This window comes from Castor canadensis, chromosome 8 (assembly GCF_047511655.1).
Source record: "Castor canadensis chromosome 8, mCasCan1.hap1v2, whole genome shotgun sequence".
Taxonomy (NCBI): Eukaryota; Metazoa; Chordata; class Mammalia; order Rodentia; family Castoridae; genus Castor; species Castor canadensis.
The window spans coordinates 11,092,556-11,563,159 of NC_133393.1; the positions used below are offsets into that span (position 1 = coordinate 11,092,556).

The 470,604-nt window shown below is 38.6% G+C and overlaps 4 protein-coding genes and 2 long non-coding RNA genes across 12 annotated transcripts; 3 read left to right on the top strand and 3 right to left on the bottom strand.

The window, feature by feature from the left end:
- Positions 1–4,021: 4,021 nt before the first annotated feature.
- On the bottom strand, positions 4,022–25,054 carry Slc25a27 (solute carrier family 25 member 27). Of its 3 annotated transcripts, none has more exons than XM_020182542.2 (9): positions 24,713–25,054; positions 21,509–21,700; positions 19,721–19,805; positions 18,471–18,593; positions 18,151–18,263; positions 13,983–14,067; positions 12,660–12,752; positions 11,974–12,076; positions 4,022–6,541 (listed from the first exon to the last, which is right to left on the bottom strand). In XM_020182542.2, the coding sequence occupies exons 1-9, from the start codon at positions 24,816–24,818 to the stop codon at positions 6,539–6,541; spliced, it is 903 nt and encodes a 300-aa protein (XP_020038131.1). In that variant the 5' UTR covers positions 24,819–25,054; the 3' UTR covers positions 4,022–6,538. The 3 variants fall into 3 exon arrangements, with proteins under 3 accessions (XP_020038131.1, XP_020038129.1, XP_073938108.1); XM_020182540.2 differs by having other exon boundaries at positions 4,022–6,794; positions 24,713–25,053; XM_074082007.1 differs by lacking the exons at positions 21,509–21,700; positions 24,713–25,054 and adding an exon at positions 20,751–21,480 and having other exon boundaries at positions 4,022–6,794.
- Positions 25,055–25,231: 177 nt separating this feature from the next.
- Cyp39a1 (cytochrome P450 family 39 subfamily A member 1) lies at positions 25,232–110,968 on the top strand. 4 transcript variants are annotated; one of them, XM_074082003.1, is made up of 12 exons: positions 25,232–25,606; positions 34,668–34,803; positions 37,277–37,451; positions 39,180–39,329; positions 40,602–40,699; positions 46,140–46,240; positions 50,791–50,881; positions 70,397–70,530; positions 82,865–82,960; positions 83,808–83,896; positions 99,952–100,039; positions 105,664–110,967. In XM_074082003.1, exons 1-12 carry the CDS (start codon positions 25,418–25,420, stop codon positions 105,733–105,735), a joined length of 1,419 nt encoding a protein of 472 aa, XP_073938104.1. In that variant the 5' UTR covers positions 25,232–25,417; the 3' UTR covers positions 105,736–110,967. The 4 variants fall into 4 exon arrangements, with proteins under 4 accessions (XP_073938104.1, XP_073938105.1, XP_073938106.1 ...); XM_074082004.1 differs by lacking the exon at positions 82,865–82,960 and having other exon boundaries at positions 105,664–110,968; XM_074082005.1 differs by lacking the exons at positions 99,952–100,039; positions 105,664–110,967 and adding an exon at positions 87,139–88,480 and having other exon boundaries at positions 25,233–25,606.
- Positions 110,969–118,664: 7,696 nt separating this feature from the next.
- On the bottom strand, positions 118,665–121,653 carry LOC141425436 (uncharacterized). Its single transcript, XR_012450457.1, has 3 exons — positions 121,435–121,653; positions 119,911–119,986; positions 118,665–118,891 (listed from the first exon to the last, which is right to left on the bottom strand). It is a non-coding gene; the product is annotated as an uncharacterized lncRNA (long non-coding RNA).
- Positions 121,654–153,539: 31,886 nt separating this feature from the next.
- Rcan2 (regulator of calcineurin 2) lies at positions 153,540–382,153 on the top strand. 2 transcript variants are annotated; one of them, XM_020182552.2, is made up of 5 exons: positions 153,540–153,634; positions 186,196–186,422; positions 360,851–361,024; positions 363,908–364,079; positions 379,597–382,153. In XM_020182552.2, exons 2-5 carry the CDS (start codon positions 186,198–186,200, stop codon positions 379,755–379,757), a joined length of 732 nt encoding a protein of 243 aa, XP_020038141.1. In that variant the 5' UTR covers positions 153,540–153,634; positions 186,196–186,197; the 3' UTR covers positions 379,758–382,153. The 2 variants fall into 2 exon arrangements, with proteins under 2 accessions (XP_020038141.1, XP_020038143.1); XM_020182554.2 differs by lacking the exons at positions 153,540–153,634; positions 186,196–186,422 and adding an exon at positions 292,284–292,609.
- A 29,918-nt stretch (positions 382,154–412,071) lies between these two features.
- On the bottom strand, positions 412,072–422,223 carry LOC141425437 (uncharacterized). The gene is made up of 3 exons (XR_012450458.1): positions 422,126–422,223; positions 417,545–417,674; positions 412,072–412,583 (listed from the first exon to the last, which is right to left on the bottom strand). It is a non-coding gene; the product is annotated as an uncharacterized lncRNA (long non-coding RNA).
- A 23,198-nt stretch (positions 422,224–445,421) lies between these two features.
- Enpp5 (ectonucleotide pyrophosphatase/phosphodiesterase family member 5) lies at positions 445,422–453,830 on the top strand. Its single transcript, XM_020185490.2, has 4 exons — positions 445,422–445,599; positions 447,910–448,773; positions 450,176–450,352; positions 452,664–453,830. The coding sequence occupies exons 2-4, from the start codon at positions 447,945–447,947 to the stop codon at positions 453,089–453,091; spliced, it is 1,434 nt and encodes a 477-aa protein (XP_020041079.2). The 5' UTR covers positions 445,422–445,599; positions 447,910–447,944; the 3' UTR covers positions 453,092–453,830.
- Positions 453,831–470,604: the final 16,774 nt, after the last annotated feature.

The window sequence follows — 470,604 nt, forward strand, 5'->3', positions numbered from 1 at the left end:
TTTGCTAAGACTTACTTATAAATTTTGGTGTCTTTTTGTAGATTTCTCTGAGTTTTCTATGCAGATAACAATATCACCTATAAATAAAGACAATCTTTATGTCTTCCTTTCCAATATTTGCACCTCTTATTATTTTTTGGTTAATTGTAATTGTTAAGACCCCCAGTGCAGATGTAAGAGAAATGAAAAGAAAGGATATTCATGCCTACTTCCTGACTTACAAAAAAGTGTGACCCATGCTTGCTAGCTATGGGTTTTATTTAGAACCTTTTAGTAGGCTGAGGAAGTTCCCTTCTTTTCCTTATTTCGTTGAGAATTTTTGTCATGAACGGATACTGAGTTTTATCAAATAGTTTTTCACATCCTATTGAAATAATGTTTTTAAGATAGGGTGAACCTTTGATTTTTAAATCTTGGGCCAACTATGTATAGCTAGTATAAGCCTCACTTAGTCATGATAACACTGGATTCAAATTGCTAATTTTTTTTTAATTTATTGCCCGCGACATGCATGGGTATGCTGCATGAACCTGACTAAGAGCGGCAGGGAATGAGAAATAAGACACACACAGACAGACATATAGACATAAAACAGAAAAACTGGGGATGGGAGTGCTGCACGTTCCTGATGGGAACATGAACGCCTACCTGATAACTCCTCAACCGCTCCCATTTCACTGTCTGTCTCTATGAATTTTATTATTCTGAGTACCTCAAACTAGGAAAGCCATTAATACATGTCCAGGTTATTTCACTCCACACATTTTTAAGGTTCATTCTTATCATGTAGCATGTATTCTTCCCTAAAGATTAGTAATACTCTGTTGTATGTTCATACCACATTTTGTTTATTCACTTGGGCATTTTGGGGTTTTCTATCTTTTGGCCATATGAACAGTGCTGTTTTTTTAAATTGTCATACAACTATCTGTTTGAGTCTGTGCTTTCAATCCTTTTGGGTCATTACCTGAAGTTGAATTGCTGGATCATATGGTACTTCTAAATTTACTTATTTCATACTTTTTTGTACAGCAGCTATACCATTTTACATTCCCACCAGCAATTTGTAGGGACTCCAATTTCTCTACAAACCCAGCAGAAGTTTTTATTTCTTATCTATCTATACAGCAGCCATCCTCATCAGTGTGAAGTGGTGCTCATGGAGTTTTATATTTATGTTCACAAGAGATGTCAGTCTGTAGCTTTCTTTTTTATAACTGAATGAAAGAATTTTGGATAAATAAGAAAGATGAGAAGTCAAGGATAACTATGGGGTTTACTGACTGCAATGCTGATTGTCCAGGGCAACAGAAAATTCTGGAGAAACAGCAGATTTGAAAGTATACAAAAATTACTGACGAAATGTAAACTCACAAGGATTGTGGGCCACCCTGGTAGAGATGTATCACTGGAAATTGAGAAAACACAACCAATGCTTGAGAAACAAGTAAGGACTAGAAATATAGATAATGGTGACACCTACCATTTACTGGGTGCTTGTTATGTGTTTAGGAATCACCAGTCTAACTGTAGTAGATAAAGATGCAGAAATGTGAGGCTACTCCTAGTGAGAAAGTGAAAAGTGAGAAGAAGACCAAGAACAGTAGCTTGAAGAAACAAAATTAAAGACTTGGCAGCAAAGGAACAGCCAGTAGTGACTAGCAATGAGCAACTAAAAATACCCATAGAAAGCCAAGAGGAAATTTATCACCGAAATCAAAGTAGACCATGGTATCAGAAAAGGCAGTCATTCTCTAATGTGTACAGTAATTCCATTTATTTTTTCCTCTTCCATCCTCTACCACCAACCATATCTATCACTGTAATTATTAGTTTTCCATCTTTTCTAGTCAGAGAATAACTGGGTAAATCAGGAATACCCAAGAAAAAAATTGTGGCTACAAAGTGTACACATCCTTCTGGCTAACCCAAGTATCTTAACCTCAGGCCCTAAATTAATCCAGTTTCTATTTTAGCAGTGAAAAGTAAAAAAATTAAGTTTAAAAGAATCATCTCTAAATTTTTTATTAGCATCTAAACTCAAAACCACACAGGGAAAAACAAAATCCTTGATAACAACAATTTAGGTACTTAAAAACATTTATTTTTAAAAATCAGAATATCACACTGTGTTTACTCACATTCCTGTTTGTTATCAGATATTTCCAGCAAACAGACCTCTTTAAGCATCTTCATCTGCTTTTATCAAACCTCCAAAGTGGTTCCTGCTGCTGTTGACAATCACAGCAGCCTGTTGGGGGCAAAGTATGGGGAGAGAAAAAGAATCATGCATTCCTCAAAATTTAGAAATAATAAGACATATGAGTGGGAGAAATGTGCATTTGTATGGTATCAATGAAGACCAAACAGTTGTATAATTTCTATATGTACCCTAAAACAAAGAATGATGTATTCATATCACATATTATCTATTAATCAACTAACCAAAATTTATATTATTTTATAATAATGTTATTATATTATTTTTATAATATAAATATTATAATATATATATAATATAATATAATATAAATATTTATATATAAATTATATATAATTATTTTGTATTATTTTATAATAATATATTATTTTATAACTATCAAATGCTAGGTTATTAAACTGTTGAAGATCATACTTCTTAAAAATTATGATGTTTAAACAACACATGATATTTTAAAAAGGAAGAAAAGCATTTAGTATGGTAGAGAATTTAATGAAACCACAAATGTTACCCAAGATAATTCTTCCAAAGGTAGAAGGAAAAATAGGACTAAATCATGTATCTCTAAATGTTTTTTTTTTTTAATCTCTGCCTCCTTCAAAAAAATTTAGGTCTACAACTAGCTTCTGTGACTCCTATGTGAAGGTTACAAGGAATATGGAGATATTACACAGTTCTTGCTTTCCATAGAAAACATAGCATAGAACTGTTGCCTTCTGAAAGCAAGCAACAGGTGATTGTTTTAGATATTTAAGTAGGATTTAATTAGCCAATCAAAATGAAGATGAATGGTGAGGTGGTAGGAGGGAAGCTAGATGGAAGGCACAGAATGAACACTGTATTAGAAGCCAGCCAAGAGTGGAGCATCTCCAGAGAGGTAATTAGAGCAGAGCATCTGCAAAGAGGTGGTATACAGGTGTGCAGTGAAAGATAAAGGCCAGAAAAACAGGCAGGGTCAGATTAAGAGGACCTAGGATATGGGATTAAAGTTTTTAATTTTTATCATATTGTGTAAAGAAACAATTGAAGGCAAGAATATGGGGTGACATGCCCAGAGTTGTCTGAAGGAAGATTACTCAGCTTCCCTGAGAAAAACAGATATCAATCAAATAAGAAGTTTGTATTATAAAGTCTGAACAAATTTTCCCCAATCTTGAAATGTGAGAAAACAAATAGGATGGGGAGTGCAGCTCAAGTGGGAGAGTGCCTGCCTAGCAAACCAAGGTCCTGAGTTCAATCCTTAGTACTGGGGAAAAAAGAAAAAGAAAATAAATTACGCCCAGGGGGGAAAAACATGGTATCAATATAATGGTCTCCTTTTCATTATACAGAAACGGAAATCCAGAGAAGTACGAGGACTTGATCCTAGCTATATTATTCTGTTAAAAGTAAAGTCCAAGATAGGATAAAGGTCTTTACAGTCCAGGTTTTGTTTTCCTGCCACACTTCCTGGCATTAAATAATAATATATACGTACTTGGGAACTGTCTTCAAAGAGTCTTGGTTTAATTGGAGAAAACAGTTTACTTTCCAATTTTTTTAAATCACCAAGTATTAAAACTAAGCATTTTTTTCCCAAGGGAGGTCCTGAAGGAATCTATTTTTGTTAATGGAGAAAAACGTGTAACTGTATCAATTGTAAATAAATGTGCCAGGAAATGTGTTGGTGACCAAGTAGTAAATTCTTTTCCATTAAAACTCCCTCAATTTGTTTCCTTTTTAAATTAACAATGTGAAATCTACATGCTTATATGATAGTCACAAAATCTTAAGATAATGAAGACAAAATTAATTAGTTCATATCATATGTGGCTGCAATCAATTTTTATTGTATACCTAATGGTATTAATAAGAGTAGAGATTCATATAAAAACAGAAGACATAGTCCTACCCACTAGGAAATTATAATCAAATAGAATTTCAAAGACTTGAAAAACACATATTATTCCTAACTAAGAGCAAACAAAAAGGACTATCCCTCTAATAAGATACACATGCTAATTTACTTAGACATACAAAGGAGAACTATATATAACTAAAAGTCAGTGTATACATTTCAAAAAGAAAAAAAATTGAATAGGAAAATGTGAAAGCAAAACAAAAGAAATGTATTGTCAAGCACTACCAATATTGAGCTGAAAAAAACCAGAGAAACACCAGAGTAGAAAGAGAGATTAGAAATGTTAAGTCTATGAATATGGGCATAAAATTACAAATGTTTAATTCCTATTCATTTATTGTGGATTATTTTAGAAAGGACCAAGAACATCCCAAGTTGGCAAAAATAAAGCCACTCACTCGAGAAGTGTAAGCATAATGGTGTATAAGTTACATATAAAGGATGTGGCCAAGTTATGGAGGGTCATAAAGTTCGGACTGAAACATGGTAACGCCATCCTAAAACTTATGTCGGAGGTAATCAAGATTCATTAAAACGTTATGAAACAAAAAATGCCTGAAAGAACATTCTGTTTTTAGAAGACTCAAGAGCAGACTGGCCTGCTGTGGAGTGACTTTTATTTTGTACCTAATTAGTGTATAATCGCTGTCAGTTAAGATGCTCCTAGTAATAAGAGGATGGATCCACATGTCTGTCTTGGCTCTGCTGAGTCACCTCAGACCACAGACACTCTTGTTTCTCCAGACCTTGGTGTCCTGACTTAGAAAGTGAGGATGTTCAACCACATGATACACAGAGAGTCATTTCAGATAAAAATAATTCCAGTTTTCATGTTGATTCACATACCAAGAAACAGCATTAGTACTTAAGCAATGTTTTAATTCTAAGCCCCCAAAAAGAATAAAGCTAAATCAATTTTTCATGGTTCAGTTTGCTTACAATTATTTTGATCCAGTCTTTACTCAATTTCAAAAATTACAAACCATAGAAAACAAAAATTTCCCCAAAGTGGTTCAATGCAGAACATTTGAGAATTGAAGCATATAATATATATTACATATATTTAACAACTTAATTACAGATTGACAAATGTGATGGAAGAGTAGACCTAAAGGTCTGAAGAGATTAAACATTACACTGTGCAACTAGAAAAACAATAAGCCACTGCATATCAGATGTACATCACATTAAAATGCATTTAAAGCATACTCCTCCCCACTCTTAAAATGGCAGTGATTATACTGTAGTGTACACACAGAGCACTTGTAAACATTTTCCTGTCCAACATCATCTATACCCATCCATCTCAACAAGTTCTAGTTTGTTAGCTCCAAAGTCCTCATTAGGCATGAGCCTTTTCAGTTTTCCCATAACAGCCTTTAAATGCCCAATGTCTAACCACATCTAGCCAGCCAAAAATGCCCAATGTCTAAGGTAAGGAGAGCAGGTGGTATATAGGTGAGTCTGGAGAAATCTCTTGCCTTTCTAAAACAAGAAAAGGGTCTGGATTCAAAGACTGGAGATATAACTATATACTATGAACAGGTTACACTTATCACATTTTTGGTAAGATGCTTCGTCAAAGTAAGATTCAGGCTACTGACAGTTTTAGTGTAACCTATGAACCCTCTCTCTCCAGCACTCATATTAGGGAAGGAAGGTAAGAATGGATACAGGCCAGAATTGGCTTTATGTGAGTCTTGCTTTTAAAATACCATTAAAAAAGCTCATGGTAACAAAAGGTGCTTTACCAGAGGAACTATACAGCTTGGTTTTAATCAAATAAGGTTATTTTTTAAGATTCTTGAGAGCTAGTGGCAAATCCAGGTTGTAATGGGACATAACCAGACAAATGCGCTCTCTTATTGTCAAGATTTAGAGTCTGTAGATGTCAGGGCAAGTTATGAGCAAGTGTGGTGGAGTGCTGATCAGTTAACACAGGTGTAGGTGTGGAGGTGTGGGCACTGATATCCAGCTGCTTCTTTCCTTGAAAATCAAACATCACCTCAACTTGGCTTTTTTCCCCACATCCTCCTGGCAAGAAAAGGTACATCAACTTCCTTCAATACTAGGGAAATCAAAATATTTATTCACGAATTTTCATTTACCTCCTTTAATTTACATATGTACACTTTAACAAAAGAAAAGTGAGTCATCAGGCTTCAGTTATAAATACTGATATACAGGTTAAATGTATTTCGTAAGCACTATGTAAATATTCTTCTACATTCCTATAGTCTACTTCCAATCTGAGATGCTCACTGTTTCCTGGAATCCCTCCTCTAAGCAGCCTCTTCATCTCAGAATGGCATTGCAAAGGCCAAACCTTGTCCAAGGTGAAAGTAGTCAGGGTTCCATTCTTCCTTAGAAAACATGGTGCTGGGTCTCACTGGATGTCCTTGTGAGATGTCACCAGATCACTTTTAGATAAAAAGAGGAGTCAAAGAGAACTTGGGTTTCCAGAGAAAAACAAAGTGCTGCCCCCTATAAATCACAGTCTCTGTGGAATAAGGTATCTTCCTAAAGAGGTAGAAATAATAGGGGGGGGTGTGTTGCAGATGCCCATATTTCAATAACACTGAACACTGTATCTTTAAGGGCTTAAAATGGACTGACTCCGCTCATTTCTCTGATTTTTTCATAAGTAAGCCAGAACACCAGTGACCAAGGGGTCTGAAAGATTAACCAAAGAGGTTAGTGAATATTTCAAAGCAATTATAAATATTCTACATAAATGCATATACACCTTTGAATGAAAAGTCATTTTGAATCCATTTGTAAAAAAATAAGTGTTTTATCTTTTACCTTTGTAAAGCACTTTAAAATTTATAATTCATTTTCATGTTTCATTTATCACAGATTTCTCTAAAAGACAACTTACAATAGAAAGGAAAAGTAATATCATCCCCATTTTACAGATGAGGACACTAAGGCTTAGCAGCTGAATGACCATTAATACAGTACAGAGCTAGACCACAGGTTTCTATACTCTATTCCTAGGGTTCTTTTTACTGAACCATTTCTGGCTAAAGTGTTATGACTTGGGATGCCTGAACTCTGGGATGCCTGAACTCTAGGATGCCTGAACTCTTCTCTAGGAGTTTTTACATGCAGCATGACAATTAGACATGTAAGAACTTGAAAGCAAGGAAGAACTTGAAGGCAAGGAAGACTTCTTTAAGAATTAGGTCATAAAAATCCCAACACCTGATGTTTTATATGCAAAAATCACATTAAATAGAGAAAGGAGCTCCATCTCAGAAAGGCTCAACTTTGTTCTGAATGGTGGTATAGGTAGCTCTATCTAAAGGAATTATATAAAGACATGGGTTAGTGAAGTTATAACACTAAGGGGTAAACACTGGAACAGAGGAAGGGTGCCTCAGATCTAATTCCTCTCTAGTTTGGTTCTGTTCAATAGATTGGAGAGGAACTCTACCCTACTAGAGATAAGAGAGATAAACCTGAGCAATTAGCTTAGCCAAAAATTTAGTTAGAGAGTTTGCAAAGCAATATACATGTCATGTGTTTGGAAATATGGAGGTTACATTGGTAGACCGAGAATTTACTAGCAGATTTAGGAAAACATATCTCAGTCAATTAATGTATAAAAACAGATAAAATAAGGAATATACAGCTGTAAAGACACACATTCTTGTGACAACAAAAATTGAAGTGAGCCAAGGAAGTAACTACAGTCAGATCAAAGAGACAGAGGTTTTAGTTAAGAAATGCAATCACTTCCAATTACTGTGGTGTCAGATTTTTCATGTTAATGACAACATATGGGAAGAAAAGCACAGTCAAATGAAGTAAGTATTACTCAGGGACTGAGCAAAGCAAGGTCATGCCACCTCTACCCAGAGGAATGGATGACAATGGAGTTTAGGTGGATTGTGCATAGTTAAAGGGGGAGATCATACAGCCAAAGACTGTGAGTAGTAAATGAGTGGGATTTACTGAGCCTCTGCCCAGAAGTGCATGTGTGCACTGTGTGGACTTACTGATTTCTTCACTGGCATAGTTGTGACTGCTATAAATAAGTCAAGTACATATGAACCCGTATTGTTTCCTCTGGTTTACTTTTGTCATGACTGCTGCAAACAAGCAGAGTTCTTTTTCATGCCTGTTACTGTGGAGCTTGACACTTAAGAGCTCTCTTGGGTTGATATTCGTAATTATTAAGTTTACAGATAAGCAATTCCTGTGTGATTCTGTGATTACCAAACAACCTTCCAATTATAACTTGGGTCCACATAGAGCCTGAATTTAGGAGGAAGCATGCTGGCCTGAGGATGTCAGCATCTGGATCACTTGCAAATGTGTCTAGCAATGTGAATATGCCAGATATTCTAGCCTAATCATCAGTTTTAGTGAATTCTGCTAGGTGACTTGGAAGTGCTTATGAGTCAGGTTTCTGCAGTCAGTCATGCACTGCAGCAAATCAACAAGGCAATGATACCCTGGCGAACTGTGCTAGCAAGCCAGCCCTTCTTTGGTAATGCTTCTCTTATCACTACATACTGTATTTTTTCTTTTAAAGTTTCTGTAAACTAGCCGCAGGACCTTAAGCAATTCAGTACATTGCCTTAGTATGAGGCAGAGTTTGGGGTGAACAGATCCATGGTCAGTTCCCAGCTCTGTCACATTCCAGCTGTATAACTTGACCAAGTTTTTTACATATTGAGCCATGGTTTTCTCATCTGTAAAATGAGGCTGATGCTACCTGCTTTACTGGGTTTTTGTAAGATTTTAAAAAATAGTTAATTTGTGTAATGAGTTTAGTACATGTTAAGTATTCTTTTACAACAATGTGTGTGTGTTATCAACAATTCTTGAGCCTTATATATATAAAGAAGGATAAGTGGTCCCATCATTTGTACTTGAATATTCTTCCTGTTCCTCATTCTGGCTAACTGCACTTTAATGTTTCAACAGTCGTTTCATCTTTACTAAAAACATAAAAATCCCATTTTCTTTGTTCTGTCCTGTACCTTCCACATATAATCAGTTATAAAATCCTGTGGAGTTAATCATAAATGACCCTAGAATCTATCTTCTGTCCATTTCTACAATCATCTGGCCCCACAGCTTAAAACTTTCTTCTTCTTTTTTTTTTGTATCCTACCTTTCAATGTGTTGTTTTTACTTCTTCCAAAGTAATCTTTAGTTGGGTTATGAAGAGAAAGATCATATAGCTAAAGATTGCAGACAGTGGGATTTACTGAGCCTTAGTGATAGCATTTATTCCCAAAGCTTCAATTACCATCTTAGTGCATGGCTCCTGTGCTTAAGCAGATGCTTGCTCACTACCTAGAAAACTAAGCTGGACCCAAAAGGTCCTTTCCAATCTGGTCCTAAAAATACCTCTAGCCTTATCTCCTACTACCTCCCCTCTAAGGAGCTAGCGTACAGTACTCTGAATGTCCTGCAGTTATTCAAGCACACTAGGCTCCCACAGGACCCTACGCCAGTGCTCACGTTCTTCTGACAAACACCTATTGAGGCTTCAAAGCCTAGATCAAGTATTGACTCTGTGCAGGTTTTTGTGACCTTCAGACACAGTCACAGCCATTTTAACTGTACCACCCATATTCCCATACAGTGTTATTCATACCACTAACAGATCCTAAAACAAACTCCTTAGTAAGACTATGTCCTTTAGCATCAGATTGCCTGAGTTTGATGCCAGGAAACACTAGTTAACAATCATCTACCATGATCAGTTTATTTAGACTCCATGCTTTTGTTTCCTTCTCTATAAAAGAGAGGTATAACAGTAACTTATTGTGCCGATTGGTAGGAGAATTCAATGAGTTAAGCCATAAAATAATTACTAGTGTTGGCCATGTACCAAGTGATTTACTAGTATGTATCATTTCTATAACTTTAACATCTTAAACTTCTACCTTGCACTGCACGTTCCTCTAGTGGAAAGACTCTTATTCCTTAGTGTTACTAGCACCATAGCAGTGCCTGGTTTGTGGAAGCCCAATCAAAAATCGCCTTTTTAATAAGAAATATCCAGAGTGTTGAGGTAATTTCAAGGTACTATATAATCAAGACTACCAAATATTGTGGGCTTTTTTAAACTCTAGTACACTATGTGTTATAGTTTGAAGTGTTCTCCAAAACAGCTTCTGTGTTGAAGGCCTGGACCTCAGTTGGTGTTCAGAGGTGATTAGCTCATGGATTAATCAGTGGATTAACCCACTCATGAGTTTGTACTGAATGGGCTGTCAGGTCACTGGGAGCATGCCTGTCACGGTGTCTCTGGTATCTGGCCCCTTCCTGTCTCTTGACTTCCCAGCTCTATGAGGCGAGCAGCTTTGCTCCACCACATGCTCCCTGCTTAAGAGGAATGGACCCAAGTGACCATGGACTGACACGTCTGAAACCATGAGCCAAAATAAGCCCTTCCTACTTCTTAGTTGATTATGTCAGCTATTGTGTTACAAAGACGAAAGGCTGACTAACACACTTTGTATCACATAGTACCAAGGGCACTGGTTATTAATTTCATGTTAGTAAATACCTGCTCTCCCTTAGTGATGGCATTTATTCTCAGAGCTTCAGCTACCAGACATATGTGGGCAGTGCTCAAATCTAAACCTCCATCCCTGTATTCTCTCCTAAGATTGTAACTGACATGTTAAGTTAGTTATCCAAACAGCTTCACTTAGATGTTCCATGGGTATCCAAAACTTCCCATAGCTAAAGCTAGACTTAGTTTACTCCAAAATCTTCTTCCTGAAAATGATCTGCATTTAAGGAAATATCATCAATTGCTCAGACCTGATTTAGTCAAGCCGGTAACCATCGCTGTGCGGTTCTCATGGCTCATCTCAATCTGGTCTCTGCCTCTATTTGGCCTCACCCTTTGCATCTGTCCTCTAGGACCCTGTGCCCTGGCCTGTTGTGTTTCCTTCAGTTCCCTGTGCTCTTGGTCCACTACATCTATATCTGTTTAGAATGTTTTTTTCTTTCTTCCCCCTTTACCTGGCTAAGTCTTACTTATTTTTTAATTCTCAGTTCAAAAGTCTTCTCTAGGGAAGTTTTCTAAATTTCCCAGTGTACTTATTTGCTATATATCTCCATAGCACTAGGCATTCTTTCCATAACAGTCACCATTTATAGTTTCTTATTCAAGGCTGAGCCCTTAGTATAAGGCTTTGTATGGAGTAGGTACTCAGTTATACACATAAATAATATTATATAATTATGATATATTGATTTTGTTTGGATTCTAAACTCATAATGTATCCATTCTTTCAATTATTTTATAACTTACAAAAGACCTGAGTACCTCATTTTTATTATATTCTCTATATTACTCAAGTCTAATTCTACATCTTCGTTCACTGTAGTTAAAAAAATAACAACTAAATCCAGTAAGAATGACATGTTTTCTTATAAATCAGAGTTTATGGTAGTAAGTCTTAATAGGTAATGTAATATTTGTCATCAAGGTAAGTTTTTAAATAGTAAAATTTTCATAGGAAAGCTCTCTACTATGAAATCTGTATACCTGTCCCAATCTGCTATATTTTAGCTAAGTAGACTAGTAAAGCTTTTACAGTACCAAAAATCTATCCACTGGCTTTATAGCAGATTATCAGGGTACTCATTAATGTATGTAACCAATATATTTACCTTAATCTACCAAGGAAAGCAACATGACTGATGACAGGTGAAAGAAAACTAACACATTTTCAAAAAAGAAAGGATGGACCTTGATTTGGGGGCAGGACCATGCCACAAAGCAGAACAGAAAGGGAAAATATAGATTATAGATTATAATCAACTTAAATCAAAGAAAAAGAAATGAAGGAAGAACAAAACCCGACTTTACCATTCGCAGCCAAGATGGCAAAAAGCCTTTATACAGACTCATGAATCCTTCACCTTGAACAGCCTGAATCAAGCAGTCAGTTGATGATTTATACAAAAGCCCCCTACAAAGCAAACAAGCGACATTTGTTAAATTTCTTCTGTGTAAACAGATGTGTAACTAAAATAGTCTAAGGAAACTTATTATAAGTTTAATATTTTCTGCTCATTTAGAACAAATATTTGTGTTCCACAGACATAGAGAGCATTATTTGAGCTTACAGTTGTTTTCAAGGTTGACTCTTCCCATTCATCCAGCCCTTGGTCTTATACTTAGAATTCAGTCCATCTGATCTCTTCCAGAAAGAATGTACTATTTTATATCATATCAATTCTCCACGTTACCTGAACATCATAAGCTTCTGAAGAAAGTGCTCTCAGCAGAGAGAACGCTTTCAAAAATTCCTTGAAAACAATAAAGCCACAACAAATACCTTGTATCTAAATAATTTTGATTATCTTATTTCCTCAAATGAATAGTACTTTTTCGGCAGGCAAAAGCAGTTAATTACATAAAACAATTTCCTCTCTGAACACAAGAACTCATAATTATATTTCTATTAAGAATAACTACAGGAAATTATCTTTAAAGAACAATGTTGTTACAGATAGTCAAGCACTTGGATACTGAAGGCCTTCTCTATTTACCTTCCTTGTTTATCTCGTGGTTGATTCATTATTCGGCTTTTGATGACATCAGCTGGTGTTCCCAGAATAGAAGCTACCAGTCCAGAACATAAACTGTAAGGGACAAATAAATGAAATTGAAAGATGATATTCAGTAGCTTCTAAATTTTAAGAAACAGGATTTAATATTTTAAAAGAACAGAACACTAAATACATTACTTTTCATAATAATTTCTTTTGGCTTTAAATTCATGTTTAATTTATCAAAGAGGGAGGGAAAAAAAAACCCAGAATACTAGTCAACAAACATGTGCTGCATATATACTAATGCCAAGCAATTTTTTAGGCACTGAAACAAGACAGATTAAGTCCTCGCTGTGGAGGGCAAAGAAGAAATGGATAATTTCAGATGCTGTTATATGCTAAAAAAACCATAATGGGCAAATATGATAAGGAGTAACTGGGTGGCAGTCAGAACCGAGTCATCTATGTACAGAGTTAGTATAAGAGTGTAAAAAGCAGACCAAATACATATGCAAGAATCAGAAATATTCTTGGTGTGTTTAACTCTATGTGTGTATCTGCACCTCCAAATAGCAATGATTTGAAACTATTAATACACTTCTAGGGTTCTCTCAATAGTATGGGGGATCTGGAATTTGGAAACAAGATCAGAAGCTATATGAAATCACTATAATTAATATTTAGAACACTAGCATCTAAAAATAACTCATTCTAATGGAGAATCTGAAATTGTGTTGCAAAAGGATGAAGGTACTGCTGCTGCCTGGCATGTCTTTCTTCTGTCCCAATCTGGGAAGAGGAATATACCTTCAAAAACACATGTATCTAACTGTATCTCCTGTACATGCCCATCCAATGGTTATTTTTTCTCACTTCTCTAAATCCTATAATAACTAGGCACTTTTTATTTTAAACATTTACTTTCAATATTTTCACATTTGTCTGGTTCTTGCTGTTGATAAGCTCCTTGGGCGAGGCCACAGCAGAGCCCTGCATGCTACCTTAAATGTGCTCACTGTTGAATTGAGTAGAAAGTCCATCATCAGAACCTATCTCTGGGATGGCACCATCAAAGTGGAAATATTTTCAGAGGTTTAATCTGAACTATCCTGTAATTCTTATCAGTGTCTTCCACATTTTAACTGCAACAAACTTTAAGAAAATTACTGTTTGTAAATGTACTACTATCCATATCTAAGGGTGATTGACACCACTAGATTCCTGATCAAAAGATCCCCAAAGTAAGAATTTATGCCAACAATTGAAGGAAAAGTGACATAGCAAAAAACCAGGAAGAATCAAACTAAAACAGTCATTTACCTGGATAAACCGTGAGTCATGATATTTTCCTCAAGTGCTGTGTTCAGTACCAAGTAGTGTTTCACTGTATCGTAAGTGGTTAAATCTGGCAAAGGGAAAAGAAAGTTTAAATATTCATTCACTCAACAGTGAATGTCTTTGTGTCAAGGATATATGCTAGGCTTGGAACAGGAATGTGCACCAGAATGAAAGATACCATTCTTGTTTTCAAGCAGAGGAAAGCAGAGCTACAGATGGAAGGAAGGAGAAAACAGGGAGAGACAGAACTCAATTGTATTATTTGAACACTTGAATCAAGCTATGCCTAAAGTGAGCTCAACCCCTGAACTTTTCAGTATAAATTCTTTTTTGAGCCTAAATCAGGTGAGTTGAGACCCTGTCACTTACAAACAAGATGTCCTGGGGATTTCTCCACATTAAGTTTTTTATACTTTTTTCTAATGACAACAAAGAGCCGTCAAAGAGATTTAAACAGGAGAATTACATCATAATGCTGGAGTTTTATAAAGATTACACACACTGAAGTATTCAGGAATAAACTGTAATATGGCAAGAAAAGACAGGTGCATTTGGTCCTCTACCAAATATCTGAGTACCCTATCATGTGCCTGATAGTATTCTAAGCCCTGGGGAAAGAGTCATGAACAAATGAACACAAGTCCCTGCTCTGTGTCTGAGAATAAGACAATAAACAAAGTAAACTACGTAGTATTTCAGGTGGTACTTGCTGTTGAATAAATGCTCTGAAGACAAGGAAAGGGAACCAGAGGGAGGAAGGAATGGTGTCTATAAGTTTTAAACAGGGTAATCTGGGAAGGCCTCTTGCTAACAGGACATGTAAGCAGAGACCTTAAGGAAGCCCCGGGAAATAAGCCATTTAGGTATTTAAGAGAAAGTGTCCCAGGCAAAAGAACAGCAGATGTTCTAGCCCGAGGCAAAAGGCAGTTTGGGAAGTTACAGGAATAGCTGGAATGGTCTAGCAGAAGCAGAGTATGCAAGGGTTGGAGAAGTAGCAGATTACAGATGATGGAGCATCATAAACCAAGGGAGGGTTCTGAGCGGAGGAGTGACTGGCCTGAGTTGCGATTTAGAAGAAGGCTCTGGGTGTTCTGTGGAGAGAAGACTATAGAGATAAAGAGCCTAAAAATGAGACCATTGCAATGATCCTAGCAAGAGGTGATGACTTAGATAAGGGAGAGTGGAGCCCTGCTTAGATGCTGGATAAATTTTGAAGACAGAATCAGCAGGATTAGGAAACAGATTGCATATAGAGAGAAAAAGATTGAAGATTATCACAAGATTTTGGGAGCATGTTTGGAGATTCTAACAGGGGAGCACAGCTATGCATAGACCCTTGACCAAACAACAGTCCTTCTCTGTTGGGGATGGCCGTCCTCTTCGACAGAGCATGCGGCTTTGGGAGGGATGCACATGGAGGGGTAAGAGAGGAAGGGGACACCCGCCTAGCCAGTCAGATCAACTGAATCAACCCTGGTAATCCATGGGGTGATAGATGTCACAGCCAGATCACCCTCACATCTGATGTGAACAATTTAAAGGACAGAGATGCCATTTATGGAAATGAAGATGAAAGTAATGGTTTTTAAAATTTTAAACATGATAGCAATGGTGACTTTACCAAAACCAGTATCAATGGCATAGTGGGGCAAAATGGCTGGAAGTTATATGGAGAGACCAGTTAGAAGGTTTCTGTAGTGGTCCAGTAGAATACAAACCATACATGAACAAAGACATATCTCTAGGGATGGAGAGCTGTATGTGCAAGACAGACTTGATTAGACTTGGTAACTAATTGGATGTAAGGAGCAAGTGAAAGGGAAGAATCAAAAACCATGATTTGTATAACAGAAAGGACTGTGATAGTATTTTGAGATTATGAGGAATGAAGAATGTAGCAATTTGAAAAATTAATTTGGTCTAGATACAGTCAAAGTGATATATTTTGAGATATCCAAATGAAGATTCTAAGTAAGTAACTGGAACTCAGAAGAGAAATTTGGCTACAATAGAGTTTGCAGCAACAAACTGAGAAACTACAATCAAGAACATTACTTGAAGCCAAAATATCCACCAATAGATGGACTGAAATATTTCTATTTATTTTACTAACTAGCTTTACTAATTTTGATGTTTAAGTAATGCATTACTGGAACCCTCAAAAATGCTACTAATCAATTTCTTAGAATCATATAATTGGTCTTAGAAAAGATGCTTTCATTGATTATTTCAGTCATCATGTTTAGTGAGTACATATAAGATGAATATAAACATGGTCCTTGACTTCAAGTGGCTGATAATCATCTGGAAGTTGTAGATACATGGTAGAAGGCAATGAAACAGGATACAAACACTAACAACGATACACAGTGGGAACTTTAGAAATACACTGGAAGGGCATAAGCACAACACAGTATGGGGAAGGAAGCCCAGGAACAAGGCATGGGTGGAGAAGACATTTTACCTGCGTATTTAGGGAATCTGTGGAAGAAAGCTAAACAGAAGAGGGAAGAGGACAGAAAGTAGAGGTGAAGAACAGCTTTGTTATTTGTAGGAAGTGGTTAGTACATGATTTTCTGCTTTACTCTTTCCAGCAGAATCAATGAATTGCTCAGTTCTTTGAAGACACAGGACACATTTTGCAGAACTTCTATACAGTGCAGAAATTTCCACTTTGTTATCTCAATAATTAGAAACTAGTGCAGGGTTTTAAGGACACCAGTTATGTCTGCATCTGTATGTAGATAACTCACTCTGGATACTGGATACAAATGTGAGGATGGAGGAGGAGACAAGCTGTGCCAATAGTCAAGTTCAGAGGTTTTAATGGTTGATATGATAGAAATGGTCACACTAAAGATACTAAGGTAGTAGACACTGGAGGGGAGAAACTTTTAAGAAGAATTTAGAAGATGAAAGTAGTTGGTGACTTTGGACTCTACCTTCCCAAGGCCTGCTGTGCATATACATGAGATGACCATTCAGACATGAAACCATAGGATGACAGGAATGAGGCTTTCATTTTGTACCTCAAATTCTGTATTATTCTTTTCTAAGCAGGAAAAAATAGCTGCTTTTTTCTTCACTGTTGCTGTAAGCTTTCTCATGAAGATTTTGTGTTCATTTTGGTGTGTGTGCATGGCTGGAGTGCCAGCACATATAGTTCATATCTTTCTATTACTAGTGGTAAGACTATTTTGGTCTAATGGTGAATTTGCCATTAATCTCTTGTCATTATAAAATGTTACATCTATACGTATTTCTATGATCTATATTTTATTTTGCTTTGTTTGGTTTAGAGACAGGGTCTTGCTATGTAGCCCATGCTGCCCTCAAACTTGCAATCCTCCTGCCTTCAGGTTCCCAAGTAATAGGACTATAGGCATGTGCCACTGTGCCTGGCAATATGTTCTGTATTTTGAAGGTAGGTGCTATATTTTCTTCATGAAGCCATCTATCAACATATAACTAGTTTCTTTATTTCAAAATACTTTCTCTCTCAAATTTTCTGTTTAGCGTAGCTTATAGCATTACCAGCAGTACATGTTACCATTTTATTACCATTTCTGAATAAAAAATTAGTATTTGTCTGATATATCTTTTAAAAACCTTTCATATTTTCTAATTTTATTGAGCTATAACTGACAAATAAAAACAGACTATAATTACACTATAAAAAATGAAAATGATAACTGAGAAGTGAAGCGTAGGGATAAATTAATGGGAAATTAATGTTTCCTGCCTGGCTTGCCAGGCCATGCAAGATGAATTAAGTAGGAATAGGAGCAAGAATTACCAGGGGGAAAGACTTGGACAATCTGGATATAATGACCATCAGATAGTTACATATATCAATTTTAATCTTAAAGAAAGGTATGGACTGGAAAGGAGACCTTAGAAGTAGTTTAGTCCTGTCCCCCTATTGCTACAATTTTGCTGATCTTAGAATCTTAAGAAATCCTGTTCATACATCGCTACAGAATAAAGTGAAAATGTTCTAAGAAAATGTTTAGTTATGACATTATAACATATATGCAGCCTGTCACCAATACATGTTATTAAACACAATAAAAATTCATATCTTAGCAATCAGTATTCATAATTATTAAGGCAATTAGAACTTCTCAGAATTCAATGAAGTTTCCATTACCTCCCATATTCACCAGCGCTGCTCTTTGTATATTGGGCACCCAGCCGGCCCACAGCCCACGTATTCCTCCTTCAGCTAAGATTTTTGTAAATGCATGATGCACACCACGAAATCTAGGGAAAATAATAATAAAATTGAAAACTCTATGTATTCTTGTGTATGGAATGCAACTGGTATGTTTCACCAACAGCAGGTACAATTTGGAGTAAAATAATACCTTATACATCCAGAATCACAAGAAATGAAAGGAATACACAAAAATCAAATTTTGGATAAATGTAATTATCCTTTAGAAAAGGCCAGTTAATTGGAGAACTTACCTCAATGGTTTTCCTTCCAGTTTCCGTTTTCCTTCCATTTGCATCTGAACCTTCACCAGGTCAGTTGGGTTGGCTAAAAACTGGCCAATAACACCAGCCATCATCCCTCCAATGACTGATTTCCTAATTGTAAAAGGAGATGCATGTTTTAAAGTTGCCATTAATTTCACAAATTTTATAGTGAACCAGTGTTAAGTTGGTACAGGCTGGGAGTAAAAGATTTGAGACAAAATGAAAAACAGGACAGACCCAAATAAAGCAGAGAAAAGTAGATGGTTTGGCTGTTTACTGATCAGAATGTTAAAGGACCAAAAGGAGCAAAAGCTAAAATCCAAAATTTATGATCTTACATGGCCTGAAATCCAAAGAAAAGGGCAGTTGCTTCAATGATATAAACATCTGAACTGGCTGTCAAATTCACTCCCAGGTATTGTTTCTTTAAGAAATTTAAAATCATTCATAAGGGAGGCTAAAATAGGAACAATGCAATGGTGTGATAAAGGCAAAAGCTGTGCTTGTGTTTAGAAGTCTACAGGTTTTACTGTTCATTTTTTATTTAATAAAACTGATACAAAATGAGAGTAGTTTACTTCCTTGACATAGGCTTAAAGAATCGCACCATACAAAAACTTGTAATAGTGTAAAATCCTTACCCTGGAAGAAAAAAAATGCATTAATCACAAGTTAGCTTGCAGGAGAAAAAGATGTTATTCTTTTTATTTGTATGACTTCTTTCTAAGATAGTATTTTTCATTTGGAAATTTTATTCTGGGATCAATGATGTCTAAATAACATTTAGGTATTCAGGTAATCCAAATACATTAAATACATGAAAAATTTTAAAGATTTTATCAGATATATAAAACCCAAAGTTCACCAAAGAATGTCATCAAGATAGTACTTCTAAAATAGAGAATAATGTGGTAATTGTTATAATCATAAAAATACATAATCCAATGGTTTCATGTGTAATATTTATATTCACCAAACCAAGCTAACAGTAAAGTTGGTTAGTATTTGGAAAAAAGGCACTTCCTTAGAATTCTTTTAATATTAAAATGTTAAATAAATAACATACTCACACTTTATACACGTATATAAATCTATGCCTGTATGTAATGTGTAGTAAATGCTCAATTACTTATTTGAATTTCTATTGCAATTATTTAAGTGTATAACTCAAAGCAATTTTAATACAAATGTACAATTTTACATAAACCTAACAGATAATTTTTCAAAACAAAACTTACCAAAGGGGATAATGCTTATCTTCACTTTTGCCAAACACAACCTCTCGGAGATGTTCATATGTGACCATCCGACCTCCAGAGTACACTGTGAAAACAGATCATTAAAAAGGTAAATTCAGCTCTGTGCTAAAATAAGAGGACATTCTGGCCTGGCCTAGTTTATCTCTCTAGCTGTGTTTTTCTTTCAGGTACCCTCTGCTCCTCACACATGGACATCTTAGTATTTCTTCCAAATGATGCATGTTCCTTTAAATCTCAGGACTTATCGATCCTTGTCTAGTTTTTCTAGAATAGGTTATCCCTTCTCTGCTTTGTTTACTCCTCCAAGTCTTTCAGGACTCAACCCAAATAATATGTTTTTCTGAAAATATTCTTTAACTTTTCCCCAATATTCTAGGTTGGCATTGCATACATTAACATAGCAATTATCTTACTGATCAGCCATCACCTTGCCCTTCTTGCTTATCTTGCCATCAGACCATGGCCATCAGATCAGGCAGGTTCTGTGGTTGTTGCTTTTTTTTTTCTTTTTAAATCCTCAAATTTCTAATACATAGGTTGGTAAAAACCAGGCATTTTCATTGAATAAACATATATAACTTTGCTGGGGAATTTACTAACAGTTTTTTTAGTCACATTTCAAAGATGTGAAAGGAATCTTAATTGTACAAACAATTATATGGTGGTCAACAAAATACTAATGAAAAGTGAAACTCAAAACAATAACGGACACAAAGGAGAAAATATGTTAAGAAGTAGAAAATAACATTTTGTATTCATACAGAGAGCTTTTCTCGATATGTCAGGAAGCTTGACCTTGTAGTTCAAGATAACCAAAAATACATAAAGAATAAAAACAGTTAAGAGTCTCTTATGTACAATTCTGGCTTGTTACTGATGAATACACTCTAATTTTCTCATCTGAAAAATGGAACTTTTAAAAATATTAAGCTACAAAGTATGTGAAATGGGCACTTTTCTAGCCAAAGGTCCCTACACATTTAAGGAAACATGGAGAGGAATGCCACACCTATTTTATATCCTTCTGAAGCGAAGTTCATGTTCTCCTGCTTACGAGCTGACCAGTTAACCACTCTTCTTCCTGTGAGTGCCACTTCAGAAGCAGAGTAGGTAAGTGACTTCAGTGGCATCATTACCACTATTGTCCCACAGTGGAAGGTAGGCAGCCTGAGGAACTGAGGCAGAAGTCACCTCCATGGTATGTGCCTAGTGCCAGAGTTGGATGAGGTAGGATAGGAGCCTGTGCTTTCTCATAGCAGGCTGGTCTCTAATGTATGGAAGAGCAATTCATGAGATTTGGTTTTTGATTTTTGATTTTCAAAGAACATGGACGAACTAATCTTGTGTGTTTCAAGTTTCTGAAGCAGAGGAAAATGATATCAATCATTCACTTTTTTTCCTTTTGTATGTCTTTAAAGAATTTTTGTTAGGAAAATTTTCCAGCATATAGAATAATGAGAAAATAATATATAACTCCCTTTTATATTTTATAAAATATGAAATTTTATACCTGCATAAAATAAGGCAGATATAAAATACCCTGCAATTTTAAAGCATATTAACAGAGATGATAGTTCTTACCTAAATACTGCCATATGCATTTCTAAAAATTTAGTATAGTAAGAATTGAGGGTAGTTTTCTTCTACTGATTTATCTTATCAGTGGGGGGAAAAACAAGCTGGATTTTGGATACAGCTGAAAAGAAAAGCAGAGGAGACAAACACAGAACTCATAACAAACTTACCGGCCAAAATCAAGATAAATACCTACGTGTCTGTAAATGGCGGGTGTCACTCCTTGCCAAAGCTTCAGAAAGCCTTCCTCTTGAATGATTCCCAGCGCTGTGCGAATCATGCCCCTATAGGGGACAGATTCTCCTGCACTGTCTCCCAATCGAGCAAGAGCAGCTTCTCCTTGCATTTGGAGTCGAGTTTTCGTGAGATCAAGGGGAAAGGTTGCTAACAACAACAATAAAAAACAAACAAGGGGGAAAAAACCCCACCACATTCAGAGAAACAAACAAAAATTCTAAACTCACAGGGCTAATATTTTTCCCAATTGATAATTCTTAAATTTTGGAATATGTTAGAATCTGTGAAGGAGATATTGCAAATGCAGACTTCCTAGCTCCATTCCCATGTGTCCTAATTCAGTAGACTAATAGAGGTTTAGAATCAGTTGATTCTCATGCACTCCCAAATTTAAGAATCACTGTCCAAGAGCATCTTAGATCACCAATTTTAAAAAAAGTCAAAATGTGCCAAATGGTGGTACATGTCTGTAATCCCAGCCCAAGAGGCTAAGACAGAAGGATCCTGAGTTCCTGGCCAGCCTGAGCTACATAGTAAGACTGTCTCAAAAAAAAAAAAAAAATCAAAATATGGCAACCTTTTAAGCTTTTTAAATTTAGAAGTTTCATTCTAAAAATACACTTTAAATTTTGGTTTCCAATGAGAGACAATTTAAAGTATCTATATTCGATGATGTCCCCTTGACTGCAGCCACAATGGTTTAAGACCTGATATAACTTTAGAATTACATGCTATTTAAGAGTTCTTATGTACTACAATAAATGCAAGATGAAGCTGAGGTCTATAGTTTTGTGGGTAATTTTCACAAGAAGATGTCAATGTCACAGACCTGATGATGGAGATACAGAAGATGCAATGGAATTTACATTGTCTTCTTTGATATACAGTGGTATGCTCTTTGAATTAGGCCTGTATTGTTTTACCAGCACCGAGAACTTTTATGAATGGCCTACCCATGCATGGCCTCTTTACAAATTCCAACTATATTTGTTTAAAATTTTTTGTTTACATTTTTAATTAAGAGATACATCTTTTATCTCAAAGCTGAGTTAAGCTACCTGACCTACATAAGGAAGATCAAGTTTATAACTTTATATACATAATGTCCTGCGAAACAGAAATTATGACATTTGAACAAGTCATGAACAATGGGACATTACAGAAGACTTTTTAATGACCACCACCTGATACAAAATCCTAGCAGGCATGTTTTTTAAAAGAAAACAGTGTGTGTGTGTGTGTGTGTGTGTGTGTGTGTGGTCTTTGGAAAAGTTAATATCTTGTTGAAAGTTACCCTTTAACAGAAATAGCCTGTATATATAGACTTCTAGCAGTGTTTTTAACTCACATATTAAAACATTGGCCCAGATTATGCTTCTCAAAATAAGTTTTTGTTTTCTTTCTGGTTACTTATGTTTCAGGTTCTGATCCTGAATTGATGCACACTCAAAACCTCAAAACCATACCATAGTTTGATTCCCTTGCCTCTCATCCACATTTCTCCCCCACACAATGCTCAACATAACTTTTTAACAGGAGAGGGGTTCCTGTACAAAAGCCATTGAGTCACAGGAAGAAACATCTGTTAAAAAACTGGAAGCTGGGTGCTGGTGCCCACACCTATAATCCTAGCTACTTGGGAGGCTGAGATCAGGAAGATCTTGGTTTGAGGACAGCCCGGACAAAAGTTTCTGAGACTCCCATCTCACCCAATACCTGGGCATGATGGCATGATGGCATGTGCCTATCATTCCACCTATAGTGGGAAGTGTAAAATAGGAGGATCGAGGTTCAGAAGGCTGGCCTGGGCAAAAAGCAAGATGCTATCTCACAAATAACCACAGCAAAAAGAGCTGGAGGTGTAGCTCAAGCAGTAGAACAAATGCCTAGCAAGCATGCAGTCCTGAATTCAAGCCCTAGTATCTCTAAACAATGACATAAACAAAAATTACCACCTAGCGATGTATCTAATTCAGCAATCTGATTTTAGATTTCTTTAAAAGCTGATGGATTTTTATTTCAGTACAAGCAATAAAAATAAAAATAGAGGGGCCAAGGGGCAAGAGGGGAAGAGGACAAAAGACAAAACAACAGGTCACGTGCTGGCTATGCTAGAAATACAAAATAAACTCATGTCAGAACAGGACTGAGTAACATTTTCAAATGACTAATGCATCAAAGCTGTTTCTCTTTCTTTTTTTAATGGGCAAGAAAATGTAAGGATGATCTTAAAATACACAGTTAAAGCTTCATTGGGAACACAGACACAACTCACAAAACCCTTGGGAGAAACACCATCTCCTTATGTAAGGGCACCATAATCCCACTCTAGGTGGTCTCTTAAAAGTTTTTCTCTGACTCACTGAGGTAGATAAAACTGTTCTTCACTTTTGTGATACCTAAAAATAATTTTATCATAGTAAGTAGCACATCGTAACAGCCTTTCTCTCCATATCTCTCCACCAGTCTGCAAGAAGGTCAGACTTGGGTCTTTTCAACTACATACCCTAAAGGCCCTACTACTGCAGTAATCATAATAATGTCACAATTAATAGATACTCTGCCTTGGATTTAGCATTTATGTATTATTAACATCTCAGGATCCTTCCTGTAAGGTAAACATAATATAGATGAGTTCAGCTCAGAGGTCAGGTAACTGGAAGATGTTAAGTGGATGCTCAAAAACGAGTAATTTATAATTGAAGTACCACAAGGTAGCTCCACAACTTGGACCCAAAAGACTCCGTAAGGTTGTGTAATAGAGGGGATGAATTTGGTCAAAGTACATTATACGCAGGTATGGAAATACCACAAGGAAACCCTTTTGTTCAATTAGAATGCGCTAATACAAAAAATAGGAAAAAAAAAAAAAACCCCATAATTCACGACAGAAATGATACCAGTAAGGATAAAGAATGGACTGTTGTGATAAAGGTCAAAGTCCGGAGAGGGACAATGATTCCTAAAGAGGAGTAACAGCTCCTAAGAGTGTACATTCAGGCACAAGCCACGAAGCCGGAAGGCGAGGACCTCGGGGACCTCCACTGGCCGCCTCCCCAGGCGGGCTCGGGAGGAGGGCGCGACCTCAAGGATGCTCCCGGCTCCCACGCCTCCCCCAGCCCCACCTGCCCGGGAGGCCACGCGGGGGCGGCCGGGTACCTAGCTCGGCCACGGTGGCCGCGCAGCCCGACAGCAGGAACTTGCTCGCCCGGGGCCATCTCTGCGCCAACGGCAAAAGCTTCTCCGCATCCTTCGGGACAGACATTCAGCAGCAGGTCAGGACGGCAATGCACCGCTTCTCGCCGCTGCAACCGCGCCAGGGCGGCCCCTTTTCAGCCCGCAAGTGGTCGGGGAGAAACCATGTCCGTCACTCGGCTCGGCAAACCCGCCGCCTTCCTAGCAGCCCCAGGACTGAGCGGTCCAGCAGCCCCCGCTGCACCCACAGCCAGCCCCCAAACCAAGCGGAACCAACGCGCTGCATTTCCTGGGAAACGTAGTCCGTCGGGCCCCGTGACCACTCTGATTGGCTCGCGGCGAGATGCCCCGCTGCGTCTTTGCGCCCGGTCTCCACAGCAACAGCGCGTGTTCCCGCCCACTGGCTTCAGCCAATCCTAACCCTGCACCGCTCTTGGCTCTGTCGCTTGGAGGCTAAGATTCCAAAGAGAGGGAAAAGAGAGGTGGAGGTGGGAGGGAGCGAGGACGCAAAAATCACTTCAAAACTGGGGCGGAGAAAAGACGCTACAGTTACAAAAGAGGACTAGTTGCAAACGCTGAAGCAGAAAGTTTAGGAGGCCCAGCGGGTGTACCCAGGGAAGGAGAAAGTGCTAGGGCAGTAGGACTTTTTTCAAATTTCTCTGCTTTGAGATGATGGACAACATGGAATTAATTTCCTTAATAGTGATCACGGTCCTAGGCTGCGTTGCTCTTTTCTTATTCCTCCAACGGAAGAATTTGTGTAGACCCCCGTGCATCGAAGGCTGGATTCCTTGGATTGGAGCTGGATTTGAGTTTGGGAAAGCCCCTCTAGAATTTATAGAGAAAGCAAGGATCAAGGTATGTGGCTTTTGGAGGAGACACTATTTTCTTTTCTGTTTTCTTTCACTGACTCTCAACTGCAGTACTTGAGAACATACTTGCTTCCAGCAATTAAATAATCTAGCCGTTCCTTACCAAAGATCGGAGTCCATGTCCTTTGCAAGATTTTGCGAAGGAAATGAAACAAAAATGCAGCTTGCATCTATCTGCCTTACTGGAAGTAGAGACTAACTTGTGAGCGCTAGTTACTTCGTTGTAGTTAAATGCTAAGTGTATACATACTAAAAGCTTGACATAACTGGGAAAGACAGAAGTTTAAAACAACTAAAATCTGTGAAAACGAGTGATAATTTCGTATGCAAAGTAGAGCTAATGGCAGGATTTTGTAGAAATTGCTTGCGAAGTTGATCTTTACACATTTAAGAGCCATCGGTTTCTCAGCTGATCCTGTTGGTGATGGACCTCCATTTCTCTACATCCTCAGACGAGTAATCTTTCCTGTAATAGATGTTTTTGTCCCAAAGTATGTTTCAAATGTCTGAGCACACCGGAGAACAGACATCTGTTGGTCTTTTACATTTTTAATCATTTTTCAGCCTCCAAGATTTTATGGACTGTGTCTAATAAATCTGTGTTGTCTTACCATCACCATTTTTATGTGTTATAGTGCAGTACTTTCTATGTTGAGCCATTCTCAACATAGATTCCAGCTGCTTAGCCCAGTTTTCAAAATAATATCACACAGAGCAACACTAAACACTGCTGACAATTCACCCTCAAAATCTCTGAGAGTCCAATTTTGTTAAAAGAAAAATCTTGGGGAATACTGCAGACTGCAGAGAACTAAAATGAAAACGAATATCTCACTAGAAATAAAACACTGTACAAATTTTGTATATATTATTTTGGCTTTTTGTCTATGTGTTTACAAATCTTTTTACAAACAAGGGAATAATCCTATAATTCTGCTTTATGTGCTCTTGAATTTAACATCATTGTGAGTAGTTTTCCCATGTCATTAAGTCTGTGAGTCTTGTTTTTAGATAGCTATGTTTCATCTTGTGAGGATATGGTAACTTTCTTAGCTCCCAATGGCTGGTATGTAGGTGCTACTAACGTTTTTCTTCATTTCGGCCAGTTTCAATGAATGTTTTTACATGTGTGCATGTAATTGTCCATTTTGTACTTACCTGATCATTTCCTGAGAATAAATTCCTAAAAGTAGAATTGCATATGGAGACATGCACACTTAAGTTGTTTATATTATTATCATTGTATATATCCTGTGTTACCTTTGCAAAAAGATGTGACAATATACACTTTTTATCTTCCTTTGATTACATGGAATTGCCTAGCTTCTCATATCCTGGAGGACACTAGGTGCCATAATTCTTTATAATTTAAGCTACTTTGATAGGTAAAAAAAAGGCTCTCTCTTAAAGAAATGCTACTTTGTCTCCCACAGCCTTCCAGAGGCTTGTGATTTTGATGTTTTTATAAGGTTGTCTTAGATCGAATATGTGCAAGGGTTCTGTAGCTTTCCTGATCACATGAAATATGTTATATGAGTCAATTATTGTATTATAGGGTGGAGTATGTTATCATTTTCTGATACTCAAAGAATATGACTCCACTGCTTGATGTTTGAGTGCTGAAAGGATTTAAGCCTCAGTCTTGCACCTTCTCTTGTACTGCCCATTTGCTCAGGATGAGTAGAAAGGATGGACACACCTAACTTGGTGCCAGGAGGGATTTAAACCAATGAACCCCACACCTCAAGCAGGAATGCTCATACTGACGTACTCCCTAACCGCAAACAACCTCAAAGCCCAGTTTTTTGTTTGCTCTTTGCTTTTTTTTTAAAATTCTGGTTATGTAGTCCAAGATGGTCACAAACTCTCAGTCCTCCTGCATGTTGGGATTGCAGGTGTGTCCCATTATGCCCGGCCCCCAGTCTCCTTTCTCAAGCCATTTTCAGAATAGCTTGGAGGGGGGAACCATATTCTTCCCAGAAAAGCCCCATTGCCCCAGTGTGTAAGAAATAACCCTTTCTATAACCTCTTGTGTTTATAATGTCATCAATCTTGATATCTGAACCAAATTTTGAATAGGATGTTCATTCTGCTTTTTCACAGGAGCTGCAGTAGTTTGAATTTGTAGCCTTGATGGGAAATGTATTTAAATGGCAGCTGTATGGCACTATTTATGACATATTGAATTTTCAAGAGATAACTTTTAAAATTCCATCATGATAATCACCTTCAGCTTCAGCCCCCTGGAGAAGGCAGAGAATTGTGATGACAGCAAAAATCTTCCCTTTATTTTAATTTAATCTTTGAGTGGATTATGCATCGATAGTCAAGAAATTTAAAATATAAAACTACAGTTAAAAACACCTCTGACTTCTCTCTCCTTTCCACTCAGTTCTCAGTCCTCATTTCTAACCTTGGTAACACTGTAACCCATTTCTTTCATATACTTTCAGTGTTTTTAGCCTTAGGCAAGCAAATACAGTTATGGAATCTTACTGTCCATCCTTTGTAAGCAAAATGCATCATACTATTAATACTGTTCTTTTGTCAAAAGATACTAAAATATTAAATATCAATACCATATAGAACTCCTACTTGTTTTTCTTTAGGATACATGGCCCCATAAGTAAGCACGTGGTAGTCAGATTCTAAGTTAACCCACAATGGTCACCACCTTTTGCTTTCTAGTCTCTCCTATAATCATCTCATCTTAGTGTCAGCAGGGCAAAGTAACTCCTCCTGGTTTCTTGTTGTTTATGTTTGTGTGTTTCAAGATAAGGTCTTACCATGTAGCCCATGCTGGCCTGGACCTCTTGATCTTCCTGCCTCAGCTTCCTGAGAATTGGGATTATAAGTGTGCACCAACACGTCTGACTCTAGTAACTCACTTCTAGTGAATAGGGCTAGGATTCTGCCTGTGTGCGTTCACTTGGATCACAGACTCTATTTCCTTCTCAGCTCACATTGTGATGAAGAGATCTAACATACTGGAGAAGTCCATAAGACAGGAAGCAGAGGGAAGCCCTGACAAACAACTAGTAAAGTATTAAGACCTGAAATCCAATAGCTTGTGGACAACTGAATCCTGCCACCCTCCATGTCAGCTTGGCAGTGGATCCTACCCTGTTGACTCCTCAGTCATTAACTAATAAAAAGTCCCATGTTGCAAAACTCATTTTGTGAACCTGATACTTTGTACTTTGTAATTTAGACAGAGGATTTTTACATCAATCTTTTCAATTTTCTTTTTTTTTTTTGCTACTGGGATCAAACCCAGGCCCTTGCCCGTGCTAGGCAAGTACTCTTACCACAGGCCACATTCCCAGCCATTATGCCAGTCTTACGTTATGAGTTACACTTTTTTTTATAAGCATGAGACTTTGACTGGGAAAGTTATGTGAAAGATACGATGGTATGCAGCTGCCCACTTGCAGCTATCTAAGATTACCTTTTTGTTGACACAGTGGAAACTATTTGGAAACAGTACTCCAAAGTGCACTAGCCCAATTTAGGTATTTTACAAAAATGACAGTTAGTGAGTAGTTTATGCAAACTCTTGGAAAAATATTGGCTCAATTAAGTTTCACAATTTTTCAGTTCTATCGAAGGAAATGGTATCTGTCCTAACCCCTCAGCCCCCCACAGTTATAAGATGAGGAATCCTGAAAATGTGGGCAAAGGATCCAGCTGGCAAACATCTCCCCAAAAGACAAAGTTCTCTACATTAAAATAGCTTAATTTAAAAACTTCTTCAACCTATCTACTTAAGCAGATCTTGCTTAGGATGCCTACTAAGAATATTTGACAGCCCTAGTTGTCATAATATATCTTAAATTTACTTTCTCTAATATTATTGTAGCTACCCCAATTTTCTTTTGGCTAGTGTTTTTTTTCATCCATTATTTTGTTTTATTTTAACTCTTTTATCATAACTATCAACCTCTCTGAGTATTCTAACTCAGATTCTTGGGAAATAAAAATACATTGAGCTGAATGAAAATAAAAACACAATATTAGAATTTGTATCATTAAGTACTGATTACTAGAAAAATGGAGCAGTCTGAAGTCAATTATTTGAGCTTCCAAATCAATAATCACCACCAGAGAGTGAAATAACCAAAGCCACAGAAGGAAAAAAAAAATACTAAGAAAGCAGAAATCAATGATTTTGAAACAGAAAACATGGACTAAATCAATGAAAGGTTAGTTATTAAGATCAATACCATTACCAGACCTCATGCAAGACAGAAAAGAGACTCCACACTCAACCAAAGTTAAGAATGAGACAGGGGACATCATTGCATACTTTGTAGACATCAAAAGACTGATAAAAGAATCCTATGCATAACCCTACATACATAAAACGAACAATTTACATGAAATGTATTATTTCACTGGACCATCATTCCCAAAGAAGAAGTAACGTTTTTCTGTTTTTTTGCAGTACAGGATTTGAACCCAGGGCCTTGTACTTGCTAGGCAGTCACTCTACTAATTAAGCTACACGGCCAGTGCTTTTTGCTTTAGCTATTTTTCAAGGGTCTCATTATATGCAGGCTAGTCTGGGATGTAATCTCCTGTTTAGCCTTTCCATGTAGCTGGGATAGCAGGCGTGAACCACCACATCCAGCTATTGGTTGAGATGGGGGTCTCTAAAACTTTTTGCCTAGGCAAGCTTTGAACGATGATGCCCTGATCTCAGACTCCCAGCATAAGCTGCTGCACCCAGCTAGTAATAATCAATTTTACACAATCTCTTCCAAAAAGTAGAAGAGAGTGAATACTTCCCAGCATATTTATGAAACAGTATCAAACCAAATTCAGTGCAAAAGAAGAGAGTGAGACAACTACACCTAGTAAATATAGATGCAAAAATATGCCACAAAATATCAGCAAATGATGCCTATCCTCCCTCGCTCCTTAATCCCGAAGCAGTGTGTGTTTATGGGGCAGATTGGCCTATTTCCCGCCCCACTCCGGAGAACTCAGGGTGGTTGGATTAAATATATATATATATATATATATATATATATATATATATCAGCAAATGAAACCCAGCAGTATGTGAATGGAATTACCAAGTTGAGTCTATCACAGGGTGCAAGACTATTCAATATTTGAAAATCAATATAAGCCACCATATTTACAGGCTGCATATGCAAATAGAAGCACAGGATCCTCTCAAATGGTGTGGCAAAAACACCTGACAAAATTGAATATTCATTCACGATTAAAAAATCAACTCTTAGAAAAGCAGGAATAGAAAGGAACTTCCTTCAATTTAATCAAAACCATCGTACAGCTATGAAGTTACTTAATGAAAGACCAAGCATTTCCTCTCTCTGATTAGGATCAAAGCAATGATTTCTGTTACCACTATTCTTACTCAGCATAGTGCTGGAAATTTTAGCTAGTGCATACAACAAGGAAAAGAAATAAGAGACACATAGTTTGGAAAAGAAGAAGTGAAACTCCCAATTTTCAGAGGATATTATTGTCTATGTAGAAAATTTAAGGAATCTCCAAAAAAAAAGCTCTCAGAGCTAGGAAGTTAGTTTAGTAAGATCACAGGACACAGGTCAAAATACAATTATCAATTATATTGTGACATACTAATAATGAATAGGCAGAAATCATAATTAAAATATACACTTACAATCACTCAAAAAAAGTATAAATTCAATACCATTTGCACAGGTCTTATATGCTAACTACAAAATACTGACTAAAAATATCAAAGATCTCAACCAGGTTATATACTGTGTTCATGGATTAGAAAAGCCAACATAGGAAAAATGTCAGTTGTCCACCAATTAAAATCCAGGTGAACATGTGCACTACAGAATTCCCTACAAGATTTGTAGATATAGACAAAATTATTCTAAAATCTATGCAGAAAGGAACTGGAATCCCTAAAACAATTTTGACTAGAAATAAAACAGGAGGAATCATTCCAATCCATTTCAGATCTTATTACTAATCAATACTGATACTGACAGAAGGGCAGACAAAAAAAAAAAAAAACCCAGTAGGACAGAATAGAGAGTTCAGATATAGAATGTTCAATTAATTTTTGGTAAAGATGCAAAAGTAATTCAATGGAGTTAAAGGTAGTCTTGTAAAATGGTGAAGCAATTAGATACTTGTAAGCCAATTAAAAAAAAATACCTAAAAAGCAAAATAAGAAGCTTAACCTAACTCTCACATCTTAAACAAAAAATACAAATAAATATAAATTAAATGTAGAACAAGAAAAGTATAAAACTTAAAAAAATAAGAAAACATCTTAATCTTGAGTTAGAAAATAGTTCTGAGACTTGATTTCAAAATTACAATCCATTAAATGGGAAAAATCCATCAATTGAAACTTGTCAAAATTTAAAAAAAATTGTTCTGTGAAAGCACCCATGAAGAGGTTGAAAAGAAAAGGCTGTAGACTAGGATAAAATATTTGTTAGCCACATATCCAACAAAGGACTGGTATATAGACTATATAAAGAACTGTCACCACTCAACAGTAAAATTAAATTAGAAAAAAGACATGAACAGACATGTCAGGAAGAGGATATATGGATGGCAAATACACACACAAAAAAGAATGACAATGAGAAAGACACAGAAAAACTGAATCACTCGTGTATCTGGTGGAAATATAGAATTTTCCAGCCACTCTGGAAAACACTGTATCAGATTGTTAATTAAATATGCAGCTCACCATATAACACAACAATTGTACTTCTCCACATTTATCCTGGAGAAACAAAAACTTACACAATAACCCAGATATGAATGTTTATAGAAGCCTTATTTGCAATAGCCCCAAACCAAAAAAGGATGTTCCCGAATGTCCTCCAACAAATGCCCTTCAACATACTGTGGAATACTGCTCAGGAATACCCGAACGAAGGATTGATACACACAACAATCTGGGTGAATCTCTGTAGAATCATACTGATTAAAAAAAGCCAGTCACGAAAGTTCGTACACTCTGATTCCACTTGTATAACACTCTTGAAATTCAGAATTACAGAAAAGGGGAACAGATCAGTGGTGGCCACAGGGAGCAGAAGAGGGTGGGAGGGAAGTGAGCACAGCTGTAAAAAGGCAACACGAGGATCCTTCTAAGGGAAATGTTTTATGACTTGATTGCACCAGTGTCAATAACCTATACTGACTCTGTACTATAACATTAACACTGGGGAAAACAGAGTAAAGTGTACATAGGCTCTCTCTAGTGTTTCTTATAACTGTCTGTTAACCTATAATTTTCTCAAAATACGGTTTAATTAGAAAATACTCAAGCACCACTTTTAAAAAATATATTGTGTGTGCTTGCCTTTATTTCATAACACTGAGGCTACTGACATTGAAAAAAAAAACAGCAAACAAAAAACCCAGGAGAACAGCCAGGCACCAGTGGCTCATACCTATAATACTAGCTACTCAGGACGCAGAGATCAGGAGGATCACAGTTCGAAGCCAACCAGGGGAAACAGTTTACGAGACGCTATCTTGAAAAAAAACCATCACAAAAATAAGGCTGGAGGAGTGGCTCAAGGTGTTTTACCTGAGTTCAAACCCAAGTACCGCAAAAATAAATAAAATAAAGGAGAGCAAAAGGGATAAATATAAAGCAAAAAAACCCAACTGCTACAGAATTTATAAGACTGCGCTTGAATATTTTCCACCATGCAGTTGTACTGGAATTCTTTAAATATCACATGGCAGCAGTAATCTCAGCTATTCAATGTGTTTGAATTTGGTCCTTACCTAATGCATGCTATAAAAGACCACTTTCCTACTGTAAAGTTAAGAATTCTCACTTGAACAAAACTTTAACAGATAATGAAAATGACCCACCTTCTTCTAAGTGTTGATAAGAAAACAATCGTAGATTGGTAGTATTGGAGAGCAATGTAGATGTCTGGATCACTAATGTGAGAAAATGGGACTTTACTTTTTGGAGGTGCAATGATTTTTGGGCCCACAGTTGCCTGGTAGCACCCAATAGTGCCATCTTATGGTAAGTATAGAAATGACTAATATTGAAGTGTGATGAGTGTGAGTGATGTTTTGAGATACTTATAATAACTGCAATGGGATATAAATGAATGATGACTTATTTTGATGATATGGTTTGTTGCCTACATTCATAATGAAAGAAAATGCTAATTTATAGTTAGAAGCCAATGAAAATGGTGATGTATTTTTTCCTCCAACAAACCCCTGGACTCTGAAATCAAACCTCACACTACAGTGTTTGTAAGGTGCAGGGAGAAATATGAGGAGAGGGAAAAATTAATGGTGTCAGAGAAAGAAGGCATAAGTGTAGAACCAAAAGATAGCAAGAGAGTGTAGAATTCATAGTGCAAGTGAAGGAGTTGGAACTTCACGGGGTCAGGGAAGGCCTTTCATCCCTGTTAACAGGAGGGAAAGGCTGGAGAATGGGTGCAAAAAATGTATTCTTTGCAAGATTTGGTGGTGAGAAGAGGAGATTGCTCTTACTTGAACGCCTTCATTTTTTCTGATGAGTTGTATGGCAGGGACTCTATCTCAGAGTGGAGAGAGCTGGGCAAGAGGTACAGGTAAAATAGTCATTTGGGGAAGTAAGAAAGTGAACAGATTAGAAAAGTGTCTAGACATTGCTGAGTGACCATGAATTTCCTCCAAACCACCTGACAGTTTTCTTTTTCTTGAGCTTTTGTTGCTTGTAAGCCTATTGATATTTTGAAAATGATATGCAAATATCAAAGCATTGAGCTGTTTCCTAATTGCTATTTTTAATTATTATTTTAACAATTATTTCATACTAAAGAAAGATACAAATTAATCATAACTAATTTTAGATATTATTAGGATACAATGCATTAGGTTTTGTATAATTTTAAAGTGGCTGAGACAAAATTTATAATAAATTACCAGATATACGCAATAATTTTTATCTTGACCATAAGTTCAGCATTGATATTCTTAAGGAAGACTTTCTTAAGCACAACCCATGGTTTAAAAATGCCTGCTAATGTCTGTGTTTATGTGTTCTATCTCAGTGTGGACCAATATTTACAGTCTTCGCTATGGGAAAACGAATGACTTTTGTTACTGAAGAAGAGGGAATCGATGTGTTTCTCAATTCCAAACATGTAAATTTTGAACTAGCAGTACAAAATCCCGTCTATCGTACAGGTAAACAATATTTTCAGATACTTCATCTGAAGGAAAACACTGGAACCCAAAAGTAGTTTTAGGTAAAACTACATCCTCACTCCTCTATCAAAAATGATGAGGGCCCATTATTTTATTTTTGACATAGGACTAGACTGAAAAAAGTGTATGTGATGAATTTTGTCCTTGAAAAGCAGGTTCTGGCAGCCTAATACATTTGGATTTCATTTAGACATGTGAAAGACATGGGATTGCCTCCCTGAGGTTCTCTCTAGAGAATATTTGGAATTTGTGTCATGCTACAGGGCCCAAGGTGTGCGTACTCTGTTCTGCTTCATTACATGTTGTTACTGTGCTTCCTGAAAGTAGAATTCCTCTGCTTAGTTTATTATGCCGTTTATTATGGCCATTCTTGACATATTCCATAGGACTAGCAAGGTTAGCTGGGGCTTGGTATTGCCTTTCACAAATTCACCATTTAATCTGCAAGGGACTATGTTGCTGTCTGTCTTCCTTTCTTCCCAGGCTGCAACTAAGGTAAGCCCATCTTATTCATGGATTTATTATATGAGATTTTGACAAAATGGTCAAAAAGACAAATTAATTTTTAAAATGAAAAGAATCATCACAAACAAACATTTCAAATTCCTGTGCATGCATTCAGCAGTACAGTTGACGTAAGAACCTCTCAGTCAACCCTACGTTATTGTCAGTCATGTTTAAATCATGGTGTGATCTGCTACCTATCTCCCTGTCCTAAACTTGGTGAAAATATGCCTCTCAAACAGCAAGCGGGGACTGGGGATGTAGCTCAGTGGTTAAGTGTTTGCCTAGCATGCACAAAACCCTGGGTTAAATCCCCAGTACCACAAACAAACAAACAAAAAACAGCAAGCAGTGCCCTAAAAGCAAGGTGATAATTATAGTAAGCCTCCCAAGTCAAAATAGAATGCTTAATTAAAGTGATCAAGTGAAAATTTTAGATTTGTTGAAAGGCAACTTGTCTTTAGCAGAAGTTATGTGGCATGATGGGAAAAATGAGTTAAGCATCCACAACATTTGAGATAAAGAGCAGAAAAGAAGATCTAGTTTTTGGTGAGCAGTACTAATGTGTACAACAGTAATTTTGTGACACTTATGTAGCCTACTCCATGTGGCTTCCTGTTATGGATGATTAGACTATACATACAGTATAGGTAAATTTGAATAATTTCAGAGTACTGAACTCTGTGTATCCTGAGCATTCATGGGTTTTCCTCAACAGTGGTCTTACTGGAACCATTTACCAAGGGTTTACTGTATGTGTGCCAATGCCATGTGTCCTCTCCCAGAGCTGGTTCCTTTTGTGCCTGGTTCTTTTCTCTCTTTTCACAGGGTTTGCACTTGATTCTACTGTCTAAGGCTTCTTTCTGTCTGTCTTCTTTTTTTCCCTCTTAGGTTTCTTTCAGGTAGTCTCTCATGAATTTCTTGCCATTAAGGTAAAATCTTTGTTTTAAAAGCTGTCAGTGACTAATAACACAGTTATTTTTTCCTTGTTGCTTGCATGAACATCACAACATGTTGATTAAGTGCTTGTTGATATATGAGCAAGGGAATTCCTCATCAAAGAGTAAAAGTATTTAGAAGGATTTTGATCTGTTTGGTAACATATCCCTTTAGAAAAATATACTGCCCTCCCTATTGGAGGTATATGGAAATTATCAAAGTTTTCACCTGGGCCTTTCATGTTTAAATATTTCTGTTTAACAGAAGAAATTTCTTAACATTTACTCTTGAGTCAGCTTCTCATTCCTCTAATATATTCTGCCACCATGCTCAGTCTAATATTTGTTTTTAATTAATTTATACAAAGTGTAACCTACACACAATACACAATTAAAAATTACTTTTTTGAGAAAGTTACTTCAAAGGCAATACAAGATTTAAAAATGAGTTTTTTTTTAAACAAAGTCATACTTCCACCACCCCAACCTAACCAGAAGTATATCATGGAAGGAATACAAATACTACTGTAAAGGAAATCATGGGGCCAGAGTTGTTCTGGCAGGAATAATGCACAAGAAGACACCTGAATGATAAATAGAAGTTAGCAGAAGAAATTTGGACTGATCAATGTGGGTATAAGGGGAGTTGGGGTGGTAAAGCAGAGAGTGTTCTGAGTATATGGAATAGCTTCTGAAAAATCCTGGGAAATGAAAAATAGTGTGTATTTTCAATATACCTGGAATCTAGATTTGGAAGAGGAAGAGGCTGGAAATACTAGCACTCTATATTACACACATTCCTGAAAGCAATTGACCCTCTAGACTTTTACTACCTCACAATGAAGACTGAATGAATCTTTGTCTACTTTCATTTGCAGGAGGTGATTTTATGTACTAATAGGAATTTGGCAATAGTTCCTGTTGACCAAGCAATAGTGGAGGTATATTGACTGGTATATTGACTTCAAGAAGCTGTTGCTTATTTTGAAAATAGTTTTCTTTGTTTATAGCATCAATTCCAAAGAATATTTTTTTCACACTGCATGAAAAACTATATTTGATGATGAAAGGAAAAATGGGGACCTTCAACTTATATCAATTTATTGGGCCACTGACTGAAGAATTACACGAACAATTGGAAAATTTAGGCACTCATGGGACGATGGACCTGAACAACTTAGTAAGGTAAATAGATGCTTTAATAGAATTTAATCTTTAAATAAAAACATTGAAACCAAGACATTGGACTTCAAAAACTATCTGATGGATTAAGGTAGTCTACCTAAATAGGCTTTGAAGAGATTTTAAAAAATATTTTAAATTCTAATTTATGGTAAGCAAATAAGCCAATTTAATCACTTTAGGACCTACATCATAATATCTCCTAAGTCATTCCAATATTTTTATTCACCTCACATGGATCTACCTCTCATAACCGTTAGGCATCCACCATTCCATGGAATTTGTCATTATTAGGATAGGAAAAGGGCTAGGCATAGTGGCCCATGCCTGTAATCACACTACTTAGGTGGAGATCTGGAGGATCATGGTTTAAAGCCACCCTGAACAAAAAGTTAGGGAGTCCCATCTCAACAAAATAATCTGGGTATGGTTACACGTGCCTGTAATCCCAGCTAGGTGAGGAGTCATAGATGGGAGGATCAGAGTCCTAGGCTGGCTCAGGGCAAAAAACAGAAGACTCTATCTGAAAAATGATAAAAGCCAAAAAGAGTTGGGTTTGACTCAAGTGGTCAAGTGCACGTCTAGCAATCACAAAGCTCTAGTCTTGTTTGTTTGTTTTTTAAAGGATAGAATGACATTGAAAGGACAGGGATAAGAATGGAGTCATTGAGAGAATGACAGCAAGGGTTCAGGAGATGTCTGTGGGACTTAGTAAGACGATGAAAGCAGTCAACGAGGGCCTCTGGACTGAGCCTAGGGCTCTTAGAAAGGAGGTCCTAAGAGACAAGAGGGACAGGAAAGAGCTGCAGAGGGAGTCAGCCATGTTAGGAAGCTTTCTGGAAAAGATAAAGGCTGGGCAAGAGAGCCATGAGAAAAATTCTCCACGTGGATAAAGAGATTTGGCAAACTGAAGTACCTGAAGGACTTTTCACCTCTGTGGTATCCTGGAATGCTGAAGGCAAAATTCAACAGTTACTGCTCAACACTGACTGAGATTTAACATTTTGTTAGAAGTCTAGAAAAGTGGGAGGGAGGGAAGCAGCAAAAATAACAAACCAAACTTAAAAATTTCCTAAAGCATGCCTGGTATCTACAAAGCAAAATCCCTAGATAGTTTTTGAAACTTTTGGGGAAGGAAATCCTGAAGGAAGGATAAATATCTTTGATGTTAGAATATCTTTTAAATATTAAATAATATCTTTAATATTCTTTTTTCTGAAGTGTTCCACAATAGTCATTTTAATCCCATACCATGAAAATTGTTATGACTCCATCATTAATGATAATGATTATATTTCAGTGTGCAATAGTTTGGTTGTATGAGATCCTATAGGAAATTTAGTGACTAATATTGCCCTTAATTCTCTGGCTATTTTTTCTACTATCTGAATGCAAGGATATCTTAGTTGTTATTTTTTTTAAATAAAATCTAATGAATTGTATTGAATCAGTTTATTTATCATCTCCTATTTGCCAGGATCTAATATGCTTGCTTTGAAAGGAATTTTAAATCTTCAGATAAATAAAAACAAAATTTCAATTATCCATTAATTATATCTTGACTTCAGTTAGGAAATATTAAAACTGCTTAAGAGTGACTTTTTCCTAAAAGAATCTGTCACATATTATTTACTCCTAATATATCACTATTAAATAATAGCCCTCTTTTGTACTTTGTGTCTTTTTTTTTGGTCATTAGGTGTGACTTATTGTATGTCTCTTTCTTTTTAGGCATCTTCTTTATCCAGTCACGGTGAATACACTCTTTAGTAAAGGTTTGTTTTTCACAAACAAGAGGAAAATCAAGGAGTTTTACCAGCATTTTGAAATTTATGATGAGGGTTTTGAGTATGGATCCCAGATTCCAGAATGGCTCCTGAGGTAGCATTGCTTTCTATAACCAATAATATCAATTTAGGTGGGAGAGAAGCTATTTCTATGATCTGAAGGCTTTTCTTTTCTTTTGCATTTTTAGGGGGGGTGAGTCAGTCCACGCTAACTGTCCACTCATGATCCTTCTTCAACTTCCCAAGTGCTAGAATTACTGGCTTAGCTCTATGACCAGTGTGCATGTGTGAACTGGGGGAGAAACAAAAGAAATGCACTCTCGCCTTTTTCTTTTTCTGTCTCTTTCTCTTTTTGATGAGGGGAGAGAGAGAGAAGAGAGAAGGAAAGAAGAGGGAAGGAGGGGAGAGAGAGGAAAGGAGATGGGATGAAGAATTATTTAGAGGCCTTTTGTCCCATTTATAGCTTATTATTATCATATTAATACTGTTTGGATCCATGCTAAATCAAGTGTGACCAGTTTCAGCTCCATTTTCTTGGGAGAAAAAGTAGGTGTGGTCAAATATATTTCTGACAGTTTAATGTTTATAGAACGATTCAATGCAAAATAGCTGCATGAGTTTTAAATTTCTATGTCTTACTCCATTTGAGCCATTGTAAGTAATATGAACTGAGTGGTTTATAAGCAACAGGAATTTATTTCTCACAGTTCTATAAGCTGGAAAGTCCAAAATCAGGGTTCCAGTAGGGTTGGTTTCTGGGGAGGGCTCTCTTCCAGGTTGCAGACTGCCAGCCTCTCTCTGTGTCCTCAAATGATGGAAGGGGTGAGCAAGCTCCTTCTAGGTCCATTCATGAGGGTATCATTTTCATCTTCTAATTGCTTCCCCAAAGACCTCCCAATACCATCACCTGTGGATTAGGATTTCAATATGTGATTTTTGAAGAAGACACAGATGTGCAGACCATTGCAATGTACATTGTGACTGGTCAGAAAAGAGAAAAAAAAGATGACTCTTTGCCTTGTCTGGTTTAATCCAGCAGTTGTTTACTGTGCTGAGTTTTTATCTTCTTGCTATTTATAACAGCCACAGTAAAAGTAAACCAAGAAAGCGGTGCACCCCATTTTCTTATTTAATGCCAATCCAACAGGAATTCAAACATTTATTTGCAGGAGACACTAAAATGTGGTTGTCTTCTCTCTCAATTCTCCTTGTGGACTAATAATTCTGAAGGTAGCTCTCTTATGGAAATTCTACCTGAAAACGAGGAAGAAATAACTCTAATTTCATAGACATTCACACTTAATGTTATGACCTATTACCCCCAAGATGATTTTAAATTAATACCCATACTTTTTTTCTTATGTAGAAACTGGTCAAAATCCAAAAGGGGTCTCCTAGCACTGTTTGCGAAAAATATTCCAGATATAAAAGCATACAAGTCTGCAAAAGACAATTCTGTGGCAAGTATCCTTTATCTTCTTTTTGTAACATATATGTGATGAAGATAGTAATAAACTATGATTATTAAGAACATATTTTTGCTTTAAAAAGATGTGTTTAGTTAGGTACAATTTTGTGCCAGGGGCTATAATAGACATGTTTACATACATTAGTTTACAATTGCATCATCACAACACTGTGCTAATTATTAATCCTATACTCCTTAAGAAAAAATTGATGCTACAAATAACAAAATAAAATTCCAAGATTCTTTAATTTGCATATTATCATACAGTGTCAAAGGATAAAAGTTACAATATAGTTTAAAGATCTTAATTAAGTTTATTTTGCAATTCTAGAATTGAAAAACTCTATTCCATAAAATAGAGTAATATTATAATAGACTGAGCAGAAGAGGTTGGTTTTATAGACAGAGAAGGGTTGAAACAAAGAACAAAAAGTAGACTGGTCATTTCAAAGTCACTTTCCTTATAAGACTAGTGGAAGGGGACAGAACAATAGAAAAATAATTGATTGATTAATGTTGGATAACTCTAATTTCTTTTTATAAGGATTAATGGATGTAGGATTAAAGTAGAGGGAACTTTATAGTCCTTCCCATGTGGGGAATTTGGCTGTCTGTCTTTCTTCTGATTTCTAGAAAGGTCAGATGACAATTTACTTTTAGTTTGGTGATGAGGAATGTTAGCATAGATGACTCCATTTTGATTTTTAGTCTAATCTTTTAGGTCCCAGTGCATGAGCTTACTCCAAAACAATGGCTTCCTATAATTGTTATTTAACATCTGTGTCAATAGTAATAGATGGAAGTGATAGCAAATTAAGAAAAGATAATAAAGCTCTACAAAGTAAACTTTGTTCCTGGTGGCACTTCTATTATTCTCTACATAAATGCAAGGGAACAGAATACAGTAACTTAAAAAGCAAGGCACTCTGAGCAGGGCCCTATTATTCAGACCAATAGCACCAGCATCACAAGGGAACCACTTAGGCAGAACCTGAAGTAGAGTCCAGCAATCTGGTTTAACAAGCCTTCCAGGTCAGGCTTGCTAATGCATAGGTTTCATCCCTGGCTGTGATTAGAACCACTTCTGGAACTTTTGCAAACCATCTGATCCGATGCATAGGTCCACCCTCAGAGTTTTCATTTGGCCTGGGATGCCTGGGTTCAAATTCCATCACTAGTTGTGTGACCTCGGGTACCCTACCTAACCTCTTGGCCTCATTATTCTCACCTCCCTCATAAAGTAGTTGTGGGGATTAAGAAAGTTAATTTTTATCTAGTAAGGACTAGATAAGAGTTTATGGTTGTTATCATTTTAAAAATCACTTCAAATGTTTTAGTATTTAAAGATGACATCAAAGTTTTTGTTTGTGCTGGGCACCAGGGGCTCACACCTATAATCCTAGCTGCTCAGGAGGCAGATCTGGATCTGGAGGATCACGGTTCGAAAGCAGCATAGGCAAATAATTTGTGAGACCCTATCTTGAAAAAACCCATCATAAAAAAAGGGCTGGTGAAATGGCTTAATATGCAGACCCTGAGCTTAAAACTGCAGTACCACACGCACAAAAAAGTTTTTGTTTGTTTGGTTGGTTTTTTAGTCATATAGAAAGTGTTGTAACAAATAACTACTAAACTCTAGAGAGTTTAGTGTCTCCCTCCTAATTAAAGGGAACAGGAAACTATACTGCAATGCCAGTCATTGACAAGCTCTGCTCATATTTCTGTTTTACAAATAGGAACAGACAAACATACACTTTTGTTGGCATGATTTTCTAGGATGTAGGGACAGAAGCACATGTATATAGAAGATATTCCCAGATCTATAATCTATGGGCCTAGCAAATAGGGCTTTTAAATCCCTAGCTCAACTTCTTTACTGACATTATCTCTGGAATCACATTTATTTTTCTTACTCTGAAGAAATGAAGCATTTTAAATCATATGTACTCTAATTCCCTATTTGGATGAAGACAAAATTTGAACTTTTCAAAAGCCAGTCCAACATCTAAGCCTTTGAAAAAAATTCAGCTTCAACATTCATGAATGGTTTAAGTTCATTTTTTGTATTGTTTTGTTTCTGCTTTTCACCCAACAGTGTTTACCCTGAGCTTGTTTTTACATCCACAATTTTTTTAATGTAGGATGATAAGAAAATGAAAAGATTTTGTTATCTTCTAAGGAGGTAGTATAGCATAGTGGGTAAGACTGAGAGCTCTGGAGCCAGAGCTCACCTACAGGGATCAAACCTTAGCTCAACCATCTATAAAATGTATTTCCCTGGCAAAGTTCTTAATGTCACCCTGAGTAAAACAAAGAAAGAGGGGTGAGGAGGAATGGAATGAGGGAGGGAGGAGAGAAAGAGAGAGACACAGAGAGAGAGAGAGAGAGAGAGAGAGAGAGAGAGACATTGTGGAATAGTAGGACAGTGCAATGAGAATATAGATGCCATAGTAAATTGTGGGTGTATTTAAAAGATTATGTGTACATTAAAAAAAAAGAGGTTGGAGCAAGGGCATGTTTTTAAAGACAAAAATGATGAGGATTGCACCAGATATTTTGAAACAATAATGCTTGGCCACATGGATAATAAAAAGAGTAGCATCAGTCTGAGATTGAACAGACAGTTGCCTGGAAGATGTCCTTAGAGAGTACTTTGACCTAAGGTTGTGGTGGCATCTGTGCAAGGGGACACTGACAGTCTTTTGTATAGTTACCATCAGCCCATCATGCTTAAGAACCCTTTCTTCACCACCTCCAAGCTTTATTTACTTTCTTTTTTGTTAGGGTTGATGCAAGTGACTCCATTTTGATCCTGACAACTTTCAGATTTCTTTCATACTAATTTTTTTACTTTGTTTTCTTCATATGAGTAATGATGAAGTTAAGAGTATCATCTTGTTGGAGTTGTGGTAAGATTGGGAATGGACTAAATACCTGTAAGGCACTTAAACCAGCACTTGCCCTAAACAAGGAGTGAATAGACCTAAGTTCCTGTCTTTTTCTATCACCTTGATTAAAAGTGCATGTAGTATCTGAATTTCCTTCCTGTGATGGAGGAAGCAACCACTGGTAAAGGCAAATCTAGCAAAACCTCCACATGAAGGAAATATCTTAATGGAACTTATGTAGTCACCTGGTGACAGCCAAAGCCACAGCCTTGGGTGAGATGAGCTGACACCATTTAGTCAAATATCAGTTATCTGCATCGTTTTAGAATATTGTGGTATTTCTAAAATCTTTGCTGGAAATTCTTTCCCCACTGGTGTATAGGCTGAGCATTCACATGGGGGCTGGGGGCAAAATTTTGTGTTGAGTGCTCCAGAACCGGCATTTCTGTTTCCTAGACCACAAATATATACTAAAAAGATACCATTTATCAAAATTTAATGCTTATAAAAGCACTAAAGCCCTGAATAGCAAAAACAATCTTGAGCAAAAACAGTAACACTGGAAGTATCACAACTCCTGGTCTCAAATTATACTTTAAAGCAATAGCAGCAAAAACAGCATGGTACTGACACTAAAACAGACACACAAATGAATGGAATAGGCCTTTCTTTTTGGGTCAGAAAGAAACCAACATAGCTATAGTCATATGGCTTTTGGGAAAAGATGCCAAAAATATATATTGGAGGAAAGGTAGCCTCTTCAACAAATGGTATTGTGAAAACTGAATATCCACATGTAGTAGACTGAGGCTTGATCCCTACGTCTCACCCTGTGTAAAAATCAACCCAACATGGATCAAAGACTTTAATATAAAGACGTGCAACTTTGAAACTACTAGGAGAAAAGACTTGATGATACAGGCACAGGAAACAATTCTGTGACTAGGACTCCAGTTGCTCAGAACTGACAAATGGGATTGCATCAAAATTAAAAAATGTCTACACAGCAAAGTAAACAATTACCAGAATAAAGAGACAGCCTATAGAATGGGAGAAAAGTTTTGCTAGCTATTCATCTGGCAAGCAATTTATATCTAGCATACATATATATATATATATATATAACTGAAAATTAAATACCTCAAACTCAAATAACACAATCAATAAATGGACAAATGAAACAAACAGATACTTTTAAATAAAGAAATACAAGTGGCCAATAAACAAATGAGAACATGTTTAACATCTTTACCCATAAAGGAAACGCAAATCAAAACCATATTGAGATTCCATGTCACCTCAGTCAGAATTGTTACCATCGAGAAAACAAAAAATACCAAATGTTGGCAAGGATGTAGGAAAAAATGAACTTTTGTATACTGTTGGTAGGAATGTAAATTAGTGCAACTACTGTGGAAATCAGTATGGAGGTTCTAAAAAACTAAAAATAGAGCTATCATAGAATCCAACTATACCAGTCCTGGGTATATACCCAAAGGAATCAAAGGCAGACTACTGTAGAGATAACCACACACCCTTGTTTATGGCAGCACTATTCACAATAGCCAAGTTATGGAATCAGTCTAGGTGACCAGCAACAAATTAATGGATAAAGGAAATGTGACATATACCTAAAATGGAGTATAATAAACCTTTAAGAAGAATGAAGTCATGTGGCTTGCAGGAAAATGGATAGAAGCAGAGACCATCATGTTAAGAAAAATAAGTAAGATACAGAAAAATATCCATCATGTTTACATTTATATGTGGATTCTTAAAAAAAATAAAACTCACCTGAAGTAGAAGGGGGATTATTAGGGAACAGAAAAGGGACCAATGGGGGAGAGGGGATTTAAGTATGGGTAATAAGAGGGTGAATACTCACAGCACCTTAAATACATGTATGAAAATGTCAAAATAAAACCTGCTATTTTGTAAAAATTTGAAAACAATAAAAAATTTAATATTCACCAGGTTTTGTTTCAAGCATCATATAGACAACTGCTCTAATTCAATTATCACAACATCTTTTAGGTGGCAGTTTCCATATTTAAGGTTAGTTTATAGATGAGGAAATTGAGATTGAAATAGGTTGAAGTAGATTGTCCAAAGTCATTCATCTCTTAAATCAGGGAGCCAGGATTTAAACCAAAGCAGGAATGAGGTTGAACTCCACTGAAATCTATTCCTAATTAATTTGCTACCAGTAAATGTACAAATCCTCAGATGTAAGGGTGTCTGGCTGGGACAGCTGTTGTCTCATTGTTTGCCACTGGTTGATTCTACTGATCTGGTTGGCTGGACATGTGTGCACTTCCTGAAGCTATGCACTCAGTCAAAGCGATACGAGTAGCTGTGCTCCTCTGTGAGAACTTCCAAACAAGATCTCTAGCATGCAAATCCTTTAGTCCACCTCAGATTGCAAGCCCAGGAATGAGAGAAATAACGTCTTTTGGATTAAAGAAAAACACATGACCTCTTTGTTATTAATATCAATCGTTGTCACATGGCCGTGGTTTGACAATATTTATTTCCTTCAAACAGACAGTAATGCAAGCTGTGCTGGATATTTTAGAGATGGAAACAAATGAACAAAGTCCAAATTATGGGCTGTTAACACTTTGGGCTTCTCTGTCTAATGCTGTTCCTGTAAGTACACTATAAAGTATGGGCTACATGCTTGTCTGCTGTACTTTTGTTGCTTTTCTTCTTTATTTTTCTTCAGTCCTTGAATTTATTATGAGGAAGATGAAGACTACAGTGGTTTCAGTTGTGAGGTAAAAAAACAGAACTGAATACCTAATGTCACAAAGAAGGTAAAGCACAGACGCAGAGCAAATCCTGTCCTCGAAAAGGCAGCATGTAACAGGCTGCCCTTTGCAGCCAACCACTGCTGCTGAAGGAGCTCTGTCCCTGTCAGAACATGTGCCTGTATTGGTGCCACACAGATGAATAAGTTTTGGCCCCAACTTTTTACTGAAGAATAAGTAGGCAAATGAATAGTTTCAAATAGAATTGGGCTTAAATCCTGACATCCTCTGTCATAGGTATAGAATGTCACAGGCAACTTAAACAATCTGTGCCTCCATGTCTTTATTGGTTTAAAAAAAAGAAAGGGGGCTAATATGCATAGGTCTTCTAGTATGGTCTTAGGCCTTGGGTACTCATATCTCTACAAGTTCTCATTTTTCTACAAAGTTGCTGTGAGGATTCAGCAAAAACAATTCCAGCAGATGTCCCATGAATGTGAGCTCTTTCTCTCCCCCAGACATGTTCTTCTGTACACAATCACTGCTTTCATTACTTGGCCTCTTGGTCCTGCAAGCTTCCCCATGAATGAGGCTCATGACATTGGAACTCACAATAAATTTAAAGAGAGCAGAAAAACTGTTGAATTTTTATTGTTTTTTTTATTTTGAGACAGTGTCTCGTCATATATTCCAGATTGACCTTGAACTCAACAATCCTCCTGTCTCAGCCACTCTTGTGCTGAGATTATAGGTATGCACCACTGTGCCCAGCAAAACTGCTTTTGTTTGTTTTATTTTCTTTTAAAGCTATCATGAGGTAGGTTAGAGTCACAAGTTTTGTCTGTCACTTCCTGTTCAATCCATACTAGTTTCCTGGGTCAGGAGGCTCTCCCATTAGCCTGAGCTGCTCCTTGTTATTTGAAATTAAAGGACATACTATATTTTATATATTTATTTATTAAAATATTACATATTTTATATATTTATGTTCTACCCAATAGGAAAATTCAACCCATCTCTAATGATAAATGTTGTCATTTTTCTTCTAAAAAATAGAAATAAGGAAGATGTTTTAAGTATTATTTAATCCTTCATCATCTTTAGGAAGGCCTAGGTGGCTAAAAGATTTCTAAGTTCTGATATCTTAGTATCCCTTAATCCATAATAAAAAGCAGAGATAGAAATTCTGGCCTTTTTGTTTGAATGTGTGTCACACATGAGAATATGTATTTAATCTGGGGTTGCCAAGTACAAACAGTCTAATTCCTTTCCCTACTTTATGAACCCTCTAATATTATTCTACGATTTTTCTTGAAATTTTTTCTTGGAAACTGATTGATCTGCACCAAAACTGAAAAACAAACATCAAAACAACTCCCAAAGCAGCAACAGAACAATTACTCCTGTCATAGGATTAATTTTTAAGATCTTATTAAAAAGGTCCCCCCCCCCCGAAAAAACCTTACAAAGCACCATTGATCTGACACAGAGGAAGTCAGTTCTTTGAAATTTGTTCCTGGCACTTGTCTGAAGGGATTTAAACCATTCATTTCAGAAGGGAAGTGTCTGATGATTTGTGAAAGTTCCATCTTGCCTGCTCTTGTTGGCATCTCCAAGAGGCAGCCTGGTGTGTGACTCTTGGAGGACTACAAGAGTCATTAGAGTCAGATCCAAAGCCAGTTCCCAGCTCTGACCAACAATGGGCCAATTATTAACCCCTCCAAACCTCTTTGTCCCCATCTGTAAAATGGTATTGATGCTACCTGCCTCAAATGATGGTTGTGAGGATTATATTGGGGGGAAAAATGGAAGTGCCTAACAGTATCTGGCACAACATTGATATTCAATAAATGTTAGTTTTCTTTCCTTCCAAAAATTATTGCCCTGGTTTCAATCAACGGTTACTTTCAATGGCCCATTAATAATGAATATAGATTGGCCTACCTTCCAAATACTTGACCCTTCAAAGGCCCAGAATGGGGGTGGCTCTGCTATCTTGCCTTTTATAACCTCCCATCTCTGCCAAGAGAGCTACTGAAGTCCTGCCAAAAGTGTACTAGTGCGTAGGTGTGGCCTTTCTTGGGGCCCAGGTCATACCATTACCTTCCCCTCTCCTGCTTTGCACTCTGCCTCAAGGGCCATGGCATTCAGAGCCCAGACTGCAGACCAGCTTGGTCCCAGCTCACTGGAAGGCTCTGAGATGCCTTGGTGTGCTTTGGTGGACTGTCTCAAGACATTAGCCATAATTTATGAAGTAATTCCTATGGGAAGACCATTTCCTAGTTCCAAGAAATTCTGGACTACCAGAAGTACCTTTTATGAACATTTCTCCAGCCCGGTCTCAAAGTTGACATTTTACCTTTTGTTAATCAACTTCTTCTCTATTGAATGTTTATAAATACTTTCAGTAGCAACCCCATCTCATTCCACTCTTAATTCTCACAGCAGTTATTGTCCGTACCACATGGTGGCACTTTCACTGTCTTGCACATTTGGCTCTTTTTTCTTCCATATGTGTCTCACACCCCCAACTAGATGTGAAAAAATTACTTTACACATGTACGATGGGCGGAGGACTATCTGGTAAATTATAGAGACTCAATTGGTATTTGATAAAAAAATTTTTTGAATAGGTGGATGGATGAGTAAAAGATACTGAAGCCCATACTGAACTAATTTCCTCCTGACACAAGAAAACACCAAGCTTCCCTCCTTGTCCCTTCTCATTGTTGTCCTTAACTCTCCAAAACAACGGAAAGGCTTTGTGATAGCTGTTTCTGCAGTTCTGTGGGCCAGGGGTCCTTCCTTATGCTCCGACTGTGGACTTGACCCCTTTAGCAGAAGATCAGTTGGTAATGTTGGGAGCAGTGGTGTGACTTCCTTTCCCAAATGTGAGTGCACAACAACCTGTGAATCACCTATTCTTGCTTATTGATTCAGTATTGCATAAAAATTTTTAATGAACTTTGTTCTCATATGCCTTTACTCATGTTCAAAAAGTCCTTTGTTAAAAGTAGAAAATAGCTTACATTTTTAAAAGCAGAAATATGTTAAGAAAAAAGAGGCATATGCATTTGTAGTTTAGCTGAATTCCTTGTTTATTATAAAGACAAGTAGTCTCCAAGTTTAGTGAATCTGTAAAACTATAATTGGGCACATAAAACTCTGAACTCTTCTTTTGTGTAACTGGATATCTGTGCACTAGCATTAGGATTCCCCACCCTCCACCCCCCCATATGAACTCTGACTCTATACATCAGATGAATTAAGTATGGAGTAGTTATTAATTAAATTCAATAATTTAGTTCTTTCACCTATAGATAGTAGGAGGTAGGACCTAAGGAAAATGAGCTCTCTGAGCATCTGTTTTTCTCATCTGTGAAAATGAACTAGATAATCTTTTAAAAGCTGTATGGTATCTCAAAAAGATAGTGTCCAGATTGCAGGGGCCTTGGTTCTGTTTATGTAAACAGTACTATATAATCTCCTTGCACTATTCGTTTGATTTCAGCAAGGGGAAAACAATGAGCAGTATTGAACTTGGCCCATTTGAGCACTGCCTTTCAGACAATTGCTCTTCCTCTTTTGACCACAGAGGGGAGTATTGGGATTATTTCAAGGTATATAATGTTACTTCATAAAGCAAATGAAAAGACTTAAATTATATCAAGTATTACCTGAGTCATTTCAGGACTGATTTCACAATAAATGTTTATAGAAAAAAACTGAAAGGGAAACCCAAGCTGCTTCTAATGATTTCGTACAGATTTCCTTTATTCTGTAACCTAACAATAAAGCAAAAACATTTACTTGAGCAGTTAATCTTTAAGACGTAGAGCAGTATATTATCTTATTAAGGAAAGATATGAAATAATTTTGAAAATCCACAAGAGAGAACTTGCAAATCACTATACTGTGTCGCATTCAGGTGTGAAATGATCCTATTTTTCAAGTAGAACACTTGCACAATTTAGTTTATGAGATTTTAGGTACGGCTTCTTGGACTTATTTTAAATGACTATTTTAATTTACAGAAGGTTGAATTTAATGATTCATTTGTATTTTATGGAACTTAAATCTTGAAAACCCTTTTAGTTTAGATTAACATTCTTAAGTATTATAATCTTTTGCTTCTGAATATTTACTGTATGCCTACATAATAATTTATCTTGCTTTTAGTAAAAATCTCACTACTGCTATTTTAGTAGACAGTTTAGCCTATACAAACAGTACAATTAAAGTATATTGCCCAAATAAAATTATCAATTTGACTTCCTAGATACATATAACATCTTTTTTGTTCATAGCTGTTGTCAAAGGTGCTTTTAACATGCTTACAAGATTAATTCAAACATTGTCTTCATTCTTCTTTGTTTATAGCTAATAATTATTATGTTTTTGTTTACCTTTAAAGAAGTTTGTAATTTTGATATATGTTTTCTTTTTAAGATTGCATTTTGGACACTTGCATTTGTATTATCTCACCCTGATATCCACAAGGCCATTAAGAAAGACATATCTTCAGTGTTTGGCACAGCAGGTACTAAACCTGAGTTGATTTGCATAATTGATGTCATCTAATAACCCATGTTTGTTGCATATTATCTCTGTCTAGTTTGGATCTGGACTATCCCTCAAAGATCCATGCTTTAAGGTCTTAGTCCCCAAGGTGGCAGTATTGGGAAATGGTGAAACCTTTATGAGGTGGGGCCCAGGGGAAGGTTGTTAGGTCATTGGGGGTTGTGACCCCCTTGAGGGAGATTGCGTTTCTTGCTCTTTCTCTTTTGCTTTCTGGTCCTGAGGTGAGCAGTTCACTCTGTCACGTGTTCTCCCCTGTTGCCATGTGACACTCCCACTAAAGGCCCAAAGCAATGGGTCTGCCCAATCTGGGACTGAACCTTCAAAACTGTGAGCCAGAATAAATCTTTTCTTTTTACATGTTAATCATCTCAGGTATTTTGTTATGATGGTGAAAATCTGACTAACATAACTGCAAAGCTAAATACCTATACTTTTATACAAGTGCAGCATAATTCAAAGTTCATAATTCGTTATGTGTTTCATGATATAAACTTATCGAATAGAATCCTAGAATTTAATTACAGACAAGCAGATTAGGGGCCATGTAGTACAAACTCCTCCCATCCCCCTTATTTTCTAAAGGAAGTAAGTTCTAGAAAGAGTTGCTGATTTCCATGTACATGCTCACACGTGTGTGTGTGTGTGTCTGTGTGTGTGTGTGTGCAGGATTTTTTCCTAATAGCTTGCCCCTTCACTTCAATTGACTGCAAGTCCACAGTTTTGGAATTCAAGGTTTCTCAGGTTTAAAAGTAATATGGTGCTGGTGGAGTGGCTCAAGTGGTAAAGCACCTACTTGCCTAACAAATATAAGGCCCTTAGTACAAACCCCAGTAGTACCAAAATCAATCAATCAATAAACAAAAGTAATATGGTGCATATTGCATATATTATATAACAACACTAATGGGGTCATGGAAGTCAGGTGAGGTTTGCCATCTAAGAAATACAAAAATAAACAGAAAATCTTTACAATTGTCAGAGCTTTGGGGTTTAGGAACTACAGATAGGAACTGTTTTGAACTTACCAGTTCAGATACGGGCTCTTCATTTGTCCTCTTTTTTTTTTAAAGCAGAAATACGTTTGAATGAAGAAGGCTAAACCACTTATTTATTTAGCAAAATTTGACCTGTGTTCAGAGTAACATTTTTTATGTATTCTGATATCAAAATTTTAAAAACAATTTGGTTTTCCTGGAAGAAAACAGTATATTAGGGAAACATGTATGATGGCAGTTTGTAGTTGTCCCTCTCATCCTCCATCATGGCTGAAAATATTTTATTTGCAGTTTTTCTTTATTTTGGATTCTTACTGAATTAAACCCAAAATCAAATTGGCTGGACTAACATGAATATCTAAGTAATACTCTCTGAGCCTTGAGGGTGAATCAGCAAGAGCTGGACCTGATCACATAGAAATGATGAGGATGGGAATCAGTGAGTGCTAACAGCACTGACAGATTAGGTTCTGGAAGTACACAAATGAGTACAAGAAAGTCCACTCATGCGCATGAAGTTTGCATCTATAGAGTAATAGAAATGTATAGATCCACATGTCTCCAAGTGGGAAAAGGGATTGCAACCTTGATTTTCATATTTCCCTTTACAATTTCCTTCCTATAGACATTTCCTGACTTAGAGTTCTCCAAATTCCTGGTCTTTAGAAAATAAAAGGGCAGGGATGGAGATGGTAGGGATAATATGGGGAGTCTTCTGAGCCAGAGGCCACAATTGAAGTGAAGCATTTATCTCAATTCCTGCAGTGCTTGGATCTGGAGCCTTTGAACACAATTCTGGTGGAAAGACTTTCTCTTTTTCTAATTCTCATGTATTTTTCAACTCCATTGTTCTTCCTTGGAAGAAAAATATTCCTTCAAATTGTAGCGCAAGGGTAACAGTTGTAATTTACAAATATTCAAATTTTAAGCCACTATTATACAATGGAAAAATATGTATAAAAAATTAAATATTGTTTTCATGCTTATACAGAAACTGTTCAAGTCTGTCTGTACATCAAATATAGTAGCAGTTCAGGAATTCAGGTATTGTGAGAAATGATACCACAGGTCTTTGGAGATTGATATCAAGGAAGATAACCACATGCCTATACAAAGGATCCTATCAAAGAATGTACATTAAAGTGCACTCTATTAGTAAGTGTTCTCCAGAGAAACAGAACCAATAGGAGCTCAATAGGTAGATAGATGGAGAAATATATTTGTTTTTGGGAATTGACTGGTAGGATTATAGATCCTGATATTATATTCTTTGTCATGTGTGTCCACTGAAGTCTGTTGAGTTGGTTTAGTGGTGAGTTAATAAAAAGACAGAGGTTTCGTAACTCCAGGAATCTCCAAGACTCCCCTTCTTTGCCCAGGGGCTCTGTGTGCATGTTGCCTTAGCTCCCACTTTCTACTTACTCATAGCCTTGTGGCCAGCCATAGGTGAAAGCCAGGGGCCTTCTCAGGCCTTCCTGACTGTAAGTAGCAGTAATTTACATGTTGAGACCAGAAACAACAGGTCTTTGGAGGTAGGAGCTCCATGCAAATACATAGCTGTCTACTTTCCCAGAAGTACATCAGAGCTACTCAGTTATCTCATTCCCTAGATTTTTATCTTAATCTTTGTGGTCCATCTGTTGTTTGCTCCAACTGTTATTTACTGCCTCAGATAGCTGTAAAGTTAAACAATTGTCTTTAAAGATTTTTAGCAAACACACCTGGGAAAAAGCCCTAGGTTTTGTGCCAGAAACTGTTTTAGGATTTTGAAACATATAAATAAAACAAGGATTGATTTGCTCTTGATGGCTACTCTCTGGTAGGGAGACAATTAGCAATAGATAAAATACATAAGTAAACTTAAAAATATTAGAATGTGGTAAATACATGTCAAAAAGAAAATTGAATTCAACAGGGACTTCCAGGAGTGCCAGGAACGGAGGCAAATATTAAATAGGTGAGTCAGGGTAAGTCTTGTTGGCCAGATGGATTTGAGCAAGGCATTCACTGAGATCACCTTTACCAATGGCATCTATGTTGGAAGGACTTTCTCATTTTTTTTTTCCCAGAGCAAGATGTGAGCACATTTCTCACAAAGAGATTTACCATACTTAGAGGGGCTATCTAAACAGGGAAAGATGCAGTGGCTTCCGTCCGCACTGCGACCTTTCCCTTCTTCTCTTGACAAGTGTATGCCTTGACCATTCTAGACCATCCTAGTTTTCATTGCCACAAGAACCTGCTTGGTTCATGGCTCTCAGACTTCCCTATTCACCTGACCATCTTCTCCTACAGACATTTTCAACATAAAAAGTTCACTGCACATTGATCCTATCTGAAAACCTGGGTAGATGTGTCTTTTCTTCCTTATCCTATCCCCTTGCAGGCACATGTCCCCTCTCTTCCCATTAGGGAAGATTCACTTTTCCCATTAGCTGGACTTCGTCATGCATATCTTTTATTTCCTTCCATATTATTCAATCTCATTACTCTTTATTTTATTAGCAAGGTTTTCTAGAGGCAAGCAGCAGAACCTAATTCTAGTGGTTTTAGTAAGAAGCCAAACTTGTTAAAAGTTTATTAGATAGTTCACAGAATTTTTAGGAGGGCTGGAAAACCAGGCTTGGAGGGTGCATAGTTAGGAATCATGCTCCAAACCAGACTGCCGTCATGGTCTGGCAAGCACTTGCTCTGCCACTAGAGCCAGGCACAGTTGTGGTGTTGGCACAGGGCACTGAGTGACACGATGTCCCCAGAACTTCATCCTGTAAAATATGCAGTTGTTGCCAAGGAAAAATTTCAGCCTTCATTTATTTATAACACTAACACTAGACTTACGATATAGGGTTTGTAGATCTAAGTGGCAAAGTCTTATTTTTCATAGTAAAGTCCAAGTTTTAAGGGAAGCAAAGAAAGCAAGAATCTGCCATTTTTCTGCTCTGTGGCAAACAGGCAAGCTTCTTTTGAAACACATGCTTCAGATTTTGTATAGGCAAAATCTAACACATAGCATGTGTGTAAATTGTATATATATATGAGTATGGAAATATCGTTTTATTATAATTACACAATTTTATATAAACTTTATAAATAATATGTGTGTGTACATATATTACTCTCTCTATATCTGTGTATATATATATATATATAATATTATTACTATAATAGTCAGCTTATGGAATGAACTGTGTGTGATTACATATATACCTCTTGTCTAGTCTCAGGTGAAGTGGCATCTTGTTTGCAGACTCCAAGAAAGCAAAGTATAGCTGCATCTCCCCACCTTCTCATGAAACTTCAAAGTTTATAAATTATTGGCAATTTGAAATAACAGTGCAATAGTTCATTGAAGTACTTGCATGCTAGCCAAAAACAAATACTTATCCGCTATTTTTTAATTGAAAAATCCACAGACATTACTTCAGTTAGACTTTGATTTTTTATGTTTGGATGAGCAAAGAGAAAAAATCTCTTCCTCCTTGTGTAGGGTTTTAGTTATTCTCAAAACAATGAGCATTGCTTTTTCCTGCAGAACTGAAGAAAATTAAATTATTTATCCTGTTGCTTTAAAATTAAGCTACACGTTATAGTAAATTTTATTTATATAAACATTTACATTTTAGTTTAAGTAGCATTCCATAAATTGACCATTATGCTTTTCTTCATTTTATTTTAAATATAGGAGTACACATTTAGATACTTTTAGGACTGTTTAAAGTTTTGTTTTTTCAAGATAACTACTGAAGTAATACTAAATCATAAAAGATTCATCAACACAGTATTTATACTCACATTTTTTTGGCAATTGCCCTAAAATAATCTGAGGAATTAACATTGAAGCCCCATGTAGACTATTTATAAAGCAAAAGCAATTTTCTTTTGGAATGCAAGACTGCCACAGAAAATCTACCCATCAGCAGTAGTTCATTCAGTCTTAAACCAAAAAAAAGCAAGCAAATAAAAATGTGCTGAGTTATTTTCATTGGTTCCATTTGGCTCTTTCTATCTATTCCTTTTTTATAATACAAACGTTTTTATTAGTATTTAATAGTTGTGTGGGGGAGGTACATTGTAACATTTACATATGTGCTTACAATGTAGCTTAATTAGATTCACCCCCTCCATCTTTCTCCCTGATCTCCTCCTCCCTCCTTAGAACAATTTCAACAGGTTTAATTGTTCTATTTTCATACATGAATACAAAATATATCCACCATATTCACCCTCCTTCACCCTTTCTTTATGCCCTCCCCCTGCCCCTCACTGGTACCCACCCCTGGAAAGGACCCATTTTATTTTTCTGTCCTTCATTTTTTAAAAGTGTATATTGATAGATCAAAGGGGGGTGCCTGGGTGTTTCAGAAATGTATATATCATGCTTTAATCAGATTGACCCCCCCCATTACTTATACTGTCTCTATTGCCCTGCTCAACAGCTTACAGGGTACATAGGGTATCATAAATATCATACTTTATCTGCCATCTATTTTTATTTTTATTTATTATTTTTTGCAGTATTAGGGATTGAACCAAGGGCCTCATGATTGCTAGGCAGGTGCTATACCACTCAAGCTATGCCACAGCCCTTTGGTTTTTTTTTTTTAAAGATAGGGTCATGCTAACTTTGCCTAGGTTGGTCTTGAACTCGGAATCCTCCTATCACCATCTCCCAAGTATCTGGGATTACAGTCATGAACCACAATGCCTGACTCATTCAATTTTATTTAAACATGAAATTTAAGTCTTTCTCTATTGATTTATAAGGAACTGGGTACATTAACAGAGATATACCACATAGGTTTTTATTCTTTCTTAAAGGTCATAAGTCATAAAATGTACACACAAAGTTTTTCACTGGATTAGAGTCAGTTCATTCATGAGTTTTAATCCCATCCCTCACTAATTGTGAGACTTTGGATCAAAGGGAAGTCTTAGTCAGAGCCAATCAATTATGTTTTTAGTATTCACTATGTTTTGATTTAGTGGCAATCCTAATGGGACATACTGACATTGTGGGGTGTCTGGGGCTATTATCGTGACATTGACTCAGATGGCCACATTCACCATACACTGGTGAGAGAAGATGGTCTCTCTGCTCATAAACATAAATAAGTATAAAAACTAGCAAAGTATAAATAAAGTTCAAATAATGACATGGTGATATTCTATGCAGACTCCATGTTGTCTGCATTATTTTAATTAGTTTATCACCTTTGCTGCACTCCATTTAAAAATTTTCTTTTATTCTTATGACTTTATATTTAGTCATCATCTACCTGTGTAATAACTTGTAGCTTCTCTGTATTTTGCTGTGTCTCAATACCATCTTCTCAACCAATAACATTTTTGGAAGTCTCCATCATGTCATGTCATAGACTTGAATCCCACTCATTAACACTCACCAGCCTGCATCTCAACAACTGATCGACAAAATTATGTCTGTGATAGATTTTTGGTCTTGCATGTGGCAGACTGCCCAAAATATGGAAGAAAGACCAGAGCCAAGAGCTCTGCAATAGAGTTGAGAACAGTGAAAAGTTAAAAAAAAAAATCTCTCCACTCCCACTGAAAGCCTGACAAAAGGAATCTAATGTGGAGATTTTGGAGACTATTGCATATTACATAGGAAATTTCTCACACAACTTCTTTTTCCTTTGCCAGTCTGGCTTTTCAGATTCTGGATTAGCTCCTGTAAACATTAAATTAACAGAATCTTCTCACAAAGCACTTGTCAGTCATCACCTTGAAGATCATGTATAGATTGGCTGAGAAAGTATTTATAAATATGGGAGATTTCATCTGAAACTAAACTTTTCCACCCCAAAATACAATATTTACTCATTTTCCCCTTGGTATCAAGATGGTACCATTTTGGGACTCACAACATGTGAGTTCCAATCCACTAACCCAGCCAGAAGACCAGGGTGAGACTTGCATGTTTGATGGCTAGCCCATAAGAGATTGCCCAGGAGGCTATGTTTCTTCCACTATTTTATGCCTGAAATTGCTTCGAGTAGATCTCGCAGTATCCTAACTTAGGAGTCTTTGTGTGAAGTCACTCTCTTCTCTTTCATTGCCTAGCTTCAACAGGCTGGAAGAGATTCATCTGGTAGCCATAGGTTATTTGACAGCCCTGTTCAGATTTACAAGCTTAGAGAGAGACTCCACCTTGGGGTGTCTTATTCAGTTAAGTATTTCACTATCTCACTCCCATGTAGCATTGTTAATCTTCATTAATGCTATACATTTTTCATTTAGTCACAGTTCTCTTTTTAGAGTATTTTGCCAGAGAGTTATCTGGGCATTTTGATAATCTTATTTTCCTATTTTGAAAATGCTGAAATAGAAAGTCTTAGGTCAACATCTCTCCAGAGACCACAAGCCAAAAATTCAGAACCAAAATACTGACTTTTATGCAAGGAGTATGTCTATATCAAGATTTATTTTATATTTTATCACTATTGTCCTGTTTAGACAATATTCTATCCCTCTTATTAATTATAAATTGGATTATGTCCTTTATTCAGTGAAAAAGTATCATAATTATTAAGCTGGTCCCATTTTATTCTCCTAGTAAATGAAGAAATTGAAAAAACTGTTTTAATGTAAGAGAGTAATACTTGTGAAAATAACAAGATATTATTTTTCTCAGAAGAGAATCTTACATGATGGACTTGGTATAGTGACACTGAACTTTTGACATGAAGGAATGGAATTTGGTATAGTTTTATTTTTGTATGTATGGATGGAAGAAAGCATGGACGCATTATTCTGCTGACTTTCCTTATCTCCTATGGGATATAATAACCTGTTCTCAGTAATGCTGCATTCCTTGCTATCTTTCTCATCCATCCTTATCACTGTCTCTTTCATACTCAGTCTGTTGTGAATGTCAGATTGAAGCAACTGACCCGAGTCTACTTCCAAAAGGTTATTGCTTATAATTCTTTGATAGGAGTATACATCTTTGATAATAAAATTTCAAAGACCTTTAGATGCCAACCCCATATCCACCTCTAGGAAAGTTATAAGAACTAGTGCTGGCAGCTCAGAACTAGTGCGTGGAGGAAGCTGGTTGCTTGGGGCAGGGTTAATGGAAATGATTTGCCAGGCTCCCACTATGATCCCTAAGCCCCAGTGCTATCTTTCCAGAGTCCGTGGACAATCCCTACGCTCATTCTTTGTTATTCCCTAGGCTATATTCCCCACAAGTCCACTGAAATGCGTTTTAGTCCTTCCTTCACATTTGAAACCTCTCTGTATTCGTTTAAAGGGAATTTCTCTTACCTAAAAAATCAGTTTGGGGCAGGACCTATATTGAGGAAAAGATAATACTTTATAAAAATATATCTTTTTAAAAAGCAAGCTTTTAAATAAAAAAAAGTGCCAAGTTCCTCAACGGGAAAGTTTAAGAACATGAAAATGTCAGCTTTTTTTTGAGATTACTGTACATTTATTTTATTATGTCAAGAATTCCAGTGGGGCTTTTTTAGTTTTGGAAATTACCCGAACGACTTAAAATTTTACATGTAAGAATAATGGATTATAAATAAAAACTATTAAAAATACAAACTAGTAAGGCCAGGCTTTAGTAAGATACTAAAGCTTTTTATAAAACTGCTATAATAGAATACACAATGGCACAGAAAGCACGGTGAGACACACCACAATTATTTCTTCATCTAATTTATGATGTTTACTTTCATAACTAAAAACAAAAAGAAAATAGTTATGTTTCTATTTTGTTCTCACTTTCTGATTTATGTTTTTGGAAGTACTGTGGTTTGAACTCTGGGCTTTGCATTTGCTAGGCAGGCTCTTTACTGCTTGATCCATGCCTTCAGCTGTTTTTACTTTGTTGAAAGAAAAGATTCCAAATATCTATATCTGCATGAATTAGTATTCTAGAAGCCTGCAGTGAGTGGAAAGAATCTACCTAGAAAAGAACAGTGAGCTAAACAGCATTTAACTTCCTGGCAACTATCTACTTCATAATTTCTCATCTGCTCTCATCCACTCTCCCTTGAATTTTCTTCAAATTTGACTTAATATCTTTCTTACAGACATTTCATCTCACAGATCATGTACAACAATGCACATGTACAGTAAGGAAAGATACTAATGTCTTGTAAGAAAAGAAAGAAACAAATAATAGATTTTTTTCTGTTGAAATATTTGGGAGGCAACATAGAATATTGTTATCTCATCAAGTTTTCAAAGAATCTCTCAACACAGTAAGCATGTACGTTGCTTGAAATGATAGCGTTTTCAAGAAGGGTGGAAATACCTAATCTTTTGCATTTCATCCTCGCCTCTAGAGCGTCCCTGGGTGGACCCCCTTCTGTTGTTCAAGAAGAGTTTTCTGAATGAGACAACAAGGTAGAACTAATCTCCAGGGATCCATTTTACTATTTCTTTAATTTTTTGGTATTAGGAAAATCATTTTTACTTCCTAGTTATTTTAGATGCCCAGTAAAATCCTTTTCCATATCTTAGGTGACATAAATCCAGCCCCACTCTCTACTATATTCAGAAGAATGTGGAAACCTGCTGACATCACTGGAGACTAGTCCTGTAATACTACTACCTGGGGAAGGTCCAGCCCAAAGCATACTCACAATAGGGACCTGTATCTTCACTGTGCAGAATAATTACATCCCTCATAATTTGTCCCTTGCTTATGAACTTGTTTACTCACTAATTTTTTTAAATTTTTATGTGCATACAATGTTTGGGTCATTTCTCCCCCCTTCCCCCACCCCCAGTTTACTCACTAATTGTTTAATCAATTTTTTCTTCCCATCCTTGCTGGTTTCTGTCTCTTAATTTTGGTATAAGCAAATTCTAGACCTTTTCCTCACAATCCCTTCCTTAGTCCTCAGCAATCAAGGGAAATACAACAAATTCAGAGAGAGAAAAGGGCACCAGGGTTTTAAACAATTTTTCTTACAAATAATCACTGATCAGTTTCACAGGATTCCTTTCAAAATCATAACAGCAATTGTGTGGAGGTTTTTTTGGTGGTGCTGGGGTTCAAACTCAGGGCCTGCTAGGAAGGCCCTCTACCACATAAGCCACAACAATTTTGCAATAGCGAGAAGTTTTATTGCTTCACCCATCAGGGAGAAAGTCACAAAGGAATCTTTAGCTCACTAAAAGTTCCCACAAATCTGCAAAGAGCCCATTCTAATTACCTATATATAACTATTTGTAGGATCACTTGACATATAAAATCTATTGTAAATGGTCTGATCTTTAGGACATTTTTATCCACTGTTATTCTCTATGTGAGATGTGTTCATCTTTGCTGGTGAATATAGCCTTCTTCTTAGAAGAAAACACCCTTTTAAAAATTATTTATTTATTATGCTGGCACTGGTAGTGGGGTTTGAACTCAGGGCCCTGTGTTGCTGTGTGCTTTACAAACCAAGCCATTCCTGATGCCTCCATTTTTTTTAAATATGAGGGGATATTTCTAAGCAAAGTAGATATATAATTTATAAAACAGAATTGTTGAATATTACTTATATTGAATTTTTAAAATTCTTGAAAGGAAAGAAGAAATATAGGATTCTCCTTTCTCCCTCTCTGGAAGAGTATAAATTCTTATTTACTATTTCTCTTTAGATTTCTTTCCTGTCTTAAACCTGATATTTTAGGAAAGTTTTTCATCTCTTTTGGAGAAGAGAAGCCAGAAAATGGAATTGCTTCCTGCCCTTATTCCCTGTCAACAATTGATGCCATTATTTTCATTATTTTTGTGTAGAAATCATAGAAATACTACATTTTTCAAAACTACTATATAATTTTCTGAAATGGAAATCTAGAATACATACTGACTTATTATTTGATTTTACTTTTCAAAGGAACCATCATTATGAAATTTAAGTAGATTTCTTGACCAAACTTTAGTAGGAATCATTGTTGAAGTTTATCACATCAGTTTATTTGTTTTTGAAAGGTTATCCACAGTTCATTCTCCTTCATGGACGCTATGACCTTTGCACACACCTCGACTTTAAATATTTTAGACAACCTGTTCTATGAAAATGGGAAAACAATCTCTGTGAAGGAAAGGCTACCTCATGACACAGAAGAGCAAACAGAACTGAGGACCTATGCTTTTAAAAGTAAAGAAAGAGGTGGTAGACTGTGTAGGAATGTATGCTTTAAATTTCAGAGGGATCTTATTATTTGTTCTTCACTTTTCCCCATCTCTCTCAGTAGTAAATATACTTGTCCTTCATCTGTGGGGAACCAAAGGGGCGTCCTCATTATTCAGCTCCACTTACAACCCCACTTTCCCATAAGATCTCCTCAAATATGACTCAAAAAGTCTGGATGATTTAGCAAATGCTCACCATTGTCCTACCTTTCTGCCAAAACATGGATTGTTTCCCCCAAGGTTACTAGTTAAGTCTTTTTGTATAGGAACACATTTTACCTATTTTTATGTATTTATTTATCATGTATGTCAGTCTATGTAAGGAAAAAGGCCATCTCTCAAAGAAGGACTTCCTTTAGTGATTTCGTTTGATTTATGCTCCTTCTTTTTAAGTCCATAAGATCATATATTTATTAGTAATTTGGGAACTTGTTCTTTTTCTTTCTGCTTGGGTAGCTCCTATCCATTTTTCTAGGCTTAGTTGAAATTCGAGCTGCAGGCAAGGGAATGAACTCTAGTGACTCTTGAATCCTCTCCTATGAAATTTATGTTATATTTATATCCAGATATTGTTTTGTGTCCAAGGTCCTCTAAGGTAGTGGCTGTGTTGTTCTTGTTCCATTCTTTTCTTCTCTTTGGGGAAGGAATGTGGCATGTTAGCAAGCCTGAGGGCTTCCAATACAGACAGATGTAGGTTTGACGGCTGCTCTGATGCTTTAAAGCTTGTCTCCTTGGATACATTAACCTCTCTGAAGCTGGATTAGCTGGCAGGTGGCTATGAGGAATAAATGAAGGGATTCAAAGGATTTGTAAGCTTATGTGGACAATGAATTAATGTTATTCTCTTCCTAGCTCTTACAGCATCTATGTTTAGGCTAGCACATAACAAATAAGTATCAAATTTATATTGAGCGAATCAATGACAGAAATAGAAATTTAATCAACTGTATATCCTTAACAAATAAAACTTTGTAGCTACTGTGTTACAATATGTTTTCATTATGACTGTTTAGTCCCAAAACCATACAAAATATGTTGGAAGCAGTTTTTGGTACTTCTGAATCATCCTTTGTTTCAATTGGTTTAAAATATTCTAAGAATATTGGATTTTATTGCATTTATGCCAAGGATTAAACAGATGTGTTCTGCATTTCACCCCAGATCACCACAGTTTCTTTCTTTGTCTGTCTTCTGCAGTCGTCCCCATCTCAGTTAGTTAGGGTCCAGCCCTTCTGATGATTTCCTTGGCATTCTTCCAAGTGGAGCTTTCTACTCTTAGAGTCAACAGCCTGGAAGAACAAACCACAGATGTGCACTGAAATATGCATGGTATGGGTGCTGATCCATTCTTAGAGTTTTAATGAAAAGGGTTTTTATTCCAACAGTGTCTGAAAACTTGGTATATTTCCATTATTTTTCTTTGCCTGGTCCAAGAGTACTACTTTATTTTTCCCACATCACACCAGGATTTGAGAAACTAAAAATTGGTGATCAAACCACTTATTTTCCACGTATATTCTATAAAGTCTCATAAGTTCATGTCATAATTATATTTCCAACTCAAAACAAGCTTTTGTTTCCATATTATGTAAGTGTTTTACGCTTTATAATTCAATTAGTTAACAAGAATACTTAATATTTGATCTATGACTTCATTTTTTTCTAAAACATGTCAGAAACTTTGTTACTGAATCAAGACTTTTTCAGGACCAGAAATATGCCTGTCTTAGAATAGGTGGGTCATTTTGGAATTTGACAGATCCGATTTCAAACATAAACCCTGACTGTTGGTCACCATCTATCTTTGGTTAAGTAGAAAAATATTTATTTTCTGTATCCTGTAATTATAGAAAATTAAAACAGGAAAAAGAAGGAATGTTAATAAATTTGTCCAGTGTAAATTCTCTAAATAGGTTTGTAGAGCAAATCAATGTTTTTGAAAAGCAAGATTTAAAATCTGAATTGTAAATTACTGCTAACTTATTTGTCAAGGGCCAGAGCTTGCTGGGGCCTCCTTGGTTTTCAAGAAAAGATGGAATAGTCTGAACCCCATCTCAGAGTTCTAGGAACCTTCACCAAACATTTCTTCTTTTTCTTCTGTTTTAATTTAGGGTAGATATAGGATACAGATGCTACATGGCATGTGGGTGGTAAACTGGTAAAAGGTCAAGGAAGAATCTCCTGGGGGGTGAATAGCAGGCAAAACTTTTAATTTTAAATTGTTTCTGGATGCAGTGTAATTTTCCTTTTCCTCGTTCCATATTTTAAAATATTTTTATAAAGTCAGCTAACATCTGGGAGATGTACACGGAGGCAGTGCAATGCAGAAAAGAGGCAGTTACACACAGGGGAAGAGAACAAGCACTGGCTAGATCAGCAAGTACAGGAACCAGGAACCAGGAACCACGAGAGAACCCTCCATCCACCCTGCAACCTCTCCCCTTCTCCCTCTATCAGAAATCCCAAGCCTCATTCTCTTTACTTTTGCACACTCCTGCAGCCCCACCACAAACATTCAGACTTCTATAGGTTTCATCTTATTTTAAAAATTCAATTAATTTATTATTATTATTATTAATTATTTTAGTGGTACTAGGGTTTGAACTCAGAGCCTCACACTTACTAGGCAAGTGCTTCATCATTCAGTCACATCCACAGCCCTTTTTTGCTTTAGATATTTTTCAAATAGGGTCTCACAGTCTTTTGTGCCCAAGGCTAGTCTGGACCATGATCCTCCTAACTATGCCACCCATGTAGGTGGGATTACGGATATATGCCTCCATGTCTAGCTTGTTTGTTGAGCTGTGATCTTGCTAACTTTTTTTTGGCCAGACTGGCCTTGAACCTTAATCCTCTCCATCTCTGTTTTCCAGTATCCGGGATTATAGACAGGTGCCACCATATCCACCTATGCTTTATCTCTTAATATATGCCACTAGGCAGTGGTTCCCTTCCTTCCTTCCTTTTTCCCTTCCTCCTTCCTTCCTTCCCTTCCTCCCCCTTCCTTTCCTTTGTCCTTTTATTTCTTTATCTCTCCAGTACATTCTAAAAAGCAATATGTGCCCTCTTATATGCTTTCAAGTTGATGTCTAATATTCACTGTCCTATATGTAACTGCTTGCAAAGGATGTCACTCCTGATATATTACTACATCCTGTTTGTCTATTTAAAAAATTTAAATATCCAAAGTTGCAAATTTAGTTTATTCAGGTATGAGAAATGGCTGCTCTATCAAACAGTTCCCAAAACCAGTCCTTATTATCAAACTAATCAACCAATGCAACTTCTTTTCTAACAGAGAAGGTCTGTGTTAATTTCTTCAAGTAAACAAGTTAGTATGTGTTGCTGTGGCAGGCGCCTCACTTTTGAACTCTAATTCTAACATAGGTGAAAACAGATAAATGGTTTGTGAGCAAGGCCAATGGATAGAAAAATGAAATAAGGCAGTCTGCTTACAGTATTTCTTTACTGTGCTTGTTTTGCAAGGACTTTTCCCTTGGGTATCCTGTGTTACCTAATTGCCCTTTTGTTTCGTACCCAAGAGATGTTTGTACCTCAGGGAAAACATAGCAAATTAAAAATCAGGATGGCTGAGAAGCAAAATGTTCTATTGTAAAGTGAGCAAAAGGTAATTGCATATGGGCGATGCGGGGAGAGGGAGAGAATCAGACTACAGTGTTGCTTAAATCTGTTTTAGAAAAGAGTAAATGTGGAAGTTGGATATCAGGAAATTGATTCCAGTAACATTGTCTGCTCCCGTGCACCCTCTCCATGTGTGAACATAATTTGAAGGCCATTACATATTCTAAGAAAAGATGTTTCTTCCATTGACAGGTAGTCTATATTTTCCTTGTAAAATAACCATATTTATAGGCTCATTCAGTACTAAGGTAGGTTCATATGCTTGACTTAATTATATAAATGATGTAAGTAGTGAGGGACACACAGAATTTATGTTAGGTGTAAAATTCAAATGTTGTAAAATTCAAAATGTTGTAATAATATCTGGACTTTTGAGCAATTGGAGGTGTAACAAGGAGTAAACCAAGAGCTTGTTCCCTGTATATCTCCTGCGTAGTAGCCAACTTTTTGTGTACAAGCCCAGATGGTAAATATTTTAGGCTTTATGGAACATAAGGTCTCTGTGGCTTCTTAACTCTGCCATTGTGATGCAAAAACAGTCATAAACAACATGTCAACAAGTTGAGTGTTGTTTTTATCAAAAATGACCCAGTATTTACAAAATGAGACTATGAGCTGGATTTGGCCTGCTTGTCACAGTGTGCCCACACACATCCTTACCTACAATCTCACACAATGAAGCAGAATACAGCCACTGTGTCTGCATGGCTTCATGTAACTCTCTGGTGTCCTCCTCAAGTCCCATTGCAGGTCCTATTCAGATGTAGATAACACCTCTGTGGCTATAAAAATAATGTAATTTTGCCCCTTTCTGAAAGCCTGGACAATTAAAAGTTCAGAGTTAATCATCACATTAACTAGTTTCATGGTCATAATAAGAAACAAATGTTCTTTCTTATATGTCATGTTAGTAAAAGCTAGTGGGAGTCATTGTCAATATGTGCATTCAGGATTTCTGCTTTGGATTTTAGATTTAAATTATAATTTTTAACCACTAAGTATGCTTACCTCAATTTTTTTTAGGCTAGAGGAGATAATTTCAAAATTGGCAATAAGAATGGCTTTAATCCTATAATATTTCATATACAAAATCCAAGGCTATCTCCTATTTATTCCAGTATTGCGTTTCCTAAAGAATGTCTCCGGATCAGCGATACCAACATTGCTAGGAAACTTGCCAGAACTATAAGTTCTTAGGTCATACATGGTTAATGTTGGTCTAGCCTATACTAGTTTTTTACTCAATTCTTTTTCATTTAAAAATTTTTTATATTCTCTCTTAGAAATGTCTTTCTAAGTCTCTCCCATTACCCTTACATAAAATACAAGTTTCTTAATTGATCTTCCCTTCTACTTTTTAGACGTTGATCCATTCATTTGTTCATTTATCTCCACTCAATAAAAACATATAGAATGCTTCCTGTATACCAGGCATTGTGTTAGATACTTGATATCTGTAAAAGGACAGAGGGAACAAGAATCTGAAACAAATGGAATGATGCCCTATTTGGCGAAGCCCAATGGTAGGCAGTACAATTAATCTAATTAATGTCTGTGTTAGTAAGAACTATACAGAGATAAAATAGTGTGATAGAGATTAGAGAGACATCTGGGATAGTCAGGAAAGGGCTCTGTGAGGACAAGATGGCTTAGATGAGGCCTAAAGAGTGAGAGGGAGCGAGCTTTTGGTTGGAAGTTTTGATCACTGCCTGACAATATTCACGCAGGACAGTTTAGTGGGCACGTTGAGGTATTTTTCAGCAGTCATCTGGGAATGTGGCTCAATAGGGAAGCATTTGTCATGTGTTCAGGGAACTGTACTTGATTCCCAGCACCGCTCAGATCCCATGTGTTCAGGGAACTGCACCTGATCCCAAACACTGCTCAGATAAATGAGCTGGAGTCTCTTGCAGAAGGTTCAGTTTCCTGCTTCTTGGTTGCTTTCACTATAGAAGTTCCCTGTCTTCTTGTATTTCTGGCTGCAGGGAGCTTTCCAGTCTGTGGGCCAGGCAGATTCCCATTTACTCCTCAATTCCCCCCTAAGTTTGTATACCCAGGGACAGCAAAAGTCCAGACCTCAAGGTGACCTCTGGGTGCATCAGAGAGCAGGGGAAGCAAACAGAGCAGTGTTCTGCACTGGCTTGGGGAGAGCTGAGGGGACTAGTCGCTCTGCCTGCTGTTCTCAGTGTTTACAGACCCCAGCAGTTCATCTCCCTGTGGGGAGGAGGAGGCTTTGGAAGTCTCATGAGTCAATGGATCTGGACTCGTGACCCTCAGTCCTGCCTGACTCCAAACACACACCTGGGTGCAATTCCTGGAGGTGAGTCTCAATGTTTTCAGACTCTGGAGAGGAGCAGGGAGGACTGTGGAAATCATGTGAGGTTTTTCACTTCTGGGCAGGGGGACCCTCTGACCCACTTAGCAGCCAATGCACACAGCCAGGAGGCAGGCCCTGGAGGCCATGCAAGGTGAACATTAATCCCATCACAGGGGGGATCTTCACCTAATCACCTACTTCTCGGTCCCTGCTTGTAAAGGTACTACCACATTTCAACACATTACATTAGGGACCAAGTTTCCAGTATGTGAACCATTGGGTGCAAACCATATCCAAACCATAGCAGAGGAACTGGAAGAATTTCTCAGACATGGTATCCAGTTACTGTTGATATGCTACTTCAATCTGTAGATTTTTCTCCCACTAAAAATTTCAGGAAAAATATCTTTACTATCTATGGAGTAAAAGTAGATTAGGAAGGTATGGTTTCTATGGAATCATTAAATTCACATTAATAATGATGAACAATAATAAATACATAAATAATACCATGTATCAAGCACTTGTCACCTGCTAGGCAATGCTCTAACTTTGTGTGTCATTCATAAATGAATCCAAAAATTAGATTCTCTCAATTTCTTACTTTAATACTGTCTGCATAAAGTACTTATCCTTTTTTTCATTTTAGAATATACAGGTTTTTGAGGTAAAGATATCCTAACATTTAAATTTCCTGCATCTCCTGAAATGCTTAGTATTTTGTTCTCCACTAAATGCCAAATAAATATTTGTCCACTTGATTCAGTAATGATATGTGTTTCATATGCAGTCACTTCAGTAAAGAATTTCTAATTCTAGTCATGACTTCTCTAAATTATTTTTCTGAATTAGCTTAGAAAATATAGGGATAGTTCAGGAAAAGTATAGAGTAATATTTACAGTACCACTATCTTTCCATGGCATATCAAGATGGTTTTCTGTTGATAATAATTCTTTTTTTGTTCTTAATAGCTATTTGTAAATTAGGCCACATGCATGAAAAGACACATGGTAATCTGCTGGTCATGCTTAGACAAATTCCAACCAGGGTTTGCTTTTGTGGAGAATTGCCTTTGAAAGAATTCATAGTCATTGCATTGCTATTATATATCCTGGTTAAACAGTTAATGATTTATTAATACAGAAAACAGGAGAAGACAGATACCATGCTTTAAAAAAGTTTGGAAATATTGGCAGAAGCTGCTGTCTTCATTGCAGTTTCTCAAAACCTGTAATGTGTTATTGTGTCCAGTGAATCACCAACTGCACATTACATTTCCCGTATTTGACTGTCCATACCTTTGTCCACTGTCAGGCCTTTGGCATCTAGCAAACACCTTTATACAATGCAGTTTGAGTAAACTGTAGTTTTAGCTCATGAAGATGCCAAAAGCATGCCTGCTATTTTCCAATCCTTATTATTGAAAAGCAAAAGCAAGCTTTTGTGGGGCAATGGCTATGAAGGTTAAACCAAAAAGATCAAAAAAAGGTGTTTGTCTCCTTTAGTATTAGGTCGTTTAGGTCTGAGATGATTGAATGGAGTGCTCTATCACTGCATTTTCAGTATTGAGATGTTCATTCACCCACCTTCAGCCCAAGGCAGGAAGTCTCCAAATCCACCATAATGGCACAAGACCCATCTATAGTAGGCACTTAGTGGCTCTCACTCCCAACATTTATATCCCATTTTCTAGGCAAACTAGACTCATTTCCATTTTCTGAACATACCCATGCTTTCTGCAACCTTCATTTTGTTCTTCCTCTTTCCTTTACCTAGAGTATCCACTGGCTCATCTCCCTACATTGGAGTGGGGCTATTTGATCATTCAATAGGTACTTATTGAAGTCAACTCTAGAGTAAGATACTTGAAGTTGGGTACCAGTCCACCACATTACAGACAAGAAGCAAAAAGTAGTAATAACAGCTGCACTTTCCTTGTTCCAGAGGCAACAGCATTTTACCTCTGATGACAAACTATGTGAAATCACTTTCTGGCTTCATTTGTCCATCTTTTCTTTCTTCATTAAAAATTCTCTTTGGAATTGACTTTGGAATTGAAACAGAAAGACAGGACTGTAAAATAGGTACAGTGTGTTGGGGTGGTACTTGTGTGTGAGGGTGAATGGAGGAGATGAAGGTGAGGGAATATGGTTAATGGGCTTCATATACTTATATGAAATAGAATGATGAAACCTCTTCCAATGGCTTTTAGTGAAGTGGGGAGGGGATTATGGGGATGACAGGGAGGGGGTGATGTAACTAATGTATAATGTGAGGCTATTCAGAATTGGCACAATGAACAACCCCCCATACATGAATATATGCTAATAAAATGAAAAATATTCTCATTACAGGTAAAGACAAAATTAAAGTGTCTGAGGATGAACTGAAGAGACTCCTTCTAATTAAATGGTGTATTTTGGAAGCTATTCGTTTAAGAGCCCCTGGTGTCATTACTAGAAAAGTAGTCAAGCCAGTTAAAATTTTGGTAAGTCTTGTTTTTATTTATTTACCTAAATTATTCATTTATTCACATGTGCATACATTGTTTGGGTCATTTCTCCCCCCTGCCCCTCTCCCCCACCCTCTCTCCCCTTCCCCTCTCACTTCGGGGCAGAACCTGCTCTGCCCTTATCTCTAATTTTGTTGAAGAGAAGACATAAGCATAATAAGGAAGACAAAGCGTTTTAGGTAGTTGTGTTAAGGGTAGCTATACAGAGAGGTTCCTAACATTGCTTTCGTGTACACATGTGTTACAACCCATGTTGATTCATCTCTAACTGATCTTTACACTAGTTCCTGCTCCCCTTCTCATATTAACCTCTATTGCTTTAAGGTGTATTAGCTCCTCTGGAGTGGGGACATCAAACGCTTTCATGTTTTGGGTTTTCTACCTATTCCTATATCTCCTGTATGTGCTCTCCCCTTAGCATGTGACCCAAGTCCTACAACATTGCTGCATTTGCCCTAGATCTAAAGTCTGCCTGTGAGGGAGAACATACGATTTTTGGTCTTTTTTGAGTCTTTTCACATTTTAAAATCTTTTTTTAATTGTTTACCAACGTTCTTACAATATATTATAGTTAATTCACCCTGTTCATCTTTCTGCTTTATTCCCCATCCCCCAATTCCTGGAATAGTTTCAACAGATCACATTTTCATACATGAGTACATGATATTCCACCATATTCACCCCCCTATTTCCTTTCCTTATGTCCTCCCCCTCCTACTGGTACCAACCCACCAGATAGGACCTGTTTTACCTTCCTGTTCTCCATTTTTGAGAAAAATCCATTTTAGTTTATATATGTTAGCTATACAGGGAGTTTTATTGTGACATTTCCATGTACATATGTATTATAACCTGAATTGGTTCATCCCTTCTATTTTTTTCCCTCTCATTTGAAAATAATCAGCCGTCTAGAAAAAGAGTGCACATTTTGCTTATATAGTTAATTTTTTAGATTGACATATTATTTATTAGTTTAATTTTAATTTATTTTAATTGATTAATAAAAATTACTTGTATCATATAGTATGTGCTTTGAAATATATATACATTGTGGAATGGTTAGATAAAACTAATTAACATATGTTATCTCATATACTTGTTTTTTTTGTAGGAAAACAATTATCGACTTTATTAGCAGTTTTTAAGAGTACAATACATTGTTACTTTTATCACATGTTGTATAATAGATATCCTGAATGTATTCCTACTGTCTAATTGGAATTTTGTATCATTTGATCAACATTTCCCCAAACCCCACCTCAGCCCCCGGTAACTACTATTATAATCTTCACTTCTATGAGTTCAGTTTTTTAGACACTGCACATCAGTAAGATCACGGTGTGGTATTTGTCTTTATTTGCCTGGCTTATTTCACTTGTCACCGTGTCCTCCATGTTCATCCATGTTGTTGCAAATGATAGAATGTCCTTCTTTTTAAAGGCTGAATATTATTCCATTGTGTATCAGTGCATACATGTGTATCACATTTTCTTTATTCATCTTTTGATGGACACAAGTTCAGTCCATATCATGGATACTATAAAGCATGCTGCAATAAACATGTGAGTGCAGCTATGTCTTTAATGTACTGATTTCATATCCCTTGGGCATATGCTCAGTAGAAGGATAGCTTTACCATATGGAAGTTCCTATTTTTAACTTTTTGAGGATGCTCCATACTGCTTTCACTATGGCTGTACTAATGTACATTCCAAAACAATACTTTGCATGGATTGCCTTTTCTCTACATCCTTTCCAACACTTATCTTTTGTCTTTTGCATAAAAATTCCAACACCTATGAGGCAATATCCCATTATGGTCTTGATTTGTGTTTCTCTTTAATTAATTATGTTGAGCATTTTATCACATATTTGTTGACGATTTGTCTTCTTTTGAGAAATCCCTATTTAGATCCTTTGCCTGTTTTTAATCAGGTTATTTGATTTCTTTTACTCTTGAGTTGTTTATGTTCCTTGTGTATTTGGGCTATTAAGTCCTTATCAGATGTATGGTTCACAAATATTTTGTCCTATTTCACATACCATTTGTTCACCTTAGTGATTGTTTCCTTAGCTGTACAGAAGCTTTTTAGTTTAATGTAATCCTACTTGAGTATTTTCCTTTTGTTGCCTGTGCATTTGGGTTCATATAAAAAAAGATCACTGCCCAGACCAACATCAAGGAGCTTCCCATGTATTTTTTACTCTAGTAGTTTTACAGTTTCATGTTTAATTCATTGTGAGCTGTTTTTTATATGGTATGAGATAAGGGTCTAATTTCTTTCTTATGCATTTGGGTATCCAATTTTCTCAGTACCATTTACTGAAGAGACTGTCCTTTCCCAATTAGCTGCTCTTAACAACTTTATTAAATATCAATTGATCATAAACACATGGATTTATTTCTGGACTCTCTCTTTTTTCCCCAAAGTCTTATATGTCCGATTTTTTTCCTATTCTATGGGAAATGTCATTGGAATAATGATAGCATGCATTATTATATAAGCCCTCTTGTTCCCTGAAACAGATTACTAATATAAGTTGTATAGCACTATTTCATTAATACAGAAATTTATATATTGGCAATCATTTTAGCTAAAATGTAGCACTTCAATAGCTGTGCTCCCGTATCAGAATTAGGGTGATCCTATTTAAAGCAAGCAGGTGGGTTGGATAGTCTCTTGTCTACAGATGGAACAAGTACTTCTGAACAGCAACAGACCAAAGAATTCAGGGTGGGATCAAAGTTCTTTTGGACAGCAGGAAGACAATGTCAGGCCACAGATTACAGATATGGGAACAGGTAGCAGGATGTGTGGGTAATCTCAACTGATATTAGGAGTCAGCAGCTGTGTGAGAAATCTTCTACAGAAGAAGTAGGAACAAATTCTCAAGTGCACCATGAAAAGCTATGTGCACCTGGCATACTTGCAGTTAAATATTTGTGAATCAATCAGGCAGAAATGATTTGATTTTAAGAATGATTTGATTTCAGAGCCTGAAATAGCCAGAGAGATCACATTTAGTAAGTCCTCCATTCTATTTACTTTTTAAAAATAACAGCTTAAGAGTATTTGGATTAAAACCAAGGAAATTATGCAGTAGAAAACAAAAGAGATAAAAATTCTAATTTTGTAACACTTACATTTTCCTCCAAGGCAAGCAAAGCTTATTTAACCAATCTCACATAAATTATAGCATTTAGTTTTATTAGGATTTAGACAGTTTTTGCTTTTAATTAATCAAATTATTAGTTACTTCAGACTGTCAGTATCAAGGAATATACTTTGAGAGGGAATTCTTTGTTTTGTGCTATGAAGTAGAATAAAGTGTACATTACCATGAATGCTACTATAATTTTTATTTCATTTGTATTCTGGTTAGTAAATAATTATCTTATTTACAGCATAGTTATTTGGGGGGGTTTCATAGTGACAATTTGATTAGACTTATATTGTACATTATTTACATTGCCCCCATCGTCTCTCCCCCTCAGCCTCCTCCCCACCCCACTTAAAGCAATTGCAACAGGTTTTTTAGTTCTGTTTCATATAGGTATATGAAGTCCATGTACCATATACTGTCACCTTAATCTCCTTCCTTCACCCTCCCCCTTCCCACTAGTACCTGCCCACACACGCTGTACCTATTTTTACAGTCCTGGTTTTCATAATTAATATTGAGTTGACATTCACAGGGGTGTCTCAATGTATGCCCTCTGTGGGTGTGCTTTACTTTGGTCTGTTCATTCCCTTAGAATACTCTCCCTTACCCCTTTATGTCCCACCTCCTGTTTTTCAACATCTGTCAGTATACATCCTCATATCCTCTATCTTCACGTCTTGTGGTGTGTGATATTACTGATTCTCTATCACTTCTCTTTTCCTTTCCCTTTTTCCCCGAGTTCCATAGAGCAGTTCCCCTGTTACAAACGTGTTCTACAGCTGAGTTTGTATATGAACATGTTTGTTTTGCATATGTGTTTATCTTTGGATCTGTCTTCCACATATGAGAGAAAACGTGTCTTTTGTGTTTCTTTTTTAAAATTTCTTTTATTCATATGTGCATACAATATTTGGGTCATTTCTCCCTCCTTCCCCTCAACCCCTTCCTCTCCCTCCTATCCTCTCACTACCAGGCAGAAACTATTTTGCCCTTATCTCTAATTTTGTTGAAGAGAGAGTATAGGCAATAATAGGAAGGAACAAGGGTTTTTGCTAGTTGAGATAAGGAGAGCTGTACAGGGAGATTCCTAGCATTGTTTCCATGTACAAATGTGTTACATTCTAAGTTGATTCTTCTTGAACTAATCTTTTCTCTAGTTCCTGGTCTCCTTCTCCTATTGGTCTCTATTGCTTTAAAGTTTATGCATTAGTTCCTTTGCATTGAGTACATCAAATGTTATCATGTTTTTTTGGGTTTCTTACCTATCCTTATATATCCCTTGTGAGCTCTCACCTTATCATGTGACCAAAGTCCAATCCCCTTGCTGTGTTTGCCCTTGATCTAAAGTCTGCATATGAGGGAGAACATACAATTTTTGGTCTTCTGGGCCTGGCTAACCTCACTCAGGATGATGTTCTCCAGTTCTATCCATTTACTTGAAAATGACAAAATCTCATTCTTCTTCATGGCTGAGTAGAATTCCATTGTGTATAAATACCACATTTTCTTAATCCATTTGTCAATGGTGGGGCATCTTGGCTGTTTCCCTAACTTGGCTATTGTGAATAGTGCTGCAATAAACATGGGTGTCCAGGTGCCTCTGGAGTAACCTGTGTCACATTCCTTTCTTTTGTGTTTCTGATCCTGGCTAACTTCACTTAACATCATGTCCTCCAGTTGTATCCATTTACCTTCAAACCCTAGGTCATTATTCCTTGTGGCTGAGTAATACTCCATTGTGTATATGTACCACAATTTCTTGATGCATTCATCAGTTGTAGGGCATCTGGGTTGTTTCCAGAGCTTAGCTATTGTGAATAGTGCTGTGATGAACATTGGTGTACAGGTGTCTCTACTGTATCCTGTTTTATGTTCTTTGTGGTAGATACCTAGGAGTGGTAGCACTGGATCGTATGGCAGTTCTATGTCTAGTTTTTTGAGGAATCTCCATGCTGCTTTCCATAGTGGTTATGCTAATTTGCATTCCTGTTTCACCACAGCCTCACTAGCATTTGTTGTTGTTACTACTCTTGATGATGGCCATCATGACTGGGGTGAGATGAAATCTAAATGTTGTTTTGATTTGCATCTCTTTTATAACCAGGGAAGCTGAATAATTCTTCATCTATTTACTGTTCACATAATTATTTACCTGTAAGTAGGTACCTTGATTGTTGTTTTAAGCCTAAAGATTCTATAGTTGTATGGTTTTTAGATTTATACCTAAATATTTCACTCATTTTGAAACTTTTGTAGATGGTATTTTTTAAGTTTTGTTTTTCCAATTGTATATTACTTATTTATAGAAATACAGTTGACTTTTGTGTGCTGGCTTGGTTTCTACAAGTTTACTAAAACTTATTTATTAGCAAAAGGGCTGTTTTTGTAGAGTCCTTGAGATTTTAAATGTAGACAATATTATTACTTCTTCTGTTATGGTCTGTAGCCTTGTATTTCCTTTTGTTCATTTACTGCACTGGCTCTGACTTCCAGCACTATGCTGACTGACAGTGCTGATGACACATATAACTTTGTTCCTAATCTTAAGGAAATTGCATTTCTTTTTTTTAACCATTAAGTGCGATGCTGGGTGTAGGGTCCTTTGTGGATATTCTCTATCAAGTTGAAGAAATTTTACTTTATTTCTAGTTTGCTGAGAATTTTTTTTAAATCATGAGTAGGTGTTGGGTTTAATCCAATGTTTTCTGCATCAATTGATGTAATCACATGTTCTTTCTTGTTTAGCCTATTGATATGATGTGTTATATTTATATGTGAATGTTGAACCAGTCTTTCATACCTGGAATAAACCCCACTTGATTATGGTATATAATTCTTTTTATACATTGTTGGATTTGTTTTGTTAATATTTTGTGGAAGATTTCTGCTCCAAGGTCATGAGATACCGATCTACACTTTGTTTTTGTACTGTTTTGTCTGCTTTCTGTCTCATGACAGTCTCTAAAAAGGTGCCTTATGCTTTTACTGCTCCCTTCTCATAAACACTCAAACTGTTTTCTTTCTTTCTTTCCTCTCTCCTTCCTTTTCCCTTCTTGATTCCATGTATTTCTCTGCCATCTTTTCTCTCTGGCTTTCTCTCTCATACTTTAGCACCCCCCGTCTGTCTGTCTTTTTCTCACACTCTCTTTCTGGTACATTTATTTTCTTATCAATGAAAGTAAGGGAGAAAATCAGCAGAATGGTTAACCTCTTCTTCCTCTCTAATTCTTTTTCTCTAATGTTCTCTTTCTGATTTTAATTCATCAGGTTCTTTTTTTTTTTTAACTCCCAAATCTCTTTCTTTTAGAATTCCCATTTTCTGTCATACTAACAATGTTTATGACTAAAACAGTCAGTGAGAGAAGTCATAAGGACCCTCATGTCTAAATTACTGTTGGTTTTGTTTCTCTCTCCATGAGTTTCAGTGTGGCTAAAGCCTTCAGTGCATTCCATCATGGGCTTCTTCAACTATTCTTTCTGCTTGCCACAAATATGTGAGATCCTCTCAAACCTAACACTGAGCTGTACTATTTCATTAGCTAAATATATGAAATGCACATACAGTAATTTTTATAATAAAAAGATTTAAATTTGCTAAAAATAGATTATCTTCCTAGACCCAAACCAAAATGTATTTCACATTTCAAACCTTTATAGACATGCCACTTTCAACCTATATGAAGTACTTTTTCTGAATTGCGTTCTACTTGGCTTCTGCTCTCTTGACTTCCACTATTCATATGCTGCTTTTTTATCTATTTCTCTTGATTATACTTATTACCATCTCTTCTTCCCTCAGACAGACACAACTTTGTCCTAACTGTTGTCTCACCACACTGTAATCATTCTCTTTTCTTTGCTCTTTTTTTCCACCTCTACCAGAAGTCCATGTGCTGTGCCCCTCTTTGTTTCCCCCTTAGCAGGAGTTTCCCTTTGTAGGAGTTGGTTTCCTGCTTGTTTCCTTTTGCTTTCACTTTAGGAATCTTGAAGATGGTTCAGTAAATTTATTCCTTCTTGGCATTTTGATTGTACCGTAAGGGGTTGGCATGAATGTGTGTATTTTTTTTACTGTAAGATTCCCCTTATGTCTGCTCAAACTGCAGCATTAGTGCTGATGCAGTCACTCTACACCACTGCCTCACAACACCAACTGAAGCTCTTCTCTGTCCTGAAATGGGCTTCTTTAACTTTTGTATTTTTGTTGGGATTATGTGCTACCATAGGAAAATGCAGTAGAACATAAACTTTTTTCAAGGTTTTTTTTTTGGCAGTGCTGGGATTTTAATTCAGGAATTTGTACTTGCGAGGCAGGCACCCTACCCTTTTAGCCATTCATCCAGCCCTTTTTGTTATGGTTCTTTTGGAGACAGGGTCTTGCTTTTTTTATCTGGGCTGCCCTGAACTATGGTATTCCTCCTATTTATGCTTCGCGGGTAGCTGGGATGACAGGCATGCACCACCATGCCCAGCTGTTTATTCAGATAAGGTCTCAGAAACATGTTTTCCCTGACTGGCGTGGAACAGCTACCCTCCTGATTTCAGCCTCCCAAGAAGCTAGGATTACAGGTTTGAGCCACCGTGCCTAGCTTCAAAAGTAATTTTACTTACTGCAACAACTTTTCCAGAAAAGATACCCATGCTGAACATAGGCACACACATGTGCACTCTCATAGGCACAAACCCCCACAGTCGCCTAACTGTGTTATAACTGTCTCTTGTACAGACACCTGCGTTTCACCATGGTATAGAGCTGTCCTTTAAAAAATTAACATCATTCTTTACTTTTCACATGTGTAGAGAGTTTTCATATTTATTTCAGTGGAAACATAGTAATTCATTGTTTTCATAGTTGTTTCAATTGGGAATTTAGGTTATTTTATTTGTGATTATTTTAATGTTATAATTATCTGCATCTTTGTGCATAGTACATTTTCTTTTTAATGATTATCCTTGAATTATGTTTTAGAAGATTACTAGTCAATGGATATAAGGACATTTATGATTTACTGCATATAATCCTTTTATAAGACTGAATTATTTTATAGCATCAACAATTCTAGATTCCAAGTGAAATGTTTTTAATAAAAAATAATAGTTATCTAAAGAAATTCAGGAAATTATTTAAAGACTTAATAATATCATGCTTCCACTTCCCCATACCCACTCTTTCTTCTAAGAGGATGTGAGGCACACCCATACTCCTTCAAAGTATCAGAGTTCAGTTGTGGCTAGCTTGGTGGTGGAGCAGTCCCCCAACATGCCCAGGCTGCCATCTTGTAGGAATGTTCCAGCATTACCTTTAATTAATTTTCATAATATCTTTTGTACCATTTGTAGAAAGTGCAGTGTGCCCCACACTTGGTATTTCTTCTGTAAGTAAAATAAGTACAGCCTTTTCTAACTACTGGTCCAAACTAGTCATTGTAAAGTGGCAAAGTTAAGACTTTCACTTTAAAAATAGTAACACACACAGCTTTTACTGCTTCCTATAAAACATGATAATGGTTGTGGGTAATGAGACTATTAAAAAAAGCTACAAGAAAAATTAAAAGTTACTTCAAAGTTTATGTATCAGAGTAATGACTGTGAACATTTTGGTACTATGATTTTAGATTTCCCCTGTGTGCATTTAAAAAGTTCATTGCAGTCATACTATACTAACTGTGCCTGGCTCTGCTTTTATTTATTTAATAAAAGATAATGAATGGCTGCTGATTACCAATAAAATATATCTACATCATTTTGAATTGATGCAGAATAATCTACTATATGGATACAACATACATTTTGAAGCCAGTTCCCCATTCTTCTTTCTCTTTAATTTCTTATTAGCATAACTTAATTATACAAAGGAGTTTCATTGTGAAGTTTACATACATGCATAAAATGTACTTCAATCAGCTTCACCCCATCTATATTACTGTTTCTTAACCCCTCTCCTCCTCCCACCTCATTTGTAACAGTTTTTAGTGGGTTCATCATGCTATTTTCATGCATATGTATATAATGTAACTTCAGTCATATGTACCCCATCAAATTCTCCTCCCCCCCCCCACTGCACCCACTGGTTCCCCACCAAACAGTACCCCTTTTATAATCATGTCATAGTGTTACTTTTTTTTAGGTCTGGATTCCACAAATGAGAGAAAATTTGTGATATTTGTCTTTTTGAGCTTGGCTTATTTCACTTAACATGATGATCTCCAGTTCCATCCATTTTCCTGCAAATGACATCACTTCATACTTCTTCGTGGATGAATAACACTCTTTATCCAGTTATAGGTTGTTGAACACCCACACTGATTCTATAGCATGGCTATTATAAATACTGCTTCTATAAACATGGTTGTACAAGTCTATTATATGCCGACTTACATTTCTTCAGATATATGCCCAAGAACGGTACAGCAGGATCATATGGTAGGTCTGTTTTAGTTTCTTGACGACATACTGATTTTCATAGTGGTTGCACTAAGTTTACATTCCCACCAACAGAGTATGAGCCCTTTTCTCCCTCCATTCTCACCAATACATGTTTTTTGTGTTCTTGATGACTGCCATTCTCACTGGGGTGAGATGGGCTCTCAGTATCTTTTTGATTCACATTTCCTTTATGGGTAAGGATGTTGAATATTTCTTCATGTGTTTATTAGCCATTTGTGCTTCTTCTTTTGGGAACTGCCCAGTTCATTTGCCAATTTATTAATTGGATAATCTGTTATTTTGATGTTTAATTTTTTGAGCTCTTCATATGCTATGGATGTTAGTCCTCCACTTTGTCAAAAGTATTTACCAGATCTCAGGGTTTTTTGTCAGTGCTTAGAGTATTTTAAGTGTAGGATTATATCACCTGCAAATAAGGATAAGGTGGTTTCTTCCTTTCCTATTCGTATCTATTTTATTTCTTTCTCTTGCCTTATTGCTCTGGCTATGGTTAGGAATTCCAGTATGATTTTGAAAAAGGGTGGAGAGAGTGGACACCCTTGTCTTGCTCCTGACTTTGGAGGAAATTATTTCAGTATTTTAAAATAATAACAACTATAAAACCTCTTGCTACTATTAGGTGAAAGTAAAAAGAGAAGTCCAGTATTTTGGGATGTTAAAATTCTGATTGTTAATTTTTCTAGTGTTCTCTTTTTCTGAATTTTCAAATTTTGCATAGAGAACAGTTTTTATCATACAAAATGGTATACGCTTTAATTTTTAAAATACTTTCTTGACAACTAACATCAACCAAGCTTCTGGTCAAGAGCTAGGAATAAAAGTTTTTTGCTTTGTGCCTCTTCTTATAGATGCTCTGCCTTTGTATCCCTTCCCTTCAAGATTTCATACTCAACCCACTTATCTGTAGGTACCCTTTGTATGCTTTAAGAGGGAAACCTGTCTTACCTCTTCAGGAGAGACCTACCTGAACAGACAAATAGGTGAAGCTCACTTGGCCTCACAATATCTGGGGGGGGTGGGCTGGCCAGGTTCAGGCCTGTCTGTCTGAAGATGTAGTTATTGCAACACAGAGAGGTTATAACTTCCCTTTGCTAGCGATCCACTTTCTGGTCCTGCCAATGTTTTGTCTCCCTCTTAATCTTTCTCTTCATTTGTTATGTAAACAAAGGCAGGACTATTTAGACTAGGCATGATGATGGATGTCAGCTCAGAGGACTTCTTTAACACAACCAGCTTGAAAATTCCTTTCTGCCATTCATTGGTCTGGCATTTATTGCTACTGCAGTCAGAACTTCTCCCTTGTCTTCTCCCATTGCTAATGTCAGCTCTGTTCTTTAGGACCTGCTTAAAGCCTCCTTACTTCTGCTAGTCTGATTTGTGGGCTACAGCAGTCAATAATCTTTAAGTCATGATCACAGGTCACCAGCAACTGAAGAGGACTATGGGATAGGGAGGGGGAGGCCGCAATCATCCTACCTGGAAGTCTGTTTCAGTGCTTCCCCCCGCTCCACCCCCACATACATAGTTGGGGGGCCTCTGTGACTGATTGAGAGTCAATCATAAACCCTCCAACCTCACTCCTAGTAGAGGTAAAACAAATAGGATTAGGATTTAACAGGTCTCCTTCTTTTTTAAAAATGCCTAGAGGGCACCAGCAAAAGTCTCACACTTCCCAGTTTTTGGACCTGACTTTTTCCAGCTTTCCTGGTACTACCATTGCCAAACCTCAAGCAATATTCAGCTCCTGAATTAAAAAGTGACATTTCCCACCCCATACTCCACTCATCACAACTATAAAAGACATATTTTTCATTTCAAAGCACATATCTTATAGATATGTACACTTTGGATAAGTGGGTTTTTTCAAATATTACGAACACATTTCAAAATTGTGCAGAATTGACATGGCTATGATGACTGCTGTCAGTGTTACCTCATAAAACACTTCAGCAAAGATGGTGGCTATCTGGTGACCAAACAACTTAGGAAATATCCTTGTCCTGTTGTGGTAATAAAAAGAAGATTTTATGAAATAGGTTTTAGGTCTTGGCAAATATTGATCACCAAAACCTGCCGGGCACTTGTGGCTCACACCTATAATCCTCAGGAGGCAGAGATCAGGAGGATCATGGTTAAAAGCCAGGCAAATAGTTCTGTGAGACCCTAGCTCGAAAAAACTCTTCACAAAAAAGAGGCTGGTGGAGTGGCTCAAGGTGTAGGCACTGAGTGCAAGCCCCAGTACTGCAAAATATATATAAATAAATGCAAGTACAGAACACCATCCCCCCACCCCTGACCTCAGTGCTACTGTGGCCACTGTCCCTGTCTCAGACTTGGATTTTCCTATTCCACAACATAAAGATCCATCATGGCTCCATTCAGAATATTTGCTGGAAACCCCAACATCTAACATCAGAAGCTGCATTAGCATGGATTTACACCAGTTTCTAAAATTTTGACATTTATCTAATATGTCCCTCTCTGTAGCCAATATGTGTACGTACATAATCATGGAATTAGAAATTAGTCATCGCCTAAGTTGGGCAACAGAAATGACCTACGCAAGAAAGAATTTCTCATCATCAGTTACAAAGTATTTATGTCTTTGTCATAATATAATTGTAGCATTATTTTAAATAACCCAAACTCACTTCAAAGCAGATTTCAAACAAATGACTTGGAACCGATTTTTCTATCACAGAATTACACTGTTCCTTCTGGAGATTTGTTGATGTTGTCTCCATTTTGGCTTCATAGAAATCCAAAGTATTTTCCTGAACCTGAATTATTCAGACCTGTAAGTTATCTCTTTCAACTTACATTATTCTTTGATTTTTAGTTCCTTTTTGCCAAGAGTATTAATTCATAAATCAACTAAGACTGTATCACTAAGCAGCCATGTTCGTCTCATAAGTATCAGCAAAATTGGCTACAAGGTACAGGTTAGATTTGCAGCAGAGACAGTACAGCACTTATAGATCAAATAGAAAAGTTTTAGAATTAGCATTTTCTACTTTAAAATAAGTTTTTTTTTCTGAAACAAAGAAGCCATGTTCTTATAGAAGGCTTATTTTGTACTCCTCAGACAAGTGCTTTTATTACTGGTTTCCAAGGAATTCAAAATATAAAAATAAATTAAAACAGTGATCTGCTATTTCTTATAATTGGGAAGCTGGCCTTTATCATTGGGTTGAACAGATCTTTAAAGTTCATTCAATTCATTATTTGCCTTTAGGTACAAAGCTGGCATCCAGATGTATTCATTCTGTATCTCAAGCTTTCTCTCACAGTCTGGGTTGTCAGTATATTACTACTAAATTTATTACTAGGAACAATTTTATGATGGAGCCCAAGACCTTATTGTAAATATTCTTCCTCTTCTTAGGTCAATTCTGTGGTTGATTTACCTTATCATTTACACTTGCCACTTAACATAATTCTTTTTAAGCCTTTTTATTTATAAGTTCATGTTCCAAAAACACAATTGTGTCTAATATTAATAACAGGTTGGAAAAAATTACCAACAACCCTGCAACTTTATATTCAAGGATTAGCTGTACAAGGTCATTTTTAGCCTAGAGAAATAAAGTTAAGCTTATTTATATAAGGCTGATTTAGAAAAAAAAAATGTTTTCTTCCCACAGGAACGTTGGAAAAAGGCAAATTTAGAGAAGCATGCTTTCTTGGACTGCTTCATGGCATTTGGAAGCGGGAAATTCCAATGTCCTGGAAGGTCAGTAAGACAGCTGGGCCACATTTATTCAGAAAGTCTGCAAAAAGATGATGGTTCGGGGGAAAGCTCTGACTTAACTTCTCTATCCTTTACTATCAAGCTACAAGGAAATCTGAGAGAGCATATTTTGTTTGGTTGATCAGTGGTGTTGTGGGATGTCCTTGTGGGAATGTGTTTCTGATAGGAGACCTCATGAGAAGAAATATTACACTTGTAGATGCCAGGGAAAAGCAAGACTTGGATTCCATGGCAGGGTAGTTTGAAGTGGTTTGAGTGCTATCTTTAAAAAACAATGATAGATTAATATTTCTTCAACTACAATGTTATCATAGTTTGCTGGTTGGAGCACAGCAGCAGTTTACTAGGTTGTTCTTTATAGAGTTGCTTTGATTTTGTACAGTCTTCCCCTTGATATCTTTTAAAGTTAAATTAATCTGACACCCAGGACTTCTCTTCAGTGTGATGCCCTATGTGCATCAGTCAATGAAAGTTTTGTTTATGTTATTTATTCAAACAGAAAAAAATTTGAACCTCTTCCCTGTGCCAGACTCTCTGCTAAGCCTCAGAGATAGTACTTTGCAGAAGATGGATATGGTCCCTGACTTTATGGAATTTAAATCTATGTTAAATGAGTCCCACTTCTTCATTGGGGAAGATCCATTGGAAAAATAGTGGTGCCTATTTGTAACACAGTCTCAATCAGCAAATGTACAAATCTTTTAACAAATCTTCTAACAAATTGTAATTTTTAAATTTAAAGTAAATTATCTTCATTGTTTGAATAGTAATCCCAGTTCATATTTACAATTATTATTTTAATAGAATCCATTCTATTCCTGCTTTATGTGTGTTAGATTATCAACATGCTTTTAGTAATTTACATCTCTTCCAAAATGGTTTTAATCAGCCTTAGCCAACCATGAAAATTCTAAGCTTCTTTTTAGAAATTATTACAGAAACCTGGGCCTAAGCAAATTGACACATGGTGTTTACCTGCAGACAACTATTTGTTCTGGGCTCTATAGTTAACCTAACCTGGCCAATCAGGCTTTTGAAAGGAGAGAGTTTTCTTCTCTTATTCCCCCTCTTTCTCCACCACTGGATGTCAACAAGAAAGCAAGGTGGCTCCAGTTGTTACTTGCACAAAGTTCAAGGAGAACAAGTCATATGATGAAGGCTATGGTGAGAACAGAAACATACAACACAGCCTGGGTATATATGATATCATTGTGTCACTGAATTCATTCATTTTTGAACAGCTCATTAATTTCTGTTCTAATAGATAATAAATGTTCAGATTTTAAGGCAGTTTTAGTTGAAGGTGCCATGTTCAGAGCTGTAAACATGCCAATATATCCATCAAAACCTCCAAGCCTTAAACATTATAACTGAGTATCATATACTTTAGGGGCATACTTTAACAAACAGCAACTACAATGACAACAAAATCCATCATGCCTCTACTTTATTTATCTTAAAGAAGCAGTTCCTAAGCCCAAAATAAATTCATTGTTTTCACCACATAAGTATCAATGTCTTTAGAGTAGCTCTTCTATAAACAGTAAATGTCACTTTTTTCAGTCCCTTTACATAAATGTCTAATAACAACTAAAAAGTTTATTATAATTATCTCCCTCCTTAAACTGAAATTGCTTATGAAAGGGATGAAATATTTTTGCAACGAAGTATATGGTGAGGGCCAATCGTAGAGCATTGCCTGATGACTGACTATTGTTTCTAAGAGGAGCTGTTACTACTTTCTATAATAGCTTTTGGGACTGAAATATATTTTCTTGAGTTTGAAAGTAATGGATACAATAAGGGGCACCTTGGCATTATGGAGTGGTAGAAATTGGGATCCATTGAAGATTAGAGGTAGACTGTGGCTTTCAATCCAAATGGCTGAAAGACATGGTAGAAATAGATGAATAGGGAGCAAGATATCAAGTTTTCCTTTAGAAACTGAGTCTGTGGCATGGCAAAAATATATATCATGTAACCAAAATCTATAGGATAAATGCAAATATTGAATATATCTGATCTATTTTTTAAAGCCTCGTTAAGTCTAGTTTTCTGTTTAATTTCTGTCCTTAAGTTTTCTGTCACCAATGTTAAATAGCCAACTCATGAAACATTTTCTTTTCAAAGAGAGATAAAATTTTAAAAAAATGTTCAGAAAAGCAAATGACTTCATTTAGGCAATGTATACTAAGATAGATAATTCCACTAGAAACTTAATCCCATAAATTATAGTAGAAACACCAGAAAATTACACCCATTCCTAATTGGTGTAGCAGGAGTCAACTTATTTTCTCATGTACCAAAAACTCAGTGAGTTAGAGTAAGTTGCCTATAATAGGGTTGTAGCTGACAAAGTTCACTATGAACACATACTTGTATGGCCTTGCAGCTGTCTCTTCTTGGAGTTTAGGTCACTGAGGTGGAATGAGACACCCTCTCACAAGTAAACACAGAAGGCTCTGTTGATTGAGCTAAATAAGTATTTGGTGCTGCCATTGGCAGCCAACTGAAATCAGAATGGGAAAACTGTAGTTCCTCTTGGTAATAGTGGAAGGTCTAAAAGAGGTTTCCACAAGGAGCCCCTTACTAGGCTCTGCCTTGTAGCATAGGAAGGGAAGTGTTTCTAGCAATTCTATTGCTGGAGAAGTCTGGGGCTTTACAGAAAAAAACAGCCAGGAGAAAGCAGCATGAACTATCAGACTTCTTCAGAAATAGTAGGATGCAAGAAGAATGGACCAATGTCATTTTAAACTATAAGATTTAAATGGAGGAATAAAATGAGGAATTTTCAGTTAAGGAAAACCTCTGTGAGTGGGCATCTTTGAGAGTTGATGATTTTCACTCAAAGGGATGTATTACTTTAGTTCCTCTTTTTGGGATATACACCAAAGCCCGCAAATTGGATTTACCTTTGTTCTTACCCCTGCAAGAGGATGCCTGCTTGGCTATACCATTGTGTGAGTTGATATGAATTAAATTCCAGTATAAAATATAAGCCTTATCTTTGGAAAAATTAACCAGTTTGCAAAGAAAGAAATGCTTGGATAAGAAGAAGGTGTAATGAGTAAGGCTTCAATATTGGAGAAGTGGAAACAAAGCATGGTTCATTTCCCTTGGAAATAGAAACTGATTTTACTCTCTCTCTCTCTCTCTCTCTCACTCTCTCTCTCTCTCTCTCTCTCTCTGTGTGTGTGTGTGTGTGTGTGTGTGTGTGTGTGTAGATGATCTTTCATATAACCTAGGGAAATGCTTAGCTACAAAGCCATACACTTGTCTTGAATTACTAGCAAAAATCACACTGCTATGAAAATGAATTAAAACCTTGAATATAGCTAATATTAGATTAGTAGTACTCTTGTTCTAACAAATATCTCTTGAGCAACTAGAATTAATATGAGTACTCTTTCTCTCAGTAACTATTTGTTAAGTATATGTTATGTGTCAGGGTAGGGTTCTAGGAGTTATCTTGAGATAAGAGTCTTGGGACTCTTTCCTCTCCCTTGAGAGAAAAAAGAGAACAGGAGATCTACAGCAGTCCTTACTGCCTCTACTGCTGTGATAGACATCTGCAGCGTAGGTTGCCAGGAGCCCCACAATCTCAGGTGACAGAGCAGGTCAGAGGCTATGCTATCACCCCCACATCCAGTCGGTGCACTGACACTCAACCATACGTGAAAGTAACTCCCCCAATGAAGCCACTTGGTAAATCTGGAAGAGATGATTGGTTCATCAAATGTGCAGGCATCACCACAAGGCCATAAGAAACATGAAAAAGCAAGGAAACATGGTACCACTAAAGAAACACAATAGTTTTCCAACCCCAAAGAAATTGAGATCCATAAATTCTTGAAAAGGAATTTGAAATAATTATTCTAAGGAAGATTAGTAAGATACTGAGGACACAAATAGGCAACTCAATAATTTCATTTACAGCAACAATACACGAGTAAAATAAGAACTTATGGAAGTCACCAAAGGAGAGAAAGAGGGAACTTAATTAAAGTAATAAAAGCTGAAAACTTCGTAAATCTTGGGGGAAATGTGCACATCTGAACCTATGAAATGCAAGTGTTCCCAAACAATTTAATCCAAAGACTTCACCGGAATACATTATAACCATAGTATCAAAAGTCAAAGATAGAAAAATTTGAAAATATGAAAGGTGAATGACATATCACACAGACAGGAATGTCATAGGCTATCAGCAATTTTTTTCTAGCAGAAACCTTTCAGACCTGTATGCAAGAATAGGATGATATGTTCAAAGTATTGAAATAATAATTTACCTGGCATAACTGTTCCTCAGAAATGGAGGTGAGATAAAGCCTTTACCTGACAAACAAAATTTGAGGAAATTCATCACTTCTAGACCTGCCTGACCAGAAATATAAAAAAGAGTTAATCTGAAATGAAACACTAATTAATAACATGAAAACATATGACCATATAAAATTCAGTAGTTAATACATACCAATATATAGCCAATATATAATAAATACATAATCAAATTCAGAATACTCTATTATAATTTGTAAATCACTTTTGACTCTAACAAAATGATTAAAACCCAAACTCTTTTTTTATTGTTTATTCATTTATTCATATGTGTGTACATTGTTTCAGTCATCTTCCCCCCCTACTCCCCTCCCCCTCCTTCTTTCCCCCACCCTCCTTCTCTCCCTGCACCCTCCTCATAAAACCTGAAACTCTTAAGAGTAACTGTAGTTACAAAATTTTATTAAGCAATACACAGTATGAAAAGTAAATTGTTACATCAAAAACATACAATGTGTGTGCAGAGGAGTAAATTGCAGAGATCTTAGGCAATTAACTTCTTAGAGTTAAAATAGGCTTTTATAACTATAAGATGTTTTCTGTAAGCCTCATGGTAACTATGAAGCAAAAACCTACAGGTACACAAGAGATAAAAAAGCAAAATAAAAAGAATCAAAACATAGAAAAATATCAAATCACGAGCCAGGTGTGGTCGTGCATGCCTGTGATCCCAGCACTTGGAAGCTGAGGCAGGAGGATTGCGAATTTAAGGCCACCCTGGACCATGTGAAGAGACCCTATCTCAAACACACACGCATGCACACAAACACAAATCAAATTACAGAGAAAGATATCAAAAGAGGAAGGAAGGACCAAGACCCACAAACACTCATGAAAAAGTTTTAAATGGCAATAGTGAGTCCTTACCTATCAACAATTACTTCAAACGTAAATGTGGAGTAAGTTACTAGATTTAAACACAGAGTGGCTAAACAGATTTAAAAAATAAGATTCAACTATACTGCCTAAAAGAGACTCCCTTTTGTTTTAAGAATGTAGATAGACTGAAAGCCAAAAGATAAAAAGATTTCCATGCAAATACAAAAGAAAGCAGGGATAGCTATTAATTATAACTATATCAAAGTAGACTTTGACTGAAAAACTGAAAAGAGATTTAAAAAGTCATTATATAATGATAAAGGAATCAACTCACTAAGAGAATATAACAATTATAAAAGTATACGTACCCAGCATTATAATGTAAGTATAAGATGTTCTTCTTATATAAAGTAAGAATTATTCTATCTGAAGTAAGAAACAGCAATACAATAATGATAGAGACTTCAATACCCTACTGTCAACCATAGATTAATGATTCAGACAGAAAATCAGTATGAAAACCTTGAACTTAACTACACTTTTGACCAAATGGACCTAACAGATATATATATACAGAATTTTGTATTGACAGCCATAAAATACACGTTCTTCTCAAACACACATGAAATATTCTCTAGGCCAGATCTCATGTTAGGCCACATAGAAAGTCTACAAATTTGAGAACACTGAAATCATATCATGTGCCTTTTCCAATCACAGTAGTTTGAAACTATAAATCAACAATAGGAAATTCATAACTGTGAAAATTGTACAACATGCTCCTGAATAGCCAATGAATCAAACAAGAAATCAAAAGAGAAAATTGAAAATAATCTTGAGACAAACAAAAACAGAAATACAATATACTGGAACCTAAGAGATAACAGCAAAAGTAGTTCTAAGAGGGAATTTGAAAGTGCTGAAGCTCCTACACTGAGAAGAAGGAGAGATATCAAACAGACACCATGACTTTACCTCAAGGAACAACAAAAAGAACAAACCAAGGTCAAAGGTGTCAGAAATATGAAAACGAAGATCAGAGCCAAAATAAATGAAAAAATCCACAAAATAATGAGTTGGGTTCTTTTAAATATAAACAACATTGAGAAGACATTAAACAGGCTAATTAAAAAAGAGAAGACTCAAATAAAATCAGAAATGAAAGAAGAGACATTGCAACTAATACCACAAAAATGCACAGGATCTGTTATAGTCTGAATGTGAATGAAATGTTCACCACAAGCTCAGGTTTTGAGCACTTGGTCCCCTCTTGGGGATGGGGCCTGGTTGAAAGAAATAGGACAATGAGACTATGCATCTGAAGGTTATACCTGATCCCCAGTTCCTTCCTTGCTTCTTATTCCCTGTCTATCATGAGGTGTACAGACTCCTCTACCACATGTTCCTGATGATGTAACATTCTGCCTCACCATTGGTCCCAAACTAACAGAGCCAAAGACTATAAACTGAAATCTTTTAAACCATGAGATAAATTATGTCTTTCTTCTTTTAAGTTGTTTATATCAGGCATTTGGTCAAAGTGATGCAAAAGTAACTAACATAGGATTGTAAGAGAAAATTATGAAAAACTATGTGGAAACAGGTTGTGTAACCAAGAGAAATGCATAAATTTTTTAGAAACATACAACCTAACAAAAATAGATCATGAGGGAATAGAAAATCTGAATGGACCAATAATGAGACTGAGTCAGTAGTTAAAATTTTCCTCAAGAAAGAAAAACTCAGGACCAGATAACCCCACTGGTAGGTGCATCCTACCACAAATTAAAGAATGCTGACCCTTCCCAAACTCATTTAAAATATTTTAAATGAATGAACACTCCCTTCTTTTAAAGGACTGTATTATCCGGATAGCAAAGCCAGACAAGGTCTACAATAAAACAGAACACTACATAACAATATTCCTATGAACATAAATACAAAAATCATCAATAAAATACAAACCAAATTCATCAGCACATTAAGTGGATTATATACCATGATCAAATGTAGTTTATCCCTGGGATGCAAGGATGGTTCAACCTGTGCCAATCAAGAAATGTGATATACTATGTTAACAAAATGAAGTACAAAAATAATATGATCATCTCAATAGATGCAAAAGATGTTTCTGACAAAATTTAACATCCTTTCAAAAAATATCCTTTCATAGTATAAAGTCTCAACAAGCTAGGTAATGTGTCTTGTACCTCAGTACAATAAAGACCATATATGACAAGCCCTCAGTTAACATGGTACTCAGTGGTGAAAAACTAAAAGATTTTCCGCTAAGATCAGAAAGAAAGCAAAGATGCCCATTCTCAGGAAAAAAAATATACCCACTCTCACCACTTCTACATACTTCTAGAATTTTATTAATTATTATTTATGTTGCTTATCTTTATTATGTATTTAATTATTTAATTCTTTAGAATTAAACATTATGGTTACCAACATATTGGGTAACCTAAATGAAATAGAAAAATTCCTATAAACACAAACCTATCAAGGCTAAATCATGAAGAAATAGAAATTCCAAATAGACCTATTTAACTAGAGATTGAACCAGTTATTTAAAATCTCATAGCAGAGAACAGCACTTGAGTGATAGCTTCACAGTGAGTTCTAGAAAATATTAGAATATTAACTAATACCAGTCACTCTCAAACTCTCTCAGAAATGAAGAGAAGGGAGCATTTCCTAATTTATTCTATGTGATCAGCATTACTTGATACCAAAGCTGGACAAAGACATGACAAAAAAACCCTATAAAACAATAACTCTTATGAAATTAATACAAAAGTCCTCATCAAAATGCTAAGAGTCCAAATCAGCAGCATACTAAAAAGATTACACACCACAACAAAGCGGGTTCTATTCTTCAATAGATAGTATGATTCAACCTATAAAAACCAGTCGAGGTAATATAGCACATTGTGAATGGGAAATAAACACGATCATCACTGTAGATGCAGAAAAGGTTTTTTGAAAAGCCAGCACCTTTTGACGATAAAAGCACTCATCCATCTGGAAATGGAAGAGAACCACTACAAAGACTGACCAAAGAGGCCAATGGAATAGAAAGTCCAGAAATAAACTACTCAAATGACTTTTTTTTACAATTGTGTTAAGATCATGCAGTGAGGAAAAGAAATCCTTTCAACAAATAGTGCTGGGAAAACTGGATATTCCTTTGACAAAAAAAATTAAGTCAGACCCTTACTAATAATATCATATGCCCAAACTGGCCCTTTTTCTGAATTATAAGGTTTTAAAAAGAGGTACCCAAGTTTCTAGCAAAATTTCTAGGTGTTTTCCTTAGGAGGAGTAGCTGTGGGACCACAACTGGAGCAATCCTTGCTGTCCCCAGGCAGGCGCGCTTAGTGGGAGCCAGTTGTAATCTTGTAATTGGCACAGAAAACAGTGTGCCAAATCAAGACTCCAGCCTTTCCTCTTCGCTTTCTCATGTGCCTTCTGATCTCCTTTTCTTCCTGTAAATATTTCCTTCTCTTCTCTATTTTCCACGTGTTCTTCTTTTCTAACTTATACCATTCTTCTCTTCCCATTTTACTTCCTTTATTCAGCCTAAAGCGTCTTCCTGTTTACTCTGTCTGATTGTGCCCTTACCCTTACTCCCAGTCAAAAGTTTGGTGTCTCAACCATGGTGTTTCACACACAACTGAGCTGTTCTTTGTAATTTGGATAGTGTGTGCTAAAGTTAAAAGGTCTAGTAAATTACATCTTCTAAGATTATCTTTCCTTTCTCTTTGTCAAATTCCTCCAGAAATGGTGACATTTTCAACATGGGGTCTTCAGACCACCAATAGTGAAATTACCTGGAAACTTGTTAAGAAATGAGGTTTCTTGTGCCCTGTCCCACACTTCCAGAATCAGAAACTTCAGCGACAAGGTTCAACAATCTGTTTCACAAGCCCTCCAGGGGGTTCTGATGCACACTAAAGTTCAAGAACCTCAGGTTCTAGGTCATTTTGCCTCTGGCCACCTAATTGATTTTGTCTTCCTGAAGGATATCTTAGGAGAATGAGGTTATGGGGAAAGTACTTTCCCTCGTTGAGTAGTTATGCTCGATGCATGATGCCTGTGAAACCATGTCTGCATGCTGCCTTCTCTGAATTCCAGGGCAAGATTGTTCTGTTTTCATAAGCTGCAGCTGGTGGCAGCTAGTACCTCCAGAGCTTCTGCTCCTGGCAACAGTAAGTTTTCCAGCCCACTCTGGCATCTCCTGCAATGGCTTCTGGGAGGAAAAATAGATATTTTTCTCTTTAAAAATGAGAGAGATTCAGCCTCAAAATCAAAACATCTAAAACAAATCATCCATTTTCCCAATCCTAGCTTTCCTTATTTTTTTTTTTTTAATATATCACTACTCTCCTAGATTCCTGAATTGAGTTATCCTTTATTCTTCCCTGTTTCTGGCCTTCCATGTCTGTTCCCTTCTCTGGAATCTAGTCTTTCTTACTTCAGCATCAGGTGGCAATTGTCTTCTAACTCAGCTCTCTGACTCTGTCTTTTCTTTCAACTCATCTTTCTTAGTACATACAGATTAATTTTCCTGACGTAATGATCTCTGATTGCCATTCTCTTCTTGAGAGTCTGGCACCACTGCCTGCCTGTCAAACTCCTTATCCTATAACCCCAGGCTCTCCATATGCTGACACTGGCTGTACCTTTCTAAACCCCTGGCAATGTTCCCCCATCCCCCTAACAAGAGTGTCCATTCCTCCCTGCTCGTGCAAAGTGCCTCACTCAACATGTCCTCTTATTTAAAGCCTGTCCTTCCCTCAAGGTCTATCTCAAGTTTCACCTTCACATATCCAAGTTATAGTACTCTCTCCAGACGCCAAGATTTCTGATGGCATTTATTTCCACCTTTACTTTATATCTTTACCTTAGACTTTTTCATCTGTCCCGGTTCATTCCTAGCAATGTTGTTTTTAAGATTGTATTCTCAGTGTCTGTGCAGCATTCATATAACAAGTATTTACAAATGCGGAAAATACACAAGTGCTAAGTATTTAAGGAATTTTCAGTGTGTTTATATTTTAACTTTTATCTGTAGATGTGCACTGTTGCTCTTGTAAGTGTAAAAATATATCTCTTATAAATAATATGCCTCATTATTTTCACTGTTTTGACATGAGAAGCATTAAGAAAACATTCTTAACACAAGCATAGCTCAGCTTGCTTCTGAAGCACTTCTATTAAAATACAGATTTATGAAGCTCTTTGACAATAAAAGCTTTTATTTTTTGTCAGTACTGAGGTTTGAACTCAGGTCCTAACATGCTTGCTAGACAGGCACTCTGCCACTTGAGCCACTTCACCAGCCCTTTCTCATGTTGGATATTTTTGAGATAGGATCTTGTGAACTATTTGCCTGAGCTACTCTCAAACTGCATGCTTCTGATCTTTGCTTCCCAAATAGCTAGGATTACAGGCATGAGCCACCAGTGCCAGGCCTGACCATAAAAGCTTTTATTGTCACAGATGAACAGATTCTGGTATTTTAGACACTGAAGAAAATTCAACAACATAATAAAGGCTTAAAGAAACAGATTAAATTTTTTGCATTATCAGAAATATAACTTTAGTGGATAATTAAGATGATTCTATTAGACTATCCAGGTATTTGAGTTTGGAGAAAAGAAAGTTTTCAGTATGTATTTTATTATTGCAGTATTAACTCACCTTTTCCTTTAGCTATGATATCAAGATGTTTATAACGGGACAAAAGGTTAGGTTAATATTAATACTATTTCAAAAACTAATAATAATCTAATAAACAATACTAAAATAGAAGAATGAAAGTATTACAGTCTAATTCAGAATACCCTGTGAATTAATCAAAAGCCTGAGTTATAGTTTATCTTTAAGAGAAGTATAGTTTCATCTTATTTATTTATTTACTTATTCATATTTTTTGTGGTACTGGGGACTGAACCCAGGGCCTTGTGCTTACTAGGCAGATGCTCTACCACTGGTTATTTTGGAGATAGGGTTTGCTTTTTGCCCAGGCTGGCCTGAACCATGATCTTCCTATTTTATGCTTCCCCACACAGCTGGGATGACAGACATATGCCACTACCCCCAGCTTTTTTCTGTTGAGATGGGGGTCTCACAAACTTTCTTGTCCAGGTTTTCCTGAAAACATGAGCCTCCTGATCTCAACCTTCTATGTAACTGTATGCAGTATAATTATTTTTAATAGAAATATAAAGTATTTCTAAAATGTTTAAAATTGTGCTCTTAAATATGAATGTCAATCTTGTTTACAATACTCGCTTTCTTAGTAACCCCTTTTAATGACAGAAGTATTCATTGAGAATTCCTGTGTAAATAATGCAAGCTCATATGAGAGAAGTGCTTAAAACAATTTTAGAAAATATTTTTTGGACAAAGCGTGGAGCCTATACAGCTGTTCTATAATCACCAGTGTAAATTTAGCCAGCATTTTTTTCAAGCACTGTCAAGTGAGCATTTAATACTAGACAGTCACTGCTTATTCTACTGTACACAGAATGTCAGCTTAATTACCTGAAAGAATTACCTCATCTGATTTACCTGTAAGAAGGGCACTAAGTACTGGAATGAAGTCATCATTTTATGAAAGTGGGATCTTCACTGATTTTACAGGTTGGTTCTCTTTGTCACCTTTGCTTCACGAAGTACTTTTATGATCAGACTTCAGAGATATTATGTTTTTTTTTTGTTATTCTACCCTCTGTCTACTTCCTGCTTCTCAGGCTCCTTTGTTCATTTTCTTTACTTTCCTGACCTCCAAGTTCTGGAGTATCCCAAGTCTCTGTCCTCAGATTTCTGGTATTTTCTGCTTAACTCATTCCCCAAATTGATCTCATCCTGTCCCCGGTCTGTAAATAATGTCTGAATAATGATGACTCCTCTCTTTTTCTCTCTTATCCTTCCTGCCCTTAGCAAACCTTAACCCAAGGCTCAGTTACTCAGCCTCCATTCACTGTCTCCATTGGATGTCTAAAAGTCATGGCTTCTAAAAAGTTGTATTTTAATGACTTCCTAATGAAAACCATGCTCTAGATTATAGGTTTTTTGACTCACTCCTCCAGTTTTTCCTACTGCCCAGGTAAATAACAACTAAATCCTTCCCTCAAGTCAGGAACTGTAGAATCACCCTTTAGGTCTTTCACTTTCAGTCTGTCCTACAGAGTATATCCAGGCTCTAACAACTTTTTCAACCATCCTGGTCCAAGACACCACTTTCTACTATCTAGAAATTTTTCTTTTAGTTTTTGCGGTGCTAGGGGTTGAACCCATAGCCTTGTGCATGCTAGGAAGGCATCTATTTCTGAGATTCATCCCCAGTTCTATTGTCTGGAAATTTTTTAATGGCTTACTCATCAACTTTCTAGCTTCCATCCATATCACACTGTATTTTATTCTCAATGTAGCATTCGGAATTATTCTTTTATAACTTGTCCAGTTTGCTCAATGGCTTCTCATTGGATAAAATGAAATTGTTAATATGCCTCTCTTTCTCTTTCCCTCTTCTCTGGTATTTTTCCCTATAAATTACAATTTTAATCTCTTTGGCTGTGTCAACCCTGATCTCTGTATCCTTGATTTACTAATATCTACCAGGTCTCTGTGTGTTTTCCCTCCTTGCTTTGTGGCCTTGAAACTTCTGTAACAGTAAACAGGAGCAATAATAGAGCTCACCTCATCTCTTTTCTTTCTCTTGGGTTCTATTCTTCCACACTGTCAAGTTTGACAAAAATTTAGTTGTGAAAAGTCATGAATCTGCCCATAAATTAGCAAAATTTCCCTTTATAGATATTGATAGTGGTCTTAAACCATCTTTAATATTTGCATCATAAATATTCTTGAAAAGTTGATAAGGCATTCAAGTTAGTTATCCCTGTTGTATTCCAGATTTCATTTAAAATGAAATATAATCAAGATGTTTCCAAGTAACAGTAGGGAAAAATCCAAATATCTGATATGAATATCAGATCATTCATTCAATCAACAAATAATGAAAATTCAGAGATGACAAAGACATGTTTTTATTTGTTGGTTTTTGGTAAAAACTAGTTTATAAGGGAAAGCAGGCATGCATATGACCAACTATAATACAGTAGGCATAGTAGGATTTTATGATATCAATGTTAATTGAGGAATGTTGTAAAGTGCCATATAAACACAGAGAAGAGTGGGAAAGACAGGAAATTGAATTTCCTTTATGGAGTTCATCACCTTTTATCATCTGTTCCAACAGTACAGTTACCAACAGTGTGCTATGTTGTGCTAAGTTCTGATTCCTACTCTAGAAGAGAAGGACTAATGAACACTCACAATTTAGTACAGTAAAAGCTATGGCTGAGATAGCCATGAAAGAGAGTGATCAAGGAGTGCTTTTAGAGGAGACAAACCCCAAACAAGAAGAGGGCTTGCAGCAGAGAGCATCATAATTCAGAGAGTATCAGTAAATATGGCAAGAGCATGGATGTCAAACAGCAGCTCTGGGGGTAACAAGACTGCAGAGATAGGTAGGAGCCAGATCTTCAAGAGCTAGCTGTGTTCTGCTATGATGTTTCGATGTAAGTAGAAAACATTGGAAGATTGTGTGTGTGTGTGTGTGTGTGTGTGTGTGTGTAAAATGAGAGGCAGTGATGATTTATGTTTTAGAAACTTTTCTCTGGTAATGAAGTGAAGGATGAGTGGAAGTAAGTGAAAATGGAAGCAAAGAGACCCATGACTCAGTAATCCAGGAAAGTAAATGATACAGAATTTCACTGAGGGAAGGAAGGAACTTCACTAGTGGAGGGCTGAGAAGGAGAGATTAAAGAGCGGGTCTGCAGAACCATGTGAGAGATCAATAAAAGATGTGGTGCCTACCTGGATATGAGGATGCTCAAGACAATTGAGTCTATGACATCCTCCAGCTTTCTGGTCCTTTGTACTAACTGTATTCATTAAGGGCTTTGATTTCTAAAAGAGGATCGCCTGCCCAGTGAGACACAAGGAAAGATAGAATTAAACTTATACTTTTCTCGGTTTTTTAAGATTTTTATTTGTTTTTATTTTCGAAAGAAGACAATAAACTTATACGGTATTATGTGTACATAATTTCAAATAAATTCTTAGAGCAAAGTGAAAATAGAACCATTTACCTTTTATTGTATAAAATCATGCACTTTGTTTTGTTATTTCCACACATGAAAACAAAGTATTTGGTCACACAACCCCATCACCTTTTGTTGTCTCCCTTTCACCCATTCCTTGGTCCACCCAAATAGTCCATTTTAGCTCATGTTTTTTTGTTTGATTGATTGATTCATTTTATGGATATATTCCACATATCAGAGAAAACATACAATATTTGTCTTTCTGATGCTGGCTAATTTCACTTAAGTGATGATCTTTCTAGTTCCACCCATTTTCATGGAAATGACATAATTTTATTCTTTTTATTATACCTGAATAATATTATATTGTGTATATATACCACATTTTCTTTATCCATTCATTGGTTGATAGGCATCCAGGCTGATTCCAAAACTTGGCTGTTGTGAGTTGCGTCACAAAATACATGGGGGTGCAGGGTGCAAGCCTCTATTGTATGCTGACTTACTTTCCTTCAGATCTGTGTCCAAGAATAGTATAGTATAATGATATGGAAGCTGTAATTTTAGTGTTTTGAGACCCTCCATACAGATTCCCATATTGGCTACACTAAGTTACATTCTTACCAGTAATGTGTAAAGGTTCCTTTCTTCTTGCATCCTCACCAGAATTTGTTGTTGTTTGCTTTCTTGATGATAGCCATTCCGACTGGGGTGATGTTCTTTTAATTTGCATTTCCTTTGTGGTTAAGAATGTTAAATATTTCTTCATGTGTTTGTTAGCCATTTCTACTTCTTTTGAAAACTGTTTCATTCATTTGCCTATCTATTAGTGGAGTCATTTATTCTTTTGGTGTTTAATTTTCTGAGCTCCTTGTATGTTCCTGATATTAATCCCTTCTCAGATGAATAGCTGGCAAATATTTTCTCCCATTCTGTAGGTTGTCCCTCTACTCTGATAATTGTTTCCTTTGCTGTGTAGGAACTTACATTAATATGTTTGATTCACTTTAAATTAATTTTTGTAGAGTGAGAAACAGGTCTACTTTCAGTTTTCTTCGTGCCAATGTCCAGTTGTCATAGCATCATTTGCTAAAGAGGCTGTCTTCCCTCCAGTATCAGCATTGCATTCTCAAATATTTTGTTGCTAGTGCCATGTGACCAAAAAACTCAGGGATTCTTGTGATGAAAAAAAGTAAATTTGGAGGTTCTGTGGAATCTGTGGACCTTGTAGACCATTCAGTCAGTAATTTCTACTCCAAGTAATTTCTAAACTGCCAACAGAGCTGTCTGTGATCATGGCAGTGCTCTTTCTCTCCATATGCACTGTCTAATATGGTATCCGGTAGTCACATATGGCTTGAGGACTGGAAATATGGCTAGTGTAAATGAGACACCGAAATTTTTCATTTTTAAAAATTTTAATATGTTTGGGTTTAAGTAGCCACGTGGAGCTAATGGTTACAGTATTTGAAAGCACAGATCTAAAAGTTAGGAGAGAGCTCTCAGACTTTATTAAGTGTTTTCACTGACTAAGCATTTTATATACATTTTAAAGCAATGTAGCATCCCAACTACCCTGTGCAATATGAATTATTAAGAAAGAAAAGAGTAACTTTATTTTACCTTTTTAATAGTAAAAGATTAATTGTAAAAAAGAGCACATTTATTTTGACACATGTATACTTTCTAAATGTTTTCTGATGTTATGTATTTATTCATCTTTTACAACCAAGTAACACTTTTATATTTTTCTTTTAGGTGGTTTGCTCTGTTAGAGATTCAAATATGTATCATTTTAATACTTTATAAATATGACTGTAGTCTTCTGGACCCATTGCCAAAACAGGTAAGTGTTTTCAGAATTTTGAATATCATCATGACTTTCAGATCTGACATAAACTCTAATGAACCTTTTCGTTTTAAATATTAGCAATGAGTTGACTGATTCTCTCATTCTGGCCTGATATGAACATGTGCCTTAGATGGAACTAGTCTAAGAACACACTTGTTCCCCTTAATTCAGGATCTAATCTCTGTGACCTATTACTGCATGGCTAGGACCTAATAGAAGTGTTTCTACCAATTCCAATTAGTACTGGAACTAGGATTCCTCAAAGGATTTAACAGTTTTTCTTATCCCTAGGTTAGATAACATGACCTTAACTTCAACCTTGTTCCCCTAGAAAGGAATGTCTTCTAAGGGTCCAAAAGTGAACTGTTTGGATGCAAATCATAGCCTTTGGAAATCCATGGCATGGAAGGAAACCAGACCCCTAGGAAAAAACAGTGAGCAGAAATGAAAAGGCCCTGACTTTATTCCTTCCTCTGACCATTGAGTATTCTGATCATTTAAACCCTCCATAGGTCTGCTGTACTGTACCAGTGTTGTGAGCATCAGAATCTTTGAGGGCTTGCCATACTGACTGCTGAGCCTCATCCCTTAAGCTCCTATCCAGTAGTTCTGCAGAGAGGTTCCGGAGTTTGCATTTCTAACATTCCAGAGGCTGTTGCTGCTCCTGGTCTAATACCACACGTGAAAAACTACTGTCATAAGAAATAAGGAGAAGTTCAACTTAATTACAAATGTGTGGAGGTCATTTTGAAAACTCAGGATAAAAGGTGCTATTGAAATGAGCTGAAGTTCACAAATTAAGTATCACAATATCAAGGCTATTCATACAACACTTGGTGCTTTGATTTACTCTGACTATAATAAAGCTTATATATGAAAAACATATAAAATTCTTAGGTGATATTTCAGTGACAATTATGTAAGTGTATAGGTGACACAGAAAATATTACAGACATGCATACTTCAACACTTGTCATTGATTTATTTCCTACTTCTATTTTGAGTACAAATAACTATCAATAATGAAGAGTTCTCAGAATCTTACAGTGAAAGGGAATGCAAAACACTCTTCACAAATATTCTCAACTGCCTATCATGTTGGCCAAATGAAATCAGAACCAGGCTTTGCAGACCCCAAGTACTATTTCCTTCTCCACCAAGTTAGATGTCACAATTTGGTCCAGGACTGACAACATTCTTGTATTTCTTTTCACCAATAAGAAGACACAGAAGTGCTTGCCTATTCATGTGAAAAAGATGACATTTGTTAATGCCACTGATGTTGGTAATTTTGAAAAGCTCCTTAGGCATGAGTTCTACTAGCACTTTCTGCCTAAAATTCTTTTAAGCCAGGTACCAATGACCCATGCTTATAATCTTAGGTACTTGAGAAGCTGAGATTCAAAGGATCATGGTTTGAGGTCTGCCCAGGCAAATAGTTTTCAAGACCTCTTCTCCAAAATAGCTAGAGCAAAATGGACTGGACGTGTGGTTCAAATGGCAGAGTGCCCACTTTGCAAGCATGAAGTCCTGAGTTCAAACCTTAGTCCCACCAAAAAAAATAATTTTTTAGCTATATTTAATTTCTTATACTGCTGCATCTTATCTACATCCTTTTTTGTTTGTTTGCTTGATTTGTTCTGTTTTTTTTTTTGTCAAGGTCTCGCTATGTAGCCCAGGTTGTACTCACATTCATGATATAGCACAGGTTAGCCTTGAACTCATGATCCATCTGCCTCAGCCTCCAGAGTGCTAGATTGTAGACATGTGCCCCCAAACCTGTGTGTGTCCATGTTATTTATGTTTTAACATCACTAAGCACATTGTTTAAACACATGTTTTCTCAGTTTTTAAAATATACAGGTCCAAGTAAAATCCCATGATCTCGAAGAGCACTCCATTATATAATTGTTATTCTAGGAAGAGAAAGATCTGTTGAAATTATGTGATTATAGGAATTATTTTAATAAATCATAAAGTGAGTTGCTCAAAAAAATGTAGGAAAAGACCATGAAATTATCATTTCTTTTAGAGAGTGTAGGGCATATCCTAAAAACTCTATAGTCAAGTGTAGGGAAATCATGGGTTTGGAAACCCACACCCCCATAGGAATTTACTTGCCATATCAAGTAAACACTAGGTCCCTCAGTTTTCATTTTAAAACAGTGCAGTGTTTTATTTATTTATTTGAGGTATTGAGGATTGAACCAAAGGCCTTCTGCATGCTAGGCAAGGGCTCTATCACTCACTAAGCTACCACCTACCCCCAGTGTTTTCTTTTACCTCAACAGGTCTTAAGAAATTAATTTAATTTAAATTCCCTCCCATTATGAACCAAATCATATGGAAATACTACAGACCTTTTAAGAATCCACATTGGCACCACTGTTCTGATGCTATGGGAGTTATTCCATTTTGAGTATTCATAAAACAATGTTAAGCACACTTGTTTGTTTTTTGTCCCATTTTCAGTTTTTTGGGTCATGTGTTCTTAGAAATCTCACAAAACTTATGAATCTCCCTTTCAGAAAAGTGCATATTTCTTCACTTTAAATTGTGGGTACAATTTCAGGGAGTTCATGGGAACCCTGCAACTCATTCTATCAACTCTCCCCAAGAATCTCCTAGCTAAGGAGCCCATTCTGTGCCATTGTGTTCACACTTGAAAACAGACTGAGTATCTAGATTGGATCTGCCTCCTTTTCTCATTCTTCACCAACTCCAGTTCTCAAGGTTGACAGAAGAGGTTGCTTTTGTTTTTCAAACTGCTAAGCCTCGAAAATCTTTTCCTGCAATATGCTGAGCTTCCCCATATCCCCTCAATATTTAGACTTTTTTAATGAGGGAGAAAAATCACAACATTTGGAATCCACAAAATGTCCTTTTGGAAAATCATGATCACAGGTACCTTAGAATTATGGCTCACATTACCAACTCCAGGTAGTCATTTAAACACCTATCATATGTGCCATAGCATTCTGAGCCAGCAATCAATAATAAATGAGGTGTCACAGAACAAAAATCCAGAAATGTAGAAAGAGCTCTATTTATAGTAGTCTCTTTAGCCAGGTAAAGTGAAGGGTAGGCAGACCCATAAGCATGGGATGTAAGAAACTGTGAAGAGATTGTCATTAGAATAATGTATTTTCAAATAGGTAAAGAAACTGTCAAAATATCCCTGTTTGCAGATGACATGATCCTATACCTTTAAGACCCAAAAAACTCTACTCAGAAGCTTCTAGACATCATCAATAGCTATAGCAAGGTAGCAGGATATAAAATCAACATAGAAAAATCATTAGCATTTCTATACACTAACAATGAACAAACTGAGAAAGAATGTATGAAAACAATTCCATTTACAATAGCCTCAAAAAAAATCAAATACCTAGGTGTAAACCTAACAAAAGATGTGAAAGACCTCTACAAGGAAAACTATACACTTCTGAAGAAAGAGATTGAGGAAGACTATAGAAAGTGGAGAGATCTCCCATGCTCATGGATTGGTAGAATCAACATAGTAAAAATGTCGATACTCCCAAAAGTAATCTACATGTTTAATGCAATTCCTATCAAAATTCCAATGACATTCATTAAAGAGATTGAAAAATCTACTGTTAAATTTATATGGAAACACAAGAGGCCACGAATAGCCAAGGCAATACTCAGTCAAAAGAACAATGCAGGAGGTATCACAAGACCTGACTTCAAACTATATTACAAAGCAATAACAATAAAAACAGCATGGTACTGGCACAAAAACAGACATGAAGACCAGTGGAACAGAATAGAGGACCCAGATATGAAGCCACACAACTATAACCAACTTGTCTTTGACAAAGGAGCTAAAAATATATGATGGAGAAATAGCAACTTCTTCAACAAAAACTGCTGGGAAAACTGGTTAGCAGTCTGCAAAAAAACTGAAACTAGATCCATGTATATCACCCTATACCAAGATTAACTCAAAATGGATCAAGGATCTTAATATCAGACCCCAAACTCTTAAGTTGATACAGGAAAGAGTAGGAAATACTCTGGAGTTAGTAGGTATAGGTAAGAACTTTCTCAATGAAACCCCAGCAGCACAGCAACTAAGAGATAGCATAGATAAATGGGACCTCATAAAGCTAAAAAGCTTCTGTTCATCAAAAGAAATGTTCTCTAAACTGAAGAGAACATCCACAGAGTGGGAGAAAATATTTGCCAACTATACATCAGACAAAGTACTGATAACCAGAATATATAGGGAACTTAAAAAACTAAATTCTCCCAAAACTAATGAACCAATAAAGAAATGGGCAAGTGAACTAAACAGAACTTTCTCAAAAGAAGAAATTCAAATAGCCAAAAAACACATGAAAAAATGCTCACCATCTCTAGCAATAAAGGAAATGCAAATTAAAACCACGCTAAGATTCCACCTCACCCCTGTTAGAATAGCCATCATCAGCAACACCACCAACAACAGGTGTTGGCGAGGATGCGGGGAAAAAGGAACCCTCTTACACTGTTGGTGGGAATGTAGACTAGTACAACCACTCTGGAAAAAAATTTGGAGGCTACTTAAAAAGCTAGACATCAATCTACCATTTGATCCAGCAATACCACTCTTGGGTATATACCCAGAAGACTGTGACTCAGGTTACTCCAAAGGCACCTGCACACCCATGTTTATTGCGGCACTATTCACAATAGCCAAGTTATGGAAACAGCCAAGATGCCCCAGCACTGACGAATGGATTAAGAAAATGTGGTATCTATACACAATGGAATTTTATGCAGCCATGAAGAAGAACGAAATGTTATCATTTGCTGGTAAATGGATGGAATTGGAGAACATCATTCTGAGTGAGGTTAGCCTGGCCCAAAAGACCAAAAATCGTATGTTCTCCCTCATATGTGGACATTAGATCAAGGGCAAACACAACAAGGGGATTGGACTATGAGCACATGATAAAAGCGAGAGCACACAAGGGAGGGGTGAGGATAGGTAAGACACCTAAAAAACTAGCTAGCATTTGTTGCCCTTAATGCAGAGAAACTAAAGCAGATACCTTAAAGCAACTGAGGCCAATAGGAAAAGGGGAACAGGTACTAGAGAAAAGGTTAGATCAAAAAGAATTAACCTAGAAGGTAACACCCACGCACAGGAAATCAATGTGAGTCAATGCCCTGTATAGCTATCCTTATCTCAACCAGCAAAAACCCTTGTCCCTTCCTGTTATTGCTTATACTCTCTCTACAACAAAATTAGAGATAGGGCAAAATAGTTTCTGCTGGGTATTGAGGGGGGAGGGAGAAGGAGGGGGTGGAGTGGGTGGTAAGGGAGGGGCTGGGGGCAGGGGGGAGAAATGAACCAAGCCTTGTATGCACATATGAATAATAAAAGAAAAAGAAAAAAAAAGAATAATGTATTTTTCTCCTTTTCTGCTCCTTGAATAGAAGGCTAAAGGTGATGTTTAATGCTGTGAAACTCCTCAATGCAAACACTTACCAGCCTTCAAAACCTTTACTCTGGAGTACTTAGAAAAAAATACAACTGAATAAGTCTTAAGTCAAAAACTTTTGGCTTATATCTCTTAATTTCCGTATTTCTTCTGCATTTCTGCTTTTAGAGTGATCTTCATTTGGTGGGTGTCCCCAAGCCAGAAGGACAATGCAAAATTGAATATAAACAAAGAATATGACATCACCGGGGTTCCAGGGGACCAGGGACATCTGGAGGAGTGATGTTACCCCATCCACTAACCTGGCAGCACTGCAACCTGAAAATGTCCAAGTGGTATATGTGTTTGGTATCTTCAGGAACCAAGAATTTGACATCACTCTCCAGTGGTACAGAAACCAATATATGGTTTATGGAAAATGCTTAAATGACTTTAAAAAAACATGTTTAAGGTCTGGGGGCATGGCTCAAGTGACAGAGTGCTTTCCTAAGCATGAGCCCTGAATTCAAACCCCAGTACCATCCAAAAATGTTTTTAGGAAATTAGAACTTAGTTTCACACATAACTGTGTTAAAACTTCAGGTAAAAATATTGTCATTTGGATGGAAATCTTAGTATATTTCATTTGCTGTGAAGGCAACATAAAGACTAAAGTCTTAGACACCAAAAAATTAAATGATTTCTAGAAATGTTCTATTTTTTAATATGATTCTTAACTTGAAATTGGAATTCATTGCTCTATTAATATAATTCTTTATTATAACCATGTCTAATACTAAAAGTGTGAATGAAATAATATTTTTCTAAGACCCATAAGGACAGGAATCATGCCTTGCACTCACTTTTACACTCTGTTAGACCTAGGATACCCTCTTCTCCGCAGGGAATATTTAATGAATGTATGTTGATTGATGTATTGATTTGTATTTTAATTAAGATGGAAGTATTCTTTTGACTCAAGGTGTTTATAATTATAGTTCAAGAGAGATAATATTTCTGCTAATGTGTAGGAACACATGTATCATGTGTTCCCCAGGAAAATAACTGCATTTGAATTATTATGGAAGACTTACAAGTAAGAAATAGTGTCCAAGAAACACAGTAAAGAAAACCTAGCATATTGAAGGGAAAGTATGACACTAATCATAGAGCGAACAGTGATGTCATGACTTGTCCTCTAATTTTCAATAAATGCTGCTCGCCTCTTTACTCCACAGTATGCTCTGGAGTACATAGCTCCTGGCTCTTATTTGCTAGAATAATCTCATGGGGTTGATAATGATTGCTTAGTCATCTATTCCCTACCAACAAGCTCATGACTTCCCAGGAGAAAGCTAAGTGCTTTAAGGAGAGGTATTAACTCTTCCAGACAAATGTAGTGACTTTGAAGCTTAGCTAGCAGCTCATAGCTTTGCTTAGCCAGCTCAGGAGCCTCAAGCCTGGAGGGGCTGAAGAAGCAATTACAAAGCCCGCAAGGGCTCTGAGAGTTGCAGACCACAACCTGGACAGCTTATACTAAATATGGCAGCTGTATTCTGAGGGAGACATGTCCTCCCAAACAGCCTAGGCCCGTGATGACTGTATTTGCATGCAATGCCCACTTCTGCTAAAACATACTCCTTGGAGAAAGTGTTTATCTGCTTATTCTTGCTTGGCAAGAATGCATGTTGGCTGATGAGCCTATACACTTGAAAAAAGAATGCAGACTCAGGAGATCTGTTGACCTTTGAAATAATGAATTATTAAAAGGAACATTCTTGGAGTTCCCATGTTTCTTTTCTCCTAGCCTGGGGTTTTATATTATAGATATTTCTTAATTATCTATAATTATTAAGAATTATTAATTATGATAATATAAACTCATCCATTGATGGGATTTTCCTGAAAGCAGAGTCTGAGACAGATGTGTGTATAGATACAGCAAGCCCATCTTCTTCATGAATTTATTTTACACAGTTTTGACCAAGTAGGGTCAAAATAATAATAAATTAAAAAATCAAAAGAAATTTCACAACCAAAAGATTTTTAATTCCCACACGAGCATTCTGCAGCTGAGTTGATGCAGAGAAGCTCTTAGTCAGTCCTGCATTATTGGCAGTTGTGTTTAAATCGTTGTGTGATCTGCTGAGTATTTCCCGACTCATAATTTTGTGACAGTCTGCTTCCCCCGAAACAAATAGCACTCAGAAAGCAAGGTAAAAATTAGTGTGCTTAATTGAAGTGATAAAGTAAAAATTTTAGATTTGTTGAAAGGTGGCATTTCTTTAGTGGAAGTTGGGCACCATTATGGGGAAAATGCGTCAAGCATCCACAGTACAGTACTGAACTCTGCATTCTGAGCATTTGTGGTTTTTCCTCAACCATGGTCATCTTGGAACCATATATCCATGGATACCAAGGGTCTACTGCAGTTTATTTGGGAGGTGCTCCCAGGCAGCAAAAGTAGGAAATAAAGGAGAGAATAAGCCAAAAGAGTTATGCTATTCAGGTATGTGTTGTAGCACTGGGAGTTCAAGTTCACTGGGACCACCTGAGAAGGATTTACAGACCTCCCAGAATTGCTTACCTTCAGGATAAGAGGTAGGAGCAACTGTTGACTGGCTTCTGTTCCCATTGACTAATGGGTTCTCCTAGGGATGTTAACCTGCACTTCATATGACGTGTGGGGGGGGAGGGATTAAGTGTGTGTGGTTTTCGTAGAGAAGCTCTAGAGAAGTCAGCATAAAGTGAGTCTGAACTTGCATGGGTTCACTGAGTTCTGTGAAACGATGTTGGGCTGAGGCGATGTGACATGGGGTACCAGAAGCATGTGATACACTCCTTTCCCTGCACCACTCAGATTCACTCATGCTCCACTTTAATTCAGATCCAGTACTGTATCTTCAAAGTGGCAGCTGCCTCAGGAAGCCCTGTAAAATTTAGCCTAAAGCTGCCTTCATGCATATGTTGTCTTAAAGTTTCCTTCACACATACTGAACAATAATCTAACGTGTGTGGATTGACTGTAACCTACTCTTGAAACAAGTAGCTGAACCTTAGCCAATCAATGGCCAAATGTATAAACCATATTCAAATAAGGCAGGTGCAGGCTGTAACCAGTTGGGCTCTGTACCTCACTTCCGTTTTCTACATGTCACTTTCTTTTCTTTGGCTACAAATATAACCTGCCAATGAGATGGGGTGCAAGTCTGTGCATTTTTGAGTCCATACTATTGCCAGGTTCTAGAATCACAAATAAAGCCAATTAAGAGCCTCAAAATGAGATTTGTTGTAATTTTCCCTTCTAATAGCTCTGGTGAGCATATGAATGGGTCAGAAAGAAACTGCTGATGATTCATGAGACTCCTGGAGGAAGGCAGGGGAGGCAGTGATGACTTTTGGAGTTCCTCTGCCTTCCTCATGGAGCCCAAGAGTTGTGCATAAGTTACTCTTGGCAGGACCATGCTCCACTTAAATTGAGGACCCTTTTGACTTTTGAATCAATCTGGGATTTCTTTGCACTATGAGAGACCACATGACCATTGGAAACTACAACAGAGACTGGAGTGGGTCCAAGAACACACTGGATCCCATAAGTAGCTGGAATGGATCCAGTAGGAAGCCTCAGGTGTCTGACTGGGTCAGGCAGAAACTGGCTGTAAATAGCAATTACTGTGGAAGTACAAACTCTGCCTTTCAGAAAATTTCAGGGATTTCATGCTCTATCCTCTTTACTTTATTTTCATGTGCACATAGGTAGAAGAAAAACTATTTAAAACCTGTCAAAGGAAGAATCTTAATGAAAATCACCTGTCTGTATGTGTGGATTATCTACATGTGTTTGTGGGATGTGTATGTGGTATTTCCACCAAAATACATAAAAGAGTTCTATTCAATTTACTTAAAGAAAAATAAATACATAAAAATTAAAATGCTTGAGTTGAGTCATTAATTATAACACAAACTTTTTAAAGCCTAGATTTACTAGTTAAACAAGCTTGCTAATCAACTTGATATACAAGGCCATGTGGTTGTGGGTATAGCCTAGGGGTAGAAATGCACAATGAGAGTGAGTTGCTTGGTGCATATGAGTTGTGAGAGAGAAAAAAAGAAAAAGGGAATCATGTTTGACTTTTGGCTTTTTAGTGGCTTTGCCTCTGTGATATTTTTGATACTTGCTTGATTGGTCAATGAATTGAGACTGGGAGCCAGCTGCTAGACTCCCCCACACGATGCATCTTGCATGAGACTGTATCTTTCGCTTGGATTCTCTGTGGTCTGGATAGGTAGTCAAGGTGAAACATAGGGACACGTATATTTCTGTGGTATCTGGACTGCAAGCCAATGGTACAGCAAGGCCAGAAAAGGTCCCCTCTGTTTGCTCTGGCCCAGCTCTGCCTCCTGGCCATGACAGGAAGGGTCAGATCCTCTAGGCATCATTTTCACAGCTGCCTTTTCTCTGTCTTGGGCTTTGCACCTAGTATGTGAGTCCAGTACCAAGACAGGCCCTTTAGAGCCTGGGTACCATGTATAGTAGCAGGTAACATGTGAGTGACTGGGATCCTGGGCAACTGGGGTGGGAACCTAGAGGAGGGCCTCTCAGAAGCCGTGGTCAGAACTAGGCTAATGGAGTTTAATCTTGGTTGTGATGCTTTAAAAGAAAAATAAAATGTTGTCTAAAACTTATATCTGCTTTATTTTCCATAAGCAATTCAAGCATAATTGTCAAACTGAGTAAATTACATGATTATATGTATCACAAACATTTATAAATTAACTTCACACTTCAAAATTCTTTGTGGTAACTTGAGACCCTAACATGAAATTACATAATAGATACTCATTAGAGGTCTGAGTCATTTCTAAGTTAGCTAAAATATTAAAATGGTAATTACTAAGCATATGTTTAAAGTTTATATATTTTGGCATCTTGTTTTGTATTGTGTAGAGTAGCTAAATATATTTGGGCCTGTTAATGAAAAAATTGTGTCATAAAGAAATATGTTTATAAAAATTATGAAAAATGCCACTATAGACAATTCAGAATATTTACAATTCAAAATACTTGATACTTAGGTTTTTACTAGAAACTAAGGTGGCTAAGGATTAAAATTCTAATTAGTATATGGTAATTAAAACTAGAGATAATAGAGAAACAGGGAATCTAGGGTGTGTTTTTAATTGATAGGTATTCATTGTGCAGAGGGTTTTCATTGTGATTTTTCCATCACACATACATACTTTGATTACATTCACCATCTCTATTACTCTTGTAAGATATGTTTTGAGGAGGAAGCATACAGTTATATCTTGTTTTTGTTTAAGGAAAGAATTATCTTTTCAGTTTAGAGGTTGTTTCAGAATGAAATAAAGAAGGATTGAATAAAGATGAAATTGTTATGATATGAAACTTGAAGTAACTCTGTAAGATTAACCTCACTCAAATTATCACTGATAAGTAATTTAATAAACAACCTTGATGGGCTATTTGAACATTTAAAAAGGGGTTTCATTCAATTGCCATTTTCAATGCATGATTTCTTAATATATAGAAGCTTTCTGATGCTAGAAGACTGATGCTCTAATAGTAATTAAAAGGTTATTTAGAAATGGATTTCCCTCATGGGGTATTTCTGAACAAATATCCAACAATATAGGTACTCATTCCACTGGATAAGTTGTAAAACAATTAAATAAAGTATTATAAATACAATAGCATTATGCAAAGGTAACTAAACTGACTATTGATTATTTTGGTTAAAGAGATTACAGATGGATGCCAATCAAATTCACTCTCACTAGAAGACAAGTTAATTCTAGTCCCTGGAATGCATCTGTCCTAATAGAACCTCATGCATCTCCTGCTCTCCTAAACTCTGATATGACTAAGTACTACAAGGCTTTAGTTACCAGATAAGAGAAACTTTCCATAATTCCTGACCAAGATTAATTAAACGCTCCATGATCTAGAGATTGGGCCTCCTAAAAACAACATTGAAGTAAGAGTGCCTTTGTAAAGGTCTATACCAAGTTCTTTTCACAATCTACACCGCAGCAAAGCTCCAGGACCACATCTCACAACTCTAAAAGACTCCTCCTGGAACTGTGCAGCCATCACAGACTGGAAGGTAAAGCTAACCAGGAAAGCTTCTTCACAGAAGCAAATGGTATCCTAGAATGAACAGCTTTCCCCAAACATCAGAAGATACCCTATCCTAATAAAGACACTTACGCCTCTTAACTTTTCCTGTATATGCCTACTTTTCTTGCTGGGTGGGACGTTATAAGAATGTCACAAACAATAGCTTCTTCTGAGAGTAATTTGGCAAAATATTACACAGGACATGCCTAACCCAGATTTTTCCATAACTTATGGAATCCTTTATTTCATGCAGCAGTTAATTTTAGCAACATCCCTAATGTTAACTATTGCCCAAATTGTACTAGTGATGCAATTTCTAGACACACTTGTTCCCACTTTCTGTCTTAATTTAAACCAATCATGGGATGCAAGAACCAAGACCAATGAGTATTTCACAAGATGGGTTTGCACCAAAAACCCAAATGGATTTATCTGCCAAGGTATTGTAGTGCTATTTTAACCCATAATAACCCTTCCTCAGATATTTTGCTAGATATTACTAATTATAACATTTTAAGTAATGTATCCATGAGCAATAGAACTGACAAAGGGGCCTATGTGTTCCCATGGGGTAGGCTGTTATCTGTGGATCTCATGCCTAGTCTTATGCATGGGTAATCTCATACCTTGATAGATGGAAGATGAAGTACCAATATGGGCTAGGAAATTTAATAGTACCCTTGTTGCTCCATAATTAGTCAAAAAAAAGAACCCACTTCTCTTATCTACCTCACAGATTCAAAAGAACATTGCCTGGAAGCCCTTATAGATGGGTATCATCTGTTTGGTCTTTTTTTTTGGCTTGGAGTGAATAAAATAAGGCAATGACTGGAAAACAATCCCTTACAATCTATAGAGTCTATAACAGGGCCTTGCTCAGCATGGCTCTTAACACTAGATCCTGTGTTCTCTTCTGCCCAGACTCCATGTCTCATGTCTCCATCAGACCCTTCAGGACTCAGATCTCTAGAGCTCTGACACCTCACCCCTAACCAGTCTTTCTGGTCTAGGCAGAACCTGTCTGTGCTCCCCACTTTTCCAAGCTTTACTGAGTTGCCCCTGAAACTCAATTTTCCTTGTTCTTTAAGAGATGATCTTAATGGCTCACAAAACCCACAGCCAACCAAAATTATAAAGACAAAAATGGCTTAAACTTAAAATATTTCCAGGAAGTGATAGAAATAGTTACATTCCATTCTTCTAGTGCAGCAAAGGAACGAACAAACAGAACAATTAAATTGCCATATTAGAACATTTTGAATGTTTATATGTCTGGATATACTGATGCCATGAGTTAAAAGATAATAATGATAATAAGTTAATATTAAACATTACTTTGTGTTTGGCATTGTGTAAGCATTTTCCATGCTTTTACTTTCTTCTTTCAAGAACAAATAAGAACCATACTCAATAAGGAAATAATGATTTGGATTCTTAGTTCCAAGAAATGTAACAGAGACATAAAACAAGCATCCTGAAATTTTTTACAATACTTTATTGAGTGACTATAGGTAAGAAGCCAGGGATTCTTGCTTTATTGTTGCCTACATTCACGGAAATAAGCAACAGATTTTTGTTTTTTCAATTTATTTCCACATCAGAAGAAATGGAAGTAGAATTTTCATTAAAGAAAAACAGCTCTAGGGTAAAGTTGTCCTTTGCAACATAACAGAGAGAGCTCATCCTTGTGTTGAGAAAGCCCAGCATATAGAATGGACTTCCTGCCTGGACTAAAGAGCAGGACTCAGAAGAAAAGTCTCTGAACCCAGTCCTTGTTGCACAGATGAGTCATCCCTCTTGTCTTGAGTTCTTTGCAACATGACAAGCCTCAGCAAGACTGGAGTTGCTCAAAGACCCTCTACATGCCACATATCCTATGATTGCTATACACACCTGGAGGTGCAATGAATACTGCACCAGAATGTGTGGGGTTAGGAGGTCACTGCTACAGGTCTTTCTGTGTCTTTTGTAGTGAAGGACGTGAATGCTGAGGCAGCTCATAGCAGTGACAAGAACACTGTATTTAGACTTGAACCTCTCCATCCTAATTCTGGATCACCAATTTTCTAGCTTTTTTTTTTTTTTTTACTTGTTATATCTCAACCACGGTTTCTTAGACTATAAAAAAAGAGCTACCTCCCTCTAAACTATCTGCTACCTCCCAGTAGCAGATAGTCAGGATTCAATCCAGATATTCTGGTGCAAGCTGTTTCTCTTTGATTCCTCTTCTATAGTCCCTGTCAACAGTTTACCATCAAAGAGTGAACCATATAGAATTTTACATACTTTGTTGAAATCTTCCACTTTCTGACATCTCTAAACACTAAGTAGAAAATGATCAGTTTCAGTAATTCATAAACTCAAACATCCAAAACTTTGTAAGTATCATGGAGAAGTGCTATCTATCAGGTGAGTGATTTAGTGAATTTTTCAGTTCTCACTTTTAAGTGTTTTCTTACTTCCTGTTACTGCCATCATTGGGAGTAATATCTCACCAGAGAAAGTAATGGAAAGCATCCACTTTGTCTCACTTACTAGTCATGTTGTTCAGATTTTTTTAGTGATTTCACTCTGAAAACATCTCCTGCTTTCCATCAACATTTCATTTCCCCACAGGAATAATCTTCAGAATTGATGTGTAAGAGATGGCAAGTGCAGTGCCTGTTACAGGTTTTGAACACATTTCTAACAAAACAGCTTCCAGTGGGCTGTAGACACTTACTTTCTGCCTTTTCCTTTTCATACTCTGCTACTTTCTTCTATCTCTGCTTTTCTTTTGCTGAGCAAGAAGCCCTTTCCAATTTCTTAAGATCTTCCAAAACGTTTTTACCAAACTAATTCACTTGTCCTCTTGGAAACATGACAGCATTACATTTCCCAGATTTCCTTGCAGTTCTGTGTGGTATGTGACTTGCTTTTGACCACTGGAATAGGGACAAAAACTTATGTAAGTTATGTCCAGACCTAGTCTATAGACAACACTTCGTGCCCTGCTCTGCTTTCCTCCTCCATCTGTCAGCAAGGTTCAGGGATTCGATGAATGGCTCTGAGGCCCTGAGGAATGGGGGAGTCCCAGAAACAAAGCCTCAGTCCCTAATGACTATGGGGAAAAAGGTCACCCCCTTTCAGCATCTCCGTAACCTTTTGCCATGTGAAGTCACTAAAATTTGGGGGTTGTGAGTACCAGCAGATAAGTTACCATGTATATCTGCATGAGAATTGTACAACATAATTTAAATGCTGTATTGTCCTTTGGATTAGATTTAAATAAGCTTCAACATCACTTGAAAATTACTTCTGTTACCATGCTGTGAAGCAAACTAAACTGAATTTTCTCTGTTTAAACAGCAAGCACCATCAAACGAAATGAAACAAAAGTAATTTAGACCAGATTAGAAATTTATTCAAGTTGATTTATTGTTGCTCATCTATCAATAAATGGAATGTGGTGAAATATCTTTATATAACTCTCAAGTTTTATATTTTATTTATGAGTATTTAAGAGGGTTTTTTTTTTCTTAAACTTGTTTTGTAACTCTGAGCTCCTTCAGAAAGCAGTTTTATATTTAATTTAGCATGCTTGATTGTTGCTAAGCTTCCACTTGGTGCAAATTAATAATAGCACAAGCACTAGCTTCAAAAGCCAAAACAAGGATAGGATTGAGGAAGGGAGAATTTGAAAAAAGAACAAGGAGGTTTCACATGTGAAACTCCACAATAGGCATTCTTTTATTTTTGGCTTCTACTCTAGTAAAGAAGACTATAAGAATGCACACTTGTGACTAAGTGCTCAGAGGCTGATGGATCTCTGTCTAACACTCATTCCAGGAAGGATATTCGTCTGCAGAAGGGAAGAGCATGGCAGGGAGGAAGGACTGAGGTGACTGCAGTATGAAAAGAAAAGAAATGACTCAGAGAAGTCCTATCAGGCACTGGAACTAGAAATGGAGCCAAAGACCAGTTATTGAAGGGAGACAGATGTTGGAACATGAACTAAAGTCAGCTGCCAAACCAAAAGATTGAGCAATGCAGGAGTAAATTCAGGAAGAGCACAGATGGGTATGACCATGGTGCCAGTTTAGGGAGAATATTAGGCTGAATCAGTTTAACCCATACAAATCCCAAACCTGAAGGTGTGTCTTACCACGTAGTTATACCCCTACAAGCACACTGCCTGTGAAGGTTTATAACAGTTATGACTGTTAGACACACTGTTGGTGGAGCAGGGGTAAGGTATTCCTCAAGCAAGGAATGTCAAACTTGGTTGAAGTCAAACTGGTAAGCAGGCAGTGTGTTGACTGCTGCTAAAGGAAAACAATCATCAATCAGTTCATGAAATTAGAAAAACTATTTGGGCCAGGGATAAGAAGTTCAGTACTCTTTGGTCCCTGACTGTAGCTGATGGAAGGTATTGATGGAACAGAAAAGGACTATCTTCAGACACTAACATGGCTCTATTGCTAGTTGCCTTCAGATCATACTGCTACCTCTTTCCTCTTAATCATATAAAATCTCTTGGCCATTTCCCCTTCATCTTTTCTTTCCTTCAGATTAGAGCTATCTTTTTCTTTTCTGCTCTAGGGGATAAGGTGAGTAGAAGCTTTTCTCAGATTTCATTTTTTTCCATTTCATTGGCCAAAATGTCAGAGACCCTATGCCACAGTATCAATATGGTGAGTATAACAGACCTCCCTTAGGGACTAGCCATTATTCTACCACAAGCTACTTCTAACTGGTCTGCTGTGGCAGGATTTGACCTGCAGACTGCTGACAGGGCCAATTTGACTCAGGTAGTAGGGTCAAAGGATCAGAGAAAGGACTGTAATACCAAAGTCAGATGCAAGCCCCAGAAGTATTTTGACCTCAGCAAGGAGATTCACATATTTGTGATCCTTGGCAGCAATACTAATAGTAAGTAAGTAGTAACTGATGAAATTAAGTTAATGAATGGGCTATAGATTTGATCATATTAACCTGAGAAAAATGTTACTGGCTAGTATACAAGTGAAGCTTCAAACCTTAGTTTTTTGGATTTTGTGGGAATGACAGTGGGTTATAATAATGAAATCTTTTGAAAAAAATATTCAAATGGGATTCGAATGCCACTTGAGTTTCAGTCCGTATTTAAAAGAAATGCTCCTGCTCTTCTTGATGATTTTTTACTCTGTTGTTGTGGCTTTTTTCTCCTCCTCCTTCTACTTTTTTCTTTGCCTTTCTCTTTCCCTCTCCTCCTCATCCTTCATCATCTGCAGTCTATTCATTCCTTTTCCTCTTGTTTATTCAATCTTCTCCATTCTCTCTTCCTCCTTATTTTTTCCTTATCACTATCCATACTGCCACTTTTTCAGTTCTTTGAATGTTTGGTTATGTTTCATGGGGTTTTTTCAAATGTACTTTTGAAATATCAAAACTAAAGGCCACTTATATCAACTAGGATTATATGTGGCCATATGTAATGTAAAATTTAAAACAATAGTGATGTAAATATGCAATGACTCATTATTCCACCTTTAAAAAACCAAGGTCTATCAGTCCAAGACTAGTTGTACACTTCACAGTGTCATCAACTTAACACACAAAAGGATGAGGACACCTGATACGGCTGGACATCAAATTAGTAGGCAGAACTTACACTGCTGAAAAACTAGACATGTTTTGTAACTTAAATAATGGAACTCCAAATGATTTCTAAATTTAGCTCATTTTGAGCTTGCTTTTATTCTTCTTATCTTCCCTCTTTCTCAGACTTCCTTTTTGCTCCTTTGTTGACTTTATTGTTTCTTTGCAGCATCCATGTAATTAAATATACCACTTGGTCTTATTCACCAGAAAACAGTAGATGTCAGAAACACAGAAGTCACTGTCTTTGAGGTGGTATAGGACCTGCAAACTACCATGACAGGGTCTTTGGGAAGCAATAAGATGCATTGCCCATAGCTTGGCAAGGGAGCCTAATAGCAAAAACCATCAAGAGAGAATTCACACAGTTATTAAGTACAACACAAATGTTCCATGGCTTTGACTGAAGTCGGTGCTTTGACTAAACCGATGCTTCTGGATTTTTCCTCTACTAACTGTTGAGTTATACTAATATCACAAGTAGAGAATAGGTGTGGTGGAAAAAGATGTGGTCTTTGATTTCAGATCAAGACTAAATGGGATAGTGTATACAAACTTTTTGATTTTTCTATATTTGTGTTTCTTCTATTGTTTTTCCATGAGCATGAACACATTGAAGCAGACCTGTGTGTGTGTGGTTTTGGTGTAAGATAAGCAGTAGAATGTGGCAGGAACATCATGGGATTTGAACATTTAAACAACACACTTATCTCTATCATTCCATCACTTAACTAAAGATGGTTTTAGGCTAATTACTCAAGCTCTCCAAACTTCACCTTTTCCATCAGAAAGTGAGGGTGGTAATAGTCATGTATTGGCTTGGGGAGGAGTCAATATGATATAAAACATATGAAAAAAAGTGTCATTCTAAGCCCTTTCTGAAATGTTTGCTTGGGTACTGCATGTTCTTCCTCCTAAAAGTCATTTCAATCCCCCCTGGAGATTCACCAGGAAAACTGAATGCTGTTTGTTCCTACAATGATGACTCATGAAGTGCTGATTTATTGAATTAATTAGTGGAGGAGTAAAATTAGTGTCCTACTTTATAGGTGTGAAATGAGCTATTTAGTCAATCTTATAATATTATGTAGAATATACAATGTTCCTAGCCAGGGCTTATCTATATCTCACTCCAACTAAGTTAACAGGAACCCATAGTCAATCATAGTCAATGAGAAAGTCTCTCCCTAGCTCCCTAAAATGTCCTGAAGATGCAGAAAATTTCAACAAGTGATGATTGAATTAATCACATCAGCTATGTAATAAGAACTCCAACTGCTGTTTGCACCACAGCATCATGGAAAAGAGTTAGCCTGCCTTGGTCTTAGATGACTACACTATTTCCAGTAGACCACACACAACCAAATGCAACAACAATTTAATTTTGGTACAACTGATTAAGTTAAAAACATCATTTCAGAACATTGTTTAACAAAGCATACTTTCAAGCCTTAGAGAACATACACGAAGGACGTTAGGCCCACTTGCACAGAACAGTACCATATGATAGTGTTGAAAGTTCTTAGGAATTGCCTCATGAGTCACTCCTAATATTAACCCAAAGTTGAAGTAGTGATATGTTCTTTTGTTTTGATTGTTTAGTTTTCATCTCAATGTTGATTTTAGAGCTGTGGATAGGAAAATGGAACCATACTACTGGAAAGAAGAAGAGAAAGCAATGAACCATGGCAATTAAAGATATTCCATTTCATATTCTTGGTTCTTTTAGATTACTTTGCCTCCTGATAGAAAATAGGTGCAATTATTGAATGCATTCTGTTTCATTAGAATAGTGTATAAAAGATAAATAATGACAACAGGAAAAATCCTGGATGTAGGCGGCCAGAGGCTTGGGTCCCAATGTTGATTCTGTCATTTATCTACCTTTGGTAAGTCACTTCCATAAAATAATGATTCCATAGCTTGTTTCTAAGACTTCAACCAGTTTTCTGATTCTATCACAGACTATAATCCATGACATTTTCTGTTTTTTCAAGATGCTCAGGCATCTTACTCTTATGCTACTTCTTTGCCAGTTTGCTTTCTTGTAAGCCATTTACAAGGAGCTCAAGTTATTCCAATATTTCCAGGGTTTCTACCGCAGGAATGTTTTTCTTGATGGTGGAAGCAAAGCCCACTTTTGGGGAATCACAAAAATCTTAAGTTTGAACCTTTTGTTCTAAGTATTGGTTTTTTTTCTACACCTGTTGCAGGTGTTGTATTAAATTCTAGTTACTGACAGAAAAAAACTTAACAATTAATTACTCTTTCATCAATCAACAAGTATCTTTTACAATATTCTGTGACCTGAGCAATATGCCAGACATTAATGGAAGTTAAAAAAAAACCTAGATTTTGTTTTTATTATTGAAATCTTTCTATTCCAGAGAGAATGAAAAACCTTGGGCCAAAGAAGTAAGTGATGATATAAACAAGAAGATACCATAAATGTTAAAGTATGGTACTAGAAGTTCATAAATGCTCCTGTGAGGAAGTGGATACTGTGGGAAAAATGATTCAGGTAATACTTTGGGTAATTTTTTGGAAAATTGAATGTTAAAATTTGAAGAGGTTGAATAGAACCAAAATGACAGCTATAATAACAATTGGGGAAATCATAAGTTAAAAAATGAAAATGTTATGGAAGGGGCACTGTTTTCCCAATTCCTTCTCACCTTGTGAACTAAACCTTGGCTAACAGTGGCTCCAAGAACAAAGCACAGGGCACACATCCAAGGATGAGAAACTTTCCTAAAACAAAAGGGAAAAAAAAGTCACACAGGAATGTACAATCTGTCTGCAATTAGAAAATCCAGTAATTAACTTGACTTTTCCCTAACAACTGCAATAGTTGAGTTTGTCCCAGGACCTTAAATTATAAAAGAAATTCTACTGGCTGCCCTTCTCTGGCTAAGGCTAAGTCTCTTAGATAAAGTGCTTTTTTCTTGTTAGGGCATCAAGCCATAGTATGGCAGAAGAAGTTAATTTATCATCAGATCCCATGACTGACAAGAAAGTTACCAAAGTCATATTTTTCAAGCTAAGAAGGATGCTAAGATTATTCAGGTCTTCCTTTTGAATATGAGAAAATAAGAACCAGAAGGTTTAAATGACTTATCCAACATTGTTGTAACCATTTGGGGACAACAGTTGTGTTATAATTCTACTGTCATAGCCTTCTTTTAATGAAAAATATAATTTTTTCATTCCTCTGCCATAATGATAAAACTCCTTTCTGATCCTATGCTAAGTGTGAACATTTTTAAGCATGTCATATGTACCCAGATTGTTATGTCCTAAGATATTAGTTCTTAAGCAACAATTACACAGGGAATATGTGTTTCTTGTGGAAACATTTATAAATACAGATAAGCAAAAATGAAAATAAAAGCCATCTGCAATTCATACGTAGAAAAAAACCCCATGCCATATATTGCATACAACCTTTCTATGCATTATTAAACATATTTTAATGTAACAATGGGATTTTAATCTTTTATGGTATGCTATTTTTTACTTAATATTTGTAAACAAGTTTTCATGTGAATATATATACCTCTAGCCTCATTCTTGACTCTACATTAAAAAAAGAATTTGAGCCATCTTCAGTGAATTGCTTAAAACCGTTTCATAAAACTCAAGTTTTATCCAAAGTTTATGTTCAAAACTACTGACTTGCTTGAAAAAATGTATTTGGCTATAGACATACAGAAATGAGAAGCTCTTCCCCCTTTAAAATCTGATGGTATTATCAACTCCTATTTTAAGCTTGTTTATGGAACTAGAGTAATACTGAACTTAGATACATAAAGGTGATTATAGCAGTAGAAGTTTGACCTTTGAAAAATCCTTCCCTGTATAAACAAAGTCTGGTTTAGATTTTAAACCTATAAGCCAGTCAATTTCTTTTTTATTTACTATAAACCTGAGTCAACAAGGAATATCTATTTTATTTAAAAAGTAGAAAATGAAAATGCCTCATATCCTTAACCACATATGCAGGAGAGGCCTTTGGACACCATGGGTTTCTTGCCTCGAGTCCGCCTGACTCTGGCAAGTTGTTAGGGCTCTGCACCCCTGGTCCCCCAGTCCTCCCTAACTTCTCTGTATTGGTGGCTCTACTCTATCCATTCTGGTCCCACACCCTAGGTTCACATTTGTAGTTTTTTACTGTTAAGATAAAATTCCCAAGAATTTACCATCAACATGTGTTCCAATCTCTCCTGACTTCAAAGTCCAGATCCCCACTTTCTTAGAACTGTCATCCTGGTGATGCATCCTACCCGTGGCACAGTTGTCTGGAACTTGCTGATTAGTTGCTTTACTATGCAAACATACAAATCAATAAGAAAATGATGAACACTTCATAAAAAAGTGGGTAAGAAATGGGCATATACAAATAGCCAATAAATGATAGTAATGACTCAATCTCAGGAGTAATTAAAGAAATACCAATGAGGACAATAAGCTACTACTTCCTGTAGATAAAATTACCAAAATATCTTTTAAAATTATAATGCCCAATGTGCAAAAATGCAGGACCTCTTATAGACTTTTGGAGAGTGTTAATTATTAAAAACTTCTGAGGGAGCAATTTAGAAACATATTAAAATCTACAAAATTTTGGTTCATGAATTCCACTTTCAGAGATTTTTTTTAAATGAAATCTTAGGTATGTGAAAAGATTTATCCTCAAAATAGATAGTTCATAATTGTACTCTTTATAATAGCAAAACAAAACAAAAACATACCCAGGAATGACTAGTCTAGAAGATAGCAGTTGGAAAAATACATCAGTTTTAAATCCAAATAGTGAAATACTATAAAGTCACTAATATTCAGATTATGGAATAAAAGAAGCAAGTCTCATAAATATGAAAAAGTCTATAACTTATTAAATCAAATAAGAACATTATTAAATATAATGTATAATTGTTCCTTTTTTTGCAGTTTTGGGCTCAAACTCAGGGCCTACACTTTGAGCCACTCCACCAGCCCTTTTTAGTGATGGGTTTTTTCATGATAAGGTCTTGCAAACTACTTGCCTGGGCTGGCATCGAACCATGATCCTCCTGATCTCTGCCTCCTGAGTAGCTAGAATTACAGCCACTGGCACACAGCTCCCATTTTGTTTTTATGAGTATGATTTTCTTACAACTTTTTTATTGGCTTGAAGTTCTTTCTAAATCAAATTAAAAGGAATTTTATGGAAGGCTGGATAGCACTCAGTGGTAAAGTGATTGCCTAACATGCATGAGGCCCTGGGTTCAATCTCCAGCACTGCCAAAAAAATAAAATCCCAAAAAACAAAACAAAGCAAAAAAACACCAAACAAACAAACAAACAAACAAAACCACAATGAAGTCAATGAAGTATTGAGTCATTCCTGTTAGAATGGCTATTATCAAAAGACAAGCAATAAATGTTGTGAAAGGTATGCATAAAAAGTGGACCCTTCCACACAGTTGGTTGGTGGGAACTTAAATTGATAATGCCATTATGGGAAATAGTATAGAGATTCCTCAAAAAACTAAAACTAAAACTACCATATGATCCAACTATCTCACTTTTTGGTATACATCCAAAAGAAAAAAGGTCAGCATCTTGAAGAAATTTCTGCACCCCATCTTCATTGCAGAATTACAATAGCCAAGAAGTGGCACTAACCTAAGAATCTATCAATTGAATGGGTAAAGAAAATGTACACACATATTATATATATACATATATGCATACATACATGTATACATATATACAATGGACTATTAATCAACCTAATTCAACCTTAATAAGGAAGAATGGTAGAGCGCCTGCCTAGCAAGCACAATGCTCTGAGTTCAAACCCTAGTACTGCCAAAAAATATTAGCTTGACTCCTCAAATAAAAAGTTTCAGTTAAGAAAAAAAAAGGAAATTCTGTTATTTACTGTATGGATGACCTTGGTGGACACCATGTTAAGTGAACTAAGCCATACATAGAAATACTATGATGTGGAATTTTAAAAGTTGAAATCATAGAAGCCAAGAGTAGAATAGTGGTTTCTAGGAGATGAGGGTGGAGGAATAGGGAGATGTTGGTTGAAGGGTACAAACTTAAAGTTATAAGATGAATAAATTCTGGGGATCTAATGTACAGCACAGTAACTGTACTTAATAATTCTGTATTGTGCCACACACACAAAGATAGATATGCTAATTAGCTTGGCAGTGGTAATCATTTCATAATGTATATATATATATATAAAGTTATCACATTGTATACCTTATAAATATACCATTTTAATTTGTCAATTATACACCAATAAATCTGGGTAGGGGAAAGGAAAAGTATGTTTGTTAGATATGCAGAAAAATAGGTGGAAACAGCTGGGTATATAGATCGATACATAATCAGATAGGAGAGAGAGAGAGAGAGAGAAACTTATCAACGTATACTCTGCCATTTTGAGGAAATTGAAAGTGACATTTTTGAAGTACATGAATGGACTACTTGATTTATTAAATTAGGGCTGATCAAGAGAAATAAAAACTGAAACTATACTAAAATTAACAATGGATACCTTTGATTTTAATATCATGGTGATCTTTATTTTCTTTGAGCTTTTTGATATATTTTAATCTGTCTGAATTCTTTGATCACTAATAAGAATTTATTATATTTGTGAACACAGTTGTACTCAAAACCAGACCGGACTCACAGTTGATGCACACCCGACAACTGTATTTATCTGGAACACAAAGGAGGTTGCATGTTAACACTCTTTCAGCTTTGGACAAGTTTGTACCTAAGTTAATAGTTCTTTTTCAGGTAGACAAATGGCTCATTGGGATGGTATCCATTATAGAAAAGTTGGGCAGGTATTTGCAGAGACATTTTTATCACATTTAAATATGTTAAAAATAATTTTGAATTTAAAAATAATAATAAATACAAGTTGAGCATCCCTAATTTGGAAATCCAAAGTTTGAAATTTTTTGAGCACCAACAGAACACCACAAGTGGAAAATTCCACCCTGACCTCATATGACAGGTTGCAGTTAAAACACAAGTGCAACAAAATAGTGCATAAAATTACCTCTAGGTTGTATTATAAGGTGCTCATGAAACATAAATGAATTTTATGTTCTAACTTAGGTCTCATCCCCAAGACATCCCATTATGTATATATAAATATTCCAAGATCCAAAAAGAAATCTGAAACCTGAAACATTTTTGATAGAAAATAATCAACCTGTATTGCTTTTGCTTTCTTTTGGTGCTGGGGATGAAACCAAGGACCTTGTACATATTAGGCAAGCATTACCACTAAGCTGCAAACCCAGCTCTACAAGTACTGTTTTGAAAACCAAGTTGCTATCAACTGCCACAAGTTTGTGTCTAACTTTCCTCCACTACATGGACCTCTTTGGATTTGAGGCCTACCCTCAGCCTCCTCCTCCTCCTCCTCCTCCTCCTGAAGGCCCATAAGCACTCAGGCACTGCTGTCCCCTCCCCGCACCCCTGAAGCACTCATTTGGAACTGGCTATGAGTAGCTGGTTTATATCTAAGTGTTCAGCTTCTCAGAGCAACTGTAAGCTAAATACCCAGGAGATATGAGTAGAATGCCTGACCAGAACTAGTTTAGGGCTGACTGAAAGTCAAAGGACTTTGGTTACTCAACTTTCTGCTATTATAACAAATACCTAAGATAATCAACTTATAAATAAAAAAGGCTCTTTTGGCTCACAGTTTTGGAGGGCAGTCCATGATCAATTGGCCCTGTTACCTTGGGCCTGTGGCCAGGCAGCCCATCATGGCAACAGCATTTGGTGAAGCAAAACTGCTCACCTCATCACAAGGAAGCAAAAGAGAGTGAAGAGGGAGTGAAGGGTCCAAAATCCACTTCAAGGACACACACTCAATGACCTAAAGACCTCCTACGAGGCTGTTAAAGTTTCCACAGCTTCTCCAAAGTGCCACCTTGGGAACTAAGCCTTTAATATATGGGCCTTTGAGGGCACAGTTTGAACCTACAGCAGACTTTCAACAAAAAATGGAATTAGGAAGCATAGGGGTTGATATCTTATACGACAGGATGGGATAGCAGACATGGTTAATTGGGGAACTTATTCTCTCACTCAGTCCAAGCGCTGAAGTGGGTCAGAGCATAGTCTGAGACCCAGCAGCTTGGATCTGTAGAGTTGCTCTTTGCCTCAGTCTCCCCATATGTGAAGTGGAGGTAATAACTGCCCATGTCAAAGAGTTGATGTGAGAATTGCAGCAAACGAACTTATCTAAGGCACATAGAACAGTGCCAGTATTCAATAACTGTTATTTTTACACGAGGAATAATATGTTTCTTCTTTCATGATAAATGTAATTCAGAAACTTTATAATGCTGAGACAGTTCTTAGTTTTAATAACTGTTAGTGTTCTGGTACTTTTTCAATTTCTCTCTCTCTCTCTCTCTCTAACATCCTCTCTTCTTGGTTTGTATTTCCACATATTTTCTCTCTTTTATAAATTAAATATATTGCTTTATACCTTGAGAGAACTTTACATCTTGTATTTTGCACTTATAATATGAGCATTTTTAAAGTAGTTAGATATTTTTATAAACATTTGTAAATATTTTAGTATATGGAAAACAACTAAACAAGTAACAGCAAATTTGGCAGTTTGAAGTATTAGATGTCTTTCAAACAAGTCAATAAAGAGAATAAAAACATGGAAAAAAGTAATTTCCTGCTTGAAAATTCAAACAGTGAAATCAGGATGTGTCAAAAGATTGTAGATAGAGCTTTTAAGGGGCTAAAAATAGTACTAAGAACATTTAGAAATCTATGTTTTCCTTTGAGGAGGAATTTGATTACTTAATTTTATAAAATAAAGTATTAAATTATTTTCTCTCATTTTTTTACTTCATGTGTATTTATAGAAAAAGAAGTAGTTGTACTTTATTCCAAGAACAAGGAGATTTTGAGCTAGTGCTTTGAGTACTTTTACAAATTTAGCCATGATCTGACAGAAGAAAATGTATTCCTCTAGCTATTTGGGAATCTCATCCCAACCCAAGCATAGGCATGCTCTTGCCAGGACAGACAGTGGTGGTCACCCACCCAGAGAAGTGCTTCTATGTGGTGCTGGCTAAGGAAGGAGAGCACCATGCAGAAGACTCTGTGGGGGAGGGTAGTGGTTGGAGCACCAATAGCGTGGATTTGGATCTGTACAAGTCTACTGATATCCTTTGCCCATTTTAAAATTGGATCACTAGTTTTTGTATATATTTTTAGTTCTTTATATACTCTGGATATTAACCCTTTCTCAGATGAATAATGGGCAAAATATTTTCTCTCATCCTGTGGGCTGTCTCTTCACTCTGTTGGTACTTTGCTGTCCAGAAGATTTTTAGTTTGGTGCAATTCTATTTGTCAATTTTTATTTTTGTTTCCCATGCTTTTGGGGTTCTATCCAGAAAATCAGGGTTGCTGCCAATGTCTTAAAGTGTTTCCCTTATAGTTTATTGTAGTAGTTTTAGATCTTATAGTTAGGTGTTTGATCAGTCTGGAGTTTATTTTTATTCAATGTGAGAAACAGGGAATTAGTTTTAATCTTCTACACATGGCTATCCAGTTTTCTTTGCACCAGTTTTTGACAAGGCTATCCTTCTTTCAATGTATGTTTCATTGAGATTCAGTTGTTTTTAAATGCATGGGTTTATTTCTAGGATCTCTGTCCCACTGTATGCATGCATGTGTTTTATGTCAATATTATATATATATACAAATTTATATATATTTATATATACAAGTATATATAAATATACATTAAATATATATGCATGGCTATATGCCAGTATGCCTTAAAATCAGATAAGTAATGCCTACAGCTCTGGGCTATTCTTTTACTCTTTTAAGTTTCCTTTATTCTTTCATAAGAATTTAAAAATTTTTTTCTTGTTCTGTGAAGAAGGTCATTGGGATTTTGATGAAGATTGCAGTGAATCTGTTGATTTCTTTGGATACTGTGGACACTTAGTATCTAATACTTTAGAGTATTAATTCATTTAGAGAGTATTAATTCTTCAAACTCATGAACATGGAAGATCGTTTCAATTTTTGTGTCTTCTGTTTCTTTCATCATTGTTTAATAATTTTCATTGTAGGAATCTTTACTTTCCTACTTAATTTTATGATATTTAATTCTTATAGCTATTGTGAATAGGATTACTTTTACGATTTTTTTCCTTAGCAAATTTTTATTCATTTACCAAACAGCTTCTATACATTTTTTCTATGTTGATTTTGTATTCTGATACTTTACTAAATTTATTTACCAGTTTTCATAATCTTTTGGTGGAGTCATTATGTCTTCCCTACTTATAAAACCATATTATCTGCAAACAAGGGTAGTCGGACTTCCTCTCTTTCTACTTAAATGTCTTTTATTTCTCTCTTTTTCTTAATTGCTCTGACTAAAACTTCTAGTGCTATTTTGAATAAGAGTGGTAAGAGTAGACACCTTTATCTCATTCCTGATTTTAAAGGAAAAAATGCCTTCAAGTTTCCCCTTTCAGTATGATTTTGGCTGTAGTTCTATAGCCATACATTTTAATATAGTGTATTAGGTTGAGGTATGATCCTCACATACTTTATTTGCACAAGGGTTTTTCTCACAAAGTGATGTTGAAGTTTACCAAGTGCTTTTTCTACCTATTCAGTTGATCATATGATGCTTGCTCTTCATTCTGTTCATATAGTATGTTGTGCTTACTGATTTCATATGTTGAATTGTCCTTGCACCCCTAGGATAAAATTAACTTGATCATGGTGAATGATCTTTTTTATACTTTGTTGAACTCAATTTACTAGGATTTTGTTAAGAATTTCTTCATCTATATTCATTAGGGATATATGTCTATAATTTTGTTTTTTGCTATTTGGGTATCACAGTAATGGTGGCCTCAAAAAATGAGTTTGGAAGGGTACTCTCTCTTTCAACTCTTTTTTTGTGCTCTTATATTGAGTTTTTTTATCTGGTGGATCTGTTATCTCTAACATTTTTTATATGGTGGTCTTAATAATCATTTTTCTCTTGAAAGTGTGTCTTGGTTGTCAGTTTGTCATCCAATGTCAACTTGTTCTATGGGCAGGACACCAGAGGAACTGCAGTTTCCCACTCCCATTCTGTTAGTAAAAAGCAGTTGAGTGCAGTAAGGTTGAGAGGAGTGGAAGGACTGGTTGTACAATTGACTTTAGTCCTGGTATTGTCTGGAATCCACACAACACTAGCCATGCCCTTGATCTCAAAGGAGTACTTCCATGATCTCCTGGTATTTGAGGGTGGTACCTTCCATTTCCCTCCATGTCACAACACCTGTCCCTCAGTGCATGGAACCCAGCAGGCTTAGGTCACAGTCACTCTGATGAGTCAATTTGGGTTCTCAAAGCAGCTACTTCCCCCCCCATACCGATACACACACACAAGCCAGTGCAGGGGACTATCTGTGGGGTTAACAGAAGGAAGTATGCAGTGGTTTCTGAACCCTGGAAAAGTTCATTCTCAGATAATCTCATTTCTCAAGATGGTTTCTGGCTACAGCACCCTGGATGTTCAGTAGGGGATAATGTGAGATTTTTTCAAAACAGAGCTACCGTGCAGATTTCAGGTTACTCATCTAAGTAGGCTGCAAGCCTGTGAGGATTGTGAAACTTTCCAGTAGCCAGTACTGCCAGAACCAACAGTGATAGAATTTGTGGAGACTTACTCTTTCATACTTACCCCTCCACAGCTGTGGATCCAGGTGTCAGATGCCACGGTATTTTGTTTCTCTTTCTATGGTATTCCCCCTGGTCACTGAATCTTACAATGCTCAAGTCTCTCTGTTACTGACTTTCAATTTTCTACATGGTCACTCATCTCAAAAATGCAGCTATATAGTTGTTAGTTTGATTCCTCTTCACGGAGGACGAGTTGAGTACTGGGTACCTCTATTCTGCCATCTGGAATTTACCTACTGACAGTCTTGCTTCTTGTCTTCCTGAGGGTTCACTGATAATTACTTTCCTGTCTTTGTCCCAGAGGTCTGTACTTGAATAATTGTTAACAGTTCTGAAACTCATCAAGGGAAGAGAAGAACCCTGGACTGACAGGTGCAGGAAGGTTATCTAGTCCAAAGATAAACAACCACACACATGTCTCTGACCAAAGATTTCTTCTAAAGTAGAATCTTCCAATGAATAAGGCAACCCGCTATTGAATAAATAAGTGCTTTCAAATTGCCCTTATATGTCAAAGTGGAATCTCCTTCCCTGTCACTCTCTAGCATATTTTCCTGATTTCTGAATAAGTAGATGCTTTCTTGACCATATTTTATCTTTCCAAAACTAGAAGGCAGCTGTCACATAACTTTGGTTTTTCTGAAGAAGGCCAAACTACAAGTGTCCATTTTTTCCTAATTGTTCCTCATGTAACTTAACTTCTAGACTTCTCTATCTTGATTTCCCAGAGGCAAACACTTTCTAGTTTATTATTTTCTCCAGTAAAATGTGGCTTATGTTCCAGATGAGACCTGACCCATGCAGAGTACTCTGAGGCCATGGCTTCCAATATCTGTTAGGATTTTGTTTTGTTTTCTAGCTGCTGTGTCATGATCTTGGCTCACATTGAGCCTGACTTCAATAAAATCCCTGGATCTTTTTGCAGGACTCCTGCCAAGCCACAGCTCCTCCTTCAATATTTGTGGGACTGATAGTTTTAAAAATAACATTCACAATTTCTTGTATTATAAAAGCAATGCATAATAATTGTAGGAAATTTCAAAGATGCAGTTAAGTATTGCTTAATACTTATTAACAGGTATTGCAAGTATAAATTCCAACAGAGCCTACGCAGGTGTGATAAAGGATTGAAAAGGGCTGGGAAGGAAACAGTAGGGCAAGGGGGATGGGTTCTGATTGCCATCTAAGGATTACAGATAGTATTCAGCTCCTGGTTACCTATTATTCTCAAAAAGTAAGGGTCCCTAAAACACCAGAAATGCATGATCTAAATTTTTCAAAAAAATTGTAATTACAGAATTTTATGAAGAACATTCTTATTAAGTATTGACATCTAATTAATGTTGGCTGAGAGCCTTATGTCCTTGAGCTGCTACTGTGGTGGATGTCCTTCTATCTTGCCTTCTTTCTTCTCTCCATTTCTCAGGAAAAAAATGGATTCATCCTTCTTATATAACAACTGACAGTGACTTGTGATCACTGAAGCTAATTCTAGATATCTCTGCACAGCCAACCACTTCTTGTTGGTTCCCCTCTCATTGTCCCTCTTTCCCACCCAACTTAACTTCCTGCTTATCCTCCATAGATTATTCTAATTCCCACCACAGAGCCTATGCTGAATAAGATCTCTGCCTGAGCTTCGGTCCTTTGTCATATCTGTCATTCCAAAGTCAGCAATTACAAAATAATTAGTCAAAAACAGCCTCTCTTTACTGTATTCCCCACTCTGAGCTGTGAAAAAGCTCAGCCTCTGTAGTCAGAATGACTCATGTTAAATCCCAGTTTTGCACATTGCCAGCTATATAAGCTTGTGGAAAATTGCTTTGGCCTCTGTGGCAATATTTTCCATGGCTGTAATGTTGGAAATAATAATATTTCCTTAGAAAATAGATGAGAAGATTAACAATTCATATAAAGTATCTTAGGAAATTGCAGCTGTCTTATAGTATTATATTTGGTTTTAATCATCAGTGGATGCTTGTAACTATTTTCTCCAACCCGATTAGGAAATAATAGTCACTTAAAAATGTTCAATAAGCGAATAAATAAAAGGAGAAGTAAATCAGTAAGTGAAAGATGGTAAGTAGACTGGAAGGTCCAAGCTAATCTTCAAGGTAGAACTACAGAGAAACACTTCAACCTGAGAAAGGAAGGTGCTTACCTGGGATAACTGTTTCTTTCCTATCTGGCCCTGTCTTGTTCCAGAGACATGTTGGCATCAAAACAAGTGTCTCTTCAGAGTGGTGTTGGTTTTAATAATTAATTATTAAAAAGCTGTGTACCCTGTGATTTTTCAAATATGTGGGAAACAAAATTCTCAACTCAGCCTTCTTGGAAATGTTTTTTCTTACTATTTTCTCCTAAGGGATCCAATGGCAGACTTTGAACATTTAGAAATACAAACATTGCAGTGCCAGAGTCGGACAGGTGCTCACCCTGCCCTGCCCACTAGAACCTCTGCCAAGCCCTGAAGCCAGGAAATGTCACAAGGTCTGTGAGGGTGATTTGTAGACCCAATTAATATTTTTGAACAAGTACGTGGATAAGGATATTCAATGGAGAAAGGTCAAATGCCTTTTATTCACTTCTGTACTTCACTAGCTGTGGAAAGTTAGTTTAACATCTTTGAAACTTAGTTCCCTAATCCATGGCTACTGGGAATATTTCTCACTCTCTAGGACCTCCAATATTAGTTAGGTTGATTTTGATCACAAGTATAAGGAAGCTTAACTAAAATGAGCTTAAGCAAGAAAAACATTTATTATCTCTCACAACAAAATGTCCAAAGGTAGATGGTTCAGCAACTTGCTGATGATGGGCTCTTGAGGCAGCCTCTCTGTGGTTCTCCTGGTCCCTTTCATGATGGCTACCATCACATTGTCTCACGCAGGAAGTGTGCTTTGTTTTTCTTAACTTAAGGAGGAAAGGTTCCCCTAGGGGGGAAGCTCCCAGTAGATTTCTCCTTAGGTTCATTGGTCATACTTCAGCCATGCTGTGCCTAAACTATGACAGGAAAGGGGATTATTATGATGGGTTTGCACCAATCATAGTCCACCTGTGAGTCTGGAGGAGAGAGCTTCCTTTCTCTGAGCATCTTGTATTTGTTCTATTTAAACAATCTGAGGTGTTGAAAACCTAGAAAAATGAGGAAATTGTTATTGAAGACTATCTAGTAGTGGTAGCTATTATTTATTGCAGATGGCTTATTTGGTAAGCACTGTTCTTAAGATTTTACATGTTTTAATGCCTTGTAGTATATCTCTATGAGATAGGTGCTGCTAGTCACATTTTTCAGGAAGGGAAACAGAGGTATTAAGAAGGTAAGTCAATTTCCTAATGTCTTACAGGTAACAAGATGGTGAATAGGAGGCCCAGGATTTAAATCTAGGCAGACAGGCTCCACAGCCTCTATGATTAGCCCTAATCTATGCCAGCTTCCCTCACTGGGGTCTACTATCCCCTCTACTTGGCAGACAGTGCTGGTCTCTCCAAAATAAGGTCTTAGACTAGTGAAATGAGTCTCTGAAAGCTAACTAAGTACTTGGGTGTGGTTTCCAGGGCATATCCCTAGTGGATAATTTCTAATGGCAACAGTAATAAAATCTGCTTATTGTAGGCAAGGGGTCCTTATAACATCATCTCACTTGATCATTATAATAGCCAGCAAGTTCAATATCCTTTCTCTCATTTTAAAATGGCAAACGAGGCTCAATTAACTTGCCCAAGAAACTGAGAACCTAGATTTGATTTCTGGCTTTACTTAATTCCAAGGTTTAGGCTTTTTCTCCCTCAGCCTACAGATCAAAGGTAATAAGTTTACATCTACATTAGTCAGAAAGCAACCCCTACATATGGAGGAAATTCTACCACCAAAATACCAACCAAGTGGAGCAACCATTTGAGGGAGCAGGAAGTGTGAAGCTAAATAAACTAACCAAAGGATTTAATCATGGAGAAAAAGAATACATACTTGTATAGCTAGTCCTTAATATAAGGCTGACAAGAGTTTGTTTCCATTGCTACTTATACACTTATTAGATTTTGTCCATTTTATGGTAAGTTCATTGGTGTCCTGATATCACTGTGAGACTATATGCTCCTAAAGATGGAGACATATTTTCCCTCCCTCGTGTTTTCCATAACCTCTAGCACAACTTTGTAGTTGCTACATACTCAAGAACCGCATGTGGTGTTTTAAAATAACAATTTTTATTTTAGGAACCACTTTAGATTTACTGAGATGTAAAATGGTACAGAAAGTTCATGAATGCTCTTCATTCAGTTTTCCCAGTGTTACCATTTTATATAATTTTTTGTACACTTTTCAAAACTAAGACTGTTGGCTGTAAATTAACAAAACTGCAGAATTTATTCAGTTTCCCACTAATATCCTTCTCTGTTCCAGGAGTGAAAATGAGATGCTATGCTGTATCTTATGTGTTGGCATTTCATTTTGAAGATATTTTATTACACTAAATAACTAAATGTGGTAGGAAATGAATCATATAGGTGTATGCAGCTTCTTGTATAATAAGCATCTTAAGAACAAGCACCATTTGCTGAACTCCTACTATGTACCAAACTCCATTCTATGTGGTTCATATCTATTATCCCATTTTGTCCTTACAAAAGCTCTATGAGGTAGGTACTATTAGCGGCTCCATTTCAGACATAGGAAATCAAAGCAGAAGGTGTCAATGTCACTTAGCTTGTAAGAGTAATGTTTAAAGCCCAGCCAGATTTTCCTTGGCTGTATATAAATGATAAATTTATATCATTTAGAATAAATTGTAAAAGGATTATTAGGTGATTTGTTAACTAATGTGTTATGGTAAAAGGTAGCATTGGACTAGCTGCTATTCCTTCCAGACTTGTTTTGGGGAGCTTGTATTTTTCCATCCATTTGTTACAAATGGAAGGACAGCATGTAGAGGCTGTATGACTTTTGGTAAAACAGAACTGAAGGTTCTGACACCTAGTCTCAAACTCTCTTCCTATCTCATGTACTAGAGTGTTATGTCCAAGTCTGAGATATAAATGATAAAAGAATGTGGTTGGTCATCATTTTCCCCCATAGTAAACCTCTGGCCTATGCTGGAAGAGCAGAAGTGTTGATAGAAAGAATGGAGGTGAATTGGCAGAGTACCATGGAGAAGCTCAAATGGCAGCCTGGCATTGCTCTGACACGGGGTGTTCTAAATATGTCTAAGTCATACCCACTCAAGCTCCAGTTAATTTACAATGGAGAGAATAATGAAATATTAGCCATGAACAACAACAAAAGAAATCCCCAAACTACTATTCTTCAAACTCACAATTTCTCTACTTCCTCTTACTATTTAACACAATAGTCTATAGAATCACTTTTCATTTGAAAATTCCTGCTGGGAGCACAGATTCATTATCATAGGCTTATAGTTATGGTTAGTGGCTGAAATTTTCTTGCATGCCAGGCCCTTGTTGTTATGATTTTATTAGCATACAATAGTTGTAGGGGGGTACATTGTGATGTTTACATATGTACTTAAAATATATCTTATCACCCCCCCATCATTCTCCCTCTTCCTCCCTCTCTCCCTTCTTAGAACAATTTCAACAGCTTTCATTCTTCTATTTTCATCTATGGATAGAAAACACATCCAGCATATATATCCTCATTGCCCCTTTCCTTGTGCCCATCCCCTCCTACTAAACTTACCCCTTGGAAAGATTTATTTTCCCCTTCTGCCCTTCATTGTTTTTAAATAAAATGTATATTAATAGTCCAAGGAGGGTTTGCCTTGGTACTTTTGGTTTGTATATATCATGCTTTTATCAAATTAACCTTCTCCCCTCCATTACTTACTCATTCTCTATCACCATGTTCCCCTACCATTCAAGAGCTCAGTGTATAGTACATTACATTATATTCACATATAGAAGGGTTGTTTCAATTCTTTTCATTCTCTAACATTTTCTGTCTTTCTCCCACCTCCTGTAGCCCCCTCAGACAGACTCACTAATACAACTTGGCTCTCTCTGTCACTGACTATATATATGTATATATTTCTATATATACATTTCTCTTATAGATCTAGCTTCCACATATGAGCGAAAACATGCAATCTTTGAATTTTTGATCTTGGCTTACTTCGCTTAACATGAAGTTCTCCAGTTCCATCCATTTACCTGAAAACAACATAATTTCATTCTTCCTTATAGCTGAATAAAACTTCATTGTATAGATACCACATTTTCTTAATCCATTCATCAGTGTGGGGCATCTGGGCTGCTTCCAAAGCTTGGCTATTGTAATAGTGCTGCAATAAACATGGGTGTGCAGGTGCCTCTGTCATAGCCAGGCCCTCCTTTTCTAAAATCAATTATGACCGTGGGGACAAGGAGTTAAGGGTGGGAATGACAGGTTACAAATACAGCTCATAACTATGTATGCATACTTATTCACTGTATGTTCAGCAAACTTGCTTAGTCTCTGTATGGGACAGACACTGGGCCATTTTCTTTATATCTCACAGAGAAGGTAGATATAAGACGAAAACATCAATCTATTGTTATAGCTCCTTTGAAAGAAATATCTATGTACAGATCTATACAAATGGTCAGCCATAACCTATGTGGTGGTCCTTAAATTAATTCCAAAGATAGCTAGCAATGCGCAAAATACAAGAGTCTATTGCATATGCAAATTAAAAGTATTCTAATGAAACTTTCATTTCAGCAATAGATATTTTGTGTGTTTATGTGTATAATATATCTCTTGCCATGGATTTTAGTTCAAGATACCATTGGACCTGCTCTTCAGTGGAGAAACTGTGGTAGAAGTGAGAAATTTCTCCCCTGGAATGGACAGAAGGAGATGAAAGAGTCTCTATCATGATGGAGTTGAATCTTGAATAATGTTTTTCACCAGGTGTACTATAAGACAAAGGACATTCTGAACTAACAAGAGCAGAATGGGAAAGGAGCCAAGAGGCCGAATAACCTGGCACATTGGGAATTTTGCAAGTAATGCCTTCCTCCTGAAATATGAGGACTAACTAGACACCAGGCATGCACTTCAGAGGTCAGAGAAAATTGCTTATTCTATGTCTCTGAAAACAGAACTTCTCAAATTTTATGTGCATCCAAATCACTGGGAGATCTTGTAAAATGCTGTCTAATTTGGGAGGTCTGGGGTGAGTCCTGACACTGCATTTCTAAAAAATTCCCAGGTGGTTCTGATGTTGCTGGTCCAGAGACTCCACCATGACACTCAAGATATTCTTACAGAATAAGAATGGATTGTCTCCAGCTTTCTGACTTTGTCTTTGGGCTATATCTATGAGTTTTTCAATGTGCTCAGATATAGGCACCTTTCTGGTGTGTGAGAACACAGGGATTCACCAAATCAGGTAAAAATACTAAGTCATAAACTACTATTTGAGAGGTGCTATTTTAAGTCAGCTGTGCATAGGTTTTCATTGGAAATCCCTAACAAATCTGAATGATAGGCACTATTGTAACTCTCACTTTATATGTAAGAATACTGAGTAGCTTTTTTCAGATTAGGAGGAGGTAGTAAACAAGGATTCTAATCCAAGCTCTTACTGGTACAGATATATTGAGCTATTTGGGGGATTGTGGCTGAGGGCATGCTCAATCCTATCTTTTGGGGAGATAATCCTATCATTTTTCTTCTATAAATAGAAGCATAGGTAGTTATGAAACAAATGGAGATGACGCATACTTCACTAGATTGTTGTAATGGTTAACCTAATTAGCACATGTAAAACATTCAGCATACTGTCTGACGCAGTGGGAACCCTATGAAATATTCTGGTTTAGATTAAATTGTTGGTTCTGACATTGGAAATGCCAGAGGTTCTAGGACCAGACTTCCTTGTTCTCCCCATCCCAAGCAATTTCCCCCATATTGTAATAACCTGGCTAGAAATTATGTGGATTTGGAAGTTTTTGTTGTATCTATTTTGGATAATTTGCTTTTGTTTTGCTTACTTGGGTGTGGCTTTAGGATTGTTTTTAAGGAGGTGGGAGAAAAAGTTCCCTTTTGTTCTGGTCAGAAAGCTGAATTATAATATATATAGATATAGATATATGGCAGTGAGTGCTAACTACATCTTCTTGAAGCTCCTAATGCCAACTTCAGGTACATGCTAAGGATATCAAATGGACACATTAACCTTGCAGCTGAAATGGAGTTCTCAGACTTAAATTCTATCAAATATCTCCAGTCCAAAACCATAAATTTAAGTTGCTAATAATGACACTGACCCACTTCTTTTATTCTACAAAGTATTACCTTTGAGGAAGGGGTCTATCCAGGAAGCAATGTATTTTTCTGTGAAATAAATTCAAGTCTATGATGGTACATGTTAGGATTAAGCACACTGACTCCTTAAGAAAGGGTTACTTGTGAAATAACTCGACATTCTCTTAGACTCCTTTATTCTTTTCCTCTTACTTTCCATGTAAAAAGTCTGATAAATTATTACTATTACTGTTACTTTGGCACATCAATCCTAAACTTGATGTGTACAAAAAAATGTCTCATTTAATAGAGGGCTAAAATTCAATGAGTCCAACTGAAGTTTGGTTGTGAGCAAGTAAGAATTAAATCAAATTAAATTTTATAAGAATTAAGTGAAACTGTAACTATAGCCTTGGTTTTTCTTGGTATGTCTTGGGTCCTGAAATGAAATGAGGTTTCAGTATTTCACTGACAAGTATGAAAAGGCTAGAGAACAGTTATCCAACTGGAAAATCTTTTCAATAGGGACTACAGGGTCCTATTTTTAAGGAATTCTAGAATATAAGATCTTGGGAGAACTGCTATAGATTATATAAACCAGTCCCCTCCGCAACAGTTTAAATATGAGAAAACAGACCCAGAGAAGTTAGCTTGATGTCACACAGTTCATCAATTAATAGCCAAGAAAAACTAGATGTTTGATTTGCTTCCCCACTTTATCAGAAGCATTTTTTTCTTTTGGTGGGACTAGAGTTTGAATTCAGGGCTTCACACTTGCAAAGCAGGCACTCTACTGCTTGAGCTACACTTACAGTCCCAGAAGCAATTTTATTGATGACATTTATTCCACACTCATTCCCACACTATTGTCTAGGTATACTAGGGAAGGTAGCTGCAATTGCTTGGAGGAATGTTTTCCAAATGCAGGCGTGTGGTTACCAGAGGTAGGGTACAAACACTCCTGATTATTTATTTCTGATCTGTGAAACTCTAAGCTAAAGTTCTGAGGCAGTTCTGACTGCACAAATGAAGGGAATAGAGATTCATTTGACCCCAGTCTTCCTTGAGCATCAACTATTTCTTTCTATCATGTGAATAATAGCTGTGTGTGTGTGTGTGTGTGTGTGTGTGTGTGTGTGTGTGTGTGTTAGGTGAAAGAAGAGAGACAAGCATGTTCCTGATGCAAGCACAACTCAGTCTCACCAAAAATTCACTGTGCTCCCATAATATCCAGTTCTAACTTGGGTAGGTCACAGTCACATTTCCCATGGACATCCATATAGCCCATCTGAAAGGCTATTTCAGAGTGTTCTAAATCAGGTTTTGTGCTTTGGCAGAGGAATAGAACCTTCTTTTCTAATATTACTTCTGTGGGAAAGTGTTTTTTGAGCTCCAAACAACTCAACTTACAAATGTGTTTTTGGAATATGACCCATTTATATGCTGAGGACTGCCTGTTCTGGGGGAAAATACTTCCCATGTACAGCTTGGTGGTGCCAATTGTAGGCATTTCTTATATTGTTTTCATTCACAAATATTATATAATGTGCCTGAAATCTGAAGAACATTTGAGCTTTCTTCCAGGAAGTGTTGGCTATGCAGCTTTCCTATGGGTAGGGTTTATGAATCAAAAAAGACCCTGTTTTCCCATATATGCCCTCAGCTTAGCCTTATCAAACTATCTGAAATAGTCAGTGTCAATTAAGGCAGGGGTTCCATGTCCTCAGTATGCTGAGGACAACTTCTTCTTAAACCCAGGTTTTTATTTCTGTTTTCACTTTTTAAGACACAAATTCCAGACTCCATTCTTGGAGATTCTCTTCAACTAGGTGAAGTTTGGGATTCTGTAATTTTAAGCTCTCCAGAAAATTCTAGTCAAGTCAGTTCTGAGTCAAGACATGTATTGATTCACTGACCAATTCATTCAATCATCATAAACCAGCTTGTTCATTGACTGTAACATGTGCACTGGGAAATGGGGACAGAAAGACAAGAAAAATGCATGCATCGTAAGAGCAGAAAGTGATATTTTCTGGAAAGATTTATGGAATGAGAATAAAAAAAACTTTCACAGAAGCATTTATTGAGAGGTCAGGGGCTGAGTGGTATTGCAAGCACATTCTTGAGCCAGATATCCTGAATGAAAGACCAGACACACCAGCTTAGAACCTCTGCCAAGTCACTTAACCTTTCTTTGTCTCAGTTTTCTAACAAGTAAAATGAATCAATCTCAGTACCACCTGTTGTGAAGATAAAAGATGCTGATGTTGGTAAAGTGATTGGATGCATGCAAACTTTAGTATGCATCAGAATCTCATAGACATGTTATTAAAATGCAGGTTTATATAGGTCTGTCACCAAATTTCTGAATCAATAGCTATGGAGTGGGCCCAACAATCTGCATTCCTAACAACTTCCCATGCAACTGCCTGTGCCTAGTATGGAAGCAGAGGAATGTGCCAGGAACAAGGAGAAACTGGGAAGGGACAGGAAGTATGTGACCACCAGACTCTGAAGAGCCTGGCCCCATTCAAGTGTAAACATTATCTGAGAGTTACCAGAGAACCTATTATCAGCAATTAGTACTTTAGCTTAAATTAATTTATCAGAGTTATCTGTCATTTGTCAAAGCCTGAAGAATCTGATTCACATCTGGCAAATTTTGATGGCTCCAATAGATTGGTGCTTCTTTGGAAATCAACCCTCACCAATGAGTCACAGACATCAGTGGGTGCTTGGTCATGTCATCCAGACTCCCGTGGTGGGACACACCTCACCATGGGACCTGTGGCTCTGTGATCACACTTGCAATTGCCTGTTGGCATCTACACACTCATGCCACCAATCCCCAAATGCTTTCTTCAAGTGCCTGTTGCTTTTATTTATTATTGCATAAAATACACAACATTAGGAGGCCTGCAATGTTCTATCTATTCTATCTATCCAATCTATCAAGTTTCCACACTATGAAACACAAAAAAACTTACTTATATTCATAGCTCCACTCTAAAACAGTTGAAAGAGCATTAAAAAGAAAACTTAGATTAAATGGACCTAACTGATATATACAGAATATTTCACCCAGCAACAGCACAGTATACATTCTTCTCAGCCATGAAACTTTCAGCAAAATAGACCATATCTTAGGGCACAAAGCAAGTCTCAACAAATATACAAAAATTGAAATAGCCCTGCATACTATCTGACCACATGCAATAGAACTAGAACTCAAAAACAAAAGCAGCAGTACAAAATATGCAAACAATTGGATGTTGAGCAACACATTGTTCAACAATCAGTGGGTCATAGAAGAACTAAGGGAAGAAATCCAAAAATCCCTGGAATTTAATGAAAATGAAAACACAACTTATCAGAACATATGGGACACAGCAAAGGCAGTCCTAAGAGGAAAATTTATAACCATGAGTGCATATATCAAAGTACAGAAAGATCTAAATAAATGACCTAATGCTACATATCAAACTCCTAGAAAAATAAGAACAAGCTAAACCTAAAACAAGAAGAGAGAAATAACAAAAATAAAGACTGAAATTCATGAAATAGAGACAAAAAAAAAAAAAAACAAACAAATGGAAACCATTTCCCCTAAGTCAGGAACAAGACAAGGATGCCCACTATCTCCACTCCTATTCAACATACTCCTGGAATTCCTAGCCAGAACAATAAGGCAAGAAGAGGAAATAAAAGGAATACAAATAGGTAAATATGTAGTCAAACTATCCCTTTTAGCAGATGGCATGATCTTATACCTTAAAAACCCAAAAAACTTCACCCAAAAACTCCTAGACACCATAAAAAGCTTGAGCAAAGTAGCAGGATACAAAATCAACTTAAAAAAATCAGTATCCTTTCTGTACACTAACAACGAGAAGATTGAGAAAGAATATAGGAAAACAATTCCATTTACAGTAGCCTCAAAAAAATCAAATACCTAGGAATAAACTTAACAAAGGATGTAAATGACCTCTACAAGGAGAACTACAAACCACTGAAGAAATATATTGACAAATACTGTAGAAAGTGAAAAGATCTCCCATGCTCATGGATTGGCAGAATTAGCATAGTGAAAATGGCTATACTACCAAAAGCAATCTATATGTTCAATGCAATTCTCATAAAAATCCTAATGACATTCATCACAGGGATTAAAAAACCTACCCTGAAGTTCATTTGGAAACACAAAAGACTACAAATAGCTATACTGAGCTTTTGCTCTTTTTAGAGCAATGCTAAACTGTACTTCAGAAACATAGCAATAAAAACTGCATGGTACTGGCACAAAAACAGACATGAAGACCAGTGAAGCAGAATAGAGGACTCGGACATAAATCCACACAGTTACACTCGCCTAATTTTTGACAAAGGTGCCCAAGACATACGATGGAGAAAAGACAGCCTCTTCAACAAATGTTGCTGGAAAAAGTGGTCAATAGGAAAAGGCGACCAGGAACTAGAGAAAAGGTTAGATCAAAAAGAATTAACCTAGAAGGTAACACCCACGCACAGGAAATCAATGTGAGTCAATGCCCTGTATAGCTATCCTTATCTCAACCAGCAAAAACCCTTGTTCCTTCCTATTACTGCTTATACTCTCTCTACAACAAAATTAGAAATAAGGGCAAAATAGTTTCTGCTGGGTATTGGGGGGGGAGAGGGAGGGGGCGGAGTGGGTGGTAAGGGAGGGGGTGGGGGCAGGGGGGAGAAATGAACCAAGCCTTGTATGCACATATGAATAATAAAAGAAAAATGAGAAAAAAAAAAAGTGGTTATCTGCCTGCAGAAAACTGAAACTAGATCCATGTTTGTCACCCTGTACTAGCATCAACTCAAAGTGGATTAAGGACCTTAATATCAGACCTGAAACCTTAAAGCCAGTACAGGAAAGAGCAGGGAATACGCTGAAGCAACAGACATAGGCAAGGACTTCTCAATAGAACTCCAAAGCTCAGCAACTAAGAGAAAGGAAGGACAAATGTGATTACATGAAATTAAAAAGCTCTGTGCAACAGAAGAAATGGTCTCTAAATTGAAGAGACCACCCACAGAGTGGGAGAAAATATTTGCTGGCTATACATCAGACAAAGGAATGATAACCAGAATATACAGGGAGCTCATAAAACTAAACTCCAAAAAAATCAATGACCTAATAAAGAAATGGGCAACTGAACTAAACAGAACTTTTTCAAAGGAAGAAGTCCAAATGGCTAAAAAAAAAAAAAAAAAAAAAAAAAACACATGAAAAATTGCTCACCATCCCTGGCCATAAAGGAAATACAAATCAAAACTACACTAAGATTCCATCTCACCCCTGTTAGAATAGCCATCATCAAAAACACCACCACCAACAAATGTTGGTGAGGATGCGGAGGAGAAAGGAGCCCTCATACACAGCTGGTGGGAATGTAAGCTAGTGCAACCACTGTGGAAAACAATGTGGAGGCTCCTTAAAAAACTCGAAATAGAGCTGCCATAGGATCCAGCAATCCCACTCCCAGGGATATCCCCAAAGGAATGCGACTCAGGTTATTACAAAGGCACCTGCACACCCATGTTTATTGCAGCCCTATTCACAATAGCCAAGTTATGGAAACAGCCAAGATGCCCCACTACTGACGGATGGATTAAGAAAATGTGGTATTTATACACAATGAAATGTTTTTAAAAAAAATTTTTATTGTTGTATTATTCATATGTGCATACAATGCTTGGGTCATTTCTCCCCCCTACTCCCACCCCCTCCCTTACCACCCACTCCGCCCCCTCCTTCTCCCCCCTACCCCCTCAATACCCAGCAGAAACTATTTTGCCCTTATCTCTAATTTTGTTGAAGAGAGAGTATAAGCAATAATAGGAAGGACCAAGGGTTTTTGCTAGTTGAGATAAGGATAGCTATACAGGGAGTTGACTCACATTAATTTCTTGTGCATTACACAGTGGAATTTTATTCGACTTCAAAGAAGAATGAAATTTTGTCACTTGTAGGTAAATGGATGGAACTGGAGAACATCATCTTAAGAGAAGGTAGTCTGTCTCAGAAGGCCAAAAATTGCAAGCTCTCCCTCATATGCAGATTGTAGACCTACAACAAATGCAGTAATATTACTGGACCTGGGTCACACACTAAGGGGAGAACATGCATGGCAGAAGTAGGGAAAGGGAAGGAAACCAAAAACTTGAATGCGGTGGATGTGCTCACTGTTCAGGAATGGATATAGTGATCTAAAACTGGCTACTATGGGAAGGGGAATAGGAAGTTGTGAAGAAGTCTGGCAGAGATGAATCAATGCAGGTTGTAATGCACATGTGCATGGATCTTTATCTCAAACTACCAAAAACGCCATGTTTTTCTTATTGTCCTTTGTTTTTTCTTCTACAAAATTGGAGAACAAGAGGGTGGAACAGGTTCTGCCCAGGGGGGTCCAAATAATGTATACACATGTAAATAAATGCCAAAGATGATAACTATTGAGACTGTTCTGGGAATAGGCGGAAGAGGCGGTGAAAGAGAGCAGCAGATGGGGTGAATTCAAATATGGTATATTTGATAAGTTGTAAGAACTTTTGCAAATACTCCAATGTATCCCCACCCAGCACAACAACAACAACAACAATAATAATAATAATAAAGAAAAGAGTTCATCCTTGTTTTTTGTTTGCTTGTTTTGTGTTCTTTTTCTCTTTTGGGCAAACCAAATAATTCGTGAATTTTAGTTTAACAGACAATTCCTGGACTGTGGCTTCTTGTGTATTCTTTATTCTGTAGAAGAAATGCAGATGAACATAGCTGCCCTGTATATGTCGTTTTACCAACACTTAAACTGTACAACATCACATACTCTAGATACTCTAAAGCCAAGTAAGATCCAGCATGAGCAACAGTGAGTCTCATCCTGGCGTGGTGAGTATGGGGCCACATAACGGCAGACTGGTCTATTTTGGGCATGGCACACTGTAGTGAATGGAAAAAGGGAACTCAGAGACAGCAGAATGGAAGTGTCCTGCGAAAAGGAAGGGGGAGAGTTGCATGGGGTGGGGGGAGTGCTTTACTGCCACATCAAAACAGAGGGAGGAGGAGGCTTGGATGTAGAGAACGCATATAATCAGAGAAAATGCTCTTGTAGGTGGAATTTACAGACAGAATACCAGTGGCTGCAGCCTTAAAAAACAAAAACAAAAACAAACAGATTTAGTCTTGCTTCATTCCTCTTGCCTTAAAGATAAGATTTATTAATATACTCAAGCAAAGAATTACTCTTGCTTTCTATAGCATTAAATCTGGAGCAAAGCACTGCTGCCTTGAATTCTCCCCAAAATCACTTAAGACAAATCTAAATCCTCTATAAAATCATTTCTGATACCTACTTAACATGGTGACCCACCATCTCCATGCTGTGTGCTCTCTCTCTCACTGCAATAGCAGCAAACCAGACTTAATCAACTATTATTTTTGGCTGGTAGACACTGACACTAGAAATTCCTTGAACTATTGGAAACAGACATAATCATCTTAACCTTATTTTTTTCAGGGAGTATGTATCTTCTTCTCAGGAAGGTGTCTAAAGCAGTTGAAAGCAATCAAAACTTTTTCCATAGGATCAGTTACCCTGTCCCTTGCTTTGGCATCCTCCCCCCACCACACCCACCTCTCCACCCACCTCTCAATGTTTTAGAAGTGTTTCTTCCTTCATTTCTGGTTCCATAACTTTACATGAAATAGTGAAAACCCAGAATGAACAGAAATGGTAGCCTTGATTTTCAGGCCAGAAATCTGGCCTCTGTCAGCCTGTTTTAATTTTAAATCCAGCACATTTTAATTTTCAATTAAGACATGGACTTCATAGGAAGTAAAAAATGCATCTTTCTCAATAATATGGCATTCCAACAAATATAAAGTTATAAGGACTCTAAGTACAAGGTATTTTTCTAGTAGCCTATGTGACACCAGGTATTTGATTAAGATTTACAGGACTGGACTTTTAGTCTGCATTTTCCACACATTTGCAGTTTGACCTTGGAAAAAAACCATATTCTTTAAACCTAAATTCACTACCAACAATTAAGCATTTAGTGAGAACCTGCTTCGTGCTAGGTAGTAGGGCAAGTTGCTACTCCATCTGTCAAGTAGTTTGTAAATGATATAATGTAGTGATGATTATGAAGGGACATGAGGAAGACATTGCAACTGGAGCAGTAAGGGGAAAAATCTAACTTGCCCTGCATGCTCACTGAGAGGTAAATCTATGAGGAAAACACTCCCTTCAAAATTATAAGTTCCACAAGAGCAAGGACTTTGTCATACTCACTGCTGAATCCCTAGTACCAATAGCAATATCTAACATATAGTGAACACTCCACAAATACTTGTTGAATGAATAAATGAATGTTTGGAACACAAAGGGTAATATATTTTAATATTTTGGACTGCTTTGAATTACCATTAAATAAAGAGTTCTGATTTAATAGAATGGTAACTTATTTTCCCCCATAAGGATAAAAGATAATGCCAGTTACAAGACCATTGAAACTTAACTCTGAATGGAAGGGCAAAGGAAAAGTACGGATATCCTGGGAACATATAATAATCACAGGAGTTCACATGCACCATGAGAAAGCCTCTAGATTCTGATTCACCAAAGTGAACAAGAGGTACATCTTCCCTTTCACAATCATTGACATTGATAGAAGACTTCCAGTGGTATTTCTAGGCTCTCATTCAATGTTATGAATAAATTGAATAAGGGCATACCATACTTGGAAAATTTTCTAGGAACACAAATCTGCATTGTACAGCAGACACTAAACATGCAAAAATCAACATTTTGAATGATTTCAACATATGGAATCATGGGATCATTCTAATATGAATTTTCTACTGCACAGATAAAGAATGTAAAGTGAATTTTGGGATAGGTATAGTGTCGGAGACTGAAATATTTGAAAAAACCTGAGAGATTATTGACAGTAAATTTGTCATGACATGAATCAACCTAATGGTTTGATAATAGTGTAACTATATTGGCACTTGAGAGAAATTAACGGAAATAACAGTGTTCGGGACAATGTATGCAGCTGATTAATGATTCATTTTACCCTCCTCCTCTTATCAAATGGCAAATTGCATTCCTCTCAGAATTGAGGTCTATACAAAGAAGATTGAACAAATAAACCAATCCTTTAAGGATAACAGGGCTGTGCTTACTCATTGTCAGAGATCAGAGGTATACATTTGAAAAGGGGAAAAAGTAGAAGAAATCCAATAGCATTGGATTATAACTGCAGAGTTGTACACTCACAGATTCAGCATATAAAGACAGATGTCGAAGATGTAAATTTGTGTATATACATATGTAATTGCATATATGTGTACATATGCACATACATCCATACATATATATTTCCCATATATATGTGTATATATATATATATATATATATATATATACATTCATATATTCCCCAGTCCCTTTACTGAGAGGGCCTTGGAGTAACAGCATCCAAACAACAATAAGTCACATCTTGTGATCAGGTTTTGAGCTCTAATTACCTTCCCCCACTAACAAAATTAAACAAAAATAAACAACAAGGCAGAGGTTGCTCAAGAAATGACTGACTGCAAGGTTTGGGCTAAAAAGGAATAAGATGAGCTTGGAGTATCTTGTGACAGAAAGTAGAACACAATCAATTATGGGGATGTGTTAATGGATACACTGAAGAGATGAACAAGCCAATTAAAACAGGGGAAATGGCCAAAATTGAAGGTTTAGGTATGCATCTAGTAAAATATGTACAATATCTACACAAGGAAAACAATACTGCACAGCCACAAAAATGGTGTTGATACTAAAAGACAAGCAACCAAAGAAAATGTTGGTAATTTGGAGGATATACAAATTAAACACTTTTTTACTTTACAGTGAGGGTACTAACAAGAAAGAGAGAAAACAACTCACTGAATGGGAGAAAATATTTGTAAATTATACATTTGATAAGGAATTACTATCTAGAGTACTTAAAGAGCTCTTACAATGCCATAGAAGAAAAGACAGCCTGGGGAAAACCTGGGCAAAAGCCAAAAAGTCAAATAAGCATAAAGTTAGCAAAACCCGTATAGTATTTATATCAGGAAAACTACAAAACTCTGATTTAAAAAAATCAAATAACTAAATGAATGGAGAGATGTTTCATGTTCACGGGTAGATTCAATATTGTCAAGGTATCAGTTCTTTACAACTTCATGTACACATTCAGTGCAAGCCCAAGAAAAAGGCTATTAGGAGCTTTTGTGCAATTTGACAAAATGATTCTAAAATTTATTTTGCCTAGTCATTCTGGTTGTCGAATATAAGTTGCAAAAGTGGAAACTCTACTTTACTCCAGATCCTAGAAGAAGAGCTTTCAACGTTTGCCTCTTCTGGACCATGCTAGCTGTGGGTTTGCTATATGTGGCCTTTATTGTGTTGGGGTTCATTCCTTATGTGCATAATTTTTGAGAAAGCGTCTTATAATGAAGGGATGTTGAACTTTGTTAAATGCTTCTTCTGTATTCATTGGAATGATCATATGGCTTGTCCTTAATTCTATTAATGTAGTTATCACATTTATATTTCATATTTTAGACCATTTTATTTCCCTGGGATAAATTCCACCTGATCATGGTGGGTACTGTTTTTTTTTTGTTTTGTATTGTTTTTTATTTTTTTTTATTGTTTTATCACATGTGCATACAAGGCTTGGGTCATTTTTCCCCCCTGCCCCCACCCCCTCAATACCCAGCAGAAACTATTTTGCCCTTATCTCTAATTTTGTTGAAGACAGAGTATAAGCAATAATAGGAAGGAACAAGTGTTTTTGCTGGTTGAGATAAGGATAGCCAAACAGGGAGTTGACTCACATTAATTTCCTGTGCATGTGTGTTTGGGTACTGTTTTTTAATGTGCTGTTGAGTTCTGTTTGCTACATTTTGTTGAAAATTTTTACATCTCTTTTCATTGTGGATATTGGCCAATAGTTTCCCTCATTTTGTTCTTATCTGGTTTTGGTATCCAGTATAATCTTAGTCTCATAGAATGAGATCAGAAATATTTTCTCCTCTTCAAATTTCTTGCTTGAGAAGAATGAGTAATGGCTTTTCTTTATTGTTTTGTAGAATTCAGCAGGGAAGCCATCAGGTCCTGGCCTTTTGTTTTGTTTTGTTTTGTTTTGTTTTTGGTGGAAATCTTTTTTACTATTGATTCCCTCACCTTACTCCTTATTGGTTTGTTCGGATTTCCTATTTCTTCATAATTCAATCTTAGTAAACTGTATGTGTCCAGGAAGGTATACATATCTTCTAAGTGATCGTCTAGTTTAGAAACCAAAGACATGATCTATGAAAAAAAAAACAGATATGCTGGACTTCATTTAAAAACAAAACTTCTGCTCTTGGCATTGTCAAGAAAATGATAACATAAGTCATAAGAAGGGAGAGATTATTTGCAGAAGACATCTGTATAAAGGACTTTATCGAAAATAAGAAACAACACTTGAAATACCAATAGGAAACAAGAAGAAAAACTACGAAAACCAATTACCCGTTTCAAAAGTGGGAAAATGATCTGAAGAGACACATCATCAAAGAAGAAGGACCTGGATGTATATCTCAGTGGTAGTGTGCTTACCTAGTACGTACAACACCCCGTATTTCTTTCCAACACCATAAAACAAAGACGGCAAACAAGCACATGAAAAATACTCATCATTATGATATTGGAAATGAGAACAATGATGAGATCTGTATGGCAAAGATCATGAACACTGACACCACCAAATGTTGGCGAAGATGTAGAGTCACAGAAAATTCACTAACTGCTGGTAGAAGGCAGCCCCTTTAAACAGTTCGGCAGTTTATAATAAAAATAAACACACTCTTACCATACAACCCAGCAATCATACTCCTTGATGTTTACCCAACCAATATGAAAACTTATATTCACACCAAAACCTACAAACAGGTATTTACAGTAGTTTTTTTAAGCAATTGCCAAAACTTGTAAGCAACCAAGATGTCCTTCCACAGGTAAATGAATACACTGAGGTATATCCAGACAATGCAATAGTATTCACCACTAAGAAGAAGTGATCTACCAAGTCATGAAAAGACATGGAGGAACCTGAAATGCACATTACTAATGCAACAAGCCCGTTTGAAATAATGGTATAATCCCAACTCTATGACACTCTAAAAAGACAAAACTAGGGATACTGTTAAAGATCAGTGGTTACCAGAGGTTAGTGGGGTAGGTGAGGTCATGCAAAGCACAAAGGATTTTCAGGGCAATGGAACTATTCTGTGTGATATTACAATGGTTATATTTGTCATTGTACACTTACCAAAACTCAAAGAAAGTACAATGTCCCAATGTAGACTATGGGCTTTTGTTAATGTACTTTTGGAGAATAACATGTCTGTCTAAGTTCATCCGTTGTAATAAATGTACAGCTCGGAGATAAGACTGTGACTGCAAGCTGAACTGCGCATGTGTGTGAGAGCAGCTGTCTCTAGGAACTTCTGTACTTTCTGCTTAATTCTGTGAATGTAAAACTGCCCTAAAGATAAAGCTTATTTTAAAAAAAGGGCTAGGACTTAAACAGACCTTTTCTTCAAAGAAGATATGCAAATTCCAAAACATAAAATGATGTTCAACACCATTAGTCATTAGGTAAATGCAAATTAAAACCACAATGAGAAGTTGCTTTACATCACTTGGAGGATGGCTATATTTTTCAAGAGGAAAATAACAAGTGTTGGTGATGACACGGAGAAATTAGAACTCTCAAATATTTCTGGTGAGAATGTGAAATGTTAGAGCCACCACAGAAAAGTTTGTCCATTCATCAAAAAGTTTAACATAGAATTACTATCCTACCTAGCACTTCAAGTACAGGTATATAACCAAGATAATTAAAGCATGTGCTCAAAAAAGGAAACGTGTACACGGGTGTCCACAGCAGCATTATAATAACTAAATGTCACCAACTGATGAATTTATAAATAAACTGTGTTATATCTGTACAATGAGATTTTACTTAGCCATAAAAAGGAATGATGTACTGGTAAATGCTTCACATTACAACATAGATGAACTTGGAAAACTTTGTTATGTTGAAAGAAGCCAGACACAAGAGACCACATATTGTACAAATCCACTGTACAAATCCAAGACCACATATAGGTAAATCCAGAGAGACAGAAATCAGATTAGTGGTTAACAGGGATTGGGGTAGAGGCAGGAAGTGAAAATAACTGCATAATTGGTTTCCTTTGGGGGTGATGAAAATGTTCTAGAATTACACAGTGGTGATGACTGAACAATATTGGGTATATACCAAAAGCCCACTGAAGTGTATACTTTTAAATCATTAAAATGCAGAATTTTATCCTATCAGACTTTCAAAAAATCTCAATTAACGTTTTTAAATGTTGAAACCAACTAATGACACAAGAAAATATTTACTCATAAAAAGTTATCAAATGCTATTGTGTGTAATAATCCAGGCTCACTAAAAATAAACCAGCTATCTACAGAGGCATGTAATATGTGTGAAGTCAAAATGTCTCAAACTAACAGAGAAGTGCTTTTTATCTTATTCCTTAAGATGTCCAAAGAAGTTTGTATTCATAATGGAAGTGCAACCACAGACAGGCAGTTTAATCTAGTGGGAAGTCCAAAACCAGACTCTGGATTTGAATTTAGCTCTTCCACTTGTTATCTAGGCAAATCACACACTTCGTCTTGCTGTATTTTCTTTTCTAGGGACCAATTACAGTACCTACCTAATAGGGTTGCTGTGTGTATCCAATGAATCAATGTACAGAGTGCTTCTGCGTGGAGCCTGGCATATGGCATGTCCTCAACAGATGTCAGCAAGCAAAGCTTTCTTTCTTTCTTACCTTCACCTTCAACATTAACCACCCACTAGCGTCACCCCTGCTCCCCAAACTCAGCCCCCACGAATGCTTTTCTTCCTGCCATTATCATTTACCTTATAAATAGTAACATTTTGCTCTTTCCAAGGTAAACCAAATGAGGCTGGCTTGTCCCTCTTCATTCTCTCTCATTTATTTTCTTTCATTCATCACACAAGCTGGCAAACACCAAATTTCCCTTAGCAATAAAAGGAGGATATGTTGCATATGTTACTGTGAAAAATTTATAAAAGCATGTAGAAAAGGAAAAATACCTGCGTCAGGGAGTTGGAAAATGGTCATGGTCATTGTGACAACTAACACATACTGAAGTGTCACTGTGTGCCAGTCATTGTGCTTAGGAGCTATACATGTATTATCTTATTGATCCTCATATTAAATTTGTGTTTTTCCAATTTTCCAAAATTTCAGAATGAATATATTACTTCTATGATCCTCAAATCTATTTTATATAACTATTCACAAAATCCAGACCCTATTAGGATGAAAGTCATCAAGTAGGTGAAGATGCTAGGAACTACTGCAGTGAGATTTCATTTAAGGGACTTGAGGATGTTTTACTTGGAAAGGAGAGGCTTAGGGTGAATTAGACATGATAATTATCTTCATATATTTGAAAGACAGTCACTGGGAAGAGGAACTGGCCTTGGTCTCTGCGGCCACTTCAAACAGTGAGCTAGAACCAATGAGATAAAATTCTAGGGAAGCAAATTTTTGGTTGACTGTAAGAATGCTTTTTCAAAAAAATTCTACCCCAAATGGTAATTCATCTAAATCAACAAATACTTAGGGACTTATGCATCCAAAAGAGGGTTGGAAGGGAAGTTTTTTAAACTCTGAAAATGTTTATTTAACTCTATGTTTATATTAATGCAGATTAATCAGAGAGGAGCCAAGGCATATGCATATATGCATTATCTATCTATCATCTATCTATCTATCTATCTATCTATCTATCTATCTATCTATCATCTATCTATCTCTAGCTGGCTAGCTAGCTATCATCTATCTAACATCTATCCAGCTAGTGTCTGTGTAAGTGAAGAATAATTGTGAAGATTATTGCTTCAATGCAATTTTAATAGTTACTAAAAACAGTAAAATGTAAGAGCAAGAAGAAGCATGTACTAGTTAGAAAGATGACAAGAAATAGAACTAATTGATATCTGTCATTCATTCCCTCTTCCAACTTCCCTACTTGTCCTATTAAGACTTTTTTGCATAACTGACATTCTCTTGTCACAAGATTCAGTCCTGTCAGCATCTGTGCTTACCAGTAAGCCACAGGTTTCTAGTCCCTCTGAATTGCTTTGTTTTGCAAAGTAGAGACTTCCACCGGTTAACTTTGTGGAGCAACAGATCTACCCTGGACTGTTTCACTTTCAGTCCCTTTTGCTATAGGGAGCTCCCACTCCTTATGTCACGGTCTGTCTCACATACAATAGAAGTCCTCTGAAGCCTGAGTCCTTCTGTCCCCAGGTCTGATGGCTGTGAATCCTGGCAGAGCTGTGAAGCCCGCGCAGGGCACCTTGAGCGGAGTGGGCAGGACCCCACGCAGGGCTCCAGGCAGAGGGCGCCAGCGCCCATCAAGCGCAGAAGGCACCCGCGAGAGGGTTCCTAACATTTCCTCAATTAGCCAGAATCAGGAGGCTGAGTCCTCTTGCGGGGAGAGTCTCTCCCAGGTCTCTCCACCCACAGTTTTTTTTTTTTAATTTTCTCTGCCAGGTTCCTCGTTGTCACTGCCTACTCACACTTAGCTTCAGAATCTGCTCCCTGCCCACCCCGACCCCCCACCCCCCCAAAAAAACCCACCCGAGTTGTGACCTCAGGAGGCTCTCCTTGCGCAAGAGGCAGTGGACTGCATTCTGCGCTAAGTCCCCAGAGGGTCCTCACCGCCTCCCCTGCGCCCGGCGTGGAAAGGAGGGGATGTGGGAGCTGGGGAAGTGGGGTGGGTGGGGGACCTGGAAGGGCGCCGGGTCAGGAGGGAGGAGATGAGAGGAGGCCACCGACAGGGGCTGTCGCTTTCCCGGGGTCTGATTGGAGGTTGGCCCGATGAGTCGGAGCTAGGGGCGCGCCCATCTCCGCTGGCTCCTGCGAGAGCCGCCGGCTCGGCCCCTCCCCGGAGCCGCTTTGTCCCGGGTGACGGAGGCGGAGGTTGCGGGAGGAGCGGGCAGGAGGCAGCAACCCACCGCCCCAGCGGCCCCGAGAGCGGGAGGCGGGGCGCGCCGCGCACGGCCCCAAGCCCAGGCACGCGGACACCGCCCGCCCCCACGCGCTCGCACCGGCCGCCAGGTGAGCACGCAGCGCCGCGCCCGCAGCCGCCGGCCCCGCGGACCGCCCGAGCCGCCGCGCCTCCGCCTCCGCCTCCGCCTCCGCCTCCGCGGCGCATCGCGGACGCCCTGCAGGTCGGTTATGTAACCGTGCGGGCCCCGCTCGCCCCTGCACCCCGTCCCGCCTGGGCTGATCGCGGGGGGCTGGGGGACCGCGGCGGGGGGGGGGCAAGAGTGGCGGGGCTTGGGGGCTCGGCAGGGGCAGCAGGGGTGGGAGGTCGTCCCCTCGTGCCTCGGTCAGTCCCCAAGGGGCGGGTGGGGAAATGTCTCCCATAACCCCTCTAGGAGGCGCTTGTCTCACGGAGCCCCTTCCCCATTTCTAATGGCCCTAGGGTTCGCCTTCCCAGGGACAGCAGCAGGTGCATAGGTGGAGGACCGAGAATGACGCCTGCGATCCCCGGGATTGGGGCTTAGAGAGGGAGTTAGGGGAGACTGACCACGCAGAGAGCAAAGCAGGAAAGGGAGAAACTCCTTTCTTCCCAGGGCTTAACCGAATGCGCTGGGGACAGGGGAAGGTGCTTTGAGGCACAGCGGGCTGAGAATTGTCCTGCTTGGGATTAGCGGGTTTGGGTCATCTAAAAATAACTTCAAGTTTGAAAAGTGAAATGGACGGGAGCGCTGTGTGCTGGGTTCCTCCCGCCTGTGGGATGCTTTGCTCCAGAAGTCATTAGAGGGAACAGGCAATCTCAGCTGCCTGATCCCTGGCTGCCTCCCGATCTCGCTGGTTTCCAGGGTGCCTCGGTTTGACTTTTAGTTAATGATTTATTCGCCAAGGCACCGCTGGCTCTTTCTTGTCCCAGAATGGGTTATAGCCAAGTGCATGCTTTGACACTTTCCTGTTTTTCACATCGGGATAGAAATGGATGTCAATGGACATCTACTGCATCCACTACCAAAGCTAGTTTTTTTAAATCTTGTGTTAGTGAAAACGAACAAACAAAAAGTTTCTTGGGTCCTTTTAATTACACCGTTCCGTAATTTTTCACGAATGAAGATGAAAAGAAGCCACACCGTTCCACTGCTCACTTCTCGCTCTCTTCAGCCAGGATCCCACTTACCATAAAATGTGAGGCTTTAAGAAAGTGGGACATTTTTATAATGCAACCCAACTTTCATCGTTCTTAACTACACCAAGTTCAAAACGCAGAACAAGGGTATCACGGGCACAGGGTAGCACCTGCAGATATGCCCACTGGGTTGTGCATCCTGGGGATAACAGGGAGATGGACGTGCCCAGAAACTGGGAAGGATCAAGAAGCAGGTCAGCACGGACTGTAGAACAAGGCAGGGAGAGAACAGTTGGCTGCTTTTCAATATGCTCATTGATTTCCTTTAGCTTTAGAGCTATTATATTAAGTATGATCAGTCATTGAGTTCAATTAGCCTAAAATGTGAGCTGCACTTTGCTTTCAAATGCACTGCAAATGAAATCAGCATTTATTGAACACCTGCTACCTGAGTCTAGGCAATAGGATCCTCAACTAAAGTACAGGATTTCAGGAACTTTGGAAATTTCTAGTATGTACATGTCCTGAAGAATTCACCTAAGTCTTGTAGGACATAGCTCTCTCCAGTGATGAACATTTAGCAAACACAAGTAGGAACCTGAGGGCTTTCTCATTTGCAAGCACTCCTCACTCTCTTTTAAAAGCCACTTGCACCATCATCTTCAGCTAGTCATATATATTGCAGAAAGTAGCATTCTTTTATTGAGACCAACTTTGACAGTGGCCGAAGTCTTACTTTCCTATTCATTTTACTTTCTGTGCTATCCACTCAATTGATTCATCTGCTTTATTTGTTAAGTGCCTACTGTGTGCGTGCGAGGAGGGCCCTGTGCCAAGTGCTAAAAGAATGAGCCTCATGCTTCCTAGAAATCAGTCTAGCAGAAAAGAATGATAGATAAATGATAGTGATTCAGCATGGTGAGTGTTTAATGCAGATAAGAATAAGCCAAGAGAAGGAAGGGTGGAGGGATTCTAGAAGAGTTTGCAGAAGAGTACACATTTGGACTGGATCCTAATAGGTGGTTGGCGTTCTCTATAGAAGGTGCTAGGTATTCTGCACTGAAAGAACACACACACACACACACGCACACACACACACACACGCACAGAGAGAGAGTATGGAAAGGTCACATTCAAAGAACACCTAGGTATTCTCAGGTGAGCAGGTGGCAGGAGAGTTTCAGGGGTTACAGTGAGCCTGGGTTGTGATGCATATACTCTGCTAAAGAGGAGAAATGTAGCCTTTAGTGGGAGGAATGATGTAATCTAATTTATATTTTGCAAAAGTGACTTTGGAGGTGGTGAGAAGGTGGAGTTGCAAAGAATGAGCTCAGGTTTTAGATCTTTGGAGAGGCCCAGACCCCTCCTCCCCCCAAAAACAAGCCAAAAAACCACATAAAATGAAATGTGCATGTACCAGGTGGCATAGGAGAAAAGAGAAGAGAACTCTTTTCTCTCTCTCTCTCTCTCTCTCTCTCTCTCTCTAGTCGTAATGGGGTTTGAACTCAGGGCCTCACACTTGCTAGGCAGATGCTCTGCCACTTGAGCCACCCCATTAGCAGATACTTTCATTTTCAAAATTAATTTCTTCATTCCTGGCACTGACCTTTTACTAATCTTACTTACCTTTATTCCCGAGTCAAGGGTTTTCTTTGGATAAGAGGGAGTTGTTTCTGCCTTTACCTCCCGAAGTGAAAGTATTAACTCAGTTATATTATAGTAATAATACAATGATAATGATGTCTAACATTCATTCAGTGCTTGTTATATGCTGAGCCCAAAGAAGTTAGAATTGCATATGGATTATCACACTTGACCCTGCTGCTGAACCTAATGGCACTGTTATTGTTTTCAAATAATTGGCAGGAAAGTCAAGGCCAAGAGAGGGCACCTTGTCTAGGTCACATAATTTATGAGGTGCATCCAGTGTTGAAACCCAATATTCTCACCTACATTTCCAGTTACTAGCATGAATTCATAACATTGAAATAATTTCTTCTCCTGTATGTGGATATTTGTGGCTGATGCCATAAAAAAGAATTGATACTGAGTCAGAAGTCCTGGTGTTTTGACTGGGCTCTGAATCTGATAGGCTGTGTAACATTTTCAGGTTCATCCCCTGAATTATTTAAATTCTGTAAAATAGTGGGAGAAGTTGGCTAGGTATTCTTTAAGGACTCTCTTGTCTGTATGCTGAAGACCTACCATCCTATTTCAAATCCTATTAGAGACATTGATTTGGGTTAAGATCGTGCATTCTTGTCACTTTTAGAATCGGAATACTTTGAAGAGGAATAACTCAAATGGTGTCTTGTCCTTAGGGCTTGGTGTGAATTAGCCCATAGTGCAGAGGCAATGGGGATGCTTGTTGTAAGGTTGTTGTGAGGACTGAAGCAGGTAAAGATGTAAACTAGGCTCCACATAAAAGGTAGCCTCATTGAAGGTATGTAAGAAATGGGGCCCCATTCTCCTTAACATTCCAAGTTAACAGACATGTAAAGATAGAAGATAACCATATTTCTTTTTTCTCATTCATTTTTACTGGGGTGTATTTGTTATACATGGGGGATTCAATGTGACAGTATTTTACGTTGGCTAGATTGCCCTCAGCATCTCTCCCCTTAATTCCCACCCCCACACCACTTAAAGCAAGTACAAGAGATTTCATTATTCTATTTTGTATATGTATATGAACCCATCAGCCATATTCCCTCATCTTCATCTTCATACTCCCCCCCACACACAAGTACCCTCCTGCATGCTGTACCTATTTTACAGTTCTGTCTTTCGTTACTAATTTCTCAGTCCATGTTCAAAGGGGTTTCTTGATGTATTGCCACTATCAGTATACTTTACTTTGGCCCATTCAACCCCTTTCATTACTCTCCCTTACCCTTTCCTTCCCTGCCCCAGTTATTCAACATCTGTAAATTCATATCTCTGTATACTCTACCTGCACAGATGTAATGTGTTTTGAAATTGTTGATGCTGTATTGTTCTCTTTTCTTTTCCCTGCTCCCCAAGTTCCATAGAGTAGTTCCACTGTTACAAACATGTTCTACATATAAGTTTGTATGTTATCATGTTTGTTTTTGGGGTATATGTTTATCTTTTGGATCTGTCTTCCACATATGAGAGAAAATAGAGTGTAGCATGTTTCTGAAAACAAACTTTCCTATTTCATAATTTTGATAAGGGGTACTCCTTAGTTGAGTATCACCTATCTTAGAAAGAAGTATAATTTTGAAATGTAAAAACATATGTACATTAAAAACCTTTCAAAATATGAATCTCTCAAATATTTATTAATAAATTATCAGATAAACAGAAGCTTCAGCTTTCCACCACAGACAGTTTTGAGCCATTTTTTGCCAGCTTACAAGGAGGTAGAGTTGCTGTGAAGAAAAAGAATTCCCTCATCACCCTGGATTCCTCTCTCATGGCATAGGATGCAGAGGGGATGGAATTGCTTCCTTTTTCACGTGCACCTGTGCACATGTTCACACCGACTTCCTGAAGTTCTTTCTGTCTCTGACTATAAAATGTTTATTGTCCATGTGGTATTTTTGTGTGCTACCAACTGCTAGATATTATAGGTTAAATTAATTATTCTAGCTAATTAAACTTAACTGGAGCTGGTTTTTTTTAAACTAAATTGTGTGGCTGCGATTGGCACTTTCTAGCATTCTAGAAGTTAAAGAAATGCTTCTAAAAATAGCTCCAATTTCCTACAGTTCAGAATGCCCACAGAAATATTTTCTGTAGTAGGAAAGGAAAGGACTGTATTTTAAAATCTTATCCCATACTCAACTCTTTTTGAAACAGTGGATTAAACAGGGTTTCTAAGGTTTGGAATAACTGTATAAGAAGACATCTTAATGGTAGTTGTTGAACAAAAGAATTACATATTTCTTTGACTAGATACTAGTTGTTGTTACTGTTGCCTTAGTTCTTTGTGGGAATAACGGGTTTATTTCTTCATATGACTGAGGTGTGCCTGCTATTTTGAGGCCATGGGCCATGCCTCAGTTTTTCTCTTACAGTATTGGGAACAAAATATAAAAAGCATGGACTTGTCATGAAATGGCCAGGCTTCCAGTCCTTGTGCTGTCACTTCCCAGCCGTGTGACCTGGAGCTTCCCATTGACCTAAGAGTCACAGGAGCTAGCACTTTCTTAATGCTGTCCCTGTTTCAGACACTTTACTCAGAACTCCACATACATTTTCTCATTTAACCCTTACAACAGCTCCAGGGGATTGGTGTCATCACCATGTACAGATGGGCACGTCTTGAGGATGGGGGGAATGAGGCACTCTGTGCCAGGTCTCTGTGTTGTCAGCTGCATAATTTGGAAAATAACACTTGATCTCCCCGCCTTGCAGAGGTATAAGGGTGACATGCTGTGTGTCCATTAATGTGCACTAAAGAATGGAATGCTTTACACAGATGTTAATGATGATTGTCACAATAAGGACCTCTGAAGCAATCAGTAATAGCTGGCTCTGATATAGTACCATACCTGAGGAGAGGTCCACTGAATAAAACAGGCATTTGTGTAACATTTCTCTGTGGTAAATTGAAATGTTTTTAGGTAATAGTCACTCAGACTGAAATGATTAATATTGGTATTGACTTTATTTTCTTGGATTTTGTTTCAATGTCTGTAGACTTAATATCTTAAAATTTTTAATTTTTTTAAATTAACTTATACAAAATACAGTTATTTTTAAGTCTGAAAAAAAGAAAGAAAACTATTTCCTTGTTCTGTTTTATGGTACAAAGAACTTGTTTCTTTCGTGAGTAACTTAGTTTTTGTCACTACCATAAGTGGTTCAAGCTAGGCCAGGATGAGGCTGATATACTATGGAACTGGGTCTGACTGGTAAAGAAGGGAGGAGAAGTGATGTAGAGGAGAGGTAATGGCCAAAGGGTGTTTCGGTACAAACAGGCTGAAAGTCAAAGCCAAGGTTGAGGAAAGGATAGGTATGATGTAGACAGCAAGAAGGGGAAGTCACTACCAGGGTTTGTATCAAGTGTGAATGACATGGCGTTGACTCAGGAGGCTAGAAATATCACCCAGTCTCTGCTGAGGTCTACTCACTCAACAGGAAAACTAGGGACCCTCTGTCCTAATTTTTGTATTAGCACATTGTTGTACTGAAGGTACATTGTAACAGTTACAAAAGTGCTTACAATATATATTAGTTAGATACATCCCATCCAGCATTCTCCTTTATCCCTTCTGTCTTCCTTAGAATAATTTCAACAGGTCTCACTGTTCCATTTTCATAAGTACATAGTATTTCTACAACCACATATTCCCCTCCTTCACCCTTTTCTTTTGTCCTCCCCCCTTCACTAGTACCAACCAGTGACAAGACCTAGATTACATTCCTGGCCTTCATTTTTGAAAAAATATCTCATTTTTGTTTGAGATAGTTATACCTGGAGTTTTATTATGACATCTTCATGTATATATGTGTTATAGCCCAAATTGTTTCATCCCCTCCCTTTTTCTCCCTTTTATCTTAGTCTCCTTCTTGTGATGATTTCAACAGGTTTAAATATTCTGTATTTGTTCTTGTATAGAACGTACATCATCAACCTGTCATTTTTTTTTAATGGCTTCCTTTTCTTGGACATATGTGCTTCCAATAAAAACACGTGGCCTTTGTGTTTCTGATCCTGGCTTACTTTACTTAGCATGATGTCCTCCAATTGCATCTATTTACCTTCAGACCACACCGCGTCATTCTTCCTTATGGCCGAATAAAACTCTTTTGTGTATATATACCACATTTTCTTGATCCATTCATCAGTTGTAGGGCATCGACTTCTGTGAACAGTGCTATGATGAACATCGGTGTGCAGCTGTCTGTTGTTTCCTGACATTTTAAGTAGCTTTTCATGTAAGATCAAAAATCTGTTTGAACATTGTTTTTGGTCACAGTTTATTATTCCTATGTGTAATTTTACCATGATTCACTTACTCTCCCCCCCCCCCTTTTGTGGAGCATTCAGCTTACTCCCAATTATCAAACATATCAAAAATAATAATTTGATGAACATCTATAAGCACAATTTTTTCTGTACTTTGGATTATTTTCTTTGGTTAGATTCTTAAAGTGGAATTATTGGCTCAAATAGATGGACATTCGTAAGGCATTTCCTAAATACTGGCATTACCTTTTTTTTTTTTTTTTTAAGCTTTTCTAGAAGATTGTGCTAATGAACACATAGTACATGGGATTGCAGCTCTCACCTCTGTCCTGCTTGTAAGCACTCTTTTTGATGAAGATAAGGCTGGGTATTATTAGTGCTCTCCAGAGATATCCCCCACTCTGGAAATATTCAGGCCTGACATTTGGTAAAAGGAGGTTAGTCTTTCTTTGGGGAAGTTAAGGATGGTGGATGGGGATCTGACAAATTTCGCATACTTGATTATTTGGCTTTAGTGGAATAGCTTCTCTTCTGATGGTTGTTATCAACAGCCTGGCATATGGATGGATGCCTCAGACTGTGTGAGGCCTGACCTGTGACAGCTGTCTGCAGTCTATTGAGCTTCTAAGTCTGCCTTAAACTAAATAGCATAAAACGACCTCTGCTTCAATGAGAACTGGTTCATTGGCTTTTCTGGTTTCTCAGTTCAGCAAAACAGAGTTTTCAAATTCTGCAACATGTAATCAGCCAGTATGGGTGCTTGTTTATAATAGTTCTTCTGTTGCTTTAGTTGGTTTGACCTGCTTCCCTTCCACTGTTGAGGGCCTGTGGAATACTTCCACTAAAGGAGACACAATGCAGAGTACACCATTTTGAATAACTAAGTAGGATGACCAGCTGGCGTCTTCTTAAAAATCACTTAAATGTTCCTTATTTTAAAATTTTAATTTGGCCTAGTGCCAGTGGCTCACTTCTGTAATCCTAGCTACTTGGGAGGCAGAGATCAGGAGAAACACAGTTTGAAACCAGCCCAGGTAAATAGTTTGAGAGAACTTATATAGAAAAAAACCCATCACAAAAAAGGGCTGGTAAGATATAGGCCCTGAGTTCAAACCCCAGTACTGCAAAAACAAAAAAATTAATTTGATGACTAATGAACTTAGTTTTAACAAAAATAAGTCTCTGCATTCACAGGCTACTATATTAAGTATTTTGATCACATTGACCAATTTTTGCGGTAATAGCCAATTTGAATCATTTTTTACCCCATAAAATTGTCTTAAAGACAGTCTAAATTAATATAATTTATTTTTTATTTTGACTTCTGTATTTATCAAGCTTAAAGCCCAGTAACAGTATCTGGCCAAAAGAAATAAATAAAATGTCTGATTTATACTTCTCTTTTGAAGCTTAATAATTTGTCAAGAAAGAAATTATTCACTTGATTATAGGCATTAGCACATGCATTTTAAAATAAAGAATGGTAACCAGATAAATTAATGGGTAAGTCATACAAAATTTCATTTTTTCAGGAACAAAATCTTTTAACCTTGACAAGTGAAATGGAAAACACTAATTCATATGTTAATTTTTTGCCTTCTGTGGACATGAATGATATTCATTTCATCTTTTATGATGTCTAAACAGCATTTATAAAAATAAAAGATTAGATTTGGTCAGGAAAGATATTCAGCCACTGACATGTCCTAAAAGTGTTTATTCGTTATCCTTTATTTTCTTATTTCTTTGTCTCTTGGTGATTTCTGCTCCACACACAGCTGTTGTTTAGCATTAAACTTCAAAATTTGACAAGGTGACATTTCAGGGAAGCAGTGAATTGAAATATTTGCTGGGTCAGATTTTCAAAGGCTTGCCTTCTGACCTGTGTCTAAGTGCCACAGCACATGAAGATGCCACGGAAATTCTTGGCTTGCACCCTGAACACTGGTTTTGTTTCAACCTCCTGACATTATTTATCATAGGTAGGGAGAAGGAATTTCCTTCTCATTCTGTTTGCAATGCACTTGGAGGTCTAGTGTCTTTTGTTCTGGAAGGGTAGGAAGTCTTTCATAGCTCCCTCATGTGTGGGGCTGGAAAGGTCAGCCCCAGGAGGAGGTGAAATAGATATGGTCCTATGTCCACATTACCTTGACTAAAGCCCAGAACCTTCCTTCAGGCTGTGTGAAAACCATTCATATGATTAAAGTGGAAACTGGGGACATTTAGAAATTTAGAATGGTGCTGTTTGGGCTCAGTTATGTACAAGTGAAGTATTGCTTGCATAGGACATGGGATGATCCACAGCAGCTCTGGGGAAAACCAGGTGCATGGTTTTGCCTGCATGTCTCTCTGCTCCTTTATGCTTCTGGTTATACACCTATACAGCTACCAGGAAGCCACACAGTAACTTTTAAAAATCTTACACTAAGCATGACTGTACTTATCCCAAAGGCTTTTGTCTTGAGTGATAAGAACCAGACACACACCACACTTGCAGTTTCTTCTTACCTTCATTTCACACCTTTCTTAGCTCAATCTCTGTAGTGTCCAACACCCACTCCTGGTTATCATCTTAAAATTCAAACCAAGGTATGATACTAAGAGAAGCTTATTTTATCTGAACAAAATAACAGATGTACTCATGGATTTTCATGAAAAAACAATCCTAAGTATTTTTATGATAGTAAAAATTTCAAAGGCATGTCTTGTAGGAAAGAATATTCAAAGAATGATATTGATTAGAGACCTTTACCTAAGTGATATTCAGAGCCTATCTCCATATATCTGGGAGCCTGATATAGTCGATTTCCCAATGACCACAATGACATCCCTCCTCCTCTGTCTCCAATCAACCATGAATTATTCCACTCCTAGAAGCAAGGCTCCCAGATCATGGTAGAGTTCTGCCTCTGATCTGTTCAGTGATTTCCCTTTTGCTTCCACTCCCACTCTTCTTCTCACATCCTCATCTCAGTGGCTCTAATGCTTTGAAAAGTTAAAATAATGCTTCACCCCCCCAAGAATGGGAGAATAAAGATAAATATATAGATGTTCTCCCTCCTCCACAAAAGAGTATTGTTCAAAATATAAAAACTTAGCTGAAGGATAATTTTTAATAATAATAATAATAAACCTATTTGTCATTTGAGGTCAGTTGATGAACACCTAACCTTGGTTCATTGTCTAGTTTGGTGAGAGATCATCTGTAATTTCTTTAGGGCAAATGTTTTTTCTTGTTTTAATTATTCCTGTTTTTTTTACTATTGTTGTGCTGGGTGGAGGTACATTGTATGATTTACAAAGGTTCTTATGATGTATCAAATGTACCATACTTGAATTCACCCCCTCCACTGCTCTCTTTCCTCTCTATCCCCTCTACCCCAATTCCTGGAACAGTTTCAACAGGTATCATTTTTTCATTTAAATATATACGTGTAATTATTTCTGTTTTGATTAGGTCAGTCCTTTCAGTGATTTTTCCCAAAGTATCTATTAAATTATGCTTCTTCTGGCTTTTAAGATTTTACTGTTGAGATAACGCATTCAGCTTTTGCTTAAACAAACTTATCTTATGCCTCTTTCCTCATTCTCAGATAGGTATTTTTTTTAAAAGATGATATACTAATACCATCTTTTTCTTACGTCATAGGGTTTCTGTCAGGCATGTCTTCTGTCAGTCATGGAAGTATAAATGCTGCCAGATATATATATTTCTTTCCTGATTAACTTTTTTATGGTTACTTATTAGAGAACCCCAGGGGACCAATAGTAATAATTGAAACACAGCTGTTAGAGACCAGATATTATTTCTTCAACTTCCTATTCTAGTTAATAATAAACCATAAGTTGTTTATACATAAATCAAAAGTCTTTGTAATAAATAACAAGCTAAGAAGCAATTGCAGTACAATTTGCAGACATAGAGTGTAATAGAAATGCTAGATATAATAGTAATCAGAATGAAAAGCGTTTTACCAATAAGGACTATTCAGAGTACATTGCAACTGTATGCCATTTAAATTGTATGTGTCTCTGTCTCTTGAAATTCTAGTCTTCCTTCAATTCCATCTAATCCAGATTTCCTCAATCCCTGAGCCCCCAAAAGAGCTATAACTCTTTATCGAACCCATATTTATGGCACATCCATTATTTAGCATACATATTTCATTCAGTCACATATTCATTCATTCTTTTACCTCTACTATGTGCCAGATTTTATGTTAGCCACTAAGGTATGAAAGCCAGTAGGACATAATCCCTGCTGTAGTGAAATCAGAACCCAGTTAGTCTTCCTGCTTCTTCCTAGATTGCCAGCACTCTTCCTGGACTTAAGTACCCCTAGGCTGAAGACGGTGCCTACGCATTCATCCTTATGACCTTTGAAACACTCAACATAAGTTTGCAGATGCTGGGATCTCCGTCAATGGTAAAATGACTGCCCATTATAGTCACGCTAAATAATTCAGAGGCACAAAATTGAAGATATCAACACCTTCAAATGTCTTTAAAGCTTTTGTTCTCCTCACACAATTGTTAACTATAATAAAAATAACTCCATGAGATACGTTTGTCTACTTTTACTTTGTGTGTGTGTGAGAGAGAGTAGGCCTCTTCTTTCTAAAATATGACCTTGTACCACATTGCTGTTACATAACAAAGAATCAGATATGATTGATAGCAGTGTCTGAATTTCCTACAGGCAGACATATTAAAGGCTTCTTCTGTCTCAAACTCAAATTATTTTGAAGTGCTCCTGTTTTGGTAAGGCCAAAGCAGCCTTTTCTGTGGGATTTGGATATAAAGCAACTGAGCAGGGATAGCTGTGGATTTTTACTGAGCACCAACCAAGCACTTGGTGCTGAACTAAGTACTTTGCACATGTACCATGGACAGTCCCCTCAAGGATTTTAGGAGTCACATTCTGTTTTTATTCTGATGCTATTTAGATGAGGAGACTGAGGTCCAGGGAGTTGAGTAATTTGCATATAGCTTTCCAGGTAATAAATCGGAGTCAGGACCCACCTAGTGCTTCTTGCCAAACTGGGACTTATAGAGGTATTCATGGGGGAGAGAAGTAGGATTTCTATTTGATAACTTTTGCATTTTATAGCTTTGTATTCCAGTGAGAATCTAAAATAATATCAGCATGTTCTGGATCATCTAGATGACCTTCTTATTAATAAACAATATTAGCACATGATTTGGGTGCCATTGCTTTTCTAGTTCCTGTGGGCTGGTGGAATGAGTGCTTGACTTACATAAAAGGTCATGCGACTGCATGGTACACTGATGCATGCAGTCATTAGGTTTGCTATGAATGAACAAATTTGGGAAGAGTGTTGATAGGAATGGTTGATCGGACCAAGTGGATGAAAAGATAACTCTGAGCTTCGGGACACCTACACTACAGTTTTCAGTGTCAGAGGCAAAATGAGAATAGAGGGTAACTTTTAGTAAAACATCACCATCTATTAAGTCAGTGTTGTAAATTTGAATTGAGTTGGAGTTTGATGATTTTAAAGGACCTATAAGAACTTAGTTTTATGTTTGTGCTTATTTTATTATCCTTAAAATAAAAAGCATTTGTCAAGCAGGTGTAGTAGAGCACACCTGTAATTCCAGCACTTGAAAGTTTGAGGCAGAAGGATGTCAAGTTTGAGCCTGAGCTACAGGTTGAGACCCTGTTTCAAAAAATATATATAACAAACAAACCAAGAAAAATTTCAAAACTATAAGGAGCCCAGTATAACTTTTCCCTAAAAAAGTAATCTGTTTATTTTTCAAGTTTGAGGATACTGAATTATTCTATACTACCTAGTGAAAAGCTTCCACTCAAAACCAAATTCTCTACATCCCCCAGGGATGACCTGCCCACTTTAAGTCTTTCTTGAGAGATAAGTCCTTCCTACCTCCTTTGAGCTTGTAAATATTATCTGGGAAGGCTCAGGTCTGATCTTGAGTGGACCTCTCATTGCTGTGGTTTGCTAATGTACTTCTCACTGGCCTTGTCAATCAAGGTGCTTTTAGATTCTTTGTCACTCTTTTCTCTGATTCTGATAACCAACAATTGTGTATACACAACACCCATGGCATGTAATCATTTTCCCACTACCACTGTAAAGATTTGTAAATGTGGGGTAGGAAATGGTACCAGCCCCACCTAGGCAGAGAAGATAATGACACTGTATCAGTATTTAAAAGGCGTTTGGTGTAAAGGTCTCTGAGTCTATCCAAAATGATTGCATTAGTTTCTCTTCTGAGTAAAGAAAAGGCAGCCCTGTTACATGCAGGCTTCCAGAAAGGAAGGAATATCTGAGAGTATATTTGTCCTCTGCTCTTTGGTATTGCTTATGGTTAGAAGCCTGTGGAGTCCCAGAACAGAGGACATTGAGGGCTGGAGGAAAGAGAGAAAGGCTAATTTTATAGCACTTGGGCTATAGGAACTAGAAGCAGAGGGTTGGAGGATGGCAAGGAAAGGCTGGATTAAGAGGAATGTCAACCTTGGGTAATTTAGGGTCATCCTGTAAAAGAGGAGACATTTTTTTCTCTTACCTATAATTTTAATTAAGTTCCTTTATTTTAATAAAATATGTAGAGAAGTGTGTGGCACCACAAGTCCTTAATAAGTTTGTTTGCTGTCTGTTTTCTTTATCATTATTCCCCCAACAGTCTGCAAAGGGCGGAGAGAATACTGCAGGTGCTAAGAGTGAGGCATCTCCAGATCTGGGCACAGTGCTAGGTAGGCAGTGATTTCCCCAGGAGAGTATGGGCCTTCCCTTATCAACCTTTGGCTTCAGTTTACTCTGTGCACCATTAAGGGGATCTGTCAGCTCTTTCATCCTTTGTATGTTCAGTCTCGGCAGCAGATGGTTTATGACATGTTTAGTCATAACATGTTAGGATACATGAAAAATCATCATTTTTTAATGCTCATCTTTAAATCTAGGTCTATCCTTAGGCAAGAGCTATGAGAATTCTTTCTTTTGTCACCACTAATGATACTAGGATTCAGAGGCTTTTCACGACATCCTTAGGAAGAACTTGAACCACAAGCTCATCAGACATTTCCACTTGTGGAATCTAGACCTAAAATGATGATGATGATGATAATAATAATAATAATGGAACATGAATGTAGATAAGGGGCTGTCAGGGTGGGGGGGACCAGTGCAAGTAGAATACTGAGGGATGAAGAGGATTGGAGTACATTACATACATACATACATACATACATATATATATATATACATATATATATATATATGATGTATACGTATATACTTATATGTATGTATGTGAAGACAGCATAATCAGACACACCAAACACTGTTTGAACACAGGGGAAGGAAGGAGGAGTGTGCAAGAATATGATGGAGGGGGTGAACTTGTTAAAAGTACACTGTACACAGCTATGGAATTATCAAAATGAAACTCCTCATGTTATTATTGTATGATAATTCCAAAAAATTTTTAAAATTCCATATACTTAGTGTCAGCCATTTTTTTGGTAGGAGCTGTACTGTTGCTTTAACCGCATCACCTCCTGCATTTACCTTCCAAAGGTGGCAAAACGGATAGGTCTTTCATTCTTGCCAGGTCATCACCTAACTAAAGGCAGAAAAAAATAGTACTGATTGTGTAGGAATTATTAACTTTATTTGTATACTTTGTTATACTTCTGAGTTGTCTGACACATTTCTGGGGAGTAGATAATATTTGTATCAATAAATATAGCTCCCAACTTTCAGAGAGTCAAACAGCCTTTCTGTTCTCCACAGGAAGTGGAAGCAAAAGTCCTCATCAAATGCTAGAGATTATGGCATTTCTTCCACTCTGCCTTCATGTAATTACAGAAACCAATCTGAGTGGAGAGAGAGAAGATTATAGTGAAATAAGTTTCAAGTTGAAATAGCTAAAGTTGAAGTGACTAAGGAATGTCAGAATGACAGTTGCTTGGTTTATTCAGAGAGCAGTGGAGTAGTGAAATCATTTTCCACTTCCCTCCCAATTCATGGACACTGGAGAAGTGACAGGAGGAACACTTGTTCTCCCTGCAACCTGCTTACTTTTCCTGTCCACAAGAACCACATCCCTCCCCAGTCCCCACTGCAATGAGCATAACATTCAGTATCTACCTCAAGTTACAAATAAAACCACTGTTCTGTGTTGTCGAGAAATTGGCCAGCCCTAGCAAAGCACAGCTTTCAACTACTGGGAGCTTACTCAAGTGGCCATTTCTTAGGTATTGTTTTTTTTAGACAGGGTCTCTTTATGGACTTCAAGCTGACCTTGAACGTGAGATCCTTCTGCCTCTGCTTCCTGAGTGCTGGGATTACATGTGTGAGCCACCACTCCTGGCTTCTCAAATGGCCATTTCTTGAAAACAGCAGAGATTCTTTGATAACCTTCCATCCATGCTTACTCTTGGCTGCTGCTGTAGAAGTAGTGGAAGGCAGCATGCAGTTAGAAGATTCTCTCTTAACCAACAGTGATAGAATCCTAAGAGAGAGTCCTCTGTCAGGTTCAGAAGGACCTTACCTCCAACCTGGTTTCCAAATGACCAAGGTATACAGATGGTTGGTTATCAGCTTGTCCTAGCTTGTAGGTGCTAGGGGCCATGTTCATTCCATGGTCAAAGGGAACCTCCTCCATGTTAGGGCAGGGACTAAAGCAGAGGTAAAAGAAAAACGAGAACTAAACTGCTGGGGATTAATGATGTGAGGTGCCAGAAAAGAAATTCTGAGGTCAAGAGCAGCTCTGCTCCTGAAAGCATGCCTTGAAATGACTCAACCCAGATGACACAATACTTATCAGGACTTTTTGAGGAGTTTTTGAATATAGATAGTCTCAAGGAAAAGTAGAGCCTATATAATGTACTGGGTTGCTAAACTATGATGTTAGGCAGGTAAGGCATACAAAATATGTTTTCAGTTCGTAACATTTTCAGCTTATGATTGGTTTATCATGACATAACTTCATCATAAGCCAAGGAACATCTGATTGCTTTAACAAACAGCCTCAACAAAACAAAGGACTTCCAGATGTTTACCTTGATCATGAAGAAACATTTTTATGGCTTCTAAGAGGTTCTTAAATAGAAAAATAGGAAACAATTTAAACCAATATTTGTCAAAATTGAACCATATTACAAAGTATCTCAACAAATCCTTGGAAATTCCCAAGAACGACTAAATGAACTCCCTCGTTTACGAGTATAAAAAGTGAGAATTGAAATAATACGACGGATAGTGTTCACCTATAGAAAAATCAACCTTAAAACATTGTATCTATTTTATAAATTCATCCTCATTCCTTTCATGAGGGATTATGTAAAGAATGCCTTCAATGAATAAAATTACAGAAGAAAATGGCCTAATTTTCATGGATATTTATGATAAACTATTCAAAACTGAGTGGCTACCAAAAGTTTTACATTAGCCACTGACATGTGTCAGTGATAGTCAAAAACTGGCTGAGCATAATGTCCCAGAACTGCCGTTGATATGTTTTTGTGCTGTCCTTATTCATATTTAGCTCCTGGTGGTGGATTATTGATGATTTGTGTATTATAATTTATCATCAAAAAGTGAAAGAAACAATAGCCTAGGCAGCCAGTTAAACAATTCAGTTCACTAGATATTTATTGAGTACCTATTGTATGCTGGGTATGGAAATACATAGACGTGTGGATGTGTGTGTGAGAAGGGGGAAGGAGGGAAGGAAGGGGGGTAATCCTTGGCACCGAGTAGCTAAAGAGTGGGGATATGATTAATTGAACATCATAGAGAATTAGTGTTTCCTAAGATACTGAATATACAAAATAAAGGGGAGAAAAGATTGGAATGCTTTAGAATTTGCAAATTAATGGGAGAATACGTAAATGTACAAGTGCATTTCAACATGATTTGTAGAAACAGACAAGCGTGTATACATATTATTCAAATAATGACACATGATTCCTCATAGATCAAAGCTGTGTAGCCCAGAAAAAATACATTGTCACTTTAATAAAGAGAATGATCATCTGGAGAATGAGATTTGCAGTTGAAGTTAGATGTGTGGAACTAGCCCTGAGTGAGTCCTATGAAGATTTTTTTCTCTCACTGACCTATGAAGGGCCACTCTAAGTATCTCTGCTCTGAGTCTAAATCCATGTATTTTTTATCATATTATTATTGTACTGGAGGTACACTGTGACATTTACAGAAGTTCTTATGATAGATCATAGTTTAACTCACCTCATTCTCCTTTATGTCCCCTCTAAATCCACATATCTTATTACTTCAGAAGAGGCCCAGTGTTCTGGTACCCTTCTTCTCAGATTACTTGGCTTAACTCAATTGGTATGTCCTCTTGAGTTTCTTATTCTTTCAAGATTTATGTGTACTGAAGTGGAATAGGGCCCATGGTGAGCTTTGATCCTCCCATTCATTCAAAGTTCTAGTGACCTTGTACCAAGTATAATGCTGATTTCTAGAAGAGATACAATGTGAACTAAATGCTGTGAACAAGCCCAGCATTTGCATAGTTTGCTGGGAAGAGAGGCAACTAAACACTGACAGTATAGCAAGGTAAAGGTTATGAGGGGAAAAATAACAGCATAATGGGGGAATTTATCTTGAAGTTAAACATCTTCAGTGTCTTCTCCATTGCCAGTTCAGCACATAGAAATAGGGTGGAGAAAGTCACAGAGATTTGACAGGGATTAAGTTAACACAAGCACTACAAAGGGCCTATTGCTTGACTTTGTCAGTCTTGGTTGGGTACTGAAAATATAGCTATATGTTACAGAACATGGCTGTTCTTAAAAGAACTCCCAATATATCCATCTTTAAAATATGCATGTATGCATTTTTTGTCATGAGACAATCTACAGTCTAGTAAATTTGGATTTCTATTATATTGTTTAGAATATGGGATGTATTTTCCTAGGAAACCTCATAAATTATGACGAGGCCCTGAGTTTAGCCCAAAAACCTGTTATATACACAATGTGCTTGTTGTAAAGTAATGGATTCTTGATTTGAGACATTTAAAAAACTACATTGCTGTGGGAAATGTTAAGAATTCCAGTTGGAATACAAGCAAGGTAACTTTTTCCTCTTTATCCACGGAGTGGGTTTCTTTTTCCCCACTCCCTTCTTTACTAAGAAATGTGGAGAAAAATTCCAGCTGTATCAGGTCCCTGGGTCATGAGATAAGTGCTCTAGTGGATGTAGGAGCTAGCAGGTAGTAAGAGGGGCCTGTGTGTGAGTGTGAGTGTGTGCGTGTGTCTGCACATGCACACCTATCTTGTTGATTATTGATGGGACTGTCAGTGCTACTTAAGAGGTTTACTCATATCATTTCATTGAATCTTAAAACATCCCTCATGAGACAGTACCATTATTATTTTTTTAAGTGCTGGTGTATTCTGAGACTCTGACCTTGGGCTTTCTTTCCCAGCGAGTGCACTCATGCAACCTCATGGCTTTTGATTATCAACTATGCTATCCTATTCTTCCCTGAACTCTGGACCCAGACCAACTGCTCATCATCTAGATGTATATTAGAAGTCTTCAAGTTAACATCTCCTAAACTGAACTTCTTATTTTTATCCCCCAAAACTTGCTTCTCCCATGGACATCCCCATCACAGTAAATGGGAGCTTGTACTTCTAGGTACTCAGGCTAAAACTTTGGCATTACTTTTGGCATTACGCTTCTCCTACTTCTTATCCAACCCATCAGAAAACACTGTTGTATATTAATACCCAGACTCCCACTGCTTCTCACTATTTCTTCTGCTACCTCCATGGCCTGGATTACTGCAGTAGTTTCTTAAAAGATCTCCTTCTTCCATCCTTGTTCCAATGGTCTGTTCTCCAAAGAGTAACCAAATAAGCCATGAAATTCCTCTGTTCAGAGTTTTCCAGTACCTTCCATCTCAAAGTAAAACCAAAGTACTCTCCACAGCCTGTGGGGCTCTACAGATCCTGGCTTTATTCCTTTCCTCAGATACTTTTCTTACAACTCTTGCTTCCTCATCATCTGCTTCCTATCGATCCTATTATTGATCACAGACACATTTTTGACCACCCCTGTATAAAATATATAAAATGGCAAATGCCCTAGATTGCACACACACCCAGGTAGGTAGTATCTAAAGGTATCTGTGCCTCTGTTTGAGAAGTGAATAGAGATGAATTCTCCAGGAGGAAAGTGAATGAAGACTGAGACCTGCCAAAAACAGATTTCCTCTCCACCCCTGAGATAAGGGCAGACCATGTTTAGGTGCTCAAATAGACCTTCATTCCTTTCCCCTAGTATAATGAACTTCTCAAATCATCTATTTTACCCTCACAACACTTTTAAGTGTCCCATACTTAGTATTTGAGTTAATTATATACTATAAATGTATAAATAAAATAATGTACAAATAATGTATAAATAAATAAAGATATATAAGGAGAAAAATAATGGAACCAGTTTTAAGAAATGTAAAACAATGAGAAAGTAAGTGAACTAGTGGAGAGAGGGTAAATAGAAAACTTTCATAATTTATATAATAAACATTTTTGAGCATCTGTTATGTTTCAGACACTATCACTGGAAAGGTAGAACTATAGGTAACTATAGTAGTCCTTGAAGAAGACAAACTAGTGTGAAATAATATTTCTTATCCTTCATACCATTCCATTTCTGGCACTGAATCAGGTTTTAGGAATCCAGTGGTGAACACAGATTTCTGACATCTTAATAAGGAGCTTCAATTTTCTTGGTTGTTTTTTCAGTTAAATATGTGGGATGGTTTCAGGACTGATTAGAGGACCATGGAGGCAAAGAATAAAGGGGCCTTCATGTCTCTGCCAGTGTCATGGTGGCATTCGTGGTGGGCGGGCATTCCACACTTCTAGGTGCATTTGTCAAGAGGGCTGCAAAACTGAAGCCAGAGTCTTGATTATCATGGCATCCACCTTGATGGTTTCCGCCATGATGGTGTCCACCTTGATGGTTCTTTAAAGTTACAATTTGTCTTCATTCATTTGTGCTGTTATAACAAAACACTTAAGACTGGGTGATTTTTAAAGTACAAAAAATTATTTTCTCACACTTCTGGAAACTGGAAAGTTCAAGATCAAGATACTGGCAAGTTCATTTGTCTGGAGGGAGTTGTTCTTTGCTTCCAAGAAGCTGCCATATTACTATATGTTCCAGAAGTGGGGAATGCTGTGTTCTCTCATGGCAGAAGGTAGAAAGGCAAGTGAGCCTAATGCTATTTGATACCTCTTTTATAAGGATCTTCATCCTGTTCGTGGGGGGAGAAGCCCTTATGATCTCATCATCTCTTAAAGGCCCCACTCATTAGTACTATCACATTGGCCTTAAATTTCAACACCTGAGTTTTGGAGGGAACATATGCACAGGTATTCCATTTGTTCCTTTAGCAAGTACAAAGATAATATACTTTCTCTTCTCACCTCAATTCTAACACCATCTTTGGTATAATTTAGTGTAGAGGCCAGAATGTTTAAGTTACCAGTTCTCGAGAGTGGATTAGTGACAAATCTCACTTGGCTATGCCAACTTGTTTCCTCCACCAGCCCAGCCTCTTTTCTACAACCACTGTGATGATTAGTTAATCTCTAAGTTTGATTTGACCAAGAAACACCTAGATTATTAGTAAAGTACACCACTGGATGTATATATGAGCCGGTTTCTGGAGACAATTAGATCTTGAGGGCTCTGACCTAATTGATGGATTAATCCCTTGATGGATTTATATGATGGCATTATTGGAAAGTGGCCTTAGGTAGGAGGTAGGGTATAGCTTGAGGAAATACGTTACTAGGAGATATGTCACTGGGGGCTATGTCTAGCGCTGGCCACTTCCTATACTCCCTTTCTCTGCTTCCTGTCTGCCATGAAATGAACTGCTGTGCTCTGCCATGTCCTTCCTGCTATGATGGAATAATGCAAGTGTGAGCTAAAATAATTTTTTCCTTCTTTAAGTTGTTTTTCCTTAGGTATTTGATCACGAAGACACAAAAGCCTAACACAACCTCCAGACATCTTTCCCAGAAACCTTACTATCAAAGCAGATCCCAACCTCTCTGAGCCCTGGCCTAACCACCAGTTGCTAGAGGTAATGAAAATTGTGGTGGTCCAATTGCAGCAGGCCAGAGAGGACTTTAACAGAGGTTTTGGTGTTTTTTTCTAAGCTAAAATCTGGGTCAGCTCTTTCTTGTAAACAACACATGGCACCAGAAGTAGAGGACTAATTATGGATCATTCTGAACTGTGAATGTTGGACAATGGAGAGAGAAAACTGGAAGTCATTTATGCAACTGCCCAGCCTATGTCAGTTTCTCAACTGGGGCCCTTGAGCAGGAATGGTAGACCAACTCTGTTGAAACAAGAGAAGATGTGTTCTGGTTTGCAATTCAGAACATCAATCAGGATTTGCTTCTGTAGCAACCTGAAGGATATTATGAATATAGACTTGAAAGAGAGAGATGATAGAAAACATCTTCAACCAAAGGGTATAAAATGGAAGAAAGGGGGTTGGGGTAGAGTATAGGTGGTAGAGCATCTGCCTGGCAAGCACAAGGCTCTGAGTTCAAACTGCAGTACTGCCAAAAATAAAAAGAAAGGATTTTAAAAGTGACCTAAATCAGCCCAGGGCAGTGACTTATTTCAGGTAGCCAGTGTGCTAGTAGTGGAAGTTAAGGAAGAGAGGATGAAACCACTCAAGCTTTTCAATTTAACACAGCATGAGACAATGATAATCTGTGACTCAGGACATTACTGTATTGCGAAAGTGGTAATCAGAGATGAGCTAGGCTCTGGGACATCTATTAGGAAAGAGGTGGGGAGGAGGAAGGAGAGGGAGATGGGAAGAGAGCAAACCCGCTGGGTAGAATCTGGCAGTGTTATATTCCATTTGTCTTGCTAGCACCAAAGACTAGAAACCCTGCTGGGTGCCAGCAACTACAGAAAGAAGCAAGAATGCTCAGCATATGGGAGGAAATGTAAAAACGTCAATAAGTGGCTTTGCTTTGCCAAGTGTTGTAAATAACAACACATGTGCAGACAGGAGGGCAGAGAGGAAGAACCGGGCAGCCCTCCCAGTGGGGGAGTATGCCTAGCTGCTGGTAGTAGGGCCACAGGAAGGGTCAGCACTTTCCTCTGAAGTCCCTTGGAGCCACTGTTAAGCCCTGCCTGCATGTTTATCTAAGTTGGAAAATGTTACTTCAAGAAAGAGAATGTTAGGTAAAACTGTAAGCCTGAAACAGGCAATTTTTGTTAGGAAGGTAAGTACTTCAGGGCACGTTTTTGGTTGAAGATGAGCAGATAAATAGGATAATAGGATAGTGGTCCTTATTCTTGGTCAGCAGCAGGTAGAACCTAACAAAATACACTTTCTTGGGAAGTACATTTACCACAGAACAGGTAAGTCGTCAGAGGTAAAATTGACCATCAGAAGAATATGTGCAAGCAAGTTTTTATGGTTTGGATCTTAAATGTTCCCCAATAGCTGTGAGTTCAAGCCTTGGTAGTAGATAGCCCGTGGTGCTGTTGGGATGAAACAGAACCTTTAGAAAGACCTCGTGCATTTTCTTGAAGGGGTCATTGGGATCCTTGCCCCTTCTTCCCTCTCTCTGCTGCTTGGCTGTCATGAGGTGAGCAGCTTTGTTCCACTGCACACTCATTGCCATGTTGTTTGGTCTCACCACAGACTCAAAGGGACAGGGCCAGGTGAACTTGCACTGAAACCTCAGAAAAATATAAATTTTTCCCCCTTTTAAATTGTTTGTCCCAGGTATATTATCACAGGGCTGGAAATCTGACTAACACACTAGTGATTATAGCAAATGCTGAAAGCTCATGAGAGGTTATAGCTGCTGGACTCTGGGCTAACTTCTTTATCAGGGTTATCTCATTGGATTCCTCAGTGGTCCACAACTGTGGAAGCTGAGGGGTAGTGATTGGAACTAAATTGCCTAAAACCACAAAATGAGATTGTGGAAGGTTTAGCCCTAGACTCCAAGCCAGCTGCTACTATCAGCCCATCTCCTCCCACTTGACAATCAACAATGGATGAAGAGCTGGAATTTGATTTTGCATCTGCCTGACTGCCAAGCTCTTGCATTTCTCACTGTGGAAGCACACTCTCTCCTAAAAAGCTGCAAAGTAGAGTTCCTACAGAAAATTTTGAGAATTTTGGGTCAGGCGAGAATGCTAAGGTATGTAGTTTTAATCCACCATAAAGCACTATAAGGCAGGCATTCCTTTTATCCGTACTTGAGATTAAGTATTGCCCAAGGCCACACTACTAGCAAATTTGAGGCCCAAGAATCAAATTCAGAACTCCTTAAATTCCATTCAATTCAAGAAATGCCGAAGTTTATCTTCCAAGTAGCATGTCCTGTTGAGTAGCTACAGGGATACTATTGGTAGGTAAGACATGGCTCCTGCCTGCAACACTGAGTGTAAGACAGGTGCAAAAAGTGGTAAAATGAAGTGTCCTGCTGGACTTGGGGTAGGGTATGAAGGCAGTGACTAACCCCAGTTGATAGGTGGGAAATGGCAGAACAAGACTCGGACTTGAGGCAAACCTAGATAAGGTGGGCAAGGCTGCACAGCTTTCTCTTAAGTTTGATCTCTAATTTTGAAAACAAAGTAAGTATTCAATGATTGCTTGCTTGCTGCTGCTATGTTGATCTTACTATCAACACAGTTGGAACTCTGTGCTGAGACCAAGGTGGTGCTATGATTCTTAGCACTGGCCAGGCGGTGGATGTGTCATCTTGTGGCTGTTGTTGGGCTGAGGAACTTTTTAAATTTAATTTGGTAGATCCTAGGGAGTTATAGAAGATTTTCAATGTGAAAGTGACATGAACACATAGCTGGATCGGAGGGGAGAAATCAACATACTAACCAGGGATATTTCTTTCTTCCTCTTTCCTTTCTTCCTTATCTTCAAGCTATTCATTATCTACCAGTCTCATCAGAGAGAGTGTTACCTGCCTCCTTATCTTTCTGATGAGTTCTGACCAGCTCTCCACCCTCCCCAGGCAGTCTTCTAGTTGCTGCTGCTGTTTTACTGGCTTTCTTGGCTCCATTTTCTTCAAAACTGTAGTGTCTCTCGCTCCTGCTTTTTGTTTTTTTCATTCACTCTATTGTCTCTCTCCCCAGTACTCCATGCCCTGTCTTAAAGCAGAAGGTGAAAGATGACAAGATGAATCTTACTTTGGCTACCATAGCAACCTTCAGCTGCTTTGCTGTTCACTTTTGAAGTGTCTTCCTCCTGTGAGAACTTAGTTTGCATATAAGCACTGGCTCATCCAGAGGCTTTGGGCATTCTGTAAGCTTCCTCTAAGCAATAAGGAAAGAATGGTCCTCTGCCTTCAGGTAGAGGACCAAAACACATTTCCCACAGTGACACAGGCTTTCTCTCTTTCCTACAGAGCCAAGCGATCTCTTTTCACTGTTTTGTTCCTAAGAAAAATGTGTTCAGAGATGGTGAATCTTCAATTATATTATACAGGCCCTCATTAGAACTGTCGATTTACAAATGACAGCTTTATATCTTTAAAATTTTAAAGTTCAATTGAAATTAACTTATGAAATTCCTAGACTTTTACCCATTCATGATTTAGACTGGACTTGACATTTTCATTAGGTCTTTCAGAGAGTGCCTCTTCCCCCACCATATCTCCCTTCCCTTCTGGTTTCCAGATGGGTTTGATCAATTGGAGGTCTATGCAAGAGACCAAGGCGAGGATATTAATTCCTCTGGGACCCTTTTTGTGGTGCTGTGAGGATTACTACTTTCCTCAATGAAAGACCTGTGGGGGCCCTCAGTACACAACCCTCTGTTGTCTGATCTCTCCAGATTCTCTGTGTTCTCATCTTTCCAACTCTAGGGAGAGTGATGACTCAGGGTTTTTTGCTATGTCTTGTGGCTCCCCTATACCCTCCCCACACCTTGGTAACAGTTCCTTTGTGAAACTTTTCAAATCCAGTTTGAGCATGCTATCTGTTTCTGCTGGGGTCTTGGCCATATTTCTTCTGTTTAGGGGGAGTGTTTCAGTATTGCTTGATTTCTTTAATAAATTTATAGTTTATTATTGGTTATTTGTTATAGAAACAAATTTGTCTCTTTTTTAAGAATAATTCTAGTCAGACCAAGTGGCACATGCCTGTAATTCCAACACTCAGGAAGTTGATACACGAAGATCACAAATTCAAGACCAATCTGGGCTACTGTCACAAAAGAAAAATGGGCAAACAAAAGGAAATTCATTAAAGATGGTGTAGACTCCATCTGATTTCTCTTGCAATAAAATCTGTTTGAAACACATTTCTTAATGGTGTCAGTTAGGTGTCCTCTCTGTTCCTTCTGGTCCTGGGTAGATTTGAGGTCTTCCTTCCTTTTTTTATGTCCATTGGAAGAAAATACAGATCTGCATGGAGGCAATTGGCATTAAAACCCTATAACTGTAAAGACATTAAGGGCAAATTGGTAAAGCCCATAGAATCCAGTGCAAAGGAGATGATGGGAATGGTTGGTTTTGTTTATATACTTCATAAAAATTCATAATATACTGCTTCCTTGGGGAGTTGAATTAATTAAATTATGGTCCTGTGGGAGCTTGAGGTAGAACAGTAGCTCCAGAAGGTGTCCTGAAGGGAGCCATGAATAAGGAATGTGAATAATTTCCTTTGAAAACCATGAGTTGAAAACTAAATGTTCCTGACTCTTTCAAGACAGACCCCAAATGGATCAAGAATAGCATGAGCTTCACACAGCTCAGCAGGTGTGAAAATTCTGCAGCAGAATTAAATAGGTTCCATTGTATTTCAGAAAGAACTCTAAAGGGTTTCTTTGGAGCATGGCCTAAGAATATCATGTCTCTTCTTTGTATCTCAGGATGGCTAGTATGGCTTGTTGCTATAATATTATACTTCACTCTGTCTGTAAGATGGATGAAAAAAATAAGCAAAAGTTCTATCTTATCCCTAAGAAAATCTAGACATTAAAATATCAAAAGGACATTCAAAAAGGCCATACTTATGAGTCTGGTCCAAAATTGAATGGTAAAGCTATGATTTGAATATAAAATTATCATTATTTATATAAAATTTTTCATCTAATGAGACGATTTTGTCCCACATATCATCACAGAATTTAAAACTTTAGCCACTTTAAATTCAGTTTTAAAACCAATGGGATTTTAAATACTACAAAACTTTGTTTAGGAATTTATTTGTTAAAAATTTGAAACAGACTAACCTTATCTTCAACTTAAAAATAGCTGTCAGCATTTGTTATCTAGAACTCATTAAAACAACATTGCAGTCCCAGTTTTATTACTATTCAAGATGACATTGTCATCTTTAAGTTCTTCTAAACTAATGAATCTCCCACAGTCCATTTACTTGCTTTTAAATTATCACTGAATTTGAAGTCAGAATGTAATCATTAATCATTTCCATTGATCCTTCTTTCTTTGCCCTCCTCATCTTTCCATTATACAAAAATTGAGGCACATATTTTTCTTATTGCTCTTATTTCAAAACTTTTATATTATTCAAAATTTAAAAAGCAAATGAATTGAATCTTCCAAATTTTTGTCTAAAATAAATTCTGGCCAGGTGTAGAGTTTATTCCTGTAATCTATTGGGGAGGTGGAGACAAAACAATCAAGCCCTGAGTTCAATCTCCAGTACTGAAAAATAAATATTTAAACTAAAATTGCTTTTTTGTATGCCTTGCTCATTTTTTTCCTTTTAAAGATCACTTTTTCCTATTAAAAAATTTGTAGCTGGTCACCAGTGGCTCACACCTGTGATCCTACACACATTGGAGGCTGAGATTGGGGGGATCACAGTTTCAGCCCAGCACTGGCCAAAAGGTTTGAGACCCTATCTAGATGGAAAAAAGCTGGGTGTGGTGGTGCATGCCTGTTATCCCTGAGATGTTGGGAAGCATTAAATAGGATGGTGGTCCAGGTCAGCCTGGGCAGAAAGCAAGACCCCATCTCCAAAATAACTACAATATAAAAGGGCTGGAGACATTGCTCAAAAGAAATTCTTGCTTTCTAGTTTGAGTAACCTGGAGGAAGAAAAAATAAAAATTATAGGCAGATTATATTATGAACATCCAAATTAAAGGCATATAGTCTGGAGAAAACTTTTCTTTTAAAGGTTGCAAGTTGCCTTTCTTGACTATCTTCAAACTCAAGAGACAAGCAGATTTCTAATAGTAAATTTTCTTCCAATAATAGAAAGATAATCTCAAGGTGAGAAGAATCCTAACATCAACCCACCCTTGTCTTATTTCTTGGAGTCCTCCATGACATCCTGCTCCTTGAGCTTGCTGACTGGGTAGCTCTACTGCAAAGATCTCAGTAAGACTGCAGGCAAATTCTTCTGCTATAATCCAAACTGTTAGAAGAGCTGTGTCTCCTTCTGTTGAATCAAGCTCTTCCTATCTGACTTGAGTTCCACATTTAGCCCCCAAATTCTGTTTCGTCTTTCAGAATTTAAAGGCAATTATGACCTCACTCAAGACTTTTTTCCTATGATTCTTTCTGTCATTTCTCCCTATGTCCCTATCTCTTGGATAACATGACTTCGTACTTGTATTGAAGACTGGGTAACTTCCTATTGTGGGTAATACCCAGATTGGCCTTGTTTTTCTGTCCACATTAAGGGGACTCCAGACGAAATTATTCTTACCCCACTCCTTCTGAGCTGGCATTAGCTTTCCAAAAAAAAACATACAGGCCACACATCATGATATCTACCAAGTGATTTTACTTGAAAGTAAAACTACTTTAAACATCTGTGTGTATGTTTACAACTTTACTTTTCATTCCAGAGCTTTTCAGCTGTTCTCATGGGTTTCTCATTAGCTCCCTCCTCCCATTTCCAGTTTAAGGCATTCGAGCCTAGAACTCCTATGGGAAAGTGAATGGATCTCCATTCTTACGAGACATACCCATTCCTATACAGGTACAATGACTTTTTAGGATTCTGCAATTTGAAAATTCTGATCTCATGTACAATAATAACTCTGTGATAATAATGATATCCAATAGAACCATATACCTTATTTTTTCCCCTGAGTTTAATTATACCATATAACCATTTGTTAAGAACGAAGTCAGGGAGTTTTGGAAAGATTAATTCCTTGTGAAGAAACTCAGTAATATTCTATCCACCAAGTGTATGATTTATTCACTGGTGCATTCAATAAATGTGTACTCAGTGCCTGCTACTTTAATGTTGAAAGGTATCTTTAAGTGTCAGGTGGCTAGTCTTTAGTGTAGGAAGCACACTGTCTTCATTCCAGGTCTTTTCATGCTTAACTTATAAATGCTATTAGGTTTTTTGAAAATCTTGCATGAAAGTTATTTTCACATGCTAGCAGAGTGATGAAATGCTGGGAACCCTCTTCTCTGCAGGCTTTCTCCTGCATTACAAAAGGTGTCCAACTCAACATTTCTATCCTCGTTGTTATGAACATTTAACTAAACTTCATTTTGTTGTCATTGGTGTTGTGGGAGGCACGTTTTATTTTAATTGCTTTCTTTTGCCTTATAAATCTCTTTCTGTCCTAATGGGATCACCAAATGGACTCACACCAAATATTCAAGCAGCATTTGTACTTGTTTCTCACTGTAATGATAAAGGCTTAACCCTTGTGGACAGATGCTGGACTCTGAAACTTGTGGACACATTTAATAGTAGTAGCTTGATGGCCACAACCACCTTTCCTGCTCTTGGCTTCTTCTTGGTGAACCTAAAAATTGTAGCAACTAGCTCTCATTCACATATTATTTTGGGGACTTTTAAGGACTGTCACATAGACTTGTAAGGTAGACAAGGCCTTGATTTTTCTGCATTTTGCTAACAAGAGAGCCACAGGCCAGAAGGCGCCCTACTTACAGGGAAGAGAAGCCCAGAGGAATTCCCCTGAGGCTGTTCCAGGATTTCATAAAGATTCTTCTGTACATTTGAGGAAGTTTTGAGGTTCTCCCACAGAGGCATTATGTTTTACTAGTGGGTAGTGGATTTTCTTTTCCATATCCATGTAGTGGTGGAAATGAACGCTTTCCAAGTCTCAACCAGAAGAATGACTAAATTCAGGACAGATCTATACACTGGAGACGATGTGGGTATTAAAATTAATGTTTCAAAGGATGTGTAATGCACAGGGAAACTGCTCTGGGTGATATCAGTGTGGCCAGAAGAGGCGGGATACGAAGCAGTGTGGTCCTAGTTCTGTTTAGAGTTCTTACAGGTAAAAGTGGCACTGGAGCTAAATATACCAAGCCATGAGAAGGAGCGCTTTTCCTGGGCAGTGGGGTCACAATTTCTTTTTATTATCTACTTGTATCTTTCTGAATTTTCCAGAATGGACTCATCTAACTAAAAACATGATTGTTTTGTTTGTTAAATTCCACAGGTGTTTTAAAATTTAGCCAAGTGAATCCTTTGAATGATTCTTGATATTTTTCATCTGTAGAATAACATTTTATAAATCAAAACTTCAATTGTATGAGAGGACTTTTTACATTGTTAGTGTATGTGTTTATATTAGTGTATTATCAGTGTATTTTAAGTTGGCCATTATAACCCACTTGCTGCTCTGTTAGTTCTTCAAAGTAAGCCTCTTTTAATATGACTCATTAATTTATCCAAACACTTTGAGGATTTTTTACATGTGTCTGAAGATACCAGGATGAAGAGAGCTCTATCTAGACATAGTGGAGAGTGGTTTTCCAGGAGAGGACTGTGCAGGTGCTTGGGGAGTGCAGAGGCAGAGCAGTGATCAAGGGTATTGGGCAGGTTGAGCCTCTGAACTGAAGAAGAAAGCTCTCCCCTTTCAGATGGCCAAACTCAGGCTTAGATATAAGAATATCATCTTATGCCATGTACGCAATGATTGACACAATGTTTTCTTATGATGCTTAAGAGTTTTGAAGCTGGCCATCATGGGGCACACATGTAATCCCACCACACTGGAGGCTGAACCAGGAGGATTGTGAATTCGAATCCAGTCTGGGCTACACATTGAGACCCTATCTCAAAAAAAAAAGAGAATTTTGAAATTAATTAAAAAGACACACCAGTTAACTTGGGCTGAGTTGGGGACTTTATTCCTTATTTGAAAGTTCTTTTCCCTTTTCTATTTATTTGGGTTTACAAAAGGTTGGTGATATTCCACAAACATAACTTCCTGGTTCTGAAATTTTCATAACAAAGTGTGTACATAGTATTTCTTGTTGCGTGCCCTTTTGTGTAGTGGTTATTACTGATTTAGACTACTTCCATTCCTGTCTGATTCCACTGCCTCTCCTCACTTTGTGGAGGGGAAAGAAAGATGTTTTTGTTCTTGTATTAGGAGGATAAACTGAGTCACTGAATGTCTGGATTATGAGGTGAGTCAGTAGTAGAAATGAAAAGAGAATGTAGGGTTCCTTTGTGCAAAGCTTTAACTTCTAAAGTATTCCTACATATAATTGATCATTTGCCAAAATGCATTCTCTCTTCAAATCTTTACTGAAAGTAATGAGCTCAAAATAAAGTCTCATGAAGATAATTGTACTGTTACAGCTTAGAACAGAAGTTAAAGCTACTTGAGTAGATTAAAATACGTCCTAAGTTTGCCTTAATACTTGGTCTATTTAATTAATTTGTTCAGCAATGAATTTTCGTTTCTCTTTGGAAAAAGAATAATTGAAACTTTCTCAGAACCTATCTTCGAACATTTTGGAGCCACTTTTGATTCACTTAAAAATTTTGATTCATTAAAATATTTAAATAAGATAGGAAGAATTAAAAATAAAGCCAGAATTGACACTAACTGTATTTTGTGCTACTGGCTACATTATCAAAAAGTTTTCCTATAATTAATTGATGAAAATAATATTGTCTTGATGTACTTAATAATTATTTTTACTATTAAATTATTCCTTTAGTATTGAAGTATTTCTTTACTAATTTTAAATGATGACCATTATATATTTTACACAAAAATATCTGAAGCAATGTGGATGTGAAAAAATGAATACATATGGCTAGACATTGAGGCTGTTTGTCAGTTGAATTCCCTTCATATTGATTTTGTTAGTTTTCTTTATAATTAAAGTGCTCACATATTTTAAATTATTTATAGAATAAAACGTATATCATGTTTTATTTAAAATAGGTATTTTGTTGATGTAAGTACCGAAAATGTACTAATTGGGGTTTTCAAAACTTTAGAAAATGAGACTAGTCTTATTACATTTTAAATGGAACAATATTTTAATTTACCACAATTATGATCATTTGATTTTATAGTTTTTACCCCAAATTATTTAATTTTTGGCTTCTAGCTCAACCAGAGGTTTTATATGTAATACATTATTGCCATCAACTATTGCTTATCAAACTCACGTTGGAGCTTTTCTAAGGAAAAAAACCCCACAAAATATAACCTTATCATAATGATTTACTCAGAATTCAAGAGTAATATAAGCAGAAATCCATATGTTGCCTGGGACCCCAGAATTTGTGTCTAACTAAACCTATAAAGGTAGAGGAATGTTTAGTAGTACACACCTTTCTGCCCTTCACTCTGAGGCTCTGGGTTGCTGGGCTTGAAGAAAATGGAACCACATCATAGTTGTCTGTCAGTCTTACCTGTGTTTCCATGGCCCACTGTTCTTACTTTCTGGGCCTCTAACTATTGAACTTTGAGCAGAGTATTTTAAGAATGAAAATAGATAAAGAAGTAGTTGTCATCCTTGAAATGTGTAGGGAGACTGACGAAATTCACTGAATTCTGTATGAGTGTTAAAAAAGAAGAAACTGTGAAAATGATGCATGTTAGGGGTGAGGAAATAACAAGTAGATGAAATTAAGACTAGAAAGCACCATAGGGACTGTGTAAGAGAGGGATCTACACATGATGGATTAGCCAAGATAGTACTGACTTTTCAAGATCTGGACATGAGTCACAATTACTTGTAGTAATTATAAGGTAGGAGAGGTAGTATATGTGGTGTGCATGTGTGTGGGTGTTTATGAGTACATGCTTGTGTATTCTCAATGTGGATAAACAATTACAGCTAGATGGTACAGATTCAGGTTATAATGAAATAAATTATATTTCCTTAAATATGGATTTCCACTAATTTTGATCTACTTTATTCCTGTGGTATAGGAGAGTAATCCATGTTCCCATACTTCCTGGGTTTCAATCCTTGTCCTAGCACTTGTCATTAACCTTGTAAAAGTTAATTAATTGCTTTGCTCCTCTATTTTCCCATCTATAAAATGGTGACAATATTGTTTTCAATCTCATAGATGATTGTGAAGATTAAATAGGTTTGATAAGCATGTGAGAACACCATCCAGAAGCAACATTCAATAGCATTAGTAGTCATGGTCATGATGGCCTCCAACTCTTACCTTTGTTTCTTGTTTTGTTTTGCTTGTGGCTTTTACCATACTCCTGACAGGTCAGGGTTCTTGCCAAGATGCAGAGCTGTATGGGAAGTTCTGATTCCAAAACCAAGGGACTAATGTGAACTTCCTGTGTCTCCTTGCAGACAATCTGTGACCTGAACTTGTCTAGAACTGCAACCTGAAAGCTGAGCTGTAAAGAATCTGTTCTGCTCTGATGCATATCTGTCTTTGTATCCTTAGGGATGAGGGGAGAATCATACTTCATTGGAATGGGGAACCTGGGGCAGCAGGGGCACATCCCCGAAGATGGAGGACTTTTCTTACTCTGCTGCATAGACAGAGACTGGGCTGTCACTCGGTGTTTTGCAGAAGAAGCCTTTCAAGCAATCACTGACTTCAACGATCTTCCCAACTCCTTGTTTGCATGCAACGTTCACCAGTCCGTGTTTGAAGGAGAAGAGAGCAAGGTAAGAGGTCTTTTCTGTTCATAAAAAATCTCAGCGTATTCTCCTTATTCATTTTAAGTGTTTGGAAATGCTTAGTTGGCTCTGTTTTTGACAAAAGTAGCAGGATGGGAAAAGCCTGACTATTAGGTAAATCTAGTCCGCTCTGGCTCATAGGTTTTTTGTAATAAAACAAGTGGTGTTAGGAATGAGGATGGTAAGAACTACTCATTGGGCTAAGAAGCAGATGTTTTAAAGTTCTAAAAGTTTTCTTTCCCTCATTCTGCCAAAAACATAATTTGCTTTTCTCAAAACAACACACGCTCTTTTTAACCTCTTCCCCATATTCAGTTTGAGGAATGTTCTAAAAATGGTCTCTTGAATTACGCCCGGGTCCCATGCAGTTATTAGAGAAAGTAAGTTGCTTGGCCATCCGAGTTCCTTTTGCTCACTGAGATCATGGTGGGTGGTATTGCTATCTGTGTGTTGTCAGAATTCAACAACTGTGGTAAATCCTGGATTTGAAATGATTGCAGAATGAGTCTGTCTGTGCATAAACATTGCCTAACTTCTCATTTTAAGAAACAAACTTGATTTAGTGTAAATATTATTGGAAACAAAAGAACATATTCCATTTGGAGATCTTTCTAGAGTTTATTTCAGATTTCTAACCTTTTAAGTTGGGATATTTGAATGGATCCAGCCTTCCCGTAAAGATGTGGATTACTACTAAGAAATATTCACTACTACATTATAAAACATGGACACCATTTTTCCCCTAAAACTAAAGTATGTGGCTCTGTGTGAGATATAAAAGTAGGATTTGATTATTGCTATATATAAACTTTGGTCCTTTCTATTAATTTCTGAGATCTAAACTTTGTTAACTGAGCACAAATAACTGCAAGTCCAGTTTCTGGATTTTATTGATTTTGTAAACCTAATAGAAAACCATTCCAGAGGATTAGGAATTATTTTGAACCATGTAAAGATGTTTCACACCAATATTATTTCGGAGTTAAAGAATGGGCTGAAAACAGTTTGAAATGCAATGAATTACATGTGAGTATAATTTTCCAGGGCTATGAGCACCAGACTATTTAAAACAAGAAAGTAGCATCTACCAAGAATAAACTGGATTTATTCTTGTTCTTTATTTTTTGTTATTTTTTTTGTTCTTGGATTATAAACCAGATTACTGAGGGCAAATAATTTCCACCTTAATTATGAAGCAAGTTCATATTTCATTTTTATTTTATCTAAGAGTCACAATAGGAAGATTTTCTTGGCTATTTACTGAGGATTTTCATTTTTTCCTGATTAAATACTTCTCATCAGTTGAAACAATAAGATTTAGGAAGATATTAATCTTTTTAGGATTGTTCCTCAAGATTGGCTGATCCACAGAACCAGAATTGGGGACACAAAAGGATAGATGCTTGTGAGAGCATTCATGGAAGTCTGACAACATCCATTTCTATCTTCTGATTGATCTGAGATTGAATAATGAGTTGTAAAATATTTTCAATTAGTTTGTATACAAAGTTGAATCATAGCATCTTGAGAAGTAATATTTGACTTTAAAATGAATTTGATAACATATTGAAGTACAATGAACAAGATGTAGTTCAATGAACTGGTTTCAAATATTTGAGATCCCATATTTATAGCCAAGGAGATGAATTTTATGTTGGACAATGTCTATATAATTAAACTTATTAAATCAGATGAAAAGTCTTCTTCTACCTTGATGCAAACTTATAGCCTCCATTTGTGGAGAGTTTCTAGGATATTAAGTAATCTGACATAAATTTAGTTTTGGTTAAACTTTTGTACATGAATTAAGGGTGACCAGATGATCAGATATCAGATGGATTGTCAGAGCCAGGAGGCATGACCATTGGCAATCTAAAAAAAAAATGGGGAGCCTTTTGGTACCTCATTGTCACTGCTATGTGTTTCTCTTCATGATTCAGAATTTCGTAATCTTCCCTGGGACTTCACTACAATTTGGATATGAAGTGTTCCCAGTGTCCTGTGCTCCCCTGTGGGGTGCTATTGAAGAGATTATGAAACCTTTAAGACGTGGGACCTAAACACAAATACAAGCAAGACTATGAAAAACAAGTCACACTAAGGGGAAGTCACTAACAGGAAAGTGAAGGTAAAAGAAGGAAGTTAAAAAGGTGAATATGGTTGATGTACTTTCTATACAAAAATAAGGTAGAAAGGAGAAAAATAGAGGAGATGAGCCAATTTGGGTTACAATGCATACATATATATATGGAACTGTGTAGCTATCTCAAACTGAAAAAAAATGTCTTAAAAAAGTCTTTCCAAGCGCAGAGGACAGGAACATAAGTCAGGTCCTGTCTGGGAATTGGTACAAGCAGGAGGAGGAAGGATATAAGGAAAGGGTGCAGGAAGGTGAATATGGTGAAATATTGTGTACCCGTGTATGAAAATAGAAAAACGAGACCTGTTGAACCTATTCCAGGAATGAGGGGAGGGGGGGAATAAAGGAGAATGATGGAAGGGGTGAATTCAACTTTGATACATTGTAAGAACTTTGGCAATGTCACAATGCACCCCCAGTACAATAAAAAGACAAAAAAGAGGTAGGGTCTAGTGGTAGGTCTTTAGGCCATTGGGGGCATGCCCTTGCAGATGATAGTGAAACCCCAGTTCCTTCCCTTTTCTCTGTTTGAGTGGCGCACTTTTACCATGTCATTTTTGCCTTATTCCATGCTCAGAACAATTGGACCAATCAGTCATGGACAGAAACCTCCAAAATTATGAGCCAAAATAACCTTTTTCTCTATATAAGCTGACTATCTCATGTATTTGTTATATAGTATCAGAAAGCAGACTGTCATAGACCTCCATTTCCCCCCTATTTTAATAAATTTGCTTATACCTCATTCTCTTAGGATTTTCTTTCCACAGGGCTCAGATTTCATGAATCTGAGCCACAAAGTCTGATGATGGGTATCTTTTCCAAAGGGTGAACATTTGAAGCACTGTGCTAAGTTTGGGAGATATTTTTAGGCAGAGGGAAAAGCATAAAAAAAAGTCTCCAGTACTCCCCCCTTTCACCTGAGGACAAAGCTAGCCATGGTAATTGCCTTTATTTTTGGTTTGGGAACAAGTATTCTGCAGCCAGAAATTTTACACTGATTTCTGAGGCCCAGGTGGGTAGGCAGTTACAGAGGTGACTAGTCTGGGCTGAAGACTTTCTTTTTTGGTATAACTTACTTTCGAATCATTGTGCCTTGATACTGATGGATTTGAATTTAGCCTGTCTTTGCAATTATTTTATTCATTTTAAGCTACTTAGTTGGTTAAGAATTAAAGCCTTTGCTTTCTATCATAAATAAGTCTTGCAGCACTTTCTTCTCTATTTTTTCCACATGTCCAAATGCACCATTCCTAGGGCTTTTTCCTTTTTGAAGTAATTCAGAGATACTGAAATCATCTGTTCATAATACAGGTAATACCATAGGATATCTTCTCATTATGTTTATTTCTGCTAACCAAACTGGTAAATATTCTGTATGATCACTTCTGCTGTCCTTTGTAAATCTAAGTTCTGACCCCTAATGTGCATTTTTTGAACAGCTTTATGAGGACCATGAGTTCACTACAGTTTTTAGTCCAGAAGAATTCTGTGAGACCATATTTTGATCTGATGCTTTTGTGATGAGTGAGCACATACTTCAGTGTGGCTGGTTGTAGGCCAGATGGTTGAGATTTGTTTATATAACACGAAGGAGAACTGGAGCTGGAGGAAATTGGCATCTGAAACCAATAGATGCAGATTGCTGTTTGCATGCTACAGCTTGAAGAATAAATATTTTTGTATGAAACACATTTAGAACTGGGATCTTCACAGCATCCAGCACTTAAAAGTTACTAAGGTTCATTTCCATTTAGAGTGTCCCCTGGGTATGCCTTTGTGGATCCCACTGACCTCCAAAAGTCCAGAGACAGGTAAGGCTAGGAGTGTCCTTCAAGGTGCCCTGTATCTGTGCTGAACATAGATGAAGGTCTGTTTGGTTGGACCTTGGCACCCAGTGGTTTCTAAGGGAGAACAGAGAAACAACCACTGGGAAATGTTTACTCACATTCAGTTGAATAGGGGAAGTCTGGAAGGTGACTATAATACCCTTCAAAGCCTACACATCCCTTAGTTTAATAGTGATAATAGTAATGACACTAGCAGCAGCAAACCTCATAGAGCATGTAGTGAGGTGCCCAGGTGCTTTGTCAAGTGCTTTATAAACACTGAGTCCTTTGATTGTCATGACAACCCAATGAGGGTAGTGTCTTTCTGCCTCTCTAACTCTGGGCACATGACAGGCCCCAGCCCTCACTGGCTAGTTCTGCCTAGTGTGTAAGCAAAAGTGACATGAGTCACTTGCAAGCCAAGCATTTAATTACTAATATTGAAGTCTGATGCTGGGGATACTGGCATTGTCAGCTATTGCCTTTTCAGGCAGTTTGGATGTCACAGTGGGGCAATGTCAACACAGGGCAGAGTTCTAGCTGAACTCTGATGAATGTGTAATGCATCAAGAACAAACAATCAGCCAGACACTGGGGGCTCATGTCTGTAATCCTAGCTACTCAGGAGGTAAAGATCGGGAGGATCACAGTTTGAAGCCAGCCCAGCCAAATAGTTCTGCGAGACCCTAGAGACCCTACCTTGAAAAACCCTTCACAAAAATGAAAACAGGCTGGTGGAGTGGCTCAAGGTGTAGGCCCTGAGTTCAAGCCCCAGTATTGCAAAAACAAAAGCAAAACCAAAAAACTTTGTTGTTATAGGATGAGATTTGGCTGTTCATTGTTATGGTGTAACTGAACCCATCTAACATTATTTAGTAGCATTATCCTCATCTTTCCGATGGGAGACTGAGGCACAGTTTGCCATGAGTTTTACTAGTTGTGACTGAGCTGGGATTTAAACCTAGGCGGCCAAACTCTTAAATATTAAGAACCACCTCTTAACATTCAAATATTTATTGAAAACTCGTGCGATACCTGGCTCTGGGAATACAATAATGTAGGAGATAGGCATCAGCTCGTTGAATTTATAATCTACCAAGACATAAAGTACCAAGATATACAACAAGTAACAAATGGTAAGAGATGCCAAATCAAAAGGGCATTTAACATGAGTTGGATGTATGGCTCAAGCAGGACAGCATCTGCCTAGCAAGCGTGAAACCCAGAGTTCAAACCCCATTACTGCCACCACCAAAAAAAAAAAAAAGAAAAAAGACATATATTTTTAACCTTATGCATTGACACATACACACACATAAGTTTTTTTTAAATAAGGGGGAATTCCTGTCAACTGTGATTTTAAAACACATTCTGTTGCAGTGAGCACAAGGTTGCAGACAGGCTGTGTGGCCTCTTAGTCTCTGTGCCTGTCATAGATGGGTCATCTCAATGCATTGTGAGTGACCAGAGTGATTCTAAAATTCAAAGTCAAACATTTTCATTCAACCTAGCCACTAACTATGAAGCACTTCCTTCTTTCAGAGGAAATAGGGTCTAATCTAAAATTGCAGACATCATGAAGGTATTCTAGAGGCGTTTTCCACGGCTAACTAATTAATTGTGGATTTTACTTTACCATGTAAGATTCACTCCCGTTCTAATTTGTCAAAGATAGATGCTCATTTTGTCTTTTATAACTGCAGGTCCATAACCCCATAACCCCCTACCTGCAGTTTTGAAATCTGAATGTCTCTGAAAACTTAGGCTTTTTTCATCATTCTTTTTGAGACAAAACTTCGTTTGCCTTAATTCATTTAAAATCAGAGCAGAACTGATGGGAGGCCCCTTGTAGTGTGACTATTTGTCAGCTTCTCTGCAGTAATATTCCTGTTTTTAATTAGCAGGGCCTGCCCCAGACCTTGCTGGGGCACTACACAATAGGAAGCTCTGTTTTACATTTCTAAATCTCCAGCATTGAATTCCAAACTTACCAGGCACCAAGGGGCTCAGCAGTGGGTTATAGATCTGTAAAATATGAAAATGAACCTACAATCTTATGCTCAAGGAGGAGGAGTTCATCATTGAAATCTTAAGTGCCATCAAGCTGAGAAATTAAATATATGTTTTCCCACAGTAAGATACTCATGTCCTTTTTTCAGCTTTTACAACTTATTTTCATTGAAAAATAAAATTATATATATATATATTTATTTATTTATTTTGTACAATATTTTTTGAAATATGTTTACATTTTGGCATGGCTAAATTAGGTTAATTAACATATACATTGTCTCATGTACTTATTTTGTATGGTGAGGACATTTAAAAATCTACCTTCTTAATGATTTTCAAAACTATTATTAACTATAGTCACCATCCGGCACAATAAATCTCTTGAAGTTATTCCTATTTTCTAACTGAAATTTTGAATCCCTTGACCCACGTTTCCCAGGAACCACTCCCACACCCTTCCTGGAACCACCATTTTACTTTCTTCTTCTGTGAGTTTAATTTTTTCAGGTCCACATGTAAGTGATATCGTGTAGTATTTGTCTATCTGCACCTGGGTTATTTTACTTAATAAATGTTCTTCAGGTTCACCTATATCATTCTAAACTACAGTATGTCCTTGTTTTAAAAGACTGAATAGTATTCCATTGTGTACAGATACCATGCACACCACTTTTCCTTTATCCATTCTTCAGTTTAAGGACACAGGTTGAGTCCATATCTTGGCTAGTGTGAATAATGCTACAATGAATGTGACAGTGCAGACATCTCTTTCACATATTAATTTAATAATCTTTGCATATATACCCATAAGCAGGATTGCCTGATCATGTTTTTATTTTTTTCAAGGAACCTCCATACTGTTTTTCATAATGGCTGTTATGGTTTAGATATGAAGTGTTCCACCACTTAAAAAAAGAAAAAGCTCCTATGCTAAAAAGCATGCTCCCCAACTAGTAGATGGAATCGTTAAGAAGTGGTTAGTTTGTTAGAGCTCTGACCTACTCAGTGGGTGAGTCACTGATGGATTCATAATTTGATGGCATTATCGGGAGGTGATAGAAACTGTTGGAGATAGGGCACACTTGGAAAAAGTAGGTCACTGGGGTCATGTCCTTGAGGGCTATATCTTTTCCCAGACCCTCTACCCATCTGCTTCCCAGCCACCATGAAGCAAGCAGCTCTGCTCCACTGTGCCCTTCTGCTGTGGTGCTGTACCTCACCCACAGGCCCAGAAACAGTAGAGTCAGCTGACCATGACTGAAATCTCTGAAACCCTAAACCAAAATAAATCTTTCCTTCATTAATTTAATTTCCTCGGGTCTTTGTCACAATGATAAAGTCTTACTAACACAATGGGTGTACCAATTTTCATTTCTACCAATAGTGTGTTTCTACCAGTAGGGTTTCTTATGCGTCACACTTGTTTTTTAAACAGGGACTCTTTATGTAGCCCACCCAGCCTGGCCTTGAACTTGAAATCTTCCTGCTACAATTAACAGCATGTACCATCATGCCTGGTTCTTTTTTCATATTTATAGTGGCCATTCTAGCACCTGCTAGAATGGCCATTGTGTATGTGGTAGCATACACAATGGTCTTAGTTTTCATTTCCCTGAGATATTATAGTTTATTTCTCCCTTCAGATTTACTAATATTTGCTTTATGTGTTTTCATATTCTAATGTTGGGTACATATATTGTTATATACTCTTGCTAAATTAACTCCTTTGTTGTTATAGAATGACTTTTGTCTCAAATAGACTTCAAGTCTATTTGTTGAATTGTTTTTCTCTGTGTTTCCTTGAATTTCATTGAGCTTTCTTAAAAACATTTATTGTGAGTTTTTTTGTCAAGTGGTCTCATATCTCAGTTTCAGTTATTGATGCTTTCTTTTGTTCCTCTGATGGTATCATGTTCCTTGGTTTTTCTTGTTCCTTGTCACCGTGTGCTGGTATCTGTACATTTTGAAGAAGTAGGGACTTCTTCACCAATCAGTTTATCTGTAGACTCTAATCAGACTTCTTGGCATGGTCTCTGGTGGGCTTACTTCTGGAATCCTAAGGCAGGCTAGCCTGAACCTGGATCACCCAGGTAGCTGGCCTGGTGATTGGCCTGTGGGATTGGGCCTGGATCCTAAATCTATGGGAGTGGACCTGTTGATGGAGTTTATGGGTTGAACTTGAGGCATAGTTCTATGAGTACAGGCCTACACAGGGGTAATTGTTGAGTCTGAGTCTTCAGGGGCTAACCAGATGCTGAGATGGGTTGGTTGCCTGGGTCAGTTGGGACATGCCTAGAATCTGAGTCCATGGGGGCTGACCTGGCACTGGATTGGGACTAGAGCTTCTATCAATAAGTAGTCCTGTAACCTCTGACCATGAGAACTGCCTTGACAGTGGGGTCTACTGGGGTCCAGGTAGGCCTGGACCATGGAGTCACTGGGACCAGCTTGGTGCTGAAACAAGTTTGGATTGTAGATCTGAAACATCCTGTCTGGAGCCTGAGAATGCAGGGTTGGCCTGGTACCTGGGTCTGTAGGGGTGGTGCTAGAGGCCATGCCAGCACTGGAGTTTTTGTCTAGGGTCTACTGAGACAGGCCTAGACCCTGGGTCTGATGCAGCATGCCTAGGCTGTGAATCTACTGGAGCTTAGAGCCCCAAGGGTAGGCCTGGAACCAGGAGCTATAGTGACTGGTCTTGAGGCTGGTCCATGGTTGTAGGCCTGATGACTACGGTTGTGTGTGGCTCATATCTATTGGAAATAAAGACTGTGTTAAAGCCAGTATGAGCACTGTGCATTGATATCTGTGTGGACCTCCTCAAGCCAGTTTCTGACATTTTTTGAGTCTCCTCTTTGAGTCTCTGTTGTTTACAGACTTTGGCCTTGACCCACTGCTACTACTCATGCTTCCCCTAGCCTATGTTCTTAGTTCCTGACTAATGATCTGTTCTGGGCCCATAAGAAAGCCTTCTAGCCCAGCAGGTATAGTTACTGCTCCATCTTCACTTAGGGAATTCATATTGTAAAACATTTGTATCAGTCACCCATGCACATTGTTCTTCTCTGTTTCATTTTCCTCTCCAGACTCTGAAGTCCTTGAAATTAGACAAAGTTTGAATTGTTCTTTTCTGTATTTATAGCACTTCCCATAACACCCGACACACAGTAGGTACTCAACCAATATTGAATTGAACCTCCACTTAAAATGCAGAAAACTGAGTTTTCCAGGATTCACTGATTATTTAGAGATAGCAGAAAGAGTAGAACAGGTCTGCTGATTTTGAAGTCCTGTTCATTGCCCATCCATGCCTTTCTGTCTCTAAATTCTACCATGAAAACAGATTCTAGGAACAAAATTGGCTATCCATCATCATGTACTTTCAAGTAAAAGAATGTAAAGAAGAAAGAACTCAGGTGATTCAACAGCAGACTGAGGCCAAACATGTGTTCATGGAATCCAAATCACTTTTGTAGTTAAGTCAGGACACTCATGTAGTTATGCATTATATGTCAACTTACATTTAGGGGATGATTAAAATTTTTAGAGGGGACTGATTCATTTAGTCAGCCACCTACTTGTGTAAAAAATTAGAAGTATTTATAAGCAAATTACTTTCAGAACTACCCTCAGGAAAAGAAAAGTTAGAGAAAAGAAAAGAGAGAGAGAGAATGTAGCAGCGAAAGCTAAAACTGTGCTGTAGAAGGTCCTAGAAAACATGTAATGAGGATGATGTAATGCTGGATAAAAATTTTATGCTAAGGTTGTTTAGCAATGGTGATGCAAACAGAATTAAGTTATTGTGGTTTAAGTGTCATTGAACATAGATTGGAAAACTAAAAAATGCCACGAGCTGTAACAATTTGAGAGTTTCAAATGACCACCACACATTAGTTTTAAATATTAAAGCAAATATTAGACTAGATAGACATCATCGATTCAAAGGATCCTTAGGAGTTTCATTCTTTTATATTGTTTTTATTTCATAGGTAAAGGTGACATTTATTTACAGTGGCTTGTTATTTTGAGAATGTTTAAACTGTGAAAGGACAGTGTGTATCATTGTGCTCAGTATGGAGTCCTGTTTTCTCTTGGCTTTGGATGGTGACTGGGAGCCATAATGAGTCACCACTAATCACTTGGGGGCACCTGCAGATGAGAGGCCCAGTGTGGGGCAGATTTGAAAGCTGCAGCAGGACATTACCTGGAACCTTAACCTTTCTTGAAGTGACTAAAATATTCCAGAGGCATATTTAATATCTTGCTTCTCCACAGTTACTAAGTGACCCCCTGGGGCCCAAGAGCCTGGCAAGCCACTCTAAATGTCCCACTTAACTACCTGGAAACAATTGAGGCCATGGAAAGAATTAAACCTGATGCACAGAGTTGAGAGTATTTGGCTTCTGTGCCAAAGCGTAGGTGAACATATATTCTTGATGACATCTGGGGAAAATGACTGCCATGTTCCATTTATTCTGTGATGATATTAAAGAGGTACTTCCTCTCCCCCCTTTTGGTAAAATCATCTTCATGTGGACTCTTATCAGGTCTGCCTCTAGTCTGTACAGGGACTCTGAATTATTAAAAGTTCTGGGCAGAAGTAGTCTTAGGGCACACTGTCTGGGGTAAGAAAGGTGAATTTATAAATTAGCACCCTTTCCTCTGGGCTGACTGGATGGCTGCAACCCTGAGCTGGAATGGGTGGCTTTGCAGATGGAGGGTAACCTGATTTCATCTCTGCTTTTCTGGAACTAGGAGCCCCTGAGAAGTATACAAAAGGCATAGCCATCATCATAGTTGGAATGAGATACTTTTGAATTATTCAAATATTAAAAGATAAAAAAGATAACTCTTAAGTTGTTTTTTGTTTGTTTTTGGTGGTACTGGAATTTGAACTCAATGCCTCACACTTGCTACACATGCACTCTACCACTTGAGTCACTCTACTACCTCTTTTTTAGGTTGGGTATTTTTGAGTTGTGGAGGGGTCTTGATTTTTGTCTGGACTGGGCCTTGAACTACAACCCTCCTGCTCTCTGTCTCCCAAGTAGCTAGGATTACAGGTATGAACCACCACTGCCCTAACTCTTACATTTTGTAGCCTAAGAACATTCCTTCTTAAAAGACAGTTTCAGAGATGGTGCCCAGAGGAGAGGCAAGTTTTAGTATTCTTACTTTCCTTACTCTCAATGGCTAAACCTTGGCCTGGACTTCCTCCTGGCTTTCTTGACTGCTTTGATTCTGGTGTCAGTTTGGTGGTCCTGAAATTCATGACCAATTCAGAAATAACCAAAGAAAGTCAAATTTGGTTGTGAATTATAAAACTCTGCCCAGGTATCCATCACAGCAGATCTGATATTTAGCTCAATAAAGGGGAGTCGTTGTGAAATAGGTGGGATGAGCACCAAGTCCATTCATATCACGGGATAATTCTTGGGGGAGAGGAGTAATTCATGAGCCACATATATTTCATTATTACTTACTAATTTATAATTTTCTGCATATGGTGCCCAAGTGTATGTGCCCTACACTTCAGCAGAATGGATGTATAGAAACAGAACACAGGTAGTTGGTGGTTGTTTTTAAGTTCAATTCGTTTCTGATAATATTTTGATAATGTTTTATTTTTTGAGGAATGTTATATCATACAGCATAACTATTGTTTTAAAGATTAACACCAGGATCTCTCTCAGGGGTATGAGAGAGAGACTCATTGATCAGAGTTAAGATTTTTTCATCAAACATGTAGAGATATGAAACCTCATATTTTGTTTAAAACCTATATTTCCCCCAAATTTGTAATTATTATTAACCCCAAAGTATTTAATATGATATATTATTTATCTGTAAAGTGCTCTTCCTAATATGATGGTCTTGTCTTCCGTCAAGTGGGAGGACGATCCTGAGTGTTCTGAAGACAGTAAAGAAGCTCCTCATTCTTTCCTATTCCAGTTCTCTAGACACAACTTGGGGCTCACAGAAGGCAGAAGAGAAGGGGAAAGGGTTTTAGATCCAAAACACGTGGGTTCAAATCCTGTGTCTACTACATAATTGTTGTGTGATCTTGGCCAACTTATTGTCTCTGAATCCAGAGTTCCTCTTTGATAAAATGGGGTTAAAATACCTTCTCTATAGGCTTCTTGTGTGATTAAAGGAGGTAAAATTTGTGGAGAAGGGGGCCCAATGCTAAATCGTTTTGATAAAGTTGGTCACCTGCCTTTTTCCCTCGTACTCTCCATCACCCAAATCTGTGACTTTATCTCTGATTCAAAGAAGGAAAATGTTTTTAAGCCAGGTGTGGTGGCTTACTTCTATAATCCCAGCTACTTGGGAGGTAAAGATCAGAATTGTGGTTTGAGACCAGTCGAGGCAAAAAGTGAGATCTCATGTCAATCAGTAAGCAGGGCTTTGTGGAGTGTCCCTGTCATCCCAGCAGATGGCACAAATAGGAGAATCATGGTATAGTCCAGCCAAGCAGAAGTGTGAGACCCTATCCCAAAATAACCAAAACTAACCAAAGCAAAAAGGGGATGGGACACAGGTCAAGAGATATCACGCCTGCCTAGCAAGTGCAAGACCTTTAGTTCAAACCTCACTACCTCCTAAACTTTTTTTTTCTGAAGATTAGGTGATTTTCTAGAAACATGCAAAGCCAGATGGCTCAGGGGCTGTGAAAGTTGGAAGGAGCTCTTAGCAGGCATTTTTCGAATCACAATGAAGTGCTTTCACATCAGAACCTTCAGATGATTTCAGTCTTTGCCACATGGAAACTGTTTCTGCATTTTTGATAGGGTGCACTTGTTCACTGCCTCTATACACGGTCCATGTGATACTTTTCTTTTAGAATTAGTGCCAGGAAATCTTTGTTTACTCTACAGAACCCATATATTTTTCTCACTGAGGGGACCACATCATTTACATATTTCTCTTTTTCCCTGGCTAGAAAGTTCACATCAAAAATCAGTAGTCAGTCATAGCTTCTCTATTCTTACTGGTTCTGATATTTTATTTAGCTTATATTAAATGGCCTAATTTTGTGTACCTATAACATAAGACATTTTTTTGAATAGCTCATCAAACTTTGTTCCTATGAGTACTTCAAAAATCAACTTCTAACACATATGGAAGCTAGCCAGTGGTCACTAAGGATGTATTTGTAGATGTTTTCAGTTCTATTGAGGATTTAAAAAAATCATTCAGTAGATTATATAATATTCTTAGAATAATATGCATACAAATCTTTTTTTGTAACTCATTGTTTAGAAGAATGGGTTTATTTTTTAAAATATCTTCAAGGAAAAATATAAATTTCAACCAAAATCAGTCTTCCACACATATGTCCTATGTAGGTCTACCTGCTTTTAGAAAATCACCTTTTGGGTCACAACTGTACCTTAAATGTGATGGTTAAATCTGGTAATAGTCTCATACTGACTTGTGAGAAAATGAACACATATAAGCCATTTGAGGATAGTTTTAAACTTTGTTCCTATAGTAATCCAGGCTGGTTTTGAGACCAAAAGGCCCCTTTGAGCCCCAAAGCCAAATTATTCCATGAAACATTGCTATGGTTTCAGTGTCTGATGCTATCCTTCTTGTGGGATTATTTCCTTCATTGGCATTATGTTCTAGCAAGTTGAAAAACTTGGAACAGAGATCACTTAAAAATTATTCCAATGTGGCTGAGGTCCAGGCTTTGCAAGGGGCAGATGAGAGGAAGGTAGTTTTGCAACTCAATCACCACTTTTGACAATTTCAAGGAATGGGTTTTCAGTGTCTAAAAGTTGGTACTGATAAGCAGGGTCATTAAATCTGCTTCATCCAGTTAGTCTTTCTCAAAATGTGGGAGCAGAGATCATGATTCTGAAAGAAGAGGCAAGAAGCACACGTTTGGAGTCTAAACTCAGCTTTGTCCAGCTTCCTGTTGACAACTGTGTTCTCTACACCAGGCCAGTGGGATTATTTTCCCCACCAACATCTTAGAGACTCAGGATCTGACTATGGTTCCTTTCCACTGGACTCCTCTTCTGGCTTCCCTAAGAGCACATTCTTTGCAAGACTTTGAGTGCAAAGCCCTGTTCGGTAGGATAGATTTGAGTATGTGGAAAAAACAAATTATTTAGAATCAAATTTGGTGGTAACCAACCTGAGTAAAATAATTTTCATTTAAAAACAATATGCCTGTAAGTACTGAAATGAGAAATACGAGAAATAGCTACAAAATAACAGGAATGGTTTTCTTTTGAAGCTTGGGAACTGATTTTGGGGAATTCAAAAAATGCACAATGAAAGCATTGCTGTAGCGAGGTCACCTTTTTGAGAAAACAACACTCAGATGAACATGCAAAACCTATTATATCAGATGCAGTTTAGTTTTGTTTTAAATCATACTTTACTTATAAGACCTGGACTCTCACACCAATTTCTTGCTTTGCTTCTTGGTGAACAGAGCAAGCCTGAAGAACAAATAGGTAAGCTCTGTGGTTTAAAGAACAACTTGTCCCTAAGCATCTCCTGCAATCATCCTGCTATCAAGTCTTTTGAACTTGATAGCTTTTTGCTAATTGAGCCCTTTCACTACGAGGTGTCATATCCTAAATTTTGTCCTAAGATATCCTAAATATATAATATAAGTACCCGTGGAAAATAATGGGGAATGAACACTGTAGCAATCAGTCTTTTGGTCCAGCCATCAATTGTTTAATAATTGCTGAAAATTTACCATGTCCCAAGTATTGTGGTAGGCACTAGGAGAACAAAGATGATTGTAGAGCTGAAACTGGATGTTTACTGGTGTCTGATCATTCCACAAGTTAGGTGAAGTGGGAAAATGAAGTGGATGGAGCATATTTTAAAAGCTCAGGGAGTTGGCACCTAACAGGAAAGAGGGAAGAAATTTTAAAAATATATATCACCTACAGATCAGGGAAGTAACTCAGAACTTGACAGCTACTTTCCTCCTAATGATGAGGATGTTCGTTACCTCTTGCTTCCTCTTTGCATGAATGTGTATGTTCACCCTTCTCTTGCTGGACTTGACAGTCCTCTTGTCCTTGAAGACCTTGGGCATCTTCATGATATGTGACTCAGGGTAAAGCCACATACTTCTCAGATCATGTCCTGCTTGAATTTGCTTGGTGAGGTGCCCATAGCAGTGACTGTGCCTTGTCTTGCTCATGCTCTTAGTTAATTTGTGGTCCTTGTTGGTCCACAGCCATCAAGTAGCACAGAACCATGACAGCTGCTCTTTAATGGCCACTGTGGTGGAAGTGTGGGATGGATTTTTATTCCTTGTGTTGATACCTTGCACCTGTACAAGCATCTCCAAATGGATCGATCACATGCCATGAATTGTGCTAGCTGCAGTAACTTGAGGCTGAGATTTTTTCAGGCCCTCCTCTTGTGTAGTCAGCATTGTTGTCCTGCTTCACATGCCCTGTTTTGAAAAGATGACTGATGAGTGAGGGTGACAGAAGGAAAGCAACCATCTTTGACTTTGGCAGGGGCCTCTTTTCCAATGAGTACACCGAGCTACAATGATAGGCAAAGCATGGATGGCACATTTTATAAGCAATCCACGTGTCCTAATTTTCTCCTTCACCATGTGAAATTTTTGTTCTCCTCAGAAGGTGAGCTGTGAGCTTGCTTATTTTAAAAACTGCAGCCTGTGAGGAGAGAGGGTGTTCTTTGACAACATTACATCACTGAAGCCTCTAGGTGTTGAGTCATCATTATTTTTAGGCAGCTCCAAGCTTTTTTTGGTTGTTCTAAGAATAGCCCCTGTGTCTGGACTCTACAGAAAGTCACCTCAGTAAGGATCCTGTCACCACTCAGCAGTTGGAATGGGATGCCTTCTCAAATTCCAGGTCCAGGCACACTTTGTAGGATTTTGCCTCTAAACATTCTGCCATTTAAGGTTTTCTATAGTCAACACATGGCTTTGTTAGAAGCTGTGATTTAAAGTGTTTAGCCCTTTGTCAAATTTATAGATTTTTGGAAATAATAAAAGCAACAACTATAAGAACAACAAAGTAAAAATCTCTTTCCTAAGGGACTCTTATGTCTGTACTCAATGCCCATCTGGATTGTGGAAAACTTAATTAGTGACTTTACTCAATTTGTAAACTTGTCAAGACATTTCCATGCTATGTGTCTTATGGATTAAATGACTAGATGCCTCATGTGAGGACATAGGGAAAGGATGATCCTGTTGGAATTTATGGTGGATCAACTAAAAACAGCCAAAACAAATGTTATTATAGCCTGTTAAACTAAATAAGCATAGGAATTGTAAACCATATTGGAACGAAATGACCGGGCAATAAAAAGGATTAAGCAAGTCAGAAATGGAATTTTGTGGGTCAATGTGGCGTCTGGTTTTCCTATTGCCTGTTCAGAGCACACACCCAAACCGGATCAGTGTATTTTATATGCCTCTTTAGAGCTCCTAGGTGCACTAATGGCTTGTGGGGATAACCAAATATTTTGCCAACTGAAGCATAAGTGGAAGTAGCTGCTTAGAACAAAATAAAGCCATAGTCCGATATTATATTGTAGTGTGCCTTTTGTGTCTAGAAGTGACAGAAGAGCTGTCGTGTGATCTGTGACTGAGAGTGGCTGAATGAATCAGAGCATTCTGGGAAGGCTGAGCTTCCTTTTGAGCACAGTACGCTGGAAGGGCTGCTTCTACTTTTATTGGCTAAGAGCTCAATCCTCCCCATGTGGACCATTCTGCCTCCAACTAGGGAAGTGGATAGCAGAGTGGTTAAGAGAGAGGGCCCCGATATCTATCAGTTCAGCTCTACAACCATACTCCACCACTTACTAGTTTTGTGACCCTAGGCAGTTTCTTTAACCTTTCCACACCTTAATTTCCTTATCTGTAAATCAGTATCAATGGGGTTGCTGTGTGATAAAACTGGTGTAGTCCATGGTGCCTTGATCATAGTGATCACAGATGTTGACTAGTAATGATGACAATTTCTGCCCACCTGTCTGATCTGCATATTGCATCACTTTAAAGTCACAAGACTCTATTACTTGCCCTATGATTGCTACATAATTCACCAAAGCTCATGCAGTATACTAGCCAGCTCCCATTGTCTATTCTCCCTACCTTCAGAAGATGGGGGAGGCGGTAAACCATATTACTATCTTTGAAATCCAAACAAAAACATACATGCACAAAGACAAGCCCAGGGGAAAGCCAGTTTGTGATCTTGCCCACATAGAATGTCTTGAGTAGCTACACATTTCCTTACTGTTCCAAAGAATTGGCAGTCATATGTCCTCATTCCCCTAGTGCTCACCAGAAAGCTTCATTTTCCTTTATGTTGAATGTACAGTTAAAAAAGACTAGATGTAGTCATTTGGCAATTATGTTCTTTGTGTGAAGCTTTATATGTATTTGGCTTCTGTTAGAGCTGGAACAACTCTCACAGAAGTTTTCTGAAAAGACAAGTCAGCCTTGCCTTCCTATTTTGCTTTCCATTCTTTTTGTCTTTTCATCAGTTTCCGGGAGAAAACTGGATTGGTTGACCAAGCCTTTTTTATGAGTAATTAAAGTCATTTCAAATTTTAATTTCAAGAAACAAAAGTCTACTGAATACAAGATACTTTTCTCTGCTGATGTTTCATCCTTGCTGGTGGAAAATTTTGAGTATGTGATAATTTTGATTGGCAATTTAAGTAAACCCAGTTCCTCTAGAAGGAACTAACATTTGCATTACAAAGAGAAGGTGAATGAGAACATAGCTGTTAAAAACTTCAGATGATGTTTTCTTCTCACAGTCATTAAGTACTTTAAAAGTACTGAGAATATTCTTCACCAAATCCAAGTATTTTCCCTAAAAAAAAAAAAAAACTAGGAAGCACCATAGCAAAATAGCTAAATGTAATGTGCCATTTCTCTGGAAGAGAAATTTTATTATAAAGCAGATTTGAATTTGTATGAATGGCTTTAATACACATACGGTTTCATATGATTAAAGAAGTGATTTGAAAAAGTAGTTCTTGAGAGAATCCAATATAATCAGCGTAGACAGAATTATAGCTAATGCCATGGATGGCAGCCTTTTAAAATCATCCCTGGCACAGGGATCATTTGTACAATACTAATTATTGCTTGGTACAAAGTGTGGGGATTTACATTCTGATCTACATAGAAATGCCACCATTAATAAATAATATGTTGCAACAACCTATTTAATTGTCAGAGACTTCATTACCAGGAATAGAAAGAAGATGGGTGGTGCAGAACCTCTCACATGCTGTGAGTTGGCTCAGACTTTCTCTGCTTCAGAACGATTGACGTTTTGGACTGATAATTCTTTGTATGGGACTTCCATGTACATTACAGAATGATTAGTCACAATCCTTGTTCTCTACCCACTAGCTGCCAGTAGGGTCCAATTATAATAACCAAAAATATTCCCAGACATTGCCAGATGTCCTCTGAGGGGCAAAATGGCTCTGCTTAAGAGTCACTGCCCTCCTTGGTAGTTCTAAACCACAGAAATAGAGGAGTTTCTTGGGCATTTCTCCAATTATTCCAGTGCCTCATCTTACTGGACAAGAATCTCAGGGTGAGTCTCTGTGAGCAGCATTAAAAATTAATTGAAATCCAGCTCTTCACATACCCTTCTGAGTTGTTTTGTTTCTTCCATTCCAAATGAGGATGTTGTAATTTTTCAAGTCCTCTCTATAAGTTACTTTAGGGCAACCTCTGATTACTGACCTGTGGCTCCCATAAAGGATTTCATTTCCAAAACCTGTCTTGGAAGAGTTCCTAAGAGTGTTTCTCCAGTGACCACTGGAGACCTGTTCTTGAGCTGACCTCATAGATGCCCTCCCCCACCTGCCACCATTATTACCCCACACTCAGGACACCAGATATTGTGGGATTTAGGCCAGCATTACTGACTGAGTAACTCTTGGACCAAGTACCCATGTGGTTAGGCTCAACACTTTTATAACTTTGGTTACATTTTTTTTTGTTCCAGGAAGAACCACTGTCTTTATCAGGTATGCAATATAAATGACTCCAAACAAAGGCTGGACTGGGATCATGGCTTACCAATACACTAATTAGTTGGAGGAAATTTTAAAGTACTGCAGGTAAACTAATGACCATATAGGAATCACAAGAAAGCTTTAAGTTAGGTTTTTATAGGAAGCCTGTGTTATCAGTGCCACTTTACACTTGAACCCAGCGGTATGCTTCAGTGGGCTCTTACCAGCTCACCCAGTTATGTGCAACATTTGGCAACAGCTTAAAATTGGCCATAGGAATCCTGACACCGTGGAAATGGGCGTACTCTATAAATCAGGCTAGTTTACTTATCATTCTGGTTCCCTATTTATTCTATAATATTTGACACAGGTTTCCGGGATATCTTTCTGGGGAGGAGATTGCACGTTTCTATCTGCCACCCTCTAAAGGTTGCTGATTAGTAGACCACTGGCTCTATGTGGTATATAGTACAGATTTTCTGGATTTCATCATAGGGACCAATCTGAGGACCACATATGGACTCATACACCTTTCCTTTTCCACAGCTGACTTCCTACCTCATGATTTTTAGCACTATAAAAAAATTTGTTGTCTGTCACTGATTATTATTGTGAACCTAATTTTTTATGACACATGGAGGTAAAGAAGTTAGTTACTCACCTAACCTATGTGGAGCATACACATAATTTAGGGCCTTAATTGGCAAGCCAACGTGGAATGTTCGCTCCCAAAAGGTGAAAAAAAAGGACGCTTAAAAATTCAGGGATAATTTTGTTTAAACATGACAAAAAGCATTCCTTTGTTTCCAGGTTTATAGTGTGTGAATGTCTAGACTACTGACTGAGCAGAATGACAGATATGTATCCTACTTTGTCATGATTGGTAGTAAAACCTCAAACTCATATGAGCCCCGTCAACTAAGTCATTTATTGTCACAAATAGGCATTTTGAATTGCCAGTACCTTCAGTATATATTAATGGCCTAATAATGATGCTAGTTGAGAGTCTATGACCACATGGGGCAAGTTTCTTGGTAATTGGTTATTTTTGTGTTCAGAATAGCATTGTTTCTAATATTGATGGATTTTTGATGAAGCCCACAAAGTAAATAGTATCAAGTGAGAAAACTGAAGCTTACACAAAATAGTTATTTTGGTAAATTAAACCTTCATTGGCTGTTACAAAGTGCAGCTAAAATTTGTATTTACATCTTATAACTTATCTTACAGAATAGTGTGTGGTTCACTAGTAGTAAAATGGGTAGCAGAACATTGAGAAAAATATTTTACTGTAAGCCATTTATCTCAATTGCAATGTTTTTGTTTTTTGTTTTCTATTTTATTCTTCCAACATGTCTGATCTTAATTTTTTTTTTGTGGTGGTTGGTGGTACTGGGGTTTGAACTCAAATCTTTGTGCTTGCTAGGCAGGTATTCTACCACTTGAGCCATGCCTCCAGCCTTATTTGATCTTAATTTTGAACAGTTGCCATGATTTTAATATTTGAATGAATAGACAGATTCTTATAATACAAAATCAACAAGTATCAGCATTTCCCCTTATTTTATTTGGAAATGAAATAAAATTATGCTCATACTGTAAAAAAAGAAGTTCCTTACAGTGCCAATCCCACTTTTAATTGTTGTGTAAAATCCTGGGCTATAAAAACTAGGGTATACTCAAAAGCATGTATTTTTTTCTTTTTAACATTAACTTTTGGATTAGTATTGGGTCAAAAATGAAAGGAAGCCAGGTAATAAGTAGTTTGGTGTTCTATGTACAAGAGGACTTTAACGTGGTACTTCCAGTGGATTAGGGGGCAGTTTTAAGATGTTACATGATCACTTTCTCCCTAGAACAAATATTTCCTAACTTGTACTGAACCTGAGAGCCCTAGGAAGACATTTAAATCACCTCCAATGTTTGTTGTTGACCACTAACCAGAACTAGGCATTGACTTTCTTTCAACTACTTTTTCCTGACTGAATTCATTGAAAACTGATACATATTAAATGATTACTTTGGCATAATGATACTTTCATCTCTAGGGGGTTTTATTAGCATTTAAAAGCCAGTTGATTTTTTTTAAATAGAGATCTTTCCTAATATATAATATATAAAATTCAAAAATAAGTGTATACACACAGACACACAGACACACACACACACAGACACACACACACACACACAGACACACACACACACACACACACACACACACACACACACACACACACACACATATACACACAGAGGGCTGGGAAGATAATCAGGAAGAAGAAAGCCGTGTAGTTGTTGCCTGAACGGTCCTCTAGCAAGTTCCTCCAGGAGCCTCTGCTGTTTCCGTATTCTGCTTCTGTCTCCATTTGTTATTTATTTACCCCAGTATTCTTTTCTGCCAGGGATTGAATCCTGATTGATGGCATCTGGGGTCCTCTATGCAGAAAGTATTTTCTCTTTTGTGTCCTATTTCATATTTTTGGTAGAAATGTGCTGAGAATTTGCTATTGCACATCCCTTGGAAGAAAGCAGTCTCTTATTTCTCAGTAAGAATAAATAAAAGGAAATCGCATCTATTAGGTGATAGAAGTTGCAAATACAAATTCCCCATGAGAAGGCAAATTTTAAAACAAATTCAGGGGAGAAGGAAGACTGAGTTAAACTATAATGTGAGTCATTTTCACTCAAATGTTCTTGACTTCTTTATTCTTCCCTTACACAACATTATCCAAGCCTTTAATTGCTACCTGTGCACTAGAAATATCAACAATCTATCCCTAAATGAACATTCTCTCTGCAGTAGGTGTCACACATCTCTTCTTGATAGTCTCATGAAACAGAAAATCATCATATTCAAACAAATTCTTGCTCTTTCCCTCTAACCAGCTCTCTTTCCATTGTGCCTATATTTGTCCTCCAAATTGCCTACACCCAATTCTAATCAGAAGATGTCCTCCGTCACACCGTTCATTAACTACCATAGATGTTGCATCCCAAATGTATCTCCTGTTTGTTCAGGTTTATTCCTGGTACAAGCATGGGCATCTCTCCCTCTGGACTATTGCAGTTGCCTCTATCCTGGTCTCCAGCTCATCCACTCAATCTTCAATTTGTAGAATGAGTGCCTTGGAGCTTTTTTTTTCCCCCACATTTCAAATCAGTTATATGTACAACCCACCAAAGGCTTCCCCTTCCTTTCAGCATAAAGGTCAGTAGTCTGGTCCACAAGAATCACCCAGCCCAAAGCTTTTCCCTCACATCAGAGTCCCTGGCCCTCTCACTCTGGCCATATAATCTTCTCTTTTTCAGTTTACATGAGTTGCCATGTTCTCTGGGCCTTTGCAAGTGCTGTTTCCTATGCCAGCATTAGTTGTTTACTACAGCGTCCTCACCCCTCTGATGCCATCCTCAGACACTGTTAATTCCTCTGTTGTACACCTTCAAAATGTTCATCTCAGCATCATTGATCCATCTCTTTATGTGATTATTAACCAAGATTATTTCCTTTAGACACTATTATCCATCAGAACAGGAACATGTCTACTTTACTGACAGTTCTCCAGCCCCTTAGCACAGCACCTGCCATATATCTTTGTTGAGAAAATGAATCTATGATACCATTGATTGGTTCTTCCAGATCGTGCTATATCAATAGACTTTCATAAGGAACCCACCTATTTCTTTCAGAAGTTAAAAGTTTGGTTATTCTCAAGGTAATATTTTCCTTCTTCAGTATAAGTTAGACAACTCTGAGTACTTCAGAGTCTACCAAGAACTTTATATGAATTGTTTCATTTGATCCTTCTGGCAAATGAGTGAGGTAAAAATGTGGGAGTTCTGTAGTATGTTTTTTTTAAACAAAGATCTACTACCGTGAGGACTGGAATCCATGCCTTTTGGCTCTGAGTCCAGATACTTCTGTTTTGTGCAATAGAAAAATTGTTCTCCCATTCTTCTTGACAACCCATAGCCTACCAATGATCATATTTCAGTGCTGAGCTGTGTGACTATAGAATCAGAGTTAAGCAAGTAACATGTTCAAAAGTGGCAAGTTCAGAGTACACCCCACAGAGGTGTCTTTGCAATTGTATTTTTCATTTATAATTAGCATACTGTGCTCCCTCATATTAAGTGGGATACTGCAGGTACATTTCTGTAGAATCCTTAATTTCTATAACCCTATGTTCCCCTGTCATTTATCCTGTGGTTTACCTTTTAAAAATCATTATACATGTAATTTATAGTGTGCCATAAGCTTTTACTTCATTGCCTGATATTGCCTCTGAAGCTGGGGTCATCTGTCTTCTTCAAAATATTTATGTTATCATTTATTTAAAGATGGCTCATAGACCATTTGAGTTCATTTTCTCTTGTTCTTAATAGTAAGGATATAATAAGATATAGTCTGCATGGTCTGAGAGGAAGCATCACCCAGCAAGGGATCTGCACATACTTTGAGGAGGAAGCACAGAGAGGAATATTAGGTTATTCCCCAAAGGTTAGGGGGCAGTCAGCTCAAGTGCTTCATGAAGGTGAGCCTTTGGAAAGGCCAGTCCTCCAAAGTCCCCGGTGTTCTGCATCCTGGGACCTCAGGCACAGGGGAGGAAGTAGGTGAAAGTGCCTGGCTATAGAGAGGGGCGTAGTGAAATTTCAGCCATTGTTCTCTGAAGGCCCACGGCTTGCTGCTTACTTTCCAGGTCAGAGATTGAAGTTTCTTATCTGGCAATTCTAAGTCATTGTTGTAGAGAAAATCCAAGTCAGACCATTTGTTTATTCACTTAGTCAATGTATGTTTATTGAGCTACAACTATGTTCTAGTCATTGTTCAAATTATCATGAACAAGATATAAGCCATACATACCATCAGTCATGGAGCTTGTCATCTCCTAGTAGAGAGAGGAAATGAACACAAAAAGAAATACAGAATATGATTTTCAATTGGGATGAATGCCTCAAATTGACCCTGACTTGGTGAGAGATTTGCATCATTCTCATTTTTGGTCAGGGGGTAAAAATCTCTACCAGAACTACCTCCCCCTCTCCCAGAAAACCTCCAATTTCCTCTCACTAGCCAGAATTCCTAAATGAAAACGGGGCTAGCCATGAAGAAGAACGAAATGTTATCGTTCGCTGGTAAATGGATGGAATTGGAGAACATCATTCTAAGTGAGGTTAGCCTGGCCTAAAAGACCAAAAATCGTATGTTCTCCCTCATATGTGGACTTTAGATCAAGGGCAAACACAACAAGGGGATTGGACTTTGAGCACATGATAAAAGAGAGAGCACACAAGGGAGGGGTGAGGATAGGTAAGACACCTAAAAAACTAGCTAGCATTTGTTGCCCTTAACGCAGAGAAACTAAAGCAGATACCTTAAAAGCAACTGAGGTCAATAGGAGAAAGGGACCAGGAACTAGAGAAAAGGTTAGATCAAATAAAATTAACCTAGAAGGTAACACACATGCACAGGAAATCAATGTGAGTCAATGCCCTGTATAGCTATCCTAATCTCAACTAGCAAAAACGCTTGTTCCTTCCTATTATTACTTATACTCTCTCTTCAACAAAATTAGAGATAAGGGCAAAATAGTTTCTGCCGGGTATCGAGGGGGTGGCGGGGAGAGGGAGGGGGCGGAGTGGGTGGTAAGGGAGGGGGTGGGGGGCAGGGGGGAGAAATGACCCAAGCATTGTATGCACATATGAATAATAAAACAATAAAAATTAAAAAAAACAACAAAAAAAAGAAAACGGGGCTAGCAAAACAAGCATCTATTAAAGAGGAAGGGGATAGACAGGTCCAACTTAACCCTGGCAGACAAATCCTGTAGCTGAAGTGTGGCCTGAGTACATAGGGACTCTTTTGTCAAGAGGTAAGAAAGGAATGGCTTATGTGGAATTAACTGACAGTGTCTGCCACAACTTGTGTTGGATTGTTTGTGGTTTTGAATTGTCTACTTGTTAGTTTACCCCATTTCTCTCAATAATCTAAAGCTTTCTAGTGATCATATTTCAATACAGATATATTGCCTTCAGGGTCATGTGACTCTGAAATCAGGGTTAAGGAAATAGCATGTTAAAACTCATTCAGAGACAGGAGGAGTGGCTTAAGTGGTAGAGCGCCTGCCTAGCAAACATGAGGTCCTAAATTCAAACTCCAGTACAGCCAAAAAAAATGCAGTGCTGTATTTCATGGATGGGTATGTCATCACTTATTTATTCAATATATATTTTTATCCAGTCTTGATATACATCAAGCTCTTGGGAAAATTTGTAATGAAAAGTAATTGCTAGTATTTATTGACTTATTACTGTGCAACTGGTATGATCTTAATTATTGCACATATATGACCTCATTTAACTTTAATAACAGTGCAGATAGGGTAAAGCACTGATCTGTGTGCCCATTTACAAATGAGGAAACTGAAAGTCAATAAATAGTCCAAGTTCAGGAAGGGATATGAAGACAAAGAATTTCACTCTAAAGCCCATGCTCTTAGCCAGAAAGCTGGACTACTGAGAAGAACCCATAGCAATTCTTACAGAATGCTAAATAGAATAATAGGTGAAAATGTCAAGTTTTTTAAAAAGGTATTAACTATTTTTGTGATTTTTCATTTAATTTTCATGAAATTTTGTTTTGCACAGTTCACGTAGTCTTAAAGTAATAAACATTACTTACTGTTTATGCATTAATTAAGGTTTCTTATTCTTAGGATTTCTAAATTCAAGTTATTCAGAACTTTATTTCAGGGACTCAGGAAACCTTCCTGGAATGATAATGTTCCTTAGTGTTCTCAATGCCTACACTTGGAGGGATGACTGTCACCTCCATTCTATTTAGAGAAACGAAATGACTTTCTCAAGGTCACATAGCTAATAAGAGGGAGCAAAAGAACACACAGAGATTTACTGACTCAGACCCGATTCTCTGCTTGTTGAACATCCACCAGTCTCTGCCACTTACTAATTGTAAGACCGTGAACAAGTTACTTAACCTGTCTGTGCTTCAGTTTCCTCGTTTGTAAAAACATAGAATAACTAAAGGTGAAAGTTGAATGAAATATTTGCATAAAGTACACAGTAGGTGGTCAGTGAAGAATGTTTACTTCAGCTACAGCTTTATTTATTTTTCTTTTCCAGTGTGCTGGAAGGAATTTCTGGTTTTCATTCAATGCTCTATGGCTCCTTCATTTACCTTTATGTGTTTGCACAGCTAGCTTCTCCTCTTATTCAGCACTGGCCACACACTGCAGTGTTCAGTTGCCCACTGTTTTCCCGCACAGATTTAATTAAAGTGGTCAATACTAAAAGTAGCAAAATTGCTTACCTCTAAGAAAAAAAAGTTGCTTACTGATGAAAATAAATTATAGTCACAAGAAAGATTGTCTTTAGAAATTATTATATTCCAGGAATACAAGATTAAAAAAAAAAACTTCAAGAAGGCCCTTTAAGCAAAGTGAAATCCAATTATGAAATCATTTTAGTCTATGTTTAGAAGCACTCTAAAGAGTTTTACTCATTTCAAATGCCAATAAAATAATAATAAAATTTCTGTGGGGAAAAAATGTGATACACCTTTGAAGGAAGTAATCAGTCTCTCCCTGAACTAACTCCAAGAGTTAAAGTTAAGTGAGCCACTGATATGTCTAACGTATAATTTTTAGTAGAGAGGTAAAATTTATTACATAAGGGTGGCTGTGCTCCTGATGTGTAACAATTAAGGTTTTGATAGATGCTTGTTTTTTTAAAGTAGGCAGGCACATAAATGATGACTCAAGACTAATCATACTTTATGTAACTCAGACTGTAATTTAACTTTGTTCAGCTTCTGATTGTAGAAAAATAAGCAAGAAGACTTCAGCAGAGGTGAAAAATAAAAGTCTTTTTCCTTAAAAAAAAAACTGGCATCAGCTTAAATATATTTTCATGAGAATACAGTTGTCAAAGTATTGCTTGTGGATCCCCCACGGTTGCCTGTTCCTTAACGTATTTGCACCTTCACTTTCTCCTCTGTAAAATAGAGATGCAAAGAGTGCCTACCTCATCGGATTCTGTGAAACAGTAAGCTAATGAATACAAATTGTGTAAAAAAAGGCCTGAGACCATAGTTAACATTCAGCATAGTTCATACTCCATAATCAAATTTTGCCTTTAGCAATTGGAGAACAAATTTCAGTCTAATTTCAAAAATCAATCAAAGAGTGGCAAAAATATAGCTAAGATAATAGGATTTTAAATGGGATAATCCAATTCTGGTAAAACTGGTATAATAAAGCACCCCTAATTGTACAGAAGTGGATTAAAATATATATAAAAAGACAAAACCCTGAGTATTGTTTGCACAGAGGAAGGGCTATTCTTTTCTTTCGGCTAATGGCTCTACTGTGTACCAAGGAAGAGGAAGAGGCTGAGCTAAGACTAAAAGGTTGTTTTGAGTAAGGAAAGAAAGAGCCTAGCTTCATCTATTTTCTTTTTTTTTTCTGCTTTTTTGTATACCCTTAAATTGAAAAGTGTTGAACATAAAGATGGCATAGCAATCTAGAGACCTAGTCTGGTCTGCTGTAAGCAGCAGTGTTGACCTTAGCCACATTTGAAGCCCAATCTACTCATTTGGAAATAAAAAGGCCAACTAAAATAATTTAAAAAGTATTTTCCTGGGAAGATTCTGGGAATTCACTTAAGCTACCCAGAAATTCTAGGACTTCCTGGAATGAAATTAGGAATCCAGATGGTTTAGCACTAATGATTAGAACCACTCCTGTAGGGAGGTGGTAGATATCCCTGACTATCTGGATGTCTCCTGCAACAAATGTGCTCCCAGCATCCATAGGGAAGATAGCCCAAGGTAAGTCCACGTGGCCCTAATGTAATCCATGCTTTGTAAGTAGTTGCTTGTCTTGACATAGTCATCATTCCCTGGAAAAGATGCCCTTGACAGCTTTGTTTATCCTCTTCACCTCTTCATCGGTAGTTCTGTGTTAACGTTCCTGTTATTCATCATGTTTTAAAATTAGCTTCTTAAGCCTTTTAATGTTTTCAACTTCTCTGCCTTCAGATATGCACCCAGCGTGAACTTGGCTCTGTGTAGCCTTTGTACTGCACATAAATAACAAGAATAGATTGTTCCCATATCCTTGGCTTCTTCGCTAAATTAAGTGCATTTACTCATTGCTATTCTTTTTGTTCTTGCTAGAATAAACTTGAATTTTCTCAGCTAACTTTGGCTTTGAAATTCAATGGTTCATTCTTTATCCTCATTCACTTGTATGTCAGTTGTATTTCAAGTTTTTGACTGGGACATGTCTTCCTTTGTTGGCAAAAGCACCTTTTTTATGAGGCTGTGGCTCATTTTCTTTTCATAAGATTTTCTTCTTTACTCTCCTAAAAAAACCTCCAAGAGCCTACCTTTAGCTTCTACTTCTTTGTAAATCATTGTGTTTGAAAATTGTATTCACTAACAGCTTTATATCTCCTTATTTAAGCAGATGACTTCCAAGTCATGCTTTGATGTTTTGATGTTTTTTTTTTATATCAGCTAATTACTTACATTATTCACCAGCCATGGTAGAACACCTGTTATGAATGGTGTGCTGTGCTAAAGAGATAAAGATCAGTGATCTTCTGCCTTCTGACTATTTTAATGGAGTCTAATTGAAGTGACAGGCACAGTCAGATAATACCAACGTTAAAGCAGCATATCAGTCAAACTGCCTTTGGAACATAGACGAGTGAGTAACTCATTCTGAGGCTTTCAAGGAAAGGCTTATTGAAAGAAAGAACCTTAGAGATGGGTCTTACAGGTTGAGTACAAGTTTGTGAGCTGTGGCATCTCTTCTACTCTGTTCACTCTTCTGCTGTCACCTCAGATTCAACAAGTCACATTCTGCATCTTATTCTCTGAGTTACTCCATCCACTTAACTTTCCATTTCCTGTTATCCAAAATCATCCAGGAGATACATTTTGACTTGGCATATATCAAGTTTCACATTGCAAGGAATTTTATCATGACACTTCCATACATGTATGTAATGTTACATACACAGGTACTTATACTCACCTCTATTACCTTTTCTTATTCCTCCTCTTCTCTCCTCCTTTTCCCTTCCCTTTCTGCCTCCCTATGTCCCCGTTTGACTTTAATGTCCTGACCTTGGTTACTTCATTTTCCCCTAGCTTCCACAAATGAAAGAAAACATTAGGGGATATATTTTAAGCATTTTTCTATTTCTTCTCTGTTTCCCTACTGTCAGATGTGAATACATCTGCATTTGTCCTTTGTCTTTGGTTCAATCAGCCCCAAAGCCACAGTAATTCCTACTTTGCCTTCTCCTGTCTGAGTTACTACAGTGGACTCCTCCTTCTTTACTCTGCCTAAGCTCACTTTCCCCACTTACTCTGTCTTATACTGACATAGTAATCTTTCTCGAATACCAGTTTTATTTCGTCATTCACCTATTTAGAAATAACCACGAGTGTGCTCGTTGCTTAAATGGCTTGTTAAAAGTTTCCTTCAAATTACTTGTCAACCAGACCTTGGGAGATCAGTACTGTGTCTTCCTCAATGTCCCCTCAATTTACACTCCAGTCGTCTGTGAACTCCTAGAAAGCAGAGTGCTGGGTCATAAATGATGCTCAGCAAATACTGTTTTATGTATTTGTTCCCTGTGAGTATCTGCATATCTTTATGCGCTCAATAAAAATGATCTGATCAGAAGACTTTGAAATGGAGACATACAACGAGGCAAGGCAGTTTCCCGTCATATTTCTGTGCAGATGCTGTTACTCCATACCCTGCCCAGCCACCACAGAATCGGCATTTGGTACTTTAATTTCTGCTGTTGCTGAACAGCTCTTGCGGCTCAGGTTCTGGATGAATGTGAAGATTCAGTGCTAGGTAGACATGGAACCACTCCTTGCAAACCAAAGACCTTGTGTAACCAAAGACCTGTGTACGTAAGAGTCTATTGCGTTGTTCTGCAAATAAGACTCCATGCCCTCTGTTGGCTTCATATAGTGATGCTATATGATAATTAAGTTTTTTAAATGTGCTAGTCTTTGGATATTTGTTTTAAAATAAGGGGATTCTGTAACTTATAATTGTACTCTTTATCTGCCTCTCTTAACTCAGGAATTTATAAGAAAAACTGGAGTTAAAAGGAATGATCCAAAAGATATGTAAAGCATTAATGAAGAAAACCGATTTAAAATATGGCCTGTGAAAAATCTGAAAAATTTCAACCTGGCAATACAGTAAAAGAATCTTGCTACTCTCCTTTGGCATGGATCAATTTTCATAAAAAAAATAGCAAATGACTCTTTGGGTTGTTACTGTGTTTATGAAAGCATAGAAAGTAATATATCTTGCACTTTAAAAAGGCAGTTTGCTGACAGGAAGAATATGATGAACCAGCAAACTATTTAGAAATGTACTTGACTCTGCAGTAACAATTTGTGTTCTTTCGCAGCCAAAGTGGCTTGAAGTTAGGCTTTCTTTCCAAGACTCTCTACTGCCATCTTCTGGTTTTTATTCACCAGACAATTTCTAAATGGAGAATGGATGGCATGCTTCAGTAAGATGTGATTTTCAAATATACATGAACCTAGCATCTATAGTGTATAAATGGATTCATGTATAACAAGTTTCCTTAATTTTGTAAATCTCAGAGTACTCTGCAGTTACCATTTGTAAAAGTTCTTCTAGATGAAGGAATGTTTTTATTTATATCTTTGTCATAACGATACAATATAAAATAATTTATTTTATGTAACATGAACTTATTTATACAGAAAAAGATGTAATTTTCAGAAAAAACAAACAAAAACCCCACTATGTTTTAAAGATAGTAGATACTGAAACGATATTAAACAGACTACCTGGAAAAATTCTTTTTGTAGAACTGTGGACATAAATATAAAACAGGGATTGACCCTGAGTCTCAGGAGTAAGTCCCACCCTCCCCATTAGAACACACATTTCCATGGGCGAAGTCAGGTTGTTTGAAACTGAGAAAGATCTGAAGTGAAGCAGCTCCAAACTCTCCTGTATGGATAAGGGAGAAGTCCAGTGGGATGATGCTGGGAGAATGACACTTGGTGATTGGAGATGGGTAGTTAGGCCTTCTAAACCAGAGGCTCTTAAATTCTAGCTGCATCAGAATCACCTAGAAGGCATGTTTGAACGAAGATTGTGCCTTATCCAGTGATATACAAGTGAATGCTTAACAGTCAGCTCAAATGGACTGCACCACTATGTGCTGCCCATCAATGTGCCTCATGAAATGTGGCATCTTAAAGATATCACCACATAGTATTTCTGCCATTTTTAGGAGTTGCAAATAATCTCACAAGCGTACATAATAAAAATGAGGTTATTTTATTGGAGGTGAATTCTGAATGTTTATTATCTCTGTTTTTCTTTACTTACTTGAATGTTTATATAATTTAATTTTTTAGTGATGGTCATGTTTAGCAGTCAGCTTATAAAATTCCTGGGACACTTATTTTGGCAATACTGAGGTTTGAACTCAGGTCATTGTATTTGCTCAGCAAACACTCTACCACTTGAGCCAGGCCCACAACCTAAAATTCCTGGAAATTTAACAGTCGGTTCTGCAGAGTGAGTAGGAGCTGGTTCCTAACACAAGACTGGCTCTACCCAATGAGTGTCTGGGTAGATTCAGTCTGGGGACACAGAGCTCAGATGAGAATGGTGGCAAGAAATGATGAAATCATCAAGGAGACTTGCATGACTGTGATTGTTATGGTGGAATATGAAATCTGAGTTTTGTAAAGAATTGAGGATATGAAGTTATTTTGATTCTGGATAGTGGAATCCTTAATGAGGTCAGACACCTGACGATATGGAAGAATTGTCAGAAATATCAGAGAGAGGGATCTGTGAAATGCTCAGGTTATTTTTCTCTGATCTTGTTAATTGAGGTTAGCTAAGGTATTAAGGTACTTTGTTGTGACAATGTTAAATAACTGTATTATAACTTTGCTGCTGAATTTCAAATAAGAATAACAATAATATATTATCTCACAGATTATTAAAGTGAATGACAAACAAAATACAGTTGGGATTTGTGAGAGAGGACACTGGCACTGTGATTTTCACTGGAAAACTGAAATTTCAGATAATTTAATAGTTATGTGGCCATGAGCCCAGCAAAGTCTCTCTGAGCCTCAGTTTTCTCATCAGTGAAATGGGTCTGGCAGTTTCTGCAATGAAATGTTGTTTTAGGGATTCATTGTATATGTAAATCACCTCACGTAGTGCCTGACTCTTTAGATATGCCAATTTTATCCTTATCCTAGTATCGTTAGACCTTTAATGCAAATACTTAGGAAAAAGTTATATATATATATATATATATATATATATATATATATATATAAATCAAAAAGGAATCAGAGCATCAGTATTTTACTCCAGCTCCTATAGTTGATTGAGGAGTAGAGACTTCAGAAGGTGGCCAGAGGATTATCGCCAACAGAATGGGACAAGAATTCTGTATCTGTAGCTCTTGAGGATCACAGTTGAATAACTTCTTTCTGTTTGTCCCAATTTATATGTCCATTATATGGTTTTATAAAACTAAACTTTAATCCAACTTCTATTTCATGATCTGTCTTCAGCCTCTTCAATCAGGAGACCTAGAAACAATCATAGCTCTTTGTAGTAAGATATGCAAATGAAACAGCAGTGAGAAGTCATTGTTATCTCTCACAGGTGAAGAGAATGAAAACACTCAACAGCAGAGAACATGCAGGGATTCCTTGCCTGTTGTCTCCAAGTGCATCAGCACAGTCTTTCTGAAAACCCTTTAGTAACACAGCAGGAGTCAAAAATGCCCATGTATCCAGACACCATAATTCACCATCCACACAGATATTCTAAGAAAATGTAATGATTTAGGAACAAATACGTTCACTACAATGAAAATAGCAAAATAAACAGAGGAAAGAAACTAAAGCCTAGTGATATGATGACATATCCATACAGAGGTAAGCGAAGAAAAATATAAAGCTGAATGCTTTGCGTAATCCCAGTTCTAGAAACAATAATTACAGAAAAAATTACCAGACGATCCATCAAACATTAACTGTTATTTTCTTAGTATGGTAGAAATTCAGAAAATTTTTATTGAGATTGGACACCTGATACCTGATATGTCCAGCCAAGCATGGTGACTCTAATTTGTAATCCCAGTTACATGGGAGGCAGGGTTCAGGAAGATTGAGGCCAGCTCAGGCAAAAAGATATCAAGCCCCCCATCTCAACCAGTAAACTGGATGTGGTGGCCTGTGCATAGGTAGGAGGATATAGTCCCAGGCTGTTCTGGGCAAAATGTGAGACTCTATCTAAAAAATAACCTAAAAGGAAAAGGGCTGGGGGTGTGGCTCAAGTGGTGAAGCTCTTCATAAGGCCCTGAATTCAAACCCCAGTACTGTGTAAAAAAAAAAAAAATCTATATTTCAAATACTTTACAATAATAATGTATTATTTTTATATTAAAGACTCTAAATCATGTTAAACTAAATGATGTTAAATTAAATAATGAGAAAAAGGATAGTATGAGATTCCCCCTTCCTTTTTTTTTTTTTTTTTCCAGTACTGTGGATCATTCCACTTTTTGACCTTCTTACTTCTTGCTTCCAACAATCTCATTCTGCTATCCTTTCCCCACTGGAGCAGCTCTTTAGTTATCATTGCTGTTCTACATTTTCAACTCCAAAGGTCCCTTCTCAGCCCTCATCTCAATGTCTTTGCGTTTTGTTATATAATTAATCATTGCCTCTCATTTTCTTTTTAACACTGTTACTGAGATATCAATTCATATATAATAAGGTTCACTCCCATAAAATGTATAATCACTACTTTATCCTTGAAACACTTATCTTTTGTAACTTCTGTGACTAGGCACTACTCTGGCTTTTAACTCATTAAAAAAAAAATCCTTGGGTGCCACCTGTGTGCAATGTGTTAATTCTCCTAACTTTCCTTTTCCCTCTTCTTTATTAGGTCCCCTTCCTCTTTGTCCAGTCCTCAGACAACATCTTTCAGTTCTGTTCCCCTAGCTTCTGTTTGTCTGTGCAGATGGTTTTCTGTTTACCTTAGATGCCTGTATCTCCCAAATCTACTTTCTCTGTTAATGTTATATACTATTGGCATTAATATGCTATTGTAATGTTTATATACTAATGTTAATATATTATTGGTCAACAGCTGAACTTACTACTCTGTGTCCCTGCCTATGATTCATTCCTGATTCCCCTTGTGTATTCCTTACTTTGCTAATGGAGTATCCCAGTCCTGTAAGTCAATCATGTTTGAGTTGTAGAGAAGCATTTAATTATAACCATTTTTGTTTACCATCCTGTCTATTCATTTGTCAACTCAGATTGATTTAAGTATTTTCTATACCTGTAACCCATTCTGATAAGGAGTGTCTAGATTCTGTGCACCTTTCATGTGGATAGCAAAGTGTGTATGGGCCTCCTGTCTCTGTCCTTCACAGATACCAGAGCCATATTCCTAGGACAGTGTTAATGAAGTCTTAAACCTTTCTGCAGCGTAAAGCTCAAAACCCTTGACTCAGTAATCAAAGGCGTACATGATCTGGCCCAAACTGTCTTTCCAGGACAATGTACTAGGGAGCCCTGGGATACCCATACAACCCAGCCACATTAGAGAATGCACCATCTATGGGCATGTCCCCTTCATTTGCACATTATTGTGTACTTATTGCTCATTTTTTCCTTTTTTTAAATTAATTAAATATGGGCCACCATATTAGAGTTTTCCAGAAAAACAGAACCAGTGTGGATATGTGTGCCTGCATAGAAAGAGTTATTTAAAGGAATTGGCTTACATAGTTGGGGAGGTTGGCAACCCCACAGTCTGCAGAGTTGGCCATCAGGTTGGAGACCCAGGGAAGAGTTGCAGCTTGAGTGCCAAGTTCACCTGGAGGCAGAATGTCCTCTTTCTCCTGGGACATTAGCCTTTTTTCTCTTAAGACCTTCTGCTGATTGGATGAGGCTCCCGCACATTATGGTGAATAATACACTTTATTCAAAGGCTTCTGGTTTAAATTGAACCTCATTTAAACAAATAAAACTTCACAAAAACATCTAGAATCATGTTTGACCAGATATCTGGGTACTGTGACCTAGCCCAGTTGGTAAATACTCTTGACCATCACAGCCATCTTTCAGCACTCAATTCGAATGACCCAGCTTCTAATAAATCCTCTGTCGCTTCTCTAACCCTAAGTAACTTCTCCCGCTTTGCTCTCCCAAGCTGTTGGTCCGGCAGTTTCAAACCTTTATAGCCTCTCTTGGGTATTTGCAGTTTGCGTTTGTCTGTCTTGCACTTACACAAACGGCAGTGACTGTTGGCTCATTTGTCTCTGTATTCTTGATGATACCTGCAGAGTAGTCAATGTAAAATGGGCACTTTACCAGTATATTTAGAATCGCCTCATTTATAGAACCTCAGTGTCCTGATTGGCCAGCCCACTGGCATTTTAATCTTCAACTTTGTTCCTAACGTACAATGGTCAGGACCATTCACATTACTCCTTGCCACTCTGAGTGTTGTTAAGTCTAAACAAACACTCAGCCACTCATTCTGAGGGCCAAGCAGCCGGGACCCCTGGTCTTGATCGGAGCTGAACTGGTGGGAAGAGAAATCTTGGTCACTGACTCCCTCCCACTAGTGATATCTGGTGGTACTTCTCCCATTCAGAAAGGCCTCATCTTTCTGTCTGCCAGGAGCTGCCTTTACAGAGATGGTTTCAACCTGTGAGTACTGTAGCCTGTGAGTTCTGCTTTCTAACCTTAAAGGGATTTCATTTCCCAGGACCTTCACTTGTTAGCATCCTCAGCAGGTAGCAAGGGGGAAGGTCAAGGGTATTTGGTGTTTACCACTGGAGTCAGTGCCAATCTAAGGGATCCATAAGCCCACAGTAAATCTTACATTCTTATGGACATATGTGCTTAAGGGCACTATTTTTATCCAAAGTTTTTTTTTTTTTTTACGACCTCATATATATGAAATTATTATACTATTATTCCATCCTAATAATTTCCTTCAATATCTTCCAAATAATCTACAAGGATCAAGAGGATCTTCAAGAATTTACAAGTATCAAGAGGATTTAACTGCATAACAGAACCGGAGGGAATTTTACATCAAAAAATCTTAGCAGGAAGTCTTTCAGTAGAACTGCCTACAGTTTGTTAACTTAATTAGCCTAATTAATAGATTCGAGTACCAACTAATTATCATCCTGTTTCTAGAGTATAACCTGATCTTTAAAAGACACACAGTTTTGCTCTTGCTTTACTTTCATTTGGTTTTTGCTGTCTCTATTTGCTGGGTTGGCTATTTTAACAGTAACTGAAACTGATAACATAAAATAAAGTTTGTGTTTCTCTTTTTCTATGTATAAATTCCTGCTGGTATCAGTCAAAGTGCTTTTCTTTAGCAGAAGTTAAAATTTCAATCTTATTGAACTTATTCTTTGTAAGTTATTATAGCAACAATTTTGGTTAAAGAGAGTCATTTTTAACATGAAGAAAGTAGATAAAGACTAAATGTATGAACATGAGATATTGTTTCATGATTTATTCTTGCCTCATTTGGCCCTGAGTTAATTAGAAATTTGAAAAGAAATGTACAAAATTAAGTAGAATGAATATCTTTATCAACTTCTCTTAATAGCTGTGTGAGTTAAATTTGAATCAAAAAGGAGTGAATTGTGATGTCAACTGGGGGTGGACAGGAGTTGGTAATTAACTTAAAGAAGCCTAAACTTCTTTCCCATACCATGAGCTCTTAAGTTACTCATCCTTATTACAACATTTAGCAAACCTTGACTGCCTCGATTAAGTCCTTTAATACAGATCTCCCATGCTTCCTTTCATGACTTTACTACCTACCGCCTTTCCCACCTAAGACGTTGTGGTCCACCATTATGAATACTTCCTTCAAAATGTCCTTCCTAGTCTTGAAATCTTTGTTATACTTTCCTGGCATACCCCAAGTCATCCACCTACCTCGGTCTGAACCTGAACAATAGTAGGAGAAAAGTGCACAATGGGCAGCCTGTTCTCATATACAATCAGTAAAGCAAACTGCAATTGGAAGCCCAACACTGTAGGTTCACTCTTTCATTCTCTAACATGATTGTTTCATGCTATATCATCAGCCCTCCATACCTAGTCTTGCATGATTCTGTTGCCTTCATTGAGAATACAGAGGCAAGTGCAGGAACTCTCTACTCCTTCTCATTGCTCAGTCTTTCACCCCATTCCATGTTACCCTACTTTTGCCTCTCCTCCCCTGTGAAGACTGCAGTTCTCTCTGCTCTTAGCACAGGCCCAACCCTTCTTGCCTCCCAAGCTGTACCTGCAATTAGCCTTCCTCTTCCACATAATGAATCCCTTTCCTCTAGGTTATCCCATCACCATATAAAGGTTTTTCCTGTCTTTCAAACAAAACAAAGCAGTCCCATCCCTTCCCTGTGTCTCCTTCTAACTATTTCCCTAGTCACTTCACAGAAAATCATCTTGAGAGTTTTCTGTAATGGCTGAATTCTCACCAGACAATGTCCTCCTCAACTTCTCTCACTCAGGCTTCCTTCTCTCCCAGCTCTACCTCTAAGGCAGTTCTCATCAAAGGATCATGATCTTCATGTTGCCAGACCCCATAGCCATGTATTATGTTCTTATCATGTTGACCATTCAAGGGCATTTGATAAAACTGACCATTGCTTCCTTCCTGCAACTCGTGTCTTCCATGACATGTCAGTCTTCATTTTCTCCTCTGCACTGACTACTCCTCCTCAGTGTCCTCTTCTCCTGCTGTCCCACTGCTGAACTTGGAGTGTCTCAACAGGAAGTTATTGGCCACCTTCTGTTTTCTATTTAGCCATTTCCCATAGTTGATCTCATTTAACCCTATAGTTTTTAATGCCTTCTCAATGCCAATGATCTCCCTCAATCTCAACCTCTCCTTATGAGCTTGACTGTTTCCCAGAACTCCAAATCAGGATTTATTTATCTACTAGGCATTTCAATGAAGATAGGAGCGTCTGCTTCTCACGCTTAGCCAGAACAAAACTAGCTACTTGATAATCCCCAGAAGGCTTATTTGCCCCACCTCCTCTCAGTAAATGCTGTCACCACCTACTCAGGGAAGAAAGCTAAAAATCTGGAAAGCATTCATTGTCTCTTCCTTTCCTTTTCTTTAATATATAAGTCCTTTGAAATCTGGTTCTTAAAAATTCAGCATTGGATTTCTTCCCTTTCTTCACAGCTCTTGTTTTACATCAAGCAACCATTGTTCTTGCTCACAGTAGTCTCCTAGCTGGTATATCTGCTTCTACTGTTGGGCTGCCTACTACAATCCATGTCCTTCACAGCAGTCAGAGAGTCCTCATCACAACTCTGATGATTATGTTAACTCTTTATTTAACACCCACTGCTCACCCCCAATCATACTTAGAGTAAAATTTAAGTTCCTAATCCTGACCATGTCTGGCCAGTCTTTCAGACCTCATCTCACATTATTCTCCTCCTTGCCCCTGCCTGGTATTTTCATTATTTAACCCCTGTCTCTTCTCTTTGTCTCTCTCTGGTCTTTCTGCCTGGAATACTCTTCTTCTTCATCTTTATAGGGTTCAGTGTTTTTTTTCATTCAGATCTCAGCTCTAATAATGCATCCTTAAAGATGGGGCTTACTCTTGCATCCTTCTGTTTTTATTCTCTACTTGGCAATGATTTGATAAAATAATAGCTGATTTATTGATTCATTGGGTAATCCGTTTAGGCTTCTCTCAAAAGTTCCATGAGAGAAGAACCTTGTGTGTTCAGTTTTCTGGTCTATTCTGTATGTTTGTAACCATTTTGTTGATGAACAAAATATAGGCCAACACATGGAAATGAGAATTTCCTCTTGAATCTTGCCAGTGGAAAATAAAAGGAATGTTTTGGTGCCCTGTGCTCTCCTAATATTTCAAGGAGAGTGAAACTTAGAACTGCTAAACATTCCTGGAAGGGCCATAAGTATTTTAGCTTGTTTCAATTGGAGGATAAAATGGGCTGTTTTCTTGGCAATTTATGTTTTTCCTTCTCAGTCCCTTGCCTTCTGGTTCCCTGGCTCATGTGCCCCTTCCTTCCATCCATCCTTCCTTCCTTCCTTCCTTCCTTCTGTCCATCCTTCCTTCCTCTTTTTGTTGGGATTGAGGTTTCATCTCACGGACTTCAAGCTACAAAGCAGGTGCAATACCACTTGAGACACACCTCTAATCCCCTTGTCATCTTTCTAGGGGCAGACCTGCCCCCTTATTCCTGGGCTGATCAATCTATTCACATATTCACTGAACACTCAGTGTGTGCCAGGAACTGTGCAGGGCCAGTGATGGAGCCTTCATTTCCTTCCCAAATGCCTTATCTCCTTCTAGTCTCTCAGTTACTGTCATCTTTCAGACTACTTTGTCCCTGATCAAGGGGTTTCAGTGTATAATATTGTTCAACATAGCAACATTCCTGAGACAGAGACTATAATTTCATTCATTAGTTGTCTATTGAGGTGGCTGTTTATTATTCATATTGATCAGGAATTTCTTACATCACCTTTTCACTTAGCTGTCTAGAGCCTATTGACTGACCAATCAGTTCTTTTTTTTATTCATTTATTCACATGTGCATACATTGTTTGAGTCATTTCTCTTTCCTGCCCCCGCCCCCACCCTCTCCCCCCTCCTCTCCCTTCCAGACAGAACCTGTTCTGCGCTTTTCTCCAGTTCCATTGAAGAAGAAATAATAAGAAAGACATAGTATTTTTGCTAGTTGAGATAAGGACAATTATGCAGAGAGATTCCTAACATTGATTTAGTGTACAAATGTGCTATAACCCAGGTTGATTCATCTCTAACTGATCTTTACACTGGTTCCTGATCCCCTTCTTGTGTTGGCCTCTGTTGCTTTAAGGTTTCTGTATTAGCTTCTCCAGAGTGGGGACATCAAATGCTTTCATGTTTTGGGTTTTCTATCTAACCCCGTATCTCCCATACATGTTCTCCCCTTGTCATGTAACCCAAGTCCTACAACATTGCTGTATTTGCCCTAGATCTAAAGACTGCATATGAGGGAGAACATACGATTTTTGGTCTTCTGAACCTGTCTAACCCCACTCAGAATGATGTTCTCCAGTTCCATCCATTTACTTGCAAATGATAAGATTTCATTCTTCTTCATGGCTGAGTAAAATTCCATTGTGTATAAACACCACATTTTCTTGATCCATTGGACTGACCAATCAATTCTACCTACATTCCTTAGTTAGTACCAGGCACTGAGCAAGATACACAGATGTAGAAAGCAGAAAGACTGTCTTTGCTCTCTGGAGTCAACTCCTGTGAGGAAAACTGTGTTTCTACTTAGCTGCTAGCCAAGTTTCTTTTGAACACTTGGGTATTGGTTGACTCAAGAATTAGGGCAGATCTAGTAGACAATTGCACAGGCTTTGAAGGCATGCAGGCATTGAGTTCAAAACCTGTCTTTGCCTCTCGGTAACGGTGTGACCTTGAAACAGTTTCTCAATGTCTCTGACCCTTGATTTGCACGTCAGGAGAGTTCAAATAGAGGAAAAATACTTGGAATAAGTGTTCAAAGACAGTGGCTATAATTAAATAATAGCTGTTATTTGATAATCTCACTTAAACACCAGTAGGTCATTAAGATTTATTTGAACAGAGAACATTTTATATAGGTTAGTAAACTGTAACAAATTCTTCTGAATTTTTTTTGTGCGTGTGCATGTGTGAGTGCGCACACAAATGTATTAGGGTGCTTGTGGGGGTGCATGAAAAAATTATGCCTCTAATTTAAGCTTCTGAAGATTTTACATAATGTGTATAAAAATCTTAGAATCCTGCAATGAGATCATTAGTAACCTTCAGGTGAGTAAGGAACTTTACCAAATGTCCTTTAAAATCCTGTTGGTCCTGTTCTGAGGGAGGTTGTAGCCACCTTGAGTAAATGCTACAGGTACACTTCCCGCTTCTGTCCTTTCTGTTTTCCACCACCTTCCATCCCCTCTATCACCAGCCTTTGCAGCATCAACACAGCTTCCACTGAGCTAATGTATTATTCTGTTTTCCATTTGTATGACAAAATACCTGAGACTGGGTAACTTATAAAGGAAAGAAGCTTATCTAATTCACAGTTTTGAATGCTGGAAGTCTAAAGAACATGTGATGGCCCCGTGGATATGTAGCATCCCAGTGGGAGTGTGTATGAGAGGTTAAGATCATATGGCTTGAGGGGAAGCCAGAGAGATGGGAAGGGCCAGTCTTAATCTTTAATAACAACCCCCTTGTGATAATTGTCCACGGTCCAATGAAAGCTACATTAATTCCTTGCAAGGGAAGCACCCCCAATACCCTAACTACCTTGTACCAGGCTACACCATTTTTTTTCTTTTTATGATACTGGGGATCAAACTGAGGGCTTGTACATGCTAGGCAAGCATTCTACAACTTGAGCTATAACTACAGCCCTTTGTTTTGTTTTATCTTGTTTTGTTTTTGCTGACTTTGCCTGGGATTGCCTTAACCTTGTAATCCTTCTGCCTCCATCTCCCAAGTAGCTAGAATTACAGGCTTGTATTACTAGGCCCAAACTTAGGACCCCATCTCTTAAAAGTTCCACCACATCCAACACCACCACACTGTGTGTCAAGACCACAGTGAACCTTTTGGGGAGACACTTTAAAACCAAAACCAAAGCATAGAGGCTAAGTCTCCTGACACGTCAATTAGAGCACTTAACATCTACTTGGGGTTCTGGTATTGTTAGAACCCAGTGCTGATTTATTCCTATGGATGGTTCTTGGAATCTTTTAATTTTAACCCATAGCAAAGTAAGAATTGTCAGATTCCATGTTGTAGTTAGAGCCATGGCCTAGACTCAGCCAATGACTTTGCCACTTGAGAACTGCATTTATATATGAGATGCTAGCCAAATACATAATAGAGGGATACTGTATTTAATCACAGAAATCAGAGTGTTGGTGATGGAAACAGCTCACTACCTTAAAACTCTGTCTCACGTAACTCAAAGTACAAAAGGGAGGGAGTGCACTCATTCAAAGTACACTGCACACATGTATGGAATCATCACAATGAAGTTCCCTAATATTATTAATGAGTATTAATTCAAAACTAAAATAAAAAATTTTTTAAAGTTACAAAAATAAAGCAGTGGAACCCACATCCTTCTCAAATTCAGCAGACAGTTTAAACCTCTTCTTTAGTTGGCATGACGCCTGTTTAGCTATCACATCCTATGTCAGGTGCAAGCTGGTGGGGAGCCTCTTCACATTAAAGTCTCCAGGGAAGTACGAAAGTCTGCCCAGTGGCCTCTTTACCACAGATGATAGATTTTTGCCTGTCCTTTAGAATTCCATCCCAGCCTCATTGTTTGTCAAATGATCATGGAAGTGGTATACAAGAAAGTAAGTTACAACTTCTAGGAGCTTCCGTTCATCTGGCACCCTCCATAGACCAGTTACCTATGGACTTTCTATTTTATTGTGATAAAATATGCATAACATAAAGTTTACCATCTCAACCATTTTAAATGACATTAAGTTCAATGACATTGAAAATATCCACACCGTTGTGTAGCCATCACCATCACCCATGTCTGGAACTTTTTCATTAATAACTTAAACTGTAGCTGTTTATCCATGAGCCAGTAGTTCCGTATGCCCTTGGCCTCCCAGCTTATGGCAAACACCATCCTATTGACTGTCTCTGTGAATTTGACTGCCCTGCGCATCTCAGAGAAATCGAATCCTGCAGTACTTAACTTTTTGTTATTATATCACTTTTATATTAACTTTTTAGATTATATCACTTTTTTTATATTAACTTTTTGGATTATATCACTGAGCATAATATCTTCAAAGTTCATCCATGCAGCACCATGTGTCCAAATTTCCTTAATTTTAAAGGCTGAATAATATTCTACTGTGTGTGTATATATATCCATATATATATATATATATACACACATATATATGGCTTTTCCATTCATCTAGCAATAGGTATTATGTAATTTTAAATAGGATCGTCTATGTGATATTCCTGGGAACCATAAGCTGGTCTTTCACTATTTGATATTTGGATAAGTGATGGTTTCAAATGTTAAAATACATTTTCAAGATCACAGGGCCAAGGAATGGAGTTGCCAGTACGCAAATTTAGCCTCTTTCCAAAGCCTACAATTTCCCTGCTTCACTCAGCTTTCTACAAGTACCAGTTACCTTTCCGTTTGTTATAATGGTACTCAATACCATAGATATAAAAGAACTTTTATATTATGAATATAAAACAAATTGAAAATTAGCTTAAGACCCATCATCCTTGTTAACACTGAATATTTTCTAAATAACATTATTAATTAATGTGTTTTTGAATTGTTCAAAGATTTGTTTTTATGATAAGATTTTCCACAAAATAAGAAAATGATTATTTCCTCCAACCTGATCTTAGGGGTCAGCTTCTTATCTGGAAACTCACCAGACTGGGCATTCTATAAATATTTGAATACTGCCATAACAGGCAAAAGATTCCTATTATAAAAACTAGTCTGTTTCAAGAAGCAGTTTTGTAACTATTTCTCAGCCATGCCTTTTTGCCTTGTGGCCAGAAGGTGGAGATCATGTCAAATACGTCACATGCTGGTTCTTGCTCTGGACTTCTCTCAACAAATCCTATTCAGTTTTTTAATTTAGCTGGTCTTAATCTATTTCAATATGCCATTGTGAATAGGATCTATGATTGAACTCTACCATCCAGGTGCTCCAGTGAGATAGAACCAAGAAGAGATGGATGGATGGGTGAATGGACAGATGGACGGATGGATAGATGGATGGATGCGAGGAAATGTATTGTTAGGGATATTGGTTCATGCAGTGTGCAGGCTAAGAAGTTCCATCATATACTGTCTGCAGGCTGGAGAATCAGGGAAGCTGGTGGGATATCATGGCTCAGTCCAAGTTAGAAGGTCCCTGAACTGGGAAGTTAATGCTGTAACTCTCTGAGGCTGAAGGCCTAAGAATTTGGTGAGGGGGAGATCCTTGTCCCAGGGTTCAAAATTTGGAAAACCTGGAATTCATTTGTACAAGGGCAGATAAAGAGGGGACCCCAGTTCCAGAGAGGAATAAGGGAAGGGGAAGGAGGAGAGGGAGGGAGAGATGGGGATAGAGGGGCAGGAGAAGGGGGGGCAGAATTTCACTTTCCTCTGATCTTTTCTTCTAACTGTGCCCAGCTGGTTGAATGGTACCACTCACACTGAGTTAGGGCAGATCTTCCTTACACAGCCCACTGATTTAAATGCCAGTCTGTTCCAGAAACCCCTTCACTGGCACACTCAGAAATGATACCTGATCAGCTGTCCGGGTATCCCTCAGTCCAGTCACGCTGGCACCTAAAATTAACTGTCACGTGGCAGAGTGAGTGGTAGAATTCACATCAACTCATCTCTCAAAACTTTGATCAAAAAGTTATGTTGTGAACTAAAATAATTTATGAGAGGAAATAGTGAAATACTGGCATAGATCCTGGCAAATGACTGACTCTCTACAAATAACAAAGGGAAGAATAAATGGGCATTTAATAGCCTGTTATGGTTGGAGTATTTTCATGGATGCAAAGTGCAGTCTGCCTTTTGTGGCCTCTACTCTCTTGACAATGTGGGATGAACACGTAGTCTACATGTTCTATGTATACATCCACAGTGCGTAGCATTGCAGAACTCAATTGAATTCACGAATTTAAGTGCTGATCAAGTTGATTAAGTGATATTTGAAGCTCATGAAGGAATTAATAAACCTTTCAAAGGTAAATAATATTGTAAGAACTCAATGTTATAATACTTCTGATTTCATTATATAATCTTTCTGTATTCACTAAATGTGATTTTTAGTTATTCCATTCATATATTCCTATAAAATTATACACAAAAGGAATTTAATCAGTATGACTGGCATTGGATGGGAATCTTCAGAAATCATTTTAGACCATTTTCTTTCTTTACACAGAATTATTAAAATTTATATACTCTGTTCCTAAGACTCACCAGGGGAAGACACATTTCTCCTTCACATAAATTAGCATATAGAGAATCTATTTTATTAGTATAATTAAAATATCTTAGGTAGTAGCAAATGATTTTGGTTTGGGACTTTGCAGTTTGATATATCCTTGTGAATCAACTTGTGGTCCCTGGAAATGTCATCCAGGACTCGGGGTTTTATTTAATGACTGGCCCTTGACTCTGGGATAGACAAGAGCCATGTGCAGGAGTAACCCTGATAGCAGGCATCTTTGGGAGGTTGACATTTTTCTTGGCCAAACTAACTCCTATTGCAAAAACAAGTATAAAGTTTTATTTCCTTGCCAAGTCTCTTAACCAATCCTTTCCATATTCCTTATTGTGGGTTTATCCTAAGTAGTTGGATTATTCATTTGGGTATGTAGAGGCCAAGAAGTTGGGGTTGGCTGCTCTGTTCTGTTTGGGTGGCCTAATATTGGTCATTGCACTAAGCATCGCTGTGGCAGTGTCCAGCACCAATCTTTCACTTATTAGAAAACAAGAACAGTGCTGGGAATATTCTATTTACACGTGTTTTACTGCTAGCAGGAAGGTGCGGGATTTTCTGTGTGTGAAGGGCAACATATCCAACTCTTCTTTTGTAATAGAGGGAGGCCAGGCCAAAGTGTGTAGCTAATTAGTCATTGTTATCCCGAGCAGGACAAAGCAAGCCCAGATTGCTGTCTGAGCAGCTCACCAGCTGGTACTGTCTGCAGCAGGCTGCCTCTAAGCCTGCAGTCATAACAGCTGTTTAGCCCATATCAGATGTTCCAAACATGTAAACAAACACCTGAGCAAAATGTGGAGCAGAGCAGTGTGAGCTGCCCTCAGGGAAGTAAAAGGAACAATGTGGAAGCACTTGAAAAGGATCTCTCTTCATGGTATCTGACAGGCAGCCTAGGAAACAAAATATTCATGGTTCTAGAAGGACTCTGGCCAGAAAATCCTTACAAGTTGTTTTATAAACAGTTTCCCTCCTGAGAGAATAATCATGGGTTCTGAAAATATCCATCTTAACATACTGATGACTTTGAGAAATAAAATCTCCTCCTTTCTGAATGGCAGTTTCAGTGCTGGCTAACATTTTAACCTACAATTTCTTCTTTTGTGTATAATCCCTTGTGATGTAGCAAAGTTGTAATTTTTATGTAGTCCCCGATCATTTTTTTTCTGTTTGTTCTCTTTCTTCCAAAACACTTTTCTAATGCCCTCTATAAGTTATGTCATTTCACCTTTATTTTCACCAGTCTTGTTAAGTTAGTCATCCATCTGTAAATCTCAGGAATCACCTGAAAAGACACTTTACCCTCACTCTAGGTCAGTCGTTCTAAGTCCCAGCTGTATCACATTCACCTGGCAGTGTGTTAAAAATACAACCCAGGGCCTGAGCATTTGCAGATCTAATAAGCTCTGCAGTGGTGCTGGTGTTGCTGGTTCATGGACCGCCCTTTGAGAAACACAGCTGAAAGCCAAGATACTGGTTCCAGACTTGATTGAACATAGCCATCTAAATATCTTACAACAGATGCAAATTCCCTGACCCTGTCACAAAATAGGATTTTGATGTACATATACAAAAGAAAAGTGGTGCATAATTGTCAGTCCTGAAATGGGTTACCTTCCCCTGGTCCCACCAATGTTTTTTAAATCCTCATCCTTTAAGATGGACTCACCTGAGAAAGCAGCTTCCCAGAGCAAGAGGAGTTCTTTCATTCTTCTGAACTCAGCATTGCATTTTTCCTGCTCTCCATACTGTTTGAATGTGAACTTTCTAAAGATGGGCGCTTTGCTTGTGTCTTCTTGGAAATTCTCTTTGCTGACTTACATAAAGCAACTGTTTTAAAATGTTTAAATCATCACTTTTTTTTCTTGTGCAAAGTCAAAGCATTATGTCTGCTGTGATCTTTATATGAGAGTTGCTGCCTGAGCAGGATAGATGTAGTTTAAAAAATAGCAGCATGTCCTGCTCCTGAGTCTTGACTGTATTAGCTTTGTACCTATTTTCATCTAAATTTAGGTATTCTGAAGATGATAAATGAGAGCCCTCTCCCTGTTGGGTTTGTGTGTGCTGACCCTTCTCTCCTTTGGTGCCTTGCTCTCTTTACCCCCATAGCCAAGTTTCTGGCAGCATTTTATGAAGCAGTTCCATGATATGAGTTGACAAAAATAACTGATAACGTGCCTTCCAGGCACTGGGATAAAGGTACCAGCTGGTAATTGCTCTAAGAGCTCAGATTTTGTATTTTAGGGTCAATTTCAGAGTTCTCTATCATCTTTATTAGACAGTGAAGGTCTAGTAGGTCTAGTGGGATTTTTTTTTTTTTTGCTGTATCTTGGCACCTAATTGTGTGGTTACAGAAATACTATAATTTTTATTTCAAGGAAACCATTTACTATTTGTCTAAAATTTTTGTAACACAAAGCAGTGAGAATAATGCATAAAATGAAAAGCATTACATGCTATTGTTTATGCTATAATTTCTCTGATAATTTGTACCCAAGGCATTCAAAGAAATAGTAGAAAATGTATTTTTCAAAGTGTTTCCAGCCAATTTATGTTAAAGCAAAGAGGAGGGTGATTAGACTTGTTTCTCTGTGTGAGTCATTTGTAAACATTAAAAAAAAATCCTGACAGAAGTATTTGCTTCAAATTACCCTAAAACCCAAACAGCTGTCCTTGGTTTCCCATCAAAATCATTAGCACCATGAGACTGAGTGATTGGTAAGGATTGAGCTAGGGGGTTATGGCTTTGATAAGCATGTTTTCAGCCTAAGAGAGAAATGAGAACAGACCAAGGAATGTCTGCCAAAATGTAATGAAATTTGGAGAATTAGCTTTATTTGGGAAAAGTAGGTAATTTATCTATTGTTCACATTGAATATGCATGGACACACTTTCTTCCAAGTTCCCCAAGCCTATTAGAAGATAGTCATATGAGCCTTTCAGATTATTATTTGTTGACATGCTGTCTTTTATTACAAAACGGTTTTCACTCAGTTATTGTTTAATCTTTGCAACACACTTGTGACAACATAATTGGTTTTCTGCAGAAGAAAAAATTGCTCAAAATTTGAGAAAGTCCTTTTATTCTGATATGTGAAAGAGGAAATAAAATCTGTAACACAGTCTTATATGGGATATTTGCTTTTTCTATAGCTTTCCATGGAGGAAGCAGATATAGTGATGAATTCAGCAATGTGCTGAGTGTCCAGCCATTTACATTTCCAGGGCTCTGACCTCCATTTTTGCTACCAAGTTAGCCTTTTTCCATTTAGCAACATTGATTTGCATTGCATTTCAAAAGGAATTGGGAGATACAAAGTCGACATATTTGATATAACACGAAAATAGACTTCTAAGCTACATTGAAGGAATTTTTATTCCAATCTATATTTAATAATTTAATGTATAACTAGTAAGCTACTTTGGGCCTACCCTGAGGATAAATGTTGGGAATGGGATTTCAAAAAGCTCCCTAATAACATGAACAAAAACCACTTGGGCCTTACAACTGTAACATATTATCTTTGTATAGCACCCTAGATGTAACTATTTCATGGTTATGAAATTATAAAGGTGAATATATCAGGCGAGATGGTCTCTGTCAAAAGCATAATCATTTCTCTCTTCAAAACTGCACTACAGTATTGCTCCCCCTGCCCACAATACAAGTAATAAGTGGATCCTCACCTTGTGGCCCAGAGCCATGTAGCAGATACAATTACCCTAGGACGTTTGTTTTGGTAACTATTTTGTGTACATTCACGTTAAATAGGTAATAGGGAAGGGCCAGTAAAGGTGAAATATATTTTCTAGGGTTTATTCTTTGTTAGCATATTCTACTAACCTGAATCCAACTAACAGACCTTTAAAAACCTACACATCCGGGGTCAACCATGTGACAACATAGCCCTGGCTTGCAGAATTATATTATTTTTTATCAAAGGTGATGAGCATAGCAGCCAAGTGTCTGTGCACACACAACTTACATTGTATGCGGTTGTCCCTCCATATCAGTGACTTTCCCAGTCTTGGATTCCACTGAGGATTGAAACTATTCGGGGGGGGGAAATGCATCTGTACTCAACATGTACAGACTAAAAAAATAATTGTCCCCTTAACAACACAGTATCATGGCTATTACAGAGCATTCAGATTGTAGTAGGTATTATAAGTAAGCTACAGTGATTTAAATGACACAGGAAGGTGCACTGAAGTTATACACAAACACTACACCATTTTATATAAGGGACTAGAGCATCCTTGAGTTTTGTTTGTTGTTGGGGACCTGGACCCAATCTCCCAGTGACACAGATGCTTATCTAGACATAAAATGCACACACACACACAATGCACATCACAGTGATTTCATGTCAGTTGGTAAACTGAATTCAACCTCATTCTTAAATGTCAGCTTCTTTTGTGTTTTTAGATCCACACATACTTAATATCTAGTGGCACCATTACCTGTTTCCCCAGATAAGAGGCACTGTGTTTTAGAAAACTTCTTATGCCTTTATTTACATGTTCCCCTGCACACATTCTCAGATACTCCATTACAGATGTTTTTCTTCCTTACCTGTCTCTCTGTGAGCTTGACAACTGGCACTGCCTTGAGCTGCCCTCACAGCTACGTGGTGGAGTATCTGCCTTGCCTTTTACAAGCGTCCTATTCTAGGGCCTTGATCCAATGTGTTTGGGGAATTCAGTTACTTTTAACCTCATTATGAAGGAGTGGTTCAGAGTTCTTTGGAGATGTCATGGGAATGAAGAGAAGGTACCTGGTTTTATTAGTAGCATTTTCATTGTCCAATGAGTTACCATGGTTATGGCTGAGATGAGCTGACCATTGTAAAGGACACGGAGAGCTTCATGACAATGTTAAGGTAGAAATTAAGTGAACACTAACTACTTCTACCTGAAGCGTGGGAAAGTTGCTTTGACACAGTACCGTGCAAAGCATCCTGAGTCAGCCTCTTTTGTCATATAAATAAAAGTTAAGCAGGCCTACTTCTGCAGGGGAGAGGGCACATGGGATCTTTTACTGCATTTTCTTTCTAGCTGAACTTCTTAATGCCTTTCTAGAGCTCTGAAAAGGGATGGGCTTATTTGTCTAAAAATTCAAAGATACTCCTTGGAAGAAGTCACCTCAATCTCAACCTTCTCCCTTAAATTCAAACTTCGAAGCAACCCCTGAGAACCCCGACAAAAAATGTCAGTGACAGAGATGGGTGACCAAGTCCTCAAAACAAGGCAAAAAAGGGGCAGGACTGTGGGCTGCTCCCTTCCCAATTTGGAAGGACAAAGGGGAAAAATGATTCTGGGTCTAGGAGATTCTGATCTGACCCTGTAGGCAAACTTGTGTCCAGGAAAGGGTTTTGTAAGTGAAAAAGATAAGTCACTTTGCTAGAATGTTCAACCTATTATCAACCTGGGGCTCCTCAGTTGAGCCTAATTTAATGTCAGGGAACACAGCCATACTCTGTCCCTTCTTGATTATTCTGGCTGGTGGTCCACAGAATATAGTGTGCATGAGAGTTTCAAGGAAATTTGTTAAAATGGAGACTCCTGTGTCCTGTCACTGAGACTTTAATACAGGGGCCTACAATGGGGCTCAGAAGTGTTTCTCACTAAGTGACCTGTAGAGGGTATCTTTTAAGAAGCACCTTCCTTCAATAGAGATCACAGACCAAGGCATAGAAAAGCTATGTTTTCTTTTAAATTTTAGGACTACAAGTGGCCAGTACCACCTATTTTGTTTTTACCCTGCTGCTATGGGACAGCAGCCATTGGAGCCCACAGCCTGGTTTCTCCCACCTACAGTGAGGCCTGGAATGATTTCTGGGCCAGTGAGGTAGACTCTGATGCTGGGGAAGGCACAGAAGAGAGAAGCCACCCAAAGTACCAACCATTGGGGAACTGAAGAGAGAGAATGGCTTCTAAGTGGGATTGGTCTAGTTGCACCTCTAAGAATAACCAACTGTATCTCCCTAGAGTTAAATTTCTTGGCCAGGATGAATGATTGTTGGAGGAACTAGGCTGGAGGAAGTGAGAAGGGACTGAAGAAGGGGCTTCCAAGAAGCCTGGCCCTGCAAACTTGAGTGAGGAATAAAAGTAGGTGACATCAGATAGAGATGTTGGTGAAAGCTGAGCAATCTACCTAGTGGAATCAGTCATCTGAGTGGGCATAACAGAGGGAAATAACAGTTACTGGCAGAATGCAGATGCATGGGAAATCAGATGTGGGATCTAGAGGCTGCAGGAATTTGCAGAATTGTTTCTGTGATCTTGGGGTGGGAAATGACCAGTGGGATACAGGATTGCAGAGCCACCTTGAGGAGGCCATATGGAGGAAGTTCACTTTGCAGTTACCCTTGTGCAGTGGTTTGAATCATGACCCCCTAAAAGAGAAGTCTACCTGGAACCTATGAATGAGATATTTGGAGAAAAAGATCTTTATAAATAAGTAATTAAATGTAGGATCTCAAGATGCAGTCATTCTGGATTAGGGTAAATCCTAAATCCAGTACACGTGTAGGGTCAGTAGCTGAGAAAAGAAGTAAAAAAGCATAGCAGAGATGCTGATGTGAACTTGGAGACAGAGATTGCAGTGATGTATCATGAGCCAAGCTAAGTTGCCACAGCCACCAAAAATGAGCAGTAAAGAATGAAATGGATTCTTCCCCAAAATCTTTAGTAGAAATCAAGCCTGCCAACAAGTTCTATCCTCTAGAACTTTGAGAAAATATATTTCTGTTGTCTTAATCCACCATGTTCATGAAAATTAGTTAAGTAGCCCAGAAAAGCCCCTACACCTTGCCTGCAATCCCCCACATTACACATTACTGGCAATGCAAAGACCTTTGGAAAACTTCAGGGTTTCTTTGTCACTCAAAGCAGCTATTATTAATTTAAAATATTTTTCCCTAGGAAATAGAAACAGTCATAAATCATTTTTGAAGATTAGAGAGCAAAGATTAGGAAGTTTGAAATCAACACTTCTGTTACCCTGTTATGTTTCTGGATGTTAGACCACAGGAAAATCCCTTAGTTTGAACATTTATAAAATGAGAATTTTACTTCTTATATAATAAGCTGTTGTGATATGAGCATTAAGTAAGACAGACTGTGAGGTGCTTTGTAAACATTGGGGGACTGTTTGAATGTATAAATATGTGATAGCATTATTTTGCAGTAGGGAATGCTTTTGTAGAGGGAAGATTTGCTTAGATTTGGGGAGGAGAAGGGGTAGAATGAAGCAAAAGAGCAAGGGGATAGCCCAAAACCTATAAAACATTTCCGGGTCTAATGAAAGAAGAAGGGCAAATCCATTCTTTAAAATGTCCTCTTATCCCTAGGACACATAGTTCTTCCTGGCCCAGGACATTTTATATTAAAAGATCTTTGGTCAACTGAGCTGGGAGCATAACACAAACTTTAATACAATACATGTGAGGAAAAAATGTACTTGGGGTTTCAAATATTCAATTTAGCAACAAGCTTTCATAACATGATCCACTTAGCTTGTTAGTGACAGCCTGTTCAAAGTGTCACTTAATAAGATTAAGTGACATCTTAGTGCCCTGAAAAGGCTTCTTCACCTTCTGAAGGTTTTAATCATGCTTTGGGAACAGTTTTGGCTCCAGAACATGTTTCTCAAGCACGGGAAATATGAAAAGGAGAAGAACTTTCGTAGGTTCCCATTTACTTAATATTTTTTTTTAACAATGTGCTATTTCAAGAAGCATACCACAAAAGTAGGCACACACTCCACTGTACTTACTGCTTTTATGTAACTGTAAGACCAAAACCAGTTTACAAATGAAATATATATGTAAAAAACCCAAACCAAATACTATAGAACACTAACGTGGTGTGACTGATGACACTCTTACGTAAAGTTAAATCACTGATCACGTGGTGGGCTGAGTCCTGACAGATGAAAGCAAGTTCTTTTGAGTTTAGCCTGCCTGGTATTCTCTGCAAGGTTCACCATTAGGAATTCTTCAACCCTTCATTTCTGCAGTAAGCTATGACCCTTATTAGCCAGGAATACATCATCTATGACATCTGACTGTTTCTTTTCTCACTAGCCTGTAAAGAATTAGAGGGGGAGGAATTAAACCTTATAGGATTAAAAATAAATGGATATATGAGCAGTGGCCAGCTCTGATAGATGTGATCATGTAGGTGGGTCAAAGAATGTCTGTATTATGATAAAGTCAGCATCTTAATGAAAAGATTACACATTCTCAGAACAGCAGTAATGGACCATTATGAAAACATCTTTGGATCTCCAGGGGCCAACTCACTACAGTTTGAAAATAGCAGTCTACAATGAACTTGGTTAAAATGTATGCATTGTTTTATTCGTCATCTTACATTTTTATTACAAATGTAATAAACATTCACTGTAGATGTTTTAGAAAATTAGTAAATAAAAATATTATTTGTATTGCCATCCTACAGAGAAAACCATCACTAACATTTAAGTGTCTGTTCTTTCCCTATGAAATAATATCATTGTATATTCTTTTAAAACTTCTTTTCACTTTGTAGAATATTGAAAACAACTTTTCAAATTACTAAGTATTCTTTTACAGTGACATTTTGATTGTCTTCATTTTAAGCCTGTGTTTCTGCCAAAGTGAAGTTAACAAGTCACCTCCTTGCATAGGTTGTTTCCAGTTTCCTGCCAGGAAGATGACCTGGGAATAATATTAATTATAAACCAGACCTTACTCTGATTGCACCAATTTTTGCAAACACTCATCCTGTGTGGTGCATGTATGTGGTAGTCTATGAAATTTTATCATAGATACATATATAGCTCCCTCAGTCACAGTAGAAGACTGTTCAGTCACCACAGGAGAGCTCCTTTGTGAGAGATAGCCTTTTGTAGCTGCTCCTCCCCTGGCAACCATAAATCTGTTTTCCATTTCTATAACTTTTCCAGTTTTGGAATGCTTATGTAGAGTCATGCTAGAGCTTTTGTTGTTACATACAGTAACTTTGACAGGCCTATATTCTAGGTTACTGTTTATAATTTGACTATATAGGTTGTTGTACTAGGAATAATAAAGGAGAGAGGCCACTTTGGATCATTAATGCAAGTAAACAAACAAAAACCATAGAAGATGGAAATGTATTCTATTTACCTTAGAAACTCTAGTATCATAGATAATAGTCATACTATCTAACAGCCTAATGGAATAATTGCTGACCAGTCACAGTAGACACCAGCTGCACTTTGCCAACACAGCAATGCCGGTGGCTGCATCCCATCCCTGCCTGGCACCTAGCATTGTGGTGCCAAATAAATGTCTGTTGAATGAATGATTCATAATGACCCTCCTTGACATCCCTTATCCTCAATGGAACCTATGACTCTACTGTGTGTTCTTCTCACAGCTAAGCAGAAGTACACTGTGGATCCTTATAATAACCCCCAGGGTAGTCACCCTTGGTGTTATGCACTAGAATTAAAAAAATCCAATTTGCTCTTGTTCCCACTGCCTCCATGGACCTTAAATTCAACCTTCTTCTGTCAATAAAAATGATTCTAGAATTATGATCAAGATTCAGACAAGAAAAACATAGGAAAAATACAGAATTCAATCAGGTTACAAAGACATTGGTTGAATCTAATTAGGGGTGAAAGAGATTAATGACAACTTGGTTAAAGGTGCAGAATTTCCTCTGTCTAAGGAAGGTGACAAAATGTTGAAATCAGGTTATGATAAAAATTGAGTGAAGATGAAACTTGATATGTGTTCTAGGAAATGTGTAATGTGCAGGGTTACGGGGTTATGAAAGTGAACTACAGCTGGAAGAAGCGAACGCAGAGTTTCCTGCTGGCATAACACATTGAACTCAACAGTGCTGTTGCCTAGAATGTGGGGAGAATCAGCTTTGAAATGGGTAGGCTCAGATCCTTTAACTTGGTACTGAACTTGACAGATGAATGAGTACATCTAAGTTGTAAGCAATGTGACACCACTTAGAGGGAAAATGTTTCCTCCTGGATTAGAAAAATGACTTTACAGCCTACAGAGGTGTTAAAAGAGAGAGAGAGAGAGAGAGAGAGTTAATGAAATGAGCCACCCCTCATAGTCTTAATGCTTTTGTGCTAAGTTTAAGAATACATCCTAGAATTGATTTTAATTCTGGCTGTTTTTAAAGGTGTTTGAAATAGTCTGACATACTGGAGTGTCTGACAATTTAGCGTAGAGAATTTGATTTGAAATGCGTAGTTAATATTAGGTGTCATTTTATTTTATAAGGAATAAGTTAATTTGATTACATTTGTAAATTGATTTTGAGTATTTTAGAGCTTAGCCTTAGTCACAGCTGCTCTTTCTTTCCTTGTTGAAGCACTTTTTGTACCTGGCTCTTGGGACAGTGCCTCATGTGTGGCCACTTTGCTGATTCCTCTTCCTTGCTGAGCTCAAGTTTAACTGCCAGGACTCAGCTTTAGACCTTCCCTTTCCCTCCTTCTGACCCCCTCCCACTTCGTGGTTTTAAACACCCAGATATGCCAGTGGCTGCCCATTGCACCTCTCTGGGCTAGATCCCTGAGCCCTGACTTGGATCTTCAGCTGTTCCTTGGATGCCTACTGGATGTTAGGTATCTCATACTTGGCAAGTCAAAAACCACATCCTTACTCTGTCCCTACCACCAGCACCTTATATGCCACCCCTGGCACGCACTTCTCTTGCAGCTTCCCTGGCATAGGACTAGAACTCTTTGAGTGCTCAGGCCAAATATCTTGTAGGGATTTTATGGGACTCATCTCTTTTTCTTCCTATGTATATCCAGTGCATCAATAAATCCATTTTGAGCTTCCTTCACAATAAGCATTTCCTAGTATTTCTCACTTTCTCTACTTCCTGTCCCTCATTGGACCAAACCAATATCAATCTCTCAATCTCTCCCCTGGGTTATTGCTATCACCTATTAAATGGCCTTCCTTCTTTGCCCTAATTCTCATACAACAGTGGGAGGGAGCAATGAGAAAGACCCTGTTAAATGGGAAGATCCTGCCTTTTCCTTGCTCAAAACTCCCTGACTCACATCTGACAAAGGATAAAGGTAAACCTGGCACAGTGGTACACACCTGTAATCCCAGCTACTTAGAAAGTGGAGATAGGAGGATTCAAAGTTTGAGGCCAGCATTGACTAGAAGGTAGTAAGACCATCTAAAATAAACAAATAAATACAAATTAAAAAGGCTGGATATATAGCTCCAGTGGCAGAGTGTTTGCTGAGCATGTGCAAGGCCTTGGATTCAGTCCCCAGAACCAAAAACTTAAAGAATAAAAGCAAAAGACTTTACAATGGTCCACAGCCCCCATGTAATCTACTTTTTGTACAGAAAATTTTAAAACAATGAAAAATAGAGGGCACATAAAATGATAGCAATATCTCAGTCAAGAAGGAACTTCTATTCTAAGATGCTGAGGAGTTGCTTTGACATAACCCACGTCTACAATAAGAAATCTCCAGCATGAGCCCATATGCCTTTTGGACCAGTTCTTTGTCCACTTCACTGCATTCAGTAATGATCACACTCTATGCTTTTATTCCTGTACCCTGGCCAGCCATATTTTAAACCACAAAGTCATAGATGTGGACCTGGCATAGGAAGCAATGGGAAGTAACTTAGGACTTATTCAGCACGCATTAGTTTTCACAAATGCAAAACTGACATCTTTCAGTTAAAACTTTTCTAGATTCTTTCAGCACCTGTTTGTCTAGACTTGCTACTGCTGAAGAATAGAGTTCTTCAATTCCAGATGCTCAGCACCTGTCCAGAACTTAAATCTGACCACTCTTTATGACTGCACAGTATCACTTCCTTATAGAACAACAGAAGCATTAGCTGTTGTTAGAACAGTGCATTCTCTGGAATGGACAACACTGTTGGGCATTGTCACAGAGGAATCCTGTGACACAGAGGCTGACTGGTAGCTCAGCTTTCAAATATCCCTTAAGTCAGCTTTTGCACAACTTGAGCTTTTGAAGTCACAGACATAACTTTCCATGGCATTCAGACATGTTCTGTTGCCTGGTAAAGAAGTGAGGCAGGGGCCAGGCAGGGCGGCTCATGCATATAATCTCAGCTACTTAGAAGGTGGAGGTAGAAGGATCATGGTCCAAGACCAGCCTGGGAAAAATGTAAGACCTTATCTGTAAGAACAAGACAGATACGGTGGTTTGTATCTATAATCCCAGCTATGCAGGAGGCAGAAGCAGGAGGATTGTGGTCCAGGGCCAGCCTGGGCAGAAAGTGAGGCCCTATCTGGAAAAAAGCTAAAGCAAAAAGGGCTTAAAGCATAGATCAAGTGGTAGAGTACTTAACTAGCAAGTATTAGGTCCTGAGTTCAAATCCCAGTGTTCACACACACACACACACACAAATGGCAGGTTTGAGGATAGAGCTGAGTGATAGAGCCCTTACCTACCAAGGCTCTGGCTTTCATCCCTCCCACAGAAAAAAAGAAAGAAGGCAGGGCTTGTTGGTATTACAGTGCCCAACAGGGTCAGAGGGAATTAAGGGGAAGCAGGACCTATGGCAGGCTGAGCAGCATGCAAGCAGGTAGAAGAGAGGTGGCTCTGAGAGGTAAGGGAGAGCTCAGTAAAGAGAAGAGCAGCACTAAAGAAGACAGGTGGAAAAATTCAGAAGTAGGAGCTGAGGAAAGTGGATGCTACAGGAGGGCATGCTAACCATCCTTTCAGTGACTAGTTTTGGCAATTGTTTACTCCCCTGGCACAAGAGCCAGGGTATAAATATCACATACTAAATAAATTAATCTACTCTTTGTGGGAAATGAAAGGATTTAGAAAATAGTAAATGGTGTACTCACACCATTATTCATAAGAAGTGTACCTCCTTGTGTTTCTTTCTGGGCAGAAGAGCTGACAAAGAGCAATACCAACTGCCACATTTATTAAAGACATACTGCATTATCACTTCAATACACCGAATGCTTCATTTGCATTATCCCTGAATTCTTACACCACCATGAGCCAATAAACTTGCTGTCCTGATATCACAGAATCTACAGGTCCTGAGGATCAGACCAGTTTAATAATTTACCCATAACTAGTTTGTGCCTTGGGCTTTCAATTTACAGACACCAACTCCCAAACCCCATATAGCATACCAATCTTCAGTACTACATAAACATTTTAAAATATTGGAAGTAACTTAAAGGTCATCTGGTTCTATTTTAAAATTCCAATCTCTGGGTTATTTCAGGTCAATAATGACATTTTTGATGGTCTGTTGCAAAATTTGGAAAGTAAAGCCAATGTTATGAAATTTTCATAAAATAGAAGAACTGACTTAACCCAAATAAATTTTATTCCGATTATTGTATCATTTTTTTTTTGTTTCTCCCCAAATGGCTTACTTAATGAAAAGATGTTAATAGGACTTGGTAGGTTTTCTGTTAGTGTACTTTGAAATACAGAAATTTTATATTTATATCCCTACGTTGCATTTGCCTTTTTTTTCCATTATGTTGGTCTATGAAATACAAAGTTCTTGGATTCTTTGGCTCAGTTCTGTCCCCAAGACAACAATTCCCCCCACCCAGTTCTAAAAGATTGGCTGAGCAGGGGTTTTATTTTTCCTTTCCTTTTCTTTTTTTCTTTCTTCTTCTTCTTTTTTTTTTTTTTTTAACCATTTCCGAAAACAGATTCCCCTACTTTTTGACAGAGCCCATGCTCTGTTGGCTGAAAGTGCTACCTTTTATTGAATCATAATCTGTCATTAATGGAAGAACAAAGCATAACTATATCCTACTAGGATTTAAGGCAAATGTATGAAGGCAAACACTATGTGCATTGTCCTTCTGCCATCAGAAGTTGTTCTGTCTGCTTGCTTGTTTTTAACTGTTCCCCATCTTCCATTAGTGTCAACTTCATGACAGCCTTATCCCCGGCATTTAGGGCAGTGCTTGACCAATCCTTACTGTAAAATGAGTATGTGAACACTTTATAAATAGCAGGTAAGTATTTGCCCAGTTTCATATGGCCAACTAATCTTCTACGTGACTGATATTGCTTCTCATATTTAAATATCTAAAGTCAGCTCTCATGTCCCCAGGAAATGTTCTTCTTTTTTTCCAGACTAAGAATTGTCCATTCTTGACTTGCTTTCTCTCTGATAGGATTTTTGGACTCTTTCTGGTGTTCTTCTTTTGTATCCATTCCCTAAAATTGAAGACAGGACATCATAGGACTTGCCCTGGTCTTCCCAAGCATCTATTTCCTCTCTTACTCCAATAATATAGCTGTCTACACTCTTTTAGCACATCATATAGATGTTGATTAAGCCTGTTATTGATGACATCTCATCTATCATTGTTGCATTTATTTCTGTCAGAAGTAAATCTCCACCATTTTGTAAAACATGCTGTTTATCACTGTACAAATTATCTTGCTTTTGACTTGTCATTTACTCTTTTGAGAGCTTTTAAAATCTTGATTTTCCTCATTCATTCATTCATGCATGCATGCGTGCATGTACACATCCACAATGTGCCAGACCCCATCTTCAAAGCCTCCTAGTTCCTCCACCCTTGTGCCACTGGGAATCACAATAAGACTACTCTCTGTATTGTCATCCCCCAATCTGCTACAGTCCTCTAAGCTGCCATCTTCTGCTAATCAATACTCATGTGATTGGTTGTTTAAGTAGCTATAAATCATCCACTGTCCACTGTCCCTAGCTCATAGAAGGCTTTAAGGTAGAATAAGAGCCTTGTTCATGATTTTACTGGCTCTTGCTCTCATGATTTGAAGTGCCCTGGGAATAGAAAAGATTGTCCACTAAAGGAGGAAACAAATGGCAATGTGCTCTGCTACTCATGGCAGCCTTCCAATAAAGACTTCTGCTCTGTGGACCTGAGCTTCCCACACCCCGTGTCAGGCACCATAACTCTTCCAAGACTTCTTTGGATAAAGTACATTACTCCCAGTGCCACAGTCCTCGCTCTGTTCTCCTGCCTCTCAGCTATAGTTAATCAGCCACACTTTTCAAGAGCTCATTATGTGCCAGGCACTGTTCCTTTCAGGATCTCAGTCACTCCTCATAACTGCTGCATGAAGTGTAGATGCTATTATTATTCCCATTTCACAAATGAGGAAACTGAGGCATAGAGCAATTGTGTAATCTGCCCAAGTCTTAGAGCCAGAGAAAGTGGAGCTGGGACACAAGTTAGACTGCCTGACTCACAGAACAGTGACAAGGAACTGCTTTCTATCATGGCTGGACTTTTCCTCAAATTCCTTTGTCTGCCCAGAGCTGCCCTGAAATGCCCACAGGCCTCCTGCAGCCTATGTGCTTGCTGTGCCATCCACACAGTCTGCCAGGCCTGTGGTGTTCATTTCCTCACCCAGTGTCATGGAAGACAAGGATTATCTCTCCATCAGGAAACTGAGAATGCAGCTCTCCCTCACCAATGTACTTCCAAGTGTCTCCAAGTGCTCCAGGTCCCAATTTTACTCTTCTTAATCTCCCTACTTCCTTGTTCCTTCTGTGAAGTTACTCCTCACATTCAGCTTATGACATTTCTTTACTGTTCAGTATCCCTGTGGAAGTGAGGCTAATGTGACACAACCAGACTTTTGTAAGCAGCAAGTTTTGTAATGACCACAAGGCTTTTGTTTGTTTGCTTGATTGATTGATTTTTAGTGATAACAGGTCAATAACTGAACGGAAGTGGATTGCATAAATGTAACAGAAGACAGGAAAGTTCCAAATGTCACCTTCCAAAGAGAACCTGCCTGTAGTTACATTTTATGTGAGCAAAAGTAAAAAGAGTTGAGTTTTGTTTGGAAAGGTTCAGCCCTGGCTGTTGAATCTCTATGCTGAAGAGAATAGCAAAGGCAGTAGGACAGTACCCTACTCATACAGGGTGTTTGATACCCTGTTTGTCTGTGATTTGTAGAATATTCATGGTTTTGAATGAAATTGTCAGGAGGTATTTGGAACAATTTCACAATGTTATAAGAGTCTGTCAGACAAAATCGACCTTCTCTTGGCATCCTGGCTTCTCGTCAAGACTCTTCCACTTCAATACATTCTCCTCTTGCTTTCTTATGCTTGTATTCTCAATGTTTTTACTTGTGACATCATGCAAATATTAATGTCTAAATATTTTAACCAGAATTAATTCAAAGACAATAGCCTGGTTGATTTTTCACTATTTCTCAAATAATGATGTTTGTTCACTTCTCTTTGTTCTGTCATTTCATGACATAAAAGGTCATCCTTGAGGTGGGTGAACAACTTTTTAATGAGCATTTATGCCAGCATGCCTATAGCCTTCAATCCAGAATTGTCTAAGACAGTGGTTAGATACTCTTTGGAAATCTCAGTACCAACTTGAAACTTCATTTCATCAGAACTCAGCATCCTAATTGAAGGCCTGACTCTTGGCCCCATTGAGACATGGATGATTCTTGAGCAGCCTTAGGAAGGCTGTGAGGCCACTTCCACTTTATTTTCTTTGTATCCACAAGCCACACAGACCAACCAGCTGTATAATAGTCCAGAAAACTCTTTATTGTCATCTGAGAGTACTAAACATATAAGGTACTGGGAGTAGAGATGAGGACAGAATGCTGGTAGAAAGGCTGGTACCCAAACAGGTAATATCATTGTCCTAAGTATAGTGGAAGGTGACTGACACCAGGATCTCTGGGGTCATCAAGTTGTGGCCTGAGCTCTGTGGAACTGTTCTAAAAATCATTCCTGAGCTGAATCTGGAAGAATTAATAGAAGAAGGAGAAGGAGAAGTGAGAGAAGACTGTGAAGAAAAACTTAAAGAACTGAAATAGCAGATGACTGCAGGTAGCTCCAAAAAGTTGTCATTATCAGAGAACTAAGACAGGAGTGATGGGAGATCAAGCTTCAGAATCAGGGAACCATGAACTTTGCTTGCCTATCTTCTCTGGAATCTAGATGTAGCTGTGTTTACAGGGGTTGTTTTTTTTTTTTTTTTTGATACTTTTGTTTTCTTTTGAATTATTAGGATAGTATTCCCCTGAATTGATTCTTCTGGCCCCTTTTCTCTCCAAAGATGACCTCTAGATTTTTGATTCATCCAGGTCTTCATCCACAGCTTCTTATCAATCCTGAATGGTACAGTGATTGAAAAGATGGAAATTTGGAGAGCCTGTAATGGTGCCTCGTGTATGGCCTACAGCTTCTTGGAGAAGATGCTTCTTGTTCTGTTTGGCTATCAAGTTCACCTTCTTGCTGATTTATGCCTCCCCTGTGTTTTCCTGGGGTTGGAATTATTCCTCCTGTGTTTGCCTGTACTTTAAAATTATTTGAGGCAAAGCACTTGGTCAAAAGAGCTAGAGACTTGAAATAGGTAGACCTAGAGGTTCTTCTTTTGATTTTTAAAACCTTTTTTCCTGTGGAAATTTCAAACATGCATGAAGTAGGTAGAATAACTGTCAGAAGCACCTACAGCTACCACCTGGATTGAACAGGATCAGTGATCTGCCATTCTTGTTTTATCCATACCTCTGCCCTCTCCTTTTGTTTCATTAGATTTTTTATAGGGCTTTATTATCCAGGTTTACTTGACATGCATGTGGTACAGAATCTTAATTGCACAATTTTGACATTGTTTCCCACACCCCTTTCACCACAAGTCCCCCTTTTCTCCAGAAGGCTCCTTTGTATCAACTTCTAAGCAATCTGCTCATCCCCCAGGTGCAAACACTCTTTTGACTCTTTTCATCTTAGATAAGCCTTATTTGTCCTAGATTTTAACATAGATGGATCATACAGTTATGTCCTAAATGGATGAGCTAATTACCCCACAAACTGAAGGGTACTATCTAGCAGATGTAGGAAGTAACTTCATTCAGAATCACTTGAAGAGAAAGACTTATTTTTCTTAGACCACATGTTTCCAGGAAGCCATTGTAATTTACCAATCTGCTTTCTGCCTCCATTCCATATTCAGAGTATTTTAAAATTTATCTTAACCTAATATTCTAGACTAGTTTCTATATGATCTCATTTTGCTTAAAAAATAGGAATCTCATAAAAACAAAGATGACAAAAGCCATATTTAAAGCAAAACATGCACTAGAGCACTTTTATGAATAGAGCTGAAGTAGGTGTGTGGTATGGTTTTTTAAAACTCACCTGGAGCTTGTTTTGTTGGGTTTGCAGGGTTTTTACATGTGCCATTGTATTCATTTGAGTTCAGTGAAATACAAATTGAATTGTCTTCGTTCTCCTGAGAACTGTGATTTTTTTTTAATTTGGGACAGAATATTTCTGTCCCAATATAACCTCTGATGCCTTGAGGGCTCCAGGATTTAGATAAATGCAGTTTCCATTCTTGAACTACAGACTAGCTAGAAAATTAGTCTCACATTTCCATTGGGAGCTCTTTTTATGTGCAAGTAAGTAATAGTCTAGGTACTTAAAAAATAAAATTATTTAATATTCCCAGTAACCCTATGAAAAAGGAACTATTGGCTCCATCCCATGTTGTGCAAATTCTAGTATACAGAAGCTAAATGAATTATCCAAAGTGTAAATAGCCCTGTGACAACAAGATTAATTTCTAACCTTCAGGAAATCTGATGCCCAGCAGTCCCCTGGGCATCCTTAACCACCTCACCATTTTTTTATATTAGTATATAAAAGTTGGAAATCGTGACGGGAAAAGATTTTTGTTTCACTAGGCCAGGTTTTTGATCCTTAGGCAACTCCTTGTGGTCTGAATGCCATGGTGCTCCTATGAACAGAAGGGAAACCATAGTTCTGGGTAAATGCAAGTCAATGCCTTTGGAAGGCCAGCTGTTCCATCCAAGAAACCCTTGAAGACAAGCTTTGCCAGATTCAAGTGCCACAAAGGACTTGAGTCGGACAGCTGTCTGCTGTCTCCTGTGATCTAAAGCGAGCAGATAGGAGCAAGAAGCAGTGACTTAAGCTGGAATTTAGTCATTGAATTGTGATGAAAGCACAGAGAATTTCTTTGTGGACTGAGTCTTCTCTGGGGAAACATTTAAGTAATAACAGTAGTAATAATACCCATTGTAGGAAACTGTGAATGCAACTCTTTTCCTAGGGGAACCAGATTGTCTCATAGGATTACTGTGTAAAGGCTGGTTATCCTGAGACACAGCTCAGCTTGTATGTCTGCTTCCTACCTGAGACTATAAAAGGGAAGACAGCTCATTTCATGTTCATTTTCACTGGATTCAGACATTTTCACATGTGCCCTCAGTTTATAGAATCTAGTTGAAAGAACTGGAAACATGAGCAGTGGGTGAGATAACTGAGTCAGAAGAGCAGTGCTGTGAGCTGGAAAGTGATGTCCAGAGAAGCTAATGTGCCTTGCCCAAGGTCACACAGTTAATTTGTGATAGATTTGGGATTAGAATTCAGGTTTCCTGCTTCTCCATTCCAGGATTTTTCCATTGTATTGTCTGTTCTCTCTGCTGTTCATCGCATAGAAATCCCAACAGCAGGACATGTCATCTGGCTTGAGATAGAATCAGGAGTATAAAAATAGACTTACCCATGTCCTTAAATGACTATGTTAGTCTTTTTAACACATTGCCATGTTTCAATATGAGCCAGTTGAGAACATGACTGGGATTCCCAGAGGCAGGAAGCATGAGGTTTCCCTGTATTGTTTTTCTGGGCACAGATGTGCCCTTTTACATTTTAATTTATTTAGTTTCTCTTATTATTTAGCACTAAACAACTAATCAACTTTTGTTCTATTTAATCCTGGTGTTATTTTATTATAGAAAGTAACTAATATATACATAGCAATTATCATTTACATAGTCATATCATTTATAAAGACTTTAAGTGCACAGCAGTCCTATGAAACAGAAAGGGAAGGTCCAAACAATGCCCACTTTTCAGATTGAAAATCACACCTCATCACCAGGACTCTGGTTACTGCTCCTAGACTCGTGTTTATGCTTGATTCTCCCCATGATAGTCCTCACCTGCAGTGGGTTTCAGGATCCATGGACTGATTGTTACACACATAGATTTCTGGGCTCCACCCATGGAGTTTCTGATTCAGTTAATATGGGGTTAGGGTTGAGATTTTGCATTTCTCTCACAGTGTTGCTACTAGAGACCACATTATAAGAGCAGCTGGTCATTGTCTTAAAGATCTTTGGCAGGTAATCAGTCCTTCATCTGCAATACTGAAATGCAAAGTGCTCTGAGAACGGGAACTTTTTTTTTCTCACTGAAGGTTGGTGCAAACTCATTTGGCAGCAAAGCCTGACTTGATGGAGTTGAAACTGTTCATAGATTTATAGTCTTTCTTAATGTGATCGTTAGTGCAGTATACTACAGGACTGTTAATGTGTTGAGTTACAGGGTGCCCCAGATCTTAGTGGGGAGTTTCCACCCAGACACATCATATATCCTGTTGAATCTGAAAAATTCTGAATCTGGAGTATATCTAATGCCAAAGATTCAGGTATGAGACTATAAATTTGTGCTTACCTGACAAAAGGGACTGCCTTCTATGCTTTTGATGCTGAAAAAGGAAATAAGTTTTAGGTAGTTATAAAAGTATGCACATTTGAACTTGGTGTGTGCCTTCTGGGACACATTTTTACAAAATCTTCCAATAGCATCTGTCCTTCAGCTGAAGAAATACTGCTGCATGCCTACCTCAAGAAAAGGTACCCAGAGATCTCTTCCCTAGTTACCTGGGCAAAGCCCAAGTACACAGAAATCTGAAATAATTCCTTCTTGAGTTTAGTTACATTTAATAGGGATACCATCCCTATTGAAGTAAAGGCATCCCTACTTTTAACCTCTCACTCTATAAAGCTTTGATCTGCCTGGGAATGAGATTTCATTCAATCTTTAGATTGAAAGAAGGAAGGCTTGCTGCTTTTATTTAATAATGAGTCAGGCTTAAGTCATGAGACAAATTGTTCAAATCTCCCAAATAACATTTCATCTAAATGAGAATGCTTCTTAGAGCGATTATAAAACCATGAAAAGCATATTCATCAGGAAACACTAAAACACGTTATAACTGGATTACATGAACTTATATGAGCTAAAATGAGTTACAGAGGGAAAAATGTTTCCTAATTCATCTATTTGGAGCTTACATTGTGCATCATGTTCCTAGAGTTAGTTGTTGAGATTCACTGCCACTGAGCTGATGGAGCTGTGCTCCTGGTATTGCGTTCAAAAGGCCCCCACTCTGGACTGGAGAAGTGGCTCAGTGGTACAGTGCCTGCTTTCCAAAGGCCCCCACTCTTCTGGAGGAACACAGAGCAGTGTATTGTTTTCAGATTGGCAGCTCAGGTCCAGAGAGTACTCAGCTTTCTTGTTTCCAGCAGCTAAGGGGCCCTTTACTTCCTGTTTGGGAAGCCTATGGGTTTTGTGTATTCAAATCATCAGTAACTTCAGGGCAACTTGTTTCTGGCAGCTTTGTAATTCCTACTCACCTGCTTTTTATTTCCTAGCTCCATGGATGCCCCTTCTCTAGAACTAATTTGATATGTTTTGATTCATCAATCATATCAAAACTCACAGCTTCTTGTGTCCCAGTTTTCTGTAGTACTTTGGGAGGCCTATTTTGCATCCTGGGCCATTCTATTCAAATGACTTGATTCATTGTGCACGTTAGACTCAAAACCCTCCAGGTAGACCAAAAGTATATATACCCAATTTTCCAAAACAAAACAAAAAAAATGCTCTGTGCTCTATGCTCTATGACTCATTTGCTGAATATCTCCTCAAAATTCATATCAGTGCTATTCTTAGGAAACTTCTGGATTTTGTGTCTTTGCTGAGGAGGTGGGAGGTTACAGATTCTCTGGAGGTAAATGCTGTTCATCAGGGCTGCTGCAGTATTGATTTGCAGTGCTCAGAGCATTCTGGTCCATGTGACCAGCTCCCCTGAGGCTTGGGCAACCTGCACAACTGGATATGGCAGCTCTTTTTATTGTCTCACACATTTTAAATATTCCCAAACTACAGGACTTATTGAACTGTTATCAGGTATGTGATTTTCATGACTCCTAGGCTCTTCTTACTATAGTAGAACCTGCATTTCTATCTGATCAGGGTGCCCACAATAGATCATACCTCCAGCTCAAACAGTAGAGCGATAATAACATCAGCACCCACACCTTTCGAGTGACTTCTGCTCTGGGCCAGGTATCCATTAGCTTGGCTGAGCAGCCTGTAGATCAAGTTGTCAGTACTGAGTAATGTTTGCTAAGCTGTCTTTCATTGTGTTCCATTCCTCCTATCCTGTTTACTCACTCATGAGAAGCAGTTTATAAATGACAAACTTTCACCGTTTATCAACAAATCATGAAGCCTATGGCATCTGTGAGGCAAATCCCAGACTTTGATCTGTCACCATAACTAGCAAACCAGTGGTGGTCAGCTTAATTGCAAGAAATTAGTTAATCAAGAAGAAAATATTTAGTGCCTACTAGGTGCAACTGCTATGATACATACTCACTCTGGGGATGCAAATGGTTAGAGAAGCAACTGCTATTTTCTGGGTACTCATGCATTGCTCCTGTGGTATCTTTTAATCCTACAGCAAGTTTATGTCACTGTCACCTCTATTTTATAGGTTAGGAAACTGCAGTATAAAGTGAATTCTATAACCCAAGGTGCTGTAGTTAACAAGTACATATGGGTTTGAACTCAGGTCTTTCTGACATCAAATTTTGTGCTTTGAGCTAGTACCCCCTTTTTTAAATTCCCTCCCTGACCTCTCAGGCTGGTCAGTATTTCTCATCTATCTATCTATCTACCTAAAGTTGTACTATAAAAGACTGATATGATTTTAAGTAAAATAGATGAAAATTCTTTCTGAAAAGCAATAAGTAAGATCCATACAACTTATGCCAACAAAACAGTATTAATACTGCAAATCAGGACTAATTAGGAGTGTTCTCAAGAGGCAATCTGTTCTTTTAGCTAACATCAGCCAGAAAAAGACAGCTGCACCCTTGGCTTTGATGGTGCTCTTCGGTTGGTTGATGATAAATAACTCTGTATGCCAAGTCTCTTGCTCTTTTACTTAGAGATATCCAGTGGTAGGTCCACTAGGAGTCATGACTCCAATTCAGTTATGGAAGACAGCCTCATGGAAGTTCCCTTACTGCCAGAATGGGGGCACTGCCCATACTCATTCTGAATGTTTTCCAAGATGAAGTCATTTTCCCCAAGCTGTTTGGAGGGGTCTCTGAGGTCTTAAATTCTTGACTCCGAGCTTGAGGAACAGGTCAGCTTCCCCTTGATCATATAAGCAATGGAGAGAGAGCTGAGCATGTAGAGAGCTCCAGACACCCTGACTTCAGTAGAGAATATCAATTCTACCTTCCCCTCATTCAGGTGCCAATTCCAGTCCAACATGTTACCCAGCCTTAGAGAACATGCAGGAAGGAAGACAGACTAGGGATGTCCCCCTCTGCCTTGCATATATTCCAAGTTCTGATGGTATTCCTCAGTTGGTTGATGATGAGAGACTCCATGGTAGGTCCCTTGCTTACAGCTACTCTTCACAGCTGTTTCAAGTTAGAGCCCCAGAAGGCAGCATTTGGGTACCTTTTCTCCTTATGGAAATGCCTTGGACATTTCCCAGCTTGTTCTGAGATACAGCCATATAATAATCACAACCACATTTTTTGCAGTATACACTGTAGGGCGAATGTCTTACACAAATTCTCACATGAGCAACTGCTTTGAAAACAATGATGTAAGGGAAAAACTGAAACAAAACTTTGATTCCTGTGAAGAAGTGGTCTACTCCCTTCTTTTTGATAAACAAGAATTGGAAACTATCATCTTTTCCTTTTTGTACTGATGACAGTGATACTCAAAGATCAGTTTTGATAGTGTTAGTGCTTATGATCTGCTCACACCAACTTTTATGGTCTTAATTCTATAGTTTATTTTCATTATCAGTACTCTAGAGGGGTATTTGAAAGAGACAAGGAATAAATTTTAATTATTAAATAAACATTAACTGGGTATTGACTCTGTGCTAGGCATTATATAGCAGGGATGGGGGTAGAGAGAAAGAATACTGTGTGGAGTTGAATTTGACACAGAATCACAGTGAGTCATGATCCAGTAAGCTCGTATATAATAATGGTCAACACTGACTGCATTGAGTACACTATTGAGGCCATAACTAAAAGATTACGGGTTGCATAAAGAGGCACAGGATCACTTCTGGGAGGAATTGGCACACTCTCCAGGGAAGACAGTATTTGAGTTAGACATTGGAGAATGAAAAGGAATTCAGAGATGAGAAGACATAGCAGAGGGAGTATTTATCATGCTATGGAGCAGAGGTTTATTGAGTATGGTCTAGCAGCTAAGAATGGTTTTTACATTTTTAAATGATTGAAAAATAAATCAAAAGAAGATATATATTTCTTGACTTGTGAAATTCAAATTTAGATGTACACGAAGTCTTCTTAGAACAGAGCCACACCTTGTATTGTTGATGGTGGCTTCTGTACCACATAGCAGGGTTGAGTAGTTTTGTCAGACTCTATGGCCTGCATGACTTAAAATATTTACTCTCTGATCCATTATAGAAAAAGTTTGCTAATCTCCAAATAGATGTGTAAACAGGAGGGTTGTTTTCCTGGACTGACCAATTGGCTGATGAAGTTGGGGCATAGGGCAGAGAACATGCCAGAAAGGTAACAGGGGCCACACATGAGCTGGTTGGACTTTGGTTTACAAATGATGGGTGACCACTGAAGGAGTCTGATCAGAGGAAGGATGTGATCATGGAAATAGTACAATCACGGCTGTGTTGGGGAAGAAAACTCTGGAGGCTAAGAGAGGGCAGGATTGGAAGAGAAGGCCAAGATGAAGAGATAAATGTGGAAAGAGCACTTCTTAAGCAGCATTATTTTTCAAGTACCCATGTGGAGATTTTCACTGAATCTCGTGAATTGAACTTTAAACTGTGAATCACAGAAAGGGATCTTTCTTCCTTGCCAGCATAGGTGTTTTCTTCCATCTGTCTGCAGCTGAGCTGTTTGGAAAATACACATTGTATTTTTATGCTTTCAGACGTGTATGTTTACAAATATGACTTGGTAAGGAAAAACTAGGGGCTACCTAGAGCAAAGATAAGAAAGCTTCATGAAATTATAAATAAAATAGGAATGCTGAAAATTTCACATTAGTTTTATTTTTTATTGTCAAAATTCAGGCTTGTTTACAATGGCAAACCTTTGGAATCTAGAAATCACTTTCCATCAAATCCTGGGTTTATAGGGGTGCAGATGGCCATGAGTGTTATCATCAGCCTGCTTTCAACCACTCATCTGTTCAAAAAGCATGAAACATGGCCATATGTATGTAAAATTATATTAGGTTCTGTGGAATAGGATTCTAAAGACACAAAAATGATTTTCTGTTCAAGACCTGGAGTAACAGTTATAAAATTGTTAAAATAATAGTACAAGGTAGAAGATGAGTGTGTGCCATAGAGATTTAGAGGAGAGAGCAATTAGGGAAGCTTGAGAGGGATTCTAAGAAGACTGAGGGATTTGTTTAGCATGAAAATCCAGATGAAGGTATTTGTTAGGAGGCATTGCATGTGCAAAACAAAAGGGCCAGTGGTGTCATAGGTGGTGGGGGAGCCATAGCTAGTTGTGGCATGTTCACATAATCATTGAGGAAATATGTTCTGTGTACTTAACACTATGCTGTATCACGGAAAAATCACAATGAGTAAGACAGAGTCTTCGCTCTCAAAGGGCAGCTCTGTAAAGTCTCCCAGGAGAAATAAACAAATAATTATAATATGTGATCTATGATATGGGTGGGCAGTGTCAAAGTGCTGGGTAGCCATGGTAGAAGGAGAGTTTTAAGGAATGTCATTGTGATGGCATCTGTGGAGCATCAGGGGATAATTATTCCCATCAAGACTTCATCTGAAACATCCAAAGGAGGTCTGGGGCTGGTTCAAGGAGAAGGGAAAGGGAGATAGGAGTGAAGGTGAGGAGAGAGTGGAGGAGAAAGAGACAGAGGCTGAATTGTCTTCTCATGCATTGAGTCACAGACAAGAAGATCTATCTTAAGAATGTCATGCTTTCTTCTGCTGTTCTTGAGGGCCCCCTCCCTTGTTTGCATCTTACTAGATAAGTAATGTACCCTCAGCTTCTTTGATTAATTATTTAAATATAAGAAACAAATGTTGGAGGCAAAGTAGTAATACAGTCTCCCTTGCTTAAGGCCTAGTTAATTTTTACTCTGAAAAATAAAATACCAATCAAAGATTACAGAATCTGAAGATTGTTCTTCCTTGATTGTTCCTTGACTTGTAACTTTATATTAGTTTCAGCAATTAAACTGCAGGTCAAACAGAAAATGTAAATGAACAGAAATTTCTTAGAAACTGAAGAAAGCAATAGTCATGAAATGACAGTAAAATGTCCTGTGATCTCACTGTACCTACTGCTAGGATGCACTCATGGCTTTGATGACATGCAGAGTAAATACTTGCCTAACAACAGGATGCTGATCTCAGCTTCTCTATTCACTGGGAATGTGATTTGAAACACGGAACTCCCTGTCTCTGAGAATTATTTTCCTTTGAAATCATGATTGCTAATGCCTATTCTGGGTATGAAATACAATTTCATTTTTATTTTCCTGTAAGCTTAGAATACTGAACCCTACTCAGAACACTTATCCTTGGGCAAATGTTATTTTCCTGATTTTTAACATAGAATAACCTATTCCTCTGAGAGTGAAAGGATCCAGTAGGACTTTAGCAGAAATCTACAAGTAGTTCTTCTTTAATAGCTAGTAGGTAGAATGGCTTCGGAGGAGTGAGTTGTTTTCTTGGCTAACAAATGACCAGGAAAAATCTGGGGCAGGTTTTGCTTCAAAACTCATGACCAGACCAAATCCTTTGTCTATTTTCCAGACACTAATATCCAAGATCAATTGACAAGGACACTTTCTAGACTATTCTATCTTGAGAAATTCTGAGTACTTAGCAATTTATATAACACATGGAGTCTGGAGATCTTTCCTAGGAAAAAGAATCCTTCATAGTTTCTGACTTCACAGTAAAGGAAAAATTGAAGAGAAAGAAAAGAATAGTCCCTAAGCTGGTCTTGATTTATAGCCATAACTCTTGGTTAGGGATTTGTGACAGGACACGGACTGCTAAGTGACAAGCTGAGGTTGACAAATCAGCTTGGGCAACACGCTTCACCTCTAAGCTTTAATTTTCTGATTGATAAATTGGAGAAATAATTACTACCTTATATTACTGATGCAAAACTTAACTAACTGAACTCATTTTAATATCTAGCACAGGGCCTGGTACAAAAGAAGTATTTAGTAGATGATAGTTGTTTTTGCTGTTATGGTGACCACCTTATTTCATCCCATCTGTTTTGTGTCTCAGCTGGCATGCAGTCATGTGTTAGTCTTCAGCATTATCTTTTCCATGGGTAATAGAAACACCCCTGGGCATGCTGCCTAGAAGATAATTCTTCCTTTGGTTACAGTCCATACAGTTCCTGCAAGTTAATTTTGAATTAGAGTTGGAAGGTGGTTCTGGGCCATGCATATGATGTTTCAGTACACTTGGTTTTTATTCAACACGTGTTCATTGAACATCTGTGCTCTGTTCTCTGTTTATGATATTTAAATGACCAAGACTAGATGTAAATGATAGTCTAAAATGTGATTTGTACAGGAATTGTAAAAGAAGGAACAAGTTTGAATATGGCTATTGTACAGGACATTGTTGGTTGACCACCACTCCCTTTCTTCCAAAGAGAACTCTGTTTTTCAAGTGTATCGGTGTTCCCAAGTTGAGTCCATGTGCCTCAGGGAAGACAACCCCATCTTGATTTCCACCTTAGTCTGATTAGTTTAAGAGTAATACTATCCTACTTGTCAACAATTGGCTAACTATTGGCATCCAGGATTCAAGTTATATAAACAAAACAGTCTTCATGGTGTTCATAGCAATTTGAGTTGGGTTTTTTTGTTGTTGTTGTTATTTGAAGCCCAAAGTATCCTAAAACCCCTACTTGGCATGAATCAATTCTATGTATAAATGTTACAGTGTTTTTCACTTAGCATTTTTATTCCATCACAAATTGCCCTCAATATCAGAGTTGTTGAGTAGAACTTGCTGAGAGAGTCCATGAAATAGAACAGCTGATGCCTATTATTGAGACATATAACTTAAACTCTTACATAACTTAGAACAAGGAGTACCACACATTGGCCACATTTTTTGATGAGGAGTTCTGTCCCTTTCCAGTCCTCTACTTAGTGGCCCAAGGGAGGAGGAATGACTTACCAGATTGATTAATTTTTGGAAAAATTGGACATGTGTAGCTTAACTCATCATTTTCTTCTTCCTCTTGGGATTGATTCCATGCTTAGAAAGTAGAAGTTCTTTTCTACCCTCACTCCCATTTTGTCTTATCTGGACAAACTCATTCTGGAAAAGGCTTTCTGGCCTGGTTTTGCCTGTGATTGGATGAATAAATTTCACCATTCACAATCCCTGTCCCCCATTTGGTGCTCATCTGAAGCTCACTTCTATGAGTAATAAGAGTGACAGTTTTGTTATCATCTTATTTTGTTCCCCAAATTGTTTAAGGATATTTTTGGTCATCCAACAGGGTTGATTCTCATTATAATTGGTGAATTGTCAGAATTCATGGCCTGGGGTGAAAACACTGTAAGAATCATGCATCACTAATTAAAATGGTAAAATCAGTTCCAACTAGTACATCTTCCTTTTCATATCTAGTTAAAAATATTTCTTAGCCATTTAGGTCATAAGGTCTTTGAAATAGTGATTAAAGCTGTGGACCCTCTCCCCAGATATATGCACATATACACCATACAATGTCAAAGTACATACTGTCCCTCCTTTATCTCCAAATCTACCCATGTAATCTTTATGGGTCAATTTATCCCAGGTTAAGACCTCTGAGTTAAATCTCCAGAAGGTAGCTGTGCACTGAATATAAATTGAAGAAGAAAGAGCCTACAAAGGATAGAAGTATGATGCTGAAGGTGAGTTCCAGTGGTACCCTACGAAATCACGTCAAATGAGGAGAATGAACTATGCACTGGATGTGGGGGTACGAGAAAGGTGAAAGGTCAGGACATATTTTAATCAGAAATATAGCAGGAAACAAAATTACTCAGAAGGTTTTAGCAAAAAAGCTTGAGTCCTGAAATGCAGGCAGGACTAAGGTAGGAAACCAGAGGGCTGAAACATCCAGAAACTGGCAACAGTGAAAGATACTACTACACTTAGTGTCAAAGCAGGAAGGAAGATAGTGTCACTAGGTCCTAGCAAGGTCTTGAGAAGCCATAGTCACACAGAACTGCAAAAGTACTCCAACTCTTTCTCTTTCTGCTCACTGATCTCCTGCTGGAAACTTTCCATTAGTTGAATTTACCTGGAAGTTAGAAGGCAGGGGCACTAGATAGAGATAGGAAGGGTATGCATTCCATAGAGACAGCTTCCCAAGATACGAAACAGGGCAAAAAAAGGCAGAAAATGAATATTGGGGAAAACGGGGAGTAACTGGCTCAGTGTGTCCGGAAAAAAACTAAAGAAATGAGCAAAGTTTAGTGTCTGAGTGATATTCCAGGGTGATGAGGAAGTCAGGCAGGGGCTTAGTCAAAGTGTATAAGCTAGAGATGTGTGTTGAGGACCCAGTCCAAAAGAAAAGTAATCTGAATGTGAACTAGCAAAATCCTAAGAGAGAACTCACTAAAGAAGAGTTCTCTAAACTCCTGGTCATCCAGCTAGAAAGCAAGGCCCCCTGTGGTCAATTCACAGCTCTTAATAGCAAGCCTGAGATAACCTGCCTTCTGGTTAGTAACAGTGGTTCCACAGGTGGGCCAAGCAAAGAAGAGCAATATTTTCCAGTCCCTTTTGATTGCTTGCTATTAGACATGGAACACCATATCTTCTGAGAGTTCCCACTGTTGCTTGTTTGTGCCTGTTGGTTTGAAAAAAAAGAGCAGCCTGGAGGAGTGAAAAGACAGGCCATTAGAAAGAGTATTAGCTCTTCCTGGCATTAGAAACAAAAGGTTCATAGTTTTTCTTTCCAATTTTAGTTAACACACGTGAATGACTTAACTGTAACTAAGAGCTGGGTTCATTATGGAGACTTTTTTAAAATTTTATCTGATTCATTGCTACATTCAGAATCATTTCTAAGCCTTAAATAAGGATGTGAAAATGCAGCTGTCCTACAATAAAAAATGCAGACTAATATGTTTAATGTTGTGAGTGTGGTATTTTTGTAACTTGTCTGAGAAAAGTTTTAGTATGGGGATTTAACACTAACTATCCAGAGTCCAGTTTCTTGGACATGTACCAGAAAGATAGCATAGTACACAGTGCGTCAGTTCAGCATATTGAGTTTCTGTTACTATTATTACTATAAAATGGGAGTTTTTGCAGAAAAGTATGTCTAAAAAGCAAATTCCCTGATCACATCTAGTTTTTGTATGTAAAGTTTTACTGAAATATACACTTGCCCATTTGTTGTGTATTTTCTGTGGCTGCCATCATCTAAGTGGCAAATTTGAGTAGTTTTCACAGAGACAACATGTTTACAAAGCCTAAAGTAGTTACTATCTGGTCCTTTACAGAAAGTTAGGCAACCCCCATCTAGATTGAATAAAAAATAGAGAAATGATACATGGGCAGTAAATGTAATTTAGAGCAGAGTAAAGTTTAATGGAACTATTTGAATTTGAAGAGGAATTTAGGAGAATGCAAGCCAAGATACATTTGGTTTTAACTGTAATTTCACTTATACATGTATTTCAAGATACCACAGTTATTGGCATCTATGTAAACATAAATGGGAAAATAAACACAGTGTATAGAGAAAAATGGGGGAGAAAAACAGAACAGCAGACTAATAACTTATTTTTATGATTTTATGAGATTATATACATTTAAAGAGTAAGAAAAATTAAATCAGCAAAAAAAGTCCCCATACATAGTTCAAAGATGATATGTGGAGTAGGCCATTTTACTGTTGATGAGGGATCCAGCAATATGTAAAAGAAAATGAAAGAATGACTGTCCACCTTGACTGAAAATAATGGGTCAACATAATTAAATGCTCTAACTTGATCTTGGCCTGACATTTCAATTTCATCTTAATCAGCCAAGCCTTTGAAGTTCCACAGAGGTATAATTTTAATACCGGGGTTTTCAAGAGCTTTCAAATAGGCCAGTATCTCAAGTAATCTTTAGGCTGTCACTGGATATTTAGGATATTTGTTGGGATGAGCAGGTGTTCTTTTGAACCTTCTTTGAAAAGTAAAAACAAAAAACAAACAGTAATTCCATCTTATGGTGTGATTTCTCAAGCTAGAATTATCAATGGCTTATGAAGAAAAATAACTAAATAAAATGTATTCTTGGTAATATATTCAGTAAATATTTTTCCATTTTTGAAAATTTCCTTAAAACTTATCAGTAATAATTTACTTATTGACATAGTGGCTTTTCTGCAACTTGGATTCCCTTAACCCTTGTATTATAAACAGAAGTTTCCTTGGAGTCATGTTCCATTTAATTTGTATGTATTTGAATAATGGTTGGACTATCAGTTAGGACGGATAGATGGATGGATGGATGGATAGATAGCTAGAAAGATAGATAGATAGAAAGAGTTCCAAGATAATTAAAAATAAAAGAACAAAGATCAACCTTCTCAGTGGGTAGGGAAATTGGCTGGTGTTAAAAATAATTCATGAACTGGGCACCAGTGTCTCAGTCCTATAATCCTAGTCACTTGGAAGGCTGAGATGAGAAGGGCTGCAGTTCAAGTCTGAGCAAAAAGTTAGGGAGACTCCATCTTAACCAATAACTGGGCATAGTAGTCTGTGCCAGTCAGACTGGATTGAGATTCCAGGCTAGTCTGTACCACAAAAATTTGTTATGCTGGGCACCAGTGACTCATGCCTGTAATACTAGCTACCTGGGAGGCTGAGATCAGGAAGATCATAGTTTGAGGCAAGCTTGGGCAAATAGTCTGTGAGACCCCATCTCCTAAATAACCAGAGCAAAATAGACAGTAGGTGTGGCTCAAGTAGGAGAGTGCCTCCTTTGCGAGCACAAAGCCCTGAGTTCAAACCTCAGTTCCACCAAAACAATAAATAAGTAAAAACTTTGATGAGACCCCCTTCTCAACAGATAAAAGCCATGTGTAGTGGCATGCCTATCATCCCAGCTGTGTCAGGAAGCCTAAAATATGATGGTCATGATCTCAGCTGACTTGGAAAAAAGTGAGACCCAATCTCCAAAATAAACAGAGAAAAAAGGCCTGGAGTCATAGCTCAAGCAGTAAGGTAGATTTATACCCAGCAAGTATTCAAATCCCAGTGCCACCAAGAAATTATTCATGATACTTGTTAAAGACAGAAAGATTTTATTAGAGAGGGTTATTGTTGCAACAGGAATAGATCTTGCAGTGGGGGAGAGAGATTGGGTCAATGCTCGGTACAGCATGGATAGGTAGGAATTCCAGCCAAGAAGAGGGTGGGGATCAATAAAGGGGATTCCACCTAAACTGATCTAACGATTCTTGGTGATGTCTGGCCAGGATAATGAGACATTACCTTTGGGGGTAGTGGGAAAAGAGAAACCTGATAAGATAATCAAGGGTGATCAATGCGGAGAATCGGATTCTAACTAAACCAGGATTCTTGGTAAAAGTGGGCAATGAAGAGTTGACTACAAAGTTCAAAAGTCAAGGTTTAGTTAAAAAGCTCAGGAAGCCTGACTAGAGTTTGGTCAAAGGGAGAATCTTTTTTTGTTGTCTTGGTTTTTTGTTTTTGTATTTGAAACAAGAGTCTTGCTCTGTAGTCCATGCGGTCCTCAAACTCACTATGTAGCTTAGTCTGGCCTTGAACTTGAGATTCTCCTGCCTCAACCTCCCAAATTGCTGGGATTACAAGTGTGAACCACCACACCTGACCAAGGAGGGAATCTTTGTCACTGCAAAAAAGGAGTGGAATGAAAACGTGGGAATTAGAGAAAAGCCAGTGATCCTTGGTGTTTTTGCCTGGAGGAAACCAAGAGAAATGGCCTCTTCTCGGGGTGCAGGAGGATGTCTGGATACTTGAGACAGCCAGAGTTTTAAAATGTTTGCCTTGTAAGTCATGTGAAAGGGTCTTGAAATTCTCAGAGTTCCTAGTATATAATAGTGGGGCTTATTTGAAGCTAGGAATGAAAGTTGCTTCTTGGGCAGCAACCAAAGGAGTGAATTGAGAATCCATGCTATATTGATTCTGGGTGATTGCTTAGCCACTAAGAAATAGTAGCTACAATCCCAGACTCTTAAATCAAATGGCCTAAGTTCAAATCCTGGCCTGACACATCCAGCTGTATAATCCTGAACAATTTACTTAAGCCCCTCTATACCTCATTTCTTCGTCCGTGAACTGGGACAGTAAAACACCTACCTAGGAGGGTCATTCTAAAGGTTAAGTCAGATAATGCAAGCAGAACCGCTTGGTGTCACCATGCCTTACACAGAGACATTTACCAGTCATGTTAGCTATTATCATCTATGATGTGTTTCTACATAGCCTGCACCCTGGAATTTACGCCACAGTCAACTGCTCATTGCTTATCAAACATCTATCTATCTTCTGAGCTTGCAGTTAAGGAAAGGAAATAAAGAATGATCACGTATGTGGAGCTAATGTTGAGAGTTCAGGTATACAAACTAAGATCATTGGAGAAAATGACAACTTCCTATTGAGGATTACCAGTATTTTGTCATGTACCTTATAGACACAATGAAAAATGCTCGGGATTCCTATCTTTATTTAGATAAATTATAAAAATTGGTCTGGTGAGATAGAAGAGGTGCCTCCTAGGAGGAGACAGAGCAAGTGATCTGGCTGTTGGAGCAAAGGCCTGCAAACCTATGCCAGTAACTCATCAACTCTTGGGAGAGAACTCCAACCTTCCTTTCTCCCCCAACCCCTGCCACACACACAGCTAAGAGAAAGGGACCTATACATTTTGTTCAGTCTCAAGCCATACTAACTGAGTACCTGCTGCCCACTGAGCACTGCACAGGGCACACAGAAGTTAACAAAATAATCAAAACTCCTACCTTTATGCAGATTACATAGTAATGGAAGAATGCAGGCAGGACATAAGGCAAATATGCATTCTGTTAGATTGTAATGAATGCCAAGGAGGAAAAATAAGCCAGATAAGGGATAGAAAGTGTCAAGGTTTGATGAGAATTGCAATCTTAGGAAAGACTGCCAGAGCAGGCTTCATTGAGAAGCCTGGGTAAAGACCTGCAAGAGGCAAGGGAGTAGTGCATGTTGGTTATTTGGAGCAAGAGCATTCCAGGAAGAGGCAGCATGCCAGGCTGGTAGGTTTAAAGAGCAGCAAGGAGGCCAGTGTGACCTAGCAGTGTGAGCCAAAGGGAGACTGGTATAACATGAGCACTGCAAAGGGCACACAGAAGTTAACAAAACAGTCAAAACTCCTACCCAAGCAACACTGATTTATTTTAGACACAATGGATAGATAAGTCAGGATTTTCTGCATATTGTAAGCACTAGAGGATCTCCCCTGCATTATAAGGTAAACCATGCATCTTGGGAGGCTGAGATGGGGAGAGTTGCAATTTAAGGCCAGCCCAGGCAAAATGCTTAAGAGATCCCCATCTCAACCAATGACAGGCTATGTTAGCACTCATCTGTCATCCCAGCTATGCAGGAGGCTAGATTTGGAGGACTGGGTCAAGGTCACCCTTGGCAAAAAATCTTCTGAGACCCCATCTCAGTGGAAAAAAATATGGGTATGGTGGCATGCACCTACCATCCCAACTACAATAGGAAACATAGAAGGACCATGGTCTAGGCCATCCTGGACAAAACGTGAGACCCTTTCTCAAAACATAACCAGAAAAAAAAGGCTGGAGGCATGGGTCATGGGTAGAGTACCTAGCAAGCATGAAGTGCTAAATTCAAGCCCTGTACCACAAAAAAAATTTTTTTGCTTAAATAATTATCCTTCAACCAGACTTCATAGTTATGATTCTGTATACTTGTGTTATCTCCAGAAAATAAGCAAACTCACTTTCATTAGGTTATTTGAACTTCCTCTCTGGAGGCCAAGTTACAGTCAGGGAAAAGTACAAATGAAATAAAGAATCATGACATCCAACCGCTTGCATAAGGCAGGCCTTTTATTAGAAGAAATGGCCAGTGTCCTGCATGATGAGTTAGTGGTGATGTAAAGGAACTGTCTCCTTGAGGATTTACTTGGATTGTCATCCACAGATTAACAGTTCCTTATAGTAGATGCATGGTTTACCTTATAATGAAGGGGAGATCCTATAGTACTTACAATGTGCAGAAAATCCTGACTGATCCATCCATTGTGTCTACAATAAATCAGTATTGCTTGGGTTCACTCCTCCTGAGCAGGAAAAGAAAAAGATAATAATTTTCCCTATACAATTATAAAGCCATGAGTCATTTAGGTTCCAGAAATTGGACACCTGTCCATGGCATGTGTGTTGTCACTGCCCTAAGTTGGGCCCATAGCAAACAGCAGTTCTTAATCATTTTGTTGCTTGACTTCACAATCCTCGTGAACACACTGGTCTATATAAATTTATCAGTGCATTTGTGAGGTGAAACTGATTTCAAATTCCAAAACAAAGCTTTGAGTTTTAAATCCTTTGTATATTGATGCATTTCTCTATCTCTTAAAGCTTTATCATCTCAGTTGAAATCCTCCAAGCCATGATAAGTGTTTGAAAAGTTTAGATAAAAACATATAAATTCTCAGTATCTAATCCAGCAAAAGAAAAATGGCCATAGGATTGGATTAACCATAAACCCCTGTTTATGCACCAACAATATCTAAAACCTTTCTAATCTCTAAATAAAACCTTTAGCAGCAGTGACTCTGTAATAGCAAACAACCCCCAGCAACCCTTCCACCAAGTCAGTTCAAGCTTATCCAAATATCGACAAGTCTAGGTATCGCTTCACTCCAAGAAAAATTGGCACCTCATTCTTACACATAAATGTTATAAAAAGCGTTTATTTACCAGTCTTAAAAAAATTCCCTTTCATTAAGTAAACGTTATTTTGTTTAACTGCAATCTAGATGTATTTCCAGGTTCCTTTGATAGTATCAAGAGCTCATAGCAGCATTAACATAACTTCTAAAATAACTTGCTTAACTCATTACAGATAGTAGCAATAGTCACACCAGAATTTTCTTAAAACCAAAGCAAAACTTTTTTTTTTTTTTACTTTTATCTGGCACTAAGGGGACCTTGTATGAACTGAAAGTCAGGGAGCCAGGCTGCAACCGGTATTGCTCTCTCTCTAGTTCCTTAACTGAAAATCAGGCTCTTGTCAAATCAGTCCCTATGCCCTTATAGTTCCACAGTCTATCCATTTCTAGCTACTCCCTTTGGTTTCTTGTCCACAGAGATATCAGATTATTCCACTTTGATTCCTAGTTTGATTGCACACAGCTGTTTTCTCTCTCCTACCCCGCCCCCCCCCCCCCCCCCCCCCGCCCCCAGGATAGACTTCGCCATGTCACTTCTTAAGCTCTGAGCCTGCTGGGCAGCCAGATTGATTTTCACTTTACCACATCATGGCTGCAACCCATATGGAAATTCTGGAAGCACAGAGATGTTTAGAGAGGATAAAGGAAAGGCCTGGTATACCTTCACTCTTTAAACACCATTGTGCAAAATTCATGACCATTTAAAAACATACACTAAGAACCACGTATATAAGTCCACTTCCCTCGCTACTATCAACAGGTAGTTTACTAATTGGATTATTCACTTCTGTAACACAGTGAAAATTCATTAGATTGAACCAATACAGACATTGGTTCATTTGGCTATTTAGTGCCAAACAGTTGATTGAGACCATTAAAAGTGAAATGTAACCAGTGTATCCTGTAAGCCCAGCTTTTGTTCCCTTTTATTCTCAATTTCTTAGACCCATGATGTCCTCTTCAAAGTAGTCTCCTGGGAAGTTTTCTGTCTCCCTCTCTTATTAGCATCAAGCTTTCTTTAAACCCAAACTGAAGACCTTGGTATAGAAAATGTGTCTCATGGACCAGAATCATCTTTCTTACCTGAGAACTGGAAATGCAGAACAATAAGCCCCGACTTAGAGTTTACATTTTAACACGAAGCCCTGGGGGAATCTTACCATATTCAAGCTTGAGAAGCCCTAGATTAGGAAAGCTAGAAATTTATTAGTTGGTGTTGCAAAGGGATAGGATTTGTGTGGTAAGAAGAACAAGAGATACTGCAGTGCAAGGCACCTGGGGTCTTTGGAGTCGGACATGCCTAGACTCAAATCTTGTTTTATTCCTTCTAGCTCTGGAAATTTAGGCAAACAATAGTGATTTCTGAGACTTGGTCTCTAGCCTCTGTACATTGAACTTATGTTATCAAAATATTTTTTGATGAGCATTAAACAGGATATATTCACATAGTATATATGTAATACACAGCTTCCTTTCCTTCCCTCCTACCTCCTATGCCTCCTCTTCATTGTTAATGTCTGTCTTTTGAGTATCTCAAATAATTCAGGCATGACTATGCACTTTTGTATATGCAAACGTGGCTTAAATGTGTCTAAATACAGATGTTCCAAAAAATAATATCATAAACATAAATATCAAATATCAAAATTTTTATCAAATATTTGAGAAAGTACTGATAGAATTAGAATGAAATTATTGATGAATTCAGCACATGCTCCAATATTTCTGTCTTCCTGTAATTCAACTGATAAGTAACTCTAGGCACTGAGTCAAATGTTGACATAAATGAAGTATATCTTTGCTCTCTCCTCATTTCTCAGGCCATCATCTTCTTTGCATTTTGGAGCAGCCCAATCATTGTTTCTATGTCACACATTAACTGTCCTGAGGCTGCAGGTTTTGTTGATCCTGGTAGCTCTATGCTATCATTTTTTTTTCCATCTGATTATTCCTTTCTAACAAAAATCACTCTTCTGGATTCTCTGTCAAAGTCAGAGACCCACTCTACCCTACAGCAGTGCCTTCCAAGTGTAACTTCTGGACCATAAGGAGTAGCACTTGGGAAGTTGGTACAAATGCAAATTCCCATGCCTTATCCTGCTAGACCTAATGAACCAGAACCCCTGGGAATGGTGGGGCACACCACTAAATGATGCTCAGGTACTCAAGTTTGGCAGCCAACTACATTAGAACTAACTATAGAGTGAATGAAAACAGGAGGACCCCAAACAGCAGAATTTTCCAGCTGTGATATTCTCCCAGACATCACCAACCTGGCTCATATTGGAATCATCTGATAACTTTAAAAAACTACTGATGCTTAGGTCTCATTCTTAGAACTTAGGTTTAATCAAATCCTAATTAGGCCTGGGTTATAGCTTGGGCATTAGAATTTTTTATAATTGCCAGGTGATATACTATGATAGTGAGCAGAAAGCCCCAAACATTCAATATGATCAGGATTGAAGTATATTTCCCATTGACTTTATCTATTCTGTTTTACCCCACCAGATTCACAAAGTAAGATAAAGGAATTTTGCAGCAGGGTCAAATAAATGGTGCCTTAAAATGTCACAGCCATCATTCTTAGGACCACAAAGATGCTTTTGCGTAGATAAAGGTCATCCTAGACCTAGGGCATTAAAAGATTGTGACATTATTGAATTTTCTGTCTGTATTTCCAATTTGCATGTTGTAAAAGTAAACTTAAGATTTTGTACAAAAAATTCATTCTGAGGTTATCAGATTGCTTTTTCCAGTGTGTCCCCTAGTAAAGGAAAGGAAAGATAATACATTGCATGGGAACTAGAAGAGACTCCAAGACATCACTAGAGACTCTTCCTGCCCTAGACAGAGTAATTCATTGAAGAACTACTTCAATTAAATATTTCCTTGTTCTTGCCTTTTCTTACGCTGTCTACATTTCCCAAACAATTTGCAATTCTCCCTTTTAATTCAATGCCAGCGTTTTAGAACACCAGTTAAGAAGTTCTTATGCACAATTAATATCATCTCAATATCAACACTTACTAGCTGTGTGACCTTGAAGTGTTCACCACCCTGGACTTTATATATAGAACAAGGAGCATAACAGTACTTCTATCACAGCCTTCTGAATAAGATGAAATGCATGAATACAAGCGATAACGCACTCAGTGCCTAGCATGCAAAACACAATATATAAATGTTTGATGTTTTGGTACAGTAAGCACATTTCCTCTCTCTATATAAGGAAAATAACATCTGGTAGCTTCTTTATTAAAATAAGAAACTTGATATATTAAAATCATTCACTAAATATTACTAGCCAGTAACTAGCCCCATAACTAAGACCTAGTTTTCATCCCATACATTACTTTAGTGACTCTCTTTTTAAACCGTCTCCAAATTTCCATAGGAATTTTAATAGCATAACCCAGAGTAGACACTTTCTTTAGGGTCTGATGAATGTGTGTCGGGTGGGAAACCCCAGATCTGGCTCTCTGAACTCCATGTAGTTGCCATGAGGTTTATCTTTAGATAAGAAGATAGAAAACTTCCTGATTTTCCTAGAACCCAGGGGCAAGTTTTTCAACCATTCTTCAGCCTATGGCCAGTTGGGCCCTCGTGTCTTGGAAGAGGCTGCATGGTATGGCAGCCTGCTATACTGAAAATCCTTAATACTGAGACACCCAAATTCCAGGCATTTCTGTTGTGATGAATTTGACCTTACATAGCAGGAAAGAGTCAAATTCATCACAACAGAACTATAAGAATTGAATGGGTAAATGATTGCCTCAAAAGATAAATATTGAGAAGACTGTCATGTTCTCTTACTTTGATTATCTAGCTCTTGAGCTTGGATAGATCCCTTAACCCTCTGAGATTCAGTTTTCTTATTTGGTAAAAGCAACATTGCAACGCCCATCTCCCAAGGAAGTTCAAAAGACTAAGCTGAACACTGTTGAGGAAGAAACATCTGTGTTCCTTTCTATGAGCTCATTGTGGATGGACCCAAAGTTAGAATCCCCTCTCCCATTTACTCACTCTTGGACCTTTTCTAATTTCCTTTTGCTTCTGAGCCTCCTTTTACTCATCAATGAAATTAGAGGCCAGCATCTCTCTTTCAGAGCTTTCCTAGCCCACCAGAAACATAGGTCTCTATTTCCTCTTGGTTTTCAAATTTATTGGATTATAATCATTCATAATAGTCCCTTATAATCATTTTTACTTCCGTGGCATCTGTTGTAATGGCTCAGTATTTCTTTTCAGTCTACATATATGTGAAGATGTGGAGAGAATTTTCTGATGGCATTTTATTTTATTTTCATGGTGCTAGGGACCAAACCCAGGGCCTTGTGCCTACCAGGTGAGGGTTCTGCCACTGAGCTATATGCCCAGCCCTCAGAGGTTTTTAATAACTCATATCACACCAGGCTGATTTAACACCAGAGCCATACAGTTTTAGACTGAAGAACAGATGCATACTCAGTGGTATTTCAGGTTGTTATCTAACATCTTTTGGCTTTATTATGGGTATTTGTGGAAACAACACTGGTTATATATTGCAAAAGTCTTGAAATTCAAGTATAAATATCAAACAACAAATAAGATCTTTTTTTTTTAACAATACTGAGTGTTTGAACATAGGGCTTCATGTGCTTGCTAGGCAGATGTTCTGCCACTTGAACCACTCCATCAGCATTTTTTTTGTGTTGGGTTGTCAGTCTCAAGGTAGGGTCTCGTGAACTATTTGCCTGGGCTGGCCTTGAACCACAATCCTCCTAATCTCTGCCTCCTGAATAGCTAGAATTACTGGCATAAACCACAGGCACCTGGCTAGAATTTTCTTTTACTTATGATTAGATTTAATTGTGGTAAAGGTATTTCTGTTTTTATTCACAAAGATAATGACTGAAGCTTTTACGCTTAATCTGTTGAATTTCTGCCAATACCAACAATTGCTAGGAAATTCTTAGGGTTTGCTAATGTCCATTCAAATACAATCTAGGAGTTATTTACAAAGCTAGAATAATATTCTGCCTGATGCATGTGTAATCTTTCCCCTGAGAAGTTCCTGAAGGCCTTCCAGAATATTGGAAAGCTTATAATATTTTGTTCAGTAATTGAAATGTGCTTTTTTACTATTAGTATGGTGAGTTAAGTGTGAGGAGATTGTTAAACACATGAACACTGGGTGGCCAGTTGAATAAAATCAGTGACTTATTCAACCTGATATCCACCTTGTATTCACCTGGTCTTCATTTTTCTTTGCCTGGGAGCTGTAAAAAGAATGAGTCGGGATTCGTATCCATAGAGATTCTGATTTAAGTAGTCCAGAGTAGGGTCTGTATATTAATAGTTTTTAAACTTTTTATTTCAAAATAATTACAGAGTTATAGGAAGTTGCAAAGACAATACAAAGAGGTCCTTTGGACCCTTCTCTAAGTCCCCTCAATGGTAACAGTTCACATCACTATAGCTGAACATCAAAGCCAAGAAATTGACATTGGAATAATAATATTAACTAGAAGACCACAGAATTTATTTAGATTTTATTAGTTTGAGCATCTGAACTTTTTAAAGCTTCCCAAGTAGTTCTTCTAAATAACTCATGTTGAAAACCTGCTCAAAGTGCAACTTAAGGATCCTTTTAGCCATGAGCTAGTGATTCTATATACTCACATGCACACACAGTAAAACAATGTAAGTACACATATGTGCACTTGTGAAAATATAGACCACACTCACAGTTACCCATCCTAAAAACTTAAAGCTCTTAATAACAGATTGCAAGATGAATGTGAATGATATTTAAAACCAAACTTAAGTGCTGGAAAAGTACACTTCCCAATTGTACAAAATATATCCTGGCTTAGATCCTATGTCAAACAAAAGATATCTGCCATCCCCAAGAAAGTAAACTAAGACTCTCTGAATTAAGGTCCATATCAGTAATGTGAAGAATATTCTATGGGTTTTGAAAATGTCATTTATTCACGTGATTTAAGGTGGCAAGTCTGAAAACACGGGAAGATCCTTCCTGTGTACATAGTTATACATATAAAGTTCCGTGGATCTTGTTCCAAATGCATGTCAGCAGCTACTGTCCTCTGTAAATAAATCAGGGCTTCCTTCTCTGCCTCCCAGGAAATGAAACACTGTCCTGGGCAAGTTTCCGTTCTTTTTTCTCTTTTTAAAGAGTTGAAATAGGTATTAATCAGTGAAGCAGCAGAAGTAATGAATAAACCTCACATCTCATCCCACTGTCTATTCTCCTGTAGTATTCAGCTGTGAGGTTAAATAGGGACATTTGTAATCAGAACAAGTTCCAAATCTTCCCCTTATCTGGGATGAAGCTTTCATCAAGATATTGGTGAAACCTTGCCATGCTCTTCCAGGATTTACTTAATAGGGATTGTCTGTGCAGAACCCGTCAGACTCCACCTCCCCCCACAGGTCAGACAGCTGCACTGTTCCTACATACACTGGTGTTTCCAAGCCCTTCAGAATCCTCCCTTCCAAGATGCAGAATATGGCTGACAGTTCCAGATGTGGAATGGAGGGACTGCTCTTGTCTTCAGAGAGCTCTCTAGACTCCTCTTCTGAATCCTTTTCCTTTTTCAGTAATGGAGGCTTTTTCTCTGATCTCTCCAAGGTGCTCAGTGTCCCCATGTTACCCTGACAACTTCCTGTTCCTGGCCCAGAGCCTGGACTTCCCAGGACTTTTATTTGGATGAGTTCCATAAAGTTAACAGAGCCCAATGAATGTCTGAGTCAGAGTTTTGAGAATATTCTTTTTACTCAATATTTTGGGGAGAGGTTCAGGTCTGAAATGGAGTTTCAGGAACCTGACAAGGGCTCCTGGAGACCCTGTGGAGACTGTGATGGAGGCTGGGATCCTTCAGCCAAGAGGAGGCTGATAAGGCTCTTGATCCTTATTATGTCACTTTCCTACTGTGGTCCCAGACCCCTAAAATCAGTCCTGGGAGGGGAAAGAGTGGGATGAGATAGAAGGAAAGCAACCATTCTCAGAGTTTTAGTACAAGTAATCATTCCTTCCTCTTCACTCCATCTATTGATTCATCGTATTTTACTAAATTAACTGAATTTGTAGCACTCTGAGTAAAGTCATGTGAATATGCTGATTATTATCATTGATCGGCTGGATTAAGACAACCGTGTCTTAGATATTAACCAAATCAAAGCTTTCCCAGGGACAGAGAAGATGATTGGCTAATTACTAAGGTTTCAGAGATTCCAGGAAAGGTCTCCCTGGAGTTTCATTTGTCCACTAGGGAATGCCTTAATGGTTCATCTTAATGTCCACTTTCATGCATACAGCTTAAGTTTGATGTGGGACTGTTGAGATCCTGCTGTATTCTGAGAAAGATAACATTGTTTTAAATAAAGGCAAGGATCATTTATTTACAGCTTAATGGAGGTATCTGACCTTTCTAGAGGCAAGTATTGAAAACGGGAAAGAGGTAAAGAACAAAGAACATTAAGTACACAGGGTTCCTGAGGACTCAGGAAGGGAAGTCCAGGCAGTTGGGAGCCACAAAAAAAAAAGTCACCTTGCAATTTCCTGGCTTCCCAACTTTCCTACCCTAATTATAAAAAATAAAAGCAATCTACTCCACTAGTTCCCTGGCCCATCTATGATCACAAGCAGGTGTATTGTTTGTCCATCCATTATGGCCAATGGTATTTATTATTTGGGTTCTATTGAATCACTTATCTTCCTGTCCATGAGCTGGCCTATTTTGCCAGCGTGGTGTGCTGTTTACTAGAGGAGCTATTGAATTTCTCACCTGTGCATCTTGTGAATGCTACAGCTAGAAGATAAGGCTTCTTGAAGTGTGGAACATTGGTATGTGAGAGACTTTCAAGGACATGACTTCCTTCAAATCCCAGCTAAGGAATCTAGATTAGAATCAAAATAAAACATCCACACAAGTTTCAGTAATCTATTATAACAAGTCAACTTCCAAACTTGAAACATGTTTTCAATTTAAATGCTAGATCATTAAAAGGTTTACATGCTGAAATTAAACTTAGATACCACAAAGAAATGCCAGACACGAGATAAAGGCTTTGTCTGTGAATTTTCAAATGGTGGAAGAATTTTACACTCTTGAAATAACTGAGGATCGCTAGCAATGGTGTTAGATTAAAAGCATTAGGATCAGACATAGCTGAGTTAAAATCTTGGCCCTGTTTGCCAGCTAAATGATTTTCTGGGAAAGTTATTTAACCTCTGCATTTTCGGCTAATAATTCCACTGCTAAGCATTAATATTACAGATAATAGCTGGCATGTTCACTCTGTGCCGGGCCCTTTTTAGGTCACTCCATATGTGCAAACTTGTATGATCCTCCCGACAAATCTAGACGGTAACACTATTATTATCTACAGGAAACTGAGGCACAAAGATGACAACTTGCCCAAGATCACGTTAACTGGTACTCTCCTAAGAGGCAGGATGGAATCCAGACCAGGATCCACGGGTTTCAGTCTCCGCTGATAACTACCTGTATAAAGGACTCAGAATAGTGCCTGTGACATGACCTAAAAACACACTCCAGGTGGTATTTTACTCTGAGGAATGTAAGCTCCTCCCCTCTTCCCCTATGTTACGGATGCATGGGGCAACTGCTTATTTCAAGATAATTTCCAGTTGCAGAAGCAAGAGCCAGTTCATATCAATGATATTTTCTCTCTTATCTAAAATATTCCAATTCAGTAAAATCTCAAAGAGAGACAACCCAACTACATCAAAAAGATTATTGGTCTATTAATGAATTCTGGCAAAAAAAAAAAAAGAAGAAAATAGAAAAAAGAAAACCATTGGTTGTTTGAAGATATTTTTAAACATATTACCAGTGAAAGATCTTGTCATCAGTGTCATGCTCTCATCCTAAAATGAATTGTAAAGTGTTTCTTTCTTCTGTTTTCTGAGTTAGTTTTTATAAAATTGGTATATAATTCATGGATTTTATATTCTGCTTCTTATTGACTCAGATACCCAAAGCTATAAACTTCATTCTCAATGCTGGTTGAGCTACATCCCAATTGTGATATATTATTTCATTATCATTAGTAAGTTTAAAATATTTTTAAATTTTCTTTTTAGATTCTTCTTTGATTAAACTATCCTCAGAATAGAACAGCTTTATTTTGGGTTTCTAGATGTCTCATTTTGTTGCTTTCTAGCTTAATTCCATATGGCCAGGTACAAACTTTATGTCAGCAGTTAACAAATGGTTGGTCTTGCCCTCTTTATATAGTTACAAATTATTAAACACTCCAAGGTGCTTATGTTTATGTTGATTAGATTAATTTATATTTATTGTATTAGTAATTACAACTGAGAGATTTTAAAAATAAATAAGAATAATGTGTTAACATAAACTTAACATGTTGTGAAAACAATCATATATTCCAAAAACAAAAACTAGTGAAAAGAATGGCATTGGGCTTATATTTTTGCAAACATCGGTAAAATCTGGCATAATTTGGAAACTGGATTTTCACATTAGCTTCTTCATTCAGTCTGCTGTGAAGTGATACACACATCACTTAGCCTCTAGAAAATTCCACTGTACCTAAAGGAGAGAATGGGAATGAAAGACCCAAATAATGTCTCAATATTTTCACAATAGTTTTGACCTTGTGAGGCTCCTACGAAGGCCTCAAGGATCCCAAGGGTTTCCTGTATCATATTCTGACAGCCACTGAACTACCTGACTTGATCTTTTTCAGTTTATTATCCAGTGTATCACAGTGTTATGTGTATTCTGTAGCCGTTGGATACAATATTATATAAATACTGGTTACATCAGGTTGGTTTCTAGAGTTATCCAAATCTTCTTTTTCTTTGCTGATTTTTTTCCTACAGATTTCTAAAAGAAAGGTGTTAGAATACCCAGTTGTGATTGTAGACCTGTGTTTTCCCTTTCAGTTTTGTCAGATGCTGCTTTTGGAGTCTGAAATTTTGTCATGAGGTGCATTCACATTAGGACTGTTATTTGTTTGATTTTAAAATGATAAAATGTCTATTCTTATGTCCTTATTTCTGGTAATTCTACTCATCTTACAGTCTATTTTATTTGCTATTAGTATAGACTCTCCTAATTGCTTTTCTTTTCTTTCTTTTTCTTCTTCTTCTTTTTTTTTGGCAAAACTGGAGGTTGAACTCAGGGCCTCGTGCTTGCTAGGCAGGCACACTACCACTTGAGCCACTCCACCAGCCCTAGTATTCCACCAGGGTTCTAGCCTAGACCACAGTCCTCCTATTTGTGCCTTTCCCTCATAGTTGGCAGGCAGACACATGCCATCACATCCAGCCTGGCCTCGAACTGCAGTCCTCCCCATTTCTGCCTCCCAAGTAGTTAGGACTATAGACTTAAGCCACCACACCCACCTGGTGACTCTCCTTGTGTCTTGTGCTTACTGCTTGTATGGTTTGTATTTTTCAGTCTTTTACTTTCAACCAGTCTGAATCTTAAGATTTAAAATATCTGTACTTGGAGGAGAGAGTTTGATTTTAATTGTTTTTAACCAGTCTGATTTCTTCTTCTCATTAAAATGTTTGCAGTCTATTTACATTTAAAGTAATTACCAATATCATTTTGGCATTTGATTTATATTTATTCCATATGATCTATATTCCTGTTCTCACTTTTCTGTCTTCTCTTGGGTTTTTTTCTTTTTTTTTTTTGTATCCCATTTGTTCTCTTCCATGGACTATTTTTTTAACTATTTTTTAATGTCATTTTGTTATTTTTAATGGATGTTCTAGTCTAGAGACTACAATATGCATTTTTAAGATGTCACCATTTGCATTTAATATCATTTTTACCTCACAAAGGAAGAATGTCACAATAGTGTAATTCTATCACACATGCCTGATCTTTGTGCTCTAATCTATATTTTACTTCTATGTATGCTATAAGCCCCATAATGCATTATTGTTATTTTGTCTTGAATAATTAAGAGTGTTTAAAAACAACATAATAATATATTTATTTTGGGAGATGGACTGGGGTTTGAAATCTGGGATTTGTGCCTACAAAACAAGCGCTCTACCACTACAAGAACACCTCCAGTCCATTTTGCTCTGGTTATTTTGGAGATGGAGTCACCTAAACTATTTTCCTGGATAGACCTCAAGCTATGATCCTCCCAATCTCCGCCTCCCAAGTAGTTAAGATCACAGGTGTTAGCCACCCCACCGGTACCCGGATTAAAAGTCTTTTCTGTTTACTCATGAATTTATCTCTTCTAGTGCTTGTCATCCCCTCCTTCCAATATCGACTCCAAATGTAAGTCTCTTTGTCCCTTGTTACTCTGAACCTTCAGTCTAAAAAGTATTAATCATTTCTGGTAGTTTAGATGTGCAGTAGATGAACCATCTCTATATTTTTCTATTATTTTGTCTTGATATCAATCAGTAACTTTATCAAGGTACAAACAATATATCTTCAAAGTCATTCATGTTCATTGTACAATTCAGTGATTACTAGTAAACATGCAAGCTGTCACCATAATCCAGTTTGAGAGTAATTCCATTCCCCAAAATGCTCCTTTATGCCTTTTTGCAGAAAATTCTTTTTTACACAGTTTCAGGCATTAACCTACTCTTAGAGACATTTAATATAAATGAAATCATGCACTATGTGTGGCCTTTTGTTTGTTTTCATTTCATTTCATAAAGGTTTGCTTTCATGTTTTAGCATGGTTTTTTTTTTTGCTGTATGTCAAAATCTAGTTAAATAGTTTATCTTTGCTTTTCGCTCAGGACTACTTTGGCTATTCATGGTCTTTAGTGCTTCCACATGAACTTTAGGATTGACTTTTCTATCTCACTGATATTTTGGTGAGGGATTGGTATTTTGGTAAGGGATTGCATTGAACACACAGTTTACTTCCAGAAGTACAGTCATTTTCACAGTGTTGATTCTGTCGATGCATGAGCAAGGAGTGTCCTTCCATATTTTTTTTTAAAGAAAAGGTTTTAGTTTATTATAAAAGTGTAGTGACTTTTTTTTTCTTTTATTCGTATATGCATACAATGTTTGGGTCATTTCTCCCCCCTTCCCACTGCCCTTACCGCCCCGCCCCCTCCCTCTCCCTCTCCCCCACTACCCCCTCGCTATCAGGCAGAAACTGTTTGACCCTTATCTCTAATTTTGTTGAAGAGAGAGTATAAAAACAATAATAGGAAGGAACAAGGGTTTTTGCTAGTTGAGATAAGGATAGCTATACAGGGCATTGACTCACATTAATTTCCTGTGCGTGTGTGTTACCTTCTAGGTTAATTCTTCTTGATCTCACCTTTTCTCTAGTTCCTGGTCCCCTTCTCCTATTGGCCTCAGTTGCTTTAAAGTATCTGCTTTAGTTTCTCTGTGCTGAGGGCAACAAATGCTATCCAGTTTTTTGGATATCTTACCTGTCCTCACCCCTCCCTCGTGTGCTCTTGCTTTATCATGTGATCAAAGTCCAATCCCCTTGTTGTGTTTGCCCTTGATCTAATGTCCACATCCTTCCATCTTCTAATGTCTTCATTAATTCCTTTAGTGATTTATAATTTTCATTCTATAAGTCTTTCACTTTTTTCATTAAATTTATTCCTGGGCATTGTAATTTTTTGAAGTTATTGTGAATGGTATTGTTTTCCCGATTTCTTTCTCAGATTGTTCATTATTTGTGCATAGAAATGCTATTGATTTTTGTATATTGATTTTGTATACTGCTACTGTGCTGAATGTCTTTATATGGCCTTAGAGTTTTTTGATAAAGTTTTTAGAGTCTTTCAGGTATAAGATCATATCATCTTCAAATAGGGATAATTTGACCTCTTCCTTCTCTATTTGAATTCTTTTATTTCAATTCTCTGTATTATTGCTTTAATTAGGAATTCCAGTGCTATGTTGAGTAAGAGTGGGGACTGTGGACACCCTGGCCTTGTTCCTGATTTTAGAGTAAATGGTTTCAGTTTTTCCCCATTTAATATGATGTTGACTAAGGTTTGTCATAAATAGCCTTCATAATATTGGGAAATGTTCCTTCTATTTCTAGTTTCTTCAGAGCTTTTATTATGAAAGGATGTTGAATTTTGTCAAAAGTTTTTTCTGCATCTATTGAGATGATAATGTGGTTTTTGTCCTTGATTCTGCTTATGTGTTGTATTATGTTTATTGATTTGCACATGTTGTACCATCCTTGCATCCCTGGAATGAAACCTACTTGATCATGGTGTGTGATCTTTTAAATGTGTTGTTGGATTCTGTTAGCAAGCATTCTATTGAGGATTTTTGCATCATCTTTTATGTTTCTTGACTTTAAATAAATATGTTGTTCCATTGTGTTCTGGCCACAATTGTTTTTGATAGAATTCGTTGTACTTCTTATTGTTGCTCTCCTATATGTAATATCTTTTCTCTCTTCCTACTTTTAATATTTTCTCCTTCATTTTGAACTTTAAGAGTTTATGATGCATTTATGTTTATCTTGGGGCTTAGTAAGCTTCTTAGATTTATACACTGATATATTTAATCAGTTTGGAGGAATCTTAGCTATTATCTCTTTATCTATTTCTTTATGTAAGAATACTTCATATTGTCCACACATCTTTTTCTCTGTTTGGGATCAAACATGGATAGTGTATTTTTTGTTGTTGTTTTAACTCTGGGTTTCAAATCCATTATTCTAGTCTAAACCATAAAAGTTTGCTATGATTTCATCTGATATCTCCTACACCTGTTTATGGTGGGTTCTTCTTTTTACAACTATACCTAGAATGAAAGCAAGCATGCACCTGCTCTTCCATGGGAAGGGCTCATAAGTTTATGAAATTTTGTTGATTTAGATTTTTCTTTCACCAATTATCTGAGGTGATTTTTGTAAATCTATGCTTACATCAGTGGTATAACTTGTTCTTACTAAGAGACTGACACAGCTAGGCACTGGTGGCTCATGCCTGTAATTCTAGCTACTCAGGACTCAGAGATCAGGAGAATCATAGTTTAAAGCCAACCTCAGGCAAATAGTTTGCGAGACCCTATCTCAAAAAAACCCATCACAAAAAGGGCTTGGTGGAGTGGCTTAAGGTGTAGCCCCTGAGTTCAAACCCCCAATTCCACAAAAAAAAAAGAGTGACACAATAGTTTTCTATATTTAACTAAAGTGAAATTTTTATCTCCCCTTCTTCTGTGTACGTGTGTGTGTGTGTGTGTGTGTGTGTGTTTTAAGATTCTAGAAAAATTTTAGAGAGGTTGTTACAAGTTTTATTTTTTTTATCAGTGGGCTATGGAGAGGTACATTTATGGTCCACCAAAAATACTTATTCAATTGCATGTCCCAGAGTCATTCTTTTTAAAAACTTCCTCTTTCATAAGTTGATATATGATTCTTCTGCTGAAATTCTACATATTTCTGCCACTTTTCCCTCCATCCCAATTGTCCCAGAGGGATAGCACAAAGAAAACTATAGCTTTAAAGAGCATTCACCATAAGACTATTTCTCCACCTATTTTGATGAACCAGGCTGGCTTACCTGGAAAGAGAACTGAAAGTCTCTTTGTCCCTTGTTCCTCTGACTCAGAAACCAGTCTTCCACAGTCAAATTCTTAGTTTCCATCTCTTCATATCCCAACATTATGGAACAAAAGGATATGGAGTTCTCAGAGTTCCAGAATTCCCAAAAGTACCTCCATGCCCAACAGATATCCTCAACCTGAATCCCAATCTAAGTGGCCGAATGTGTATAATCAACCGGCTGTTTTATAACAGAAACTAAACCTTTGTGCTTTTTTTCTTACATCCATTTTTACCTTCCTCTGTTAGTTTTACCATTTGTCACAACTCCTCTTTGAAAAGGGAGAGTAAGTGAAACAAGATATGGAACTGGTATTATTTTTCTAGATGCCTTTCTTCTTAGAATGGCCTTGGAGTGGTCAGATACAGAGTATGTCACTTGATGTCCCTCCCTGCCATTTTTACACAGGTGAAATCTTCTTAAAGTACAGTGCATTAGCAGTCTAAATACTAACAAGACCCAGTGGCAAAATTATAATATGTTTCTAATTGCTTCTGATTTATGTTTCTTACATATATTGATGATGAATTTTACCAAGCACAATCAGCATCTATTACTTATAAGTTAAAAAAATTATTAACATTCTGAAAACTTGTTTTTTAACTTCTTCATTTCTCTTTTTTTGTTTTCCTGTTTTTCAAGTTCCATTTTCTCCATCAGTCCCTGTTTTGGTGGATACTAACTATTATACATCAAATTGCAAAATGGCTACCTACCCGTTTGGTAATTTAAGATGCTCTGTTTCAATTTAAAATGAAAGGTTTTCGACTTGCAAGGATTAAGTTTTCTTGCTCCTGGTTCTATCCCCATTTGGTTTTTGATTCTATATAAAATTGGATTTTTACATTGACTTAAACAAACTTCAACAAAGAAACACACATGTATGCACACATGCTGTGTTAGTTAAGATATATCCTAAAGCCTCAGAAGCGGGGTTTCATTTCTCACTCTGTGAAACCCCATTGGCAGTGTTAAGGGAGATAGAAGCATGTTCCGTGCAATTATTTAGAGACCTCAGCTGGTAGACTTTCTACTATCTTCAGTATTTGACTTCCACAGTCAGTTTGAAGAAAAGAAATGATGGTGCTAAAGGGAGTTCTTGTGGGCCAGGCCCAAAAGTAGCATAAGTCATTTCTGCTCCCATTTGATTGGCCAGAACAGGATCACACTTCAGCTGGCCCTTATTAGGAAACCATTTTCCACAAACACCTCTCTACTAGAAAGGACTTTCAGGCTTTCTCATCTTTATATGCAGCTGAGGCTTTATAGCTGTGCTTCATAGTTCTTCCAGTATAAGTCCCCATCAGTCCCAAAGCTCTGTAAGTTAACGAGTAGGGCAGTGTTGTAAAATATTTTGTGCTAAGCACCAAAGAATAAATAAATGGCACATGCTAGAGCAATGGCTTAGACATCACCCATGGAAGCCGTCAAGGTGGCACTAACTATCTTGTCACTCACTTGTGAGTTCTTTATTCATTTTTCAGACATCATCTTCATTATTTGCCTTATGCAAGGCATTGTGCCAAATTCTGAGGATGCAAGGATAAATAAAACATCCAAACCACCTATTGGGATAAGAGCAACAATGGACTTACATGTATTGTGTATATGGAGCTAATATACATTACTTTAGTGGAGGAGATGGTAGCATGTGAAATTCCCAGCACAGTCTTTGAGGCCTATTTCCCTCTGGATTTCTAGCATTTTCTTCTCACAATCCTTTGCACATATGCAGCTTCTGGTTCCAGTTTTGTACTTTACTCTTATGGATTATATTTATCTACTACAGGTATCTGTTTGGCTACAGACTATTTGCAGAATGGATTAAAATGGGGTTGAAATTAGAGGCAGAGAAAGTCAAAAGGCTACCGTTGACCAGTCTTCACTGCTTATCTCTTCCTATGGAACAGAAGTTCAGTTCCTTCAATCACTGACAGAGCTCTTCATGGTCAGACCTCATCTATCAGGCTAGCTATAATGGTCTCAGACTCCCCCAATGATTGCTAACTCCACTTGGGCAGTTTTACAATATTGGGCCACTTTGTCATATATTTTGTACACATATCATTTATAGCAAATATACCTTATATTATATTATATCACATTGTATGTAATTTTTTTCTGTTCTACCAAAACCTCCTTGAAGAAAGAATAGTGATTTGTTATTTTTCTGTAGCCAGTGACTAGATTTGTTCTGGGCTCATAGTATATCTAATAAATAATCGTTGGATGGATGGATGGATTCCAATTGTAGGAGGCAAAGCAAGTAAAGCAGAGGGTTTTAAATAATGACATATATTGAGAAGTTACATTTCTTTGGAGGAATAGAATGAGTGCAGAGAAGTAGCTGGAGAAGTAGGTTGGTATCTGTAAAAGAACTTTTAATTCTGCCAGCAATGTGAAACCTGAAAGTGTTTGAATCAGAGGATAGGGTCAAGATCAGTTGTCACGAAGAAAAATCTGAGATGATGGTGGATCTTTGTTATTTTTGAGCTTCTCATCATCCTAACACCTTGATATGTTAGGGTAGTCTATATCACTGTATTGGGGCTTAACCAGCCAGACATCACACAGAACTTTGACTGTAGAGAGTATTACACAAAGTTGTAGGGGCAGTTAGAAATCATCCATGTCAAATGCCTCCTCTTAGATTGAAGGCTTTCATGATTTTGCCCATGGATGGGACCTTTCATCTCTTTAGGAACCCTTGTCACTGCCACCATCTTCACCTTAGAGATAAGACCTGAAACCTTTAGCTGTGCAGCATTCCCCTCTCTCTAACAACATGCCCTGCTGCCTTAGTTACTGAGTTTGCTTTTATATTTTTACACAGTCTTCCGCATTCTTATTGCCTAATTTGGCCGTTCATTAACCCTGGCTTAGAGAATTCAATCAAAATATTCTGCCAATTTGATTTCTGCCTTCCTGAAGTTACTTTGAGATGTTAATTTCCTTCCCTGTCTTTACTGCTTTCCAATTCTGCCTTCATATCACTGCTAGAATTATTTCCAAAGTGCAGATATAGCCATATTAGCTGTGCTGAACATTAAAATTGTGTAGAAAAGAACTGAAGAGTTCACACTTTGGAGACAAAACACGTGGATTAACCTATCTCCATGAGCACAATGCCGTCTAATCTCTACATGGGTCTGTTTTGATGTTGAGATAGCATCATGGCTATGAAGGTTTGCAGAGATCTTTCACAAAGTTATCCTTCAGCCACCACTTCCCCCAACGAGGCTCCACCTCCCAATAATGCTGCAATAGTTTGAATCCATCAGTGAATTAATCTGTTGATTGGGTCAGAGCCCTCAAGATCCAATCACTTCCAAAAGCCCATCATTCGGCAGCAAACCCCCAACACATGAGCCTTTGGGGGACATCTCAGATTCAAATCATAAGAGACAGGATGATAAATTCCAAATTGCAGTGGACACACCAGAAAATAACTGTGACGTTCTGAACAGAGGTAGGTATATCAGACCAAAATGGAAAATTTCAAAGCAGGTGGTTCAAATCTAGTTGGATAGCTCTAAAACCTGAAAGGGAGATTAGTAAGGTAAAGAGAGTAGAGATGGAAAGAAGATTCTGTGCAGAAGTTTTCTTTATAGAAATGCACATTGAGGCTCTTGCTGTTGCCTCAGAGGGAGTCTCAGGAGGCTCCCTTACCTCAAACTAATTTCAGGAAGGAATCATTTGGAGACCTGAATATGTGGTTCGTGGTGACTGACTCCACTTTACTGTCCCCTATTATTTGATTTAGGGTCTTCTGTGTATGTATGTTGGTGAGCACTTTTTGATTATTAGGGACAGGAACAATATGAGAATTAGCTTAGAAAAAAAAGAGAGGCATTGGTTGGGGTATTCCTAGAATATTTAAAATAACCAAGGGAAGAATTGAATGGGACCCATGGATGGACAGGGAGCCATTGGGCCTCAGAGCTGTTGGAAATGATTATTCTGATGCTTTTAAGACTTCCTTTCTTCACATCTTCTTTTTTTGATTCTGTTTGAATTTTGCTTTGTTCAGAGGCAAGTGGTGAAAACATGGCCACCAACAGTCTCAACTTCTGGCACCCTAGGGGACTGGTGCTCTTGAGCCCATTTTGATTTGAAAGATGTTCATGTGCACTCTGGCAGCCTTAGCTTGGTCAGGGACTCACTGGCATGAATCCAGTGTGGGAGGGGGAGGAGGAGCCCTTCCCAGAAAATGTGGTTCCCAGAAGATGGGGGAGTGCTGAGCAAACACCCTATTTATTTTCATCCCTGTAATTTCTCAAGAGTGTCAACTTCCCAGGCTTAACACTACCCAGTATAAATGTACCATGTAATTCAGATCTTGAGGATGGAAAAAGTGAAATGTCTTTCTAAGGAATGAAGGTGGAGAAAAAATGACAGTGGCTTCTTGAGTGCAGCTTGGGAGGGGTGAGCTATGATTATTTTCATGGCCTCAGCAGAAGTCAGTACTTACAGGGCAGTGGTAGAATAAAGACAATCCCTGAGTCTTCTCAAGGACACTGTGGTTACTGCTTAGTTGAGCTTTTTGCAGAAGAGGAAGGGCAAGGAAACTACATTTTGTATTCTTCCTTCTTCCCTTCAACATCCTCTCTTTATAGGGACCAAATTTATTGATCTAATTCTTGTCCATGTCCCCTGAAGGACCAGTTCTCAGCTGGCTTTCAGAGGAAAAGGACACCAGTCATTCATGTAATCACTCATCCAACACACATTCATTGAGCTCTCACTGTCCATTGTAGGCGGTTGGGAATACAGCAATGAACAAGGTAGAGGAGCCCTATCCTCATGGAACTTGTATTCCATGGGCAAGATCAATAGCAATGTGCAAATAAATATGTAACATCAATTACTGACAGAGTTTGGGAAAGGAATAAAGCAGGGCAAATAGATGATGAGAAGGAATGGTATTCAGAGAGCATGATCAGAGCAGGTGTTTTTTCAGGAAGGTCTCTGTTGAGCAGTGACCTGAATGCTACAGAAGAGGAAGCCCTGCTAAGATGGGGTGGGGGGGAGAGAGGGTAAAGGAATCAGGAAACCATAAAAGGAATCAGACTAGTTCTACACATTACTATGGAGTGATCTCTTTTTTAGTGATAAAAACAAAACAAAGAAAGGTATACAAAATATTCTTTTATTTAAGAAATGAAGGGAATTTTTAATATATACATTAGTAACTTTTTTACAGTACTTGGGTTTGAACTCAGGGCTTCATGCTTGCTAGGCAAGTGCTCTACCACTTGAGCCACTCTGCCAGTCCTGTGTTAGTCTTTTTAATAAGAAAAATGATGAACAATAAAGACATGAGAGAGGGAGGAAATGTGGTGGAGAGTAGGATGGAAACTAGATTTCTTTGGAGATTTGTAGTTTTTGAATCATGTGCATCCTTTATATAATTATTAAACAAAATTAAATTTAAAAGGAAAAAGCAATCCTTAAGAACAAGAAGTAAAATGAAACAAATGAACTCAACTTGGCATCCAGTTAGTAGAGTAGAGGAATTTTTCCAAATTGCTGTGAAATGTAATAATTTGTGCATGCTTTATGGAATATATCCTAAGGACAATAACAGCTAGAAAAAAACCTTCCTGGTAGCATCTATGCCATGATCCTGAAGTGGCTGTGTGTGTTGTATGGGATAAGGCAAATGACTAATTATGTTGCTGGTAAGAGCAAAGATATTTGTGGTGAAGAAAGGGGATACAGTTATAAAACTGAAGGGTTTCAGGTAAAGCCTATAATCCAGGACTTGAATTGGAATTATCAGTCTGAACTCATGAAATATGTTATCTTTAAAATAGCCCTGTCTAGTGAAGAGCCTTAATAAACAATACCTAGCCCAGTGCAAAGATCAGCTCTAAGTATATGGATCCTGATCTTAAGATAGGTTGAAATACTTACTTAATGGAACCTGGGCTCCTTGGAGAAATGCCTTACTCCTTATCTGGGGCAGGAAATGAACAAGGCTGGAACATCTTGTCACACCAGAAGGCCAGTTACCCCTCAAAGAATACTGGGATCTGTCAAAAGGACTGAGGAGCCAACCTCTTTAGACTCCTGTAAGCCAAAGATGGGCAATCTGAGCATCAATTAGATAAAACTGAAATGGATTAAAATCCATCAAATATGTCTAATCCTGGAGTTTATTATGATACTTTAGAAAGAAAAGTCAATAATCTTTGGAGGATAATAAGGAAGGAAATTATCAAATAAATGAAGAAAGAATACTATCACTTTGCAACTCTTAGTGGAACAGATAAAAGCATTGAGCATGGAGGACCATTAACATCAAAAAGAGAGTCATCCATGTGTTACATACGCACTGACAGTAGCACACAACACCATATATGAAGGAGTCTTGCCACATCTATATCTCTTAAGCCTATGGGTGAATCACACAGGACCTGTAGACAATGGGAAAACCATCTAAATGATATTCTGTGATGTTTGCAAGAAAATCCACACTGAGGGAAAGTCTAAAGGGCAGATAACATGATTTCATCATTAACAATAATGAGCTACAAGAAAGGGGAAAAAAAGAGATGGAGAACTTCATAAACTAAAAGAGATATAAGGGACACACTAATCTGGATCCAAATTTAAATAAATTTTTAAACAGGAAAGAAGGGAGTGGGCAGCAGAATGGGGCCAAAGAGAAGGGATGGGAGGTAAGAAGACATTGTGCTAAAGTTGAAAATATATGAACACTAGTGGGATACTTGAGGATAATAAGGAAAGATTCTTGCTTTGGGGAGGTATGTGGTGATACATATCATAATTGCAAAAGAGGAATCCTGTCTTTTGGAGATGTATACTGAAATATTTCTATAGATGAAGTGAAGTCAGTGTCTGCTTCAAAATAAATGAGTATGGAAGTGGATGGGGCCTGGAACAAAGTTCTAAGACTTCAGCATGCAACAGAATCACCCTGGGGGATTTATTAAGCTACAGATAGTAACCTCTCCTCTCGAGTATCTGATACCACCTTGGGCAGGCCTAAGAATCTGCTTTTCCAAAAGTTCCCAAGTGATACTGATGTTGTTGATCTGGGGACCACACTCTGAGTACCACTGACAGAGGAAGCCAGATTGGCCCCCCATTAATTATTCTCATGCCTGGGTGGTAGGTACATAAAGGCTCATTGTGTTCTATTTCTGATTGTGTTTGAAATTCCTATAATAAAGATTAGAAACAACTGATCCAGGAGGACACATAGATGACTCTATGCCTTTTACAACCCCTAGCTAAAATGGGAGCTTCTTCTTCAAAACAGACGTGGCTCCTGGTGCTACAGCCACCCCTGGATTGGAAGGCATACAGCTGTACCCGGCCCAAGTGAAGGTGAATATATCAGCTCTGCTGCTACTCCCACTAGAGAATGGACTGGACTGAGAGGAGGGGAAATGACTGCTATCTAAGGTGTCTGTATCATACAGCATCCTTTTCCTCCATGTGGTCACTTGTGGGAAGAGCAGTGGTTTGGGTGAATCCCAGAATGTTCTGGCTGATTAAGCTGAAAAGGACACTCCTGAACAGAGCTGTGCCTGGGCTCATCTGTCAGAGATTAGGGGTCCTCTCTGAACTCACATACATGCAAGTGCATCCCAATAAACCCTGTATCATTGACTTGAGCACTTCTGCTCACCTTTTAAGATTCACTCATTTATTTATCCATTCATATTTCAGGTATTTATGAGAGTACTTCCTAAGTGCTAGGCATCCTTTAAGTCCTTGGAAATACACTGCAGAAATCAGAAACACTACAAATGAGATTTTTTTTTCTTTCTGAGATTGCGGTGTAGAAATTTACCTGTATACCACCTCCATGAAACCTTAAAAAGTAAATTTTAAGACATTCCATGGCATATGAAAAATATTCACTTCTTTGTTTTGCCTCTTAAGTAGATAGCATAAGTATTCAAAAATTATATTGACCCTTGTATATACTTTACATTTTAGCTATATTTATGTATGCATAGCTACCTCAGCTATCTAGCTCTTGCTACCTTGTTTCCTTCAGGCTTAAAATTTGACCTTCAATGTGACATGCCCCAGATATTGTATTCTTTCTTTCCTTTGGGCATTTCTAGTCTGCTTTGTCCTGGCTGGAGAGCTCCCCTCACTCTTCTGCCAGCCAAAGTGTTACCCATGTTTGAAGGTCAGAGCAGAGGTCTGTGCTTGTCCTTGGTGTTCATCTGCCATTCCAATATGTTAGCTAATATTTGGCACATTTCTCTAGTGCTCCCACACAGTGCTGCCCATGCCTCTCCAACCCTCAGCACCACTGCTTTGTCTCTACATAAGTGTTCGTTTCCATGTCTTATCAGCTCCCTGGATTTTGTTAAGCCTCAAGAGGATGGTGAAGACTGCTTTTTTATCACATTATCCTTAAGAGCATGAATATATAGCTATCCTCAAAAAAGTGTTAGTTGATGGGCTGGTGTGGGAATCCCAGCTACTCAGAGATAGGAAGATCTAAGTACAAGACCAGCCAAGGCAAAAATTAGCAGTCCCTATATGAAAAACAAACTAGAAGCAAAAGGACTTGGGGCCTGGCTGAAGGAGCAGTATTTGCCTAGCAAACCTGAGTTCAAACCCCAGTATCATAAGAACAAAAAAAAAGCGCTAGTTGAGTTATATGCATACATGACTGCATGTTCCCCACAAGTCCTATACAATATAATATGTGCCATATGAACACATACACTTTTATTAATCTAATCTAAATATCTGTATTTGTGAACTGATTTCCTTTAGCATAGAAAATGCCTGGATAAAGGGAACATTGGTACTCAAATGTAATCCAATGAGGACCCAATCACGAAACTTCTACCCTTCAGGCTGAAGTGTCACCTTTCTCATCTGCATGTAAAATTGAAAAGCTTTGTCCAGTCGTGTGTTAGGAAGGAGCCAATCTGTTATAAAGCATGATGCTCTAATGGCCACTGAAGATACAGCTTCACTCCCTACAGGGGACAGATGCTACTAGAACGTTAGTACATTCTCATGGGACTTGTGTTACCAATGAGGAAATTAAAACCAATCTGATGGTTCTTTCCGTTGCCCACTCCTACTGTGAAAGAAAGGCTATTTGTGTTTGATTGATTTGGTCATTACACACATACCATCTTCTCGAGCCAGCCACTCTGCGAAAGGCTCAAGACATGAAGTTAAGTTATCCACAGCTCTACCCATCAATGATTAACCTTCAGGAAAAAGAAGCCAAGGAAGCAAAGGGTTGTGTCCAAAGTCTCAAGCAAAATAGAGCCCCAACACTCTGACAGTGACCTACATCAGTGAATTTGCCCATTAGAACCTGCCATCTGTCTGTGGGTGGGACATTTACCAAAACTCCTTTCCACCGGACAGCCTTTGCTTTGAATGACCTTGGAGATAGCCTGAAATTCAGAGCTTTTAGATGCGTGCTTTAAGTTACTGGTCTGTACTTATGTACTTCAAGTAGAATTTCTACAGACCTCTAATTATCTCTCGTCTTACCAGGCTGCCTAAATGACTGACGACCAGCTCTTTAGTCACTCCAAGAACGGATTTCTATTCAGCCCCTTCCCAGGATACATTAGAATGCTCAGAACATGTGTGGCTGCTCCGAGTGGCACAGAGTAATTAACAGAAGCCAAGCAATTTGCAAAATGCCTCCAACTTCCTGCTCGTCTCTGAGGCAGAAAACAAAAAATTGTCAAACCTTAACCTCAGGAGGCCCATCTGCAGAATTACCCTCACCCCTCCCACCCAAGCCAAACCTCTGGTGTCAGATTCCGCCCCCCGCCACCACTCCGTTTTTTGCAAACATAAGCTGAAACAATGGCTATGACTCAGTTCCTCACTAACGCTGCCTGAATTGATTTAGTCTGAGTTCAGATTTACCACATAATCATGTTAAATTTGCTCCACTGCACTGCCTAGAGATAAAAGGCTTGGAGAAAAAAAAAACAGCTTCAGCTCGTGTCAGTCTTTGTGGTGATGTCATTGCCGTGAGCAAGCTGGGCCGTTCGTTACTCTGCTGTGCTGCCTCAGACGCTGAGGACTGCGTGCAGCGGGAGCGGACTCCAGGTGCCCGAGCTTCCAGCCTATCCCCAGAGCAGGGCAGCACCGGGCCTGGCCACAGCAGCATCCATCCGGAGGCTCTTGCCTGCGATCACAACTCTAAGGCTACCTAGCACTTTTCTGACAATTCAGCAGGGGGAATGCCAGCCCCTAGCATGGACTGTGATGTTTCTACTCTGGTTGCCTGTGTGGTGGATGTCGAGGTCTTTAACAATCAGGAGGTTAAGGTATGCACCTGCAATCTTATTTTTCATTCTTGTTTTCTGAAGCTGCTTGGCAGAGCCTTTGTAGTGTAGGGAAATAATACTTTGGTTAATAGTTTTCCTCTCACAGTCTGTGGTAGAAAGGCAAGTGCTAAGTGACTAGCTGTATTAATTAGAATAAGTTATTTTTAACTATGGTAAGCTCCGGCATTGTCTGCTTTTTTTTCCCCTTGTTTCTTCTGTCAGGTGATCCCTGGTCATCTCTTTCCCAGTAGACATTTTTCACATTCTATTGTACCTTTGTTAGTAAAGAGAATTTGCCAGTCCTTAGTGTCAACAGGGGTTTAAAATCAATGATTAACTAGAGAAAGCACACATAATACCCATCTCATTTGGAATGTCCTGACAGTGGAACATAACTGGTTCATGGCTTATCACTTAAATACCCTGTGATGTGATCTTCAAATTGAACAAAAGCTGTCCTGCAGATGGCAGTTTCAATCTCCAGCTCTCTGGAAATTGAAGTTGAAGAGCAGCTGCCTAAATTTTCTTTGTCAGGCACAAAGGAAGCAAGTCATTTTCCTTGCACAGTTGTTCGTAAAGAAAGTTCAGGCAAAAATAAATTTTGCATCTTAAGGCTTAAAATTACCCATACCAGTCCTTGCTGAGTGTCCACAGCAACTGTTTAATTGTCATGGGTAACCATCCTCTGATGTTATTCATTCTTTTTGTTGTTCTTGGTCAGTATGGTTTTCTACTAAGAAAAGATTTCATGATTGTAAAATGAGAATCTTATTTCTTCTTTCTCATTCAGCAAAATAGCTGGCAGAGCTTCTTATTCAAACAACTCACGCACGCACACACACATACATAGAGAGAGAGAGAGAGAGAGAGCGAGAGCAGTTGTTTGTTTTGTGGTTGTGAGAAGAAAAGGGGAATAACATTGCATAAACACATACCATCTGTGCTTTAATCCTTACCTATAGGATGTCCTTCTGTTCTTTATTGTTGGGAATCCAGGTGACACTCTGGCACCTCACAGGTGGGGATTTAAGTGTTACTAGCATCACACATGGCTGTGTCATTGAAGATTTGAACAGTCTTTTGAAATGGATTCAGTCATCTGACGTATTGTTCTTGCACGTTGTAAGTGTGTGACTCTGTAGTTGCCAATTCTTATGGCAGTGCTGTGGAAGTGTCTACCACCTGTCTCATGAAGGTTCAGAAAATTAGAATAGGAAGGTTTGGCACTGCCCATGGATGCATTCAGAATGGCAATGTGTGTGCAGAGACTCCATCCTGCCAGGTACCTGTCATGAGCACTCCAGAAGGGAGGGCAATTGTCAAAGCCCCTCCAGTTTAGAGATGGCTTAAAGTCCAGTGCAGGTAACTGGGTAGAAATGTCTCTAGCAATCTTTGGAACGGTATGGAGAATAAAACTCCACAGCCTCCTTCCATCCTCTGTTTACACATTTGTCCCAAGAACATCCTAAGATTCTTCCAACTCTTTTTGGTTGAAAAAATAATAGTGGGAAAATATTTATTTGAGACTTGTGGTGTACCAGGTATTGTGCTTGCACAAGGAGGAGTTTTAGGTATGTTTATATATGTGTCTATGATACAGACGTAAAATAACCACTGGCTCAATATTTGTTAGGGACAGAGCCTGTTCAGTGGAATTAAAGGGACACAAAGTTCTTAGAGTTGGTTGTATTTTAGTGGTTGGGATGTCTTCATGGAAATACAGGGACTCAAACTTAAAGATGGCAGAGCTTTATACAGAAAGAAAGAAGGCATACTATCCTGCAGTTGAATGAGTCAATCCCTTTGACTGCAGTATATGCTTTGTAAGAGATTAGAGGGGAAGAGGAAAAGGAGGTGGTCAGGGGCACTTAATGAAGCAGCTCATGCTGCCGTTCAGAATTTTATGGGGTTCTTCTGAAAATACTCCCACCAGAAATATGGATTATGTATACTTTCTGCTGATAGCTCTGGACTGTGATGGGTTAGTTTACTATGGACAAGTTACCTGATCTGTGCCTCAGTTTTCTCATTTAAAATGTGAGACGATAGAAGTTCCTACCTTATTGGGTTAGTAGGAAGAGTAAAGAAAATTATGCATGTAAAAAAATTGAACACAGTGCTTAACTCATATTCAGTGCTCAATAAATTTCAGCTGTCACCATCATCATCATCATCATTTTAGACATTCTCTGAAGGTAATAAAGCTCTGATTTGCCAATTTATTGGAATGTCCTCATTTCAGCTGAATGTACAGTGACAATCCAGGACACAGAAAGTGTTCGTCCCCCCATACACACATCTACATTAGCAACCCAGAAAACATGCCCCTCCCCCATAGTCATCTAATGTAAACCAGTGACATCACTGACAAAACAGCGATCTATATTGTGCTTATTAAATAGAGGGAAAATGAACAAATGAAGGTGGGTGAGAGATTTGTTAGAAAACCTGTAAACTCCTTGTTAAAAATTGACCATTACTTAATGTCACAAGAGATTCAAAGGTAAAATTCTGGGCACCAGACTTTCCACAAAGGTAACCTTCCTCATTGGTTGCCAGTAACAGGCAAGCAGTGGAACTAGGAGTTCCTTTCTTCAGTCTTTAATGTTTGATGTCAGCAGAAAGACAGGCACATGGCAAGGGTCTGCCTCAGCTGCCTGCATTCAGCTTGCTTGGCTTTTAGGCTTATTCATTTTTTAATAGATCCCCCTTTCTACATGTAGGCCCCATAGGAAAGCAACCACACCAGGGAGATGCAGCCAGAAGGCACACTTCACAGGTACAGTGGCTTATTTAAAAGGGGTGGAGGCAGCACCTCTTTCTCACAGCAATTTAAAAGTCACTCCTTGGTGGATTTTAGGTGGTTGCCATGGCAACTGTTCAGACTCCAATTTTCCAAATTTTGTCAAAGCTTTTAGAGCAATATAATTAAAGAGAAGAGGGAATCAGGTGAATGGAAGCCTGCCATATTTGTCTTTCTCTAGAAATTCCATTGGTGGTATTACAAACTTAGCTGTCTGCCTTGCAATATGAGCACTCAGAAAGAGCTAGAAATTTGAACCCTCAAAAGAAGGAAAATTATATGAAGAACTTCAGAGTCTGTGAGAGTGAGAGTTTGGGGTGATTCTCTCCAATATTTTCATACTGTAAAAATAGTCTTCCCTCTCCATAAAGAGCCAAACCCTTGGAAAAATAAAAGGGATCCAAAGGTGGGTAATGAAGTTTGTATTTTGCTTTATTCTGGTGATTTTTAAACTGAATTATACATTGGTATCCTCTGGAGAACTTTTAAAAATATTGATGGTGCCCAGGCCCCATGGCCCAGTTTCTGACCTTCCTGATCTGAATGAAGTCTGGGCATACATAGATTATTATACAAATCTATTGTCTTGTCTCATTTAGTCACAGGTGTAGGTATAGGTGAGATCAATCAAGAATTGCTGCAAGTAACCTCTACCTAAGTACTTTGATCCACATCCCCCAAACTGGTATTTGATGTATTCTGAGCTATCAGAAATGTTGAGACTCACCCAACAGTGTCTGACCAGTTCACTTAACCTGCAGTTCCTCCATTTTTTCTGAGCTGTCAGTAAATTCTCTTCTACACTGCTGGCAGCTGTGGGTTGCCTTCTGAAAGCAGCAGGAGTTGCCTGGAGCTGAGTGCTCCATGCTCCTCCAAGGTCCATCCAAACCTAGGGCTGCCTCTTCTCTGAAATGGTGGCTTCCTACACCAAAGAAGGGGTGAGCTAGGGCTTGTAGTTCATGTCCCAGACATCCAACCCCAGACTTGTCTCTGTGGGCTTCCATATTGGAAACAAGTTCTCACAAAACTCCCTTCTACTCACTAGAAAAGGTAGGAAACATGACAGGTTTTCATAAGAGCTGCAGAAGTTTCAAAGATCCTTTCGGATTGAGATATTTGTTCATTCAGAAACTGTGTGGAACACTAACTACCTTCCAGGCAATGCTCTGGGCACTACAAGATGGGCAAGATAGACCTCCCTATCCTCTGGAGTGTACATTCTCACATGGAAGACAGACAGTGAACTAGTAACACTGTAATTTCAGGTAGTGATGAAGGCTAGAAAGAAAGTGATGAAGCACAGTGAGAGATAAGCTGGTGGGGAAGGAATGGCTACTTTTGAGTGGATGGCCAGTGGAAGCATCTTTGGGGAGTTGATAATTTATTAACTGTTGTTGATCCATTGTCATCCAGAGATGTAAATGAAGTGAATGAGAAAGCCATGTGTGGATCTGAGGAAAAAAAAACCACTTCGTGTAGAAAGATCAATAGGTGGAAAGAGAGGTCAACTTATTCAATGTATTCTTACCTAGCCCCATGCCACAATAAATTTTCAAAAATTGTACTTAGCCTAATTACTTCAAGCTACATTTTAAGCCTGTTGGATGTGCTGGGGAAGGGAAGCATATGATGAGAAATTTGTTTTTGACATAATTTATACACTTGAAATCCATGGTTCCTATTGGCTGGGTCATTCATCTTCTGAAAGGTCAGGGTCTTTTTTTTCTTGTTTAATTTTTATTTTTGATTGACACATAGTAACTGTACATATTTATGGGGTACAGTGTGATGTTTAGATACATACTTATACTGTATGATGCTCAAATCAGGGTAATTTACATATCTGTCACTTTAAAAACTGATTATTTTTATGGCAAATAATCAGAATTCTGTCCTCTGGCTATTTTGAAATACACAATGCATTAAAATCTCCAGATTTGTGCGATTGTGCTTGTTGACAAATCTCTCTGCATCTTTCTGTCCCCACCTCTGGTAACAGCTATTCTGTCAACTTTCATGAAATCAACTCTTTTAGATTCCACAAAAGAGAGAGACCATGCAGTTTTTGTCTCTCTCTGTGCCTGGTTTGCTTTATTTAATATAATGTCCTCCAGAACAGGCTGATCTATGTCATCACAAATGACCAGATTCCTAAGTCCCACTTTCCTCTTCTTTTGAGCATTTCCCAATATCCCAATCATGTGACTGTGGACAAGTCTGTTAACCTTTCTGGACACATCATAACCCTACTGAAAAAATGCCATTTTGTGTATTTTCTGTTCCTTTTCATACATCAGTACACATGAATGTCTCATAGTCAGTTGTGTGAGTTATGAAAACATTGTAGCCTCTTAGAACAATGAGTTATCTTTGGCATTTGAACTACCAGAAATTTCAAATGCCTTGTTTTGTTTGGTGAAATTGGTAGCAGAAGGGTGAAGAAAAACAAATGACCCAGGTGAACATATGGGTTCTGTTTATCGGGAATTATTTTGAAGAGAAACCTGTGGTATTTGTCAGGAAATCTAACTGAGCTTCCTGACTATTTCTTAAGCTTTTTGCAAGTGCTGGGTAAGGATCTGTGTGTTACCATGACATTACAGCTCTGCAACTCTTCAAAACTATGTATTCCTGCAGTAATTTACACGAGTTTACATTGTATATGATTCAATGCTCAGACATAGAAAACCCTCTAGAATTATTCGTGGTAACTTGTTGTAATGAAAATGCTAACCAGAAGTATCATTTCCTACTTAGTAGGTATAATATTAAATAATATTTTGTTACAAATCTCCAAATCCCCTTTAGTTTATGAACACCAGAAAGGAGTCTATGTGGAAGGAAGGGATTGCACATGCAAGGAAATTCTAATCCTCTAGGAAAACAAAAGTTTGATATTTCATTGATGATGACATGGGCTAGAATAGAAGTCATTTTGAAAACAAATTCAATAATGCAAAACAGTTACAAATAACACTAAAAACATCTCAATTGTGCAAATACTGAACATTTGTTTTGCCTCTGAAGACGTAGTAAACATTTTTCACAGATTAATTAGAAATTATTTTATACAAGTGATAAGTGCTCCCTGAGAAGATCATCAGGCAGTTTTCTCAGCCACCTGTCAGGTTAGGAAAAGACAAGGTAAACTGTATTAATGACATTGTTGCACAAAAAAGTCAACTAAAAATTTGCTTATTTGTTTAAAGAGTCTTTCAGCTGTTGGAAAGTGAGACACTGATAGTTGCTGCCTCTAATCTGAGTGTCAGCTTTACTAAAAGAACAAAATATTAAATTGTTCTAAAGAAATAGATTTTAATAGGAAACTCAGAGAGTCACTATTTGCATCCTTGGTGACTCTGGGAGAGTATGACTAACAATAACTCATAATGGCCTGTTTTAGTATTTTCTGACGAAGCTCAGAATTGACACATAAGAAAGAAAATGATATCTGAGACATTTCTTATCACTTTATATGTTTATGTTGTAAGTTTAATGAGCATTACTACTTTGCAGTGAATAGCTTAGCTTCCCAAAGAGGTCATAAACTCTCTAACCCACACCTAGCCTAGAATTTCTTTGTATAAAGGGACAAATTCCTTTATGTAAAGGGACTGTTTCCCTTCCCAGCACTTAATATAAGCTGATTCCAAATATGAATTTAAAAACACATTGAGAGGTTACTTCAAATGGGGATTTCAAGCAGATACAAAGTTACACACTGTCTGCTCTATCTACAATGGAGAGTTTATCTGAAGTAGTTGAGAAAAATGCAAATCAAAACCACACTAAGATTCTACCTCACCCCTGTTAGAACAGCTATCATCAAAAACACCACCAACAACAAATGTTGGTGAGGATGCAGGGAAAAAGCAACCCTTATACACTGTTGGTGGGAATGCAAGCTAGTACAACCACTCTGGAAAAGAATATGGAGGCTTCTTAAAAAACTAAACATAGATCTGCCATATGATCCAGCAATCCCACTCCTAGGGATTTACCCAAAGGAATGTGGCTCAGGTTACTCCAGAGGCACCTGCACACCCACATTTATTGCAGCGCTATTCAGAATAGCCAAGCTATGGAAACAGTGAAGATGCCCCACTACTAATGAATGGATTAAGAAAATGTGGTATCTATACACAATGGAATTTTACTCAGTCATGAAGAAGAATGAAATCTTGTCATTTGCAAGTAAACTGATGAAACTGGAGAACATCATCTTAAGCGTAGTTAGCCAGGCTCAGAAGGCCAAAAATCATATGTTGTCCCTCATATGCAGATTATAGACTTAAAACAAATGCAGTAATATTATTGGACATGGGTCACACGCTAGGGGAGAACACGCATGGGAGGAATAGAGAAAGGTAGGAAACCCGCAACTTGAAAGTGTTTGATGTGTCCACTGTAGAGGAGTTAATATAGTAACCTTAAAACGACAGAGGCTACTTTGGGAAGGTGTCTGGGAAGTAGTGAAGAGGTGTGGTACAGATGAATCAATTCAGGTTGTAATACACATGTGCGTGGAAGCAATGCTAGGAATCTCTCTGTATAGCTATCCTTATGTCAAACTAGCAAAAACGCTATGTCTTTCTTATTATTTCTTATGTCTTCTCTTCAACAAAGTTGGAGAAGAGGCCAGAACAGGTTCTGCCTGGAAGTGAGGGGGGTGGGAGGGAGAAAAGAGGGGGTAGGGCATGGAGTGGGGGGTAGGGGTGAGAAATGGCCTGAACAATGTATGTACATATAAACAAATCTTTAAAAAGTAACTACCAAGTTATAGCTCTCTTAGAAAATACTCAATATACGTGCTTTCGTAAGAGTATATAATATATATGTTTTGTATGCATATATAAATGCATCTTATATATTATATATAGAATAAAATGTATTTCTTTTTTAAACCTTCTATTACTATGGAAGATTCTTTTCTACATATTCTAACTGTTCTACATTGACCTAGCTAACTAGATGTTTGAAAATGCATGTTGTTAACCATGCCAAAGTTTGGAAGATCAAAGAAGGTTCTTGGCCAAAATGTTGAAACAGAAGCCTTAACCATGAGTAAATAATTCTTTGAAGGGAGAGGAACTAAGAAATTCACTGCCTTTTCTCTTTATTGTTATATAAATGGTACTACTATACTCCCCAGGATACAGTTTACTAGCCTTGAACTAAGAATAGTACATAATGGGTTTTCATAAAGGTCTTAGCCCTTCAGCTCTCAGAAAGATCACTTTAACAAGTCTGTCTTTTGATTATATTGGATTATGCACCAACTTTCATCCTCAAAAGGAGCATCTTCCTTAATGTTTATTTGTCCCAACAATAGTATAGTTTGCTGTTTAGTTGTGAGATCTCTGGTAGGTAGTTCTATAGGACTAGGTGAACAGTTTTGTGTTGTACCCCAAAAAATTTGAAGGGCCATTTACTAAGTTGAGCATCAATTACACCATCCCATGTGGGTACAAATCCAGAAACCTTAATCAATATATGTTAGGAAGAACAGAAATTTCAAAAAACCTATCAACTCTTCCCATTCACTGAATACTTTAGGAACCATACATATGGATACTCCAGGTCCCCCGTGTAATGCCCACAATAGCCTCAGGCATTTATTTATTTGCCCATTGTCTGACTTGACATCCATAGAAGTTTAAGATTTACACAAGATCACATAGCAGCTACAAAATTGGCAGAAATTGGACTCAAACTCTTCTTTCCACTATTGACTTATCCCTAAGGATTAATTAATTAGTTATTAATTGTTCTGGGCATATAAGTCTTAAAGGATTAGACATGAAATCACAAGTAATGTTTATCTTCTGTTGAAAAAAAGAAGCTGTTATTGTTTTAGATTTCTTACCAGAGGTGGCTCACTTGAGATCATCTTGCCTTTTCTCCAAAGAGGTAATGTTGTAGTAATGGTAAGCATGACATCTGTTTTAAACTTGAAGTCTATTTGAAATTTGTTTTGGAATATGTTTCAAAAATCTAGATATGCCATCTAATCTAGTTGGGGGAAAATGTTTGCTTAATGGGACTCATGCAAAGCCTGATGTACTGGATTGGACAGCTCCTCTGCCTTCTGTTTATGCCACGGCACATTTTCCATTGACTTGGTGAGGGGTGAACTGTGAAGAATTGTAGAGCAGAGGTGATGAAAGCAATAGTAATGAAAGATTACTTTTGGACAGCACTTTCCAGATTATACAGAACTCAGCTTTCTCCCAAGAAACCTACAAGGTTAACAAGATCACAAAACTCATGAGGGGAAAAACTTGGACTGGGATTTTGTTCAAGATACAAAACAAGGTCTCTTAGTGTATTATTATAGCCTGCATCAATAGAGCATCTAATAGAATTGATTTTATCTTCTGTGACTTCACTGTGCCTTTTAATATTGACTAAGAAATTCATCTCAGGCTCTCTTTCCTAGAACAGGATACATAAGCAATGAGCAAACTTAATAATAGCAACACTGTATTGACCATTTAGAATTTGTAAGGCACTATACAAAGCACTTTTTTTATTCATTCATTCATTCATTCATTCATTAAATATGTACTGAGTGCCTTCTGTGGTCAAGGCCTCAGAGTAGGCTCTGAACAGAGATGAGAAGACCTGATGAGAACAAAAGTCTGTGCAGTGCTGGTCTTTATTCCACTCAGTTCCATTTTCCCTCAAAAAGGACAGTGCTTTTTTGACCTCTGGCGGGGCCTCCTTTGCTGATGTAAGGCATATGAGAAGGAAGGAAGTGTAGGCTCCAGAAGCAGATATCCTGGTTAGAGTTCTCTACTTGGCCATTTATTCATGGTGTGACCTTGAGCAAGGAAACTTAATGCTGTTTCCTCAACTACAAAATAGTGAAAATAATAATGCCTACCTCAGAGGCTGGTGAAAAGGTTTGCTAGGGACTGGTAGACAGGACAGAACAGGCACAGACATCTTGATTGTTCACTGTCATTGTTATAATGGTTTGTTATATTGGTAGACTTTCTCCCTTTCATGTCCATGAATATGGAGGCTCTGACCACTCTCTCCCTGCCCCTGCCAGGTATCCCTCTGACTTTTCCCAGGATGCTCTACTTCTGGCATCTATATGACATGCCCCTCACTTTCTATAGAACCCTTGTTTCTTCTTTTTTTTTTCTTTTGATGGGACTGGGGTTTGAACTCAGGACTTCAAGCTTGCAAAGCAAGTGCTCTATCACTTGACCCATGCCTCCAGTCCATTTTGCAGACAGGGTCCTATGAACTATTTGCCAGAACTGACCTCAAACTGTGATCCTCCTGATGTCAGCCTTCCAAATAGCTAGCACTTCAGGCATGAGCCATCCGGGCCGGTGAGCCATTGTTTCTTGAATCCCAAATTTACAATAGCAGAGCCTGCTAATCACTCTCCTCCCCTCACCCTGCCTTGAGGATGGCTTTTTCTTTTTTCTTTCCTTTTTTGTGGTAATAGGGATTGAACTCAGGGCTTCACATTTGCTAGGCAGGTGCTCTACTGCTTGAGGCACACCCTTAGCCCTTTTTGCTTTTGTGGTTTTTGAGAGGGTCTCACTTTATGCCCAGGCCTGCCTGGATGAAGATCCTCCTATTTGTGCTTCCTCAGGAGTTGGTAACAGGCAATTCACTGTGCCCAGCCATTGTTTGAGATGAGAGCTTGGGAACTTTTTTGCTTGGACTGATCTCTGACTTCAGTCTTTCTGATCCCTTCCTCCTGAGTAGCTAGGATTACTGGCTTGAACCACAGCACCCAGCATAAGATGGCATTTTGCATTTAAATATTGGTTTATTATTCATCTCCCCCATCAGAATGCATAGGCTTTTGTCTTTGTCCACTGCTTTTTCCTGAGAGACTGGTGTGTGGCAACATGGAGAAAGTGTATGATAACAGATGCACAGTAACCTCTGATTCTCAACACCCTAGAACATGCTACCATATCACTTTTTGGAAAGGAATGAGGAAAAATGCTAGATCCAAGGCCAGTTTTAATCAGCATCCAAAGAGAAGTCTATGTGGCAGTGCACAGAGGTTTTAAGGCAAGATGTCCATTAAGGAGAAGGATGGAGCTCAGACCCATTTCTTCAAAAAAGGAATTTAAAATGGAATTATAGACTGATCTCCTCACAGTAATGCTAAGCTATAATTACAACACTTTCAATATTGACCTTCAGATCCCATTTCCACTTTAAAACTGTGGAGATAGCTGGAAATTAGATTAATTACCCAAGCTGAGTTCAATTTCTCTCTTGCTTAACAGGCATCTTGCCCTAAAGATTCTGTGTTCTGCCATGTACACCTCTCTTGGAATGGTTATTAACTTGTACTGTAAAAGCAGTTAGCAACTCTGAAATTTAAAAATAAAAAATTAAATCAAAAGCCCTCAGTGTTCATTGTTTGAATGAGTAAGTAGTATGTCTAAATTATTGATGAGAGGAGTAGTAGATGTTCTATTTTATATTCTCAGTTTGTTAAGAGGTACTCCATTTCTTGTGCTCAGCAAAATAATATCTAGGGTCTGGCATGGGTGGTACACACCTGTAATAGGTAGGGGGATTGCAGTCTAAAGCTGGTGCCCCAGAGAAAAACCATAAGACCCTATCTAAAAAAAAAAAAAAAAACTAAAGCAAAAAAGGGCTGAGACATGGTTCAAATGGTAGAGCACCTGCCTAGTAAGCAGGAGGCCCTGAGTTTAAACCCCAGTAACACCAAAAACAAACAAAAAGCCTCTATAGTTACATAACTTAGCATATTATTAGCAGTAATTAACATTATGTAAACTCAGAAGACTAGAACACTCCTTGAATTAATACTTCTTCACAACTGTCTTTGATGCAGTTAGGAAGTATATTCTCTGAATGAGAAATTCTGGATAAAAGAGTTCCAAATTATGTTACAAATCAACAGAGGAGAGATGCAACTTGGTTAGTTTTTACTTCACCTTTCTTATTGAAATTTGTTGTAATGGGATGGTAGAAAGTAGCTTCAGCTCTGGAGGCAGGACAGTATAATTTCTCTTATTTAGGATTTTTCTCATATGTAAGAAGAGACAAATTTAAATAAAGGGGTCTCTGGGTATAGTTGATCAATTCATGGTATCTATTATTAATTGTGCCTTTGTATAGTGTTAGTGAGGCATCTACTTCTCCAGTATGCCAGACCACTTGGTAGATAGTAGGCACCACCTGGTAAACAGGAATGTTAGATTGAGATGTATGTCTAACCCCCACTCCAGGGGCTCCTAGGCTGGTGGAGAAGTAAAAATAGTAAATAGATAAATTACAAAATGCCATGCTTTGCCATGGCATTTGCTTTTCTATGGAAACCTGTGAGAGGGCGGTCTGGGATAATGAGGCTAGGCTTCCCTAAAGGGGCAATTCTTGAGGTTCAGTTTTATAGGTTAAGTAGGTATTTACCAGGTGAAGAAAAGTTGAAAGCAAGGAAAGGTACCCTGGAAAGGGAGGCCTATACTGGCACAAAAATGCCAGAGAGAGTGATTCTAGGAAGTTGAGCCTAGGTAGACGTTAGGAAGGAGTTTGGACCATATGCTCAAGTCCAGTAAGATTGGGCTATGGGAAGCATTTTCAGTAGAAGAGTGACTCATCACCTGGTCTGACTGAAAGTCCTCTCTGGTTGGGTTGTGACCTGTGTTTCATGCTACCAGTAGGGAAGCAGATAGAATAAGAACCTGCAACACTCAGCCCTAGAGTACCAGTATTCTTGAATTATGTTGATTGTCTTCCAGTTAATCCTTTGTCTTTCTTTTCAAAGGGGAAAGAAGTTAAAACAGAAAAGCAATCATCTGAGGATGTGATTAGGTTGCCATCAACAGACTTTGGAGAGAGGGGCACCTATGTTAATGCTACAGCTAAGATATTCAGGAAGCTCATTCCATGCAGCAGGCATATACTGATTGTCTTGTAGGGTCAGGAGTCTAAAACCAGGAATCCAAACCTAGGTCGTTTGCCCTTCCTATGGGTGAGAGAGACAGACCCACAATCTTCAATGGGTGTCCTTTATTGGACTATTCTGCCTTGATGTCTCCTCAAACTTCTAACAACTTTGAATTAGAAATTCAGTGAAGCAAATTTCTGTTCAGAGAATACTCTGGGCCACTAAGAGCAAATACAAATGCATGCATGCTTGCACAAACACACACAAGAAAATCCCAGTGTTATTACTAACACATTCTTATAGGGGTGAAAATTCCCAAAGGTCAGCACACACAAAGCAAGGAGAAAGTAAAGTTGGAAGTCATGTCCTTCCGCTCGACTGCCTTGCTGTAGCACAGTGGTCTACACTGAGTCAGTGCTGAACAAAGGTGGATAAGGGCAGCAGGATGGAGGCAGGGTTGGGGAGGATAGTTGAGCCCCTCTGCATGGAAAGGCAGACTCAGAAGTCGCATGTATGACTTCCTATCAGATTCACCTGGACAGAACATGGCCATTCAGACCATCTGGATGCAAGAAAGGCCAAAACTATCACCTTGTTCCTAGATGGCCCTGTGGCTGGCTAAAAATCAGAATTCTCTTATAAACAAAGGAAGAAAAAAGTGGATAGTCAGGGACAAGTAGCAATTTCTAGTGCAGATAACAAATGTACCCTTTAAATAAAGGATTTGACAGGTTAAATCCCAGGTTCACATATGCTATCAAGCAGCCCAAAGGAGTTAATGTATCCTCAAAACACACAGTCAAGAGTTGGCAAGGCTTCATGAAGTGGATAAGCTTTGATGTGGAGCTAAAAAAGACATGGCAGGTACAAGGGACCCTCCAGTTTGGCCACTTGTTCTTGGGTCAGGTGGTAAGATTAGAGCCCAGTCAGCTGTCTCTCTAGTCCACTCATATGCCTTGGTATTTGCTGTCCTTCAGTGCTAACTGGGCAAACTTGTCCTGCTATCTACTTGGGTAGTTCTGCCCATTTGCAGATAGATCTTTATTAACAGCTAGCAACACTACTTCTAATCATATCTTGGGTGTCATTCAGATCGTTTTCAGCCATTGTATACGGCTTGGATTATGCAAAATAAGACAGAATTTCTTCCCCTGAGAGTACTAAGGCATCTTCAGCCTCCCTCGACCCTTCACAGATGCAACAGATCCTATGATACAGCCATGGGCTGTGAGAGGACAAGAGCAGAACTAAATCAGGAGGTAGAGCACTGGGTGTAGTGTTCAAGCCGATCATTTTGGGCAAGCAATTTAGCCTCTGGTAGCCCCACTGGGACAAAAGCTATCTGCATGACCAGTGGGCAGCATGGGGACAGAATGTGTTCAGAGCCAGATCATCCTGGTGGAACCTTGGCCCTGATTGGTATTAATTTTGCAGTTTTACAAAGTTTATTTAATCCCTGAGTCAGTTTTTGTCCTCTCTAAAGTGGATATAATAATGCTACTCTTCAGTGACAGGAATAAAAATGTACTTAAAGCATGTAGGCACTTAATAAATGACTGTTATTTTTCTTGATTCTTTCCAAACTCGGTCCATGATGACAGCTTAAATTCTATGGAGTCTGTTAATGACACTTAGCTCTGCTAAAGACACAGTGGCTCCACTGTATTGAGGATCACATATTAGCTCTGTCCACAAAATTGTATATCACTTTGCTGAAATCTGCACAATTTCTGAGTAACATTCCTGCATAGATAGAGCACCATTCATTTTGTGAAGAAACAAAATAAAAATCCATGGAGTCTTTTCAGGCTTCAAAAAATGGCAATTCTTAGACAAATTCTGTCATGAGGTCACTAGCCCTGATGTTATCAGTTGCTTCCTTTGGGTCAACACTGGCAAACATCAAGAATTGTTAAGAGCAGCTGTTCATTTGCCAGTACTAAGGAGAAATAAGCCAGCAGTGATCTTGTCAGGTCAGCTCAGAAATTTTGGAGGAAATACAAATTAATCTTTATCCTTTTTAACAAATATTGAAAAGTTTCTCTACTGAGTGTATGGGTGAGGACAGCATATGCTTCTTTCTCATTCAGTCCTCCTTGTGGCTTTTGTTAGAGAAGATCTGAGAACAAAATTTTGACTTTCTGATTATATTCAGCTCTGTATTCTTTCTTGCACATGGAAGTGAGATAAACTCCAGAGTACTTTAAGCTCTTGAATTCTGAATGAGAACAATATAATGCACCCTGAAAGACTCCAACTTTCCCTGAACCTTTTGCTTGATTACCTACACAGCTATGTAGGCAATTATTGTCATTACCCAGGCTTGGAATCTGGAACCATCTTTACTCCTTTTTTTACTGATAACAAATTCAAGTAGAACCAAATAGCTTCAGGTCTTTTTCTACGAAGTCAAAATTCAAAAACTGTTTCTGAGAACCTATTATGAATGGTACATTGTGTAACCCCCAAGCTTGACTCCCCAAGCTTACCTCAGTATCTTAGAGTCAAGTAGGGTTGAATAACCAAAGGCACAATTCAGTAACACGTCTGCATTTTCCTTTGAGTTAGGAAAATGAGGACTATCTTCATCATTTAGATTGCAAACTGCAAAATGTCTACCTACAAAACAGATACATAGGTGGATGTATAGTGTTGTTTTATTAAGTTGAATTGTTAACCTTTAAAACTGAGAAGAATTTACATTAAAATCTAAATCCCAGCTTCTCTTAAGAGATATGTAGAGCTGACATGACTTCCCACAGGCTATAATTGGTTCAATATAAGCTGGGTCTGTCCTTTTGAACAGAGTAAGCACTCTCCAGTCCCCACCATTCCCTATGGCCCTACACTTATTCTACTCTATGTACATGCAAGGAGGAGTTAGAAGATAATGCTCTAGAGTGAAGATCAGCCATGCAGTGGATGACCTGAATGCCAGCCAAAGCATCTGCCATGTATTATGCGAACCGGGGGGAATCACCAGACTGTTAAGAGCCATAATTTAGGAAGATCGTGGTACCTTCAGAATCTAATCTCAATATGAGCAGGGATAAAATGGGGAGGGGACAGGAGGCTGTCACAATTCTTCAAACAACCATGGCTTCATTTTTTTTTTTATCCCTTTCTCTTAATACTGCATGGAAATTCTGTAGGATGATCTGGAAGAATCATCCTGGACTGCTGGACTGAAAGAAAAACTGAACTGGGGGTGGGAGGAGCTAGGAATGTAGCTTAGTGGTAGGGTACTCACCAACCATGCACAAGGCCATGGATTCAATACCCCGTAGTACCAAAGAAAAAAAAGAAAACCGGGATCAAGTTATAGTTCTGCACTTGTTAGTAAAATGCATAGATGCATGGGCAGAGTTCAGCTTTCTGTGCCTCCCTTTACTCATGTAGACAAAATAATGAGGATAACATTAACCTTCCTAGATTACGGTGAGGACTGTGTAAAACAAGCCTTTGTTTACTGTATTATTGTCACATCCTGACTTGGTTTCTGAAAACTTCCCCTGAACAAAAGACTCACACCATCTTTCTTCTGCTGGTCACTTCTTGACTTTGCTCAAATTATGTCTAAGCTTGGAGCCCTCCAGGATTTCTTATTATATTGGGCCTCTTCCGTGAAAGTTTTAAGTCAGGCTTTTTGAGTTGGAAGGAACTTTCAGGGACAAGTAAACACCTGCTCCTTGATGTAGCCATCACCCCTCCAGCATTCCAGCCTCTTCTTGGACTCCTCCAGTGATGCAGCCCTCACTCCTTACTGAGGCCATTTTCAGGCTCACTCTGTTCTTTTCATGAAACCTTGACCAACTTGTCTTGGTAATATTGTGCTCTATAAGAAGACAGAGCAAGTCTGTTCTTTACCAAGAAAAAAAAATGCTTTTGTTTATTGAAGACAGCTATTTTTCCCTTACCTTACTCTCAGATCTTCTTGTCCAGACTAAATATGTCATTTCTTCAGCTTACTTGTTCATAGAAAACAGTGGAAAGTTCACTCTTCATATCCTGCACGTCGTTCCAACTTACACCATGTTTCATATTATCACCCAGCTGTTCCTCCCTCTCACCTCTTTCAGCAGTCTAGTGCCTACGTACCCCGGTCTTCTTCTATCCTAGTGTATGCCTACCCCAACCCTGCCTACTTTCCTTTCCCTCTAATTTAAACTTTTTGTTTCCAGCCCAGTGTTCTTTCTGTATTATCCCATTGAATTATCACCCTATCATCCACAGCAAGAGCTTTTATCATTGGCCCTGTTCAGCTGGGGGGAGGAAGGCTTTGTGACATGAAAGAACTGCCCTCCAAGTCACACAGACAGGCAGTGGCAAAGCTGTGATCCACAGCCAACTTTCTGGCTCAGAGTCTGCTCCCCTAGCCGAAGCATCGTTGTCTGATGCCTGCTGCTGGGGGTCCTTTCATTTGTTTGTTTGTTGGATAATTATGTTAGGGCTTTCACAGGATTTAATACAAAGTGTTATTACTGTTATAATTGCTGTAATACATGAAGGCTCCTTTCCTTTGTCCTGCTTGCTGGCCACTGCCAGCTTCAGGAAAATCTTTGAGAGTGTAGATGATCCAAAAAGAGGTGGTCACTTGAACCCAAGCATTGTAGCATCTTGATTCCCTTGGCTCTCCTCATCCTCCTTCCTTGCTCTATTTTCATTCATAGCACTTATTTCTATATAATTCACTTAACTGTTTTGTTTATTGTGTTTCCTTTCACTAGAAGGCAAACTCCACGAAGACAGAAGTTTTTGTCAGTTCTGTTCATTGTTAGATCCCCAGATCAGGATGGGATAGGAGTGTGATAAACATGTGCTGAATGGATGGATAAATGGTGACAAAAAAATTCCATCACACATGGAACATATGGGCATCTGAGCTTTGAGACTATCACTCTCAACCATCACTAAGAGCACCTCCCTCCCCTTCTTTCCTGTGCACACTCTCTAGCTAATGTGCACTTGGCCATGAAACCTTAGCTACTCAGGGCTTTACTTCCTGCAAGGGTCTCAGCTCATCCTTAAGATAACATACCACTCCTCTTTGCTCTTTGCTTCTTTACTATCTTGTGTTTTTCTCTAACATTGTACTTACTGAATTGTATTACAGGAGCCTGTGTTTATAAACATCTCTTCCACTAACACTAAACTCTTCTGCAGGCAAGGCCTTTGTCTTCATGTATTTTCCCCAGCACTCAGCACAGTACCTGGTATAGTGCAAAATAAATAGTTAATTAATGAATTAAAAATACTCTTTCTGTAAATAGAAATTAAGAATCACAAGGATAGGCATATCCTTGCTATGAGTAGCTTTGGAGAAAGTTCTTCATTCAGTATTTATTGAGAGCCCATTATGTATCAGGTTCTTCTCTAGATACAAAGAGACATCACCAAGTAAAATAATCAAAAATGTTTTCTGTGGAGTGTTCTAATGGGAGGGAAGAAGTAAGAAAAATAATAAAGTTAAATAGTATGCTAGGAGTGATACATGCTAGAAAGAAAAAGAAAAGCTAGGGCAGGACCAGGAGGAATATAAAGAGGGATAGGAGTTGGAATTTTCACTAGGTTGGCCAGGGCAGGCCTTGTAGAGAAGGTGACATGTGAGCAAAGCCTCCCAGAAACATTATTGAGTTCCCACAGTGAGCAATGCACTGTGCTGAGGTTCCAGAATTCAAAAATAGAGATTGTATTCTAGTGAGAAGACTGTCACCTCAGCCAGAGTATGAAAAATGTGAGAGCAGCTGAGATAAAATGGGATGCAAAGTGGGTTATGTGAATAGAGAGAGCCGACTTTCCAAATGCTATGTAAATGTCACCATCACCATCCTCCTCCTCATCTCTCTTTGTCTTCTCCCTGCCCTTTTCTTTGCTGCCTCATAGCCTTTAGAAGTGATTAAGGTGCTCAAAGGATGATGACCCTAGAGTGTGTGCATCTATTCAGAGGAGTTATAAAGTGCAGCTCTCTGGGGTTGTAAGAACTTTGAGGCTATTATGAGACAGCTACTGTTCTAGAAGAGTGAATGCATTTTCTCCACTAAGGTATACTGTCACCTTGGAGCTGGAGAAGAATGCACCAAGCAAGCCAGGGAGAAGGTGATTTCAGTGGAGCTGACATCACCCTTGGGCTCTTTGGACATGGAAACAAGACAATCTTGGTACCACATAGCCCCTCCAATGCCACATCCTGTTGACACTCTGTCTACTTCTCACCACCTTCTCTTTCATTGGTGCTGTGTTTTGCACACAACATATATACCCTGTAGCACACAGGCTCCATTCGTAGCACACCTTTCTTTCTGCCTCTGGCAAAGCCTGTAAAGTCTCCCTCTTGCCTATCTCAGCATTGTGAACTGAATATCTGTGCTCACCAGGAAGGTGCCAAGTATCCAAAATGCTGATCAAAACTAGGACTCCAGTTGAGAACAAGAAAATGCCCTAGTTATGTGAGCCAACAGCATGCTCACATTTCCAGGACAGTCAGCTTTTTAGCATATTTGTCCTATACTGAATTGGTTGAACTAAGTTCAATGCTTTGTTTAGTTCATGAACCTTCATAAGTTTTGATTCTGGTCTTGGCTCTTCTCCAGCATCTGTCAAAGGAGAAATATTTTCAGTTTTATGGCTAATATAAAATCACATTTATTCATGATTCTTGAATAAATTATGCAGGTAGCTGACTTGAGGAACTTATTGGTTGAATTTAATTCACAAAGATACCATTCCAGTAAAAGGTACGAGTCTTCCTTTGAAGTTGCCAAAGAGTCAGATTGACCCACACTTGAAATCTAATGAAGCAACATCAATCAAGCACAAGTCTTATGTGGTGCTGTCTTAGCCCGGATTCCACAGAAAGCAAAGACAAAAAGCTAAGTTCAGGTGCTAGGTGGTGACAGGAAGCCATGAAGCACAAATGGGGGTCAAGTGGAATGAAGAAGAGAAAAAGGTGCTACCAGTACCAAGCCAGGTAATGCAGCAGGCACCCACTATAGGAACTGATTACTGGATTCCATAGAAATCCTGAGAAACTGTATGGAATCCAGTGAAGAACCTTTTGTCCAATGAGGGAAAGAGGGAAGCATTTATTCATTGGCTCCCAGTCGCCATGGATCAAAGATTGTTGACTAACTTCCCTGCCCTTCAGGGTGTGCATGAATGAGTAACAAGTGAGCTCTTAAGGTACCTACATCTGTGTCAGCACAGAAGCCAGAATAGTTGCAGATAGGCAGTGAGATGAGGCCCTCAGGTTGCAAATGTCATGAAGCTAACCAGAACACACACAGGAAAGGATCCTGCAGCAGTGACTGGACTGAGACAGGTGAGGCCAAGCAATTATGAAGTGATGGCCTGGTCATATATAATGCAAACACTGGAAACTTCTGACTCTGTATTTATTTGCAGTCTGCCTGTTCCAAGGAAGACAAGAGGGTGTTTGCTGCCCTACTAATTGTATGTTGTTCTGCTGGGTTCCCATTCTAAACCTACTGAAATATTAAGTCCTCCCTTTGCCTAAAGCCCAGGGATGCTGTCAGTACCAGCTTTGTTATTTTCTCTCAAGGAAAACTGCCCTACCAACTCCAGTTATAGATTCTTTATTGTTGCTTTCCTTCCCTTCATTTCCATTACCCAACCCCTCAGGGTCTCTTGTAAGTTTTCACCTGTTTCAGCACCGCTCTATTTCTTTTTCTGACCCCTCACCATGTTTCCTGTCCTGTACTTGTAAAAAGCTGAATTGTCAGCTTCTCAACTGTCAAATTAGCAGACAGCTTTTAAGTGGCTCTGAGCTGCCTGAGTTTAAAGAGACAAGATTTAGGGTAGGTAACATTTTTTTTTAAGCAAGATACAAAGAGCACTAACCATAATAGAAATATGAATAAATTGGACTTTATTCAAAATTATGAATTCCTATTGAGCAAAAGAAAAGTCACTACTCAGAATAAAAATGAGAGCCTCACATAAATGACCACATAATCTGAAGTTTCTTGTTATCGTCAGTGAATCTTTTAAAGCAGTTACTCCATTCATAAGAAAGTTTTCTAGCATAATAATAAAATCAATAATATTCTGCAGTTAAAAAAAATGAGAGCCTCAGACTAGAAGAAGATATTCACAATTCATATGTCTGACAAAGGGTTTGTTCTCAAAATATATAAAGAAACCACAAAAATAAGTAGAAGATAAATAATACAATTAAAAAGGAGTAAAATACTTGAACTGACAGTTCATAAAAGAAGATATCCAAATGGAAAAAAGACATTAGTCATCAGGAAATGCAAATTAAAACCATACTGGGACATCATTACACAGCCAACAGTGGCTAAAAGCAAAAAGACAGTCAATGCCAAGGGTTGGCAAGGATGCAGAATTACTGGAACTCTCATATACAGTCAGTGGGAGGGCAAATCATTACAACCATTTTGGAAAACTGTTTGCAGTGTCTTCCAGAAGTAAATATATGTCTACCCCATGATGCAGTAATTCTAATTCATGAGATAAATGAGTGCATATGCCTACCAGAAAACACACACAAGAATGTTTATAGCAGCCTGTTTATAAAAGCCCCAAAGTACAAAATACCCAAATGTCCATATCAAGAGAATGAGTTATCGAGTTTGGGTATATTGACACAATGGAATGCTACACTCTCCATTTATAATACAGAGTGAAAGAAGATAGCTTTAAAAAATATTTATTTTCAATTTACACAAAGTTTGGGAATAGGCAGAACTAATCTATGGTGACAGAAGTCAGAACAGTGTCTACACGGGGTGCTGTGAAAGGTGGTTATTCATTGGAAAGGTGGAAGGGGCCCTCATAAAGTGCTGGGAATATTTTATGTCTGTATCTGGGTGGTCATTATCTATACTATAATTATTCATTGAACAGTACTTTTATTATACCTCAATAAAAATAAACTAAGAAGGGGCAAAGCTAAGAACAGAAAGTTTCATGATCCATTCCATGAGTTCCAAGACTTCTGTGTTAAGGAAGAGAGAAGAGATGGCACCATAACGAGGCTGAAAATTATTAATTTAGATATTGGCTCAAGAAATCTAACTTTCACATTTTAGCTATAGCAATTATTCATATAATCCTGGAAAATAACCTTTTTAGGCATCAGTTTCCCAACCTATAAAACTGGTAATTGCTGAGATGTCTCCTGTCTTCCCAGTCACGTGACCCAGGGACTCCCTTCCGCCCAAGGCCTACGTGAAGACATATGCCTTGTGTTGGTTCTATGCTACTGAATGACAGTGAGGAACACAGGAGGACCTAATGACAGTGAGGACAGTGAGGACCTAAACGGAAGCTCAGAACATGGCACATTTCACTTAGAGCTCTGTGACAGTTGATTTTGTTATGGCCAGCACTGCAATGAACTCAGAAAGTAGCTTTCTGCCACCCCTGTGTCACCACCACCATGGGTCATAAACTTCTCTCAGGTCTTCATTACTCATCTCCTGTCCTATAGGAAAGGCGTGCTCTGTGCAGTACCATGCAATTGATGCACTAGGGGTTTCTAGCCCAGCTCCAGCACTTACATTTCTATAACTTTAGGTGGGTCATGCATGTCCCCTGAGCCTCAATTTTCTCATCTGTAAAATAGGGTAGACACAGCGTGTCAGATCTGTTGTGAGGAGTAAATGAGATGAAACGTAAAAGCTTGTATCTCTCCCCTAGCTAGGGCTCACTAAAGCACAGTCATTGTTCTTATTTATTGTAGCCAGTGCTTATGTGCTTACCACCGATGCACATATCTCAGCATATACCATGTGTAGTGATTAAAAATAGTTTCTTAGTTTCAAAAAGTAGTGAAGCAGGAAATATCTTAAAAATGGTCTTGTTAAGCATCAAGGATTTGTTAAAGTCTTTTAGGGTGGCAAATAATACTGGCTGAAAAGCTAGCATAGGCAAAAAGGGCAATTTATTGAGAGGATTCAGGAATATTTTGTACAATCACAGCAAAATCTAAACAATTATGACAGAAATCAGGGCCACTCTGGTGACATCAGCAATGTGGTTTTCAGATACTTGCTTGGGCATCACTGTTAATGTAACTGAGCTCTTATGTACAGGGATACAATCCATCACTTGATGCCTAATAGACAGCATTCACACTAACCCAGCCCAAATAGAATGCTAGGTTTTCCCCCACAAAATCTGGTTTTCCTGGCATATTCTCCATTTTAGAAAATTATGCCATCAACTACTCAGTCACTCAAGCCATCCACGTAGTAGCCTTCTTTGACTGTTTTCTTTCTCACACTTTACATCAGCAGGTCCTACTGATTCATCTCCAGACTCCACTTCTTACCACCTTCATGACAGCCTTGGCCCCTCACTTTCCTTTCAGACTACGTGGTAGTTTCTAACAGGTTCACTGGCTTGGACACTCACTCTACTATCATCTGGTTTCAGCAGCGAAAGTGATGTTTCAAAAACACAAATAGGGTTACTGTGTGTGTAAAACTTTCCCAACTCCCTGATGCATTAGAATAAACCCAAATGTATTGCCATGGCCTATGAGGCCCTCCATGATTTGATCTGTTGCTCACTCTCATCTCCACATGCTCACTCTATTATATACTTTGGGACACAAGGACCATCTTTCTGGGTCTTCCTGAAATAATCTTCCCTAGATTTTCTATGTGGTTTGCTTCCTTCTGTCACTCCCCAGAGAGGCCTTTCTCCCCACCCAACCTGAAGTAACTGCTCCCTTTATTCAGTCAGCCAATCTCCATCACTTTCACCATTACATAAGATCCGATATGTTGTTTGGCATCTATATCCACAAATAAGACGTAAATTCTAAAGAGAACACCATCTTTGTCTGTCTCAATTAGTAATAGAAAATGCTTTTAGTGGGCTCTCAGTGGATATGTGTTGAATAAATGAATGAATGTGTTTCATTGGTTATGAAATGTCAAATGTCTGGAAGGATCTGATTGTCCTGGTTTGGGAAGAAGAATGTCTATCTGGATCATTCACTCCTGACCAAAGTTCCATGGTCACACACAGGCTCAGGAATGCATGACTGTCTGGAGGGCCACCTTTATATATCTTTGTAGCCCTAACAGCAATCCTAAAAGGCCTTAGTCCCCATTTCACAGATGCAAACACTGAGGCCAATAGCAAATAAGACATTCTCAGTTATTGAACCCTATAATTTGTTAGCCAAGTAGCTTCATCTGTTCTTGTTGAAATAACTTTCACATCTCTGTGTTTTAAAACCAATGGTGTTAACTAAATGTTGATAAATATTGTCTTTCATATACACCTACTCCATTTTAACATTAGAGTTGGAATTCTCATTTCCTCCAAGAAAGAAATATGGCCCAGATTTGCATTGTGGTACAAGATGTTTCAGCTTTCCCACACAGATTTTCTTGATATTTTTGGCACTTCTGATTTTTTTAAATGACAATAGATCCTTGCTGTCCCTTTAGTTGCTAAAATCTTAGTTTAGATAGCCTTTCTTTTTTGGTTTTGTTTTTCAGTAGGGCCTGGCACTTGCTGACAAATTCTGAAAACAGGATCCCATTTTCATTTGTTTTAACTAAATGAAATGTTTAGAATGTGACCATTCAGTTGTAAAATATGTACCTTATTGCTGACAAACTTCTTTTTAAATAGTTAGAACTCATATACAACTGCTTTTTCCTGAACGTCATGTAAGGAAATAATTGCCATAACATACACATTCAAATAAAATAGAAGGATTTTATAAATTTGATTTGGTTGCTTCAGAGTAAGGTGCAAAATAAGATTAATTGCATTTTATTTCCTAATTTTATTTTTCAGTGATCTGTGAGTTCTTTAATAGGGAGAGAGTTGGAGGCAGAGATAAAGATATTTAGAGATGTGATTATTGTGAAATTTAAAGATTTCTGTAGCATTTCTATAATAAACCTCTAATATAACCATTCCCACTTTTGAAAATTAGCATTTTCATGTTACATCTTTTTCCTTTTGTTTGACTTTAAACCTGTGTATGGATTTCTTTTTTAATTACTATACTTTATTTTATGAAGTAGTTTTAGGTTTGCAAAAATGTTAAGAAGAAAGAACGGAGTTCCTATAAACCCTCCTCTTCCCACTTGATGGTTTGCCTTTTATTAACATCTTGCATTTATAATAGATTTCTTGAACATAGCATATAGTTGAATGTTGCTTTGGTAACTAATTTGACAATCATTGTCTTCTAGTTGATTTATTTTTATTATTTTTATTATATTGTTGTTGTGCTGGGGGTACATTGGGACATTTACAAAATTTCTTAGCATATATATCATAGTTGAATCACTCCCTCCATCATTCTCCTTTATTCCCCCCACCCCATTCCTGGAATAGTTTCAACAGGTCTCATTTTTCCATTTTCACACAATCCATTTGTTTAGATTATTTACTTTTAATATAATAATGGAATGGTGAGTTATAGTTTGCTATATTTTTCATCATTTTCTCTTTCATCTGTTTTATCCCATCCCCTATCCCTCCTCCCCCCTTTTTTTATTTTTCAGTCCACTTTTGAATTGAGCATTTTTAATTATTTCATTTTGTCTTACCTATTGTCTTCTTTTAATATCTCTTTTGAAAATTCTTGCCAGTTATCCTAGAGTTTACAATATGAACCTTAAGTTAATCTTTTTTCTTGTATATGACAAAAAATTAGATTCTAGATCATGTTATATCACTCAAGTATCAGCTGAGTATGGAAGCTTTCAGTTACTATTTATTTTTCTTAATTATAGTAATTTCTAAACATTTATGAGGTGCTAGACATTAGTGTAAGAAGTTTTACATTTATTGTCTCATGCTTATCACAACCAAGTGAAAGTGGGTTCCATGCATTACCTTCAGTTTACAGATGAGAACAATGAGGCAGAGAGAAGTCAAATGATTTGACCCAGGTTGCAAGACAGTAGGTGACAGTGCTATTTTTATTTTAGAAGAAAATAACAGCATAGGATTTAATCCATAAACAGGAGTTCAGGGAGGAATGAAGGTTTCTTAGTAGCTCAAGTTTTCATCCAAGGCAAAGGTGAAAAGATAGCCAGGTGTGGTGATGCTTGCCTGTAATCCCAGCTACGTGGGAGGTAGAGGCAATCACAAGTTTGAGGTCAGATCAGATAAAGTTAGTGAGACCCTATCAACAAAAACAAAAACAAAAAGGGCTGACTGTATTGCTCAGGGATCTGGGTTCAAACAAAAGGAGGGTAGAAAAGCTATTCTCAGACCAGGTTGGTTCATACTGGAACAGTCCTATATAAAGAGGCCAGTGCCCAATTGTGCTGTGAACTGCTGCTAATATGAACTATTGTAATGTGAATTTAATTTGAACATTTGTTTTTGTTTTATAATTTTTATAACAGCTTTAAGAATAAGATAGTTATGCCGATTTCTACCTTCATGCATATTTAAACATTAAGGTACAAATAACAAGTCAGCACTAGGGATCTTTAAGGGTCTGTGACCCTTCAGAGACACCTGGCCTCCTGAGTGTGATACCATGGTCACAGGTTCCCTGATGGCACCTAAGGATAGATGAATGATTCAGATCCTCATCAGCTTTAAATTGTGAGCTCAACACACAGACCTTAGAGAAAAGCAATGAGTTATGACAGCTGTCATGTCTTGTTTAGGTAACTTTGCTCTAGTATTTTGAGACACTGAAAAGAGTCCTGCAAAGTGGCACCTGGAGGTTTCTGATTACAGTCCTGAATGCATAAGGCCCCCACCATCTCCTTGAGAGTTACCTTTTCATCTATTAATTCAGGATTGGGCCTACCTTTTAAGGTTATTGTGCTATTGAATGAGATAATGATGTAGATTATGTTTGGTACAGAGTAGATAAGCAAAGATTATTATTGTTATTGCCAATGTCATAAGTCACTCGTCTCTGCTATGAGCATCTCTGCAGCAAGGTCACTGCAGTGCACTACATGTCCTAAAAATGTTTGCATTAGAGGAACAGGATTAGTGCTATGTCCCCAGAAACCACCCTTCCGAGTGGCACTACCCTCATGTTCAGATGATATTTTGGTTTTTACTCTTTTAAATTGGACATCATCTCCAACTGTGATTATTTTGTATGGCATGTACCAACGTGAAGGAGAATTATTTGGCTCATGACAATATTAAGCTTTACCAAAATCAGAACAATTATTGGTTTATCATAAATGCTGCTAATTCTTCATTATAGAAAATGGAACCATAAGCTTAAGCCAAACCTCTGAAAGCATGGTGCCTGGTTTGCTTGGCGTTGCTCTTCCCACTGCCTCCCACCAACCCAAAAACATTATTTTTAATTAGTTGAACATCGACTACAATGAGTGAATCTATGACACTCACAAAAGATGAATCGTATTTTATCACTGGAAGTAAATTGGTTAAATTATGTAAAAAAATATTCCGCAGTGTTGAAGGAAAGGTAGTCCTATAAGTTATTTAATTATTTTGGTATCTTTATTCCTTTCCAAGCTGCTGAGAAGATAATTGCATTTTAGACACCACAATATTAATGTCAGGCACTCTATCAGTGAGCAAGAGAATCGTCGTCGTGATGCAATTTGCATAAATTAATGGCTCCCTCCTGGTGTGTGCTGGACCTTCAGGACTTCAGGAAAGCTTTTAGCCAGTTTGGCCTTCAGTGGAGTGTTAAGCAGGTGAAATTTGTTCCACTTTAATTTTCACTGACTTTGTTCCCCATTTGAGAGAACTTTTTGCTTCAAACTATTTGTTCTTTTTCTTCCCATTCTTTCCATAAGATATTTGGGGCTCAAAGAATTATATTGAAGAAAACTGAAATTTGTTCTTCTAACTGCAGTGTTAACAGGAAGCATCCTGAAAACGCATTAAGTCTTTCTCTGCCTCAGTAAATAGTAGAAATGAGAAAAACATGGAATTTTCTTATCAACTCAAAGTCTTGGAGACTGTTAGTACTTATTTCAGCCACAATGATTAGATCCATAGTGATACATGTTTTAGAATGTATAGACACATTCAAATTTAATTTGATTCTTCACAGAACCTGAGAAAACTATATGTTCTGTGCCTCTGCTTATGGAAAATCCTGGGACTTCCTAATGCTTCCTCTCCACAATCCTTCGTTTTTGTTGATTCTGCCTGTCTGAGTTGTACAGGGGTTGCATTTCAGTAGGAACTCAGGTTTCAGGCTGGATGGCACTTCCTCACCTTTTAGGAAGTGTAGGGCAGGTGGTCCTGTATAAAGACCAGCTGTACCAGGGCCAGGAAGCTGTGCTCTGATTATTCTCTTTCTGAGAGTAGCCTCACTTCCTCATTTCCTCTGAAGTGACGAGTGGCTGCATCTTCTCATCTTGCTGGCCTGACAGAGCCCATGCTGAGCTAATCAGTGCCTGTAGAACCTTTTACACTGAAATACTTTCTTGCAAAATTGGATGCCCCCACCAGGAGCCTCCTCCACGGAGGGGTCTGGTTTCACTGCATTAAGCAAGTTCAGGATCAGACCCTAGAAACATAATAAAAGAACCCTACAAGAAGTATGGAGTCAAGTCACAAAGTTCCTTTGAACAGAGTTCAGAAACGAGAAAAAACTTAGAAGAGTTTGCATCGTAAGGAAAGAAAATAAAGAAGGAACTTAGAGTGGTTTTTGTGGATACATTCAGGTATAATGAAGAGAGACAGGATTTGACCTCTTCAGGGCCTGGCTTTGAATCTTGTCGGTGGGACTGGTACCTCTGTAGCCATTCCATTCAAAGCAAAAACTGATTTAAAAAAAAAAAAAAGAGACAGAGTTTTTTTTTTTTTTTCCAAACTTACTGTATAGAAAGATGGTTCAATGTTGGAGTGAACCTTGTCCTAGGTGACTGGTAACACTTCTGTGCTATTTATTTTTTCCTGGAGATTTTCAGAAGATCATAGACAGTTGTTTTTATGCACAAGTAAGAAGCTAAATGGTAGGCCAGAGGGCATCTGGGTATCATAACTTTATTCCATAGTGATATTACTCCATTATGCTTTAATTTTTAATGATTTATGGTGGAGATAAACTATTTCAAATTTTAAATGTTATAATATAATATGAAATTAAAGAATTATGAAGTACATACAACTTTAAGGACAGAAAAAGAAACATGTCTGTTTAGTAAGTATCTTCAAAGTCAGATGGAACATGATAAAGATTAAACCCTCTTCCTAGTATAATTATTTTTAAGTCAGAAGGAATGTGTGATATCAACATGTGTCAACTAGGGAAGGCAACAAGTAGTGTCCTACAGGATGTTGCTTTGCTGAAATCTTGACAGTCCAACAAAAGGCCTTTGGCTCAGAAACCTGGTACTGTACATATTCCAAAAAGTGGTTCAGTTTTCTCAGGCTACATGAGTACTAAGCAAACGCATGAGACTGATGTGTGTAGGCTGTTTACTAACATGCTATGAGAAATATAACCACCAAAGCAACTGAGTGTGTACGTGCACTGACCAGTTCTTCTTGTGGGGAAACCAACATGGCAAGCCAAAGATATTCCTTACATTTCTCTCTGTCTCTCTCTCTCGCTCTCTCTCTCTCTCTCTGTCTCTCCTCCCACCCCTCCTCCAATGGAGATGCTAGAATACAAGCCCAGTCTGACTCTGGTATCCAAGTTTGCCCTGTTTTTTTGCTTTCTTTTCTTTTCTTTTCCTCCCTCCTTCCTTCTCTCCCTCCCTCCCTCCCTTCCTCCCTTTCTTCCTTCTTCCTTCTTTCCTTCCTTCCTTTCTCACTCCTTCTCTCCCTCCCTCCCTCCCTTCATTTTATCCTTTGGCCTAAGGTAACACTTGTGCCTGGATCCTCCCTCCTGCTGCCTTCCTGGATTTATAAGCTTTCCTTCTGAATGCTAATCTTTAACACCCCTGCCCACTCCTTCCTCACAGTTTGCAAGCAGGATTCTCCCCTCCTAATAACCAATGCTATCTCCATTCCACACTTCCTCCAGCAACTTCCCTGAATTGAAACAGGGTTTTGGTGGTAGATAGTGTGTCTCCGCTTTCTTCTCTCTCCTCTGCTTGCTTCTGTACTTCTTTATCCCCTGCCCATGAAAGTGCCTGTGCTTACCACCAATCTGATGGGTGAGTCTCAGCCTCAGTGTTGTCCCTCCTCAACTTCTGAAACAGGTGACCCCTCTCTACTGTTTCATGGTCTACTATTTCATGAGTTTCTTCATGGTCTTCCACCAGTCTCCTTTCCTGGTTTTCTATCTTATGTTTCCATTAGCTCTTTCTTTTCTGTGAATTGCCTATTTATGTTTTCAGTTTGCCTTATATTAAGGTTTTAGATATTCTATTAGTAGGAGTAGTTTGTATGAGTAAACACTCATTTTGAAATTCATGCCTTGCTTAAAAATTCTGTCATTGTTCCTGCAACGCTCAAGATAAGGCTGAAATCCCATAGCTTGGTACTCAGTGTACCTTGTCATTGTCCCCTTGACCATCTGCCCTTGTTGTACAAGATGCACACAAGTGTACCTCAGGCAATTCTGAACCATTTCCAATTCTCAAAATAACGTATTTGTTCTTTATGCCACATGCCTTTGCACCATGCTTTGTTTTGTTTAGTTTCGCCCAAATCACCATTCTCTACCTGACTCCTATCTTCCTAAGCAATTGCTACTTACTTTCCAATACACTTGGGAGTCATCTGTCTTGAGCAAGAACTGCTTTTGACCTGAGTCTGAATTACATATCCCTGCCTGTGCTCTGCTGGCAACTGGCCAAGCCCCTCTAACTGCCCTTAGTACATGGTACTGTCCTTCTTCATGAGGACAGGCTCTCAACTGCAGCTTTCCAGGGTCTTACAGGTAGTAATGCAGAGGAAATGAAGGAAAGAGAATGGAGCTGTTGTTCTCTATCTCAAAAGAGTTGTATTTGCCCTTGGAAGTTTATCCTAGCTTGAATTCCTTATTTCAATGTTATAATGATATATTCAAGTCCCTCATCTGTCCAAGTATATTCAAACCCTTGAGTATAGAATGTATGGTTACCATATGCCTTATATCTGTATTCATCAATGAAAGCATATAAAAATGAATTTTTTGATGTGAATTTGATTAGCTCCAAAGTTGATTTACTATCATGCATAAAGAAACAGAAATTATAAATTCATAAGACCAGTTTCCATAGCATTTGATTTATCAGCTTAATTCTAAGGAGAACACAGAGACATGCTAAGACCATTGCGAATGGTAGGCTAAATGAACAGTAAATACAAAAGTTTACTTGCCAAGTAGAAAACATTTAAATTTGTCTATTATCTAATAATACTTCTATATAATTTCCATCTAAAACTACTTCTGTATCATTTCCACAAACCATTTAAGTTTCAATTAAATTATATATTAAATTTTTAAAAATTAGAGTTCTAAAAGGGAAACTGGCAAGGTATGCTATGCAATTAGGGAAAACCAGAATGAAAAAAAGTCAACTTCCAAGACTCTGTCAAAAGTATAGCATAATAAGAATATTGCCAAGATCTATTAATTATATTAAAAAGCCAAGATTCACTTTTTAAACACATTTGTCTTACAGCAAGTTGGAGCAATAATTGCATGCCAATAATTTTCTTGATCAATTTGCTTAATGGTTTGGGGCCAACCAATCTTTCAAGCATAGGGTCTGGGAAGTTTGTCAATGTCCATACCCTCAACTTTTGGTAGCTTTCCAAGCACTATCATTTTATCTTCTCTATGGAATAGGAAGGAATTGAGGTTGGTATTATATCAGTTGCCACACTGACTTACTTCAATTAGCAAAATAAGTTTGCTAGTAAGGCAGTTTCAAGGGGTATATGGATATTAAGCCTTTTAATTCTGACTGCAAAGTATAAAAAAAATTGGGGTGTCAATAAGCAACTGGGAAGATGGGAACTATTTCTGCTGGTTTCTGAATACCATCTGCTCACTCATAAGCCAATGTCCTTGCAGTGTTGGTCGTCCTGCCTGTGTAAAACACCACTCTCTCCCCATTGCCTGGTAGTTACTAGTGGAAAAGGAAAGTGTCCTGCTGCTTTGTAATATGAATTCTTTCATAACTGTGGACAGCCACCAAGAAACAGTGTTCCAGAGGAGGCTTATGCACAGATGTGTAGAGAAGGGGTCTTAGCAAAGTTAGACGGAATCACACAATGTTTGTGGTTATAAAATGTTTTGTCCTAAATAAAATGACCTTGTCTTTAGGGAAAAAATAGACTGTGAATTTTTTTTAGTTATCAAGAAAAAGACTCTGAAACTGAAATGTGGCTTCCGTGTTGAGGTCTTCTCAATTCTGAGCTTTCACCAAGCACTGAGGTGTGTGCAGGGGAGAGCTCTGAGCCCAGTGGTACCTGGTTCACTGGGCACTGTCACTACCTTTGCTTCAGCCCTGGGCAAGCTCCCGCAACCTCACCTCCCACCTTCCCTCACTCAGCATAATGAGGACACTCATTCCTCCTCATGTTCTCTCACTCCCCATCTTGCTTTTCTTTACAAAGCAACGATAACGCCAGTAAAAAACAAGCAAAATGGTGAATGATGTTTAACATCTTTTACTTCAGTGAGACTCAGCATTTTTTCATTCCATTGCTGAGTTTTCAGGATATAAATAAAAGTCCTTCTAGAAGCACAGTGGTTGAACATCTCCATCTTACTTCATCACTTACGTCTCCATCCCTGCCCTCTTCTCTCCTTTTCTAGACCCTCGCAAAATGCTTTTTCACATCTGAAGTTTTAGCTCCTCTGACTCACAGGAGGACATCCTGTTTTTCATTAGGTATAAGTTGCAACTGGGCCACAGTTCTGGACAGCACTTAGTGAGAGTGTACTCGCTCTATGTATCTAGGTCAGATTATGGTATAATGTTGATTTTACTGTTTTCCGTAAATTTTAATCAAGACTCTGAACTCTCCCTAGAAATTTCATTATTTCCTCAATATAATTTTACTTAGTCCATATTATCGTGATCTTTTACTACATTCCTATGCTTCTCTTGGCTGGGGGAGATAATTCTTTCCTTCATCTTTGCACCCTCATGTTTTGGTCAGCTATGTTTAACTTATATCTGTTGACTTGGCAGCACTGTATTAATACTGCCCTGATGATTCATTTTCTCTATACTTTTCCTGAGTTTTCTAGATAGATTTTTCCATTTGTTTCTTTATTATTTAAGGAAGGATAATTTACGGACATTTAAAACTGTTCTGAAACAGTAATTCATAGGAAACATAAAAGTAATTATGACTATTAAAAGAGGGGGAGGCAGAGTTCAAAGAAAGTTCAGATGTTGCAGAGTTCAATTTTTTACCAAACAGAAGAAAGTAAAAATAGACAGTTGACTCTAGTAGACTTCATTCCACATACCCTTCCTGGATTTTTCTTCCTCTGCAGTTACCGTCTCAACACTGACTTCTGACGTTGCTTATAATGCTATCTGCACAAGATACCATGGTTGTCGATTACATCATGAAATGAGAATCCCTTTCCCTAATTTACGTTAGTTCATGACTTTGTATGTTTGTGTGCATATTCCAAAGTACCGAATGGATGAATCCTGTGTTAAGGTGTAGGAAAGTCACTGTAGAAAGAGACCTGGAGAAGTAGCTCTTCACCTGAGATGCATTGTTTTGCCTCAACATTCAGAGGCAGCTGGCAGTCCATGGTGAGTCAGTAGCTTTGTTCCACAGTGTCACCAAGGGTTCTGGCAGTAATCTCTGGCATGTTCCAATGCAGGGTTCTACCTTTGAGCCCTAGATAGCTGCTCCAGTTTTCTCCAATTTCCAGCCTTGGGGAAAGAAAAACATGAAATAGAGGACAATTAAGTTTCTTCAAAAATGAGATTAATGGGGCCAGGTGTGAGCCATATGCTCAGTGGTAGAGTGCGTGCCTAAAAGGCATGAGGCCTGGGTTCAGTCCCTAGCAGAGAGATGCAGAAAGGGAGAGAAAGAAAGGCAGACACATGAGGAGGGGGGGGCAGACAGAGAGGAAAATGAGGAGTAGATAGCTTGAGAAGACTCTCTGTCTCTGTCTCTGTCTCTGTCTCTCTGTCTCTCTCTCTCTCTCTCTCTCTCTCTCACACACACACACACACACACACATATATATGTTAACTGTACACAATGGGCCAATGGGCTTTATTGTGACATTCTCAAACATACATATAAGTGTACTTTGATCTACTTACCCCCTTCACTCTTCATCCTTATAATCCATCCCACTTGTCTCTGTCTCTTCATTTCTACTTTTCTTATTTCTTTAGAAATGTGGGAAGTTTTTTTAAACATTTAGATATGAGGGAAAACAGTACTTATCAGCCTGTTCATCCCCTAATCACCCATAGGTTAAAGATTCTAACCCTATTACAATCTTTCTCTAAAGAGCTCATCAGAGGGAATATAGGTGAGTGACTTCAAGACCCATCTCACAGGTAGACAGGCACCTAGAGGTTCTATTCAGGCATCCAGAAAGCCCCTCCTTCCCCGTATATGCACCTCCCTCCTGGCCAAATTCCCTATTGCTGAAACCTGAGAATGGAGGCCAGGGAGAGGGCAGAGGATTTAACTGCATCTTACTTAAATTCTCAGTTATGACCTCTCAGAAGTATGTTCATCTGATAAATGAGAGAACAATTCCCCTCCTTGCCAGAAAGAAAGAAAGAATGCTGGTTGGAGTGGGGGAGGATGCACATTCATGTCCTCAGTTGTCACCGTGCTTTGCCATTTACACAATAATTTCATGTTAAATAACTTTTCTAATTAGTATGATAACCTAGTAGGGTTAATATTATCTCTATAATTAAACCTAGTATTATCTCTATTTGATAGGTAAGGAAAGTGAGATTTAAGAACAGCCATTTGCTAACAGAATCCTCAGCATCTTCTAGAATTCCCCTACTCTTTCCAGAACACATACAAAAGAGGTACCAGACCAGGTCCCCAGGAAAACCTCATAAATTGTCCTCACAAGTTACCTTTGAGTCTTCCCTAAAGAGATTAAATTTATGGCAATGAAAGCTTATTAAATATGTGTCTACATAAGGGTCATGAATATTTGACTTCTGCATAAGGTTTTAGTCTAAAGTTTAATCAGAAGATTTTAAAAGAAAAGGGATCCAACATGGCCTCCAGTGATGATTAAGACACAGGGATTTGTCTAATGAAATGTTTGCCTTAAGCTAACAAGTAGAAGATATTTGTGGATTTTTGGGCAGTGGGAGGGAGTCACAGTAGGAAAAACAGAAAAGTTTGTGTAAACATTAACCCCTTTAAGGGTAGAGGTCTGTGTGATCCATCTTACTCCACAGAGAGCCCAGCACATTATTCCAAAGTAGGTTTCACAGATGTTTGCATAACTGAACAGAAATGGAAACTGAGTCCACCTTTGAAATGCTAAAGGAAAATTCATTTCTACCATGATGCCAGCAGAGGTGTGGCCTCTCAGTGTCGCTTCCTGTAGAGTCACTCTGGGTAGAGTTCAGTGGACTTTATCATAGCTATGCACTCATCTGTTAACTTCCCCTTATAGGAAAATTCAACATCTTCATAAAGAGCCTTTTGGTCTTCACCATGGCATGAGAGAAGGTTCTGGCAGCTATTTCTTATATGATCACAGAGAGTAAGGGTTATTTGCCTGGCTATGCACTTTGCAGTGCCTTTTCTAACTGTCTGATGGAGTGCATTCTTCAACAATCACAGAAATACTGTCTGAATACTCTCTACCTTCCATGGACTTGTCTTATACTTGTCTCTAGCTTCTTAAGAACAATACCAATCCTACCATACCAGCCTTGAAGGATCCATCTTCTGAGCAAAATGGAATCATATGCTTTACATTCTTCTTTCTGTCATATATTTCTGTTAGCTGTCCTTGGATAATTGTCTTATTGTGAAAAGATACTGCATTTGTGGGAAGTTTTATATCCTTATTTTCTAACAATAAGAAGAGATACATGATATAATCGCTATTTACAATAGCTATTTCTTACTAATAACATTCTACATGCCAGGCATCTCACACAGTTTATCTTTAATTCTCACAACAACTATTCAAGGCAATCATTATTATGCCAGCTCAGACTTGAAACAGTGACCAAAAGAATGGGTTCCTTATCTAACACCTGTGTAAATGGCATGGTCAAAATCATGTCTAATGCCAGAGATGCCACCAGAAAATATTGGTAAGGAAGACGTTTTCCTTAGTCAAATCCAGGATGTGGTTATCTTCAAGCATCTAGAATGACTTACCAACAAATGCTGGATAGGCACTGACGAGACCCAGACCCGCTCAATGGTGCTTGCAACTTTGGAAATACAGTGTTAACAGAGCTCCCAGAGAATCATGCCAGGCCCAGAACCTAGCCCACTGAGAGCAGCATTCTTCAAAGTGTGGTCTGGGATCACTTGCATAAAAGCCTCACAGCAATTGTATAAAAGTGTATAAAATGCAGAGTTCCAGGCTCCATTCCTAGAAAAAGGATGGCGTCTAAGAGCAATTTATATTTTTAAATGTACATTTTGTTAAGCATTACATGTTACCATTAGACACAATTTCACACAGATACACACATGATAGGTCACCAATAGGATTCTAGAGTGTATCTGGGGAAAAGTAAAGAAATTAAGACTCAGTCTCTGCTAGTGAACTAATAAATATTTCAGAAAGCAAGGCCAACACATATTGATTAATGAATAGATACTATAAGACAATGTATAATCAAATACTAACCTTGTGGTATGTAATCTGATTCCACTAGGAGTAGATAAGAGAAGATGGATCAGGCTTATTTTTATGGAGAACGGGCATCTTGAGATGCATCAAAAAGGCTGAGGGTTTAATAGTTTCCCAAATCCCGTAACTCATAGAGGTTGCAATGCTATATTTCCCACATAAACTGCAGTATAGAACAACTGTGTCAGCTCTTCAAAATCAAAGTTCCAGGAAGACAGTAGCCAGTAGTAACTGATCCTAAAGTAAGGTTGGCCATGGGTACACATAGTTGGCTCTCTACCTAGATGACTCACTAGGGTACCAGTCCTGTGTCACTCATGACTCAGTCTCCTCCTTCAGCAAAAAACTTCAGGGCCACTCAGGAATAGTCAAGTTCCTGTTTTTGCAAACATCTGCTGCAGCAGTGCCGCAATCCCACAGATGTACTGAGTCAGCTTGGAGTACCTGCCAGCCACACGTTTTGATCTGTGGGGTTTTCTTACAATTGGTTATGTTTCTTTCTCTTACCAATTATGGAGTCCATGTTTTCAAGTCATTGCCTTCTACACAGTCATAATAGATTCTCTCCCTTCTGGACCAAAAGGAGCAAATATTGCTGTGCCCCTGCCATAATGCAGTATTCACCATGGGAATCTCCAAGTGGGATAGTGATGCCCATCTTCACCACTGCCCCATCAGGATTCCATATCCATGCTTGACCTAATGGCCACCTCTGGTCTCCTAGGCTTCTCAGCTAAATATTCTAACATTTATTCTAAATAAACAAATACAACTTTTATTTATAGTTTATAAAATGGCAACTGTGGTTGATTCAACCCTCCTTATTCCTAATGCAAAACTTTAGTCAAAGATCTCTTTTAACTTCCCCTAGGCAATTCTAGATTTGAGTCAACAGTCCTCAGAGGTGTGGAAGTCACTTTGCCTGAAGTCCTATATGATCAAAATACTAAAGCTCAGCTCCTTCCAAATGCAGCCCTGGTTCCTTCAGTTTCCAGATCTTTCCTGCTCAGATAGCCACTTAGTCACCCTCATCCCAGCACCACCACCACCATGCCTGCACTAACATCTTAACACTCATCTCATCTACTCTCCTTTTTGCTTCTAATTATGTTCACAGGAACTCAAGAGGAGGTTAAGAGGTGCTTCCTTTTTCTTACTATGAGTTCTTAACTTTCCCTATTATTTCTGAAATGAGAAGGTGCAAAAGTACTATCTTGCTCACATTAACTCTATTCCTTTACCGCTTAAACTATTCTTCAATTGCATACAAAAACCATGAAGAATATGCTTGATGTTATAACTAAGAACATGACTTTAAAAACTATATATGAGTCACATTTACCCCTTTTGCTAAATCACCTGGCACCTGAAGTATAACCAGCCATCACTTGGGTTCACCACTTATGTCTTTAGAAAGGTAGATGAAGTGAGAAAGGAACCAGGAGCACAGTAGATCTTTTATCAGTACTTAAAATTACATTATTTCTGTCATTAGGATAACCTTCTTCTACTTTAAAACACTGTGATGATTTTTGTAGTATTAACACTGACATTGCATTGCCTCTCATTCAAATTACTGAAACGTGTTTATGTTTGTTAAGTAAAACTCCTTTGCCCAAGCTACCTGCAAGGCTGCCTTGGGCACTGGGACCCTTGCCTGGGAGCCCTTATGTTTCTCAATATCCAATCCCCCTGGTTGAGAAGTGCCCACAGAGAAAGACTTCTGTGTGTTTTAAGTATCGCCTGTGCTCTGAGTTTAAGATTTCTTATCTTTGAAGTGAAAGTTTAGGTTTTATTTTATATGTCTAATACTTAGAGGAAAAGACATGCCTTGGCTTGGAGCCAGAACTTTGTCTTTGCCCCTAGAATTGGCTTTTGGGAAAGGGTGTAAAAATATTTGCATTGACCTGTATAGCTATCCTTATCTCAACCAGCAAAAACCCTTGTTCCTTCCTATTATTGCTTATACTCTCTCTACAACAAAATTAGAAATAAGGGCAAAATAGTTTCTGCTGGGTATTGAGGGGGAGAGGGAGGGGGGGAGTGGGTGGTAAGGGAGGGGGTGGGGGCAGGAGGGAGAAATGAACCAAGCCTTGTATGCACATATGAATAATAAAAGAAAAATGAAAAAAAAATGTTTGCATTGAAGGCCTCAAAGCAATTCTTTGCCAAATTGATCTGTACCGGCTTCAGCCCATCAATAACTTCAAGTGCAAGATTACTTATGGCCCCATCATTGAACCATAAAGATGGAGTGCTCCTCCTAGGCTCTGGCTCAGTGATCCATAAGGAGACCCTGGTTTCATGCATGGTGTGATTTAGAAAGCTAGCATAGATGTTTTCAATACATGATGATAGAGGGTCTTTTCAGAGGAACTTAGGATTTAAGACAACACTATCATCTCTTAACACATCTGTGTGAATGATATTTGAGGTGATCAGTAACCTCAATTAACTGAGCAGTAAGCTAAGGTGGGTGTTGGCTGAGTGGTTTCTTTTTTGAAAAGCATATTTAAATAATTAGGGGAATTACAAATTATTTGTTCTAAAATACATACCATTAATTTTCTTTACACAATAACAAGTTTTGAATTGGGCTTTCAGGACTACAAGTCCTTGGGAAAATAGAAGTGAGCAAGACAGAAATTGAGTTTCAGCTCATGGTGCTTCCATTATATTTGGTGCTCAGTAAAAGAAAGCTATCATTAATGATGGTGATGCAACGCAGATTAGCATAGTGGTTAATGGTGCAACCTGGGAGGAGAACTGCTGCTTACTTACTAACTATGTGACCTTATCTGGAGTGAAGTAGTCACTTAGCCTTAGTCTCTTTATCTATAAAATGTCAGCACCAACATTTACCTTACAGACTGTAGATAATGATAGTGTACTGTGCATTTCAAGAAGAGAAAGGATTCTGAAAGTCTTCACCATGAAGATGTGATAAATGTTTGAGGTGACATATGTCTAACCTTCTTTAAATATTATACAATATATCCATGTGTTGAAATATATGCTACCCCATTAGTATGTACACTTTTTATGTTTTATGCATTCGTTTTAAAATTTTTAAATTAAAATATTACTATATGTCTATTAATATGTCTATTAATAAAATTAATAGATTTATCTTTGGAATAGTTCCTGACATGTACTCACCACTCATTATGTGATATATCTCTCATTATGAATAAACTAGATAATCACTAATGAGAATAAACAGAAAACTAACAAGGGAAGAGGAAAATGTTAGCTCATTCTCCCTCTAGACCCTTTTGGAGCACAGAAGCGACTATTATTCACATGCTAATTGTAATTGTTTAAAAGCTGTTCTGTTACTGTGGCTTTTCCAATCTATGATTAAATAATTCACATCTTCCTTTTCATTTGGGGTGGGACATTTCCTTCTTTCTGAACCACCAGCAGCTTCTCGTTCTATGAATACTCTTTGTGAAGAGCAGATCAAAACCTACAGCTTACATATTACTTGGGGAGCTTGTTTAAAACACACATTCCTGGCCAGCTGATCTGGGAATCTGTGTTTCTGATGGGAAAACCAAGAGTTTCCAAACACAGACCAACTGTGGATGAGGCTGTGCTCTTGAGAGCCAGCCTTTAAAAACAAAGACAGATACCATAAGCTGGACATATGTGCAGAGCTCTTATTAGCCAGCACACACCTGTTAAAATGTAAAGCAAGCTAATGCCTTACTACCTTCCTAAAAGATGGAAGTTCTGCTCTTGTGTCTAAAACTACGCACACACACCGTGTATGCTCCCTGAGGCAGCTGGAGCTTGCTAATCACTGCACTAAAAGTCCCCCATTTCTTTACTGAAGAAAAGGAACAGGATGGGCACAGGCTGCCAGCTGCCTGATTGTGATGAATGAACGTCTCTAGCCTATTATTTCATAAGAAGCTACAGCCTCTTGGCAGTTGAAGTAATTCTCCAAGGTCCCATTGGAACCAGCAGAATCCCCTTTAAAATAGAGCTCAGTAGGGAGAATCAATTCCGTTTATTCTTTTTTTTTTTTTTTACTTTACTAATGTCTACCCATTTATTATAAAGGATATCACAAGGGACATAGATAAATAGCCACGTGGAAAGATGCATAGGACAAGGAATAAAGAAAGAGACACAGAGTTTCCCTACCTTCTCTAGCACATCACCCTCCAGGAACCTCCACACATTCAGCAATATGAAAGCTCCCTATCCTTTATTCTTTATAGCACATTTACTGGGTGCCTGGGGATAACTGCTGTTTTTTTCCTTGGGAATTTAATTCACCTTCCTATGTATGCTGTATTATTATTATTGCTGTTATTATTTTCTAACCTGAAGTGTTCCTATTTATGATGGTCATCTGGCTATGTCTTCAGCAAAAGTCCTTTTAACTGTTTAGGGTTGACATCTTGTAAAGGTTCAGTGTTCTGGTGTACCAGTTCTTTGTATAAAAAGATTAAAGTATTCCTAATTTTTTTTCTGTTTCCTTTTTAAAAAATTACTTTCAGGGGATGGTATTTAAGGAGTTCTGTGCCTTTAAATGCTCCCTTGAATGGTATTGTTCTAAATTCTCCAGTTCAGAATGATTAATCAACTTACCTGTACTGCCAAGTCCCATTGTCACAGCACTGCCCAAAGTTAATCTGACCATGAGTTTCATCTTCCCTGGAACTGTCCTTGATGTTTCGAAGCCTTTTGTGGGGAAAGAGCATCTCAGGGGAAGTACTAAAGCATGGTTTTCCTCTCCTGCTTCTAGCATTAACTAGCTGTGTGATCTTGAGCAAGACTCTGAATCATTCTGGGCCACAATTTCTTCATTTACACGGAAGATAAAAGCTGCCACCAACCTCTACAGAGTCATATTATGTGTCAGGTGCTAACTCATCACTTTCATGAACTGTTTCATATGCAACCCTTTTTGAGCAGTTATCAGGCATCAGCACATTCTATACATTATGTCACTGAATTCTCAGTGATCCTATGAAAGAGTTGTTCTTACTATTCACAATTTCCAAATCAGAAAATTGAGAGTCACAAAAGCAAAGTCACTTGAGTAAGTTATTTATTATAGTAAGTGAAAGAAGAAAAAAAGTGAACCCAGTGGGATCAGTGCCCCTGGTTCACCTGGTGTTAGAAGACAAATGAAATTTGGGCATGAAGGTGGTATGAAGAACAGTTTGATCACAGAAGTGGAAGTAAGGAAGAATAGAGCAGTGCTTCTCAAGATGGGATAAGTCTCCCCTCCCCAGAAGACATTTGACAATGTCTGGAGACCATTTTATTGTCACAATTAGGGGTTGCTGCTTGCATTTAGTGAGGAGAGGCAGGACTAGCATTAAACATCCTACCATCTATAGGAGAACCCCACACAGCAAAGAGTTATATGTTCCTCCATGTCAATACTGTTAAGGTTGAAACAAATCTCTCCAGAGCAAGAGATTTGTGTATCTCTAAAGAAGGAGACAAGTGACTTTTTTGAGTTGACCAGTTGCTAAAGTCCCCACATATGCCCATTAAGCAACAAGGAATTCAAACTATCAGGATATGAGATAGAGTGAAAATCAGTAGCTCTCCCAGATCGCAAGCCAGACTGTGGTTTTATTAATTAAGTTTAATCAAGATTGGTTGAATGGAAAGATTTTCCAACTATGTAATATCTAACATCCTACCAAGAAAACTTAGCAGCTATTCAAAGAGAAAAACAAACAAATTCCTGGATGCACACTAGAATCTGCTAGGAAACTTTTACAATCACCCTCGGTCAAGTGTCACCTACAGAGATTCTGGTGAACTTGATCTGATGTGGCTCAGTGGTTCCAACTCACAGAGTAACTGACCATATTGGATCAAAGTGTGTGGTTGACTAGAATTTAAATGAAATAGTGGCTTTAGAAATGAGTAGAAGATTTAAAGCTAAACTTTTAAAATATTTCCAACAGCCTTCCAGAGATGTACCACCTGCACCTAATCATGAGGAAACAGCAGGCAAACCCACATTGAGGGATATTATATAAAATACCTGACCTGTACATTTAAAAACTGTCAATGTCAAAGACTGAAGAATGGTCTAAACCAAAGGGGATTAAAGAGACATGATAGCTGAATTCAGCCACGATGCGTATTTTCTCTTACTGTAAAGGATATTAATGGGATAATTTTAAAAAAAGAAAAGTGTTTTGTAGGTTATAATATGCCTGATTTTGATAACTCACAGTGGCTATGTAAGAGAAGGTCCTTGGTTTTAGTAAATATAGATATAATGTTAGACATTAAAGAGCCTAACATGTAGGCTCTTTCCAAGAGCCTATAATAGCTTGTATCAAGTGGTATGAGAGAGGGAGAGGGAAAACTAAAGAGAAGTAGAAAGAAATGAAAAAAGGATAAAGCAAATGTGATAAAATGTTAGCATTTGGGGAATCTGAGTCAAAGGTATTAGGAATTCTTCGTATTTGTCTATTTGTGCGACTTTTCTGTAAATCTTGAAATTATACTAAAATACAAAGTAAAAATAGTGGTAGAAGGATTCCTGTTTCTAGAGTCCTTTGAGACTAAAGTACATGTTTGTCTTTCATGGATAACTTAGGTAGCATCTTTTGTGCAAAGAAGAGAAAATGGATAAAAATGAACAAAAGTGGCCTGACAGTTATCAGGTAATTTTTCATACTCAAGGAAACTCAGTTGTGAGTTTCCAAGGTAGGAAATCCCACAAATGGGGTATCCTGATTAGCTCATAGAGCTAAGTCTCTTTAGCAAGCCTTGTCTTTGAACATCCAGTGTCCAATCACTTTCATCTAAGCCAACAATTCTGGTCACTTCTATTCTTTTTTAGCACTGTGTCATAGAGAATACAACCCTTCTCTTTTAAAGTCTCTTCACAGCAACATAACATGGGGAAATGAGAAGAGTGGCTGCATCAGGAAACATATTCAGTAGACTCTAACCTCTGAAACACTTGCCTTTCCTACACATGCCCACCCTGCAGTACCAATGCCTTCCTCTAGCAAAAATAAGAAAATAAGTGGAGAAAGAGGGTGCAGGGACTGTTTTTTCCTTACAGACAAGAAATGCAAATCAAAATTAGAAGTTACGTTCTAGAAAAGTGTGAAAGAAGTAAATGAGTGTTCATAGTCACAGAGTTTCTTTATCTCCTTTGGAGAAAGTGGTGTATACCCACACTGTTCGTTACAACCCATTGATAGGGTGACTCTACACCCTGACTTGCCCCCATAGGTGTAGTGGGCACCAGCCCTCCTAGAATAATTACCAACTCGTCCTTCACACTCAAAATGTCCGAGTTTGCTAGGTGAAGTGACCCACACCTATAATTCCAGCTATGGATCACAGTTTGAAGCCAGCCTGAGAAAAAAGTTGGTGATACCTCATCTCAACAAACAAGCTGAGCCTGGTCATCCCAGCTACCAGGAAACAGGTTGGAGGATCATGGTCCCTGCCTGCCCAGGCAAAAAATGTGAGACCTTACCTGAAAAGGCGTTAAAGCAAAAATGGCTGGCATGGCCAGCCTAGCACACAGGAAGCCCTGAGCTAAAAAACCTCAGTACTGCCGCAAAAAAAAACAATGTCCGAGTTTGTTATTAGTCTGTGGTCACCTACCTTTAGAAAAAGCCATTTCCCTGTCTTTGGGAGAATAATTCATAGCACCAGTGGTATTTTATCTAGATCATTGGGCTTCATAACAGGAAAATTGACCATATTTTGGTAAATAATCCTGTGCAAATTTGAGTCCTGTTAGGATATAACAGAGATGGATGTACAAATAGAAAGCAAGCACATCCCACAAATGAAACAATAAAAGACTTGAGAACAGAGCATCAATTCAAAAGGACAGTTTTGCTGATCTTTCCTTTTTCCTCAACCACTGTTCTAAATTACTTTTTTGATAGAGCAAAGCTGTGTTTTTCCTTGTCCTCACAGGCAGAGAGCCTTGAATTCTCAGCCTGCATTTGTGTTCCATTTGCACCAAAGGGTCTGTAGTACGGATGGTATCTGCTAAACACTTAATGAAGTTCACATCTAGTTTCAGGAGATGTTAATGCCAGTATCTGCTGGAGGCTGCCACTGGTCACCTCATGACCTTTCAACCAACTTCTTTCCCTGTCTAGCTTACAAATTATGCACATGCTCACACACACACACACACACACACACACACACACACACACACACACGTGACTCTGCTCTGCTTATCTGGGAAGCACGGGCTCTATCAAGATGGGATAAATTTTAGCTGATGCTAAGCTGAAAGGATGATTTACAGTAACCCAGAGAGTTCCCAATACAATTGTTACTTCCATGCTTGAGCACTGAAAAACTGCAGTTTAAATTCCTGATTTATGAGAGTGTAGGATGGCTTCTTTCAAATACAGACAGGCTTTTCTCTTTAAAGTAGTCCCCAGAGTAGCATTTTGTGGGAAAGACCATGTGTAGCTCATAAGACCTGAGACAGTGACAGTTTGACAGTGAACAGATTAGTGTTTAAACACATTCCTCCTGTTTCAGCTGATGTAGGGAGATTGACAGGTCCAATGTCTACCTCTTTTCATGGAGCAACATTTGCATCCTATAGTCACAGCCCCAAGCTGTGGCCACCTTATATAATGCTGAACACAGTTGCTGCTCCTCCTGCTGGGAGCTCACCTCTCCTCAGTTGTGTTGTGAGAAAATATACTCTATAGTCAGTAATACTGATGTTCAGACTGCAGGCAGATGTTACAAGGAAACCCCTTGTGGTGTATTATGATATCCAGTAGAGTCAAATATTGACCTCACATTTTGTTTCTTCTCAAACACATCTAACCTTGACCTCACATATTTTTTCCCTCTCAAAATACTTTTGATTTGAGAAAAGAAACCAGCTCACTGAAATGGTAATGACCTTACAGTGGATGTTGCTCCAGGGTATTGCATCTGTGGAACATCTTTTATATTTTGGGCTGCTTTCGCAAACATCTTAGTTCACTGGTCATTCCACAAGCAATTTGTCATCACTGGCCTCTGACAACCAAAGAGCTTTTCCTTCACATTACAAAGTAGATGATGTTGTGCTAAGCTACCAAAAAAAACACACTTGTTATCTTTAGTGACAAGCTGCTAAAAGCAACAGTGACTTTTTTGTGTGTTATCTAAGTGACTTTGAGCAGGTCTGTGTCTGGGAGATGACAGAGCCAAGTCCAATCTTGGCAAACCTACTAGTCATTTTGTATCATGATTGTGTCCTCATTGGAAGTTCTAAAAAGACTTCATAAACATAGAGTCAAAGATACAAAAGCAGGAATGTACCTTATTTTTGTAACATCTACTGAACTAATCAATTCAGGTCACTCCACATGGATGTTGAATTTAAAACTCTTACACATTGTCAAAACACTCAGATGTGGTTGTTGGAGTGAGTGTGGTCTTGTTTAAATTTAATCAGTCAGACATCTAATGCATATCCTCAGCTGCTAGTCACCAGCTATCTGCATACCTCCCTCCTGTCATGGAGTGATTATAATTCTTCCTGCTCCCCTGTGACAAGGTCATGAGGTTATCTCTTTCTTCCTTGTCCTGGCTACAAGGTGTCCTTAGATCTCCTGCTCTCACTACCTATATCTTTGTTTCTCTTGAAGCAAACCCAAAAGTACTTGATGCCGTTGGTGATATTCTAGAGCTAGGGGAAATTCAGTAAGGCTGTCGTGGGGCCTCTCTTCTTGGACTCACACACAACTTTGCCCACCCTACTGTTAGTGTGCAAAGTAGAATATAGAAAGGGGCTTTGAGGTTCTTCTTCCCTGGTCACCACCCCTTTCAGGAAGAGAGGAACAGGTGCTATCCCAGGTCTCTTGGCTTACTTGGATTCCAGAATCCTATCCCCTACCCTTTGGAGATTTTGATTGAGATAAGGGGAAGGTTCAGAGTGCACAAATCAGAGAGCCACATCTGGATGTAACTTTATCTCTCTCCTCTTCACCTCTCCCTTTTTTCCCTAGTCTAGAGAATTTTTATCTTCTCTGTAAACTGTCTCTAAAATACACCTCTAAATACTTTAGATTAGCATCTAGACTGCAGGTTTTGAGCTGAGAATCCAAGAACCTAAGGCCAGGCATGATGGTTCATACCTGTAATCCCAGCTACTCAGGAGACAGAGGTAGGACAATTGAGGTCCAAGGCTGGCCTGGGCAAAAGTGAGGCTCTGCCAGGAACAAAGTAAAACATGAAGTGGTGGGGGAAGTGACTCTAGAAAGCACATATCCATGAGTTCAAACCCCAGGACCACCAAAACTAATGATGATGAAGTCAAGAACCTACCCCGTTTGTTTTCTACTTTCACAGTTAAGGAGGTGGATGGGCCATGTTTAGCTACCAGAACGGAGTAGAGTGGTCCAATGAAAGCAATTAGCTGACCTATCTGTCTGCAAATACATCCAAAGTTCCAAAAACAAGAGTTCCCCAGCAAACATTTTCCTTTAGCAAAGCTTTGCAAGTTGGACACCTTCTAGTCTGAGCTGAGCTCTGTGCTAATTACAAAGAGTAAATAACTAAAATGCTTTTGGAAAGTAAGTAATGACATATCACAGTCCACATCTTTCTTGCTGCGTAAAGCACGGTAAACCTCCACGCTGTGTCCCATTCAGCCAGGACTTTCTCGTCATCTATATTAGCAACTTAAGCATCCAGTCTTTCAGGGAGCTGACTACAAGCCAACTTTACCCTCAGAAACCAATGCAGGAAATGAAATGCACAAATCACGCCTTCATTTTTCTTATATAAAATTCCTACAGTTCTCTAATGAGAAGATGATCATGATTAGCCCAACAGGCACCTTTCTTTTGGGAAAAATGCCCATACCATAATACACGCAGCCATTCAACCTAGTCAATGGTGATTAATACCTCCCCTGCACTCTATAAGAAGAAAATAACCTAATGATCCCTGGATATGTACAATCCCATTTACATCTGGTCCCGTACGTGATCCATACATTTTTTAAATGTTGCATAAGAATTTTTTCTCATGGGATCAAACAATGAGGTTAGTAAATTTAGTTATTCTAACTAGAACAAAAAGATTAACTCCAGCAGAAAAAAATCACTTAGCTTTTTAACTTTTATTTTTTTTATTTGAAGTGGTGATGCATGCCTGGGCTGCATGTCTTTGATGATATGATCAATATAAAAAAAACAGACAGCATATGTAAAATAATGAGTAAGCCTTGCAGAATTACACATTATTACATAACGCTGTGTTTCCACGGATGAAGCAGAACAGAGGACTTGTGAGTTCCATGCCCTCATCTTTAGTGAACAGCAAAACAAACATGTGAAAGTCTATTGGCGCAGTTTCTTTCCTTGGCCAAAAAGACAGCATGACCTAATGCCACTGCGAAGGGTGTTGAGAACAGCCATGTGAGCCTAAGATGCCCACTGTCAACGCTTAGGAACACCAGCTCCCCAATAAATACTAACCCAGCCATGGTTGCCGTACCTTGAAAACACAATAGCCCATGCCTATGCAGGAATAGGCAGGACAGCTTTCTCCACCTTTCCTGTCGTTCTTAGTTTCTGTCCAGGTGTGTCACAGCACCTGTGCTTCTGAGTCAGCGTGTCCCCTGTGCTGTTCACAATGTCATCCACAGGTGCTGATTGTGGCCACCAGAAACCAGCAGAACACCTCCATAGAGCAGTGTTGTGGAAGCTAAGTGAAATAACAGAGTGAAAGTGCCTAGCACGGTTCAAATTTTGACATTAAATTGGAGCTAAATTATGAGTTCTCTTCCTTGGAATTAAGGAATGAATGAATTTTGTTTTTCAAAAAGCCTTTTTAAGTTGATTATTTTAGTTCATTAAAGAGCATCATAAAAGTATTCCTTGGTTTATCTGGTTTACTCAATCACTGACCTATGGATTTGCTGTTAGGTTGAGCCACAAAAAATTGCCAATATTCAATGGATTTTGACCTTCATAAACTGCAATTTCATGCGGTTCAACCTAATATAATCTAGACAAGAAGTCCCTGGTGCACTTTTGGCTCAAAATAGCAGATTTAGTAAATGTCTAACTTGTCTCTTTACCAAAATCTCTCTGAAATGGCAGGAACAAAATTAAAGAAGAAGCAATTCATAGCTTTTGAAATAGCAGAAGGTAACATGAGAAGATCAGAAATCCTGAAAGCTGCTGTTAGCTCATGACCTCCCCGCCCCCCCCCCACACACACACAGGAAAGAGTGATCTGTTCAGAAAGGATCCTTCTGGTGAACCCGATAAAGCAGCACAAGATTCCCCACACACACTGGTGGTTACCCCAGGCCGAAGCTCTGAGTAAAAATTATCTAGCCTGGGCACACTGGTTCACATCTGTAATCCCATACAGCAGGAAGATAGACACTTGAGGCCAGCCCAACCAAAAAGTTAGGGAGAGCCCCCTGTCATCCAAAAATCCAGGTGTGGTGATGCATGCCTGTCTTCCACCTGTGCAAGAGGCATAAATAGGAGGAACAGGGTCCAGGCCAGCCCAGGCGAAAGCATGAGACCCTGTTCAAGTAACTAAAGCAAAAAGGGCTGGGCATGGCTCAAGTGGTAAAGCTCCTGCCTAGCAAACTCAAGACCTTGAATTTAAACCCACTACCCCCCCCTCCCCCGCCCCAAATAGACAATTCTCTAAATAAAGGGTGGAACCAGCCTTAAGTGGTTCCTTGAGGGTTGTGGTGGCTACAAAGAGATACAGAGCTGAGCCTGAGGGAACTTGAGGGCAAACAACTTCAGAATGGTAATGCAGCCTCCTGGGCCAGTCCTGGGATCCTATGTTCATGCAACTCCTCCTAGATCCTGTGTGCTGAAGACCTTGAGCACTTCCCATCCAGGAGGCCTCAGTCTTCTCATCCATGCTATCGAGGAACTATGCTTAGTTGTATATCCCCAAGCATGCCTGTGGTTTATATCCTACTCCTTTGAAATGTTGGCAGCTAAAAGCTCTCAGCTGAGTCCCTCCATGAGCATAGCCCTCAGACAAAGAATGTAGGGTGTCACCTCACAAGAACATGCTCTCTCCTTAGAGATGACACCCATCCAATGACTGCTCCATGAGAGGGAGGGTTGTAATGTCCTGAACTAGCGGGCTTCAAAGGAGCCCCCCTTCCTCATCACTGTTGTGGATTTGCTAAGGCCTTAATTAGCACTACATTAAGTTCAACTCCTCCCTCTTCCCAGTCCTGGGTACCTGGTACCTTCGTAGGAATTGATCCTGAGAGCATTCCCCAGACAAGCTCTTGTATACAAACCCTTCTCTCAGATCCTTCCAGAGGATCCAGCCTACCAATGGAGAAAGAACACATCCACACAATTGTGAGTGAATTGTGGCCAGCAGCCATCTTCGTGAAATCACTCTCATTTTAATTTGATAGATGTACAGCCAAGGATTGCCAGACACTTGAGAAAAAAAACAACACCAAGATGGATTGCACCTAAGATAAACCAAGAATACAGGTGACTCCAGAAGATTCAGAGATCATGCAGAAAAGAGACAATACCCTTTATAAATTCTGCTTTAATATCCTCAAAAATATTTATGAGGCCATGGCAGCTGTAAGACAAGAACAAGCTGCTATGAAAAGGGAGATATCTTAGAACAAAGTGAGAATTTTTGTACTTACAGATATATTTTGGAAAATTCAGTAGAATTATTCAGTGAAGGTGTGAGGAATAGGTTAAGAATCTGAAAAATAACTTAAAGGAAAGTCAGAATTAGAATCTAAAGAGATGGAAAATATAGAAGATAAACAGATAGTAGACACAGGAAATCCCATATCCAACTATGAATTTTCAAAGAAAATAGAAGAAGCCATGAGGGGAAGAAATTATCAAAACATGAATGGGACTAATGGAAGAAACTATGATGAAAGACACAATAAGAGCCCACTGAGTATGCCACAGGAGAGGTCAGCAAAGTTTTTTTCTCTGTAAAGAAACTCACAGTAAATATTTCAGGTTTTGTAGACTAAAAGTCTTGACTTCAATACATAACAAGTGAATGTAGCTGCGTTTCAATCCCTGTTTATGTATGTAAACAGGGAATAAGCTGATTTGGTTGTGGTTTTCTAACCCTGCCTTCCAGAAAAAATGGAAAAAATCATACAGACACACTGCACTCAAATTTCTGAAGTCTAAAAAGAATAGGGAAAATCTGTAAATCCTCCAAAGACAAAAATCAAGCTAGTATCACACTTCTGTGTACAACACAGTTAGCTAGAAGCCAATGGTGGCATATCCTGGATGCTTAATCTTGATTCTGTTATCAAAATATTCTAGTGTGCTTGCATAATAGATACATATTTGGCAGTGCAATGACTGAGAATGTGTAACACCTGTCACCTTTGGGAGAAGGGTCAAATCAAAGACATTTTCTTCCACAGCAGGAAGTAGTACTCCAAAAAATATGAAGACATGAGATACATAAAACAGTGGAAGTAACCAAGGTTGAGATGAAAGGATAATAAAATAAAAACAATTTAATGATTGCAAAAACAAAGCAACCAACAGGAATAATCAGTAGCCACAATTCTATTTGTTTCTAACCTTCTATATACAAATACAAATGTATTTAATTAATACAAAAATTAAATTAAAAATATAAAAATTTTAATTAATATAAAAGTTGAAAATCACTAACACCCAAGGACAGTACTGGTAATTCCCAATGGCACGATTGCATAAATTAGCTTATTCAGTATGTAAGTACCTAAGTCTAAAATGGTCCAGCTCATGTCTTCTCAAATATAAATGAAATGCTGATTATCTGAGGATCTTGTTGAAATTCCAGTTCTGAATTAGTAGGTCTAAGAAGCCTACTTGGAACCTGAGATACTGCTCATTTGACAAGCTTCCAAGGGTTGCGTTGGCTCCTGCTACCGAGCTGTTGGTAGTGGTTATCTTTGGTCCATAGGTTGAACTGTAAGGATGTAAAGCTCTTGAACATTATCTTTGCATTTAGGAAGGTCTGGTAAGTGTTAGCGAATAGTAGTATTTCTGAGAGGTACAAAAATTTCAATGCTCTATGTATTTACTTATAGTAATACTAGGAACTGTATAGCAGCAGCCAGACATTTTGGTGGGATATATAATTTTAAAATCCTTTTTATAAACTCATCTAGGAATTTTAGTCACCCTTAAAAATACATTCTATAACTCTCATTATATTACAAATAATCATCGCCTTTGCTTGGAGGAGCATCCGTGGAATGTCCATGGTTTGCTGCTAAGTACTGCAGAGAAGGCCGCACACTCAGACAATTTCCTTCCATGAACAAGTCTCATGTCTCCCTACAGGGTCAAAGGCTGTGCCTTAGGAATCATTGACTCAGGGGACCAACTAACTGGCAAACACATACCCAAAGTGCCAAGACAGTCCTGAGGTCACAGCGTAATTAATAGCACCTCCTTCACTTCAGAGTATTCTGGCTTACATCATAGAGTGACCCTAATTACAGTGGTCATTGTCTATAAGTTGCTGGTTTTACCGAGATTGCCTTCCTTTCCCCAAACTTTCAATTCCACCACAAGGTGAGAATAATACTGTAAGGAAGTTTTAGTCAAATCATTTTGCTTGGCTGGCAAAATGGGCTTATATTAAAAAATCTTGAACTTCTGTGTGTAACCCACATACACATACACAAATGTGTACAAGGAAGAAGAAATGCAATTCCATCACTATGATACAATTTTCAAGAGCTTCTGCCTGAACTCTCTGTATGAGCTTTCACCCTTTGGCTAGGTACAACCTCTCTGATATCCAACTATTTCTCCCAGGATTATGTAAGACTACTTCATGCTTTTGCTGGTCTGGGATATATGCATTAGTAAAACTGACTGAAGACAAAAGATCTGTCCATACCATTGGATGAGATGCACCAAAGAGATGAAGCCATATTGACCAGCTTCCCTGTGCCATAGGTGGGAGAGCTTGAAAGTTAAGGCTATAAATAACTCCAGGTACGAGACTCGGGTAAAATTTGTATTCTGGCCACCAAGGCTGGCCACCTTAGACAATGTGTTTAATTGCTTTCAGCTTGTTTCTCCACCTGCATAAGCTTATCATGGGAACAAAATAAGTTAGTCTATATGAGGGGTGTAGGGAAGACTTGGAACATAGAAAACATTTGAACCTGAACTGTCATTAGTCCTACATGCAGTATCTCTTATTTGCTAGCTCATAAATACCCAAATGGAAATTTAGCCACTGTACAAAATTGTAGTCCCTAGTTATGGTATGCTCAGTGTTAGCCACAGCTTCAGAGTCAGTTTTGGTTTAGCCTTGATAAGTGTTGACCATCACGTTTCAATTCGGAAAAGCTTTCTTTTAGGCATCTTGTATCATGAATTTGTGGCGGGTTAAGATAAGCATTTTGGTTTCAAATCTTAAGAAATTTGATCAGGAGAAATTTAATTTTATGTACAGTTTTATCATTAACAGGCACTCTTTTATGTCATTATATTAAGAACAAAGAAAACAGAACCCACATGAAATACAAAAGGTGAAATGATAAAGAGTAAAAGGGCTAGTAGGAAGATCATTAGGAACAGAAAAATTGTGCACTTTCTTTTTAGATTTAATGATCGAGTCATACATATTGCTTTTATCTTCCTCTTAAAAGAATGCAAATGCCATTTTAATTTTGCGGAAAAAATAATTTAAAGGATTCTACGCTGCCTTTGAAAAGCTTTCTTTGATCATTTGCCAAATGAGAAAAATGAATTAAATTTAAATTGTCTGTCTCCAGAAAGGCTTGATATGGAACACATTTAGGATTCAGCCTTTTAATTTAACATTAAACTTCCTAAAAATGTCCTCATCAATTATTGACAGCCTGAAATTAAAACAGAGGCTTCACTTCAATCTTGAGGAGCTAGAACACCCTTGGGTTTAGAAGATCCTTTCCTACTTTTCAAGTACATCACGGTGTGGCATTCTGGAGGGGGGAGTATTTTCTAAATAAGTCTCAGAGCTGGCGAGCAGTTCATTTGTCTATTCAGCAGACTCCTGACCTGGAGTTTAGAATGCAAATGAAATGGACTCAGTGAAGCATCTTGCTACGAAATGAATGTTATAAAAACATGCAGATGACAACTGTTAGCTCAATCTCAAATCTCACATGTTGTACATCTTCTCTATTCCTAGGGAAATATGGCTTAGGACCAGCTATTATTTTTATCCTCTTCCTCAACCCCTCAAATGCCTTTTGTTAGAGATGACATCAGATTAATATGATCATGGTTTCCCTCCTGCCTAGAGTGAAAATATTCCTCTGAAGTCTCCTTCCACCACTCATTTCCATGCATCAAAATTCTATCCATCTTTTATGCACCATCTCTTCCTGAAGTCTTTCTTGTAACCCATCCAGCTAATGGTCTGATGACCCACTAGTTTGAAAAGAGATTCAAAGTATATAAAATACTCAAAGGAAGTTGAGACTAAACCTGGATGGAGGAAGAGAATGTGGTAGGGCTGAGTTCAGGAAAGAAATAGGTCAGTGGCTTCTCTGTCATGTTATAGTGTGGAGGATCTTAATCCATTTACTCAGTACATATTTATTGATTTGATTGTAGGATAGCTTTACAGAGGAGAAAAAATTCAGCAGTAGATGAAGTGTGGGTGAAAGTCTGTTCTGTCAACACAGCCTCATTCATTCCATTACCACTGAGGCCTTTCTATAGAGCACACATTCTGCATGGCATACAGTTGACAATTAGTAAGGAATATATAAGCAAAGCACAAAAAAGCCAAAGACCATGAGGTCCAGATAAAGAGGGAGCACTTAATAGGAACACAGCATGTGAATGTCTGAACCTCAGTGGGATTCTCAGGTATGAGATCTAAGCTGGATAATTCAGAGTTACCTGGAGGAAGAGGTAACACTGGCAGAAGAGAGCGTGAGAAAGCTTAAAGATACAGAATAGCCTGCCTTTGGGGACTCATAAATGAAAGTTTGTCTAGAATACAAGATTAGTGGGGTGAACGATAGCCAAGCCTCATGTGAAAGCTATGGGGAGCCACTGAAGGATTTTATACAGGAATGGTATGATCAGAATTGTCTCTCTTTGAAGGACCTTTGTAGCAATAAGCTTTTCAGATTTCTAGAGTGGCCATACAGAAGGCAAGGAGACCTGGCATCAAAACATGGTCAGCAGTAAGCCCAGACATTGGTGGTAGGATGAGGACCTCATCAGGGAGTTGGATGGCAGAGATAATGGCAGGTCCAGATAAACAGGGCTTGTTGACTGATGAGATGCTGGAGTGAGGAAGGGGAAGGGATTAGGAGAACATTTAGCTTCCCAGTTTAAGCAGCTGGGTAGATGAAGGCTGTTCTTTGAGACAGACAAATGAAAGCATCCTTAGAGTCCCTAGTAAAACAACAAAAACAACAACAACAAAACTGGATTTAGGGCTAGTCAGTTTAAGGTATCTATTGCATATCTTACAGCAAATGTTTAGGAAACAGAGTTCTGGAGATGGGTTTGTCTAAAACGAAGTTGGAATGTGTTTGGGGAGAGGGGAAGAAAGCCAAGGAAGAGGGGCTTAACTAATTTTACATACATGAGCTTTGGATACTTTCAGTAGTGGCTGGCAACTTTTCATTTGCTCTAGCCCCTACTAATAGTGCGGGACCCCCAAAGGAAAGGATTGAAGACAATTACCTAGTTGATTTCCTCCTTCAAGTTATTTGATTTATATATTGTTTTTGAAAGGACACTTTTATTAGCATATAATAGTTGTACAGGGGATACACTGTGATGTTTACATATGTGCTTACAATATATCTTAGTTAGATTTTCTCTCTTTCCCCTCCCCCATTCTTAGAACAATTTCAACAATTTCATTCTTCTATTTTCATATATGGATACAAAATACATCTATCGTATACACTCTCATTACCTAGAAAGGACACTTTTAAAGTTTTACACAAAAGAAAGAAATATTGATGGTTAATTTGAGTTCTACATTTTAAGTAAATAATAACATCAATAAAATCAAGTTAGCATATTTAGAGTTAATTTTATATGAGCTATTATGCTAGCATTCCTCTAACTTCTCTTTATAATCTTTAATGATTGGATACAGGTATAAGTTTAAATATAGACAGACACAGATATAGCTATAATTGGATCTAGACATAGATTTGTACAGATAGAGCTAATTGACCAAATAGAAATGTCTAAACAAAATACTATTTAGTTTGCAATCTTGGATTAATAATAATAGCAGCTGATAAACACTGATTGTGCTCACCACCTTTTCAGGTGAGTTATACATATTAATTCTCTAATGCAGGACACCCCTGTGAGATGGTGACTCTTAGTATCCCCATCTTATGAGAAAACTGAAGTGTGAGTGAGTCAATGCACAGCTGGGACCAGGATTTGAAATAGGCCAAGGAGCTCAAGATTCTGAGTTAATAACATAATTTAATACTTACTATCTCCATCTCATAGATAAGTCAATATTTAAATGAGCATAAAATGCAATTCCTACCTTCTTAGGAGAACAGGTAGGCTTTATAAAGGAGGCCTGCATTTCTTCAATTATAGCCTGCATGTCATCAGGCTGATGACAGCCACAAGCATTCTTGCAGATTAATGATCTTAAAGGAGGAATTGATAACCCAGAGAAGGATGAATGTGTTATTGGACTTCAGGAAATGGCCCGAATCAAGGCAGCCATTGAAATTCTAAATTGAAATGTGTCAGATCCTCCTTCCTTTGTATGAAGCATATTTATGGCCATGAATTACATAATTTTGCAGCATAGCAGAAATCAGTTCTCATAATTACTCTCTCAGAGGTTTGGTTGGCTACCTTCCCCATTCTGGGTTCATGTTGGGGAGTGCCTCCTGTTACTCCATAGGCTTTCAGAGACCCCTTGAGGCTGATAGGTGTCCTGAGATAGGCAGAAAGCTTGCAGGTGCCCATGGATGGTATCTTGCTTGGCACAACCATGCCTCATACACCCTGGGCAGGCTGGGTGGGGACAAAGTGACCCACCAGAAAAAGTCCTGGGTTCAGATAATGGGAAGGGTCTCACTCATTCCAAGAGTGGGAATTCACTACATGGAGCCATAGCTGCAATGGTCCCGGGTCTGCAAACAGTGCTGCCTGCAGGTTCCACTCTTGGTCCACTCACCTGGCATTTATTACCTTTTTATTGAACAGCTACAAGATATGTTTCAAGCAATTCCTGTACTTGCTTGTCCTCCTCGTTCCTCCATCTTGGGTGCTTACAAATAGGTTCAAGCAAGGAGAGGACATACTCAGCCATCTATAAGATTACACATTAATTGCAATTTCTCAGATTCAGGTTTACAGCTCTCATTCCTTTAGGGGAAATTAACCTCATCAGTTAGCAGTGATTATGATATTGTGAATATAATAAAAAATAGGTGTTTCTTTTCATCCCTATTTCCTGGCACACAGCCCCTAGAGCCCTTGGAATTTCCAGACATGATGTCATCCTTTTGTATATTAACAAGCTAGGTGGGCCCATAGCTGACCTCAGGAGGGGAGCTTGTCAAGGGAACTTGTGATCAGAAGGTAGGATCAGTCATCGCCCGCTCCATGACTTCTGGGAAGGGGAGAAGAGATACTGTAGAGTTGATCACCAGTGAGCAATGGTATAGTCAATCATGCCTGTGTAATGGGGCCTCAATGAAAAGGTTAGAGTACAGGGAGGGTCCAGGAGAGTCATGTGCCCCGATGGGACATGGACACACAGTGCCCTTCTCACATACTTTGCCCTATTTACCTATTCCATCTGACATACTGAGAAGTGTGTGATGAATATAAGATGTTTTAGGAAAATTCAACTTCTTTTAAAGTTTGGGGCTGGGTTTCAGATATTTGTCTCTCACAGGGACTCTGGTGAGAAAGGATAAAGACTTTTGTACCATTATTACTAAGTTGTCTTTTCTCAAAGCAGTTCTGTGACATGAGGTCTCTCCATTTCCTTTATTAGGGAAGAAGAGTTGTAGTCCTCTTCATAATGATTTTGTGTTTAGTCAGCACCAGGACCACAAATAAGTGAAAATAAGTGTGGCTGGGCTAGGAAATCCTGAGATAAGAACTTCTATGAGCAGGTCAGTTATTGCCTTCACGTGAGGAGTCTACTGTGTAAAAGACTCACAATGGCCGCCTTCTGACAGGAGGTCATCATGAGAGTCTCACCAAAGCCAGTATGACCTATAAACATGGGATTTGCACATGGCTGGTCCATGGTAGCCATTGAAAGTTCTGTCACCTCTCATAACATAAATTGTCTCATTCTTTGGCAGTTTCCAGAAGGTATTGTCTGACAGAAGAGAGCCTTGTAATTTTGAGACAAGCTATATTTCTTACTAAGATAATTTATACCCACAGAGATCATAAGTATAAAATTGAAAAATACATAAAAGCACCATTGGCCTTCTCCAGCAGCTGTCTGCCTGGATAGCACTGTTCTTTTGGGTTAACAAGGAAAGCTGGTTTGTTTGTTCCTGCTTTGGAGACTTTACACTCTTTTGCCTATTACCAATGACATTTATGTAGTATAACTCATGATAGGGTCATGCTAACCAGCTAGTCCTGCAACTCTGTATAATTGATTGACATCTCGTGCTTTTAGTGGCTTTCTGTGCTGCTCAAAGATAATAATGACTAACTAACTCTCCACTCAAAGACTGACTGAGGAGCTAATGAGATAATGTCAGAAATTATTATGTGTCTGCTGCCTGTGAGTTAAATTGAGGGTAGCGCTTTAGGATTTTTTATATTTTATAAAATACTTCTGGGTTTTACATCACCAGTCAGGCAGAATAAAGACTGTACTAAGTGCTCCCTCGCACTAAGGAGGCTATTGATTTAGCAAAGAACACTTGTTAACATTTCAACTGGGCATGCCCATCACATCGTGATTTTCTCTATGTGAGGCCCCTGGACACACCTGATGGCCCTGTAGACCCTGTGGATTGCACAACTGATGAAGGTTGCTTTATGCTGTGAGGGTTGACAGAGATTACAGCCAAGTGTTGTCCCAAGCATGGCAGGTGTTCAAGACTATGAGAAGCTTTTGGCTTTTCCAAACGGACCTTCTGGGCTTCAATTTATGTTTCTCCCATGTCTTCTACTTTTTTTTTTTTCTACTCAATTTCTGTCGTATTTTGTTCTTATATGTCTTTATTATCTGTTTGGATTTTTTTTTTAATGTGGGACACAAGTAACAAATGGCAGTAGCAGAGATGAAGTAAGAAGACTTAAAGAAACTGCAGTTGGTCTCCTCAACTACAGCAAGGTGTGTCTGGCACCACGCTTTTCCACACTACTCAAGAAAAGCAAATACACTGAAAGGCAAAAAACTCAAAATCCAAAAAAAAGCATTTGCATTAACACTATATAATTATTTTATTCAAATATAGCCTGAGTTAGCCCTGAACCTGTGTTCTTTGGTAAAGCGCCACTTTTCTTTATTCTTGGCAGTACTGGGGATTGAACTCAGGGCCTCAGCCACGCCCCCAGCCCTCTAGTTATTTTTAACATTTTTGCCCAGGCTGACCTGGACTGTGATCCTATTTAAGTCTCCAGCATAGCAGGGATACCAGACACAGCTTATTGGTTTAAATGGGATCTCACAAACTCCCTTCCAGTCTCCACCTCCCAAGTAACTGGGATTAGAGGTATGAGCTACTGCACCAGGCAAGACCCATTTTCAAGGTCCAGTGTGGTGGTACACACTTGTAATCCCAGTTATTTGGGAGGCAGAGATAGGAGAATCACAGCATGAGACCAACCCAGGGAAAAATTCAAGACACTATTTGAAAAGTAACTAAGAAAAATGGCTGGGGTGTGTCTCCAGTGACATTATCCCTCCTAGCAAGCACGAGGCCATGAGTTTAAAATCTCAGTACAACCACATGTACAAAAAAGGGCCACTTTCACGATTTTAGACATCCTACCTGGACTGTCATTGCATGTATGTACCTTGTCGTTCTTGACATATTAAAAAATGAAGTTCACAAAACTGAGGTAAAAACATAAAATTACTTTTTGAACCCCAAGTACCCCAGCTTATGTGGCCTTGTCACCTAAGTGACAAATGGCCCTTAGCTGACTCTGCCTTGCTTTCCTGGTTACCTTTTACATGTTTCTTATCTATTGCACCAAGGGTGGCTTTCTCAGAGTCCCTCTACTGTGTTTACATCCCCATCTAGCTCCATCTGTGACTTGTTCTTCTCCTGCCAACCACTCTTCTAACCTCTCCACTTTCTTCTCCTTTTTCTAGAGCCCCTTGTTCATTTTTATTGAAGTACAATTTGTGTCCTAATTAATTAGACAGTCTCTGATTTAATGGTTTGACTTCAGATTTTTCTACTTTACGGTGGTGAGAAAGTGATACAAATTCAGTAGTTAAATTTCCATCTTCTCCCTAGCTAGTCATAAGCAGTGTGATCCTCTCTTGAGATGCTGGGCAGTGAGCCACAGCTCTCAGTCAGCCACTTGATCAGGAAGTGAAACAACCAAAATTCTATCTACCATGAACTGGGTTGCTAAGTTATGATCTTTAGAAGGTTATTCATATGAAATGCATTCTTAACTTTTGATATTTTTGACCTATAATGGGTTTATCAGGATGTAACCCCATTGTAAGTCAAGGAATACCTATATCCTCCCCTTTTCTTCCCCTTATCAAATCCTGAATCACTCTTGGCAGTGAATATTCCTACTAACCACTCATTGCTAGCCAGATGGTATTCAAATTCTCCGTATCTGAAGTCCAGGATACGCGACCTGGGAACTGCCTGACCTTCCCCTTGCCTCTCAACTGCTGTCCCACCACTTCCAAGATAATCTCAAAGCCCTGCCCTACACTTGAGCTCTCTTCCTCTTACCTCCTCTTGGTACCAATGTCTTCTGTAGCTCATTTTCTGGCCTCAGCTCTGTTTCCTGTCCTGATCCTGAGTGGATGACCATCCATCCCGCTGGCCTCACTATTCTTTAGCCCTTATTCCCATCATCTTCTGCATATCATGCATCAGAATTCCACTCATGTGCCTTGTGTTAGACCTTATATCATCTAATATTAAAAACCTTCTGAAACCTTAAATTTAGGAAATTCTGGGTCTACAACATTTTATCCTTCTTCTCCTATATCACTTCCACTAAACTTATTCTTTGAACTCACCAGACTCCTCAAACCCTCCCCTCTGTCCCTTATTTAAGTCTGCAGGGGTTCTCCTGGCTTCGCTTCTTTGCCCCATAACCTTTTGTGATCATCTCAGTTTCCTACTTATCAGTTCTTTCAGCCCCTTCAAGTCATTTATTCCTCTTTCCTCTACTCTTTTCCCGCAACATATCCACACACCTATCTTGCACACACCACCCTGGAATGACCAAATATCACTTTCTGCTCTGTTGTGGGAAAATGGCATAATTATGTAAGCTGACTCTTTAAAACTATATCATTCCCAGAACGGTCCCTCAGTGTTGTCTGGGTGCCTATATTCATTTCCTATGGCTCTTGTAACAAAGTACCACAAACTGAGTGGCAAAAAAAGCAATATAAATTTATTGGCTCACAATTCTGGGGGCTAGAAGTATAAAAACCAAGGTGTTGTCTGCACCAAATTCCCTTGGAAACCTTTCAGGTCATCCTGCCCTTCCTCTTCCTCCCTTCTGGGAGTTTGCTGGCAATGTTTAGCATTCCATGGCCTATAGATGAGTCACTTTTCTCCTTTGTTTACACATGGCTGTTTTCTTATAATGACACAAGTCATATTGGTTTAGGGTCCCACTCCCCTCCAAACACAGCAGTGTGACCTCACCTTAACTAATTCCATCTATAAAGACCTTATTTCCAAAGAAGGTCCTATTTTGAAGTGCTAGAGTCAGGGCTTCATGTATCTTTTGTAGGAGACACACACTAGTAAAGAGAGTCAATGACTCTCTTTACCCCTGGCTACAGCAGCTGTCCTAATTCTTCCTCATGCTCAAGCCCCCAGTCTCCCTTCCCTACTCAGAGGATCTCACCTTTTGCTTTACTGAGAACAGAGAGAAGTTTAGTTTTGTTCATTCCACTTGTGCATTCACCTTCTTACCTCATCACTTCCTCTCTCACGGAACTGAATTATGAAGACTCTGCCTGAGCTACTTCTTCCTGTGTCCACCATCCCACCCCTTATCCTCTTCTCTTTCCCATCTCTTCCTTCTGCTCTCATAGTACTTTTATTTCTTGAACCAGTAAGTACTCCCCACACTCTGAAAAGTCTTCTTGTGACCCCGACTTCCATCCTATCAGTTATCCTAGCTCCTTCTCTTTCATTCTCAACCTCTCTCCACCTTTTTCCCTGTCCGTCCATTTCTCAATCCACAATAATCTGGGTGCCCTCTGCCTCTATTCAGGTAGTTCTCACTTGGTAGAATCAGCGGCATTCTCTCATTTCTCTAAACCCAGAGTGTCCTCTCCCTACTCTTTGACCTCCCTGTGTCAGTCAACACCACTATCAGAACACTTCCTTTTATGATGGCTCTTCCTTGACCATTTTTTGTTTTCTTAAGGTTCTCGTTAGACTTCCTGTCTTTGCTTCAACTTGACTGAATCCTTACTTCTCCTGAGAGACTATACTACAGCAGTTCTTAGAGTTGACAGACTCATAGGGGTTCTTAAGACCCTTTCCCGTGAAATCAACATGATTTTCATAATAACGTTAAGACATTAGCTGGGTGTGATGGCTCACACCTGTGATAGCTACTCTGGAGGTGGAAATTGGGAGGATCATGGTTTGAGGCCAGCCCAGGGAAATAAAGTTATAAACCCCCATCTCAACTAAAAACCTGGGCATAATGGCCTGTTATCCTAGCTAGTAGGCAGTAGGTAGGAGGATCACTTTCTAAGATCAGCTCCAGGCAAAAATCACAGGATCCCAGCAATACCACTCTTGGGGATATACCCAAAAGACTGTTACTCCAGAGGCACCTGCACATCCATGTTTATTGCGGCACTATTCACAATAGCCAAGTTATGGAAACAGCCAAGATGCCCCACCACTGACGAATGGATTAAGAAAATGTGGTATCTATACACAATGGAATTTTATGCAGCCATGAAGAAGAACGAAATGTTATCATTCGCTGGTAAATGGATGGAATTGGAGAACATCATTCTGAGTGAGGTTAGCCTGGCTCAAAAGACCAAAAATCGTATGTTCTCCCTCATATGTGGACATTAGATCAAGGGCAAACACAACAAGGGGACTGGACTTTGAGCACATGATAAAAGCGAGAGCACACAAGGGAGGGGTGAGGATAGGTAAGACACCTAAAAAACTAGCTAGCATTTGTTGCCCTTAATGCAGAGAAACTAAAGCAGATACCTTAAAGCAACTGAGGCCAATAGGAAAAGGGGACCAGGAACTAGAGAAAAGGTTAGATCAAAAAGAATTAACCTAGAAGGTAACACCCACGCACAGGAAATCAATGTGAGTCAATGCCCTGTATAGCTATCCTTACCTCAACCAGCAAAAACCCTTGTTCCTTCCTATTATTGCTTATACTCTCTCTACAACAAAATTAGAGATAAGGGCAAAATAGTTTCTGCTGGGTATTGGGGGGGGGAGCGGGAGGGGGTGGAGTGGGTGGTAAGGGAGGGGGTGGGGGCAGGGGGGAGAAATGAACCAAGCCTTGTATGCACATATGAATAATAAAAGAAAAATGAAAAAAAATCACAGGATCCTATCTTAAAAATAATGAAGGTAAAAAAGTGCTGGGGGCATGGCACAAGTGGTAGTGTGCTTGCCCTGAGTTCAAACTCCAGTACCACTCAAAACAGACATCATTTGCCTTTTCAACTGTATTGATGTTTCCACTCATGGTACGAAAACTGCTGGTACTTTAGCTTGAATCTGTGCAGTGGACCAATCTGCACAGGGAGCATTTGTTTTCCTCGAAGCCACATATTCACAGTTTAAAATTGACAAGGAAAAATGAAGAAAGGAAAATGCCAGTTTTAGGAATGTCCTTGATGAAGCAGAAGAGTTATAGGTTGTATTAACTCTTTATCCTTCAGAATGATAAAATGGAAAGTGCCATGGGGTTCTCCTGTGGTATGCTACAACACAGCGCTGAGCTGAGGGAGCACTCTAAGCTGCTCTAAGTTGCGTAGGCACTTAAATTTGTCACAGGGCACCATATTTACTTAAAGGAACACTCTATAGGCAAGCCAGAGTTATACAGACAGGTCTCCAGCAGACATTTCTTAAAAATGGTGAAAGGAAGCTGTTGCTTCAATGAAAATAACCCATGTTTGTTGCCAATAATAAGCAATGAGGGTTTTTTTTGTTTTTGTTTTTGTTTTTGTTTTTTTTGGTAGTACTGGGAATTGATATCAGGGCCAGCACTTGCTGGGCAAATGCTCTGCCACTTGAGCCATGCCTCCAGCCCTTGTGCTTTTAGTTTCTTTTTGAGATAGGGTTTTATACTTTTGCCCAGGCCAGCTTCAGACTGTGATTCTCCTATCTCCACCTCCTGAGTAGCTTAGATTACAGGCATGTGCCACTCTATCTGGCTTATTTTTGAGATAGTCTTGTTAACTTTTGCCCAGTCTGGCCTTGAACCTATCTCTATCTCCCAAGTAGCTGGGATTATAGACATGTGCCACCATGCCTGTCCTAAATAATGAGCTTTCAAACAAAAATTAATTTTGGAAAACTTGTACCTAACTGATGTGAATCTGACAGCTTTCCAAAATCTAAATACTTTTTGGAAAGATTGATGGTAATATTAATGAATGTAACTTTTAATAATGTGTAAAGAAATGGATGAATTTGGGAAAGACACAAAATTTAGGGAACCAATATTTTCCAAATTGACCAATATACACTGTTATAAAATCATGCAGGAATAAAAGTGCAAAAATAGGTAAGTGGATCTTAGTATAATCAAAAAAAAATATTCTTTGATTATGGCTTCAGATTCAACATGGCAATCCACTTTAAGAAGCCAGCACTTGTCAAGTTTTGATGAAGAATCAAGGAAGAATAGCTACTGGAATGGCTCTACATATCCTCTGCACTTTTCCAACCACATATTTAGATGAGGCCAGCTTTTCTTTATACCCTTGAGTCAAAACTGTAAGGTACAACAGATTGTACGTAGAAGCCAATATGAGACTCCAGGTGGTCTCCATTAAGTTGGAATTTAACAAGATTTGCAAAAATGTAAAACAATGTCAATCTTTTCACTCCATCTTGCCTTGTTTTAGAAAAACAGCAATTTCTCATTAAAAGCTTTTGTTAATATAGAGTTGGCTGGTCATTGCTACTTTTAACTGAGTTTGTAAGTAAATATTTTTAAACTGCTCGGTTTTATTTCTATCACAACAAATATTGTTAGATAAAACTCACATCACAAAAGCTCTTTAGGGTCTTTAGTATTTTTTGAGCATGTAAAGAGGTCCCAAAATGGAGAGTTTGTGTTTGCTACTGTAAAGAAGAATTCAAACCAGAGGCTACAAAGAGAACTCATGATGAATGAAAGGAGGAATTTATTAAGTTTGTGGGATTCCAGATGGAGAAAACTGGCAGCCAGAGGACAATAAAATTTGACTCTGTGCCTGGTAGGAACCGGCACATCAAAACAGATCTCCTGTAGTGGCAGGTGGAAGAGCCTTGCAGCCGGCTCTTACCACATCACTAAGTATACATCTGGTGGGCTCATTGTTCTAGGTGTACCTCTAGACAAGTTTGTCTTGAGCCTATTACCTCAGAAAATGAAATGTTTACAATGTCACCAATGGAAACAAAAATAGAGATGGCCAGCATGTCCACAGTTCTTGGCCAACTGCCACCCCATTACAACTACAAGATCCTAAAGGACATGCACAGAGTAGCTGCCAAGTCTTCTGTACTGATTATTACAAGTAGTCATCAGCTACTTATTATTATAGACATTGGGTCTCATGTGGTCCAGTGAAAACCCTGGCATCTGACCTCTGGACTGCACCCCACCTGGGTGCAAGAGCTTCTCTTGCTTGTCAGTTTGAGCCCAAACCAAGGGGTAGAGGAGATTTATGTCAGTGGCCAACTCCAACTTGATGGTAGTAGTTGCTTGGAGTGTTCCATGGAGGATCCATGGAAAAAAATGAATGCAATCAGCTGCTGACCACCACAGGGACCATTTACCCAGAGCTTAAACTCTGGGCTCCTTAACACCTTCCTCCTAACCCATGTTCTTGAGACTAAGAACTCAAACTGAGATGGATGATATAAAAAAAGAACAAACTGAAAAGGAATGGAGTAGACACAAAGGAAAAGAGCATCTTCCTCAAAGGTCAACCTTAACAGCCCACACTTGGGCTTTAGGGAGGCAATTGGGAGGAAATGGAAAACCTACCAACCACAGGAACAATCCAAGGGGTTTGTACTACATAGAAGTAAAAGGCTTTAATCTCTTAATTCCTGAAAACTCTGCTAACTAATCAAATCACTAACTGTGATTTAACCAATTCAGAGTACACTCATTGTGGAGAAACAAAGCCCTTGAATCATCAAGATTCAGGTTCAGGAAAATACAGGATTGTGGAAAAGAATTCTTTAATGAGTCTCCTTGGAGAGTAGCTGGTACCCTTGGCTCGGAGGTGGCTGATATCGATGCTTGAAAGAGGAGAAAAAAACCTGTACTACTTAAAACAAGAAAAGATTTTTGTTTTGCTCAATAGAGAAAGGAAAATAACAATAGGGCCCGAAAGGGAGAGAAAGAACCTCTCAATTAAGAAACAAAGCAAAAGTCTTGAATATATTCTTTGATCTGCATTGGCATATTGATTTAAGAGAGTAGGAATTAAAAATAGGAGGAACAATGGAAGGCCATGGCCTGGGGGGACAGGAGGGGACTGGTTCTCAGGACTTGGCAGCAGGGTTTGAAAGGATCACAGGTGTGGATGTGGAAGCCTAAGACAGGTTGATTAAGATTCCTGAGAGGCCGGAAACCCATCCCAGACACCTGAAGCATTCTTCCTGTGCAGCCTCAAGTCAGGCATGCACACAACCCTGCCACCACATTGGTTCTTTCAGGTGTGATCCCACTCTAGCTGTGGATCAGCTTATGGCTATACATCTCTTGCTTTTATTCATGCAACCATCTCTTTCTGTAATCTCCCAGTGTAATTCTTTTTGTGGGTGAACACATCTTTGACGTCAGGGTTACAGGACTTGGGAATGCTCATGGCTGTGTCACTGACCATGTGCCCCTAGGTAGGTCCCTATCTCTTCAAACCTCAGGATCACAATTTATAAAATGATGCAGCTGAGGTGAGAAAGGTTAAGTCATTGTCAGTTAGGCCAACTTTAAGTTAAAATTCTATGTGTCTCGCAGCACTGAAGTCCATGCATCTCCCTCCCACTGTGTTCACCCTTATGACAAAATACCCTTTTCTGTTGAAATGAAAGAATCAGACTTTTATTGTTTATCCTAGAAGTTATTTCCTTGAGGTCAGTTTCTCCATTAAGAGTGCACAGTAGCTTAAGACACATTGATTTTCTTATAATAAGGAATTTTTCAGGGTAAAAGGAACAGGTGGCATTTACATATATATATATATGTATACACATATATGTTACTTTTCTGTTTTCCCTTTTATGCCTTTCCTCTGACTTCTGGGTGCTCTCCTGTTTGTGTCTGTGTCTGCGTCTCATTTTAAATTATTATATGAGGTTCAGAGCAATGCGATCCTTACCTCTGTATCTTCCTGAAGCCTACCAGGAGACTGTGCCTTGTACCAAGTGGTTCTATTAAATTAGAAACTTTTTCAGATAAATTGAAATTGTGTATTGAATTGAAATCCCTAAATTATTGCTTTGTATTGTGACAGGCTTGCCTATGCCGAAAGAATGACATAATCTCAAAATCTCAGTGATTTAATGCAATAGAGAGTTTTAGCTTCCTTGCCAAGGCAAAATTGGCTAGAGAATGAGGTGCTGGGAGGGAAAAAGCTATTTTTGTTCCACAACACAAACCCTCAGGGACCCAGAGTGAGGGGAATACTATTTCTGACAACTGTGCCTTGGCCAAAGCTCAGTTTCCTCATCTGAAACACATGTCCTCTTCAGGGAAAGATGCTAAAAATTACTCCCAGGTATTTTGCTGCCTGTGAACATATTTCACTCACCAGGACTCGTCACATGGTATTGCCTGAGTGTTGGGTGGGGTGAGAATCCCATATTTTTAGAGAAGAAAAATTTTGCCAAGATTGATGACCATGAATAATTTCCCACATACTTTCCTCAGTACATCTAACATTTTAGAGATAATGAATTCCTTTGAGAAACTGATAACAGCCACAGTTCTCCATGGGGGAGAAAAAACAAATACACACCAAACACTTGACATCGTGCACATTACTATTATTTTTCTTGGTGGCACTGGGGTTTGAACTCAGAGCCTCATGCTTGCTAGGCAGGTGCTCTACCACACGAACCACTCTGCCAGCCGTTTCTTCCTTGAATATTTTTGAGATAGGGTCTTGCTTTTTGCCAGGACTGGCCTGAAACCATGATCCTCCTGACCTCTGCCTCCTGAGTAGCTAGAATTACAGGGGTACACATTTTTCCTGCACCTTGAGCCCTACCCACTAGTCTGTGTGGATTTCTGAACCCAGGTTTTGAATCCTTCACCTGACTCCACAGGCGTGATTATGTCTGGCAACAGACAAATGGATTTTAAAAAATACATTGCTGGGGTTCTAGCTTAACTTCATGTTATAAATAGCCCATATAGTACATTACATGACTCATGGATTTCCCTCTGTGTTTGTTTTTATCAGGAAAAGTTTGAGGGGCTGTTCCGGACTTACGATGACTGTGTGACGTTCCAGCTATTTAAGAGTTTCCGACGTGTTCGGATAAACTTCAGCAATCCTAAATCTGCTGCCCGAGCCAGGATAGAGCTCCACGAAACCCAGTTCCGAGGGAAGAAATTAAAACTTTACTTTGCACAGGTAAGGTAATTCTTCACCAGAGTTAATCCTTTTACCTTACATTTCTTTTTTGCCTTTTTAAAAAACATAAACAGAACTCTATGTACAAGAATGAATAGAGAATTTTTAAACCAGTTGAAACCACCACAAGAAAGGGACTAAGGTAGAAAGAAGAAAAATAGAGGAGCTGAACCAATTCAGGTTATAATACATATATACGTAGAAGTGCCACAAGGAAACTCCCTGTGTAGTTATCTTAAATAAGCAAAAGCCAGGCACCGGTGGCTCCTACCTGTAATCCTAGCTACTCAGGAGGCAGAGATCAGGAGGATTGCAGTTCAAAGCCAGCCTGGGCAGATAAGTTCATGAGATCCATCTCAAAAAAACCCATCACAAAAAAAGGGCTGGTGGAGTGGCTGAAGGTGAAGGCCCTGAGTTCAAGCCCCAGCACTGCAAAAAAAGAAAAAAGGCAAAAATGTCATTATTTTTCTTCTTCATTTTTTCTTATACAAAATTGGAGAACAGGAGAACAGAGCAGATCCTGCTGGGGGTGGGAATGGTACCAGTGGGAGGGGAGAAGAGATGGGGAAAGGGAGAAGGAGGGTGAATATAGTGCAAAAACTGTGCACACATATATGTAAATGGAAAAATGATACCTACTGAGACTATCTCTGTAATGGGGGTAGGAGAGATGAAGGACAATGGTGGAGGGGGTGCATTCAAATCCGATAAATTTGATACGTTGTAAGAACGTAAGAACTTTTGTAAATGCATAACAATAAAAAATAAATAAATATATAAACAGAGCCTTTTGTACCCTAAGTTTGGTTTATAATCTACAGTTAGTTCACTAAGAAAGAGACCCAAACCATGACTCCCTGGCAGGGGCAGCTTAGTGGATTAGAAAGCAGACTCTGAGAGCTGCCAGCCTCAGTTCTAATGGGGACAAGTCATAGAATAGAAGCTCACTGGGACTCAGTTTCCTCATCTGTAAAATGGAGTGACAACTATATACACACTGCACAGGTGTCAAGAGGATGAAATGAACTTTGGGGGGACAAGGTGCCTAGTATTTGATAAATGCCCAATCAATGCCAGTTAGTAGTTGCAATAAAAATGATCTAACCCCAACTATTCCTAACCTTCCTGTCAAAGTTATAAATAAACTTGTATGATAGTTTTAGTGGTCTATGTGGCCTTTGTAATGATTCAGATTCTTGTCAGATGATTGTAAATACAAGGAAATTGATTTTGTGTTTTGATTCATATGAAAATAAATTCTGGCTATTCCAAAAAAGGCATGGGTTGTCCTTGGCTCATGAGTTCACAGCAAAGGGAAATCAGTATCCACAGTGCTCCCTCAGCACTGGATATTGTCCTGCTCTGAGGTGATCTGTAAATATTGTTTTCACCTTTGGACTCTTTAGAGCTGGTAGGCTCATGCTCATATTCAAATGCCACTACCCCTCTGAATTTGTGTGGCCTCAGATTCTCATCTATTAAAACCTCAGTTGGGGGCCAGGTGTGGTGGTACACACCTGTAATCCTAGCCTCCAGAACTATAAAGCAGAAGAATCTTGAGTTTGAGGCCAGCCTCTGTTGCATACTGAGTCCCTGTCTCAAAACAAAACACTCAGTTCCTTAAAAAGATAATATTGAGGGCTTGATGTCATGACTCACACCGGTAATCCTAGCCACTCAGCAGATGGGAAGATTATGGTTCAAGACCAGCCTGGTCAAAAAAAAGTTCAGGATATCCCAAATAGCCAAAGCAGCTGGGCACCAGTGGCTCATGCCTATAATCTTAGCTACTTGGGAAATTGAGATTGGGAAGATCATGGTTCAAGGCCAGCCCAGGCAAAAAGTTCATGAGACCCCCATCTCCAAAATAACCAGGGCAAAATGGACTGGAGGTGTGGCTCAAGCTTACCTTGTAACTGTGAAGCCCTGGTTTCAAACTCCAGCCCCACTAAAATAATAATAATAACAACAACTAAAGCAATAAGAGTTGGGTGCATGGCTCAAGTGTTTGAGCACCTGCCTAGCAAGCTCAAGGCTATGAGTTTGACCTCCAAAACTGCCTAAAATAAACAAAGAGTAATACTGAGTTAGTATGTGACTCAACAATCCTACAGATTTAAATTCTATGGACTTAAAACAGGGACTCAAACAAATGCATGTACATGAATGATCACAGCAGAAAAATGCAAACAATCCAAATGTCCATCAACAGAGAGCTTGAAGTTTATCCACACAGTGGAGTATTATTTAGCCATAAAAATAAATAAAATACCGGTACACGCTACAACACGATGATCCTTGAAAACATAGTAAGTGAAAGGAGACAAAAGGTCACGTTCTGTGACTCCATTTATGTGAAAATATCCAGAATAGTAAGTCCATAGATCAGAAAGTAACCTGACAATGTAAAAAAAAGCAGCCTGGTTACCAACTAAATGACCCTGAATTGTTGACTTAAAAATGGTTGATTTTATGTTATATAAACTTTCCTAAATAAGAATGAAGGGAGAAAAGCAAGGAAAGACTGGTTAATTTGGCTAAATTTGGCAGGGTTAGGGTTAAGATTGGACCTGAGAACCTGAGATCTTGTCCGAAATGCAAAATCTTAGCTTCTTCATCCCCACCAGATACCCTGCATCAATCAGAAGTGTTTGGGTGTGAGGCTTAGCAATCTATTTTCCTGAACCTTCCACGTAACACCAGTTCACCTCAAAGATCCACTGTTTTAGGACTGGGTCAGGTACCCGAGCACATGGCACGTAGTGCACAGTAATCATTAAGTTCAGGTTCTTTGGTCACAGGCTGATGGTGAAATCCCTGTATCTCAGTGTACCAGCACAGCACATCGTGAATAACGTGTCACATCTCCACTCTGTTTGAAAGGTTCAGACGCCCGAGACAGATGGAGACAAACTGCATTTGGCTCCCCCTCAGCCAGCCAAACAGTTTCTCATCTCACCCCCTTCGTCTCCTCCCGTCGGCTGGCAACCCATCAGTGACGCCACGCCTGTCCTCAACTATGACCTCCTCTATGCCGTGGCCAAGCTAGGACCAGGTAAGCTCCTGGCCCTGTTTAAAAATAAGCATTTGTCAGCAACCTAGAAAAGCCAAATAAGATTAACAGCCTTGAAATCCTGGTTTCATGGGCACATCTGCATTGCTAATAGGTTTACTGCTCTGTGTGGATGATGGATGAGAATGCAGGGTCCAACCTCACAACAACTTAAAAGCAACTCAGGAGCCTCTACTAGAATGACTTCAGTCCATCCCACTTCTGTGTTGCAGTGCAGCTATCTGAAGATATGACAGGCTAGCCAAGGAAAATAGTTCATGAGACTCCCATCTGGAATTTCTCTGTATACGGAATTCTCTGTATATGAGAAATTACATCTGGAATTTCTCTGTATATGGAATTTCTCCATATATTGTATGGAAGTTTTCTCAAAACAGGCAAAAAGTGGGCTGTGCACCCAATTTTATTGTTACCACAAGTATTAGTACACACCCAGGAAATAGTCACAGCAGCCTCTAACTTTAGAAGAATCTTACTTACGGTCACTTTGTTCTAATGTTGCATGTGCAACTTTGATTTATGCACCTTCGCTGCAGTGTTGTAGCATGTGGCTATATCACCACACTTTGTTCACCTTCTCTGCCATCACTTCCAGAATTTTGATATTGCAATCAAAGGTACAGTTAACATTCTTGCTCCTACCTCTTTATGTACTCATCCAAGAGTTTCTTTAGGTTCTCTACCTAAAAGTGATATCACTTTCAATTTTGGTGGATGATGCCATCTTGTACTCTAAATTGTTTTTGTTGTACCATATTAGGAGAAGAAAGGGTGGAAATTGTAGGGGTTGAAACCAGTGGGAACTCAGGTCTTTAACACTGGGGAGCCAATGATAAATAATGATCACCGAGTCTACTCTGTCTACTGGTGGTAGAAAGGGCTTTAAAAATATAATCCCGTCCATGGCCATACCACCCTGAACGCGCCCGATCTCGTCTAAAAATATAATCCCAATTCCCTGACCCATCCCCCAAGAGGTTCTGATGTAATTGATCTGGGGTAAAGTTCCGGCATCGGTACTTTTGAAAAGCTCCCCAGCTGATTCTAACACACAGATGACTGGTAGCCAAATGCTAAACTTTGTAACAGGTTCTTACAAGTATTTCTTAATGTGGCTAGGGAAACATTTGACCCACAATCACCCAACCCAGAAATCTGCACTTTTAATAATCACGCATGTTGATTCTTGTACTCACTGAACTTTCCAAACTTTGGGAATTTGGGTGACCAACTCTTCTGGTTTACCAAGGATGAAGGGGGTCCATGAGACATGGACCTTTCAGTGCCTAAACCAGGAACTTCTCAGGCAAATCAGGAATTGCTGGTCGCCATACTGGGTACTCAGGTGAAGATGAGGCTGATTGATTAATAAGACCTCCCTGCAAGAGAACTGCTGGCTGGTACATGTGTAGCCTGAAGAGCCACAAGAGGCAGCTCCTGGAGGTTTCTTTATAATCAACAGCATATCGCTTGGCTCCTGGGGCCTTCAAAATGGTTATCAGTTTCACCCTCAAAGAGCCACTGTGAGAAGCAGTAGGTGTCTAAGATTAGCCAGGGAAAGAAGCAATGTAATAAGGGAGATGTTTGTGAAATATAATTTCTTTAAAGTCTAGTTCATATACAGGGATCCTGAGCTGACACAGTCCCCCAAAGATGGCTGTGTTTTTGATGCACGTCAGTGGTGTGAGATGTATCAAGTCTATTCAAGTCAAGCCTTGTAAAGCCATTTTCCATAGGAAGTCAGGACATTTCAGAAGCAGACAAACATGCCTTACTCAAATGGACCCATTGCAGCCAAGACCCTTAGACTTGCTCATTTGACTCCTGTGCACAGACATCAACAGGCACATGAAGTTATGAATGTCAGCAAACAGACTCTTCATAGAATCATCAAGGTCTTAACCAGAGTAACTTGTTGTGCATTTTACAGGACAGGAAACTGAGGCAGTTAGGCAACATGCCCAGAACAGAGCTCCTAGTACTGTGCTTATCCTCCTTCACTTTTTTTGGTGGGGGGAGCAGGGGGTAACCAGGGTTTGAACTCAGGATCTCACAATTGCTACGCAGGTGCTCTACCACTTTGCCAGCCCTCTCCTTCACTTGTCATAAAGGAAGAACAAACTGAGTCAGACCTGCTGACCACAGAGCCTAGCTGGCCTCTGGCCCACCCACTTGGAGCTGGCAATCCAGTAAAATTCATTCTTTAAAGAATCAAGAACACTCCTTTGTAGTCAGTGTTCACAGAGCTTGGAGCAGAGCACAGGTCACAGCAAACCTCGAACACTTCAGTGGTTGAAGGGTATTAGTCCCAGAAGGCACTGCCAGAGGACAGGTGTGAGCCGAAGGGACAGATGGAGTGCAAATTAGGCCCCCAAAGGGACACTCAGAGAGTGTGGCACATAAGAGGGAAGAAGGAAATGGCCTCGAAGAGGAAGAAAAAGGGTGTCAGAGTGACGAATTGTAAATAAATCATCACCCATGTTCAAATGAGTGCCTTTTACCTGAACTGTGCTGCTCACCTATGACTTTCACCTTCCTTTATCACAATAAATATACCAGCTACCATTTTACTCTGCTATATGGTAAGCACAGAGATAGGGACTATTATTACCCCTATGTCATAGACTAGGAAACCGAGCTCTAGATGGATGAACTTCCTCAAAGTGACACAGCCTGTTGGTGGCAGAGGCAAATTTCAAATCCTGGCACTTCTGATTCCAGGGAGTGAGTGCCACCCCTTGGCCAGATGGCCTTCTGTTAAGGACATAGCTGCCTGGGCTGACTTTAGACACTGGCAAACATTTATCCTACCCCTGAGCTGGCAGTTACCTCTAATACCACTCCAGACTTCCAGAAAGCCTAACCCAGTGTCTGGAATGTGTGCAAATGAAGACCCTGGGTATTGTGTGCAACAGTAAGCATCAAAGGGACTCCTGTTTTTCAAAGAGGATTAATATTGTGTCCTTGGAACAGCTGCAACTTGGATATATTTTCTGAACATCTTTCTCTCCTTTCCTGACAGAAATTTGAGACTATTTCTCTTTGCTTTCTCACCCCACAGATAATGATGTGTACCCAATAATTGAGTTGAAGTTATCACAGAGTTTATGTTAGAGGTTGTCACAGTCTATTGTCTGTTGCTACAAGAGAATAGCTGAGGCTGGGTAATTTATAAAGGAAAGAGCTTTTTTTTGGCTTATGGTTCTAGAAGCTGGGAAATCCAAAAGCATGGTGCTTTGCTCAGCATGTATGTCAGAGGGAGGACATGAGGAGGTGACCTCCTTTAACAACAACCTGCTCTTGTGGTAACTAATCCACTCCCATGTGAGTGAACCCTCATGTGAGAAAGGCCCCTAGACATCTCCCAACACTGCCATGTTGAAGAGTTAGAGTTCCAACACTTTGGGACACACACTCAAACCTAACAGAGGTTGTTTTAGGATCCAGAAGTAAGGAAGCAGGGCTACACCTGGAATCCTTCCTATCTACATCTCTGCATCTCACTCTCCACACAAGGTGCCAGGGCAAGAGATAGCACTTAGTCTCCTTGAAGCTCTTTGCACTGACTCTCTCTTCCCATATGGCAGCGTGTACCTCATTGTCTTCCCTACTTTTTAAGGGGAGATGCGTGATTTGTTTTGGTATTCTGTGCACCTGAAAGCACCTGGCACATGGATGCTTAATAAACATTGGATGAATGAATGCATGCGTAAATGAGCGAATAGATCAGTCATTAGCCTGCCTAGAGGTAGTGTCTTCAATAGCCGATTGTTGTTTCTTATGGCTTCAGACAGAGTCAGGCGGAAGTCTTTTCAATATTTCCATTTTAAAAAATCATCTTAATCATTTGACAGAGTCATTTAAGTAACAAATTATCACTCATTTCTTGCCAAGAATGACCCAAGTCAGTTCCAGAAGCTCAGAAACAAGTGCAAAGGAGAGCAGACAAAGCACCTCAGGTGATAATGGAAGAGAGCCAGGCGCAGAGGAGAGCTAACGGTGAGCACTGGGTAGAACTGTGACCCTGAGGAGAGACGCAGAAATCTGTAGTCAGTCTAAGGACAGAACCTCCTGAGCAGGGATGCAGAGTGAGATGGAACTCAAGATAAGGCTCGCTCTTGCCAGCTCTCTGGCTTGTGGGAGCTTTAGTATGTCTGGTTCCCCAAGGAAGCCAGAATCTTTCAGATGGGAGGGGCAGACACAGATAAATGCACAACTCAGACAAGCCAGGGACAAAATAGCATCCCTGTTCTTCTTTTAAAAAGAGACACAAGTGGCCCTCTTTGGAGAGGGACAAATCAGGACAAAACCTTCTAGAGAGGTCCTTGAAGCATATAGGAAAGAACATTGTAGTTATATTGGAGCCACGGTTGAGCCCAAGCCTGTGGGTCTCCACTGAAATCCTTTTAGTCCTTAACAAGATGTTAAAACTGGAGACAGAGCCACAGAACATTCTAGAAGTATCTCTCATCTCTTCTTTTTCTAGTGCAAGCAAGTTTATATGCTGGAAATTATGGGATCATAATCTGAAACATTGTCAATCCTTGTCCCTGTCACTGTATGTTCTGTCTTTGGCCCAGAAAGTAAAATAAATTAGGAAAAAAAAAACAAATATAAAACAATGGCTTAAACTTTTATATACACAGTAATGTGTGAGGCATGTACTGTGCTAAATACCATATTACCTCATTTAATATTGACACACAACGACTATTGTCCCCACTTACACAGCCAGAAAACGTGGTTAAGTAAGTCACCCAGGGCTGCAGGGCTGGTAAGGTAAACCATCTTCCTTTCTCACTGGCAAGAAGTAAAAAGGATTGACTGAGCAGGCACCATTTACCTTGATTGCTGAAAAGTTTGTGAAACCAGAGTGATGTCTTGGATAGTAAAATTAATTTCTCTAGAAGAAATTCTACATTGTTATGAAAGGAAAATTTAAAACTACAAATACTTAAAAACTTTTCCTTCTAAATGTTGTTTCTTGCTGATTTCCTGCCCCCAGTTCATACCCATTACCTCAGTTTTTAGGGCACATTCTTACTTTCTTCTGATGGCCAATGGGACATGCAGATCAGAATTTGTACCTCCTGTCCTGTTTAAGGCTCAGTTTTCCTCCCCATAGTAAATGGAGGCTTTGTGAGTTTCCATTAGTTCCCCTGGCCAAGTTGTAGAAACCAGTCCTTTAATTATGACCCAGACAAAGTAAGATGGGCTCTGACCTTGAGGTGGATACTATATTGAATATTTATTTTAATTTATTTTAGAACACTGATTATTCCTAATTCCAGAAGCAGTGGAGTGCTATGTTCTTTTTTGATGTAAAACAAAACAGGGAAAATAAAAACCCAACCCAGCAAAACAGCTTGTCCATACCAATCAGCAAAAATGGCAAAATAGAGATGTACATCCTACAGAAGGGGACAGCAAATCAGAGGCAGATGTGAAATGCCAGCCTTTGTTCTGTTCTCTGGGATGGCTCTGGAAGGTCACGTTCGTTGTCACTGAAAAGCCTGCAGGCAGCGATATGAAAAGTCATTGTCTATTCTTTTTTTTTCCTCCTGCTATTTTTAGCTCTCGTTAGAGAGATCAATTTTAGTTAACTGCAGAGGAGGGTTTAAAATGGTTCTTGACTTTCAAGTTGCGTGTGTCTGCTATATTTAGACTTTTTTCTAAATCCTGCTGTATCAAAACATGGCACAGTAAAGCAATTTAGCAAGTGTTGCTGCTTGGTAGACATTCTGTCCCCCAAATGGAAAATATATTTCACTAATTAATGCAACACACAAGGAAGAAACATCTATTCCAGGCTCTGATTCAGAGGTAGAGAAAGTTCAGTTTTTTAAATATAGATGAGCACCTATATTTTTGGTGCATGTGGGATGAATATTACATTAAGCCTTAGTTCTTCTTCAGCAGGTGCTTTATTGTGACCACAGACATGACAAGGAAATAAGCAGCTAGTGTCCACCCTTCTGGTTAGTGCCATCTCTATACGTCATTCCCAGGTTTGTGACCCTGGAACACGTACATAATCTTCCATCTCTTTTCCAAGAATTTTTCTTGGGAAAAAAATTGTTAAAGGGGCTTTTCCCTCATTTGTCCTCCATCATTACTGAATAGCAGTATAAACACTTCCTTATTTCAAGATAAAATGAACGCATTGTAGAAAAATCGAAAAGAAACATAACCAAGGAATGGGGAAAGGTGAATAGATTTTACCACCGCAAAATAAGTTCTTTTGGAAATTAGGATATATTCATTAAATAAGGGGATTCATTGTGATAATTCCAAATGGGCTTACATTGTATATTGATTAGATCACTCTCAACCCCTTTCCCACCTCACTTAAAGCAATTGCAAGAGGTTTTGTTGTTCCATTTTGTGTAAGTACATGAATTGCACCAACCATATTCCCTCACTTCATCTCCTTTGTTTATATACACACACTACACCTATTTTACAGTCCAATCTTTCGTTATTAATTTCTAAGTTCTTTAAAATAGGACCACTGTGGTTTAGTCCTTCACTTTTTTCTTGTGTGTGTGTGCGCGCACAAATGCCCATACTTTTTTTTATATATATAAAAAATTTTATACTTTGATTTTTGACCCTCCCACATTTAAACAATTTTAATTTTTACTGATTGACCTCACACAACTTTGCAAAGAAGAGTAATTTTTATTGTGTACTTTTTAAATTAAAATATGTTTGATTTAATAAACCTATGGACTAATAAAGAAAGATTTATCTATGTGACTTTTTTCCTTTTGAAAATTTTTTAATTTTATTTATTTTTAGTTGTTATTTTATCTTTTTTACATTTACTCACATATGTATACATTGTTTGGGCCACCTCGCCTCCCCTGCCCCACTTCCATGCAGAACCTGTTCCACCCTCTTGTTCTCTGATTTTGTTGAAGAGAAAACATAAGAGATAATAAGACAAGCATAGTGTTTTTGCTAATTTGAGATAAAGACAGCTAGATTCCTAGAGTTGCTTCCATGTGTATTGCAACCCACATTGGTTCATCTCTACCAGACCTCTTCACTACTTCCTAGTCCCTTCCCATAGTGGCCTCTTCCAGTTTAAGATTACTTTATTTGTTCCTCTGCAGTAAGCACATCAACCACATTCAAGTTTTAGGTTTCCTTCCCTTTCCCTATTCCTCCCATGCACATTCTTCCCTTAGTGTGTGACCCATGTCCAATAATATTACTGCATTTATTTTAAGTCTGTAATCTGCATGAGGGAGAACATGCAATTTTTGGCCTTCTGAGCCTGGCTTACTTCACTTAAGATGATGTTCTCCAGTTCCAGTCATTTACCTGCGAATGACAAAATTTCATTCTTCTTTGTGACTAAATAAAGTTCCATTATGTATAAATACCACATTTTCTTAATCTATTCGTCAGTGGTGGGGCATCTTGGCTGTTTCCATAGCTTGGCTATTGTGAATAGTGCCACAATAAACATGGGTGTGCAGGTGCCTTTGTAATAACCTGAGCCACATTCCTTCGGGTACATCCCTAGGAGTGGGATTGCTGGATCCTATGGCAGATCTATGTTTAGTGTTTAGTTTTTTAAGAAGCCTCTGTATTGTTTTCCAAAGTGGTTGTACTGGCTTACATTCCCAGCAACAGTGTATGAGGGTTCCTTTTTCTCTGCATCCTCACCAACATTTGTTGGTGGTGGTATTCTTGATGTTAGCTATTCTAACAGGAGTAAGGTGGAATCTTAGTGTAGTTTTGATTTGAATTTCCTTTATTGCCAGGGATGGTGAGCATTTTTTCATGTGTTTTTTGGCCAACAAATGCCCATACTTATTGCTAACTCCCTAATATTAGGAAAGGAACAAGTGTACAGTCAGTTGCCAAAGAGGAGCCTTCAGACTCTAGAAGCATTCACACAGAGCTCTCCCAAACAGCTCCTGCTCATTAATTTTACTTATTTTAATTTTTCCATTTTTATTTGCATATATTATTTGTACAAATAGCTTTCATTGTGATATTTCCATATATGAATGCCATGTATATAAATCAAACTCCATCCCTTACTTTCCCCTCAGTCCTTCTCCCCCCTTAAAATAATTTCTGAAGTTTCAGATTAGTACCTCTGCTCCAGAATATTTTATTTTGTAGCTGTCCAGCATGAAGACAGGGTAGTTCCTTGCTTGAAAATGATGATTAAAACTAAAAATGTGAGTTTGAATCTAGGCTCTTTTATTGGCCATGTGATCTTGAGAAAATTCCTTAACCTCTGTGTGCCTCCACTTTCAGAACAGTAAAAGCAGGTTGTGTCACTGTTCAAATGAGATACCTCATACAAATCTATTTGCCCAGTCCTGGACTTAGTAAATGCTTGATATGTGTTGCCTACTGATTATCACTTGATTGTCAAACTGAACCTTAGTCTCCCATTAAAATATAGTTGCCTATGTTAAGCTCTAGCTCAGCATTTCTCAATATGGAAGCTGCAGTACTTTGGAGTTGACTGCCTCCACATTGCATGACATTTGGCATCCCTGAGCCTCACCTACTAAATGTCAGTCTCCGTCCCCATCCCAGCTCTTATGACAACAGCAAAATCCATTTGCAGACCACACTGGGGGCAAAGTACTTGTTTGAGAACCACACTGATGGCACATACTTGGAGGTGACAAAAAGTTGCTGAGAAACAGAGGCAGTGAGTGCCTCATGAGGGGACTGAGGTTCTGGTATGTGGTAAGAAAGAAGAGGGGAGCATTCAGGAGATAGAGATATAGCATCTGCCTCACAAATCCCCCTCCCCACCACACACACTTTTTTCCCCTCCCTTGGAAAACTACAAAGAGGAAAGATTGCCAGCAGATACCTTTAAAATGCCATAATTTAGCACCCCTGGACAGGTGGTGAATGGCACAGTTTTGGGAAACTTCCTAAGGTTTTTCACTATAACTCAATCCTACCTTTGAGGAACACTTTTGGCCCAAACCAAACCAGCATCATCACTGGCAGGACTGAGAGGTTAAACGCTCAAATGTGAGTCAGTGCCCTGGACAGGACATTCTTCACCCTTCTGCTTCCTGCCTGTCACCGCAGAGAGCTTAACAAGTGCTGGACACCGTTCAACACAGTTGATACAGGAGGAGGGGTTTTATAGCCGTGTCAGCCTTCTACTCCTTGCTGAATTTAAGTCTGAAGCCTAACACTGGAAACCTAAATGTGAACACTTTTCAAGCATGTTTCCAGTCATCCTGGACTCTTTCTTCATTCTGTTTTCACTAGCAGGAAGGCATTTACAGTGCCACCAATGGAGTATACATAGAGACGCCATGATAGTGGCTTCATTGATCAGGACTAATAAATACTCCCTGCTTCATCCTGAGGAAAAAAATATTTATGATAAAAAATATTGGTGGGAGTAGGCAAGTGTGATGCCTTTTAAATCAAGCCTCTATTTTTCTGAAGTGATTTTATATTGGGATTTGTGTTCTTCTCAATCAACTATACAAGACTCTTAATCCAAATTCGAGCTTAGCATATTACCCAGCATATGTCTGTGTTCATATTCTATTGGAAATGTTTTTAGCACTTGCTTTGATAAGCCATTGTTCATTTTTAAAATTCAATATAGACTGATGGCTGACACTAGCTGTTTCCCTCCTTGGTTCATACCCCACTGAGAGTTACGTAATCAGACGGATTTTTCTCAATAGCTAACTGTTTCTAATTAAAGCCTACAGTTGAGAATGTGGTTTCATGGACCAACAGCCAGGGCTTCCTACAGCTAAAATTCAGAACCACACAAATGCACATGCTTGGTCACAAGGATGGAAAACCTGATGTTGTCCAGCTTACAGCAGAGGCTTTTTTGCCAGGTTTAACACAGGGCCCAGAGCAGCACACAGGCTCCTTGCAGGCAGAGAGATCACAAAGTCAAAGATGGGAAAGGATGTGTCTTTTTAGTTCTTTTACCCAAAGTCACCCACCAGGTATTGCTCCTTCCACTAGAGAGAAGAGAAACAAGAGAAACCTGAGTGAGTTGTTCATGGAGTCTCTCTATCAAAGAACCACTGAAACTGCTGAAGTATCTGTGTTAATATGGCAACTGAGCAGGGAAAAGGCAATTTCAGCTCAATTGGAGTGGCTTCCCTAGCTTTTGAACAGGTCCACTTACCGGTGCTACACAACAAACTAACCCCCAAATGGAGAGCCTAAAGCCACGATCATTTGTTCTGTTCACAAATCTGCTGTTGGTCCAAGCTCAAGAGGCTGTCTTCTCTCTGCCTATGTGATGTTGCTGAAGGACTGAAAGTGGTGAGTCAACCTCAGGATGATTCGTTCCCATGGTTGACTAGTTGGCATGGCTGTTGATTAAGAATTTAAATGGCCTGAATTCTCAGAGGGCCCTGCTTTCACCCTTGTGGACTGTTCATGGACTGATTGGGCACCCTTATAACCTGGAGGTGGGGTTTCAGTAATAAGGTTGTAATGATTTATCCTACCCCACATACTCTTCTAGAACCTTGCCACCCCTCCATTGAAGAGTGTTCCTCTGTGTTCACAATACATAACATTCCTGTTGAGGATTCACTTTTGAGAGATAGTACAGTTAAACGAAGGGAAGCATTAAGATCTTTCCTACCCAGTTCAAAGCTTCCATAATGGATACAAATTAATTCAGTTTATAATTTGTAGTCCTTTCCTTTTTTAACTCATTGAGTGTTGTCTTTTTAATAATATGTTCAAACTTTAATTGATATAAAATAGAAACCATAGTAAAAAGCAAGTACTGTGAAAAAAAAGAAGAGGCACATTTTTCAAAAAAAGAACTGAAAACAGTTCTATATACAGAAGTCTTATAAGTGAAATTAAAACTCAATGGGTAGAACAAAGAGCAAATTGAATAGCTAAACATAAACATACTTTTTTCATGGTGCAATTATGCTATTTTATTAACTTAAAATTAGATGTTTTATTGTTAAAGGTACATACTTAGAAAGGAAAAGACTATAATGGGTAATTTGGCCAAGTTTACCCATAATAGCCTGATTCCATCCACTTGTCAGTTAAGCCCTTTAAAAGTCACATTTATTTATTAGCATATTATAGTTGTATTGTGGGTACATTATGACATTTACTGAAGTGTTTACAATACATCTTAGATTCACCACCACCATCTTTCTTCTTTATCCCTCCTCCTCCACTTCTTAACGGGTCTCATTGCTCCATTTTCATACACAAATAAGAGTGGTAACTTTTAGGAAGATTCACTGTCAAGGATACCATGGCTAGAGTAACTAGCAACTGGACAAAACAAAATGAGGTGAGGTTCAGAATGAATGGTGTATGTTTAACTAGAGAATATTCACTAGAAATGAGTTGCCATGAAAATATATTAAAAATCAAAGTTAACGTGAATTCCCTCTCTGTAGAGTCTCTTATAGAATGTGGAAATAAGAGGAGAAGAAGAGATAGGGTCAGAGTGATCACGAGTACATTTGATGAAGTTAGGCCAGCCTGTGTTTGGATCCTGACTCTGCCATTATCACCTGTATGATCTGCTTTCCTCCTGCTTCAGTAGACATGATAAAACCTACACCACTGAGCTACAGTTATAACTAAGTGCCTGTGCTATGTGAAGTACTTAGAGCTGCATCTGGCATTTAGTAAGTGTTAGCAAACAGTTACTGTGTTTAAGGAACATGACAAATTTCTATGACACCTACAGTGGCCCAGCACTGATAGAACTCTGATAATAGGTAGATATCTGCCCTAACTGGTTTTTAGCCTAATCACAAAGCTAAAACTCAAAAATGAAACTGAGTAAAAAACTCTTTGCAATAATACAGCTGCTTAATTCTTCATCTCATGTGTGATTAGTTTGTCAAACTGGAAATTTTGGGGGAACAGCATTGACCAAAATATTGTCACCCTAAATAATCATATCGTGTATTTTAGAGGGTTTTATAAGGTAGTTGATGCATATTTCTTTATTTCACAGTCTTCTAGTGATATTCCCATTGGATTGATGAGGAAAACTGAGGTTCAGAAGTGTTATGTAGTTTACTATGAATCTGGGTGGCAGGAGGTAGGCAATGGATAGGGTCATTACCAGCCATGTGGGAAGGGACATGCACAGAAATGCTTCAGTGTAGATTCAGCAATGCCTGGTGACTGATTAACTGCAGGAGATGAATAAGAAAGAAAACTGAAGGATGACTGGCTCTTAGGATTTGCACCTAGAAGCCCTGTGAACCATGGAGAGAAATGTGATGGTGGGAAGGAACCATATGTCAACAGAGCAAATAAATAATTCCACTTTTGCTGTATGAGCATGGAGAGGAGTGGGAGACCTACCAAAAGATGTTAGTAGATCAGACTGCAAGTTGAGACCAGCCTGGAACCATGCTCCCCCTGGAGGCGGAATCAGTGGTCAAGAGAAACACTCTTCACAGCACACCAGCAATTGCTGAGGAGCAAGGCACATCCCTGTTAGGCTTTGCTGTGTTTTAAAGGGCTCTGATGCAGAGATTCTTCCTATTCGTTAACACAAAATGGAATAAGAACTTCTCCCCAGGGGCACTGATACCTTAGGATAATATCCACTTCCTTTTCTTATTAAGAATCTGAACCCACTGTGATATAATCCTAGCTACTTTGAGAGGCCAGCCCAGGCAAAAAGTCCATGACACCCCATCTCACTCAATGGCTGGGTGTTGTGGCTCAAACTTGTCATCCCAGCTACATGGATGGCACAAATAGGATGATCACTATTCAAGCTGGTCAGGCTTAGAATGAGACCCAACCTCATAAACTACATAATCACACTGATTATTTTAGATCGAATACAAGAGGGGGTCCACTCATGGCCTATAGCCAAAAGTGGCATGATGCAGAATCACCTCCCCCAGTGCAGTGATCAACACAGACTCAATCACCTACCCCTCAAGAACAAGAGGGAGCTGGTGGACACTGCAGTCCCTCCTCCAGAACCACAGGAATTGGGACCTTGTCACCGACTTGCCTCCACCCACTCAAGATGAGAGGAGACAGAACTTTGGCATCTGTTTTGAGAAGTGGCCAAGCCTCAGACAGTTCCAAAGTCTGCATGAGAGTTTAACTCTTTACCACATGCTAAAGGATTTTTCATTTACTTGACTAGGAACTTGGTTTGTGAAGGTCAATGGAAAACCCTGACCAATGCATTTTTGGCCACTTTTGATCCTGGCCTCCTTTCTGTGCACAGGACAAAGGGCAGTCTAATACAGAGGAATGAGCTTGTGACAGATGAGCCCTCTCTTTGTCCTTTAAATGAAATGTTATTCGCAGTGTCCTGCTTTCATTGAACTGTGTCTGGATCTGTTGTCTTTATCCCAGGTGGATAAAGCCTGATGGGCTCCTTGTTCCCAACTAAGCCCAGTTGGTCCTTTCATATGCTGACAGCATTGACGTCAGCCCTTGTGGTGGAGGAATAGTTGATGCCCAAAGGGAAAAAGAGGCCAAAAAAAGAAAACCAATCCAGTAAGGCCAATGCCATTCATTTTTACTTGGTAGGTTCTCAGCAGCTGTTAAGCTTTACTGGATTTTGATAGTAAGAAAGTTTCTAAAAATAGAACAATGAAATGTCAGAGTTAAGGAGATCACAGCAATAAAATAGCTCTACTCCAGGGCAATTTGACTTCACTAACTTGACTGAAAGTTGCTTTGCACCTTGCACACAGAGGCTACTGCCCCCTGTGAGTGCCCCACACACCAGTGTAAGGAGGAAAGCAACCACTTCTGAGGTTTTAAACACATTGCAACGGAGGGATCTCTAGAGAACATTCTTTACCCACCCCATGGCAAACAAAAAAAGGTTTAATCAAAGGGCTAGCTTTACTATGTGTATTTTGCTACAAATAAAAATAAAAACAAATGGCTAGGTTTTTGTCAACAGATAAGGAAAAGGACAGGATATTTTGTCAGTCCTTGGGCCTGTGTCACTACTGTCATTACCACCTCAACTCCAGGTCTCAAATGTCTACACTCACTCTGATGTCAGATTCCTTTCTATGGTTTCCCAATCTGCAGATGGCAAATGCCACCCCTCCCCCATCAATCTCTCCACACACTACCAACAAAACAGCCAACACAGGAGGCCACCAGCAGTTTCTTTAAAAGGGGCATCTCCAAATGTGAGAACTCAAAAGAAATCTTCTCCACTAAAGCAAATATCACCACCTCATCCAATGACTCAAAAATCACTTCCTCACCTCTTGTTTGACTGGATCTTTCATTCAGAACTGCAGAGTTGCAAGCATGCAGACTGAGAATGTCCACCTCCTCTTGGCCCTCCACCCAGAGGTCTTCTTCTTGTCATTTAGACCCAGGTCAACTGTCACCTCCACTGAGAAGCCTTTCAGAATTACTTCTTAAAATTTGGCACCATAGTCCTTTACCTATATTGCTACCCTAGTGCAATGTTAGGTTACTTTCTGTCTGCATGTGCCTCCACTGACTGTGCTCTCATGGATGCCACAAGTGTTTATTGTACTTTGTAATCTTCATGACGTTGAAACAATGAGAGATGTTCCAAAAACATCTAGTGAAGTAAAATAAGGAAAGTCTCCTAACAGTGATTTGACTGTAAAATAAGCCAATCAAAACTAAAACTCTTGCAACTGGAAAGGGCTGAATATTCATGTAACCCGGTCGGTCACCTGGTAACCACTACAGTGTCTAGACAAGTGATAATTATTCCATCTTGGGACAACTATAGCTGTGAGAATTATACAGCTGAAGGGAAACTTAGAGATGACCTCTTCCAAAAGATGAAATAAAATGATGGGTTCTAGATTTCTCAGCAACTACCTGCAAGGCTGGAAATAGAAGAGAAGCTAATATGACCAACTGCCCGTGTTAATCAGCTTTTTATCACGGATCTGAGATGGCCAACTAAATAGGAGGCTTATTTTACCTCACTTGACCGTGTTGCTTTGGGACTGTGGCAGCACAGTATATCATGGTGGAAGAACATGTTGGAGGAGGTCCATTTACCTCATGACAGTCAGGAAGCAAAACAAGGGAGCCAGGAAAGGGCGGGGGTCCTGATAATCACTTCAGAGGCAGCCCTTGATGACCTACCAAGCTTCCTTCTACTACCACCTCCCAGTGGCACCAGGCTTTAACACAAGGGCCTTTGGGGGAACATTTAAGAGCCATACTATAGTACTGCCACATCCATTTGGCCCTCACCACAATCCTATGGGAGCATTATCATTTTGAAATTTACAGTTGGACATGCTGAGACCGAGAAGGGTTAAGTGTCTTGATCAGGACTTGATCCCAGCAGTTGAGCTGGGATACAGCAACGGACCAACCCCATTCCATTTTCTATACCCCACGCCATCGCTGCAAAAGATCCCAGGTTTTCTGTGACATTGTGAAATGCTCTTCTCACTCCCTAAGCAAATCTTGCCAAAGAGTGTTTTGAAATGCCTCCCTCTTTCTCACCTCCGTGTTTCTTGCTTTTCAGGAGAGAAGTATGAGCTCCACGCAGGGACTGAGTCCACCCCAAGTGTTGTTGTGCATGTGTGCGACAGCGACATAGAAGAAGAAGATGATCCAAAGACTTCCCCCAAGCCAAAAATCATCCAAACCCGGCGTCCTGGCCTGCCACCCTCTATGTCCAACTGAGCGTGATGCTCCACCTTGATGAGAATATTCGTCTCCTCCCTTATCATGCTTTTTTTTCCCATTTGTTGAAAAAATTAATTGCCTTTAAATCCCTGGGTGTTTGGTTGTTTGAGATTCCTTCCTCGTAATCAAGCCTCTTGGACAAAAGGGCTAGGAAAAGGTGAGATGTCTCCTGATCGTATCATACCCATCAACTATAATACATTATTTAGAAGGTTCTAGAAAGAAAAGTAGTATTTTCTTATTAAACAATCAGCACAGCCTGTATCTTCTTTCTCTCATGTTGATCCAAGCCAGAGACGTCAGTAACAAATAGCACCTGTGTTGTTTGTAAGCCGTTTCAGTCCCAGTCCTGGTGTGTGTGCGTTGTTTTTTTTCCTGACCACGTAAATAGGACCACAGGTAAACTTGACCTTGACTGCATGAGATATTCCTATCTGGTCTCACTCAGTCCTCTGCATCCCGACATTCCCAGGACATTGCATGATCACCAGCATTTATTTTCATGATTTGAGGAGATATTCCAACTCACACATTGTCAGCATCCAGCCATGTCCTATTTGATTAGGAAGAATAGCAGCAGCATCCAGCGTGACACACCTGGGTAGAGTCACTATTTTAAGTCCATACTTCATAGCTCTGTTAAAATTCCTGGAGGCAAAACTGAGCGTGGCCCCAAAGATATTCCTCAATAGATTCTGACCACCATGACCATGAAGAACTTCCCAGTGCCATTGGGGAGGCTTGTCCAGGGTGATAGAGACAGATTTCAGACAAACCTATTTATTGTAAAAGTCTCATGGTGTCTGAATGTTTGTTTTTTTTTTTTTTCTCTTTGTATATTTGTACAAATGTTTCAGCTGTGCTTTTAAAATCTGGATGTTTTTTATTTAGTGATTGTTCAACCATTAGCTGCTTAAAAAACAATATGTGCATTGCTTATGAAAGCACTCATATGCTAATATTGATGACCTAACAATATTACACACTATTAGGGACAATGCTGAATTTTGAAAGGGCACAAAAATGTCTCATGCCAACATATAAATGATCAGCCAACATCTTTGCTATCGAGACCACTTGTTTTTAAATAAAGATGCAAGTGTTAGTTGTAGATGATTTGGATGAAGCTAAACCTCCAGAATGTAGAGCAGCTGAGTGTATTAAAATAGGAAAGGATGACAGATAAGTGTACGCCAGTTCTACTCATGCAATACCCTTGTAATCAAAACAGTTATTTGTTTTCATTACATGTGACTTTTGTATTTCTCTAGCCCAAAGTGCATTACAGAAGATACACCTATAGAACCATTACCTTCTGCTTTGTGCGCCAGGCCTCATCCACTCCTGTTTGTTAATGAATCACTTTAGATGCAAATGCAAGTTACAATCGAGTGGGGAAGTACTTTCATTACCTAAGCCTCAGAAAACACCCAAAATTAATAACACAGCCAACTGATTGAAGGATTACTGTGGTTTTTGATTAAGGTGTATGTCAATTTCTTCAGAAACTTCATAGACTGATCACTCAGAAATTAAAGTCCGTTCTACTGTGAATATAGCAATATAGTACTGGACAGTTGAAACTGAGGACAGCATTGCTTGTGAAATCCTGAGTTTCCACAGGAAAACCGAAGACTCCTTTAAAAATAAAATCTGAGGAGCGTAAAGTAAGCAAATGCTTTGACTTTCCTTGCTGTGGAGGTTTTTGGCTTTTCATTTACAAATGAAAAGGCTTAACAGTGGATAAATGATGCCCTCTAGTGGACAAAACATTACACTCAGCTATTCAGTTGGACAGAGAACTAATGACAGCCATCAATCATTTGGGGCTGAATCTCTTTTTAGCCATCTGTAGGTCATTGACTTCTAAGCCACAGTGAATTTTCAGAATGTGAGTTCTGAAGAAATTTAGATGAGAGGCGATATTTGGAAATAATTTCTAAGTGTTCCAAACAGTCATACCAGACATTTCCAACAATTTAGTGAAAGCTGACATGACCATTCTTTGTAGTTATAAAAACTCAGTGGCTTATATGACCTAGGTAGTTAGTCTTAGTAAACTGTATTACCACTTACCAATGCTAACCAGTTACAGATCAAGTTGATCTTTCACTAGATTGGGCTTTGGGGAGGAAGACAAGGGGAGCTTTTCCCAGGAGAGTTGTAAGAAATGGGGAGGGCTCCTTGCACTGTTTCTGTGGAACCTCCTGGCACTGTGAAAGTCACAATCACCTCAGCATTTCCATGATACACCTTATGCAAACCTCTTTAGCACTATTTTAAGTTTGAAAAATTTTTAAATGGAGGGAAAGGGGAAGATTTCCACCAACTGAATCATTTGTGCACGTGTATAGCTCAAAGAGCTTAGACTTCAAATATATCTGGTGAATGACTCTTTGTCCATGTGGTGTCATTTCTGTGTTGTCTGCCTAAGTTGCATATCCCCAATGGGTAATCCTGGAGGAGTGCAACTCAACCTGCAGTCTTTTTAAGAAGTTAGCAATGTATGGATTTAATACATCTAGGTTCTTCCTGAAATGAGCAATGGCAGAAACAGGTTGGCAGCCTTCTCTTAAAGGAAGAGAAATTTGAGTAGAGCCTGGAGAAATGGGTTGGGGTCTGATAAGGGGAGCTGGAAGAGCTCTGTTTTGTTGCCATGCTTCAACCATCTCATTTCTAAAGCCATTTCAAGTGTACTAACAATCTCTTAGCATTTCCTCACTGTATTCTTTAGTTCAAAACACCAAAGTCAGGCATTGTAGTATATGCCTGTAATTCCAGCACCTGGGAAGTTTAGACAGGAGGTTCATGAGTTCAAAGACAGACTGGTCTACATAGCAAGACCCTGTCTTGGAACACCACCACCAAAACCACTATAAGAGACATCCCCAAAAGAAAAACATTACATAGAATACAAAAAACTATCACAACCTAAAAGACATTATCTAATCTAAAACATGTTACATTTCATTAAAATAAGAACTTCTATTTACCAAATGACAGCAGTAGAAGACTAAAATGGAAAACTTTGGACTGGGAGAAGATAGTTGAGATACATGAAGTTAAGTAACTCATACCCACAATGCAAAAAAAGGAAAAAAGATATTTCTGTTAAATGGTCAACATACTTAAAAAGGTACTTGATGCACAAAGGCGATTCACATATACATATACACTCAAATGACCTATAAAGATTAAAAGGATGCTCAGCTAGCTACTCATTTCTTGTCTGCAAAATCAAATTAAAACCTCAAAGAGATACACCAGCACCTATCAAAATGGCTAAAATTAGATGTGGAGAGATACTAAGTGCTGGTAAGGATGTGGAAGAAGGGGAATATGCTTACACAAAGTGGAACTGCACTCTGCAACACTTTAGTAGTATCTCCTGAGTCCAAATATGTGACTGTCCAGAAGCTGCTCTACTCTGGGGTATGCACACAGCACAGCAGGCTTGGGCAATGATGTCCCTAGCAGACTCTCCAGTAACCATTAACTGGATACAATCCAAACATCCTTCAACTATGGATGACATAGTTTGTGTTATACTCATACAGAGGGATATTATAAAGTGACACAAAACACAAATTACCAATGCAAATAATGACGTGAATGATCTCAAAAAATCACAATTTTGAGCAAAAAAATTAGACATCATAGAATAGATAATGTATGAATCCTTTCAGAGAGTTAAGAAATGGTCAAAGCCAGCCTATATTAATAGGAATTACAGCAGTGTTTACACTTGAGAGAGTACTGACTGAGCAAGGACACATGGGAGCCTTCCAGGTTGCTATAGATAATTCCACATCTTGATCTGGTTTGCAGTGGATATAGATCTATATACATAAGTTTCATTTAAAAATTTGTGCAATGCATTATAGAAAGCTATACCTCAATTTGAAAAAAAAACTGCCATGAGAATGGGGAGGAAGGAGCTATCAGTCATAAAAAGAAGGTTGGAATGGCCTCATACTTAAAACATACATTAGTTATCTTATGTCTGAGATATTTCCATACATGCAAAGCCCTCATTTAGAAACTTAAGTAAGTACTTTCTAAAATAGAAATCACAAGATTTAAGCATGGAGTGAGGCACTGTTCACTCAAAGAACACATATACCATCTATCTGAATAGGTTTCTAGGGAATAAGGTAGTCCCTGCCATGTCAAGGAAAAGGATATAGTGTGGGAAAGAGACTGGAAACACACAAGTAAGCAAATAAATAATGACAAATTTTAATAGTTTAGTACAGTGAAAAAAAAAAAAGGAACTCACTATGAGAACAGAGACTCAAAGTAGAAAACCATAGTCAGCAAGACCTCCCTGAAGAGTCCACTTAATGAATGAAGAGGAAGCCAGCCACAGAGTGTTAGGAGACACAAGAGGCCACAAATAGCCAAGGCAATACTCAGTCAAAAGAACAATGCTGGAGGTATCACAATACCTGACTTCAAACTATATTACAAAGCAATAACAATAAAAACAGCATGGTACTGGCACAAAAACAGACATGAAGACCAGTGGAACAGAACAGAGGACTCAGATATGAAGCCAAACAACTATAACCAACTTGTCTTTGACTAAGGCGCTAAAAATATACGATGGAGAAAAAGCAGCCTCTTCAACAAAAACTGCTGGGAAAACTGGTTAGCAGTCTGCAAAAAACTGAAACTAGATCCATGTATATCACCCTATACAAAGATTAACTCAAAATGGATCAAGGATCTTAACATCAGACCACAAACTCTAAAGTTGATACAGGGAGTTAGTAGGTATAGGTAAGAACTTTCTCAATGGAACCCCAGCAGCTCAGCAACTAAGAGATAGCATAGATAAATGGGACTTCATAAAACTAAAAAGCTTCTGCTCAACAAAAGAAATGGTCTCTAAACTGAAGAGAACACCCACAGAGTGGGAGAAAATATTTGCCAGTTACACATCAGACAAAGGACTGATAACCAGAATATATAGGGAACTTAAAAAACTAAATTCACCCAAAATTAATGAACCAATAAAGAAATGGGCAAGTGAACTAAACAGAAATTTCTCAAAAGAAGAAATTCAAGTGGCCAAAAAACACATGAAAAAATGCTCACCATCTCTAGCAATAAAGGAAATGCAAATTAAAACCAACTAAGATTCCATCTCACCCCTGTTAGAACAGCCATCATTAGCAACACCACCAACAACAGGTGTTGGTGAGAATGTGGGGAAAAAGGAACCCTCTTACACTGCTGGTGGGAAGGTAAACTAGTACAACCACTCTGGAAAAAAGTTTGGGGGCTACTTAAAAAGCTAAACATTGATTTACCATATTATCCAGCAATACCACTCTTGGGGATATACCCAAAAGACTGTGACACAGGTTACTCCAGAGGCACCTGCACACCCATGTTTATTGCAGCACTATTCACAATAGCCAAGTTATGGAAACAGCCAAGATGCCCCACCACTGACGAATGTGGTATTTATACACAATGGAATTTTATGCAGCCATGAAGAAGAACGAAATGTTATCATTCTCTGGTAAATGGATGGAATTGGAGAACATGATTCTGAGTGAGGTTAGCCTGGCCCAAAAGACCAAAAATCATGTGTTCTCCCTCATATGTGGACATTAGATCAAGGGCAAACACAACAAGGGGATTGGACTTTGAGCACATGATAAAAGAGAGAGCACACAAGGGAGGGGTGAGGCTAGGTAAGACACCTAAAAAACTAGCTAGCATTTTTTGCCCTTAACGCAGAGAAACTAAAGCAGATACCTTAAAGCAACTGAGGCCAATAGGAGAAGGGGACCAGGAACTAGAGAAAAGGTTAGATCAAAAAGAATTAACCTAGAAGGTAACACCCACGCACAGGAAGTCAATGTGAGTCAATGCCCTGTATAGCTATCCTTATCTCAACCAGCAAAACCCCTTGTTCCTTCCTATTATTGCTTATACTCTCTCTTCAACAAAATTAGAGACAAGGGCAAAATAGTTTCTGCCAGGTATCGAGGGGGTGGGGGGAGGGGGAGTAAGAGAGTGGGTGGGGGAAGCGGGGAGAAATGACCCAAACGCTGTATGCACATATGAATAATAAAAAAAAAAAGAAGTGTTGGGAGGAGAGCATGCTGGGAGGCTTGGAAAGGTTGGTCATGTTGAAGGAAACTCAAGGATCATCAGCGTAGCTGAAACTCAGGAATTGAGGGTGAACATGGCTCCACCTGAGTCTGTGAAAGTGGGCAAAGCCCAGGCTCTAAAGCCGGTGGGCCAAGCTAAGGACCTTGGAATTCATTTCAAGTACAACGAGAGTTTTCAGCAGAGGAGTTACATGATTTGGTTCACCTTGTGAATTCTAACACATGGAAGTAAGTTTCTTTCCCAGATCTAGAGTCCTAAATGTCCAGATACTCACTAGTGTGGGAGCGTGACCCTGTGTCCACTTGAGCCTGAAGGTTGCAGTGTTTTTTTTTTTTTTTTCATTTTTCTTTTATTATTCATATGTGCATACAAGGCTTGGGTCATTTCTCCCCCCTGCCCCCACCCCCTCCCTTACCACCCACTCCACCCCCTCCCGCTCCCCCCCCCCTCAATACCCAGCAGAAACTATTTTGCCCTTATCTCTAATTTTGTTGAAGAGAGAGTATAAGCAATAATAGGAAGGAACAAGGGGTTTTGCTGGTTGAGATAAGGATAGCTATACAGGGCATTGACTCACATTGATTTCCTGTGCGTGGGTGTTACCTTCTAGGTTAATTCTTTTTGATCTAACCTTTTCTCTAGTTCCTGGTCCCCTTTTCCTATTGGCCTCAGTTGCTTTAAGGTATCTGCTTTAGTTTCTCTGCATTAAGGGCAACAAATGCTAGCTAGTTTTTTAGTGTTCACCACTGCAAAATTCTCAGTATCCCGTGCCAGTATGCAGTGTCTTGCCTTGGTTCTAAAAAGGGGCTTTTGTTTTGTTTTGTTTTTCCAAGTCATCTAGAAGGCCTTGGTGCAGGAAAGGGGGTTGGGGGGGAAGAGCAGGTGATAAAGAATTAAGCAGTGATTCAGGAAAATGTTCCTTTAGCTGCTGGTACAGAGTGTCCCTGCCAGAAGCCAGCATGCAAAGCATCGCTGAACACTTGGCAGACTCTCCCCTTAAATGTACGCAATCTGAGAAAGGGAAAATTTCAAGCACAAAGTTTTCCAACAAACTCATTCATCTGCTCATTTTAAAGATAGTTGGGGGATGTTATTAGAGGTGATGCAGGAGCTGTTGATGTTGCTAAAAGGAAGCCATAGTCAAGGTTAATCATGTATGTTTGCATATATCTGGTATAGGTTAGAAATGGGAAATCCAGAATATGTTTAAATCATTGAAATACTATATGCTGAAATTTTCATACAACATACCCTTAGCTCTTTTGCATTGTTTTCCATTCTCATCCAGCAGCTGAGTTTGAAAATTTTTAGGGCTGGGCAGAACTCTTGGACTAGTTGCAATCATATGCAAAATAATTATTGCTTCCAGTCTTTGAATATGCCTATGAGGACTGGTACTGGTATTACTTGGAAGGAGAATATATTGCTTAGATTATTAAACTGAATGATAAAAACCTGAAGGGCCAGAAGCTACTATGGAGATAAGCTTTCCTTGAGAAAAATGGTAATCCAAAGAAAGAAATCCTGAAAGATTGGGGGACTGGGGAAGGAGGGAGAGGAAGAGGTTCTCATCACTTGAGCAATTGTTTCAAACTATGCCTAACTGAGCTAACATGGTTGAGACTTTTCAGGTGCATGTACCAACAGACTTCCCTTTTGCGTAAGCAAATTTAAATGGGTTTTCTTCCCTTTCCACTAAAAGAAACCAACTGAAAACTAAAGAAAATCTAACAGATATAAATATAAAGTCCTAGACTTAAGTATTTAAAAATGCACAGATCGAGGGAGCAGAGATAATACAATAAACACTCAAGGGTCTTAGTGGACTAGTATCTAAATGTGTCAATGTCAGGAAGATCAAAATCTACTACTTCTGAGCCTTTTTTGTTTAAAATAATGAATGGAGTACATATGTTGTTTGGTCCATCCAGTCCCCCAGAAATATCTTGGAATTTAAAAATAATCTCAAGGACATATATATTCTATCTCTGTAACACAATAAAGAGAATTATCAGTTGCACAGAAAATCTAAGTCACTTCCAGAATGCAGAAAGTGGTCTGAGAAATTAGTCCTGACAGAGCCACAATAGAAAATATAGGTAGGACCAGGAACTAGAGAAAAGGTGAGATCAAAAAGAATTAACCTAGAAGGTAACACACATGCACAGGAAACTAATGTGAGTCAACTCCCTGTATAGCTATCCTTATCTCAACCAGCAAAAACCCTTGTTCCTTCCTATTATGGCTTATACTCTCTCTACAACAAAATTAGAAATAAGGGCAAAATAGTTTCTGGGTATTGAGGGGGTGGGGGGGAGAGGGAGGGGGCGGAGTGGGTGGTAAGGGAGGGGGTGGGGGCAGGGGGAAGAAATGACCCAAGCCTTGTATGCACGTATGAATAATAAAATTTAAAAAATAAAAAAAAAAAGATTTGTGGTTATCTGTCAAGTCTTTTGGAAACAAGACTTTGTTTTTAAAATTAAATGTCAAATAAAACAATTTGTAAAGATAAAAAAAAAGAAAATATAGGTAGATGAAGGCTACAATGGATGTGGGAGCCATTCTTTAATAGTTCAAGTGCAGAGTTAACAAACATAAAAATAAGTTGTTAGGAAATTATAGGAGGTGCTGTAATTTTGGAGTACTCCTCCAGTGAGAAGCTGGGGCCAGTTGAGCTCCTGTCCACAGGTATTGTGCTGGCAAGATTTGCAGAATTTCTCCAAATAAATAAATCCCAAAAATGTGTTTTTTAACAAAGTGAAAGATCTGCCTGCAAATGTATTGATGAGAAAAAAAAAAAGTATGTTCCCTAATTTTGACATAGCATATTTTTCCATAGCTTCATCATGGAAGGTAAAATTTATGAGATTGTACACCTAAAAATGTCTTTATTGTACCTTCACACTTGAATGATAGTTTGGTTTGTTGGAATTCTTTCAAGATTCTGAAGACATCACTCCATTACTTTCCAACTTCCAGAAACCCCATGTCATTCTTAATTTTGATTCTATCAGCCTGAGAGGGATTGAAATCTTTAAGATTCAGAGATCTGAGAAAAGAAAAACAAAAAATACCCTGGCACCTGCCACCCTGGCTCCACAGTTGGGAGAGGGGAGTCTCCCTTGAGCAGGATAAGGGTCAAAGAGAGAGTCTCTACAAACTAACAGTGTGGATGCTGGCCCTCCTAGCCACCAGAGAGTTTCACAATCCTCACAGGCTTTCAACCTACTTCATCAGTAACCTGAAATCTGCATAACAGCATTGCTTTGAGAAAGGATCTAACATCATGTTCCAGGATGTGAGAAGTGAGCTATTTCCTGAGTTTAGCCTGCTCTCGAAGTCAGAAACCTTATACAATCATAGCCTTGGTGATTTCGTGGATATTACACTGCACTGGGAACACAACATGACCCAGCAGAGTGAATGCAACGAAAAACTGTTGTGTGCCCTGCACTGTAGGTAATAGGTATTGCAACATGGGAATAGAGGGTGCCACCCTCAAGAACCAGGAGATCAGTGTGGTAGTCTTTTGAAACCAATAGCACAGTCAGCTACATGTAGACTCTGACCAGTTCCAGAACAGAAGGCAAGTGTCCACACAGTTCCCCATGCTCCCCTTCATCCTGGACCAGACTCAGGTGCCTGTACTGACAAGATAGGGAAGGAATACTGCAGTTCCTGCTGCTGCTTCTCTGCCCACAAGAGTGCACTGAGAGGGTTGGGCAACTATTTGGCTCTAGCTGTTGCCCTTTCACTGGGTGTACCCTACAGCTAAAGGTGTCTGGGGAAAGGGGAGCCCAGATCCAGTCACTGTCCCATCTGTGGGTGTACACTGACACTGATGGAGAAGAATGCCATAATTCCTACTGCCAGACACATACATGATTCCTGTGGTCACCATAACCCAATGCCCGGTCTGACTATGCACAGTTATCAGGACTGGATGTGAATGTTACAGAGTGAATGTTTGATTTCCTGCCACTGCCTTTTCTGGTATAGCATGTAGGCCAGCACTTCTGACAAGTCAGGGGACCTGTGTTTCAGGCCTCTCACTACTGCTGGGTCTTCCAGTGGCAGTGGACCATGTTAGTAGCACAGCTTGCACCAACAGTGACTGAGGAAGCCCCAATCATTGGGTAGGGGACACGACTCCTACTGTGTGACCTCCCCATATACTAATACTGCTATCTATACCACACCTGCCTAAGCTGTTACAGTGCCCCCATTCTTACATGGCCTGCAGAGACAATGGGTTTGTCCAACTCCACCACAGTACACTGTTTCCAAAGTCATTAATCACAGCCAAAGAGGCTATAAGGAGTTGAAACTATTATGCTTAGCTAGAAATCAAGTTGGCATTGCAGGACAAATTGCCACCATAAGAAACATTTTCAGGAGAAAGCCACTTACTAAGAAACTCTGCTGCATAGCAGGCAGGAGGTGCTCCTCTTTCCCTTTCCTATTTCTCTTCATTTTATATTGGTTTGCCAAATAAATCCCTTCTAACTATCAAAAATAATTTTTTAAAAGAGTATAGAAAAGTTCCGTGAGATCCAAGAGAATACAGATAAACAGGCAAATGAATTTAGGAAGACAGTGCAAGATATTAACAAGAAATTCAGCAAGAAAGATATATATTTTGAAAAATAAGCAAACAAATCTTGGAAATGAAAAATACAGTAAATCAAATGAAAAATATAGAGTAAAGACTCAACAACAGACTAATCAAGCAGATGAAAAAAAATACCTGAACTTGAAGGTAGAGCTTTTGAAATAGTTCAGTCAGATATAAAAAAGCAAAAAAGAAAAAAAATGGAGTATTCCATATCTTTGGGATAGTGTCTCATTAGACACTATGAAACAAATATTCATATGTTTATGATACCCAAAGGCAAGGAGAAGAAAGTTAATGTCATAGAAAACCCACTCAGTGAAAAAACAGCAGAAAATTCCCTATTCTTGGGAAAGATGCATGAATCCATGCATGTAGGATCCCAGATAGAAATGGCCAGAAAACATCTTCACACAACATATTGTGGTCAAACTTTCAAAAGCAGAAGATAAAAAAATTCTCAAGTCCATAAGAAAAAGTGCCAAATCACTTTTAATGGTACCTCTAGTATACTAGCAGCAGATTTCTCAGCAGAAAATTTATAAGCCATGAAGGAATGGAATGACATATTCCAAGTTATTATATTAATAACCAAGAATACTATTCCTAGCCAGGGTATCCTTCAGAAATAAAAGAGAAGTAAAGTGTTTACAAGACACCAAACTAAAAGGCTTCTGCACAGCAAAAGAAACAATCACTAGACTTAAGAGACTGTCCACAGAATGGGAGAAAATCTGGGCCAGCTAATCATCTGATAAGGAACTAATATCCAGAATCCACAGCGAGCTCAGAAAACTCAACCCCTAAAGAATCAACAACCCAATGAATTGGGCACATGAATTGAATAGAGAATTTTCAAAGGAAGAAGTACAAATGACTAAGATATACATGGAGATGTTCTCAGCTTTCCTGGCCAGAAAAGAAATGCAAATCAAAACTACACCTAGATTTCATCTCACCCCAGTTAGAATGCCTATTATCAAGAACACAACAACAAATGTTGGCGAGGATGCGGCAAAACAGGAACTCTTCACACTGTTGGTGGAAATGTAAATTGGTACAATCATTATGGAAAGAAATATGGTGATTCCTTAAAAAACAACAAATAGAGCATCCATAAAATCCATTGATACCACTCCTGGGCTTATACCCAAAGGAATGTAAGTCAGGATACAGTATAGTCACTTGCATACCGATGTTTATTGCAGCACCGTTCACAATACCCAAGTTATGGAAACAACCCAGCAGATGCCCTATTGCTGATGAACGGATTAAGAAAATGTGATTCAGAGATAGATAGAAAGAAAGATAGATGATAGACAGATTAGATATACAATGGAGTTTTATTCAGTCATAAGGAATAATGACAACATGTGGTTTGAAGGTAAAGGGATGCAATTGGAGGTCATCATGTTAGGTGAGGTAAGCCAGGTTCAGAAAGAAAAGGTCACATATTTTCTCTCATATGAAGAAGATAGACAAAAAAGATAAACATATATGCAAAAAGAAACATCGTATACAAACTTATACATAGAACATGTTTGTAATAATGGAACTACTCTACGGAACTCAGGGAAGGAAGAAAGGAAAAGAAAATGACAGTCAACAATATCAAAATACATTACATCTGTGCAGGTAGAGGATATAATGATATGAATTGAAAACTGTTGAATAATGGGGGTGGGGTGGGAGAGAAGGGGTAAGGGAGAGTAATGGAATGGGGTGAACGGACCAAAGTAAAGTATAGTCACAGCAACAATACATCGAGAAACCCATTTGAACACTGACTTTGAAATTAATATTGAAAGACAGGACTGGAAAATAGATACAGTGTGCAGATGTCCTTGGGAGGGGAGGGTGAAGAGACAAAGGTGAGGAAATGTGGTTAAAGGGCTCATATACATATATTAAATAGAATGATAAAACCTCTTATAATTGTTTTAAGTGATATAGGGGGTAGAAGGGGGAGATGGTGGGACGATCTAACCAATGTACAATGTAAAGCTATTCTGAATTGTCACAATGAATCCCCTCATACAATAAATATTTTCTAATTAAAATGGGAAAAAAGATTTCTAAGATCACAAAATAAGTAAATGTCAATCAAGAACTTCCACTTTAAAAAAATTGAGAGTATTCATAACCAACAGACCTACATCTTACAAGATGTTTAAACAAGTCCTATACCCAGAGGTGAAAGGAAGAAAGCTACCATCAAAGCATGTAAATATAAATCCCACTAGAAGAGTAGATACACAAAAGAGAAACACAAAAGAATCATACATTATCAATATAGCAGACCATCAAACTGCAAAGGTGAACAGAAGAAAAGAAATAATATTCAAGCCAACTAAAACAAAATCGGCAAATGACAGGAATAAGTCTTTACCTATCAGTACTAACAATTTTTGTGTACAAAGATTGAACAATGAAACCTATTGAAATTGTTCTAAGAAGGCAGGTAGAGGGATGAGGGAGAATGATGGAGGGGGTGAATATAATTAAGAAACACTGAAAACACATATGTAAATGTCACAACGAAACTCCCTTATAAAAACTAATCTATGCTAATAAAAATATATTTTTAAAAGATCAATTTCTTTTAAAAACTTGGTTCTTAATCTTCCCCCATTTTTCAGATACAAAAGTCCAGATTATCAAAATTAAACAAGTGACCCAAAATTCTGGGCTCAAGCTCAGGCAGTCTGGGTCTAGAGCCTTCAGTTTGAAGCCCTACACCACTTCCACCCTTTGGGAAGAGTAGAAATGGTGCAGGGTTCCCAGCAATAGGTAAACCAGACATAGCCTTTGTGTGCCAGGGTCTACAGAGTACTGTCACATGTATTGTTTAAATTTATTTGCTACTCACAGAACATTTAATGCCATACCAAATGACTTGGCAGCATAAAACCAAGTATAAAATCTCTAGCAAGAGTGACAGGAATTTGCAATCCTAAATAGGCTCTTGCCTCATGTCATGTGTCTATCACCAGCGCAGTGATGGCCAGAAGAGCACACAGTCTTGTTTCACATCTACGATTGTTTCTGTCACTGAACAGTAAGCAGAGCTTTCCAGCAGTGACATGTTTGGGTAGAGGAGCTTAGATCCTTGTTAGCTCCCTTGCCATGTTTGTTTCTGGAAGTGGACATTGGAAGTTGGCATTGATTCATAGATCTGGAGGCAAAATGAAACATGAAAAAGAGAGGGGCTTAGTCTCTTAAACAGGACTCTGATTTTTTTCATGGCCCAGAGTTATAAATTCTGGGTTACTGAAGGAAATACTCTTTTTTTTATTGTTTTATTATTCATATGTGCATACAACGCTTGGGTCATTTCTCCCCCCCTGCCCCCACCCCTCCCTTACCACCCACTCTGTCCCCTCCCTCTCCCCCCCACCCCCTCAATACCCGGCAGAAACTATTTTGCCCTTATCTCTAATTTTGTTGAAGAGAGAGTATAAGCAATAATAGGAAGGAACAAGGGTTTTTGCTGGTTGAGATAAGGACAGCTATACAGGGAGTTGACTCACGTTAATTTCCTGTGCATGTGTGTTACCTTCTAGGTTAATTCTTTTTGATCTAACCTTTTCTCTAGTTCCTGGTCCCCTTTTCCTATTGGCCTCAGTTGCTTTAAGGTATCTGCTTTAGTTTCTCTGCGTTAAGGGCAATAAATGCTAGCTAATTTTTTAGGTGTCTTACCTATCCTCACCCCTCCCTTGTGTGCTCTCTCTTTTATCATGTGCTCAAAGTCCAACCCCCTTGTTGTGTTTGCCCTTGATCTAATGTCCACATATGAGGGAGAACATATGATTTTTGGTCTTTTGGGCCAGGCTAACCTCACTCACAATGATGTTCTCCAATTCCATCCATTTACCAGCGAATGATAACATTTCGTTCTTCTTCATGGCTGCATAAAATTCCATTGTGTATAGATACCACATTTTCTTAATCCATTCGTCAGTGGTGGGGCATCTTGGCTGTTTCCATAACTTGGCTATTGTGAATAGTGCCGCAATAAACATGGGTGTGCAGGTGCCTCTGGAGTAACCTGTGTCACAGTCTTTTGGGTATATCCCCAAGAGTGGTATTGCTGGATCATATGGTAGATCAATGTTTAGCTTTTTAAGAAGCCTCCAAATTTTTTTCCAGAGTGGTTGTACTAGTTTACATTCCCACCAACAGTGTAAGAGGGTTCCTTTTTCCCCGCATCCTCGCCAACACCTGTTGTTGGTGGTGTTGCTGATGATGGCTGTTCTAACAGGGGTGAGGTGGAATCTTAGCGTGGTTTAATTTGCATGAGGGAAATACTCTGAACAACCTAAGTGGGATTCATAAGTGTAAATGTGGGTGACATTGTGTTAAGATTTATGAGTGAGTGGACCAGCTTTAGCAGCTAGCCAGCCACATTGCAGAGGTCTGGCTGGGATTTGATACCCCTTAATAGTGGTGGTGATCATCTCCAGCTTAAACATCAATAAGGACAATTTGGCTGTCTGGGACTCCCAGGGCAGGAGCAAAGATTCTAGGAATCCCCTTGTGGTTATCAGCTCAATTTTGAAAAATCAGTCTAGAAGGATTCTAAGAACATGGGGACAGGTTGTCCCATCAGTATTTCCCTTACTACTCTCTTTTCTCCCTTGCCTACATTTCTAAAGATAAAATTGGAGTCTGATGCTGCTGTGTACAGAAATGTAGCAAAGATGGTGCCAGTCACCAAATGCTTATTTCATATTATCTCGAGTGACCCATAGTGAGTATAGTTTTGCTGAAATCAGTTTAAGGTGTTTCTTAAGCTTACTGAGCTTTTGCTGTCAATTCATACAGAAACCTCTACCTTAGATAGCATATGTCTTTCTGTTTTATTTAGGACTGTATTCTCTAATCCGTTCTCAGGAAAGGGAAGTGTGATCTTTTCGATGATTCTTTTGTATATGCTACAATCATATGGCCACATAACCATTTTCTGTGTTGACCACGTCCCTGAACAAGTACATGGCAAATGCTTTGAGAACAAGGATAGGTATCAGATCTGTCTTAGCTTAACTAAAAGCACCTGACTCTGTGCTGAGCCCCTGGTATGTGCTCAATAAATCTTTGATGAACTATGTGAATAAATTGAATGAGTGGAATCTTGTAGCTTTGACGAATTTTATGATAAAAGTGAAAAAGAACTTTATGCAAGACTATATAAAAGCTATACACCTTTTATTGAGAAAAATACCTGCTTTCCTAACTTATTCCCGGAACTTCCTCAACTTGAAGTATGTATTTAGTCAACATTAGTCAAGATTTTACTGTGTGTCCAGCAATGTAATAGCCCTTGAAAAGACAAAACATTTTGGTGAAAAAGATAGCCCAAGTTCCTAACTGAGCTCACTTTTCATAGGTATTTAAGTTTGGAAAGTGTTAGGGACTGAACTATTCCTCCCATCTTGGGAAAAAACAAACAAACATATGTTAAAGTCATAACCCTCTATGTGAATGTATTTGGAGATATGGATTTAAGCAATGTTAAATGAGATCGTCTGTGTGGGACTCTGGCCCTATTGGAGTTGTGTCCTTATAAGAAAAAGAAGAGACATTAGAGACCCCACCACCCCCTCTCTACTTGCACATGTGAGGAAACAGTTGGGAAGGCAGCTGTCTGCCAGCCAGGCAGAGAGGCTTACTAGACTGCAAGTCTCAGGGCAGCTTGATCTTAGACCTCCAACCTCTAGAACTGTGGGGAAATCAATTTCTGTGGTTTAAGCCACCCAGATCATGGTACTTAGCTATGGAAACTCAAGCAGACATATGCAGAAGTCATCATTGGCCACCATAAGAAGATAGGAAGAGAGAAATGAAAGAAAGGAAATGGCTTACAGAACAAGAATACCAAGTGGCTTTAGTCATCAATTAGAATTCCTTCTCATGTGTTTAACCAGATCATTCTTTCAATGCATTCCAGTAGAGGAAAACCTTCAACTCACCTTTATACTCCCCTTTTAATGGTTCCTTGGCTTTCTCAACACCATCAAAAGTCTTTGGTATATGGTTATGTTGGGCGGGGTCTATGCATCTGCTGAGATGCAGGTGTTGCTCCTACATTAAGCCTCAGCCTAGTTCACACAGTAGCTTCTGCTGCTCAGAGTCTACTCTAAACATAGTTGTTTCTCTTGGGGTTCTTTTATTCCTCCTGTGAACCAAATTCTTTGCTTCTCACTTCTAGTTTTAATTGGCCCACCAGGCAATTTATCTCTCTATATAAGCCATCCCTCTTTACCAAAGACAATCTGCCCTTCCTTGGTTCTTAGAACTAGGTAAGCATTTAGCCTCACTTACTGCCACAGGACCTGTTCCTGTTCCCTCTGCCAAATTTTAGGCATTTGTACCTGTTATTTATTTCTTTTTAACAAGTTGTCACAAATTTAATGGTTTAAATGGCATACATTTACTATATCCATATCTCTGAGTCAGGAATCCCCCTAAGCTGGGTCCTCTACTTCAGAGTCTCTCATGAGGGTATAATGGGGAAAAATTGACTTCCAATCTCACTCAGGTTGTTAGTATGCTACAAGTTTGGCCAGTGGGTACCCTGGATTCATTGCTATCCATGCCTCTCCAACATGACTACTTCCTTCACTGAGGTCAGATAGCCAAGGAGATAAATAGAGGAAGTCAGTAAGAAGACAGATTATAGTTGCCTATAACTTCATCATGGAAATGACATCCCATCACCTTTTCTGTTATCCTATTAATCAGAAACAAGTCAGCAAGTCCAGACCATTCGAGGGGTAGGGCTGATTAAACAAGGACATGACATCAGAAGGTACGCCTCAGGGACATAATGGAAACTACCTACAATAGTGTCAGTGAGCAGAAAAGAAGCCATTCAGATCCAGTCATCTTTGCATTTGTTCTGCATTGCTGAAGAACCACTTTCCTCACTGTGTGTCCACAAAAGAAAGTCTAGGAAGGGGATACTGGTTTGGTTGTGATCACTAACTTCTTAGAAATCAGGTCAGTTCTATGAAATTTCTCCTACACTCCAGACACCTGCTACTTTCCATCAGCTACTTGGGTGACCGACAGGTACCACCTCCTAAACCCAAAGATGGAACTTATGTACTATCTAACAAAAACTATTCTTCCTTTCTCAGAAAATAGATCAGATCATGCTATCCTAGTTTCTCAAGGCAGAAAACATGAAGTGGCCCCTGGATCCTTTCTCTCCCTGCTCTTTATAGCATTGATCTTAAACTTTACTCACAAGAGAAAATTTATTATGTGACATTTCCCCACATTCTATCTCTTCCTACGAATATCCAAAAGTGATAGTTCAGGGTCATAAGAAACATAGACATCAGAGGCAATATGCAAATTAGATACCTACCTAACAAGCATAAGTTAAGAACCCAGTAAGGATACATCTCCCACAGAATATTTGGTTTACGGACCAGCCTAAAATTGAAAATGCCTATTACAGCTGACAGAAAACCCCATCTTAAGAATCATTAAAATGCAGGTGACACAACAAGGAGCCCAAGTCTAGAACTGCAGTGACAATCAGCACCTGGGGAAATGGACCACCTGAAACACAGCCAGTATCATATGTTGAAATTATAGTATGTTGTGTATATTGGGCTAAATGTGCTTTTAAAATTGACTTCTTGTATTTGATTTAAATATGACTACTAGAAAAATTTTAACTGATCGTGTGGCTCTGTGTTTTTTTCCTTTTGTGATATGGCACTGTTCTGGAACATGGTGCCCTCATGCGGCCCAGACTAACTACTAGATGTGGACATCTTCATATGGAGGCTAGGAAGGTTGAAAAAGGTAGGTGTAAGTGACAGTGGATGTCATTCTAATAGTTAGAGATTATGCTTAACTAGGTTTTTCAGAGTTTGGGGGAAGGGCAAGAAAAGGTGAAATCCTTAGAGAGACGTGGCTATAGTACCATTCTGCCTGAAGCCCATCTCATCTACTGTGCCAGGCTCTTCTCTGCTTCTTGTACCATTTATCCACATCTCAGTGACCTTCTCTGGAACATTTGCTCTCTGTGTGCTAGTATTTCACTTAGCTGCTTCTTCTAATCTTCTCCATGCCCCCAGTGTGATAAAGGATTTTAATGCCCTGAGGCCGCTGTTATGGAATTCTCCTTGCAAAGTGAACCAGAACCAAAGTGATCAATGTTTTTCTGCACAGCAGAGATTTAGGCAGTTAACTCAGGCATACAACTGCTGAAGTATTCAGGAAATGAGCTGCATGCACACAGAGAATTTTATCCATCTTTTGTTTAAAACCCTCAAGGCTTCCAACCCCCCATAACATATGGTCAGTTTCCATAGAACTTGCTCTCTAAAAAACATTGCCTGTGCAGGAGAAACCCACCAAATGAACAAGTCAGCAGAACTTCAGTAAGCCATTCGATTAATAGCCCAGTGGGAGAAATATAATCCCATGAGTAATAGATTTCAAACACTGCTCGTCCCTAGTTGTTGGTCAGCAGAAGCAAATAGTTTTTGGGCAACAAGTCACTGCACTACCTGGTGGTCTCTGTGTGGGTTCCTGTTAAATTTAGCTCAATTTCAGAGCAGCAAAAAAGACATTTTCCAGATGGCAAGACTTTGCATTTTATAATGCTCTGTGAGCCAAACTCAAAATCTTCCACATTTTTAAAATCAGTGCAGCAAAAAGGAGATATATTTACCTGGGGATGGTACTACTAGTCAGATTTGAAGAATATGTAACTCCAACAAATGCTCTAATCACAGACATCTTCTAGCAAGGGCTTTTCCCTGTCTTTATATCAGAAGTTCAGCTGTTTCAGGGCCTTTGGGTCTTCAGCCAACTCAGTCAGCATGAAAAACAGGCAAATAGTCACATAAGGACTAGACCCTGAGTGCAAGAAGAAAGATTCTTCTCCTTCCCTAAAGTCAATTGGTAAGAATGACACTTCAATAACTACTCATCAATCAGCAATTTGGATTTTTTAAGACAGGGTCTCACTATGTTTCTTGGGCTGGTCTTGAACTTGTGGACTAGAATGATCCTCCTTTCTCAGCCTACTGACTACCTGGAACTACAGTGCACATCACTGAGCCTGGCTTCAGCAGTTTGGAATTGCTGAGGAACAGAAGCAGAGAGCACACCTCCCTTGTATGTGCACAGAGTCCTGGAAGACAGAACCAAGAGTTGCAAGAGAGAATACTGTGGTTGAACGTTGCTAAGGAAGCTCACTGAGCTCCAGAAGAAAGACGTCCCTTGCTTGTGTGCTTACATGGCAAGGTCATCCAAGTCATGCCAAGGTGAGTTCTATTGCTTATTTTACTTAAAACTGTTATATAATACTTTTTCCTTACTTGCAGTATTTTATAGAAGCTAAAATTGCCAGACACTTTTTCCCTAAGCACCTTGAAACTAGTTAATAGGTCCTGAGGGAAAGCTTCAGTGGAGTCTCATTGAAAATATTTTCTCAGGCAAGGCATAATGGTGTCTGCCTATAATACCAGCTACTCAAGAGGCAGAGATAGGAAGACCTCCTAGGCCAAAGTTAGTGAGATCCTGTCTCAACCAACAAGCTGGGTGTAATGGTTCATGCTTTTAATCTCAGCCATGCAGGAGATGAAACTAGGGAGATCATGGTCTGGCAAAAGCATGAGACCCTACCTAAAAACAAACCAGAAAGCAAAAGGACCGGGAGTGTAGCTCAAGTGGTACAACCCTGAGTTTAATTCTCAGTATCACAAAAAAAAAATTTTTCTCCCTTAAAAGGAAACATGAGAAAAAATGTGCATTTATCTTCCCTGTATTTGTTTCCAATGGCTTCTATAAGAAAACGTCACAACCATAGCAGCTCTAAAACCAACAGAAACTTATTCTCTTCCTGTTCTGGAGGATAGATCTAAAGTCAATAACAGCGGTGTCTTCAGGGCCGTATTCCCTCCAGGGTCTGTAGGGGAGAATTCGCTTCTGGCCTTTTCCAACTTTGGGTGGCCATTGGCATTCCTTAGTTTATGTCTGTGTTACTTCCTGTCCCTGTAGCTATAGTGCCTTCCTTTCTGTAGTCAGCTCTCCCTTTGCCTCCAAGGGACACTTGTGATGGCATTTAGGGTCCACTTTGGTAATACAGGGATAGTCTACCCATCTCAAAATCCTTAACCTAAGCATACCTGCAAAGACCTTTTTTTGTCATATAAAGTAACATTTTCAAGTTCCAGGAATTAGGCTGTAGAGATATTCTTGGCCGGGGGGAGGAGGGCTGTTATTCAATCTACCATACTCCTTATGGAATTAGAAAAACATTGAGATGCCTGGAGCCGTGGCAATCAACAAAGAGTTAATAAGATTACAAGTGTAAGGTCACCCAAATAGAAGGAATGCAACTGGATTCTTGATGGCATGGATGTTCCTAAAACAAAAAAATCTGGAGTCATCTGCCCTGGGCTGACTTTTCAACAAGGTAGCAAAGTTCATTGGTTAAGCTACTTAATAGTGTTACTTGCATCTTTTTTTTTATTGTTTTATTATTCATATGTGCATACAACACTTGGATCAATTCTCCACCCTGCCCCCACCCCCTCCCTTACCACCCACTCTGTCCCCTCCCTCTCCCCCCCACCCCCTCAATACCCGGCAGAAACTATTTTGCCCTTATTTCTAATTTTGTTGAAGAGAGAGTATAAGCAATAATAGGAAGGAACAAGGGTTTTTGCTGGTTGAGATAAGGATAGCTATACAGGGAGTTGACTCACATTGATTTCCTGTGTGTGTGTGTTACCTTCTGGGTTAATTCTTTTTGATCTAACCTTTTCTCTAGTTCCTGGTCCCCCTCTCCTTTTGGCCTCAGTTGCTTTTAAGGTATCTGCTTTAGTTTCTCTGCGTTAAGGGCAATAAATGCTAGCTAATTTTTTAGGTGCCTTACCTATCCTTACCCCTCCCTTGTGTGCTCTCGCTTTTATCATGTGCTCAAAGTCCAATCCCCTTGTTGTGTTTGCCCTTGATCTAATGTCCACATATGAGGGAGAACATACGATTTTTTGGTCTTTTGGGCCAGGCTAACCTCACTCAGAATGATGTTCTCCAATTCCATCCATTTACCAGAGAATGATAACATTTCGTTCTTCTTCATGGCTGCATAAAATTCCATTGTGTATAGATACCACATTTTCTTGATCCACTCGTCAGTAGTGGGGCATCTTGGCTGTTTCCATAACTTGGCTATTGTGAATAGTGCTGCAATAAACATGGGTGTGCAGGTGCCTCTGGAGTAACCTGTGTCACAGTCTTTTGGGTATATCCCCAAGAGTGGTATTACTGGATCAAATGGTAGATCAATGTCTAGCTTTTTAAGTAGCCTCCAAATTTTTTTCCAGAGTAGTTGTACTAGTTTATATTCCCACCAGCAGTGTAAGAGGGTTCCTTTTTCCCCACATCCTCACCAACACCTGTTGTTGGTGGTGTTGCTGATGATGGCTATTCTAACAGGAGTGAGGTGGAATCTTAGCGTGGTTTTAATTTGCATTTCCTTTATTGCTAGAGATGCTGAGCATTTTTTCATGTGCTTTTTGGCCACTTGAATTTCTTCTTTTGAGAAATTTCTGTTTAGTTCACTTGCCCATTTCTTTATTGGTTCATTAATTTTGGGTGAATTTAGTTTTTTAAGTTCCCTATATATTCTGGTTATCAGTCCTTTGTCTGATGTGTAGCTGGCAAATATTTTCTCCCACTCTGTGGGTGTTCTCTTCAGTTTAGAGACCATTTCTTTTGTTGAGCAGAAGCTTTTTAGTTTTATGAGGTCCCATTTATCTATGCTATCTCTTAGTTGCTGTGCTGCTGGGGTTTCATTGAGAAAGTTCTTACCTACACCTACTAACTCCAGAATATTTCCTACTCTTTCCTGTATCAACTTTAGAGTTTGGGGTCTGATATTAAGATCCTTGATCCATTTTGAGTTAATCTTGGTATAGGGTGATATACATGGATCTAGTTTCAGTTTTTTGCAGACTGCTAACCAGTTTTCCCAGCAGTTTTTGTTGAAGAGGCTGCCTTTTCTCCATCGTATATTTTTAGCACCTTAGTCAAAGACAAGTTGGTTATAGTTGTGTGGCTTCATATCTGAGTCATCTATTCTGTTCCACTGGTTTTCATGTCTGTTTTTGTGCCAGTACCATGCTGTTTTTATTGTTATTGCTTTGTAATATAGTTTGAAGTCAGGTATTGTGATACCTCCTGCATTGTTCTTTTGACTGAGTATTGCCTTGGCTATTCGTGGCCTCTTGTGTTTCCATATAAATTTAATGGTAGATTTTTCAATCTCTTTAATGAATGTCATTGGAATTTTGATGGGAATTGAATTAAACATGTAGATTACTTTTGGGAGTATAGACATTTTTACTATGTTGATTCTACCAATCCATGAGCATGGGAGATCTCTCCACTTTCTATAGTCTTCCTCAATCTCTTTCTTCAGAAGTGTATAGTTTTCCTTGTAGAGGTCTTTCACATCCTTTGTTAGGTTTACATCTAGGTATTTGATTTTTTTTGAGGCTATTGTAAATGGAATTGTTTTCATATATTCTTTTTCAGTTTTTTATTAATGTATAGAAATGCTAATGATTTTTCTATGTTGATTTTATATCCTGCTACCTTGCTGTAGCCATTGATGATGTCTAGAAGCTTCTGAGTAGAATTTTTTGGGTCTTTAATGTATAGGATCATGTCATCTGCAAATAGGGATATTTTGACAGTTTCTTTACCTATTTGTATTCCTTTTATTCCTTCTTCTTGCCTAATTGCTCTGGCTAGGAATTCCAGTCCTATGTTGAACAGGAGTGGAGATAGTGGGCATCCTTGTCTGGTTCCTGGTTTTAGAGGGAATGGTTTCAGTTTTTCTCTGTTAAGTATAATGCTGGCTGTAGGTTTGTCATATATAGCTTTTATAATGTTGAGGTACTTTCCTTCTATTCCTAGTTTTCTTAGAGCTTTTATCATGAAATGGTGTTGGATCTTATCAAAGGCTTTTTCAGCATCTATTGAGATGATCAAGTGGTTTTTGTCTTTGCTTCTGTTAATGTGGTTTATTATATTTATTGATTTTTGTATGTTGAACCACCCCTGCATTCCTGGGATGAAGCCTACTTGGTCGTGGTGAATAATCTTTTTGATGTGTTGTTGAATTCGGTTTGCCATTATTTTGTTGAGGATTTTTGCTCAATGTTCATTAAGGAGATTGGCCTATAGTTCTCCTTTTTGGAGGTGTCTTTGCCTGGTTTTGGGATAAGTGTAATACTGGCTTCATAAAATGTGTTAGGCAGTTTTCCTTCCCTTTCTATTTCGTGGAACAGTTTAAGGAGGGTTGGTATCAGTTCTTCTTTAAAGGTCTGATAGAATTCAGCAGAGAATCCATCAGGTCCTGGACTTTTCTTTTTGGGGAGACTCTTGATTGCTGCTTCAATTTCATTTTGTGTTATAGGTCTATTCGGGTGATTAATTTCCTCTTGGTTCAGTTTTGGATGATCATATGTATCTAGAAATCTGTCCATTTCTTTAAGATTTTCGAATTTATTTGAATATAGGTTCTCAAAGCAGTCTCTGATGATTTCCTGGACTTCCATGGTGTTGTTGTTATCTCCCCTTTAGCATTCCTGATTCTATACTAATTTGGGTTATTTCTCTACTCATCTTAGTTAGGTTTGCCAGGGGTCTGTCAATCTTGTTTATTTTTTCAAAGAACCAACTTTTTGTTTCATTAATTCTTTGTATGGTTTTTTTTGGTTTCTATTTTGTTGATTTCCACTCTTATTTTTATTATTTCTCTCCTTCTATTTGTTTTGGGATTTGCTTGTTGTTTTAATGATGATATGTCGTGGGGTAGTTCTATTTTGATCTGGTCTGTTTGGTGTTCTGGAGGCCTCTTGCATCTGTATGGGAATATCTTTCTCTAGATTTGGAAAATTTTCTGTTATTATTTTGTTGAATATATTGTACATTCCCTTTGCTTGCACCTCTTCTCCTTCTTCAATGCCCATGATTCTCAGGTTTGGTCTTTTGATGGAGTCGGTAAGTTCTTGCATTTTCTTTTCACAGGTCTTAAGTTGTTTAATTAATAGTTCTTCGGTTTTTCCTTTAATTACCATTTCATCTTCGAGTTTTGAGATTCTGTCTTCTGTTTGTTCTATTCGGCTGGATTGGCCTTCCATTTTGTTTTTGCAATTCTGTTTCATTCTTTTTTCTGAGGTTTTCCATATCCTGGGTTGTTTCCTCTTTAATGTTGTCTATATTTGTCCTGAGTTCATTTATCTGCTTATTAATCGTGTTCTCTGTTTCACTTTGGTATTTATACAGTGCTTCTGTGGTTTCCTTTATTTCTTCTTTTGCTTTTTCAAATTCTCTATTTTTGTTGTCTTGGAATTTCTTGAGTGTCTCCTGTACATTTTGGTTGACCCTATCCAGTATCATCTCTATAAAATTCTCATTGATTACCTGTAGTATGTCTTCTTTTAAATTATTCTTGTGGGCTTCATTGGGTCCTTTGGCATAGTTTATCTTCATTTTATTGGAGTCTGGATCTGAGTATCTGTTTTCTTCATTTCCCTCTGGTTCCTGTACTAATTTTTTGCTGTGGGGAAACTGGTTTCCCTGTTTTTTCTGGGCATCATTGCCCTTGATATTGTTATTGTCCCTGTACTGTGTGCAATTAAGTATTTTCTGGCTTGTAATAATAGCACTAGTGATATTTAGAATGGAAGGGTGAGAGGGGATGGAAAACAAAGAAGTTAAAGGAAAAGGGAAAAACAAATAATCAAGTAGAAAAAAAACCAAAACAAAGAAACAAACAAAAAAAGTTTCAGAGATATAAACAGGGAGAGACAGTGTACTAATCGACTGTAAGCTTGTCCGCGTCTTCCCAAGCTGTCTGGCCATGAGCAACTGGCAGCCCAGGGTCCCTCCTGGTTTCTCCGTTTAATGTGAAGTGGAGATTCTCTGCGCAGGCTGGAGGTGTGGAGGGGTCAAAGTTTTGCCTCTTCTCGCTGGCCTTGCCTGCAAGGTGTGTCTCCAGTGTTTCTCCAAGATTTCACTGTAGGAGGCACGCTTTCTGCTTCCTCCCTCTAGCCGCCATCTTGGAATCCTATTGTTACTTACATCTTAATTCTTCCTAATGGACTACTGATTTTTTATCTCAATTAGATAAGGAAAGTGACACATACTTACAAGCGAATGTTTTTATAAAACATTTTCTGATTTACATAATTTACCTTATCATATTCCCCTTTGTAATGCACTATCGTTGTCTTTCTAGTTATTTTAACAAAATAAGTAGTTCTATGAGAACAAGGGTGCTGCATCATTTGACTCCTTCCTGTAGAACACTAGTAAGACAAAGGAAACACATTAAATTACAATTCAACTATCAGTTACCAGATCAGTTTTAATATTAACATCCTTAATTATAATGGATTACATTTGCATTTGCTGTGGGTTTCAAATTCAAGTAATAATTTAGTTTTCTATAAAAATAACTACATAGTGTTTACATTTCTCATACAGAATATAATTACCATTGAATGTACTGGTCCAAGTACTCCACTGCTCACATGCACACACAATACTGTCTCTTGCTTACAAATGTGAAACCAGAAGTACACATTGGATATACAATTTACCCAGTATCAGAAAGCTAAGACCCATTGTGTAGATTCATACCCCTACCTATCTGCTTCCAAATTCTATGAGCCAGTTCTCACCCATGCTGCTTCCCATCGTGCTATATCATTTCTTCAAGATGATCCAAGGTTGAGCTCAGAAAGATGTGTGATAAACACATTTAGCAAGAGGATAATAAAAAATAATGTATCAGTTGAGTTGATTACTTTAGCCTCATTTAAAGACTAGATTAAAAAGAAACTTAGGCATGACACTATGAAGAACAGAGGAAATCAGAAGGGAGAATAAGAAAAAGGAAAGAGGTCTCAGACCTTTGGAGACCTGCTCCTTTAAAATGAAAACTGTGGGAACCATGAGCACTCTCTTAGGTGGAAATCACAAGTTTCCACTTACAATAATGTTTTGTAACCAACATTTCAGAACAAGGATGAATTTGCCACTTACAGTCACCACATAAATGTCAATTGCCAAAAAAGCACTGAATTCTCATCCCGTGTAGAAGAGGATAATTTGCTGTAGTAAGATTTAAAAGGATGACAGGAGATAAGGGTAACGTTTACACTGGTTTCATCACAAGTCTCATTGCATGCATGAATATGTATATAGTTATATATTCATATAATTTCTTCATATGCAATTACTTATCTTCCCAGATATAGTAATTGATAAAAGCAATCAACAGAATAGATACACAGTATACATACCACTACATTTAATAAAAAACACTTTAGAATATTTTTATCTTGACTTTCCTTTCTCTACTTTGGAAGTTCTTAGAAATTTTCAATTTCAATAAAATTTGACAATGTATTCCCAATTGCCAGTATTCTTTTTCTTTCACTTGCTCCTCCACCCAGATACTCTTTGTATCTGGTTGCACATTATTAGTGACCCTAACAAAAGTACTAGACAGGATGGAAATTAGCTTAAATGAATCTGAAGAATTTGTGTCTAGAAATACTGATTGCTTCAGCAATTTCTCAGAGACCAAGATAACTAAACCTGTCACCTCATGATTCAATATGCTTAGGTAACTGTTCCAGAGACTATTTCCCAAGAAAACAAGGCTTTGTCCTATAACTAACTTGATTGCATTGTCAATTCCTGCAAACACATTTGTCTGGACAGAGTCTGCTTAAATTGGGTTTTTCCTACCAAGACAATAGATTGCTCACTGGAAGCCAGCTCATTAAGCAAACAACCATTTACCTCCCAAAACTCACTTTAAGACTACAACTTTTTGGAGTATGGCGTAGAACAGTGTCTATCAGACTTTTGGTTTGATCTCTGAAGCTTTTTGCACTCATAATTATTGAGGATCCCAAAGAACTTTTTTGTGGAATATAAAAAAAAAAAAAGACTAAAGCTTTGTTGCATTACATGATGCCATAAACTTTGTCAATTTTCATTCAGTTCTCTACCGTAAACTACTTGATCCCAAACAACAAAACCCTGCAAGTTACCTCTCCTGATTGCCCCTCTGGGGTACTCTAAGACCATCACAGTGGTGTTCTTTACTGCAGTTAGTTTAACAAACTAGCTTTGATTGACTAGCAGGTTTTCTGATGGTCTTCTGTGGAGTCAACACCTTTACAATCTGAGTTAATTTGTTTCCTCAGTTTACCATGTTGAGTTGGCATTGTACAGAAATTAATAGCCATATTGGTCTAAAAACCTTAAACTTATTTTTTTCCATTTGCACTGAATTAAATATGTAAGGTCTTATCTACATGGGTTTGATTACAGAAACTAATAAAGTATTCTCTAAATAAAAACCAAAAAAAATCAAAAAATAAATAAATTTGTTTCCTTAAGTAAGATTCATTGTGCTCCAAACTCTGGCTGGGACCTTGAGGAAGGTCACTGCAGGTGAGAGTTCACAGATGGTTGCTTGCTGCCCTTGGACATTTTCCTCTTGCCTTCCTAGAGGCCATTCGGGGCTCCTGCTTCCCATCATGCCCCAAAAGAGGCTCTTTCCAGGGTGTGGAAAGAGACTACTGGAAAGCAGAGAATTTCCCAACCAGGCAGCTATTCTACAAGTCCTTATTTTGTACTCCTGGTGCCTGGTGTAGGCCTCTTCTGTTATCTTGAAAATACATAGAAGACCCCAGTTCTGATAACAACAGGAAAGACACACTCTTGTGTCTCTAAAGAAGGTAGAAGTCACAGTCCTCAGGAGATTTGGCTGCAAAATATCAAAAGCAAGCCTGTTACCTCTTCCCCATCACCCACTATCACCCTATAAAAGAGGAACTTACATATTTGAAGGTGGGCTTGAAGAACACCATCTGGTAGAGGGTTGCTAGGCTAATAAATAGTCTTCTGCATTTTCTTCCCTGTCCCACCCTGGTATTTTATAATTTGTTTATATGAAACATATAAACATAAGTGAAAATGCAATTTACATTAAGACTCAGTACACAAATATCTATATTCTATTATCATTCTTTGTATTCTGCTTCCCTTTTTTCTTTTTGACAGTACTGGGGTTTGAACTCAGCACCTTCTACTTACTATTCAGGTACTCTACTACTTGAGCCATGACTCTAGCCCTTTTTGCTTTAGTTATTTTTCAAATAGAGTTCCACGTTTTTGCTCAGGCTTGCATGGACCTTGATCCTTCCATTTATGTCTACCACATAGCTGGGATGACAGGTGTGCACAACTAGGCCCCCTCCTTGGTTGAGATAGGGTATCATTAACATTTTTCTCCCAGACTTGCCTTGAATTCCAATCCTCCAAACCTCCAGAGGAGCTGGGATGATAGACGTGAACTGCCATGCCTGGCATGTCTCACTATTTTAAAAACATAGTTAGTTGCCAACCACTAAATGGATTTAGTAACCAATGAACCACAAGTTCCAGGTTGAAAAAATCTTGAGAGAGGCCTGGGAAATGGCAGTCAGTCAGTCTCTAGGTCTGGGCTAGACTATGAGAAGCTAGAAATGTCATAATATCAAAATAGGTAAGGCTAAATTGATTTCAGGACATGCTAATGGATTATAAACCACAGAACAGAAAACACTCACCAAAGCCAGGTTCATTTCTAGACTCCCTTTGAAATGACACCCGAGTACCTTAAGAGAGTGGGGCAGGACCATGTGTGTGTGTGTGTGTGACACAGCCTGGCTACAAAATGAGTGAGGACCCTGGGTTGGTGCAGTTCCTGGCCTGGTGACTGCGTCCAGATCACCAATAAGGGGCGCATATTGTTCTTCCCTGTGTGTCAGAGAAGAGGACCCCTTACCTCTCCTCCAAAACCCCTACCGCTCCGTGTCTGTCTTGACGTCCAGTTATATGAGGAAATGGGTGGAAATCAAAGTCAGGGAGCCCCCTTGGAGTGTATGCTTAAAAACTTTAAAAGAGGGATTTAATGGAGACTATGGAGTCAAGTTAATTCCTAACAAGCTTGGGGCCTTTTGTGAATTAGATTGGCCTGCTTTGGTGTAGGGTAGCCCCTCAAAGGGTCACTAGACAAGACTGTACCCAGTGAAGTTTATAGGGTAATTGTAGGAAAGCCTGGGTTACCCAGATCAGATTCCCTGCATTGATTGCTGGCAGGATGTGATTCTCGGCTGGCCTGCATGGCTGAGGCCCTGTCTGGAAGTTACCTGCAGGATTACGGTAGCTAGGGTGGCCACGACTTCCAAGTGTAGGGAAAAACCAAAAGAGCCTGTACTGGCTGAGGAGCCTGAGGAAGTACCACCACCCTGTGTGCCACTTTACCCACCTCTGCCACTGGCACCTATCTCCACACCCTCGCCTTCGACAGATGGGGAAGCTCAGGAGACAACCACACCTGTAAAATCTGACCTGGAAACCCTGGGTCCTCAACTCCCCTAACTTCTCTGGGTTCTATGGACTTTGCACCCACTCTGAGTCTACCAGTTCTCACCCCACATCCTCCATTCAATCAGAAATATCCAATCAGTCTCAGCAGGGACCCTTCCTCTCCTCAGACTCCCACTCCCCTGCAGATACCCCTGAGGGAGGTCCTGATATATTATCACCTGCACAGTCAAATACAAGGAGGAAGGCAAATATTCATCTACCAGCGCTTACCACCACAGATCTCCTAAACTGCAAACATCAGACCCTCTCCTCCCACAGCCTGTGTGAGTAGGTCCGTTAACCTGCCTGGGAGCAATGGGGATTAAGAAAAAGACACAAAGACAGACATAGAGAAAAGCTGGGATCAAGTGGGCCCAATGCTCCTGATGACAGATGCTAGCTCCCTCCATCTCCAAGCACATTTATTTATACAGCATGTATGAGAAAATGGGGTGAAATGCAGGTTAAGTTCCCATGGGTCCAGTAGTGTAAGCGGCAGGAACAGAGAAGCTGTGGTATGTTGTTTGTTAATATAGACTCTCCTGATCAAGAGAGAGGCAGCCTTGTGAACCCTGCCTCCCCTTGGCTGGGTCCATGCCTATCAGCCAAGAGGCCCTTGACATAGCTGTGCTCATGTCAAAGCCTTCTTCCACTGCCCTAGTCTCCCACATCTCCTCCCTTTTTATTTCTTAAATGTTCATGGTCCAGATTGGTGTTTAGTCCAAGAAGATGTCTCTGGATTGCTTGGTATCTGACTGAAAAGGTACAAAAGCAGATTAGTGGCAAGACTCCTATTCCTATGAGGTGCCAGAAGGAATATTTAATGATGTTGAATGGATTAAAACCTTGCAGCTCATCTAATATGATTTTTGCCATGTCGGCAGGAGAAATGACTTGGTCATATACTCTCTGCATTGCCAATATCTGTTGTCTGAGATGTTGTAAATTTAAGGTATCATTGCTGTTTCCCCAGGCTCCTATTACGTGCGCTTTAATGCTGTGCCAAGAATAGTCCCAACTCATTGTAGGGACCAGCAGTGATACAGATATGCCAGAAGCCCACATGACAGAGGAGGTGCTGTCTGAATTTTATAGTTTGTAGCTCATGGCTTTTCTCTATGTCTGTCTACATAGCGAGGAGAGCTGCCTCCAGGGTGTTTAAGGGGACATCAATTTTTTTTATCTATAGACACTTGCTGAAGGGTGTACGTGTTATTTTGAGCGAATGTGTTAACACAGTGGACATTCTGTATGCTCTGAGACAAGGCTACAGCTGCCATGGCCTTGCCACAGCAGTTATGGTGGCCACTATGCCTGCTATAATAAGACCTATAACCTTCTTCTCTCTCACTAATTGTCTTTTTACTTCTTTTATAACCTGTAGGCCTTTGTCATAGTACCAAGGACCTGTAAAATTAGTGGGTATCAGGAGATATGGTATATGCCTTACCACTAAGATCATCTTGCGCTTGTTGTAGGTGCTGGTACAGGCTGTTAGATTACAAGTTAGGCAATTTATCTCATATATGAAGCCATTTTTTGTAATGTTTAGATCCCCCATGACTTGAGCAAAAAGATGTTCTACACAGGCTTAGAGGTCTTTCTTGTCTGCCCCACCACCTTCAAGGCTGTCCAATGACCAACTAGTCAAGTTGAGTAACTCCATGGCAGCAGTCAGTTTCCATATATCTGTTTGGATATTCCCTCCATCGGGGCCTACCATGGGGTGGTCCAGTATCCAGTTACATTGGTTTCTTGGCTAGCATTTCTGGACCAATAGACAACAGTTGCTACACTGAGATTAAAGAACGAACTATGAGGGAACAAGCATTGTGTCCATGGGGCCTCTTTGCCAGGATGATGCTGGGTCTGTTTGGTGTGACACTTGGGAAAGTGCAGCCAGTGTGTGGCATTGTACTGCTCAGTGGCATTGAAGCCCAAGAATTCTAATTTCTTATCTACATAATGGGTGCCATTCCACAAAAGGGCACTCCTCCAGGTGGGCACTGTAGGAAAGCACCATTGCAATGAGTCTAAGCATAATGGCACCAAAGTGGATTGTCCTGTGAAAGTGTAGGAACTGAAGGTGGGAGTCATGTACCCAATAGAGTGGTCTCCCACCAACTCTGAATCATTGGTGTAAACTGGTATGTTTTGTCCTTTCCATGTTGCCATTTGAAGCAGTGGTGGGTGAGGTATAAAGGTCCAGTGTTGCTGGGTTTGGCTCACTGAGTCACTTACCTGTAGGGTGATGATTGCCTGCATGGCCAAGAAAAAGGCCATGGGGCTGCCTGTCAGTCCTGTACCCCTGATAATGTCACCTGCCATCCTTGTCAGGCACTTGATTTTTCCCCATCTGGGCGGACCTGCCCTCTGGGCTGCTCGAAACAAATGGTTCCTGGTCCTCCCCAGGGTGGTGCTGGCATCACTGGCCTCCATCTCAGGAGACATTCCTTCTTTCTCCTTTCCTCTGGGGGTTCGAATTATCTCTCCATCTGTTCTGTCTTGTCCTCATCTGTCAGTCACAGTTTCTTCATTCGTGGGGTGAGTGGATCCATAAGGCTTCATGAAGCAAGATGGCACCCACGTTGACTGATCAGCACCTTTGGGGAAAACACAAACATGCCCTCAGCCTCACATTAGCGCTAGACTTGGGCGTACCCATATGCCCCATAATACACCTTTCCAAAGAACCTGAGGCAAGGTTGCCTTGCTGGGCTCAGCCCAGTGTTTTTCTGCTGGGGTTATTCCCTGATTTGTACAATTTAAAAAATTCAGGGTGTAAAGAGCTTTATTTAGTATGGTGGAGAAGCTCCTTTTTATTTTTCTAATTTTAGTTTTAAGGTGTGGTGGGCTTGTTCTACAATGGCTTGTCCTTGTGGATTATATGGAATGCCAATAGAATGGAGTTATCTGATATGATTGGCAAAACGCGTGTGAAAAGCAACTGATGTGTACCCAGGCCCGTTGTCTGCTTTTATCTGGTTAGGTTTACCCATAATAATGAAAGTAGCCAGGCAGTGGGCTATTATGTGTTTAGTGGCTTCACCACTGCGGGCAGAGGCATAAATGAAACCAGAATAAGTGTCAATGGTGATATGTAAAAAGCAAAGGTCCCCAAAGGACGGTATGTGAGTTACATCCATCCGCCATATACTCCTTGGCGGGAGGCCACAAGGATTGACCCCATCTAGTGGAAGGGGGGAGGGGTTGTGCACGGGTTTGGCAGGTTTGAACAATTTGTTAGGCCTGTTCTCTGGTAAGATGGAACTGTTTGCGAAGGGCATTTGAGTTTTGATGGTAGAGTGCATGAGTCTGAACAGCCAGTGTGATAGAACCAGGAGCACCGGGGTTAACATGTCCCAAAAGGTGAGAAGCCAATGTGTCTGCATTTTGGTTGCCTTCAACAAGAGGACCCAGTAGACAGGAGTGGGAGTGTAAGTGTCCCACAAAGTAGAGATGGTGTTGAGCCTGTAAGATAGTCCACAATTGGCAAAACAGATGGAATAACTCCTCATTATTGGTATGGCCAATATAGGCAGTTTCAATGGCATGCAGTAATCCTGGGACACAGGCACTGCCTGTATAAACATTAATGGCCTCAGTGAACAAATCATGGCAGGCCATGATGATGGCCTGCAGCTCAGTGTGCTGAGCAGTGAAAAAGGACATTTGTTCAACCTTATGGCCCTTTGTAGAATAATGAGCTGCCATCCCTGTCCCTGATGCATATGTGAGCAGAGTAAGGGCACCAGGGATAGGGTCCTCCCGTATCCAATGTGGAAACACAAAGGGATGGGTTGACATAAAATGTAGGAGCTTGAAAGTGGGAAGATGTCCATTTCATTGTCCAGGGAAATTAGCCAGTGTGTTCTGCCACATTTCTGAAAACTGCCAAAGCCAATTTTGTTGTTCTTTAGAAAATGGGATTGCAATAGAGCCTGGTTCTTGTCCCACAAGCTGTACATACTTCAGATGTCCCTGTCCAGTTATCCTGGAGTAATCATCCTTTGTGGGGAGTGCCCAAGATGGATCCATTCTAATATTCCCTGTTGTTGTCAAAGGGCCCCAGTAGGGGTACCGGGAGAGGGTAATACTAACAGTTGTAGCAATTGGTGTGGGTCTCATCAGTTTAGTTGTCCCTATTGAATAGCCTTTTCTACACTTTGTAGGGCCTGTCATCCCTCTAGGGTTAATTGTCTGGGAGATGAGGGATCGCTATCTCCTTTACCTATGTTAAAAAGAGGAGAAAGTTCTGTGGTGGTTAATTTGAGAGCAGGGTGTAGCCAATTGATGTCTCCCAAAAGTTTTTGAAACTCACTTAAGGTTTTTAAAGCATCTTTATGAATTTTCCTTTTATTAGGAGGCCAAGGTAAGAAAATGGAGACAGTTGTACCTTTTCTGAGCTGACAAGCCCCAGGCAGGGAGAGTGTGTAACAACTAAGCCAATATCATATAGAACTGTTTCACTTTGTTGACTAATCAGAATATCATCTATATAATGAATGATATAATCTTTTGGAAATTCTTTTCAAGGGCCACAGCAACAAATTCTTGGCACATGGTGGGACTATTGGCTATGCCTGTGGCAAGACTTTCCAATGGTATCTTTTGTATGGGGACTGGTAAGTTATAGAGGGTAAAGAAAAGGTGAATTTTTCCCTATCTTCTGGATAAAGTGGAATAGTACAAAAGCAGTCTTTATGGTCTATAATATATAAATAATTTTGTAAGGGAAGGGCTGTAGGAGACAGAAACCCCAGCTGGAGGGTGCCCATGGGCTGCATCACTTTGTTAACTGCTCTGAGGTTTTGCAATAAATGCCATTTACCAGACTTCTTTTTATTACAAATATGGGGGTATTCCCGGGGCTGTGAGTGATCTCAATATATCCCATTTGTAACTGTTCCTCAACCAATGTTTGGGCTGCAGCCAATTTTTCACCTGTCAGGGCCCACTAGTCTACCCAGACAGGCTCTTTTGTCAGCAATGTAATCAGAGTGGCTGTCCTTTCTCGGGGTGATCATTGTTGTCTGACCAGGGCCCCTCCTGAAAAGATTGATTAGAGGAGAAGCCCAATCTGGTGCACCCAAAGTGTCTCTCACTATGAGTAGGGTATAACCTTCCCTGCTGGGTCTTTCCCAGTCCCCTCTGGGGATCAAAGCCCTCTTGGAGCATCATGTGGGAGACCACTGTTGGGACTACAGAGGGTGACTCCCATCCCTCATAAAACATCTCTTCCCCACAGGTTTACTGGGAGGTCTTTTAAGACATATGGTGTAAAAAAACCCTGAATGTTCCTCTTCATCATGGCATTTAATTGTGGTGGCATGCTGTAGGGGAGCCCTGGCTGACCCCACTCTCTGTAGGTCTGCCAAAGCCTGTACACAGGGCCACGTTGGAGACCAGTGGCAATCACCAGTGTCCAGTGGACCCAGGAATTTTTTGCCATTTAGGAATAAAGTCATTTCCGGTCTCTCAGCAATAACCCGTTGGACCCAGTAAGCATAATCTGATTGCCCAGACCCTTTACCTCCTCGAGGAGTAGGTGTTAACACCTTGCCCTTTTTTATGTTAGGAAAAAGGACCAGTTGAGCTATTTTATCAGTTGGGGATACTGCAACAAATGTCTGAGGGGCTTGAGCCAAGATCTTAATTTCTCCCATATAATCTTGGTCAATTACACCTGGGTGAATCTGTAAACCTCAAGAGTCATACTGCTTCTTCCCAATATCAATCCCACTGTGTCTTTAGGAAGTGGACCATGAATCCCCAAAGGGATGGCTTGAACACCCATTTCAAGGGTTAAGACATATCAGGCAGAGGGACTGAGGTTCAGTCCTGCACTTCCGGGGTGGTCTGAAAGAGGTCTTCAGTGGTATGGTGGGTGTTTGGTGGAGATTGCCCCTATTGTTTGATGGGGTAGGGGTGGGCCCCATTTCTGTAGGGTGCGACCCTTAACATCAGCCTGGGAATGACACTCATTTGCCCAGTGTCTTCCTCTATAGCAACATGGGCAAACTCCAGGGGGCCAAGCCCCCAAGCCAGGGAAAGATGACACTATTCCAGTCCTATCGGAGGGGAGTCTTTTGCCCTTGCAACATTCTTTGGCAAATGTCCCAGCCATCCGCAGGTAAAGCAGGCACCATTGCCCCCTTTTTTGGAGGGATGGATAACCTCTTTTAGGGCAGCACCAAGAGCTGCCTCCTGAATATGATGAGCCCCTATGTCAGAACAAATCCGGATCATTTCTTGGATGGAAACCTTTCTTCTGTGGGGGCATAAAGCCTGCCTACAATATTTATTATCATTTTCAAAGGCCAATTGTCGGACAAGCACGGTCCCAGCTTCATGGTCTGCCACCATTCTTCCCACAGCCTGCATGAGGCGAGCAACAAAATCTTGGAATGGCTCATTGGGCCCTTGTAGGATTTTGGTGATTTCTTGAGATTTAGCTCCCTTAGCTGGCAACTCCCTCCAGGTATGAGTGGCCACAATCACCATTTGCTGATAAGCCTGAACAGGGAACTGGAGTTGATTACACACCCCTTCAAATGCATCCTTACCAAGTAACATGTCTGAGGTTATATGAACCCCACGAGCAGCACTGTGAGCCGCCTGTTCCCCTCATAACTCTGTGGAGCTAGTTTTCCACAACTAATACTCCCCTGGGTTTAGACAAGCCTTGGCAATCCCCATCCAATCCTCAGGCGGCAGGGCTGAATCCCCCACAGTACTCTGTGACAACTGAGCAGTAAAGGGGCAGCGGGGCCATACATAGTACATACATAGTACAAGGTCAAGAATGAAACTTGTTCATAAACTCTGATAAATGCCTGGGATTATTGGGATCAGGTTTCTCAACCACCAGGTAGACAGGGAAGCCTGGCATATCTTCCCCATGCATTTGTGCTTTTAATAAGGCCATGGCTCTCGGGTCTCAGAGGCTGTAGATGGTCCCCCAAGTGGAGTGTTTCTTTTAATTGATGAGCCACGGTATCTTCATATTCTTCCCTCTCAGAACTGGAGTCAGAGCCCATGTCCAAATCTTCAGTCTTATGCTTATTTAACAGTGGTATTTAAAGGTGGGTCCTGTGTATCCTAGAGGTGGAGCAGGTAATAGGCTCCACCCCACTTACTAAGTCTGATATCCCCCTATAGGGGTCACAGGTACCCTGGAAAAACTCCCTGCACCTCCAGGCTCCAACACAGATGAGGAGAATTTCAGTTTATGTATGGGAATTGGAGCCAAACAGTCTGAAATCTGGCTCCAGAAACCAAAAGTAAAAATTGTCATACTGTCTGGCTCTTCAGCTGTGTAATGCCCTCAGAGTCTTTCTCCCACCTTTTGCCAAGTATCAAGATTTACAGTGCCCTCCTTGGGAAACCAAGGACATGTGTCCTGAACATAATCTAAAAATTGTATAAGCTGAAGTGACCTAACCTTGCTTCCTCTAGTCTTAAGCATTGCTTTTAGCATTTGTACATAAAGATCTCTTTCCTTTGAGCCGTTTTGTCCCATTGCATTATACCCAACTCTATCTTTTTGAGCTCTTCCCCTTACCTTAGTCTACAGAGTGCACCACTCAGAGAGCATCCCCTCTTCTCAGTTGTGAGTTCCCCCATAGTCAGGTCCCTGTTCGGGTGCTGAGTAGGTCCTGCATGAGTAGGTCCGTTAACCTGACTGGGAGTAACTGAGGATTAAGAAAAAGACACAAAGACAGTTATAGAGAAAAGCTGGGATTGAGTGGGTCCGATGCTCCTGATGAGAGATGCTGGCCCCCTCCATCTCCAAGCACATCTATATGTACAGCGTGTATGAGGAACTGGGGTGAAATGCAGGTTAAGTTCTCACGGGTCCAGTCGCGTAGGCGGCAGGAACAGAGAAGCTGTGGTATGTTGTGTATCAGTACAGATTCTCTGACCAGGGTCAGCATGTCCTGTTTATCTTTCAAGGCAGCCTTGCTGAACCCTCCCCTTGACTGGGTCTGTGCCTATCAGCCAAGAAGACCCTGACATAGCTGTGCTCGTGTCAAAGCCTTCTTCCACTGCCTCAGTCTCCCACACCCTCCTTCACGGAAAAACCTCAGGCTCTGATTTAATGCAGTCCATCATCCAAATTCAAACCCACCTGGGCAGACTGCCAACAGCTCCTTCTGACTCTATTCAATATTGAAGAACAACACCATATAATGTTGGCAGCTCTCATGTGATTAGAAGGTCATGCCCCTGTGGGCACTCTAAATTTCCAAGCCTCTGCTCAGGCTCAGCAACCCAAGGAGAGCCCCCATTGTGACCCTAATGATGACCAAGACTACCAGTGGCTTGAGCAATGTCAGGAGGCATTATTGGGATCCATGAAGGAAGGAGGGAGCCATGAACATGCAAAACATCAGAAGTCCTCCAAGGGCCAGATGAGAGTCCCAGCCAGTTTTATGAGCATTTGTGTGAGGTCTTCCATTTGTACATCCCCCTTGACCCAGAAGCCACTGAAAATCAGCAGACAATTAGCACTGCTTTTATTGGCCAGGCCCAGGGGGACATAAAGTGAAAATTGCAGAAGTTGGAGGGATTCACTGGAATGAACACCAGCCAGCTCTTGGACATGGCCACAAAGGTTTTTGTCAATCGAGATCAGGAGGCTAAATGTGAGGCTGACAGGAAGATGAAAAGGAAAGTTTACCTCCTTGCAGCAGCCCTTGCTGAACAGTCATGTGGGCTGGTGGGCTAATCCACGCAGAGGCAGAGGCAATCATCACAAACAGTGACCAATGACCCCAGAACACCCCCACCCTAGGGAGGAACTGGAGTGAGATCAATGTATCTACTGTTACCAGGATGGGCACCGGAAGAATGAATGTCCCCAATAGACCAGAGACTTTCAGGAAATGTTGTTGGACTAGAAAGCTATGAGGAGGAATAGGACAGACCGAGCCCCAGGAGCCTATGATCCATTTGAAAATAGGAGGCTAGTCTATTGACCTCATGGTGGACATGAGTGCAGAACATTCAGTTGTGACCCAGCCAGTGGGCCCCCTTTCACAGAAGCATGCAAGTATCATTGGGACTACAGGAACCAGGCCTGTTACCCCTTCTTAGTATCTAGAAAATGCAATCTTGGGAGCTATGAAGTAAAACAAGAGTTCCTTTATCTCCACGATTGCCCAATGGCTTTAATGGGTGAGACTTTTTAATGTAAGTTGAGGGCACAGATAACATTTGATTCTGAAAGTATGGCAGTCTTAAAACTGAGAGGACCTGAGACAAGAATTCTAACCCTCACAGTTGCACAAGAAGCAGAGTGGCAGCTCTATGCCCCTGTGGGAAGGTCTCCTGAGATTTCTGAGCTTCCCTTCAAGATTCCAGGCATGTGGATGAAGATAACCCCCCAGGACTGGCCTGGACTGTGCCCCAGTAGTGGAATTAAAGCTGGAGGCCACTCCCATCAGCCAAAGTAGTACTTTATTCCCTGCAAGGCCCAGGTCCAAATTCAAAAACATCTTGACAAACACTTAAAATATGGATCCTACAACCTTGCCAGTTATCTTGGAACACCCCCTTATTGCCTATCCAGAAACCCAAGGACTGAGGATTTCAGGCCAGTTCAGAACCTCTGGGAAATAAATTCAACAACTGTCACTTTGCACCATGTCATCTTGAATTCCTACACACTTTTAGGCCTTGTCCCAACTGAGGCAAAGTTTTTACCTTCCAAGATCTTAAGGATCTGCATCCACCTAGCCCCAGAGAGCCAGCCTACTTTTGCCTTCCAGTGGGAAAATCTCAATACTAGAGAAAAGGGGCAACTAACCTGGACTCAGATGCCACAAGGTTTCAAAAACTCCCACACTATCTTTGGAACTGCCTTGACATCCAACCTGAAAGCTTTCTCAGCTGACCAGCACAGCTGCTCACTCCTCCAGTACCTGGATGACCTCCTGCTGGCTGGACCAACATGGGAGGAGTGTATGGAAGGGACTCACCTCTTTCTCTCTCTTTTATGGGAGGCAGGATACAAAGTTTCTCAGAAAAAGGCCCAGATTTGCCAAGAGTCAGTCAAATACCTTGGCTTTCACCTGTCATGGGGCAACACAGGCTCAGCCCTGAGAGGAAACAAGTTGTCTGTTCCATTCCAGCCCCTAAGACCTGTCAGCAAATCAGAGAATTTTTGGGAGCCACAGGTCTCTACCTAATCTGATCCCTAACTACTCCCTCTTGGCCAGACACCTCTATGAGGCCACAAAGGGGGCAGAATGGGAACACTTACTATGGGAAGAGGAACAAGAGAAAGACTTTAGAGAAATCAAGAGGGCACTCACAAATGCCCCTGCTCTAAGCCTGCCAGATGTGATAAAGCTCTTTTTCCTGTACATTCATGAGTGAAAAGGGACAGCTGTCGGGGTCCCGACCCAGCTATTAGGCTCCTGGCATCATCTAGTAGATACTTTGCTTGTCAAAACAACTTGATGTCATTTCCTGAGGCTGGCCACCTTGCCTGTGTGCCCTAGCAGCCATTGCTGCCCTGGTGACAGAAGCAGACAAGCTCACCATGGGGCAAAAACTCACTGTCCAGGCTTCCCACTCCATCCTGACTCTAATGAGAGTATAAGGGAAATTATTGGCTGACCAACTCTCAGATGGTCAAACACCAGAATATGCTATGTGAAAACCTGCACATCTGGCTGGAGGTTGTTAAGACTCTAAACCTCAGCCACCCTATTGCCAGTTGACTTGGGCCACCTGGAACATGATTGCTTAGGGTTTATGGATAAAGTTTTCTCAAGCCAGCTGGATCTAACCGATCTGCCTACCGGTCACGTGGATGTTGAATATTTCACATATGGCAGCAGCTTTGTCTGGGACAGCACATGCCTTGCAAGGTATGTGGTGGTAACTCTGGACTCCATCATTGAAGCCCACCCACTACTGGTTGGAACTTCTGCACAAAAGGCTGAACTCATCACCCTCACGCAGGACTCTAGCTCACTGCAGGTATATAGGTAAACATCTACACTGACTCCAAATATGCCTTCACAACCATCCATGTCCATGGGGCTCTATGTAAGGAGAGAGGCCTCAATAACTTGGGAGGAAATAGTATCAAGGATGGGAGGAAATCCTTGAACTGCTAGACTCTGTACAGGTCCCTATATGGGTGGCAGTTATACACTGCCAAGGGCACCAAAAGGAAGATGTAACAATTGCTCGAGGAAACTGGAAAGCCAATAGAGAGGCCAATCAGGCAGCCCTCACAAGGGGACTGACCCCAACTGCCTTGAGAGCTGCCTTGTTCCCGTGTCCTGTAGCCAAATGGTACATACCGTAAGAATAGGCTTGATTCAAGACTGAGGAGGGAAATTTTCTACCGAACGGGTGGCAGAAGTTTGCTGATGGCCACAGCACATCACCATTCCTGGAGTCACTGGCTCCCACATTTGTTAAGCAGTTCCATGAAGGAACCCATTCAGGGCAAATGGCCCTTGAGACCATTCTGGCCCAGCACTTTTATGTCCCCAAGCTCTCCAGCATCAGTAAGGCATTATGAGAAAGATGTAGCCTATGTGCCAAAAACAATCCTTGGCAAGGGCCAAGTGTGCCACCCCAGATGCAGAATTTTGGTGGAACTCCTCTTGAAAGCCTGTACATGGACTTTACTGAAATGCCATGAGCTCAAGGATGCAAATACTTATTGTTGTTTGTCTGTACCTTCCGTGGACAGAAGCCTTCTCCACGCAGACTGAGAAGGCCTGGGAGGTGGCCAGATGTCTGCTAAAGGAAATCATCCCTTGGTTTGGAATACCTGTGCCTATTGGGTCGGATAATGGGCCAGGCTTTGTGGCCAAAGTGGTACAATTGGTAGCTAAGGGCTTAGGAATCACCCAGAAGTCGCATATGGCCGACCACCACAAAGTTCAGGGAAGGTGGAATGTATGAACAGGACCCTAAAATTACAGTTGGGAAAACTGAGTCAGGAGACCCACTTGTATTGGGATCAATAACTACCCATAGTATTACTAAGGATTAGGTCTAGCCCCACGAAGCAGACAGGACTTTCACCCTTTGAAGTCCTTTATGGACAACCACCCACCCTCCCACCCCCCTTTATCAAGGGTATAAGAGGGGACAAAGAAATAGATGATCTCACCTTGAGGCAACAGATGCAGGCCCACAGGTTGATTCTCTAGAAACTCAATGACTGGGTCCAGGAGAGACTTCCTGTTAGCATCCCAGAAGATGCTGTCTGGGTGAAGGAATGAAATGCCCAGCCATTAAAACCTCATTGGAGAGGCCCTTTTGTTGGTATTTTGTCTGCCCCAACCACAGTTAAGGTAGCAGAGATTGCTCCCTGGATCCACCATAGCCCCATCTGTTGGTCAACTTCTCTGCTCTCCAAAAAAGCTTGGAACAATCTCACCACAAGCATAGATTGCTGGGTGCCCAGGGGGCTATACTAGATTTGTGGAAAACAAGCTCATATGGTGGTATCCAGCAGTTGGTTCAGGTCCCATGTACTGGGCACAATCCAGCCATCCTTTTTCTTGCTCCCACTCACACAAGGTGAGAAATTGGGAGTCTCCATATATGAAGAAAAGGCAAATAGAAAGAAGCAAGGTGCCTTACAAATTGGTAATTGGAAGGATGATGAGTGGCCTCCCAAGTGACTTCTCCAGTATTATGATCCTGCCACTTGGGCAGAGGATGGGTCCTGGGGCTATCGCACCCCAATTTATATGTTCAACTGTTATTCAGCTCCAGGCGGTAGTTGAAATTATAACTAGTGAAACTGCAAGGGCCCTTAACATACTGGCCAAACAGCACACAAAGGTGTGCAATGCAATATACCAAAACTGCCTAGCCTTGACCTATTTACTTGCCTCTGAGGGAGGTGTATGAGGAAAGTTCAATCTAAGTAACTGCTGTCTACAGACTGATGATGAAGGAAAAGTCATAGAAGAAATCAAAGACAGAAAGAGAAAAATTGCCCATGTCCCCATCCAGACATGGAGAGGATGGAATCCCAGTGGCCTTTTTGGAGGGTGGTTCTCTGCCTTGGGTGGATTCAAGGCTCTGATGGGGCAGTGATTCTTATGTCAGGAGCATGTTTAATAGAGCCCTGCTTGGTTCCCTTGGTATTGCGGTCAATTAGGATGATTATGGAGGCCACTATAGAAAGAAAAGCCCATGTAATGATGCTATGGAAACACAAACCCCTAAATCAAGATGATGCTCTTTGAAGAATTAACCTAGAAGGTAACACACATGCACAGGAAATTAATGAGTCAACTCCCTGTACAGCTATCCTTATCTCAACTACCAAAAACCCTTGTTCCTTCCTATTATTGCTTATGCTCTCTCTTCAACAAAATTAGAGATAAGGGCAAAATAGTTTCTGCTGGGTATTGAGGGGGTGGGGGGGTAAGAGATGGGGTGGGGGAAGGGGGAGAAATGACCCAAACATTGTATGCACATATGAATAAAATTTTTTAAAAAGATGCTGTTCGACCCTAGGTGGGTCCAAGCATCAAAGGGGGGAATCAAAGTAGGGAGGAGGGGAAGCATGGTAGGAAACTCAAACTTAGGGAAACTGGACATGAGAAGGGTCACATAGCACTGAGGACAGAGTAGCCAATGAAATAGTATGTAACCATATACTCCTGTAATCTGCTTGCAAGGGTACATAAACCAAGTCCCCTTTGTTCTTCGGGCTCAGCCTTTGCATGTGAATCCACTGAGCCACTGCCGGCATGCTAATAAACATTGCTTCCTAAAAAGCCTTGGTGTCCCGTTTCCCTGCTTGAATATCCCACAACACCATCTCTTCAGAGACATACTCTTAGCAGTCCATTCCCCAGCCTGCTCTAACTCTTCTCCATCACCTTTTTCCTTTGGGAAAAAAATTAAAACGGATCCCATGTTCTTGCTGAGTGATCTAAGCCAGAAAGCAGGAACAGGAGAGAAATGATACAATTGCTCCTAAGCATGGCAAAAATGACCTTGCCCAAACAGGAGGGACAATACTTGAAGGGCGGACTGTGGGAGGTACAAGTGTTCCCCAATGACGGTGATTAGCCAGGGGGAGGAACACCCTGTCTGCTTCCCAAGAGGCACCTGTTTGTGCCAAAATCTTCACACCAAAACATACTCCTCCCACTGGCTATAAAACCTGACGTCCAATCCAACTCAGGGGATTACCAGACTCTGGGTTCCACCGTACGCCTCTCCAAATGGCCTTTTATATCAGTTCTCTACAAATCAAATTCCTTAGATCTTTGCTTGAGTTCCTGCCTTTGATTTCTATCTAAGCATGGAACAAGCACCCTCACCATTTGAGAATTCCAGTGCATCACTCAGAAACTGAGTTAATGGTGGAGAAAGAAGTTACCCTGACAACAGGAGAGCTAAAAACACTGCAGGGACATGTGCACAATTGGTTCATAAACCATGTATGGTCCACACCATGGCAGCAAGCAAGGTCAGAATGCCCCTCCTGCTCCCCACAGGCTCTCTGCTTACATACTGCCTGGCTTCTTTGTTCCCTCAAGGTCACTTGCTACATTTCTTTGAGTCATGGAACTGGTGGGTGCTGGGGATAAGAGAGAACACTGTGTAACTTTCCCTACATTAATGTCCACAAGAGTGTTTCTGTGCCTTCCCCAGCAATACCTTGTTTCTGGACGATGGTGTCTGGGAGGGGGGGTCACAAGTACAAATATAGAACTGCCCAAAAAGGAACACAGAGTTCCACAAAGACCCTAGCTAGAAACAATTCACCCAGTAGCCACTTATAACCACTAAAGACAGTAAAACTCTGTTAATGGTAGGGGTAAAAATTTAAAACATAGCTATATATTTCTTTATTATTTAACCTCATGGCAGCCCTGGGAGAAAAGCAAGAACAGGCTAAGAATACTTTCCCAGTTTACAGATAAAGACACCAACTCACTGAGGTAGAGATTTGTCTAATGTAACTTTTCTAGAAGTGGCAGAACCAAGGCTCAAGCCAGATCCAACTCCAAGGTTAATGTTCCTCCTTTGGACTTTCCAGGTAAAGAGGCAGTATATAGGATCTTAGAAGGAGCAAGAAGGTGGTGTGACAAAGCATTCAGCAGCAGGCCTGTCCTAAAGGCCTGAAAGCCCTGTCCACCTCCCTTTCAGGACTGAGATTCTGATAGTCCAGATAACATTTCACTTCTAAGAAATAGAAAATTATATTACCTCCATATTACATTTTATTAAACTGGATTTGCTTGTGAAACTTTATTTGGGATGAAGTAATTTTTAAAAATAATTTTGGGATAAAATGATTTAATCCTAAAGGCCTATATGCTTTTCATTTTTAAGACATAAGAGGTCTGCCTGTGTCTTTTCTCTTGGGCTATTTGAATTTATTGTTGAACAATACAGGGTAGGGGGAAAGGGTAAGAAAGTGTAATAGAGGGGGTGGGGTTAGACTGATTAAAGTACAATATATTTACAAGTAAAATTCCAAGGCAAGACTCCACTGAACAATGAACAGAGACTTAAACAATGAAGGACAGGAATCTAAAACAGGTCCTGTTAAGAGAAGGATATCAGCAGGAGGGTCAGAGTAAATGAAGAGGGTGGAGTATGAATGTGGAATGTATGAATATGGAATATTGAAGCCTGTTGAAGTCATTTTCAGGAGGCAGAGGGTGAAGAAGGAAAATAATGAAGGCAAAAAACCAAGGCAGGGTACATTGTATGTATATATGGAAATGTCACAATGAACCCCCCTTACAACTAACATATACTAATAAAAACATTTAAAAATTTAAAAATTTTTTAAAATACAGGCACTTTAAAACAGAAACATTCAGACCCACATTCCACACCAAAGTTTTCCTGATGCAGAATATTCCCACACTGGAGTCCAGGGAAGTCCTGGCTACTATGTTGCATGCAGATGGAACAACAGCCTTCTCTCACATGGGGCTTTTAGGTTTTAAAATAGCCCCTTTGGAAATGCAAATTAAAACCACACTAAGATTCCACCTCACCCCTGTTAGAATAGCCATCATCAGCAACACCAACAACAACAGGTGTTGGCGAGGATGTGGGGAAAAAGGAACCCTCTTGCACTGCTGGTGGGAATGTAGACTAGTACAACCACTCTGGAAAATATTTGGAGGCTACTTAAAAAGCTAGACATTGATCTACCATTTGATCCAGTAATACCACTCTTGGGGATATACCCAAAAGACTGTGACACAGGTTACTCCAGAGGCACCTGCACACCCATGATTATTGCGGCACTATTCACAATAGCCAAGTTTTGGAAACAGCCAAGATGCTCCACCACTGACGAATGGATTAAGAAAATGTGGTATCTATACACAATGGAATTTTATGCAGCCATGAAGAAGAACGAAATGTTATCATTCGCTGGTAAATGGATGGAATTGGAGAACATCATTCTGAGTGAGGTTAGCCTGGCCCAAAAGACCAAAAATCGTATGTTCTCCCTCATATGTGGACATTAGATCAAGGGCAAACACAACAAGGGGATTGGACTATGAGCACATGATAAAAACGAGAGCACACAAGTAAGGGGTGAGGATAGGTAAGACACCTAAAAAAACTAGCTAGCATTTGTTGCCCTTAACGCAGAGAAACTAAAGCAGATACCTTAAAGCAACTGAGGCCAATAGGAAAAGGGGAACAGGTACTAGAGAAAAGGTTAGGTCAAAAAGAATTAACCTAGAAGGTAACACCCACGCACAGGAAATCAATGTGAGTCAATGCCCTGTACAGCTATCCTTATCTCAACCAGCAAAAACCCTTGTTCCTTCCTATTATTGCTTATACTCTCTCTACAACAAAATTAGAAATAAGGGCAAAATAGTTTCTGCTGGGTATTGAGCGGGGCGGGGGGGGGGAGTGGAGTGGGTGGTAAGGGAGGGGGTGGGGGCGGGGGGAGAAATGAACCAAGCCTTGTATGCACATATGAATAATAAAAGAAAAATGAAAAATAAATAAATAAATAAAATAAAATAGCCCCTTTGGGGGCTATTAGGTTTATCCATTTATTGCTTAAAAAAACATCCAGCTGAGTGTATGCCATGTACCAGGCTATGTGGTGGGTGTTAGGGACACATTGGTCTCTGCTCTTGAAGAGCTAAGAGACAAGTGGAGGAGGCCAAGATAAAACCAGGGCTGAGACCACAAGACAGCACGCAAATTGCAAAGCAACAGACTCATGTGGATCCCAGCTTCTGGTCTTCTAGTTCTGTGACTTTGGGCAAGATCTTGACCTTGGTAAATCCATTTTTTCATTTGTAGAAAGAAGCAGGTGAGAGTAGAGCTTACCATTAGGTTTCTTATGAGGAGTAAAGCAAGTATGTTATATTAATATGTTTTCTATTAACATCTGAAGCTGGGTATTATACAGGTCTATTTAGTTCACAGTTTTAAAGGCTGAAAATCTCTCCAGCTCTGATGAAGAGGGAGAGAGAGAGAGAGAGAGAGAGAGACTCCCTATGAAGCAAAATAAGAGTCAGAGAATAACAGAGGTCCCATAAGAAGAACAAAGAACATTACTGTTCTCCAAGGGCACACCCCCAAGACCTAGAAACTTCCCAGTAGGCCTAGCCTCTTAAAGGTCCACAGCACTTTTTAATATTACCACACTGGGAACCAAAGTTCCAATGCATAAAACTTCAGGGGACACATTCAAACCATGTATAAACCTCTTTACACATGTAAAAACTAGCCATTACCTAGAACCTAATAAGAGCTCAATAAGTATCAGTCACCATCAGTGTTAAATGCTATAGAAACAGGGGAGAATTTAACACATCCTTGACAGAGGAGGATGACAAGTTTTCCTAGAAAAGAGGGGGGCACCAGAGTGAGTAGAGGTGGCATAATCAGCAGTGGGTCTCAACCAGGGCCAGGCTTTGTCCCCTGGAGACACTTAGCAATGTTTGCATACATTTTTGATTGTCACAACTGAAGGGTAGAATCTACTAGCATCTAGTAGGTAGAGGCCACGGAGGCTGCCGACATCCCATAATGCTCAAGACAGTTCCACTACAAAGTGACCACTCCAAAATGTGTGTAACCTGGGGTTGAGAAACCATAGTTAGAATAAGGATTCTGTAGTCAGTATGCCAGGATTTTAATCCTATGTCACTAACTGTATGACTTTGGGTAAGCTTCTGAATTTTTCTGTACCTATTTATCCTTTTTATAAGTGAACAAATTAAGAAAATATATTGGTGAGTTAATACTGATAAATACCTAGAACACGGTAAACATTACATCATACTTAAATTTCAATGGCTAAATAAGTCCTAAAGGATATTTTCCCCAATATCAAGAGTAAATGGCCTACTTAAACCCTACTCTTTTTATGTTCACCACAGCTTCCAGAAAGATCGCTCATGATTACATGGAGTTCTGGTAGTTATTTCCTTTAAACTACACAACTTTAACCAAGTCTCAGCCTGGTTTACTTTGGCTATGTTATACAGTGTGATTTAAAATTCACACATAAGACATGCAAAATTGAAACATGGCCCACTCTGGGATGCTACTGAAGACAAGAAAGATGGGACCAGAAAGAGGCAGAGCTAAGAAGAACCAGATATTAGCATTCTCTTCTGTAAAGTCTGTTTTAATTGCTTTGTTTTCTTTTAATTTCTTCTTTGTATTCAAGACATCCCCAAACCCCCAAGAGAGTCTTCTGTTATTTTCTCCAGAGCCATTATGATAAAGCTTTATAGCTTTCTACTGCCTGAGGGTATTTTAGAGAAATGGTCTGCTTTAATAGTTTGAGGATAATTGAGAAAGATATTTCCCAGAAATGATACTTCTTCTTTAATAAAAACACTCTAGGCTACTAAATCTTCCTGTTGCCTCTTTAAAGTTTCCCATGCAGGACTTTAATTTCTTTATAGTTTGTCTCTTACCTGAGCCCACTGAATCACTGGTGCATTTAGCTAAACATAAGTCATTCACTGAAAGAAAAAATGAAAATCACCAACCTTTATGACTAGGGAGTTTAGCATCAAGAATGTTCTAAGCAGGGTGATTCATTTTCTTTGAATATTTCTCCTTCACTCTCTTTTTCCACATTTCTTGTGGTAATCGAAGCCTATTTTTCAAGCTGTTTGCATTCAGAAATTTTAATTTCTGGACCCACCTCTGGAGATGTTTTAAACTTAGAAGGGAATCTAGTTGAGGACCATAGGATCTACACTCACTTGGGGGCACTGTCACTTCTCCTCTTGAAAATTAGATGGTTTAGGGTCTTCTTCTCAATCATCCCATCATATTGGCCCTCATTAGTTTAAGGTGCTCATTCTTTTAAGCCAGAGAAACTCCAAAGTGTCAATGCCACCTAGAAGGGGACCAAATCCAGAAATTGCAGGAGTATTCAAATTGAGTTGAGGGGAACAGACCAATTCTGCCATACATTTGAGACACAGAATATCAAATTGTTTATCATTTGTTTTCTTTAAGCAGCCAATTAAAGCAGGAACAACATCACCAGCAAAAATTACTTTTCTCTTGTCCACAGCATCTTCTAAAAAGTTGAGGTAAATGAACCCACTATTTAAAAAAAAAGATACATTTTTCTGTCAATTATTCTTATGAAATAAGTTGTGAAATTGGAATTGATTTAGGGGGGCAGAATTGTAGAGTTTTGTAGTTTATCTTCATCCAGACCTGCTTTTTAAGAGCTTCATGTGCAAATAAGTTCCTTGACTATGAAATTGGACCATTTGGGCAGTATCGGGAACAATGTGTATTTCTAGGTCAAAACTCAACCTGACAATAATTCCCTATTTTCTTTAAGTAAACACTTAGAGTTCCGAGGAAGTAGTCCTGTGTTGTTTTTTGTTTCTTGCTTCCTTGGTTTTTTGAGACAGAATTTCACTATGTAGCCTAGGCTAGCTTCAAACTCATGCTTCTCCTTTCTCAGCTTCCTAAATCCTGGTATTATAGACATGTATTAACATGCCTCACTTGCTTTCATGTTTCTTACTAGGATTTTAGCCATAAGGTTGATTTATGACATTTGAATTTTAGTAAATTAAGTGGTTACTACCAAAATTGAAGTCTACTGTTACCCAGTAAGAAAAAAGCACTACTAAAAACAAAGATGCCAGGAGTGGGGAGAGGGTCAGAGAAAAGTTTGGGAGTGGCCCAAAGTCCTAGAGCATAAGTCAAGGGCAAATTCAGCAATTTTAGCCTGCTTTGATAGAGTTATTGAGCTAAAAATTTTTTTGCATTTTTAAGGTTATGAAGATAAAAAAAAACACACAGAAGAATTTGAAACAAAGTCCTGGATGTGGCCTGCAAAGTTTAAAATATTTACAGTCTTTTGTTTCCTGGCATGCAGTATCACCAATTTGTTCATCTTTGGATTATTAAATTTAGCTTGCATTTTCTATTTATGATCTCTTTTTGATCCAAAAACACTTGAACATTGTTCCTTGTGTGTGGAAAGTAGATCATGAGAAGCCTATGAGAACTGGACAAAAAGTGAGATGGAGCTCAGCTGCTTTTCCTAAGATTATCTGTAGGCTGAGATAGGAACAGCCTGGGCCATGGAAGAGGGAAATGCAGAACAGCTGCTTCTAAGTTATTTACATTCAGAGAAGTAGGAATGCAGGTTTCTCCAGTTACAATGTCACACCCCTCCTCAAGAACTGCTGCTCCACCCTGTTTACCACTGGGTATAAAAGACTCACTGAAGGAGGATGTCAGACTTTTGTTTGGGGCTTTTTGCTTAAAGTTTTGCTTTTGGCTTTCTGATGGGGAAGGCTTTTTGGTGTGGGAGGCTTTTGGAAGGGAAAAGAATTGCTGAAGGGGAATTGCTAGCAAGCCTGAGGGCTGAGACTTTTAAGAAAGCTAAAGAGAGAACATGGACAGTGCGAGTCTGCACCGAGAACTTCATACATAGGCTTTAGAAAAACTAAGCTAAAGAAAAGCTAAAGAGAATAGTGCAAGTCTAAGGACTAAGACTTTGAGAGTTATGCAGTTTTTAGGCACGGCTGTTGTTTGCAAGTCTGAGCACCAAGGCTTTAAGAAAGCTAAAGAGACAGTGCAAGTCTGGGGGCAAAGACTTTGAGAGATTATGCTAAAGAACAGCTAAGAGGAAACATGGGACAGAGCGAGTCTCAGGAAAGAGGTTTTAAGCAAGATTTTTAAAGAAGACTTTAGAAGCAAGGTTTTAAAGAACTGTAAAGGAGTAAGGCCTTAAAGAATAAAGATAGAGAAAAGAAGCAATGAGGGTTGTGAGTCTCCACCCAAGTGCCCAACACACCTGATCCAACTTTCTGTCTGTCTGTCTATCCTGTGTCTTTTCTGAATCTCCAGTCTCCCCCAGTTATCCCCAGTTAGGTTCAGTAATAACCAGGAGAGAAAGCTCACTGTAACAAAAGAACAAGAAAAACAGCTTGCTTCACTTGTGTTTATTTTTTTTGCAGTGACTGATTTCCTAATGTCATATATGGATCCATATTTATTGAATTCTTACATCAGGCCTAGCACTGAGACGTTACTTAGGATAAGCTAAGCTGTGATTACCAATAGAGCCTGGAGAGCCAGTGGTTTAAGAATACATTTCAAAAAGATAACAGAGTCATTTAACCTTTTTTTTTAATTCTCTCATTTAGTAAATATATATTCTTGTTGTTTTACAACTCAACAACTATGATTCCCTTTTGCCTATGGGACAGAGTACAGATTATTCTATTAGAGCTCTCTACCATTGTCTTTTTAATTTCCTCTCCCACTATTTCCCCATATGGACTCAATATAGGATAAACTTGCCCATGCATTATAATCCACACATAAGTGCTTCTTTCCTGAATTCATTCTGTTGAACATGCCAGTCTCTCATTCTGGAAACACCACAGATACTCTACTAAAAATAAAATGAGTTGGTAAAGAACTGTTGTGAATATGTGGCTGCCAGATGTGGCAACCATTTACATATAAGACTTTTTTAACTCGATGACAGTTTCATCCTCAAATGTTAATGAGCAGTGAGCTCGTAACATTGAAAAAGTAATGTGCCAGGCTGGTGCTATGGAGGAAGCACAACCCTTGTCCTCAAAAGACACTAAAGTTTAAGAATCCATCAATGTAACTTAACTTCAGATCTTTCAACACTCATCTCTTCCACATTCACTTGCCCATTGATTCAGTGAACTTGACTGAGCAGCTATTGAGTATGCACGATTCATCAAGTCCATGTCAACCACTTAATACATTAATCAACAATTACAGTTTAAGAGCAGTGATTGAATTGTGCAGGCTACTCAGGAAGAATAGAGGAGTGTTGCCTGAGCAGGCAAGGTTAAGGAAGGAGGAAGCTTCCAGAGGAACTACTGACTTTGGTCCTTTAAAAAAAATTGAAACAGAGGAAGCCAGGTAAAGCATCAGCAGCGACATGTCTAGACTAGGTTTCTTGTCTACATTATTTCATCTAACTGAGTATTACTGCTGTCTGGAAGCATTCTACTTACCCAAGAATGAGAGAAAGTGTCATAGAAAAGACTAGGGTTATATTTCTTGATTTTCTTCCCAGTAGACTGCATAGCTTGATAACAGAAAGTATATCTTATGATTCTTGCTTTTTAATTTTTTTTTACCACAAGCAAGAAATCCAAGTAAAATATGCATCAGTGGGATTAAAAAATTTGTAAATAATCCTTATGGTATTGTTAAATTGAGGACAAGTGATTTCAAGAAAGAAGAAAAAAAATTCCATTGCAGATAGACTTAAAAGGAAATGCCATAATGGCAGCTTGAAAATACAAGGAAATGAATTGGCTTCACGTGTTTCTTTGGGCTGCTAAGCATCATAGGATATACTGGAGACAGGCGATAGTTTAAAAATGCATACTTTAGAGGCAAACTTACTGGATTCAAACCCAGCTCTGATAACTCCTACTTATGTGAAACAAACTGTTTAACATTCCAGGTCAGTTTCTTCATCCATAAAATGGGAATAATAATACCTACCTCACTGGGCCATGAAGAGAACAAAATAAATGAAAACTGCTTATGGAGATGTTTAATGTTTAATGATTTTCTATCACTGAATCAATAAAAAGCTCCCTTTCATGAGATTTTGCCCAGTCCTATAGCAAGTGATATCTACGAGGTTCTGGGACAAAATGTAGTCAATGGATCACATCCAGATCATTTTGGGGATTCCATGTGTCCCTTTCATGAGTTTATACTGAGGTTATATCTTTCTTTAGAACAGGTATGTTCCCAATCTGTCCAAGACCTAAGGCAATAGAGAAGACACAGCAGCAATCAACCTTCCCCACATCATGATCAATTCAAATATCCAAAATAATCTTGGCCAGTTTTTTATACTTACTCCTTGTCAGATGATACCCATGGGTGTCCCATATTCTACCAAGCTAGGACTGCTGTGGATAACTTGCCTCATTTTATGTGTGAGCATTACCTAACCCCCAACTTCATTTCTTTCTTGTTCCAGGAATAGCTTCCTTCCTTTTATCACTCTGGTGTGATGGGCATTAGGTAGGTAATATACAACACTCCAAAATTTCTCAGAAAAATTATGAACAAACGCTTAGAGGATATGAGAATCTGGAGATAAGTTTAGTCCTATTTATTTTTTCTTCCCATTTTTATGTGGAGGAAGATCATTCATCATCTGAGTTTAAATAGTGTTCCAACAGGATCACCTACTTATTATTTATAATGGCAGGGGATTCATCTGGCATCATTTATAAAGACTAAAAATCTCTATAGATGGCTCTAGGCTACAAGACAAATCACTATAGAAAGTCTACCTAATAATGCTAAGATCTCATAGAGGAAATTAAATGTCACAAAATGCCCCCTTGATCATAAGTTAGCAAAACTGTTCTTCATAGTGTACACGGTAACATATGCAGTGTGAAATACATGTGTGTGGGAGAGAAAGAGAGAGACAGACAGAGAAAGGCACGTAAATGGGATAGTATGAGATCAGAGGTCTAGTAGAGCTGCATAAATATCATGGTTACTTTTATGTGTCAATTGACTGGCTAAGGAATGCCCAGATAGCTAGTAAAACATTCTTTCTGGGTGTGTCTATGAGGGCATTTCTTTTAAAAAGTTAGCATTGGAATCTGGAGACTATGTAAAGAAGATCTACCCTCATCAACATAGGCAGGCATCATCCCATCTGTTGAGGGCCCGAATAAACCAAAAAGGCACAAGAAGGGGAATTTTTCTCTCTCAGGCTTCCTGTGCTGTGATATCATCATTTCCTACCCTTTGACATTAGATGTGCTGTTTTCCAAGCCCTTGGACTCTGAAACTTACAACCTTACCTTGCCCTCCCATCCCAGTTCTCAGGCCTTTGGCCTGGGATATGATATTACACCATTGGTCCCCTGGTTTTAAGGCCTTTAGACTTGGACTGAATTATACCACAGGACTTCTAGTTCTGCTTCTTGCAGATAGAACATTGAGGGACTTTTCAGCTTCCATAACCCATAACCATGTGAAACAACACACATAATAAGTCTCTTCTGTATCTATCCCTCCTTTTGGTTCTATTTCTTTGGAGAGCCCTGTCTGTTAAAATAGGTGACCTGAGTACTCAATAATGAACTGTTCTAAGGATTTTGGGGGAGAGAGATCGAGGTTAATTTTATTTTGGCTGCCTATCTAGTAGAGAAGGAGTTGCATACTCAAATTAAGACATTATCAAGAGGATACTCTTTGCTTCAGAGTTTACCACACAGTCTGTCCTGTTTTCTGTCATCTGCCTTCCTACATGCTTGTATCAGTGCTGAGCACCATCCTGGGTGGTGCAGGACACAGAGAGTGGTGGGGAAGGCGTTACATCAACACTGCTAGAGAAAAAACCACTGGAGGTGGAAGAATGTTTGTGTTTATACCAACTTTGCCACCCATGCTCCCTACACAAAGACTTGGAGTGACTACGGGACTGTGCCCCTGGAGAACAAGAAAGTCTCAGAAAACTTAAAAAGGGATAGATAGAAACCTAGGAACATAAATACCAGGATGATCCATCCTTCCATCTATCTATCTAATATATATGTATTTGTATACACACACACACACTTACACACACACAAGTGTTTACATGTATGTATCTGTCTATATGTGTTTTATATATCTGGCTTTTAATATTTTATCATAAGAATTTCTACTTATTAAATCTTCTTTGCAGATGTTCTTTTTTAATGGCTGAATAGTAACCATGATATAAAAATACCAAATATTCTCAATCATTTCTTTTTATAGCCATGCTTAGGTTGTTTTCTGTTGGGGAGTACTAATATTAAATCCACAATGAATACCGTCATAATAAACTTTTTGTCCCCAGGATAAATTCTAAACATGAAATTACTAGGTCAGAATTTTTATTCCTTCCTTAAATTATTATTCCTTAAGTTATTTAATAACAATAACAAACACTTCTGGAAAAAACGCAATAGTCTAGATAAGCCTTCAATTTACCTAAAGCAACAGAAATGTTAGATAGAAATAGCGTAGCCACCAAAGTTTACAGCGTGATGGATTGGCAGTGAATATGATTTGCAGAGGAAAAGGAGAACACGGGCCATTCTGTCCGGTGAAGTTTAAATAGATCAGGACCATTCTATTGCTTTAAGCTTACAATCCTGATCACTTAGGTTTTCTGAACCTCAGCTTGCTCTTTTGAATTCTGGAGGTGTTAACCATGTTTATGCATTACACTGCTTGGTATTGGAAAGTTTACTGCTCACCCTAAATTGACCTGGTAGTTCTGATATCATTTCATACACAAGCCAGGTCAGAATTTTTTTTATTAATAAACGCACTGATTTTACCACGTACATGATTCAGTTTTTCATTGCTGTGGTAAAGTATCTGAGAAAAACAATTTAAACCAGTGTGGTGGTATATACCTGTAATCCCACCTGTTTGGGAAATAGAGGGAAGAGAATTGCAACTCATGACCAGCCCAGAAAAAGTTAGCAAGACCCTACCTCAGAAACAAAACACAAAGCAAAGTCTAGGAGCATGGCTCAAGTGGGAAAACACTTGTGATATGAGGCCCTGGGTTCAATCCCCAGTGCTGAAAACAAACAAAAACAAACACGTCTTAAAGGAGGGAAGGTTTATTTTAACTCATTGTTTCAGGTTTGGTCCATGGTTGGCTGGTTCCACTGCTGTGGTCCTAATGGAACTCTGAAACATCATGACAGAAGCCTATGGCAGTGGACAACTCACTTCATGTGCTGGGAAGCACAGGGAAAAACAGGAAGGCACGCCCCCACTAATCTACTTCCTCCAACTAGGCCAGCTTCCCCTCCTAATCCTCCATTCAGCTGTGAACATATCAATGGATTAATCCATTGATGAAGTCAACACCCTCATGATCCAATCTCAATAGTGCCACCAACTGGGGACCAACCCTTCAACACAACCCTTTTGAGGGGACAGTTCTTTATTCAAACCTAACAAATGAAAAGGTAAAGAAGCTAGAAGAGCCAAAACAATCTTGAAAAATAATGTTGGAAGGCTCACACCTCAAGACTTATATAAAGCTTTGGTCATTGAGTCAATTTATTAGTGGGGTAAGAATGGACAGATCAATGAGCTAGAATTGAAAGCCTGGAAATAGATCCACACTTACAAGGTGAATTGTTCATGACAAGGAAGTAATTCAAAAGAAAAAAAATCCACAGAAAACCAAAAACAAACAAAACAAACCCACATATAAAGCCCACAAACTTCTTAATAAAAGGTGTCAGAACAACTTAGATCCCTATTTCACACTACACATAAAAGTTAATTCTAAATGGTGGCAAGACCTATGAGTGGAGAATTGAGAAACTTGAAAGACAAACTAAAGGAATAAGTAGCCTTCCTCAGGCTTGCCTATTCTTGAATGCAACAGGATTACTTAGTCAAGGTTAATACCTGATCTTTATTACTTCTCTACTCTTTATTATTATTTTTTTGTGTGGGCAAGAGATCAAACCCAGACACTCACACATGCTAAGCAAGTGCTCTGCCACTAAACTGTACCCCAATACTCCCCCACTCCTTATTAAAAATACTTGAAGAGAAATCTAAAGTCAAAGACCAAAATAACCATGCTATATGAGTAAAACTACCTTAAAGAAGACAAAAATCTCTATGATGTACTATCTAAATCAAAAGTATTAGAAGAGATAATACAAAGAATTTTATGTAAACATGACAAATCTTAAAGAATGTAACAAGCTATTATCAATATGAATAAGAAATCATTAAATATATAAAAATTTAAAAAGATGAGATGATGAACAAGACCTGAATTAGAAAAAAATCAGACATAGAGGCAATCTCTCAGAAGGATAGAGAGAAAACAGAAAAGTTGACATATTCTTCCATGTTCCCATCATGTAGTATCAACCCTCGCCCCTTAAAATAATCAGAATAAATTACTCAGAGATTACTGTAACTCTCTGTTTGAAGAGTCCAAAGTGATCAGGTGGCAGACACTGCTTCAAATTCAGTAGAACCTCATTTTGTCTGCCGGTACAGATTTATTGCTTTTTAGGATTAGCCCTAAAGCTAGGGGGTTGAAAAAACAAATTCTACAAATAGCTCCCTGGGGAGAGATGGTATAGGGGCCATTCTATGTCCTTTGTGCCTAGACCTATGTATTCTAACTGCTAGGCTACAGCAGCACAAATAAGTCCCTGCTTCAGGGCATACACTCCAAACCAAAGGACTGTGACCTAACTCTCAAAATGTATTCTGAAAGGGCTACTTAGTTGAACCTTCAAGGCCTCTAAACTATTAAAATAGGACAGCTGCTTCTAGGTGGTGGTACTCATAGGAAACCAGTGAATTATGTGATCATTACAATGTATCCTTTGTAGAAAATTGGCCCCTTGTCCAGAAAATGTTGTAGGACACCATATTGATAGATCAGCATGCTGAAGTCTTTGAATGAAAGTGTTGACTTACAACTAGCATAGATATAACTGACAAGGACAAATTTCTGCTCCTTTCTTTGTTTGAAGGTTTTAACATTACTTTCAATCCAGCAGTAGTTCAATAAGTCTTGGTGAACTGAATCTTATTCTGCTAGGTACCCACATACTTATTCTTGCCACCACAACCATTGCACTAGTACCACAATGACCAAGGTGAAAGTTTGATGGACTCTACTGATTGAGTCATCTTGTCTGCCATGGTTGAGATCCTCTTCTGCAAAAGAGGCTTGGCTGGAATCACATAAAAACAAATCTTCATGCATGGTGCCCACACCTATGGATCCCATGTATCTCCTGCTCCAACCTTCTTTTGTTTACTTTTCCAAGTTTGGTCCTTTTAGGACCTGAAAAACTGGCTAAGACATTCTCCATTACCCTTTTTCCATTTTCCCCCTTCCTTACAAAATAGATAATCAAGTGTGCTGCTCCAATCTCTGTCAATGTTACATAGAAACCTGACACAAGTGATAAAGATGATAGGAAACAGTTCTCCCAAGACAATTCTTGTGTACACCACTATTCTAATGTATAATGATTTCTTCAAAGCATTTATTTTAATAGTGATCCTTAAAAGAGTCCATGGCAGCTAAAGGGAAAGTGAGAATGGAGTGAGCTACAAAGAAAGTGTGTTATTGAGCATTCAGGCATTGGGAAATGATTCCTCCTCAAATAAAAATGATCTAAGTCCATGAGACCTTCAAAAATTATTAACTTAGTGTTTGATTCGATATAATTTGTGTTGCTTGCAATGATGTCACATGCTTTTGTCTCATCTCTCTCAGCAGTATTTTTATCCGTTTGGAGAAAGGAAGTATATATTCTGCCTCTCTGTATTCAGCTCTCTCAGTCCAAATCAAAGGCCTGGGATCCAATAACTACTCAAATTAGTCATTTTAAATGGACTGATCCCCATGAGAGCAGTGGCTCTCCTGTCAATTCTGCTGTGATTGCACTACCCTGATTCATATCCAAGCTTCCTCCAATAAACCTCCCCATCCACAGATCTATTTTTTATTACCATTCTGATCAGCCACCCTTAACCCAATGTCATTTCACATCCAATATCCATTGCCATTACTGGTGTGTCCCAATCTGGATGACAACTTCCTCTTGTTTGCTAGGCTTTCATAGTTTCTGTGTGCTGGCTGGTAAAGGAAGACAGTGTGAGTGCTTCCTATTCCCATAACACCTGCAAATGAAAGTGAGCTACGCTACTAGCTGCAAAAAAAAAAAAAAAATCTTCCTTTCATGGACTCAGGACTGGCCTTAGGTACTGCTCCATTGTGAGGTCTACCTCTTCAGTTCACACCACTGAGGAACACCAGGCCAAGAAGGAAATCCAGGATCCCTACCTGTAATGTAAAGCCCACAGATTCCATGTTGGTAACCCAGGGGCTTGATCCCTGTGGAGTTAAGATCATGTCAGTCTGAAGATCAAATATGCTCCCAGAATACCTCTCTCCTGTCCACCTTTACTGAGACTTCCTGAGATGATTAGCAATCTGGCTCTGCTACTTACTGAGTTATCTTCAGTGAGTTACTCAGTCTTTCTGAGATGGTCTTTCCTGAGCTGACACAGGAAAAGACTCATGTATATTTCATGAGGCTATAGTTATACAAGGTTAGTGTGTCAGTTGGCAATTTGCCTGGTATCTGTTTCCCACTAAATAATAAGCGTTGTAATTATCATTCTAGAAATGTTCTTATTTACACTATTTCACACTTACTCCACCTCCCATACAGACCATTACTCCAGCTTTATAGTTGTCCCTCTGTCATCTGGCTCTTCTATAACCTTCCTACTCCTACATATAGCTGCCACATGGAGTTCATTTTTTTTCCCAATGAAGTCCTAGTACCCATTTGTGGCAAGTTTTTAAAAATCCCCTGTGTTTTTTTCCTTTACCTTGTACACCATCCCCTTTTCAATTGACTTTTTTGGTTAACAAAAATTATACACTTCTAAGATATGACAATGGGGTCACCTCCATAAATGACTGGAAAATACATACCCATTCATATGGACATGCCTATTTCTCACAGGCTGTGATTTAACAAAGGTTCGTATTCCAAAACGAGGGTAGCACTGAAATGCATGACATGACAACGTATGCTACACAGAGCATGAGAAATATACCAAGAAAGAAAAGAAATGGATACTGCTTCTCAACGAACACTAAATAAAAAGTTAAAGAACTGTACATTTTCCAGTAGTAAGGTCATATGGCATGAGAACAGACTGTACCTGAGAAATGAGTTGATCAAAGAAGCAATGTTAAGATGATATTAGTCAAACGCCAAGGTTCTAGAATAACATGCCACTTGGCAACACTGGTGATTCAGGACACGATGTGCTCCTTCCCCAAAACTTCAGCTGCCCCATGATACCCACGGGCCCAACTTCAAACTCCTAGCCTCTTTGGTTCATCATAGTATTGAAATTTTACTGTAAGAGTAGAGGGCCTACAAATACAGTCCAAGGGAAAAGTGACTTGAAGAATGGAAAGGCTCTCAATGATTTTGTATTTCATGTGAGTTTCTAAACCAAAACCTTACAAAGGATAGACTTAAGAGTGACTCCATGGCCTCTGAAGGCAGACCTCCCTCAGACCTCCATCAATGCTGCTCAATGATGGTCAAGCAACAAAACTAGCCTGGGGGAAAGAAGAGAGTTGTCAGCTCTGGGTTTGATTCTCTTGTCCTTGATCTGTTTCCACTTTCTTCTGGAATATCTACTTTCACGCCTTCAAAGGAAGAGCCATCTACATTCCTCTCAAGGCTCTTCTTGACAAATTATGCTAAAGGGAATGAATCAGAATCAGACCTTGTTGCACACATGTAGATGGGATGTAACTGGCTAGTACAGGTGCATAAGTTTTCACTCCTTGGAGAAAAGCCTGAGGGCTAAGAGATTAATTTCCAGTTATGAAATTGGTATCACCTAAGAACAGGGCAGGGAGAAAGCTATGATTACCTGTCCTCTTCCATGCCAAGGAAACCACAGAGGTATAAAGTGGTTGCTAACTGCTTTGCTCACTTATGAAAGAAGTCATCGTACCCTTAAGGTATAAAATAGTTGCAAAGGATGCACGTATTTACATTTTAAATGAAAATGCTTAAAGTGGAAAAAAACTTTTTGATCTTGGAGTAAGTCAATATTTTCAGGTCCTCTGACAGTAAATTTGCAGAATAACCATAATGAAGCAATACTCTGAAAATTAACATGACTTTAAACTATGTACAGGCATCTAAGGGAGATAATGTGCTTTTAAATGAGAAGGTGGTTTTGATTTAATGCTTTTAGCCCATATACCGAAAATACAAAAGACAATTGTCCCTTCTGCTTGCATTTGTCCATCCTAGACATATTAGTTATTCAACAAATAACATTCAATTCTAGCCTAGAAAATAATTGAGTTTTTCTGTGGAGCTTCCAGACTTTATGACATGAGGCTAGAGAACCTAAAAACCAACAGAGCAGGGGCTCTAAGGATTTCCAGGTTTACACAGTCTTATGTCCTACAGGTTGGACCAAAATGCTCTCAGACACACAGAAAAATAACATTGCAAGTCAAACACCACCAAGTCTAATTAATGATCTTTGTTGGGTTGTGGGGGGATCACAAAGTAGAGTTTGTTTCTGTTGTCATTGTTTATTTAGGTATAATTTCCATACAATTATACATTTTCAAATGTATAGTTTGAGTCTGCCAAACTGAAACAGTCATGTAAGCACCATTGTAAATGAAGTTCCATCACATAAAAAGTTCCTATGGCCCTTCACAGCCAATCCCCTCCCCTAAACCCAAGCTCTGACCACCACCAGTATAATTTCTATTCTCATCAGCTTGCCTTTTCTAGAATGTCACATAAAGTCACACACTGTGTAACCACTCGTGACTGACTTCTTTCACTTAGCAGCTAAATCTATTGGTTATATCAACATTTATCAATTCACCAGTCAAGGGACAATTGCTTTGTTTCTAGCTTTTGATGATTATGAATAAACTCTTACAGTTTTACTGATATGTCTTTCAATGGACATTGGTCTTCCTTTCTCTTGCGTCAATACCAAGTAGAGAGATTCCTGAGTCAGATGATATATTAAACTATAAGAAACTTCCAAGCTGTTTTCCACAGTAGCTGTGCTATTCTTGCCAGCAATGAATGAGAGTTCTCGTTGCGTTGAGTTCTTGTCAACACTAGATGTGGTCATGTTCCTTAATTTGAGCCATTTTAATAATTCATAAACTTTTGATCCAGGCTGAGCCATAAAGTTCACCTTTCTGCTAGCTATATGTACTTGGTTGACTAGTGTCCTTTCAAAACTCACATTCACTTGGGGCCTCAGAATGTGACTTTATTTGGAACTGGGCTCTTTGCATATGTAATTAAATTTAGATGAGTTTGCACTAGATTGAAGTGAGTCTTAATTCTAATGGCTGATGTTCCATAGGAAGGCAGCATGAAGTCACAGAGACACTCAGGAGAACACCAAGTGACAGTGGAGGCAAAGAGCTATAGTTATGCTGCAACAAACCAAGCAATTCCAGAAGTCCTGAAAAGCTGGAAGAGGCAAGGACAGATTCTTCCTCAGAGCTCCTGCAAGTAGAATGACACTATCAACATCTTGATTTCAAACTTCTAGTCCCTGAAATTGTAAAAGAATAAGTTTCTAGTCTTGTAAGCCTCCCAGTTAGTGGTAATTTGTTATGGTCACCCTAAAAAACTATTGTCATGTATACTATTTATGAATACAGTGATGCAAAGAAGTTTATAAGGTTATATTTGACTTATACAAAACTTAGTGAGGATAAAAGCATGGCGTTAGTATGAAATTAGTTCTAATAAGTATAAATATGCCATTATAAGTCTAAATTACTAATATGCATAATGGTTCTTGAGCTAAGCCTTTGACTATTGACAACTTAACATTTTACTCATTGGGCTGAAATTCAGCTGAGTCCAAACTGGTGAAGATCTAGCGTTTACCACAAATTCAGATCAGTTCAGAACCAGAGTTCCAATGGATCCTGCCTATGGCTATTGAATATGTGAGAACCACCTTTTGCAGAATGTCCTCTAAGGGATTAGAGATGGATTTTCTTTTAGGTTAGTTCTTTGTGACACAATGTATCAACCTTAATGATTTTTTAAGTTATAAGACAATTTGTGTATTTCCCCTATCATGGTATCTAGTTTAACAAGATTTCTATTAGAGGTAGTCTTGGCTGTTCCATGAAGAACAAATCTTATTTCAATATTAGCACAAAGCTCTTCTAGCCCCTGAGGAAGAAGTTAATTCAACCCTCAAACCTCTATTACTTTGGAGTCTTTAAAAGGCAGAAGGACTTCCCCACCCTATCCCAAAATCCAAGGGGAAAAAGTTGAATTATCTGTTTCTGTATTTCTCAGAAACATAGTACTAGCTCAGATAGGATTCTACTAATTCAAAAACATAAAGGAATAGTTATAGTAGTGATAGGCTGTAGTTTATATTCCTAGAGCTTACTGAGTAGCTGTTGCAACTGGTAAGAAATTGAAATAACAGGCAAGAAACAGATGTATGGGTATGATTTATGAACATTTACAATCATTCCTCTATACCATTTAAACCAGATTTTCCCCCATTACCAACATGAGCTATATTTCAAGCCTACCAGTTGATCAACCAGTTGAGAATTATATGGAGACCTAGGAGGGATATTTTGACATTTGTTGACAGCTACACTACACCTATTTCACAGACAGCTGGTGTAATACAATCATGATTTCCTTTAAAGTTTGCACAGAAGGCAGACTTTTCTCTGAACAGAGTCCTATTAATATTCAGTGACCCAATTACAAGACAGGCCTGTTTTCACTACTCCTGCTCTCTGACAAGCATAAGTTGTTCCTTGGTTTTGAACACAGAATTGGCCTATGTGGGGGAAAGAAGAACTTATAAAGTTGGACCACCTCGTTCCAAGGTTGAGCAATTTCAAAGGACAGGGCTTTGGTGACTTGGAACAACCTGTACAATTTCATTGTCTTTGGATCTGGCTAAACACAGAAACCAGCCTTCCTCTTAATCTCCATCCCACGTGTTAGAAACTATAAATCCAAGTTATTACAAATGAAGGCTGTGGCTTTGTGCCCAAATACCCTTTGGGATGGTACCCAATGAGCAGGTAGCAATAGTTGGTGAGGGACTGTCTCTCTGTTAGAAGCTTAAGAAAGGCTATGACCAAAACATCTGACTTGTTTAATTAATTAACATTCGAAATGTCTATTCCTTTTATATCTCCAACCCACCAGACAGGGGACATGCACTCCAGATGGGAGGCAATGCCACTGTTTCTGATAAGCTCCTACTTTTACCAGCTAATTAGGTGTTGAAATTTAAATTATAGCAATCAAGCAGATATTACTGCCCATTACAAGACAGAAATTAGAACTCTATCTAATTAGGTCAGAATTAGGATTGGGAATTCTGAAGACAAAGCCTTTCATAGCAGCTAGAGGTCACCGCTACCATTTAAGGTAAATACAGTTGGGTTCAAATTGGCAAATTATGTACCTCGGGCCTAAAAATATCATTGGTTACAAAATAGAAAAGAAAAATTAATTCACCACAACACAGGAACAGAAGAAACAGAACCACTGTCAAACCAGAAACGTCCTGAAGACTTCCTGAAAAGAGAAATCAGGCCTGACGTTTGTAGTTTGATGCATCTTTGGAAACAAAGCTAGAAGCAGAGTCTAGAGCCCACGTGGGACCCTCAGCTCTGCTGTCGTGCCCCTCTCTTTCCCTGTGCAAATTAACCTAATCCAGGGGCTGGCGTGGTTAAATTGGAGCGTTTTCAGGTGCTACTGCCCCGTGTGACGCGTGGATCCCGCCGAGACTTAAGTTGTAAAAACCTGCGGACACCAAGTTTTGTGCTGCAGAGTTGATTAAATAAACAACTCCTTCCTGAGGCAAAGCTCATAACACCACCTCTTAATGAAGAGAAGTAATTAAAGAACAATCCAGTGTCTCATGGACATCGTCGGATGCTCAGGTGTTCCTGAGCAAAGCGTGGGGTATGGGGTCACCTGCAAGGGATCAAGAGGGGAAAACTTGAGATAAGAGATCAGGTAAGAGCACGAAGGTAGCTTTTAACAAAATCCGAAGGTGAGAACCCACCAGCCACAGGGGTGGCGCAGTATGGTCTCAGGGCATCACTGAGACGACTTGCGTCTGGAACAGGCACACTGCAGAAAGGTTTCCTGCGAGGCCGGGCCTCCCAGCCGGGCCCCTCCCTCTCCATCCTCCAAACCCACACCGCTGCCGCCCCCGTTCCCGTTGATTGACAGGCAGCCCAGCTACTGCACGGAGCCCTGCTTGCTCGGGGCCGAGGAGACACTCGCGCAGTAGCCAATGGGAGCCAAGAAGCGGGGCGGGCGGCGCGCGGCGCGCGGGTCAGGTGCTCTGCGCTGAGGCTGCGCGCAGGTGAGCGCTGCGGCTCGGGGGGCGCCCCCAGCTCCCGCCAAGTCCCTCTGTGCCTAGCGGTCTGCGGGACGCAGCGTCCTCCAGGACCTCGCTGCATTGCCGCAAACCCCTACGGACTGCAGAGGCCTCGCTGCAAGGGTAAGAGCCCGAGGGACTGGGTGGTTGCCTCCTTTGGGGAGCCCACACGGCTCCTGAGGCCCCCAAAGCTGTCCCCACGCCTTGTCCCTGCACACCCAGTGAGCCCCCATTGGAGCTTTCGGTGGGCCTGAGGCCTGGGGAATAGGGATCGTACCTTAAATCGCCACCCTTCTCCGTGGCCAGGACGGAATCCACAGGAAGCCCAGGCGGTGCGCCCCCACCCACTCCTTGCCGAGCACCTGCTTTATGTAAACCAGCTCCACTTTGGCCTTTTGACTGGTGCCCCTACCCTCCAGGTTCCCAAGGTGGTGGGGAGGTGGGGTGGGGCGGGGAGGATTGGAAAGCAGACCGGGGAAATATGGACTCAGATCTAGGGATTCCAGGGTTTTGCGCAGCGTTTGTGCATGGAAAAGAAGGAAATCTGGGATTCCTCTCATCTCCCCCACCTGCGTTTGCCGCTTTATGTCATCGATGTGATGATGTCGGTTCTTCTTCAGATCTAGGCAGCACTTAATAGTTGCTTACTTTTGTTTGCCCCAGGAAAACAGTTTGTCTCCTGTTTACTGCAGTCACGGAATTTTAAGATGAAAATCAGGTGTTCCACATAGTTGATTCCCTCTTAGCGTTAAATTTTATTTGGCTGATAACAGATTTCCTTGTGTTAAGCAGGTGGGAGAGAAAGATGGGGAAGAAAGGAGAAAGAGAAGGAGCCATCATCCTCTGCCACATGTTAGTGAATACATTTGTAGTTTCCTGTATGCAATTCCTTATTGCAGCTATTTTTTAATGTTGCTTCCAGAATTGGAAAAAAAAATAGAGCCATTTAAGAAATCGTTTTAAATGTAAGTTTTGAGACCCAGTACCTGAAACAATCTCAGTTTAATGTCTAGTTTTGGTGAAATCACAATTAAAAAACAAAACAGAATTGCTGCCTGAACGAATACACAGTTTACCTATAGTTTGTGCTTCTGAACACAAAGCAAGCATGCCAACTAGGTCTTGTTTACCTCTGTCATATAATATAGGAAGACAAGGCAGGATCTATTTTTGAGATACAAAAAAGGCCAAACTGTGTTCAAATTACCAAGGTTTCAAAAGCTGAAGAAAGAGATTTCTTTGCTCAGCATATGGTTAGATCCAAGTTTTAATGAGCTTTTAAATCACCCTTCTATAAGATAGACAGGAAAGGGGGGAAAAAAACCAAAAGATCTTGCTTATATGCAAGCCTGATGAGAACTAACAAAGTTTACAAATGATGGTTTATCCTCAAATTAGCATCCATGAATAAGATAAAAGCTTTTTAGAATATATTCAAATTTAAAAAACAACCTTGCTCCAAAGAAACAATCCAAGGAAGAGCTTTTTCTTCACATATCACTGACAAAATTAACTGCTGACTAATTATACACTAGAAGGTCATCATCAAATTTCACAATTAGGTTTCTATTTATGACAGTTTAGAATCTAATTGTTTAGAGTACAGAAAGCTCTGATTTGATTATTAATACACAAATAGATTACATTTCACAAATACATTTGAAAGTCACAAAACTTACTTTATCTTAAGAAACCAAGTTCATCTGTTTTCCTCTCTGATACTTCTTGCCAGTCTAAGCATAGAGGTTGAAAACAGAAGAGTGTGTATATATATATATATTTTTTTTTTTTTAAAAAGCACCATATTGGATTTGCTAATCCTGCTTCCTTGTTCCTAAGGTACTTTAGTTCTAGCCATAATGATAAATGTGGTCACATCTATTTGGGTATATACATATATTTCTGGTCAGAAATCTGGGTCACCCTGAAAATGTTTCTAAAAAATTGTGTGTAATTCCTATCATATTTTAAAATGCCATTGGAGAGCTCATTAAAATAATTCCATGGCAGACTATTTTGAAAGCTTCTTGGAAACTAAAAATAAATAAAATGTTTTAAGCTGGGCTCACACCTGTAATCCTAGGCAGAGATCAGAAGGATCATGGTTCTAAGCTAGCCTGAGCAAGTAGCTCCAGTGATCCTATCTTGAAAATACTCAACACACAAAAAAAAGGGCTAGTGGAGTGGCTCAAGTGGTACAGCACCTGCCTAGCAAGTGTGAGACACTGAGTTCAAGCCCCAGTACCACCACCAAAAAAAAGAGAAAAAGTTTTAAAATGCACCTAAAACTTCCTAGCTTTTATTTGTTTATAATGGAGTTCTTCCAGCTGTGAGTGATGATGTAACTGGGATGACTAAGCACTGTCACTCAGTTTGGGGTAAGTTATACAAAGCAAAGTTGTTGTCATTAACGTCTTGATGTTTACTCCACAGAGTATCTTCCACTGACTTGACCGACTATTTTGAAAATGACTTCAAAGCCACACATGGTGTCTTTTGCACTTGCTGCCCTCACTCTTTCAACTGCATTTTCTCTCCATCCAGACCAGCAGAAGGTTCTCCTAGTTTCATTTGATGGATTCCGTTGGGATTACTTATATAAATTTCCAACACCCCATTTTCATTATGTCATGAGAAATGGTGTTCATGTGAAACAGGTCACTAATATTTTTATCACAAAGACCTACCCTAACCATTACACTTTGGTCACTGGCCTCTTCGCAGAGAATCATGGGATTGTTGCAAATGACATGTTTGATCCTATTCTGAACAAATCTTTCGCCTTGGATCACATGAATATTTATGATTCTGACTTTTGGGAGGGAGCAACGCCAATATGGATCACAAATCAGAGGGCAGGACATGCTAGTGGTACAGCCATGTGGCCTGGAGGAGATGTAAAGATACACAAGAGCTTTCCTACTTACTACCTGGCTTACAATGAGTCTGTTTCCTTTGAAGATCGAGTTGCCAAAATCATTGAATGGTTTACTTCAAAGGACCCCATAAATCTTGGTCTTCTCTATTGGGAAGACCCTGATGACATGGGCCACCATTTGGGACCTGACAGTCCACTCATGGGGCCTGTCATTTCAGATATTGACAAGAAGTTAGGGTATCTCATACAAATGCTGAAAAAGGCAAAGTTGTGGACTGTTGTGAACCTAATCATCACAAGTGATCATGGAATGACCCAGTGTTCTGAGGAACGGGTCATAGAACTTGACAAGTATCTGAATAGAGACCACTATACCCTGATTGACCAATCTCCAGTAGCTGCCATCTTGCCAAGAGAAGGTGAGTCTGACCTCTACTCTGACCTGAGGCTAGGTTTGCATTTGCCCAGTATGTAAGTGAACAGGTATTTTCTGGTTCTGTGTCTTTAAGGTATACTTGCCTGTGTCACAATAGTATTCTGGGATTTAATCCTTAGAGTCTGATTTTTTTCCCTCTTTCCTAGAATATTGAAATTTATGCTCTGTATGTTTTTGGCAGTTGGTTTTAACCACTTTGCAATCACAAGGTATAACAAACTACATCCTTCCTTTGTGGAGAAACTGATATGGGAAGAAACAAAAAAATTTGAACACAATTACAGTGATTTCATAGACGCCCTAAAGCCTTCAAAAGACCCTTGGTTAGGACTTGTTCAGTGGGGAAGCAATGGGATATTGAGGGAGAAAGCTCTTTTGTCAATCCGAGATTTATTTTTCTTATTTGTAAGTCAGGAAAGTCATAACAGTAGCTCTGCTGAAATCCTCAAACCAAACCTGCCACTTCAGCGTTGGCTCCGTTTTAAAGGCAGGTAAAGATTTACCATCCTGAGATCACAAAACAACTAGCAGAACATGACTCAGGCCTGCTTTTCTGAGTTATATTTTATCACTCATAGGGGTGATCTCGGTGTTACAGGAGAGAACAGATTTCAAAAGCTGGAATGTCTCACAAATGACACCTGGGCACCACCACACCTGGCTTCTTTGTTGAGATGTGGTTCTTGCTTTTTGCTCCATTGACCTTGAAAATTAATCCTCTTGATATCACCTTCCAGGAAGCTGGGATTATAGTTGTGCAGCACTTTACTTGGCACAGAATGGTGTTCTTTTGTTAGAGTATAGTAAGTGGGGACAAAGCCCCAACAAATGGATTTGAGAAACAAAAAAAGGATTAAAGCTGGTGCCTAGGAGTGGTGTGTTTACATTCAAGATAGTTCTGTTGAGAGCCTTCCATTTCCAAGCTGCTTTCAGCCTCCAGGCATCTTTTCCTAGCCTCTACCTGCTGCTTATCCACGTTTTATTGTCTGGCGATTCTTTCTCTACACCATAACTACCAGCTATGTAAACCTGGCTCCTTGTTTTTGTTTGGGTATTGCAGTAACCTACACATTCTACTTAGTGTCACTAATTAATACGTATGTGGGTGTGTGGATGTGCATATGTGTCTGAATTGACGAGCAGAGATTATTTGTTCTATAAAAAAGCCCTCTCTTAATTCTGGAAGGTGAATGAGGAATAAAGAGTAATTCTGTTTTCTTCTGAAGATTCTTTTCTTCACAGGGGTAGCATTCTAGTATAGCTGGCTGTATTTCATGATGTTCAGCTTGCTGGCTTTTTTCCTCAGCAGGGAGTTTGTTGGCCAGGGTTGGTTGGTTGTACCAAGCAGAGTCTTATTCTGAGTGCCTCCTCTCCTCTCTCTTTAGGTAAATTCAATGAAGTCTATGAGGCGCTTGCTGACGCTCATCCTAACCTTACCGTTTACAAACAAGAGGAGGTGCCAGAAAGGTGGCATTACAAACGCAACGATCGAATTCAACCAGTCATAGCAGTGGCTGACGAAGGGTGGAATATTTTACAGAATAAGTCGGATGACTTTCTGTGTGAGTATATTATAGTGTTTCTTCCCATTCTGCATCGCTTTTTGCTAACATGGAGGCTGTGGATAATACAGCAGTTTACTTACTAGTGTTTTCACTCTGTTCCTTAAATGTTGAAGGAACCACATTGTATCAGTACTTAACCTAGAAATGTGTTTTTGGACATTGGTCCTTGATATGCTCATAAAAATGTACAGGGCTGAGGTTTTTGATCGGTGATACCTACTGTGTGTGAGGTCCTGGGTTTGATCTCCAGAACTGAAATAACATAAAAAGGGCAATGTACAAAAATGTCCCTTTAGGTAGAATTGGTTTCCCATCCTATCATGTTTATTGACTAAAAGAAAAGCAGTTGCATGACAATGACATTTATGGTGTATTTGTGCCTCACAGTAGCAGATGTGTACAGGTACCTGGTTTCTAGTTCATAAGAGTTTGTACAAATAGATAGTGATTTATTAAGTGATATTTAATCGTAATGGGGATTCTGTTTTAAGAAAGTCTTTAAAGATGAAAATAATTTCCACCTTTGTATGTTCTTTCCATGTATTGTGCATGTAGCTCTTATGTTTAGAGGGATTCCTCAAAAGAAGAATGCTGTCTTTGAGGAGATTTGTATTTTACAGTCAACTTAAATTTAAGATGGCTCCCTAAAAATTTTGGTTTTGTGAACTGTACTTGCACAATAGATTGGTCACCTTTATTTTTGATAAAAAAAAACCTTAGTAATGCTCCTGTTTCTATTACATTATGCTATTTATTCAGCAAATGATTAAATATGGCTACAAACCTTCTCAGCCATTGTTCCACAAGATAGTTTAAACCCTACACTCCAAAAGCAGTGGTTCTCAGTGTACTTCCTAGCTTAACAGTATCTAAATCACCTGGGGATGTGATAGAAATGCACATTCTTGGACCCAATCCAGACCTAATGAATTAGAAATTGTGAGGGTAGGGCCTAGCATTCTGTTTTCCCATGGCCCCACAAGTCTCATACACACTGAAGTGTGAGAACCACTAGGCACTCATTATTAAATATTGTCTACTAAATCAAGCATTTTTAGTAGGGGCCACCACTACAAAACAGTCCCTATTCATGGGAAAGTTCTTATGTAAGTCATAATTATTTCATTTTACCTCTGATACTCTAGTAAGTGTTACATCAAACAATTCTCTTTGCCTTCGTAACTAGGAGTCTAGATGCCAAGTCATAGAAATGAACCCAGCAGCCACTTGGTCAATTCTAAATTATATCACAGTATACTTCTTAACATGATTATCAGTTAATTAAATAGATTAGCAATTAGCATAGTACCCTGTCGGATAATTACTATTCATTTATAAGTCCAGCATTCTTTTTACTTGGATAAACTCAAAAGAATCACGGCACTTACAATGACTTCTCAAGGTGATTTTCCAGGCAGATTGCCTGGACAGATCAGTTCAAGACTTTCAAAGAAATTGTTTTAGGATATTCTTTTCTTGTATTTGTGTTATTGTTGCCTATTTCTCTGCAGCAAGCATAGGTTTTAGAATTTGATTTATGAGTCATTTTCCTCACACCTTTAAAGTCAAGCCTGACTTTAAGATGGTGACTTCTGAGGACACCATCTTAGCAGCATAGCTCCTGTCTCTTGCCCCCTGATATTACGCTAAACATACAGGCCTTTCAAATGCAGCTTTGCAGATGCTGTTTTCATACTTTAGTCTGTATCACTGGCTAAAAAGTTTTACCTTATATGCATCCACACTAAAGCATACAATGCTAAGTCAGATCCTGATCTGAGCCTCCAAAGTCAAGATTTTTCCACTCTATCTACAAGTTCTGACCTTGTTTTTTGGTAGTGGGCTGTAGCTGTAACTAAAGGTTTGATTTTTGTGTTATCTTCTTTGTGTTGTTTTTCTCCTCTTTTATTGGTAATTATGTTTGTTTTCATGATTAAGACTAAGAGCACCTTTATCTTTTGAACAATAATCAGACATAGTAGGTACCCAATATTATTTGCTGAATAATAGTTTGCCAGCCAACACAAAACAAAGCAGTCTACTCTCATTTTTTTCCTCACTTCGCTACGCTTTGCTCTGTACCCTTCCTTCTCTGCCATCTAAAGTAGTATTGGCCTATGTGAAAGATTTGTGATCATTTGACCTTTCTTTTCCTGAAATGAACAGCAGAGAATATAGAAGATTATCTTATTTTAAAGTCAAATTAGATAAAAATTTGCATATAAGTTCAGAACTTGACCGTTCGACACTTAATTCCATCCTGATGCCATCTGGTTGGCTAACTTACCCATGCATTTTCTCTTTACAGTAGGCAACCATGGTTATGATAATGCATTAGCAGAAATGCATCCAATATTTTTAGCCCACGGTCCTGCCTTCAGAAAGAATTTCACAAAAGAAGCCATGAACTCCACAGATCTGTACCCACTGCTGTGCCACCTCCTCAATGTCACCGCTATGCCACACAATGGATCATTCAGGAATGTCCAGGATCTGCTCAATTCTGCAACTCCAAAAGCAATTCCTTATACACAGAGTACCACACTTCTCCTGGGTAGTGACATACCAGGAGTATATGAGCAAGAGGAGTCATACCCTTATTTCATAGGGGTCTCTCTTGGCAGCATTATAGTGATTGTATTTTTTGTAATTTTCATTAAACATTTAATTCCCAGTCAAGTACCTGCCTTACAGGATATGCAGGCTGAAATTGCTCAACCATTATTGCAAGCTTAATGCTTCTTTGAAATGGAATTGCATATTGAAGTGGAGATTGCAAAATCATGTCAATGTTAAAAGTTTCAAGTTCTAGGAAGCAGTCTCGGACATCTGCTGAGGTCGTCAAGCAGTTAATCCATACTTCAGCACAGTCACACATATAACATGTACACACAGAGACAGACCAAAACACTTCTGCAAAAGGTCAAAGATACGAGAGTGTTTCTCCATTGTTCTCTCTAGCTTAGAAGGTTGATGAGATCCTGCTTTATTTGGACTTGGCACATACAATGTATATTTTTAGCAACTTTGCACTATTTACAGTACTTTATACATTGCACTTTAAATTACTCTCCTGGGTACTTTTCTCTGAAATGCACTTTATAGACAATTATGTCTATAACTTGGTGGAAAATGACAGCCTTTTGCATCCATATTACAGAATACTTGTATTTCACGTGCAACTGAAGGAAATGTCCAATAATTGCTGAGTAATGTAGAAATCTTATCTCCTTAAGTTGGGAGAACAAGAAGAAAGTAAAAACTGTTGAAGATTAAATGCAACACACTTTGCACCTTGAATTTTTGGGGCGATGCAGTCCCAGGAGCAGGTTGCATCTGTGGGCGTTGTTTGTTATGTTTCTTGTTCCAAAGGACATAATAGGTTCATATTTCTTTTTTCCTCCAAAGAGAGTCAAATGCTGACAGATCCATGCTAAACACACTGTTTCTCTCATTAAAGTTAATTATTGCTCTCTGCTGATTAGTCATTACTCTGATTTTCATAATCATAAAGATACTATGAATAGCGACTTCTTTTCTATGTAGTGCAGCAGTGGCCTGAAGCGCAGAGATCAGGCACCATCTCTGCAGCGTTTTCTCTTGTCTGTAATTATTTGCCTCTTTGGAAAGCTAAATCGCTGTTAATCACATTAAAAACCAAATGAGATAAAACAGTGGCTTCTTGGTTTGTTTGTTTCTGGTAGCATGCATCAGCAGAGCACAAACATCTTTTAGATTTGAAACTTTGAAGAGCCACAGTTGCAAGAAAACACAAACTTTAGTTAGTGAACTATAGGCCACTCAATCCTGGAAAAGAGGTGTGAGGAGCCTGGAAAGAGAAAATAGGCAGGGACCCCATCTGAGATCTGCATCTGGCACATTGGCAGAGGGTACCTACCAACAGCCACTAGTGAAAAAGAAAAGTCTTGGTGGTAACAGATATTGAAACAAAGAGTAGCTAAGATTATTTATCCCTATTTCCAGAAATATTTGAATACCCACCTGCCAGGTGTTCATTGGAATCAAAGATGAATCCACATTCAAGGACTTCTTACCACCCAGGTAGAAATTTCACTTGCCTGCTCATCTCAGCGTCTCATTGTCTGAGGGGTAAAGAATTTGGGGAGAGAAATAATATTACATATGGCTGCTTAAGAAGGCAGGCATGCTACCACTTGTGCCACTCCACCAGCCCTTTGTTGTGTTGGTTATTTTTGAGATGGGGGTTCTTGCTTTGTGCCATGCTGGCTAAACTGAGATCCTCCTATTTGTACTTCTCCCAAATAGATGGACTTGCAGGTGTACACCACCATTCCTAGCCATTGGTTGAGGTAGGTTTTGCTGGCCTTGAACTGTGATCCCCCCCCCCCGACTTTCGCCTCCCACGTAGCCACAATTACAGGTTTGAACTACAGTGCCTGGCTGAGTCATTTTTAATTATTAAAATGATTAATTAACCTCAATAGTATAGAGTAGAATAATTTGAAATGAGCAATAGTTATTCTACCATTGAGGTTTTTAATTAATCACAAAAAAAAGCTGAGAAATTGGATGGTAGATAGCAAAGTTCCCCACCAGTCTGGGTTTGGGTTAACATCCTAAGATGCATGAGTACTTTTGTTGGCTTCCTTTGTAGTTACAAAGTCATCTGTAATATTGAGATGTCAGTATGATGACTTAAAGGTTATTAGTCCATCTCAAAGCATTACTGTAAAATGCTATCTGTGCATTTAAATTGTTGCATTAAATCTATGCTAGTATCTTAGAAGAAAGTACAGTCTGTGACAGTGATGAGAGCATTAAAATTCTGATATGAAGATTGGATTATTGAATGGTTTGTTTACAGATTTCTATTTTTCCTATAAAATATCAGCAGGAGAGGCTACCTGAAGGACAATAAAATTTTAAACTTCTCTGAGAAAATCTTATCACTCATGGCTCTTCTCTTCTGTAGCTTTTTTATTGTTTTAACTGCATGCTTCATGTCAGATTTTGTATGTAGTAAACACAATCTAGCATTTGGCGATCAAATTTAGCCAATCTTACTAACTGTAAATAAGGCTCAACGTGCCCCTCCTTTAGCCATTTTTACAACTTAATAATTGATAAGATTTTTCTTATTCAGTGTATGTTTCAGTTTTTTCTCCCTCTGACACCTTCCATTTAGGTTTAAATTGCTTTCAGAATGCTTTCTGGGTCTGTAAAGTAAAGTGAGCATCCTATTATTACTCTCAACTTTGTTTCTTTGAAGAGCCTATTTCTAGAAAAAATCTAAGGAAAGACCTAGCTCTTCTAGTTGTTAAATTTTTCCAGTTATTTATTAGCTGAGGGAGACAAATTTATTTGATAATCATAGAGTAGCAAGGTTCTCATGGATTATTCAACCACTTGATTTAACAAAGACCCTTGCAAAGCTGTGAAATGACTTTCATGACATTAGTGCCAGAGCTGGATTCAGAACCTAGGTTTCCTGATTCAGTTTATTCTCAGTCAAGGTACAGCCCAAGTTGTGACTCCGATTCATTTTAGAGGGAGCCAGAGCAGGAGGTGGTTCACTAAGGCTTCTACCACTTTTGATCTTCAGCTATGCAAGCTTTGTAGCCTTCTTCCAGGCTGGCCAGTGCTGCAGGACAAAAATTCCATGAATGCTGGAATTTTTTCTGGTCAGAAAAAAATGTGCATGCCTTTCCTTACTCCTCTACAATAAGCAGAATGATAAGCCCTGGAAATGATGCAAGAGACTTCAAAAGGTCGTAAGAAGGCAGCAATCTAGTTAGGGACCCCAGGGCTGGAGGAACAGCACAGTGGCAGGGCTTCACATATTCCTTCCTGGTCTCTGCCTCCCAAGTAGCCAGAATTACAGGATTGAGCCACTATGCCTGGCTGAATCATCTTTAATAATAATACCAATAAAGAGTGTTAACACCCAATTTTCATTTCATTAAAAGCCTCTTAATAGTATAGAGTGGGATTACTGGAAATGATCAGTAGACCAAAAAAGTTGAGAAGTTAAACAGTAGGTGACAAACTCTCTACAAGTCCCTCACATCCCAGAAGACACAGAAGGTCAGTATTCCCAACCCCTGTCCCCCCTCCCCCGCCCCACACCAGGTAAGATGGCAGGCCAAAGGGCTTACTCCTTCCCTGATTGAAGAGGAATCTCCCTGCAGCATCAGGTAAGTCAATTTCATCAGCAAGAGGAATTAACCAATGAGGAGTATCAGTTGGGGCCCTGTTAAAAATAAAAGAAATATTCTCTTTCCCTGCCACCAGGACTGAGATTCTTCCACTGAGAAATATAGAGGTGGTAAGCAGAACCTGGAAGAGTGGCCCTGGTATGGGAAGCCTCTTTGTCCTCAATGCCCAAGATTCTCCTCTGCCCCAAAGTGTCAAGGATTGGGGGGCAGTAAGGTAATTCTTCTATACCATTCCCCCCACCACCAAGAAACAGCTGGCAGCTGGCCTAGGAAAACCTCTGTTTCCTTCAGGCAAAACCAGCAGATGCCAACAGAAACTCAGCCAAGTCACATAACCAAAGAAGACAGATAGGACACCACAAACACTGAAAATTAAGCCTCTATTGGAACCACCACCCATGAAATTAGGCCAAGACCCTCATGCTAAACCTAATTAGGGTGGCTTCCTGCTAGGATGAATTTAAAGGCATTTTCTAGGCTCTGTAATAAAAAAAAGAAAGAAAAGACATACAAATTTAGATGGGAAAAATAAGCCGGGTGCGATGGCACACACTTGTAATTCACTTGGGAGTCAGAAGTAGGGGTGTAGCGGGAGTTTGCTAGCTGAGATACGGGACTCCTGAGGCAATTAGCAGGAAGCAATGTTTTATTGTGCCAACACAGACTCAGCAAACTCATGTCCAAAGGCTGAGCCCCGAGAACAAAGGAGTCTCACCTTATAGACCCTTGCAAGCAGGTTACAGAAGCAAAAAGCAAGGTTTAATCCATATATGGTTATATTTAATTTTATTGGCTACTTTACCCTAGTGCTATGTGACTTTCCCCTCCCTGGTGCTACGTGACCTTCCTCGTGTTCAGATTCCTCAGGTTTATCTCTCTGCTATGCCATCCCTACCTCCCTGTACTTCTCAGGACTCAGGCCTAGACTGCTTTCTTTGATCCTCCTCCCTGCTACATTACTCCCCCCTTTAATGCTTGGAGCCATTTAGGGTTAAAGAGCATCACCATAATTTAGGCGTTTGTATTTTTATAACATCATTACATGTAAGGCCATTTGTCTTCTTTTTCTCAAGCCCAATGGTTTCCCATGTTGGTCCCACCCACAAACATAGCATGAAGTGACATTTAGTATCTGGGCTATAGACTCAGCCAGTAAGAGGAACAAGTTTTTAGCTTTGGCAGAGATGGAAAATTCATTTTTCATCTCCTTATAAAAGGAGTGAAAAACTTGGTATGAGGAACTCTCGTGGGTAACAGTTACTAATTTGAGGAGTATCAGACTCTCAGGGTCAAGACCCTTTTATCTATTTTTATACTAATTAATTTTTCCCGTGTTTAATCAGATGACTTAGGTACAGTGAAATTTACAGGGTTACAGGTGCCATGGGTGCAGTTAGGAGCGGCTTTTCCCTTGTGGAGGAGAGCTGCATATTTTGTCCTTTGTTAAACCAGATCAGTAACAACAAGTAGTAATTATGCATCCTGCTCAAAAGAGATACAAGAGAGTAAATAAAAACCTTTTACCATGAGATCAATCAGCAGGGATGGTTTCTGCGAAGCCTATGGTGAAGACTAGGGTAAGAATTACAGCAGCAGATACAGACAAGGGGTGACAATGCATTACAGTGAAATAACTGGGGTGAAAACCCGTTTGTCCTGTTGGAGAGTTGACTCCTCAAGCTTCTGCTGTGCGTGCATAGACTAGTCAGCTTTCGTGGTGACTAGAGCAGGGCTGTCATTCTGTCCTCCTTGGTCCCCTGTTGTTTTCTGGGAAGCGGAGTCCTGCTGAGGGAGGGTGCTCAGGTTCTGGAGGGTGATCCTACATGGTGAAGCCAGATCAAGGATGCACTCCCACTAGAGAGAAAGCTAGCTTGACCTGACTTGTATGGTGGATCCAAAGAGCAATCTCTGCTACTTTAACTATGGTGGAAGTAGACAAGATAAAAACAAAAGGGCCCCTCCAATGGGGTTTTAATAGTTGGATATTTTATTTTTTCACCCAATCTCTTTTTTTTAAACTGAGTAGAATTACTATGGCAACAATATACTGTCAGTGTGTATGTCTAAGAAAACTCATTGTTTAAAAAAAGTGAAAACCACCATCTTTAAGTATCAAAGGACATGTTTAAACCCAGTAAAAATAGTTATTTTGTCTCAATTTAAGTAGAAGACCCTGTCTAAAAATATGAGTTTGTGTCTGGAAGGGCTTTAACGCCAGATAGCCACATGTGTATAAGTACCATTTCCTCAATCCTCTTGGCCTTGGTTATTTTTGAGAGGTCTGGCACCAGTGACTCCATCGGAACTTTGATGGCATTCCCCCCTTTGTCTCCAGACTGCTTGTCTCTGAGCAGTCTCTTCTGAAGATCTGTCTTCCATCCAAGTACCAACTAGGCCTGACCCTGCTTAGCTTTTGAGAGCAGACAAGATTGGGCACGTTCAGGGTGATATGGCCTTAGACTAAAGATCTTTCTTGATTGGTCTTCGTCAGGATTTGCTTTTTCCTGGATTTTGTTTGGTTGGTTGGTCTTGATCCCACGTCGGGAAGGAATAATGAGCAGATCAGGTGGGCATCAGTGCCAACTAGACCTTTTTGGCCAAATTTAAGCAACAAAGAGGCTTAGAAGGAGTGGCTCTTAGGCAGTGGGCTTCTAAGGACAATATAAAACAAAATCTAACAAAAGCAGATGTCTAAAAAGCTAACCTGGGTGACACATAAGTAGTTATTAGAGTCATTTTTTTTAATGGACTTGATTGTAAATGTCCCAGAAGGATCAGAACTGTAATGACAAAAACTTAAGAGTCATGGTTAAAATTCTGATGGGCAATTTAGCAGCTAACAGAACAGTATATCAGTACCACTAACTTTTTGTTACCATGCTTATCTAAATTTTGTTTTTTAGAAGCCTTGATATACTTGAAAACATAAATATATTTAATATACAGGAACCAGCAACAGCATCACAGTTCTATAGAGGTTATATATACATATTAGTTTAGTTGTTTTTAAAGTAAAACCTAAGATGTTTTTAATCATTTACGGAGGGGGGAACAGTGTCAGTGACCCCAAGTACCCAGTCACAGACACATCTAGGGTACCAACTGTATTAGAATCGCCCAAGACAACAGTTGTTTAACCATGAGGTCATCTAGAAAGTTTTATATAAACTGTTAGAAAATAAGAGGCATGGAAGAGGCAGCGAGATGCTCAAACACCAGTACAGGATTTATTATTTAGGCAGGATCCCTGTGGAGGGAGACCCCATTAAGACAGCTAGAGCCCATTGCCATACACAGGCTTGAGCTAGATATAGGGGGCTAGTGGAAAAGTACCAGGAAGGTCACTAAGGGATATTGTTGCTGGGCAACCAAGAAAGATAAGTTGTAGTTAGATCACTATCTGCCCAACTGTCCTTGGCGCTATCCAGGGAGATAAAGGTAGGCCATCTGCAAGGAAGAGGAGGTTCAGGCCTAATATGGCTATCTTTATTGTTAACCCCAACATAAACCAACTCCTAAATGAACACGACTCAGTTACCTTAGGTTAAAACCCTAACAATAATCACCAGAGAACACAGGTAAATATTTATGGGGACTAAGCATGGAGTTAGGAAACATAGTGGCCAAGAATAATGGCTCAGATGTTGATAAGGGATCATATCCCAGATTGTTGACATTAACATATGGCTCATGACATACAACAGGATCCCACCAACCTATAGTCAGTGGCGCCCCCCTCTCAAATAACAGGCCCAATCTGGTCATCCCAGGGAAAAATTCCTTCCATCCAACATGTGGAAGGAGTAGGACTAACACCTCCACTCAACAGAGTCCAATAAAAACTGGAGGGCTTGACTTCCAGTGTAGTGAGTTTTTTTGAGGTGTTTTTTTTTTTTTTTTATTTATCCTATCTGGAGGGTGCACTTTGGCTTTACATAAGTAAATTTGTCTTAACTCTTTTATCAGTGCAGCAGTATTCCCTGTGCTCAGCTGCCTCTTGTTTTTTGTGTTTTAATAAACTCTTGTTGTCTTGCCAAATTTGTGGATTAACCTGTTGTACCAAAAATTCCCTGACAGTTATCTTGACAAAACAAAAACCATTTTAAGACAATTTTTTTGTAAATGTTATCAAGAACAATACAATATTTTAAAGATAGCCTTGTTGTTATGAGCTTAGAGAATTACGTTTTTAGTTTAACATCAGTACTTTAAATTTTGACCTTATAAAACCTTTAATGTAACTCTTAGATTTTAGTTAACCTAATCACTTACATAAGCATCTATAAGCTCCATCTTTTATGACAATTTACTCTGTATCTTTATGACAATTTATTTTGTATCCCCTGGGGGAGCTTGTCTTTATCCCTTTTTTTTAATCCAAAAGTATCTTTTTATCCTTTTATTTTTAAAAACCATATCTTTAATATGTTACTTGTTGAACTTAACTTATAAGACCTTTTAACTTAGAACCTTATATTTGTATGGGAAAAAAATAAACCAGAAAGAAAGCAACCTTAAAATTATTTTTTGTATAAAAACAATTTATAGAAAGCCCATTTGTTAATAGACCCCTGTATTATAAGAGAGAATTAAATTCCAGATTGTAATTATGGCAGAATGAAACATGTGAAGGCCATTTCTTTACCCAAATTCCAAGATTTTTGTTACAGGCTGTGACCCCCCTTTTCTCCCCCCACTCTGGTCTAAGCCAGAGTGTTAACCCCTGAATGCCTGCATCTTAGTGAGGCCTGATTGAAATAAGTTTGATAGCCTGTTTTCTTTAAAGTAGCAGTAGAACAGAGTAATAATTTTTACATTGACTCTATAATAAGAACTGTTTTCAAGATGTTTACATGTTTATGTGTAAAAAGCCTAGGCAGTTTATAACAGAGTTCTTTAAAATAAATACCCTGTTTTTTTTTGTTGTTGTTACCTTGAGTATCATATTAACCTTATAGCAGCATTTTAAGAACCATTTTGAAGATGTTTACACACACACACACACACACACACACACACACACTGTGAGCATACATGAGATGGATGCATAATCTGATCAGTCATTAGCAAGGGAAATATAAGCATCTCATGACTGTTACAATATCAGACCAAGCTTACTGCAGCAACATTTTGGAACAGGTTTTTTTGTTTGTTTGTTTTTGTTTTGTTTTTTTTACCAGCACAGTCAAAGTTGCTCCTTTTCTTTTTAACCCTTTTAGGTAGGTTCTCCCTGTTTTTGCTTCCTAGAAGTAAAGGTGCCAGCAAATTCAGTATTTATGGCATATTTTAATAGTCCTAAATTTTTTAATTTACTTTTTATTTTTAAGACATAAAAACTCAACTGAAGGAGTGTATTAAACCTTTTATCATTTTTTGTCTCTAAACATTTTATGACATTTTATTTTTTTCTTTCTCTATCCCCTCTTTCTCCCCTCTCTCTCTTCACTTCATCCATGAAGACCTCATCCCAATTTTGTTTCCATATCTCCATTTCCCTCTCTCTACATTCACAATCCTTCTGCAACATTCCTTTTCTTTCAAGTCAGACAAGATCTTATGTATCATTGTAAGTCCATCCCTCATGTGTTAATTTTTGTAAGAGCTCAGTTTAGTGCTGAGCCTCAGTCCTCCTTCAGGATGCCCATTTTGGGTGAAGATGTGCAAAGTGGGGCACCAAAGCTACCCATCAAGACTGAAAGTCTCTGATTTCTCCTCAGTCTGCCCAATAAATTGCTACCTGAATTTAAATAAACAACAAAGTCTGGTTTTTGAAGACCAGTTTTAGCCTGTTGGCTTTTCCCATTCTCCTGTGTGTTAGATTTTTTTTTTACAATTACTCTGTACATGTCATTATTAATTACAGTTTTATCTAGTGACCCTTCCAGGAGCCATCCTACACCAAAAGCAGGCCAGTCAACTTCACAAAAGACTTTTAGCTTGTTAGGAATTAATTTAACTCTGTAGTCTCCATTTAATCCCTTTTTAAAGTTATTAATCATACACTCCAAAAGAGTGTTTTTACTCTGATTTCCACCCATCTCCTCCTGTTACCAGCCAGGAAGACACAGACACTTTGCAGCTGGACTTCGTCTCAGCTCGCATTTTCATATACTCTCATACAGCACCATATTTCCATATTGCTCCCCAAACCTGAGAGACACGGTTTCACCCCAATATAGTGGTTACTAGGATGTCCCATTGGGAGGTGATCAGGCTCCCCTTCTGCCTCCTGGGGCAGGTCTGAATTTGAACCTGGTTTCTTACCAGTCTGATGAGCAGTGCTCCTCTCCCCGGTTCATGCACCTCACCAGGTTCTATTGTGCATCCGAGGCCCTCACCAAATTTGCCAGGAGGATTAAACCCCTCTGGATCAAGCTGTTGGTGCCTGGTGGGATCACCTCCTGGTGGCCCGGGGGGATGCACTCTGGTGACAAGGGAGGTGATAACTTACCATCTCAGCAATCCCAGATAACAGCCCCTAAGAAATGTTATGGGAGTTTGCTAGCTGAGATATGGGACTCCTGAGGCAATTAGCAGGAAGCAATGTTTTATTGTGCCAGCACAGACTCAGCAGACTCATGTCCAAAGGCTGAGCCCTGAGAACAAAGGGGTCTCACCTTATAGACCCTTGCAAGCAGGTTAAAGAAGCAAAAAGAAAGGTTTAATCCATATATGGTTATATTTAATTTTACTGGCTACTTTATCCTAGTGCTATGTGACTTTCCCCTCCCTGGTGCTACGTGACCTTCCTCGTGTTCAGATTTCTCAGGTTTTATCTCTCTGCTATGCCATCCCTACCTCCCTGTTACTTTCTCAGGACTCAGGCCTAGACTGTTTTCTTCTGATCCTCTTCCCTGCTACAGGAGAATCTTGAGTTCAAGGCCGGCCCTGGGCAACACAGTGAGACTTTGTCTCAAATCAAAAACCACACACACACAAATAAATAAATAAATAAATAAATAAATAGGAAAGGGGAAAACTATTTGCAGGTAACATCACGTTTTTAGAAAATTCCAAATAATTTTTAAAAAACTCAGAAGACAATTAATTCAGCAAGTTTACAAGATATGAACATGCCAAGATGAGTCATATTTCTATATACTAACCAAACATGAAAACTGAAATTTAAAAGGTAATGCCACTTATGATCATTCCAAAGAAACAAACACTTAGGTATAAATGTAACAAATCATATACTGAATCTACATACTGAAAATTCCCCAATACTAATGAAATAAATCACAAAACACCTCAAAAACTACAGAGACACTGTGCTCATGGATCAGAAGACTCAACAGTAAAGATGTCAAGTCTCCCCAGACGTATAGATTTACTGCAATTCTTATTTCTCAAACTTTCAGCAAGGCATTTTGTATGTAAATAAGCTATAAGATTTATATGGAAAGGCACAGGCCCTCAAAGAGTTAAAACCAACTTGGAGAAGACTTTTTTTAAGTCCTACTGTATAGATGTGATAATCAAGACAGTGTGCTATTGGCCAAGGAACAGACAGATGAATGGAACAGAGTAGAAAGCTAGAAATACACCCACATAAATAGCCTCAACTGATTTTTCAGTTTTAAGAAGCAAGTCAATGGAGAGAAGCCAGCCCTTTCAACAAAAGATGTGGAACAACTGAACGTCCATCAGCAAACAAACAGAAATAAACCTTCATAGCTTATGAAAAATACAAGTCAAAATGGGTCATAGACTTAAATGAAAATTAAAAGTTTCAGGAAAAAAGTAGAAAAAATTGAGAACTTAAAGTGAGGCAGTCCTTGGTCTTGTCTCCTAAAGCACAATCTCTAAAATGAAAAAAATGGTACATTGACCCTTATTGAAATTAACATTTTTTTGTTCTATGAAAGCGCATGTGCAGAGACTAAAAAAAACCTACAGGGTGGAAGAAAAGTGTTTGCAAACCATACATCCAACAAAGGACTGGTATAAAGAACCCTAAGAACTCAAAAAAAAAAAAAGTATAAACAATCCAATTCAAAACTAGGAAAAGGTATGGAGAGGGTTTTCATCAAAGAGGAAATACACATGGCAAATAAGCTAGTGAAAATATTTCCAACATCATTAGCCCCTGGAACGAGCAAATGAAAACCACAATGAAGTATCACTATACATCTATCAGAATAGCCAAAACCAAAAATAGTGATATCATCAAATGCTGACAAGAAACAAGATCACCCATACTTTGTCTTGTCAATGTAAAATGCTACAGCCAGACTGGAAAACAGTTTGACAGTTTCTTATAAAATCAAACATACTTCCTAGCATTTGTACTCGTAGACATTTATCTCAGAGAAATGAAAACCTGTGTGCAAATGTTCACAGTGGCTTTATGAGTAATAACCAACACTGGAGTCAGATATTCTGCAACTTGTTGGATAGTTAAACTGTGAAATAAGCATACTATGGAAAATTAGTCAGCAATGAAAAAAACCATAATGGCTTATTGATAAACATCAATTTGTATGAATCTCTGGGACTAATGCTGAGTGTAAAAAACAATGCCATAAAGTTACCGACTATGAAATTTCACTTGTAGAACATTTTTGAAATGAGTTATCATTCTTAGAAATGGAGGTGATCATAAAAGGGCAACAAAAATGATTCTTGTGGTATTGCATTAATCAGCTCCAGCCGCCATAACAAGGTACCATATATGAGTGGCTTGAGCAGATGTTTATTTCTCATCATTCTGAAGGGGGGGAATTCCTAAAGCAAGCTGCCCTGTTTGGTTCCTGGCAAGTTCTCTTCCTGGTCTGCAGAGGGCCACCTTCTCCCTGTCTCCTAAGGCACAGAAAGGGGAGACGAGAGCGTGCTCTGGCCTCTCTCCCTTTATTTTTTTTAACTATTATATAAAATAGTGACTAATGTTTCATTATGACATATCCACACATGAAGATAATGGAATTTGATCTTATTCACTCCCTATCACCCTCCCTTGTGATCTTATCCACTCCCTCCTCTTCCCCCTTCCCTGGTTCCTTTTTGTATGTTCATGTCTTTTTTTGTTTGTTTTTACTTATGGATCTACATTCAGCATTTGAGACAAAGCATACAATAGTTGTCTTTCTGCATCCGGCTTCTTTTGTTTAACATGATGTTCTCCAGTTCCATCTGTTTTCCTGAAAATGACAATTCCATTCACCTTCATGGCTGAATAAAATTCCGTCGTGTATTTACACTACATTTTCTTTATTCATTTATTTGCTGATGAGCACCTAGGCTGACTCCACAACTTAGCTATTGTGAACAGTGCCACAGTAAACACGACTGTGCGTCTCTCTACTGTGCTCTGACTTCTGTTGCTTTGGGTGTATGGCCAAGAGCGGTTGTCAGGATTATGTGGTAGTTCTATTTTTAGGACTTTTTGTTGTTTTGTGGCACTTTGAACTGGGGCTTGAACTCAAGGCCTTGTGCTTACTAGGCAGGTGCTTTACTACCTGAGCCACACCCCCAGCCATTTTCACTTTTTTTTTCTATAGGTTCTCCTAGTTCCCAGGACCAGCCTCAGATCACAGTCCACTTCCCTATGCATCCCAAGTAGATGAAATCACAGACACAAGAGACCACACTATTGGCTGGATGAGAACTTGCTAACTTTTTTTTACCTGAGGTGTCCTCGCACAGAGATCCTCTGAATCTACACCTTCTGAGTAGCTGGGATTACAGATGTGCACCACCACACTCATCCCCTATGTTTAGTTTTTTGAGGAGTCTCCATACTGATTTCCACAATAGCTGCACTAAGTTCCATTCCCATCAACAGTGAATAAAGGTTTGTTTTTCCCCACAGTCTTTCCAGCTGGATGATAGCCAATCTGACTGGGGTGAGGTGAAATCTCAGTGTTGTTTTGATTTGCTTCTGTTTTATGGCTAAGGATGGTTGAACATTTCTTCATTTGTTTATTGGTCATTTGTACTTCTTTTGAAAACTAATTCATTTGTCCATTTATTTATTCTTTCCTTTAATTTTGTGAGCTCTTTATATATTCTGGATATTATCCCCTGTCAGGTTAAAAATTTTCTCCCATTCTGTAGGCTGTCTCATTTGGCATCTTTGTCAAAAATCACATGAGTGTAGCATGGGCTTACTTTTGGGTCTTTTATTCCATTGATCTACATGTCTGTTTTTGCACCATAAATATAATATAGCATACAAATAGAACCAGGGACAAAAATCACAGTGTTATCTCAATATATGCAGAAAAGGTCCTTGACAACATCCAACATCCTTTCATGATACAATCTGTGACAAAACTAGGAACAGAAGAAAACTATCTCAATATATTCCATCCAGGCTATATATGACAAACTTATATACCCAACATTGTTCCAAATGATAAAAATCTGAAAGTATTTCCCCTAAAATCAGGAATAAGACAAGGTGTCCATTATCTCCACTCTTATTCAGTACAGTGCTTGAACTATTAGCCAGAGCAATAAGGCAAGAAAAAGAAATAAAATGCATACAAATAGGAAAGGAAGAAGTCAAAATTTCCCTATTTGCAGATAAAATGATCCTACACATAAAATAGCCCCTCTCCCAAAGATGCTACCAGAAAACTTTTAGACCTGAAAACACTTTGAGCAAAATAGTAGGATACAAAATTAACATACAAAAATAAGTAACTGTCTTCATAGAAGGATACTATTCCTGGGGGCCCCATCTCATGGCTTCATCTAAACCTAATTACCTTCAAAGACTTCACCTGGAAATACTGTCACATAGAGGGTGGTTAGGGTTTCAGGGTATGAATTTTGAGGGGACATGAATTGATTTTCAATGGTCAAGCTAATCTTGTTTCATATAATTATTACAAGTATTAAAGAGTTATTTCATATAAAGCACTTACAATAGTGATTGCAAGTTCCCAATAAATGTTAGCTGACATCATATTTTTCATACTTAACAATGAATCATGGAACTTCTGCTTCCAATAATGGCTGAATAAATCCTCCTACTAAAAATAAATAAGAGATCTGAGCTAAATAGTCTCACTAGTGAAATGTTAATGTTTCAACAAATAAGAATTTTAATGTGATGCTGGATTCACAAATATATTTAGGTGATAAAACAGATTTAACACATATGCAAGCAAGCTGGGGAAATGTGAATACTAGGAGTGAATTATACATCAATGTCAACATCTCGTTTTCATAGTAAACTACAATCTTCCAAATAGAAAAATGACCAAAGTGTACCAGGGATGTTTAATATTTCTTACAATCTAATTCTACAGTTATCTGAGTTTTTTTCAATAAAAAAGGACATAAAATATTTAGTTCAAGTCTCTTCTTTTAGTGCAAACATTGGTCAGAACCCTTATTTTTCCATTATTGGAAGCATAAATTCCCTGATTCATAGTTAAGTATAAAAAGCGTAATGATAAGAATTATCAGTTACTGGGAACTTGCAATTTCCTAATCATTCTTGTTAAGTGCTTTATATGTAACAATTCTTTAAAACTTGCAATAACTACATTAATTAGTATTGTTTTTATTCCATATTATAGATGAGATTAACCCAAAGAAGTTAAGTAATTTGCCTAAGGTTAGGAAGCTACTAAGATGGGATTCAGTCTCAAGGAATCTTATTCTTACCTTGTACTTGCTAGGACATCCACTGTAATGTCAATGTAAGTGATGAAAACAGACATCTTTGCCTTATTCCTGATCTCAAGTAAAAACATTTTATATTTCACCATTTAGTATATTAGCTGTAGTTTTGTTTAAATAATGAGGGTTGAGTTTTGCCAATGCTTTTCCACATTTTCTTTTTTCTCTATTAATCCATAGGATAACACCAATTTTTCAATTATCAAACTAATATCGTGCTCCTGTGACAAACTCCACTTATGCATTATGTTTTGAAATTCTACTAAACTCAATTAGATATATTTTGTTAAGGATTTTTCTTCATAGAAATTTCTTTTCTAGTATCTGTCACATTTTTGGTGCTTGTGCTGTACGTCTTATGAAAACAGAACTCGTTCCTTCGCTATTTCTTTTAAGTTTGTGTAAAATTCGTATTTCTTCTTCAAATGTGTGATAGAACTAATCAATGAAATTAGCTGCAGTTTTCTTTGTGGAAATATTTTTGATAAATTTCTGTGATAGATATAAGGCTATTAAGATTTTTCATTTAATTTTGTTAGCTGCATTTTTCAAGGAATCTGTCCATCTTATCTAAGTTATTAAGTTAATTGATACATATTCTCTTATATTTTGCTATATGGAGGCTCTGTAGTGATTGCCTCCTTTTATTACTAATTTGTGCTATTTTCCTTTTTCATAAGTCTTATGGACATCAACTTTACTGTTATCTTTATTAATTTTCTCTGTTTCATTGATTGACTTTACCTTTGCTATTTCCTTTCTTCCACTCACTTTGGATTCTTCTTTTTTTTTCTACCATATTCTTAAAGTGGCAGCTTAAATTGTTGATTTTGAACATTTCTTCCTGAGATAGAAATTCAAGGTGATAAATTTCCCTCAGTTTCTAAGCTTACTATAGGAACTTATGGGTTATATAGTCATTATAGTTCATGGGAAAATATTTCCTAATTTTCTGTATTTCTGTCTGACTCATAGTTTATTCTGAAGTTTATCATTTTATTTCCAATTTTCCCATCTCATATTGCTATTGAATTTAATTCCATTATAATAAGAAAGTATAGTTTATGACATTAGAATCCTTTGAGGTTATTTACTGTGTTTTGTTTTATAGAAAAACAAATGGTCTATCTTGATAATTCTTCCATGTGCACTTAAAAATAAACATGATAATATACACATTAATATAGAGAACATGCTTGTGATCGTGTAGCTACTCTATGGAATGCAGAGGTGGAAGGAAAGGAAAAGAGAATGATAGAGAGTCAACAACATTGGATACATTACATCTGCAGGTGGATGACATGAGGATTACACACTGAAAGCTGTTAATAATAGGGGGTAAAAGGGAAAGAGTAAGGAATAGTAATGGAGGAGGTTGAACTGAGCAATATAAACCATATTCACAGCTGGGAAACATCAAGAAACCCCTTTGAACACTGACTTTGGAATTAAAAATGAAAGACAGGACTGAAAATAGGTACAGTGTGTGTTGGGGGTACTTGTGTGGGGGGTGAATGGAGATGAAGGTAATATGGTTGGTGGGTATCATATACGTCTATGAAACAGAACAATGAAATCTCTTGCAACTTCTTTAAGTGGGGTGAGGAGAGGGCTGGGGCAAATTGGTGGGGGTGATCTAACCAATGTACAATGTAAGGCTATTCAGAATTATCACAATGAATCACCCCTGTACAGTGAATAAGTGCTAATAAAAATGAAAAAAGCATGGTGGCACATACCTGTAATACCAATCACTCAGCTACTTGGGAGGTGTATATTGTATTTTTAAAACATGTCTAGATTTCAGTTTGCTAATATTTGTATTCACATTCACAAAGGGCATGATTCTCCTATTTTCTTCTCATAATATCTTTATCATGTTTTCTATGATGATTATGCTAATAAAATTAGTTGAATGTTCATTCTTATTTTTAATTTATTAAGATATTTGTATTTTTTTTTCTTGATCACTACACTTAAAGTTTCATTGATCTTATTGAGCTTTTCAACAATTTAACTTTTGGCCTTAATTTTTTCCTTGTTTACCATTGTTACTTCAAATTTGATTTACTGTTTCGTTTCTAGCTTTTTTATCTGGCAGTACTGGGATTTGACCTCAAGGCCTTTCACTTGCTAAGCAAGTGAGTCACATCCCCAGACTATTTTTGCTTTAGTTTGTTTTTCAGATAGAAGTTCATGCTTTTGCTGGTGTCAGCCTCAGACTGTGTCCTTCTATCTCTGCCTCCTGCATAGCTGGGACAACCAAAGTGCATCACCACACCTAGCTTGTTTCTAAGAGAAGGTCTTGCTAACTTTCTAGCCTTGGATGGCTCCAAACCACAATCCTCCCATTTCCACCTCCCTTCTTTGCTGGGACTATAAGCATGAGCCACCACACTAAGTTTTTCGTCTTCCGAA

Coding starts and splice junctions, on each gene's coding strand:
- Slc25a27 (XM_020182540.2), bottom strand. CDS start 24,818: ATGTCTGTCCCGAAGGATGCGGAGAAGCTTTTGCCGTTGGCGCAGAGA. Junction 21,701..24,712: donor GGCCACCGTGGCCGAGCTAG/GTACCCGGCCGC, acceptor TGTTGTTGTTAG/CAACCTTTCCCCTTGATCTC. Junction 18,594..19,720: donor GATAAGCATTATCCCCTTTG/GTAAGTTTTGTT, acceptor TTTTACAATTAG/GAAATCAGTCATTGGAGGGA.
- Cyp39a1 (XM_074082003.1), top strand. CDS start 25,418: ATGATGGACAACATGGAATTAATTTCCTTAATAGTGATCACGGTCCTA. Junction 40,700..46,139: donor AAAAGACAATTCTGTGGCAA/GTATCCTTTATC, acceptor TCAAACAGACAG/TAATGCAAGCTGTGCTGGAT. Junction 82,961..83,807: donor AACCTGAATTATTCAGACCT/GTAAGTTATCTC, acceptor TTCTTCCCACAG/GAACGTTGGAAAAAGGCAAA.
- Rcan2 (XM_020182552.2), top strand. CDS start 186,198: ATGAGGGGAGAATCATACTTCATTGGAATGGGGAACCTGGGGCAGCAG. Junction 186,423..360,850: donor TTGAAGGAGAAGAGAGCAAG/GTAAGAGGTCTT, acceptor TGTTTTTATCAG/GAAAAGTTTGAGGGGCTGTT. Junction 361,025..363,907: donor TAAAACTTTACTTTGCACAG/GTAAGGTAATTC, acceptor TCTGTTTGAAAG/GTTCAGACGCCCGAGACAGA.
- Enpp5 (XM_020185490.2), top strand. CDS start 447,945: ATGACTTCAAAGCCACACATGGTGTCTTTTGCACTTGCTGCCCTCACT. Junction 448,774..450,175: donor TGCCATCTTGCCAAGAGAAG/GTGAGTCTGACC, acceptor CTCTCTCTTTAG/GTAAATTCAATGAAGTCTAT. Junction 450,353..452,663: donor TAAGTCGGATGACTTTCTGT/GTGAGTATATTA, acceptor TTCTCTTTACAG/TAGGCAACCATGGTTATGAT.